At 37.0% G+C, this 576,716-nt stretch overlaps 2 protein-coding genes and 1 long non-coding RNA gene across 6 annotated transcripts; 1 reads left to right on the forward strand and 2 right to left on the reverse strand.

Annotated features, from left to right (window-relative positions):
- The first annotated feature begins 5,107 nt into the window (after window positions 1–5,107).
- Window positions 5,108–447,012, forward strand: CTNNA2 (catenin alpha 2). Its single transcript, XM_072334895.1, has 18 exons — window positions 5,108–5,308; window positions 63,408–63,514; window positions 102,226–102,421; window positions 113,269–113,435; window positions 116,922–117,041; window positions 118,773–119,039; window positions 130,044–130,247; window positions 341,299–341,379; window positions 355,973–356,125; window positions 391,370–391,462; window positions 391,735–391,891; window positions 394,757–394,957; window positions 405,863–406,014; window positions 413,057–413,170; window positions 416,291–416,472; window positions 418,910–419,015; window positions 422,815–422,949; window positions 446,349–447,012. The coding sequence occupies exons 2-18, from the start codon at window positions 63,413–63,415 to the stop codon at window positions 446,634–446,636; spliced, it is 2,718 nt and encodes a 905-aa protein (XP_072190996.1). The 5' UTR covers window positions 5,108–5,308; window positions 63,408–63,412; the 3' UTR covers window positions 446,637–447,012.
- On the reverse strand, window positions 291,897–298,534 carry LOC140251310 (uncharacterized). Of its 2 annotated transcripts, none has more exons than XR_011903401.1 (3): window positions 298,258–298,528; window positions 297,546–297,790; window positions 291,897–293,565 (listed from the first exon to the last, which is right to left on the reverse strand). It is a non-coding gene; the product is annotated as an uncharacterized lncRNA (long non-coding RNA). The 2 variants fall into 2 exon arrangements; XR_011903402.1 differs by having other exon boundaries at window positions 292,722–293,565; window positions 297,541–297,790; window positions 298,258–298,534.
- Window positions 299,627–307,953, reverse strand: LRRTM1 (leucine rich repeat transmembrane neuronal 1). 3 transcript variants are annotated; one of them, XR_011903400.1, is made up of 2 exons: window positions 307,541–307,630; window positions 299,627–299,766 (listed from the first exon to the last, which is right to left on the reverse strand). XR_011903400.1 is itself a non-coding variant. In XM_072334897.1 (2 exons), exons 1-2 carry the CDS (start codon window positions 307,562–307,564, stop codon window positions 304,100–304,102), a joined length of 1,644 nt encoding a protein of 547 aa, XP_072190998.1. In that variant the 5' UTR covers window positions 307,565–307,953; the 3' UTR covers window positions 302,852–304,099. The 3 variants fall into 3 exon arrangements, 2 of the variants coding, with proteins under 2 accessions (XP_072190998.1, XP_072190997.1); XM_072334897.1 differs by lacking the exon at window positions 299,627–299,766 and adding an exon at window positions 302,852–305,719 and having other exon boundaries at window positions 307,541–307,953; XM_072334896.1 differs by lacking the exons at window positions 299,627–299,766; window positions 307,541–307,630 and adding exons at window positions 302,852–305,719; window positions 306,008–306,561.
- Window positions 447,013–576,716: the final 129,704 nt, after the last annotated feature.

The following is a 576,716-nucleotide window of genomic DNA, read 5'->3' on the forward strand; positions in this document are numbered from 1 at the left end:
GAAAGAGAAATGTTAATAAAAACAATTAGATTTTTCTTGTAGAACAACAGTTTTTTAACCATTTATCTCTAGATTACCAAGATGCCATGTGAGATATGGACAGTCCTTGTCATGTTTTGTCAACTGCAAGTCTCATAAAGACAACAGGAGTTCGTACAATAAGACCTCAGTAAAAATCAAAACTTTACCCAATACTTCTAAATGACACAGCAGAGGGAGACTATGACTCAGTAGAGGAATTCAGCAATTTTCACAAGGGTGAGCAAGTACCAGACGTACTTCCACCCCACCTTGTACATACAGAAAGCACAGCAGGATGCAGTAATTGAAAAAGCAGAAGGATGAGGACAATTATTTCCCTGATGTGAAGCAAGTCTGCTGGCTGCTTTTTTTAAATGGAGGAATATGTTCTGAACTCCATTTGGAGCCATGGCAGCACAGAACAACTCTCCTGCTCCTCAGACAGAAAGGGAGAGATTCTTCCCCTGTGACAGTTATTAGGATTCAGATATTAATCTTTCTCACTAAGCTTTTCTTTGATACAGAAAGGAACTGCAAGGACAGAGCAGTGCTAGAGGAAGTTCAACAAGTTCTGCAAAGGAACAAGACAAAAATACTGCAACATTTAATCTCTGCACTTTCTACTAGGTCCTCTTAACACCACCTGTCCCCTTTCTTTAAACAACCCATCTCTTTCCTTTCTTTCCCACATAGATAAGACTACCTGAACGTGCTCTGTAGTTTGCAACACAACTGTTTACCTCCATTAAGTTTCACTAATTGAGATCTCCAACAAGATAAAAATTATCTTGGCGCTGCACAGGATTCACAGTTGTGAACAGTTTTCCTGCTGCTTTGATGCAGTATGCAGACATAAGAAAATGGAGCTTGTTTTGCAAAGAGCTAACAACATCAGCAGCACAAGTAGTAAAGTATTTACAAACAACAGATGGGAAACAGCTAGAAGGTGGTGGTCAACATGGAAAGCATTGCTCTCTGCATGAGAGCTGCTTGCTTGCTCAAGGTTTCTCTAAGAGTCAGGAACGTTAAGGGATGATAGGAAAAAAAAAGTGTAATTATGTATAATTAACATAATTTAGATGCAGCTTTAAATAAGCCAGTCACTCAAGGAAGGTTGAGAAGACCTCATATATCACATTTTCCTGGGTCCCGTTCTTTTTCCTAGTTGCTACCATCATCCAGACAGGTTATGTGAACTGTTTTATAAAAGAGGTTTTGTGGCATTTGAATTAAGTATGCAAATGTTTACAGCCCATTCTCTAATTAGATGCCATTAGATTAGATTTCTGAACTTTTCTTTCCCCGCCCCATTTTGATATATGGAAGGGCAATGCACCTATCACACTTTGTCTGGTTTTGCACTTAAAAGATGAGAGAGGACCTCCACACACACACTCCTGCTCTGATAACATGAGATATCAAATGAAGCTCAAAATAAACCGATCTTGAAACATATTCCTGCGGTTTTGAGAAGTAACCATTTAAAGAAAAGGCTTTGTCACAGTCTGCAATGGCAGACTTGAACCTAGCCTACATTATTCCCAAAACAGCAAAGAACAGATTTATTTTCACATTTCATTTGAGCTTTTAAAGTCAACTTTCTAAAACAAGTGAAGGTAGTTGCACCATTCTCTCCAGCAGAGTAAAAAAAAAAACAGAACTCCATAGACATACATACATGTATGGTTTTTTTCCTCAAAACAAACTGCATCTGCTGCTTGCCTTCTAGCTACTGTGGAGGTACAAGTCAGGGTAAGTCCTTGGATACCTTGGCTGACAGATTCTTTCAAGCCAGATAAAACATTCAAAAGGGAAGGCAGAGGGCATGGAAGCAGGAGACTGAGTGTCAGAACTCACCTTGCAGATTACTCTTCATACAACATCCAATTTAAATGATCTGAAAGGTGTGTGAAAGCTTTGCTGTTGCATTTTGCACTGCTTAAGATAACCGTGTAACACAGAAGTATATAGCTGCACAAAAGGAAGCAATATTTGCCACCCAGTGTTTAAGCAAACGTGCCAAAAATGACATACCTAAGCCAAACTACAGATATTTACAATACCTATCCAAAAAGTATCCATGTGTGTTCAGAGGTAGTGAATGACTTCAGTCATTCCCTATATATTTATGTGCACTCAGACAATCAGGTCTAGAAGGTAGGAACTTATTAATACAAATTTACTGCATCATCTTTCAGAGCTGCTGATGACCTCCCTACATTATAGGCAGGCAACAATGTACTCTACAGAAGAAAGCTATTACTCTGTTTTTAAAGATAACAGAACCTAAAAGAAGGTTAAAGCATTTTAAGCTAAGTTCCACCCGTAGGCTGTAAGTCTGCATGAGCTGTTGAGCATCCAGGTACATTTCACATGAGCAAAACTGTCTATCTCTCTTGCTAATCACAGTGCCCAGTACTCCTGATGGTTTGATTATGATTCTTTTCTATATATAACTCAGTGTTGGCAGGGGGAGATCCTAAGGCAACTGCAAGGCTTTGTTAGGAGCAGGTAGCTGGTCTCCCTTGGCTAGTGAGAGCTACATTCATTTACAGAGCAGCTCTGTACTTTGTTTCAGTTTTCAGTAAGCAATGGTAACAAACTCAGGTTACTTACTTTTATTCCAGATAGTTAATAGTGATAAAAGATGAGGGTTAAAAAACAGTTCATAACCTAAAGGTAAAAATGTCTAAGCAGTGGACAGAGCCCTCTTTCAGCACCACAGAAAATAAGTTTATAAAACATCCAGATTTTTAGATTTCCTTATCACGTTCTGGCAGACATCTGCACAACATGCTCCTATCTTAGATAAAAATAATCTGGAGTAGGTAAGTAATCTGATTTGCTTCTTAAACTGACACACTTTAAAGAGAAAGATGCACAAATCGTTGATCGAGTCCTTTGGTTTCAATTTGCAAGAGATGTACTTGCAGTGTAGCTACTGGTGAAGGGAAGAGGTTCAATCATTTTTCCTAATCAGGCTTATTTGCTATTTGTCATTCTTACATGTATGCTATAGCTCATGCTCATTTTAATCAAATGCCTCGAGACGCTTTTAAACTGACATTCAATTAGTGATGAAACACAGAGTGGTAAAGGAGTAGATGATAATTTCCTGTACTCTATTTGGGAACTTTGCTTGTTTCCATTAACATTTACAGTAGCCACTTATTAGTGGTCTAAAAGACACAGAGTACAGAAATGAAGGCAAGAAACAGGAGGTCTGCAGGTAAACCTTTTTTACCGTCAGATGGCTCAATTAAATAACATGGGAAAGCACCAAGAAAATTAATTTGATCCAAACTGAAAGCCTAATAAGCACACAAACTAAATACCTAGCTTGCAGCAATAATTTACACATCATCATACAGGGCAGGCCAGCCTAGCATGATCTGTTTATACATGCAGAATTGGTTGTGTGTCAGTCTTAAATGATGCTGTGAGAAGGTTAAAGTAATTAAAAGTATTTCTGTGTAATGCCATCTTTGAGTACTTATATCTGATAAATGACTCTACCAAGTACATAAGCTATAATGAATCGAATCACATTTAAAGTCATATTTCAATGAGTTTTTGCTAATAAATTGTTTTCCCTGCTGCAGACTCTCCCATGGATTCTATTGTTACTTGGTAATGGGAAACAAGGCTCCAGTCCAGCTCTCTTCCTCATTTATTAGAAAAATGAATGTAGATCTTGATAAGACCTTTCTCAGACTGGGGAGATTCTACTTGAGGGCAGACAGACACCTCTACAGAATCCCTTATAGACTGAGAAATTATCAGTGGGATTTGCATTGCCTTGAAATGGCAAAGTACCTCAACGACACAACTTACACCACGGAGATCCCTGGCACTGGGTCTTGCAGGATGTCAGGCTCAGCGATTCCAGAGCAGAATCATACAATCATTAAGGTTGGAAAAGATCAATATTATTAAGTCCAGCTGTCAACCCACCTTCACCATGCCCACTAAACCATGTCCCTCAGTACCACAACCACTCTTTTCTTGAAAGCCTCCAGGGACAGTGACTCAACCATCTCCTTCGGCAGCCTGTTTCAACGCATTATCGCTCTCTCAGAGAAGGAATATTTCATAATATCCAACCTGTCTCTCCCCTGGTGCAACCTGAGGCCATCGCTTTCCATCCTACAGCTGTTAACAGGGAGCAGAGGCCAACCCCTCACTCCAGCATCCTTTCAGGGATCTGTAGAGTAGTGAGGTCTCTCCAGAGCCTCTTCCAACACTGAACCACCCCAGTTCCTGAGCTGCTCCCTATAAGACTTGTGCTCCAGATCCTTCACAGCTCCATTGCCCAAAGAAGAAAGAATGTGCTGCAAAGGTAGCAAAGGTTAAGGTAGCAAAACTACCTTAACCTTGGGAAGCTTAGCAGTAGTACTGAAGAAGGAAAAAATTAAAACACGCAGAAAGACAAGAGCTGATCTTTGGTGCAGATAATTTAGGACTGTAAGCAGCAAGAAAGCTGTAAGACAAGCTTTTTACAGTGTAAGAGAGCTGATGTTCTGGCGGCCAGTCCTAGTTGTCCAACAATAACACACATAATAAAACGATTCATTCCCTCTGCCCTTTGGAAGTGTCACGCTGGTAAATCCAACTCTTGCTTCGCTCCCAGCCCTCTGTCAGGCGGATCTCCCCTCACACCTCCACATCCCATCCTTCGGCATCTCGACAGGCCTTCCGTTCACTGGATAGACGCGGCCGCCCCACGGCACTCTGAGGACGAACCACCCCCAGAGCCCGGGCAGCCCTCACCGCCCACCTGCCGCCCCGCAGCCTCCACCCTTCGGCGCCTCCCTCCCCTCACAGCCCCAGCCCCCTCCCTCTCTCCCCGCTTGGTAACGCTGTCTCCGTACTCACAGCATCTGCGCACTGAGGGACGGCCGGCAACCCGCTGCCGGCCCTACGAGCCCTCGCTCAGCCCTCCCCGGCACAAGGCCTCCCCTCCTCCGCCTCACCACCCCCGAGCGCGGCGGTAACAGCGGCCGGATCGGCGGCGGCGGCGCAGGCGCGCTGCCTCTTCCCCTAGTGGCTGCCGCGGGGAGGCCGGCGGCCGCTCGCGGGTCCCCCCAGAGCCGAGCGAGCGCGGCTCGGGCCGGTAGCGGGAGGAGAAGAAGGAGGAGGAGGGTGGGAGGCGGGCGCCGGGCGCTGTGTGAGGAGGGAGTCGTGCTGCACACCCAGCCCGTCAGTAACCGCCGCTGCTGGGGAGGAGGAGGAGAAGGAGGCGGCGGCGGCGGCGAGAGGTTCTCCCACCCCCACCCACCGAGCTGAGGTGAGGCCAGGGCAAAGCATCCTCCTTTCTTTCCCTCATCCCTTCCTCCCTTTCATCCTTCCCCCACCCTCCTCGAGCTCCTTCCTTTCGTCCCTCTCTCCTCATCTTCCTTCCTCTCATCTCATCCTTCCCAGCGCTTCCCGGTCCTCCTTTCCTTTCTTCTCTCCTCGCCACCTTTCTCCACTCCTCCCCATCCCCCAGGCTTCTTCTCCCCACGTTTCACACCCACCACAAATCACCGTCTCTCCTTCCTTTCCCCCTTTTTTTATTTCAAAACGCGTTTTATTTTATTTTAGTTTATTTTATTTTTTATTGCTCACCCGGTGAAAGAGAAGAGGCTGAGAGAGAGCCGGTCACAGACGGAGATAATCCGCTGTCTTTAAAGAACGGATTTGAATTAATGGTCATTGGGTGGCGCGTGTATTGTGGGGAGAGGGGGATTATATTTAGGGAAGAAAGAGAAAGGTCAGAGGTGTGTTGTTTCGCTTATCCGTCTATTTACCTAGCGTCTCTTCGAAGGGAAACACAGCCCCGTGCGAACGCTCCTTTTGTGTTCTCGTTATTCTCCTTTCTTCAGGCAGCACGGAGATCTCTCCATGCCTTTGCCCACCCCCCTCCCTGTCGCGCACTGCGGGGCCGTGGGGTGGGCAGGGGGCTGCAGTCCACCATCCCTTTGCTTTAGGCCTCTTCCAGCCCCGCTTTGCGGTGACCCCCAAAACCCATCCCCAGCGCTCCCGGCTGCTGTCAGAAGTTTGCAGAGCGTTGAACGTGGTTTGATCCGTGCGTGGAGCTGAGGGAAAGCAGTGTGGAATTGGGCTGTGAGGTGTCTGGAGTGGAAGAAGTTTGGCTTTTGGGTGACAAAGAGAAGCAGTGTGACACTGTCCTTCTGCTCCCGTCACCCCAACTCCCAAACAGGGTGGCCAGGAAAGTAACTTTGACATGTTTATGGCACCTGCTTCTCCCTGGAGCAATGGGGATGTGGTGCCTGATGGCTTGGGAAGGTGCTGTTCCCTCCCTGGTTTTGCTGCTCAGCTGTGTGATGGCCCGACCTTTAGTTATCAGTGTGTTTAGTTGTTAACGTGCATGCAACCATTTCAGCCCTTGGAAGCTTCTGTTTGTCCAGCCTGAGCCTAAGTTTTGTTTATACTTTTTATATAACCATTCAAAGCCCTTTACTGTAACTATCTACTGTACCCCCGAGGGAAGCACACACAATAGCAAAACTCTCAGCCCTAACATGTAAAACTCTGCATCTTCTGCTCTACCTAAGTTCACTTAATGAACATTTCTTGTCAAGATTGCAGCAGTGTGTTTTGGAGTATGAGATAAGTAGCTTGAATAGGAGAACTCTCAGATGATGCTGAGGCGCGCAACAGATCTGGTTGGCTTTGTGGCTATCGAAGTGCGTCTGCTTTTCCTTTTAACCTATTGCTTCTGTGATTAATATCATGTATTGTTATCGGGCTTTTGGCATTGCATTCGAACACTTCCTTCTAGAAGAGAAAAAGTACTGACCTGAAGGGTGAACTTTCACACCCAGTTGTGTAAGTCATTGTTTATAGGCTGCTGCAGAAACACTCTCAGCTGTGGGTAAGGTAGCTGTAATGTCATCAGTGGGCGCTGCTGGTGACAAAAGCCTCCATAGGAAAGCTCCATCATCATTGGAAACCTGCATGAAAGTGCAGCCCTAATTTATGCAGATTTTTTGAAAGCTCTCTCTTAATATTAATGATGAACACGCATGGTACTGCTGACGTGCCTCTGAACAACTGAAAACCGAGAGTATTCATAGACTGAGACTTTAAAGCCAAAGGAAGCAATTAGATCTTCCACTCTGACCTCTTGACTGTTTTAGTCAGTTGGATTCTATCCAGTTACTTTTTGAGTGCAATAACTTGTATTTGGCTGAAGCACATTTCCCAGAAAAAAAGGAATTTTGATCGGAAGACTGTAAGAGGTGGAGAATCCACTGCTTATTAAGCTATTTGGCTCCAGCTCGCAGTCACTGGTTACTGCCGTGCCTTTCTCCAGCATGCTAAAAGAACTAGAAGTATTTTCTTACCACGGAGGGAGGCACCTATCTGTTGGAACCCACTAAATCCCTCTCTTTTCTGTTTGGGGAAAAAAAAACAAATGGTCTAGAATTACTTTAAATTGTCACTGAATACGTTTTCCTTACTACTCAGTTTCTGTGGCCTTCTTTCTTTTTAATTTTTTCTTCTCCAAATCTGCTTTTTCAATGTTTTTTGTGTGTCGGTGTGAGCTGGGTGCAGAGCACCAATGCCTATCTCAGGAGTGTTGTGTGAGTTTAAGTATTATCTCTTTAGCATTACTCTTCTGTTGATATATCACGTTTACATTTTAACCCCATTGGCTGCAGCACTGTATTTTAATCTCATTTTCACAGGTAATGTTTGCCCTATCAAAACCTTGGCAGGACTTTTTCTTTCAAGTAGACTTCATAGTTTTGTGGACTGGAGTGTGTTTCCTGATTGTGGCTCTACAACTTTATATGTGGCTTTATTTAAGAAGTTATTTTCTTTTATTTTTCTAACATGTATTTGAGTATATCAAGCAGTCCCAACTGGTTCACCCCAGTTATGCAGCATTCTGTCAGTCTGTAACTTGTGCAAACTTTGCCATGATTGTTCATGTCTACTTAAAAGGAACTGAAAAATTGTTTCTTGGGAGTGGCTTAAACTGTGGGGATTTCATGTAATCATAGAATAGTTTGGATTGGAAGGGACCTCAAGAATCATGAAGCTCCAAGCCCCCCTGCCTCAGGCTGTGAACCTCCATATCTAATTCTAGCCCAGGCTGCCCAGTTCCCATCCAACCTGACCTTGAACACCTCCAGCGACAGGGCATCAACAGCCTCTTTGGGCTGTTGTCCCAGCACCTCACCACTCTCATAGTAAAGAACTTCCCCCTGATATTAAACCTAAATCTTCCCTCCTTTAACTTAAAACCATTTCCCCTTGTCCTGCTGTTATCTACCCTTTCAAAGAGTTGACTCCCCTCCTGTTTATAGGCTCCCTTTAGGTACTTGAAGGCTTCAGTTCCTCATAAATCTGAGTTATGTATTGATGTGTTCTTCTTGAAGGCTGATTAGTTTGTCCTGAGGTGTCCCTTAACCAATTCTTAACCTATTTAATTGCTGCTGGTTTGTAATCAGACCATCACAGAATACTACACCAAGTGCCTTAAAAGTTTAAGCATGCATACTGACACATTATTTTTTTACTATTTTGCTCAGAATTTGCATTGTGCCATAACCTACAGCTATAAACGCAATCTCACTCGCTTTTTAGAGCATGGTAGTAATGTTAGCATTCTGGAATTTCCCTGCAGTTTTCAGAATGATTAAAAATTCATGTTGGTGGATTAACCATCTTGGATATTTCCGTGAGACCCCTTCTTTGTTGTGACCTTTTTCAGTCCTACTGAACAAAAAGCATTGCAGAGTAACGTTGCTTTAACATTGCTCGTGTCACAGGCTGAAGAGGTAATTCATCATTCTCATGAGACACAAGAAAGTCATCTCATTTCATTCCAAATGCAGAATTGCTTCCTGAATGCATCAGCCCCTTCTGCGCTATTAGTGTGATTAGATTCCCTGTTCAGTAGCACACCTTTGTGAGGGCGAAGATGTCTTTTGTTCTTACAAAGTCCCCCCTTCTGTTTTCCCCTTCTGCCAAGAAGTGTTTCCAGCTTCAACCATCAATTTTTACACTTACTGATACAAGAAATATTGAATATGTTCTCTTAAAACTTTTCTTTTTGTTTTGTGTGGCTTCTTATTCCTAACAGCAGCATTGATTGAAATCTGTGGCCAAATTACAGTAGTTATGACAAAAGCTTCTTGGTATTATGTGCTGCTTGAACATGACGGGGATTCTTTTTTCTTATGTATAATGACACAACAAGCATGCAGTCCATTGTATTGTGGGGCAAAGTAGGCATTTAGTTTTAATACAACATGTTTCAAGGCTTAGAGAAAAGAAGCTGAACTATTTGTTTATTACCTCCCTACTTTTTTTCATAGCCAGTACAAAGGATAGGACATCGGTTTCAGATATAGCAAAATGCAACACGTATTTGGAAATGGGAGGGGGAGGTATAGAGGAATAGAGAATGATAGCATGAATCTGATAGTAACCATAGTAGCATAGTTAGGCTATAAACCTGTTGGAGTTTTTGGGGGTCAGGTCCATAGAAATTGTCCCCCTGAGCTAATTTGAGGGAAGACACTAGAAAGGGATAAAAACAAGAACGGGATTAGGGAGGATAATGAAAGTTACAAGAAGAATGGTATATTTTAGAGGCTAAGAGCTGCTTCATGATTAAAATAAAACTTGTTTGTGTATTTTTGTATCCACACATTAGTTAAGATAAGCTTTCTTGGGGAATTAGATACATTATGTTGTTTACCACTTGGCCAGCAAGCACTTTCCCAGCTCAGAGCTTCCAACACATCAGGCTTCTGCAGTAAGCAGAAGAGGTCGGGACTCCCATTCTTCAGTGGGACTCCATTACTGATGGGGAGGATCTGTCAGCTGTATCAACAACACCAAGAGCACGAGTGTGATCAAACTGCTGCCCTATCTTGCAGGCCTTCAGCATTGTTGGAAAATAGTTGTATTGATACATTTTAATGTAAAAGACAAAAGGGATTAAGCTGCAGCCAGAAGTGAGCTGAAGGTGCAACAAAGAACAGGAAGCACATTTGGGCATATTAGAATAAGTGTCTAATAAAGAAGTTATTCTTGTACTCTGGCGTATTATCATCTTATGGAAATTCATAATTCCCTATTTTCAGAATTATCCTGAGTATTTCCAGTTGGTTGTGACTGTTTTTGATATTCTGGAGTTGGGAGCAACGAAGTTGGATTCCTTTTTGTGTTATTACGTGGGTGTACTTTACCGATCCGTATTGATTGGTGTTACTGGAAAGCTTATCCATTGAGCACTTTCTAAACACATCTCAGAGCGATAACGCTGTAACACTGTTGTGTTGAATTGAATCAGGTTCAGCAATCCATACTTCACTTCCAGGATAAAAGTGATACATCTCAGCTTTCTAAGTGGTTTCCTCAATATCATGCCACTAAGAGTTAGAGAATCATAGAATGGCTTGAGTTGAAAAGGACCAATATGTCATCTGGTTTCAACCCCACTGCTATGTTCAGGATCTCCAGCCACCAGACCAGGCAGCCCTGAGCCACATCCAGCCTGGCCTTGAATGTCTCCAGGGCTGGGACATCCACGGCCTCCTTGGGCAACCTGTTCCAGTGGTCACCACTCTGACATACCTTGTTCCAGACAATGTTTGGATACCAGCAGGCATTCATGAAAGCTTTTGTATTGTAAAATAGCCTGCATTCTTATTTAAATAACACATTTTCTGCTGTGTGAAGTAAGATTTTTGTGACCATCACTTACCAGTACAGTTGCTTGAGTGTAAGAATTCTTATGTCGGAAAACAATAATGTTTTGGAGTAATGTTTTGCTTTGGGTTGACAAGAAAGTGAAGTTTAATATTTCCAACAAAATATTTTCTTTTCACCCAAACGAGGAGAAATCCCACCTTTCTTTGAAGTACTGTAATTGCTGAATCAGCATTTTCTGGCAGCAACTGTTTTCTTTCCCTTTGGAATGTTTTTTGGCCAGCTGTACTTCTCAGTTGCATCACCCCCTGCATTAGTATTCCAGTACTGAGAACAGTAGAGAACTGTTTTCGCCACTGCTGCAGACACTGCCCAAGTTTTCCAGCTTCTTAAATAATGAGAATTATTTGGATAAGTGAAGCTGAATCCTGAAACACAGTAAGAGCATCTTGCAGAGATTTCATTTGAGAGGTGAAAAATAATAATTATATATATATGTGTGTGTATGTTTTCAATTACACAAAAGAATCACTGTATTCAGTGTGTTTTAATGCTATTGTCCAATCTGCGCTTATCACTGGTGTAATAATTATTACTTGCCATTTCTCTCGCCTGTGTCATCGCCCTTCTCTTTGAAGCTGTGCATTTTAAAAACAAGTATGTGTTACATAATGCCTAAAGGAGACACGAATATTAGAAAGTAAGACAATCTGAGCTTAAATCCTGTGCACGCTTTTGTGAACAAAGTCCAAGTTGTCTGGGTCAGGCCCGGCTCCCAGTTGCCCAGGTGACTTCTGAAAATGAGACTTAAGCTTTTAAGTTACTTAAGGCTTCTTGTAAATGGATTAATCAGTTGGTCCTTTTTAAGAACTAATTAACTTTTGTTTTTAATACCCTTTTATTTAATAACAAAAGCCTCTCTGCTATATTAGTGTTTAAGGAACTATGTAAAGTATTTCTGTTAAACCCTTCGTAGCCTCACAGGGGTGGTTGAGTCTCTCAGTTTGCTAAATTTTACTTACAAGAAATTGGTCAATGGGAAAAACTTTATTCCTTATACTCTAAATGGAAAAACTGCATCCTTTCTCTCCAAAGCTGATGAAACTGCTTTAATCAGTTCTTTAAATATTTTCAAGCATCAAATGAGGGAGGGAAGCCATCTCTTTGAAAGGGTAGATAATAGCAGGACAAGGGGAAATGGTTTTAAGTTGAAGGAGGGAAGATTTAGGTTGGATGTCAGGGGAAAGTTGTTTACTATGAGAGCGGTGAGCCTGGAGAGGCTGTGGGTGCCCCATCCATCCCTGGAGGTGTTCAAGACCAGGAAGGTTGGGGTCTTGGGAGCCTGGTCTGGTATTAAATGGGGAGGCTGGTGACCCTGTCTGTGGTGGGGGGTGAGAGAGGGGTTGGAGCTTCATGATCCCTGGGGTCCCTTGCAACCCAGGCCACTTTATGGTATGATTCTATGAAAAGAAGCTCCAAAATCTCTTCCCAAGGATTTAAGTTTCTGTTTAGGTTATGGAATAGAAATGCTATTGATTGCATTCTGAAATTTTAGTAGGTGCTGCTTTTTCTTTCTCTTGTACTATTATTGTAATATGGCAATAGCTGTACTTGTTCCAAAGGATCTATAGTAACAAACGTGAACAAAATCTCTTGGAAAGAGACTCTTTGCTGTTTTAACCTTCTTGGATAATCTGGGGGCAGGCATAGTTATCTGCTAAAGTTTTATTTTTTTTTTGTCTTTCTGAATTTTGAGTCAATTTAAAAGTTGTTGTGAATAACAGTGTTTGTATTCATGTGTTTAAGAAACAGAGTAGATTTGATGTTCTCTGTCATTAGGTATTGCTTTCCTTCAGAGTTAATGGGATGAATGGTCTCTCTTTCTGCTATAAAACATGATCAGCTGTGATGGTGGTTAATTCTTGATGTGAGTTCATATCTGTGCAGTTATATATTCCCCAATGGATGCAGAATTGCATCTCTAGGCAAGATGGGGATGATATACATAGGAAACCTTTGAGGCCTCTGTTGTATAATAGAGTATCTTTTGTTTCATCTAACAAAATAATCAGAATTGTAGTAGATATTTCCTATTGAGAGGACTAAACCTCGTGCTTGAAGTCCAGGAAGCTGTTGATTTAACAACATATGCTACCATTTTTATTGTTACCAAAATATAAGAGGGCTGATTAATAAAGTTCTCCCCCCACCCTTCACTGTTTTAAAACACTGAAGTAAAAGAAATCGTCACTTATGCTTGATTTTTATTTTTATTTTTCGATCAAGAAGTTATCAAAACTGTTTGTAAATGTTTATCTCATGGTTATAAAAGTTGACTGTTAGATGACAAAGGATTGTTAAGACTCCCAAGGAAAAGTATATTAAGGCTAACAACTGGAATTTCCAGTGAGAAACAGCAAGAGAAGGAAGGTTGTGTATTTTAAGCCTCTCTCTTCTGTTTGTGTACAGATAAGATCAAAAAATATCTCCATCATAGAGGGCCAAGATTGAATGTAGCCAAAATTGGCTTCTAAAATGCATTTTATCTTCCCCGTTTAGAATAAGTTTACACTGTCACTCATCAGCATTAGATTTCTTGTTTGACATAACTAACAGATTTAATCTGGAAGTACTAAAGCCGTTTTGCTATTTGAAAAATGCAAGAAAACCAATGAAGTTTAATCTTACAACTAAAATCTACAGGTTCTTTATTATTATTATTATTGCTATTATTGTTATTATTATTATTATTATTTTCCTTTTAGTGAAGTTGCAAAGGAAACAAGTGCAATTCATTACCAGATTACTGGTTAGAAAGAAACAAGTGACACCTTTTCCCCACGTTTTAGGGTCAACTTTGGAGGGATTGATGTATTTTCATTACAACATACAAACTCTTTTCAGGTTCGCATACAAATAGTCTTTAGTGCTTACTATAATCAAGTCAGAAATGCAAATAGGGAATTATAGCTACTTAGTCTAATTTTAAATGTGTCCATTATCTCTGTTATCTACATTTGCAGGGCTTGGATGCTGGGAAGTCCATGAATGAAAGAGGATGAGGATGTGCAGGAGTTGAGTGGGAGTAAATAGGTTCAAACAAATGTTCTCCAGGAGCACTTTGCTCCAGAGAGTACTATGCAGAGTTGTCATTTGTGCTCAGGTGGGCTGCTGGTGCTTGCAGGCAAAGGCAAAGATATTTTAATCTGTTCTTGCACTCTAAAAAGTTTCTTGGTGACTTGTACCCTTGAACAAAAAGTTTCTTTTATACACAAATTCTAGCCCATGCATTCAGGCCTGTGTGCTGGGAATCCTAGGCCAGTACATGTGTAGGCACCAGGATGCTTCCTTGGTGTTAGAGCAGTAAGGACACAAGCCTTGAGTGGGAACGTCTTCTGCATGTCTCTGTTCATGTGAAAACAGAACCAAAGTGTATATAAGCACTAACATCCCCTGCCTGCTTTCCCCACCTTCTAAAATGCATCTCTTTACTATGTTCTTTACTATGAGGTGCTGGAGCAGCTGCCCAGAGAGGCTGCGGATGCCCTATTCACCTCTGGAGGTGTTCAAGGCCAGGTTGGGTGGGACCCTGGGCAGCCTGGTCTGATATTAAATGTGGAGACAGGTGGTCTTGCCTGTGGTGCGGGGTTTGGAGCTTCATGATCCTTGAGGTCCCTTCCAATCCAAGCCATTCTATGATCCTATGAAACAATTTTCTACAGCTAAGAACTGGAAAATATAAGGAGTATCTATGTTCAATATTCACCTTCAGTGAGAAGGGTAAGAAATAGTATTTTTTAATTTGTTTTTATTATAATATGTAAATTTACTCATCGTGACCAGAGAAACAATTGGCTTACTTCTCACAGGGTCTTTTTGGAGCACCAGCTGGAGGTAATGTATGTTCCTCAGTGATCTCAAATGCTGTGCTGTAGTCTAATGAACAATGGCAGAGTAAAATGGAGGAGTAAAATTACATTTTATGCAGACGTAGCCAAGAAGTTTTCAGAATTAATGCCTTGAAGTAGTTGAGAAAGCTGAGCAATTGTGGGAGCTAAGTAGACTTCTTCTTTTGCTTTAAAGTAGAAACATCACTGAGTACTCACCTTCATGTGAGCCTTAAGCTGGGTACAAGTTCAGCAGGCTACAGATTTGGTGGCAGCAAAAGAAAATCATTGATGTGTGGACAGATTTAACACACAAAAACTGTTGTGGTTTGGATTCAAAAATAGAAGGCTTGCAAGCAGAATGAGGTTAGGAGCTGTAGTGGCGGCACAAGTGCAGTTGCTTTTTTGAGGCTCTGCACTCTGTGTTCTCCATCCTGCTAGTTTCAGGGCTGTTCTGGCTTGTCAGATGCCAAGAATTTTCCTTTAATTTCAGATTCTGTGAGTGATTGACTTAGTTGACAAACCCTTCTTAAGTTGGTTGCATCTTAAGGGTAGAGTCAGCTTAATGTGAGTTGTTTAAGAGCTTTTGTGCTCGTGAAAATGATGCAGAGATGAACTGACAACACGAGTGCGTTCAGGTCTCCTGTTGGCTTAATGAGTTTATTTTTGTGGAGTGGTTGACAAGCAGCCAAAAGAAACAAACAAACAGAATGACATAGCCCAGGAACAGCATCTTCACTGATTACATATATATATGTATATATATATATATATATATATATTTTTTTTTTTCCATAAAAAGATCATTTAGGAGGCAGGGGAGTCACTGTATTCAGTTCATATAAGGAACAGTCTCTAGGGAAGGATCAAAGGCTGTGCTATGCAAAGAAATAATCCATTGGTAGCTTAAAGATTTCTTCAGGTATGCTTGAATTCTGTGATCTGAACTGGGCAATGTGAACCTGGGTGTCCAAGATTTTTTGGCGATACTTAATCAGTTCTTGAAGATACTGTTTGGATTTTTCTCTTTTATTTCAGTTCTTCATTGAAAATGGGATGAAACTGATCAGTCAAGTGCAGAAATAATTTTGAAATCACTCTTGATAAAACATAATTTTAATAATTTCATAGAATCATAGAATTACCCAGGTTGGAAAAGACCTTGAAGATCATCAAGTTCTACCTCAGCCTAACCATAGTATAACCTAACAACCCTCTGCTAAATCATATCCCTGAGCACCACATCCAAACGGCTCTTATTAATTTGCACCAGTGTTTGTATAGGAAGGACCAGAAGGTGCTTAGATGTGAAGTTACCTCTTGGCCAGTAAAGCTAGGGTATAGGAAATGCAGACAAAGCATGACTGCAGTAGGAAAGGTGTGTTGCAAGAAGGCTTTCAACAGTTTCATGTACCTAGAGCTTCTTTAAATGAGGAGCGTGTATGCAAGTAGAAAGGAAAAACAGACTTGAGAAGATGAACTTCTTTTATTCATTTAAAAACAAAGTGCATCCATACAAAACTGTAGTTCCAAATCTGAATTATATTCCTGCAATTTGATAAAATGTGAAAAACCCGAGGAAGAACTTTGCATTGACATTATGGAGGGCTTCTTTCAGCACTATAGGCAGCTTTCTGTGCATCTTAGCTGAAAAACAGATTAGAGTATTCAGCTTATGCAAGATGAAAACCTCAGTCCTGGGAAAGTAATGTTGCAAACATCTCACTCGACGCTCTTAGTCCTGTCTCTGCCTTTGGCCATGAAATGTGTCAATATTTTCTACATTTGGTGTGACCTAATCCATTCCTGCGTGGTTTTACAATGATATGTATGTTGTTCTAAAAGTAATGCCTTTTATTTATTTTCACAGTAACTGCAATAGACCCCTAGTGTATAATAACACTATTTGGTAAATTCTCAGCTACAGGATTCTGTTTTTTAACATAATCACCATCATAATGTGGTTTGTATTTTATGTCACTGTTACCATTACTGAAATGCACCACCCACCACCTCACTGTGTTGTCGCTGTTTGTATACGACATTCAGGAAAAGGTGATCAAGATCAACGGGTGCCATTTTTTTCTGCATGGAGGAATTCAATGACACATCTTTACTTCAGATGCACTTCCATGCCAGAAGCCATTTTATCAGACTGCCCCTTTGCTGCCATCTGTCACATGGCAACAAAATGTAATGGAATACTGGTGGGAATGTTCAGGATCTACTGCCATACTACCAGCATCCACCTTTGATATCATAGACCAACACAAAGGCATTACTCTTGGTGCAGCCCTTGTACGTAAGTTGCTTAAAGCTCTGGAAAATTAGAAGGCTTCCCTGTGTTACCTCACAGATCTGCTGTGAGCATTGATGTGTATTCCTTCTGTGTTCTAGTAACTGTTTTAAGTGAGGGAACTCTTATCATTTCAGCGTTTGGATAAGAAAAAAGGATACTCAGTGTCCAGTACATCAGAGCTTCTTGCATCCATTTCTCATTTGTCCCATATAGATAGTTCATTCTGCTCAAATGTTCATCTTAATGAGCTATTTTATGTGTGTTCCTGTTTTGATCTAAAGATAGATTTTCTGATGAAGTGAGAAACCAGTTCTGTCATGTTGGGCCAGCTGAGCAAAACATTACAGATGGACTTGGTTGACTAACACGAACTTGCAGCATCCTGCTGTTGATGTGTTGTTCTACTTGCTCTTGTTAGGTGCTGTGCAAGACCTCATCTATATCTGTCATGACTGTCTTGTACAACATCTCAGGGTGAGAAACATGGTATCGGAGCATGGAATTATTTGATGAGTTTCATTAGATTTCTCTCCAATTGCACTGGATGTGGTGGTTCCTTCCATGGAAAGAAGCAAAATTCTTGGTTAGTCTTATGGTGGCAATGTTCAACAGTTAATAATGAGATTTGGTGATAATAAGGGAAATTTGTGCTGTTGTCTTTAAAATTAGGCTTACTGTACATGCGCATATCTAATATACACATTTCCTATGTGAAGAATCTAAATTCATTGTGGGCAGATGTCTCTTAAGTGCAGCAAGTACTACTGAAACTATTCCAAGGTGAAATGTAAGTTAGGTCAAAAGTGGTGTTTGTTGTTATTGTGTTGGAAGTGATTTGTTATTTGTGTGTCCTGGGTTCTTTTGAAGTCTTATGACCAAATACTGTGGTTTTTAATTTTGGATTCCAGTAAATGAATGACAAGAATTTGGTAAAGGTTTATAATGGAAATTAATAGTGTTGCAATAGTGCTACTGCCACATTCAGTCCCAGCACTGTTTAATCACCACTAAGTGTTGAAATTTGGGAAGGAGACCTTTTATTTCTGTTAAGAAGAGTTTGTTTGTTTGTTTTTCAACTATAGATGCTAAACCTTAGTCCAGACTCCATTCCAAAACTGTATGTCTACATAATTCTAAATAATTTAGTGAAAAATGTGTTGGTAGTAACAGGGGTTTTTAATGTTTAAAAACATCAGAATGTGTTTAAATTGAGTTTTGCTGAATACAATGGAAAGATGAAAAATAGACAACCTTATTGCTTATTATAATAAATTATGAATGCTTCAGGTGATTTCCAGATTTAATAGCAGCTATAGTGCTAAACAGTTCTATTGCTGAACTATTTTATTCTAAATTATGTTCTTAAGCCTGGGGAAAAATAGGTCTTTAAGAGCTGTGCTAACAAATTCTTATCATCGTATTGAGGCCTTAGTAAAGTGTGATCTATTATTCCTTACATTTTATTTCAAGACAACCGAATGTAAGGAGATGCTTTGTATTTTTTTTGCTACAGATTGGCTCAGTATTGCTCCAGTGCAGTGTTTGTTGTCATTTTACTATTTTTATAACTATTTTTCATGGTGAAGGCTTGTGATTTCATTAGCAGTTATTTTAAAACCTGAAAAACCTGACAGGGCTAAAAGGAAAAAGAATTCTGTTTTCCATGTAGATAAGCACGGAAGGACGTGAATAAAAATCAGGTTGGCCTTTCCTCCACGCTTCACAACTCTCCTCCACAGCTTTATGAACCACTGGGAAATGGGCCATGTTAGCTTCAATTTTGTAAATAATTAGCATTCTTGGTGTGGATGTTTTTATTGAAAGTATCTTTCTAGATTCATTTGTGGATAGTAAAGCCAGCTTGATGTACTGAAGCTGTGCTACCTCCCGTCGTTGTCCAGTTAGTTGTTAAGAGGCTTGTGGCATTTTTCTTGCTGTTTTTGCCTATCTTTCCAGCACAATGGGAGCTTATTCCAAGAGCCAGAACTTGTGATAACCCTTGAAACTAAAGCACACATCTTATATATTAACTGCACCTTTGGTACCCATAGGTTGTCTCGAGAACATCCTTGCTGCTCCTCAGAACTCAGAGTGGTCTTCGTCCTTTGAAATGAGCAATGGGGAATGAATTACAAGTGCTTCACAGTCCTTACTTTTTCTGCCCGCTTAATGGTGTAGTGACCTTTTATTGATGGTGCTGAGAATGTGCATTTTGTTAATGCCCCCGAGATGTGCCCCTAAGTTTAAAGCAGATGAGCATTGGTGCTAAAATACCACTTTGCTTTGAGGGATTATGGCTGACACACCTGGACCCTTCCTTCCTTTAGTTTGCTGCAGTGATGCTTACTGTCCTTGTTTGCATTTCACGTGCTCTGCTTGATATAAGGAAACAAGTCCACACTGCATTTATTTTAAAGTGAAGAGAAGAAATGACTGTATCCAGAATGATGACAATGAGCTGTTTATTACCACAAGCAGTGCATTTTATTTTCTTTCAGTTAGAAAGCAGTGATTTGTCTGAATTTTTGGAGTGGTTTTTAAGTGAATAATGATATAAGAGCCTTCTTACTCGAGGCTTCTTATAAATGCAGTTATTTATATGAGAAAAACTGCTCATGCTTGGATTATTTATGCAGGGAAAAAAAAGAAGCCAAAACAACTGGCTCTGGATTGATATAATTTTTCTTCCTCATCTTCTCTGAACCAATTTGTTTTCTCTGTGCAGTGAGTTCTACTTTGTTTTAGATAGGTAAGAGCTCCTTATGCCATTTCCCTGGGTAAAGTGATCAGATTCAGAACTCGCCTTCTCTTCTTCAAGGCAAACTTTGTTCCTTGTGGCTTCAAGAGAGAATATTGTGGCCTTTCCCCTTTCATTTTTAGCAGACCAGGCTTCATTAAAAGCAGCACTGTGATTGTTCCTGGTCTGCTGTCATTGGCATCCTCTTTCCTTCCTTTCTATGTTTTCTTCCCCGACAGCAATTAAGAGAGAGAGGTGTAAAGATGAACTGCACCTTCTTCCCCCTTTTCGGGTTGCACTTTTGATGCCAGCCCCCTCCTATGAGTTTCATTTGAGCTCTGAGCCAGCATTCTGACCCTGAAGTTCATGGGGATGTGAATCCAATGCTGACCCTTCAGGTCATTTAAATCTACAGTTCTGTGGTGGGGAATGTGTGCTTGTTGCTAGAAGGATGGTCTAAACAGCCTTCCTAGAGCACCGTTAACTACTGACAGTAATCATAAAGCAAAGATGCAGAGGATTTTATATCAACAAAGATTACTCCTACCTAGAGCCAAGAGTGACCTAATTTTCATAGATACACCAGCAGGATCTGAGAGTCTGTCTGTAAACAGTTTCTTAGCAACAGCTGCCTGTCCCCTAGAAAGAATGTCACTTTTTACCCATGCTGAGGTTTTCTTCTGTTGACTCCCAAATTTTACAGCCCTTCTGCCCCAATCAGTGCTTTCAATTGCAGGAAGGCTGAAGCAGTTTTGTCAGCGATGATGGCTCTCCTTTCTCTGGTAGCAGCCACCTACGGCTCAGTGAGGTGGGGCTGACATTAAATCACTGTTTACTTTAATGCTGGCTTCACAACAGCTTTTCTGTTGCAGCCCAGCGCACTGATTTATCGTAGTGCAGTTCCATAAAAATTCTGAAATGATGAAGGATCTTGCATTTCCACATCTCTGCTTCCGCTTAAATCCAGGAGGTGACAGACTAGGAACAATAAAATGAAATTCCATTTATTTATTTATTAAGGTATCAACTTGTTTCTTGTTTTTGAAAAAAATTTTTTTTTACAGCACAAGTCTCTTTCTTCATTTAGTCTTGTGCAGCATCTGTCTCAAAGACTGAATTCAGAGGCCAACAAACTGGAGCCCTTTTGGATATGGTTTTTATTACCTGAAAGCTTGCAGCTTGCATGTCCATCATTTTGAGCTTCATCTACCTTAAACATCATTGTGTAATTTGCATGGAGAGGTCAAGCAGTGACACCTTCAGAAAGAGCAGACCTACTATTTTCTACAGTAATACAGAGATAAATAGAGCAGGAGGGGAGAGGGGAAAAAAAGAGTAATTTCCCTGGACAGTTACAAGCTCTTTTGATCAATTTAAACACAAATGTTATTTGAAAATAGCAATCTATTTCCTTTAGCCAAACATCTGTATGGCATGAAGTACAGGAATACAATTTTCAGTTTTTTTAATTATTATTATTATTAATGTTTATTGAATGTTGGCATATTTTAAGACTCATAACCTGGGGGCTGAAGGCAAGTAATTGATTCAGGTAATAAGAAGTTTGAATGATCATAAATACTAAGTCCTCTATCTTGCTACTGACGTACCTTATTCTGCTTAGCTGAGACTACTACAAAATGGAGAAGTGCAGGTGCTGTAGAAGTCAGATTTTGAACTGAAGGTGTTGGAATGGGATATGATCATGAACACATTTAATAGGAGGTAAGGAAGAGCAAGCTGAAATCTGCCTCCATTATAGTCGGGAAGATGGTTGGACTAGAGATGATCTTGTAGGTCCTTTCCAACCTTGTGATTCTATGACTATGATAGTCTCAGAGAAAAGAAACCTTCAAGAAAATACAGCAAAGTGCACATACTGAAAATGCTTCAAGGGTAAAGATAATAATGTATGCTTACATTGATCAGTTCTATTTCCCAGCTTTGTGTGGCAGCAGATCCACTTAAGATGTAAAAAAGTCTTTCTCTGGAGGTTGTGAAAGCAGGAGTGAATTTTCAGGTGGCTGAAGATTCATGAGAAGTCAGAGTAGCATCAGTTAGCACAGGTTGGTAGGATCTGTGTAGGTGTATTGTTCCTTATTTATCATAGAATCATAGAATGGCCTGAGTTGAAAAGGGCCACAATGCTCATCTGGTTCCAACACCCTGCTATGTGCAGGGTCACCAACCACCAGTCCTTTGCCACATCCAGCCTGGCCTTGAATGCCTGCAGGGATGGGGCATCCACAGCCTCCTTGGGCAACCTGTTTCAGTGCATCACCACCCTCTGTGTGAGAAACGTCCTCCTAATGTCCAACCTAAACCTCCCCTGTCTCAGTTTAAAACCATTCTTCCTTGTACTAGCACTATTCACCATTGTAAACAGTCATTTACTACCAATTTATTGTCAATTCTTTATTTCACCTGCTGTGAGGGTTAAATATGACTTCAGCTTGAAAAAATGGCCTTCCTACTTTTCCTTCTCCTTTAACAGAAGGCTTGTGGATGTTGATTTGAGGAATGTTTATGGCTGATAAAGACTGAAGCCTATTGCATAATTTAAGGAAATTGTTGATTTTATCTCTGCTCCAGAAGAGGTACGTTCATATGTCTTTATGTCTGAGGACTTTTGAGCATAATAGGGAAAATATAAGTAGAAATCTCTGTTGACGTGAGAATCTGTCTTGTTTCTTAAAACTGTTTTTATTTCTTTCTCTTTGTTTCATTTTGATATTCAGAAGTTTCTGCTGTGTGCAGAATGGAGAGTTAAAAAGTAATTGAGGTATTTTTCTGGCTTGCATTTAAGAAATAAGAATGAGTAGAAGGAATTTGTCTTATGAAAGAGGTTAGATGCAACTGGGAAACACAAAAAGAAAGGCAGTTTAAAATACTTTGCTGCCTAAAAAGCTGGCATTGAAGTACAATAAAGAACTTGAGGAGGAAGACAGATGTGAAACACGAGCTTTTGAAGAACTTTCTATGAAAAGGGCAATAAAGCTAAGATTTGTTACGTTTATACTTTTTAGGAGCTGCTAGGGTGGCTGACTGTCAAACAACATAAAAATAGACGGTGATAAAAGACTTGAGTACTTTTTTTAACTGGTTTCAGTATTTTCCATTACAATTTGGCCAAAAGTAGCGCATTGTTTTTAAATGGGTTTTTATTTATTTATTTTATTTTTTTGTTATCTTATTTTTTTCTTATGTAAATGAAAGTTATCTCAATCGTTATCAGTAATTAGTTGAAATTTCCCTTTAGGTTTGGACCAAACTTAATGGATACTCTCATAAAGTAGAAATCACACATTACTGTTCTTTCTCTGCTATTGTGTGAGGTATGGATAAACCCTAATGAAAATATACCTTTCTAACTAAATATTCTTTTATTGACAGAAATTTTCTGTTTTTTTTTTTTTTTTTTTTTTTTTTTTTTGCAAGCTCTTCAAAACCAAAAAAACCCCTTCCTTTTTCTAAGCAAATTATTGTAGCTCTGTGTTTCCTGCATATATTAACCAAATGTTTGAAGACTGAAGGCAACGAATATGCAGTGAGTCATCTGTTGAGAATAAAACCTGATACGTTTGTGAATGAAATCCAGCTTTGTAAAGCAGAGCATAGAATCATAGAATCATAAGCATGCAGCTCGTTTTTATTGTTTGGGGGAATTTTTTATTTTTTTTTAAAATTATATATTTTTGCTTTTAACAGATGTACAAGTTAAGAAGGTTTTATTTAGACTTGTGAAGTATTCTCTCATATTTGTACATTTGCTGATAATGGGATGAATTGGCTATTTCATAGAACTGTACTATGATTGCAGTTATCATCCATGGTAGTTTTTAAACATTTTTAGGGATGCTTGCATGGATAATATTGAACTTTGATCCCTAACTCTGAACATAAACACGAGGAAGCCTAATAAGTCTGAAAGAGAACTGAATCCCAAACTCTTGATGAAGCTCCTCGACAATCAAGTAGCTTGTAGAACAGCTGGAACGAGTCTAGGCTTTTTAGCAGAAGTGTGAGCTCATCTGACAAAATGTGTGAAGTATGCAATGCCTTCCTAAGTCCAAATTATGTATATATTGATTTCTTCAACTCTTGTTGACATTTTTTTCCTGTAATCACCATGCTTAATAGCAAAATGTGCTATTCTTTCTGTAGCCATGGTTGAAAACAAAGAGGATGTGTATGAGCTGATTCTTTCCTGGTTATTCTATCCCAGCCTTTAATAGCTGCTTGTGGGTTTCGTGAATCTCAGAGTAGCATCTGGGTGATAACTTTTAAATGAAGACAGCTCCATTAATGTTTCATAACTTCCATCATTAGCATTGCCTTCTACATCTCTGAAACATTCCACTGCAACCGGCTCCACAAATGTGAGGGAAGAAGTAATACCTTTCTAATGCTTTTAAAACTGTTTACTGAAGAGTTGCTGAGGTGCTTTTAAGTCTTTTGAGTCATATAAAATAGTGTGAGTTCAGTTCTATTCACCTCTGTTCTGTCTTTAAAGTTTTTATTTTGTCTGTTTCCTTGTTCATGTTGAAAACTAATGATTGAAGTCTGTTTAGACACTTCTCATACAGAAAGTATTCAGTGCTTCTCACTGAGGCTTTACGAATACATCTTGTATTTCTAGTAGACCTTTTTGCAGAAGGAAGCACATACAACGTTAAAGATTAGATTTGTAACAAATTCAAGCCGTGACATGCTAGTATTCAACTCCCCATTCCTTTTCCTTTCCAAATGAAGCAGTGCGGTGCTGCTCTTTCAATGACTTCCAGCTGTGACTTCAGTATCAATTGGTAACTTAAATCATTTTACATGTGAAACAGCTTTGCTGCTCTCAATGTACTGTATTTTGCAGTGGTATAAAATGTAATTTCATGTAGTATCTTTGACCCCAGTCACCACATGCAGAATCTACAGTTCTGCTTAGTGAGATTAATGCTAGGGTATCCTAAATATATGTTTATTTTTTCCTGTCATTAGCAAATAGTCACCTTACTCTTCACCTCCTTTCTTGTTGTGTATGAATATAGAAGCGAATGTGGATTCACACTGTGAAATTGGAAGTGAATGTGGATTCACAGCATGGGCTCTTGGCAGACCAGGTTTTCTTTCTCATTCCTTCTCTGTGAGGACTGCATGATGATTTTCCTTCAGGTGACACATAAAGGTGAAAATTTGCCCAGTGTTCAGACAGCCTCTTAGGACTGATGAGCAGCAGCATGGAGATCAAGGATCTATATGCAGATGGATGTCACATGGAAGAAAAAGTACTAAGGGGAATACGAATGCTGTGAAGTAGAAAACTGAGTATTAGGATCTTTGCAGTACTGTTGGTCGAAACATTGATATCTCACAGGATAAAAAAGCAGGGGACAAATCTCAAGTGGAAAGCAATGAAAAAGAGCCTGAACAGAGGCCAAAAAAAGTTGTGGATGCCCCATCCTTGGAGGCATTCATTGCTAGATTGGATGGGGCCACGGGCAGACTGAGATAGTGGGTGGCAACCAGCTCACAGCTGGGGGTTGGAACTGGATGGTCTTTAAGGTTCGTTTCAACCTGGTCCATTCTATGTTTATTGTCCTAAAATAGGAAATAATGGAGCTTGAAAGTTGGATTCCAAATAAGTAGTTTCTGTTCTGAAGAAACTTTAAGATGGTAAAGAAAATAATATATATTTTTAAATTATTATTCATTAAAATAAAGAATGAAGAATAATCAGAATGAGGATTTGCAATAGTAAAACACCTATTTTCAGTAAACATTTCTGAAAAGGTATCTTCCAAATATTGAAATTTTAAATGTCCAAAATGTTACAAAGGAGGCGAAAAATAATTCTGCAAAACAGTTCAAGGCAAACAAACTAATTATGAATCTATTTCTAACCCTTTGGAAGCAAGAGCCATTCCAGGGGACTGGCAGTTCGTTTAGGACTGAGGTGGGAAAGGGAGTGTTGGAGGAGGCCAAGCAGGAAAGCCAAGGAAATTCTCTGCATCCTAACCAGGAAGAAAGAAAGGTGTTTGAGACTCCTAAGTGTTAATTAAAGGGCTTTTAGAAGAAATGGATACAATGAATAGAATTGGGTCACTGTTATTGAGGGTTTACTTTATCATTTTATCTTTAAATCATGCAGTATTCATTTATTTATTTTTTTAATGATTTGTCTCACACTTGGTTTTTTTCTGCATCCCAAATGGTTGGTGTAAGTGCTGTATTTCGTACAACAGTGAGAATTAATTGTTTTCATTTTAATATTTATAATTATTGGATCAACATCTGGATTTTGCTAATTTTTGTCCGTACTAATATTTTGTTTCACCTTGCTGAACCTGTCACTCTTTCCATTCTAATCCTGTATAACACTACTTGTATTCCACTGAGTGGCCTATAGTAGCTTGTTTACCTGATGACTTGAAAAGTTTATTTGCTGTTTTCAAGTTTATCTGCTTTCCTTTCTTCTCTTAATCTTCCTAGAGATTATTTCTACAGATACACTGATGAAAGATTCAGTAACAAAATGGAAACTGTGCTGAATGGGGAGAAAAGTTATTACGTGGAAAAATTAATCTGGCATTACCTAAATTGCTTTTTCATTTATTTCTTTATTTATTTTAAGAACTAGCACATCTTTTTCATCTGCATTACCTGCATTACCAGCCTGAAAAAGGCTGGTCATTTGTTAAGTGATCTCATAAAAATTTATGGCTTTTATGGATTTGTGCAAGAAGTTACTTTGTATTTTAATGTCAGTAATGAAAAATGGATTTTCTTTCTTTCTCCTCAGCTTTACGGGATTTTCAGATATAGCAAAATTATTCCTATCATAAAATCATTAAGGTTGGAAAGGACCCCTAAGATCCCCACGTCCATCCCCAACCCATCCCTATTATTGATCTCGTCCCCAGGAGCCACATCTCTATAGTTATTGAGTGCCTCTGGGGACAGAGGCTCCATCACTTCCCTGGATAGCCTGTTCCAATGCATTATCACTCTTTCTGAGAAGAAATATTCCAACCTGAACCTCTTGTGCTACTTAAGGCTTAATGGTTTATTGGGACCTATTGGTAATAGGTGAACAGTTGGACTGGATGGTCTTTTGGGTCTTTTCCAACCTTGGTGATTCTATGATTCTAAGGCAGTGTAGAAAGGTGCTCTGAAGGCTGAAAAAGAAAGGAGTTGGTTGTGTTGCCTTCCTGGTGTCAGGGGAAAAAAATAACTATCATCACTTGGCTGGTTTGCAAACAGTTTGAAATACAACACTGTAGTTACTGTATATTTTGTCTTAGTTTTGATGAGATGGAATTTGTCTTCTGAGAAAAGCACCATAACATCAGAAGAAATGCTTTTAATGCTTTGCGGTGTCCTCTATTATTTTTTTTTAATGGTTGAATTTCCAATTCCTTTACAATTTTTGAACTTTCATACCAATTTGGAAATGGCTCTTTATGAAACTCAGTGCTGTAGAATAGAAAGCAGCTCAGATTTGAGTAATTTTACCACGTGGATGTGGTTGTTTCTTTTTCAGATGGGTGAATTCTGAAGGATTCTGTTAGATATCCAGCAATATATATCTCCCCCTGGAACCATGCTTTCTGTATCCATGTTTGATTATATGCCTACTGGTTCAAAAAGTAAAAATGCAGAGTATGGTTGTTTTAAGGATCAAGCCCTGGTCTTCAGATTTGTTTATGTAAGAGATGTAGAAAGATCCCATATGTAAATTCTGCTTGTCTTCTACCATATGAATTATTCAGCATTTTCAAAAGGGTCAGGCAGTCTTTTCCTTCCATGGAGTTGGGGCAAAAACAAATATCTTGAGTTATTTCTGTATGTTTGTCTGATACCCTTTTGCTTTATACTTCTCAGAAATGGTGATTTACGTCTGCAAGGCTTAAGTACTGTGCTTTCACTCGTTGCATAGTGTGCTTTCACATGGCAAAGGCAGTCCTACTTGTGGCTGCAGTCAAGGCAGTTTCTAACTCATGGTTTAAGATTTCCTTGAAGTCAGCAGGTGTTCCGAGCATCCTTTTAGAAACTGACATGTCAGAAGAAGATGATGCACTGGAACAGGTTGCCCAGAGAGGTTGTGGATGCCCCATCCCTGGAGGCATGCAAAGCCAGGCTGGATGTGGCTCTGGGCAGCCTGGTCTGGTGGTTGGAGACCCTGCCCATGGCAGGGGTTTTGAAACTAGATGATCTTTGAGGTCCTTTTCAACTTAGGCCATTCAATGATTCAAAGTTCAGTAGAGGCGATGTTTGAACTGCTTTACAAGTGTAGCATACTAGCCATCAGATCCTGTCAAGTTGCTCTACTTTTCTTGTGTTTAAAATTTGTATGTCCCTGGCTTCTTAAGACTTTAAGTTTCCCTCAGCGTTCATAATTGTTTCACCATCAATCAGTAAGAGGAAATCCTGTATGAATTGAAATGCCTGTAGTACCTGGTGTCAGTTGGCACTTGTTAGGATGGAGTATTCCTTCAGGTCAGTCATTTTCAAAGAGGAAAATAGCTCATTGTAAATACATTTAGTAAAATAACACTGTTTGTTGTGTTTTTCCTGAGGGTGTGAGTGAAAAATCAGGATTGACTTAAACATGGCATCTGTTTCTTCAGCATTACCATAGGAAACATATTAGGTTTTCATTACAGTCTTGCCATTTTAAATGGTAATAATTTACTCATTATAAGAGTGTTACATAGGGGGGGAGGTGTCTATCTTGAACCAACCAAATCTGCATCGCTGAAAAATACCTGTTCAGGAGGGTATACAATAAGTAAAAAAAGTGCTTAAAAAATCCAAACCCATCTGTTCAACTGGCAGGAAATGTCAGGTTAGAGATATGATGAAAATAGTTAATTTATGGACTAAATTTTTTTTTAGGAATTATTTTGTCTTTAATTGTATGTGGATGCTTAAGGAGAGCAAGAATTGCGGGTTCAATATATAACTGTGTGCACTTGTGACTTAAAATTCAATTTAAGATAAGTCGTATCTGCTTAGTAATCTCTGAAATCTCTGAATGGATTTTGTCTTTTTTTCTATGTGTGTCTATTTAATTATTTCAGTTCCTAGAACTGAATAAATATAGCACGTACATGATCTTAATGAGCGCTTAACTCCTATATTTAAAAATATGGCTGTATGTGTAGGGGAAGTAAGAGAATTTCCTGTTGTAGTTGCTATACATGTGGGTAATAAAGTTTTCTATGATTGTTGAGAGGGAACGGGAGGCTGATTTTTGTATATTTTAATTCCATTTGTTTTGAGTCCTGGAGAAAGGTCCCGTTCAGTGTATGCTAAGTGCTGTATAAACACCCGACAAAAATAGATTCCATCTCCATTTCAAGTGAAGGGCAACAGCTGGATTTATACAGATGGAATGCTAACACAGACAAAATTAGCAATGATAGCAAGGTAAAGCATGATGACAACAACTTGTCCCGTCTATCCACAATATATCTTTCCTGTCCATGGCTGCACTGTGTGTTACGAGGAAAGTGAAATAAAGCAATGAGGAGGTGGAGTTTTGGAATAGTTTCCTTGTAGATGTCAAGAACAGCTTTATGAGAAGGTGCAAAGCTACGTGTTTAACAATTTAGCTGCTTTATGGGATCTTTGTAGCTGAAATCAACTTCCTGTTGCTGAAGGCTTATTTTCTAATTAGTTAGATCCAGGGTTGACTTAAGCAGCTACTGTTGGTGATTTTCATTCTGCACTGCCTCCTGAGCTGTGCTATAACTATTTCTGCACATCTGATCTGTGCTACATTAACTTTCCTTCTTATTTTATTACTCACATGAACAAATACTTGTATGTGCAGAACTCAGGTGTGGGAAGAAGTGATGAGGAATAAGTAGATGCTGCTGAAACTATCACCACTGCAGAAGGAAGGGCTCATTAATCTACAGCCCAGTACCTGTCTGGTAAAGTTTGGAAAAGTTTTGAAAGAGAAGATGAGCGATACAGTGTAGAAAAGTGAATCAGTGGAAGAATTTCGAGAAAGCACCGACTTTACCAAAAAACCTAAACTTATCTTTGTAATAGTTTCCTGAGAGCATACGATGTAATAAAATCGCCTTTAACAAGTACAGAAAGTGACGTGTGGGATGACAATATCAAAAAGATGAGGGGAGAAAGCTGAGCTTCGGATATATGGATGGAATCAGATTGTAGTAAGAGTGTAGTACTGTGGAAGATTTAGATACGGTTTGGACTGGACAGTGTGAAAAGAAGTCCAGAAATAATACTTATATAACAGACAAAGATATATTCAAAGTCAGAATTAAAGTTACTATGATTATCTAAACACAGGATATAGAAGCATGTAACTGCTGTATCCCTCCCTAGGGTCTGGTGATTGGTCTAAAATCTGGATGTCAGGATTAAACGTAGTATGGCAGTATCCTCCTTGGATAGTAGATACCAGTGTCTAAATGGATTCTCTTGAGGCTTTACATAATTGATTATGGAAGCCTGACATTGGCACTGGACAATGCTTGTAATGGGTGGTAAAAGCGTTTGATTTGATCGAAGCTTGTTAGCTGCTGTAAAAAAGAAAGTGAAGCATCCTTTTGAGTGATGATTTACACTGGTAACCTGAATGATGCCAGTTGTTCCTCATGGAAACTTGCCGTGCAGATATTCTTAGACGGCATATCTAGTGTGGAAGATATTTTGTGTGGTGTGTGTCAATTATTGAATTAGTGTAGAGACTGTCTTCAGTTGGAAGGGAACTCAAGGATCATGAAGTTCCAACTGCTCTGCTGCAGGCAGGGCCACCAACCTCCCTGTTTAATACCAGACCAGGCTGCCCCATCCAACCTGGCCTTGAACGCCTCTGGAAATGGGGCATCCACAACCTCTCTGGGCAGCTGTTCCAGCATCTCACCACTCTCATAGTAAAGAACTTCCCCTGATATCCAACCGAAATCCTCCCTCCTTCAACTTAAAACCTTTTCCCCTTGTTTTGCCATTATTTACCATTGCAAGAGTTGGCTCCCCTCCTGTTTGTAGGCTCCCTTTAGGTACTCAAAAGCTGCAATGAGGTCATTGAGCAGCCTTCTCTCATGCATACACTTTAATGAACTTTGAACTATAAACCAGCACAGAATATCATTAAGTAGAGCATATTCAACTAATATTTGATATTAACCTTGTTACACTGAGAGTCTGGGATGTTCTTTGTATTATTTGTGAAATAGTTCAAATACAAATGTGAGATATTTTCAGAGACTAAAAAGCCTTAAGGCAAACAAAAAGCCTTTAAAATTATTTAAATAATTTGTTAAAGAGGCCTGAGAATGCCTCTGTTGTCAAAATTTCTCTAAAAAAATAATAAAGCTTTTGGATTTAAGATAAAAATTCCTTGTGTCGAAGAGATCTGGTTTGCCTAAATGCTGAATTTCCTATCTGTACAGTGTATTTCTTTATGTGACAAGAAGTATTAAGTGCCTAACAAATCCCAGCTGGGACCTGCAGAGGTAAGGCTGGAATCAGCACAACAGGCAGGAAGGGATTTCTTGGCTCTGTGTCTGGAGACTCAGATCTGTTGGGCTGGCGAAGGAAAATCCAGGGCCTGTTATTAGGTACAAGAAGTAATTGTATTGAGATTAATCAAAAGTATCCTTGTTCCTTCCTTCTGGTTCTAATAAATCCTTCTAAGCAGTTAAGTGGTGGTGCTTTCGTGACTGTTGTAGCAATCTTGCTCATGATACTAAGTTGCAGGCTTCACTTTTGAAGAAATTTGTTATAAAAACCATACTGGGCTTTTACATACATATTTTAAATAGCAGTTTCTGTTGTCCAGCAGGTATTCTGAGTACAATCTACCAGAGAAGTGATATATCCAACAACTGTTTGTAACTAGAAGTTCAGACTAGCAAATTAGATCAGCTGTAGCTCAGCTCTATCTGCAGTGTCCTCCCATCTCATCTTCCACCATTTCAGTTTGATTGTTAAAATAAGGAATGGGAATTGCTGCTGAGGGTGTTGACTGAGTTTGAGTTGAGTCCCCACATCTTGCTGCTGCAGTTCAGGCACCATTAGTCATCCGTAGTGAGAAGTGCAAACAGCAGCTGGAAATGTTGTCTTTGGTTTCCTTCTTTGGGAAACTCATGCTGGTGATTAGAAGAGAACCCATTAGAGATGTATAGAAGCTGAATGAGAAGCAACTCACTGGAGACAGTTCTGCTTGAGTCAGGTCATCCACCCTCAACAAAAGTTTAACATAAACCAGCTTTTCTAAGTCATTATTGAATTATTTTGTTCCCTTTAATCCAGTTTTCTGTGTATACTTAGGATGCTTTTGACAGCTTCATTGCGCTTGTAATTATCAATATTGACACAAAATGCCTTGGTTTCCTCTAAGATGTTTCAACCTGTTTTTCCACTGACTGTTTTCTTTCTTCAGATGATTTGTTTGTTGAAGAAATCAGTCGTTTAATAGAATTAGTATTTTAGAGTTGTTTAATGATTTTCATTGGAGAAAAATTAGTCATCACTCCTTTAGTTCTGATTATTTCTGTATGCAGCCCAGAGTTTTGGGAATAGAAATCTTAGAATTCAGTTTCAGTGCTGCAGGTTCTCAGAGTCTGAATTTGCTGTAGAACTATTTTACAGTAGCTTAAAAAAAATAATAATAATCCAGTGTCTTGGATCTCATAAAATAGAAAAGAAAAAGAAAATTGAGCGAATGAATTGGTTTTTGTTGTTATGCAGGTGAGCAGTGCCAGCAGTGTTAACAGCCTTTGTGTACAGAGTTAGACCTTTTGAGGTCAGGAAAAAGTGGAAAGAGCAGCTGTTTAAGTTGTTATCCTCTGCTATACTATCCTCTCTAGACTTAGTGGCTTATGTCACTGTTAAGTGGATATTGCATGCTAGGGTTAGATGTGGTGGGTTGAAGCCTGGCTTCAAGGAGGAACGTGTTCTAGAAATGCATTCTTTTTTTCCAACACACATGTCTTTAAGTGGCTTTATAATTTCTGCTTTGTTAGGAACTTAACTTTGAGACCTGTTATACAAAGTAGTGAGGAACAGGAAATAAGGGAGAGAATTCGAAGGAATCATGTACCTCCTAGCTTAGACTTAAACACCAAGCTTAGTGTTCTTATTTCATTAAGTGGAAGAGCTTAAATCAATTCCCATGGTCTCCCACTAGCTCAGTCTTTCTTTTGAAGGAAAGTTAAAGGTTGCATTTGCACCACATGTGGAGCTCATTTTTAAGATCTGAGATTTACAGCAAGAGGAAGGCTCTGAGAATTTCTTCTTGAATGGTATTTATTTATTTTTATGCCCTCAGACTCACTCATGCTAACTAAACCTACTGGTCTGTCAAAAATCTGTCCAAAGGAGATCTTCCCCACCCTCAGCATCTTGTGAAATGTGGATTTTTCTGCATCAACTTTTGGAGCTATGGAATATCTTACTTTTGAAAGCTGGATTCCTAGACCTCTTTTGCCTTCTCTGGGGCTCTGCATTAGGAATTCATTGAATCATTCCTGTTAAAACCTGTTTCCTTACTCTCTGAAGGAACAATTCAAACCAACCCAAACCACTTGAGACAAAGAGTCAATGGCATTTCAGTGGCCAAATTGGCATGTTTATAAGGATTAGAAATCAAGGGCCTGTAGTGAGATATTCTATATTTATTATATATTTTTATATATTATTTTATATTTATATATATTATTTTATATTTATTATATTTTATTTTCTACCTTCCAAAATATGCTAAATATAGTGCCTATATAGAAGGAACTATGTACTAGAAAGATGCTCATCAATTTGTTGCATTTATTGCTCACCTCTTAAATATTTTTTTTGTAAGCAGTTCTTTTGCATTTAAAGTTATTTAAATCTCGATGCCATATTGGACTTCACATAACTGCTTTAAAATTGCATTTGCAACAGTATGAAACTGTTCATCTCTTTCTGTGAAGGTGACTGTGGAGTACAGCACCAGCACTAGTCTGGATTGCAGAATGACATTTGGACATGGTGAGAATAAATAACAAACGCAATTCTTGTTCTTTAAAATCTCAAAGTTTCATTTAGGAGGAAGATTCTCTGGTATTTCATCACTTAATCTCTCTGAAAATTGATGTAGCATCAGTATTATTTAGCTATAAATTTCTATCTACACATTTAATTCTGTATCTATAGTCGATAAGCATTTTCATTTTACTGTGATTAAATTAATAATACTCTTAGAAGAATTCTTCTCTTAGAAGAACTGTTGTCATTGTTGTTTGAAATTGGAATTCTAATTATTAGACATTTTAGAAGGGTGTAGCACTGGTACAAGTTAACATCTAAAATGTAAGTCTGCTCTGCCAGCAGATGTGATTCTAACTTGAAAGGTGATAATTTCTTTCATGGTATCTTACTGACTGTTGTTTTTAACAGTCCTAACAATATAGAGTGGGAAAAGACCCATCAAGTTACATGGATCATTTTCTTGACAATGCGTTATTTTTTTCCCTTAAACAACATTGTCAAGTATGTGTGTCTGTTCTATCACGAGTTCTCTTTCCAAAAGTCTGTTTTGCTTTCTAGCAGAAGTTATCATTAGAAAGGCACCAAACATTCCCTGTTGTGCAGCTTCCTCAGCATCTTTCACATTTATGTGAAATAATTGTCATTAAAGAAAAAATAAATTGATGTTTGCTCATTATTTTTCCCCCCTCTCCAGTCACTTTTCTAGGAGGCAATTTGTCTCCATCAGTGACCTTTAAAACCAGTTGATTTACATTTAAATACAATCTGTCACTTAAAACCCTAATAAAAATAAACAAAACAGGATCCTTCCTCATACTTGTTTTTAATATTTTTATTGAAATGCAGAAAATTGGCATTTAAAATGTTCTTATTTTAATAAAGTGTACGTCCAGGGGGTATATAGTGTTTTTCTTTTTTAAATCTGTGCAAGAAATGTTATCTACAGTAAGAAATGTATTTTAGTGTGTGTCCTCATGTCTTTTCTGTTTTAGAAGTGGTAGATTTCAGATAATTATATTATGTTATTAATTTTTTAGTTGCCTAAATGGATGGAAGGAACAGAGCTTTCGTGCAATTTCAAGTACATTAGTTTCTGAACTTTGAGTAAAAAAGGAGAAGGCTCCAGGGAGACCTCATTGTGGCCTTCCAGTACTTGAAGGAAGTGCATAAACAGGAGGAGGAATGACTAGTTACGAGAATGGATTGTGATAGGACAAGGGGGAATAGTTTTAAACTGAGACAGGGGAGGTTTAGGTTGGATATAAGGAGGAAGCTTTTCACACAGAAGGTGGTGACGCACTGGAACAGGTTGCCCAAGGAGGCTGTGGATGCCCCATCCCTGCAGGCATTCAAGGCCAGGCTGGATATGACTTGGGGCAGCCTGGTCTGCTGGTTGGTGACCCTGCACACAGCAGGGGGTTAAAACCAGATGATCCTTGTGGTCCTTTTCAACCCAGGCCATTCTGTGATTTGGACAAAACAACAAAACCATGGACTGAAACAAACATTTTTTCTCTCTGCACCTCCTGAAAAGGTTGGCTTCTTGAAAAGAACTTTAGTTTTGGCTAGACTGGCAGTGAGGTAACAGTTTGGAGTTCCGCTAAGCAGCCATCAGAAAACATGTTCTAACCTCATAATTCCATCAAAGAATATAGGGCAGCCACCCTACCTGTCAGCAAGTGTAGTGATGTTTGGCTTAAACTTGATTTTAAAGTGTCCCTGAGGAAAAAAATAAAAATAAGGAAACCTTGAAAAAAAATATATATATTTTTAATAAATTATTCTTCTGAATCTACTTCTTTTCCCTATCACTGATTTGACAGGTTTCTTTCACATTGCTGCTGTCGATTGAATTTTTATAACTAAGCATTCTCTTTTTTCCCCTTAAAAAGAGAGTGTAAATTATCTGAAAGAAAAATAATGCACCATTGGAGGAAGAAAATAAAAGAAAAAAGAAAATGAAAAATCTTTCATGCTTAGTTTCATTATAAACAGATGAACTTGGAAATTTAAATTAGTTTTGCTCATTAGTTTTCATCTTTGTGAGCGGGCTCGAAGTCCATTGTATTGATCAGAAGTTCTAAATGCAGTGTGATTAAAAACTGTGAGCGCACACTGGTAACACCAACATCTCTGATGTGGCTTCAGTTTCAGAATACAATAGAAGCTTGTTAATTTGCTCAAATGGATGAGATCTATGCTGATTTAATAATTCACGGTATGCGATATGTATGAAGGTCACCAAGTGACAGATATCTTTCTTCTTTTACTTCAGAGGCGCAAGGTAATAGGGATAACATGCTAATAAATAACTTCTTTTTGTACTACTTTATAACAGTATTTTATGAAAACGAAGTCCCTTACTCTCGAACACTGAGAGGTATGGATGGGGCAAATAGAGTTGCAGTGTGAAACTTGCCTGCAGGCAGATATTCTTGCTGTATGCGTTTGAGTAGAAGGAGCAGACCCACAGCAGTCATATTTCAGTTGTCTCTGGGAAGTTTTTATGTACTTTTCCTTCTGTGGCTGCCCTTAGGACCATAAATGCTTTTTCCAAAGCAGAATATGGGAAAAAAAAAACTAAAAAAACCCCAAAAACTGTTGTCTCTCAGAATGCAAATCCATGCATCAAGAAAATGATAAAATGATTGCATGTACTGACACTGTAGTTTTGGGGTGGTAAGAGGAGAATATATGTATATCAGTGGAAAAACATTTTTCTGCTCTTATCTGCAAATTCTGATCCATAAGCTGCCTCCTGACATGGACTAAGCTGCTCATTCCTTCTATTCCTGCTTTCTCAAGTGTTCCTCATTCAAACAACGCAATGTCAAAATCAAAGATGTAGAAGCACATCTGAAAGTCTGTAATTCAGATCATCTTCAGTGTGTTTGAGTGTGTTCTGAAGCAGCTGAGCCACATAAATGTCTACAGCAGGGAAGAGTTTCCACTGATTAGAATCTTACTCGGAGAAACTTCATAACAGCACATTTTAAAAACATTTTTTGGGTGAGCTTAGAAAATATTTCTTTAGTTCTTCCTCCCCTCCTGCCCTCCTCGATGAGTTGATACCAATAAACATAAGGATTAAATTAACAAAAGTAAAGAAGAATCAACAAGCATCTGATTTTTGCTCACATATACATGGCATTCAAGCTCTGCAGAAGTTTAGGAGGGGTCGTACGATATTTCAATGCTTCCTCTTTTGTTAAGTAGCTTATTTGCTTTTTGTTTTGAGACCGCTCATTCTCTGGAGTAATCAACTGATCCTTTGTTTAAAATTCAATGTTTAAAATAAATAAGCTTTTTGGCCTCTGTCACTTCACTTGTTGATTTTTGGGAAGGCCTGAGAGTTTCTGCTGGTGATCCAGCTGCATCCAGTTTACAGAAGGTTTCACTATGGAATTATATTCCTGTAACTGATTCTTTTTGAGGTTGATGTGATTAAAGAGAACTTAAGTTGCATTTTCTATACTTACCATTTCGTATTTTCTTTTATCTTTTATATATATATATATATATATATATATATTTATACATATAGACACGTTGCAGCAGAAATGCTAAGTCATGGCTTGAACCAGTGACGGAGCACTTGGTGGGGAGACAGGGCCAACCCAGGGGAGCTCAGGTGTATGCAGTGCACTTGAATGACTGGAAGAGGTAGAGCCAGGATCCACCCCTTCCTAGACCTTATTTAAATGTTGACTGTGGTGGCCAGAGGGTCTTGCTGGAGGTCCCTGTGTACCTGAGGCCTCCTAAGGGTAAGCAGATTATTAGTTTCTGTGTCCACAGCTGCTGTACGTGCACATATCCTCACTTATTGCAGCCTAGGACTTTACTACTGTGCTGCCATTGCTGTGTTTTCCAAAACACATCTTCGATAGATCAAAACCTTTGAGTTTTATTACCTTGATAAATTTGGGTGTCTTGGTTATATCTGTTTATTTATTTGTCTTTAAAACCAATGGTGAAAGCAGAAGGTGAACACCTTGGAGCCTCTTCTTGAGTAATGGTTGTAAAGCTTTCTTAGTTCCTTTCCTTGATGATCTCCTTTTTTCTTTTTAATGATTTCAAATTGATACAACCACTCAAATAAATACGTCTGCTTCAAGTTTTGTTAGTACGATCCTGATGATGAAATCACGCACTGACTGCAGCTTGTCTCTCCAAATAAAGAGAGTGCCCAACAGTCCTCTTTGGAAAGATGGCTTGCAATAGGAGAGAGCCGCCAGTCTGAATCCCAGTGTGCAGTGCTTTAGTCAGGAACCAAGTCTAAAAGCCATGAAGAACAAGCGGGCTTCAGATAAACTTACCTTTACTGTTTTCATTCAGTGACTTCAAATGGCATTCTGCACAGCGTGGCTCATTGGCTGGGGGCTGATTGAGGTTCTTTATTGCCGAGGCAGTTTAAATTCTTGCCCCCCATCGTGGGGTCCCTATTGCAATGGAGAATGACTTGAGTCTTTATTAATAGTAGTGTTTGACAAGATGCTTGTTGTGTAAAACACACAGGAAATGGCATGGGATGTGGCAACAGCGTTCTGTTTTAAATCTCCTATAAAGTTTACCAACTGAACAAGAACTTTTGTGTGGACTAACATGATTGGAATGTTCCTAAGTTAGGCAACAACCTGGTAGAAAAATGCACTGTTTTGTAATGTTGGATAGGAATTTTCTACTGACAAGGGCCAATATGTTTATGTCAAGAAAGATGATATAAATGTATTTTGTAATAGAGAAGAATGCATGAAGTTTTATCTGAAGTAGATATTCTCACTTAAGAAAGCTTGCTATAAGACTAGCATTCATTTTGTAAACTCTGTCATTATAAGCCTAAAAATTTCCTGTTTTGAGACTCAGATTATAGATCATCGAGCAGTCAGAACCTGTACTGTGATGATTGAGGTTCACACTTGAATAATTCTTTATATTTGATTACCTAAAAGGACAGTTCTTTAGCATGTACATCACTGGCTATAATGGGTAGCCAGGAGAGCTGTAAATGGTGAATCACAAAAAGATATACAAAGAGTAATCTACTGCAAACCTTAAAGAAAACCCTCTTAATGAGGAAAATGTAAAAAACAAAGAAGCAAACAAAAAAGCCCAAAACATCTTTGCATGCAGCCAAGCAACATATGGATTTCAGCTTTATAATCAGATTTGCTTCTCTATTTTTTATTTTTTATTTTTTCTTGCTATGGCAAATCCTTGTTTAATTAAGTTTAAAAATAGATATATATTTTGATGTATTTTTATGGGGCCTGGAGCACCTCCACTATGAAGACAGGCTGAGGGAGCTGGGCTTGTTCAGCCTGAAGAAAAGAAGGCTGCGGGGTGACCTCATTGCAGCCTTTCAGTACCTGTAGGGAACCTGTAATCAGGAGGAGAGTAAACTCTTTGAAAGGACCAATAATAACAGGACAAGGGGAAATGGTTTTAAGTTGAAAGAGGGAAGATTTAGGTTGGATGTTAGGGGGAAGTTCTTTACTAGGAGAGTGGTGAGGTGCTGGAACAGGCTGCTCAGGGAGGTTGTTGATGTCCTGTCCCTGGAGGTGTTCAAAGCCAGGTTGGATGGGGCTCTGGGCAGCCTGATCTAGTAAACATGGAAGTTTGGTGGCCCTGCCAGGCAGGGGGATGGAACTTCATGATCCTTGAGGTCCCTTCCAACCCAGGCCATTCTGTGATTCTGTGATGTCGCTACGTACAGTTCAAATGTTAAGGAAGTCTATTGCAGATGAGCTGAAATTTCTGTATAATCACTTCAGAATTTCAGAATCTGTTTGTTGCTTTTTTTTTTTTTTTTTTTTTTTTTTTTTTTTAAATTTAATATCACTGTCTTGAAGGGTCACATGAAATTCTTTTGGAAACATTCTAATATTTTAATAGTACATTAATGTGAAATTCTTCACAACCAATATAATGCTTCCACTTAAGTACTGATCAAGAAATCTATTCCCAAGAAGAAAGACTTCAGTTCAAAGTATGTGAATTGTTTTTGTTGTGAGTTGCTGAGCTGTATTCGTTGAGATAGTTGCTATGGAAATTCCTTTTTGCTTATGTAATTATTTATTTATTTGTTGCTATACGTGCAATTAGGCTTTTAAAGAACAGAAAAAAAAAAATGTGTTGAGAAAGTTTGAAAAAATGAAAGTAAACCTTTTATTTGGGAGTGTTCAGAAGTGTAGACCACATAGAGCGGTCCTGTTCTCTTTTTATTTTATATATTCTCTTCACAAATTGACTGTCCGCAATAGGGGAAACAGGCCATGTTAGTTATTAGCTTTATAGCTGATGTTTTTTCTTTATCTGCCTGCACAAAGACAGGAGGAATAAAAATGCTGTTGACCCAGATTAGGTTTCAAGGTCCAGGTCTCCCCTCAAGCTCAGTAGATGCTTCCTTGGCTTTTAAAATGAACGGAACTAGGTCAGATGTTCTCACTATCCAATTATTACTTCATAAACAGTTTTCTTGCTTTCCCTGAGTTGAATCTTAAAACTTTATAAGCTTCCTAGACTAGTTAGTAAACAACTGGCACTGCATTCTAATGATTATTACTCTTACTGGCTTGATGCTGCAACTAAGTAAGAATTTCTTCTTATTTATTGTGGAGTGTTAAGTGAGATCCACAAGTCAGTTGTGCTGTGTATATCACATGTCATCAAACTTCTACTGTAAAAGTGGACAGATGCAAATCAAAATCTTTTGTCCTATTTTATTGCTTAATATATCAAGAATGTAACCTGAGGGTCAGCGTGTACTTCAAATAAAATGCAATGATAACAAAAAGCTATTATCAGGAGGTAACATATCTTTTCAAAACTGAACTTTTGTGAGAAGGTAGTTTTAGAAATGTTTTTAGGAGAAGGAAAAATTGGTGCAACTTGTCTAAAAATATTCTTCATAAGTTGTTAATAAAGGAACAAGATGTGCGTGCAATATAAAGGAATTGGGAAACTGGCCCCTTCCTTGCTCCCCATAAGGTCATGTTTGAAAGGACTAAGCAGGGAATTGCAGTTCTGTGTTTTCTGTGCTTTAGGTGCCACATAGTTATCATCAGTCTTACATAGTAGGAGCTTTAATCTTTTCTTTATTGAAGCCAATGGAGAAAATTGCTGATGGCTTCAATAAAACAGGATTGGAGGTTATATCACAGTGTGTAAGGAAAAAAAATCACATCTCTTCTAAGATTCATTTGTATCTGACACACACTTTTGAACCGCCAAATTGGCAATGAATGCTATCTTAATGTGGAGAAGTCGGGATTGTAATTGTACCTTAAATACAGTGGATTAAGTGCAGCACCAGCAAGTATATTCTTAACAAAATAAACCCTAAGTTCTTTCAGTATTGATCAAGTGTAATGAAGTGTAAGTGACTCTTAGAGAAGTGAAGCGATGCAAAGCTCTATATGTTTAGAAAATCTGAAATATCATTCGAGGGGATTGTAACAGAGCCCTCCTTTAGCATCTAGTTGAATGAGATGCTGGACACTTCAAGCAAGTAGTACATCCACTTTCTTCAAGTACACCACCATTTTCTTCTGAATTTTATATGTAGTGTTTTCTTGTGTTCACTACAGATCTACCTAGTGTTGTTCTGCTGTCGTAACATTTAACAGCTCTTTCTCACACAATTAGTTTTTCAGTACTTTGAACTGGAGCAAATCCCACGTTTGTTTATTGCTAGGCAATAGAATAATGCAGATGAAGTGACATCTTGAAGCTACTAGAAAAGACAAGAGCTGAGGATGAATTTAAAGTTAAATTTTGTAGCTTCTAATCCAGTTCTTTGTTGCTTACACACCCCAAAATATCAAACAAAATATGCATAACTGTGTGTGCAATAATGTGTGTAATAATCCAGCTCCAAGGCTGGAGCACCTTCCCTATGAAGAAAGGTTGATAGAGCTGGGGTTCTTCAGCTTGGAGAAGTGAAGGCTCCAGGGAGACCTTATTGCAGCTTTCCAGTACTTACAGGGAGCATATAAACAAGAGGAAGATTGACTCTTAATGTGGCCTGATAGTGATAGGACATTTGAGAATGGTTTTAATCTAAAAGGGGAAATTTAGGTTAGATGTTAGAAACCTTTCTCTCAGGGGATGGTGAGACACAAACACAGGCTGCCTAGAAAAGTTTTGAATGCCTCATCCCTGAAGGTGTTTAGGGACACACTGGATGAGGCCCTGGACAGCCTGGTCTGGTGGGTGGCAACCCTGCCCATGGTATGGCGTTGGAATTAGATGGGCTTTAAGGCCCCTTCCAACCCAAGCCATTCTGTGAGGATGAGAGCTCGTGGTCTGAGATGAACCTGGTGGAGGAATTATCTGACTTCTGTCTGCAAGTAGTTTGGCTTCACTGTGCCTTAGTTTCAGCCACCGTCTGTGAATGGAGTAAGCTTCTGTTCTTGGCAGAAGAGTTTGGACACTGGGATCGAAGACACAGAAAATCGTAGTTACTTTTAGTGAGTAGTCTCTGTCATTAACACAAGGTTCTGTGTTGATTAAAGTGACAGTGAACTTCATTGTGGTCTTGTCTTTAAACAGCCAAGATCATCGGTTTAATCCATAATATGGATAGTCCATTAGTGGCAAACCCTGAAGGATTTATAAGTAATTACTGCACAATGAGGAGGGGATATCTGGCAATGGTATTATTGGTAGAATTCAGTCTTACGTATTAGTGTGGAGGTTCTGCAGTGAAATAAGTGCTCCTGAAAGGTCAAACAGAATGTATGCAGTCAGATCTGGCCTTGTTCCAAGATTATATAAATGGAAACATAATATTGGGTTTGTAAAATCATATCTTTTCTCTTCTAGTGCAAAATAGACCTTTTAGCGAACTTGCTTTAGAATTTGTAATTGCTTGTGTAATCTGGTGTGAAAAATGATAGTTTGCTGCTGTGCTTGAGTATAACATTTTGGCTAAGTGTATGTGCATGTGTGAGAAATACTGAATTTCTTTACATCTGAAGCGTTGCTGAAATATCTCCTTGATAACTGATGCTTTAAACATCCATAGTTAACAAAAGAGACAAGCGGAGAAAAAAATGGCAAAGAATGTTGGAAAAAAAACAAGGATGTTATTTGCTTCTGTACCAGAAAATAACTCAGTAATTTCTCTAAGAGTTATACAGAAGAGGTTAAACCTGAAGTTGTAGCAGTAGAGTCCTATATACATATATAGACACATATGAATGTATATGAATATATATAATAAATTTGAATATATATGAGTATTTCATATTCATCTATGTAAAATTGATGCTTATTCTGTTTATCTCATGAAGCTTATCTCTCTTCCATCCCAAGACCTTTCATGAAAATGTTAGGAATCAGTGTGGCTTTCTATTCAGCCTTTTTGGTGTTGGTTTAGCATGTTTTAACTACTTTTCATTTCCCATTGGACAATTTGAGTATATTTTACTTGCTTTCTTTTTTCCTTTTTTGGAGCTTTTTGTAATGTATGAACTATCTGAATCCCTGCAAAATCAATACCCAAGGTATAGTAAAGGTAAGGAACATCAAGCTATGGCACCAGCCTGAAGGCAAGTGTGTTTTTCTGTGCCCAGTGGATTCCACCGTGGCTGACTGAGTCATCAGTCAATTGTAATTGCCTTTTTAAATTTCATTATCAGTCAAGATAAAACTATTAAGGTAATATGTCATGTGAAATATGGTGTTTTCAGTTACTCTTTGTAGGTTCGTGCTGTTTCATATGGAGCTGTGACAGAACCTTCAGGCAGAGCATGTTTCCAGATGAGAGTTAAGAGGCAAGATTTGATCAGCCAACTGACATATACCACTACTTGTCTTCCAAATAGGGTGGTATGATACTCTTTAGACCTAAAATGGCAGAAGATGCTATAGGTTGGGTAAATACATTTATCAAACAAGCTGATTGTAGTAGTATAAGTATATGGAGTGACTAGGCATGTTGCAGCCATATGTTAATATAACTAAACAGCATAGGGACTAGGTACAGTTGCTGTTCTGCTGGACTACAATGTAGATCACACCATAATGGTTTAATAACACTTTCTTACATTTATATAAAGGAATAAAAGTTGGGTTTTCTCTTCTATCCTTCAGCCAGGATCTTTTCATAAATGTGATTACTATTTTTCTGTTTTACACGTTTGGGAAGGAGCAAGAAGCTAAATGATTGCCATGGAGTTATCTAGATCAGTCTGTGACAGGGGGCAGTAAGCCCATGGGCCCCCCGGTCCCCCCAAAATGGGAAGGGATAAAGGGAAAGAGGTAGGGAGATGGGAGCTGGGCTCAAGGAAACAAACAGAGCAGCAACAATGATCTAAGGAGGAAAACTTATTTTACTAACTCTAACATCGGAATGCAAGATAACACAATATAATACAATCTAATTGAAATTGAGGCTAATAAATCAAGTAAAATAAGAGAGAATTTTCTGAAGACCGAGAAGCCTACTTTGATATTGAAGGCGCACAGCTTGGAAGCACACCCACACCCACTGCCAGGCAGTGAGAGAGCCATCGTCACTTCTGTGATGTATTTTCCTCTTTGACCGCGAGGTCCCTTGGGACGTGTAGTTCTTCTTCTCTGTGCTCCATATGATGTCATGATGTGAAATACCAATAGCAAAAATTACAAAACCATGACATTGATTTCAATTAATGATGATTTCACTTTAAACAGTAGTTTTAAGTAATTTGAGTTACAGAGTGCGACTCGATAACATCTTACTTCAGTGAAATTGGAAATGCCATTCAACCTTATTTGGAAATTCAATCCAGGTCAGTCAGTCTCCAGTTTTAGTATTGTATTGAGCTGAAATAGTTTTTTTATGTCAAGCAGCATCATCACGTTCTTTGATTACAGTATTCGAGCTAAAGACAAATTCAGATTCTGTAGTTTTGATGACCTAGTAGGTGATAGAGATGATGACCAAATTAGATCCTAGGTTAAAGTCAGGAAACCTATATTTCTTCAAATGACTGTATCATCTTCAATGATACAAAGCTGGAAGGAGCGGCCGACACACCAGAAGGCTGTGCTCCCATTCAGTGAAACATGGACAGGCTGAGAATTGAGATGAGAGGAACTTGATGGGGTTCAACAAGAGCAGCTATAGAGTCCTGCACCGGGGGTATCTGCATGCCCAAAGCTGTAGTTTGAGGACTGACCTGCTGGAAAGGAGCTCAGAAGAGAAGGACCTGGGTGGCCAACAGGTTGGCTGAGTCAGCAGTGTGCCCTTGTGGCCAAGAAGGCCAGTGGTACCCTGGAGTGTATTGAAAAGAGCATGGTCCTCCTCTACTTTGCTCTGGTCAAGCCATGACAGGAGTACTCTATCCAGTTCTGCACTCCCAGTTTGAGAAAGGCAAGGATCTACTGGAAGGAGTCCAGTGGAAGATGATAAAGATGATTAAGGGCCTGGAGCATCTCCCATACGAGGAAAGGTTTAGAGATCCGGGACTCTTCAGTTTGGAGAAGTCAGGACTGAGAGAGGATCTCACTACAATTTGTAAATATCTAGAGTATGGGAATTGAGTCAGGTTGATGGACCAGGAAATATGCAAATATTGGATTTAAAGGTATTTTTTTATGAACTGATGCTCTAACACTGCCAATAATTGCAGTTTATGTGTGTTACCAACCTTCATGTCTAATGGCATATGCATGACAAACTTGTAATAGGCTTGTAAACAACCACCAAGATTCAGATTTGTTGAATTCAGGCTTTTGTGCAGTTAAATGCTACTGTGTTCTGTTGGATCAGCAGTGTGCGATGTTAAGCTGTCTGTGTACTACACAAAAGCATCCTGTGTGACAAATCTTATTGCAGCTTGAACTGTGTGACTTGGGAAGTCTGAATCAGCCCAATCCCTGGAAGAGATGGGGTTAGTAATAGACTGTGGTGCTGCCAGCTCTGCCTGGAAACCCAGCAGACAGGGAAAAGCTGGGAGTAAATGGTGAGGGAGGCAGGTAAGACATGGAACTGCCTAAATAACATCATTGCATTAGAACTGAATTTACCTTAATATTTATTTATTTATGTATTTATTTTTACAAGCAATCATGAGGAATTTCTGATGCGAAAGGGTTTAAAATTTTCAAGCTGTTATATGCAATTTCTATGCATTTATTTATTTATTTGTGGATCTGCAAATACTTCAGTAACTGGTATTTGTAGAGCTGTGCATAAATGCTTGGTAAACAGAATTAGTTCTCCTTCCTATTTAATAATTAAGGAAACAAAGATGTCTAATTGTCTCTTATGTTAGAAGGTTATTTTTGCATGTATATTTTTTAAAACTCTTAATAAAATTTATGTGTATATTATCTCCTGTAGTAAACATGGAAATTAAGAGCAACTGGAGAAACTGATCTTTTTAATTTCCAGAAGAGCTGTACATCCATTTTCTGTTACTTAGAAAAAAAAAAGAAAAAGAAAAAAAGAAGCTTGAATTAATTTTAAATTAAATCTATTTTTTTTTCCCTGTGTGTATCTTATATTTAGAAGGGCAGAGGGCAGTAAGAACACAAAATAAAGAGGAAATAATTACTAAAAGATCAGCAGACTTTCAGTCATAGATATGTATTCATATTAACTCACAAGAAGGCAAATTAAATAATTAGCACCATAGGCTTCCATTCACTTTCAGTTGTAATTGTAGTTTACAGTGAGAGTACTATGAAATTATGCACTGGTCCTTTGAGATGGCATGCTTTGTGAGATGCGCTTGTACTTTGGCAGTTGATAAGGGATGAGATAAGGATATGATAAGGAAAAAATCTTAGCCATAGGGATCTGAAGTGGTAAAGGAGACAATTTTTTGTGATTCAAATAGGACAGTGTAGAAGGTTTCAGAGAGCACATTCAACAAAGCTCATTTTAAAAAGCCGCATGTCTATATTAAGCTTATTTTAGTGGAACTAGTAGGGTTCTTGTAGGTTATGGTGTTTCAAGCCAGGATATGCTGAATTGCTTCATTCCTCTGTTACTTGCTGGTGAAATGGAATGGGTTATCTTAAGGAGTTGAGAGACTGGCGCTATGGATGATGAATACATAGATATTAATGAAAGTAGGGTGCATCAGTGATTATTAGGAGGACAGTGATTGTAGCAAGAACATAGGACAAATAGTCATTTTTCCCCCTTTAGCACTTGTCCTACCGATGACAGGATCAAAATTAATACAACAAAATAATTTTGCTGATTTCATGCTTTCTTGTTAGCTGCGAGTAGAAAGTACCGTGTTTCTAAGTGACAGATGTAGCATCAAAACTGTTAATGAAAGAGATAAATTTAAATCCCACATTCTGATTGTATATAAATTACGAAAGATGACACTGTATAAAAGCAAAGGTAAATGCTGAAGGTTTGTCCCCTTTAGACCATCATATTCTCTGAGGCAGTGCACCTTGTGTCTTGAGATGAGCAGCAATGAGAAGAAATGCTAGTCTACATCATAAGTTATGTCAGCCTACCCAATAAAGATGTCTAATAAGGTGAGATATTTACTGCATTGGCATTACTTGATCTTTTTGAATGGATGTTCTGAAACTGATATTTCTGTGGCAATACAAATAAAAATGTGATCTTTTTGTCTTAGTAATTATAACTTTTATTAATATTTCAATGGGGAATAAAAGAATGGAATCTTAAATTACTTTAAAGTTGTATACGCATACACATTTCTCTGATTACCAGGTAAAAGGTAAACTTAACTTCCAGTATTCTAATTCTTAGCAAATGCTACATTAAATTATGGAAAGTAGTTCTAAATCAGAGTTTTTGTGAGTAAATTTTGCTACACAGAAGCAGAAAAGAGAATGGTAGTTTTCTGGGATTAAAGTTTTGTATAGTTCAGCATTACACTGTCACATCATGGTTTGACTTTTGTGTACGTTTATGGATCAGATTCATCTATAGGTTTGATTATAAGCGTGCTCTTTGTTGTGACGTATCGATGCAAACTTTACGTAGCTGAGATTTAGATTTAGTTGATAATTTCAGTTTACTTTGCATACCTACATCAAAAGTTCCTGTACGCGGTGCCAGCTGCCTGGCAAGGCTCCCACATTCATATCCACCTTTTATGCAACAAGGAAATTAAAAATTATGGAAGGATTAATATTGCAAAATCATGATGAAATTCTAGAGGAAGCTGAAAAAGTGTTTCAATGAAATGATATAAATGAAGTAGGTTAAGGTCAGTAAATTTGTGGCGTTACAGCTCTTGGGAAGTTTTCATGTGATATGCTGTCTCTCGAGATAACTTAAGGTAAATAAAAAGCGGTGGATGGAAATGACTGTGGCATTTACATTTCAGCCCTTTTTACAGTAAATCTGGAATTAGCTTGTGCAATGCATAGACAAGTTTCTAATAAAAAATAATATAAGTTAACATGTAAACAATCTAACTGAATGGAAGGAAGCTAGAGATCATTTGATAGCATTTCAAGATCTGACTTCTTTTTTTTTCTTCTGCTGAGAGGACTTTATTAAAGTGTTTTTCAGAGCTGGAACTAAAGAAAGGAAGAAGTGCAGAAAATAAAGCAATGTGAATATTTGATTGCATATGACATTTGACTGCCAAACTAAAAAGGGCTGGTGAACCTGAGATGAACAAACAAGGGATTACGTATTTTGTTATTGAGATGTGGCATATGGGAGAGAACAGCGCATGCATTACCTTTGTGGACAAGACAAAGAAAAGACTTCTTGTCTTGTGTAAGAAATGGGTGACATGGTCTCATGTATACCTTGTCTTCTATCTGTCTTCAGTCCCTTTTACCTTGATTGTTGTTTGAGGAGGATTAGGGCTGACCATCTCTCTCTTTACAATTATCGGAAAGGAGCTTCCGATGAGATGAGGGTTGGCCTCTTTTTCCATGTGACTAGAAATAGGACTAGAGGGAATGGCCTCAGGTTGTGCCAGGGGAGATTCGGGTTGGACATTAGGAAATAATAATTATTTGAGAGAGCGGTCAGATGCTGGAATGGGCTGCCCAGGGAGGTGGTGGAGTCACTGAACCCGGAGGTGTTCAAGAAATGTTTAGATGTTGTACAGAAGGACTTGGTTAGTGGAAAATACTGGTGATAGCTGGGTGATTGAACTGGATAATCTTGGAAGTCTTTTTCCAGTCTTAGTGACTCTGTGATTCTGTGAACATCTGTATTGACTTTTGGTGATGCAGGATGCATTAGAAATGGTTCAGACTTTTGCAAACCGAAGATGAAGCTGTCACCAGAAGTTCAGAACTTGAGTTACTGACTATACCTGTCATTCTTACTATTGGTTCTTTGCTTCCAGGAGCATCATATATATTATATATATATATATATATATGTGTGTATGTATGTATGTATATATATATATCTATGATATGAGATTATTTTCTTGAATGCCCATGTTCTAAGCTGAACAACACCTTGCTATGCCTCTTCCAGTAAATGATGCTACTTGTGCTTGAAAGGCAAATTTTGCCCTGATACCTCTGTGTTAACCCTGTCTCTCTCCTGGGCTTCTGGGTTCCTGATTTGCCATGGCAAGGCAAAGTTTCTTCTGCTGTCACAGCTTGGCAGTGTGTGTCCTTGTTGCCTTTATCACATAGGAAGAGGAAAAGATGTAGATTTATTTAGGGATGTGGTTTATGGGGCATGGCAGTGATGGATTGATGGTCAAACTTCATGATCTTAATGATCTTTCTCAACCTTTATGATTCTCAGAAAGGGTGGTGAGACACTGGAATGGACTACCCAGGGAGGAGGTGGAGTCACCGAACCTGGGGTTGTTAAAGGAGCGATTGGATGTTGTGTTGAGGGACATGGTTTAGTGGGAGCTATTGGTAATAGGTGAACGGTTGGACTGGATGACTTTTTAGGTCTTTTCTAACCTTGGTGATTCTATGATTCTTTAATTTCACTCTGAGAAGAAGTTTTATTCTTGTATTGCCTTGAGGGTTCCTTATTCTCCAAGTGATCTGTGTTTCACTTTATACCAGGGAAAGCAGTAGGCCAGGGTGTGAATAGTGATAGACTCCATTAAAAGATGAAATAGCTGATACCCCTGAGCAGAAGTGTAGAGCAAGCACTCAGTGATCCTTTTCCAGGCTGATCTCCAGGCTTCAGGGGATGCAGGTCAGTGGGTTTTTTGTGGTCCTTTTAGTTGTTCCTCAAAGTCTTTGATTGTGTTTGTTGCCACTGTTTATTTCTGTGTTCTGCAATACTCTTTTTAGAAAAGTGACGAGCAAATGATGATGATGTAGATTTACAGTGGCATAATGTTGTTTTTCTCTTGATTCTTTGTATTCTCTTTCCCATTCAGAATGATTCCTCACTTTATTTTTGTTGTTATCCTGTGCTTAGTTGACATTTACGTACAGCTCTAATTCACACATATTTATTGCTGATATGCAGGAACATTATGTAGTCCATCATTATGCGTGCAATCAGAGAAGTGCTCTTTTTTTTTTCTGGTGTCAATCATTTTGCTTTTACCTAAGTTAAATTTCATCCATCTTTTTCATTATCATTTTAAGAACTTCAGTGCAATTCTGTTCCATTATTCTTGCTTGATAGGAAGGAAGGGAAAAAAGAAATGACTAAATGATTGGATTGTGCAGATTGGAATTTTGTACATTTATAGTTGTACCCTCTCCTGAGATTGTTTTTTGTCAATGCCTTTGTTTCTCAGACGTATAAAAGGGCAGGGAAAGGACATAAAAGGAAAACAAGCTATAAGAATCATATCACCTATTGTCTGTTTGAATTATAAGAATATGGAGTTGCATGTGAGATACAAAGCAAATCTGAACCTGGTAGAAATATGGAAGCAACTGAAAAAGTAAGGAATAGACACTCAGATGGATACATTTTAAAGTGTTGGAAATACACTTTTTCTGGTGATTAAAGACAATAAAAAGCACTGCTACCCAGCAAGCCTCCACAAAGTACTAGACTTGAGAGCAAGACAAAAGGAAGGACCTGCCCTGGAAGGGCACAGTGGAGAGTGAAAACTGCTGTTCATAAATCCTTTTCATTTTGGTTCTTTCTGTCTGAGTTTTCTATACGGGTAATGGCTAAGCTATGTTCTAATAGCATCTAGTTTTACTAATTCAAACCTGTTGTGGTTTAACCTCATCAGGCAGCTCCACATTTTGCAGCTGTTCACTCACTTTTAGCTAAGTGGAATGGGAGTGCAAGGTGGGAGAGAATTGAAGAGTTAAGAGTGTAAGAATGGATGGTTTGAGATAAAGATGGCTTTTGCTTTACCTCGTAAACTATGTACGCAAGGAAATCACAAAAAGGAATTAATTTTCTTCTTTCCATCCACCACTGATGGGAAGCAGGACTGCTCGGTAAGAACTAAAAGATTACTTTTCTATCACTATCAGAAATCCAAAACATGTCATCACACACATCTTTACAAATAAAGTTAACTCTATTCCAGCCACAACCATGACGAAAAACCCTTGTAGTTATTTTTGGTTTACTTGATGGAATGAAAAGCTGTAAGTGAATCCACCTCAATGTAACAGTTGATGTAGAGCCTAATGACAGTCACAGTGATGGGTCTGAGAAATCCTCTCATTCTGTTAGCAATTGCAGATGTAGTTTGGCATGGTCACTGGTTTATTGGAACTGTCCTATGTTCATTTGTGGTATTGTCACAGACTTCAGCAACTAATTTAAAAAGAAATAATCCTTTTGTAAAGGATTCCAGGACAATTACTGTAGAGGTTTTAGCCAGTGTAAATAGTATGTCTCTATGCATAAGAACAAACTGAAGAAGCTGAGAACATTGTAAATTTAGTTTCCGTTGTTTCCTCTCCATATTTCGTTTCTTAGTTATAACAGCAGCTTGATGAAAGACTGTCAGAGCTTTAAAGAAAAAGCCAACAACACTGCATTATTGAAGGGCTGTTTGTTCTGCAGGTGTTGCAGGTTATACTGGCTTGGACTCAGAGTTAATGTAGAGAGGATGAAGCAGTTGAATCTGATAGAAAAAAAAGGAATGGATAAGTCTTGAAATGTTGTGAGCGGGGTAGTCGGAGAAATAGTAGACTCACATTGCTTGATATCTTCCTTCGTAGATGAAGTGGAAGAAAACGTTATCTATGCACAGGAAGCAACAATTTACAGACTGATGGTAATAAATTAGATCTTGTAATGCAAGCTAGAGTATTAATAGAGTGGCTGTATAGATTAGAAGCAGCAACGTGTAGTCTGCTCACAGACATTAGAAAGGTGGAACTGCAGTGATAAGAGTTATTGAAAAAAATAGCATTGCACAGTGGAATTATGTTAAGGCAAATAGGGAATTAGAAAAACAATAAATAGGATGTAAACAGGCAGTAAGAAACAACTAACGGTAATCACAACGTAGCCACAAGGGACAAGCTCACAGTGCTTAGTACATGGCAGCAGAGCGAGCAATAGGATGCTGTGGAAAATCTTGAGCATGCAGCTAGGATTAGCATATCACCTATTTACTGGATATTTGAGTGCAGTACACAAAGCCAAAAAGTAGTTGGCTTTAAGAGTCAGTATACCATGATCAAGGGCACGTGGTAATACTGGATGCTTTCCATCTCTCTTCAGTGAAGATAAGTGATGATGACGCTTAAAATCATGGAATATCCCCAATTGGAAGAGACCCATAAAGATCTTCAAGTTCATCTTCCTTTTATCTTTTCATTATAGCTTATTGAGGAAGAAATTTTAAGATGGTGACATAATTAGAAAATCTCCTACAATGATAGTAAGTTATAATGCTTCCCTTCTGTACGTGTAGGTGAAAATATCAACTGTGACTGTTGCTCATTGTTTGCTGAGGTCCTTTCCAATGTAAGTCATTCTATGACTAGATTGTTGTTTTTCCATCTCTTGCCTTGGTGAGTAACTAAAGCTGGAGAAGATTGCTTAAAACAAACAAACCTCAATGTATTCGTTCTTCACATCAGCTCATTTTCTGTATTTTATGAATAGTCTTAATGAAGTAGTGAGTGAATTGTACCAGTCAGTGCTTATGGGTATCTAGCCAAACAAATTAAGTTTCCATGGACATAAATCTCTAGATGTCAGTGGTTTGCCTGACCTGAACAGGAACATATGTAATTAGCTACAATTCTACAATCTATGCCCCTATGTATGGGGAGTAGTGTGGTAGGTTGCACAGCGTTCATTGGTAGAGTCTAGCACTTTTGGAATTCAACAAAACGATGAATTTTGTTATTGCTGGAGCATGTGAATCTGCTGCTTGTTGGGTCCCATCAGGTGGCTACGAAAGTGTGAATAGTTGCACAGGGTTTTGTGAAAGGAAGCCAGTCTGCTCCCTTTGCTTTCTTGTTGTTATTCACTTATTTATTTTCTATCTTGTGATGCATTCAAGGTAAAGTAGCAAGGTTCTGCAGGTGCAGTGCAGTAATGCTTTTATATTCTGTTTAAGCCAAGCATCCCCTCTGTAAAACTTTAGGCAATGTGTTTTCATGTATTCACTGAATGGAATGCTGGAAGGAAGAGATGTGATTAATGTAATCGCCTGCATAACATGCATCATATCTTTTAATGAATTAAGTCCTGTTTACAGTAATCCTTACCTTTGAGGCAGTGAAGTTCTGAATTCAAAATAAGCCGTGATAGAAAATCCATCTCGAGTCCTTATGAATTACTTCTTGTAAATAGTTTTGCTATTTGACAATATTTTTCAAAGCTGTTTATTTCTATACAGAATTTGTTTAATTTCAGCCTGATATGAGAAGTCTGTTAAAAACACTCTAAATAAACAACACCCTATCTCAAGTACTTAGAATTAAAAATAGATCTGTGATAGCTATGGCAATTTTGTAACCCTTGTGTTAATTCTTAGTATCAAGTGCATCTTCCTCCCCTTATTTTGTGAGATGATGTTGGATTGTTGGCTTCACTGAGGTCATTCTGGCTTCTAACTTTAAACAAAGTCCCAGGGTTTTGTCCTACTCATAGAATGCCTTCAATGCTCTACATTTTGAGGGATAAATAAATGTAAAATCAAAATCAAACAGTAAGACAGAATAGAGAGGCAACAGGTGTTAGGAGTTCTGATCTCCTCACATTAGACTTTGTTTTCTTTGTTTTTTTTTTTTTTTTTTTTTTTTTTTTTTTTCTTTGAGGATTGTGCATTGGTTTGAGAACAAATAGGGACTGTCTTTTTAATGTCACTAATCATGTTGTTTATGCTTTTGTGGCTTTGGTGGTCATCTTGTTAGCAGGTATGAGTTCTGATTGTCTACACTACTAATTTCCTATTGAATAAAGAGGGCAGTTTTTCACACAGAGGGTGGTGACGCACTGGAACAGGTTGCCCAAAGAGGCTGTGGATGCCCCATCCCTGCAGCCATTCAAGGCCAGGCTGGATGTGGCTCTGGGCAGCCTGGTCTGCTGGTTGGTGACCCGACTCATAGCAGGGAGTTGAAACCAGATGGTCATTGTGGTCTTTTTCAACCCAGGCTATTTTATGATTCTGTGTCCCAAAAAGAAACAGACCTTTATTATCATTTAATTAAATGAATTCATTTAAAAATATACTGAAGTTGATGTGATTGTTATGCAGTTGTTATTTCAGGATTAACTACTGAAACTACAGTAAGTTCTGTGAAACACACAATGGAGGAAGATAAAAGCTTTTGGATATCAGCACGGCTGGCTGTCTATACAGTGTGATTGATCTGAAAAACCCATCAGCGTAGGAATAACATCAAGTTCTACTAATCAGAGACCATGCAGCATTAATTAATTTAGTTCATACTCTTAAAACTTCTCATTTTCACCATTATGGGGTTTTGCTTTATTCCTTTCGGTATGAATGAAATCATGGTAAATAATAATGGAATGATACATATGGCTTCAATGAGACCTAGTCTGAACAACTTAAAGAAGCCTAACACATTCAAAGGAAAAAGCAGATCTAATAAGAGCAAGGTTAGGTGATTTCTCTCAGAATCTTCTAGGCAGTAGATGAACAGTTTGACAAATACACATATTCTCTTGTTGCTGCTATCTGCTTCTAGAAGTTGGTGGGTGCATTCAGAAAGGTTATTAATGGCTATAAATTCTTGAAGAGGGAAATGTCAAGTGTGCGCCCACAGGGCTTTGTTTGGGAGCAAACCTGTTTAATGCATTGGTTATGGAGTCAGAAAATGAAACACCTCCATCTCTCTGCTATTGGAGCTTGTAGACTTTACAAGGGCAAGGGGAGACTGCTGTCATCCACTGCGTCACAGTGGAATTGGGCAAGCTTTGGGCTGGTTCTATCTGTAGTCAGGTAACTGATAGATCCTGTTCAGTGCTGGAAAATAGAGTTACTACTAGAGTGATAAACACAAAAAGCTTTTAAAGCTTAATTAAGAGATAGAGATTATAATGGCAACATCACTTTTGTAGTCAAACTAGCAGGGAAACTGTGTCCTTAAAAAGATAACCAAACTAAAAAGCACAAAAAAAAAGAACACAAAACACACCAAAACCACACCTGAAAATGTTGGCTACAGATAAGGAAAAGCATGTAAATTATTCAGTTTGCAGGTAGCAGTGGTTGATCTTGTGGAGTAGATGGTTCTCTCTCAGAGCAATGAAGACAGGCTGCAGGGAAACAGAGTTAATGTGAACTGTAGTTTCCAAGTGTGAGGAATTGCAAATGGGATACTTTTAGTGAAAGGATGACCCCTACGTGCAGAAGCTTGCAAATTCATGGTTAAGAGCCACTTTTAAGGATTTTTTTTCCTTTTTAAAGAACTATTTTACTTATTGAGAATGATCCTGTGTTCAAGGAGACCAAATAGTTTAAACCAAAGATACTTCATACTTCTATGCTCTTGTAAAATATAACTTGGCATTACCCATGCCAGTCTCACACAGTGAATAAAAATAACACAACGGAAGTAGATTTAGTGAATAAAATTTATTTATCTCTGTTTGCAAGGCTTGGGATTAATGTAATGTCTGTCTCTAGTCTCTACAGAACTATATGAATAACTTAAAAGTTTTATTTCACAGTAGTTACGTATTTGATGTCATTTGGGGTGGGGGGGAGCAAGTGGGGAATTGAAGGAGTGAGAACGCATAGCACAGACTGTGCACCAAGGACCTGATTTAAAACCTTTATTTTTTCTGAGCTTGCAATGTGGCCCTGTGTGAACCGGCATCTCAGCAGCATTGATCTCACAGGCTTTGATCACTTCCAAAAGTCTGTGAGAAGACTTCTATTCGGAGGCACTGAGGACTTGTGTGAACACACAGGGATTTGTGGGAGACTCTTTACTTGTACAGTTGTGACTTGACAGTCTTTTGCTGGGGCTTTGACTCCCTTTTGATAGAGATTTTTTTTTTACCAATTCTGTTTCACCAGCACTTTAGGAAGTTCCTCCACTTTAAAAGTTATGCAGTGGACAAAAGCATGTTCTTGTGAGTAATACAAGAAAAAGTATTCAGACATAGAGATTTATTCTTGGCTGTTTAAATCTGTTTTCAAGCCCTTTCTTTCAGAATGAATGCAACCATCTTATAGTAAACTAATTTTCATATCAAGGAATTGTAGGCTTAATGTTTGTGAGAACAAAATAGGAAGCAGTTCCCCCCACCTTTTATTACTGGTAGTTTTCTCCAAATCACCTTTTCCTCACAGCCAGGCAGCCATCAGATTCTTCAATAAGAATCTGTAAATTCTGTCGAGCATCCTCTAAAGTGCAAACCTTTTGTATACAGAACTCCAGCAGAGGGCTGAAGTAATAGTCCCATTGCCCACAAATTATCCTCAGATTTGTCTTACTGTTTGCCCTACCTTCTTTCTGAAATGGGCCTGGTATGACCAGTTGCAGCTCAACTGCTGGACCCAACACAATATGCACCCGCTGCCTCTTAGATTGGGCTTTCACATTAGGATTTCCTGATAGTCAACTTCGAACCACACTGAACTGCAAGCCTTTAAACTAGAGTTACTTTTCTAAGCCATGTGTAGATGCAACATTGAAATAATTTGTGCAGAGTTGTGAAACACTATCACTTAAAGCAGAAAGGGATGTAAGTCCTGTGGGTGGATGTAGGGGGAATCTTCCTGTTACCTTGACCCTTACACTTCAGTTTACACCTTCTGTATGAGTTTTTCACAGTCTCTTTAATTTCTAAGGGTAGTTTTCCTTCTCAACTCAATCAGCTCCTGGTGTAGGCAGTTGTCTCCTAGAAGGAGCCGCTTAACGTGACTGAGAAATGTGAATGACTCAGATGTTGCCTTATTATAACTTTTCCTTTTCTGTGTAAGGGGACTCTGTGGTCACCATCTTGTTGACTTTGTTACCAAGCTCATCTTCCCCTTGTCAAGGTTTTTTTCCTCCTTAGCCAATGGTTTACTGGGTAGAATTTCAGGTTGCCTTAGCGGACTGCATCCATATATGAACTTCGTTGAGGGCAGATGGGAATCTCGACCCACTGTGGAGGTGGAGGGTGAGCACAAGGGGAGAAGACTGTGAATCCAAAAGGAAGTTGAGAACATAGAAAAGCTCAAGTAAAAAATTCTGTGTAGTTGGGATTGGGGCCAAAAGGTTTATTTTGGTTTGTTTCTCCCATCTAAGTTTTATGAAAGAAGAGAGAAGAATCACATTTATGGAACAAAACAAACAAGTATGTCATAAACTTATTATTTAAACATGTAGAGACAGATACTCCTCCAAACCATCTTGACCCATCTTTTTTTTTTTTTCCCTAATTTTTTTTTCTTCCCTTTTTAAGCAAGGTGACAGGAACTGCCTGTGTCAACTTTTATCATTTCAGCCAGCTCTGCTGGAAGCTGTACTGGCTGTCACTGACTAATGAGATGTGGTTTTGTCTGCAGAAAGTGGTGTGTTCTCTACTCATTTTTCCACTGCTCTTTTACTCCTCGTTGTTAATTTCTGGACTGTTAGTATTTTCCCTTGATTTCCTTTCCTTGCTATTGCTATGCATGCTCAATCTTTTCTATGTCCTTCTGCCTTTACTTGTATTAATTGAGGCAGAAGAAGGGGAAATGGATTGAGAACATCTTCTGTTCTTGTATTACCTGAGACAGAAAACGGGCAAATAGATGGTGGACAGTGTTGGAAGCCAGACTCCTTAAATATCAGATTTCTTACAGTAGCACTTCACTCTTCAGACAAGATACCAGAATCTGTGCAATATTGAGTATTGCCAATAGATGCATGGTAATAGAAGAATCTCAGCTATGTGTATGTATGTATATATATAATATATATATGTATATATATATATATAATCTCAGAGGTGAAGATCCATGCACAGTGCTAGGATCTGAGCTGGTTTGTGCTCTTATGTGCTCTGTAATCATGCTTGGTGATTCAAATCCTGCTCGTGTATCATGCACTTCAACTCCATGGGCATATTAAGGGATGTAACCAGTCAAGTATTTAGGTTTCTAACTCTCATTGTAGCACAAAAAATGCTTCTATGAAGTTGGACAGGATTTTGCTGTATGTGTTGCAATCCACTGTGTATCCTGCCGTAAGGAATTCCGTGCTCTTAGCATAAGCTGTTGAAAAGTTTTTGTTTTGACACAGTTCTAAACATAAGGACACAATCCAAGAAAGCACAGAATGTTTATCATTCAGTTTTGCAGGCACCTCCAAGCAGTTTGTGTCCATGCTGCCGATGCGAATCCAATCCAGTCCCCCTCCCATCATCTTTGCTGTGTTCAGAGTGTTTCCTGCTGCTGGTGCTGTCTCTCTTGTGGCTCTGAAGTGAAGCAAGGAACTGAAAATTCATTTTCCTTCTGTAGGATTAGTTATATTTCAACCAGGTTAGGTTCTGATGGAATTTATAGCACTGACATAACAAAAAGAATTATGTGAACAGAGAAAGAACTGAGCTGGCCTCTCAGCCATGAAGATTACATTGGTTTAAAGCATGAATGTGAAAGTATGTTTGGGCTCATAGACTTGATGTGAAGGAATGATTTGTGAAGTATACATTCTTTTTAATAGTCCACATCTCACCAAGTATTGGAGCTATTATGAACTTTGGAAAAAAGGGTTAACTATTATTTTGCATTTTTGCCTCCTTTTATCTTTATTGTAGAATCACAGAATCACTTGAATTGGAAGGGACCTTTAAAGGTCCTCTTGCCCAACTCCTCTGCAGTGCACAGGGCTATCTACTTTGGACATCTTTGTCTACTATGAAAGCTATTCTTTTGCTTTGCTGTAGTAATACTGTAAGTACAGATCTGTGCTAACAGTCTATCTAATCTAGCGTTGCCACCAGATTAATCCTATAGATTTGCTTGGAATCAAGTAGAATAGATATTTCTTTAACACAATGTGAGACTTCTTCCTTTCATCTCTGCAACATCCAGCATTGCAGATGTGAACCGGACTGACAACTGGTGGCCTGTTCTGTGCTGGCAATACTTACATTTCTAAAATAAAGAGCTGTAGAGTTCATTTTGCTCTGAAAATATCTTAAATATGACATTTAAGTCACTGCACAGAGATGAGATGCGCTGTCACTTGTAAGCAATTTTTGTCTACCTCACTGGGCATTTATGTATGTAAGTCACAAGGGAAAGGAGCCCATTGTGCAGGAAAACAATATGTTGTAATATGGTGCGCAAACAAGCAATTTTGCATGAAAAATGCTGTTTTTTTGTAGAAAGTTCCAAATGGGAAAACAGTGCTGTTCATAACACGTTGATGCTAAGGACGACTGTGGGGTTAGATTTTTAGAGGCCGCTATTTTAATACAGAATTCCACTGCCATAGTTAGAATTTGGCTATAGTATAATCCACTCCAATGGATCAGTGATTAAAATGAACAGTTATTTTCTTTATCGATGTTACTTTGAAGGCAGACTTCCTAATGCAATTTTATTCACCTCGAAGAAGCTGCTGGGCTGGGTAGGGAACAGAAAATCCTGTATTGCTGCATTGAGGGGAATCTGAAAACAAGAGGTGGATATACTGTAGCACCTATTCTGGGAGAGGAGTACAGTTAGGCAATAACATCCCTTACATATTTTATTGAATAATATGAAGTTATTTTCTGAATTAGTACTGTCAGTCATCTATGTAAAGGAGCTTTAGAATTCTGATATGTAAAGTGCTATTAACACACTTTCCTTATTTAATAACATCACATTTTGAATTCCTGCTTAGTAACCACAGCCTTCTGGTAGATAATATATGCAAACAACAGAGAATAAGTTTGAATGAAACTTCCTACCAAGAATGACTTCTTAACTACACAGCCATGCAAGTTTAATTCAGTGGGATTTACCCCAAAGAATGATGTTTGTATTTCTGAGTTACAGAGGATGGAATTTAGGTGAGAAACCTACTTTAATATTTTAGATAGATAGTTTTTTCTCTAAGAGTGTTGCTGAGCATTCAAAAAAAGATGGCAATAATTTGGAAACTCTAGAGAGGGTACCTAAGAAAATAATGGGTATCATTTCAGCCTATGCAGTTGTAGGAACGGGAATCTCTTTCCCTTATTTCTTTTTCCGTCTACACATTATAACAGATTTTTATGTATGAGAAATAGAATCATAGAATCATAGAATCATAGAATTACTCAGGTTGGAAAAGACCTTGAAGATCATCAAGTCCAACCACAGCCTAACCAGTAGCCTATCTCTTAAAAAACAACCACGAAACAATAGCACAACAACAAACCTCTGCTAAATCATATCCCTGAGTACCACATCCAGACGGCTCTTAAACACATCCAGGGATGGCGATTCAACCACCTCCTTGGGGAGCCCATTCCAGTACCTAACTACCCTTTCTGTAAAGAAGTTCTTTCTAATATCCAACCTGAACTTGCCCTGGCGCAACTTGAGGCCATTTCCCCTCGTCCTGTCACTTGTCACTAGTGAGAAGAGACCTGCCCCACTCTCACTGTAAGAACCTTTCAGGTACTGGATGACGGCAATAAGGTCTCCACTCAGCCTCCTCTTCCTCAGACTAAACAGCCCCAGCTTCCTTAGTCTCTCCTCGTAGGGCTGATTCTCCAAGCCCTTAACGAGCCTCGTTGCCCTTCTCTGGACCTGCTCCAGTACCTCCATGTCCTTCTTGTGCTGAGGTGCCCAAAACCGGACACAGTACTCGAGGTGAGGCCTCACCAATGCCGAGTACAGGGGCAGGATGACTTCCTTAGTCCTGCTCACCACACCATTCTTAATACAAGCCAGGATGCCATTGGCCCTCTTGGCCACCTGGGCAAATGTTACGAGATGTCGTTATTCTCTGATGACACAGGATATCTTCCTTATGCGTACTGCATGACCACGAGCCGAGTTTAAAGTTATGAGCAATTTCTTTTCAGTGAAGCACTGGAAGGGAACAGTTTAGGGGATATTTGGTCCAAGTAGGAATAAGACATTATCAGCATCCTTTCGTTTCTCCAGCTGTGAGCAATCCTTATTCACCTGTTCAGTAGAGGAGGATAGTTGTAGAAATGGTAAGGAAGAATTAGTCAAGAAAATATGAACTCTTGACATACTTGTAGTTGTGCAGGTAACTTCTTCACATTCTTTTGTTATTTGAAACATTAATTATGACAGCAGCCAGAAGAGTGTTGAGGAAAAATGCACTAATTGTTTTATTTTACTTGTTTGTGTTGTGGGAGTAAATTTTGCAGCAAATGAGAAACTTTTATAAACTCTTAATGAGGCTTTATCGTGAATGTGTATCTTTTATAGTTGAAAGCATTGCTTATCCTTTCATACTGAAATTTGAAGGATACTTTTCTTATTTCTTAATGAAGGTTGAAACTGAGGCACTTTCCTTATTGAAACAATAGGTTGTCCACTTTATATTCTTTGTCACCTGCATGACTGCCATCCACTGAATTTCATTTCTTTTGTAGACTTTGGTCTATGTTACAGCTTTTAATTAATTTTTGCTTTGTGAGAGGTGAATGTTTCTGCATCCGTGTTAATAGTTCATGAGGAAAAGTGTGCTTGTTAAAAAGAAAGAAACTATCTCACAGGTTTATAAGTATCAGAACTCAAATTATTGACTGGAATCACCGTCTGCCTACAACTTCTGTTGTGAATACAGAGTCCAACTGGAGTAGTAATGATCTTTCTAGAGAGACTTATAGGTTCTGATAGATAATTAAATGTTTTCTGATGAAAAAATGAGAACTGCTCTCACACTGACCATGTTTACAGCAACTAGAATCCATCTCGTACTTTGCTATAATGATACATTTGGGTACTTTCAGCGCTATGAAGCGTGAAGACTTTATGATTCTTTGCACAACAGTGGAAGCTTCATAATAGTAATTTTAGGTGACACTAGATATTATCAGATAATTCTGCTATTAAATATTTGTAAATGTGACTGAGGCCTGTAAAAGCACGTGGTTTGTAAGTACAGTGATCAGTGAGTTCTGATCTACCTTATTTTCTGCAAGAACTACAAAGTTGTCTGCTATTAATGCAGTGAAAATCTTTCACAGACGGTGAATTAATTTTACATAAACTTACCAGCCTGTTGATTTTAATTGGCAGTAATTTGTCAGACATTCTTTTCATTAAAGCAGTGGAACTTATTATGTACTAGGTGATATCGACAAGTGCAGAATGTGTTCCATATTGAAATCAACTTAGTAAAGTAGATTGCTATTGAAGGAGCAATTTCCGTACTCTTGATTTTTGTTTGCTTAAGTTCTTTGTTTAGTATTAGTGTAAGTAAGTTGTCAGCTAAACGTGGTAAGTTTTTTTTGAACAACTTTTAACATTTGGGATATTATGTAAGGAGGACTTGATCTGAATCTTAGGCAATGTGTAAAATATTACTTTCCTTACTACAGTCTTCCATTATATGGGACTATTAGTTGTTTTATTATCATAACAATTACTCATGATTATACTGAAAGAAATAGTTAAACTGGAATTAGCATTCATTTAATCAGATTTTTCAGTGTGTTTTGGGGGATAAAACGGCTGACAAATGCCATGACCTCATGACCTGTCACCTCATAATCCTATTGCTTCCCATGCAGATTTCCAGCTCTGTGAGGCAGATTTGTATGCGTCTTGCAACTTGATAGATGACTTTTTCTGTATGGATTTTTAAAAATGATGATAATTGTCTTATAAATTTCCTGAAAACCTGAAATGGTAAAGAATTGTGGATGGTCTAAAAAATCCCTTTTTGTTTTTGAATGAATGCTACTGTTCTTGGTTTAAAAATTGAGAAGTCTCAGCTATTGCAGGGTATGTTTATTTGAGAGTCAGAATGTATACCCTGTGTGCTGACTTGACCTTGCCTTGTGATGAGCCACTGTCCCTGGTGAGGGTGTACCTGCTCCTATCCATGGGGCACAAATACTGTCAAGAGAGTGATCCAATGTGGGCTCTTCCCAGGCTGCAGCCCCTTCAGAAAATCCCACCTGCCCTGGTGTTGTCCTTCATGGACCACTGTGGTCTGTTACAAAAATTCAGGGACTTTCAGGGCAACTTCCCCTCCTGCTCCAACTTTGGGATTCACAGAGCTGTTTCTCAAGCTGATTTTACTGTGAAATTGGTTGGAAGCAGACTTGTTCAGCACGAGATATCCTATGGTTTCTTCTTACAGCTACCTTGAAGATCCCTGCTACCAAATCTATACCAAATACATCCAGTGCTGGATGTATGCAGCTTGGTAACATATTGTCATGGTTTTGTAATGTTGCTGTCAATTTTGCCCTAAATGTTACCATAATATTCTGGATTTTGACATTGCACTATGAATATTCATGGCTTTTGTGTCGTTTTGTCTCCTGTAGGGAGTATGACTTCTGCAACGTCACCTATCATTCTGAAATGGGACCCCAAAAGTTTGGAAATCAGGACTCTCACAGTGGAGAGGCTACTGGAGCCACTTGTTACCCAGGTGAGTGTCTTGTATTTCTTTTGTTTCATCTACTAGCACGATGCTATATTTACTCGTTATATGTAATTATCTTAATAATATTAGATAGTAAATTGTTAAGTGGATTTTTGTTTGTGATTTATAGAGGAGAGCTCTGTTCAAATGTGTTCAGAAGTTCTCGTTGTAAATAATTTACAGTGTGAAGATATGAGTGTTAATGCAGTAGCAACAACTGTTTAGTTATGCTTGACTTTCAACAGCAGATAAGAAATTTATGAGCCAGTCAATTTTAAGCTAGGGATCTGACTGGAGCACATGCCCTTGGTTTGCTGAGTTGCGATGGAACACAAATTCATGTTGGAAACAAACATGGACTAAAGTGATATGATGAAAATGATGTTAGGTAACATATATAATATACATAATGAGATCATTAAGATTGGAAAAGACGTGCAAGATCATCTAATCCAACCATCCACCTGCCACCATTTTTGCTCACTAACCACGTACCTCAGTGTCACATCTCCATGGTTCTTGGACACCTCCAGGAGTGTTGATTTCATCTCCCTGGGCAGGTTGTTTCAAGCACTGACCACTCTATTGGAGAAGTTTTTCCTAATATCCAACCTGACCCTTTCCTGCCTCAAATTGAAGCCATTCCCTCTCATCCTATCAAACATATTCACATACATTACTGATAATGCAGTTTTTAACTAGGTAGATTAGATTTTACGTAGTCAGAGAACATCTTTATAGATCTATGCATATTAAGATTCCTGTATTTGTACAGAATTAAATATGCTGTGATCCATGGACAGAGGCAGGAGTAATGTGGTCTGGAGAAATATGGCTGTAGATATAAAACTGCTGTCATCATTGGGGTAATTTGCTGAGACTGTTGTCTGGTGGATTTATTCTCCTGAACTGCTTTTTGTAATAGTTAGCTAGTTATGTAACTATCTTAGTAAGCATTAAGATGGTTTGCCCCATTATTTGAAATACCTAAATCATTTTTCTCCTAGTAATGCTAGCTATGATAAAAATGAAGAATTCCACCAACGCCATCTGTCCAACCACCTGTTACTAACAGTTTTCTCATAGGTGTTGTGGATCTTGGGTTTGGTCTGCTGCGTAGAAATTTTAACCTTATTTTGAGCTTGAGACTAGACTTCATGATGGTTTTGTTTTCAGAATAAAACAGATCTCAAATATAAATCCCTACTACTGGAATTCTCTAAAGGCTTTCATTATAAACCTTCATGTTTCTGCTGACGATGCGGAGGATGTGCTAAAATCTAGAAGTCATTGCAGCATGAACTGAAAACTAAGTCATGAGCTCCCTGTTAGTCTGGTTCACCTGCTGGCATGGGAAGTGATGCTGCTTTAGCACCGTGGTCTGTTGCTGAAAAAAGTAAATTACTGAGTTTAATGTGAGTGAATTTCCTGTTTTCCCTCCGCTTTCTTTTTCAACATTGTGCACAGAAGAGAGAATGTAACAGCAAAAGTTTCACTGTTATTTTCCAGCTTATTATTTTCTTTGGTTTTCTGGCTTAGCTAGATTTTAATCTGATAGTGTTCCTTAACAAATATAGATACAGCAACTACAAGTTGATGTATATGATGTGGATTTGTTCAACTGAAGTTCCCAAGGCCGTTACAGTTATATTTGTTTTAATTTTATATTTATTTTCTATTTCAGCAGCATGTCAGTAAGGATAGAGGAAATAATATGCAGTCTAGATGTACGAGAGCAATGCCTGCCTATTGTTTTATTCAAAGTTTCTGAATTATTTCTATTCTGATTTATTTATTCCATAGGTTTCTAGATGGTTCTTCTCATACTTTTTGAACATACGATGTATTTCTTGTTCTAGAGAAATAACTGGTTTTACCTGTTTTCCTCCGGTTTGAATCCACTAAAATGTGTTTGACAAGAGCATGTTTTGTGATCCCTATAAACACAATCTTGAAATCTTCAAGTGAGAACTGTGCTATCTTCAGAATGTGTTTATCTGTTGCATTTTTAGCTTAAGTTATTCAGTTGCTCCATGTTTTTCTCAGACAAATTGACAACCATCCCAGCTTGAATTTTTTTCTTTTTTTTTTTTCTTCTTTCTTAAAACTACATAAACAGTCTGGTCAAGTAAGAACAGTATCTCGTTTATCTTTGTTTGGGTTTGAATTGCAGTCTACTTATGCTGTGACTAGCTCCACAAGAACTGCACACACACGCTAGGTGCAATGACTTCAGTCTCCTTAAAAAAAAAAGTCCAAGTGTTTCTGTTATGGTTTTGTCATTTGGTTGGTGTTGCTATTCCACATCATGTGTGATAACGGGAGTTAAGGGGACAAGGTTTTTTTTCCTTTTCTGTGGACTGCCTTAAATGAGTATGGGGGGAGGGGGTGGCACCGGAGGGGAGGTCGGGAAGGGGACGGGGTTTTTCACCCGGTTCCATGCGAGGAGACAGCGTGGTCGGAACTTCCCTCCTCCCACAGCCCGTCGGTGAGATTGGGATTTGATTTTCTCCTTGTTAAAACTGTCTCGTTGTTGTTGAGTGTTATTGGGTTTATAAACTGCCGTTCGTTTTCTTTCTTTTACATTCTTTTCCCTCCTAGACCCATTCGCAATCTCCCTTCCCTTCCCCTCTCCCGAAGCGCACGTGGCCGGGAGGTACTTTTGTTCCTTCTCCCCCTGGGTTTGTTCCTGCTGTCACAGATTGAGCTCTAGAGAGAACTCCGTGACAGCTTCCCAAGGAGAGCATTGAAAGCTTATCCTGGCAAATAAATACATAAAATATTTAATCTGTTCCATTTGAACTCGTAAGTGCAACGAGGGTGGATAGTGATAGGACAAGGGGGAATGGTTTTAAACTGAGACAGAGGAGGTTTAGGTTGCATATTAGGAGGAAGTTTTTCACACAGAGGGTGGTGACGCACTGGAACAGGTTGCCCAAGGAGGCTGTGGATGCCCCATCCCTGCAGGCATTCAAGGCCAGGCTGGATGTGGCTCTGGGCAGCCTGGTCTGCTGGTTGGTGACCCTTCACATAGCAGGGGGTTGGAACCAGATGATCCTTGTGTTCCTTATCAACCCAGGCCATTCTGTGATTTTGTGATAGGTAGATGCTGTGCTGTTGGTTGTTAACCCTGCCCACAGCACGTGTACTGAACACTCTGATCTGACGCTGATCAGGAATTAAAGTAGACAACATCCTATGACCCTGTATATATAAAATTAGTTATAATTTTTTTTTTTCTATTTTTTTTTTTTTAATTTTGTTTTTAGCACCATCAAGTCAGGAGTATGGTGCATTAAAACTTGAATTTCAGACAAGTTTATTAGTGTTCCAGATGAGAAAATATGGATAATCTATGAATTGATATAGAAGAAATTGTAAGAAAGGAAGGTTGTCTGAGCTGGAGGCAAAAAAAAAAAATCCATTAACTGATTATGAGAACACATTAGAAATGACAGAATTACATTTATTCTAGGCAGCCCTGAACTAGAAAACTAATTAAAACTTTTTCTGGCTGTCACAGGTCTAACAGTAGTGGAACTTGCTGGAGCACCCATTTACCCAGTCGCTGTCTAACAGATGTATCCTGCTACGTGTCTTTTTTTTCACATTAGAGTTAGTGACATCTATTTATTTTTAAAAAATGATTCAAAAGGATAATTAGAATTTCCATTCTGAACCTTGTTGAAGTTAATAACTGAGATGCGCTTCTGTTCTCTGGCTTCGATTTCACAAATAGGTACAAATATAAAGTCATTTTGTTCTCCGAGTTTATAACTGCTTATAACTTTGATTCTATGGATTATTTTTAGTTCACATGAAATATGCAATATATACCCTTAACTGCTGGTGCCTCTTAGACTCACTTTCATGCAGTAACCCCATGCAGCCCTATAGGCTTGGAGTTGAATGGCTGGATGACTTTGAAGAGGAAAGTGACTTGGGGGTGTTGGTTGATGCTTGGCTGAACATGAGCTGACAGTGTGCCCAGGTGGCCAAGAAGGCCAACAGCATCCTGGCCTGTATTGAAATATTGTGACCAGCAGGAGCAGAGGGGTGATCATCCCTCTGTACTCAGCAGTGTTCAGGAGGCGTCTGGATGAGGAGCTAGGATGAGGAGCTAGGTTTAGTGGTTTTCTGTAGCTGCGGTAATGGGAGGATGGTTGGACTAGATGATCATGTAGGTTCTTTCCAACCTTGTGATTCTATGATTCTGTGGTAGTTTTATGTAGGTATTTGAAATAGTGGTTTTCCTGCAAGTGTGTGTTTATTATCAGAGCCATGTAGCAGTTGCGTAATTTAGGTTCTTTCAATTTCTGGAATATTAAGCATTAGCTCAGAATGGCACAAGTCTTCCTCTTGTAGATATTTCGTGTCTGATTACATTTTCCTTCAGTCTGACATATTTTTGGCCTTTTAGTTTTGCTTTGAAGAGACAATTTAGTATTTCCACTCAGGATCACTTTTTTTTCTGTGTGTTTTACTTAATTTTTCTTTGGAAATCTGAGGCTTGTTATAGTAACTTCGACTGAAACACTGACATGTTTTATGGCAGACAGATGTTATTATTTCTTTCCTTGCACACAGTGTCAATCAATACAATGAAGTAATCTACATATAAGATCATATCATAAGGCAAAATTTCAAATAGTTTCAATTAGTGGAACTTATTTAGAAAGTCACCAAAGAATTTGAGCCTAATTTAATCCCTCATGCAATATGTTTTGGCCGTGAACTGATTGCTATGAGAAACGTATTTATGTTTTTAACCCTTCAGATTGTTCAGATGCTGTTTGTATGGAGTTTACCACATTTCAACCATGAACCTGGTGCACTAATTAATCTCCACAGGAAACATATCATTGATTGCTATCGTCAAGGAGCACTGCACACACTCCCATTCAGCACAGGGCTCCTTTTGGAGGCTTAGTGAATGAGTATACATGTTTAAAACAGGTTCCATCAGTACTGTTATAGATGATGGAGCACTTGTATGGCTTAAGCACTTGTTGCACTCATGTTAGTAATTGTGCAGCATTTTTGTGCAATTTCTCTATTTGATAGCTGGATTCATCCGAAATCATCTCCAGGACAGATTTAAAAGAAAATGACTCACAAAGTCTCAGTTTTTGATCGTTTCAGTTCAATTCAGAGACATTATTAAGGTCCAATTTATTTTTTATTTTTTTATTTTAGCAACACTTATTTTCCAAATTGCGAAGTTATTTCCTATGAAAGCTCTATTTCTGTTGATTCACAGTGTTTTGGGGAGAGCAGGAGGTAGAGCTGCTCCAGCGTGGGCTCGTTATGTGGTGCCCAATAGCAGTGAAGGTTCATCCTCTCAAACATTTTTGAGGGCTTTTTCTTTTCTAACTGGAACTGAACTTTAAATCAGAGTTTAAAAAAAAAGAGATTTCTTTATTCAGAAGTTGAAGAATTCGCCTTACTTTCTCTGACATTATTATATTCAACATTTAAAATACCATCTGAACTAGAAGATATCAGGTACCTATTTCGAGGCTGCTTTTTGTTCTGTTGCATTCTGCAAGAAGTGTCTGCTGTGGTCAGTCCATCACACTTTCTTCTTTGTCATCAAATTTACTGACATCTGTGCCTCTCTCTGAACCCTAGTAGGAATATTCTTGGTACTTTTCAGAGTTTTTTGTGCTGACTGAAAGAGCTTCTCACTAGATTTTATCTTCTCTATTTTTATTATCCCTGACTGGAAAATGGTGAACTATTTATAGTATGTAGCATCCCTCAAGGTCTGGACCTTGTCAGTCTTGTTTGCCTTCATCGAATCAGAGAATATTCCAAGTTGGAAGGGACTGACAAGGACCATCAGGTCCAACTCCTGTCTCTGCACAGGACCACCTCAAACTCCTCTATGTTTGGGAGCAGTGTCCCAGTGCTCCTTGAGTCCCAGCAGTTCAGGGCTGTGCCCACAGCCCTGGGCAGCCTGTTCCATGCCCACTACCCTCTGTTACAGACCCTTTCCCTAAACCCCACCTGCCAAACGCTAAGCACGGTGCTCAAAGTAATTTGAAGAGTTTTTGTAATATCTTTCTTCTACTTGTGTCCTTGAAGGCATAAAGCAAGATGCAGCTCAGCAAAGTTGAGGGTTTGGTTTTTCTTTTGTCCTCAAAAATCCAGCTCAGCTCGTTCTTAATAATCCTCTTAGTTTACACAGGGTCATTGCTATAGAAGATCTAAAAGAGGAAGATGTAGAAGTTTTGAGGTAAAATTGACTTTGGTTGTGTAGTTGTAAATTCTTCTCAGTGTTTTTGAAAAGCATAATTATATATATTTCTAAAATGTCAATAATGTCTCACTTTCAAAAGCTTTTCTGTCTAAAAATGAATAGTTAGAACTGTGTTAGCAATTTAGTCTCTTTAGAGTCAACATGCTAATTAAAGCAGGAGATACATACTGGATAATGTCTTAAAAGATGATGACATAACATTTTGCATTGGTCAGTGGATAGGTGGCCTTGTTATGAAAGAAGCAATAAATTGACAGCTTTTCTTTATTCTGATAAGCTAAATCTTGTTGGTATTGTAAACTTGTGCTTATAAAAGTACTTTAAGTTCATAGTTTTTTCAGTTATTAAAATAAAAACCTTCATATTATTATAAAAACCTTCATATTATTATATAATAACCTTCATATTACCTTCGTATTCATAAAAACCTTCACATATTAAAAGAAAAACCTTCATATTCATATTATTGCTTCATATATCAGCAGTCATAACTGCTGATATAATAAGTTACAGAGCTATATTACTTTTATATCCAGTGTACATTTAAAGTGCAACTCTGAGTGCTTATGTGGTGGGCTATCTTGGGAGAAAAAACCATGTGTGAATTAAATATATTGGAAATGAATATTGTCAATCACACATGCAATATGAGCAGTGAGAGTGGCAAAAGATAATATGGTCTTTAAATGGTTCCAACTGGTAGGTATTGAATAAATTTAGTGAGACAGTATTATTGTTATAGCAAAGCATTAATGAGATTATTTTTGGAAGGATTCCACGTTCTCATAAATGATGCTGTCAAATTGGATACGGATCAAGGAAGATTAGGTGAATGATTCAATTTTTGTCTTTTAATGGTACTCTAATGACTTGGGATGTATTTCATTTCTGCGTAGGCTTATCAATAAAGAGAAGTTGTGTTAAATTAACCTGCACCATAGATTTACAGGCTATTTCTGGTAGGATCCAGAGAGTAAATAATATTTTAGAACTAACTCAGAATTCAAATATATGATTCATGCTCTGAAATGAAAATGTTCCAAAATGATATTCAGCAAGAATTCCCAAGTACTGTTTTAGAAATGTAAGAGGCGTTGTGATCTCAAGCAGTCTAAGTTCCCTGTGCACGCTTCTAATGACTTCTGTAGTCTTTGGAAGAGATTTGGGTATCCAGGTTTGTAATCCTTTTTAGCTTCATTCCTGACAGTAATTTTAAGAACTTCTTTACTTTCTTATTTTTCAGTAACTTAATTTGCTGGATGTCATCATCGGCCTATAATGGTTAGACTACAAAATAAGCTTGATTGTTAAAAGAATATGCTAATTACAAGACTTTGCTTTGAAGTGTTAATTAACCTAATTATATGAGATCCATGTTCTGAAGAGTAGTGGTAATTTTTTTTCAAGTTCACTTCAATATGTGAAGACTGACTTTACAAGTTGAAAGAATTGAGGGCTTAGATATGTTGATAAGGTTGATAAGGTAATTATTTTCTTTCCTGTATTCATTGTTCAGGAATATTGATTCTAATGGGTATACACCTCTGTACAGATCCAAATATGTATATTTGGTTATGTTTGATTATGTTTGCAAAATGCAATAGTATGAAGCTACCCAGAGCCGAGTCTTTGGGATGTTTTTAAGAGGACATTGCTTTTCAGTTAGATAGATTTAGATATGAATTTTGTATGTGGTCAGAATTCCACAACTATTGACTCCTGTTTGTAAACTGATTTTACTATCCCTTCCTATGGCTTCATAAATAGGTAGTGTTCTCGAATACTGTGTGCCTGAGCAGCAAATGCTCGTACTATGAGCAAATACCTTCTTCAAGTACTGTGCAAGTGGGAGCCTCTCCTCACAGAAGTGCTACTCCAGTCCCTTGATTATTTTGGTGACCCTGCATTGGTCTCTTTCCAGTAAGTTGAGTTCTGTGTTGTGCTGGGGTCCCCAGGGCTGCACACAATATTCCAGCTGTGACCTGCAGTAAAAAGGAGTATAACATAAGATTTATAACAATGTGCTGACCATTCAGATTGTGAAACTGCAGCATAAAACAGTTTGTGAACATCACATTGTCAGACACGTGCGTTTAGAGAATTTTGCCCTATTTAAAGGTGCCTTTACACCTCTCACTAAGGTTTGGGCTCATATTTTCCTCTTTTCCTTGTTCTCAGATCTCACCTCCTTCTATGAATGGTTAAAATGTAAGTTTTCAAAGGAGGATTTTGGAGAAATAAGACTTGCAACTGGAATTAATTTTGCTTGTTCGTTTCACATTGCTCCATTGCAATGGAAATGTTTATGCTAATAGTAAGTTCTTTTATTAGAAGGTATTCGTAGAGAAGCATAATGAATCTAAGCGTACTGAACGGTTACAGAATATTGAGTTGTTTCCAGGGGATACATATTAACCTATTCAGTTTCTCTCAGCAAATTACATGTATCTACACTCCATAGCTGAGAACGATTAAGCCTTTATTGCTCTGCTTGAAATGTTTTAATTAAACATGTATTATCTTGTAAGGTTATTCTAATACAGGTCCAAAACAGGAGAAGCTTACACCTCTTCATTCTAAGGTACACCTCTTTGTTTTTGAAAGGAATGTTAGAATGGCTTGGGTAGGAAGAGACCTCAATGATCATCCAGTTCCAACCAAGGGAAGAGATTGGTAATATATTTTCCATATTATTTTCTTGAGCCATTCTGTAAAAGGAATTGGATTAAAAAACTTGAGGAAAATGCATGCATGAGGCACGATGTGTATTCAGTTCTCTCTTCTCTGTGCTATTCTTAGGTCGCATTCTTTAAATGTGCTTCCTTCATTGTACCACACAAGGTCTCTTTGAATATTTTCATCAACCTGCTACATTCATACTTGTATTTCTTTTGAAACCAAGTGACTCTGTGCTTTCACATACGTGCAATATGATCTCATTTGCTATTAGAATGTGGTGGATTTAAAAGGTTGGTGGTAGTATTTTCATCCTTTATAAAAGAGGAAATTGAGTTTATTTGAGAAGTTTCTGCCTGACGCAATGGAAGTTCTTGATAGAGTAACTGAAAACATGCAGCTACTATCAGTTGGCTCATTTTATAGCGGTCCATGCCAGGTAAAACAAGCTTTTTTTACGAGCAACTTACACAAAGACTAAATTCCCTGTCAAATAGACACCTGTGTTCATGACACTGAATGCAACAGGGTTTTAACTGGCTTGTTCAAGATAAGTCAACATTATGTAATTTATTTCCAACCAGGAATGAATACACCTTATGGACATGCCAACTCAACAGGAGCATATGTTTGATGACACTATTGCTAATACCAAGAATTGAGGACTGATAATGTAGTGTACACATTTGGACACAGAACAAGAAATGCCAGGCTTTAAGCTGCATCCATCTGTTCTTTCCAGCATGGCTGACAGATGTGGAAAGAAAAATTTATCTTCCCTTGCTGGTAAAAAGGAAATGGGGACATTATTTTCTAGATCATCTTTCATTTGTTTATATCTCATTTGACTTCCAGTTTCTTTGAGTGTTAAAGACTTTCCCGTGTTCCCTTCTTGGGTGCCTTTCTGGTTTCATAGGATTCATTTTCTGCAGAGAAGCTGGATAGAAACCTGCAGCACTGTGTGGTGGAGGGTAAAGTGTTGAACTCCTCAGTAAAGTAAAACTTAGGATCCCCTGTGCTTTAGCACCTGTACTTTATCAGCCATCGTTTTTCTGACTGTTGCTTAAAACTGAAAACGCCAGACTTGTTTTTGTTATGCATACCTGGTAACATAACAGGCTTAACATTCTTTTTGTTATTATTATACTCTGTTATGCAATTATATTTAGTTATTCAAAATTATTTGAATAGAGAAATCAGTTGTAAGTGTTATCATTAAAGCCTGTCAACTATGATAGGAACATACCAGTGATGTGTGGTTGGTGACTCTGCCCATGGCATGGGGGTTGAAACTAGATGATCTTTGAGGTCTTTTTCAACCTAGGCTATTCTATGATATAGCATACAGTATGAACTGATGTAACTCAAAGGTTTCCTTTTTCTCTCAGAGTTCATATTGTGAGTATTTCATTTCTGTTCTAGTTTGCTTTAAACATTATGTATGAAGTAGCAGGAGATATTAAAGAAAAAGATGAAGGGGCTTGTCTGATGCAAACAAAATGGCTGCAATTTTACTGATCTTTCTAGTCCTTAGAGTTGTTTGGGAACTGGAGTACACAAACTGCAAGAGGATTGGAAACTATTGACACGTGTCTCATTCTAGAGCTTTTTGGGGCATTTACATTGACTGAACAAAAGTTACTAAGCTCTTAGAAAATGAAGGTTGAAATTTAGAGCTCAGTGTAGAGTTCACTGCATAATATTTTATACATCTTTAAAGAGAGCTTAGTACCGCATGTGTTCTTCACACTTCTCTGCCTTTTTCATTGAACTATGAATGTTCAAGAGCAAAATTGGTATAATCAAGTTGTACAATCATGTTCTCTGTTCGAGTGATTGGCCCTGTAGTTATCTTACTTCAAAGAATGTCCTCAATTAACCGTAGGAATGTAGCTCTTTCTGTTTCCCCCCCCCTCCCTTTTCTTTTGTTTCTTGCTTTTGCAATTGTTTAGCTTTTACAATTCAGCAGCAGCCCTATGGGCTGGATGAGCCAGCAAGGGATGCTAAACATCCACAGGTCATTTATTTTACATCTCTCATGGAAATGAGATAGAAAGCCTGGAGCATAGAAATTCTAAAAGAATTGTGTCAGAAGCAAAGTAGAAATAATGTTGGTGTTATTCTTCTCTATTCATCAACAGTGAACACAGTCACACAGTGGTTGAGATTGGAAGGGGTTTCTAGAGATTACGAAACCTTGCCCTGCCAGGAATACCCATAGCTGGTTCCCAGGACTGTTTCTGGGGGCCTTTTGGACATCCTAGGGAGAGAAGACCCCTCAGTTCTCTGGTCCATTTGCTGGTGCTTTGGCTTCTGCCAAGCACAGCAGCTCTCCCTGATGGTTAGGGGGAGCTCCTGGGCTCCAGGTTGTTTTCACTGCTTCTGGGCTTGGCCCCTGCTGATCTGAGCCTGGCTCCATCCCCTTGCACCTCCCTACAGGGATTTGGATCTTCCCTGAACCTCCCCTGCTGAGAAGCTCCATCTCTGTCAGCCTCTCCTCACTCTCTTTGCTGCTTCAGGCTCCACAAATCCTCACTGACCCTGTGCCAGGCTCTCCCTGGTATTTCCAGGTCTTTCTGGTACTTAAGGATCCAGATGTTCCTAACGCTGCTTGGCATTGAAACAGGATGCATCCCACAGAGGTCTTGTCTACAGTTGTTCCTCCAAGCCTGCTGTGGAATCATAAAGTCATAGAACCCTTCGAGTTGAAGGGGACCTTTCAAAGGTCATCTAGTCCAACTGCCCTGCACTGAAGAGATAAGCAAGGTTGATGTTGTTTCTGGGGACGAAGATATAATCCACCACAGACTGTAACAGAAGAGCTGCAATTAGATCAACAGATGTCACTGACAATGCATTTGCAAGCTGATAAAAGTACTATAACTAGCCAATAATTTGACACTTAGCTGTCATGGCAATAAGGCCACTGTTCTTGAGAGGAATCAAAGTGCAAGTTGCTATATATGGCCTTAAGTGTGACAAGCAGTACAGTTTTTTGTTTTGTATATCTAAAAATAATTGATGTAGTAAGACAAATGCTAATACTGTAATACTAACTTCACATGTACTCAGCAATCCATTAATCCATTAATTCCTCTGTCCCTCTGCTACTTGAGATGAGGACTTCAATGAGTGCAGCACTTCTGTTAGAAGTGCTATTCTCTGGTGCCGTATCTTTTATTTCTGTACTAAAATCTTGCATGTTGTTAAGTGACCTTTCAATAGGTACATCCTATCGCCACATCCAATTGTGGTTAATGAGTCGTTAGCCAAAGAGGTGACTGTGACTGAGTTCCCAGGGAGGCATAACAATATAAAGAGATGCCAGTGGAGTAGTCAGTGGCCATAGACAGCATCATTTTTGAGAATCCTGAGGAAAATGTCAGATAACATTTCATTTTTGAGGTATTTTTTTTCTTAGATCTCAATTCTGAAGAAGCATTTGACTCTTGAACATGTTTTTAACTCAAAATATTCTGATAATAGAGGATGTCCTAATTTTTGAACCATGTGAAATTTCAGAGCTGTTGTGAGGGACAAAACCTTGACCTGAAATGATTATCTGCCAGTGCTTCTGCTGACCTACACCTTGGGGCTTTCAGTACATTTGATACCAAAAGTTAAGGTATTACAAGGAAGCCAATGGACCTGTAGTTAATATCACATAGTCCTCTCATCTTGTCCTTGTTTTCTTTCCAATCTTTTACCTTTGCCAATTGCCTGTTTCCATCCCCAGTCACCATTCTGTGCCAAAATACCAATAAAACCTATGAATTCTATGTCAAGAAAATGTAATTAAATTCATTTGAACTGGAAGGAAAACTACTGAAAACACACAAGCTTTCATTCTTTATGAAATGGAAAATTTAGTAAGGAAAAGTAGTTTTATATCTTGAGAAGTGATGATTTTAGATGTTAAATTTCGGGTTTTGGCTTCTCGTATTGATTTTATTCAGGATTGTCTTATTGCTCCTTACTGACAATACTGTGTCATGCTTCAAAAGCATCCTTTGACCAAGGAATTTGTAGCTATTACATCATCAGTTGTATCCTGTGATAATTTCTCCACTTTTTTCCCCTTCTTGATATAGTTTCAAGGACACTCTTGAGTTCTTTTAAAATCAATGCGTTTACAAAATTACTGCTCATTTTACACCAGAGTTTCTTGTGCCTTTCGTTGTTTTTCCTTTTCTCTTCCAGATGTAAAAGCCAGTAAACCTGTCTTTTACAGTAGAATTGTCACGTTCCTGAGGGCTCCCATAATAACATCTGGTTCCCAAGTGCTTCTTTTTACTCTGACAAACCTTTTGAGCTGGTGTGTTTTTATAACAGAAGGCAGTAATCAGTGGGGTTCCATGTTCTGGTTCTGAAACTCCTGTTTTGGAGAAAGTGGTTTTGGTTAATAGGCTGTTGGATCTGTTTTAATCAGCTGGTTATATGTCGAGCTTCATAAGACTTATTTAGGGAAATCACATTCATTCTTGGGAAAATCAGTCATGGAACAGTTTCTTCTGACAACCTGGCAGTCTGAACTTCACATTTAATGATTTATTTCTCACTGAACTGATCGCAAGTCCTTAGGAAATGGATATTCTGGGTACTTTCTATGAGTCAACTTACAAATACCACTATGAAGAACAGCAGTGAGTCAGCCACTCTTCCATTGTGTTTTATGGCCATCAGCAGAAAGCTAAGGATTCAAAGGTTGCGTACTAAGATAAAATCTATTTGAATATTCTGTATATGAAAATCATGTTTCTCCATCACGCTACCCACTGCTGAATAGAACGTTATCCTCACTGCTGTCCTTGTGAATGCTTGCTGTAGTTTACATGGTGTATACTTTGAGTTTTTATGATTTCCTAGGTGAGTATATGATACAGTCACCATGCATCCTCTATATGAGATAATACTTATAGCAGCACAGCCTGTGAATACTCTGCAAAAAGCTTATTTAGCCAGAAAATGAGTGTGTGTAATCAGCATGCAGTTTCACAGAAGTCCAACAGGGAAGCTTATATTGGGTTACTGCGTTTCCATTTATGCAGGGTGGAGCTATCAGAAAGGTAATTGTTCCATCAAAGTGTGCTGTACGTTGGATCCATTGAAGTTCTACTTTCATCCACTGAGAGTGCGGCCCACTTGATATTCATAAATCCCTTGTTAACACAGTTGCATTTTATACTACTCATATCTCATTTCTTATTTTTTCATGAGATTTTTTTGTGTTGCTTTTCCTTTTAAATTTATTTACTGTGGCATTAATTTAGCAAATCTTGTACACAATACAGAAGAACTTCATAAAACCACGATCAGAGCATTTTTTATTGAGTTTTGCTCGTTTGACACATTTGCTTTTTAAATAATTAAATCTGTATGTTTAAAACAATTCTGTGACTTCGGTAGGCATCTAGAGTTTAATATGTTCTGCATTTAATGAACATCTTATCTTGTTATAAGGTACATAAATGGAAAAAAATATATATTTTTCTTGTTGATAAAGACAGCACATTTTGTTCGCTGTATTAATAAATTCTGATTAATCACTTTAGCCCTGAGTTTCTGTTTTATGGCAATGCTCACCTATTCCTCTGTTACTTTTCCTTTTGGAAGGAGATCTTTTAGTGGTTCCTTTTATTTCTCCATGTCCCATTCATCACTTCTCCCCCCCCCAAAAAAAAAAGCAAATATTTTTATCAAGTTATTTAGTTCTGGTCTTAAGTGAAATTAGAAACTGTATTCTGCACGTATTCTCCATGTTAGGAATTACATTAAATTCTATTCCCAGCACAATTTATATTCTAAAATTAGTTCTGTGTAGAGATGGTGTGTACTGTAGCACACTATTTATCAGGTATTTCTGTTTGAAAGGTTCACACAAGGAAACATGAGCCAACTGATTCCCATGCATGTGGTAGCAAGCCAGCCATCTGCATGTGCAGAGGTGAGAATATGTGGTGTGAAGCAAGTGGGAAAATAAAACAGCCAGTGGAGAGCAAGATGCTGTTTGAGCAGGTGCTCGTAGTCTTGCTTTACTTTTCTGAACGTGCATCCAAAACAAAGAAACAAGCTTGAAGACTCATCCCCTCAAGGTAGATTTTTGTATGATGATAACGCTGCCCCTGAGTCTCCTGCCTGAGGTGTGAAAAAGATATTAGCATCGTTTAGTTGTAGTAAAACTCAGACCTAATTTGCCTTACTTCCTAACTGGCTAAAAGCAAAAAACATTTCTAGATATAACAGATGAGCAGTCTCCTACTCTCCTCAAAGAAGAAGAGAGCTAACAAAAAGTACCGTTTGGAGAGTTCTGTAGGTGTTCAAAATTTATAGAGCTCAAAGGAGGTGTTGCTGTCATTGTGAGGTCTTTTTTGATGTGCTGTAGCACTGAAACGACCATATATCAAGGTGCTTTGAAGTAATTTTGTTGTAAGGTGCTATTTCTCTAGAGGATTTTATCAATATTTGCTTTTTATTCCAGAAAAGAAAACTTTTATGCCAAAATTGCTGGTTTAGGATCTGTATTGCATAAGGCAATGATGCGTTAGTTTGACATAAGAGATGGAAATCTGAATATTCTTTTCAACCAGAAACAGTTGCTCACTAGACTGTTAGAATAAATAGACTGTGGAGACTGTGTAAAGACATACTATTTAAAGGTAGTTACTCTGGGGATTGATTAGGAGAGATGAGGTTGTGTTCAGGAAAATGTTTGACATGACAATATAAACTAAGCCAGTTGTAGACTTACAGAGTGGTTTGGGTTGGAAGAGGCCTTAAAGCCCATCCAGTCCCAACCTCTGCCACGGGCTGGTTGCCTCCCCCCAAATCAGGCTGCACAGAGCCCTGTCCAATTTGGCCTTGAGCACCTCGTGGGATGGGGTATCCACAGCTCTTTTGGGCAACCATCCTCACCTTACGGATCATCCTTTTCTCCCTTTTGTTCCTTTACATTGCTTGTTAGGGGTGCAAGACATGGAGGTGCTTACCGACTTCAAAAAAAGGATCTGTAAGATACTGCACAAATAATAAATGTTGAGTAATAATTGGTTTAGAAATGGTAGAACCTTTGTTGATGGCCCTTTTTCACAAAAATGTAGCACAGTCCATAAATCCAGAGTGCTTAACTGGAACAAGTAGGAAGTTGTAAATTCATGCAAATTGATAGCTGCTTGAAAACAGAGGATTAGTTGTACATTGTCTCAAGTACTCACTATGTATTTGTTTATGAGCTGATAGTATTTCAATTCTCTACTTTCTAGCTCTGGCAAGTTTGTGTTATTAGAAATATTGTGGCTAAGAAGCTATCTTTCTGATTTATAACGTGGTTTCTCATAATACTATTGCATGACTCTGGGATTTACTGCAGGCAGTGTGCTGGTTCATCCTTATTTGATTTATGAAAACAATTTAAACCCCTGTTAATCCTACTGCAAGTGGTTGTTTTAAGTATGTACTTAAGTGCTGTCCTAACTACTTGCATTTTCTTACCACGCCTCCGTAGCAGGAAGCGTTGCTTTCAGTTCCTTGTTCCTTCCCAGCTGTTGCTGAAAAACAATTTGCACGTAGAACAAAATTAAAAATAAATAAATAGAATAGTTCTATGTCCTTCAGATATATTTAGAGTTATTTTAAAACATGAAAGCTTTTATAAACTGCCTCCTTCAGGTATAAGTAAAATCAAAAAGTACTCAATTACTTTCTCTTGTGAAGAAACTTCATAGCCAAAGGTCATTTATTTCCTTTTTTCCCCCCTAAATATGAGTTTTAATTAGAATGTAGACTCTATCTTTAAAATTCAAATTTTCTGGATATTAGGATAAAAATTAGCAGTCTGGAAGCTGCAAGTGGTAATTGAAAAATGCTGCAGGAGCAGAGGTGTTTGTTGCCATATACTGTCACTGCATGAGTAGTGTTTTACATCACTTGTACAGCCACTCTAAACCATCTTTGCATTTGAATTGAATGCAGTAATAGATCTGGATATATTTATTACTGTTAATTAATGTGTTGGTGGAGCCGAATGACCCATTTGATTGGCAGTGTTTAAAAAGCTTTACAGGTGGGAGCATGCTTTCTAGTACTTTGGTAAACAATTTTTCAGTGGCAAAAAAAAAACAAACGATCTTGTTTCTACTGAAGTTTACTTTGAACTCTCCAATGTACCCTGTAACACACTGATACAGGAGTTATCAGAGTTGACAGAGCAAAAGTTCTCAAGTACAGTTGCTTCAATAAGTGCCTAATATTTGTAAGGAAAAGTGGATAAATCAGGCTGAGTTGCACTTTGCCAGTGGTTGTTGGAGGTTGTAGGATTGGAGGTTATTGGAGGTTGTAGGATGTGGTTATTGGAGATTGTAGGATTTGGTGAACACATATGGGTCTTAAGGGTCCTCTTCAGCCCAAACCATTCTATGGTTGTATGGATGACTACTATGTTTGAGGCTGCCAAGCTAGATCTTGGGCTGTGAGAGCGTTAGTAGGCAAGTTGAGAGTAGAAACAACCTAGGCAAGTTGCAGATGATAGTCTGAAAGTATAGAACGTAATTCATTAGAGGTGATTAAAAAAGCTCTGCACTTGGCCAGGGGTAATTAGCTGCATAAATATGGATTAGTGACCAGCCATATTTAAGGAGGTGAGGAATGGCAGTGGTTCATAGCTAAGCATAAGCAAAGAGAATCAAGATTTACTTAACAGGCATTCACTAAATTCAGTTATAGAACAGAATTTCAGCTTCCTGAAAAACAACCCTCCAGTGCTTCTCTTTGCTTAGTAAAGTAGGATGAAATATGATGTCCAGTTTAAGCACTGTACTTGAGGGAAGACTGGAATAGCCACAAGCTCTCTACACAGTAGTAAGAACTGTGATCAGAAGTCTAGAAAGTGGGACCTTCTGTGAAAGATACAGCAAATTGGAGCTGTTATTCTAAGGGAAGAAGACAGATATGGGGTGTAACAGTTCTAAAGTACATTAAGAGGAATGGGACAATTTCTTTTTCGTGCTTGTAGTGGATAGGATGAGAAATAATGGCCTTAAATTGCAAAGGGAAGGATTCCTACTAGATAATATAGAAAGCTCTTTAGTACTAAGAGTAACAAAGCACTGAAATAGGTTTCCCAAGGAAGACGTGCAATCCACTGCTATTCAAGGTCTTCAGAACAGTTAGATAAAGGTTCTCCTGTACCCTTGTTAGGAATAGCAGAGGTAAAACTGATTCTGTTTTGGGATGAGATGGCTTGGAAACTCTTTTTGATGTCCTTTCCATGCATCTATGGCGGGATTTATTTATTTTTTTACCATTTTTTCCTGAATTTCTTTCATGTTAAGTCTTTGTGTTGTTGACCATCAGTGAGTGGTGTCATCTGTCATGTAAAGCATTGTTCACAGCATCTCTTTCACCTCTTCTGAGTAGCGGCAGCTTTGTACACATCCTTGTTTTTTCCCTTCGCTGCACATACCTTAGTATTTCCACTACTGAAGTGTATGTATCATTGTACCATTAAAGGCATCAAGTGTCCTTAGTGCTTCTTTGTGGTCAGCTTTAGTTTCGCTTAATTTCATTAACACTGTATTTTAGTTATGCCTACTGTATCATTTATTGCTTTTTCACTTTATTCACATATCAAGCATGATTTCGTCTTTTGTTCTATGCGTGTCCTTCGCTATATTTGAAGTCGGAAGTGTTTCAGTTAAAAATCTGTCAGAGGTCAAGAGGCAATTAAGAAAACGAATAAAGACCTCTGGTGATCAGAGATTGTTTGGCACGTAAGAGCATGGGTTGGGGAACTTAGCTGTTTCGCTTTAATTACTTTCGTTATTGAATTATATTATTCTGAGGTTTGTGAATGATTGTGAGTACAACCTGAGCAATTTCCTGGGGGGAAAAAAGGAGATTTGAATGAACTGAAGGCATAATATTAATATGTTTGTCTTACAGAAAGCAGGAAAGGTCACCATGCTGTTTTGATCTTTCTCTCACTTCAATTCTCATGACATTTTCTGTGAATTCTACTGTTCTAAGTCAATTGTAGCATTTCTATTAAGCATTGGGTTTGGGATCAAGGGGCTGGGTCAAGAGTAAACAACCACAAGGTCTGTCTATCTCAGGCACTGATAGTCAGAGTTAATGAGCAATCAGGTTTCTCTAAATATTGTTGGAGTTTATGGTGTTCTGCTTCTTTCTGTGAACATCTTCTATTATCTCTTGAAGTAGCAACTCTGATCTCTCTATTAAAGACAAACAGGGGATGTGTTTGTGTTATGTGTGAGTGTGTAAGAGGTTTTCATTTCTATTATTGTAACTAAGTGCAAAGTTTCAGGTCAGCACCGAGGCATCTTTTTCTGCTAGCAACTTACCTCTACTTAGTCTAGAAGAGCCCAATATTCTTTGTAAGGAAGTTCTGGCTTCTTCACAGGTAGTGCTCAAATTTGAGACTAATAAGTGACCTCATGCCTTCTCCAAAATTGGGGCATTTATCAACCAGAGATAAATCAGCACACTTTGGTAACAGGATTTTAAATGGGGGCTTTATCTCTGAGTGCAAGCTGTGCCCCCAAGTCATAGCGAGGTGAAGCTGTGATTCATTGCAAACTGCTCAGGCATTAGCACCATATGCCTAATGAATAATGGCATCTATTTGGGCTTCAGCATCTTCTAGCGTCTGCTGCTGCGGATCAAAGCTCTGCTCAGCCATGTGCTGTACAAGCTCACAGCAAAATGACCATTCATATTTCCAAGAGCTTTTTGCTCACTTAGTCTGTTCTGCTTTCCTGTTTTGTTAGTTTGTTTTACATCTATCTTTTAAATTAAACATAGGGAGCTTTTAGACACCTGTTCAGGTATGGATTGTCTGAAACAAAAGGCAAGACTGCTACAGAGGCTACGGTTGTGTGTGTCTGTTTTCAAATAAATTGTAATAAAGGGGGGAAATGCATCCTTCAAAGCACATCCATACTTACATAGTAAAAACTTTGTTTTCTAAAGGTTGGTAGGTGTGAAATCTTGCCCAGCATTTTTCTTGTGCCAATAAACATTAAGAAAGAAAAAAAGACCAACAACAACAACAAAAAAAACCCACCAGTTTTCATTTTATAACTGATTGTCTTAAAGAAGTCATAAAAATTACATGCAAGCTGCTTGAGTTTATATTCCAGCCAAAAATATTCTACAAATGCAGAATGGATTTCTATGGGAATTTTTTTAAGGTTCTCAAATTCAATGTCCTTTCTGTGAGTTCAGTTTTACTTATGATCTAGAAGTGATTATTTAAGCCTCTTGAACACCTTGCTTTCACCTGCAGTTGCCTATGTGTTTAGATTTGGTTATTTAGATTTAGGCATAGGGGGTTGTTTTTGGTGCCAGGTACTGGAAATACACAAATCTGAGTTCAAATTCCCTTTGTAAAAGAAAATCTGTCATTTGCAGGCATATTCTGCCTCACCTGGAGGCAAATTTTGTTGCTTACCGCTTGTTTTCACGTTATGTTATCCATTTTGATTTGATATTTCACTTAATCTTTTCACTGATCTACTTTAAATTCATAGAATGGCTTGGGTTGGAGGAGGCCCTAAGTATCATCAAGTTTCAACCTCCTGCCACAGGGCCACCAACCACCATATCTGGCACTAGCCCAGGTTGTCCAGGGCCACATCAAACCTGGTTATTGAACACCTGGAACATGGAGCATCTACAGCCTCTCAGGGCAGCTGTTCCAGCACCTCAACACTCTCATATCAATGACTGTTACAGTATTGAGTAGCTTCTAGCTCTTCTGGCAGTCTGTATTTACAGGGACGTTAACTTTGGTTGGTTTTGTTACTTTAAAAATGTCCTGCTGATTGTTTTCTCATTAGCCTGTTTCCACATGCTTAGTATTCACAGTCATGGATGAAAGTCTTGCAAATCGTTAAAAGCAGAAACGAACCTTGAATATGCAGCAGAATGCTGGATAAGAGAATGACACTAAGAAAATGTAAATCTTCCTAATTGTTCTTAAATGGCACATTGATCTATTTATCTTCCTGAAAACAAACGTTTCCTGTTACCCAGCCTTTATAATCTCTTTCTTAATTTCAAGTAAATACTTCAGAGGAAAACCTTTGTTTTCTTTAAACCCATTCTTTTTATTGTTTGCTGTTTTCAAGATGTTAGTCAAGTTTTACAGCGTTTCTTGTTAACTCACAACTTTAATTTAATCGTTTCTTGTTAACTCACAACTTTAATCAAGTTTTTAGTTTTTAGTTTAATCAAAGCTATTTTACTCTTTCACAAACTTAATATTTTTAATAACTTTGGTCATTTCTGAGCTGAAGACCTGTTAATAACTTTGTTTATTTCTGAGTGTCACTGCTGAGGACCTATCTGTCCTCATTTGACATAAGGTAAAACTCAAGAGTTGAATTGAAATGTTCTCTATAGTCTGACCTCATGAAATCTGAACTTGCAAAGGAATATAGAGGACTGGCACTGTATAGTGTAGAGTTGAACAAACCACCAAAGTATGCATTCCATATTTTTCCTTCCAGTTCAGATAGCTAAAAATAAAGTGTTAGGCATGTGCTTCTATGTATCATACTCCCACATCTACTTCTAAAACCTCTTTCCACCTTTCTGACAGTTTGTCAACAGAGTGAGTCATGTTTATTGGCCTAGAATTTCTTGGAAAACTTGTTCACGTAACAAAGGAATTTCAGTAGTAGATGTTTTTAGTAAGACATTGTACTAAATACATTGAATTTGATAGGCTGGCACTGAATCTTCCATACTGTTCTCAGGAAATACCTCCTGGTTAGAGCTCCATCATGAAACTCATATGGGGAAGGGGTCTGCAGAGGTTGGGGAAGCTGAGGCCAAAGGTAGTTAAGATGAAGTAGACTAAAAGAGTAAAACCAGCTCGCAATGCAACACTGCTTTAACTTTTAAATGTACTGTTATAATTGATACAGATAATCTGAGTTTGTTGATCTGTATTATATGCAAGAAAATTAATTTGTTCCTCCAAGCATTTTATTTGAAATTCCAAGCTGTTTGAGGAAAATTGCCTTGAAGGTGTCAAAGATGTATAAATGGGATGAAAAAAGTGCAGGATCATCGTCTTAGATAGCTACAGACTAAGTGGTATCTAAGCACTGAAATAATACAATTGATCTCTGCATAATAGCTCTTATTTATGCTGAGTAACGTTATATTATGTTGTATATTATGCTTTTCATTGTCAGACAAGATACTAAAGTGAAATACGCTTGACATTAAATTTGCAATAATTGGCCATAGAGAGTTTGTACTAGCTTAACTCAACAGTTTCTGACTAGAACCATTTATTTAATTGAACATGGTTAAAGTCGAATGTGAACATGATCTGCTGGTATAGCAGGACCTGCAGGTGCAAGTCACAGGCTGCCCAGAACAGCCCTGATGCAGAGCACAAATCAGCTGTGCTTGTGGAAGAGGACATTCAGCAATCAACAGTGGTTCAGGCAGTAAGTCTTTCTAGTACAGATCAGGCCTCAGGTAAAGTTAAATAACAATCCAATAGAAGTAATTTGGTTTAAACTAGGCTTTCGTATTTCTTTTATTTGTTCTTCCAAGAACCTCTTGTGACACCTCCCAGTCTACATCTTTTATCAATAAAAAAGAGGTTTTGGTTTCACTTAGAAGCTCGTAGCTCTGTTATGCTTATGGATAATTCCCGTAAGAAAAATTTATTCAAGTTATGTTCATACATATATTTTAGTGAAACTGATGGTCAGTGAGTGACGTGGGGTTGTTTTATTGGGATTTTATAGCATAATCACTTTTTATTAGCTCCTTCCGGAATGTATCTTTATTTATACAGAAAATACAGGTATTTTCTGTAACAACACAGTGCTGTGTGCTTCATACAAAGATAGAAGGGCAAATAAGTTTTGGTCCTTCCCTGATGATATTTGTATACTTAGAGCTAAAATGAGCAATTATTTAGATGAAGTCTGGGAGGTTATTTATTTAATGTAACTTCAATCAAATAATATGATTAATAAAAGTATATTTATTATTTTGTTTCACTGTATCTGAGGAAAAGTACCCAACAATGTCCAACCCAAGTACAAATAAACTCCTTGTAAAAGCAGTTAGATAAGCACATCACAATGTGTAATCTTTCAAGGGGCAGAAGAGACTCTAAATTTTGTTTATTTTTACTGACTGTTGTTTTTTTTGCTCTACTTTTACTATAGTGCTTACACAATTATTCCCTTCATGCATACTAATATCAGTATTTGTTATTGATTTCTCTTACGTTATCCTGCAGACAATATATTTTTATAAGCTTCTATACATTCCTTGTGCTAACTGGCTAAAATTTGCCCTGTTATACATTAAAGTTCATTTATTTGCACTTTCTTGATATTTTACAGGTCAAACCTTTTTTTTTTTTTCTAGGTAGAGGTTCATGAATTTAGACTGACTCATATATGTTGCTCTGGTGATGTAGAAGCTAAACTGCATCCTCAAAGATTACATTGGGTTACTTTTAATACCTCTTGCAGTATTTAGGAAGGAATATGATTTTTTTCTTGAGACGTACTAAACTGCAGATGAAAAGTTATGCTATGGAACAGTTATGTTCTATTTTGGAACAGTCATGTTAGGCTTTTTGGCATTTTGGAAAGGGTTTTCATTTCATAATTAAAGAAAACACAGTTTAGAAATGCTTGTTAGAGAGGTGACTGGAAAAAATCTACTTTTTATTTTTAGTAGTAATATCCTACAGAGATAATTGGTGTACAAATGTAATATGGAATTATACATTGCTCAGGATGGCATCTCTGTTAAATAGCGTATTGATAAAAATACAGCCTGAAGTCTGCATACTTTAATATTAAATAATACATTTGTTCTTTAATAAAAAGCTTATTTTGTGTGCCTTTATAGCCTGTGCCAGAATGAGTTGAAAACCAACTTAATGTCACTTTCTGTGTTTCAGACATAACACCTTTTCTTTGGCACCTGCTGTTCTGTTCTGCCAATTGCCACTTACTGCTGGGAATATATATCTCTTCTTGTACGTTTCTAAGACTTTTATTGGCTGCCATTGCCAGTTAGGGTTATTTTTCCACAGATTTGTAATTTTGTACTTTCTTTCTCCATATGGTTAAGTTTAAACCAAAGCCATTGTTACTGCACTACTCTTCAGAAAATCAGTGCCGACAGCGTAATGGTAAGAGAGGGTGGATTAGGAAGAACGATTCCATTTTGTAGCAGGAGGGGAAAAGAATTCCATCTCTTTATCAGCAGGGAAAATAGAATACAAATCAAATTCATCTGTAAGGTAGGCAGACAAATGCCTAGTACCGGGGTGATTAGCCAGGTTCAGGTACCATATGCAGCAGGATAATTAGTTGTATTACTCATGATGCTTTTGTTGAAACAAAGAAAACAAATGTTGATTTCTGCTCTACTAGATCTGTCTGTGGAATGTGTGGGACATAAGAAGCTGTTGGATCTGTGTGGGATGATATTATTGCTCTATGTTCTTTTGATTTAAAAAAAAAGTAAAAAAATAGCATTAAGATCAGCAGAAGTGATACAGAAATGGTTTATCTTCCTAGCAAATCCTGGGAGAAAGCCAAGGAGATGATGTTAGAAAGGACTTGCTTCTAGTTTGACTAAAGGCAGATTCTGAAGATGTTCTCTTTCCAAGTCTCATATTCTATCTCTAAATAGGCTATTTGAATTAGCATTCTCAACTGCCATGGTTGATCCCCAATGGATAAAATTATATAATTAGATGTTTGTGTGCCAAAACAGAATGGTACCGTTTAACACCTTGAATACAGTCTCCTAGACCATAATAGCAGCACACAGCCCTAATGGGGTGAGGTTGCTGATCTGTAATAGAAGATAATCAGATCCGTACACATACACATTTGTATACAATATCAGACATACCTTCCACATACAGCCAGGTATTGGATGTGGTGCTCAGGGACATGATTTAGCAGAGGCTTGTTAGGGCAGTATGGTTAGGCTGCAGTTGGACTTGATAGTCTCTTAAAAGTCTTCCAATCTGAGCAAGTCTATGGTTCTATGAGTCTTATTTTAATTGGAAGGTATTAACTGGAAAGCTCCATTAAAATAATAATAATGAAAGGTGAAATAAGCTTCCAACAAGCTCCTTTGTGTTACTCAGACTATTTGTTTCTAATTACTCAATTACCTTCAGTTTTGTAAGACTGGTTTCTTTCTTGGAGTGTTATGTAAGAAGCACACAAAAGAGAAAAATTGGCTGCTTTGTCAAGAGAAGAGATCTTGACTGTAGGTGAAATACAGAGATTTTTTAAGTGTGATTTGGCAATACACAGTGCACAAGACATGGCTATACTAGTAAGTCTAGCTGAGATGGGCAGGGGACTGGAGAGCACAGGGAAAGGCTGAGATCTGACTTTGTTCAGCATAAGGCAGATAAAGAAGGACTTAATACTCTCTACAGCTGCCTGATGGGAGATTGTAGAGAAGGTGAAACCATGAGCCTTAATGGAGCCAGAAACTATAATCCTATATGGGGGGCATATGACAGAAAAGTAAGCAGTGGAAAGAAGTTGCTGAGATATCTAACTGATGTCTTGTTGATACCCAGAAATAATTTTACACCATGCAAGTAGTCAGACATTACAAGTTCTGGCACAGGGAGATGATGCTGTCTGAGTATTTGGACTCACCCATAGTTGGCCAAGTGCAACCTTAATGTTACATATAAACTAGCCTCACTTTGTTGCAAAGCTGGGTGAGAGTGCTCTGAAAGTTCCTTCTAGCTGAAATGTGGTAATATATATAACTTTTTGCTTTCTGAATTTTATACTGGTGAAAGAAATTTTATCTGGTGTGGGAAATAAGGAGCCTGAAAATTGAATATTCTCTGATGAATTTTTGACTGAAGAGTTATCATTGCTAAATATATTTACAGTCTTTGCAGGTGTTTTCTGCTCATTATGTAAGCATGACTACAATTGAATGGCAGAGGTGTGGCTATCGGTGCTGTTGTGACTGCACTGAAGTTATTTCAGGACTGAGACAATTGGTAAAAGGGAAAGTCTGAAACAGTTATTTTCCCTTTGCATGGATACTTCTGTTTGGAGGTTGTCATCACTGTTAGATGGGTGTCTGAATGTGAAATGTACCAGCCCTGAAGATTCAACATCAGAAATCATATTTTATTCAAACTCAGTAATTTAAGTCTATTTTTTCCCAAATGGGATACCTGAATCTCTGGGTATTGGTGTCTCAAAGGTTAAAAAATAACATTGTGGGAAGAAAACAATAAAAACAAAAACCTGTTATAGTGTAGTCTGTTCTCTTTTCGATCATTGAATCATTTTGTGAAGTTATGATTTACTTAAGTAAAGCTGTTTTGGAAAAGAACTGAAATAGCATGATAATGTGACATGTGACAGGACGAGGGGAAATGGCCTCAAGTTGCGCCCGGGCAAGTTTAGGTTGGATATTAGAAAGAACTTCTTTACAGAAAGGGTGGTTAGGTACTGGAATAGGCTCCCCAAGGAGGTGGTTGAATCGCCATCCCTGGATGTGTTTAAGAGCCGCTTGGATGTGGTACTCAGGGATATGATTTAGCAGAGGTTTGTTGTTGTGGTATTGTATTGTGGTTGTTTTTTAAGAGATAGGCTACTGGTTAGGCTGCGGTTGAACTTGATGATCTTCAAGGTCTTTTCCAACCTGAGTAATTCTATGATTCTATGATTGATTCTATAATAACAGCTGCTTTTACCTGTCCAGACTTTACCTTAAAGAAGCTTTCGGAGTTTTAGAAAAGTGATTTATTTATTTTTTTCATTTAAAATGACTATTAAGAAAGTTATTTTCTTCATTTTCCACAGTTGTTTATTATTTAAGAATGAAAACAATGAAAAAAAATTAAAGAACTGTTACCTGATGAATATATTATTTGTTCTTCATAGTATTGGAAATAGAACTCACAGAAAATAGAATCATGTCCATTTTCAGGAGGTTTTGATTTTATCTTTTCTATAAGTAGAGTGGAAGATTGGTTGCTTCTATTTTCTGCTGTTCTTTATGGGAAAGGTTTTCATTAAGGAAAGATGTATTGCTTGTTACAGAGAAGCTAGAGTACTAACTCGCTGCATGTTTCTGAAGTATTTTTCTTCCTTCTGTTACTTTACATTAACTGAAACTGAAAACCCTGGGAACTGTTTTTCCTTCTTATTTTAGTGATGATTAAGATCATATTGAATATTGTTTAGGATGGCTCAGAAACCAAATGCTTAGCCTAGGAAAGGTAATCTTCAAGGTCTTATCAGTAACTACTGCAGAGAGGCTTTGGAAGTCACCTCTACCCCTGATGGTCCAATGTCCTTCACCTGTGCCTCCTTCCAGGAAGGCCAACATTTCTTCTTTCACCTTCCTATAAAAGTAGTACTAGCTGTCTTTATAGTTACTTGCGGTGTTAGTTCAGTATCCTATTAAACACTAACTCCTTTGATGTAGTGTTTTTCTGTTACAATTCCTTACTCATTGGAAAGCCAGAAAAACAAAAATATTAATGCTTGTATTCTAAGTGTGAAGTCTATTAAGGAAATAAACTTTTCAGCACAAGTGAAACCAGAATTATTAGTGAAAGTCACAGAGTTTTACTAACGTAATTACCATCTTGTGTTTTTTTTTTCCCTAATACAATTCTTTTCCCCCTGCTTTGCAGTAAAGTTCTTTTAAGAACTCAATCATAATTAATGGTATCTTAAAGACACTGGCAGACTTTTATAGCAAAAAGAAGTGTCTAGGAAATCACAGAATCACAGCAGTTGGAAGGGACCTCTGGAGATCACCCAGTCCCATCTCCTGCTAATAATGAGGTTACACAGAAATGTGTACAGGTGAGTTTGAATGTCTCCAGAGAAGAAGACACCAGAACATCTCTGAACAGCTGGTGCTAGTGCTCTGTAACCCTCAAAGTAAAGAAGGTTTTCCTCATGTTCTTATGGAACTTGACTTTGTCAGGTTGGAGTGGCAGTGTCTTTCCTCTAGCCCTCAGGTATCTCTTTTCCACATTCAGTTGACTTTGTTCTGCCATTTATGATTTTTTGTGAGCTCCTTGCATGTAAGTGCAGGTCTCCTGCCACCTTTGCCTCATTTCTTACTCTTATGTGCCTATCTTGAACTTAGAAGAAATGGTACTAGAATGTCAACCAACTCTTGGGCCTCCTAACCTTCCAGTGCTTCTTACTCATGGGATGCCTCCAAGTAGAAGTCAAAGCTGGCTCTCCCGAAGTTCAGGATATCAATTCTATTTTTGCCCTGTTTCTTCCATGTAAGATCCTGAACTACGCTCTCACATTGCCGCTGTATCCAAGGCTGCCCCTAACCTTCATGTTCCCAACCTGTCCTTCCTTCTTCATAAGAACAAAGTCCAGCGGCACACCTCTCTTGGTTGGCTTTTCCATTACCTGTGTCAGAAAGTTGTATTTCACACATACTTCAGGAACATCCTGGATTGTGTGCACCTGGGAGTGTTTCTTTTCCCAACAAAAAAAAGTTAATTATCACTAATTTATAAAATGTGTGCTATTTAGTGGTAAGGATCATTCATTGCCAGTAGTACAGCACAAAAGTAAACTAAAAACAGGAATTTCACAAGTTGCATAATCTGCTGTTTACTGTAGTGTGATGGGTGTGCCCTCATGTGGTTAAATGTAATATTTTCCTTGAATTGAGTCAGTCACCATTTAAATGTATTTTCTGTTCTGCTAAAGAACAGAAGAAATAAGATCTATATGTAAAGAGAGGTAGTTTGATGCCAAGTATATTTTAAGTTATTAACTACTTTTCTTTTTCTGTACAAAATGATCCACTACCCAGTACTCAGGATAAAGCGGTTTCATTTCTTGTTGGCTAATACTGATTACTTCAGATATGCAAACTTGTTTATTGATTTTTCTCTTGCCTCACATGTGATCATAGAATCATAGAATGACTTTGGTTAGAATGGACCTTACAGGTCTAGTTCCAACACCATGCCATGAGAGGAGTTATCAGCTGCTTGATCGTGCTGCTCAGAGTCCTTTCTAACTTGGCCTTCAGCACCTTCAGGGATGGGACATCCAAAAGTTCTCCAGGCAGTCTTTGTCAGTGCCTCTTCACTCCTCCTTATTTCTTCCTAATGCCTAAACTGAGTCTCCTATCTTTTGTCATAGAATTATTGAATGGTTTGTGTTGGAAGGGACCTTTAAGACTCTCTAGTTCCAACCCCCCTGCTATAGGCAGGGGCACCTCCCTCTAGACCAGGTTGCTCACAGCTCCATCCAACCTGGCCTTGAATGCTTCTAGGGAGGGGGCATCCACAGCCTCCTTGGGCAACCTGTTCCAGGGTCTCACCACCCTCACAGTAAAGACTTTCTTCCTAATACCTAGTCTGTATCTATCTTCTTTCAGTTGAAAACTATTTCCCTTTGTCCTGTCACTATGTGCCCTTATATAAAGTTGGCCTCTAGCCTGTATTCAATTCCCCTCAAGTACTAGAAGGCTGCAGTGAGATTTCCCCGAAGCCTTATCCATGCTAAACAAGCTTAGCTTCCTCAAACTTTATTTGTAAGAGTGGTGCTGCAGCCCTCTGATAATCTCTGTAGCACTCCTCTGAACCCACTCCAACAGCTCCATGTTGTTACTGCATTGGCAGCCTCAGGCCTGGATCCAGTACTGCAGATAGGGCTTCTGTAGGGCAGAGTAGAGGGGGACCAACCTCTCCCAGTTCTGTTGGCCAACCTTCTTTTGATGCTGCCCAAGATACTGTTAGCCTTTTGGGCTGCAAGTACATGCTGCTGGCTCATACTAAGTTCTTCATCTGTCAGGACCCTTAAGTCATTCTCCAGAGGACTACTCTGAAGTTCTTCTCCCAGTCTGTATGCATATCTTGGGTACCTTTCACTTGGCCTCATTGAACCTCGTTAGGTTTACGTGGGCTCACTTTTCAAGCTTGTCCAGATCTCTTTGGATGGCATCCCCGTGTCAGTGTTGTATCACCAGTTTGTAGCCTGGTCTCTAAGTGAGGTGAGGTAGTCTCCGCAAAATGCTTGGTGTTATGGGGAGGGGAAGAAGTCACAAATCATTGAGCTCGAGTGTGTGATGAGTGTGAGCATGTGTGACTCCAGCCGTACAGCTATTACAGGAGTTAAAGGAAAGTTTAAGGTGAGATTTTGGGGTGTGCTGCTAGGAGTACTGCTGCTTTTTTGTAGAGTGACGTCTTAAGGCTAAAAAGAAAAAGATGTGGTCCAGAGAATGGCTGCTGAAAAATAAATATTTCGGTGTTCCTTACGTGTATGTAATAAACTTGAAATGATAAAAAAGGAATCATGTTAATACTTGATTTTTGTCAATTTTGTTTGCACCGAAGTCATTGAACAGATATTTTAGGAGTTAAATAAGCCAATAATTTTTGTTGAAGACTGTTTTCTCAGGTTGGTAGTAACCCAGAAGTAATACGGATTACTTAATTAAGCATTTCTGGCTTGGCAGAAGCTAGAATTACTAAAAATTCCTAGCAGGATACTAGAAACTTCTATGTAGGAAGAGGGTTTTTTCATCTTTAAGGAAGGTTCTACAATCACAGCAGCACACACGTAGACAGTGTCTTGTAATCAATGTCACCGTCTGACCTGTCACATTTGTGAGATGGTCTTGGTCTCAGTGAAGCTACCAGTTGACGTGTCCACATCGTACAGCAGCAATGCTATAAATGACACAAATTGGCACTCCTCTTGTCAGATTTTGTACAGTTGTAGGGTCAGCAAATGGAATTGAACAGAGGTTTCTGTGTCTTTAGGGATTTTTTGAGGTAACTGTCCGGGCAGCTTGGTGGGAGGTTTGTGGGAAGAAAATGTATGAGGTGTTGCTTTTGTTGTTGCTTCTTTTTGTTAACAGAACAAGTAATGGGCAATTCCATGGAGAATTAAGAACTTTAAATTGCTTACTGAAGAACTTTACAAGTGCCTTATACAATATTCATTCAGCTGAGCCCAGGATATAAGTCTTTTCCACCGGTGTGAACGCTGATAAGAAGAATATAAATGAACAGTAACAGAGTTGCTATCTCTGAATTACATCCTAAAGGTACATCCTGTCTACAGAATAGAAATATGCAAATTTGTCCAAGAATTTGTATAAGGCAGTGGAAAAGTGAGTCAATCAGAGAGCAGCTATCTGTTCTGAGGCTAGACTGGGTGAAAACACACTGGCTTTAATCAGCATGCCTTGAGTTATCTGTGTACTTGGCATCTCAAAGGTAGGTATGTCGCATTTTTTGTAACATCCTCACTAATAACTTATACATTAGAGTATAGTCTGCTTATGTATTAGTTCTTCTAAACAGCAGGTGTTTGCAGACGCTGAAGGGAACTGGAAGGAGTACAAAAATGCTGGGTTAGTGTGGAGAGTGACATTGCTTGATGAAAATTGAAATACCTGTTTTTTAACAGAAGAAGAATTTCAGTTTTATGAATTAGGTAGACATCAGGTGCTAAAAAGCCTTTGACGTGGTCCATCACTGCATCCTTTCTCTCTAAATTTGAGAGGTGTGGGTTTGAAGGATGGGCTGTTCGATGGATTGATTAGCAATTGGCTGGTTGGATGCAGCCAAAGGGTTGTGATCAATGGTTCTGTGTCAGGGTGGAGGCTGGTCACAAGTGGTGTCCCTCAGGGGTCAGTCCTGGGACCGGTGCTCTTCAGCATCATCTTCAATGACAGTGACATCAAGTTCACCCTCAGCAAGTTTGTGGATGGCACCAAGATGAGCGGTGCACTTGATAAATCAGAAGGGAAGTCATCCTTAGGGACCTGGACAGGCTGGAGAAGTGGGCACATGAAAACCTAACGAGGTTCAATAAGGCCAAATGAAGGGTGCTTCACTTGGGTCTGGGCAATCCCAGGTATTCATACAAACTGGAGGAAGAACCCCTTGAGAGCAGACCTGAGGTTAGAAGGATTTGGGCATCCTGGTGGATGAGAAGCTGGACATGAGTCAGCAGTGTGCATTTGCTGCCCAGAAGGCCACATTAGGGCTACATTAGAAAAGGGCTACATTAGAAAAGGGGCAGATGGAGGTGATTGTCCCTCTCTACTCAGCACTTATGAGGCCCCATCTGCAGTACTGCATCCAGGTCTGAGGCCCTCAGTACAGGAAGGACATGGAGCTCTAGAAGTGGATCCAGATGAGGACCACTAAGATGATCAGAGGGCTGGAGCTCCTCTCCTAAGAGGAAAGGTTGAGAGAACTGGGCTTGTTTAGCTTGGAGAAGGCTGCAGGGAGCATATAAACAGGATGGGGAATGGCTGTTTACGAGGATGGATAGTGATAGGACACGGGGGACTGGTCTTAAACTGAGATGGGGGAGGTTTAAGTGAGATATTAGGAGGAAGTTTTTCACACAGAGGGTGGTGACGCACTGGAACAGGTTGCCCAAGGAGGTTGTGGATGCCCCATCCCTGCAGACATTCAAGGCCAGGCTGGATGTGTCTCTGGGCAGCCTGGTTTGCTGGTTGGTGACTCTGAACGTAGCAAGGGGTTGAAACTGGATGATCATTGTGGTCCTTTTCAACCCGGGCCATTCTGTGATTCATTCTATGATTCTAATTGCACAGAGGTAATTACAAGAGTTAATTATGGAAGTTGTTAGGGAAAAAAAAAAAAGAGTTATGATTTATAGACTAAAGGCAGTGGCAAATTACTTTATCTTGATAGAGAACTTTGAAGATATTATTAAAAAAAAGAAGTTATATTAAAGACTGAATCATGTATCAGAATGTGTCTTCAAAATGATATTGGTGTAGCAAGGAAAAAAAGCAGATTTATTAAGTGGCACAGGATATTAAGCATGGCTAGGGAAAAAAAACCTCAAGTTAGCAGCTCTTCTGTTTTGCATGTAAATGAAGAAGATGTAATTTGTTTAAAGCATTTTATACTGCATTTTGCTCAGTAATATCTCATGGTTGGAGTAGGATTGCCTAATGAGATACTGCTGAGAGCCATATCATAAAGCAAGTTTGCAGCATGCAGGGTTTGGAATATATAAAGCAAACAGTCCCCTATGGCTTTACTCCAGTTCTGGATGGTCAACGTGAAGGTCATAAGCATTGTTCAGATTAGTTCACTCTTTGATTTTGAGCTTCCCACAGTGCTTTAGCCCATGACAACACTTTAGTCCTGTGCTTTGGTCCATTTCTCTTATGGAGTATTTTGAGAAGTCTCTGTTGTCAAAGAAAACAAATTTGGATTAAACTAACCAAAAAATAAACCCCAAACCCAACCTGGCAAGACAATTTGGAAAATTAAATTATTAAAAATAATAAAATAAAATAAATTATTAAAAATCCTACAGGAAGATTTTTAAAAACAGTGCTCGGGAGGATGCTGATGCCACTACTGCCGCCACTGAGGTAATAAGGCTGCCTTCCACTTGATTGCATCGTTATCTCCAGAAGCAAAAGTGTCCCTATGCTAAAATGTCAGGGCTTTATTTTTTCAGGTCATTGGGTATTTCCAGAAGCTTGATGATACGTGAGTATATGAGAAGAGAGGAATAACTCGTAGCTGTTCATATTCAAAGAAATGCCTCTGGGGAGAGCAAGTAATTTTTATTGAAAACAGGAGGGCAGTGGCAAATAGCACAATTTCTTACAAACCATTAGAAGGCTTTCAGGGAGACCCTGATGTTCATTGCACCTGTTGCAGTCAAACCAGTTATATGAATTGTTTTAGAATAATCCAGTTGGAAGGGAACTTGGAAGATGATCTAATCCAACTGACTGACCTGAATTATTTGCATAATGTACATTTGCATGGCCATGTTGCAGTTGCCTTCTTTATCAAAAACGAGCAGTTAAATGTTGTCCATCCTTTGGAAAACCCCACTTTATCTGATCGGGGTATTCAATATTTAAAATTCTGTGTTTAAAAATAATATGTTCTTGGTAATAAGGTGGGTGATCAATGCAAATCCAGAATGATTAGTAATGATTAGTAATACAATGAGACAGTGAAGTTCATTTCTTTTTTGCCAGAAGCGTCAATATATGTATAGTATGGAACATAGTTATAGACAATATTAGTGATTTTTTTAAGTGAAATCTTTAGTGTTTTGAGTGAAGCACTGACACAGGTTGCTCAGAGAGGAGGTGGATGCCCCATGTCTTTAGGGATGGGGCATCCACCTCCCTGAAGACATCCAAGGTCGGACTGGATGGGGCTCTGAGCACATGGAGGAGCTGCAGGTGTCCATGTTCACTGTAGGAGAGATGGCCATGTTGGCCCTTAATGGTCATTTCCAAATTAAAAGATCTTTATGATTCTATGACTGTGTGAAAATATTGACTATCTAATCCAGTTCAATCTGATATTAGAGAAAAGCACTGCAACTCTTCGGCTTTCTAGCCCATTCATTTCAGGAATCTGTAGGGAAGACAGTTTAATTCACACAGATGTGAATGTTTTTCTATGAGGTGGAGCTGCTGACTAGGGATTACTGTGATGAGTACATGATCTAGTTCTGTCCCCTTTCACTGCTGATATCCCTGCCCAGCACATGACCTTGGCAGCAGGGAAATCCATGTTAATACAGTTCTTTTTTCTTTTATCAAAGACATCCTCACCTTTCTTTTGTGCTGCTGGAGTTGTGTAAGGAAGACTTAATTGAGGATGAGACCAAACTATTAATTAGTGAAGTTCAGTTTCTCCAGCAGAGATCTATGCTAGAACTGTGTGAAGCTTCTTTAATAAAATAAGAACGAAGTTCCCTAGTGTGATTACAAAGTCAGGATCATTATAGGATTCCCAAACGAGTTTATGGTAATTATCAAGTGATATATTTGATAATTGTACTGAATTTTCGTGAGATCTGCCATTAATTAGTAAAATAAACTGAAGTCAACATCCTTTCTGTTGTACCAGTAGAGGTAGGATAAGTTATTTTAAATAAACCTGTTAGCTTTAAAGCCTTGCTAAAGATCTGAACGATGGTCTTTTTTCTTATGCTTTTTTTTTTCCCTCATGAGTGCATTTAAAATGAATGCAGTTTAAATCTTCTTGGGAGACATTTCTGAAAATAATAATAATAATAATAAAAAAACCAAACATAATATTAATGGGATATCAGGTTGTTTCTTTTATTTTCCTTTTTATTCTACAGCATATATTATAGGCTGATGCGGGGCTTTGTTAAAACTGGAAAGGAAATGATTTTCTTTTTTGCTGATACGAATCTTCCTCCCCCAGCATTTCTGAATTTTCTGAGTGGTACTTCTAATTTGAGCAGGAACTGCTTCCTTAGCATTTCAACCTGCTGATTTAATGTCATTCCAATTAAGCTGATAAAAGGTAATCCCAGTTTGGTGAAACAGCAATATTTTTGTGAGTGGTTCTTTAAGGGCTGAACCGCAGAATATCCCAAGTCAGAGGGGACCCAGAAGGATCATCAAGTGCAGCTCCTGGCTCCAAACATTGATATCCATCACAGTATGGCTGAGAGCACTGTCCAAACACTTCTTGAACTCTAGCAAGCCTGGTGCTATGACCACGTCCCTGAGAAACCTATTCCAGTGCCCCCTCACTCTCACAGAGAAGAATCACTTCCCGATATCCAACCTGACTTTCCCCTGATGCAGCTTCATGCCATTCCCTCTGGTTCTATTGCTGGTCATCAAAGAAGGTGATGGTCCAACCTCATTTGGATCTAGCAGTCCCGTAAGTCCATGGCAGTTCTCTCTGAGTTGATGCATAAGGAATGTGACCTTCATCAAACGAGGTTCTCAGTTTTTCACACATAGCAATACAGTGGAGAGTTCTGGCTCGTGACACAAGACAAGGAAATTTCATCAAGGAAAATATTTACATTTTGGAAAGAATGTATATTATATGCTCTATGTCTGCTGTTAATGTTTTCTTTACGTGTCCCTTCTGCACCCTGAGACTTTCTTATATGCTCAGAAATCGCTCAGGTTTCTGGCTGCTAGAGATTTTAGATGTTTTGCTATGCTCAGAACTGCTTATCTTCTAGCTCTGATATGCCAGTTCCTTTTTTAAACTGTACATTAGGAGTAGCCCACCATGTTGGAGGCATCACAGTATATATTTCTCCACTTGCTGCAATTATTGCCTTCAGAATGTGGGCTTTTTTTTGAAAGATACGTGTTCACACCTACAGATTATTATTTGTGGTAGAGATTTCAATTCTTGCTTTTATTAAAGGAAACTGAAAGATGCAGATGTTAATCAGGGCATAGCACACATTTTCTTTCCTTAAGGAAACCAACCCCTCGTGCTTACTTTCAGTGCAATAAATGAGTTCGTCTCCAAAATGACCTATTATTTTGATCAAATTAGTATGGAACCTTCATTCGGCAATATAATTAGTTTTTTTCTATTAAGGTTATTTAACTGGATGTGATACTGAATAATTTTCCAAGGAAATTGGAACGTCTGGAATTAAGAAGTAAAATTAAACTGGAGAAGGGAGACTGGATGAGCAAGTTGCAGAACTGAGTGACTGTGCTGGGGCTGGAATTGATGCATTCTCTCTGTCCTAATACACAAGGCATGTTACAGCTAGCAAGGTTAAATGTTCCATTCTGAAGATTATAGTGCTTTGCTTATACACGGATTTTTACTGCTCTTGCTCCATACTTAGCCATTTGAAATTCTCTCTTGTTACACAATGCAGTTTGTGTCAATTAAATCATGATATTTACTTTTCTTAGTACTTTTCTGTCTAATTTATCTGAAGTTGCTTGGTGAGAGTTGTGTGCTCTATTTAAAATGCCTTGTTATTTCTACTGAGAACTTTGTTTTACTATTAAATACAACATGTAGAAACATTTTATAAAGAATACATACATATATAAAAATACTTTTTTTTTATATACTATCAGAATTTTCTTTTTGAGATTTTGATGGCAAAATATTTTTTTAGGATTTATTTCTTTTAATTTAGTGATCACAGCTATTTGCTTGTTCTCACTCTGGATTTCTATGTTTTCTTCCTACTTGAATGGTATATATCTCTCAGCAAAAGTTGGTCTTATTCTATGGTATCTATCTGAGAGAGAGATCTATAAAGTAGTCTGATTTGACTTCATTTATGACTTTGCTGACCAGTGTTTTCTTTATTTCAGATCTTTATTGTCTGAACTGTTCTGGCAGTCTGCCTCTAGTTCATTCAAGAAGTTAAAATAATTAAGATCAAGTTCCAGCATTATTCTCTTCGGGTCTTTAATGAGAAGTTCAGTAGATACATAATCAGTTTTATTGCCTGTTGCATCTGAAAGGTTTTCTTAGTCATCTACGTGATGTACTGGAGAAATCCATTCCGTTGATAGACCTGGGCAAGGTTACAAAAGTATTGTATGTATTTGTTCATAAAGACTAAAATTCTTAAATAGAAACAAACAAACAACTGTGAATGAAGCCTCAGAAACCATTCAAAACCATGACAAATATAATGAGGAATAATTTCATGAGAGAAATAAAATAGCTTTTCTAGTTGTAAATAATGGAATAAACCAAAGGATAGCAGAATTTTGACTCGCTGTGGCCAGGAAGTTTTTCCATCTGTGTGTATGGTGCTCTCATGCCCTGGCAACCTGTTCTGTTTCATTGTTATTTTTCACTTCCTCATATGACCTGTTTTCAGAGTGACTGAAGAAGAAACCTAATATAGAGACTGCGATAAAAGTCTTGTTGGTCACAACTGTACCGCATAATTGAGCTTCTCATAATAGGAAAGGGATTGCAGAAAGTTCTTATACTACTTTTAGGATCTTTATTTATTTATTTAGTTAGTTAGTTATTTTTGCTTTGTATTCTCTGTCTGTTGCAAAGATTTCATTATTTTCTGACAGTACGTTTTTGGATTAGCGCATAGCTAAGCCACTTGCGTAGAGTGCCTCAGTTTAAATCTAGGCAAAGGTGAGATGGATCACTGAGCATCATAGATCCTTTGCTATATTACTATATGTTTAACACCTGATGATATCTAGGTCCATATTTGGGTTCTGTTATCCAACTCTAAGGATTCTATGATTCTGTCACTGGAGCAATGTGACATTTTTTGGTCCATCAAAAAGATACGAGTTCATATGAAGTTACGTGGTTCAGTGTATTATTAAGCTGTGTGGTTCAAGTTTCTGGTCTGTTCCTGCACAATTAAATGTGGAATTATATTAGGAGATTTTAGGAGAAATTAGGAAAACACTGTGCATTTCTTTGTAAATATTGTAAGTAGGATCATTCTGCTACCCACTGTTGTTTGCATTAATTTATTATAAACGTATTAAAGCAACATTGCGCTGAATAGTCAATGTCTAGAGAACAGCTACAGTGCTTTTGTTACTGCTCGAATATAAGCAGTGGCACTTATCTCTAGAAGCAGTTTCTTTTTGAGTAGTTACTGACCTTTGTTACGTTTTCATTTTCTGTCTTTGTCATTATTTAAAATGAAGACCAGTGACAAAAATGTATATTATTTCTGTAGTTCACTGTTTGATGGTTCATTTGCTTGGATCAGAAAAAATTGAACTAAACATAAAAAAAGCCTTTTTTATGGGGCATGTGCTGCCATCCTTCAGATTTCAAACTTTAAATTGTACTTATTCAATACGACTGACCATTACATCACTTCACCAGTAAAGAAAATACTGGAAACAGTGAATTAGACAACAGTGTATTTTGCTGTTAGAACTGAAGAATTGATCAAACTTACGGAAAGTTTTGTTTCTTCTTTTCCCAAAGGTAACAACGCTCGTTAACACAAGCAACAAGGGACCATCTGGCAAAAAGAAAGGGCGTTCCAAGAAGGCCCATGTGTTGGCTGCCTCCGTCGAGCAAGCTACTCAAAACTTCTTAGAAAAGGGAGATCAAATTGCTAAAGAGAGCCAGGATCTGAAGGAGGAACTGGTTGCTGCTGTAGAGGATGTACGCAAACAAGGTGTGTGGAACGAACTGATTCATTGTTTGACTGCGATGGTTGAATCTTTTCATAACAAATGTATCTGATAGCATTGTGGAAACCACTATGTTTTCAACTACACTATGTTTCTAATAGAATATACTGATTTTAAAATAACTGTAACTTCATTACTGGCCATGAGTGTAAAATGTGCTCTAACTTTGAAGTGTAATATCTATTTAGTTTCCTTTTAGCTGTTCTATCATCTAGGTTCAGTATTATGGTCCATACATCTCAGAAAAATCAAACAGTTATTGACCAAGTATAGCAAAGAAGAATTTTGTGTTTTTGAGAATATATTGAAATGTATACAAAGATTATCATATTCAGAAAATACACAAATATAAAATATATATATATTTTTTGTCTTGATGTTGGTGGTAGATAAATGTTAACATACTTTTCAATCTGCGTAAATAAAACAGCAAGTTTGCAAATATGCACCTTTACAGAAAGTAGTTTAGTTGGGCAACAGTCAGTGATGGGATAACATGAAAGCAGCTCCAAAAGTATTGCCTCCTATTTTATTCTGTTGGCCCATGATGTCAGAGGCAGTTGGTGGTGGTATGGCAGTAGAGGTTGAACCTTCCCACCAATATTCTGTTACATTTTCTTGCTGTGTGACAGATGGCAGCAGAGGGGCTCTTTGACAGAGTGTTTTATGACATGGAAATGAATATGAAACAAGGTGTATAATGACTCCCTCTATGCAGAAAGTACTGACATTCAGCCATGGGCATTTACAGATGCTTCCTGAACATTATAGGAGACCAAATAGTGGATGTGAGCACAGTGGGGCAATAGGAGACATTACTTTCAAAGTGACCCTCATAACACTTTCTTTACCATCAGATCTAACCACAGTTTTGGAAAATTTAATTTTGAAATTTAATTTAGTCTTATAAGAAAACTGTTTCCATGCAAGACTTTGAAATTTCAGAAATACCAGATATGTATTTCTGTATATTTCTGGTACAGTGGTTTTCATCTGATAATTTTCCTACAAATGGCAATAACGTATGTCAGATGCTTTCAGACTTACATGGGGAGAGAGGAAAAATATGTTTTCAATCTATGCCCGTAAGAAAAATATTCCATTATTGACATTGATTATAATTATCTTTACTACCGCAGAATTAAGTACCTCTCAGTGTTTTCCATTTTCAATCCTGTAATCTAAAAATACCATCTGCCAGTACAATCATTCCTAGGCTTTAGTAAAAGGCAGGCAGATTTCCAACTGAGATTTCGAAGAGTCTAAAGGACTTTGGTATAAAGTGCTCACTGATCTTCAGTGAAGCCCCCAGTACTTGTTTGATTATTTTTTCCCCCCAGTACTTAAAACCTGAACTCCACTGCTCATATGAGTGGACAGGGGTAAAATCTTGTATATGGAAACCTTGATCTGAGTTCAATTCAATCTCTTCTGTCCTGAGGCTTCTTGTTCCTACTCTCTGTATCTTTTTCTTTGTTTGTTTTCACTGTTTTCCCATTTCTGCATATTTTTTAACCATTCAATTTCCAGGGCATCATAATAAGTCCAGTATTTGCTGCGTTCTCTTATTGTACAGCATTATATGGATGTTCTCCATTTGCTTGTTGTTGTTCCTTGATTTCTTTTAGGATTTGGATGCTAGTGCTTGGTTGTCTTAACATGCAGTTTCCTATGTCAGTGTCTTCAGTTTCTTGTTGCTTACATTATTTATTGTGTGCTATGCCATATTCTAAAGGAGAATTTTCAGTTTTCTTTCTGAATTTGTAGCTGTCCCCCTTTGGGGTTGTGATGCTGACTCAGTTTTGCTCCTCTCCCAAGGAGTCTTATACTGTCTTAAAGTCATTAACTTACTGTGTTGCATGCTCTCTGATCCTGGCTTATGCACCATGTTCATTAGCAGTGTCTGAGCTCCTTATGCATCTTTCTTTGTCACTAGAGCTTTATAATAACCAAGAGTTAAAGAAATCTAAGAGGAGTGCTATGGAGAATTTTGGTTTTCTTCTTGAATTCCTGACTCTATAATTTATAACAAGACAAATGTTAGATTCATTTTATACTCTTTTTTAAGATGCAGGTAGGAGAGAGAGAGAGAGGAATAGAGAGTTTAAATAACATTGGGCAGAATGATACGAACATCTTTTGTCAACGTTTCAGCTTTGAAAAATGTATGTCAAAAAAGTGGAGCAGTTTTTCTGGGTGTATAAAACCTGAGTCTGTAATGAAGAGAACAGGTGACACCAAACATTATTGCTGGCACACAGGAGCTGCATAAACTAGACCAGCTTTCATGCAAGGTGAAATGATATATTTAGCTCAGTGACATAAAGAGCTGGATTAATAAACCAGGGTTAGAGTATTGCGTGTTGATTTTCTGGCAAAATTCCAACTTGGATAATTACACCATCAACATAAGACTGTCTCCAGCAGTGACAGCTGGCTCTGGTGTTCCTCGTTTCCCATCTTAAATTGCTTTATGCTCACATAGTTTTAGATACAGTTGAAATTATCCTGGACAGAATTGCTTTCCATTGATAGGTGTGAAAGAAATGCACTCTAACGATAATTTGCAAATGTTTTGGGAGGAGCAGGAAAGAAAAGAGTGTATATCTTAGAGGTTCTTGGAATTTTAGAGAATAAATTATATTTGGATAGTTGCGCAAAATTCTGGTGAATTGTTTATACATATATTAATTTTACATGATTTTATCAAAAAGTAAATATTTTATGTGCTAAACTCCCAACTGTGTATATATGCTTATCCCTTAGTAGTTCCATGATAGATTCAGTTTGGTTTCATAGTCTCTAAAGGTCAAAATAGTGAACACAGGCTTTAGTTCAGAACTGTGTGAGTGAAATTAGCCATCACTGCATTATTTGCTGCAGGAATATTCATTCGTATGTTGTGAGAGCTGTCTAAAAGATGAGACTGATATTTGATGTTTGTGTCGTCTTTCTTAGAGGTGAGGGAAAGCAGACAGATGTCTGCTTATTGAAGCTCTAGCAATGAGATTTTTAGACATTTTTATGATTGTAATGACATTAGATCCTTGAAACTACAGAGTTTGAGAATTAGAGAGGATCAAAGAAGAACCCACAACAGCAGACAGTATAGTCTGAGGGGCATGTTTCTATAGCATGGGTGTCTAAATGTGGTTGTTTCTTTCTTATTTTATCATTTTAATTGATCCTTTTTTGATCATTAGAGGAAATGGATGTTCCCTGTGGAAGAGACATTCAGGTTGTATTTTGCATGAAGGTCTACCAGAAATTGCTGATCCATTGGCCTTATGTCGACTAAATATCTTAAGAAGCAGTCAAAGTTTCCAAGGGAAATAAGTCAAGGAAACAGATTATATTTGGGGAAAGAAGAAGAAATACCTTTCTATATTTAATAAAACATCTAAACATTTGGAATAAACGGAATGTATGCAAGAGTATCTTGTTGGACAAAGAAATAACACGCTTCCTGCACATCGTTCACCTAAGCGTGTTGTAACATGGCAGAATTCCTTTCTGGTTCTTTCTTATTGTTGTAAGACAGTTTTGTGACTCTTAGCATTTGAACTACCTTAACACTTACACCCAAGATTTCCTTGAAAGCATGTTATGCTACTGGGTTCACATCTGGTTCGACTGTGAGAGCAGGATATGTTGCACACAGTGTTAAACAATCAGGTGTATCAGACCACAGGAATAAAGCAAGTAGAAAGCCATTTTGGCAATACAGATGCCACTCTAAGATAAAACCAAAGACAAAGCCATTAACTTCTTCTTCAACAGAACTTTGGAGTTCAGCTGCATTAAATTTTTCATTTGCCAAGAAACAAATGAACTCAGTTGAGTTTGGATTTCTAAATTGGCTGCTGTGTTTATTCATATCTTAAGAAAACCCAGTTTGTTTAGAAGCTCCAATCACAATCTTCTAAATGTTTCATGTTGATGGTCATGTCAACTTTCCAATTCCATGCAGGCTAGTCAGGTCTAGAGTTTATCCCGGAGGGATGATAGACTGAGCTGCAGACAAAGAGGGATTAGAAATGGTAATATGTCCTCCCATCCAAAACAATTTACATTTGAATTGAAATTTAATTAATGTTTTATTGTACTTAAGTGTATCAGTGATGTTTCAAATGAACTATTAATCAGTCTTATAAATTGGAAAAGTTCTTTCTAAAGTTAGCATTTGTGAAGTAATTCTATTATGCTTTCACAGATCTGTGGCTAAATGGCTGCAAGTTCTGTGCGCTCAGTATTTTACTGTCCCTTAGGAAAAAAGTAGTTGGATTAATTAAAATCATAAATTTCAATGGTCTGTAAAGTGAATGAAATGGTAGTGGTGTCGGATGTAAAGCAAATATTGAATAGAAAATATATACCAGCTTTAATAACATCCATTGTACTGTAAAATACGTATTCATCTTCCATCACTGATTCTAAATGTCAAATGTAAAGTGAATCAAATTTAAGTTAGCTACGTTGCTTGTATAATCAGTTCCAGAGAGATGCAGCTCTAGTGGCAGAAATTTAATGGGAAAAGATCAAGCTAGATCATACATGGCCTTTCCTGGCATTGAAATATATTAACATACTGAAGAATGATCATTCCTCCTCAGAAAGGGAACCAAATCCCAACTGCAAATGAAAGGGGAATTAAGTTTAGAAGACACAATAGTAAAGATTTCTAAGAAAGGGTTTAAGGGTATAGCAATGAGGATTTAACAGGCATTCATTTAATGCTTTGGGAATTCCGATTAGCATTTTAAATGTTTGTTTATTTTTAGTAAGTATATGAGATACTTCAGTATGAAAATGCTCTACAACTGGCTTCCCAAATGCTAACAAATAATTATAGAACATCTAAACAGAGATTACTACTGAAATACATTCATTTCAACTGCGTGAATTTTAAAGTACAATGAGCAAAACTTAATATTTTAAGACAGGAAATAAATAATCATATATTATTTATATGGCAGAAGGAATACTGAATCGGTGAGAACAGATCCATTGAAGAATGCATTTAGAGCATTATTATTGAATCAGAAACAGAATACAGGGATGGTCATCAACCTATTTGGTGAATTTTTATATGAATATAATGCTAATAAAACCGGGGACCTTTGCATCCTGAAGTGTTAATTTGTTTGTTTTAATAACATGACCTCGTCCATGAAGAAAGGGTGAAAAAAAATCTGCTTACATTATTTAAACATAGCCTATTAGCAACTGTGATTGTTCAAATCTCTCAGGTTATCATCTAATATGATTAGTATTCTGTAAGGAATCTGCAAATCAGTTTGAGTCTACATATTGTTATACTTTAGAATACCTTCGTAACAGTACTGTGTCACTTATTACAAGGACAGTTCTCTAAATAGGTCATAAATCAGCTGTCACATCTTTTAAATCTTGGACATGTAAAAGAAAAGACAAAATGTGAAGGAGATGGATTAATTAGACCACAACCTTTAATGCCTTTCACTTGAGAACTGTTCAAGAATGGTGCATGCAATCAAGCTGTCATGGATTCCTTAATTATTTCCAGGTGCTTGTTGTGTTATCATCCTGTTTTACTGATCGTAAGGAGCTCTCTAGATTGTTGCTTTGTGCCCACCATATATCTTTCTTTATAAAAGCCTTTGGAAAAACAGCATTTCATTGGTATATTACCCATGATGAGATTTAGTCCATTTCTTTCTTATTAAATAAATGCTTACGTTTAAATCCTAAATGTGCAGTAGCCCAAAATAGCATTCTTACGTATTCCTATGTAAATAAAAAAGAAGCAAGTTTTATCACCTCAGCCATCCCCTTTGCTCTTTTCCCTGTATATTACCTCCAGTGTAAACTGCACTGGTCTAAAATAGGAATAGTTTTTCTAAGACGCGGATCAGATCTTTGACATATTTATAAAGATATATACATGCATCTGTGCGTTTGCCTATGTCTGTCAAAGAACAATATGGAATACTTGCACATTTCTGTTGTTTATTAGCACCTTTCCTGGCTACTGGTGTAATGAAAATATTGTCAGTAAAATATAGGAAATCTAACCATTTCTAAATATATGTGCGTGCATATATATGTGTGTACATATGAAGATTTGCTGATGTCATCTGTTTTTCTCCTTTTGGTTTTCACTCTCAATATGTGGTATTCACTTAACATTATTCTGTTGGCTGAAGCCTTATTCCATCTTTAAAGTTGAGAAGCAGAAATTTCAGTAGGTTTCAGTATGAGACATGCAACGGATTGACCTTTCCTCTTGCACTTTTGACATTAGATTTTGGAGTGGATGAACCACTGTGTGCTCTATCACTCAAAATTCTGCTGAACTTTCCAATTATCCCATGATATATATACGTATATATTTGCAGAAATTAAAGCTTGCGTTACTTGAGTTACCCTGCACAGATTACCGTGTGACCTGTATGTATACGCGATAATTAATGTAAAGGTATCTTTATCTGCTCCTGTATGAGTCCTGAATTTAATATCAAATCAAATGACAGTTTATTTTGAAAAACTAAGGAAACTTTTCCTTATTTTCCCTTTTTTTTTCTTTTTTTTTTCCATGAGAACGAAATGTATGGAGACTCGATTTCTAAATGCTGTTGTTTAATTGGGAGAAAATGACTTAATCTGACTAATCTAAAATGTGAGGATGGATAGAGTAAATTCCCCAGTTAAATCTCATCAGAATAACCTAAGTGGTTTGACAGTGATCTTAGGAGGTAGTAATTGGTAGTAATTAGTAGGTTTGAACCTTGTGAATGAAGCTGATGAGATCTCAACACCTACATAATAACTCTTTCATTAAACTGTAATAATAACTGTAAAAAAAATCCAGTCATTACTCAGATATCGGATTTTAGTATTTCTCTTGTGTTTTCTCTTTGCCTGTTTGTTTAATTATTTATTAATGATGAGCAGTTCTTCCTTGTAGAGGGCCTTCCTCTACTGAGTGCCCTAGGTTTTACAACTCACTTTCAAACCCTATGAAGACTCCTCATTTAGGAAATGTAAATGAAGCATACAATTTGTTCACAAAACTAGGTGCCAAAGAATACAGCATATGAATCCTAGTGAGAAATTTGCTAATATGATGTGCTTACAAGAAAAGCTATACAAATCTTTCCAGGGTATCAGTTGAAGTATTTTTAGTAGCTGAGAATGACAAGGTATCTCCTCTAAAACTGCAGCTCTTATATCATGTATATCCTAGAAACAGCTGTTTCATAGGTCTGATGAAATTATTACAGAAGTGGATAGTCTGTGCAAGAAGAGGAGACTGAAATACCACCGTTGATCAATCAGGGCTCATCACAAAAATGCATGGGGAAAGAAAAGACAGTAGGAATCACTGTGGAAGAAAAATACTCATTTAAATGGAGGGACTAATGGGGCATAAGAAGAAATGGGTATAAATTAGCTATAAACGCAGTCAGTATGGAATTTAAGTGGCTCTTATTGAAAAAAAAAAAAAGTAAAGCCTACAAAAACATGTCAGATGCTGGAATTCATTTAGGATGAATTTCCTACTTCCAGTAGGATTAATTGGGGTTAAATGTCTGGGCTGTTTCAAAGACAGAAACTTGATAAGTTTATGAGTATAGTTATTATCATATTAAGGTTGTTATTAATTATATTATGACATGACTGTCTGCAGTAACAAGGAAGCAGACCTGATGACTCAAGATGTCTGTGTTTCTTGCACTGACCTAATTTTTATCGAAAGTAATTTAATACTGCCTACAGAACAACTTGAAATGAATTTGGAAAGAAATGGATAACTGAAAGTAGGGCTGGCTTTTTCAGATTCTCTGATATGTAATTTTCTTAGCTGCAGCTTCAGCGTAACCATTGGCCTAAGAGAGGTCTAATACCACTCTTGTACAAGGATCAGAGTAGGTTAACTGGCACTGGTAGACAGTCACTGCTCTCCAGGGAGGGCACTGTGCCCACTGGCTGGAGCCCCTTGCCTATGAAGAAAGGCTGAGGGAACTGGATTTGTTTAGCTTGGAGAAGAGGAGGCTCCTTGCAGACCTCATTGTGGCCTTCCAGTGCATTAAGGAAGCTTATATATGGGAAGGAGAATGAATTTTACATGGTCCAGTAGTGATAGGTCAATGGGGAACTGTTTTGAATTAAAAGGAGGGATTTAGATTTGACATAAGGCAGAAATTCTTCCTCACCGCCTTTACTTAAAAGGTGGTGAGACACTGGAGCTTGTTTCTCAGAGAAGCTGTGGATGCTGCATTTCTGGAGGTATTCAAGATCAGATTGGATGTTCAAAGTCAGATTGGATGTTCAAAGTCAGATTGGATGAGGCCCTGGGCAACCTGGTCTAGAGGGTGATGTCCCTGCCCATGACGTGGGAAGTTAGACTAGATGGTATCTGAAGTTTGTTCCAACTCTAGCTATTCTATTATTCTATGGTTATTGGACTGTGAATTGTGAAATGCTGGTTCTTTATAAGATCATAATTTCATTTTTTTTTTTCCTAATATTTTTTCTTAGTTATATGAACATATTAAGTACTTTCTGCTTAATCATATATAAGGAAATTCTCTTCACTTACTGTAGCTTTCAAGATCTGATCCTAACGTATAAACTGTTGTTTTGGCTCTCCATGTATTCTCCCTCTATCCACTAGTTCATTCAGACATGTTTGCTAGCTATATCTCCTGGGATAATCAAGTCCAAGAAGGTAATTTTCCTGCTTGCTTTCTGGTTCCACTGGCCTTTTAGCAAATATTATTAACTTCTTTTATAGTTCAGTGGTAATATTCGTCTCAAGCTACAAAATGAAAATGTGGCAGAGATCCAAAAAGTCTTTTCAGTACAAAAATTCAATTTAAACAATTCTTAGGCATCTGGTTCTGAACTCCAAAGCTTCCTGGATGTACTTAAAACCAAATATACTTTCACATACAAAAGGTTTGTTGCTGGATGTCCATAATCGCTTCCATCTTGATCAGAAACCAATTTTAAAGCTTTAATACCAGAAAGCCGTGGTGGGATTTTCGTATCATTGCACATACTTCCTTGGTTTCAATCAGCTAGATATGCTCCAGGAGTTATATCTCTGCTTCAGGCTGTGATAGATTCCTTTAATAAATGACCAAAGGAAAGATGATTCCTTCTGAGCTGTTACACTGCTTGGCTGTATCCAGTTGTCCGCATTCTGACCCAAAGCTTAGGAGATTCAAATGTTAGCATGTTGGCCGCATGTTAGACTCTCATTAATTCTGTGGTCACTCTCAGCCTGTCACTTTCTGTGGAGTATTTTGAGATAAAACGATGAGCAAATTTTAATTCGCAGTTCTTAGTACGCTCTGAGCCAAATGACATGGATACATTTTCCAGTGACTGATCAGTTTAAAATGCACTGCGGAAAAATGTTTGTGACCTCACTGGTCCTATTGCTAGTTGAGTTTTGTCATATGGATAACATATGGGACTCAGCGTGGGGACTCAGGTGCAGCAGACTGTGGTGATCCTGCAGCAACTTTGCTTTTATCCTTTGGAGACCAGCTAACTAGAACTTGGATATTTCAGTGCTAAGCAATGTTAAGATATTGCTTTATTGTCTCTTTTTCTGGCAGTCATTATTTGTTCCTCACCTTTTAAGAAACACTGCACACAAATTGCAATAAGAACATGTAGTCCTAACAGTAATAAAATAATGAAAAGAGTTCTGAAGGTAATAATTCACTGGGGCTGTCTTAAGTCTCTTCTGCATTATTTGTGTTGTCTAATAGGTAGTTACGCTGTCTGAGGATTTTTTGAATGCAATAATCATGTTAAAGGCAATGTAACAAAGCTTTGACTTCACATTAGAAATACTTTATGTGTTTCTACATTGGAGAGAAGGAGGATATTTTTTTTCAATGTAATGACAAATTTTGTGTTAATATAAAAGCTCATTCTGAATTAGTTTTTCTTCTTTACCTTATTTCCGTAGGAAATCAGACTTACATAGCTATAGTTAATTGTTGTGAAACATATTGTTAATTATTGCGGTCTAGATATTAATAATAATAACAATAAAATAATATAAGAAAAATCAGCAACTGGAGAAAGAATACAAAAAACAGACTTGTGTTTACACTAAGAGTGAGGCAGGTACAATCTAGCATTGCCTTTGCCCCTTGCAGCCCCTTACTTTTAACAAGTTGACACAGCACCAAAGTTAGAAAAGAACCAAGTTGGTCTGCAGTTAACAGCAAGACAGCCCTGTGCCAGCTTGGATCTTGAGTCATCATCATAGTCAGTCTAAGTTAATTAGAGCTGGCATTAGCAGGGATCATCAGCTGGTCCACAGCACTGCAGATGCAGCTAAATTGCTTCTAATGGCAGACATAGCTTCTTGGATTTTAATTGTGAGGTTTCAGTACTAATGTGGCACCAGGGGGCATGGTCGTGAAGGGTTGATGGTTGGTCTGGATGCTTTTAGTGGTCTTTTCCAACCCTAATGATTCTATGATTCTATACTTGGTTATTTTCTGTAGCCTTTTGATGTCCATGAAGATAAAGAAGTATTTTTCTCATAGATGGGATTAACAGTAGCATCTCCAAATTTCTACATTGAATGCTGTTTTGTTTCCCCCCATTTCATAAGGAAGTTGATATATTTACAGTTTGTTATTTTTTAGCTGGCACTGTTGATAAGTAAGTTGTTGTAATCACCTATTCCTTACAAGGATGAACATGACGATGTTTTCCACGTGTTGCCTAGAATAACATTTTATTACATCAGAACAATTTTTAAGTAGTAAAATCTTCAGTAAATTAAAGCTTTAATGACATTTTTTTTTTTCTGTTTTAGGAGAAACAATGAGAATTGCCTCTTCAGAGTTTGCAGATGACCCGTGCTCCTCAGTGAAGCGGGGTACCATGGTGCGAGCTGCTCGTGCCTTGCTTTCTGCTGTGACCCGCTTGCTCATCCTGGCTGATATGGCGGACGTCATGAGGCTTCTGTCACATCTGAAAATTGTATGTATTTTTAATGGTTCTGTATTATCTTTGTTTTTTTTTTACATATGTAGAAGTCAGGACAAGTCATAGAATCATAGAATTGCTCAGTTTGGAAAAGACCTTAAAGATCATTGTGGCCAACTGGAACCTAACCATACTACCTTAATTAACAGCCCTCTGCTAAATCATGTCCTTGAGCACCATATCCAAACAGTTTTTAAACACAGTCAGCTATGGTGACTCAACCACCTTCCTGCGGAGCCTATTCCAGCGCTTAATAACCCTTTCTGTAGAGAAGTTTTTCCTGATACCCAACCTAAACGTCTTTGGCACAATTCGAGGCCATTTCCCCTCATCCTGTCACCAGTGGGAAGAGACCAAGCCTAACTCTCCCTACAATCACCTTTCAGATATTTGAAGAGAGCAATAGGGTCTTCCCTCAGCCTCCTCTGTGAATAAGTGCTCCCAATTCATACTCAACTACTGCTTGTTTTTTCTTCAAGTGCTGACCAAGGATTGAGATGAAGCAGATTTTTACAGTGTTCTCATTTATTTCCTTATTTTGAAGAAATGAATTTTTGGAGACTTAAAGCAGCACACTGCACAAATGCATCTATTTAACTGACCTCTCATCTAATCCAGATCTGACTCAGTGCTTGTTAAGTATTGCTATCTTGTGGCAGAGTTTTGGTACTGCAGTTATTCTTGAAGTCTGATGAAATTCTGGAGGTATCAGGAGTTTGTTGCTCTTATTTACAGTCAGAAAATAGTACAAGTGCCTTATCAGTCATCACAGAGGAAAGACAGAATAAGGAGGAATAATAGATTACCAGCTAGCTTGGTATAAATTTGTACGTACACTTGGCAGCCATCATTCATATTTTTATACAGTCACATTAAAGTTTTGTAATTGCAGTGGAATTTCTTTGTTTTGCTACTCCTTGGAAGATTTTACTTTGTCTTTTTAACAGTGTGGCCGTACAGAAAGATTTATTCTCAAAACAGCGAGAACCTCTCAGCTGGAAAATTGGGCAGATAGGCTAAACAGATAGAAAGAAGTTTTTATAATAGAAAAAAACAGCTTTTTTTTTTTTTTTTCTTTCTTTCTGTGTGGATTCTAATGTGCTCTTCTCTAATAATAGAATGCTGTTGTGATAGCTGAGGTATGTTATTTTCAATGTAAACATCACCTCTCGTGAATATGTTTTAATTTTTCCGTGCTATAAAACACTGTGCAATTGTAATTCAAATTATCCTTTGCTAGTGAGGCTAACAGTGTTATGAAAAAAAAGCTTTCTGTAAACTCTGTGATTAAGCTTCTTATCCAAGCTCTTTCATAGGTGATTTATTTATTTATTTTTCAGTTCCATAGAGTAAACTATTTCTAAGGCCTGACAGTGAAAAATAGTTTTATCTTATCATTTTCTAACGCAAACATGTTTTAGATGAATAAATAAATTACTAGGAAAAAAAAAGTTCATATGAAAGAAAATTACATTGGGACCAATCTTGTATTGACTCCATAGCAGCGTTGAAAGACTGGTGTAAGTTAACCATAAAATCTTTAAACTAAAATCGTGCAGCATGTCGGAGTTATGAAGGCTAATTTATACTGTAGGGATCCTGAAATGTACTGTAATCAGTTTTCATTGAAAGCATGTCAAAGGAGTTGTGCTACAGATTTCATCTGAGATAGTACGTATTAATTAATGCTTCAGAGCAAATATATGCAGTTGTCATCTGGAAGGATATTCAGTCGTTTCTTTCAGATTGTATTTTGCTCTATTAGAAACAGTTAAACGCGTGAAACACTTGAAGTATTTGGTAGTATGGTATGGATGATGGATATCTAGCATAATGAGTATTGTAATGAATCACCTGCTACTTAATCAAAGGAGCACATCTGTGCAGTTGAGCTTCTTCGTGTTTGGTTGAGCAGAGAAGTTACTCAGAAATGAACTTGTTTCAAATTCCTCTAGTAACCAATTTACTCATGTTGGAACTGAATGGGTTGTAGGTCTAGGAGGAAGTTTTTCACACAGAGGGTGGTGACGCACTGGAACAGGTTGCCCAAGGAGGCTGTGGATGCCCCATCCCTGCAGGCATTCAAGGCCAGGCTGGATGTGGCTCTGGGCAGCCTGGTCTGGTTGTTGGTGACCCTGCACATAGCAAGGGGTTGAAACCAGATGATTGTTGTGGTCCTTTTCAACTCAGACCATTCTATGATTGTAAAATAGATGATACACAGTAGAGTATGATCAACATTGTTCTAAATCTGATTATCAGATATAGTTTAGATTATTGAAATGTACATTTGCCTATACAAATGTATGGGTTTTCTGCTGTACTGCCTTGTAACTTCTGGATATTCCTAAGTCCACAGAAGGTAGTTAAAAGATCACAATACATGTATGCTGTATCCCACAGGAAGAAAGCTACAGTTAGAGCAACACAAATAATAAGATTAGTTGTACACGTTTGTTTCTTTTCTACTGATTTTATGGATTTCCAATAGCATTTGGAGAATAAGGTGCAAACCTGTTCTTATGTAGGACCATCTCTCAGTCAGAATTATCTGTTTCTCTTAGAAAGAAAAATGTGCCTGTTTTAACAGCTTCTGCACGTTCTCATAAATTGAAGCAATGGGTTTTAGAATGAAGGATGAATAGAACATATTCAGTTTTCAGTCTTTTTCTTTGGAATTGCATTTTTTATCTCGCGAGGGAGTGAAATGCAAGTCTGAATTCCTGTCCCATTTCAGGAGAAGTTAGTTTGCTTACTTTTTGAAAAGAACATTTTATCCATTCAGATTTTGTTTGTACTTGCACTGTGTAGGGTTAAGATTTATGACAGATTTAATGCACTAACTTGTTAATGTGACTGGGGTTCGATGTTGCTGATGGTTAGCTTCAGTCTGGCTGACTGCAGCTCTGTTTGCTTTTCTCAGTTCTGAAGTAACTGAGAAATATCTCAAGGTAAAGCTGAGGGAAAGGAAACAATAAGTATGTTCTGGGTTAAATCCATTGTTTTCCATTTGTTTCATAAAGACGCAGCGATTTTGGTATATCAGACTAAATTTAAATCTCAACAGTAAATTTTAGTTTCCTGTTTAGAAGTTACGTCTTGTTTAGAATTAATGCCTCTGTCCTGTTTTCACATAAAGCCTATACCACATGTTAAGAACATATCCATCTATTTTCTCTTAAAAGCCATATATACTACACATTTAGTGTGAGGCCACTGCAGAAATTAATATAGTTATTCCTTTTACATTGGCTTTGCATGATACCAAAGTACAGTACTTGGAAAATGATGCATAATGCCAGTCACACAGCTTTTCTATAAAAAACTGATTAAAGTTAATGAGATTGTCATAAATCCACCGCTCAGTGATGGACCTACATGCTAAATGGGGTCCATATAATAAAGTGTAATGGACAGAGTAGTTACAGGTGTTGTACAACTGGATTAAACAGTTAACCCTGCTGATGTATTATGTTCTAGGTAGAGGAAGCCCTAGAAGCAGTGAAAAATGCAACGAATGAGCAAGATTTAGCGAATCGCTTTAAAGAATTTGGAAAAGAGATGGTGAAACTGAATTACGTAGCTGCGCGACGACAGCAGGTGAGTACATTCCAAAGCAGTGGATGAGAAATAAAGGCCTGACTCTAAAGATATTGTTTCATTTTCAAGATGCTTTTAAAACATATAATAAGTAGTTGCAGTGTCGTGGCACGTCATTGAGTCATACTGATTTTTTGTGAATGTGATGAAATTTTTCACAATGTAATTGTTTTAAGAACATTATTCAAGTGAATTCAATTAATAATGAAGTCGAGGTGAAAAGGCAATCTAAAGGTTAGGAATTGTTTTCCAATGGTGACTGTTCCTGCTCAGTTGGTTTGGGGGTACTCCAACAGCTGAAAAGCATGAGCTCTTTGGTAGTGCAGTCTAACTCAGATTCAGGAATGGGAGTCTTAATTTGTGTTTTAAACCAACATTGTTAGTTTGCAGACACTTAAAAATACAAGTACGTACCCAATTCATTTATTACTTAAGCAGATGGAAAAAAAAAAACAAACAAAAAACCAAAACAACAAAACCTGAACAGAAAGTCGTGGCGGCATTTATTCAGCACCCATAGCTATTTAACTTTACATTGAACAGAACTTTGTTCAGAGATGTCTTTGTATTGCAGATTGCAGAGCACACTCAGTTTGGAAAGCTGACTTTATGCATTCATCCTATTTATTTTTTGCATTGCAGTGGTACTGATTTATTGTTCTGTCACTTGTACATTTCTGACAACTCAGAAATGCAAGGCTAGTATCACATAAACAATGTTATTTTGTATATTCAGACACTTCTCTTCCAGAAATGCAGTGAAAATTTAGTGAAAAAGTTAAAAATGTTAACAGGAAAGAAAATGAAGCTGTTTGTCTCTTGTGTTCTTGGAGTTTTGAAAAGATAAAAGCAAGTCTTAGCGTAGACCTTTAAAGATTCACAAAGAATCACAGAATCATAAGGGTTGGAAGGGGCCTCCAGAGATCATTGAGTCCAACCCCCCTGCCAAAGCAGGTTCCCTACACCAGGTTGCACAGGTAGGAGTCCAGGCAGGACTTGAATATCTCCAGAGAAGGAGAATCCATAACCCCCCTGGGCAGCCTGTTCCAGTGCTTCATCACCTTCACCGTAAAGAAGTTCTTGTGCACATCTTGTCCCCAAACTCCTCTGTTTGTATTTTTAAAACAGAATAGTGTTTTGTTACTGCTTATGAGTATTACTAGGAATACTTCACCTGGTGTTTGAAAAGCTTTCATAAATAGGTTGATACTATATATAAATGAAGGTATTCGTGGATAAATAAAAATAATGTGGTGCCATCTTTTTCTGGTAAGGTATTGCAGGATATCTGTTGTAAGAGGAAACAAAAGGAAGAATAAGTTGCTAAGGCAAAAAGCAAAGTATACGAGAAATAGAGCCAAATGTAAAGAAAGGAAAATGTGTCTTCTGTTTATAAGGAAAACTTTGGGAAAATATATATATAAGCACAGCAGTTGTAGCCAGGAAAAGAAAACAAATGCATGGACTTCTCATCGAGGGGAAAACATATTTTAGAAGGAATCTAAATCATGTAATATTGAGAATTCTTATTTAGACACAAAATACATGTTTTGTAAATTCAGTGCCCATAATAAAACTGTAACTATGCACATAAAAGGATTTTGTGAGAATTATGGTCAGTTTTGTCATTATTGGCATCTCTGCATTATCACCAGACAGTGACAGTGTAGACCGTACTTTCTAACACTAAAGCTTTCATTTACAACTAAATAACTGTGTATTTTTCTGTAGGAGCTGAAAGATCCTCACTGCAGGGATGAAATGGCTGCAGCTCGAGGTGCTCTGAAGAAGAATGCCACCATGTTGTATACTGCATCCCAAGCATTCCTTCGTCATCCTGATGTTGCAGCCACTAGGGCCAACAGAGACTATGTCTTCAAGCAAGTTCAAGAAGCAATTGCTGGTATCTCCAATGCTGCCCAAGCCACCTCACCCACTGATGAAAACAAGGGGCATACTGGCATAGGAGAGCTTGCTGCTGCACTAAATGAATTTGATGTGAGTATCACAAGCGTGTGGAAAATGAAATGTTTCGCCATGAAATCTACAGTGCTTTTAACTAAGTGCGTTTTAGACAGGACTCACATTTTCCTTTTCATTCAGGTCCATTTTCTTAGAAAGCAGAGACAAAGTGCAGATGTTGATTTGTGTTATTTGTAACTAGGAATAGTTATTTGCTGCTGATGGACATGAATTATAAGGATTTTGTACTCAAACGCTGCAGCTGTGCTAGAGGGAAAGAATTTGTCCTCTGCCCTGGCATCCTTGAAATATCCAGCTACATAAATAACACCAAGTGTGATAAATCTGGCAGTTCATTTCTGTGACGTTTGTCATGTGTTTTGTTGAATGGTGAAATCAGATTTATCTGGCATGTCAGGAAGGAAGATAATGCAGGAAAATGAGGATGATGGTAGAGCTGAGCATCCTGGAAACATTAACAGAGTGTATTGAATCATGGATTATATTAATCAAATAAGGCACCTTTCAAACAGATGAAGCTGGTCCTGTTAGTTGCAGACAAGGTGCTGCAGCCTCTCTTCCAGAAACAGCTAGTTTTGGCATAAGTAACTTTCTTAACTTTCTGCATGCTAATTGCACTACTCATCTTTTCTGTAGCAGTTTTTCTCCTTACAAAGTTGCAATGCAAGTATATGTCACACCTTTTCAGGTGATACTCAGTTCTGCTTTATGTTGGGCTGGAAGTGGAGGCGTTTGTACAAGTGGTGCCTCTTCTGTCACAGGACTGAGCTTCTTATGCATCTGCAGCTTACTGTCATTGGGTTTACATAGGAGATGATAATAGAAACAGTAAATATAATAGGAGTGACTGAGTGGCTCAGTGACTGAGTAGGATATGGTAATAAGAAAATAGGCAGAGAATGAATATAGAAATGATAGCAGTAGGGAAATGGGGACAAATCTGGAAATATGTTGGCTGAAAATATGTGGATAAGCATGGGGGGAGCAAGTGGGCTGGTAGCTGACTAGCAGAAGGGTTTGTGCCATTGATAACATATCCCCTTCCTGTCGTGGTTCATCACGCTGCAAACCAGAAGCCGCGCTCTGATCAAATTTCTTCCTTCATGGGTCAAAGCAGTTGCCCGTGCAGTGAAAGAAAAGGAGCAGCAGAAGGTGAAACACTGCTAAAACCATTCAGAGCTACTGTGGGACCCAGAGATAGACTCAAATTTCATTGTACTTTTAGGTATAAAGAAAAGAAAACACTACTGCCCTCATCGACGGTACCAATACTGTTTAAGTATCTGTATTTCTACTTATGTATTTTTTCCTGTAAAATTATTGTGGGTCAAGATTTAAAGAATTCTGCCTGGTTTGCAAGGCCTTCTCAGCTTACAGATCCCTTACTGGTAAGGTCCTGGAAATAATATCCCTGTTTATCTGATTGTACTCTGGCTTTTGTGTGTGACTTTGCTGTTATGGACAGTAGAGGTTTGACAAACAGTCACAGAAAGCACGTGACTCTTAGCAGATCTAAACTGATGATGCTACTGCTCTCTGGAAAAGGCTGTTGTGCTTAGTGAAAGTAAATTCAGTGATTCATTGGGCTGTGGAGACGATGCGAGACATCTGATGTTGAACACTGCCTTTTTTGGACAACATTTGTTCATCGGCTTTCTTCTCAGGTAAAGTCTTTCCTGGTTTACGTGATGTGGCAGGCATCGTAAATGTGCATGGGAAATACATAGTCATAGGATCATGTTCTGTCCACAGCTGTTCTGAAGTGCATACTGAACCTGGTATTGTATGATAAGTTAATTCTGCTCTATTAAAAATGTTTGCATGTGTTTCCATAGCATTTGCCAGTTCTCAGACTTCAGTATTTCTCATTTCAGAGTCAGCACTCTGTGGCTTAACACTTCAGATGACTGCAGTGTCATCAGTCTGAATATTCTCTCTATCAAAATATCATCAAATGTAATATAAATCATTATCCAACCTATTTTAATCACTTCAGCTAGTATGTTTGTAGGTGTTACATTGTCATGCTCTATAGAGTCATATGGCACTGAGATGTGTGGTATAAAATCACCTGTGAGCTCTTAGCAGTTAAGTCTTTGAGAAGAACTATCACTTAATTCTTCTCAGAGATATTTATGTAGAAATGAAGAGAGTTTATGAATCTGTTCTGTATCTGCATTCGCTGCATTAAAATGCTCCTTGATATGGATGGATAAAACTTAAAAAAAAACCACAAAAACGTGTTTAATTGTCTTTATATGTTTTTGCATTTTCAGATCGTTTGATTCCAGATATTTTTTGATTTAATAGTGAAGAATTTTATTATTAAAGTTTGTTATACGTTTTAGAGTCATTCAGTATTTCTGGATTCTTGCTGAAACAACTAAAGGAGCTCCTTTTGTTCCTCCGGAGAAAATTATCTCAATTTCTGCAAGGTACACAGAGGAGTGTGCCAAGAGCTTGCTTTGAATTCTGAAAGTATAATGTTTACATTGAGCACATGGCAGTTTCTGTCTGATACAGCTGTTTAGGTCTCAGCCTTTCTCGTTGTCAAAGGACTGCTGCTATCACTTGTTGTCAGTGGCAGGCTGAAATGGTATTTGTTGGGTACAGGGCATGTCCAACTAGTCAGAGAGTGTTTCCAGTCACAGCATGGAGCCAAGGCTGGGATTTCTTGGTTTCTGGAAATATAGTTGCAGGGTATACAAACAACACTCTGAAAGTCAAACCTCTTCTGAAATTCAGATTGTAGGCATTTCAAATATGTCATCCTAAAATGTTTAACGATTAAATACCTTTGAACGTTTTGATTCATAGAATCATTGAACCATTGAAGTTGGAAAGGTCACCTAGTCCAACTGTCCATCTGTCTCCCATATTGCTTGCTGAACCATGTCCCAAAGTATTACATCTATGCTTTCCTTAAAAACCTCCAGGGATGGGGACTCTACCATTTCCTTGGGCAACCTGTTCTAATGCCTGACCACTCTTTCTGAGTAGAAATTCTTTTAATATCCAACCTGAACTTCCCCTGGTGCAACTTGAGGTCATTCCGTCTCATGCTATCACTGTTATCTGGGAGAAGAGGCCAACCCCCACCTCACTGCAACCTCCTTTCAGGTATTTGTAGAGGGCAATAAGATGCCACCCTGAGCTTCCTCCAGACTGAAGAACCTCAGTTCCCATAGTGGCTTCTCATAAGACTTGAGTTCCAGACCCCTCACAGCTTCATTGCCCTTCTCTGGACACACTCCGGGGCCTTGATGTCTTTCTTGTAGTGAGGGGCCCCAGATTGAACCCAGTACTCGAGGTGCAGCCTTACCAGAGCCAAACACAGGGGGGCAATCACCTCCCTGGATGGCTACACTATTTCTGATGCAATGTGGGTTGCCATTGGCCTTCTTGGCTAACTGGAAACCCTACCTCTCAAGCCTGCCTAGGTCCCTCTGAATAGTATCCCTTCCCTCTGGTGTGTCAGCTGCACCACTCAGCTTAATGTGATCTGCAGACTTGCTGAGGGCGCACTTGATCATGCTGTCCATACCGTTAAATCCTTGGATTTAATTCCATTCACCACCACTCTCTAGGCCCAGCCTAGAATGTACCTGTACAAACCACAGGACACCAGATTATCAAGGAGAATACTGTGTGGGGGGGGCAACATCAAAGGCTTTGCTGAAGTCTAAGTAGACTGTGTCAACAGCCTTTCCTACATCCAGCAGGCGGGTCACTCGATCATAAGAGATTAGGTTGATCAAGCAGGACCTGCCTTTCGTGAACCCACACTGGCTGAGCCTGATCAGGGGATCAGGTTGTCCTGAACCTGCCATGTGATCACCCTAAAGATGATCTGTTTCTTGACACCAAGGTGAGGATGATGTGCCTGTACTTCCTTGGATCTTCCTTATGACCCTTCTTCAAGATCGGAGTCATATTAGTATGTCTCCAGTCATCTGCGACCTCTCCAGTTGACCAGAATTGCTAGTAGATGGTGGAAAGCAGCTTGGCTCCCTCAGCACCCTCAGGTCAATCCTGTGTGGCCCCACTGACCCTTGATAGTCCAGGTTGAGTAGCAGATCTCTTTCCACCTGAATCATGGGGGAATTTATTCTACTGCCCGTTGCAGACTTCAATGTCAGTGGGTAGAGGATAACAGTTCTGACTATAAAATGAGATGTAAAGAAGGGGACTTTTAATAGATGTTAATGCAAACAGATGATCACTGACGTACTGTTTCCGTGTGCATACATGCAGTTGTCACTAAAGCTGCTTACTAGGAACATTCATCCACGTTATGTCTGGACTTGCCATGCCTGTGTGTCACCCCTTGTCTATCTGGTTTTAAAATTGCATTGAGTCTTGACTAAATATTGTAATAATTTCTGTTATGATGCAGTTGATCTGCTAGAGATGAAAAAGAAGTGATCGGCATTTAGGGATGTGGTTTAGTGGATATAGTGGCAATGGGATGATGGTTAGACTAATGATCTTAGCAGGCAGTCTTTTGTAACCTTTACGATAAAATATATCATGTTTCATTGGAAGGAACAGAACTTCCCACTTTTCTATCATAATTCGGTTATTTCAGCCAACAGTTTTGCAGATGCCCTCCCTTCCTTCCCTGAACACTATTATTAGCCTCTTGTTCTCAATTTCCTGTTCATTGCCTTCGGGAACAAAGGGTTGGGAGTGCTGTATATCACTTGATACTTTAGGAAAGGGAAAACACAGTGGATCCAAGTTATTCCCTCGTTCCTCTTGTAAAGGGAAATACCGTACCCTACTGGCAGCTGGAGTCATGTGCATTCATTTCTCTCTGGGCACTTACGAGTGCTGCTGGTGAGTTCTGGGTGAATATTTGCTGTTTAAGAGCACCACCTAGTGGGTTTCTTGGCATTTCTTTTCCCCTGAAATGCTGTATCTCCCTTCTTTTGTATAGTAAATTAGCTTTGCAGAAAAATTTAGCAACGCAAAATGCTGTTTGTAAGTTTAACCATATCTTATTGCTGCCACTTCTTTTGATCATGTTTTTCTTACAAATGCATTAAGCTACAACAGGACAAAGATCAGTTTATTTGCAGAGATTTTGTAGTGAGCAGATTTGCTAAGAGACTGGAAACACAAATGAAACGCATTAAAAATCGAATTGGCATAAATATATTTCTAAACATTACATAGATTTTCTCCAGGAAAATAATTTCTCCATTGTGGGCAATGTAATTTTGTTAATGATAGTTACGAATATCTGAATGGTCATATCCAAAATATATGAAAGGTTTTTCAGTTTACGTTTAGCCATGTGTCGTGAAATTATCCAATTAAATTACAGTTGGTAATATTTTGAATGTGCTGATTTAGCACTTGTGCGATGCTTATCTAAGTCACATGTGAACCTTGCCAGCATCTCATGGAAGTGATTTCTCCATAGTTATTCCTGTACTTTGTTTAAGGAAGATTCTTAACTAGTATTTATTTATCAGTTAATTTTCTTAGAGAGGTTGATTCCTGTTAAAACATAACGTGTCTCTCTTTATATGGTTTCATATTCTGTGTTAAAGTTTACTTCTAAATTCTCTGAAGAAATAATCTGTTTTCCATTTCACTAATGGTGTAAAAGAGAGCTAAAGACCATAATTACTCTCACCATCCTTTTTACACAATAGAACAATGGGGGAATTGCATATAGGTCATGAATTCCTTCTTCACTCTCTAATATGGGAGGTAGTTGACTGGGGAATTCTCAAACAGCCATTTGTGTAAAGGTGAGAATCTTCTCTTCAGCTCTCATATACTCATCTGCATAAACAAGAAAACTGTATGGACCTGTTTCATTTCTTCTTTCCCAAAACCGCTACCTGAGACCTTTTCCTGCCTGAATTTACATTGTAAGTTATAGCTGAGCCGTGATGTTTAAGAATCAGCTTGTTGCCAGCTCTAAATTGGTAAAGTAGAAGCGGTTTCACTATTTCAATTGAGAACTTTTTTTTCCAGCTTGCTAAAATGCTGAGCAATACCAAATGCCTATATTAGTCTATTAGTATTAGTCTATACAATGACCTAGGATCTGTTTGGATCTATTTTATTTTGGCAATTTTTTCAGCTTCTGCAGATCCGGACCTTTTTTCTAACCTCCCCAAATCTTAAAAATTATTTACATGTATATATAAAGTAAATGATGCTGTGGTTATGAGTAACTGTTGGAATTTTGTTAAGACTACTTGTGTAAACCAACAAACCAAACAAACATAAATCAGCAAACCAGCATTTGTGATGAACAAGACAGCAATGCATTAAGTAAGTAACTTTTTGCAAGAGCAGGTGATTAATTTGGAGAATGCTGACTATTGTAAAGTGGCAGTTCTGGGCTTTCAGAATTGTTTTAAAAGATTAAATTCATCTTAACATTTTGTTTTGCTTTCTTTTAAATCCTATTTATTTTTTTCTGTTGCTGAAAACGATATTCCAATTGAGATTGCTGCAGTGAAGTTGGAATGATTGTGTGCTCTCTGATCACAACACCTACATAAATGCATTGTGTTGTTTAAACCAGCAGGCAGTTCAAAATCACACAGCTGCTTGCTTACGGTTCCCTAGTGGGGTTGGAAAAAGAATTGGAAAGGTAAAAGCCTGAGAACTTGTGGGTGGAGATAAAGCAAAAGCTGTGTACGCAGGAAGGAGGGCAAAATTAGAACAGTTGTTTAACCGCTTCCAGGCAAGTAGCAGTCATTACATGTGATGGTTACTTGGGAAGAACAGTCCAAATGTCCCCTTCTCCTCCTTCTTTCCTCCCAGATTTTTTAAATGAGCATGACATCATGTGATTTGGAATCCTGGACTAGCAGTTGCATCCTTATTAATCATTATCTCTCTTTCCATCCTAAGATATGTACACAGAGATCAATCCTGTCAACTTACCACACAAGATTTGCTGTGTTCCTTTAGTCTGTGGCTTGGGTTGCTTCTCTTATGGTGGTAGCTGAGGACAGGAGAGATGGTGCATTGCTTAGAGGTATAGGGCACCAAAACCAGCTCAGGTCAGGTCACTGCTGCACTTGCACATCTTATTGTAAGGCTCATCCTTTGTTGGTTTGAGTAGTCGCTGCTAAAGGACTTCCTATAACGCGTAACTAAAATGATGGGTTAAATTTAAAGGTATATCCATCACAGTCTCTGCCACTTGTTTTTTTATAGCAGGCTATGTTATGTAGTTATTTTCAATATTGTTTCTTTGAATGTGGATGATTATCTCAGATATTATATTTCAGAAGTTTATTAATGTTTATGAGAGATTATTCCTCTTTGAGCGTGAAAGAAATGGCTTGTATGTTAGTAAGAAGGCATCTGTTTTCTGAAAACTTTAATTCTTTATGAATACATTGCAACTACTCCATAAGTGCCCGTTTATGACTTCTAAAAAACGGAGGGTATACGTAACTACAGTGTGTCTAAAGAAGGTGTTATTACAAGTTTAACAGACTTTAAGTTTGTAATTGTGTTGAAATTAATTTTCTTGGAATTTGTTTCAACAAATAAAGCCAAAATAATGTACTTAATAGCCCATTGCAAAGATGCAGATGATGCCAGGCAGTCTGCAGTTACAAAGAGCCTCGAAACACTTAAATATAAAATCTGGATTATAATGTCAGTCATTGATTTATGATTTTAATACCAGTTAATTGATTAAAACATATTGAATCTTCCAATTAATTTGCATTCATCATTTGAAGACTGGCTGTCAGTAAGTGATGGAAACTTCAGACTTATCCCTTACAGGGTTTTAAAGGAATTTATTTTATCTGTGCTTCCTGTAATTGACATAAATTGCCAAGATTGGTCAATCGATGCAATTTCATTCTTGCTATTACAGAATCAAATATGCTATTGTAAACATGAATTTATATAGCTGCTTTCAGAAAGTCCCAATGCTATGAACGTAAGTACTGCAGTGAGCTCTAAGTATTAACATTTGACTGAAAAGCACTGCTACATAAATATGCGTAGGCTTAGCTATTAGAGAAGACGTTTCTAATTTAGATGCTTATAAAACTGCTTTGCTTGCAACTATGAAACATAGACCCTAGAAGATGCATGCAAGACATTATTTCACATTCTGGTTAATGTTGCATCCATTTCTATGAAGTCAGCAGTTCCTGGAGCTGGAACAATATGATATCTGCTTAGAATTCTTCTGTATTTCCTTTGTAGTAAAGAATGAATATTAATAAATTTCCTGACATCCTTGCACTTCTTGCTATTTAACTGCTTTGTGTTTATTTAAGTTATAAATATTGCAGGGCTTGATCCTTTTTTTTTTCTGTGTGCAGTAGAGAGAGATTTATTATTATTATTATTTTGGGATTTGTTAATTTTTGGTGTGTATTTTTGTGCAGAAGAATTAATTGGAAGTTTCACTGACCTCCATAGAAGCTGTAGTCCATAAGTAACTTGAATCAGAATTTAACCTAGAAGAACTTTATTTAAGCATCTGCTCCTTCCTCATAATCTGATACAGTTTTCAGTGTTAAAGAGGATGTCGGATATATATATCATGCATCTGGATCCTGATTTACATTTTAATGTAGTGTATGGTATTTTATTTTATTTTTTCAAATTAACTGTATCATCTTGCAGTTCAATATGGCAGGAAATGGACTAATCATAAAGCCATCAAATGTACCACAAAATGCAGTTGGTTCATTAATCAAATCCTGTGTTGTTTCAGATGCTTTTGCTGATTCTTAGAAAACAAGATAGCTTTACCTTTTTCAGATCGTTTAATTCGTAACCTAAGATTTTCTTTTAAAACTAAAATAGGAAGCATGCTGCTCAGAGAACGTTTTTAGACAATAAACCATTATGGAACTTATTTGCATGAGTGCAGCTAAAGGTTATGAGTGACACGGTGTTGCTAAGGTGCCTGTAAGTAAGAGCAGAAGATTACTTCTTATGTGTTAGCTACCTCAAAACTACAAAAGACAGAAAACCAAATCAGAATGTGACATACTGGTGATTCAAAGCTCACAGTATGACATGAGATTATTTACCACCAGGGCAGAATCTGTGCGTTTTATCACTTGTTAATATTTGGTAGCACATTTAATATTTAAAATGTTGTAGAATGGTCATAATTAAAGAACTAAACTGTTTTAAATACTGAGCAGTCTTTGAAAAGCAAATGTTTTCTAGTACAGCAAAGGTATTTTGTTAACTAGTGTACTATTTGGCAAATTAAAGACATGTGTAGACTGTCTTCCTATCATGTAGTCTCAGAAAACCTTTTTTCCTCATTTAATAAGAAAAGTTTTTAAATAGATGTACTATAGAACAGCAATCATAGATGTTTCACATTGCTATTTGTGCGTGATTACCTTGTGTTGTTTTCATAGTATCATCATAGTATCATAGTATCGTGCGAGTTGGAAGGGACCTTAGAGATCATCGAGTCCAACTCCCGGGTTTCGAGCCCCCTGTGTAGCGAAGCGGCACTTCTACCCCTGCGCCACAGGGGGGATTCGAACCCGGGCCCTCCGGTGCCGCAAGCAGCAGCTTAAACCACTGCGCCACTGGGGGCACACTTTCTTCTGGTATTAATGAGAATTCCTTCATTTTTATTTTTAATGACTTTTTACATGGGTTCATCGTGGTAGAACAAGGGGGAATGGTTTTAAACTGAGGCAGGGGAGGTTTAGGATGGATATTAGGAGGAAGTTTTTCACCCAGAGGTTGCTGATGCACTGGAGCAGGTTGCCCGAGGAGGCTGTGGATGCCCCATCCCTGGAGGCATTCAAGGCCAAGCTGGATGTAGCTCTGGGCAGCCTGATCTGGTGGCTGGCAACTCTGCACGTAGCAGGGGGGTTGAAACCATATGAACATTAAGGTCCTTTTCAACCCAGGGCATTCTATGATATATTTATTTATTTATGTCCCATTTAATATTGCTGTAAAGTAGTAGCAGTTTGGCACTATAAATCTAGTAAGAGAAAAACGATCAAACTGGAGGAATTAACACTGAGGTTATTTGACTTTCAGTCATTAAAAAACTTGCACTTCTCAAATGATGATTGAAACTTCTAAAATGATTGAATTTTTAGACCTTACGAATGAATTTTGTGACTAACAAAAAAAATTCTGATCTTTGAGAATGAAAAATACTTGTGAATTTATGGTACATCAAGATAGACGTATATATATGTATGATATATATAAATGCACTGTGTATATTTGTAGAGAGATGCACAATCATTATATGCATAACCCAGTAGTTTGTTTTTTATTGTGTACTTCTCAAACTGATATTTGAACTATTTGTGCTGTTTGTAACAGTAGTGTTTTTATATGTGAAAATATGTATATGCTGTGAATTATTGTTATACATACAATGGGATTTCTTAGCTGCTGGGTATTTCTTTAGTATTTATTTCTTAGGAATTTGGTTGATAATTAATCCATAGGAAATATTAGAAACTCTTTGAAGCTGCTTTGAAATAATATAAGAAGTAATAATCAAGATATAGAACTGCAGAATCATAGTATGGCTTGGGTTGGAAGAGACTTCAATGCCCATCTTTTTCTAGCCTTGCTGTGGGCTGGTTGCCACCCACCAGGTCAGATTGCCCAGGGCCCCCATCCAGTCTAGCCTTGAATTCTCACAAGTACTGGAACACCCACAGCTCTCTGTGCAGACTGTTTGCTACAATGGCTCATTAGCCTGTGAGTAAAAAATTTCCTCCTAACATATTATGTAAATCTCCACTCTTTTAGTTTAATACTATTTCTCCTTGTGCTATGTAAAAGTTAGTCTCCTTCCTGTGTAGAAGCTCCCACTAAGAGCTGGAAGGCTGTAGTGAGGTCCCCCCTGGAACCTTCTCCAATCTAAACAAGCCAACTCCCTCAACCTGTGTTGAAGAGGTGCTCCAGCCTGTTGATTATTGTGGCCCTCTGGATCCTTTAGAACCGATCCACATCTTTCACGGAGATCATTCATCCTGCTAACATTCTCATTGCCATTTTGCTTTTCAGAACAAAATCATCTTAGACCCCATGACGTTCAGCGAGGCCCGCTTCAGGCCATCTCTGGAGGAGAGGCTGGAGAGCATCATCAGCGGGGCAGCGCTGATGGCAGACTCTTCATGCACGCGGGATGACCGCCGGGAGCGCATCGTAGCCGAGTGCAACGCCGTGCGGCAGGCACTGCAGGACCTGCTCAGCGAGTACATGAACAATGTAAGTGATGCATGCTTATGCACTGGTTTATTTTCTGCTAAATCATTGAACTTTTCCAGCAAAAGCCTTTAACTGTTAATGCCCAAAACACAATAATGCTTCTTTGTATGAGCTATTTTAAATATCTTGCAAACTTCTGACAGAATTTTGGTACAATTAGAAGTTCAAAGGGGTGTCTTTTGGTCTGTGAGGGAACTCATCACTCTCCATAGCGGTAGCATTGAAGTTCCTTCTTGTACACTAAATAGCCAACAAATAATCGCATTGGGATAAAATACTTCTTTAATGAAACCAGTGTCAGGGGATAATGGCCTGAGAACAGTTTCCACTAATGAAAATGAATACAGTTCATTATCAAAATGATATCCGCTGTGCAATAATAGTCATGGTGTGTGTAAAGATGCTACCTATAGATGCTCATGTGAGATGATGTGTCGGAATGTTTTGGTTAAGCCACTGAAGGTCTTTGCTTGCTGTTGGAGCCATTAACTATTCTGTAGCTATTAAGCAGTGAGTACTGTTAATCAGTATTGCTGTTCCTACAAGATGCCTGCCATGCCTTCAGTTCAGCTGTTTGTAGATGGACTCAAGAGCTTTTGACAATGTGGTGTTAACCTGCAGTGCCTTTGTTCTATATAACTTGTCCCAGAAAATTACTCCTGAGTCCTGTGGAGGATGTGTGAATTCCCAAGCCATATAAACAACTTGAAAATGGCAACTTGTTGTTGGGAGAACTATAAAGAAATGTTTTTTTTTTCCCTTCTGAAAAAATGATAGTTGGCATTTGAAACAAGCAACCCTTGTGACTGTCATCACCCTTTTGTGACCTTCTGGGCACTGGAATATAATACCAATGTAAAGTTTTAAATTCTCTTTACAAACTTAATCTATATGATCTTAAATATCTGCAAACAGGTGTCTGAACAAACATTCTCAGACTGATAATCCTACTTTATGCTTGTCTGTCATTTAACATCTAGTTAACTTGAACATAGTTATGTACATTGTTACGCAGTTATATGGTAGGCTGATAAACATCAAAATTCCATCCTTGAGTTATTATGTTGTACAGATAGAAACAATGATGATTTTTTAAGGTATTTATTCCAAATAGTGGTCACCATTGTAAGTAACTGTTAATGCTGGTTCAGAATTTGAAAGAGTATATTTGCTTTTTGTTGTTGTTAAATTGAGTGATGGTTGAAAAGTTCTTGTAATGTGATAGAAAGCAAATTCTAAACTCTTGCATTCTTATTTAGCCATTATGAAGAGGCTTTGATGGAAGGAAATGTTCTGAATTGCTTGCTACGGAATCTTGCTGTATAGAATTATTAGTTAGGTGTCATTGTTACAGGTCTTTCAAAAAGAGATCTGATAGATTGTCATTTGTCATTGCAGTGCATCTTTTTAAGTGCACAGGAATATAATCAATTTAAGTTCTTTTTTTATGGCTATTGAATACGCATTGCGAAAAATGAATATATACCCAATTTCCGAAAAAGTGAAGTACTTCTAACTTAAACACATCTAGAATAGCAGAATTTAAGAATGATATTGCATTAAAGACTGAGCTGATCATTTTGGATACATTGGGATTTGGTTTACATCTGTGGACACAGTGTTTTAACATGTAGATACATATAGCTAAATGAAGACCTCAGTTCATCTAAAGTAGATGCTTAGTGCCATTTTAAATTACTGGTTCAGGTAATTTCAGATCATTTCAGCTGAGAATCTTGGCTGTAGTGTGCCAGTAGGAAGCTTTTGGATCTACCATAAATCTTGTGTTATGTCTGCCAGCCCCACATCCATGTTGTGTGTGCTCTAGGAACAGCGGATGGATTGACTCCTACCTTTATCAAATCATCTGAGACTGAGGTGTTTAAGCTGCTTTTTTAACTGATGGATATCAGGCAATCCTGTTAAGGCCTTTCATAAGCTTAGTTTTATAATCTGATGTATGATAAGCTGAATAAATCTATCTGGAGATCTCAGACTATATTAACTAAATCTCCACTAACAAGAATGGAAGATTAGATACCTAGCGTGTAGACAGCTCTTTTGGGCATCTACCAAGAGGCTGAATTTCTCTCATTAGTCTACCTTAGCAGAATTTGATTCAATATTTAATTATTATTATTTTTTTGCTAGGGATGGATTTTCTTTGCAATATCACTGAGCATGTTCCTTATCAAAAGAGATTTTATTTGCAAAGTTCTTTTAAAAGCCTGGGTAAGTTTCAGAAGGGGAAAACTGAATCATGAACACCAAGCTGCCCAACATGATGCAGTTGTAAGTCTGAGTCTGTACCCCTGAGATGATTTGGTGAAGATGGACATATTTAACTTATGCCCACAGAGACTTAAACCTGTGAAATCCTTCTATCATTTCAAATCACATAAAATGTTGACCTTTTCTTTTTTCACTCCTTTTGGTAAGCTTCAAAATGGCATCAGTCTGGCTGATGACAGTTGGTCACATCTACATACTTCTTTGATACTTGTCATGAGATACAGAAGGCATAGAACAAATTGAATATTCAGTCGTCCTAGTTTACAGTTACAGACAACGTAATTACTGGATATTTGCAGTGAAATTTAGAGTCAATGCAAGGTCAATCATTCCCCAGCTTAAAACTGTTCCTTTCTAGTTATCTACTTCTATGATTGGGAATCAGAGGGGACTTCAAACTGCTTGGTAGCCAAGTAGATTCTGTAATCCCTTTTACTATGTTAAACATCGATACCGTATAACTTTGCTGTAGTTAACATTCTATCTTACATTAATTTTTTGTAGCTACAAACTAAAATATAGTGCAAAAGAAACACTCAGAATGAAATTGTCATTCATCAAGTTTCACTGTTTTTCTTTTCTTTTGTTATTATTTTTTTCTCTTGCACATGTGGATGGCATTCAAGTCACGAAGAGAAAACTGGGAGCTTTACAGGCAGTTGTATGAAACAGAAGGTTGGCTGTGTGTGATGATACAAGCTTCTTGTGCTTTCTAGCTAAATGCTAAAGGCAATGCAAGGAGAAAAAAGGGGTTTTACCAGATTTTGCTACAAGAAAAGGAAATAGCATCTAGCTGAACAATGTAAGGACTTCTGCCTTTTATGTAGCACGGGTTGTGTAAGAAAACTTTCCCCACCTGCAGAACACCCACTGTGCCTACCACTTTCTTAGAGAGCTGCCTGTGGAGAGGTGTGCATCTTATCTTCTGTGCCCCTGCAGGGCTTTTTAAGTACATCCGTCATACCTCCTGATATTCCCTGCACCTGTGGTCTGTTTTCATTGCTAGTTGCTTTACCAGCTTTTGGTAGATCAATATATTCTGTTGTATCGCAAAGGAAAATTTAACACATACAATACTGCTGTTTCCCCTGTTTGCCTTTCCAGTCCCTATGGATCCATCACAGGCTTCCAGGTAGATCTTAATGTTCCTAAGGTTAGTTTGATGTCAGGGAGAAATCTCTCTGTGTGTTACCCAAAGTTTACTGTAGTAAGTTGTGAAGTTCAGAAAATGGAGTAAACAGAAACCACAAGTCATCGTATGGGTCTGTGAGCCAGAATCAACTTTGGAGAAACTAAATTTCCAGGTTATGTAGCATAAGGATATGAGTGTAAAGTTCAGTTAAAGAGGGCAGAGGTTTCAACTTAGAAGAGAAAAACTGGTGCTTCTTTAGTAGTTAGGCCCTTTTATATGTTATAAAGAATCATCATCGTAGAATCATAAAATGGCCTACGTTGAAATGTTCCACAGAAGCTGTTAATTCAACTGTTTCCCACTTATTCAAATGAGAGTATTTTTTAGTGAATGGCTAGCTCTGACCGTGGCCTGTTGTCCTGCTGTTTTGCTTTTGTGGATGCTTTATGACTTATGTTGCAGGCTGATAGGAAACAGCAGTCCTGGATAATTGCTAGCTCCAGCTCTTGAGCTTAGATTCATGGATTAGCAGCGTGTTGCCAGATTCATGTAAACCAGCTCTGGGCACTCTTTCTTGCAAGCGTGAGGGTGCTGCTTGTTGGTGTCTGGTTAGGATAAGAAAAGAAGAAAATGATATATATAGAAAAAATATGCTTTAAAAAGATGTTCTGACATCATTGGTTTCAGTGCCAAATAAAGACAGACTGTGAATTTTGGGTTGCTGGGGAGTATCATAGACAGATTTGGAAAGTGGTTGACAAGTGAGTAAGCCACGACTGTTAAAGATCTCTGTAACCACTTGAGTTCTGACTTGGAAGGAGTACAAGCGCACATTTGAAAAGACATTTCCCATCTAGTTTGCATACCTAGTTATCTTCTCTAGCCTTTGGACTTCTTGAGTTAACCTTCATTGTCACCCCATGTTCTTGCTCTCAGCCACTGCTAACATTTCAGAAGAGCTTGGGTTTCAGTTTATTGGGTTTATTGTGTTTCAGGGAATGCTTAGTATTGCTTATTGACTTTTTTTGACTGCTCTTTGGAATGAACACGTCTTTCTGAATTCCTTATATTACTGCTATTTAATGTATAGGTGTGAGTTTCAGAGTTCTACAGGCTAGGCTTTTTGTTGATATTTTACTGATATTACCATAGGAATAATGTTGCCTACTGTTTGCTCTTTTTAATCTTGTTCTCTAAAGCTGCTACCTATTCCTGACTGCTGTTCACTGCAACTGCGGTGCTACAGGCTATAATTCCTGTTTCTATAGAGAAGAAAATGTCATAACTTGAAGATGCAAAATGTGAGAAAACAGAGAGGGAAAATATAAGACTTCAGGCAGTTTTTCTTCACAAATATATCAGTAAAAAGTTTTAACTTCTCAAAGTAAAACTATAATGCTGCACTACATGGAAATGAAATGTCCTTAAAAGACAGCTAAAGTTACTGTGCTTGATTGGAGAATGAAAAAACCTGATAGCAAAGGGAAATCTATAAACTCTCCTGATACTGTCAGCTCCCGTGTTTAACAGCTCCATCTGAATTCATATTTAAAAGAGAAAAGCAATAATTCTTGCATAACCTTGCATAAGGTTAGCCTGGGTGACAGTGAGCAGTAAATTACTGTTATGAGATAGAATGATGTCTGTAGTTGTCCTGGGATGGAGGCTGGGCTGAGTGACAGGCAACCAAATGCTGAGTCACCAGGACTGACTGATGTGACCATGACCACATTGGCTGGGCAAGATTCTGGTTGGTACTGTTGTTGAACTCCAAGCTTTTTTGATGCATTTCTAGGGGAGAACAGCTTGTCTAAAAGTCCACATTGTATTTCAAGCTGGAGATAAGCTCATTTACTACTCACTTTACACATTGGGATGTTATAAAACAGTTTTGTCTTCCCTAACTTGAAATAAACAACTGGAAACACAGTAGTTATGACTGGAGGAGAAGACTATGTTCCCAATTTGCAAATATTTTATGATGTGCCACAGTGTTTCTTCTCAAGTACTTTAGGCTTTACATTTATGCATCCCTCCTGAGTGCCTCAACTTCTCCTGGCTGTACATAAATCACTACCCAAGTATGCTACCTACATTATAACTCCAAAAGGATTCAGCCACGTTTCAAGGAAACTTTTGAGTCTTATTTTTTTCATCATCAGGGCCTCATAGGAGATGCCTGCTTTCTTGATGATGTGTTTACAGAAATGCTGCACTGCTTACAATTACACAAGCGAGGTCTTTTTTTTTTTTTTTCACTTCTTGTTTTATTTACTCATTCCTTCATTTTCTCATTTTGCAAGTCCACGTTTACATTTATTTTCGTAGCAGATTCAGTTAACAACGTTGATGGTTTTTATCAAAAACAAATAGAGTAGCCCTCTGCAAAGCAAGTCTTTATGGCTTGGGGATGGCAGATATGCAAACAGTTTGCCTTGGCCTCAGGTTTCTTTGGTCATGGACTAACCCAGCCTTGTGGTATTTTGTCTGTTTGGGTTTTTTAATTCACTGGGTTATGACTTGTGGGACGTTCTGAATTACACTGCTGGTGGCTTTGGCTTGGTGGTATCCACTGGGGAACATTTTGTAGATACCTGCCGTATGCTGTATTTGTATAGCTGGACCATGATGTGCCTTTGAGTAAGCTTTGTATCTCCTATTAACATGTAAATAAATAATGAGATTTTTGGAATCTGAAGCTGAATTGCTGTATTAGGTTGAACGATGTTTCTAGCAAGGTATTTCCCTCTGAATTAGCATGGGAGTTTTCTAGATTGCCAGTAAATTCAACTAAATGCCTGTATGCGAGGACTTATTTTTTCATTTTCCTTTATCTCTATATACAATTAATGATGCAATTGACATGAAGGGTCAGAAAAAATATGCTCTAATGATGTTACGTTACAGTCCTTTTGTGAATTCTCTTCCTTAATATGACTTCATTGTTATTCCATTATTAACTAAACTGCATTTTGAAGAGTCCTTTTGATACCAGACAGGTTCATTACTGGAAATCTTGCAGTTATTATGTCTGTAACAGAAAAGAACTGAGTCTACTAATACCAAGAATACCTGCTCCTTTTAAATGCAGGATGTTTAGACCAAAAGTGTTTTGGAGAAAAATAGTTTAGGCTATCTGAAAATAGCATTGTTAAAGCTATTTGTTCACCTGTAGAAAAGTCATTGAATATATGGTGTGTCTGATTCATAACTTTAATATTTTTTCCTTTTACCATACTTAGCATTTACAGGTCATTAGTTTGTTATTAGTTTCTTTTTTGTCTGCAAGTCAATAGCAGTGAGAAAGTAATTCCTCATCCATTTTATACTATATTTGTAGCATTATGATTATTATCTCCATGTGCATCTGCCTTTTGTGTGTGCATTTTAGTTTCAGTGTTTGAGCAGTCCAGATACGTATTGATATGCAATATGCTTTTGAATGCAAGGTAAAACATTCAGAGTGCCTTTATTGTTATTGGGAGCGCATCAAAGAAAAGCATGAACCTAATGAAATTAGTAAGCATCAGAAATCTGTATCCTGAAGGCCCCATAACATCTGCTGTTCACTTAATGATTTTTATCTTTTTTTATATGCACAGCATATCCACATTCTTTCAATTGACAGAAACCTGAAGGCATTGATGGATACTCAAGCAGTATATTAACTATGTACATTTGTGTCTTTGAGATGTTATTATTCTGCAGGTGAGCAGAGGAGGGAGTAACTACAAAGAGACACTGGGGCTTCATAAGTGTGTGATGAGTGCATAGCAGCAGTGGTATTCTTGGTCAGGGTATTTGTGGTCCAGATTAGGACACGGGTTTGTATCACTTCTCTTGAGCATTGCCAAAATGTGCAATGCATGCAGTCAGATTTGAGCAGTTTGGTAGACTTGCTTCCTTCTCATTAAGAGCCTGCAGAAGGCACATGGAACTGAGGGAAGGATGGAGGATGTGAAGGGAAATTGATCTTGTTGAGTACCATAGAAAAGCATTAAGGATCCCACAAGCAGGCAGAGAACACAAATCTGTGTATGAATGTTATCACAGTGTTTACAGTTCCAATTACCAAGCCAAACTACAAAACCAGGAAGTTACATTACAGTCCACTAAGCTCTGCTTTGCATATACTGTGTTGGTTTGAGTTATTCATGTTTTTACCTACACAAGGTAAATGATTTTCACTGAGAATTTATATTCATGTCATCTGAAGTCATGGTAATAGATGCCCAGAAGAGGGCACACTTGCATACCAGAAACGTTTTCTAAATAACTGGAGATCTGCATTCCGATGTGGTGTAGCTGCAATCAAAGAAAATGCAATAAAATCTAAAATGAAGAGGTTAATTTTTAGTAGTTATGGGAATTTTAGAAGAAAATAGATTCAAAAGGTTATTTGAGAATATATATTTAAATCAAGTTAATATTAAGTGTGTTAATTATCAAATAGAAATTGAATGTTAAGTTCTACTTGCATTTTTTGAAATGCCTTGATAATTTTATATTTCACTAACAGATTTGGTAAGCAAGGGATAAGAGCTTCCCCTGCCCTTCTGAAATAATTTCAGATGCAGATTTATGGTGCAAAGCTCAAGAACACGTGCAACTTAGTAAAGACTAATTTACAGATTGCCTTCTACAACAGACATATATGATAAAATACAAAGAAATATAGCCAACTTTGCTGGGCTTTGATGTAGGACCTGGAGAATTATCTTATGGCTTCATAAATACAGTAGACAAATTGTGTCTCATGACCCGGTAACTCATCACTTTTTCTGAGTTATATATCAGACACTCTGGGAGGACGCGTGGTTTATTTTTGTGTCTTTACTTGAGAAATGGAAGACATGAAAGGCATCTATACAGTAAGCTGCTCCCTAAAACTTAGTGAAATAATAAGAGGAAAGAATTGTTTTGTTTCATTGAGGATTGAGGTGGAGGAATAAATTCTTTCTGTATTTGAATTTTTATTTTTATTTGCTGTAATGTCACGTATTGATTCACTGATTCAGTTTTCATAATACTTGATAACATTTGGAGACTTTTTTAGAGCTGTTTTAGCAGGGATTGCAGCTGTTTCAAGATGTCGCTGCATGTATTTGACTTCAACAGAATGGAATGAAATGTTTTGTGGAATCTATTGGTCTATAATAAAGCTTTAAGCTAATGTGCTTTATAAAGTAAGCAATGATTAAGCTTAGGTTAACATACCGACTCTGTACTTTCACAATACATGCCATGTAGGTTGTTTATATGTTTGTCAGTTAATTAACTGATACCTTGACTAATTTTTTTCATTTGTTTGTCACTTATTTAAAACACAGAAAAAATGGAGAAACCCGATTGGATGCATTACAGTACATGTAGGTGTTGGAAATTGTTTGGGGCATTTGGTCAGATTGCGAGTTAAGCACACCAGTTATAATTTCCTTTTATTCAGTGGGAATTCTTCCAATTTATACTGAGGATTGACTCATATCTTGTATAGCATCACAAGTTTTTTTGCAATGCTGTGAAACATTTCAGTGTAAAGTCAGAGATCCCCAAGAGACAATGCTGGAGCTTAAAGTGGACAGTGACTGAGTTTTTTCTGATAGCATCTAAAATACCTAGGGGCACAATGTGTAGTAATGTAGTTACTATAAGGCTGTCAAATTCATTGCCAAATCGTATTTGAATCCTGGGATCAGATAAATGAGATTTTAATTGGGTTTTAAGGGTAAGCTGAATAAGTAGATAAAATAGAATTAACCAGAGACATATTAATTTAATGAAATCTTTGGTCCTCTTAAGCTGTTGTATTAAACACCATTCAGTCTCTGCTGAAAAGAGACATCGTAGTAGGTTAGAAAGAGTTTGACAGTGATAGGTAAGACAAATGATGGTATCAGATGTAATCACTTAAGCACATAGTGACATAAATGCATTATCTGGAACACAGGGAAACCATGAGACTGGTTGGCATTCCATTAGCTGTATTTTATCATAGACAAAAGAAGCAATTAAACAGAAGTCCATAACTAAGGGTTTCCAACCTGGTTGTACCATTCACACAAGGGATTTATGAGGCTACTGAATTATTTGTTTCTTATACGGAACACCAGAAGTTTCTGTGATGTGAACTTGTTATAACCATTACTTGTAAATTTCTTTTCTTTCTGAGATATCTTAATGATTGTTTCTTTCCTAACGTAGAATCACTGAGGTTGGAAAAGACATTAAAGATCATAAAGTCCAATGACAACCTAACTGCACTACCCTAACCCCAACAGCGCTCCACTAAATCATGTCCCTGAGCACCACATCCAAACCGTTTTTAAACACATCCAGGAATGGTGACTCAACCACCTCCCTGGGGAGCCCATTCCAGTGCTTAACAACCATTCCTGTAAAGAAGTGTTTCCTGATATCCAGCCTAAACTTACCTGGTGCAACTTGAGGCCATTTCCCCTCATCCTGTCACCTGTCACTGGTGGGAAGAGACCAACCCCACTCTCGCTGTAAGCACCTTTCAGATATTGGAAGAGAGCAATAAGGTCTCCTCCCAGCCTCCCCAGACTAAACAGCCACAGTTCCTTTAGTTGCTCCTCTTGGGGCATATTCTCCAAGCCCTTCACAAGCCTCGTTGCCCTTTTTAGGACCTGCTCCATCACCTCAGTGTCATTTTTGTTCTGAGGTGCACAAAACTGAACACAGTACTCGAGATGGGGCCTCACCAGTGCTGAGTACAGGGACAGGATGACTTCCCTGGTCCTGCTCACCATGCCTGATACAAGCCAGGATGCCATTGGCCTTCTTGGCCACCTGGGCACACTGCTGGCTCATATTCAGCCGACTGTCCATCAGCACACCAAGGTCCCTTTCCATCATGCAGCTTTCCAGCCACAGTTTCCCAAGCCTGTAGGGTTGCCTGGGGTTGTTGTGACCAAAATGCAGGACCCAATACTTGGCCCTGTTGAAACTCATTCCGTTAACCTTGGCCCATCGATCAACTCTATCCAGGTCCCTCTGTCGTGCCCTTCTCCCCTTTGGCAGATCAACACTCCCTCCCAACTTGGTGTCATTTGCAAACTTACTGAGAGTGCACTCAGTTCCCTCATCAAGATCATTAATACAGATGTTAAATAGAAGCGGCCCTGGGGGACACCACTCGTGTCCGGCTGCCAACTGGATTTTACTTCATTGGCTACAACTCAAAACATCAATTAGATTTATGAATTGATGGATATTTAGGAAGAGAAAAAAAAGAGAAAAATTGGGGAAAAAAAAAAAAAAAAAAGTGGAGGAGGAATTTTTTGCTGTTTGAGTCAGTCATGAAATCATTAGCTCATCACAAAATTATATCTTACCGTTCTGAATGGGAAGGTGAGCACAAACCCTTATGCACCCTTGGTGCCTGCATATATGATGAGGCAAATTCCACAAGTGTCAGCAAAGAGTCGTTTATCAATATGTGAATGCATGAAGGATATAAAATGTAAGAATTCAAGGATGTAGAAATCTCCATGAAAGGCAGTAAATTCTAATGGTTTAAAATGTGATTGTATACTTTGTTTTTTTTGGGTCTCAGGTTTTATGGGGGCTGGTTCATCTCATGTGTTCTGCATGGATAGTCAGCACATAATGAATCCAAAGGCTCGACTTCAAGCATTTTGCCAGTGTGAGTTTAAATTAAAAGTTATGGAATCAAATGTTTAAAAACCGAAGCATTAAGAAGTTAATGTTTTGCAATTCCACATCGTGGTTTAACTGATGAAAGACATTTTGAAACAGAAATACGGAGGCAGTTCATTTCTTTCTTTATTTTTTTTCCAGATTCTAACGAGGAACTTTGTGTACAGATCTGCCTTAGGTGAACAACCATTTATTTCTCTTGAAGCAGTTTTTTTTTCTTCTTTGAATATAAATAAAAATACATGAATGAATAAATAAATGATATGCCTGATTGCAAGTGTGCAGGACTACGCTTGCAAAGTACATCTACATCCAACCGTTTGTATGTACCAAACAATAAAGCTTGAAGGCTCATTAGCCTGGAATGACCCAACTGTGTTTTATGCATAGGGGTCATTTCTTTACTAATGAGCCTCTAAGCCAGATGGCTAACCCCACAGTAGTCTAACTGCATTAGTGTGATTTAGATTTTTAGGGAAATTGCTTTTCTTTTTTTTTTTCTTTTTAATTAACAAACTGGAGCTGGTGGCAATGCTGACGGACAGCTTTTTATAGGACTGTGTAAAACAGACTTTTGCCTTAGAAGGTGAATGGCTGACACGGCTCTTCTTTGTATCAATGTTTAGCGTGGTTGCTCATTTCTAGTGGTCATAGTTTGTTAGATGGTATTCCCATGTTCTAAACAGAAAGTTAGTTTGATTGTTTTTCATCTCCACTGGATTTTGTTTCAGTAGCCAATTAATCAACCCCATTCTTATTGCCTCGTATCTGTGTACAAAGGAGAATGTGAAAGAAGAATGATCTGCACGAGTGAAATAATACTATTTGCTTTTTAATATCTTCCACCTAGAATTCCTCATCTAGAATTTTTAGTTGTCTTTATGAATTTAAGATGTCTCAGGTGATCAGATGACAAATTTCTGCTCATTTGGGCCTGGGTTCATTTTTTTGTATAAACCTGTTTCAGTCATGACGATCCTGGGCATTTTGGATTCCCTCTGATCAGCTGAAAGAGTCTGACACCTTCAAAACGTGCTAAGTTTTAAGTTGATCATTTTCGAGGGATGCTTTTCACTCTCCATTGTCTGAAGTGTCCTCAAGACAGATTTGGAAATAAGATAAAAATTTACATAGAGAACAGGTCTTAAGGGAGGAGAACTTGAAGGAAGGGCACTTTACCGAGGACAAAATCAGAAAGTGTGTTCTGGAGATGGCTTTGAAAGAGTGTTTCAAACACGGCATGAATGAGCATCCGCGTCCTCTTGGCAATCCCATATTTGAAAGAAATTTTGATACAATAGGCTGTTCGTATCTGATATAGTGAGTAACTTCAGATGATGATTTACACATATCTTAAAGTGGGCTTTTGTTGCAGTGATGTTAAATAATTCTATATAGGTTCTCAGCACTGAAAATTGCTCTTATCTTGAAAGAAGGTGGCTACATTTGAAGGGAAGAACATAAAATGGGTCAGATTTATCTGGCTTTGTATCTTTCCTCTGATAATGGTCACAGGGGGTGACTAAAGAAGAGTATAAGAACCTGACAAACATTGTGATTGTGATTCTTTGCAAAATTTATTCTTTCTGCCTCAAGCAATTTATGGTCCAGGGAGTTCCTACACAAAAGGTGATCTTTTTTGATGAAAAATGAATAATTTAGGATCCTTTCTTAAACAGTCTGTAGAGCATTAAGGATTTTAGAAATGTACACAAGTCTCTAGAGTAGATATTCAGCATCTTTTTCTTTTTTCTTTTTCCCCTCCCTTCAGTTTTATGAGTTACATAGTCCAGGATGGATCAGGAAGGGGAGAAATGTAACAGCTGCTTAATACCCATGCAGTTTTGTTTTCCAACCATACACTCCTCTCACCATCTCCAGTAGCTTCCAAAGCAATGTGATTTCTCATCGTGGGAGATCTCCCTAAAATTATCTGTAAGGATACAGAGAAGATGGACTGGCACTCTATGGCAGGAATAAGCCACCCTTCCTAAATAAGCCATGTTTATAAAGTCTTGGTGGTAGGTACAGGATCTTCAGGTGCTCTTCATCACATAGCGGCATTGTAAATTAAAATGGAGAAATGGCAACACACTTTTCTTTGTTGGAAAATATTGCAAAATGCTTAGAAAAGCTTTGATTCAGTACAACGGTTTTGCTCTAAGCAAAGTCAGGATCAGGGCCAAAACTGAATGAGATAACAACTTTCCCCTGAAAGGAGGAAGAAAAGCGGTGTCAAAACATTAGAAAAATAAATGTATTTTAGATGTGAAAGTGTAAGAAAATCTTAATGCTGTTTTGATTTGCCAGTGCTCATAAATCTGTCTTCAAGAACTGGGGCACAGGTATTTTTCTGAAGGAGATACTAATCAAGGTGGAAGAGAACAGGTGATTTTCTGTTCTGTTCTGACTTGTGCTCATACTTCTTTGACTGCACATTTCCTGATAGATTAGGATGTTTGTATGTGTGTGTATGTCACATTCTTAACTTCTATCTCTCTTTACCCAAAGCCAAATGAACTCGTACTGAATGTTTAGTGTTAGGTAAAAGCTGTTTTCAAATCTGTCATTACTGTTAAGATTTCTTCTTTGAAGATTGAACTTCTACTTTCTAATTAAGAATGTGAAGCTGGTGTCTGAGTCATACCTTAATTTGTAGTATGGGAAACGTAAGTAGTATTTTTTCTCTTTACTTCGTGTTGCCAAACCAACAGAATGACAATAATTTAACTGTATTTTTTTTTCTTTTTTAATCAAACTATATGACTATGAAAACTAAACATCTTTTCACATTCACTGAAGAGTGGTTACCCTTTTACTGTCCTGTAAGCAAAATTGTAATAAGAAAATGATAGAGCATCATATACTGTGTACATTTTTATTTGTTAATAACAAGTTTAATATGATAAATACTTTTCCTTCTGTAAAATCCCCTGAGAACTCAGTAGCACTGTAAATGTAATCTGCAGTTCTTTACAATTATAGTTTAAATAGACCAAGTCTAAAGGGAGTCTGCCTATTTGATTTTCAAATTTGCATCACTTAAAATCTAATCAGACCAACTGTTCAGATTTTTATTAGGTATGAAATACACGAATGGGCTCAAGGCCACGCTATGTACAGCAAAAACATACCTTGTGTTACAGCATGGCTTATCTAACTTGTTACTTAGCATGTGATTCGACCTTCATCTCACACAGGCTGCTTGCCGACTCCTTGAGTTGTTACTATATTAAACCCTTCGATTTTCAGTAACTGGTGTTTTATAGGCCAGCAGATTGCATTTGATTTTGTGAATTTGCTGTAACATATTGAGCTGAATAGATTTATGCAGGAAAGTAAAACAAAAATAATACAGCAGACACTCAGAATTTTAGAACATGAGGGCATTAGTCTTGCAGGTGGCTGATATGGATATTGGCATTGAATATTTTAGTATGGGAGGGAGGTAATCTGGTTTTGACAGAACGTTTAGCCAATGCGTTCAGGTGTTTGGGTGGTAATCTGCATGGTCTCATCTTCAGGAGACCATAGTGACCATGTGATGGACAACATTATATTCTCACTGGCTGTGTTTGAGAACAGAGCATGCTAAATGTAGACTTTAAGACCCTAGAAGTCCGCAGCTGGGCCAATTACCGAAATAACACCAAGAGGGTGAGCGGTAAAATGGCGATTTCTTAAAGCAAACACACACTTATATAACCTACGCCCTTCGTGTACGCCTCTCTTGTACGCGTCATCGATCCTTCCAGAAATTAGGGAGGGCCTGTCGCGTGACAGCCCGATATCCCCGTATTTCGCCTAATACAACATCTCCCCCTCCCCATGCTAAGAGAACTTAACCCGTTACAATACGCAACACTACAGATTCCTAACAAACCCTTAACTAAACCTTAACAAACTCTCTATAATATAATTAGTAGCATAAGGCACAACCATGTTATGAAAACACCACCACAACTGTGTGGAGCAAGTGACTGAATAGTCCTCTTCTTGTCAAGAACCTTTCGAGAAGCAATTCTCATCCGCGATGTTTTCCATCCCTCTTCATTCTTCTTACGCCTGATGCATCTTCTCTGTATGGTGAACATCCGTCAAAGTCTTTCTGTCCATATCCTCGATAGCGTCCATCAGCTCATCAGCACACAGCAGCATGCACCATCATTGCATTAATGCGTACTCGATATGTAGTGACTAGGTAACTAGAATCTCAACCTATAGGATAAGAAGATCACACCTTAAGAGATAAGTGAAGTTGCAACCACAGATTGTGAATCTACTGTTGGCTGAGACCCAACAATTCTCAACTGAATCCCAAAGGTCCTTGCACTTGTTGTTCGAGCGATACTTATCACTGAGACCAACAGGAGCAGAACAACCTCAGGTACCAGATTCCCCATTGACTGCTCCTGTAAAGAAAGAACTCTTATCCCACTTCCCATAGTCAGTAAAGTGAGAAATGAAGCAGGACCCATTGTGAGTCCTAACGTGGCTGGGCAAACCAACCACAGCAACAGCGATTGTCCAATGGTATTGGACTGCAGTCGAGCCAGACCTGACATGCTGAGTGGCCATAATGACAATAGAGGAGGTACTCACAGCAATAACCCACCATTGGCAGGGAGACAAGCAAGGCTCCCAGGTGACATCCATTTGCCAGATCTGCAGCGATCCTAGGCCAATGACAGGTGTGCTGGTAACTTTATCTGCTGTTGCATTACCTGTGGCAAAAGGCTTGGCACCCCAGAGTGATCACACACACGTAAGGGTGCAACAGGAGCTGTGCGGAAGACCAAGGCCTCTTCCAGAGTTCCAGCAGCCTCTGTACTTGAGAGACCCTCCTGGCCCATCCGGGCCAACTGCTTGACTGCAAAGATGGAATCTGCAACAATGTTAGAGGGTATCATTCGCCAGAGGTGCACTGCAGCTGTTACAGCCATCACCTCAAGCATCTGCACGCTGACCTTTCTGTTTGTGAAGACAGCAGCCTGCCAACTACTGTTGGAATCCTGCCAAATCATCGCCCTGAGACTAAGAGTCTCATGCTGCACAAGCGATCCTTCCATGCAGCTCTGTACGATCTTTTGCCAAACTGCAGGCCTTTCGTTAGACCGATTTTTGGGTTCTTCTGCATCGGATCCCTTTAGCTGACCATACAAGGGTTTCCTCAATCCTGAAGGCATTCCCATAGCACTCCGAACCCACTGGAGGGTTCCTACCATATTCTGCACATCCCATAGTGTCTTTACATGTGGTTGAATATCAAGACCTACCAGCTGCATTATCTCAGGACTAAACTTATATCCCAAGCACTCTGCTCCAATCCTCCCCTGCATGCCTATACCATGCACAGGGTGAAAGGAATCATCCTGCTCAGCAGCCAACACTCTCCCAAGCTCTGTCATCCACCCTTCTTTCCAGAGTGTGTATTGCACCCACTTGAGAATCACGCATGCGAGGCTTTCAGTGTCATGAGAGAGCACAGGGCCATGCACCGTCCAAGTTTCCGCTGTGTTTAAAGCTAGAGGCAAACGAAACTCTCTGCAGCAGCCAGCAGCCCGATGCCGGAAGGCGGAGCGGCTCCGCGCCGGCGAATCGAGCCCCGGTCCCCTGCATGACAGGCAGGCAGCAGGAGCCACAGCGAGCGAACAACTTGCAGCTGCGGGCCCTGTCGGTCCCCTTTGGACCTGGCTACTCCCCCCCCCGGGATAGCACCATGTTTGCGCTCCCCCCGGGTCTGGAACATGCCTACTTCTCCAACCACTTGAATTAACCGCGCGCCCGCACTCCCCGCCCCCCAATGACAAAGGAGAGGGGTCGAGAGGGGATGCGGTCGACTGGAATTCGCCATCTCCCTGTGGGGGTGCAGCCAGCGCCCTTAAAGCAACAGCTGACTGCAACTTTTTTCCCTCTCCGGGAGGTGCAGCTAGCACTGGAGCAGCGACTGGCTGTAATACTTGCTCTCCCTGATCCAATCTCTCAGCTGCTTTTCCCGGCTGGTCCCGGTCAAGTACAAGCCCAAGCGACAAACACGCTTCAACAAGCTTCCCCTCCATCCTGGAGGCTTTAAGAGAACCCAAAATCAGACCCCAGGTCGCAAAACTCTCACTAGTCAGTGGGGTGCTTTTCTGATGGTCTAACACATACTTAATAATTTGCCCTGGGGTGGTCAAAGTCCCAGGCGCCGCTCTAATTATCTGTTGAATCTCCGGAAGCGATCTCTGCTTGAGGCAATCTATCACGACCAAGGACTGAACGTCCTCAGGCAGGTCAGACCCCTCAACAGCACGAAGCAAACGATTTGCAAAATCAGAGAATGACTCAGAGGGCTCCTGTTTGATGTCAGTCCATGGGAGCACAGGCTTTGCGACCTTAGCCACTGTCCGCAGGGCTGTGAGGGCTGCAGTTGTAAGCGCAGCCAGCTCCCCTGCTCTAAGCGTCCTTGCCTGGCCATCAGGAGATCCCACCATACCATCTGCTAAACCCAGAAGGCGAGGGAGAGTGGTCCGGGTGACTCTAGCCCCTCGGCCCTCACCTTCACGTTCATTGGCTGGGTGGTCAGCATTGCGATTCGCCTCTGCCACCACAACCTGAAGCAATCTATTCCATTCATCATACCACAGAGTATACTGCACGGGTTCAAGAATGACCCGCATCAGATTGGTCACATCATACGGTAAAAGACTTGAGGCCATAAGAGCCTCAGCAGCCGACATAGTCACCGGAGAACGCAGACCCTTGTTCTTAACTAATTCAGCAAGGCGAGTAATCGCCTTGGTATCCAGAGGGGTCCACGCTGAACCCTCCTGCTTTACAACTATCGGAAGGGCAAACGTTGTTGTTGCCGGGTCAGCTGCCTGGAGATCTTCTGTCGCCCGAGCCCAATCAGTGAGTGTGGGCAGGCTCACGAGGGGGGGTGCTGTGAGGCCACATCCCCCCTGGGCGGGCTCTTGGGCTGCCCGCTTCAGATCACCACACCCACAGCCACGCTCACTATCTTGTGGGGCGGAGTGATCCGCCCCCTTTTGGGAGGGAACACTTTGGCAGGCAGAACCTGACGGTGGGGAGGTACCGCCCACCCGCTGCCCGCTGTTATCAGCTCCATTACTGACATCACCACATTCCTCAGGGGGCCGTCCTCCCCCTTCGTCCCTAAAAGGTTTCAAGGAAGGATATAGGTTCCGAGCAGGATAAGGAGGTGGGGGCTGGGTGTCGTCCTGGTCAGAGCGGTCTTGCGCAACTTCCTTCTGGATTGTTCTCGAAGGTGAAGCATTGGGTGGAGACGAGGAGGTCGGCGCCATCTTGGCCCCTTCCGAACCTGCAGAAGAGACAAGATTCCCCCCCGCCTCCAACCCCAATAGCTCCCTAGCGCGCTGGATTGCGAGTTTCTCCTCCCGAGCCGCTTTCAACGCCTCTAAGATAAATCCCCAGACCTTGAATTCCGACACCCTACGGATGGCTAGCGTTCGCTGAGATAACGCGGTCGTAATTCTATCCCAGTTGTCAGGGTTATATAAATCAGAGGGGGATACTAATAGTCCTTCTTTCTCCAGCAGCAAGAGGACTGCTGTAACCTCCTTCTTAGAAGGAGTCTGTTTTCCACAGTGAAGTTTACAAGCATGAAGAATTACCTTAATAACGGCTTCCATGTCGCCCCGGCCCATGTCTCCGGCCGCCCCCGGGCGCTTCCCAGACAGATCCTGGGGATTCTGAGCGCTCTCTGTCTCTCCCCCGACGAAGAATCTTGGCCACGATCTCTCCGTCCCGGGCTTCTACCACCCACGGCAAAGGGAAATGAAACGCCGCCCGTGGTAGGATCCTTGCCGTTATGCTAACAGCTGCCCCCGTCTCTTCTAGGTCTTCTAAGTTTCCTTATCAGTCTACACTGTTGTAAATCGCAGCTTATCACGTCGGTGGGTCACCATTTGTAGACTTTAAGACCCTAGAAGTCCGCAGCTGGGCCAATTACCGAAATAACACCAAGAGGGTGAGCGGTAAAATGGCGATTTCTTAAAGCAAACACACACTTATATAACCTACGCCCTTCGTGTACGCCTCTCTTGTACGCGTCATCGATCCTTCCAGAAATTAGGGAGGGCCTGTCGCGTGACAGCCCGATATCCCCGTATTTCGCCTAATACAACAGCTAAAGTAGATTTTAAAGGCCTGAAGTAATGGAGTCTGTAAAATCATATCTCACCATGTAGCATCCTTTGTTAATTTTGATCATAAGGTAGAATGTCTATTTCAAGTTTTGATTATAATTGTTTGTTCCTTGCAAGGTGAATCTAAGAAAAACAGAAAAACAGAATGTGATTGGAAAAAAAAAGAAGAGGTTCATCTCCTTTCTTTCCTATTATGTCAAACATCTTTAAAATATAGTAGACCCAATTGTATTGTATCTGAGGATCCTAGGGGAACATTCAGACCAGCAACCTACAATTCATGTTTGGGTCAGCTGGCGGGAGCTGTCTGAGTTGTATTTGTTGGGTCAGATTACCATCACAATTCCTTTTCTTAATGATATGTTTGGAATATAGCAACCAATTTTCCCCAACTCTTCTTTGAAGTACACTTCTCAGAATTAACAATGTTCACCAATACACATGCGTCAAGGAGTATTTACGATGACATTGGGTAATGAGTAATACACTTGAACCATGTATGTGAAGTTTATCAGGTTTAGTCTTCTTCTTCTTCTTCTTCTTCCTATTATTATTATTTTTATCTGGCAAATCCTGGATTTTTATTGCCTTGGTAGAACAGTTTGAATATTTGAGGAGTTAAGGAACAAAGCAGGTCTACCATGGTAACTTTTTCCAAATGGTAACTTTTTCAGTGCTTTTGAGGGATGAACTGCAGTGCTTGAGCCTCGCATCCTTTGCAAGCCAAGAATCTCTTCCTGGCTCTCATGAGTGATCCACAGAAGAGTCGAGTTAATCTACAATTTCATCATGGGAAGCTTCTTGAAGGAGATGTTAAGGCATTATTTCAGATGGAGCTTTTTGTGGGCTGGATCATCTTGAAGACAATTCAAGCACTGGTTGAATCTCTGATTGTGATTATTGAATCCTAATAAGAATCTGATGAAAGAAAGGGGAGGGAGATTTCAGCAGTGCCTAGGATAGAGTTTAAATAGAGTTAAACTTGCAGTTTTCTGCTTTTTGTTCTCTTTTGTTTGTTTCTTGCCATCTCCAGAAGGCAATAGATACCAGATTTTCTGAAAGAACTAAATACCGGATAGCACCAAACGTGGAGTATTTCTGTTGAACAGTTGAAACATTCAATATCATAGGAAACTAAGAATTGTAGGGTTTGAGGGAAAGAAATCTTAATATAGCAACTAACCACTATTTTTATAAAACACACCATAAGTATTATGAGTGCCAAGAACATCCTAACCATCATATTGATTTTATAATGTTTTTTTCCCAACTCTGGTATTGCAATGCAGTGACATTTCATTACAGTCAATGGAACTGTAATAACTGAAGTGCAACACCAGCTGATAGAAATAAAATTAAATCTATCTTCAGTAATAAAGAAGTGACATCCACCAAGAATAGAATACAGACCACTTTTCTAGTTTTTAAATGTTCAATTACAACCAGCTATAAGTAAAAAGCAAATATTTGTTGTAGCTAAAATCAGATAATATCATTTCTCCTAGATTTCGTCAGAAAGTTCCTAAAGCAAATACTTAAGCGTGTACATGGATATGCACCTCCTTTAACAGAAATCCACACAATTGTGACACATTCGTTATGGAAAATATATTTAACAAGGTATCTTAAATATCTTCCCATTCCCGGTGACAGATAAATAAGCCTGTTCGAGGGATTGAAAAATATAAATCTGGCTCTCCTTTGAAGCTTATTAGAGTAAAGGCAGAATTTTCAAGAGCATGGACTGCTAAGCATTTGTGTATCATTAAGCATCGCTTTGGATTGGAAATTCATCATGATTCAGTGAATGGCTACTAATACATTTCATTAAAGGAATAACTAAGAATATAACCTAAAAATACATATGCAGCATATATATTTGCTGTAATTAGGTTTGAAATTACATATATATTTGCTGTAATAGGGTTGAAATTACATTACCTGCAGAAATATTGTGATACTAAAAACTTTCATCAACAGATGTATGGTTGGTTGTTTTGTGTTGTTTGTTTGTGTTTTTAACTTATTTTTATTTCTTTATTTATTTTCTCAGAGAAAATAAAATTGCTGTCTTTGCTTTGATCTCTCATCTGGTTTCTTCATGTGTAGCGAATGTGCTTGACTAGCAGATTCTGTATTGGTTTTTGTTTTTAACAGTCTGATACTGATAGGATAACGGGGAATAGTTTAAAAGTAAGAGAGGGAAGATTTAGATTCAGTATTAAAGATAAATTCTTTACTCAGGGGATGGTGAGGCACTGACAAAGGCTGCCAGATTTGGTGGGTGGTAACCCAGCCTATGGCAGGGGAGTAGAAATAGATGATCTTTATGATCCCCTCCAACTCAAGTCACTCTATGATTCTGAGTAACAGGTGAAGTAAATTTATTATTGGATATTAAACATATAGATATCACTTGAGAAAGCAAAGTTTGCTTTCATTGATTTGCTGCATGCTAGAGACATTGGCAGATATATTTCATAGTATCATAGTATCATAGTATCGTGCGAGTTGGAAGGGACCTTAGAGATCATCGAGTCCAACTCCCAGGATTCGAGCCCTCTGTAGCAGCGTGGCAGTTCTACCACTTGCGCCACAGGGGGGATCATCATTTCATGCAGTTCATCTGATTCATAGCATTCTGCTAAGTGTTGCTATAATTACTTTTTCTGAATTCAATGAGAATTCAAAGAGGAAACTCACATCCTACATAGGTTTGCTGTGGCCTAAAACGATGAGAGCTTAAGGACTGCACTACTAGAACACTGGACTTTCTAACAAATGTGTGTATAGTTACAGCACCCAATTCTTTGGTCCACGTTCTCAGCATTGCATGATGTGTTGTTGCAACAGAAATTGTTCTGTGTGCATATTTTGCCATATGTAAAGCACAGTGTGTAAAAGGCACAGTGTGTATGAGTGTATTTCAGTTGATTTAACTAGTTTAGGGAAAACAAAGTGCAGTTTGTCTTCCTGACTTCATTCAGTTCTATCTTGCAGAAGGAGGACCTAAACTGAAAGTTCCTTAAGTGACCTTTTGAAAGAGTTTTTAAGAATTCAGAACAATTCTTACCATTTTCATCTTGATCTTGATGTCTGTATTACTCTTAGTAGAGTCATTTTCATTTCTCTGGCTCCTTTCAAAATTTCCTGACATTTAACTGACAAGATCTACCTGGAACATAATGCGTGAAGACCCCAGCTGAAAGGGAGCAGAAAGAGCCTGACACTGGGATATGAAATGCAACCTTCTCCTGTCACTTTGATATTAAAACACGTCTAGCACCTGCAACCCTATTTCTCTGATGTGGATGGTAAAAAATGTAGTTGAGATAAGTTATAAACTCATCTGATTTCTTCTTTACAAACGTCTTCATTATTATTTTCTTCATATTTCGAATTCTATATTTTTGTAGGGCCTGCCAGTATATTCATTTTTTCTTCCATGTTCCAGAAAAGATATTTCTTCCTATCCTGATATATTTATTTGATTAAAAAAGTAAGTGACAGAAGCTGGCCATGGATGTTGAGAAGACCCAATTTCTATCCGTTCTTTTTGAAACTTAAAAACGTTTTCATTGAATTCTTACACTTATTCTTCTTCTATGGAGAGACAATATATTTGGGACAGAAGAATCTCTATTTTTTGTCATTATTTTATATCAGTGTGGTTAAGGGACAAATGTGAATTTGACAGTCACTCAACACTGCATGTTTTGTAGAAGGTGCTTTTCTATCTGTTGTTATTATCTTGGACTTAAATAATGATATTGGAGCTGGGAGCTCAGGACAGTCATGGTGGAAGCCTATATTGATGGGGAGAGTTGGTTCTCCAGTTGGTTTCCTTACTGAGTTGTTTGCTAGCATCTGTAATTTCTCGTTGGGAAACCAAAGGAAACATGGCAAACTTGACATTTTATCTGCCTCCCTAAGAAGGGTGACACGATTTTCCATTACAAACACGATCAGCTTTTGGAACAGAATGCCCAGAGGTCTTCAACAATGCAGCTTTTCAAGACCAGGGTAGACAAAGTCCTGTGCAACCTACTCTGATTTCGTAGCTGACACTACTTGGTGCAGGAGATTGGACTATGGGGACTGTGAAGCTTCTTCAAACCTGTATGATGTTGTGGTTTAAGTGAGTTTGGACAAATCAACAGGCCATTTGACATTCAGAATTCTTGCACATTTGCAACTGACAACAAACTACTTCTGGCATTTTGCAGTATGTGCTGGAACTGGTATTCTTGTCAGCTTAAGCAGCAGCACAAAAGTACAATATTAATTATTAATGTATACTGATTTCTTGTAGATGGATAATACCCAGGTACACTTGACTCCCATCTGACTCTCCATATGCTTCTGCCAGTTTTTAAGCTAAAAGCAGATGTTTGTTGCTTTCATCATATTTGCTCTTCTTTTCCTAATTAATATAAAGGAAAAGGAATCGTAGTGTCTTGGTGTTTGTTTTTTCCTTTTTCTCAGATTAAGAAAAATAAAAAAAGGCCTTGCTGCAAAATGTACTCAACTTTGTGAAGTAAATTCTGTACAGAAGTCATGAGCTTTGGATCAGTGTGTGAGTCCAGGATTCTACAAGAATATTAACTTCAGCATAGGAAGTTCCGCACGAATGTGCGCAATAACTTCTTTACAGTGAGAGTGACGGAGCACTGGAACAGGCTGCCCAGGGAAGTGGTGGAGTTTCCTTCTCTGGAGATATTCAAGACCCGCCTGGACGCCTACCTGTGCGACGTGGTGTAGGGAGCCTGCTTTGGCAGGGGGGTTGGACTCGATGATCTCTAGAGGTCCCTTCCAACCCCTACAATTTTGTGATTCTGTGATTTGAGAATAGTGTTGTGTAATACACAGACCACCAACAAGACACACAAATATCCACATCCGTTTGCTTTTCTAATTAATTTTGAGAAAGAACACAAGTTATAGAAATACTCCATAGTTGGCTAATGGGGAAATAAAGAAATAAAGGTTTGATAGATAAGAGGCTGGAGGTGGAAGGGTCTTCATCTGAGAGATGCATTTGTTCTGTTATTGCTTTTTGATATAATTTTGCTTCTGCATGTTATGACAAAATGTAGCATTTGCAAATCGTACCCAGTCATACTTCCAATCTTTCTCCATGTCCATTTGAAATTATTTTAAAATATATTCTACATTTTCTTTTCCTAGCCAGGATGTTGGAAAAACAACCCCCATGTTTCCCCCAAACATGCTTGCAGTTTGCTAATAAGTGAACTAAATTTAGAGCTTAAGGACAAGTAACTTGCATTCCTTGTAAAAATTCACCAAAACAGCACTTGCCAGACAAGTTCTTTGCTACTTATCATTTCAAACAGAAAGAATGATTTATGAGTATTCTAGGGAGAATGACTTTCTGCAAACCTCATCTTTCATAAAGCAAAAGAAGACTAATGAGGGCCATCTTTGTTTTAGAAAATAAATCAGGTTTCCTTGCAAATGCATCAGATTTCTTAATGCATCTGTATTTGTACAGCAAATCTGTTGAAACAGTGATTTGCATTAGGCTGTGCTAGATCATGCTAATTTATAAGGAAAAGAGCTCACCTTTAAAGTAAGTTTCTTTATGTAGTTTTCCACTAAAGTTCTTTGAATTCTGTGGCAGTACCGTGTGTTCAGTTAACCTAATTAAAGTGCATTGATTCTCACTTAAACCTTGTTCAAACTATGGAAGTAAAACTGCTTTCTGTTTAAAACAGGCTTTAAAATTGTGTTTTATGAGAATGTAGAATATTCTTTTCTGATGAACGAGCTTTGATGTAAGCCTTCAAATGATGAATGAATGATAACTAAATCACCAAATTACATCATACAAAGAGAAACAAGAAGGGGATATTCTGATCCTAATCCATCTTTCACTAGATGACATATTTACTTGGACATAAACGTTGTCAACCCAATTATTTTTGAGTTTTTTAACAAGTTATGTTACTGTGGCTTCTCTGTGAAGTTCAAATTGGTGAATCCAACTGTGTGCTGATTCCATGATAAAATTTCGTTAAATTAGTTTTAGTAAAAACCTCGAGATAATCCACAGTAAATACCTTTCTTAACCAAAATCACACTATAATTGTTTCGTAGAAAAATTAGCCTTAAAAAATTTTTAGATACCTGAGGAATCAAAGAATCAGAAACTTCTTATTCTGTTTCCAGAAATTTTGTTTTCAGGCCAAAAATTATTGATGATGTAATTGATTATTATCAGTGCCAATGCATTGAACCTGTCTCCCTCTTCAGTACTCAAACGTGGTCCGGAAAGGGAAGTTTCATGTAGTTCCATCCTTCACTCGAGAAGGGACTAAATCTGACATTTTGGGGGGGTTTGAAGGTACCTTCCAACTTTGTACTGAGAATGAGAAAATGTAGTAGATGTAGTAGAAACGCTGCATGTGCATTTGGGGGAGCAACCTATTTCCAATTCAGTCGCTTGTTTGTTTGCAGCTTTTCTTCTTTTTCTCTTCCTGTTCCTTCTCTCCTTTTCCATGTGTGGTGTTCTTGATCTCTATTAAAAAATATTAAGAAATATTAAAAAAAAATTCTGTGTATCTTTAACAAGCCACTAACTCATTTTTTCTTGTTTTACTGATTTCTAATTTATATCAAAATATATCGAATATATATTATATAAGTCAATTATAATACAATTTATAATTTTAACAATTATGGGTCAGTGCAGAGATTAAGGTAAATACAAACACTGAAGAATTTTCCTCAGGACTCCAGCATGGAATTGTAATCAACCTTGATGAGATCTGGATTCTCAGAAATGAGATTGCCTTGGCAACAAAGTCTTCTTTTGTCTGAAAGAAGCTAATCAGTGATTTGGCTGAGGAAGGCAATGAGATAAAGGATTTCTGAGCCATTTCTTCTCTTTTTGGTCCTCTTCTGCTGTACAAGATGGTGGTAAGTGGTTTGTATCAGCAGCTGGGTGAGGCTCCTGCCTATTCTCAGCACACACAGACTCTCAGAACACCAAAGAGAATTAGCAAAGCTCTAAGAGAGATAGGAAGTATTCAGTTTTTTTCTACTGAACTGTGTCAGCTTGGATTTATTCACTTGAGAGAATGATAGAAAACCTTTCTGTGTGTTCCTGTGTGTTTGCCTTTTTGGTCTTGTCCTTGAGGTGTAATGTTAAGAGGAGGCTGTCTTTGGTAGGATGCTGGGAACTGAATGAGTACTGGTGCTGGATACGTGAGGACTGGTGAGTCAAGCCTGGTTCCTGGGGTTGTTAGGTAGCTGCGCCATCAGCTTGCAGAATGGAGGAATGTCTACTACCTCAGTATTCACAGATCTTTGCTGCCAGAAGCTTTTTATTTTCCTGAAAGTTTGAAACATTTTGATTGCTTCTTCTAATAGTAATGTACCTTTTCAGTCTGATTCCTATAATGCAAATCCCAAATCATTTACAGGCATTCTAGCATTCATGCAAGAGATGAAAATGTAATTGAATCTTCTCCCAGCTTAGATGGACAGGGGAACTTACATTGTTTGCTTTATTGGTTTACTTTTGCTTTTTGCTAGCATTGCTTTCACATTTCTCTCCTAATTACTTTTCTGACATTGTAGTTGTCTTTTTCATTTTCTTACTGCGCTGTGTTTATTTGTTTGGGAGAGACAGGAGAAGGCGGGATTTGAAATATTTAAATAAATTGAAGTTGTTTTTTTGAAGTGTATTTGAATAAAGTGTAATCATATGAGTTATACTGAATATTGTGCTAGATGATCTATTGGCCCTACTCTTTGCTTTCTACTGATCCATGGAGAAAAACAGTATGAATTTACTTGTCTGAATATTTACCTGCTTCCTCACCCAAAAAATAATTTCTGGTATTGATAATAAGGTTTAAGTTTACAATGAAATCCGTGATACCACGATAGAAATGCAGTTGTACCATTCTGTTTGTTCAATCACTCCATTGTACCATAAAGAAACAGAGAAATCAGATGTAAAGCAAGTAAGTCAGAGGTAATTTCCTTTGCATCTCATGTGTAGAATTCTTCACCTTTAGATGTTTTAAAGGCAGGAACTTAAGTGATTTCAAAGTGGGATTATTTAAATCCATGGAAAATAGAATGTTTGGTGTTGTCTAATCCAGACAGTCCTCTATAATCACCTTAAGAGTTTACAGCCTACAAACTGCATGAAGGGAAACTAAAGAGGAATTCCAACGTTTCCCAGATAGGCCTTACATTTCTTCCACTTCTTTATGTAGTTGTTGTTGCCTGAATTTCATGGGCATCTTAAGGCATCTCCAGAATCAGTGCATTCTTACCAGTACTGTATATTCATATATTCATGCACATCTATTAAATCACATTTCAATACAGATAATGAGAGTGGTTACATCCTATTTTTTTTCTGTGTACCCTAGCAGAACTTTAAAGGATTGACCACAAATAAAATGACAAAGTTTCTTGCATAAGCCTGGTGCTGAAGAAGAGCTCTGGTTTCTACTGTAGAAGTGTATTTATCTTGAATGAAGATTTTGATTATCTTTCAAAAATACTTTGTGTGTTATTTACCATCATAACCTACAGTTTTTTTTTAGAAGTACTGAAATCAGTAATAAAAAGCCTTTGGATTTCCCTGGCACTGATTCAGACCATTGGAAAGGCAAACACCTAATGCAATCTGGGTACTGTTATATGCTGATATGGATTTCCTACAGCTAGCTACAGATGAAAGGAATAGATAATCAAACGTTGGCATGTTCTTGCAGAAATTAAATGAAGTTAAAGTCCCTATTTATTTTCTTTTTTCTCTTCTTTTTCTGTTACTTGTCACTGTTACTAGCAGCAGTTAATGGGAAATAAAGCTAACAATGTAGATTGAAAGAGCAACTGTAAACATGACATCAGGGTATAATTCATCACCTTTCTGTCTCCTTATTGGCAATTTCTCAGTAGCATAATCTTCTCCTGCTTTCAAAACATAGAATACAAATTTTCTAGGCTACCTTCTGAACTTTTTAGATTCATAGCGTTAGGTTTATATTGTTACTAGAATCCATAGATGATGAGACATGTTTAGGAAACAAGAAAAGCATTCTTAGACAAATGTTTGTTATTTAATAGTCTCAAAATGATGTTTATACATTCTGCTTTATATAGAATTTGCATGGGGAACACAGTGTAGTAAGTATTATAAAAACAAGTAAACACAAAAGCAGAGAGAAACTTAAAGAGCACAAGGTGCGGTATTCTAATCTCATTGTATTTATTTTTAATAGAAGGCTGATGGTACACATAAATTGTTTGTATTCAGTGACAATTTGTGCTGAATCCTTTCAATCAATAAACATCTTTGTCATAGCTTTAAGCGCTGATAATCTGACAGGCAGAGAGCATTGTTCTTAAGGTACACACATCAATTGTTCAACAATTATCAAATAGCAAAGCCCAACATATCTGGTAAACCACTGCTTAAGCACTTAGCAGAAGTCTTCTGATTGGAAGAGTTTGGAAGGGAAAAAAGAGAAAGAAAAGAGGAAGATGGCAGCAGATGGAAAGGAAGGGAAATTTGAAGCATTGTGGAACGTGGAAGAAAGCCTAAAACACTTACTGTGCACTCTGAAAAATAGTTCAGCACTTATATCAGTAATGAGAGTAGACAACAACATTATTAATTAAAGGCATTTGTGGCATCATTTAATATCTTTAATTATGAATACTGTATTCAGTATCTTTTAAGTAGGAAGTTGCACAGAATACCTTCAGGTTCTGTCTTAATTTTCTGAATGAGAAGCTGTTCTTCTAAAATCCTGTGGAGAAACTGGTCCAAGCTTGCAAATCCCTAAAATGAGAAACAAGGGAAAGAGAAGGAAATAAAAACATAAGGGAGGAATGCATGCCCAGGTGCTCTAAGTAGAGAGCAACAGCAGAAGTTTAGGTGTATCTCTAGGATATCACAGAATAATAGAATCACCAAGGTTGGAAAAGACCTCCAAGATCATTCAATCCAACCATCCACCCCATCCCTGGGCAGCCCATTTCAGCACATGACCACTCTTCAGAGAAGAAGTGTTCCTAATATCCAACCTGACCCTCACCTGGTACAACTTGAGGTCATTCCCTCTCATTCTGTCATTATTTATGTAGGAAAAGAAGCCAACTCCCACCTTACCATAATATGTTCTGTCACAAGAAGGATCTATTCTTTTTCTGGAAGTTTGGTCAAATTTTCAAAAGCTTTGGATTTGTCTTTAATAAAAGATGCTACCCTGCAGAACGAGAATTTATTATTTTGTTTGGAGTATTTAGAAAAGTCAGCTCAAATGGCCCAAGTATTCTTTTACCATTTTCTCATCTATCACTTCCCGCGTTATTCTAGATAAATAACTAATTCAGAAATAAGTCATGGGATAACTGCAGAGTCACTGACTGCAGCAGCACTGCGTCTCTCAGCTGACTGATGTCCCTTATTCCTATCTATGTTATGTTTCACTGTGATATAAAGTTCTGGGACTACACTATATTTAAGCCTATCTGTTGTAATGGCCTTGACATGACAAATTGGGAATCTTGTGTAGATTTCAGCAGCCACACAGGTGGTTAGAGTTATTTGAGAATGTAAATCAAAATGGCTATTATCTATCTAAAGTTTGTTCCGAGGGGTGCAGTTATAACTTTCTGTGGTTTTTATGGGCGAGCATCCGTAGGCATGTAAGTGTTCTTTTTCTGCTTATTCCTTTCAACTGGATATGTTTTTTGTGTATTTTGATATAAACTTGGTATATTTATTTTGGGCAGCGCTGCACTTAATTGGTATACTTACTTGACATTGTAAGTATACTGAAAGGATATTCACTTATGTGTGTTTGAAAGGTAACATATTGTCTTGTTTGTTTGTTTGTTTGTTTTCCATTTTATTATAGTATCAGTTTTTAAGTTTTCCTTCTCCAGCACTGCACGTAACTTTCTGGCTTTATTTGAATGGCTTTACTGGCTATTGAAAAGTAGATTAACCTGTCTGAAAAATAAAATACAACTGTGAGTCAAATCCACAACACTGTGCATCAGGACTGCTTCCCTTTTGTTACTTAAGTCCTCATGTTAAACAAAAAGTCATGCTGTTGTCTCCTTAGATGAATTCATAAGTCTGAAGACTGAATCTAACTTCTGAAGCGCCATTTCTTCAACTATAGACATTAAACCCGCATAGGGCCCACTAATTTTGCTAACTGTTAGCAAAATGATTTGTGGAGAAGGATGATTTTATATATGAATAAATAGACTGTTTTCTCTCATCTCTGGTGACTCACAGCATTCTGTTGTGTTTTGTCCCTTTTTATTATTTTTTTTAATGGATTTTTTAATGAGTAGTGCAAAATCAAGCACTTAAAACTTGAAAAGAAATTGAACAGTGCTTTCCATTAGACTAGCATGAGAATCTGCTTTCTCCTCTATAAAATTAGTTTATACATGCAAAAAACAATTAATTCACCGTCTAATTGGTGTGTCTCCTTTTTTGTAAGATGAGATGGGTTGATGTCATTAAATCCACTCTCTGATTTCTATTACAACTACCCTAGGAATTCTGAAGTTCTAATCAGCATTTGAGCTATAGTTTCTTTTTGGGTTTCACAGGAGATCTACATAAATAAATATGAGGAGGATGTTTTATTTTCATGTTAAATATAGAATAATTTGTTTCGTGATATATAAATCTTTCTTGGAGGAGGGGAATGAAAGCCAGCCTTATATTTTTAAAAGACGGTAAGGATGATGAATGGGCACCGCTGTTAGAGCCACCTACGTATAGTGAATGTTGTAAACATCTGAATTATTGTCAGAATTGAGGTGATTGACAAAAGACAGTAATAAACACTCTTCAGGATCTCTTTAAGTCATTATTAAACTCTTATGGCACTCAATGAAAGGCATTTATTAATGTAAGTTTCTCGTAGTCTATTAGATCCTTCGTAGAATCTAATGCTTTTATGAAAACCAAGTTATGAATTCTGGCTCAGCGAATCCTTGAACAAAAATTGCTTGAAGGATCTGCCAAAGGTGATGTTGGAAGACATTTCTGAGTTCCAGTCTTATATTTAGACTTGTATAATTAGAACGTATCTTGAATGCTTTACTGTACCCTTTGAGTAATTATCAGTATTTTTTTTAGCTTTGAAAAATAAATACTTTAAGAATCTTCTTAAGAGATGCTTGCTGTCCTATTAAGAGCAAAGGAACATATAGCATTTAAGAGGAATCCTGTATCCATGGTAATCAGAGAGATGTTGGCCTATGAGATTATGGAAGGAATATTCATGAAATGAAAAGAAACAAAAGAAAATCCAGAATGTTTACTGGAATCTTCTAAAACTAAAATATAAACTTACAAAAAAAAAAAAACACCACAAAATGGAAGGTTTATCCATACGGTAATAAATAGAGATGAAAGAAGTGCTGCCAACACAGCAGTAAAAAAATATTCCGAAACCACTGAGTTACAGATTTGAAATTTCATCCATAATTCACTGATTGGAAAGTAATTTTATTTACTGTTTTGTTAATCCGTTCCAATAATATTAAATCAGATTATTCTATGAGGCACATTTAATGAGATATTAATGCATCTAAAAGATTAAAGAGGTAACAAATAGATCCTGGCTCTTGTTTGTTAATGAAGGAATTGCTTCTGTAAGGTAGCCAGTGTATGGGGTGTTTAAGAGTTAACTAATGCCTTCAGTTAACAATAAATTCTTCATTAAATATGATTATGCTTGTTGTGGCAGAAAGAGCTCTTACCGTTCTTTTGTCTGATTACATCACCCGCTACATTAAGTTCATTAGAAATATTAAACAGTGAATAAAGGCCAAGGGAGATGAATCATTTTTAATGAACGATGAATGTTACTGAGACCATTTATTGAGGAGTAATAGTTTTGAATAATGTTGTTTTTTCTCTTCCTGTTTGCTGTTAAAATATATATGCCTTCCTGGTGGTTTTGTTTTTATTCTATCTTATTTTATTATTATTATTTTTTAATTAGTTTATTAAAAACTTTAGGAGGAAAAAACTGATCATCAGAATTTAAAATCATCTAGTAATTTATTTTAGTTGCTTTCAGAATTTTGAAAATGCAAGTATAAATGTCTGTGTGATCATTTCTGTGTCTGCTTGTAAACTGTCATATCTCAGCCTACTCTGAATTAATGATCTTTAGGAATTTCTTAGAGGCTACCAGATTATTCAAGGACTGAAGGATTTAAATAAGAAAGGTCTTCTAATCTCATGTAGAAACTTTGCATCCTGTGTGTTAGCTATTTATGTCAAGGCCTTTTCAGAAAATTCAGTGCTAGTGGTTTCTTCTCAGGAATAGAGATGATATCTATCATAGAATCATAGAATGGCATGGGTTGAAAGGGACCACAATGATCATCCAGTTTCAATGCCCCTGCTATTTGCAGAGTCTCCAACCACCAAACCAGGCTGCCCAGAGCCACATCCAGCCTGGCCTTGAATGCCTGCAGGGATGGGGCATCCACAGCCTCCTTGGGCAGCCTGTTCCAGTGTGTCACCACCCTCTGGGTGAAAAAATTCCTCCCAGTATCTAACCTAAACCTTGCCTATTCTCAAGGTTTTGGGCATCTCTGAGATCTGCCCCAGTTTATCTTCCTAAATAAACTGTTGTATGATCCACTGACTCTCAGTCTTATATAGAGTTGTACAGTCTTGCCTTTTTACTTAATCATCATTTCAGTGCCCTACTTTTGCAATCGTTCTCCTGTATATTGACAGTAATTTCAGTTGAGATTGAGAATCTCTTTCCTTAGGCAAAATCAGGTAAGAAATAGGAGCATGCTAAGTGGAAGGAATAAATCATGTTTGCAGATGCTACTGCTAGTTCAGAGACTGTGAAAGATTTGACATTTGCTATTACTGAGCTTTGACATTTACTATTACTGAAGCAGGTTTTTAACAGCATCATTTAATATTGTTTTATAAAGTAGTTTATCTGTTGTTTCTTGGTAAAACAGCTCTACTATATCTAAAGGGGTAGGGGTTGCTTTTTAAAAACCTTAAGAGCAAAACCAGCAATTCATTAGGTAGTTTCTAAATCTGTTTCACTTGTCTTTTGTGTTCTGACTATTGTCGCTGACTAGAATTTTACCTAGTTAAAATGTCCCAATGACAAAAAAAAACACACCAGGTTCTCATATAATAAAACTTCTGAATAGTGTCAGTAATTACCTACAGGCTTCTGTAATCAAATTTGAGGAAGCCTATGTCTCTCACAGGGAAAATTCTCAAGACAAGTAATCAGGTTTTTGCTTCATATATATTCGTATGTCAAATATTGCTACTTGTAATTGAAAAACAATGTCATTATAATTCTGTATAAAGTTACGTGATGTGAACATTGAAGCGGCAAGTTAATCTTTTAGCTGAATTGGTAAATAATCTTAATGGCTATTTCTTTAATTGTTTAAATTTTTCAACCTCGACACAAGAAGATGCTGCTAAAACTCCAGTACTGTTAAAATCATTTGAATGGAATTAATTATTATTCCTTTAACAGACAGTTTAAGGCTTTTCCAGTTATAGAAGCGCCGCATTGATTTCATATTTAAGATTTTGTTGTGCACAATGTTCATATTGCTTGATAACAGAATACTTAATCTTTCCTATGGTAGTTATACTCAGAAATTTCTCCCCAGCATTAATATGTTCATTTCCAGCCAGGCTCATATGAAGAATTTTAATTCCCAGTAGAAAAAAAGTAATTGAGGAAATTTAGCTGATGCACTTCCATTTATGCACTTCATTTAAGAGAAGCTTGCCCTTTAACAAGTTCATGTTATTTCAGTGTTTTAATATTTATGTACATCTTGTGTGTCTCAAGGCTGGGAAATTACAGAAGATACATTTGCACATATAAGAAAAAAGACACTGGGTGACTTGTTACTTATATTGTCATTTGAAACATAAAGGCAAACAGATGAGTGTAGATACCGTTTTTCAAGCTAGAGAAGCAGTGAAACTCACCATTTAAATTCAAGACAGAAATGAAAAGTAAAGTTTTTGAGATTTTTCTGGTGGTCTAATTTTGCCCCATTAGCAATGACACAGTTTTGCTTCTCTAAGAAGTCTTCTGCAGTCTTACCTGGTTTTAAAATCAGAATGCCTCCATCGGATATATAATATTGATGTATGTATTCAGGTAATGGAGTGTGTTGTGTAATTGACACACCAGAGGGATGGGATGCCAGATGGTGGGACCTTTAGAGGCTTGAGCAACGAGCCCAGGTGAACATCATGAGGTTCAACAAATCCAAGCACAAGGTCATTCTCTGGGGTCAAGGCAACCCCCATTACTAATACAAGCTGGGAGGTGAAGGGATTGAGCACAGCTGTGCCGAAAAGGACCTGTGGGTACTGGTGGCTGAGAAGATGGACATGAGCCAGGAATGTGCCCTCAGCCCAGAAAGTCAACTGTATCCTGGACTGCATCAAACGGAGTGTGGCCAGCTGGGAGAGGGAGGTGACCCTGAGACATTTAATTCTCAGGTCTTTACTAAATAATTTAGATTTCTGATATAAATTCACTTTTTCAAAGATTCAGATAATTAGCCGATTAGCTAATTAAAAAAATCTGGTATTTTCTTCATTACTCTAATTCTTTGCTTTTTCTGTTTCTTCTATTTCAATTTACAACTTAATAATGAATAAAAGGATCTTACTTTAATTACCTTCCACTATAGCTGTGAGAATAAGCAAGTGGTAATCATAGCCACTACACCAAGTGCTGCAACTTTAAATTTCTGACCCTACCAGTCAGAGCATCTTAGTATAGTTGAATGGTTCTAATTATTGCTTTCTGTGAATGCTACATTTTGAACTCTGTGCCCTGGACCATCTTGTTCACAGCTAAGAAATAACAAGTGCTTTCATCAAATTGCAATGAATTCTCTGGCATTTCGAAATAACTGCTAGATCCAGCAGAGGGACAGAAAATAATTGCCATTCAAATAATATCATTGTTTGTGATTTCCTTCTTTCTTCACCGAAGTTCCTCTAAGTTGGAACAATTATTTGGGAGGACATCAAGTCCATTTAATTAGGTCCTTCACACAGGTAAGACCTCAAAACCTCACTGCAGTATTCCTCATCTGGATCCTAATAGGGAAGTTAGCTTGCAAACAAGAACTGCAGGCCTCTTTGTTAGAGAAAGGTCAGTTTTCTAAACATACTAGACAGTAGGTTTAGATTAGAAAGTAGGAAGAAATTCTTCACCATGAGGGTCCTGGCACAGGCTGCCCAGAGAGCTGTGGGTCTTCCATCTCTGGAGGCTCTCAAGGCCAGCCCGGATGGGGCTTTGGACAGTCTTATCTGATGAATAATGTTCCTGCCTATGGTGAGTTGGAATTAGGTGTTCTTTAATGTCTCTTCCAACCCAAATCATTCTGTGATATTGTTTGATTTGAATTTGGGGGAGAGAAAATGCAGGCAGTGTAAGCTTTCATCACATGAAAGAACATGCAGGTACTAGCTGCAAAATACGTGTCATGGTGATAAGAACGTAATGCTGTCCTAGCAGTCTTTTGAGAAGGAGTTTGCTAGAGAGAGAAAGGACGTAGGAAGAACTTAGGGAAGCTGTGAATTTTATGTAGTTATGCTTTTTCAGCTTCAACAGGACAGGATTTGCTATGGTTGTTTATGTGGGAAGTGAGATCTGTGGAGGCTCTCAATGTCAAGAAAGTTCAAGGATCAAATGATTTATGTTGAAGGTGAAAAATGAATGATCGGAGCAGCTGATTTGTCATTGAAACTTTATTTTCAGAGTTGTATTATTAAGAAAATTAATGTTGATATTACCATAGAAGAGAATTGGGAATATTTTATAAGGAACTTCAAGTAATCCTCTGGATCGTCTGTGCTTTCCTGAAGTCGTCAAATATGACTGGGCCATTTCTGACAAAGGAAGCACCGGATTTGCTGGTGTGTTGAAAAGTTGTCGGAGTCGTGAGAGGGAAAAAAGCAAACAGGTTAAATTTAGTGCTTTAAAAAGTGGTTATTTTAATTTCCATTTGACTCTGTTGAGTTTCAAGATACACTTATATGGATATTTTAATCTTCATGTTTATGGAAGTACTATTATGGAATATAAAAAGGTGATAGAAGCAATATAGGAATATTAATGGAAGAGGTTCTTTAATATTTCAATATAGGCTTTCCATTTCTATTCTCTAAGATTACTTCCACATTTTTATATTTTATCTGTTCTATTTTAAAAGAGAATCAGCAAGGAAGTCAATATTTAAAACTTCGTAGTCTGTGTACATTTTAGTAAGTCTTAAATATAGCGTTCTGCTAAATACCGCGAGGAAAAGGCCAACTGAAATCACTTATTTCCAGCCACTTTTTTTTTTTTACAATATCAGAATTATTTTTGCCTGCAATAATCTTCAGCATTTTGCTTCGCTAATGTTGGAACATGTTTGACTACCAGTTGTTAAATAAGCCTGCGTTATTTAAAAGTGGAAGGAGAACATTTCAAAAGCGAATTGGAGCATATTTATTTTAAATAGGCAAATTAAGCTGTCATAAATACCATTAAGAATATTTTTTAATAGACAGCCTTCACATGATTCTCTAAATTAGTGATTTAAACCTTCCAGTCTTTCAGCAAGCCTACAAGTTTTCTCTTGTAATTCCATTTTGCAGTGATCAGCTTACTTTGTATTAGTTCGTTTCTATTATATTCCATATATATATTTCTATATATTGTGTGTGTTTTGTTTTTTTTCCTCCACCTCAATTAAATGTATGAGTATGAGAACATACAGTTCAAGACAAAGTATTTAGAAAAGTTCCAATATTAAACACATTTCTATTACAGGAGGTTATTTCCCTGCTTGAAAAACTTTGTGGGAAGTCATTCCAGTTCTTTTAATACTCCAAGAAAGTAATGGACCAAAGCAATATCTTCTGCTTCCAGAGTTTTGTTCCACCAGATTGTGGTGTGTTAAAATAATCCAACTTGGTTAACTTCACCACTGGACACAGACATCCTTGTCCTTATCATGATGGCATTGTAAGATACAATAGAAACTGTATCAGACAAAGCTGCTTATCACATCACTGCTAGATTCCTTAGAGATTGCTTTACATTACAATAGACATTTGATCTTCCATTGCTCCTTGTTGTTTATGTCTTTTCTCATAGGAATGTGGGTTTATTTGGATTCCAATTCATTGGAAATAAAAAGGAGGACAGCAGCTACAATGTACTGCTGGAGTCTGTATTCTGTGCCCCAAGAGTCATGTGGGCTATTGATCTCTTTGGAAATCAGTGCAGTGAGATGTTGGTTGTCAGGCATGCAATAGATTCCATTGTTCTGCAAAGTTATGCTTTAAAGTTGTTTAAATTGATCACAGAAGTGGTGAAGCTGCATAAAGAAAAGCATGAAAGCCAACGGAACAGAGATAAATGAATGGTGAAAACCACCGAGTAAACAGAATGATGGGTGGAAGTACTTGAGATTGTTCTGTCTCCGAGTTATTTACACGGGAGACATCAGATCTGTTGCTACAAGGCCTACATGTGTTATTGTCTGGGAGAGACAGAGTGATCATTGCAAACTGTGTCTGGATGTGGGAACATTGATATAATTAATATTAATGTCAATATTTTATTAATAATTTATTCATTGTCATTATATTTATACATCATTATTTAATTTATTAATGTTAATATTGATAATTAATATTTTGTCTGTCCATTCTACCTGTTTATGATCAGCTAATCTCTGTTACATCAGATCAAAATGGTAGTTAACAAGTCAGAATAGTGAACTAGATAAGCCAACACTTAAGACTTAGTAGCCAGGGTAATTAGTTTTAAGGAAGATACTGATTTAGTGCACAGCAGTTTGGATTATAGGAGTGGAAAAGCAGAAGGGAAAGCAATCCAAAGCCAGGGGGCAGTTAAGGGATCCATCTTGCGGATAGGGGAAGAGATCTGTAGAAAGGACTGTCAACTGCCTGAGGAGAATGACACACAAATCAATACAGAAATAGGGAGTGGATCTGCATAATGGTGCAGAAAGGAGATTCTGGAACTAAGATGAATTATGCTTAGATGAGTTAAACAATATGTCTGCACTTCAGAAAGAAAGTAAGATTCATCTTCTGAAATTGTGTGCTTGCCTTTCAATTAAGTTCTGCTTTATTTTTGGAAAGAACAGCTTCTGCAAAAAACAGTTCTGTTTATAGGAATTTTATTCTGTCTCAGGCTTCCAGAGGAAAGGAGTTTACAGGTTTTGTTCCAAACAGCTTAATGTAACTTGTAACTGTGAAGATTTCCAAGTAAGAATAATATAGCTGTGTGGACCCATCTACAGAAAACTCACATTCGTAGGCGAGAGGACCTGAAAGAGGTTTCAAAATTAAGCTTGTTCCATAAACAGCAAGAACCTTTGCAAACCCTCAGCGTGAAGACAAGAAAGAGGAACACGGATGTACTTTAAGACAAAAAATGATTAAGAAAAATATGTTGTCATATGATATTCTGAAATATAATTTAGTATATACTAATATCGTTTTTTCCCCTATCTAAAAGTACTTATTGTCACTTTACTGAGTGTTTATTAAAGGAAAGTAATGAAAACAATCACTGAAAAACATATTAGATTGCTCACATTGCAGGAACATTAAACAAGTTGTTATATATGCAATGAGAAGCCTGTATGATTACTTTTCTGGAGAAAAATCAAACATTTTCTTAACTTTTAATCTTCTTGGCATGTACATTCCAGGTTATTTATTCAAAAGGAATCTTCATGTAAATAGATTAATTGTGTAAGCAAATTAAAATGTGGGATGGGAATGAGTCACTAGTAATGTTCCCTTTTCTAACATTTATTGATTTATTATAATGGATTTCTTTAAGCAAGTCATCAGAACTTTTCTTGGAAAACGTGGTTTTCTGCACTTGCATGGTGATACAAACTCCCTGAGGAACAAAGTACGGCTTAGGGATTACTCAGTGTTCTCCATTTTATTTAAAGACTCCTATTGCTTTTAAAGTCCCGCTCCCTTGAAGTATTGCCCCCTTCCTGTAAGCAATCAAGGCCAGGCTGGATGGGGCTGTGAGTAACCTTGTCTAGAGGGTAGTGTCCCTGCCTGTAGCAGGGGGCTGGAACTAGATGATCTTAAAGTTTCCTTCCAACCCAAACCATTCTGTGATTCTGTGTATTTAAGGATGATGTTAATTTGATGGGAATCTTGAAAAGTTCAAGATAAAAGCACTACTGTTAATGGAGTTTACATAGGCAGAAAAAAATAGTGTTTCGCATTTATTAATAGAAGCGGGGAGGTTCTTTACTATGAGAGTGGTGAGGTGTTGGAACAGCTGCCCAGAGAGGCTGTGGATGCCCCATCCCTGGAGGTGCTCAAGACAAGGTTGGATGAGGCCCTGGGCAGTGTGGTCTGGTATTAAATGTGGAGGTTGACGGTCCTGCCTTTGGCTGGGGGTTGCAGCTTCATGATCCTTGAGGTCTCTTCCAACCCAGGTCGTTCTGTGTGATTCTGTGGTTAAAGTGGCTCTTTTAAGATGGAGAAGGATGAATTAGCTCCAGAAATGTTCAAACCTTTCAGTTTAGAGCACATTATACATAGAACGGAGACAATCAGTTTTCCCTATAATTTCAAACCCGTCTGACTTTTATAAAGCGGTAGTATGTTCTGTTTACATACAGTAATCCTGTGATTAAAATAAGTATAAGTGTATATATTTTCTTCTGTTTTAAATTTAACCATGGGAAGGGGAAACATTGCAGTTAAAGAAAGGAATCTGAATTTTCAAGGTCAAAGCCTTGGATACTTACATTTGATACCTGGTCTAATAAGTTGAAGGAGAGTGGAATTAGCTATTTTTAACAAAAATTAAGTAGGGCACAGTTGTATTTTGGGGCAACTTGGATATTCTTTTTCATTATAACTAAACACTTGGTTTTATTTAAAGATTAAGTAACTTCTTATGAATTCTCCAAACAGTTTGGAAAATCTAATTACCACTCTGAAAAGTGAAATATAACCTTGAAACAGAACCTTGCCACCATCTTATATGCAGTGTTTTTACCTATATATATATATTGTTTCTCATTAAAAACAAAAAAAAAAAACAAAGAAAATCCCATTAGTAAACTTCTACTCAGCACATAGTTTGGATGTCTCTGAACTCGCACTTTTATAGGAGGTATAATGACTAAATTGGACAGGCTGTAGGGCAGAAGAGAAGGAAAGCTCAGATTGGTTGAGATCCCACAGTTACAGGTACGAAAGTGCGATAGTTTGAGTTCACAACTGATAGGTACTGTTCTTAAATTACATTGGCACACACATCTGAATGTACGTGTTTTTAAGAGGTAGACTGAAGATATATAGTGAATCTTGCTTAATATAAGAGATGGGAATGTAGGCTCTTGGTTCGTGAGTGCTTCAGGTGAAGATTTTTGTAAAATAGAATGAATTCATTCTAGTTATATTTGGAATGATTTCAAACTTCAGCAGTCTTTGTTGTCTTTTTATGCTATATGCCAGGTTCTCAAGCTGTGGCAATTGCAACCTGGTTGCAGAATTCCTTTTCAAACTAATGAGCTGTTAAAGGAGAATCCTGTGCTTTGAGAGAGGTTAGAAAAGCAATGTGTGTATAGGATGGATTCTTGCAAGTGGAATTCTTAATTATTTAAGATTCCAAACTCCACTTATTTGTAACTCTAGTTCTTCCACTTCTTGCTATAATGTTAAGGCTTCCATGGTAAAAATGTGGAATGCCCCTTGCAGGTTATTGTAAAAGGTATCACCATGTATAAAATATGATGTAAGATATAGGAGTTATGTAGTTTAACATTCAGTCTCCATTGGATTCCATTGTCTTACTTGCTCTCCTTCTTATAATATGATGTGTTTACAACTGTTATTCTCAATTTAAATGTTTATGAAGTTGAGCTTCACAAATAGCTGTTAGCAATTAAATCTATGTTATTGCATAATGAGGTATTGTCCTGACTTTTCTATCATTCTCTGAGGGATTTGTGTTTTATTTTTCCTTTTAAGATTTTATGTAAAAGAGGAATAAATGCATAGAGGATATTTAATCTTTTCCGTTGCTGTCATTGCCATGGAAACATTAGAAGTAAAAGGAACTGTAGGAAGAACATGAAAAGGTAGAAACAAAGAAGTAGAAGTAAAGAAAAAGGAAGGCATGCAGAAGGCAATAAGTTTTAGAACACTCAGTATTTGACTACTGTTCTGATTCAGAACTTCGGTTCTATTTGGAGAAACACTCCATTTTAGACCTGAATTATGGGTCAGTTTGATCAACGCATTTAAAAATAAGAATCATTTTTCCATTCAGTTGAAACACTGAAAATAAATCCACAAAAACAACCCTTCAGTTCATGTCTTTTCTGATGTTTTCATGGCTTTACAGTTCTGATAATGGTAGAGATTTACAGCTGAGATGCATTACACTAGGATGAATGCTTCTGTTCGCTCTTAGATCTTTTTTGTATGTGTTGGACCATTGCCCATAATCTTTGGAAATAAAGATATTCGTGACAAGGTGTAGAGATGTTGTTGAAGTCTGGTTTCCTAAACGTGTTCCTGTCTGGAGCATTTATCAGTATCCTTTACTCAGACTTGTGAATCTAATCCAATTTTATCTTGATGCACTAACTATAAATATCACAATTTCCCTCGTAACCAGCCACTCCCTTTTCTTCTCCATCCAGCAACCACTAATATAGGAGTTCTGGTTTACATTCTTATGTTCACTCAGAGAAGGTTCCAGTAGGTGGCAGCCCTGTAGCATCGTTTGTCGATTTTGTAGGATTAATAAAATTTAACTGTGCCTTGCAAATAGCTTCTTCTTGCAACACTCTTTCATATATTTCTTAAGTTCTCAGTCCTTTCATGCCTATGATGTACCACTTCAAGAAAATTATGTCTCAAAATCTCCATTCTATATATACATATTTTTTTGCTATAGTGCTGCCTGTTACCAAATTCCACAGCAATATATATATTAGGTCTTCCTTTTTTTGTGCTTGGCCTCTGCTTTTCAATATCCTACTGTGGTTTAACTCATTAACCCATGCAGCAGTTACAGTCCATTATGATTATCAAGCCAGGGAGTGTACAAAAAGACCCATTTGCTGATTTATTTTCAATAAGCAGATGCAAGGTGACTTGCTGACACCATTTTGCTTTTGGGAATTGATGTTTTCTCTCTGTAGTCCAGTTTCATGTGAGAGTGGAGCAGGTGGCTGGGAAAAGTTAAGCTGGCATTTGCATCTCTGTATCCCTCTCCTGATCTGAAATAGTAGCATGAACTCCTCTAAGTCAATTTTTGTTATTTTTGTTTTCTTTCTATTAGGTAAACCTTCATTTTATAAATTTTTGGGACATTCTTGGATTTTATAAGCACAGAACGGGACCTGAGAATGGGTTAATTTACCTGATCAAAGAGGAAATAGGATTAAGTACTAATTTTTAATGCCACAGGGTTTCAAACCAATAATTGCTTGGTCTCTGAAACATCACTGTAGTTTTCTACCTGTAGGCCTCACATAACTCATTTAAGCTTTGGGTTGAGAACCTGCTCCTTCAAGAGAGGGAGGATACAAGGGAGACAAGCACTGCTTTCTGCATAAAACACCTGTATGAATGTCATGAAGCTGTTATTTTCTGGACCCACTCATACATATGTTATTGTCGCAGCCCTTTAAATAGTGTTGATGTTGCTAAGCAATATTCAAATCATTTACAGATTTTTTGAAAGCAGTGAATACCTGTTAGTGGTTCTTCTGGCTATACTAGTTGATTTACTACTGAACAATATTAACTATATTTGTACCCTTTCCTTTGTTTTTCTGTTCTTTGGTAATTGTTTGATTGGTGGACGTTGGTTTTGTTGGTTGTTTTTTATTCCAAGAAGTCAGCCTTTGAAAGTACGAAACCTGTAAGAATGGCAACGAGTAAATTAGTGGAGAGGGCTTGTGGGGTACACTGGGAAGGAAAGTACACAAACAGGAATCCTCTGCTCATTAATGAAGGTTCCATTCTGCCCTGCTCCTTAAATTACAGAAATTTAGGAAGTAAAGGATTGCCAGACAGCATGTTGTTGCCTGGCAGCCTTCTGAAATCATGCAATGCAACATGAGGCTGCCTGAGCTAAGTCATATATATATATTGCCCCTTTCTGCTTCCTGTTGAACCTTCAAGGTGCTGTTGTGATACTGCCTGGTTAAGTCATTAAATGAGAAGGAACTCTTCTAGATACCAGTATGCATTTAGAAGTGATGCAATTCATATTTTAGTTAAGCTACTATATTTTTTCATTCTTAGTTGGAAGTGATAAAAGATATTCTCAAAATAATATCTATACTGCAGTTTGTAATGGCAGCGTAGGATGCTACTAATTATGAGTAAAATAGGTAACCTGTGCATATTTTAGCTGTCTGAAGCATAGGTTATATGTCTCACTGGAACTAAGATGGGTGTTAGTATTTCTCCTTTTACTTCAAAGACAGTGTAGTTTCTTTTCTATAAATGGTTTAAATTTCTGCAGTTAATCATCTTCATTAAATCTTTAGTATCAAACTCACATTAGTAGAAGAACCAAAATTCATACTTTGAAAAGCTGCATGTCAAATTCTCTCATCTCCGTGCAACTTTTTAAAGCATGATCTAAAAAAAGACATGTTGGTTGGTTTGCATGGGTTCCTCTTATATTGACTGTCTTGATTAAGGAGGGAAATCTGGGACTGTGTTTTAAATTTATAGAGCAAACTTATTAACTTACTGAACCTCTGTCTTTTTTTCCCTTCTGATTGAATCTTGAAGAAATCATTTACAAGAGAACTGACCTGGCATTTGGTGTGTGTGTTTTAAAAGGTCTACAGTGGGTCACCATTGCAGGTAATAATGATGACAGCAGAGTTTATTATAGGGAAAGAAGGTAACAACACAGATCATAGCTCTGGTATGGTAAGTACCATCTATGCTAATTGGCACAGTGCTTGTAGGAGGTGATTAATGAGTTTTGTGAGACAATCTGCAAATATTAGAGCTCTTTTAATATATCAAATAGCAAGCTTATGTATGTTAGGGGAAAAAAGCCTGTGAGGAAAATATTTGAAAATCTGAAGTATATACTAAATAGACATCTTCTCAACTGAAATGTATTTGAGGTGCTCCTTGTTATCATTTGGTGCTTTCTCCTGTAAATAAATAAATAAGTAAATAAATAGAGAATTAATACGTCAGTTGATAAGCTGTGATTTACTTTATGAATTCTCAGATATCATCTGATTTATTCTTCTGTTTTGTAGTTGAAGCTTCTCAAGATCACTGATCTGAATGTTGCTCATTTCTTCCACTCCAAATTCCTGGTTCACTCTGTCTTCTGAGGTCGATTTTCCATATGGTTTGGAAATTCACCCTGCACCTTGCTCAGCTGCTCTTGTGGTTGCAGGGTTTTAAGTTTTGTGATCCTTTTTTAATCTGAATTTCCACTTTCAGTTTTCTCATAGCATTTATGAAAAACTGATAACTTCTGTTTGTAACTTTGCAGAGTACACGACCAGATAAGCTGGTTGTAAGCTTTTCATTAAACACATTTCAGAAGACAAGATTTTGAGATCCAGATAGTAACCTGGGAATTAAATATTGCTAAATGCAAAGTGTAGAAATGCCAAATTCCTGAATTGAACTACCTGACCTTTTGGGATAATATGACTAAGCTGATGATAATCCTTCCTTGAGGTTTTGTGTTTAAACGCACATCCTCTCATAAGCACTTGAGTTCATAGAATTACTTTATCTTTCTTTATCATTTTTGTAATTTTCTAACAAGCACAAGTCATAAAATATCTTCAGCAGTGGTGGTAGTAATGGTTCTTCTTGAAGCTACAAGTCTAGGATCAATATCTCTTGTGTTGTTTTTCCCAAGCATACCAATCCATCTTTAGAGCATGAATCTATAGTGGAGCGTTGTTTGTTTTTTAGTTTTTTTAACTTACTGTTATGAATCTGGAAGAGATGCTGCATGTTTTGTGTAATTTAAGAGGTCAGGTACGTATTGAAGTCATGTCACATCACAAAACGAGGCCATCATAGTGAAACAATGCTGTCTTTCTAATAAGGTACCTACTGTCAAACAAAATAAATTCTTATGAGCAAGAGTTTGTCTCTACAGTAAAGTAAAATAAATGATGCTCCTGTAACTGATGATTAGGAACTCTCAGATCCCAAGATTTCTACCAGTCTGCTTAAATTCAGGTCTCTTGACTTTTCCTTTGTCAAGCTGTGCAACTTCAGAGCTCTTGTTTTTTCATGAGTGAATCTGTGTCAATGACTCAGTCTTTCACGTCAGTATCATCAATGAATCCCATTCCTATCTTTGAAGTATTAAAATTACTCTACACTATGTACTCAGAGTAGATTGCTGGTCTCATCCCTTTAGGATCATTCCAGTGCTTATGTCACCCACACTTTCTGAGTTGTCCTGCCATACACTATTTCTATGTCTACTATTTCACACTAGCTTAGGTGTGAAATCACACGTGATTAAGCTTTTCCATATATAGCTTTGCAATGGTGCTAAAGTCTTGATTCCTTACTCTATTTTGGGAGAAAAGAGTGGGATGTTCTCTTTGTCCACAGAATTTGTATCTGTTTGAGTCAAGCGAAAACACATTGCGGTATTTGTATCTATCAGTGGCAAAGGAACTTTCTGTTTTCTATCTGCATCATGGATTGTAATGAGCCATATAAGACTGCACATTTGCTACTAACTCTGAGGTGATTGATCATTTTCATCATGTGTGGATAATTATTTCCCAAAATAGAATTCCTAATATCATGAAAACGCTCACAACCCACTCAAACTGATTCACTCGTGTAACTATGGCAGCTTCTTATTATATTGCACTGGAAAAGATGGTCTGATCAGTAAAAAAAAAAAAATAATGATTTATTTAGATAATCAAACTCTGTGTACTTAACAAGGAAAATTATCCCTCTCTAGGGAGATCTGTCTGTGAATTATCTTCTCAGTAGCATAGTCACATTAGGGTGGATATTTTTTGGGGAGGGGGGTTTTGGGTCAACACTAGGACATAGAATAGAAGTTCATGAATGATTATTTCTACTCTAACAAAACTAATGAATAATTTTGGTTAGAAGGAGCCACTGAAAGTTATCTGGTTGAAATGTAATCAAAGCAAAGCTAACTTCAGTGTTAGATCTCAGATCCTTGTTCTGAATAGAATAGAATGAATAGAATATTGCCAAGGTTGGAGATTGCGGTGTCTTTGGGTGGTTACAAGTATCATAGGCTTTCCATCAATTAACTTGATCTAAGTTGACAGGGGCCCTGACTTTGTGTTTCCTTCATAGTTTTTGACACAATCCTTGCGATTTTTTCTGCCTCTGTATAAAAGGCATAAATTTGCAGTGGCTTATACACTGTTGTCTTTATAAATTTATCTTCAAGGATCAAGTAGTAATTTCCCATCATTACTTTTCTGTTTGTTTTCATTATAGGGGGCCAACAGGAAAGCTGGAGAAGGGCTCTTTGTCAGGGAGTGTCGTCATAGGACAAGTGTTAATGGTTTTAAACTACAAGAGAGTAGATTTGGGTTAGATATTACAAGAAACTGTTCATGATGAGGGTAGTGAGGTGCTGGCTACCCTGGGATTCTTTGTTTGCTCCATCACTGAAAGTGTTCAAGGACAGGTTGGGTCTTTGGACAATCTGATCTGGTGAGAGTTGTCTCTGTCAATGTCCAGGGTTGAAATTGGATGGGCTTTAAAGTCTCTTGCAACCCAAACCACTCTAGTATGGTTCAGAATGTAATTTTACCTACTGAATAGAAGTTAGCAGTAGCGGAGAGGAGCCCTATGAGATTCAACAAGGATGACAGGCCTATACCATACACATGTATCAGTACAGGTTTGTACAGGTTGACCTGCTGGAGAAGGATGTGGATGTCCTGGTGGCCACCAGGTTGACCATGAGCCAGCAGTATGCCCATGTGGCCATGAAAGCCAATGGTATTATGGAGTGCATTGCAAAGACTGTGGGAGAAGGTTGTTTGAGGTGATTTTCATCCTCTACTCTGCCCTGGTGATGCCACATCTGGAGTACTGTATCCAGTTCCTGGTTAGTCAGTTTAAGACAGGGCACTGCTAGGGCGTTACAGAGGGTTACAGAGCACTGGAACAGGCTGCCCAGAGAGACTGTGGAGTCTCCTACAAAAAACCTGTCTGGATGCTTTCCTGTCTAACCTTCTCTAAGGGCTTAGTGGAGGCGTTGGGCTAGATTGTCTTCTGAGGTCTCTTCCAACTCCTACAATTCTCTGATTCTCTGATTCTGTGAATAGTAAACTGATAATACATTTGATTGACCTAATTAAAGGCATCTGATTACATCAGCTTGGAGCATTTTTTATAATATGATTAAAATCACACTGGAACACATTCAGCAGTTTTACACTTCAATAATACACAATATGGAATGAAAACCTGGCAACAGTTTGATGAATTCAATGTTGCATGCAGAAATACAGAGTAAGCAGAATTACAGGATTTCAGATGTAGTGGACAAGTAATGCATTTCAACAGATTTTCTTTTGTCTTTGCTTAGTCTTCAAAATGAAGCTTTAAATTTGACAAGTGCAACAAGTAACTCTTTTGGGGTTGTTTCAATAGTTCTGCTTGAAAATGTTCAATAATTAGGATGCAGGCTATTTTATTTGTTATTGACTTTGTGTTTTGTGTGAAGTACTTGGATATTTTCTTTTGCTATCTTTGCTTCCTGTTTCTTTTCTTTCCCCTGTTGATTTTCATTTTCAAACCTGATGCATGTTTTTTGTTTGTTTGCTTTGATTATTCTATTATATTTTTTTAAATCTCAGATACTTTACCTAATCTACCAAGACTATTTTTTTAACCTATATTTTACTTCTCAGTATTGAAAAGATCCAGTGATATCACTGAAAATAAATTATTTAAAAATACCTTCCTTCTAACTGTCTGAGAGGGACTTTCCTCTCTTTAGTCATTTTTATTCCTTTCCTTCCCTTGGCACTATTAGAATGCTGTCCTTCTGATTTCTGAGTTCTTCAAAATCTGGAGAAAAGAAATCAGTGTAAAAGAAAAGGAAATACTGGAATGAACTTTAAAGGTAACAAAAAATTAGAAAACCATGAAGTGGGAACTGGGAGATAGAAGAAAAAGAGTTAAAGTTGTCAACAAGTAAATGGTGGGATGGTGTAGAATTTCCATAATGGAATAAATAAATAAATAAAATATATTTTCCTGAACTGTTGCCACATTTGTTTGTCTTAATTTTCAAATATTGTAAAATTTGTGGAGTAAAAGATGTAATTTGTTGGTAATAAGCAGCATGGAATTATTTCAGAATAAAATCTAATAAAATACTGTGTCCTATAACTGAGCATAGCAGTGTATAATTTAACATGATGTGGTAATGGTAATATAAATCTGTTACTTGCTCTTTTGAATTTTCATCAACTAATAATTTTTGTCCATAGACTTAGCGTCAGCGTCTGTTTTTATCTTTGCTAGCATAAATCAGCTTCAACTTCATTGGAAGTATAAGGTCTCAAAGTGCTATATTGCCAATCTCAAGATTTGCTTTAAAAATTACTCATAAGATGTTATCAAAACCAAAGAATTTCATTGTTCCTTTGAAGCAATGAGTTCACAGCACCAAATAAGTGATAGAGCAGACTTCCCTTAGCAACAACTTTATCCTATCAAAGTGAATGCAAAATAAATTTGTTTCTACTCTATGATAAACAAAATCACGGAATTCTTATGGAAGCTAAATTAAGTAAGGCACATGCAAGATGGGAAGATGATCTGAGACAGACAGCATGGCTTCACTAAGGACAGATAGTTCCTGACCAATCTAGTGACATTTTACGATGGAGTGACAGCATCAGTGGACAAAGGAAGAACAACTTCTACACAACTTCAACTTCTGCTAGACTTTTGACATGGTCCCAAACCACATCTTATCTCTACTTTGGAAACAGATGGATTTGAAGGGTCCACTACTGAGTCAATAAAGAACTGTTGGGATGATCCTAGCCAGAGCTGGTCTCAGTGGTTCCATGTCAAGGTGGAGACTGGTGATGAGTGGTGTTCCCCAGTGGCTGGTCTTGTGACCAGTGTTCTTCAGCATCTCAACTTGAGGCCATTTTTTTTTACATCCTACCACTTGGTGCTTGAAGGAAGAAAATGGTGCTACAACGTCCTTTGTAGAGAGTGGTGAACTCCCAAAGGAAAACAAACAAATAACAAAATAAAACAAAAAATGAACATGACTGTGGGGAAAGAAAAGAAAAAAAAAAAAAAAAAAAGAAAGAAAAAGAAAAAAAGAAAGAAAGAAATGAGGTTTTAATGAGGTTTTGGAGAAGAAAATAAAGGAAAAAAAGTAAGACCAGAATACAACTACCATAGTGGCTCTTACCAGATGTTCTTTCACTTGATGTCCTGTTGTTGATATTTCCACTTAGTAGGTGTTTCAGAGTGCAGGCAACAAGGAAAGCATGAGGTGAGCTTTTCATGGCTAAGCTTCCACTCAGCTGTGATTTAGAAACTTCCTGAGCTTTAATTAGCCTTTGAATCACCATTTTAATAGCCATCAATGGACCTATAACCCACTCATTTTTTCTAAAGACTTACTGAACCCACTCATACATGTGAGCTTCCCTGCAAGTTTATGAAATTAATTAGATATTATATGAAATAGTAATTATTGTTGTTCATTTTAAATGTCCTACCTTATTATTCTGTTTTAGATTTCCTAATTTATTGATTAATGGCCAAGTTACAAAACAATGATCTTCCCCTTTCTCTGTTGTGTAGTCTTAATGACTGTTTTCTTCACAGAATATCTGATTGCTCCATATACTAGCTCTGAAGAGATGTTAAGCCATCAAATATATGTTTTACTTTGTCATTTTATACTTACAGAAGCAGTACTCTGTGATTATCTTTTAAAATCCTTTTTTTTTTTTTTTTTTTTTTTTTTTTTTTTTCCATAAAATGCTTACTAACTTGTCTGTCTTTGTGAAACTAATTTAAAGACGTGATGGCAGTGCTTGTGTTCAGTTGAATAATACATTCAAAGGAAGTTGTTGTGGTAAGTCATGCAGTACAACTTATTAACCTTAGGTGGACGGTTAGAAAATTGCTTTGCATCCGTATTGAATGGCAAAGAATGAGGTCAAATCTCAATCTCTATGGGGTTGGCTTTAATCCAAGAGGTCCAGTAAAATTTTCTTGGAATCGGCAGTGCTGTTAGTGGTACAGTACCGGAATGGTGAATATCTAGAGAGGGTATCTTCATCGGTATTCATGGTGGCTACCAGCAGCAGTGAATATACAATATGGCAAGTTTGTGCTGATGCAGTGCAATTTATTATCTTTGAGTGACCTTTGGCTCACAGTTAGCTACAGCCGAATAATATTGACAAATGAGGTTGGATCAATTTAATTTGTTTTTAATACAATTTGCTAATTGCTCTTGAAATGAGATTTTCAGGAGGTTTCATTGTGATGTTGGGAAAGGATGTTGGGGAAGGAATTCAAAACTTGCAGCAATAAGCACAATGCCTTAATTTTAGGCTATTTCTGTAAAACATTACTGCCATTTTAACAACAAACAAGGGATCAGAATAAGAAGTGGATGCTTGGGAAAAAAATGAGAGTAATGAAGTTACAGCGAGCTGTTTAATGGGATGTGATGATGGGGAAAATAAGTTTGCAGATTTGACATGCGTTCTCTCCATTTTGCCTAGATTCATTTGCAGTGCTAGGCACATTTCTTAGATTTTTTCAGTTCATGTGTACTTTTTTAGAGGAGAAAAAACTTAATGCGAGCCATCATACATTAATTTGGAATGTATTAAGATAATTTCCTTTTGCTGGCATTATAAAAATAATTATGGTAATGTAAAATGACTTGCTGGTCTTCCCAAATTAATTAAAGAATAATGATATTAATCACAAGAAGAGGAGAGCCTAACAGAATATTAATGTAGAAGAGTGAAATGGGATTATTTGGAATATATCACTTTTTTTTCTGCTTCTGTTAAATGTATATGGCTTTTCACGTAAGGACTGATTTTCATAGGGCAGTATATAGAAGCTGAGTATGTGAGATGAGGGGATAAAATGTCACTCTGAATAACTGTATGAGTGCTGTGAGTTAAATGCATCAAAAATATACAATATCAGAGAAGAGAATTCATAGGTGACAAACATTTATTAGTATGCCACACACGTGTTCCTTTCAGAACACACTAAAAACATAGACTATACTGCAAGTCTTAACTCCAAGAGAAGAAGATGGGTTGACTGGTTCTGCTGGTCTTGTTCCACGTGAAAGATGCTTTTGTGAGTGTTCTATATGAGCTGGAATAATAAAGAGCTGAAGAGAGAAATCTCCCAGAATTCAATCTGCCACTAATCTGCATGTGATAGGAAACTGTTTTAAATAGGTTTCGGACTGCTTGTCATAAGTTATTACAGGTGGTTTAAATTGGATAAGGAGGTGCCGATTCTTAGAATTCCTTCTTTTTGTGCCTTAAGAAATATTCAGGTTTTCTCTTAGAGTAGATTAACTTGATGGGAAAGTACATGGTAATTTAATAATTCTGGAGTTGGTTTTATTTCAGATAATCACACGGGCTAATTAGATCACTGAATTTCACAGAAGCATTTTATAGATAAGGTCCTGGACAACAGGGAATTGCAGAAATGAGCAAATCTTCTCTTGTTAAATGTTGTCAAACTATGAAATATCATATCGTACGGTATATTCAGTCAGACACCGGTACAATCAAAAAAATCATGTTACCATTTTAAGTAGAGCAAATAAAAATGTTATAATCTAGACATTAAGTAGAATGGCAGAGGATGAAGCAAGCTAGGTGGGAAGTTTGACTTTCAAAATATAATCACCTTTTTCTCATTAATGTGGTAAGTACAAGCCCAGAGAAAAGCTGTCATGGACTGTTTGGTCTGAAAGAGGATCTGTGTGGAACAGGCAGCGTCGTAGGCTTTTCCTTAAACTGCTCTTTTAAATCACTGTGATATGCTACTAGTACAATTTATTGATATGCTGACAGCCACCTGCAGTGCAGTATGAAAGCTTTGAGAATGACCCAGTGCTGTTTGCCCTTTGATAAGGCTGCACTTGGAAAAAAATAAAATACTGTTTTAGACAAACAAGTTCTCATTTTTATTTTAGTGGAAATCACACGAATTCTTGGGCTTGATTTCAAATCTTAATTACTTACATTGTTTTGGCTTTGGATAGTTTATCAGCTTGAGTGTTGAGATGTTCGGGAGCTCAAGAAATGTTTCATACCTAATTCTGACATTCTCAGTTAATTTTCTGCCTTGAAATGAACTTTTGAAGCTTTGCGAAGGAAATCAGACCCAAGTTGTATTGAGGTGCCAAAGGAATCAAACTCCAAATTCTTTTTTATATGGGGATTTCTCAGTGCTCACCAAGTTCAGTACCTAGTTCAGGTTGTTACATTAAATGATGGTATTCCAAATTTTGTCAAGGTGTATCACAGGCTCTCACGTTCCCTTTAACAAGTATATTTTAGTGTATTTTAAGGCAACCTCAGAAATCAAACTAAGTTGTTTCTAAACTGTCAAAGGAAGTCAGGGCTCTGGAAATGTCGTTGTCAGCACAACTGGGCTGGTTTGTCTCCTGCCTGAGGTTATTTTTGGGGGGAATTCCCAAGGTGGTTTGCATTTGCCAAGAATAAACTTCTTTTAACCTAGACACCTGAATTCTCTGTTCCCATTCATATGCCACAAAGCTTCCTTTGTCATCCTGCAGTGAGACTTGTTCCAGATACTGGGCACTTCTGAATTCTTCCTTGTGGTCATGACTTGCAGTCAGATGCATGGAAACAATGGAGGTAATCTCAGAGTGCACAAATAATGTCTGATGTGCATATAGCTGGATGCCACTGTGTCTGGGATTCTTAGAAGCAGTAGAAATATTGCCAAAATGGGATATGTTTTACTTCTGAACTGCAGAATCTAAAAAAATATATAATAATAATAATAATAATAATAATAATAATAATAATAATAAAATGTTAAACTGATTTTTCTGCAGTTTTTATATTACTCATAAAGATGAGCGTTAAGTAAACTAATTATTCTTAATCATTGATCTTTAATATCTGACTTAATAGAAGTAAAAAATCCTAGGTACATCTAGATATTAGATATTAGCCACTAGATAAGTCAGGGATTGAAAGTGAAGGGCTTTGTGCATGAAAATCCTTGACAACAGAGAAGCAGAAGTTATTTCTTGTGATTTATTTTCTTCCCTGTAGAGTCATTTTTCAGTGGTTTTTTTGGTTGCAAATTTGTTCTGAAAAATAGTGAATATTCTAGAACCTGAGCAGGAGCAATGTGTATGCTGTCTGGGTCTCTGTGCATTGCGGAACAGCCGGTTACACCAACAGCGTGGTTTGTGCTTTGATGTAATTCATTTCCTTCCTTCTCTGCTTCTGTACTACAAACAGCCCATCTGTTAAAGTGAGTACATTGTAGACAGCATTTTGGTGTGTGAAGTATTTTTGATGTTTTCTGTAGAGATATGAAGACCTCATAAATCTGCAGCGTACTGATTCCATACGGTGAAGGGTGTTGATTTTGTTCTATGTGTGAGAGTTGAAAACATATAGATCAATATAAATAATGATAAAGAACAGTAAAGAGAATATACTTATTTTTGATTTTTCTCTTTTGGAAAAATATCACAAAAAAAATATCACAAAACTCATGACAAAATGTGCCAGAAACAACCTGCTATTGCCAGGTGATTTTGATCTTTTCCAGTTTTATTTCTTTTCCACGAGGATGACAAAGAAATTGGATTTTTCTTGTTGGCTGAATGTCTTATTTTATGGTCTGGATGGCCAATATTTTTATTAGATAATTACATTACATACATTGCATTACATACATTAGATACTGGAATTAAATGATTGCATAAATGATGATATACTTTTCACGATTGTAGTATGAAAATGAATCATAATAATTTAAACTTTTGTAATTTGAGTGAATAGTATCCATGTTCTACAAATTTTATTCTTTATATATATATATAGTTTATATATATATATATTATAAATATATACATATTATATATGTATGTATGTATGCACGTATGTATGTATAATTTAAACAAAAGATTGCTGATTTATGCAGAAAATTTATGTTGAGTTCTTGCTGTAATGGAAGAGCCTGTACTATGAGTAACAATTCGGAAGGTATACAGGATACTTAATGGATATGTAACGCTGAATAAGTGATGGCTTTTGCTTGGATTGTTTAATTTGGTGTAGGGTGATTGTACATCAGCTAGGTTTCATAGGGGATTTTAGTTCTTCAGGTTTCCTTCCATGAAAGCCCTAGTGGAGATTTTGCATATTCATAGATTTGAACCAACACTCCTACTTAGTGCTAAGATTATTTCTTCAATACTATTGAAATAAGGTAAGGGTTTTCTTTTTAGGTCATAAAACAAAGGAAAAATATAAACATTTCTGCATATTTCCCACTGATCTCTTTGTTTTCCATCAAAACCACAGAATATACTGCAAATGAACAATTCATTGTAGCCACTTTAACATGATCAAGTGGCAGTATCTCTAGATTATAAATTATAAATTAGCAGCAAGTTGAGTAGTTTATCTTTGTTCCTTTCTTCCTTTCTTTCTTTACTTAGACATAGTAATAATGGATTGTTTAATAGTAAGTGAAGGTGGCGAGGCACTAGACAAGTTTGCCTGGAGATGTGGTGGATGCCCCATCCCTTGAGACATTCTAGTTGAGGCTGGATCAGGCCCCAGACAACCTGATTTATCTATGCATGTCTGTGTACACTGCAGGGGAGTTCAACCAAATTGCCTTTAAAGGTCCCTCCCAACTCTAAGAATTCTATGATTTTATAGATATTTGCTTAGATAAGCCTTTAATGATGTAGTTCTGAAATTTTCAGAATATTGTCAGATAACGGCTATCTTCTTTTTGTGATTTTTTATTTTTTTTAATGGACTTTTACGAAAAACTACCAGATCAGAGAGCATTTAAAAATTCTGATTATTTCACATATCTATCATATATTTTTCATAGTTATGTCCCTCTTAATTGTATTTTCTGCTACGCGGAATATTTTGAATTTCTTGTGGTACTGTATTTTGTAAAGATAATAGTTTAATTTATAGCATTAACATTTAATCATATCCAATATTGTTATCGCTAAGTCTTCCTTCAGCACTGTTTTTGTTGTTGTTCTTTCCATTCTTACTCTTATCATTCCAGTGATTGTTAGAGCATCATGGTTATAAATTAAGCAAGATTGCAAAATACCTTGGAGAGGTTACTAATAGATAGCGTGCCTCTTAAAACATCTATTATATTCTTTAGTTGCCAAATAGCTTTTGGATTATCATGCTTGGAAAGCACAAGAAAACACACAGTGAAAATCTGATTTTCATTTTTGAGTTAAATCAGAGAAACTCTGTGCTGACCATCAGTGGGTTTCCCTGGTCTCCTAGAGGGCTTTGCTGACTCTGACCTTGCCAAGTCTTTGTGTGAAGGTCAGAGTACTGAATTTAGTGTGGGACTAAAAATCACACCTGTTATATTTCCTGGATGTTTTTGTTCTTAATGTGAATAGAACACTTTGAAATTTCAAGCCTTCTAATATATCAAGCTTTTATTAGACGGCTATGCATTTTGTTATCTTGTAGAGAACTGAAACTGTTGGAATATCAGTCTACACAGTAGCCTAAGTATATATATATACTTACTTGCTTGAAATGTAAGATAAAATCTCTCTTCAAAAGGATTTTAACATCTGAAACTGTTCATATTTTAACTACCAATGATGTATGTATTTGGAAAATCACTCTACCTGTTGAAACCCTTCTTGGATTGTTTATTGACACCTACTTGAGTGTGGACACCCATCAGAATCTACTTCAATTTACTACTGTCCCCTTCCCCTCCTGTCTGTCACTGGAGTTACAATAGGATTCTTGTAGTTTGTACTTTGATTGTTTCTGTGCTTATACTGCTGGGAAAAAAAAAGGAGAGTTTATGCATTTGCAACAAGGAACGTAATTAATTACAGCACTGTGCATTTTTTCATAAGCTTACATGTGTAATTTTAAATTTAAGTTACAAATTTGCTGAGTCTTAGGTAGAAAAAACTCAAGTACGTGCCCAGAAAGCTCATCTTGCTTTCATACGCAAGAACATGAAGGAAGAAGCTCAAGAGAATACATTTAGAGAGATGTTAAGAAAAAAAATATCTAGATTGACCCATAAACTTCCTAAAACTGACTGTGATTTAGCAGTATACCTTTGCTACAATTTGGTGTCTATAACAGATATATTCGAGAAATGGGCTTGGATGTAAAATGTAATGGAAGTGTAGGTAACTAAAACATAAATAGAATAATTCAGGGACCCATATAATGTAGAATTTTTGCATGAAAATTGCTACATTAAAGCACAGAACATGGAAGTAATAAAAGCAGTGTATTAATATTTTAAAACTTACTGGTATCAGAGACTTAATAATTAGAATCTTATTAAAATCATATTCCTAATTATATGACCCACAACCAACAGACTTCAGATTACTTTTTATTTAGCAATTTGTTTTTGGCATTTGCAGCAGATGCTTCCTGCTGCATTTTATTGTGTCAGTAAGAGATGGGGAATAAGTGTATCAGTTTGTAGCATCATTTAAACTGCTGGCTTTTAAGCACCGATTTCAGGGAATTCAGATTGCTGAATAATTGATAAGACCTTTTTTTTCTCTCTTTTAGAAGACTTTCATTCTTGTATCATACTGCAAGATACATGGAATTAATATAAGCCTTCACATTATAAAAATACAGGTGTTTTTGTTTTTAAGTTTATTTTATATGCTTTTATTCTTCTCGTCATTGATATCTAATTTCAGGAATTCTTTACTCATATTCAAAATGCCTTCTTGCACAGCATGTATGTAGAAAAGTTAATTAAAATACTAAGACATATGTTTGTTTTTTTTTTTCCACAATAAAATTATATAGCATTGTTGGTTTTTTGTTTGTTTGATTGCTTGTTTGTTTTTGTGATTAAGACTGTTTGAAAAGGACCTTAAGAATATGTTGGATTTTAGTCTACAAACGTGGCTCCAGTACCAAATTTAGGTAGAAGCATTTACTACAACACAGCCTTCATTTCTTACAAAAGGCTGGACACATCTGTAGAGATAGAGGAGATCCAGTGGAGGCTATAAGGATTCTCAGGGGGCTGGAGCATTTCTGCTACCAAGATAGGCTGAGAGTTGGTGTTGTTCCATCTGGAAAAGAGTAGGCCCTTGACAGATTAATTGCAGTCTCTCACTACCTAAAGGGACTTCAGGAGAGATGTTGTAGAGACTCTTTGTCAGGGAGTGTCATGGCATGACAATGGGTAACAGCTTTAAACTAAAAGAGGGGAGATTTAGATTAATGTAATATATGTAATGTAATGTAACACGTATTCCTGCCATATTGTATTGGTGCTATACATAATGGGAAAAGAGAGAAAACAGTACTAAGAGGGAACCATCTTTCTCTTAGGGCTTTCTCCAGAACCAATTAAAATCTGGGTAAATCACTGAGGTACAAGATGCATATTTAAAAATAGGAAAGTTGATTGGAAATGGGTGAAATGAGCAAAACTACTTGAAACTATGCATTCTTTCATCAAACTGATACAATTTCAAGTTGCCTGTGTCCATGGCTAGCTAGATCTTAGAGGTCCTACATGATCTTAGAGGTCTTTTCCAACCTTTATGATTTTATGAACTGCAGTTAATGTCCAAGTCAATCCCATGACTGGGAGGAGGCTTATGATACACTACCCTGCTTAAATCACAGGACCACTTTTAATTTCAAGCAAGTATCAGTCCCAACTACATAACATGCAAGTGAGCAAAGACTAACATGCAAAGGAAAGAGTTTCTTCAGTTCCTTTGATTTTTACACCAGAAAGTCCACAATTTACAACTGTGTTTTGTTCATCTTTTGCTCCTTTCTGTTTTATTCTTCTGCTTGAAAGCATAATTGTTTAATTTTATGATAAATTTTTGTAATCTACATTGTATTCACGCTTCTGTGGAAACTGTTATACTAGCAGCAATATGAGGTTATGGAAACACATCTGAAAAAACGGGGCAAAACTACTGTTATATTTTCTTAGAGTATTTAATGGGTCGGGTTTTCTTTTGCTCCTATTTTGCCCTTGAGCTGGGTGGTAGCAGTGGAATGGTAGAAAGATATAATTTAATCTAAAAAAGCATTCTATGTTGAAAGTAACTTCAAAGCTATCATTAAACATACTTACAATAATTAGTTTCAAAGCATTCTAATTTGTAGCAGTGTTTGAAGAATTCAGCATCTAATGAAGTAAAATAAATTACACACCACTTTGTTCATTGAATAACCAATTTTCTTCCCCTAACCACCGTTTATCAACAGAGCCTTTCACTGAAAACTTCTCAGCTCTCCTTTAAAAATACTCAGACCTCATTTCCTCTCCCTCCCACACACAATGAGCTTGATTATAACACCTTTGTTGGTTTATAATTCAGAAAAAGTCATAGTTCACTTTGGAGTAGCGCTGAATCAAAACAATGGAAATGCTCAGTGCAATCTCTGTACTGCTTTACTTCGAAGAGTTTGTATTAGTGTTGATGAATGAGGAAATATATTACATTTCCAATATTCTATGTCATGATAACCTTAAATAATAATAATAATAATACTAATAATAATAATAACAACAACAATAAATTGAGAAAGTCCACACTATGTAATTTGAACTGTATTATCTTTTGGAGCGAACTTTCAAAATTGTGTTTACCAAAACAGATTCATGCCCAGTGATTAGGTTAATGATTTGTAATACTGACGGACAAAAAAGGCCCCACAACTATATTTCTATACACAGAATTAGTCCCACTGACATTAGTGTCATGTGGTTTTCCTTTCAGCAACATGAAATTTTAGGATAGAAATAAATAGAATCATAGAATCATAGAATTACCCAGGTTGGAAAAGACCATGAAGATCATCAAGTCGAACCGCAGCCTAACCAGTACCCTAACTCTAAAAACCCTCCACTAAATCATATCCCTGAGTACCACATCCAAGTGGCTCTTAAACACATCCAGGGATGGCGATTCAACCACCTCCCTGGGGAGCCCATTCCAGTACCTAACTATCCTTTCTGTAAAGAAGTGCTTCCTAATATCCAACCGAAACCTGCCCTGGCACAACTTGAGGCCATTTCCCCTCGTCCTGTCAAAAAAATTTCCATGTGGGATTGACTAGTTAGTAATCGTGGACTTACTTGTTTCTAATGCTGAGCAGATATGTTTACTTCAAATTAGTTATGAAGTATAAATGAATTGCAGTACAAGTGATGAGGCAGCTTAATTACCCCTTTGGAAACACAGTGGGAGATGAAATTGAGCTCTTCATAGACATTGGGCAACCCAGTGTATGTACAATCCCTGTTACTTCTGCAGCACCAAAAAGTACCACCAGGAACAGGAAAAAACATAGTAGCAATATTGGTTAAAGCATAATTTCACTCCTTTTGTCAAAGGGAAAATCACAACTCACTTTTTGCTTTCTTCTCCAGTTTGACTTTTTTCCTTACTGTGCAAATTGGACCACACATTTGTACTTCCATTTATGTACTCATTAAATTTTTAAATTATTACTTGTATACATGTCTTTAGACAGGCCCAATATGTAATTTAAATTTCTATTTTGTGTACTATCTGTACACATATTTATGAGCAACAATGTCACACCGTTCCTAAGCCTATTAATTTGCGTAACAAAAATGGAATGAATTGTTGTGTAAGGGAGATATAGCTTGAATGTTTATTGTATCAAGCAGTTTGCCGAGATTCTATAATAATGTTCAACATTACAAAATACCAGAAGGTTAATTTAATTGTAATTTTGAGATAGAATATGACTTGTTTATTGACAACTTTTCGACAAGTTTCCTCATTATTTTTCTGTTTATTGTGCTGGAGCAACTTAAAGCCCTGGGGAATGTATGTCGTAGATTAGTCTCTTTGTGACCTAATATTTCATTTAGGTAATGCGACGAATAAATAAATAAATGTATGTAAGTATGCATATAAACTCTAGATACAAATATCTTGCTAATCAGGTTTTTTACTACTAAATATAAGCAGTAAAGATAAATAAAGGTAACAAAGTGACTGTGGCTCAAACTAATGAATCTCTGTAAATTAAAAATTGAATTCAATTCTGTGTCCATGTTCTCTTAGTGCCATTCTGTGTAGATTATTCAGCGTGGATTATTCAGTGTGGACTATTGATTTACGAAATTGCAGTGATAAAATGCATTCTTTATCTATTCTTTACAGAAGAAAAGAAGAAGAAGCATTAGAGTGATATTTTCTTATGAAATTGTAATGGATGGTGATAGCAGTAATAGCAGTTGATTTCCTACCATTGTTACAATGCTTCTTGGTTACCAAATGTAGAAGAAAAGTACTCTGTAAAAGCTGTTCTTACTCAACTTTGGAAGCTTTGGTTTCTCTTCATTACTATGCAGGAATTTTAGGACTATACTTGGCTATTCTGTGACCACATTGAACAGGTTTTAATGTTGTTTTCATTTTGGACTTCATCTATAGAGAATACGTTCTGTTCTGCTTGTATGAATTACCAGACTTAAATATCTATGTATATATTTCAGCTTTTGCACATGGAAGCTGCTGCTTCTGTATTCCCATCTTGGAAAGGAGTCTCTGGGACTACACCCTTGCATTTGCCTTTTTTTTTTTTCCTGTTGTGATTTTTTTGGCTATCGTTTAATATGCCGAACAAATGGCATAACTCCTTTGGAAAACATTTTCTAATGAAATTCCAGTGTCTCTGTGAAAAAATAGAACAGCAGAGGCAACAGGAGGTGCCTGGGAAAAAAGATGTATTAATAGAAGAAGTACGGAGTGACAGTTCCTTCAATGTTTTCCCAGCCTGTGCTAAATCACAGCTTGTAAAGGAAGACTGAAAATGAAAAATACATTTGTTGAAAAGTTGGTGGGCAAGTTTTATATCCAATAGTTCCTTCTGCAGATCTTATCTCATATATGTATCTCATATGCATGGTTCTAAAGTGTTATAGTTAAGTGGTTACTCTTTTTCTTGATTATTTTTTTGGGTAAGAAAATTTAAACTCGAATCGGGATGCATAAAAGACTGCTTTCATTACTTTATTTCTAAGGAACTTCCATGCAAGTGTTTTTCAAAACGGATGCTTATATTCATGCTGAATTAACGTGTTATTGGGCAAGTCTGAGCAGGTACAGGTTTGTTGTTCATGAAGTTTAAAGCTTACTGCTATCTCAGCCTTTCCTACAGCAGAAAATCATCATCATCATCATAGTATTGTGCGAGTTGGAAGGGACCTTAGAGATCATCGATTCCAACTCCCGGGATTCGAGCCCTCTGTGTAGCAGAGCGGCACTTCTACCCCTTGCGCCACAGGGGGGATTCGAACCCGGGCCCTCTGGTGTTGCAAGCAGCAACTTTTCCTTTATAGAAAAGTATAGGTCATAAAAATACAGAACTACACAGTGAAAAGTTTGTTTGTTTGTTTTTTGGCATATCTTCACTCCCTTTGGTTGCTTTAATATATTTAAACGTTTATTGTCTTCAGGAGTCAGTGGATTCTTTTGTTCATCAAACAGCATCACAAAAATAAGAAATAAAAAACTGTGAATAACTTAAAAAGTTAAAAGAAAGGAAATAAAAATCTGTTGTATTTCTCACTGCCTGACTCTGCTTTACATAAATAGATGGGTATTCCAGGCAATAAATGAGTATGCCAAATTTTGGGCTCTTATCAATACTGTTTCCTTCTTTTCCTCCAGTTCTGATACGTTTATTTCAAACAGAATGGTGTTTGCTGCCATATGTGAGTGATGTAGCATTGACAAAAGGCTGAGAAAATTGTGGGCAACCCTTCAACAGCCTATTTAACCTGGACCTTTCTGGCCATTAGAGAGAACTTGATCACATTTATTTCACACCTGATCAATCTGTTAACTCCATTGCATTCTTCTGTAGTTCACAGTATCACAGTATCACAGTATCGTGCAAGTTGGAAGGGACCTTAGAGATCATCGAGTCCAACTCCCTCCAGTTCTTTCTCTCCCTCCAGATCCACTTTTAGGTTCTGACTGTTTGCTATTCATGATGACCTTTTATTTAAGGTGGTTCTCGTGTACCTGGGCAAAGTTATGTTTATCAAAAACTTAGGTTTGGATGTGCAGCCAAAACCATATAAAAATCCCAACCAGAAAGATCCTTGGAAGATCTGATCTGATCCTATTTACAAGTAGTGGCCAAAAGCTAATGATTCAATGACAGATAACTAACTCTGTGTTCAGTGTTTTATTCACTCAGTTGGCTTTGCTTGTATGGCAAGTAAAGACTGTCCTTGACTCCTGCAGCAGTGTTGCAAAAGAACTCATTGCTTTTGCATACAAAAAAAGTAAAAGACAAGCATCAGCTAAGTGACTACAGTTAGCTTTTATGGGATTATTTTTTTTTATTATTTATTTATTTTTTTTTTTTTTCCTTTTTTTTTTAATGTCAGTGATGAGTGTTGTTTGTCTGCTGTTGGATTCGGAAGAAAGGGAATCATCTTTTGCAATTCACAGATTAAAATCTAACAACACTGCTGTTTTCCAAGGCAAATTTATGAAAATTAATACCCTGTGAAGGTTACAGCCCTTCTTGTTACTGAAAACAAGATGGCTAACTTGTGATCCTGAGTTTGTATCGTAGATCACAGAAATGAACATAAAATTACTTTTAGGGGTCATCTTATCCTAGAACAAATAAAATAATTCATATTTATAGACATGAAAATTATGTTCTATGGTGTATGAGCATATAGTATCACTAAGCGGACTGTCTTGCATGTATGATATCTTTGCCCTTGGGTCATTATTCAGTTTAAACTTTGGTGTTTGTATAATCACCAGGACTGAAAGTATAGGTACTTTCAAGTAATGCAGGATCTAGTGCTAACAGCTCTGTCTATATCTGGAATATCACAGACTCACAGAATGACCCGGGTTGGAAGGGACCTCAAGGATCATGTAGTTCCAACCCCCCTGCCTAGCAGGGCCACCAAACATACGCCTTTACTAGATCAGGTTGCCCAGAGCCCTGTCCAACCTGGTCTTGAACACCTCCAAGGACGGGGCATCCACAACTTCCCTGGGCAGCCTGTTCCAGGACCTAACCACTCTCCTAGTGAAGAACTTCCCCCTAACATCCAACCTAAATCTTCCCTCTTTTAACTTAAAACCATTTCCCCTAGTCCTGCTATTATCAGCCCTTTCGAAGAGTTTACTCCCCTCCTGGGAGTAAGTTCCCTTCAGGTATTGAAAGGCTGCAATGAGGTCACCCCGCAACCTTCTCTTCTCCAGGCAGAACAAACCCAACTCCCTCAGCCTGTCCTCATAGGGGAGGTGCTCCAGCACCTCCCCTATGTTACAGCTACCAATATCATGTTACAGCTCCTGCAACTCTTTAAACAAGTAAGGGGAAAGATGTGGGAAATCTGAAAAAAACAATGGGCCATAAATGATAGAGGGGCATTAATAATTAAATGCATTACAAGTTTAAAAATAATAATTAAAAAAAAAAAAACCAGTGCAGCAATTCTTAATGATATTTTCCACGGACCATATAAGTCAATGAATTTCAAGTTCAACCATTTATGCTAAACAAGGTTAAAATGGCCTAAAAGACTGACTGTATTTTAATGCGCTATAAAAGAATTAAAAGCCTCCAGCAGTCCATAAAATATCATCCTTCATTTCTGAATGCAATGCACATTAGCAGAGAAAGATTTGGTCAATCACAGAGCAATAAGTAATTCTGTAGGGCTGCTGTAATTGCTAATGTAATTGTAAAATGGAGGTTTATCCAGTATTAATTCCAATGTTTCCTATTCTTTTAGCTAGAAATAACATTTGTCCTTTTTTTTTAAAGTGGTATTGTATTTCATACTATTATATTTACTTCATTTATTTAATATACAGCTAAATTGTCATTACTGGTGACACGTGGCATCCAGTATTTAGTTTATTGAAAATGAAATGCTACTTTCATTTACTTTACTTATCTAAACATTGCCAAATAATTGACAATAAAATGCATTTTCCGTTCTATGTTTTGTTCTAGGGATGCATTCTGTTAACCCCTCAGACACAGGGTTTGGTTTTGTTATGGTCCTATGTGGAGCCAGGGGTTGGACTCAGTGATCCTTTTGGGTCCCTTCCAGCACGGGGTATTCTGTGATTCTGTGAAATGTGCACTGGGCTGGTATTTATGGAAGTTCAGAAAGGACAAAAAGTATTGTGATAGGAGAAAGAACATATTGGATATCAGGTTGGATATTGGGAAAAACTTCTCAGAAAGTCTTATGATGCACTGGCACAGGCTTCCAAGTGAGGTGGTGGAGTCACCATCCCCAGAGGTGTTCCAGAACCATGGAGATGGGGCACTGAGGGACGTGGTCAGTTGGCATGGTGGGATGGGTTGGGGTTGGACTTGGGGATCTTAGAGGTCTTTTGCAACCTCAGAGATTCCATGATTCTGTGATAAAGCTGGAACTAGATCATCTGCTTTCTCCCCTTTTTCCTCTCTTTTCTTTTATGCAGGACACCATGCTTGCTTTCTAGAATAAGGAAGGTTTTTCAATTCCAGTTCTTTCCAATTGTCTGTCTACATTATATAATCAGAAGCTGTCATACCAGACAGGCAGAAAAGCAAGGATTTGACTTGTAAGTTTGTTAGGCGCAACAGCAAGTGGGGAGGAGGCATTCTGAAAAAGTGAGAAAAGTTGCTTTTGTATTCTGTTGCAGTTTTCTTTCTTGTAAGTGTGTGTGGTTTTGTGTATTGTTGCCTTTCTTTTTTTCCCCTCACCGTGTGGCTGCTTGGCATCTCATTCTAAGCAACAGCAGAAGCGCTGCAGCTGTCAGGCTGAGGAGGCAGCTATGGCATTGATATTCTTGCTTTCATGTTTCAGCAGTTATCTTTACAACTCTAAATGACAGAACCTCTTTTTAATTCATTTAAAATAAAAGCTATACTTCTGTAGACATTGATGGGTATCATGTGGGAAGTATTCCTACTTTCTATGAAGCTATTGCTTTGTTAAGCTGAGGATGAGATATGCATGAGGTATGTTAAAAAAAAGAATAAAGAAAAAGGGGGGTTTATTTTCCTGTTTGTTTCTAACAAATGTGGTTTGGTTAATATACGGTCAGTTTTGCAGTGATGGGTCCTATGCTCTTGAGGTAGCAGATAAAATCAGATATTCTAAAGAGGAAGATGTCATAATTGGGTGTTAGAACCTGTGGATGATCAAGCAGAGTGCAGCAGCCCATGCATTTTCCTGAACTGTGATAAGAGTTGGAACTGTGCCTTAAAAACAGTTGAAAAAGAAGTAAGAAAGAATGCCAAGAAGCAATACCAAAAGCAGCACGGCAAGGTTAAGAACTTTGCCAAGTGATACTAAATGGAGGAGGATTAATGACCATAAGGAATTCTTCAAGGTGAGAAAAAGGGAAAAAAAAAAAAGAGACAAACTATGCATTTTAGGATTGTAAATAAATAGAAGGGCTTTGTGAAAGCGGTTACCCATTTATTAGTCAAGTACAAAAGTAATGAATGAAATGAACATTCTATGACATGCAGAATATATGCTTTTATCTATTGAGAATGAAATGTGGAAGAATAAATTGCAAATAAATGGAAGCTAAAACAGATTTTTCCATAATGTGAAAATAAAGTTACAGTTCAGCGCATCCTCCAGAAGCGAAGAGCAGAAGGAGAGTGGGAACAAGAAGAACATGATTAATCTTTAACAGTAAACTTTTTTCCTGTCACTCTGAATGTCTTGAATCAAAGGCAGCCATGCGTCAGATGTTGAGTTTGAACAAAATAAATTATAAAAAGGCCTGATTTGATGAGGTAAAAAAAAATAAATGTTGATTGCTGTTATCTGATTGTACAGAAAGTTTCTCTTCACCTGTCTTTGACATTGAAGGGCTAAAAAGCCCCACCTGATTGTTCTAAGTTCTGCAATATGTGTATGTATTCACTTAGTCTTATAGAAGAACAAAGAAAGTGAGGGAATATTTTGGATATTTTGCAACCTGTCTTTACAAGTAGAAAGAATTCCATGGACTAGTGTGCATTATTTCTATCAATATCTTTAGTGCTTTATTGGGAGCAAACTTAGAGCATCCATGCCTTTTAATTCCTGTCTGAAATCTGTAACATCAGTTGATAGTCATCGTCTAACGAAGAACAGCAAAGTGTCACTGCAGAGATGTGTTGTAGAAGTGCCAAGTCTTCAGTGCTCTATGTCAGTGATTTAGGAATTGATCAGCTTCATGTATGAATATCATTGTGTCTTCTTGGCCTACACCAAATGGGTACATTTTGCAATCTTCCCTTCTAAACAAAACAGAATAAAAATAAAAAAGGAAAGTCAGCAATCAAGACGTGAACCCATGCTGATATCTCTAAGCTCTGTTCACCAGGCTCATTGGGTTCCTTGGAGTCACCCTGTCTTCACTGCAATGGCTCAAGCCCTTCCTAACATCTGGCAGCATTATCAGATCAAATGCCAGGGAATATCCACACAACCAGGCAAACTAACCAGGAGAATACAGAGATCACAGAATAATAAAATCATAGATTCACTCGTGTTGGAAAAGACCTTAAATATTATCGAGTTCAACCACGAACCTTGTTGCCCTTCTCTGGACCTGCTCCAGCACCGCCATGTCCTTTCTGTATGGAAGTGCCCAAAACTGGACACAGTACTCAAGGTGAGGCCTCACCAATACCGAGTACAGGGGCAGGATGACTTCCCTAGTCCTGCTCACCACACCATTCCTGATACAAGACAGGATGCCATTGGCCCTCCTGGCCTCCTGGGCACACTGCTGGCTCATATTCAGCTGAATGTCCATCAGCACACCAAGGTCCATTTCCATCAGGCAGCTTTCCAGCCACTCCTCCCCAAACCTGTAGGGTTGCCTGGGGTTGTTGTGACCAAAATGCAGGACCCAATACTTGTCCCTATTAAAACTCATACAGTTTATACATTTACCAGAATGGAATTGTATTGCTTTAGTGCCAACAGGAGATAAAGATCTCTGAGGCAGAAATGTGCATTTCTAAAATCATACCTGAAACCTGAGGATTTTAGCTGTTGTTTAATATTTTGCAAGATGTTTTGGCTATTTAGCTCATAATGATATTTTGGATTACAAACAAAAGCTGGATTATTTTTCTGTGCAGTAATGGTATATTTGGGGAGGTTGGGGGGGATGAAAAGGAACAAAAAACAACAAAAAGCCACAGTGCTGTTTCTCTTAACCACCTCATTCCTGTGATCCAGGAAAAATGTGAATAAAAAAGAACAACAGTGCCCACCAACAAAACCCTTCCCGCTGAGTCTGTGTAGCAAAGAGGAGACATAATTATATGTGGGAATTGAAAGAAACTGAACCTCGGTGCCTCATGTACAGAGCTGAAGACCTTTTCAGGTACAAGAATAAATTAATCCCAGCCTGGTTCTGTTTTGTTCTTTCTGCATTACTGGGCACTTCAGAGAGTCAGTGCTGAAAGCTATGTCAGGCCCCAAAAATATTTTGTATGTTTACTTCGTGTGCTTCGAAAACAGCACAAACGTACGCTGCCTATTTCTTTTCTCCAAACTCATGGAGATATCATTAGAAATACAGTTTTGACTAAGAGGTTAGCTGAATGCTGTGGGAGACAATCTATCTTCTTGCTGAAGATGCCAGAAATTCATTCTGTAAGAAGACAGTGTGCCACAGCACCTGCTCATAGTTGTCTGTCTGCGGTCGTGCGGAGAGAATGAAGTCATGATAAATCCTCTCACTCGCTTTATGTGTCGTGAAAGAAAAGCTTAAATCATGGGTATCTTATCAAGTCAAAAACAAGTTTTACGTGGCACAGTAGAAGGGCTTGGCTGTTGTGTGCACCTCTTGAATTGCTTTTGTGGGAGTTTTGTTGTTACCTTAATGGCTTGTAGACAAGAAAATCTGCTTAATGAGTAAGTGGCAGAGGCTTGCCCTTTGGTTTTGGTGTAGCCTGAATCATATGCCACGATGCAAACCTCAACTAAAACATCCTCTTTGTGTTTTCTGCATTCTGAATTATTTATTCATGCTGTCCTCTTAGCAGTAGAGTGGTAGGCATCCATTCTAATGACACTTTTGTAGGAGATAACTGTTCTATCACTAAACAACAGCAGTAATGGGGAACAGCGTCAAAAATACTATTATGAAATAATAGGGCATAGATAATTAGTAAAATCTAAATTTTAAAGTGTTTAAATGAATGAAAGCCATCATGACTCTTAAATGACTGAAATATTTCTCCTTCCAGCCTTCATCGTTTGAAGTAATCAAATTTTAATTCAGCAGGTATATGACTACCTGCCTATCCCACTGTGCCTGGCCCTGTGCAGCAAAGTGGGTATTTCCTTGTGGGGCTCAGGCTGGGATTTTGGGACAACTTCAGCTCCTGCTGCTTTGATACAATGACACATCCCGTGGTGAACCTTGGGGATGGGTGCCCTACAATTTGCTATGTGCCGTAGAGTCTTTCTGAAGGTGTTTATTTCCAGCTGTCTCCAGAACAATCAGCTAGGTTTCGATTTCTGTCATGGCTTTCATAAAGACTTCTGATCCTAGTTTCCTATCTGTGAAAACATATAATGGTGTCTTTGTTTATTAATTGGAGGATTCTTTTTTTAGTGTGTGAAATAAGGTAAGCCCCTGCTGCTTTCTCCACAGTGGAACTATTTCCAATTCCCTTCAAAATTGTAAGGATGATTCATATGCGGTGATATAGTTATGGTTGACTGGAGAAACTTAAAATCTTTTTGAGAGATGGGGAGAAATGAGGCATTTTCTCCATCATCAGTTAAAGAAAAGCCATTAATGTCAAAATCTGAAACTGCAGTATTAGTGTGGTGTCTGTGGCGAGTTGGCTGCAGCTTCAGCACTTGGGAAGCTGCCATTGGGAAAGAGAAATGATGTTCCACACACTCAGTTGTACTTCATTCAGACTCTTAGCAGAAAGGAATGCTGTGTTGCTTTCCTTCTGCTGCTGCCCTCTGAATTGGGTTGTTTTTTTTTTAGCTGGGCCTCTCCTAGATCATAGCTTTTGTTGCTATCTTATTTGGATGAGGCTTGCTGAGTCTGCTTGTGGAAGGATAAGAGCTGGCTGTAATGTTTCTACTCTTTGGCATAGAGGAGTACATGGGAAAAACATGTTTGTTAAGGTGAGAAGTAGAATTCAAAGTTATAATGCTCTCCCTTCCAAAAAGAATGTGTTAATGTGTATGCAACGGGATATGTGAACGTGGAGGGAAAAACAGGATGAAAAATCTATTTTATGCTTTGACACTTAATTAAATAACTATACTTAGCTCTTAGCTTAGGTAACTCTATACCTCACTATACATTAATTAGTGAATGAGGTTTTTAGTCTGTCTTTTAACTAGAGGTTGAGGGGAGACAAATCCACAACAAACAACAAACCCACACCCAAATATCTTCCAAGTGTTGAATTATTTGGGAAAAGAAGAAGACAACAACTATCAGAGCAAGCTCTGTACTTCACATACATATTTCCTTCCTTTTCATAAGCAAGATAATTTTACTATTCTTTTTATCATCTCCACCTTTTTTTCCACCTACAAGACAAAAAGAGAAAAAGAAAGTCATTTTTTTTCTTTTCCATCCATTTTCAGTATCTGTCAGCCAGCTTCTTTACACCTCCAGGTATATTTATTTCATGTACCTTCTGCACCTTTGATCTTTTATAAAGCAAGGTGGTCATTAGTGATAATTGAAGAATGAACAGAGCTGTGTAGTGGAAATGAGATGTTAGCTGTTGCTGCAGTCAGGTACAGCAGGGAAACCGAGGCAAAGGTTTCATGTGGATTTCTTCTAATAATGCATAAAACAGGAATGTGTATACAACTCCACAAAGTTATTAGATGCTCGTGGAGGTAGAAATAGATAAATAAGAATTAGATGTACTGAAATTGTTTGTCAGATCTGGTCTCTTGTTCAGGACACTGGGCTATTGCTAAAAGACATGGAAACTAATTGACATCAATGCAATTTTATTTACAGTTCCTGTTTGGAATTGTGATTTCATCGCATGCTTCTGGAGTCAGCATTCTTTGTCACATCGTGCGTGTTTGAGTCTGTTTCTTGTCTTTCAGATTGGAAGCAATTTAGGATAAAAATACATTCCTACCCTTTTCAACATGCACATTTAACATATGAACTCACTGGCAGGTGATTCTGTATTTGTTGTTTTTTTTTTCTTTTCTTTCTGTTTTGGAGATATCAGTTGTCCACCCTCAATTTTAGTGTTCTGTACCAGAATTCCCTCTTCCTGAGATTTGTACTGCTAGATAGGTACCGCTAGCCTTCAAGACATAAGTGTAACCATGCATTGTGATACTAAATTTAGCGTGAATCAGAGAGGTCCCTGTGTCCCTTTCTCAGTCAGTAGGAGCAAGAGCCGGAATGTGCTCAGCACACAGCAGGAAGTGGTGGCAAATTGTTATCAGCATCATCCACCATGGAGCAGCAGAGCAGGTGGTCTGAACAGCTAAAGCAAACTACAAGTGAAAGAAGGAAATACTGTTAGAAGTTGAATTTTCACACTAGGAGTGTCGAAGATGAAAGGAAAGTTTGGTTTGAAAACCCACTGGCCTTTGAATTCTCCTTCTGCATTGTATTATTTGTCTACTTTATTTCTGCCTACAAACAGAAATGCATCTTACGGGATCTTTTGTTTGTTTCAGCAACTCACACTTCTCATTTCTAGCATTAATTCTTCTTCAGGAGGATCTTAAGTCTTGTGAGTCACCGTGCTTTTGTTCTTGGTCTAAGAATTATTAAAAACATTTTATTTGTTCTCAGTAGTAAAGTTATTTGCTCCCTCTTGTACTTCTTTCTTATTCTCTCCATGGTTCTGATAAACTGCATAAGAGGTTTGGCCCCACCATCCACACAGCACAGATACCGCCTGCTGGGTGAAAGGGGGTTGCTGCTGAAAGTGAGAAAAGAAAGAGGACGGTGGATTAATAAGAACAATGTAACTGCTATAATTAAATGAAGTAACGTGAAAAAAAGGAGGTGAGGATAGAGATGCAATGAGGGAGGATAGGGGAGAAGAATGTCATGCACATTGTTTGTAAATCTTAAGCTCTGACAGGCTTTATTTGAAGTATGAAGGAAATCAGTACACAAAGTATTGCTTAGAACTAAGCTTATTAGTAAGCAGAGAAGAAAGGCCTTGTTAAGTACTGCTTTTTCACAGTAAGAATGCTTAAAGCCATGAAAAATACATGAGAGGGCTAAGTGTAATATAATGTCCACAGTGTACCATAAGGCTGCATAAAGAACTGCACAAATGAAAGGAACCCCAAAATATTGTGCACAAGGTAGCATGAAAAATTTCTACTTGCTTTCTAAAATAAACACTTTCTGTGTTTGTGTTTGAGGAGTGTGCATACAGAAGAAATTTGGAGCCTATTTTGTGTGCAAGTTCAATGGAAATCAGTAAGATATGAGATATCTTGTAACTACCAGACAGGTCACCACACATTAACTGTATAATTTAGGTTGCCCCATTTCTGTCTGTGTCTTATGTCTGTGTTAGCTAATATACTGTTGCATATCACATCAAGTTAAATTTTACCCTTTGCAACAGGCAAGGATTTATGAACAATTTGAATTCATCTTTCAAAATGGCTGCCTTAATTACTTCCAACTAATAGTAAATGTGGTGTGATCTTTGTATAATATTGCTTTAATGAACAAAAAAGTGTTACTTTGCTGTCGCTGCTACACAAGTAAAATTTCCTAAAACTTTAATTAATTCCCATCATCCTTCATGGAAAAGATAAATGAAATTTCTAGTGAAAGACAGATGTAGATTTACAGATTATAACTCAAGGGAGCATAGTTTTGATGATCTGTTTTGACCTCTGCGTTACACAGAGCAACAAATTTCCCTCATTTAAATCCCATTCAAAGTAGGGGATATCTCCCAGAAATAAATCCTTCTTTTCTTTTAAATTAGCCCATTATACAGAATCTAGCATAACCGTTAGGAAACTTTTCTAATAGTTAAATACTCTCATTTTCTCAGAAGTATACCTATTACTTGCCTGAATTTGGTAGATTTGACATTTATTACAATAGTAATTGTTAGTTCTCATAACTTTTTTCTGCCATTTTGCACACATTAAGCTATTTATTTAAGGGCCAGAAATGGAGCTGGATTCTAGGGAGCAGTTGACGACTACTGCAGATGCAGTGATTTTGGAGACCTTCCTATGGCCTCTGTAGTTCAGGACAGAAGCTGGAGGACTTCAAGGCACTCTTGATTATCTCACGAATTTGAGAGCTGAGAAAACAGAATCCCAATTCAAGAGATGTTTTAAAAATGCCCCCGATGATGTGCTTTAACTTTTGGTTAGCTCTGAAGTGGACAAGCACTAGCTGATGTTTGAAGGTCTCTTCCAACTGGACTGTTCTGTTCTGTTCTGTTCCGTTCCACTCCATTCCATTCCATCCTTCATTTCTTGATATTTTCTTTTAATCTGTAGCTTTTAGGAGTGGGAAAATGTATCATCTGCCGAAGGGTCCATGCACAACTGCCAAATTTTGAATGCTTTGGAATAATAAACCAGTCAACTTTCATTTTCTTCATCTATCTTGGAGGCTGATTCCAAACTCATTATCTGATGTGTTGGACAAGTTTACCCTGTATTTGCACTTCGACAAAGTCATTCTGTTTCCCTGTGCTGCTGATAGAGGCTATTCCTCAATTTCTGGTGTTTGCATCTCCAGACAAGCTTTTCTGAGTGCACTTGCAGCAGAGCTCTAAGTTACAAGAGCAGAGCTATTGTCAATGAGAGAGCAGTGGAGTGATCATGGAATGCCTATTGCTTTGGCAGCAGAAAAGAACAGGATTATATAATAAATGGAAAAAGTGCTTGCTGACCTGTGGCTTAGTATAGGAATTCAGGTTTCTGTCACTTTTGTGGAATGATTCATACAGGCTGTAGTTTTGTGTCATATCACATTGGGTCTGTACGCAGGAAATTATGATACAGACCAAAGAGTCACCTAGCAGAAAGGGAGGGGAATCCACAAAAGCAAACAAACAAAACAAAACAAAAACCAAAAACAAAGGGAAGGACCAGAACAGGTTTGTGTGCTGGGAAGGTTGTAGAAGAGCTCAGTCCAACAGCAATTTTAAGTTCACAACTGAAGTGGTTTCTGTACTCGCTTAAGACTACGATTGGTGCACAGAGCTGGATAAGAGCTGAGGCGAGAGATCAATTCTGTGGGGCTGTAGGGGAATCTCTTGCGTTGTCTTTCCTGAAGTTGGAGCTGACAGTCTTGACCTTTTTAAAGAGCATCAGCAGAACTTGATTACCTACTGATGTTTGATTCTCTTTGTTTTGTGTTTTGTTCTTCCTTAAAAATGCAAAACCATGACACTAGAGCCTGATTTAAATAACAAATGAAGCATGAAAACCATGAATGTTCCTTAGTTCAAATATAAGGGGTTTCAAGTCTAACAGGGCAACTGTCTGTCTTTCAAGGTATCGAACAGTATGCAAAGTGACATTTGCATGATCAGTGGGAGGAACAGATAGGGGTCACTTGATTGACGTGTAGGGTTTTATAAGGGGAAATCATTACTATTACTAATAGGTTTAGCAGTACATGTTTATATGGCATCTTTTCATCAAGAATATAGGAACAGACACATTGGAATAGACTAACAGTTCCTCTTATAGTTTCACTGGATTCTTGAAACTTACATTACCTTTAGCTTTAAAATTAGAAAAAAAAGAAAACAAAACAACTATTTTTCTCCTTTCCTTTTTATTCATTTATTTATTTATTCATTTATTTATTACCGTGGAATATTTATAAATGGCTTCTGAAAATGGTGATCACCTGAAAGTAGTGTTTCATAACTTAGGAGTGTGTGATCTGAAATTACAAATCATTTGCTAAAATCTCATTTTTTTTTTACCAAGTTGTTGTATAGCTGAAGGTTGCAAACAGTCAGATGATGCTTCCATGTCTCTGTGTGCTCCTGTCTAAACTGGTCAGAGAGATGCAAGAAACTGTAATTTCTCTAATGTATTTGTCAATCTGCAAAGGCATTTCCATTAATTAAATGAAGTTGGACTTAATGATCTTTGTAGGTCCTTTGCAACTTGGCTGTTCTGTTGTATTTAGACCTGTGGCTTTATAAAGATAGTGCTCCCATATGTCACAGAGATACACATGAATGGAGTTAAGTGTTGCTGAGAGTCATCTGAAAACAAAACCATAAAATGAAAAGCATGAGGAGTTCAGAAAGGTGTAGATTTAGGCAGGAAAGATTCGTAAATATTAGTGTTATAATCAATATTACAAGTCATTTTTCAGCTGGAAAATGACACATTGAAAAGCAAACAGAGAAAAAAAAAATGTTTTATGCCTGTTCATAAAAACTTCAGAGTTTACTGCCATTTGTTTGAGAATCGGGGTCTTTGGCTTGTGTTTCCACCATCGTTTAGAGATTCATTTACTTTGATGAGACACTTAATCTCACTCTGCCTTTTGACCAATAGTAAAACTGAAATAGTAAAGCTTAGCAGTCTAATTATAGGTGTCCTGTTAGGCTTAATTAATTTGTAAGGAATATTAATATGCTCGTATGAAAATTGGTGTGTGGTGTAAAGTGTGTGTGTATAATTACACTGAAGACACACACACATGGACTTCTCATAAGAGCACTATTAGGGCTGCAAGGCCAAGCAGGCAGAAGGAAATATGAGTTCTGCATATGGCTACTCCCTTGTGACTACTCATTATGGTAAATATTTAATTATACTATGATGTTATCCCAGCAGAAACCCTATCTCATTCATTTTGCATCGGCTGCAAACATCCACCTTTTTTACCCAACGCATTTACTTCTATTGTACAGCTTAGTTTTACTGTTTAGTTGTGTTTCTTTCTCCTTTCTGATCTTATTTCCAGGTCCTTTCCCTTTCTCCATCATCCTAATGTCCTCCCAAAGTTCTTCAGGAGCTGTTTTTCTTGACATCTCTGAACAACAGTTCCAGGAATTCAATAGACTAGTGCTCTAATAAACACAGTGGCACTGTCATCCTGCTTGCAGTTATGTTGCATGAACCATTTCTAGCTTCACTCGCAGGAATCCAGAACTGCAGATGGCAGAAAGCTTTGCTCAGATTAGATGTAAGTTGGTACACAACAGCATTGTCTACCTTAAATTCAATATTACCACTTTCCACTGACTCTGAAGGAGAACATGAACTGACCAATTGTGTGTCGCTCTTCACAGAGTAAATATCCCATTTGGGACAAAAAAAAAATATTAAATTTGGGATCTGTACAGCAGTAATAATTGCAGGCCATTTTAACATCCAACGTTTTTGACATCTACATTTAATGTTCCTAGGAATGTTTCTCATATATTCAAGAAATTGATGAGTGAGGCAGTTCTTTCTTAAAATGAAGGATAAGAAAAAGCCAGTAGCAAGCAATTGGAGAACATATTATTGTGGACCTTGTATTGAGTTTCACCCAGCTAAGTATTTTCACTGGCTGCTTTGAACTATTCTTTCCGAAAGCTAATTTTATTGTAAAGAACGTTTGCTATTGAGGAGAGCAAATGCAGCCGATCCATTATCTACTGAAGCTAGCTAAAATGTATGCATTTGTACTGTTTAGATATGCAGCACTGTGTTATTGCAGCGGCGCTACCTTATGGTGTTCAGATGTTTGAATTCATTGAGGTTCATTGAATAAAAGCCTGTTTCAGTCAGCTGGGAAAAAGCGTTATGAAATTAGCAGAAGAGTCATCATTAAAACCCATTATTCACATACTTCAATAGAAGATAAGTGTAATAATAAAAGATAAGTATGCTTATTGCTTTTTGGAAAATTGAGGTTTTTTGGGTTTGGTGATTTTTTATTTTATTTTATTTTTTTTTTTCTGGGGTAGAAATAACAACTTTATTTTCTCTCTTTTCTAAAACTATTTGTTATTTTGAAAGCAACAAGGAAAATATGGTAGCATGAAATTGGTACTTCCCATTGATTTGAACTTACCTGAGAACCACGATTTTTATAAGGGAAGAGAATTATTATGCTGTTAGTTTTACATTGTGGTGCAGACCAACTTCTGTATATTTTTCTTTTAATCATTATTTTATTAATATAAGCTTCTTCTGAAGATGGAGGCTGATATTTAGCTCTCCAAACAAGGCACACCTGTGCCACTAGAGAAGAAATAATAAATGACAGAAAAGACTGGGAAGGCTTGTTTATAAATAGGAGTGTGTATGAGTGTTTCCAGTCCTCAGATCCACAGGCTCATATGACTGAATTGTGTGTCAGGACTAGAATCATGTACCTTCTGTCCTGGCTTTTTTGACCACTTGAATGGTTTTGTTCTTTTGTTGTAGACCAGAGGATGAAATCATTCTCTCACAGAATCACAGAATCATAGAAGGGCCTCTGTTGAAAAGGACCACAGTTATCATCCAGTTTCAACCCCCTGCTATGTGCAGGTTCTCCAGCCGCCACACCAGGCTGTCCAGTGCCACATCCAGCCTGGCATTGAACACATCCAGGGATGGCGTCTCAGCCCAAAGCATCTGAGATGCAGAACGCATCAGGAACTCAGGGAATCTAGCAATGCTCTATGTGTTCAATTAAAAGGATGCAGTCAGATTCAGTTACAGTGATTCTGTGCTGGTCATCTAAATTTGTTGGCTCCCTGCTTTATAGTAGCACAGATTACTTTCTTCATTTCAATTACATGTGTTTGATAATAAGAACAACAACCACAACAGAAACCAACATAAACCATACTGATTTGGTGAAAACCAACACAAAACCATACTTATTTGGTGACCTTATGTTTGTTTCTTAAATTGCTACATACAAAAGTACCGCCGTCACGTAAATCACCCTAGTACAGAACACTAGTAGTGGACTGCATCCTTCAGTCTTTAATTCTCATATTAAAAAAGACTTTAAAATCTGTTCCATAGAAAAATAATGATAAACAACAGAAGAGACAGCATTTATTAACCTAGTGGATGCGTCAGATCATTGTTTGAAGTCAGAGATAATCATGACTTCAAAAGCATTGTAGGAATGAATATTTCTGAAATAACTTGCTGCGAACTTTGCAACATTAATGAAAGCTGTAGAAGCATCTTTGAATGATGTGAAAAGTGAATTATACAGCACCTACTGTCTTAAGTATTAAGACTTCTTTAACCGCATTGCATATTTCTCTGTGCAAATAGCTCTGGGGCTAAGATTTCAAATAATTGATTAAAAAAAAAGCCTAAAATTCCAAAATTGTAATGATCATTTAAAAACTGACCTTTAAATGATATTTATTTCTACATAGTTTATACTTAGACTGTTTGCAAACAGTCAAACTTCTATTTCAAATTCTTAGTCTGGTATAAAGAGAAAGCAGGCACTGTGCTAATATGGAGATAAGCAGACACTAAGATTTTGTTATGAAAATGTAAAATACATGAAAACCTGTAACATCTGTATGCTAATGATCTATGAGTAATTTAAAAGTATAGTTCTCCCAGGTACTGAATAATTGCAAAGTAATATTAATGTATTTCTCTGACTCAGCTGTAATGCTGTGTAGTAATTGTAGGTGCTTGGGATGTGGTTTGACTGATGGGAGAAATTTGTCAGAGCCACTGAGCTGCAGGCTTATCTGCTGTGAGCTCCACCAGGGATTGTGTCTAATATTGAATGTGCAGATGGTGAGGATTAGGTGTGAAAGAATGTAAAAACAAAGTGCAGCTGGGGACAGTGATGTTCATTATCAATCTATTGAACATTTTTAACTCCTAGATGACAGCTGTGTAAAATAATGCAGCAAAAATTGGCATTTCATTTATTCAGCGCATGTATTATTAAAATAAATAAATAAATAAAATACCTTGCTTAAAAGCAAACAGATATCTGATGAGAATCCAAAGCATCTTAATGCCTGAATCTATTTGTTAAACCAATTGGATGTACCGTGTAACTGCTTCTTGATTTTTTCCAGATATTGGAGCTTGAATATGCATCTTAAAGGCTCAGTGGGAAAGATTATACTGCAACATGCTACCAAACTTAATTTCCTCCTACCCCACCAGCAAACGTAGAATGAACAGTGGGAATAAAGTCAGAACGTCAGAAGAGTTAATTTTGAAAAGGAAAGGAAATAGTATATCTTTTCTGCTGTAGACTTATAAAAGATTAAATATTAATAACTCCATTTGGATGTTAATTCGAAGGACAGGAAGGTGGTGCAATTTGTACAGAATCCTAGAATCATAGAATCACAAGGTTGGAAAGGACCTACAGGATCACCTGGTCGAACTGTCCTCCCATTACCATTGCTACCACAAGCCACTAAACCATATCTCATAGGTCCTCATCCAGACACCTCTTGAACACTGACAGGGATGGCGACTCCACCACCTCCCTGGGCAGCCATTCCACTGCCTGACCACTCTCGGAGAGACAAAGTTCCTTCTTATGTCCAATCTAAACCTCTTTCTGCTCTCTCCAGTTCAAGAGTGTTGTCATGTAACTCCACATTAAAGTTAAAATGTGAAGTTTGCGGTGCTACCAGTTAAAATACAAGTTGATAACCTTAACGAATTAGTGAAACACTAATTTAGAATACCTTAGCTCTCTAAAGAGATAAGTAGAGAAGACTAAAACACAAAGAAACTTGGAAATGGGTCTTCCTGTTTGCTGGATCCTTCCTCTAGCCCAGATTTCCTGTTCAGAAGCTAACAGGGATTTTCTGTTGAATAAACTCAATGCATCTTTTTTTGTGTGTGTTCCTAGGAAAGAGGAAAGATACGTTTTAGAAATGTCACTGATGTCTCTTTTATTAGTACAGAGGCAGCTCAAGTCGATGCTGTTATTAGTGAACCTGATTATTTTGAAGCTTGTACTATCTCTTTAAAGAAAAACTTAGCAAATCTTGACAAAACACAAAAAAAATTTCCTCCTTATTACCCTGTGTTGGTAAAGGGGTGAAAATCAGAGATGCTTGCCACTTTATTAAGGAAAGAAAAAGAAAAGAGAAGACTTTTTAAGTTTTTTGGATACAAATTGTCCTTGGCTAATTAGCTCTCTCTCTTTTTAAGCAATGCATTGGTCACTGAAGATGCCAGATTGACAGTCCTGCTAAATAACCATCTCCATTCACGGATGGATACAGTAGATGCAATGAATTGTGATGCTAATTTTATTACTTTGAGCTTGAAAGTTTTTCAGGACAAATTATTTAAGCACAAAAGAGTTTTCAGAGAGTGTTGATGCTATGAAATTTTTATTCCTTCCTCCTCGAGCTTGAAATGGCAAGTTAAAAATTGGATCCCTGACTACCTTCTCTTTGTAGATGTGACTCTACTGAGGGTACATACTGTGATTCTCATGCATTATCTAAAGACATTTGTTATTCTTCCTTCTCTGGTTTTATGTATTTTTATGTATAACTGTTGACTTTAATGGAGTTGCTCACAGTCTTCCCTGAATATCTAGTATTTATTTTATTTTTTGCTTCGGTGATATTAGAAATTGAGAACAAAACAACCAGTTTGTCCTTTGGAAATCTCCACCTTTGTTACTATTTATTAGGAGAACGGTGAAAACCGAAATGGAGACTGACATGAGAAGAAAAATTATGATTGTATTAATGCATAGTATATATGGGTATATATGGGCATTTAGGAATGATGCTTCTCTCCCTGGGTATCAGTTTGATTCTTTATATACATATATGTGGAAACTGATTCAGTTGTATCCCTTTCAGTGTGTTAAGTATATACAGCCAAGGATAAAACTCTTTTTCCTTTGATAACTCTATGCTAAATTATAAAATTCATGTTTCTTCTTCTCTAACTTGTGATAGAAAACCGACGGAGATAAACTAAAGCATATAAAGTAAGACCTCTTCCATATCTTTCATTTTCAAAGCAGAATGGTTTTATCTATGTAAATCCCATATTTAAAGACATAAAACCTCATACTGTGCACTGAAAATAACAGGGAAATGTCTGAATCGTTTGTTACAGATAGGTACTGCACATCCTTTGTGTCAAGGATATAAATAAGCAGTTTATATTCTGTTAGTTGATCTCTATTCTAAACCACGAGGACGCACTGAAAAACTTTGAAGTCTTGGATCCCATTATTGTTGAGGTCAACAGAGAAGCACCAGAAATGAACTTGTTGGCAGCATGACAGTGTGGTATCACTCAGATGTATCCCAGCTGCTGTTTTAATTGAATGAGAACTTTAATGAGCAAAGTGAGGTTAATGTACAGTCCCAGCTTTCCAGAAGATTAGATTGACAGTGTTTCATTTTACTGTCAGCGTTATCAAAATCTGTTTTTTTTCTTCCTCGTGATATTCCCTTATTACAAGTATTGCTGGAGTAGGGGAATGCAATTGATATGCAGTCAAATTCTTCCTGACAGAGGGATTTTAAAAGCTTATAGAGGGGATGTAAAGGAAGAAATTCTGTCTTTGCAGAGTCTGCTTAGACTATCTATCCACATTAAGTGTCTAACAGTTACACTGAACAGAAATGACATCTTACAGAAGACTAAGTGCTGCTTAACTTTTTAATGTCATTCTTGGGAGATCTGAAGTTGAATGTGTTTTTCTTCTTCTCCTTCTTCCTAGCTGCTATATCACTCCATCATAGCATTTTATGAAAAATAAAACAGTACTTCTGTTCTCAGTAGCGGACTTTCTGTTCTTTCTATTGCACCATGGAGAGATAGCAGTTTATGTCTCAGCATATGGAATGAGAGCCCCATACTGTTAAACAATTGATACTTGCCTATATATTGATCTGGGACAAAAGGAATCCAAGCCAAAAATAAAGTTCCTGCATTTCTTGTAACCAAACTCCCACTGTTGCAGACAGACCTTTTAATCTTACTTGTGATTCTACGAAAGTTCTCAATATATTTAAGGCTTATGTTTGTGTCTGTTCTTCTTGATGGGCTGCTTCAGAACCTCAGTCTTGTTATTTCCAGATACCTTGTAGTTTTCAGTTCGTATTTGTTTCCATCCCATTCACACCCCATTAATTTTCCCACCAAAGTTATCCTTTATCTTTAGCAAATCTTACTCCAGACAGTTGCATTTCATGCTATCCTTCAACAGAACAGTCTCCTAGCAGCCTTCCTTTTGGCGGAACTATATAGTTCCAGCTTTGTTACCCTTTTTCACCAATAGCATCCTAGCACATCCTCCTAATGCCTTTCTCATTTAAATTCCTCTTTCTTGAATGTAAATGGCTGAAGTGCACAGGGTTCCAGATGAAAACTTGCCATTACCTTACACAATATAATTAATACTTCCTATCTGTGCACACCTGTAACTCACAATATTGCATTTCCCTTATTTACAGCTACTCAATACTATTAGATTATATGTATTTAGAATGATAGCTCTTCCTTCCATTACTATTTACTGGTAATTCTCTAGCCAAAAACAAATTAGTGTCAATAGTCCATAGCATAAGAAGTTGACCTTTATACTTTTAATTTCTAACCCATTCCTAACATTTAACAGTCATGGTTACTCACAGTTATTCATTTCTTCAAGAGTGGTATTTTCATCCAATTACGTGTTAAACATTCATTCCAGTTTTCTTGCTTAATCAAATTTCATGACCGCCAGCATGAATATCCAAGGCTACTATCAGCATTGTCTTATCTACATTAAAAAATAATAATTCTCAATAGCTATTTAGTTAACTGGAAATTAGAAGCACTTTAGATCATATATTATTCAGGTCAACCATCTTTTTATCAAAGTAGTAATAGCAGCATTGGTCAGAAGACAGAATAGTCTTTATATGTCCATCCCATGCTAGTAACATTTGGCAAAGAACTCACTTTTCTCATAGTCTGATTTTTGTATTTCTCCCTTGCCTATGCTTTGCCATTTCCTCTCCAGTGGCCACCTTTGGCCTAACCCCGCCATTATTATTTTGCCTTCAAACTCCTCATTTTTTCCTTTTTCTTGACCCTGTCACCTTTAGATAAGCAGGATGAAGACCTGCTGATTCATAGCTTCAGTGGCATGGAACTACACTCAATACATATTTCCACCCTGGAATTTGACCTGTCAGGATACATGGGATCAGCTAGACACAGTCTCTGACAGCCAGCCTGCCTTGAACAGGAGACTGGGCAAGAAACTTCCTGAGGACTCTTCCAACCTCAGTGTTTTGATGATCTGTGTCCTGATGTTTTTGATGAATCCAAACTCATTTTTCTTCTTTTGCAAAGTGTTCTAATTCAGAGACTATTTTACGTTGTATTTCTACCCAGACTCAGGGTATTTGAACATGTGAATAACTTTCTGAACACTTTTCTCTAATGAAGTAATCCCAAAATGGAACATTTCTTAAAGTGTTTCTTTGTGTTTAATGCTACATACAAAGGCTTCATCTAAATTGACATTTCTGCTTCTCACTTACACTTACAAGAAGTACAGGAAAGGTCTACGATCGCTTAATGTGCAGTAGATATTACAGCTAAGAATAGACCAAGGAAGTTTCACTTTGGAGAAAGATTTATTTGAAGGGAAAAGTACTTAGCTATTCACACAAGCTAGGTCATATATGTGTAAAAGTTATTTTCAACGTTTTATCAAATTCAAGGTTAAAATCTCATTCAACTCCTTTTATTAAAGGCAATATTTATAGTATTGGTTACATTGGGTTGTACTGCTCGAGACATTTTAATATTAACAATGTAAATGGTACAACAATAGTACCTCTGAGAAATATATAATATATGTACGTGCTGCTAATGCTATTCTTATTACCATTATCTACTTTATCTCATTTCCATTAAAGTGATGGATATTAAGCAATATGAAATAGAAATAGCCATTTTCCCTATTTTCTGCTTTGCTAGCTAGAAGTACATAAGTGATGGAAACTCTTATTTGAGAAAGCGTATTTTATATTCCAAAACTGGACTGCAATAAGTGAAAAGCAAAAAGAATGCTAACAATGAATTGGATCATTAGTGTAGAGGCATTTATGAGATGTACTAAGGATATTCAGTAACCTGCTTGAGAAACATGGCAATTCCTGTGGCCACACAATTTAAATGCTTTATCTAATGTAGTCATGTAATGAATATAGAAGAAAATGTGGTTTAAGTGACCTAGAAATGAAAGGTAATTGGCTTTTGTAGATCTTAAAAATTTAAATGAACTAGTTTAAGGCTTATTTCAGTTTCAGATTTGCCCTTTCATCTTTTTCAAGCAGTCTAGAATTGTTTACAGGACATCTAAAGAAATCATCCTATTCCTTCTTCTCTTTTAATGATAGGATAAAATAGGGTTTGTCTCTAATAAGTGTTCTTTTGGCCCATTTAGGTTCTCTAGATCCCAGCATTATTCATGCTGTAGGTGACTAAAGTGGAACAATCCATCTTTTCTTTTTCCCCCTTAGAATAAATAAAGAATCTTCTCTCCTAGGGCACATTACCTGCATCTCTTCAAGGTGTTTGCAGTTTCCATTTGTACATTCTCAAACAAGATTGCAGTTATCTCAAAGCATAATACCCTAATTGGACTCAGTGCTTTATCTGAAGATCTATTCCCCAGCCAGTGTCACCTTTGCTTTGTGCTTAACTCTTTTCTTGACTCTTGTAACACTGAACAATATTTTAGTCAAGTCTTTATAGTCATGTAAATGGCAGACGTTTCCCTACAGTACTGCCTTCAAGCATGTGATGGTCAGGTGAACAGATGCAGGACTTCCTTTAAAGCAAAGAAGCAATTACTATTTTAACATTCACAACTGCTTGTTTGCAATAGCCACTAAAAATGTGCACTGCAATTTATGTAATTAGCATGTAGCACTGAAAACTTCCAGGGAAAAGAATGAATATGGGCCATTAGTATGCAAAGCTGGAACTCAATACAGTAAAAAGAATTTATGGTCTTGTGATTACATTCAATACAGTTAATTGACTCACGCTTTTTTATTACTTGTAAACTGTGAATAAAATTTGAGAAAGGCACACAAACGCACCCTTTTTTTTAATTAATCAGTAACTTTGTTTTGTATAGCAATTAAATCCTACAAGAAACAGGCTTAAGAAATAAATATATATAGATATGGTGACTCAGTTTTCTCTTACTTTTCTCTTATTGTCACAGACAATAACAAAAACTTTGGCTAATCGAGAGCTCCGAAACAACCCTATTTATTTTATGGAGAAAATACACAATTCTTTTCCCATTTTCTCTTTACCTACAAATTTCTTAACACCTTTTTAGTTTGAGCAAGTGCCACTGAAATCACTTGCTTTTGATGTTTATTTGTTGGTAGGTAATGTGAAAGACAGAGGAGTTACAACTCAGGATGCCTAACATTGCTTAATATAAAGCCTTAGAAAGTAGATAATTAAAAAGTGTAGTTGTCTTCACATACCCTTCATTTTCTAAACATTATTATGTTAATCCTTAACCAGAGTTTGAGATCTACCAGGTTGTTCACTTGTTGTAAAGACTGAATATTTAAGAACTTTCTGTTGCTCTCATTCCCAACTCACAGTGATGAAATGTTACAAATATAATACAATATAATTCAGCCCTGAGCATTACAGCTGCTTTTCTGCTTAAATTCTGAGTGGCTGCCAAACAAAGAGAAAAACTGTTTCATATCATATTATTTTGAATACCTTGACAAAATGTTGTAAAGCAACAAAACAAAAAATGTTAATTATCTAACAATCTCAGAATCTCTTACCAAAGCATTTTAACTCTCCTTAGCAAGAACTTTCTCAGTGTTAAAATTGTGTCAAAATCTGTATGAAACTTGTTAAGTGCTGCTGAGTGTCATCAATATGGAAGCTGCTTCAGGTTCATCAGTGACACAGAAAATTACTTACTTCTTAGTCCTACTGTACTGCAGACCTATCACTTTCCAAGCTTTGGTAAAGATCTACATGGGCAAGTGCACCAAAGGCTTAACTGAGGAGATATGAATAGAAATCAGTTCACATGGATGGATTCTTCCTTGGCTTCTTGTTCCCATTCCACTCTTCTCCTAGCAACTGATTCAAACCAAGATCCTGTGCCGTATTTGCTTTATGCTTCCCGAAAGCCATGTTTATTTATTTATTTAAACCTCTTCTATTTCCACGTTGGTCAGATGTGAAGAATTTCCTTACGCTGCATATTGACAAAGCCTAGGTCAAAACTGGGAGACTTTAGTTCTTAGGAAATTCATTCCGCATGTCCTCAGTCAGTGAAGAAGGTAACTGTGGGAAAGATATAAAATCCCATGAAAGGTGTTATACTACTTTGCTAAGCAGCTCTATAGACGTATGGCCAAGTCATGCCTAGGTGTTCCCGCAGTGAGGTCACTGCCACAGGTGTGTTTCTAATGCCTGCATGTCCTTTAACGAGAGTCCTTCACTTATTAAATGCTTCTCCACAAAAGCCTAAAAGGGTAGTTAGTAATTCTTAAATATTTCTGCATGCAGTTCCCAGGAGGGCCAACTTGGGTTTCCAGATTTACCTACTTCCCATTTCTCATGCTGAACTGACCTCTTCTATCTAGACTGTCTGCTGGGAAAGAGAAAGCAAGGGCAACATTGCATTATAATTTGCAGACTATAAAACTGTTCTATCTGACTATTGTCCATTTTGCTTAACTGCTTCAGTCCAGTGGGGCTTGAGGCAAACAAGGATGGGACGGTGTGTGTTCTTAAGTTCTGCATTTGTTGTGTTGAATGCCCTCTACAGTCTTGCCAACATCAGCTGGCATCATTTTGGAGACTTTGGGTCAAAGCCTTCCTAGGGTTGCAGCAGAGTGTCAGGTCAGGGCGATGTCCTTGTTCCAGCTTTGTGCAGGGTTAGGAAATATTTGTGCTAAGCAATTACTCTCACTTTATACACGCTGAGTCAGAAAGTGTTGCAATTTCTAAAAAGACTGGCATTGATCTCCAGTATGTGTACCCAGACAGGAAGCTCTTTTTCTTTTATTTGCATTGGTCTTGTGGGCAGAGGGGGTGAAATAACTTCCTTGCACTGCGAGACAACTTCCACTCACTGCAGGTAGGGTTGCAAAATCCTGCTCTAGGATGAAAGTGATGTGTGAGCAAATGCGAATGTTACTGTAGTGGTAATTCCAAATGATGCTGGAGAGGCTGATTCCTTCGGTGCCTCTTTGTAAATTTTTAGGGTGATAGAGCTCTTTTATTTCCTTGCTCCTGTGTTTGCTCTTTGCAAATATTCTAAATGTGCTTTCTGGACATGTACTAGGAGATGCTCCAATCCAAATCACTTTGATCGCCAAAAGTGGGAAAGTTAGAAATGCAAAGAAAATGCATTCAAATGCAAAGAAATAAATTCAAATGCAAGGAAAAAGAAGTTTCTAGTGATTGAATTAAAAAATCTGCGTGTGTGTGTGTGTATAAAACTGCTAAATCTCTTCCTTAGGGAACACTTTCCTGCAATTTCAGGAGGACCTTGGTACACTTATTATGTTATGGAAAGCAGTGAGAAGATTAATAGTTATACAAAATAATTGCAAAAGTATGTATGGAATCCTACTGGTAGTTGTATGTCTCCAGTTTTCTACATCAATATGTTAGAGGTAATTCAGAGAAGAAAAGAAAAAAAAAAAAAAAAGATTTTAACAAAAATGCATGAGGAAGGATTAAGAGGAAGGAAAGCATGCCGTGCTTTTAAGTAAGAATTGAAAGTTGGGATGGGTAGAATTAAAGCACTTTAGTTTTAAACATATCCGCAGGATACAAATGCAGACACAGTGGAGGGCTTTCTCTTGTAGCCACTGTTGCATTTAACAACTGGAGAGGCAGAGCACTGTGGCCTTGAGTAAAGACTTCAGTATTTTTCTGTCATAAGTGACACTTCAGTTGTTCCATTCAGAGATACTGACCCATGCTTATAAAAAAGAGCTGAACAAAAATCCACACTGAAAAAAGATCTACTTTCATGTATTTGCAGATGAGTTACACAATTCTTCAGATTGAATCCTGCGTTCAAAATTCTATACTCTTTTTTTCTCTCTCTCTTCGTCTTTTTTCTATACTGATTAAATAGAAAAATCAGTCTAGAGTTAATTAGTTTTGTTTGGATTTTCAAAGCAGCAGCTAGACAGCAGTGATGAATTTAATTAGCAGTAGTGAAGTTTCACCTGTCAGTTCATCCCACTGTCTGAAAACTAGGAGCTTGGAGACTCTCATAATCTCTCAGACTAGGAAACTGTCATGATGATAGTAAATGGACCACTCATTCTTTAACGTATAAGAAAGAAAAAGGGAGGGGGGACATTGAAGAATTATTCATACGGCGCCTTTGTGTGGTGTGTGGGAGTTTTTGAGACTGACATGCTTTTGTCTGCTTTGTCTGATAGTGATTTGCCAAACTTGCTCTAGATTCAGCTACCTGCAGAGCAGTCTGACAGCTGTGATGAGCAGCGAGCTCTCACGGCTCTGTAGCAGCTTCCTCCAGTCAGCTGGTATCCCCTGGTCATGGAACAGAGTGGAGTATTTAACCCAGTAAAGGAATTTCACTCAACATGCTGAATAACTGCTGTGGATTCATTGGTTTTGATTGGCTGACTCTGCAGATTCAGAATGGCTGGGGAAATGAATAGGTTGAATCACTGAATTAGAATAGATCGGCTGGAAGGGACCCACAAAATTATCTAGTCCAACTGCCTCACCACTTCCAGGCTAGCCAAAAATCGAAACACGTTACTGAGGGTGTTATCCAAATGCATCTTGAACACTGACAGGCTTGTGGCATCAGCCACCTCTCTAGGAATCCTGTTCCAGTGTTTGACCTCACTCATGGCACAGAAATGCTTCCCAGTGCCAAACCTGACCCTCCCCTGGCATAGCTCTGTGCTGTTCCCCTTTTGCCATCAGAAGGAGCAGCGCTCAGGACCTTGCTCTGATTCCCCTCCTCAGGGAGCTGCGGGGAACAGTTAGGTCTCTTCTTGGTCTCCTCCAGATTGGATGGTCCCAGTGCCCTCAGCCCCTCCTCACAGGACAGGCCCTCCATCTCTTGGTCCCCACTGGATTCACTGAAGTATATTATAGTTTTTATAGGACAGAAATAGGTTGAAAAAGGCAATCTTTAAAAATAACCAGAACCTCCTAAAATGTAAAAAATAGTGAATTCTTCTTCTTCTTCTTTCAGTGTTTCTGAGGGACTGTTAGATATCTAAGTGAACTTAAGTTCACATAAGAAAGCTATTGACTGAATCTCTTCTGTGTTCACAGTGCCTCTTCCTGCAGCCCTTCAAGTATGTTGAGGTTAACTATACAAGGAAGCATTTAAAGAATAGTGATAAACAATGGCCAAAAACATCAAGATGTAACCCTCAAATCTGCTGTCCATATAGTCCAGATGTAGGAGATTGTCATTTTAATTTTCCTTTGAGTACAGTATGAGGTTATGAATAGGAGGAAGGGAACACCACTTGGCCTCATTATTGGTCAAGGAATGTATTTCCTGGATTTCAGAAAGTACTTGGTTATCACTTAGTGTTTTCTATCCCATCTGTATTATTTATGAAGTCTACATCAATGGGGCATAAGTCTCACTGAGAATGAGAAAGGAGGAAGAGATCCAGAGAAGGCAAATCTGTGAACCTGCTAAAAGAGATTGTTCCATCAACAACAGTAGTCAGTACAGAGATAGCAGAAAAACAAGACAGGGCCTCCGAGTTTAATACCTGGTTGTGCAAAGCATTTACTAAAAGGCTCGAGGGTACTGGGATATAACTTGAAATGAAAAACAAAATCTGACATTTAAGACAAAGAAAACTATGATATACTTAATAGAAATGATTGGAATTGCAATCTCCCTGAGACATGTTAATTAAAATAACACAACAAATGGTGCCTCAGTGCAGAGTTTGATATGCACTGTGGCTTTAAGTTGTTTTTAATAAACATAGTAGACAGTAATATCAATTTAGGAAAAAAAGATAAGCAAGAATAAAATTCAAATTTAAATGCAAAGGTTAGACCAGAACAGATGACTCATGCTTTATCTATTTGAAGTAATTATACAGTGAGGGCTCAGAACACTGGCTTTGGAAAGAGCAAATCACCATAGTGAGATTTATCTTCTAGCTAATTTTATGAGCAATACAAAAGTTTCTAAAAATGACTGTTTGAAGGATGGATAGGAAAGGTCATTGCTTCTTCCATTCCCTCTTTTTTTTCTATTGAAGGACTTTCCAATCAGTCATGTTTACAAAATCTTTCTTTTTTCTCCCCCCCCCCGAAGTTTCCTATCGAGGTTGTTGGTTGCTTTTTCTTTGCATCTCTAAACTTTTCAAATTACATTCATGTCTTCGTATATGATCTCCTAGAAATGGTTGCCAACGCATTTGTAGTGTAAGAGTCCGCGGGCACAGTGATAAACACATTCTCCAAAGTGATTTGCTAGATTACTGTTCTTTTTATTGTACCTTAAGTCATCTGTGAGCATCCTGAATGCTTGCTGGGAGTGGTGGCTGTGTATTCAGAAATGTTTGATCATAAAACAGAACAAAGACGTTTTAGTTATGAGGATTAAACAGATCTTGATGGAAGTATTTTTAAAGTCTGATGCCAATAGATGTCAACCTGCAGTGCGTTAGAAAAGTCAAATCAGTGGGAGGCTATGAGGTGGTTTGCAGATGGCTGAAGTGCTGCACTGAAGCATTAGAAAAGATGATTTGTAGTGTTTATTTTCCCTTCAATTTCTTATTGTAAATTAATTTCACTTTTTTGGTGCCCTCAAAATCAAGGCTAAAACAAATCTACTCTGTTTTCTGTCTTTATTGATGAAAACCTAATTATTAAATACCATAATTAATTGTTTTGCAGTTAAAATTGTTACTTGTCTAGGAAAAAAGAAAAAAACAAAACAAAACAAAACTACTTTGTAGTCCAAGATAAGTTTTCACCATTCCAGGAAACTGTTCAGCACTGTCTCTGGGTACCATTGCCCTTCCTTGTTTCTTTCCTTCCTTTCTAAACATTGACCTGAATGAATTGCAGCAAAATTCCTATAAAGCAGACAGAGGGAGTCAGTGATGAAGTGATGAAAGGTACAGGCTGAATTTTGACTTGGTTTCCATGAATTGATCCCTCTCCTTTCTCTCTTAACCATAGGGACCCTTCTAGATGCATCTTCCCTAAATAGCTGCTCTGTTCATGCTCATTCATATCATTTATTCTACAGACATCCATCTGCAACGTATTTGCTATGGACCATTTCCATTCTGGCTTCTCTCTTTGTGTGTCCCTCTCTTGTAGTTAACCATTACCTTCATATTCCTCTTTACTTAGAGCACGCCAGACAGACTGATTAATTGATACTCCTGAAAGAAGAGGACAGTGGTTGGGCGGTAGCAGTGTGTTCTGCTGTTTTTTGTGAGGTCAGAGATCCATCAGTTTAGCAAGAACACAACCAAGTGTAATACCTTATGTTGTAGTTACTGGTTTGGAATTGAATGATTCCGTTGAACAGCATTAAGCATTAATTTAGTGCTCTCCATCTTAAGATTCCTAGGAAACATTCGTCAGTGTTTTCATCTACTAATCAGACTGTTTCCTCCCTCTAGCCAGTCATGAAATTGTGTCAGTTTTCTTTGTAAATTACCTTTCTTGTTAAATTTTCAGTTCACTCTTCTGTTTTTTGGAAAGATTTAACAGCACTGACTTTTCTCAGTGGTATGCTGTGAGCTGCAGTAGGTATTGTTCGTTCATAAACAGTTTTCCATTTTCATTTTACCTGAGAGTCCATTTAACATGCTGCAGTAGAAATACATGGGCAGTCTCTCTCTTTGTGAATGCTGACAATCCATCTTCTATTCAGTTTGCAACAAGTGGAGTAAAGCACCAGAAAACACAACGTGTGGGCTGGGGGATTTATGGAATGATGTACTCACAAGATGAATCTGTAGGCATGGATATGTCTAAAAATTCAATTGATTTCTTCACCATTTTATGATATAAATTCCAGCTGTTCTTATTACTTCTGTACTTCTTTTTGACATTGCAGGAGGAATGGTGGGAGCCATTTTGGAACATTTCTCAGGCACTTCAATTTTCAGAATTTCTGTTGAAAATTGAATTTGTTACTTCTTGTTTATCTAGAGAATCATCTGATGATTTAGGTTGGAAAAGACCTTCAGCATAATCTACCAACCTTAAACCTGCCCTACTGAGTTCCAGCACTGTATCATGTTTCTTAGTGGCACGTCCACATGTCTCTTCATACCTCCAGAGATGGAGACTCAACCACTTTACCTGGGCAGCCTGTCCACTTGTGCAATGCCCTCCCTCCCCTCCCTCCCTCCCTCCCTCTCTCCCTCCCTCCCTTCCTCCCTTCTTCCTTCCTTCCTTCCTTCCTTCCTTCCTTCCTTCCTTCCTTCCTTCCTTCCTTCCTTCCTTCCTTCCTTCCTTCCTTCCTTCCTTCCTTCCTTCCTTCCTTCCTTCCTTCCTTCCTTCCTTCCTTCCTTCCTTCCTCCCTACCTCCCTACCTCCCTACCTCCCTACCTCCCTACCTCCCTACCTCCCTACCTCCCTACCTCCCTACCTCCCTACCTCCCTACCTCCCTCCTCTTCCCTACCTTCCTTCCCTACCTTCCCTACCTCCCTACCTCCCTACCTTTTTCCTCTTTTTTCATCGAAACCCCTATCCATATTACTTGTAATCATGCAGGTGAGCTCTTAGGAAAGGGTCACTCCTTCAAATGAAGGAGCAGCAGTTTTCTATGGCATGCAAAGGGTGCCAGTTTTTTGCACTGGCTCATACATCGTTGTACTGTGCTTTTAGTCAGTGCAGATATACAGCAGGTAATATGCTGATCTGCTGTAACCAGTAAAGGAGGGCAGAGCTATCTTTCAGATAGTTTGGCTACTACCTTAAGCAATGTCTTTCTTGTCAAGATGGTGGAGAAAAGCAGGGAACAAAGTCTCCTGTGACTCAGGGTCTAGTGTGATCAGCAGAAAAGTACTGGACAGAGGTATCTCTTGATTTATTGTAAACCACATAATAAACCATGCAGTGAGAGGAAGGCTGGAAGAAGTCCTTCGGATAGCAAGATTTATTCCAGAGTGAGGAGACATAAGATAAACCTTCTTCCCTTTTACAGTCAAAATGCTGCTGTCGTGCATATCTTGTTCTAAGTAAAAAATTAGAGTGAGAATTTTTCAAGAGCTTCTGCATGTAACAGAAGCTTTCAATGCTAGAAGATTAATATAGAGATGCTGATGTTCTGGTTCAACTTTGTGACTTTTAAAGGAGGAATTACAGTAATAAATACATTTATTAAAGTTGAATAACTTTTGTTTTTTAAGCAAATAGGTCAAAGCAGAAGTGGGACTTTTACTTTCTTCCACACAATAGAATTTTGTCAGATACTCTGTTTTAAAAAAATAAGCCCAAGGAAATAAATAATTTCACAACGCCCAAAGCATAATAGCCCTCATGCAGCAAGTATTTTCAAGACTACAGTGTGAAATGATGCTGGAGTCCCAAAGCAATTAAATGCTTATAATTACATGAAGGTGGTTTCGTAATATATGGAAACAAAAACAATAACAACAAACAAGTCATTTTTAATTCTAAGGGAAAAAAAGGAAATACATGGAAAATACATGGGACAAAAAGTTTGTCCAGCTCTGTAGTGGTTATTAGCATGTTTAACCATAATGCAAAATGAATTTGGGCTTCATGTGTTGAGCCGTCTTCCTTTCCCATGCTTTAAAGATCATTTTGGAAGGTCTGGAAGGATATTTCCTGATGGATGGAGTGCCCCTTGCTTTACTCTTTCAGGAGTCCTGAATGGTTTTATTATGCTCAGTGTTTCTCTTGTGAAAGTTTGATTCTTATTTTTGCCTATGTTTGGAAGGTGTCTCGCCTTATAATTGTTTTTAATCCATTGTTGGTTGTTGTATTGAAATTAGCTAAAATGGACCTGGCAGATAGAAGGCATATAACTTCCCTTGGAGCAAGGTATTAAAGCCAGGCAGTGTGTGCAGATGAACCTGTTAATTATATGAAATATTGATCAAACTTCGGAATTGAACAGTTTTTTTCCTGTTTGTGGAAGGACAGTTTTTAAGGACATCCCATTTGTGGTGCATTAGTGCTGTTCTGCAAGAGGTAAACAAATTTAGCAATGTCTATGGTCTGCTATGTCCCTAGTTGAGAATAAACATTATATTTCTAGAAACTACAGAGAAAAAACGTGAAAATAAGTTTATATCAGCATACACAAATGTCAGCTATGTTGGCCAAAGCTTGAATGCTCTTTGCAGAATTTCTAGGGGTGTAAGATTTGGCTGTGGGACAGAATGAGCAGCTGCAGAACATCTTAAATTGCTACAGCTGTTTGCTTCCGTGCAGCTGAGCCAGATTTTTCAGTCAATTCCCCATTAACTTAAACTGTAACAAGATAAATGGGAATAAAGCAAGGTCACGTTCAACTAAATCAAACCGTGGGCAGTTAAATTGAAACAGTGTTCTCACGTAGATAAAGCCTATTGTACGTTAGAATGAATTTAAAATAGAACAAACTGCAGGAGGACCTAATTTAGAAGTCTACATTAAGAAAAACAAGAGAAGTAATCTTGAATGGGATTTTCTTATGCTTGGAAGAAAATGAGAATGGGGTTTAGAAAACAGCTTCATCATCATTTACACAGCTACTGGGAAAAGCTGGAAAACAAGAGTATTTTCTCTACTCTCAGTCACCTGTGCCTAAGCTGCCAACAGAAGGTAAGTGCGTGATGGACAGTGAGCTATTGACTTTGGCTGGTATGGCTGGTATGTTTTGCTCAGGCAAAAGCAGAAATCTGACTGGGAGATCTTGATGTTTCTTTTTGAATGTTGTGATTTATGATTTTCTTAGATTTGTGAAATGGATTTTCTTTGTTATGTAAGGCATGACGTAGAATTGTATCAGATGGTTCCCAGACCATGGGAAGCTGTTGGAAGTTTCTTTGAGGCTAAGAATGGCAGTGTTCAATTCTCTTATCTAGTTAAAAGTTTTCGTCCAAGCATATTCTTTAATATTTTTTTTCCAGATGAAAAATATATTGGTCTGTAAGATAGGTATTGCTTTATTAATGCCCATTATTCTTCATGCTCTTCCCCAGATGTTTCCTTATCTTCCTAAATCTGGGTTTATGAAATTTATATCATAAATTTCTCTTTCAGTGTATCTATATGTTTGTCTATTCTTTAGTCTTCTTTGTATGTCTGCTGAGTGTAGACGTTCTTGTTATTTTCTGTGGTTGCTTTTCTCCCTATAGTTTCAAGGTAGGTAACAAAAAGCTGCCTCCTCCAGTGTGAAGTTTTACCTTTGTCAAAGATGATAAGGACAGGCTAGCTGATCTCTCTGCAGCCTGCATGGCTGAGAAATCAGCAATGTTTTCTATATCATTCCCTCCTAGTGTGAGTTTCCAGTAAAATGATGGCTTCTTGGCTAGCAGGAATGGGGAGAAAGTTAGTTGCAGGAAGGAAATATAACAAAGGAGATAACTTGAGTTCCAGGGTTATTTACTAGCTGTGAGCTTTAGGCTGTATAATTCTCAGAAAAATACATTTATTTCTATAAGTTTCATTAGATAAATCTTGGTTTTTATGGCTTTCAGCTACTTGTCTCGATTCAATTTTATTTGATAATTTTAAGTCAAACCTTGCTGGATGCTGGTGAACTGTGAACAGTTTAAGATGTTTTGGTTGGTTAACGTGGGCTGATTTACACATCATTTTATTTCCTTTTGGCCTCGAAGTTATTCTGGTATAGGATCATTGTTTGCACCTGGCAAATAGTGACTAGGGACTGAATTATTGCCATTAGTTGATGAGGCTTACTGGCAAGTTATAGGCATTATTAATCATGAAGGGTAATGTGTGCATTAAGGACTGTAATCAGATGATTGAAATGAACTTAAGGAGATGATTTGGTGGGCTAAATGTACATTTCAGTATTAAGTATGCTGTTGTTCCTGTCTTTCACCAATGTTGATCCTGTCTTTCACCAACACAGTCTTTTTTTTGAATCATCTTGTGCATTTATAACATTTTGGATAAGAAAAGATTTGTCTCATGGGGAAAGAGTAGTTTAGAAATTAAAGTGAATGTGTGTGTGTTTGTTTTTTCTCGACTCAATACAAATATCTCATTGACTTTTGAGGCAGTTAATCCAACCTTCAGGTAAATTATTATTATTAAAATTTCCAAACCCTCTCTGCTGCCAGGAACGAGGTCAGTTCTTGACCCTTTTTGAATCAAGGGAAGATCAGCCCGAGGGAGAAGAGAAACTAATTAGAATGAAGTCTCCAGGCCTGATCATCTTTCTGTGGCAGGCAGCTGCGGAGTTTGAAAAATGACTTTCTGCTGCCCAGCCAAATTCTGGCTATTTGCTTGGCTGGGTGATAAAATCGTCCATGACTTTAAGCAATATAGAAGGCTGCAAATCTTTTGTGGTGGAGAAAAGCCTAGAAGCAATAGGTAGGTACGACAATTCCTACAGTGGAATCTCACAAATCCTCTGTTTCAATGTAAAAGAATTATGAAAATTTAGACTGCAGGGAGTCATTGAAATATCTAAGACAGGTTTATGTTAAAGACATTAAAAAACATATTTTAATAAATTTAGTGCTTTTATTTCTAAAATATTTTAATTTGTGTTGATACGTCATGTTTTTTGCATTCAGATTTTGGGGCAGTGCATTAAAAATGCAGAAGGAGAAATTATAGTAGTATATAGTAGTATTGAAACATATGGAGATAATTGACTGAAGACAGATAACGTGGAGCGTCTGGTAATTAAAATATGTTAATAAAACTATGAAAGTGCAAAGTTCTGACTTTTTTTTTTTTTTTTTTTTTTTTTTTTTTTTGCTCATCCTGTGATTAAGTTTATTTTGCTGTTCAAACTAAGTGGCAGATAATAATTGCCAGGGCAAGCAATGTCAAAACCTTCACCATAAAATGGAGTTGTGCAAATAACTGATAATTGCGTTAGTCAACAACGTGATTAAGCTGCAGGGAATTGCAGTGTTTTCTTTTGAGTACTGTCCTTATTTCATGTATTTTGGTTCAATGTAGCTACATTCCCTTATGAAGTGACTGTCCAGTCTCTCTCATTCCATGTTGTCACCATCAGCAGAAAGGTTTCCAAGTGTTTATAAGTTCATTCTGTTTGGGTAATGCTGCCATTAATGCCAGCAGCCGTTATGTCTACCTATATATTAAGTACAGGCAGGCTAAGGAAAAGCCTTAATGTGTGTCAGCAGTGCATCTGTTTAAGCAAAGTGGGGCCTGAGAGGGATCAGCAAGAGAACAACCAGGAGATAAAGGAAAATGGTTATTACACTGCACTCAGCACTTGTTATTTTAGCATTAGATCATTTGTGAACTATTATTTATGTATGCATATAATGATATTACATGCTACAGCGTTACACAGGCATAAAACAATATCTGTAGTGGTGGTATATGACATTCAATACCTCTAGTATGTGATTTCATCCTTTAGCTCTCTTCTGTGTGTGTGCCCTTATGATATATACATTGCCAGTGTGTAGGGTCACTCAGTGAAAGACTGAGTTGCCCTGAAGCTCTGAGATGTGATTACAACAGCCAAGCCAGCGAGAGTGAATAACCACAAGAAGCAGAACAATGCTTGCAGATCTTTAATGGCTACTCTGCAAAGACACCCAGTGTAGGGAAGCAGAAGCCAGGATCATCACAGCATCTTTGTGGTGCAGGTACTGGTTATGGTCCATCAGTGATTACTTAAAAGTCATTAGCAGTGTCGTCTTGGGGAATAGTGAGATGGGTGAGGAGTGGAAGGGGACCTTTGTGTGTTGTCTGCTGAGCTGTGGGATGCTTAAACCTTGAGTTGGCACCTCTGTGGTGATTATTGCATCAACAACTTGACTGCATCTCAATTAAAGCTTCAGCAGGCTCACAGAATAGCCTGGGTTGGAAGAGACCCGAGGGATCTCCAATCCCCTGCCATGGGCAGGGCCACCAACCTCCACATTCAATGCTAGCCCAGGCTGCCCAGGGCCCCATCCAACCTGGCCTTGAACATCTCCAGGGATTGACAAGGCATCCACAGCATCTCTGGGCAGCCTGTTCCAGCACCTCACCACTCTCATAGTGAAGAACTTCCCCTTAACGTCCAACCTAAATCTTCCTTCCTTCACCTTGTCCTGCTATTATTTACCCTTTCAAAGAGTTGACTCCCCTCCTGTTCATAGTCTCACTTCAGGTACTGAAAGGCTGCAATTAGGTTACCCCACAGCCTTCTTTTATCCAGGCTGAACAAAACAAAGCATTTGGCTCCCCATAATTTAACCATTTTAATTATAAATAATCAGTTTTGTTTCCTTCAGCCTTTCAGTGGGATTCATGCATTTAGATGTATGATAGGTGATGAGATCAGAATATAAATGTTGAGTTAATTTTAAATCCATTATTATTTAATGTAGAGATATCTATAGCATTTTAAAACAATTTTGTGAAGAAAACATTGTAAATTATTACTGCTAAACAAATATTGGCTATAGCTGGATTAGCAATATTGGAAAGTTTTCTTTGAGTAGCTGGTCTGTAGAGAGATATATCAGCTTTTCAGTGAAATCTATCATAAGCAAGGAAAATTAAGCTTATTTGTAAGTGAATTGGAATGCATTGTTTATTTATAAAGGAGATCGTGAGCATATATTTGCATGCAGATTTTATATCCAGATAGTTCACTTGTTATTTTCTTATTCTGAAAGAAACTTATACTAAACAGTGAGGAATTTCATATAGCTAACTGTATGATTTATTTTTTTTTTATATTATTTTATTTTATTTTATTTTTTTAATATTTTAAAGAGTTAAATTGAGGGAAGAAATTGAATGTTTGGGGATTGTGTGGTGTGGTTTCTTATTTAATTTCAAAACTTCAACTGGCTTAAAAATTTCACATTTAAATAAAATTCACCCGGAAAATATTGTATCAAGCTCACTTTGATTCCCCTGATAAGGCAGTAAGGTTTAACACAGCAGTTCCAAAGAAGTCCCTTGAGCAGTGGCTCAGTAATCAGGAGCTCCTCAAGATAACTTAAGAGGGAAATAATCCATAGCAAAATAAAATCACAGAATTATAGGGGTTGGAAGAGACCTCAGGAGATCCTCCAGTCCAACCCCCTGCTAAAGCAATTTCACTACAGAAGTTTGCAGTGGAAAATGTCCAGGTGTGTCTTGAATGTCTCCAATGAAGCAGTCTCTACAACTTCCCTGGGTTGTCTGTTCCAGTGCTCTGTCATCCAAGTTAAGTTTTTCCTCACATTTACAATATTGGCAATAAATGCTGCAAACAGCAGGTCAAAACCATGATCAATAATCCAACTCCCCAGACTGTCACATTAATTAATTAGAAAAATCAAGAATGACCATAGCTTACAACCCAAAAGCTTTAAGATGACACCTCAAATCCTTACGTTCTAAGTGGATACTGTTCTCCTCAACTAACTTCAGCTGTGTAAAAGGTGTGTTAAGATAATTGTTGTCAATGGAGTTGAAACATGGAGGGGGGAAAAAGAAATCATAGACTATTTAAGGTACCTAGTTGCAATGGGATGAATTATCCCTTGGAACTGTCAAGTATAACAACCTTTTATTCTTTCTTTTTCTAAAATAATATCACTTAACATAATATGAAGCTTAATGTTGAAACTCTATACCTGAATGCTGAATTAAAAAAAAAAAAAAAAAAATCGAAAAAGTCATAGAAAGTTATATGGATGAGGATAATTGCATTCATCGCAAATAAAGAATTTCATATTACTTATCTGCCTTTATGCCTTTTATCTAGAGATGTCAAAATACATGCCAAAGGATAAGAACTATCAGTGCTGAATTTTGAAGATAGGGGAGCTAAGCACTGTCAGTGACTTTACTCAAAGTCACAGAAGACAACAGTAATATCCCAAGTCATTTTACCATATTTAACTTTCCCGTCCATTGGAACTTGATGTTTCCAGGAAGATTTCAACCCAGACTGGATTCACATTACTACTCATAACTCATGGTTGAAACTTATAAAATCTATAGATGTATAAAATCTATATCCTTATTTAAATAAATAAACGGAATAAGTAGTAAACTCTAAACGGCCATCTCAGTCACGAGGTAACATTCAAACTGTCACTTCTCTGAGTTACTCTTTTTTGCTTTTTCTTGGGAAATTAATAATAATAAGTTTTAGCCTCTTCTGCTCATACCAAGAAAGCTGGATGTATTGCTCATCCTAGGAGAAAAGTTTATTCTTATTTCTTAATATGCTAAATTGATAAATAACCTGTGCAATGTCTGTACATTTCTTATATGTTTTATGTTTTCTTTGAGTAAATAACTCTTGTGTGTGATTTGTTTTTTTCCTCTTATCAACTCCTGCCCTTTCTTCTGTTATTGCAACTGCAAGAAAGAAAACTGCATTAAGCACAACTTCTTTAAAAATAATTTCCAAAGGCATTTTTGGCATTAAAATGAGAAGACACAAAAGGCAAATTTGTATTCATCTTAATGGCTAGGATTTGTTGTGATCATCATAGCGTTTTCCTATTTTGATACTTATTGCAGAAATTATCCTCCCATTCTCCACATTTCACATCTTTAGAATTTTATTTTATTTTTTTTCCCTTTTTATTTCCCAAATCTTCCAAGCTTACGGGTTTTATGCTGACAGAATCTTTATTTTGATTACTAAAAACTCTTTCTTAATCTCTTTTACAAAACTTAGCGGGGGAGGGCTGTAAGTTCATCAGTTACTAACAGAAATAGCAGGTTTTACAGGTGAAAAGGGCTCAGGTTGGATTTCACAGCTTACCTATCTTAGTTACAGTGAGAGCAGGATCAGAGCCGCATCTGAGAAGCACCACCTGAAACAGCTGTGGGTTTGTTTTCCACTTCATAGGGAGTTACAGAGTGGGAGGCAATCTGTGAACCTGTAGCCCAGATCGAGCTGATTGAGGGATTGAATGGAAAGGTTTCCATATACTTACACAGATCATAGAATCGCCAAGGTTGGAAATGACCTAAAAGATCATCCAGTCCAACCATTCACCTATTACTAATAGCTCCCACTAAACCATCTCCCTCAACACAACATCCAGTCTTTCCTTTAACGCCATATAACAGATAGTAACTCTGTGCTAATAATAAAGATCTTGTAGTACTTCAATTAAAAATGTATTTTTATTTTCTTAAGAACCTGTATTTTATAATCACAACAAACATTTAAAAACATAGTCATGTTTCTGAAGATGAGTAGATTTTTATTCATGGATGTATCTATATGTGTGCTGTGTGCACGTGAGGGAATTTATATATATAATGCATAAATATATATACATAAAATAGGAACACAGAGCAGTTGGCAGTGGAGCTGAGTATTTTCTGCTTAAAGCATGCTTCAGCATTATCAGAAAGCAATGAAAATATAGCATTTGTTGTCTCTGGAAAAAATGCCAGGAAATATTTCTGATTTATTATGTAGGAAGAAGAAAGTGAAAAGAGATAAACGGTGCTGAAAAATTGTACACAGTAGGAGAAAGAATTGACTGAACAATAATTTGTAAACTTTTACACTTGCTGTATAAAAACGCCCTCCGCTGATCTGGATTTCGAGTTTGTAAATCATCCATCTTTCTTTCCTTTGTGCTTCATGGAAATAGACTCTTGGCTTTTTGTTGGGTTCTGTTACATTTTTCTTCTTTCCCTAACTGGAAGGATGAAACTGTCAAGCTGCTGTTGCTTACTTCTAGAATAAACCAGTGTAAAATTGTAATACTCCATTTTCCCTTTTAACACTATTTTTTACATGGTGTCTTTGCATTTGTCCTATAGTATCTGTCTGTTTTGGGTGAGTTTAGTACTTAAATGGCAGCTATCCATTCTCTTTTCCTTTTTACGGTGGCTTCAATTGCATTTAATTTTCAGTTCATGCCAACTACCTGCTTACGTTTGAAGAATTTGTATTAAATAGAATAAACAAAAAAAAAACCAAAAAAAAAAACAACACTGTTTTTCAGTAATCACATAGTTCTGATTCTAAACTAGTGTCACACTTTTAATGTGATTATGTTGAACAAATAACGTAAATTCAGTTGTTATAAAATACAAATTGATTGACCTCAGAAGGTTAAGTAGTTTTTATCTTTAACCCTGACAAAGTTTAGAAAGAACGAACTGCTTGTACAAAATAGATATGATGCAGCTGAGGAAAAATAATAAATAGAAAATGAGTAAAAAGAGTAAAAAGAAATTAGATATGAATTCTGAAAACTAAGGATGAGTTTCAGCTCCTAGGTTAACTGTCAGTGTTGGCCAAAGCATAGTATGTCCTACTATTAAATATTCACGCCTTTCATCGTAACCTCTGATCAGTGGCTCACGTTCTGATTTAAGTCTGTGTTAGATAATGAACAGGTGTTATTAATTGAAAGCAGAAGTAGATTGCACAATGGTAAAAGACAAAGACGAGGAAGGTGTGCGGCCTTTTCATAGTACCCAGACTGGGGTTGCTGGCAACTGCTTTGAAAACAGTTTACTTTTGATACTGGTGTATGATGTGAATGAATGATGGCTTCTAGATCTGGCTCCTCTTTGATGCATGGTGTAGCTGAGCTCTCTGAAAAGAGGATAACTTGAATTGATTGGAAATTTCCTAATATAACCTTTCTCATGGAAAATACTGAGATATAAATACTCACTTTGGGGTAGGTCCTGGTGGCAAAATCATCTTTCCAAGCTCCCAAATCATTTTCCGCTTCTTTCTATGCTGCAGGTATTCCAGGTAACTCTGTGAGACTGAAAATGTTTGGTATTTCAATGGTTGCTTGAGTTTCCCAAAGAAACAACCACCAAAAATGGTGACATTGCTGTTTGAAGAGAAATTTGATCCTGTTTTATTTTAAATATTGTTCTCTGCATATCTAGATCCTGCTTTTTTATTGGTATTTGGTTGTTCTGCTTTTTTCCTTTAAAGTGAGAACTGCAGTTTCCATACAGCTTCTATAGCATTGCTCTATTAGATTGATGAAGCGCTGCTCCATCCTATTAGAAATGTAGGTCTGTTTCCCATTTATGGCACCTGGAGGCTTTGGTACATCATTAACTATTTTGGAATAGAAAGCCCTTTCAAATCAAGTTACTATAAGACAATGGACTTATGATTTCCTTGTATGCATGGTGGGCGTAAACTTCCCTTTAACAGTGGGTTATGGTCACGGAAGAAAGCATAGTTTAATATATGTATGTGCTGCTCTGTGGGAGATCTATGAGTAATTTTGGAGATGTTTCTCAGTATAGTTAGAAGCATGCTAATAAAACTGTTTTGTATCTGGAAAACTTATAGTCTCAGTAAAGAGTGCAAATAATGCTTTTGTGAAACTTACAATGTGGCCAAGTGCAAACAGGCTTAGCTTAAGGGCATCAACTTGATAGCTTCTAACTCTTGGATAAAACTCAAAGTACCACTGTAAATTATACAAGCATTAGGGTTGTGGAGGAAAATAACTGGGGAAATAAATAGCACAGAAATTGTTCAGTGATATTAATAAAGATATTGATCTGACTTCCTCACATCTGCTGACAATTCTTAAGAGGGTCTGGGAAAGAAGTTAGTTAAACTGAGGATGAAATATTAAGGTTTGAGGACAGATTCCAAAACGAGAAAATCATAGGATTTTAATGAATTTGGGTTGTGCCAGAATATACAAATGGAAGCTAGAAGGGGGGGAATAAAGAAGTGGAGGGGAAAAAAAAGAAACTGAGATAAGCTAGTTTAGCCAGACCGGAGGATTCATAGTATCATAGTATCATAGTATCATGTGAGTTGGAAGGGACCTTAGAGATCATCGAGTCCAACTCCCGGGATTCGAGCCTTCTAGTGTAGCAGAGCAGCACTTGTATTATGTTGTTTTCAGAAGTTATTTGCAGATTTCTGTATTTATTTTTTCCACTTTCTTCCACCTTCATGAAATTTATTTCATTTAACTTTCTCTTTCTCTTTTGTTATTGTCTTCCTCTCCTTTCCCCCTTTTTTGTGTCTTTCCCTCTCTCTTCTCTTCTTAGGTTTAAAACAGCAACAGAAGAATACCTCCATGTGCCTCCTAAGATGTGCTTTTTCTTGAAATTAGTTGTATACATCCTTTTTCCTTTCAAAGCATAGAAAACATTTTATTTGCACTGTTTTTGTTTCTTTTAGTTACTGCCAGGCTTTAAAAATTGCAACAAAGTCAAAAAAGCACAACAGCATTTAAAAACGTAGAAGTATTGACTGATATGAATATTAGGCAGACATGCAGATAGAGAAAAGTAATCAAACAAATTAGAATGTGGTGAATATAGAGATTCTCATAGGGAGTGCCAGAAGTATTTTGGAGGTACATTGCAATAGACTTACTAAAGAAACTCTAGTACTACTTTCTAAAGGAAGAATTCTACTCTGAAGAAGGTTAATTCTAATTATGTAATAAGTAATGAGTATTTTATCAGCCTAACTCTAAATTTGATGAGTTAGGCTTCAGGAAAGAAGAATTCCTGCTATGTCCCAGTCCCAGGAAATAATTTCTTATTCTAGCTGTTGGGACTATTTCTGTAATAACAATCAACTGGAACAGCACCACCTTCATCTGAGAAATTTAATGGCATGTCCCAAGTCATGCAAGACAACAGTTTTTCAACTGTGTCTTAATTAGAAGGCCATGATTTGTCTTGTTTTCTTGCAACTCTTGCATTCTTCGTGGCTAATACTTGCCAATCTTCATTGACATCAAGTTGATTTTATGTCATTTGGCACTGGTGCTCATAATAACTGTCTCAGTGAGTTGTGTATTTGTGCTAAGTTTTTAGCCTGCTAGTAGCATGAAGAGAAGCAGGCCAGCTATAGTCTCGTGACACCACCACTGTTTCCTGCAAGACCCTTGGTTGCTCTTGAAGGCTTTCTGTGTAAGTACTGAGCACTGCTAGGCTATCCACGCATGCGCAAATTCCACTGATACCTTTGTTTCTGGAAGAAGCTGAAGAGGGCATGATAGTAAATATGTTCCTTTCCATGTAAAAAGGTGTTTAAATAATGTGGAGGTTCTGTTTCTCTGCTGAATAGGAAAGTAGGGATGAAGAGGCTTCTAGGGAGCTTGTATTTATCACTGCTACAATTGAAGTAAACAACTGAGCTCTAAAGCAATTTGGAAAGTCACACAAAGGTCTGTTTTTTTGTTTGTTTTTTTTTTTCCTCTTTAATTTTTAAATATTTATTTTTAAAATTCTCCTTATGAAGAAGGTTGGGGCTCTCTCTTTCTTCATAAATATATTTTGATAAGGTAAATCATACTACTCTTCAAAGAAATAGACAGCACACCTGTTAGAACAATGATTGCTCTTCTGGTAAGTCTCACAAACAGTGGTGAAGTTGCTCATAATAACAGTCAAGTTGTTTTAGTCCCTGCAGAAGACAGGATAGTCTAACATACACTGTTAGACTAACATAACTAAGCAGGAATCAGGAGATTTCCTCAAGATATTTACAGAGTTTGTAGATGTTGTATAGAAACATTTAATTCATCGCTAATCTAGTGGTGGGATGTGCTGACTCAGGGCAATTCCATTGGTGGATGAGCTTGTGAAGCCACAGCAGGAGTGTAAAATAAAATATAAAAGGAAAGGCTTGCATTAGCCCAAGTTTAAGAAACTGAGGGAAAAGGAAAGCAGACAGGAGATTGAGCTTGAAGGGGGAAAAATAATAAAAATAAAAAATAGAAGTTCCAGAGTAGTACTAGAAAATAGATGTGTAAGAGGAAAGGTAAAGCTCCCTGCCTTCTACAGCCTCAGGGAATTATGTATTTTTATAGATACTGTGTAGGCTGTGTGCCATGGGGGCTTTTTCCTCAAGCAAGAAAAGGAAGAAAGATCATATAATATTTTCAATACTTTTTTTTTTTTTTTTTTTTTGAGTTTGCCTTTACTATTTGGGGAGTATTGCTTAAATTTTAGGATGATTTTGTGTGTCATATAGTAAGTATCTGAGGAGATATTGCAGTAGTCCAAGAGCAGATAAAGTCTTGTTTTCTCTTGAGCCTAATCTACCTCTTCTTCACTTCAAAACTAAAACAAGCCAACAAAAACAAAACAAAAACAAAACAAAATTTGGTGAAATTATAATTTATTTCCATAACACGCATCCTATGTTATGATGGTACATGACATTCTATGACTAATAGAATCAAAACCAACACAGAAGATTGATCTAAATTTCATACTACAAATCCTTCTAACAGATGTTGGGTGTTTTGTTTTGTTTTTCTTATAAAACTCACTTTTAAAACTACTTGAAAACTACTTGAAGTTCTTGTTTTTGTGTTGTTTTTGTTTTGCTTTTTTAATAAAAATCAATATTGCACAAATATTTTTTGGGATATTGAAGAAGTCTTTAGATATGGGAGATATCTTCCAAGATGTGTGGAAAGCTTTGGAGTAAAGAAAAGTTTTTGAAACAAGAATTTAGTTGCAGTCTTAGGTTGACTAGAGTAGTATAAGTGAGGGAAGAGAAGTGTGGAAGGGAATTCTAGTGGAATGAAAGTATTAAAAAAAAAAGTCAGTTTCTCTATTGCTCTTAAAAGTCATACAGACAAAGTCATTAAAAAATAAATAAATAAATACCAATTTAATCATTTCTTACCCTTATAGTTCCAATTTTTTGTTTTTTTCATAGAACCATGGAATCACAAGGTTGGAAAGGACCTACAAGATTATCCAGTCCAACTGTCCTCCCATTACCATAGCTACAGCAAACCACTAAACTGTATGTTGTAGCTCCTCATCCAGATACCTTTTGAACACTGACAGGGATGGTGACTCCACCACCTCCTTTGGGCAGCCGTTCCAGTGCCTGACCTCTCTCAGAGAAAAAGTTCCTTCTTATGTCCAATCTAAACCTCTTTCTGCTCTCTCCTGTTCAAGAGAGTTGTCATGTAACTTCACGTTCAAGTTAAAATGTGAAGTTTGGGGTGCTACCAGTTAAAATACAAGTTGATAACCTTGTGGGGAGTTTGTATCTGTGAGGTATGTTCCACACCCTGATCTGTGAAACACCCCCTATAGGATCAGACAGCGTTGTGTTGTCTGCACAGTTAAGCTGAAGCTTGGAAATGCCATCTTGAATGGGCTCCCCAGAGAGGTGGTTAAATCACCATCCCTAGATGTGTTTAAGAGCCAATTGGATGTGGTGCTCAGGGATATGATTTAGCAGAGGGTTTTTAGAGTTAGGGTACTGGTTAGGCTGCGGTTGGACTTGATGATCTTCAAGGTCTTTTCCAACCTGGGTAATTCTATGATTCTATGATCTTTGGTACTTGAGTTGACTATCAGATTCATCAGAAGCATCATCTGTGTCTGTTACAGAAAACATTAGAGACATACCAGAGCAGTTTCCTGAGGTTTAGGCACTTGTGAAACTAATACTCTGGTCATTCTTCCTTTGCCATGCTCTATAGTCTCAGGAAAAACACAGAGTGTACTTCATCTCCAAATTCTAGTCATCCAAAATGCAGGGGCAAATCTATTCTTGTTCAGGATCCCCCTGCCTTAAGCAGAATTATTTCCAGAAGGGATTTTGACCTACTCTGTTGTGTTTGGCCGGTATCTTCTGAAAAGCCCTTCGCCTCTCCTGTGTTTGCAGGCAGCCAAGGCACCTAGCTGAGGCTGGATATGTATATTTTACGCAACTAGGGATGGATGTAATTAATCCTGTTCTTAATCTGCCTGTGGTCTATTCATCACATGGAAATTAAGGATATTAATGGTTTATTTTCATCTGTTTCCTGTAGGAAAAAAAATAATAATTAGATATGACAGGGTACTGATTGTCTTGGAACATTACAAGAGCATAGCACTAAAGGAGAAATAAAGAAGAGAAGCGGGTTATCAGTAAAGTGGAAAACTAATAATTGTATATAACTGTATTTACATTTCACATCGAAATTACTGTGATATAAAGTACTCAATATAGTCTCCATCACTTCCTAAAACAACATTTTAGTCAACAGTCCAGTTTTTTCTATTTGAACCTATTTTCTTGCAGGAAAAATGAAAGATTTTCAGATACTCGTGTTTTAAATCTCCTCCCCCACCCTTCTGCCTGTTAGTCTTCCTTCTAGAGATTCCCATCTGCCTCATATGTTAGCAGTACTGTGGACTTTCTGAAACAGAAGAAATTGAAAGAATCCATGTTTTGAATTAAGTTACTTATTTTGACAGTAAACTGCTATTAGTTGGGTGAATCATATCCTTTTTTACACCATAGAGTGAATCTTTACAAACAGTCATGAAAGAATTACTCTAAATGGAAGCAGATTTCTGTATACATAATGCTGTACCAAAATATTAAGAAGAAAAAAAAGAAGAGGGGACGGGAGTGGAAAAGAATAAAGTGCAGAAATATAATGAATTCTGAAGAATGTGAATAGATGAAGTTTTCTTATATTTAATTCCATGATGATGAATCTATTTCATACATTTACACAGCTATCTTTAGTCTTGTGTAAGTTTCAAACTTACACAAGATATATCTATACAGATTCTTTTCAAACTGTTACAACTATAAAACCAATAGAACAACTTCAATGCAGCCTTTATAAAAAGTGGGGAATGTACAGAAATATAAAGTTGTCAGTATTAATAATTATACTGTGCTTAGTAAAATACATCCAGCATAATAGTTATGCTGAATTAAGAGACTGTTTGCAGTTACTGAGAATGTGCCATTGGATATCATATTAGTAGGTAAATTAACAAATAATAGTTTTGCTATATAAATATGTTTATCAAAAAAAAAAGTCAAGAGAACAAAGAGTATTAGTAACTGGGTATTATTCTCTTAAAATATGAGTTTTACTTGCCTTGTGTAATTGCATTTACTCAGAGGAAAGAGTTTTTTAAAGTATACGTTAACTATAAACAGAGGGATCATTCAGGACAGAACCTGGATCCATCTGGCCATGACAGTTTTAGTATTACTCTTAATTTATGTTGTTATTTTTTTGGTTTCCTTGTGATTGAGGAAGAGAAAATTTAACTTTGTTTGTGTACTTTTGGAGAAAGTTTTGTTCTTACTACCTCCAAACACATTTACTACACAAAGCAGAGAGAAACTAAACATCTTTTCTTGCTACAGGCTTTAATTCATCAGTCTTCAGAAACTTTATCAAAACAAAATGTGGTTTCCATTTGCTTTTTCCAATTTCTGAGAAAGTAAGCATTTTGGAATTGGCGCAGATACCTGATGAAGTACGGCACATTCAAGGCCAGCAACACAGATAGATAGAACAGTAACGCATCCTGAACCAGGAAGGAAAATATATTTTATTTAATGTAATTCAGATGACAAGCCAAGTCTGTTTTCTTAACTCTGCTCAACGTCAACATGTCTTGCAAACAAGTTTTTTGAATGTCCAGGGAATATAGTGTGAGGGCTGCAAATCACAGTAGCTTGTATTTTGTCCTTGACCTTTACATTTCAGCACTTCCACAGTCTGCTGGAGTCTGTTGTTAAATGCCAGCCTGGAGTTTTGAAGGCATAAAAGATTATCGGTTAGAAAAAGAATTGCCTTTCAAATGAAGATCAATACAAGATCCACATATTTGTGGCAAACAGAGCTACATGCAAAAGCATTCAGATGCAGAAACACAGAGAAGTATTTGTAATTTTGACTGCACTAACAATGTCAGGGGGACGGAGGGCATCTCTGCTGTGCCTGAGTCTGAACAGCATCCTAACCTGTTGGCAAGCTAGCTCTTGGATAGGCAGACATTCATCAGAATGCTGGTGGTTTTTAGCTATAAAAACAGGAAAGGATTATTGGGATATGGTGATGATATGAAGTTGAGGGAGTTGGACTTGTTTAGCTTAGAGATTAGAAGGCTCCAGGGAAACCTCATTGCAGCCTTCCAATACTTATAAGCAGGAGCAGGACTGACTTTTTACATGATCTGATAGAGAATAGGACAAAAGGGAATGGTTTAAAACTAAAAGGTGGGAAATTTAGGATAGAAGTTGGGCTAAAATTTGTTACTTAGAGAGTGGTGAGGCCCTGGTACTGCTCCCCAGAGATATGTGGGAGCCTCATCCCTGGAGGGGCTCAAGGCCAGGTTGCATGGGGTCCTGGGAAGCCTGAGCTGGTGGGTGGCAGCCAGGCCAGGGCTGGAGTTTGGAGACAGATGATCTTTAAGGTCCTTCTAACCTAATCCATTCCATAAAATCCTCAGATGATCACATAATTATGCAATTACAAGTTTGTATAATGAGGTATAGTAGAGCCTCAACTCCAAATTCTGGACTTTCAGGGAGGTGCAGCCAGTTGCTCTTTACAGAAACAGTAGGAATCACCTTATTCATCTTTCTCTGTGTAAAAGCCTACATCTGATCTGGCAATAATATTCCAGTAGCTAATGAGATAAACACACATTTTTAAGTCAGTGATTCAGCTTAAAACGTGTATTTAAATATGAGTGTATAGTGCCCTCAGAGTGCTCTGTCCCCATTGACTGCATAGAGGCTTTAGGAATCTATCAAACTAGATAAATATGCTGGAAGTACCTCACCGTGCATAGCTTAAAAATGCTGGTGTGGTTTTAATTACCAGTTTCCACATTCCCTAATAATTTTATTTTGAGAACTTCTAGTATATTGGTCTTCAGTCTAATGTAAGCAAAATCATTGTACTAACGGACAGGTGTGAATTTATTTATGAGGAGAAGAGGTTGCACCACCCCTTAAAGCTTATAATATATCATTTGTACTCCAGGTCATCCTGTATGCAAGAGTCTTTTTTCAGTTGAAAATCTCATTTTACACTCCAAATAGAGCTAGGTGCGCCTCTGATCCAATTTACACTGGAAAGCAAGGTGCTTGAAGACCTTTGGAGTGCAGAAAATGCTACTAGCTACTAGGAAGTAGTAAATAGTAAGAAATTTTAGTAGATAATAAATAACATTTATTTAAAACAGTGAGAGTATAGGAAATTTGGACGAGAGCCTGAAGCATGAGATTTCATCCACGGTGATGCTTACTCTCTGATCTGGTTAAAATCTTCATCTAAAATGTGCAAAGGTTGTTGTTCTTTCAATTCTTAATCTACTTAATTTACTAATTCTACGATTTCCATTTGTTAACAAAAAAAAAAAGATGTTTTCAGTGAAAACGCATTCTGGGTACATACATATATAAGAATAAACTGAAAGCATGTTTTGTGTTCAGTTGTCTTCTAAATAAGCGTGTGTGTATCATTTAATAAATGGGGGGGAAAGCATATTAGCTACTTTATAAAATTGGAAAACTAAGTAATGCTTTAAAGTCATTTTCACAAAGTGTTTCAGTATTTGCAAGGAAATTATATCCAGGGTAGCTTGTGTTTAACAATCATGTGAAATTTCATCTGCTTTAACTGATCTTCATCTGTTCTTTGAAGAAGTTCCAGGTTAGAAATGTGCAAATGAGAATGTACAATTAGAAGTCAGTATGAAATATGGAAAAAATTAAGACTATTTAGGAAATTACTCTGGCCTGCAAAGTGCTGCTTCTTAGAAAATATGGCAATAGGACGAAACATATGCAGGCACTTTTAATTATCTTTAAAACCAAGAGAAAGAAAGGTTTCTTTTAGATGGTTGCCTGATATTATTATTATTTTTTTAAGCACTCCAAAGAATTGCATCTGTGATGAGATAAATGCAGCTGCAAATTTAAATTAAGATTATCTTTAGGCTAGTAATCTCATTTACTGTTCAGCAATTTTAATTCAAGTCAAGACAGTGCAATTAGTGTCATCATCCTGCTGATATTCCTCTTTGCTTTGTGGCTGTATTTACTGTTGTTACGACAAGACGACTCGTATAAAGTATAAGTCAAGATAATTAATAATTAAAGGCAAGAAGTCAGCAAGTGCTGCTGCTGTGGTGTAATGAGCTGGGCTTGTGCTAGAGCTGAAGAGAATGTCTCATTAAAACACTTGGCAAACTTTGTAATTTTCCATTTTGACGTGGAGTTAAATTTATTTCAGATGGCATTCTGAAATCTGTTATCCTTTTGTTTTATTCTTCTCCTAATTGTCTTCTTAAAATAATATTTACTTTGAATATTTATATTACAAGAATTTAAAAAAAAAAAAAAAAGTAAGAAAAATACGTTTTTCATGTGAAGAAGGGATTTTGCTGTCATCTATCTAAGCTGTCCTTAAGGTGGTATATTTTTTGAGCACTATTTTGCTGTAGATTGCACGAATACAAAAAAAAAGTCATTCCACTTCAGGTATATAGCTGTTCAAGTAGTTCTGAACATACTCTGTGTTCCCTACTAGCGTACTTTTGAATGCTTTTTATTAATAGTGTTTTTTGTTTTTAGTTCCTACACTTGGGTTAGAAGGTCCCAGAGGAAAGCAGGTTTCCAAGGATGGGTAATATTCTTCATGACTGCAGCATTGAATTCATTTCTGAATTTTGAATCCCAGTGGCCCCGTTTTCTGTGTCTAATGAAAGTGTTATTTGTATGAGATATTCTGCATGTGATCAGGCAAGATATCGTGCTTCTATTCAGTGGCAATGCATTCCTGATGCCCCACTAATAACGATTCCTTAGCAAAGAACACTTAAGTTGCTGAAAGGAGTCCACTCCATGCTTCCCAGAATATATTGCTGTTATTTGCAATAATTTCACTACAATAAAGGTGAGACTTCACCAATATATAATCTGCAAAGTTAGATAGAGTGCAAGCAATGAGTGAGTGTTTTTTGTTTTGCTTTTGTTTTGTTTTGGTTTTTTTTTTACAAGGAAAAGGAAACACAAAGGGGTGAATAAAAAGCACAGGAAGGATACATTAAACAAAAGTAGGAGACATTAAGTTGTATTTGAATGAATATTCGGTGCATAATTTAGTCTTATAAATATGTGTTGCTTAAAAAGATAAATACAGAAGAACATGCCCGTATATATTATTGTGTTGTAGACAATGTGAACTGTGCCAAGTGTATGTTGTGTGAGAAGCGTTTCTTACTGCTCAGCAAGGTCTTTAATATATTCTTACCTTTAAACTTACGAGTAATGGGATTGATTTGAGTCATCTCTTCATATCTGCCTTTCTGCTACAAGCTACCTTACTCTTTCTGGAACCTAAAACATATGGTGCTATTAAGACCTTGAAGTGTACTTAGAGCCAAGTGATTGTGTGTAATGCACACACTGTATATGCTTCACTTCTCACTTCTCTCTATGCATTTGATGTATGTTTCTGAACTAAGGAAAAGATTATAGAAGAACTTTTCCCTTACATAGATTGTGTTTTATGTTTGTTTGTGAATCAACCCTGCATAAAATGACTTTTATGCTGGCTAATAAATACACTTCTGAAGATCAGTTTCTTTCATGCTTTGAGTTTTCTTCCTTTGTGAAATATGCTCTTTTGGGTTTAATGGAGACCATCTGGCAAAGGACAAGGGGGAATTGTAAAGAAAATGCTACAGAGCATGGAGAATGCTACTGGAGCTGAGTTGCTAGGAATTCCTTTCTTGATGAAGTGTGGAGTGTGTTTTGTACTATTCTTAAGTTCATTCACTGGATTCACAAATCTGATAATCCTGTCCTGCAGTAGCAAGTAAGGATGCTGGGAAGGAGGCAGCATTTAACTGATTGAGCAGAAGTTCAAGGATAACGCCGTTCTTAATTGCTTAACTATGAAAATTATAACAGGAAATAAATACATAAATAATGAACCAAGACACCTGTTGGTTGTTATTATTGCAATATAATTCACTGCTTATTACCCTGGCTGTAAATCAAGCCAAGTTAATTTGGATGTGTTCTTTGCTTAACTGAATGATTTTGGTAATAATGCTTCAGTGATGAATTTAGCATCCCTTAAGACTGATTGATTCAAAATGTGCCCAAGAAGTTTGGATCAGCAAGAAGTCACCCAGGAAAATAGATCCTAAACAAATTGAGGAATTAATTCAGGAATCTCTACTTATTATAAACAATTCATCAGAACATAGCAGAAATTGCCAGATTCATGCAGAGGAATGAGCAGAATCAAGTTAAAATAGTTCTGCAAAACTGATTGAAGTAGATGGAAAAACTTACTTCTGATCTTAAAATTTCATTCTTTCAGTAGTATTTTGGTATTTAACCACCCTTTATAATAACTACAGTGACATGGGAAAATTAAAAAAAAATGAGTTAATGAAAAGCTCAGTCATCAGTGTAGAGTCAAGAAACCATGATTTGATGTTCCATCTGGGAGTCTAAATTGCAAAATTTCAGTTGACTTTAATGGGATTTGGACCGGACCCAATATTATTAGCTCAGTTTTTTGAGGTGAGCATCAGCATCATTGAACTGAAACAATTTCATCCCCAAATGGCAAATTCATGATCTAAGTTGCATTTAAAAGACTTTGGCCATCATGACTAAGTTAACTGGAACTTGGGTTTTCTGTGCTTAGATTGAGTCTAGGAAAAAAGACAAAGAAGTTCTGTGTGTTGTATGACTACTGAATTTGTCTTGTAAAGGTTCATTCCTCATAATAGGATTCTGGCTGAAAACTCAACTTTTACTATTTTTTATATATTTTAGATATATCTAAGGGGTAGTATAAATAGGAAGACTCTTTTTTACACTACCGAATATGTTTTCAGAAGTCTGGTGTCTTTGGAGATGTTGTCATCCTCCTATGTAGTTATACTGAAGAGAGGAATTAATGGATTCTCTCTGGATAAAGGTTGGTAATATTTAATTTCATGTACACACGTGGAAGCCTGCAGTTAGATTCAAAGTGCACAAACCTCAGTCTCAAATGAGACTGTGGACTATGAACAGCTTGGAATTTGTATTCATCAAATAAGGTTGTACGTTATCCTTTCGCTTCACTGGTACATGTTTTCCACTAGTGCAGTTTAGAATGAAGGGCATGCTGTAGGTAAAAATATACTTGGTTTATGCCATGCACACAATGAAATTCATATAAATCATAAGACTCATATTGTGTTTGTTGTTGTTTTCTTTCAGCAGACTGAATTAAGCACAAATCGGTGCTAAGTGACCACTTTGCAGCATTTTTCTGGTTCAGAAACATGGTTTCTTAAGTATCGTGGTGCATAGTGCACAGATGCTTACTTCATAGTGCAATAGTTGGGTTCAGTTCATAGTACCTGCTGTTGAGGTTGTACTGTATTTGTTTTCTGTGAGGGTGGCTCTTGGCAGGTAGGATGAATTGTGTGCTCAACCCATCTCACTGCCTTCGTGTTGGTAATGGATATCTGGCTTTTGCGCTTCCTTTCCTGGGAACATCCACCGCATATTGGTGTGATTTCTCCTCATTCACGCTTTTTCACTTACAGGGAGGTCTAACTGATTTGGCTGATAATTTTGCTATATCTCTCGTCAGCGTTTCGGTTTGATGAATGAAATGCCATTCCAGGTTATTCACTCAATTTTCCTACAGAATCAAGATTTTTCTCTTACTGTCATTTTTAAAATTCTGATAATAAAATGTCTTCTGCCTCTCTCCTTGTGAGAATATTCCACCTCCAAACATACTTAACTTGGCAGAGCTTGGAAAGTTTTGGCTTGCTTCTTGAATGAGTTTCAAGCAGTGTTCTCATTATAGTAATAACCATAACTGGTGTTAAAGAACTGTGGTTATCTACAGAGCATTCTTAAATGTGTGAGAGGCAATATGCTCATTGAAGCCCAAGTCCTATGTCTTTAAAATGATCTTTCTATGAAGTGTATCTCTGATACTGGTTCCCATGTTTCATTCTGTGCTCTGATTGCACGTGGTGTTGTGATTTTATTTTTTAATTACACTATTTAGTTATACAAAATGTGTCCAGACTTTATTAAATAGTAAGATTAGAAGCAGTGCATTTTTATTTCTAGCTCGGGTATGCAAGATACATTAATGTAACTGTACCAAATAGTTGTAGCTACTACATATATGTGTTGTTACATGTAGGTAAGTGTCATCTGATGTGGAAATTTGCTTAAAGATTCCCCATGATGGTGTAAAACTGACTTCAGTAGAGTGTTTAATCAGCATGACATACTGGCTCCTGGTCTTTCCTTCCCTACCATTTATGCCCACTTGATTGCAGTCTATACTCTTAGTGATAAAGCTTTATTTATTGATACTTCCGTGATGTTACATCGTTCAGAAAAGTCAGTGTGCCATTTTTTTTTTGCTGATATTGGATGTAGAAGGAGCCTGGATTTTTCAAATGATCATCCTTTAAGCTGCTGTAGCTCTTACTCATTATTTACATAGTGATAATATCAGGATAATTTGTATTTGTATAACTTCATCAATTTAGCAGTCACCACTCTTTTCTGCCTGCGAGTAAATAAATAAATGAACAAAGCACTCATTAATGGAATTACTTTATAACTTCCACTTACATGAAATTTATTCCCATTTTTGAAACACTTTCCTTGCTTATAATTCTGTTGCTAGGTTAAGCACCCCTATGTGCTTATGCCTGCCACCTAAGGAATAATTAAAGCATCGGGATAAGCTTAACAACAGAAAAAATGAATGGGTTTGAATGGGTTTGGTGTCTGAGGCAGGCGTGGTTGTCTGAAAAACTGCATCAGCCTCGGTGTGGGTGGAGAAACAGTAGCACTGCTTTTAAGATCGCTTCCAGCATTCACATTGACACAGCTGGAGACAAATGACAGCCTTCCAACAAGTTTTAAATTCGCCGTAGACTTGCTCCGTTTAAAAAGTTGCAATATGGATTATTTCATGATTTTGTTTTCCATGTTGCGTTTGATAGAATCAGGTTTTGCAAGATTTGAGAGATTTATCTGTTTACATTGCAACTGGAGAGGTGGCTGTTGCTGTGTCACTGGAACAATGAGTACCATCTCTGAGAGATGCTGTAAGCCGGGGCAGCTCCACAAAACTTAAAGCAAAATTCTTGGCACTTTTAATAATAACCACTACTTCTTCCATTAACATTTCTGGAAGTTTGTTCATGAAGTGATAAAGCACTTAAATTTTGTCTAAAACTTATAGACGAGTTTTATGGGCATAATAAAGTGCTTTGTTAGATCTGGGCTAACCAGAACCTGATTGCTTCTGCTTTCTGTGGTGATTTACAGCATTTCTTCTTTGTGTTGCTCCTTGTTTTCTGTGAATTATAATAGCAGAACAAATCAAAACTAGCAGTAAATACTGATATCAGTGACGTTAGATCAGCGCAGGGCATTAATATTCATTGCAACAAACAACTTTGGAAGATAAATTATTGGTGGAAGAAGAGACATTTCAGAGGATTTTATTGAAACACAAGAAATCCAAATACAATATACTATTGGCAATAAAGTATGTTTCTTTTTATTTAATTTGTTCAGTGGTATAATCGGTAATTTTTTACACATTAATTGTGTTTGTGTATATATATCTATACACACATTTGGGGTATGTTTGTGTATATATATGCACGATAGCCTTGATCAAATTAAGAGAGAAAACAAACCAATGGCAAGATAGATTCAGAAGTTTAAATCCTTTCTTACAAATGCTCTTCCTCTGAAATACTTCTAATTCTATGCTTGTTATTAAGCATAGCACAATATGGCATGCTGCCATAGTTATGAAATTGTGAGTTGCTCTCACATACAGGGGGTGCTGTAAACCCATCACATCTGTCCACAGAGCTTGATTTTTCTGCTGTGTTCGCCAGCAAAAATAAAGCAGAATAAACTTAATGGGATCTCTAGTAGGAATTAGTAAACTGAGAATAAGCTGAAGGAATTTTCATTACATGTCTGTAGATATGTAATGACAAATGTGGGTTGGGGAAGGGCCTATGCTTTGGGTGTCCTTCAACGTGTACTGTCTGCAGGCCCCTAGCATTTCTCCATCTATGAGCCCATATTCCATACAAGGAATCCATCGCCGAAGGGACTCTCTTGGGTTACTGCAAGTTTTTTTTTGTGTATTTTTTTCTGGAAAGAGGGAACATTCTATCTAGGAGACAGGGAAATGAAGCGAATCTCATTTAGAAAAGCTGTACTGGTGCCTAATTTCTGTATTGTTAAAGTACAAAATTAAATTCTTGGTAGCTGTGCAGTTTTATATAATTACCACCATTTTTCACTGAGCAAAGGGGAAACAAGTGCTGTTTACATTAAAGACCATAGAATGACAATGCGGGAGTATCTGGCCAAGGTTCAGTTCCTCTAGAAGTGCAAATATTAATGAGTTCACACCCTCTTGCCCTTAATCTTTTATCCCTGCCATCTTTCATTTCGCAGACAGTGTCTCAATCTGAAATTCATGATGTCCTGCACTAGTTCTCAAACCGGCTACTGCATCCCTATCCAGTAGTTACTTCCAGTGTCCCCTAAGAAAATAAATGATGTTCAGGTTTAATATTTGTGACCCTAGCTGATCTAGAATTTGTGAGAGAATGATATTTTGCCATCGTTTCTGCTCTGAAAAAATTTCCTCGTATTCTATCATAATGTTTCTATAGACGTATCGAGTATTATGAACTTGCTCTTTGGTTTTCCCCCAGCATACTTTAAATGTGCATAGTATAAAATCAGTAATTATCCCTTTGAACGTGCTTCATTTTGGACTCATATTTTAGTCCACCAGTGGTTTGTGTTTGTAAGTGAAGCTTTTTACCTTAAACCACACCAGCATTTATCAAAAGCTTTTTCTTATCTGTAGTGCGGAACTTCCTCAAAGAACTTAAGTACCATTGAATTCCCCCCCCTAGTCTGATTTAAGGAATGTCATATGAAAAAACTGGTTGATCCCCTAAAGAAAAAAGCATGTGTTTCCTTGTATATTCTATTGGGAAGCTGAGAGCTCCATTGATTCACCACAAGAAATAAATGACTTTGCAAATTGAATCAAACAAGAATAAGCAACAGTATGAAGGTTTTTAAATGTTTAGAAATAGAGAAAGGGGGTATGGGAGTTAAATAAGGAGGAGGAGAAGAGATGAAACTGTTACTTAACTACCAGTTTTAGAAGGGAAATATGTTTAGGGAGTGCATTTTGTCTTGCTTGTATTGAAAAGGAGACAACATTAGGAGAAGATTTTTACACCTACTGAGATTTTTATGTTGCTGTAGACAGGAATAAAGGAGCAGAAATGATGCTCTGCATGTAGGAAGCACATCTATCTCAAAATTTCCCTGGTCATAGTAGTGTAAGCTGTTATTTCACCTCTAACATTTAAAATCTTTGTTTTTGTTGGAATTCATTGCAGTGCTGGTATAAAAAAGACGTTGTAGTACAAACTTTGGTCTTCGTCCAGGTGTGACGATGTCAGTAGGAGTCTTTGGATGAGACTCATCTTCCTTCTCCCTGCAATTATTTATTCAGGAAAATAAAATATAACAAAACAGCATTTTTAACAGAGAAGTCTAACCCATCCACAGGCTTGTCACATTCTTAAGATTATTTTTTTTAAGCCTTTCTAAGAAGAGATACTGTTGTACAGAAATCATTGACTCTCAGTGTACTCCTTTTTAAAAGAATCTGACAAGAAAGGAAATAATTTTCTATTATATCCATTTTTAGACATTTGAATAAATTGCCTGATTGTTAAAGATACTAAGCATTCACACTAAAGAAGAGCATTTTGTGTTAGTAAATGACATGGGATGTTTTTTTCCCCCCAAATGGACCACTGGAAAGAAAAGGAAACATTCTGAAAATAAGTAAGTGTAATTTCTTCTTCTGTTTCTTCTGCGTAGAAACAATGTATACCTGTTTTTCTCCTTTATATCCTCCTTTTTTGGCTTCCAGATTTAAAACAATTTTTCATAACAAGTTTCTGCTTGAGGGTTTTTCTTGGTTTTTGATCTTATCTGAGCAAATGCAATGGCTTTACGTCTCCAGGGATAGCAAAGGAAGTAGCCAAGGTGCTGGTGGTTCTCAAAGCACAATTTCAAGCAAACCAGGCAGAAAGGGTCATAATAACTTATATGGATTCTTTGAGGTAAGGGTCATGAGACAGGGGCATGCTAAGAACTCATGGTTTCCTTGAGATGGATGGGCTTTATCGGGCTGGGAGAGCTGGTTGGGAAGACATGTTTTGAATGGCCAGAGTTTGAGGGCATCATGGACTGTTTTTTTGTGTAGAGAAAGCTGAGATGTTGGGATATGATGCGGGCTTGAGGTGAGGGATTTAGGAGCGGGGAACAGTTAAGGCATTTGGATTAGTTTAAGGGCACAGTTACATCTCTAGTGGTAGAGTTAAAAGATCTTCCGTGGCAAGAACCCTTTTCTGAGAAGAGGTGTTTACAGGTGCTTAAGGAACATAGCAGGACAAGTGCTAAATTATCCTTATCTTCTGGACATGAGAAATTTTTTAGATGGAAGTTCCATCTAGGATATCTTGTCTAATATTTTTTGAAGTTGTTTTACTGCCTTTCCAGTACTTATATATCTTGGAGCAATATATATATGACAAATGTTTGTATGTGAGAATGTATTTATTTTCTCCTGTCTAATCATTCAGTGCAGTTGTCCCCAAGGCCTTGTATAATGAGAAGAGTAATTAATTACCCGCTATTCACCTTCTCAATGAAGTTCATAAATGCATAGATCATCTCCTGTTTTTTTCCTCCAGTGAGCTCATTTTGAATGGAAAAAAATAGATATATGTCTATTAGTCTTTTCTGTTAAATCTTATGGAACTGCAGGCACAGGTGTAGCCCACATCTCTATGGTTTCATAATGGGACTATCTTGTTCTATATACCTTTCAAAATAGTTCTGTCTGTTTATCCAAGAATATTATAACTTTATTTCTAGAGAACAACCCAAACTTTGTTTTTGGCTGAGTGGATTTTTGTTTATTGTGTATTGTAAGTACACTGTTGGGGTACTGCAAGGACTTTAGTGCTGAATTTGGTCTGATTTTTCTTTTCTCAGCTCCTTGCATGTGCTCACATTGTCTTCAGTTTTCATCATGCTGAGTATTTTGATAACATTAGCAGATTTTGCTACCTCACTCAGTCCTAGATGAATTATGGATGTACAGATGAGCCAAAATCTACAGCATGTACCAGTGGGATTCTTCTTAAAATTTCCTGTCATTAGGTAAATTGATCACCTTTGATCTTTTAACAGCAGGAAAATCTATAAGAGAATTTTCCCTTGTACTCAGCGCTTCCTTGTAGATCCTTGTTGTCAATCACAAAGTCACTGTGATGTGGTGTTGTTCAAGTGCCTTAATTATACCTCGTTCATTTACACTTGCCTGATCCTGTATTTATACGCAACCACTGTGGTTTAAAGTCTCTAACTTTATGCACCAGATATGGAGAGGAACAGACTGAAAAGCATAATTCATATAGTCAAGTAACAATTCTTTGATAGCAAGTGAAAAAGAAGCAGGGCCTAAATCCAAATAAATCTGAAGATTATGATAAAGGAGTATGTAATTTACTTACTTTACTAGCAGTGTACACTGTAAGAATGACTTCTTATTTTCAGAGATTTTTTCACTTAAAAAGGCAAAATCGTGATGCATCTGTAGATTTGAAATGTGTTTATGTTATGTTCATCTCATAATCCAAGGCTTTCATGGTCATTAAGGCTTCACATTTCTTCATTCGCTGGTTTTCAGCATTTCTCTGCCTCCTTTTGCCTACCTATAAGCTACTCAGTTCACCCAGATGTGTATATTACAGATCAGACTCTCCTACTGCCATGAAATCCTGCTGCTTCAGAAGGTTGAACTCATCAGATTTTGAGTCAGTTGTTCTTTTGTTTTTTGCTTTGTTTTGTTTTATGGTATTTTCATTGTAATGACAAATAAAAAGGAATTTTGAGGATTAGTTGCCTGATTTGGTATTGCTTCATTCAATGAAATCCAGTTAAAGGAAGCCAAGATTGTAGGGATGGTTGTAAGCTGCCATGTTCTCTTCTTGCTATCAGATTTAAATTAATTGTGAAGTGGGTTCTTTTGAGGAGTTTTCTGATCCCTGAGGAAAATCTAACAGACTGTCTAGTTCAATTTTAAGTTTCAAAGATATTCTGAGAGAGCAAAAATGGTTATTATATTAATTTCTTAGCAGTCTTCAGATGTTTAAATTAAAGTATTGAGAATGGAAATTAAGTTAATAACTCTTCAAAGAAAGTTGTTTCTATGAGATCTGTTTTTTTTCCTATCCAGAGAACATCTCTACCCTTCACAGCTATCCTATATAGTCATTTCTCTTGTTTATAATTTTATTTCCATTATGTCTATTTATTAAAATGTAAGTATTTTAATAAAGCATACTATTCTCTTGTATCAGTAGAGAACTTTTAATTTATTTTATTTTTTTTAAAGTAGTCTATGCTATAATTGTTCTAACTGTGAAAATAATCGTATTTAAACGTATATCATGAAGATACAAAAATATTGAGGTTTATGGTGCATTTTTAAAGAAAAATCTGTTCTCTGGTTCTATTTGATATACCTGTCTTACTGTTAATTACAGTCCTTTCTACTTCTGTATCTCTTTTAAGTGCATGCATGCATCTGGCAAGTCCCACTGAAAGTATTCAAACTGAATGGGATTAAATATTAGAACCTTGTCAGAAAATCTTTATTTAAAAAGGATGCAAGTCTGAGGTTATTCAATTTCCCCCCAACCCACCTTCAGTGGAGTTACTGTATTTAATAAAGTGCTTGTTTGCATTATTTTCAGACAAGAAAAATAAAGAAGAAAGAAAGAAAGAAAAAGAAAACAACAATATCCCATGCAGATAAAATATATTGATTTCTTGGGAAATGGAAGAATTTATATCATCTGTCTTTTATGATAGTATTAATATTTATTAGGTTACAAAAAAAAGGCATTTTTAAAGATGTCAGCAAGTATGGGTCAGCTTAGGATAAGTTTTTCTGATGCAATGTACAGGACCGTGTTCTCAGCTTTATGTACCTGATAAATGTTGTTCAGCTTTTGTCAATGTCATTGGAGCCATTAGTAGATCGCTTCAAAAAGTTCAGTCATTTAAAAATGAACTGAGCGGTTCTTTATGGACGTCCATTATTAAAAAGAAATATAACAGAGTTGTCATGAATGACTTTCATCTAACATCAGTTCCCCATCCATGTAACTGCATTGCCTTTGAAGGAGCTGTTCCTAATCTATAACCGTTATAGATTTTTAAAGTCAAAAGAGCCATTTTGATTATGTGTCATCTGACCTTTGGCGTAACATGTGACATAAAATTCCACCTGAATTAGGCTTTATGATTAAACCATCGCTTCTTTGAAAGGTGATAAATAATGTCTCCAACCTAATTTCATCTCTCTAAAAAACAGTCATACATTTTCAGCTTTCTTAAGTAAATAGGGGGGGAGAAATAAAAAAGCACCTTTCAAGCCCAGAGGTTTCAGTTACTTAAAACACAGTAAATTGGGTTCCCAGCTGAGGATCTTGTCTATCTCCGGTGCCTTTGCTCTCGTTTATGTTAGCCTTGCAATTTACATAATTGAAATTAGTTGATAACTTTTCCCGTGTAGCTTTGTAAGATTTCACTAAGTGTTGACCAGTTTCCTATTGGGTTTATCACTCTTACTTAAGAGTTTATGTGTATTCTGAATTTGTTTAGCTGCAGTGTCTAAGTAATGAATGTGGTAAATGGATGTGTTACTCATCACAGACCATCTCAATCTTTCCCTCCTGTAGACAGTACTAAAACTGAAGGTTTTTCATTAACACAGTCTCGTTAAGGCAAAATTGAGGGGGAAAAAGAAAAAAACAAAACACATTACAAGATTATTACTCTCTCTCAGAGGTACATTTGGCTCAGAATCGGTATATTTAATATCATGTTGCATTGGTGTTGAGGAGCAGGACTGAAATTTTTGTTAGCAAGCACTCCATTGCTGTGCAGTATTCTATTCAAGACACATGCTGAGAGAAATGGAGAGTAGGTGTCATAGCTAGGGATGTTACATATTATACCTCTCATCCTGATCAGTGGAAAGAACTCACTCCTTTAAGACTCCTCTTGTCAGATATTCTTGTAGCTCTCTCTGATGAGGGATAATGGATCTGCAGAAGGTGCCTATTAGAAGAACAAGGAGTGAACCTGGTACTTTTGAGATCTTCTCGATTTCTGTAGAGAAAACACATGAGTTAGATGACCCCCCTATGTTCTGAATATAGGAGCTGGATGCTGAAGAGAGCCGGCTGGCCTGGTGACACAGTTCCCCATTGATTCCTGGGATGTTTACTGAGCAGTGAAGTGGGAAGAAAGTCAACAAGACCAGACAGAATAGAAATCTTGTTCTATAGGATTCAACTATGTCAATGGTCCATCAAATGATTATTGAAATGAAGAAACAGAGAAACACACAGGGGAAAACAAAAATCACCCCTTTGCAAGGACAACTTGACCATGTATTTTTTGGAGAGCTACTAAAATAGAGCCTTGGATGGAAAGAGGTTGAGCAGTACTGTGCCTTGTTTCTATCACTGATTGTATCATGCGTTTTTACTTATTAACCAGGAGTGAAATTGTGCTGCTGAGTGTTTGATATCAACGGTGACTGCAAGTGCTGTGGGCAGAGAGCAGAATAAACCCTGTATTGCTTTTATTATTTGCATCATTTGTGAAAGAAAAGCTTCCTCTTAGCTACAAATGTTGTAAAAAAAAAAAAAAAAAAAAAAAAAAAAAAAAAAAAAAAAAGATGTTGCTGCTCTTTTTTAAAATAAAACTAATTATTGAGATAGTCAGGAAATAGGCTCCTGATACAATCCTGAAAGGCGTTAGAGTGTGAGTTCCATCACCTATGGAATGAGAATTACTGATTGCTGTTAAGCTATGATACATTTCCAAGAAAGAGTTCCATAAACTGCCTGATTAACAGATATCAACCCTTCAAAGTCCAACAAAATTGTTACATGGTGTAATTTAATCAGGTACTTTAATACATTATGGGACTATTCTGACTATTGTTTTGTTCCCTATTGCAAATACATAAACTGGTAAAGTAAATCTAGGCCAAAATGTTTGGGGAACATCTGTGAAACTGGGATTATTCAGTCTGAATAAGTGAAGGCTCAGGGAGACCTTATGGCTCTGTACAATGGCCTGAAATGAGGTTGTAGTGAGGAGGGGACTGGTAACAATAATAGGATGAGAGGTAATGGCTGTAAGCTTCTCTCCTTAACAGGCCTGACCTTATTATTGGTTCTTCATGCAATATGACTTGATAAATGCCTGGTCACTGATAATGATGAAGCTCCCAGGGGACTGCACCACAGCTTTACCAATGCCTTCAGTGTAGATCGTCATTTTGTCTTTGTGAAGGTAGAAAGGGAACACGATGTCTTCAGTTGTTCAGTGCTCTGTGAAGCTGTTTAGTGTAACAGTGGTTTAATGCCGCTTTGTGTGCTTCTGGACCTGCCTACGGGACATTTTTTTAATGGAAGTTTCAAAGCATTCAGCTAATACGTGCTTTCTGGCAGCAGTTATATTGAAAATAATGCATTTAATTCAGGGAAAGCAAATGAGCCTCTGGAATTACATGGAAAGGATGCTGCTGCTCCCTGGCAGACAGACCAGAGACGATAATGCAGGAGAAGGGAAACCACAATAGAAACATTTTGTTATTGGTTTGTTTGAGATGTCTGTGTACTCAAACCCAAGTCTTGACTACTTTGTATCTCCTAATAAAGAATTATATTTAATCAGCATAGCCTCTAACTTCAAATCTGAGAGGTCACACGGAAAAGTTTTTGGTTCTCTAGGAGATGTTAGTCCTTTTTGTACTAAAGAAGAAAGAGCTCCTAACGATGCCAATTAAGGGATGTGAAGGGCTTATTCCACTCTTTATGGTCTGATAGGTCAGTTAAAATGAGACAACAGAACATGCAGCCCAGACAGAGCAATTTGAGCTATTTGTGGGAAGATGAATGTCTGTGGCTTAACTAGCAGAAGGAAGAATGAGCTTGCACAGCCCACCCAATTACAGTCTCTCTTTTGCAAGAAAGCGAAATCATTTGGAAACTTTGCAAATGTTGTCACTTGTTTATTTACCCAGATAAAACAGTCTTTATTGTGTAAGCAAGAGCTTGGTAGTCTGGGATCTCATTGTGTAACTATTAGCTGTTGTGGACCTTATCTGACACTATCTAATCTAGTTCTAATGGCAAAAGTTAAGCCCTATAAGCAGTGAGTGCTTGAACTATGAGATGGCTGGGGCTGGCAGGGTTTGAGGAGGATGGTTACAGTGGTCTGTTCAGCACAAGGCAGACATTTTGCAATTTTAGCCGTGCAATCGAATATGGGAAGTGTTAATGAGTAATCAGAAACTCAATTAGATGCTCACTGTAATTACATACCTGTGCTTTAACCTTGTAAACACACACATTCTTAATTACAAAAACAGCCACAATTTCTTTCCCTCTTGTTGTTAGTCAGTTGATGGAGCTGTCTGCTTGATTCTTGCTGTTAGCAATGAAGGATTTGGGTTTGAAGAGGAAGGAGGCATAAATAATTCTTACAACTTGATAATTACATTGGTAGGAAGTGTACGTTGTGTCTGGAAATCCAACCACAAGCATGTTTTCACCATGAAAGTTTAATGTCTCACTCTGATACAATATTCTCTTATTGTTAAGCTCTCTCTCTTATTCCAGGCTGTGAACTCAGTGTTGCCTGTTGAAATATCATAGGAGCTGTTTGACACGTTGTGGAAACATTTCATTAAAACCATTGTCCAAGTTGTACTTTCTCCTCCATTTTACAAGCAATCCATAGTACTTTGTGCTAGCTGTGTATAAACATACTGGGACAAACAACTTGTTCCAAAAGTGCATGGCCTTCATCTTAGATACAGTGTGAGTCTGTGTGTACTTGTGGGGCAAGGCTGCGAGTGTAATCAATCTTTCCTATGCTGGGAAGCATTAGATTTATCTCATAATTTGATTTTTACCAGTTTGCTTGAATTCATTGCAGCCTTTTGTGTGCTCTCGCAGCCTCTTTAGAGGCTGGCTGTGGTCTTCACATCTAAAGCTTCCAAATGTCTCCCAAAGTCAGAGGGATGCTCTGTGCTTCATGGTTTTGCCTGAGAAGTGGCAAGGTATTTAGTCTGTACTTCTGGTTAATGCTGAAAGAGAGATGATTGAGAAAGCGAGGAATGGTGCGAGACCAGCTGTTATTTAGGATGTAGGTTCTCTATCCTGAGGGGTTTGTGCAGGGCTTCTTTGGAAAACAAAATGTGTCTTTTTGGACTGACGTAGCTAGTCCTACCAAAATCAAAGGGAACTTCTGTTTTGTTCAACAGTAAGCGCTTTCAACGGCCCAATTGCTGCATCTTTTGCAAAGCAATGATTGTATGGAAATAATATAAATGACTGTGCATGGGAGGTGAGGGGAAGAGCTTTCCATAGTGCTGGGAATTTAAGCTGATTCAGATACTTAAAAATCTATAGGCTACATAAAGCTTTTTCACTAAGGGACTTTTGAGGGAAACCATTTGAAAACTCATTTGCAAGTTTAGCATATGAAACTTGAAGTTCAGGTATATGGCGTGACACTGTGTTATTTGTTCAATACACCAATATTTTATAAGCATTCTTTATGTAGAGACTGAAATGAAGAAAATTGGTGCTACATGAGGTGAAGAGAAACCATAGACATAGAGATACAATAGAGGCCTATTTATGAAGTGTCCCAGGCAGCACCATCTATGCTAAATGTAAAGGAAATGTTCTCTATTGAACTAAACATTGTCTGTTTACAATATTAATAACAATAAATCTATACAGGGGCAGCTGCTTTTATTTTATTTTATTTTGTTACTTTACCAAACACGACTCCTCCAAGTCACCTTGAAGTAGAAAACTTTGGGGAAAAAAATGGCACAGAAGAAGTGTGGCTGGAGATTACACAGTGGCAGTAAGCCATTCTGATCCATGAGCAGCACAGCAGTTGTGCTTATATACCAGTAGTAGGGAGTGGGGTTCTGCCTTGTCATTCCTTCATTGCTGTTACCTGCTGGGAGCCACGTGCTTTGAGATACCTCATGGGTCATTCTTATTTATTCTAATTTATTATTATTATTATTATTATTATTTACTGATGCTCAAATTTCAATCTGAGGACTTTTTTCCCCATCATTTAATCCTACAATGTGTGTCAAATATTGAGTCAGTGTGTAAGTTAATTATGAAACAGATATATTGACTTAAATGTCCTGCATATTCAGTGTCCGGTCTGTAGCATGAACCATGAACAGAGCAAACTCTGCAAAAGAAGCTCACTGTGAATTTTCTACTACTCTAAATCCACATTTCAAAAACTGTAGCTTGTAGGTCTAATATTAGACCTATATAGAATATATCGTGTGCCCCCAGTGGTGCAGTGGTTTAAGCTGCTGCCTGCGGCACTGGAGGGCCCGGGTTCGAATCCCCCCCCTGTGGCGCAGGGGTAGAAGTGCCGCTTCGCTACACAGGGGGCTCGAAACCCGGGAGTTGGACTCGATGATCTCTAAGGTCCCTTCCAACTCGCATGATACTATGATACTATGATACTATGATATAGAATCATAGAATTACCCTGGTTGGTTAAGACCTTGAAGATCATCAAATCCAACTGCAGTCTAACCATAGTACCCTAACTCTAAAAACCCTCTGCTAAATCATATCCCTGAGCACCACATCCAAACAGCTCTTAAACACACCCAGGAATGGTGATTCAACCACCTCCCAGGGAAGCCTATTCCAGTACTTGACTACCCTTTCTGTTAAGAAGTGTTTCCTAACATTCAACCTAAACTTGCCCTGGCGCAACTTGAGGCCATAATGGCCATGTAATAATACATACTAATATTTCAGTGTAATATTAATAGCACAGTATAACTTAAATTATATAAATTATATGTAAATTATGGTATAGTATGACATATAGAAGTATAAAGAAATACATTAAAAAATGTGTTAGAGCCATGCTGTCCTTACAGTATAAAATGTATTGGAGCTCACACTTCAGTTCCTAACAAATAATGCAATGCAAAAGAATGGAAATAGTTCTTGACTAGGACCATCTGGTTCCTTATCACAGATAAATGATTGCTATGTAATAGTAGGTTGTTTGGTTGAGGTAGAAAATACACAAAATGTTTTGAGATTGTAAAATATTTCAACATAATAAACGAGCCAAAAGTAAAATGCAATCTGCAGCATGCATTTATTTTCATGGTTTATGTCAACAGTGTGTATAAGAAGTTAATATTAGCTCATTTTCTTCAGAAAATCATTGTGTTGTTTTTTTTCTTCCAACAGGAATCATGTTCTATAGCTCTGATAAACTGAGAAACATCCCCCTTAAAAACAATTGATCCGTTACTATTCCCAACTGAGGAGTGACTTCAAAAACACTAACTTTTAAAGGATTATTCATCTTTTCTAAATTAAACTAAATTAATTGATTATCAGAACAAGTGTCTCTAGTTATTCTTGGGACATAATTGCATTATAGCTTAAATCAGTCTTTGCTGCTCCTTGATGTTTCTCTTAGAGGTAGTGGCTGCTCATAATACGATGCCCTTCTGCTTTTATTTGCTCTTGTAAACACAGCAGTTTCCTCAGGGCTCCATTCCTTGCATAGGCAGCCCTGTGCTTCTGAGCACTCTGACAGCAATTTGCTTTCAGTACTTATGTGTGGGGTTTAGGGATCTCAAACAGGATTGGTATTTTTATCACGTTGCTGTATCTGTGCCTTCCACAGCAGTAATGATACCTATCATTACTGGCTGATACATGAACCCCATCGTACACCTGAAAAGCAGCTTTAACTTGCTGTTGCTTTCAAATCTCACCTGAACAGCTTATTTGCTTTCATAATGACCAAAGTTAGAATTGTTACATGCTATAAACACTGTCTTAAAGTACACTTAGGAAGTCTGAATGCTAGAAATAAATGCTTCAGTGTTTCTGGCCTGCTGTTGTTTGTGCAGCCACTTGTTCCAGCGACTTATGCAATGAATATCAACCTCTCAGCAACACCATTTTGATGATGCTGTCAGTACGTGCAGAAATACACATCGCTTTGTAAGCCCTCAGCACTACCTCAGGGGTAGAATTATTATAAAAACGACAGTAATTTCTGTTTCTCAGAAATGGTGCATTTGTCTAGAAATAGCACCTCAGGCATAAGGAATGTCACAGAATAAGACATTGGAACAGGTTTTGTTTTCCTCTGGAGTCAGTTCGGATGTGGAGACAGAAATATGTTTTTGTTTTTGTTTTGTTTTTTTCCTGAGAATGCTGACAGCTTTCCATGCTTTGAAGAAAACACGTTTTCTTACAAATTTAGCTTAATTAAAAGTAGCGACAGTGGTCGTAATAACAGATATGCGTAATCATAGACTCATAGAATGGCTTGGGTTGGAAGGGACCCCAAGGATCATCAAGTTCCAACCCCCTGCCACAGGCAGGGCCACCGACCTCCAGCATAAGTAATATACATAATGGAAATGTATAGAGACCTTCTGAGAACTTATGACAAGGAGTCACTAATATGTGGAAATATTAACGTCAGGCGCTGTAGGAGACTCCGCTCATCGTCCCTTTGGTAATGTAGTGGTAGGTGACACCTAGTGGCCTTTAGCATCCACTACAGCAGTGTGCCACGAAACTTTTCAGTAGCGGAGCTATTATATCGAGAGGGATTGTGGAAAGAGGAAAAGCCTATTTCAGCCTCTACACTTTTCTACTGGATATTTCTTTGACACTTCATGAGGATGCGAGATGTAGAATTATAAATACACCACTTGGGGCTATTTTTAATGCTAAGAAATTCGGGTTTATGTTTCAGTCAGGATTCTTGTACCAATCTATGTTAATGAAAAAAAAAAAGACAGGAAAGCAGTGGTTTTTGATTCGGAACAGATGTCATGGTTTTGTGCTGTCAATATTCTACATCATGACATCATGTGCGGTATGAACTGTTTTGGTGGTATAAGAAAGTGTAATAGAGGGTATGTGGAAGTGTAACAGAGGGTATGCGGAAGTGTAATAGAGGGTATGTGGAAGTGTAACAGAGGGTATGTGGAAGTGTAATAGAGGATATGTGGAAGTGTAATAGAGGGTATGTGGAAGTGTAACAGAGGGTATGTGGAAGTGTAACAGAGGGTATGCGGAAGTGTGGAAGGTTCATGCTCCAGATCGGTGGAATGGCAGCATCCCGAGTACTCAGCCCTTGGAGGAAACTACATATCCCAGGGGACAACGCGGCCAGAGATGAATCACCAGAGGAGGAGGACACACATATAATCTCGCTCCCTGGCTGGAACGTCCCTTTTTTCGCCCTGTCTATCGCTTTGGAGCGCTCCATCCCTGCTGTCTCGCTCTATCAGCAACGTTCCAGCCTGTCGCCTAGAGATTGCAGTAGGCCCCCGGTTCTCCGGGACTCTTTTTCTCTCTTTCTTTTTCTCTGCCTTGTTTGATATAGTAGTTGTAGTTATATTGTATCATATTGTGTCTCGTATTTAGTAAAATAAGTTCTTTTCAATAGATTGCTGCCGTTGTTTTTGTTCATTTCCCCTTCTAGGGGCAGCAGCCTCTATCACGGATAAATCTAGATAACCCGATTACAACAGAGTATTTCTTGCAGTTGGCTGTTAGCATGGTCTTTCTCATGGCAAAGTTTCTCATGGCAAAGAAAATGATACAAAATTAATTACGTTAAGCTTCACCTCACCAAACAACTCAGATATTCTTCTGTGTTAGTCTAAGCGAGCGTTCTTTTGAATCACACATTTATTGGGAAGCTGAAGCTTGTCTTCACAGTTCCTTCAAAATGCCAGGAAAGAAAAATATGAAAATTGCCTTCCTTCTTTTTGTGGTTAGACAAAGGTTAAGGAAACACATATCTTGCAGTCAAGTTTTGTTCCCTAATAAAAGTACATTTTAGTTCTTAGCCTTACTGAAGGAAATGAAAATAATAAAATTCTACAAGCACCATTTGCAGCATCAGATGCTTATCAGAATGCTCGTGCTTGGCCAACAGCTTGGTGGATAAAGGCTTGTGTATATCAGATGACTTGTGTTCCTGTTAGAAATCATGCCTTTTAGGGCTGTTGTTCCACATTTTCTTTTTTAAATCTAACTCAAGGTACTTTTAAAATTTCCTTATGGGTCACTGTGAAGAATTTATCAGAGACTCTTTGGAGTCTGATTTTAAGCAAGTGTTGTTCCAGTAAGTTTTGTGTTGATTTAGTGATAAATCTGCCTCTTACCAGGGTAGACATGAAAGCACGGTCATCTCAGTGAGTTATAACATATACAAAGATATTTGTGGGGATGCTGGAGCAGGAAGGTCTGTCCTGTGAGAGGCAGCTGAGGTACTGCTGTGCCTTTCAGACCTTTTCTACCTCTGGAGAAACATCATTTAATAACCCATTTCCCCTGGAAGTACTGGTGGTTGATGTTCCTCTATGGCAGATGTGCTCAATTGGCCAGAATCCATTTTAATCTCTCGTTTACTGGTTCTGATAATGAAGTCCTGACCTCTGAACAGATGGGGTTTGCAAAGCAGTTCTGCTTACCACTAGCAGAGTCTACAGGCCAATTTATGCCTGAGAGCATGGCTTGTACATGCTGTGGAGTGGCAGACTGGGTTGGGTGCTGAAGCCGGAATTACTCTTGGACTTATAAATATATACGTCACAGCAAGATAATGTCTGGACTAATCTTTGCTTTGGTCTCACCATGTATCCTTCTAGCTCCTACATTCAGTACGTATGTGATCTTCCAAAAAATGCTTAAAACTGTTTAGATCAGTGGACAACTCAAGAAGACAATCCATGTTGCCATGCTTGAGTTTCTGCTTATGTAGCTGTTAGAGGAGTTCTGCAGCTTCAGTAGAACGAGTTCTAACAAGTGCAGTGTTGGGATCGCTATGCAGATGGCAAATGGGGAAGGTAGTGTTGTTTGCGCATCTGTATCTCATACTCAAGTTTTTTGATAGGACTGATTTAAATGCTTCTCTGGAAAATAATAAAGTAATTCTGATGCAGTATACAGGAGATAATTTGATGTAATCATTGATTTGCATTTATTAAATTGTGCTAAATTTACTCTAAAGGAGCTTGTGTTATCTTAATCACAATGCAAACCAGACATTGTTACATATCTGAGAGTAAACCCCACTGAACGTACAGACAGGGTGCGTCCCAGAGCAACTTCAGTGATGCTATCATTTCTTGTGCCAATATGTGATATCCACCCCTAGGAACCAGTGCTGCTGTGCTTGTACACCACAGAACTGGGTTGGTACTCAGCTCAGAGATGCAGCCACATCACAGATACAGTTTGTTCAGTCTCCAAGTCAACAGTGTGGCTGGTGTGAGTGCAGAGCAGATGGGCTGCTTTGGGATTATAATAATACCCTTGGACGCTTGTGGAAGCTGATTATTTTGCATTTGGTGGCGCAGAAGTATTATGGCACAAAAGCATTCAAGAAGAGCACCAAAGGAATGGGAGGTTCAGAACACCAATTTCTGTTCTAAATGGCCTTTTGATAACATTTGCTTTCCCCCATAAGTTCAACAGAAGTTAAAAGTTTGGACCTTTTTGACAAATACCCTGTATGTAACATAGATAATACCAAACATACCTAGAATGGTTAGCAATAGGAGAGACCTTAAAGCCCATTCAGTTCCATTCTCTCTGCCCTGGTTATCTAACGTCTGTCTTTGAGCCACCTCCAAGAATGGAGCTTCCATAACTTCTCTGGGCAGCCTATTCAATACCTCACTACCATTATAAAAAATGTAATCCCTATGTCTGATTACAAGTGATAGCACTTTCAAATTACCACTGTTGCGCTGTTTCTGGAACTTACTTTATCTCTTCTGAAAAAGAGGTAGCCATTGACATTATCTTTGTTATGATGTGGCTGACTTGGTCATTGCTCCATACTTAAAGCAGTCATGTATAATGTCTTCATTTATGTCCCATTTTGCATTTGAGTGGGTGTTTGTATATATGCCATATGCACAGCTTAAACAGGAACGAGTTTGGTGTTGGACACTGGGTACAGAAAGTGGCATCCAATCTAAAATCATGAGGCTGCAGTCAGTCTTCAGAAGCCTTCCTAAATTCGATAACACCATCTTCATTTTCTACTTGAGGTTTTTATGTGGTCTTAGTGCCACATTACCATGCATGAGACACCGCAAACCCATGAGGTCACCCCACCAGCCCTAAGACCCAGGCGTCTTAAATTCTGAACTTTCCCTATGCTGACTCAGCTGTCGCTGCCATGAGTAAATCTGAGCCTAATGTTGAGGTTCCTGATTATTTAGTGTGTGCTAAGGGCGGACTTTTCCCTGAGTCAGCATTTCAGGGCTCAGTGCATAGTGGATGTATATAAAAGCAGTAGGTGGAAATGTGAATTCTGCTGGCCCACCAGGCTCCAAAAACCTCAATATTAAAAGAATAACTAGAGAAAATGTTTTTTTCCACTTGTGCTGGCTGCGATGCCTGGAGTGAAAATAAATTAAAGACTTTGTTACAATGTGAAAGACTTTCAAAAATTAATCTTACTGCAGCCTGCACAGCACTGAGGGCTTAAATACTTTATTGACCAAATTGGTGTTCAGTCAGTTGCAAAAATGAGGAAGGACTTTCATCAATTTATCTTTCCCATGTAATATCCTCTCCGTCATAAATCTTTAGGCTGGGCTGGCTCTTTGAGCAGTAAGATTAGGCTGATGATCTCTGTTTACTTTTGTTTGATGCAAGGGAGATGAGAAACTGTTCGGGATGTTCTGTGAAATCCATTGGTGGTCAGAAGTGCAATCTTTGTTTTGTTATCCAGGTAATACCTACAGTTTTGCCGTGTACTGTTCATTTTTTAAAATAAACTATGGAGTTCAGAGTTAAAATCTAGCCACATAAGAAGCTGCAGTCTATGGACCACAGTGACCATTGTTTTCCACTTCGATCCAGGATGCTCATGCACACACTGCAGAAATCCCAATATATGGAGCAGGGAGGCAGCAGTGCTATATTGGTTGGGCCACAGGGCAAAAGCACATGATTAGCTGTCAGGGGGAGGAAAAGAAGGGAGAGAAGGAAAAGAGGAGAGAGGAGAAATTGAAGTATATATAGAAGCAAAGAAAAGGCTTTATTTTATTTTATTTTATTTTATTTTATTTTATTTTATTTTATTTTATTTTATTTTATTTTATTTTATTTTATTTTATTTTATTTTATTTTATTTTATTTTATTTTATTTTATTTTATAGGAGGTTAGCCAACTAAGAGATCTATAATAGTACTGCAGAAAAACAGTATGAAAACAGATGTTGGAATTTAGGTTAAAGCCCTGAGTACATTTATTTTTTTTCATCTACCTTTATTTATCTGTGTTTTACTGACTCACAGAATCGTAGTGGTTGGAAGGGTCCTCTGGAGATCCCCTCCTGCTAATGAGGGTTCTCTACAGCAGGTTGCATAGGAAAGCATCCAGATGTGTTTGAATATCTTCAGAGAAGGACATTCCAGAACCTCTCTGGGTGGCCTGTTCCAGTGCTCTGTAACCGTCAAAGAAGTTTTACTTGTGTTCATATGGAACTTCCTTTTTGCAATGACATTGCCTTTCCTCCAGCCCTCATGCACCTCTCCCATTCTCTGTCTCTCAAAACTAATAGATAGCAGCTTGGTAACCTCTTCTGCCAGCTCTGGTGGATGCATCCCATCAAGGCCCATAGGTTTGAAAGCATTGAGTTTGCCTAGATGATCTCTGACCAGATCCTCAGTGGCTTAGTGGGAGTCTTCCTTTCCCAAACTCTCCCTCTTATTTCCAGGCTCTGGGTCTCTCCAGGGGCAGTCTTAGTAGAAAAGACTGAAACAAAGAAGGCTCTCAGTAACTCCACCCTCTCAGTGTCCTCCATTGCCAGGTCACCCACTTCATTCAGCAGCTGGGCCACATTTCCCTATTGAATCATAGAATAGCTTGGGTTGGAAGGAGCCCTAAGGATCTTATGATTACAGCCTCTCTGCTACAGACAGGGCCACCAACTTCCAGACATACTCAAAGAAACTTTTCTTTTTGTCCATCTCCTCCCTCAGCAGATTTAATTCCAAGTGAGTCATAGCCTTCCTTGTGGCATCCCTGCATGCCGTGACAGTGTTTCTATAGTCCTCTCACGTGGTCAGACCCCCTTTCCACACTTTTGCATATTTTTTCTCTGTTTTCGTCATAATTGGTAATAAAAACGAGGTTTTTCTTTATTAAAAAAATACATTTCTGTCTTGAGATTCTTACTTAAAGCTGAAGTACTCTCAGTAATTCATTTAAGTCAGAAATATACTGCAATCATAGTCATCATCATTTAATTTCAGAAGAGATAATTTCACTTTGACTACTCCAGAAAGACTTAAATTACCTTATGAGGATAAGCTTTACTTTTATTGCTCTTTTCTGTTGTTTTGTTGTTTTTTTGTTTTGTTTTGTTTTTTTTTTTTTTAATTTATTTTCTTGATGATGAAAGATAAACTAAGCTGTTTGGTGGTGATAGTTCCACTGCTGTTGTCATATAGTCTTATAAAATAATATTGTCTCACTCCTCCTTGCTTCTAAATGAACCATAACTATAAAAGAGTTAAACAGTGAAAGTAGTAAACTCCATTTCAGAGTTTGTCTTTTTGATCATTGTGGAATATTAGGAGCATGCTCCTCCAAATGTATCTGCTCACTGCTGCATTATCAATATGAAAAAGTAGTGAGATAAACCAGTTGGAAGTTGTAACTGATTTTAAGTAAGATGTGCTTTTAACTTACAAATGGTGAAATAATGTATCTTCCTCCAGCAATAAAATTATTACTCTTACTTCAAGTCCCATAAACATAGTGAGATTCTTTTCAGACATGGGTAGGGTTTGGTGATACTGCATTGTTCTGATCTCATTTCCTTAGAGCATCACAAATGACATTGATTTCAGGAGTGCTCTGGATGACTCTTGACTTTTGCCACTGCAGGTACATGTGTTAATAAAAAAGCAGCTGGGGCCATGCTGGTAATTCACTATGGCTTACATAAGAATATTGTTTAGAGAAGAGTTCCTCGTTACTCCATCTCTGATAACAGTTGCAATTCCTGAATTTCATCTATCCTTGGTTGCTGATCTTCACCCTCATGTGTGAGAAGCTGTCCTCCCTTTGCACTTCACAGTGAAATTGTTTAAATTAAAATTGAATTTAAAAAGTAATTAATTAAGATAGTCAAATTAAAAATAAAAAAATAAGAACCCTTCCAAAATGAGAGGTTTTCTTACCAAGTATTCTGAATCTAAACATATTTGCTCCCTATTGTTCCCCGTCTGAGCTTTTTATATCTCTTAAATTATGCATGTACAGCAGTCTATCTTAAAACTGGGGAAATGATCAGATGTAGGAAATAAAAGAGGAAAAGGAAAAGTCACTCTGAGTTTTAATGGTGACCTTCAGTTGCAGCATCTCTGCCAGAGCTCTCTTACAGAGCACTGGCACAGAGGCTCCTAGATGGCATTATGTGGGGTGAATCCCATAACAAGTCAGGAAGGGTGATCTATGAGCAAAGCCCGTCAGCACTGCTGCCAGGAGTCAATGGGCATGAAAGTTCTGAATGTATGGAGGCAATAAAAAAGACAAGTTCAGAATTATGGATTTTCTACCTCATTTTTGGAGAGAGTGGAATAGGATGAGAAAATAATATAAAGGAATTGCACGTTTCCATGATGCTTGCTCTAACTGGGATAGAATGATTGTTCATAAGGATCTCTAAGCGTTCTCTTGTATGGAATAAGAAAGCATAAGATTAGTCTCTGCACTGTTAGAACTGTGCTGTCTGGGAACAGCCTTGAAAATGTTAACAAATCTCTAATTAGAAGCAGAACTTTGATTATATGTGAATCAGATGCTGAGAAAAGCAGATCTGAGCAAATGAAATACCTCCAAATATGAAGAACTGGGAGCTATAAATGGAACTTTAGTGCAGAGTGAGTTCATCTCAGTATCTACAATGCAACAAAAGTAGTAGGTTGGGGAAAAACAAAGAAACAACACACAGGTGAAACTTTGTTAGGAAAGCAAATAAGTCATGAAAATACAAAGCAAAGTCAGGTGCCACTGCGTGTGTTTCAGAGAGAACCCAGCACAGAGATAGACTGGACAACTCAGTCTTCTGCTTCCCATTCAGTTATTCCTGGAAGCATAATGAGGCAGGGAATAAGTAGGTTGGAAAGGGTGCCTGAAGGTCTCTGGTCTTAACCTTTGTCATCTTGGATCAGGGTGCTCGGGGTGTTACCTGGGCACGTTTTGAATGCCCTTGGGGATGGAAATTCTTATTTGAGAACCACTTGCGTGCATTTGAAAACAAATGAATTAAAGTATGATGGCAGTCAATAACATATGTTTGTGCTGATAACCCCATAACCTTGCAGGTCATGAAATGCTTGCATGGAAGGAATATTAACAGTACAAATGGATTACATCAGGTGCGGCAACATGTACAGGGCTATGAGGAATGAACGTGAGTTTCAAGATATGGAGAACAGATAAAAAAAGTCATTGGAATGTGCATATAATTGCAGTTTAGCTGCCGATGCAGCATTTCGTAGTGCATTATATATTAGCATTTATGCCAGTGTTGATGTTGACAGTCTAGTTGTAGAAGCACAGAATTACCCTGCATAAGGTGTTCAGTGAATGTATGAACAATAACACGTGATTTAGAGTAAAATGGGAAAAAACAAAAATTTGTAGTTTATTGCTATTGCTATTTATTGTGTCTGTCCTGCAAAGCTCACATTTGATGTCTGTGAAATGTCAGAACCGACTGTGGCATATTGAAGCAGCCTAGGGTTCATAGTCAGCATTTTCAATTGGAGCTGATGTTTTCAGCACCTTTCTTCTGATTTAATTTTTACCTTTTTGGAGTTTCCATTTTTGGGCAGCTTTAGTCATTTGGTACTATTGAGGTGCTCTGCATTTCCAGAAAGCAGCTTGCCTTAAACTTTACAGTCAGGCATTTTAAGCATCTTGGTATTCATGTATTCCCTTCGCCCTATGTGAGCTCAGGGAAGGCTCAGAGAAGGCAGCAGTGGGACGTGGCATTTATGCTCGTTACTTTTCTCCTCTAGGGTTTTACCTTAAGGAGAGTTGTGTCAATGTGAGCAGCCTCAGTGAATCCTACAATTTAGATACATGACAATTCAAGCACATCCCAGCAAATGTAGTTCCACATTCCTGTAAAACTACATGAAAAGCGCGTAAGAAAGAAGACGGGTTACTATTTACCAGTGTAAACCCAATCTGTTTTCTGTCTGCTATACATATGGATATATTGCAATCTCTTCTGTTTGTTTCTTTTGTTATGTCGTATTTATTTATATATTTATTTTTAATAGACCCACGGCAAATGGAAAATTAGAACGTGAACAAAAGACATTCTGCGGCACAGATGTCTGAAAAATACTTTATTTCTGAACTTGTCAGTCTGAATTCATTATCAGAGAAGGTCGTTTGTGTTTTGAAAACTGTCGTGCTTGATACAGAGAATAGCTTTTGCCACCTCCTTCCTTTAACTTGGTGTGAATGTTGAGCAGAAGATAGCTGATGTAAAGGTGTGATATTATCAGCATCGTTTAATTTCTTGCACTTAATTTGCCTCATCAATATTCCTACTGCATTTTGATACTATTGCATGTAAAAATAAACATAGTGGTAGAGTCATCCAGTTCAAGTTAAGCATCAGTGTATGTCCCAGGGATTCAGCATACTCTCATTTTGGTGTTAAACTGGATCAAATAGTGAAGTTTTCTGGCTATTCTAGTACCTCTCCAGTTGGCAAGGTGTAGAGTAATTTATGACTCAGAGCTTTTCAGTTTTTAAGATCACATTTCTACAGTCAGACCAAACTATATGCTAGAAAGAAAAATGGTGTGTTGACCAGAGGACCAGTATTTGATTTCAAGCCTTGATGCACCAATACTTCAGTAAGAAATGATCTTGATAGGATGACATTTTGCAATTTATCCTCAGAGAGCATGAAGATTGTAAATTACCATACGTGGTGTTTACCATTGTTTCCCACCAATAAGCCTCGGGAATGAAGTTCATTTGTGATATTTTATTGATTGATTTACTGAAGGTCACATGTAGGAATAGCCTGTTTTTGTTTTGTTTGTCTACAATTGCATCAGAGATTTTAATGAATGCTTTAAAAGATTACCAGCATTATATATATGATACTCATAAGCATGCTATCTTATCACCCAAATTTTTAGAGTTCCAAAAATCATGGATGTCAAATTTTTCTGCATTTCTTGTAAATGTTTTAATTAAGTGTGTATTTCATAAAATTAATGGTGTCTGGGTATCAGGAGTATGTAATTTCATTTAAACTTCTGTTAAGTGGTTAAGAATTGAAGGTCATTTGCTTGAAAATCTCTTTCTCTTTTAATTTTCACTACGATCTTTGTAGTTTATGAACTGAATGTCATGGCTTTATGCATTATGTAATTTAAAACAAAGTATGCGTTTATTTCACGGAATTCCCAACAGTCAGGAGCTTTATAGGAAAAAATTCATTTTAACCCCAAAACTGAATTTATTTGAAGAAGTCAGACCTTGTTTCACGTATTAGTCTCATCTAATTAATTTATAAGTACACCATTCCCTCTAAATAAAATAAAAATAAAATAAAATCACATTCGTTTTATTTCCCTAATCATTATTAAAAGACATTTTAGAATATCAGGTTGGATACTAGGAAAAATTTCTTCCCAAAAAGAGTAATGGTTCAGTGGAACAGACTGCCCAGGGAGTGGTGGAGTCACCATCCTTGGAGGTGTTCATCAAGTTTTATAGATGTGGCATTGAGGGACATGGTTAGCAGGCATAGTGGGGATGTGTTTGGGGTAGGCTTGGTGATCTTAGAAGTCTTTTCCAACCTTAATGATTCTGTGATTCTAACCTGATTTTGTTCTTTGGATTCTGAATGGAAGAGGTTCTGGAACTCAAAAGAGTTCTAAACTCTCCTTAAACCTTTAAATTCTGGCAGAGAATCTTACTATTGAATTTTACAATTGACTATTTAACTCATTTCTTAATTCAATTGCCATTCTTTTCTAACAGATCAGTGCTAATTGATTAATTTCCTTCCAGAAATATGTAAATGATATATATAATTTACTAATAAAACAAAGCTACTAGAAGGCTGTTCGAGATGAAATTGTATTTACTGTGAGCTGTAGGCAGGGTCCTGATGCATGAAGCATTTAACAACTACTCTAGTTAAGTTGGGTGGGAAAAAAAGGCCATCTTTTCAAATGAAGTACTCCCATTAGTACTTAGAGTGGTTAGCTTTCTTGGTTTTTCTTTATTAGTTTTTAACACTTTTGCAGCATCTTCTGGGAAATATTTATGTGGAATTACAGGGTGAGAAAAGATCCACTGAAGAGTGAGAATGGTAGTGAGAATGGAAAAGAAAACATGAGCGTGGGTGAAGTGTGGATGAGAATAAGTAACTGTGCATCTGGTTCAGCAACACTCAATCTTTATCAGCCCAATTAGTGAGCGTATCTGTGGCACGCACCAGTAAGCCACAGGGTGTGTGGTTGCTAGACCTTACACTTTATATTGAATTTTTCTCTTCTGCTAATTGTTTATTGTGCTGTTTAACCTAAACATGGCTACTAAGTGTCTCTGTTTTATTAGAGCTTTGTTAAACACTTTGGAACACGTCTGAGTATGGGCAAATGACTTCTCTCTGCAGTCTTCAATACATTCCTTAGATTTCTGTAATTCCTTTCAAGAATGACATTGGTATGACTGATGTATCAGGATGGACATCCTTCTCAGCAGCCTTCAAAATCGGTTTCCAGGTTAAATTTCCCTTAAGTCACTTTTTATTCATACAGAGGATATGTAATTCTCTGAGGATTTCATCCACACCTGGTTACCACCGCTATGCTTAAAATCAGACATTTGCTCATCCTAAATCAATTATTTCTAGTAGGTGTAAAACTGAAATCCCTTTGGTATCTGACACCAAAGTTAAATGGAAAAGAGATGTGTGGGTTGGAGGACTGGTAAGAGCATTTTGAAACAGTTAAATCGGATTCTGGTTTGGTTATACATCTCATTTGTATCTCAGTTCCGTTACCACTTTGTCAGTTACCACCTGAGAAGCTCTCTTGGTTTTAAACTAAAAGAAGGAAATTTGGGTAAGATGTCAGGAGGAAAACTGTCACTTGGGATGATGAGGCCTTTGCACTGCCAATCAAAGGGATGTTGGTGTCCCATCCCTGAAGGTGCTCAGAGCCAGGTTGAATGGGACTCTGAGCAGCCTGATTTGGTGGGGAGCAACCAGTCCACAGCAAGGAGGTTGGGACTGTATGGTCTTCAAGCTCCCTTCCAGCCTAACTCTAACCTCATTCTATGATTCTGAGTTTTTTGGTGTTTTTATCTTGTTTATACTGTTAAAAATGTCTAGACCGTGAAATGCGTGCATCATATAAAGAAAACACTCAGCAAATGGTAGAAAGTTGGGAAGTACAGGAAACCCTTATTTTCTTCAGTTCACACAGCTCTCTAGTCTGCTTTTCCCAGAATATGCTCCAGCTGTGATCTTCTCCCTCTTGCCCAGATGCTTAGGTTCAGCTTTAAAGAAAGCATAGGAGCTGAAAAGCCATTATTGTGTATAATGGATTGTCCCAACATCTCAGCCACAAGAGCTTTCAGCACTGACGATCTGAATCGTTCACTGAAAGTATCCAAGAATTTGCTGCCTGATTCGTCTTGTAATTAAGAATTGCAGTTATCTGGGCTTATATTAATATTAATGAAGTGTTTTTTTTCTAAGAATGGATATAATCTTTTTTCATCAAATCGTACTTGAATACGTTGCACTGTGGTTTGCCTCTCATTTGCATGTTTCCTTTGTTATTCTGTCTGCATGCATATGTATGTGTGTGTTTAGTCTAAAAAACAGATAAACTGCAGAAAACTCAGGCTAAAAATCCTTTTCTTAAGTCATGAAGTTTTCTTGTGTATTAAAATATTTTGAAGCGCAGACCCTCACTGCTCTTTTCATACAGAATGACTGTGGGATGTGGGAAACCCAGACTTTGCTGTGGCAGAACTGATACATGAGTTTGAACCTGGAAATTGAAATAATTGCATGACCATAAGGGTGTGGAATTAGTGTTTCCCATTGCAACTTCTGGTTTGTGTACGCAATTAAAGATTCAGTGGTTTACAAACAGAGGAACTATTTGTTCTGCCCTCTGTTGGAATGATTTTATGTCTCTCTTCCTCCTTTCAGAGACTGTCCTCAGGAGAGTGAAGAAAATTCATAGCAAACATGTCAGATACTGATAAATCAGGATTCTCTAATTTACACTAAATAGTAATTCCAGTCATTAACTCTGTGGCTACCTATGGTCTTAATTTTCTGTTTTCAAGTTTTTAGAAGAGACAAATAATTTCTTTTTCTGTTACGAAAGAATGTAGCTTCTTTTAAGTCAACATTAGAAAAATACGCAGGTGGAGAACTTATTGAGTTCTGTGATTTATGTAGGAGTTCTTGGCATTGTTGTTTATGTGTCTTTTTTGAGGGAGAAGAGTATGGAAAAAGCATGTGTCTGTAGATCAATTTGTCTTCCTGGAAGAGCTTTGTTGTCACCTGCTAGCTCAGGAGACAGTATCATGGATGGGTCTAGAAAAAGTAAATAATGGTGATGATGAGTAAGCGAAGAGTGATGGTTTTATGCCATAAATATCTTGCCCATTTTAATGAGTAAAGTCAACTTGCTCATTTATCTGAATTTCAGATGGTTATTCCCTTCACATGGCTTCTGATTTCTAACTCTGAAGTTGGCTCATGGAAGCTTTGAATCCAGGGAATATTTCAAAACACTGTAAAACAAGGTGGCAAAGGAGCCAGCTCTTTATCCTCATGTTTCTAATTTCAGTTGATCTTCAAAGGGCATTATATTTCAGCAACTTTCTCATCATATCTTCTGCTAGTTCTCACATCCAGGCTGACTTCAGCTATAAATCCTGAGCTGCCTTATGCTTATTTTCTGCTTTTGTTTTTATTTTATTTTGTTTCTAGTTTTCATTCTGAGATTATTTGTAACAAAGAAGGTAAACTAAATAATTTTATGACATAAGCAATGTGAAGAGTGTGAAAGTTTGTAGAAAATATTATCACAGTGAAATGGGACCACAGCAGATACAGTTCTACAGTCTGAAGCATAGCGTTTCCTGTTAAGCATTCTACAGTTCACTTTTACAATACTAGTAAGCATATTATATTATGACATTTGGAAGTATTACTTCTAAGAAAGAGTGGTCAGGCACTGGAATGTACTGCCCAGGGAGGTGGTGGAGTCACCGACCATGGCGGTGTTCAAGGAAAGACTGGATGTTGTATTGAGGGACATGGTTTAGTTGGAACTATTAGTAATAGGTGAACGGTTGGACTGGATGATCTTTTAGGTCTTTTCCAACCTTGGTGATTCTATGATTCTATGATTCTATGTTGGTATAAAATATTCCTGTTGGGCCTATTATAATACCCCAGGATTTGAAAATCTGGAGCAGGAATGGACTCCCTGATTTTCGGAAAGCGGTCCCTTACGGACATTATCTACCAGCTTACAGCAATCCTTCCCTAAGTAGATCAAGTTTTAACTCCAAAACTGTATATTCCAGTCACTAATCAAGGATATCTCTCTATATATACATCAATTTGTTATGTTCACTTTTTAATATGTACTGTTAACAGCAATACTTTGGTATATGAGGGAATTCTTTCCTTAACAGTCTCCTTAACTTTCCTTATCCTGTGGCATGAAAGATGGGTAGAAGTGCCATGGTTTTGAATGTTCTGGATAACTTCAAAATTCAGGGCTGATCATTCCACAGCTTATGTATCTGTAAATTTGGCATTCATTGGTTGATGGCATTTCTGATTAATGCTGTCTCTTTCTATACTGTAATTGGCCAGAGTTGCCTGGATGGATTTCCAGACAAGGACCGGTATAATTCTATGCTGTTCCTTTTGTGCTGATTTTTATGTAAGTGTTTTGAAGACCAAGATCCACAGGCACAGAAAACTTCAGGCTTTTGATTATCAACACTGGCATTTTGATCTTGCAGTGACCCTCAGAACTGAAAACAAATTTATCTTTGCAAAATGTGAAAAGATAAATGTAAGGCTGCTGAAAAGCAATGGTAATAAGTGCCATTATGTAGAAATCCCGCTTACAGCCAAAGGGAAGATCTAAGCAGAAGAGTTAACTGAACTCCACTGTAGAATAATGCTTTATGTCTCCTATATTTTGTTGGATTTAAATAGATTTTATCACTTTGATGTGCTTTTCCCAAAAAATATGGAAAAAAAAGAAAGAAAAAGAAAAAGGAAAAAGTGGAATATGTGATTAACTAGCATTAGATTTCTGTATGAAAATCAGCAAAATCTGGCTCTGGTAGGTCATTTAGAAACCTAGATTTTCCTTCTTCTCCTGCTGATCAGTTTTTCATGATTCCAACACAGCGTCCAACAGAATAAGCATCTCTTTTCTCTTTTTGTTCAAAATTATCCTCAGGAGAATTCATAGGACTCAAAAAAGTACTTTTGAACACCCACTAAGAAATTTTGGTTTAGTAGTGAAGGACGAAAGGCTGCAGATATGATGTGCTGTTAAAAATCGATCTAGGGTCTTTGCAGCAAGAAAACTCCCAACCAGCTAATCCAGCTTTAAGTGAGGTGTTGCAAAGCAACCTGGCAGGAATGTTTAGTCTGAGTACTGACCAGTATTTGTGCCATGCTGTCTCCATTTGAATGAAAAATCAGCTGCAATACAGTCTGTTATTGTTCTCCACTCTCAGTGTTTTAGTAGATGCAGGAATGCTTGTTATGATTTTGAAGGTTGAAGCACAAAATGAAAGATAAAATGGCATTCATAAAACAAAACTGAATTGTTAGTCTGTGTAGAGTAAGTACTTATCAAGCTGCTGCAAAAAGTTGACAATGGCTATGATTTTTCTCTGAAATTGTGGTCTTTTGGCTGAGATTAGATTATCCTTGCAGTGACATGAGATCGTGGGTCATCAGCTCTATCACTAGCAGAATCATTAGGAAAACATTTTCCTGCCAAGATGAGAAAAATCCTTGTTGACTGCCTATACATCTCTTCTCTGCACCACTTTTATTTGGGCATCTTTGCTGTGCACTGAGAGAGTCTACTGGCATTATACACACCATGTAAGAGCAGAGAGTAAATATTTACCGTCTACTGTATGCAGCAGTAGCTAAATGCTACTCAGCTTAGCATTAATACTGTTGTTATCCAGTGCTGGGTGTGGAATGGATCTCCTTCATTGCTCCTTGGAACAGGTTTACGATTCTTTGCTGTTTTTGTTGTTGAGTTGCTTGGTTGTTTTTGTTTGTTTTGTTTTGCCTGTCTTAGGATTTTCGCTAGCTTTTTGTAGCATTAAGCATGAATTTGGCCCTCTAGATCTTTTCTGTGTAACCCTTGTTGACACCAACATACCTCAATGGACTCAGTGGTGTTAATCCCTACCTGGGGCTTGTAAGGACTTTACTTCTTAATTTAAAAGGAAGTATTTCTTAAGGGCATTAACTCACCTTCCACCTCTGAACAGTCACTGTCCTCATTATAATAACTCCTTAAAATTGTCAGATTTTAAAACTGGCGACTTTTTGTAAATACAGCATATACCCATCTTTTCCGCGCAGAAATAACAATGACAGCGGATCAGGGAGATGGGAAACTGGATAATTCTTGTCTCTTTAGTATTTTTAAACTGCTGGTTCATCCACTGCAGCTGCCTTGCATTTTATAGGTGCACTAAATTTGATGACCGTGAAGGGTTGTTAAACAATATACTGTGATAAAAATAGTTCCCTGTGCTGACATTATGTGTTTTTTTTCTAAACTAGTTCCATAAATTACATCAACATAAGCTATTTGCACTTTTTTATTTTATTCCAGAATTTCAGACAGGTAAATTAAATTGTCTCTGTAGGGCTGAGAATAAAAAGGAGCACATACAAATGATGGACTCGGACCCCGAGTAGTTATTCATTTAAAATATCCTTGTTTTTGCAAGTACTGCTATTTAAAGGCAGTGGACTTTTCCATGACTCTGTTAATGGACAATGTACCTGAGACAGTGTTACATGATAATCTTGTTAACCAGGTTTTTGTAGAGCTTGCCATCTGAATATAATTAGTTAATTCCTGTATGCATTTTGGATTCAGTGAGGTAATATGATGTTTGACAAGTCAGTTGAAATCAATAAGTGACTGATATTTCTGAAAAGATTTCATATACTGGCTGTGTTATAGAAGCTTGCTCACATCATACGTAGTACAAAATCAGACTTATATTAAAATGAGACTTTAAATAGTATAATTTAAATAAGAGATAAGCATTCAATTACTTTGATCTAATGATACTGAATGATAGTTGGTACTATGAGAGGTGTTGACAGTTTCAACAGAAGACAAATAAGGGAGAAAATATATTCTCCTGACTCAAGAAAGAATTACAATAGAGAAAATGGTGTTTAAAGGACAAGCAACGAAAGGAAACTGACAATAAGCTATATCATAACAGGAGAGGTCATTTGAAGAAACAACAGCTTGATTATACAGCTAATCTGAAGATCGGGATGACGCTTTTACTTGCTATTGTTTCTCAATTTCATACCAGAACATTTACTATCTTCTAATAAATGCATCATAATTAGTTGTCTACATGCTGTATTCCAACTCTTATCCTTTCTGTTGAGGATACGAGGTCAAAAAAATGCATACGTTGTAGGAGATAATGAAAGGACAGACAGGAGTTGGATGATAAATATCCATTTGAGTATTTTGAGAGGTTGAAGTCTGGGATTTTGAAACACAGATAAAGAAGCTCAGACATTCGGTAAAATTCCATGAACAAAAATATAAGATTGAAAAAGTTTCAGCTTGAAAATAAGCATATGGTACACAATTCCTCTTTCCATTTTGGTGTGGTTTAACTTCTGAAATTCCATTTATGAGGCCATTCTGTTTGTATCTTATGGCCCTGAGCTCTGATCATCCAGCTCTTTCAGGAATCCATGCAGATCAGTCAAACAATCTTTATATATATATATATATATATATATATATATATATATATATATATATATATATATATATAACTTCAGTGGCTATTTAATATCTTAGTTTTTTACCATAGTATATGAAATATTTCATTTGCAGCTGACATCTTGTAATCACAGGAGATAGATACTTATAGAACACCTCTGTTTGGATTGATGTGATAATCTACTAGATGAATTACTGCTCATTTTATTACCCACATGCTCAATAGTGATGTGCTGGTTACTGATCCAACCATTCATTTGCTTTTGCAAAACTCCTTTTACTCAAATATAAGAAGAATAAATTACTATATTCCACCTGGGAATATATATAATATAATATTATATATATACATACATATATATATATATATATATATATATATATATATATATATATAATGTTATAAGCTTGTATAAATAATGTGGGAAGGGGTAAAATGTTGACAAGGTAAGCTCATAAATCAGTGATGATGAAAAGAAATCTATCATCAGCTCAGCTGAATTACAAGTTGATAATAGTAGTTTTACAGTTGACAAAAGAAATGTAATTATGTCAGTTTTCCACCTGTGTGGCCTGGCTTGTTCAGTTTGGTTGTTCGTTTGTTTTTCATACATACATACATATATACACACACACACACACACATATATATATATATACATATATATTCTGTTTTCTCAAGATGCACATATAAAATTATTTGGCAATACATTGCAGTGATTTAAATAATAAATCCAATTTATTTTCACAGTTTTGTTTCTTGTTCCTGTAATAGCATACATTTATTTCATCCACCTGTACACTATTTAAAGACGATCTAATTCTTAAGTTAAAGTAAATTTGAAGTATCTGCTGTACTTTTCAGGAGCCCTTGGAAAGCTCCCGTAAACCTCACAATTTCCATTATGTTACTGAAGGAAAGGGAAATTAGGCAGCACATATTTGTCAAGAGCTCCTTTACTGTACCTTGGTTTCCTAGCCTTTCCTGCTGCAATGAAGAAGGTAGAATTTAATTTTCATGTAAGCCTTCATTGTAGTTGCACCTTTCAAAACAAAGGAGAACAAACAAGCTTCATAGAACAAAAGAGGAGGTCAGAAGGCCGTTCTCAGAAATTTAGGTAAGAGCAGCTGGATCGCTCCCTCCCTACAATCATTTTTCTACAATTTCCTATGTAATAATGGGGAAGATGCTTGAATATTACATTTGGCGATCTCTGGAGCTGTTTAAGGCTCAGAAATCCTGAACACTAACATCCTGTCATGAAGAATTAGTTAAAACATTGAATCTAGAGCAACTAAGGGGGATGTGATATGTATGTAGGTGTTTGAAAAGCACGGATATGGAAAAAAAAAGAAAGAGATAAATTGTTGAGGTTGATTATGTAACTGTTCGTTCCAGTGATGAGAAATGAGATGAATCAAAGAAAGGTTAGAGCTGAAGATCAGCATTGTCTTGATTAAGAAGGTCAAGACACATACAGAACGAGGGCTTCATGAAAGCAAAGGATATAATTACCTTGACCAGCTTAGTTATGGCTAAACATAATTTTCTGGTAATGGAATTAATAAACCTTACACTGAAATCAATAGAAGCATATTGTTACCTTCTCTGGGAGTTGTGTAAGGGCTAGATGACTTTGCAGATATCTTCTGGTTCATTTTTTATGCATCTGTGAAAATTAACTCCCTCACAGAATGACATCTCTTGCTAAGTTAGTCTTTGACAAGACTTCTTCCCTGCATTTCTGTTTATGTAAAACTTGTAACTGGAGCAAACTCTGATATTCAGAGGGAAATAGTCCCAGTAGTCATAGGGTCAGAAAAGAATGAACAAACTAACTTGCCTCCAAAGGTCTCGTCTGGACCTATTCCATTTGACTTTACCATTATATCAACATATTAATGACATCTGTGCAGGTTTGTTTTTTTCCAGACTCTTGAAAACCTATCTAATCTGTCTGTCCTACTGAATTAGGGAAACAGCATTTGAGAAATTTAAGACAATCTTGCCATTATAGATTAGATATTTATTACAGTCTACATATGTCTCCTTCCTTCCCAAAAAGCAATCAAACAAAAAGACAAAAACACTCCAGAGGAATGAGAATCATTTCCAGACGTTGCTGTTGCATCATCACTTTCCTTGCAAGGTAATGTGTCTTTGTCTGGCCTTTCAGACATAAAAATGAAAACTGTCCTAAAGAACAAGTCAGGATCCTTTTCTGGAGGGTTAAGTATATCATTTGTCACCAATGTCTTGTTAGTTTGGCTGCTGACATGTCAAAAAGAAAAATGTTCTGGTATGTAGAGATCCCAGCAAAGGAGCACATGCTTGTTTTTAGCAGCTGGATTATTATCTGGATGGGAAATCTGCTTGTGATATTGGGCAAATTTTGCCTAATAATCACTGCTTAGCATTCACTAAGGTTACATATTTGTATAGGCAGAACCAAAAAGCAGAACAGCACTATTGGCTAAATAAAAATAGAGAAGTAATTAAGGAATTAAAACAAAGCGTAGTCTCTATTTTTATCATACAGACTCTTAATTTTAGTGTGGTGGGCAGACCCATAGTTTCACTGGTAAAATTGATTTTAAGAACTCCAAAGAATTCAGATAACAGTAGATCGTAAAAACAGTACAAGTCATTCAAGTGACACAACAAGTTTAGCCTGGCTATCAGGAAACAACATAGCTAGAACAGAAATATTGATCAGCAGGAATGTGTATACCTATCTCTGTGTATATGCTTCTCTATATACATATATATACATTTATATACACCCACATATGTACACACACACGCACAAATATATTTATACGAGAATGACTGACTGGAGGATCATACTTACCCTGTTTGTACTAAACCAAATATTAAAGTATCAAGGCTGTGATAATTCAGCTGATGATTGCATTGAAACTAAGAAATTAACTGCTGCTGTTTTGGAGTGTCTATGTGAAATAGAAGAATGGTTTATAGAAATTACTCATGTGATAACCCAAATAAATTGATTGAATTCAATCTCTTGGCAGACCTTGCTCTAAAATCTGAAAATGAGGTAGTTAAAAAATAATGTTCATAAAAATATATTTAATCCTGAATATACAAAATAAAATTTCCAAAGTGTGGTAATCAGCATTTGTATCAGCTCCCATAGAGTAATCATTTTTAAGAGTAACTGCAATGAAAAAGTCAAGAATTCTCAGGCTGTGGTTACTCATATATACGTGTACAAAAATAATATCCAGTATATATACCTATATATATGTGCGCATATATATATATATACACATAAGTGCATATATGTAAGTATTTTCATTCATAGTACATCTCTAGATTAATTCTCTGGATTCATTTACATAATGGAAAACTTCCAGTGTTCACAGGCTTAAGTCTTACATTAGTTTTGGGAGCCTTGGGTGTGCAAAACGTCTGCAAGGAATGCATGCAGCAGATTCACAAAAGAAGAAGAAGAGTTAGAGAAAAATGAAGAAAGCAAAACAAGGGTGTTGATAGATAGGAGCAATTAAAATGATGTTTGCTGTAGAGGAAAATAGTGAGGGATCATTTCATGAGGACTCATGTAAAGATGGTTTTGCTAATCGGGAAGAGGAGACATTGAAGATAAGTGAGAGCTGAGCAAGACACATGGGTGCCAGGTGTTAAAATAATATAAGATGGGGGGAAAAGATTTTCAGTCGAGAGAAATGTGGTGGAATGAAAGTAGTTTAAATGCTGTAAAATAAGGAAGAGTACTCTCATACAAACTTGGTGTGAGATAAAAGTACAGAAGAATGGAAGGAGACCATTGTCCTTAGTCTTGGGAACAGAAAAGGATAATTTAAAACAAACAAATCAAACAAACAAATATAGAGAGAGAGAAACACAGAGAATTAGTGACAACACCAGCAAGTTTAAAAGATACCTTTGTGGCTATTTACCTTTGAGGCTGATCTTAGGCTTGCTAACACATGATGTCTTTCCATTTGTTGCAGTGGGCTTTGAATAATAGAAATCACAGAATCATAAAATGATTTGGGTTGGATGGAAACTTTTAAGAACATCTAGTTGCAACCCCCTGCTATAGGCAGGGACAGATCCCTCTAGACCAGGTTGCTCACAGCCCCATCCAGCCTGGACCTTGATTGCTTCCAGGGAGCGGGCATCCACAGCCTCCTTTGGCAACCTGTTCCAGTATCCCACCAACCTTACAGTAAAGGCTTTCTTCCTAATATCTAGTCTATAGCTACACTCTTCCAGTTTAAAGCCACTTCTCATCTTGTCGCTACCTGCCCTTATAAAAAGGTCCTTTACTGCTTTCTTGTTGGCCACCTATCATGGCATGAAATTCATAATATTCAAATTCTTGTAAAATGCATTATCTGTGATGATCTGCATGATCATCATCTGCATGATCTTTGTTTTAATTTGTTTAATTAAAATGGGCATACAACAACAATTAGTACTTAATATATGGAGTATAAATTAACCCCATGTTCTACGCAGTAGAGAATTACCTGATTTTCTTTGACATATTCTGAAGACAGTTTTGACTTTCCATAATAATTAATATAGTTTCTTTCAGCTCTGTAATGTTCATCAAATGTCAGTGTACTTGGGTCCCATCCAGACACAGCACTGTGGTGCTGTCAGCAGAGCTGCCACTATCCAGAAAAGCTATGAAAATTAAACTCATCTTCATATAGCAGCAAATAAATAAATAATAAACAATAAATAAGTTTTCAGTGTTGTTTTAAAACTGATGTTGATTAGTACTGTCTTATCTGATATATCTTCATTTTGATGACTAAACTGTTTTCTGAAACTAAATTGTCTTAAATTAATTTTAGAGAGTGCTTTCTGATACATTATACTTCCAGACTGTATTTTATGAGTAGAAGAATTTATCAATTTATATTGGCTGACTAACTTATTTCTGGTCACTCAGAGTATATCTCCAGTGAAATGTGTTTAAGTTTCTCGCTGAAATAGGCAGATAAATTAACGACTCTGCTTGTGCAAATGTATTTATGTGTGACCAATCTAGGCAAATGAGTTGCTTCATTAAAAGAAAAGTGGCTTCTTAAAAGAAAGGAGTTTGAGGCATTTAAAGCATTGAGAGGATTGAACTTGATGGGTACAGTTGACTTATTAATGAAATAGAACATGGAATGTGATGAGAAAAAATGTTTTGGTTTTAAATACTTATAAACATGTATATGCACTGTTTCAGTATTTATACACATGAAAACAAAATTCTGAATACATTTCTTAATCTTCTACTTATCATCCTTTAGTCTTGCATGACAAAATATACATTGTCATGTAAAAAAAACATGCATTTGGTTAAGGAATTAGAGGTTCTGTAGAAATAGGATGTAGGTGAGTTGTGCATAATAACATGTTCATAGGTCAGCTGTGTATAAACAGAATGTATTACCCACCTGTATTTGTAAGACCTGTGCTAAAATACTGTGACAATGTGGGCTACAGACTGCAAGAAAGATGTGAACGGATTGAAGAGGGGGGTAAAAATAAGGGCAAAAACCTGGAATAAAGTGTGACTGAAGAGAGAAGATTGAGTGAACTAGTTTTATTTAGTCTGGGAAAGTGAATATTGCTACCGTTTTTTCTCTGTGAACTATGTAGGAGGCTGCTGCAAAGCACAATGGAATAAACAGATTTTATTTTCCTTGTGGAGAGGAAAAGTAGTTCTGGAATAACTTTGTAGCAGAAAAGTTCCAGATTGGAATTATACAATTAGCAGCAGAGAATTCGCCACTGAAGGTGCTGAAAAACCCTTATCAGCATAGGCTTTTGATAGTAGACTGAACAAACATTGTGAATGATACAAATGATTTTGCCTTGCTGTTGGAAAATTTGCTAAATAGCTTCTTCAGTTGCTCTCAGTTATTTTCTTCTATCATTTTAGATGCTAAATAACAAGTTATTAAACTTGGAGCATATAATATATTAGAGAGCAAAAATATAAAGATGTTGTGTCCAGGCCTGGGAACACCAGTGCAAGAAGGATGCAGAGATGTTTGAATGGGTCCAGAGGAAAGCCATGGGGATGGTCAAAAGGCTAGAACACCTCTCCTATGAAGAAAGACTGAAAGGACTGGGCTTGTTCAGCTTGGAGAAGAGGAGGCTCTGGGGAGACCTCATTGGAGCCTTCCAGTGCTTAAAGGGAACTTACAGTCCGATGGGGAAAGTACATTTTTATGTGGTCTGATAGTGATAGGATGAAGGGAAATGGCTTTGAGCTAAAAGAAGGGAGACTTAGATGTTAGGAGGATATTATTTACTTAAAGGGCAGTGAGACCCTGGCTCAGGCTGTGGATGCCCAGGCTGTGCTCAGGCTGTGGTGCTCAAGGCCGGGTTGGATGGGGACTGAGCTGATGGGTGGCTGCCAGCCCACTGCAGGGCTTGGAACTGGGTGGGCTTTGAGATCCCTTCCAACCCAAGCTGTTCCATGATTCTGTGATCTTTCAATTAAACTGTACCTTATCCCACTTGAGGAACTCATCTGGAAGTGTTAAATGATGAGTTCTTTTTCTGAATACAAAAAAACTGAGTTAATGATACCTACACTTTCTCCTGACAATCTTTCTTCTTTAAACTACCAGAAGAACAAAAAGTCTTGAAATGACAAGTAAATGAAAAATGCAGAGATCAAACACATCCAATTTATAAACCAGCGGGTGAACAAAATTAAACTAGTGTCTTCCTTGTTCCTATGTCAAATTTTCACTCTGACTTTCAACATCACTTAGTAATGGTCTGCCAGTGCTGTCAGTTTCAGGAGTTTGGCATGGGACAGGTGTTTGTACTATTCAAAGTGTATGGATTTCTATGTTCCAGCTTTAGGGTTGTTCCCTGCAGATTACCTTAATCCAATTTAATGGTTTCATTAAATGTCAGTATGTATTCTGTCAAAAACTTACGAATGTGCATGCATGCATGGATATATCCCACTGGTTTCTATGTGCCATTAGTTATTTATGCATATAAAAAAGTTTAAGTAAATTGATGAGATGACAGTAAGTAAAAAAGATGTTAGTTTCACAGTGTTAAATACAAAGTGTGCTTGTTATTCCTAAAAAGCAGTATAATGTGGACAGTTACTTGGAAGAGTTCTGATACAGTTCAGTTGTAATAATGGATTAAAATGCAAAAGTAAAAATTGGCACAAATAAAATGTATTTCAGCTTCTGTGTCAAATTGAATTTAGAGCTAGAAAATGCTTTCTAATACATAAACCGAATGTATCTTGCTGCAAATTGAGTTGATCACTTTTTTGCCTTTTTGTAGACACGTAGAATTCTTGAACCGTTTCCATTGCATTAGATGTGAAAGCTACATGTCTTTTGCAGAGCTACTTTTGTCTAGAATATGGATTCTGATCCCGCGATTATCATTTGATGCAATCCTACTGGCTATTTAGATGAGCTGAAATTGTATTGTGCTTGAAAAAAGTATTCAGTGAAATTTAGTTCAGTCATACGGCAATGGCAGTACCTCATTACAAGGGAGTCTTTTATCTTTTTAACATTAAACAAATCCGTGCTTTCAGAAGACATTGCTTACTTCATGAAGAAATTACTCTAAAGTAGGGTATGAATTTAGAATGTAACAACGCCTGAGCCCTGATGTGGAAACTTGTATCACAGTCAGTTGGAGGTAAAGGACCTTGCTGGAGGTGATTTCAGTAATTTGGGTGGAATCTGCTGCTGAAATTATGGCTGCCTCTGGGAGTTCAAAAGTCATTTTCAGCAAACTCCTGTCCTATCTGATGGGATGTATGCATTCTTCCATGGCCGAATTTTGTTTCTTGTTTGGTTTGGGCTTTTTTCTTCATTGATGGCTCTGATATGCAATGAAATCTGTTTCTGCTAAAGTCAACCTCTTACACAGAGTTGCAGAAGAATACTATAATCCTTTATTAGTTATCAACCACTTTCTAACATAGGTGGTCACTGAAAGCAAAACTGGACAACAACAAGGTTATTTAGGATCCCAGTATTAGGATACATTCGGCCTTGCATTTTACAAGTATACCTGTGCTGTGGTGCACTTGATCCCTCTGTCGATGTTGCTGGTAAAGATGTTAAAGAGCAGCGGTCCCAGTACTGACCCATGAGGGACATCACTTCACACCAATCTCCATCTGGACATTGACGCATTCTTGAGCACTTGCTGTGTACAATCTTGTAATCTGTTTGTCATCCATTGAACAGTCTATCCATCAAAACCACATCTCTCCAATTTGGAGAGAAGGATGTTATAAAGGGACTGTGTCAAAGACCTTACTGGCATTGATATAGATGACATCAGTGGCTCTTCCCTTGATCACTGATGCATTTATGTCATTATAGAAGGCCACTGTGTTGTTCATGCAGGACTTGCCCTTGGTGAAGCCATGATGGTTGTCTTGTATCACCTCCTTGTAAGGTTATGTTTTCTTTACATTACTGGTATACTTTTCAATCTTTTATAAATCAGACTTTAAAAATAATTTGGTTGAGGTACCAGTTTCTCAGGACAGGTATGGAAATAAACAGATTGCTACAAAAACCTAAATAGGAAGAATTCTAAGTGAGCTCCTTCTATGCGTAATTTACTTTACTTCCTACAAGGGTCTTGCAGTGTGGAGTTTAATCAACTCATCTACATACATTATGATTTCAGAAGTTAATGGCACAGCAACTTCCATTTTCTGTGAAAACACAGCAATTGATCCATGCTTGGAGAGGAAGTCATACAAAAAATTATGCTGAAAAATCATATTTAATCTAACAATGACAGAATCAGTCCAGCAATATCACCTACGAGACAGAATCAGTCCAGCAATATAATCATGCAAGCTCTGAGTATCCATGCTAAGTTCAGGTATAGACAGTGCTTTATTAAGCACCAATACTGTATATTTAAAAGTCGTGTCTGATACTTGGTTCTTTGCCTGTGGATACTCCTACTTCTTGGCAAAGGTAAAGAGTCAGTGCTATGTATTTTGATGTAGGTTTGTCAGAAATGCTAGATGTGTTCTTGATTTTGTCATGTCAACTGCCGTTCTGCCTGAAGAATTACTGAGAAAATCAGGCAGATTCAGACTGCAAAATGCTGAAGTATTAATACCTTTATCAAACATGATATCATAAAATAAAGGACAAGGTAAGGTTATTTGAGATGTAAGAAAACTAAGGGAAATATTTTTTTTTATTATTATTATTATTTTGAAGGCTACATAGCTTCTTTTTATATTAGATTAGTCATATGTATTAAAGGCACTAAGGTTATGCATTAACTTGTATTACAGCACATAGCATCTTCTATTTACCATTACCTGGCTTCTTAATTTATTTAGTCTTGTAGTGCTCAGAGCTCTAGAAATCTGATGGCATTTTCTCTAACCATCTCAAATGGTCTGAAATTTTTGTGTAAAATTCTTTATCTGTTTTAGATAGATACTGTTTTAGAAACTTTTCAGTGGTCTTCATGGCTTCTGCTGGGCCTGCTTATATGAGAATTCCTATGTCTGTCCAGGGATGTTACACTTGACTAAGGTATATTTTCCTGTCCTGGTTTCCTAGGAGATAGAATCATAGAATCATAGAATCACCAAGGTTGGAGAAGACCTAAAAGATCATCCAGTCTAACCGTTGACCTATTACCAGTAGCTCCCACTAAACCATGTCTCTCAACACAACATCCAGATATTGTTTAATTGTTAGCCATGTTATTATATCTACAACAACACAACTGTCAGTAGTTGTGTTGTACAAGAGTTCGATATTTTAGATTTTGTAATATGCAGTTTCCTTTATTTTGTGGATTTTGTTGACATATCACTTCATGCTTTACTAAAAATAATAAACTACTTAGATCATGCATATCAATAACAAAGTCTGTTAGAAATGAGAGATTTCTTGCTTAATACCAGCAAGTACTATGGAGAACATCAAATCCCCTGACAGATGAGTGTTGCCACAAGGATTTATTTTGTACAGCCTTTAACTAAAATAACTTCAGTTACATTTTCCTATTCAAGAGTGTTGAAGTAGAAGGTTATAGCAAAATGATTTATAGATAGAAATTGCATTCCATAGCTTACCTATTTCTGTACATGAAATCACAGATTCAATTTGTACTTAATCTTGAGCACAACAGTGTCAATAGTTGTATATGCATCATTTTAACTAGAAAGTTAAAACATCTTCCTTTGTTCCTCCTCAAAATATTTCATAGTTTCAGAACATGTGATAGTGTTAATTTCCTTTTTCTCATCATCAGATGCACAGAAATGTGTTTCTATATTTGGAGCACTTTGTCTGTTAATTATGAAAGCTGCTCTGAAAGTAATGCCTCCTATATGTTATGTTGGCCTATGATGTCAGAAGTGGATGCTGGCACTGTAGAAGTAAGGGTTGAACCTTCCTAGCAATATTCTGTTACATTTTGTTGCTGTGTGACAGATGGCAGCAGAGGTGCTGTCTGACAAAATGACATCTGACATGGAAGTGCCTATGAAATAAGAGTGTGTCATTTAACTCCTCCACATGATATCTGTTGTTGTTTCCATGGAAATAAACAGGGGATGACCTATGTAGAAACAACCTATGTGGAAGCATCTAAATTTTAAGTGGTGAGGGAAACAAAGCAAAGTTTTCTTACACCATGTTTTGGCCATTTAATCACCATCCTACAACATTAGAATTAGAAAAAAATACTGAGTCCTGTCCTGTATTTGCAAATTAAATCTTAACCTACTTTTAGTTTTAGAGATAGCACACAGCCAAATCTCTTCTCTGACCATTCTGTTTACAGAAATCATAAAGTCGTCAAAGTTGGAAAACACCTCCCAGATCATCCAGTCCAAACATCCATCATTAATCATATCACCCTATTGTATTGTGCTGAAGGAACGTTAACAGTCATACTTTGACTGTTCACTGTATAATAAATGTTCGTAGTGAGTGTCACAGCACTCTGGTGTGAGATTTTCTGTGAGTGAAATGAAGAAGTAGGAAATGAAGTGACTTAGGCGAGAGCTCCAGTCCAGGACAAGAAAACTGTCAGGCAATCTTTAAAGCTGAACATGTACTTTAGCATAATCTATGCAAGTTTTCAGTTCTGTGCTATAGATAGATGGTTGTATGTTGCTTAAAATAATTGACTTGGTTACTTCAAATAAAATGTCTCTTATGAAGGCTGGGGCAAAGGAAGGAGTTAGCGTGGGAGTGTTATTTCCTAATAGGAGGCTTAAAATCTGAATTATTCTGCAGTGTAAACTTAGCTAGTGTCACTGACAAAAGAGCACTTTCCTAAACACTTTCCCTCCCTTTGCTTCAGTTCTCTTTTTGCTGTCTGACTTCTTCCTCTGTTTGCTCCTTCAGCTGTCCATGATTGAAGTTGCAAGGAGACCAACAGACCGGTGCAAAAAACTGTTGCTTCATATGTTTGGTGTCACAACTATTTAGACACTTGAAATATCTTGCAATTATCCAACCTTATTGGGATCCGCTGCTGTGGTCTGCTAGCCAAAACAAGGACTTTACTAAAAAAAAATAAAATAATAATAATAATAAATTACTGGCTACTACTATTTGCATGGTAATTGCTTTGCAGTGCTTATTAAATCAGTGTTTCTGGCACAGCTTTGTGATACGAGAAATAGGGTTATTAATATAGTATGACAAAAAGCTTTTCTCATTTTGTGCTGTTTTTTTATTGGTGTTGTCATTGTTCTTTTTTAATTAATTGCTATTTTTCCATGGCAGGCGGGGAAATGGATTCATTGTTATTCTCAGCTTCAAGAAATTTTGATGAGGGTCATTGCATGGGCTGGAAACTCAAGTGTTGTTTGCAGATGTTTAGGGAAATATTTAATGGGAGGAGGTCAGCTCCACTGTAGACTTATTGTGCTTTTTAGTTTTGAGTGTGAAAACGACTGATGACTTGTCGCATTCATTAATCTGAAATGCTTCCTCAGCACAGTTAATCTACTTATAAGCTTTGAGACTATGCTGGATTTACTCTTGCTGTATTCATTACCACTTGACACAATCATACCTTTGCTAGATCTCGTCACAACTACTGGTTGATTTTAGTCGGTGAGCTTTGAAAAAACAGTCTTATAGGAACAATTTTCAGTGTTCCGGCTTTAGGCATTTCTAAGACACTTGCCACAAAAACTCTATTGTTTGTACTGCATCTTTTCATACCATTATTTTTAGCTGCCCTGATTTCAAGATGTTACTGTAAAGGCACCATCATGCATTTTCTTTTCTCTTATGTGCTCCAAGGACCTAATGCAATTTGTAGTTAGGGTTTAATTAATTATTAGGCATATGTAACTGTCAATCATCAATTTAGATACTTCTGGCTCACAGTATTTGGAATGGAGCTTGGTTTATGAAGAGTGAAGAAATACACCATTCCATCTGTTAGCCAAAGCCACCTGGCACAAAGTCAGTTTGGGCATCCTTATGTAGTTGGCAAGTGTTTCGAAAAAAATGTGATTTCTACAGTTTTAATCCCAATTGATGCTTTACTTTGTAGTGATGGACCCGTTCTTTTTCTCGCAGCTCTAAGTAAAAAAAAGCTTGTGTTCACCTTGAAAAGAAATGCCTAACATCAACAAATACTGGAATCAAGAGACAGGCGTGAAATAATCCTAAGCCCATAATCAAATGAGTGGAACTGAAGCCGGTCTGTTGTTATAGGCAGTTGAAAGCAGTCATGTAGGAGTTGTATCATTGTCCTTTTAATCTCTGTAGGAACAGACTTGGGACAGTTGGGGACATTATTCTTTTTCTTGATGATAATGTGATTTTTTTTTTAATTTTATTTTATTTCTTTTATCAGAATTCTAGGTTTTACAAGATTGCTACATCTGCACATTTATTTTCTTCCTCTTTTGGCAGTGAAATTTCTTCTTTAATCCTCTGGAAACAGAATACAGGCATAAAAGACTTAACAAATTACTTTAGAAATGTAAAGAACCATTCTCCTTTTAACTCATCAAGGGAAAGGCAGGCTAATACACAGTTAGCTCTAGTTTAGATAAAACTTCTGAAGCAGGAGAAAAAAAGATAGAGCATTTAAAAACAAAAGGAAATGTTCCCCAGTTTTTATTGCTGATTGGAAACTGTTCTTTAAGTAGAATCAAACGTCTTGCAGAGGTTGCAAAGAAAACACGTATGCCTTCTATCTTTTAGAGCTGCAGCTAAGGCAAAGCTGATTTAATGATGTAAACAGGATAGGGTTTGATAGGAGCACTTGAAGCATGTAGTTCATGTAAAACTTGTTCCTTTATTTATTTATTCTAAAGTCAGTGAGAATATCAAACAGAATCTCAGTTTCACTGTTCAGAACATGTGGCCTGACTGAAGATTGGGCTGTCACTCTGTGTGTAACACACAGACAAAGGCAAAAGTTTGTAATGGAAATTATCAAGAGATGACCTTGTCACAGAGGAGTTGGTTTACAAATGCCTGCTTAGAATAGCTTACTTTGTTAAAGATTGTATCCTTGTGGCAAAACATTTCAGCATCTGGGGAGAGCATCCTTCGTTTGAATTCTTTGGATGGTTAAAATCATTTAGTTATCGTTCTGTTTAATTAAATGGCTTTTGATATTTAATTTTCATGAAGGGAAAAATGATCCACCATTGCAATTATGATTTATTTTATTTTATTTTATTGCGGCAGACATTGGGAGAGAGCCTTTGAGATAAGTTTAGTCATAAAAATGCTTCTGGTAGTTTGTAAAATGTGTTATCTGTAACTCAAAAGGAATTGCTCGTGTTGTTAATTAATAAGAGACAAGTTAGTCTTGAACCTGGCATTTAATTTACCCTGGTAATGTCATTCAAAGTAAATCACAGCATACATCGGGATGTCATTCTGAAGAACCCCTATTTCTCACATCTCTAGAGATGTATCAGTCAAAGGTCAAGGATTGCCTTTTGTCTGTTGTGACAAGAAATCTAGGAAAATATGTTTATGAATAGGCATGTTGTTACACTTAAATAATAGGTAAAAAGTACCCGCCCAATATGATGTGCTCAACCAACTGCTCCAAGCCACTCACTTGCAATTAATTCTCTAATTGCTTCACTTTGTGTAACATGCCTCTCTGTAAGAAATGGTGTAAAAGTAGATGTCCTTGGTGGGTCAGTGTGGATGCATTCTTCCCACATTCAGTAGAGAATCAATTCTCTTTAGATTTCTCAGTGGGCTTTTCCTCATACCCTATGCCCATCCTAACGGTATTCAACTGCATTTTGTTGGTCTATTTATGACTGTCTGAAAAGTACCTTATATTCTTACCCTTGAAACTGTCTTGACAGTGAATATTAAAATACAACTGTTGTTGGAAGTTGCATCACTAAAGGATATGCTATCAAATTTGCTGTGGATAGTAACGAATTCATTGTATGCTGGAAGAACACATTGCTCACATTACTATATACAAATAATTTGAATAATCTGTTTTCTAAATATTTTTAATTAGCTAAAATTAATGAGACACATTGGAAATGGGTTCATACATATATATATATTTAGTTTAAGATGTGAGATGTCAAACTGTGCCTTGTTTACTGTGTTATTCTTTAGTTTCAGTTGAACAAATTAGTAACAACATATTAAATTAACATGAAAATGCCCGCTATGAGCTCCATATAAAGTAGAATTTGGTCTTCACCAAAAGCCTCTGTAAGGTATAGAAAGGCACAGCTTATGGTGGTTAATTGGTGATTTCAGAACAACCCATAAAAAAACAGTGTAATGCCATATATCATTAATTTATTTATTCAAATGTTTACAAGTGTGATTGGTGTGTTAAGAGCTTTAATCAGAAACATGTTCTTGGGTAATTTCTTCACAAATCATTTGCAGAAAGGGTTACTTAATTTGCTAATCTGTCCCATACACTAATTACCATTTATTGGAAATAAAAAGCACTCCTAAGGATGACATTTGAAGCAGAGGTTGAAAAACTTAAGTGGTGAAAAGATTTTACAAGAGAAAAACATAATCCCACACTACTTCTTGCCTTTCCAATGAGAGACAAACTTTATTAGCTCAAGGACATAGCAGGCTCCCTGAGAATGCAACCAAATAGTGTTCATTTCTGCTTCAAGCCACCAGGTTTCTTCTGTCTTGTATTTTTTGTGAAAGAGAGGAAATTAAAAAAGAAATACAAATAGTCCCAATGAGAGGTTTGGCATTATCTCAACAAGAATCAGAGCACAGCTCCTTTTCGTTCGTCAGCATCCCCTCTTTGTTCATCCAGCTTAGCGTCTCCTTTGGTCCACAGAAGTGCTTGGGTAGGACTGCTAAAAGATGGAAACAAAACATGGTCTGTTACATTGCATTATGCAGAGAAATGGGTAAAAAATTCCCTCTTTTTAAATGATTTTAAATGATGTCCTGCAAGGACAACCTGTGTGTACTGCAAACATGGGGGTGGGTGGGTCCACTCCAGCTTCAGCTTATCCACGTGCATGTAGCCATGGCTGGGAACTACAAAAGGTCATGTCCACCCCACACTGTGCCCCATCAGCTTTTGCTCCTAAACAAGCACCTTTTTTAATCCAAAAGATTTTAGAGGTAGGTGGACTCAATTAGTTCCCTGTTCCCATTCCTGTACAACCATTCCTTTTTTAATGCCTATTGTTTTACACCAGTGGTGTCTTGTACAAGGAGTACCAAAGTTTATTTTTCTTTACTTTATGAATATTTCTGTTTCTGGAGTGTACACTTTAGCCCCTGTCACACTCCATATCCTTCTCTTGGAGGTCAGCATGAGCATGTCACAAAATCATACCTCTGCTGTAAACCAGCTTCGGCTCTGACAGATGACAAGCAGCAAAGAAGGAATACAGCAGGTAGCTTAATGAGGAGTAGCACAATAACAGTAATATAATTTGAAGTCACGTAGCGTTGTGAACGGAGAAAGAGGAGGCGTGTGTTTGCTTTAAAATCGATTGCCGGTGTATTGCCTTTCACTTTGCAGTAACCCTGTGTGGACTGGCCACTAGAGGGGGAATGGGTACGCGATTTGCTGTTGTTCTGAATTCAAAGGCCCGGGTTCTTTGCTCATCTCCTTTTACAAAAAAACTTTTCGATTCTTTCTTTCTTTTGCTTGTCAGCAGCTTATCTTTATCACCCGCTTATAGGCTTTCATAGCTTATGCTTAACAGAGCTAGGGATGATTTTCTAACAGAAGGCGGAGTAATATCAATCTATTTAATTTCTGAAATGCTGTTCAGTTGTGCATACATTTTAGACGTTATTTAACCTTTCTTTTCTCTCTCTTTTTTTCTAAGTCTCCACATAATGAGCAGAGTTTCAATGCAATATCCTGAATAATAGTTGTTCAATTATTGCATATAACTTACGTTTTCACTGCATGCATGAACAGCTTTCCTTCTATTACGTCTTTTGCGTTCTATTTGACAATTGAGAATTTCATCCATCAAATCTTATGCAATCGTCAGGTTTTGGAAGTCCGTCTGCACATCCTCCTGATTTTCATTACTTTTTGTAGCATAAGTAATCCGTCATTTGAAAAACATTGTCAAATATTTCCTGATTGTTGCCAGGATGATTCAGCAACCCTGGCCTCGTCAGCATGCTGCACTCCCTGTTTTGCTGTACTGACTGAAAAGTCACTGTAGTTTTTGGTGCCTAGCTAGTTTTCTATGATTGTGGAACTTGTCTTGTTCATTGGAGCCTGAATGTCTTTTAAATGAGTTTGTTAAAAAGATCAGGACAGGACAAGGGGAAAGACAGGACAAGGGGAAATGGCCTCAAGTTGCGCCAGGGCAAGTTTAGGTTGGATATTAGGAAGCACTTCTTTACAGAAAGGGTAGTTAGGTACTGGAATGGGCTCCCCAGGAAGGTGGTTGAATCGCCATCCCTGGATGTGTTTAAGAGCCATTTGGATGTGGTGCTCAGGGATATGATTTAGTGGAGGGTTTTTAGAGTTAGGGTACTGGTTAGGCTGCGGTTGGACTTGATCTTCAGGGTCTTTTCCAACCTGGGTAATTCTATGATTCTATGATCTTGCCCTTACTCCACAAAAGCCCAGTCAATTTATCCCTTTTGTATGATATTACAGACCTTAACTGATCTTTAAACTAAGTTAAAAGCTACTGTTTAAGATTTATCACTTCATTAGCATAATCTCTATTTGGGTTCAAGATAGGGTAAGTATTTGGTGCAACAGCTGCACTTAGAAGAAATCAGTACTTTTAGCATCTCCTCCACTTTATTTTTGCACTTTCTTTTTTGTTGTTTTGTTGTTTGTTTGTTTCTTTTTTAAATCTTGATGAATACCATTTTGTCCAAACGATTTGCCAATTTAAATGCACTACTTCTATAAATACTCTAAGTTTTATTTCCCACTTAATAACATCTCACTTACTTGAAAACAATAGGTTTGATGTAGATATGTAGATTTTAGTGTTTGTTTCAAGTTTGATTTTCCAGAACTTATTCATCAAATTCTCATTAAGAGTTGTCATTAACAGCCATAAATTGACTCCTTTGCTAATGAAAAATGACAGATTGGGGCTAGGTTGTGCTTCATAACAGGGAAACATAACTAGGGAAAAAAAAATAGGGAACTTTTCATCTCCCTTTTTTATGAAAGACATGAAATGTGACTTCAAAAAAACAACTTAGGGGGACATTTTGGGGGAAAATCTTTCTTCTGTTAGCTAGAATAACTGCATGATGCCTAACAGTTGCTGTTATCAGGGAACTATACACATAAAACCAATAGAATAGAATTTAGTTGAGCCTGCACATGCTTCCCATTGAAGAAGTACAAGTATTGATTTGGCATGTTTAACATAAAGCAAAAATCAAAGGTCTGGTGTTGTGCATAGCCATAGAATCATAGAATGGATTAGATTTAAAGGGAACTTAAAGCCTGTGCAGTCACAATCATTGCTGTGGTCTGGGTGTCACCCACCAGATCAGGCTGCCCAGGGGCCCATCCAGTCTGGCCTTGGGCACCTTCAGACATGGGACATCTACAGCTTCTTGTTCAAGAAAATGTTTGGATATTGTACTAAGGGATATTGTTTAGTTGGGAAATATTAATAGCAGGTGGACAGTTGGAATGAATGATACCGGAGGTCTTTTCCAAACTTGGTGATTCTGTGACTCTCTGGGCAGCCTTTGCGTTTGTCTCACCACTCTCTCAGTAAATAATTTCTTCCTAACATCTAACCTAAATTTCCCCTCTTGTCCATATTAAACCTCATTTATTTCACACGGGCCTACTTTTCAAACCCATCAAGTGCTGGTGGATGGCATCTTTTCCTTTTATGATGTCAACTGCAGCATGCACATCTTGGTGTCATCTGCAGACTTTCTAAGAGTACTCGTGATCCCATTGTCTATGTCCTTGATAAAGGTATCATTGAAAAAGATAACAAATAACAATAAAATAGTTATTTAAAAATATATCCCCCAAAAAACCATCAGCACAGTAGGGAAATAAGCTCAGGATCTGGTTTAATTGGACTTCATGAATTGTTGTGTTCCCCACTGCAGATCCATGTTTTTTTGTTCTCAGTGTGTCATTAAATATTGCCACAGGTATTTACTATCCCCTGATGAGTGTCTCCTATGTTGGTTACAACCTCATTCTCTTCCTGGTTCACCTGCTGTGGGCACCTGTCCCCTTTTCTTTTAGCAGAGTTTTCCTACATCTTGTGTAATTCACCTTTCTGCAGGTGATGCTCAATGCCCTTCACCTTCTGCAGCCTTAAGACTCACAATATGCAGTGTATTTTGGTTTAGCAAGTCTCCCCTTTTCTCTCCCCAGAGTGAATTTCTGATGCATTTCTTCCACTCATTTATTGTCTCCAGCCTTTCTTTGTGGTTAGGGCCATAGGGCTCACATTCACTTTATTAGTTTACAGCAATTAGGTGTTTAAATTCATTACAAATAGTTGTTCAGGGAATTCATCTGACAGCAGCAGTGGGTTTCAAGATGAAGGCAGTTGCATATGCAGAGAAATACAGAATGTCCAATATGAAGTGATATTTACATGGAATTAAGGTAAACATTTGACATGTGTTTGCCTCTTTAGTATGAAGATCGCAAACCTGTAAGCAGCAGCCACAAATTTCTGTTTGCTGTTGGAAAATTGCTTTGGGAAATAATCTGGATTGGGGAAGTCAATTCTTTGTCAGTATGAATTTTAGGATGGAGCAAAGTTTGAAAAAAAAAAAAAAGGCAAAAAAAAAAAATCCCAAGATTGTTTATCTCATTCTTATTACTTAGTATTTACCAGACCTCTTGGCAAGCCAGACTGTCAGCAGAAGTTAGAGACAGGTTTGGGTTTACTCCCAGGAGCATGCTTTGCTCTGAGCTTTCAGTTTGCAAACAGGTTTGATTGCAGATGTGTTTCACAAGGCTGGCATCTGATGAAGGAATCCAAACCTCTGGAATTCTACAGCTGTGGGCAGTTCTTGCAGTTTAGTTTGGGATTTTCAGGGCTTCCCTCCCAGCAACCTTTGATTCACTCTGCCCGTGAAATTCTGGGAATGGAAAATGGGAGAATGGGTAAGATAGGATAAAAAAATTAGAGGGAATTAATATACTTTAAAGGATATTTAGCAATCTGTTTTCATGCCGAGTCCCTTAGCTGTTAGGACGCTTGCTCATACCTCTTTGTAACCACTAGGGTACAGAGGTGTGCTGCTTTACTGAGATTTATTATTTATAAGCTGCATCACCTTCATTGGATAAGCCCTTTTAATCAGTTTGATCTGTCCACGCGTTTCTTTCTTTCTTTATTTTAAATCTCAGATTTTACTGAAAATACAGTTTTAAGTCTCCTCTCCAGCACTGTGCTCTGGTTTGCAATTAGGACAAGAATGTGTCTGGAAAAAAAAGGCCAGAACAAATTTTGCTGGGTGTGAGCTTAGTTTCCAAGCGTGCCAATCAGATAAATCTGCTGTGCTCAAAATGGTAATTCTGTGATGAAGTCGATTTTTATACTCACCTATTATCTTTGAAAGCTCGGGTTTAGGCTCTGTTAGCTCAGTCACGGCACGGGATCAGTCGGGTTCCCATAGCACCCATGCTGAAGGACGTCTCTGGCTGTAGTTACTGTGTGAGGATGTGAAGAACATGAGAGCAGCAAAATGGTTTAAAATAAAAAGTGCCTTAGCAGCATAGTATGTGCTGTTTGCCAAGCACAGGCGCACACGATGCTGTTCTTTAGCCACTGCAGCCTGCTACATTTCCCTCTCTCACCCAACTGTCACACCAGCAAAGGCAGAGTTGGAGCAGTAATTGGCTTAAAGGCTGAATAATTGCTCCTGAATGCCAACAAGTGACGTTATCTTTGTAACAAAAACAATTGCCATGTTCTCACGGAAGTACAGATTTCACTGCAAATGGGTTTGCTTTAAAGCAGCCACACTGCAATAAAATTACAGTGCTCTGCAGCATTCAGCTTGGCTCTTCACAGCCACCCACCCGATTACAGGCTCTGTCATGCCAGCAGAAGATTGTTGCTTGGTTTCTGTAATATTTTTGTAGCCTTGCTTCCCTCTAGATAACTTTAGAGGTGGATTGTGCTCACTCCTTTCCTTTCATCAGATTTCTCTGCTGTAAAAAAGAAATAAACTAGTGGATGGAAAGTCTTTTACGTGGCTTTAAATATGCTTTTCTGTTGGCTTTCTTTTACATAGATTCTAATACCGTAATAGCTCTGGTTTATTTCAGTAATTCTGTAAAAGGTTAATCTCTAAATCACCAGCATTTCCTAAATTCCTAATGAACTTCATGTTTGGAAAGGAACCTGTATAAATGCTCAATTTGATAATATTAGAATGGGTTGAGCAGGTCAAGGAAGAGTATAACCTCCATGCATGGAGATAAATTGGATCCAGCAAAAATACCTCAGATACGTTTTGTCATAATAGCCATGAATACAGAGGCTGAATATGAGGGAGAGTGAGCATGGATGTGTTTAGCAGCAGAATCTGCTATAGCTCACCATCCCCTTCTCTTTAAATGAGTGTTTCTTAAAGGATGGAAAAAAATGAGATAGGCTGGTTATAAAAGCCTGATTTCCTAGAAAGTGAATAGTAAGCTGTGCTGAGGGTAGATAGGAAGTCCAGCTAGCAAAAGTAGTGGAATAGGCAGTGGAAAAGTAAACAAACATAGAGTCATTGTATCATTAAGGTTGGAAAAGACCTATAAGATCAAGTCCAACCATCAGTCCATTCCCACTATGCCAACTAACCCATCTCAAATCATGTGTATGTTTGGAAAGACAGAAAGAGGGGCTGGGTGTCTTGTTCAAACCACTGCTGTTTGCCCTTGCCATGTGGGAGGTGAAGGCACTGAAAAATCTCATTTACCTGGAGTGTGTGGTGGTCCCCTCGCCTTCTCACCAGGTTTCATCTTCCCTTTCATCTGTGCCCTTGCCCCTTCCTTTTCTCTTTCTCATTCAGTGGAGCTGTTTGCTGTGGTGCCTTCCTCTCCAGGAGCTGTTTCATCCCTGCTTGCACAGATTTTAAAACTGCTTTCTTCACCCACCTTCAGTCTTGGTTTTCATCTGTGCTGATCCTTTAGATTTACCATCTTTCGAATGAAAAGGCAGAAGAAGCCAAACCACAGCTTCATTTCCTTTTCATTTCTCCGGTCCTTTCTCTCATTTTTTGTCACCTCTTCATTTCTGTTATTATTATTATTATTATTATCATAGCTCTAGTAATAAGCTTCCTAATTAGATACATATTTGACATTCTGAATACCACTGGAGAAGCTGGAGAGAAGGGGTATTCAGGACATCCTTTTGCTGTTAGTGCAGAACCAGACATGTTCAAGAAACAAATTTAGTCCATCTCAAAAGCAAATGAGAAGCTCTTTACTGGAGCCAAAGAAAACAACCAACTAGGTGCGCTTCAAGTACCCCTCAGCACCTTCGTCATAGAATCACTGAGCATCTACTACAGCATACAGAAATATCCTTAGGTATCATTAATGATTTTTGCACCAGTGTGCAAGGCATTTATATACCCAAGCATAGAGCTGCATCTTCACACTGCCCGAGCCCCCTGCAATACTCAGACAGCGTGGTAAAGGAGGGAATTTGCAGCTTTAACACAGAATTTCTTTGTATTTTTATATATTCAGGCCAGAAGCAGAATGTGATACATTAGCATTGATTCTGTGGTTTCATATCACTTTCTTTTTTCTTTTTTTTTAGTACAGAACAAAAGGAAAAAAGACAGAAAGGAAAATAAGTTATCCCTTATATACATTCAAAGCATACACAGAAACAGTTCCTTCATCACTGGGTGCACTGTGAGTGTGTATTGATGTTAGCAGCAAGAGATTGCATATTAGAGATCTATAACACTGATAGCGTTAACCATCCTCAAAAATGATGGCTCTTTCTCATGCCTTTCACCCTGCCTTGGATGTTAAGAACACTAAAAAAAAAAGAAGAAGAAAATAATGTTAATTACCTAATTATAAAAGGCAGATTAGTCTGCTAAGTGGAACGTTCAAAGGGGACTATTTAAAATATTCTAGTTCCTTTGATATTTCCCAATAATCTGAACAAGAAACTGTCACAGCTAACCCCAAAAGTATCTTTCTTTTCTTTTTTTCTCCCTTTTTCTTCCTTTTTTCTTTTTGGAGCCATAGAGTGAGCCAGGATAAGGGGATCAAGAGAGAGGGAATGACATATGTCTGGACAGCTGGTAAACATGAAGTCTGAAAGAAATAGTGAGGGGAAAATGTATTCTTGCAGTTGCCATAAATACATTATAAAAAGAAGACTTTTCATATATACCAATGCAAGCAGCCAGTTGCAGGATGAATAACTGGGTTTGTAAGAGCTGAATTGAAATGAAATCTCGGTGTCCTTTTTATTGTCCATGTTTTTGTCACATAAACTTTTAGAACAAATGTGGGTGGCCAATGGAACACCTCTGTACCATGGAACAGGTGGCATCCTTCTTTCCACAAGTAGATAAGTATCCAGATATCTGGAGATCATCAGAGGGCTGTCTCTAGAAGACATTACCCTTATAAAAGATTTTTGCATGAAGATTGTGAAAACAGCTCATTTTTGTCAGTTTAATAAAGTGAAATCCTCTCCATGTAGGGTTCATCCATCATCCTGCTGGGGTAACAAGCCGCTGGTGGTCATTACCTCTCTCCAGGAGCAATGGCAACAGGCAATGCTGAAATTCACCCTCGCTTCTGGAATCACTGCCCCTTGAAAGCCAAATGTTCTGTTCAGTTTACTCAAGCTGTCACTCGAGCATGAAGCACGGGTTGAATAAATTGCAAAGGCAGAATTGCTCACATCTTGCAAACTTTGCTTGAGGTTGCTAACACCAAAAAACAACAGGAATCATTCCAGAGGTCTGTGTTTAAAATAACAACCCACAGCTATGCTAAAAAATACATAGAAATGCAAGCACAGGATAATTGTTTGTCAATATCAGATTTGCATCAGATTTACAGGGCTAAAAACATGACAGCACTAATACATTCCCTTTGAGTAACAGGGGGTCACTATGGAAAGATTTTGGTTGTTGTTTTTTCCTTTATTTTTCTTTTTTCTCTTTTTAACCTTATGTAGACAATATGTTAACAGTCTTGGGTGGTTTTAGAAGCTTTCTGGCTTTTATCTGTAATCAGTCCTTCTGACTGCAGTGCTGGATGTTGATTTGAGGAATGTATAATGTAGTCCAAAGTTAACCTTAGATCTATGTTGATTTCAGAGAGAGGGCTTTAAAGGGGAAAATTCACATTTCTGGTCTCAGTCAGAATGGCTTGAAGTAATTTCTCCCCTGACATACAGTACCTTTGCTCATAGGTTCCTCTATTGAGAGTTCCTATATTGAGAATTTGGGGATGGATCAGACCCCTCTGTGTTTGAGGCAAAGAAACAGAAATGCACAGTTGTTTAAGCAGATAAAGGGCCAGTTTGACAGCTTGTTTCAAACCTGGAGGTAATTTTTCAGTGGCTTTGATTTAAAAGGTCTATTTTTATTAAAATTCCCCTGAACAATCCTCTCCCAATGCATATTCTCATTGATCTCATTGATGACATTACAGTCTCTTTAAATATATATATATATATATATTTACTAGAAGGCTGTCTCATATTTAATATTAAACAGAATGATGGATGTACAAAGCATAGGAAGCTATAAGTTTTGACCCCTTAAAAATAGTGTCAGTTAGGAAAAATATAAAACTCACTCTATATGGTTAAAATTAGCAGCTAAAAAGCTGGTGTGCAGTAAAAAATATTACATGATCTGTGCCTAATCTCTTCTTTGTAAAACTGCTGTATTCTTTAAAGAGTAGGTAACATTCTGTCTGAATTCTGGAGTTTTCCTCTCTTGCATCTTAGAGATAGGGAAATTTGTACAAAGCATTAAAAAAATGTTTCCTGGTTCTCTATCTGCAGCATTTTATTAACATGTTATGCTGTATGGAGAGAAATTCAAGATGCTCTGCCTGATGTTATAAAACTGTTTCACCTTCATTAGTATGAGGGGAGTTGTTGGAAAGATCAAGCAGTAGGTTGTTCGTGTACTAGAATGAAAAATCCAAAATACAAGGAAAGGAAGCCTTTATTCAAGGACAATCAGAATAAAGCAGTCGTGTGATTCTACATTATCAAATCACTGTTCATACCCATAAATCCCATGGATCAGTCATTGGTAGGGAGGGTTCCTATGCTTTCAGCTTCTGTGTGGGTTTCAGGCTGTTTTGTTGGTGAGGGCAGTGAGAGGCACAAGGTGAGCTTTGCTAGCATATGCCAGAGAACCCAGAAGTATGCTTGGGTAGCTCTGTCCCACTCACAGCCCCAAACACACACAGGTTGTACCACTGAGCACTGAACTGCTCCTGCTCAACTTTAGTGTGGCTCTACAGTGCATAAAGCAAAGGTTTCTTTGCTCTGGTTATAGTTCAGAGCAAGCATAGGAGTGGGAAATGGCTAGCAAAAGCCCTTACACATAGGGTTTTCTCATATTTTTGTTTTAAAGAAGATGATGACTAGCACTTTTTCAGCAGCATTTCAATTGTTTGGTTCTTTACAAGACTTTGCAATATGATCTATTCTGATTTAAAAAAAAATAAAAATATACTTTTAGGGGTTACAATGCAGTTTTTATGGCTCTTACAGCAACATACAAGTGAGCTGTGCTTAAAAACCCTTCTGACACCCAGTCCTGGGGCATGGGCAGAACTTCAGACCCTCTGGAGTGCACTGGCTGCACTAACATCCAGTTACAGGTAGCACAGGAACACAAATAGAATTCTGGTGTCATGCTTCATATTGCCAGTAAAATGATGGAACTGAATGTGCACTAATTACAACGGGCAGCCATTGGGTTAAATTTTATCAGCCTGTTTTATGTGTCTTCTTTGCTCCCAGGCTTTCATTTCAACACTCAGAACAAAGAGAAAAAAAGGTTAAACTGTTGCATTTTGTATACAGGGAACAACTCAGGTAATATACACCAGTCTGTAAAAACTGTAAATGCTATTTTTTTTTATTTTAAACATTTTCCTTAGTTTACAAAAGATCAATAATCAGTACCTTTTTTACACTCTCAGTTTCCTGAATATTGACAGATCTTCAAAGGGAGTATTAGCATAGGAAATCTTAAGATTGGCTGTCCTGAAGATTTTAAGACATGATAAAGCTAAAATATCAAGTTCTGCCAACAGCTCCTCCTGTGATTTCAGCAGAGGAGTGCCCACGAAATCCTCAGCAAAGCCCCGCAAACCCCCCACTCTGCTCCCTGTCTGCGCGCCGCTATTTGGTTGCACACTGTGTAAATCCCCAAGGCAAATCACACCTCGCACTCCCTCGCTGGCTGCTGGTGACAGGAGCAAGATCCGTACTCGTTAATGATCACCAGGGCTCCCTCGATGTGGTTGGGTTTGTAATCAACATAATACTCCTGGGCTGACATGGCAGCCATTTGATGCATGGTCTGTTTCTGCTTCTGCTTCCTGCGTTGTGTTACAAAGCACTGTCTTAGCTGCCTTATGCTGGCTGGAAAGCACTTCCAGGAGACGTACAACACTAAAACCACAATGAGGAAACTAAAAATCAGTGCCATGGTCCCTGTCACCACCTTGTGAATCTGCACGGCATTCTCCGCGCCTTCGCCGGGCAGCGTCACGGTGATGGCGTACGTCGTCGGCTCCTCGTCGGCCTCTGGTGCGTAGGCCGTGGCGGCAGCCGAGCCATAGCCAAACATTTGGTCGCTGTTGTTGGTCACAGGGGACAGGGTGTTGAAACTGGTGGGGTCGACCGTGTCCTCACACAGGTGGAAAGCATAGACCGCATCCAAAACGTCCTCACCCTGCGCGTACTCAGGGGTAGCACAGAGCAGGTTGCTGTCGTAGCGGCCCTTGAAGCTGCTCAGCCATGAGGCCAGGGCGCAGACATTGCGGCCGCAGTCCCAGGTGTTGGCCGACAGGCTGATGCTCGTGAGAGACTTCCAGGAGTCCAGGATGCGTGAGTCGATGTAGGTCAGCCGGTTGGAGTCCAGCTGCAGGGACTTGAGGTGAGGCACGCTTTCGAAGACGTGAGGTTCAATGTACTCGATTTCGTTGCCAGAGAGATCCAGTTTTTCCAGTTGCCATATCCAGTCCAAAGTGTTGACGACGATGGTGACTTTATTCCGTCGCAAGCAGAGCGAGTGCAGGGAGATGAGCCTGGGGAAGTGGGCTAAATTCACCTTCACCAAGTCATTGTGCTCGAGGTGCAGCTCGGTGAGCTTAAACAAGCCCGCAAAAGAGTTTCGAGCCAGGCTCTTTAACTGATTGTATCCTATGTCCAGAAACTTCAGGCTGCGACAGTCCTGAAATATTCTCACCGGCACAAACTTGATGGCGTTTGACCGCATGTGCAAAGTCGTGAGTTTTCTCAGCCCGTGAAACAGGTCGGGCTCCAGCGACTGCAGGTTGTTGTACGATAAATCCACACTGCGCAAGTTTGGCATGGGTCGGAATGTGTTGTTGGGCAGTTGGGTGATTTTGTTGGAACTCAGGGTGAGCTCCTTAACTCGCCGCAATTTTTGAAAGGCATTCCCCTCCACTGAGCAAATGTGATTGTGATCCAGATAGAGCCACGTGAGCTGCATTAACCCTGTGAACTGTCCGTCATGCAGCTCTGAAAGGCTGTTGTACCGCAGAGACAAGCCCATCATGCCCGACAGGTTGCGAGGCATCTCTGTGAGATTCAGTGATTCACAGTACAAAAGCCTGCCCTCACACCGACATAGCTGTGGACACCCACTATTCACGGCTGGAAGCATTTTAGAAAAGATACCCAGCGTACACAATATCAACCCCGGGGGCTTCCTCAGCAGCCAGTTTAAACAGAGACCGATAAGAAGGAAATCCATTAGCAAGAATATTTCCAAATATGCTCGAGAATGTCCATTGAATCTTTTCAAATTCTACATCATATTTTATTTAAGAGGAAAAACAACAACAAGAAAGAAAATAAACAACAACAACAATAACAAAAATAAAAAAAAAAAAGCCCAGACCAAAGCAAAACAGCAAACGGAACAAACACAGAGCCAAATATTTCACTTTACAGCATGCAGGAGCTGCGCAGCATTAAAGTTCACAGACATTCAAAGGTAAAATGATACTGATTTTGTTCATGTTAAAGGCTGCAGCAAAGAGAAAAAAAAAATCTTTCTTCATGAAAGAATTTAATTAAAAAGTGTCTTACCCACCCTTTTCCAGAGAGTGACAACCTCCATTCAGTTGCTTCCTTTGTGTTTGGACTAATTATATGCAGAGCTAAAAAAGACCCCTCTGTGCTACAAATTCGGTCCCTTTCAGAGCTGTGCAGGGCTGGCAAGCTCACAATGTCTCACTTCGCTTCTGCTCAAAGAGCTCAAGGCTTGTCCAGCTAGCTTTTAGCTGACTCCTAGGACCTGCAAGTTTCAGAACTATGTGCATGAGCTTGATCTTCTCCTTCTCCCTCTGTCCTTTTCTCTGCAGTTAACACTGTGGCGTGAAAAAAACTCCAAACTCTTTACTAACGACTCCACAGGATTTGGCAATCTGTTTAATGTCCATCATTTGCAACGACCATTGACCGGCACAACCTTTACTCCATAGAGAGATTACCATGCATTCACTGACCGGCTAAGGGTAGCTTTATTTCCCATTCTTTGTTCGCTTTGCTTGTTAGGTGATGCTTAGAGCAGAGAGACAGCAAGAATCCTTTCCCTTCAGCCGAGCAGTATGTTGGTAGAGCATGCAGAGGCACCTAGTGTTCACTGAGTGTCGTAAGCTGCTCATGATTGTACGCCTGCACTGTGCATCTCAGACATGGGCAGATGGAAAAGGGGTGGGCATAAAACCAAACGCTGGAGCGAACCAGGAAAGTAATATATGCTCTTTGATGAAATGGAAAATACTTTAAGCCTATCTCTCCATTTCTCAAACACGCACGCACACACAGCCGCACAAATCATCAACAGCGAGGCAGTGCTAAGTAGGAAGCTTGAGAATTAGGATTCTTTTATTATAATTATTATTTGCTTTTGTTTAAAGTCTGGATGTATAAGCCATTAGCTGGGGACAGGGAGATACTTGATTTCTTGGTTTGGGAAGGAAAACATAAACCAGTGTCGTCGGATTGCTTTTTCTCTGTAAATCTGAGGATATTTGCCTTTTGGAGACTTTGGGGTTGAAGGGAGGGGTGGGGGGTGGGGGGGGAGTGGAATGTGTTTTTATTCTGACATTGTCTAAATAGAGGATGATTTGAAATTCTGTGCATTCTTTCTGATAGAAATGCAGCCAGAGCTCTGCAAATAGGAACGTCTGCTATCCTATAAGCTTTAATTACATTTGGTCTTTTTCCATCCTGCATATTCTCTGTGTGTTCAGCACATGCCTTTCCTAAAGGCTTGCTTTTTTTCTTCTTTTTTTTCTTTCCTTTCTTTCTTTTAAATTTATTTATTTATATATATATATATTTGCAGTATATGCTACGGCACACAAAACTATTATTCTTGCAGAATACTGGGCATTCGGAATCAGATCAGCATATAGGTTGCTCTGACCGTGCCGGCAGCATGCAAAGAAGGGGTGGAAAACCCAATCACTTCCTAAGTTCTGCAGATTGTGTTGCTTTCTGTTCCATGCACCGAAATAATTTTTGCCTGGTAATTTGCAGCCCTCATTATCAATGGGAAATGCATCTGCAATGAGCTCTCACTCTAATTTTTACCGACTGAAAAACGTACAATACTTACTTCTGTCAGGAAAACGCTGGCCATCTCCTTTTCCCGTTACGAAATAGAATCTAAAGGCTGTGTGTTGATGAATGCGATCAGAGCTGACAGCTCACAATCCTGCATGAATCCTCTTTGAAGAAGTTTCGCTTGGAAATACAAGTACTGCAGAAGATTGTGCTGATTTTCTCCTTAAGCCAAGATTGGTTGCAAAGTACTGGAGGCAGGACAAAAATGTTACATTTCCTTTCTTTTTCATAGCCATGTTAATATTTAAGTCTTCTTTTTTTTGGAGTATTTGTTGCAGAGGTACAGAATGCTGGAGCTGTGCATGTGTGTGAGCGTGGCTGGCTGCTGTCTGTGTGTGTGTGTTGGTATAGATCAAGGAATGCAGTAATTTGATGCAGTAGAAGTTGTTTTACAGAAGTCTCAGTAAACTTAGTCTCTCATTCATAACAAATCACTTAAAGAGATTCATTACAAATGTATTTGCTCTAACCACTCTTAAATAAATGACAAATGTTAACCACTCGGTCTGCAGTCTCAGAACCCTGGAATCGATGCACTTTAATGCTCCCAATCTGGTATATTCATTCACATCCTTTTGCTTTTCACATTTCTGGGATCTCAAAGGAAAATGTGATGCTTTAATATTGCATGAACCTCTTGTATGTTGTAGTAGGGCAAGAGAGCTGAATGTTCTCTCCTTCTCCCACGATTGTGCTGTCTTGTTCAAAGCAGGCTGTTTATGCAAGTGTCCACTGGTTGCAGTACACCTTAATTCTGTTTCTCAGTACACAGAAGCAGGAGGGAAAGCAATGAAACAACTGGAAGAAAGAGCATAGAAGCAGAAGTGGTTAAAAACACCTTTGTGCAAGAATAATGCATTCTAGCTTGCATTTCCAAATATTTTGATGAAATTAGTAGGGGGAGGTGAAAAAGACTATTTTTAATTTTCCAAACACCCAATAAAGGTTCACAGCATTGAGGTTGTATCCCTTAAATACTGCAACCCTGTAAGTCTTGTTGAGGTGGATCTTAAGGCCGTCTCCCATTTAACAGTTTGGGGATAGATCTCTCAAAGTAGCCCTAAAAAATTCCATTCTGTATTCAAGGAAAGCTGACATTTTCTGCAAATCAGATGACGATAATGATCACTTAGTTACCATCCAAACACTACGTATAAAATGAAGCATGCCACTTTAAGAGATGAAACTCCATGATACATCACTGTGAAGAGCTGTGTTCTTTTTTTCTGTGATGGTTCTTGCAATCGCCTGGGATACATTTTGTGTCCTAACCAATCTGCCTATTGCCATGCTGGCATATAATCTATTATCATTTGGTTACCAGAGGTAGAAATTAGAACAGACAGTAGAAAACCTATCTAGCATTAGCTGGAAGGCTGACAACTAGAATTAGGAACCCAGAATTAATGGCCCTCAGCAGAATCTCACAGCTCTGTCAGAGCTATATTGCATGAGAGACTTTGCTGTTATTTGTCCAAAAATGTGTTTGTAAAAAAAAATCCAGGTAGTTTTTAAACTAGAGACCTCCCTGTGTGTTGGGAGCTGTGATGCTGAGGTAGAGTGATGACCAAGTGCAAGAAATGGGGCATGGGAATCTGAACAGAAAAGCAAGGGTGAATCTTCAGCTTAGCCCTGAAATAGCTTTGCAAATTTGGTTTTCTTCTATATTTTGTATATTTTAAAATGTACTTCTTCTCATTATGGAACTGGGAATCCATTTTGAACTTGATTGTAACACAAAGAGCTTAATTTCCACTGTTTGAGCTGTTATCACAGCCAAACTGTCAAGTTTACACATTTTCTGAAGTTTCAGAGCCTCTGGCAAATCTCTATAAATTAGTGCATTTAAATTAGCTTTATTAAATGTGCTATTATAAACCAATCTTAAGAAGCACAAGCTAAGTTTCTAAGTATTTAAGAGAGATTGATTAAATCAGTGTAAAGTAGGTTACAGAAGAGCGACTTGAGTTAAAGTTTTAGAAACTTTTACTGGTAAGCTATTTATTGGAGTCATCCCAAGGTTAAGAGGGTGGGAACAGGGTGAGTAAAATCAGAATCTTGACCCTAATGTCTAAATATATATGCATAAGTTTTAATGTATTAACTACCACCACCACCCATAAATCATCTTATTTATTGTACATATGTAGTGGTGAGTATTCCTCTACCTTCTGTTGTTTTTATTTGTCTTGAATGGTTTCTATCAGTATAATAAAAAGTGGGGCTTTTAGTGGTGATTTTAATTTCCTTTCATGAATGGACAGACTCAAAGCTTGATCTTACAAAGTAGTCTTTAATTTTCAGGTGCATTGAACCATAGCATTTCATATAAAGGAAACATTTAAAAGCAGAAAAGAGAAGGAAGAGTTGTGACTCCAAGTAAAGCAAATTAAAGCTGTTATTTCTCTGATGTTCATATCCTACCCTTTGGTCAGCTCTCCCTTCTATACAGTATTTAGGGTTTCAGGCAATAAGAAGGCCATCACCTATATAACTTGTCTCTTTTATGAATTGTAAAAATGAACTGTATTACACAAGTTCTTGACCAAAATAGTGCTGGACACTCCAGATGCCAAAGTAAGAGTCATAACTGCCATTTATTTCTTGCAGTGCTGAACAGACATGTTGGATTTGATACTGCATTTAAACAGTAGATATTCTTATGTAAATCATCTCATTGTTTTTGACAATGCAATAAACACTTTTTATCTCTCAGTACAGCCACTCATCATCAGCCATATTCAATAGCATATATTCATGTATAGCTCTATAAAGTCACTCATGGAAGAGACCTATGTGTAGAATTGCCAATGCGGCACAGATGTCCATTCTTAGGAAAATGCATCAGTGTTAAGATGAAGAGCCTCTCTCACCTTTTTGTTGTTTGTAGAATACTTTACTAAGCCACTGAGTTACTAATTCTCTTAGGTATCAGTGAAAATTGTCTGTGGATTTCTCAACATTGCTGTGATGTCAAAGCGCTGGGCAGTGTTACTGGTTGTGAATGTCTAGCTATAATGGAAAAATAAGTTGTTATAAAAATAGAAGTACTGTCCTTTTTCATTAGTCATATTCTTGAAGATCATTTTAGCATCTTCATCAACCAAAGATGAAAGTGCTACAGTCAGGTTACCCCCTCTAGTTGAAACTCTTGTTTCACATGTAAAGTGAATTATTTTACCATTTTTTTTTCAATGAACTCTTGCTTATTTATACTTCCAAAAATGCCTTGGGAAGTTTAGGAGGAAGTATTTGTAGATAACAACGATTAGCGTTTGTGATAGTTTTAGTTAGTCATAGTTAATTGGAAATCAATTAGTTCTACCATCAGAAATGTTAAGCTAGATGCTCCATAAAGGTTTGTTTCAAAAGCTTCCCAGGCATTTCTGGATGTGCCATTGAATAGAATGCAATTGATTACCAGTTAGCTTAAAAACAAAGAGTATTGCAGCGTATCCTTATGCATGAATATATCTGCTTTGTCCTCTTCAACTTTTCTTAGTTCACCTGTAAGTTTTCTTTTTGTTTGTTTGTTTTTAATAAACTATAACACTGACTGCTTTCTCATTTGTTTTTCATGAGTGGTTTGAACTGAAATTCTGTTTTCTTACTTGGATGCAGCTAACCCAAGATGACTGGAGAAACCACCTTGTTTTGGTTGTTTGGTTGGTTATTTTATCACTGTTAGATTCATTAACCCTAAGAGAGATTGAATAACATTTCACCTATGAAAACAAAGTGGCAGAATAGCAGAGTTGTTTAGGACTATGAGAAATGTCCATAGTAGCCAAATTAGTTATGGCTCTAAACCATCTTGTGCCCACGACTTAGACTGATTCTACATTCCAGTCCCCTGGAATGACTTGTGTCACTCAGAAGGATGGCAAGTTTAAGTTGGGGACATGGATATAGCTATGCCAACAAGCCCCTTCTGTACTGAATTCATATGGGGATTGCATCCTGATGTAAAACAGATCACCATTGTTATCAAGGACATAGCTTTAGTGGCAGTAAACTCTTTTCAAACTTTCAAGATGAAGGAAATAGAGTCAAGAGGAATTTCTGAAATGAGTTATTAAAAGCTGGGATGAACAAGTTAAAAGCTGTTCCTGGCAATCTCTTGGAAAGTCTTTTTACAAGTGAATGAACTGCTCTTGGAATATTTTCCCAGAGCAGAAAATCTGTTCATTTCAGTAGTAGACAAATTTTTGTTCCTAATCCATTTCTTTTGTTTTTTTTTCCAAATGTATTTTAATGTACAGTCATAAAAAAATAAGTAATCTTATGGTGACCTCTGTAGGTACCTTACTACAACAAATGTAGACTGGTACTGAAGCTGCTGCTAAACTAGCATTTAGGTACCAAATAAAGACTTTTAGAATCATAAAATTGTATCACAGAATTAGAGTTGGAAGAGACCTCAATGATCACCTAGTTCTAATACCACCACCTCCCAGGCAGTTTTCTTCCATCACAGAGGGTATTATTCTAAAAGACTCCAAAGGAATCATTGTGAGGAAACTGGGAAACTAGTTTTGGATCCTGCTGCATGGAAGTTCTTAGTTCTGACTCTTGAAATTACTGAAGACCTGAACAATATGAGCTAAATCTGGAATCATAGAAATAGATGTTGGATTGTAGCAGAGTGCCTATAGCAAGCAGGCAATCAGCTCCTTGGCAGACTGTATTATTCTCAGTTATTCTCAATGTACTTGTTGGTATATCTTGGCAGCTAAAGAAGGCAGTATTTTTATGTTTCCTTCCTTCTGCTCTGATGAGATCCATAATCTGAAGGAAAAACTCGGGCTAAAATGTGTTGAATTGCAGTTGGTTTTGTGATACATTTTATTGGGATATTGGAGGGAATCTGAATCATCACACAGAATTCACAAAGCATTAAACAGGTTGAAAATTCACATTTCACATAGAAGTCACTGTAATTTTTGCAAACTTAAAGAAGACGGTTGGTTGACTACCTGAAATATTTATGGCTTAATTACGTATTATTTGCAACTGATGTAATGTCTAAGAGTAATAATCATGGGTCATGAGTCTCAGAAGGACATATTTAACGGCATAACAAAAGATGCCTTGCCTTCTTAAAATAGAGGATAACCTGACCTGTTTTATAAACAACTTAAAAATAATGAGGCAATATCAAGCATATTTGTAAGATAGAGGCATGAAGTGTGTGGTATATATGTAATCTTAGACACCTAGCCTTTCTCAACGACTAATTGAGTTTGGTGAGAACCAATGGCAGGTTTTTATTGGAGCCTTTCTGCCTCTTGTTCAGTTTCATTTCAATTTGTCTGTCTATACTTAAGACTGATGACTGTGTAATCAGAGCTCTGTGTAGATCCTTTACTCTCACTAAATGTATAGAAAGATACACTCAACTGAGTGAGCATACCTAAAGGTCCTGAATTTATCTGAAACGATATAGAAGGATCATGTAAACCATATACAGAACATACACAAAATAATGAAGTTGTACATTACCTATGCATAATATATGTTTTTAGAGGTGAAATTTCTTGTTCTTCTGTAATATTAATTCTTTAACATTCATGTCATATGAAGAACTAACTGTTCTTTAAGACTCAGTTTGTATTTTAAACAAGTGGAAAAACACAATCAACTTAAAAAGACGGGAAATGATCAGCCTGTTTTTCAAGATATAGGATATTTTTCTGTGCTTGGAGACCATTTTTAAAGAACACTTGGCTTACTTCTGCTCTTTTTTGTAGTGCAAATTAATTATAATTTGACAAGAGAGTGCTTGTTTTTTTCTTCAGATTTGGTGTAGTGCCAAGCTTTATTAGTTAGAGCTTCTAAATCAAAATCAAAGGTCAGTATCTGTGAAATGCCTGTGGCTCAAGATATATCGTAGATCTTTCCCCGTTTTTTAGAGATTTCTGTTTTTGAAAAGGTGTTTAATTGGATACTGTGTGTTTCACACATGGCTGTGGAAGAGTAACCATCTCTCATGATTATATCAGTAATATGGCAAAGAGCAATCCTAAAGATGTGACAAATGACTGATGTGAGACCCCTTAGTTATGATGCAGACTATAAATGCAGGCTGAGGGCTCACTTCCCATAGCATGTTGTACCAGGTGATTTCCTTTCTCCTTCCAGCCATGTAGATTCTGGGTAGAGATGCTACTATCAAATATCCCCAGTATTGTCCTCCACCCACCTGGAACATATCCTGCCGTCACACACTGCTCAAGTGGGGCCATTTAGGGAATGAGCAAGTAGAGGACTATCGATGGTTGAGGGAGCTTTGGTAGTGTACTGAATATGTCAGAATTCAGTTGCTGAGCAGTAAGAGTCACTTAAAGGTAGCAAGCTTTTAAAAACATACCATCCTGAAAGCTATGATATGTGTTCTGGTCCTCACTCTGCTACTTCTACACTGCACTTTTTTTTTTGCTTATTCTCTGACCTTACTCTTCCTACATCGAATGTGTTGTTTTTTCTGTTTCCAACTCTCGATCTCAAGGCTTGTCTCTTCCTGTATAGCACCTAGCATAGCAGGAGTCTGTTTTTTGCTATGTGCTAATGAATGTGACAGTAATCAACACAGCATGGTTATTCAAGGCAATAATAGCTGGATAAGAACAAGTGAATTACAGTTGTACCCAATAAGCAGCCTATAAAATTGAGGCTTGGTCATATCTTTCTTCTGTCTGTTTTGTTAGCTGAGCTTGGACCACACACTGACATGAGGTCAGCAGAAGCCCCTTCAAGCTGTTTTCTTGGCCGTGAGGACCATGAAGGCACTGAGCTTCAGAAGTCTTTGATGATGGAATGGGATAAAGTTTTTGTAAGGCCAGAGGTAGCAAATGAGATTGGGTGGCATTTACTTTTTTACTTTCTGCCCAATTAATATAGCAGCTACAGGGCAGTTATCACTCCATCACATTTAATGAAACACACACACCCACAAACAAGTAAGCAAAGAAAACCACAAATAAAACAAATAAAACATTAATAGATGCTTCTTTTCCATGGTCCTTGGTCTGGTGGATGATGGATCTTGCTGTATGCTTCTGCAGCATCACAGAGTAACACTGACCTTGGGAAACTTCCCTGAAGCACATTCAGCTGAGTCTTTTGAGATATGTTCTTTGACTTTCTGGATTTTCTGGCACCGTTGTGTCCATTAAATACTGATTAGATTTCAGAAATCCAAGAGACCAAATAATGCTATCATCTGTTCCCTACTTATCTTAATAATATTGCCAGTAATATTCCAATATATCAATTCCAGGATATTCTGGAGCTAACCTGATGCATAAAATATATGGACAGGATGCTTTTTTGTTTCAGAGGCAGAACAGAACAAGCTTATGGATTGGATTTTTCTATATTGCCTAGAGACGATGATAAAAAGTGAATTAGCTGCTTTCAAGGACTGTTAGAAAAATACATCAGTTTTCATAATGTTTGATGAATTGCTTACAGTACTTGTTTTACTTAGAACTGCAATTAAAGATTGCCCTCTAGTCAAAAGAAAAATGTGATAAAAATGTGACTTGAAACCAGGCAGAAAATTTTCTGAAGCCCTTTGGGATTAATTCCAGTAATTATTCAATCTGACGTTTTCGAGAGAAATAACCCTTTATGTATGAACTCCATTAATCATAATAACATAGTTCACATGTCAGAGACTTCTGTCCTGTCACTTTGTATAAAATATTTAGTAAGAGACTAATAAACATCTTGGCTGTAGTTGAGAAAATATAGAACTGCTTTTAAAACATCCCAGTGCATGTGAATTGGTGTTACGTAGGTTTTGGTCTTGTGAGGTGGGACACGTTGTGCTTGTGTCTACAAAAGTGCTGAATTTCCAGACTGTGCTTGTCATTGACATCATGTCTCCTGCTAATTCTGTGCAATTTCATTCATAACACCTCAAGGACTTGTTTGCTTTCTTGTCTTCTCTGACCGGTTATGGAGACACCTATTTTGTCTACCTGTCCTGCTGTAAACACTTGTTTACGTATTTCTATATATAAATAATGGGGCTATTTTTTTTTTTTACATGAGTTATATGTAGAAAACTACATCATCTACAAGCAGAAGAGTAAATACTGTTTTTCTTGCATGTGAACTTACTGCATATTATTGCCACTGCACAATGAATATTGAGTATCTGTCTCTGATGATAAGCAACTCTAAGAAGATTGGCGTTATGTCTGTCATTGTTTCATCAACTGAGGATATTCTGTGATATTTTCTTGCATAAAGAAGTGATGATTTCAAATTGCGGCTCTGATTAGATACTCCTATTTGAAGAATTTACCATTCTCTGTGTTTCACATTCTGACATTGTTTTGTGCTTTTGAAGCTGGAAAGTGGAATTATCTGTGCTCTGATGAGAAGTGATAAGTATAATCTTTTGCTGAACGTGGATAAAAGACTTAGGCAAATGAGACTGCTTCAGCACTGCTTCCTCATGCATCTCCTGTCTTGTTCAGCAGCTAAAACTGGAGAATAATCCATGTCTTTGGAGGTCTCCTTTATTATGTTTTGTTTAGGAGCAGTACACAATATATCTAAACTGTTACATTGACTAATGCCTTCAGTGCCGAATTTTTACATGTCAGTTGTCATTCTTTGCACACTCCAGTAGATGGCAACTCCAGTCTTCTTGACATTTAATCTCCATTCAAACCAGAAATATTTTCTGTGCCCCCCCCCCCCCCCCCCGCCACTGAATCTCACCTATATAAACAGCCAAGAGTTTCACAGAAACGTGATTCACTTTTGCTTTTATTGAAATCACCGCATAGTATCTGAACTCGAATAGTACCAAAAGAAAAAAGAAAGAAAAAAAGAGACCCATAAGCACTAATTCTCCTGGATCATAAAACACACACTGATTCCTTCATAACTTTAACAAATATTTTAGGAGTTTTCATAAAAAGGTTGAGCACCTGTTCTATTTTTACTTCTCGTGTGAAACAAATGGCAGAAAATCCAACACGCTTAGCTTGGAGTCTGATGACTTGACTAAACCACTCAGCCCGTCCTACCCCATCTTTCCTGTCAAAGTATCTACTTGCCCTATACGCAGTAATTACGAGAGTAAGGTTTTTAAATGTTTAAATGATATTTGTTTATGAATACAGTGATGATGAGGATTGACTTGGGTGAGGAGAAGAGCAGGGCCACGGGTTTACAGTCGGAGATGAGCTTTTTCTCATTTTCCCCTTGGTGCTTCAGTTCTGTCCCATCAATTTTATTATTAAAACAACCACACAGAGGAGACTATTTCTCCATTTTCCTCTGCTGACTTTCACAACATACTTGAGTGGAGAATGTGAAGGCATAAAACAAGGCATCTCTCTGTGAGTGAATGCCAGACATCAGCAGGCACAAAAGGTTGTGATTGTTCTGCCTGGGATAGAGACTAATGATCATAACAGTCGCACAAAGGATCTTTTCTCTAACTCTCTGTATAAAGACTGTAGTTTAATTTTCTAATCACTTTCACTGTCTACCAAGGTTTTATTTTGCAGTTGATGGTTAAAAAGGGGCAGAGGGAGGAACGCTTAATAATACTTTAATTATTGTTTTAATGAAGTGCAGGTCTAACTTCAAAAGAATGCATGCTGCGTTGCGGTTTTGTTGTTGTTGCTGTTGCTTTTGTTTACTTACTTCTTCCATAGAGCATTTCCAGTAATTGTGTAAGAAACTTTCCAACTACCAGTTTGTAGCATCAGTGATGCTATTTGATATTAGGTCTTATGGTACGAAACAGATATAAACTTATTGCTTAAAATGAACTGCAAAAAGTTCCAAGGCATAGCAGTGTTTAAGACCAGATTTAGATGTTCATACTTTTATTGGTTTAGTAAAATCCTCAGTTTTCAACCCAGACTTTATTACTCTGTGGACATTTTTACTTCACAGAAACAGTATTAAAATAAATTATGCTCATATAAGACAAGCAGAATATTGGTCCATTTAAGCCTGACTGATTTTTATGTAACAAATTAGCCAGCAAGGTAATTAAATCTCTTTTCGATGTCTGTTTCATCTCTGGAAAGAATCCCAAGAACCTTAGAAAACTGACTTTTGGGTTATATACAGGTCCTGGGTCTATTGCAGCTAAGTGGCTTGTTTCTCATTATCGCATTTAGTGCTACAGAAACTACTCCACCAGAGTCTTTATTAAAACTTGCTTAAGGCTAGCATTTTCCCTTGGGTCAATAATGACTTTAGAGGAATGGATGTAGAAGCTGGATTTGCTCTAGCTACTGGAATGAATTATGTCTCATCGGGGCCCCCAGGCTAGTATTTCAAATTCGCCACCAGGCACTTCATCAAAAATTCCATTCCAGTATTGCAGAGACCTTGTGCACCTCGTAGTAAAAGCAGAGCATACAGCTGAAGATCTTCCCCCTGCCCAAACTATACAACACCACATTTTTCCCTGTTGACCTGCACACATCAGTGAAGGATCCAGTTCAGAAATGTGTTAGGGAGATTGTTGCCCATGATTTCTGATTAAAGGAGGGAGCACAAAGAAGGAGCAGTATCCAGTTAACTTTGTGCTGCAGCACTCCCAAGGCTAAAAGCCATTCAAATCCAGCAGCTCATTCTGGTAGTGTGAGCACAGTATTTATGACAGGGGTACCATACACATCTCCCTGCTGCACTGTACAGTCTTCCTATTGCAAGCCCTTGCTAAGAAGTAATCCAGTCAAAGTCCGTGTCCATATCCTACTCATATGATCAAGTACTTCTCAAATATGCAGCTTCCGTAAAAGTAAAATCAGCTATATTTTTTCTCTGGTTTGGAATATCTGCTCTTGCTAACGGGGAGATAAAATATGAATGTAGATAAAGCTTTGGATTTATGATCCCCAAACAAATTGCTAGCTTTCCCATTACAGGCCCGTTCTAAAAAAATAATAAATAAAAAATGATTGCTTGAGATTTACAAAATGCAGTTGTATTTGGGCATTTGATCTCTTTCGGTGTGTTTACAGACAGAAGTATCTGCTGAAGTGCAGTGGTGTTTGATATTAAAAAGATGGATAATGGATAAGAGGCAGACAGGTGTTTGGCTTTTCCTTCTGCTTGTCAAGGACAAAGACTTTCAGCACGTTACTTGGATGGCTCACAAGCACATTCACATTCACATCTTATTTTTTCTTGCTGACTGGCTTTTCCCTAAGTGCTCTGTTCAGACATTTCAAATGCAACATTACCGGGGAGTTGCCATTGAAATCTGAATCAAATGGTGAATGTTACGACAGATACTGCATTTCAAGTGCTACAACTGTAGCTATATATTAAACGTAAATAATTATTTTCATATATACAGCAATTTTTTTCCCCTATAACCATTTTCACGCTTTATTTCTAATCTATCAGCTGCAGGAATTGTAGAACATTCTTCTCCCTTTGCTGTCTGGCATATACTGTACTTCTTACTTTTCATCCTAGAGCAGCTTTCCCAGGTGTTCACCTACAGAACTTAGATTAGACCATTCTAACAACTACAGGGGGCAGTCAAATTATATTTGCCTTCTTGCCTTGTGATTAGTTGAACTGTATTGGAATTTTAGAGAATAGCATTTTAACAACATCATGGCAAGGCTAATTGTGAACAGTTTGTCTACAGATAGGCTTTTCTTGACTGTTTGTAAGGATGTAAGGTTATTTCACCTAGGAGTAACCATCACCATCATATGAAATTTGCAATCCAGTCAGCTCGATCAAAATATAGAAAAAAATATGTGTAGATACAGTAATAGTAATCCATTTCTCTTAAGTGTTATTTAATTCCTACCTAGCAATTTTCTATCGGATTTTTTGTCAGGATCATACAAGAGACTTCAACTTTTCTATGATTTTATTTTTCTTTCCCATTTCATTTCTGTTTTAAACACTAGTAGTCTAATAGAACAGTGGATCTTACTTTAGATGCCCAACTTTGTCCTTCTTTTGACATCTTTTAAATTGTATGTTTCATTTTGCTTTTGAAAAGTTACACTTTCCTGATGCTGCTTTAGAATGTAGAGGATAACCAGGCTGAAATGGATTCTCACTCCAGTCATGGGATTTGGATTTCTCAAGAACTTTTGAAGGTTTGAGTCTCAGTCCATGACTTTTTTTGGAGCATCATCATAAATAATATTTTTCTAGGAGGTTCATGTCTAACCCAGTCTTCTTAAAAAATATAAACCAGATTTATAACCTAAATTGAAAGAAATCTCCATACTTTCTTTCATGTGGATCTTTCAGTTGGTCATGGCTGGAAAAGTCATTGCAAAATAAACCTTCGTAGTTCATAGAAGTACAGTAGATTTTAGAATCTACCCTTCTGCCCTAAAGCAGAACAGTTTTGCTGTTCCTGGCACATCAACTTCTCCCAAATTGAAGATTTCTCAAGGAAATCTAACATTTTGCTTCTCAAATTCTGAAAGTTTAATGAACACAGCATATCCAAGCCTATAGTTTTACGTTTGGTTTTAAATTTGAAGTGGTTTTAAGTTGAGGGTGGGAAGATTTAGGTTGGATATTGGGGGGAAGTTCTTTTCTGTGAGAATGGTGAGGTGCTGGAACAGCTGCCCAGAGAGGCTGTAGATGCCCTGTCCCTGGGGGTGTTCAAGGCCAGGCTGGATGAGGCCCTGGACAGCCTGTTTTGGTATTAGATATGGAGGTTTGTAACAGTGTCTGTGGCGGGGGTTTGGAGCTTGATGATCTTTGAGGTCCCTTCCAACCCAGGCTATGATTTTGTGATTCTAAGCCTATGCTATTGATGGAATATTATTTTTTGTTTGTTTCTGTTCTTACAATTGTTTGATTGTTGTTGTTCGTTTGTTTGTTTGTTTTCCTGTAGATTATTTATTTATTTATCACTTACATTAATGCCTGCTTTTGATTTTCTTTGCATCCATTCTAATTAATGCCTATTTTGTTGATACGGAATGCCAAAAAGACAGTGGTATTCAAATTGAGACCTTGCTCATTCTGAACGGAGTGTCTTCCTGGCTGCAGTTAGGTTTCTAGGTCTGAAGACATTGCTTGCCTTTACTGCAGCTGGGTGACACTGATGACTCATGTTCAGTCCGTGATTCACAAAAGCCCCTGAAACTCTTTCTTTTTGCAGATTTTCTGCATAGCTACTACTCATTCTGCTTTATAGCTGGCTATTCCTGACTGACTGAACATCTTGCACATGACCCTGTTGGATAGCATCTTGCTTTTTTTTCTTCCCTTTTGAGGACATAAGTGCAATTTGTCAGGATCGTGTTGAATTTTTATTCTGCCCTCCAGAGTATTTTCAGTGCTTCTCAGCTTGGTGTCACCTCCAAATTTAATAATTGTAGTCCATGTTCTATCACCTCGGTCATTAATGACAATATGAAACATTGATGGACCCAGAGAAGACCTTTCTGTGTCATTTCTAAGTGCGTCAAAGAATTGCTTTTAGGTAGCAAGCTCATCATGTGGCACGGATAATTACATTAGTGAAACTGTATAACAGAAGGAAGTATCCACATTTAACAGTGACAGAAGGAGAAAAACTTATCTACACCAGAATTTCCTTTTTTCTCTTGGTTTTTGCGTGCTTAGAAGGAGACCAGGGTAGAAATAAACTTTGTAATTTAAATAGCAAAAACCTTCAAGGACTTACACTAACAGGGGTTTTCCTCCTGTTTTGAGATAGCTCTGTTCCCAGGGATACTTACTCAAATACAGCCCTAATCTTTGCCATTTGAGTTGTGTAACAGCCTTCCCCATGAAGCTCAATGATGCCAAGTACTCACTTAAATGCACAAATTACTTTGTGCTGAATTATGTAGTTTCCTAAGTTTCATTTTAACAAGTAACATTCAAAAAAGTATGTTTTACGTTCTGCTATGGAAATAGGCGCTTCACATTTATAGCTTTAAGTACTCCATAAGAAGACATAATACATTTCTGTATCATGTCTCTATCAACTTGACATAACATTTGAATTTATAATTACCTGTATTGCATGTAAGAAGTCATGTAGCTGGACAGCTATTTCTCTGAGGAATTTCAGAAGCATTAATTATTTCAGTGAAGTCCTGGCATATCCATTAAGTTGGATCTCGTATTTGCCTGCCTCAGACTGTTACACCACATTGTACCAGTTGTTCAGTGACCGCACCAGTTATTCTGTGCAGAATGTATTTGACTGGGACACTTCTATGGCTTTGGTTTTCTTTGTTGAAACGAGGTTATTTATTCAATAATATTCTCCCAGCAGCAAACAAAGAGAGTGCTGGTTTGGTTTGTTGGGATGGTTATTTACAAGCCCACGCTTGCACTATAAATGGCAAACTGATACGATTTTTGTTATCTTAAAGTATTTCCATGGAACTTTGGCTCATGTGGAATAATGTATCGTATTATTACTTTCAATTTATTTGACACCTATCCAATATGCTAGACACTTCTTTCTAAAGTACCACGCTTACAGTGCAGTGACATTTCTGAAATTCCACTATTTTTCTTTATGTTACTTATCTTCAATATATCTATGTGAAATATTTCTGCACGTAAACAGATATTGAAGGTATAAAGAGACTAATCTGACAAACAGCACTATGCTGAGCCCCAGAGAACTGGGGCTTCAGATATCAGGAGATAGAACCCCAACCATGCAACCCATTTTGTCCTGTAGCTTGTTGGATAAAACACATTGTTCTCAGCTTGTCCCCACACAGTGATTTTGGTTTTATGCCTACAAGAATATAATACCTTAAGGAAGCTATTAGGCAAAACAGCTTGCCTAGACCTGGCTTTCTGTTCTGTACTTTAGTTGTTGCTGTTGTTTGTCTTTTTGGTTGTTGTTTTTTGTTTGTTTGTTTCTTCAGATCAGGTTTTGTTTCACTGTAAGCTGCCTCCTGGAAGAGGTTTGCTGTCACCTGTGTGCTGTTCTTCCTCCTGTCCCAGCATGTAGGATCCCTTCAGCTCCCAGACCAGATCAGTCCCACTGGCTTCCAGCCATCAGCTTTCACTACAGGGTCTGCCAAGGGCTGGCAGCAGGTGGACTCAGAGATATTCTGCTCTGTCCTTTCAAATCAAGGGCTTAAAATCTCCACAGAAGTATTCTGCTGAATCATGCTCAGCTTTTAAATGCTCTGTATAAAGTAAAATGACCCCCAGTGCTGCTTCAGTTCCCATCTCTCTTATTAAATGCATAAGGGATTTATTTTTTTTAATTATTATTTTTTTTTTCTTCTTGTGTGGTAAAATCTATCAGCTCTATTAGTAGTTACGACTTTCTTCTCATTTAATCGTGTTCCTCCTCATTCCTGTAGTACACAAGCCAGTCCTACTGTTTCCATTTTGGGGACTGCAGTAGGAGTTGGCCACCCTGTTTTTCCTATGCTCCAGCATCATCTGTGCAGTAACCTGTAGGAGCACTCAAGAGCCATCCCATTGCCTTTGGGGTCTTGAAATCCATTGAATCAGATAATGCAGAGCATGTATGTATTGTACCATGTGTCCTGCTTGACTACCCTAGGAAAGGGAAGTAGATGGGCCATACAGACCATTCCTGTGTGGGGTTGAATATTATCAGATGCATTGTTTCTACCTGTATTCACAACTGAATCCAAGTATGTACTGCCATGACTTACAGATGAAGGAGAAATTCTCAGCACCGTCTTTGGTTTCTTTGGACTTATCTCTGCCAAAAGCATGGGGAAAGCTTTTTTTGAGAACAGTTTTGCACCCACAGCTCCTATAAAGACCCCTGTCCCCTTTAGATGAATGTATATTTTGAGCATGAACTTCCACCTGTTCCTATGTGTTAAATGCCACATCTCAGAACTCTCTCTAAGCTCCCTTTACCATGTTTTGTATTGTTGTTCTTAAATCAAGCAACAACAGACATGCTTCTCTTCCTCCCAGGCCAAAATGAAATCTCAGAGCTGAAACTTGACAAAACACTTGTAAATTAGGAATTTTGAGGCAGACGCTATTGATGATTCTTGCAGCCTTTCCACCTCTTCTGCAAATCTCAGACGTGTGTGTGTCCAGAATAAACCTGAGTTGGTCAAAGCTCTTAGGCTGTTTGTAAGGAACTGAATTAGGGCATGGTTTATGCATTGAGAGCGAAAAATTACAGTTGGCTGTGAAAGGCAGAAAATTATGGACTGACAATTTGTGAGGTCAAGATTGTGAGTAATGAGAAAAAGAGAGAAAATAGAGGCTGAATTGACTTAGAAAGATTTAGAACAGACAGATATTGAAACGGAGAAACACGATGTTAGACAAAAAGAAGAATAATAAATTTACAAATAGTGATATTATGATAAAGTTGCAGGAACTTAATGGGACTGGTAGAAAGTTTACTTTTGGAGATAAAAGTTGTATGGATACACATCTAGAGGTCTAGTGTTTGCAAGCCTAGGGGAAGGAGTGCAGCAAATATGACTGATGAACAAATGATGATGAACTGGTCCTTCAAAATCTACTGAAGCGGTAGGGGGGAGAGAGTGATAGTGAGGAAGTCAAATAGTGGAAATATAACTTGGCATTCAAATTAAACCTTTGCTTCTGTTTGCAAATGCGGCAGTGTTTAATGTGGTTCTGATCAGTTCAATATGCTGTCCTTATATCAACATAGAAACAAGATTCGTTCATGCAGCAGTGAGTATCAGGCTGCCGTGGGTGGTGGGGGACGTCCCTTCATAACAAGCACTTGATTTAAGTGGGACAAATGAGTTAAACATGGGTCTGTGCCTGTAGATACATAAAGCTGAGCTAAACATCTATATATCTATATCTGCTCCTGGTGGAAAGGACTCAAAGAGTTGATGCAGCGCTTCTCTGTGAGCTCCCCTGTACCTAGGAGAAAGGCATACAAGCAGAAAAGGTCAAATATTGCCCCAAAGAAATTGCTCTAAATAGTGTAATCTATAGGGGAAATGAGGCAGATACAGATTTCTCTTTTTATTATTACTTTTTTTATCCCTCCAGAAATTTACCCTACATTTCTGCTTTGAACAGATGTCTCTTGAAACAGTGTGTAGGAAATTTCCAAGAAAGTCCATACGTTTGGATTTTATTATCTTTCTCAAGGACAAGAACCATTACAGAGATGACTGATGATATTATTTTGTGACTTTTGCAACACTCTGTGTGCCTTTATTTTTTATTGCATGTGCAAATGTTAATAGCGCTCACATTAATGATTAGAATCTTTGGGAAAAAAAAAATATATATATATATATATATATATAGGATTTCAGTTTATAAAATAATGTTTTCCTAAGCTTGTAAAATTATTCCTATGTATATTTTCTTTGGTTCCCAGATTTAACTGATCTTCATATCTATCTGTGAAGGTAGTCATAACAGTCACTGAATAACATTGGAGCTTGCAGTTCAAAATAAGTCTTTGTCTTTACTCTGTACTGTATGTACTGTAGTAGAGACTGATAGCTGAATGGTCAACTGGTCCAAAATTGGGGTCACTACTATAGTAAAGAACTGAAATCAGTATGCAGAGGACAGGTTTTAACTGAGATAGTTTGAGGGACTGCATTTGTAATAGGGTGCCCCAAGAACTCAGAGCTCCTCAGGTCCACAGACTGTTCCGTGGGTGAAAGAGAATGCATCAGATGAGCAAGCAGGTATAAGAAATCACCCTGAATCGTGGTAGCATGTCAGACTGAAGCAGCACAAACACTTCTACATTTGTGTGAAAATAAAGAAAATACTTAAGCATCTGTAGATGTAATGTTCTGCATAATGTTGAGCATGAAGAAGACAGAGTCCAGCCTGTTTAGTGCATATATAGAAAGAAGGAAATGAGCTCATCAAAAGGACCATGAGTATAATTTTGATTCTGTTGTAAGGAAAATTACTCATAGCTGTATCTACATGGTCAATTTGAGACTATTTCTATGGCGAGAGAAAGCAAACAATAAACAAAATGCTCCTAACACGAGCAAACTTTGATCATAGTTTTGATGTGGGCAAGGAAAAATAGAAAGGCTGTGAGAATGTGGGGTCTAGGGAGAATGACAAAACCATCAAGCTACTGTGCCTGTAACTAGCCTGTATAAGATTACTGTTATTTACCACTGATCATAAGGCACTATTTAATGAAACTCTGGGCTCATTGGGATGGATGCTACCTGGCTCTTGTTCAAGCTGAGGAGATGGACCTTGATGGAGGGGATTGAGTTTCATTCTGGAGATGTGCCTGTGTGCTTATTCATATGGATAAGCATGTGCATGTTTGTGTAACAGAAAATAAATGTTACTTAGCTTTTGCAGGCTTCAGCAAAGTGATTTAGAGGGTGTAGGTGGCTACTGCCCTAGAACACAGAAAAGGTTTGATGATATGAGAGAGTAGGAGGTTAATTAAGATTGCAAATTTATATATATTTTTATGTTTTGTAGCTGCTGTAGCTAACTCTTCTGTTTCTGTATCACCAAGTTTTCTCTAAGTTCTCATGTATTTGTTTCATGCAAAATGCTTCGTTTTTTTTTAATAAATGAAACTTCTAGCCGATGGGCACGACTAGAAATATTTGAAATGCAGTTCCATAAAGCCAACAGACAAATAAGCAGAAGACAAAACAAGAATATTAGCTTTTAAAAAGCTTGTGCAATCTAAGGAGCATTCTTTTGCTTTCATATTCTGCATGACTTTAAATTCTTCAGACTTCCATTATAATGTTTAGGGATTTTACTTCTATCATGTTCAGTACAGTATGCTAATGCTGTCTGCAGGGAATATAAATATGGGAGTCATTCCACAAGGTTGCTTGGAAAAGAAATTTAAAATGATATATTAAAGATTGAAAGTTGCGGCAATTTTCCTGCTGAATTTATATGACGTATTCTATCAGTCAGTAGGGGAGTTTGTAGCCCTTGCCTTGGCTTCCTAATTCAACACAGGTCCTACAACTGCATCAAATGGTGAACATTTAATAGATACGCTTTTACAGCTGTAGAGCATTTAACATGGCAGACTCTTCAAAGCATCCTTTAGCTGTGAGATTGCTGTCTGATGCTATAGTAATTGACATTTAAAAATACTTGGGTAGATGAATGTTTAGGCTATAGGCTGTTTAAAATAAATATTTGCAGATCATATTTACAAAACAGACTCTTTCACCCTCTGTTTATGAAGCAGTAAACAGATCTGTTCATTTTCAGCGCATTCCTTAACAAAGATTATTGTATCTAAATTCTGATATTGAAGTTCTCAATTGGATACAATGCATTATTTCCAAAAGTAATAATTTTTTGCAGTGTGTATCCACACAAGAAATCACAAAGTGACTCTTCTTTTGATTTCTGATTTAGGTGAACATGGGCATCTTGTCTTATGGTGGGAAGTTATCTGTTCCCAAATACTCTTACCAGATTTCTGAAGTGTTTCACAAGTGGTGTTCCCTGGGGGTCGGTGCTGGGGCCTGTCCTCTTCAATATCTTTATTGATGACCTGGATGAGGGCATTGAGTGCACCATCAGTAAGTTCGCAAATGACACCGAGTTGGATGGAAGTATTGATCTGCCTGGGGGTAACGAGGTCCTACAGAGGGATCTGGACAGGGATCTGGACAGCTGAAGCCAATGGGATGAGGTTCAACAAGACCAAATGCCGGGTCCTGCACTTTGGCCACAACAACCCCAGGCAGCACTACAGGCTTGGGGCAGAGTGGCTGGAAGACTGTGTAGAGGAAATGCTGTTGATTGATGCTCGGCTGAACATGACCCAGCAGTGTGCCCAAGTGGCCAAGAAGGCCAATGGCATCCTGGCTTGCATCAGAAACAGTGTTACCAGCAGGAACAGGGCTGTGATTGTTCCCCTGTACTCAGCACTGGTGAGGTCGCACCTCGAGTACTGTGTCTAGTTTTGGGCCCCTCGCTGCAAGAAAGACATTGAGGCCCTGGAGCGTGTTCAGAGTAGGGCAACAAAGCTGGTGAGGGGTCTGGAGCACAGGCCATATGAGGAGCGGCCAAAGGAGCCAGGAGTGTTCAACCTGGAGAAGAGGAGGCTCAGCAGAGACCTTACTACTCTCTATGACTACCTGAAGGGAGGTTGCAGTGAGCTGGGGGTCAGCCTCTTCTCTTGTGTAACTGGAATGGGCTGCCCAGGGAGGTGGTGAAGTCACCGACCCTAGAGGTGTTCAAGGAACGACTGGATGTTGTGTTGAGGGACATGGTTTAGTGAGAGCTATTGGTGATTGGTGGATGGTTGGACTGGACGATCTTGTAGGTCTTTTCCAGCCTTGATGATTCTGTGATTCTGTGTGATTCTGTAATAGGCTGATATAAAACCAGTTGGATTATTGAGGTTTATTTGCTGAGGAAACAATCATGGTCATACTTTGTGTTCTAGTTTCAAGGTTTGCAGAAGCGACCCATTATAGTAGCACTTTTCTTGTAAGAAAAAGATCAGAAGTGACAGCAAAACTAGTTAACTCAGTAGAACTTAAAAGTCCATTTATGTCACAAGTTGTGGGGATCCCAAACCAAAATCTTTTGTGATATTCTGTATTCTGAAGAAAATATTTTTCCACACGACGATTCATTGTGCTGCAGAATTTCTCTCCATAAAATAGTTTTTGCTTTACTGTGAATTTATTTCAATAAACTTTTGCATACGTTCCTGATCTTTTCAGCACCACTACATCTCTGCCCTCTTCCCATCAGTCCTGAGGAGTTTCTTTCTGTCCTAAAGTGCAAACAAAGCTGCCTAGCGGTGCTAAATGGACATATCCAAGACACTACATTGCTTTGTAAACCTCATATTCTTGCCAACTTAAACAATATAATTTTGCTTAGAGAAACAGTCAAATATTTCAAAACCAAAACTTATTCTGCTCTTCCATACTCACAGTCTTGAAGTCTATATGCTCACATCTAAATTGTGGGTTTGGTTTATAGGAAACTAAATTTATCAAAATAGTGGGTTTTTTAGACTATGATGTTAATTTCTTTGTTAATTTTGCAAACAGCGTATTTTAGCTATATAAACAGCTGAGCAACAAATGAGCCTCATCTACATTAAGAAAATTATCATGGAAAAATTAGGATTTGATCACATGATTGAGGGTTATACGATAACGTGGATAAATCAGGGGAAATACTAGCTGAGCAGACAGCTGTAATACTAATATTTTATTTTCTAGTGTGTGCTTCAGCACTTTCAAGAATCTGTTAGCATACAAATAGAGGAGTCGGAAAAATAGGATGCTTAAAATAATTCCTAATACTGGTCATTGCCCTTCTTAGCTCTGAAAATATTAAACATATCAGTCAAGAAATCATGTTGTTTTTGTTTTTGGTGGATTTTTTTGTTTATTTTGAAGGTAAAATATAGTGTAACGCTAAAAGCACTATAAATGCACACACAAAGGCATAAATATATGCTATTCAGCTTTCTTTTTTCCTTGATATGATTTGAAGTTGTTTGGTATATTGGAAATAGCCTTCTGAGTCAACAATTCTTCTGCTTTCTTCTGTTGTTACAATTTGTTTCTTATATGAAAAAGTTGACTTTTGGAGAGCAGAGTGATATTAGATGTAGAAAATTTTACTAGGAGAGACTGTTTGTTATGGTAAACTTATCTGATTTTCATCAGGCAAAGTGAATTCTGGCATAGACATTCATCCTCCGAGCCTCATTTCTTTTAAAAAAAAATAAAAGTGCTGTTCATCAAAATTTCTACACTTCAGCAAAATTAGTTGATAGATAGACATTCTGATGTTGATTTAAGAAGTTATCTACAAAATGAAATGTCATCCTTGAGGATGCAATTACCTGTTTTTATGTTCATAAAATTGTGCTTGTAAGTCAGATTTAAAAATTACATATATATAATATAATTATTATATTTGGCATTGGCCATTGTTTAACTCAAAATACAGATTGACCTCACCTTAAAATTACCTTGGTAGGGAGTATGGCAGCGTCGAAGTCCTGTGTTGAAATTACTGCACTGAATTCACTCCCCTGTAGCATCTCCTGATCCTAGAGAACAAGCTATTAATATATAGATATTTCAGCAGAGAAGAGCTCACATGATATATATAGTGGCTTGTTCTGCATCATTTCAAAGTGCTTTGCAACACTGACTTGTTAAATACTTTCCTGAAGCCAACCCTAGTCAACCCATCAACACTATGTGAAATTCTTCTGAAGGTCAAGCCTCAAAACTTGTTTCTGGACTGAGGCAAAAATGAGTTTACGCTTTGTAGATACACTTTTGCTCTTTCTCATGAGTAGGTCACTAAATGGCTGTGTGTGTTCAGGAGTCATGCCCTCACAAAGTATTATTATAAAATCCATATCATATTTAATGTAAGATATACAAAATTACAATAATTATAAATTACAACTTTATATCATAAAACATAAATATTATAAATATCTTATAAAATATTGTAAATAAGCATTTCTGATCCCTTTGGAATGAATATATTCTTTGTATGAATGAAATAAAAAACAAAGGCCTCATCCCTGGAGGCATTCAAAGCCAGGCTGGATGTGGCTCTGGGTCTGGTGGTTGTCAACCCTGCATATAGCAGAGGGGTTGAAACCAGATAATCACTGTGGTCCTTTTCAACCCAGGACATTCTATGATTATGTGTTGTACAAGGAAAGGATTAATGAAAAATACTTTCTGCCATTTATGCTTGTTTGCTGTTAAACCCTGACAAGTGCCCTCTTGATCATTACCTCTTGGTTTTGATCTGGGACTGTATGGTGCACAAATATTGTAATGTAAACATAGTTATTCCCTTAGATGCAGTATTTCAGCCACCTAGTATGCCAAATTCATTGCAACCAATTCATGTCAACTTTTGTCTCAGATAAAGTGTTTTTGATTCTTATGCAGTTGTCCTCTTTCTATTCCTCAGTATCTGCATATTTTTTGTAACAGCTGCCAAAAACAAAAACGAAAACCAACAAAACAAGAGAAAAAAAAAATCTTCTTGTTAAAATAGGCTCATTTATTTCTTTATGTTGAGATAGCATCTAAGTATCAATTAGTTGCAAGAATATCCTTTGTTATCTCAAAATCCTTGTAAGGATATTTTCCTAACCCATGCTGTGATCATAACTTTTCTATGTAAATGACCTCAATTTTCCTCTGGCTTTCAAGGCTGAAGAGTTCATATTTGCAAGGCATACTTAACAGGTTTCTCTTAACTGTGATGCATCCCTTAACATTCCCAGAAGTTTTTGTCTCCAAGATGGTGTTTCCAGTCTCAATCCATACCTTACACAGGGAGTATTAACCAAATATACTTAGAATATACTGAGCATCTTTTGAGAGTTCATGAAACTCCTTAAGTTTCTTCCAGAAACATTAATCCATATAAAACATCATGAGAAAAATAAACACTTTCAGATGAGAAACTTCCTCCCCATTTCACGCTTTAGAAATAATTACTTATCACAGTGCAGCCCATTCGCGGTAACTTTTTTCTCTGTAATTTACTTAGTTGGTTTGAATTGAAAAACATTATGCAGTGTGGAAAGTCACAGAGCTTTTCCTGCCAGGCTTTGTTTTATTTTCTAAAATTTCTTCAGACATTTGATCATCAAGGAATTGGCTCATTCTTAGCACTAATTGGTATACTAAAGAAAACTTCACTAAAATACTTCCCATTAGAGGCAGAGCTAGACTGGGAAACTGAACTAAAGTCTAGTTCCCAAAGACTGGACTCAGTTGCTTTCTTCTTGGTGTACATCATTGGCTTTTGTAACATACAGAGTTACGGTAATAGTTGTTTTATTGAAACTGTAGATTTTAAAGGAAATGTTTATTAAATTCTAACGCTGTCACTAATATCAAGGAGATTATAAGGTACTGCACAGAACAGTGGTGAAATAAATAGGGAGTGTGGAATTCTTTGTTGTATTACTATTGGAGTTTCTATTTAAGTCACTGCAAAGCCAAATTATTATTTTAATACTATTTTAAATAGCCGATATCCTTATACATTAAAGAAGGGTTTCATTTTGAACATCACAGATATGTTACTTAGGATATAAAGAGGAAAACCAGATGTAGAGGTCAGTTATCACTTTCATCACTTGCAGTTAGTTCCTAAATCTACTATCTGGCATTAGAATGTATTCTAAACAGCAGTGGATAACATTCTGAGCTACCACATATGCAAGTGTTGGTGCAAGTTATGCACTGTTCCCCAGTACAAAATTTCTTGCAGTGAATTAACTCCGGTTTGGTAGCTCGCATAGAAAAATAATGCTAATTGGTCATGAAGGAACATGCAGGATAATTTAAGATTTTAAATTCCGTAGACCTTCAACTCTTTTTGTAACGTAAAGTTGTTAAGGCTGGAAAATGCCACTGAGATCACCCAGTCCATCACATCTGTCTCCCTGGATGAATTTTCAAAGCGGTATAAATATCGTAGCAGGGTATAAATAACTGTGGGGCTGATAAGCTAAATCCAAGCATGTTTTAATGTGCTTTGGACAGCTACACTCCCAATGGCACCTTTGAAGGCTCATTCAGTTTCATTTATGAACATCAGAACAGAGAAGATGCCAGTTAGCATCTATTTCAAAGTTATTTCAGGTCTTGCACTAGAACCACAGGTTTCAGTCTGCTCTGATTTCATTTAACATTCTTTAAAATTTTTTACACCTCATTTCCTACAAGAAGTCTTGGTGGCAACCTACCAAAAGAACAGTCTTTCTTTTAACCCCTTTTGTGATAGTTTGGATATTTCAGCTGTTCCAGAAAACGAAGATATTTCAAGCAATTTTAAAAAATGATATTAACTTTCCTTTTTTCTTCTTCTTCTTTTTAAAGTATCATTATTGTTTTCAGAGGATTGACAGAAAATAAATTGTATGACAGTTTTGAATGTTGCATATTCATCTAATTTCCTCCATTTCCATTAGCAACAAGATGGGCTGTAGTGTCACTTACTTAGCTTAACAGCTTCAACATCATCATCATTAACTTCACAAGAACAAACCTATCACATTGCTCATTCACACAAATAACACTTTTGGAGGCATTTATGTGGCTGTGCAGAGCCAGTCATTCAATTACCCTGTAGACCAGGTTTGGAAGATCAAATTAATTACTGTCTCAAAGAAGATAAAGGGCCAAATATAACAAAATGCCTCAGCAGCTATGAGCTGGAAATTACAACAAGAACACTTAAGGTGTTTTTTTTTAACCCAGGGGTATCGGGACCTATACATTGCAATTGTTGAAAAGAGAAAAGTCATGTCAAACCAGGAGATGAACTGTGCTGAATAGCGTCCAAGCCCCCATGCCTTCTGAAGCTGGAAGGAGAAGGCTTTTTCTAATACAGGGCTTGTGTTCATCCTTTATCCTGTAGACATGTATAGGTAGTTTTTGTTTTGAAAAGATTAGGTGAGATTCCTTTGTGTCTAAAGTACATTGTCATTATTCTTCCTCTTGTATTTTAATAAGTGAGTTATCACCTGAGAAATGAGGGGCTTGATTTCCAGTTTCGGAGATTCACGAATTCTATTTCTTTTATATTGGATGTACATTTTGGCCTGAACTGTGGTGCTTCTCGTGGTAAAAGTGTCAGAAGGATCACAGGTACTACATCAGCCTATTCCACCTGGGGACTTAAGGCAAGGCATCAGGAGCAGGTTTCCATTTGTCTGTCTTTTCACATCCAGTAGCCTTGCATCCTTGTCTTCAAGGAGAGGAGTCCCTTCCCTCCTCTACTCCCATTTCATCCGTGTAATCCACCATCCATTTGAAGATTCTATAAATGAAGCTTACATACAAAGAAATTTGTAGGATTGGTGAATGTTTCAATCACAGGATCACATAATGGCCTGGGTTTCAAAGGACCTTAAAGATCATCTAGTTTTAACCCTTCTACTATACCAACCACTAGACCAGGCTGACCTGAGCCATATCCAGATTCAATCTTTTAGTGGAAATAATGTTAAAACTCATTATGACTTCAGAGGGGGCATGGAGAGATTTTATAAATGCGCCAGTTTTCACTTCAGGAAAGGACTTTACATTTTTACTTTTAGTGTTTTTTAGTGTCTTTGTTTTCCTAAGAATGGAACAAATGCTGAAAAAAAAAAAAAAAAAAAAAAAAACATCTGAAATTGAAAAGGAGAAATAAGGGCTCTAATCACTTCATAGAATCAAAGCATTATTTTATGCCTAATTGGTTTGTAATAGCGCTTACAAAGGTGGTGTTTGGTCTGTTTTTTCTGTAAAAAACAGTTTGATAAAAACTGTTGATGAAAATGTCACAGATTTATTTTCAACAGACTTTTGCTTCAGATATCCCACATGGACATTCTGTTACTTTGTACAGGCTTTTACTCTAATGCTCTGTAATTGTGTTTCACTTCCTCTGATTAAACTGACACATAATTTGAATGGATATCACTTAGCACATTGATCTGGGGATGTGACAGGAATAGGCTCAGCTTTGCTTCGTAAATATAGGAGCTGGTCCATTGATCTTGCCTTCTTTTGAATGCCTGTGTTTGGAGTTTAAACAGATCCAAATTGTTTATTTTTGTGCTATTTTGTTGTGCTTTTGGTATGTTTGCTTGTTTGCTTTATTTCAACACTAGTGTCTCATGTTTATGGTGTTCTGTGTCTTGTGGTTATGGTGGGTTTTTTTTGTTTGTTTGTTTTTTGTTTGTTTGTTTGTTTTTGTTGTTTTTTTGTGTGGACACAAAGAAGTCAGTACTGAAGTTAGCAAATTAATTACTATATTCAGAACTGAATTCTTTCCTTTCCCAGGCTTTTCTTTATCTCCACTCTTTCAAAACAGTAGGTAAGGTTATAATATTCACCCGATTAAATCTCAAGCACATCATTTGCTTGCAGATGTGGTTTTTGCTGGAGGTGTAAAGCCGTGCTGTCAGACATGCAATCACTTTCTTGAGAACACCTGACACATGCATTAACCTGGTATCATATAGACTGCACAATACACTGCCAAGTAAGGGTATCAGTTCTGGAAAGCATTAGTGGCTACAGGGGCTGCACGAAACTTCAGCACAAATCAATTCAAATATTGTTTTGATGGAGACTTTAACTGAAACTTTTCCAAACAGACTGGCAGATAAATAGGGAAAAAACTCTGAGTGGTCTGGAGGGAACTCACAAGAAGGGCAAAGAAAGTGACAATAAGTTTGGAAAAGCATTTAATTCTCTAAATACAAATATTTAGTTTTTCCTCACATAGCATTCACTTCTAGTTGCATACATTGCTGAACACATTTTGATAGGGTATAAACAAGACATCGTTTTCTCATGGATCATCCAAGAATTGTAATCAAGGCACAATTAAAAAGAAAGAAATGCAGGTGCAATACACAATACACATCTTACAAGAAAATCTGGTAGATAGTGACAGATGCAACCTACTTGTTTAAAACCTATTTTTCAGTGATATTTGAAATTCAAATAATTGTAAGTAAAGTTAAGGTAGTTCTGTGCCTCTTAAAGAAAGACCTGATTTGAGGGCTTTGAACTCTTAGGCTATTTAATACCCAGTTCTATGCCATTAATGAAAATCTTGGTGAAAATATAGAAAGGTGTAGTGGAACTTCAGCATGGTCGTTAAAAAAAAAGGGAACATTTTTGAATACCTGTAAATGTTGTGGACTCTGAGCTCCTTCCAATAGTCACATCATTTCTCAGAGATGTCTAAAATGTGTCTTCTCTGAAAAAGAAATGCATAGATGTGCACACTGCAAAGCTACTTCTATGGTCCAATATTGTCTTGAATGAAACCTTTCCCTCAAACAGAGAAAGAAAAGTCTGTAGCCAACCAGGATTCTTATAGTAACAGAATTTTCTAAGAGACTATAGTAAAGTTGGTACATTTTGACACTTCTAATTTGCATTGTTCTTCACTATTGACCTCCATTTCTGAAGGGAAAGTAAAAATGTACTATCTATCTCCTTTCCTTCCAGTTATTTTAGGTGATAAGAAACCACCCAGAAGTGATTTAAAACTAGACTGTAATTTACAGCTGGAAAGTAGTTGATGGTTAAATGGGGAAACTGTAGTGGACCCTCTGCAAGTGGATGTCTGCAAAGAAATTAGAGCAATTCAGAATTCTCAAGTAAACTGTTCTGACCTCCTAAATGGAAGCATCTGCAAGGTTTCATTTTACTGATGAGTGGGGAGTTTCTCAGCTCAGAATTTAACTGTAACAGCATGAATTTGCAAAAAGAATGTAATTTATTCTATGACAAACCTGATGTTTTTTCTCTTTGGATTCTCTGAAACTTAAAGAATCCATTCCTTTGCAAAGTAAAAGACATTGTTTAACTAAAAGAAATGTACTGCAAATCAATTTGTGACAAAGTCACTCACCTTCAAACAAGAATGAGAGGATGATTTAGTGAGACCAGTTCTCAGGTGCGTTAGAACAGAAGGAGCAGAAGTACTCACTGCTCAGTTCACCAGCTCAGCCTTGAAAGTATTTCGATATTGCAGTGATGAAGACTGCACGAACATACAGATAAAATAAAAAGGCACTCTTCTTCATACCTGTACATATTCAATTGGAATTATTTCTTTAGTTTTAAATGTGTACAGATTTAGATGAAGTTTGTTTGGATCCAGAAGAAAGCCAACATTTGTTCACCTGAGTTGTTCAACTCAAGTTATTTTGCCTTTATTTACTATCTGGGGCTGCAGGGATGTGCTTTACTATGTTTGATGCATAGTTGTGATCCTTTATGCTGAAAAGGATGCTAATATGCTACTAGGATGAAACCTATTACACTAGCTGTTCCTCACCTCCCCCACAGGAAAAAGAAATAGGGAATTATTAAGAACAAAAGGAAACAGATAACATTTTATTCCATGTGGGGTGATCCTCTAGAAAAAATTGAATTTGGAAAACAAGTAATTGCAGAACCTTCAATCTGGTTACTTGGAATAAGTTCTAAAAAGAAAAAAAACTACCACTGATGTGTATAAAGAACGGATGAAATCACTGAGCTGAGTGGAACAGTGATTCACAACAGGTTCCTTAGAGCTTTTCTCACCGTACCAATTTGAAAGAAATCTATGTCTATATGTATTCTAAGATGTCTTGTTCATCTCATCCATAGAGGGACCACACAACTTTCCTAAAATATGTCATCTTGACCCAGCTCCCTAGCTAATAGCAAAGGTTTTCAGCATTCACTGATATTTAACTTCTACTCACCTCTGCTGGGATATATGGGTTAGCCTTTTCCTGACCTGAAGTTAGTCTTCTTAACCTGTCAGAAGGAGAATGTGTTGGTGTGCTTAAACCTAGCTTTCTGCTTAAAAGCACCAAGGCAGCTTATGTCTGTTGTTCACAGTGTTTTTCCTCTTTGTAGTAAGCTTCTCTTCATCACCTTTAAAGGGACTACTGAACATGAGCATAGTTTTTAAAGAGTGATGTTGTTCAACATTTAAAATAAAATATTAGGACAGATATATTTTTGAGCAGCAGTTTACACTTTAATAAAACATTGTGATATTGAAGTTTTGAATAAACTGTAAAAAATTGGACCATTTACCAAGGGGATGATGAAAATATAAGAGTATATCAAGGTTTGGTAGCTCTTGGATCAATAGATAATCTTTCCACCTGTCTCCTAGAGGCTAAATTACTCGATAAATGGCAATAAGGGTGTCTTGGACATGGAACATATAATATGTTAGGAGATTGAGGTAGCCCAGGCATTGGGCTTATATATAAAGCAGCAAAAAAGACGAGGGTATGTGTGAAAACACTCGTCCCATAACATCTGGCATCATTTAAGGTTTTTATTGTTATTATTATTATTATTATTTACCTTCTAGATTATGCATTTTAGAGGAACAGAACAAGAATTTCTTTAATGTCACTCATTTGGTAGTTATACACGTAGCTTTCTATCTATGATATTATGCTGTAGGCCTGCAATTGCTACATTTTTATCTTTTTCTTGACACATTTTTCCCTGTCTTTAAAAGGTTACAATCATCAGCCATGTTCATCTGTAATGATTGTAAAATAAATTAGTAATATACTCAAAATCACTGATTTTCATCTCACATGACTGTGTATGTCATGTATGACGTTGGAATTCTTTGGTGCATGAAAGCATATCCATTTGCTCTCTCTATAACTGTAGTGGTAGCAGCAACCTTATCTCTTTCATACACTGAAATGTCACATCTATGATTTTCTTTTTGGTGTTATTTGGAATTATTCAAAGATGAGAACACAGTTCCAGTCTGAAGTATTCTCTTCCAAAGTTGACTGTGTCTCATGTAAACTGCTCTGTCTCTAGGTTGTCTCGGGCTGACAGTGGTTGTGTCTGTAGGCAGTTACCAGAGGACAAGGATAGTAAATAGCTTTCTTCAGGAACTCAGTAACTATACATTGGTTATATTGAAAAGCTGTTCAGCTTCTCAGGGCAGGCTTAAAAGTTCTTGAAAAATATATTCAGGGGGCTGCATCTTGCATTGGCTGATCTGGAAAGGGGACTGCATACCTGCAATGCAAGATCCACTTATGCCTGACAGAGCCCATAGTTGAGAACCCATGGAAACTACCATAGAGGTAATTGTGTACAAAGAAACTCTGAATGCCAACATTTTGACTTTCCAAGGTTTCTATGTATTTCTGCTTATTCTACTTTTAACCCAGTTCCAGGAGCAGGTTTTACATCCCTTGAATCCCAATTCCAAAGTATCTTTCTTCCCTATGCAGAAAAAGATTAATGCAGAAGTGCTGTAAGTCTCAATACTAAGCTTTATGGTTTATCAGAAACACAGGAAACTGATAAATTCCTTTATATCCCTGCTAGGAATGGAGGCCAAAAATTTATCAGAGTGCAACTTTAATATAACAGTATTTAACGACTTGAATAAATAAACTTTAATAAACTTATATTTTCAGTGCAGAGCAGATGGTGTTTGACAGACCTGCCTGAAGCTATGTAACATCACATGCCATGCTATTTATTTTACAATAATGTGATTTACTAAACAAAAGTCTCTTCCTTTGAAATTGTACAGTGAAGAAGTGCTTTTCTGTCCAGATTTAAAGGCTGAAGCCATTTCACACGTAACAGGTGAAAGACACTTAAAACTCCTGGATAGTGAATAGCTGTGCAAGACATGAAAAGTATCTCTAGGATTTTATCTGCATTCCTATGCATTGATAATGTATTGCCATAGAGAGCTCAGTAAGGTCTCTGTCCACATGGTTTGATTGCCTGGTCTCCAGCACAGATCAGTTTATGCCATTTAGCATCTCAGACAGCATGTAGGGCATGATTCAGACCATTGCACAGAGGACTTTCCCTGTAAGCAGAATAGATGAGACATTTTGCTGTTATGAGGGGAGAAGAGGCTTGCCATATGGACATTTCTAGTTTGTGTTGTGTGGCCTAAGGGTCACAGAAGGACTCCCAGTTGTCTTGGGTATCTCCATAGGATATATCTTAAGGGCCATTGTTTACATAATTCAAAAATAGACTAAAAAGATACAACAAAAAAGCACTCAATACAAGCTACTATGGGTCTGTCCTCACTGAATAGTCTTAACATCTTAAGAACCATGTCAAATATCCAAGTTAGGAGCATAAGTCAACCTTTTCATAGAATATAGGTCTTTTCATAGATTCATATAGGTTGGAAAAGAGCAGTAAGATCATCAATTCCAGCCACCAGCCCTTTCCCATTAAGCTCACTGCCTTGGTGCCACATCTCCATGGTTCTTGAGCACCTCCAGGGATGGTGACTCCACCACTTATTTGGGCAGCCTGTGCCAGTGCCATTTAAGTCAATCTGTGAATTTCTACCAGTGACCATTTAGGGAATGTCAGGAGCTCTTGCTCGTAAGTTGTGTAGTTCATCAGGTGCCTGATTTATTCACTGTATCCCCTCACTGACTACTCTGGAGGAAGCCCCAGGTTTCTGGTTTGGACAGTTTTAAGGCCCCATATATTAGAGCCAAAGGTTAAGTGCTTGATTTCTATCAGTGGTGAATGCACAGTGGATCTGCCTTGCATGAAATCACTGAAGAAGAACTGCTAACTAGTTCTCTTGATTGAGAGCTCTAAAATATCACCCCAGTGTAGGCTTCAGTGTCATGTTTTTTAACATGACCAACCCCCCTGATAAAGCAGGTTCCCTACACCAGGTTGCACAGATAGGTGTCCAGGTGGGTCTTGAATGTCTCCAGAGAAGGAGATTCCACAACCCCCCAGGCAGCCTGTTCCAGTTCTCCATCACCCTCACTGTAAAGAAGTTCTTGCCCACATTCATGTGGAACTTCATATGCTCCAGTTTCTGGATGTTTCCCCTTGTCCTATCTCCACACACTGCTGAAAAGAGCCTGGCCTCACCACTTTGCCCTCCGCACATTAGATTTTTATGTACCTGGATCAGGTCCCCTCTCAGTCTTTTTTTTCTCCAGGCTAAACAGACACAGTTCACTTAGCCCTTCTTCACATGGGAGATGCTCCAGGCCCTTCAACACATGATGATCCATAATGACAGTGGCTAAGAAGCCACAGTTCTTTAGCTGGGGACCAGCAAAGCTCAACCAAAGAATGAATGCGGGATGAACAAGATGAAACTGATTGCAGTTACAGAGGTGGCTCCTTTTGTAAAACACCAAATTTTCTGCTTTGTATGATTGAAGTCTGGAATTTGTATTAAAATTACAGATGATAATGTTTAAATGAATGAATGCTTAAAGCAGAAGATTGTAGCACAGGCCACTTGCCAATGTGGCCATGTAGAGCTGGTAACACTGGACATGTGAGAGATCATTATTAAAAGGGTTTATTTAAAACTCATCCCACCCCAAAAGTGAATTCTCAACAGGTTCTGGAGACATGCAATAAGCTCAGTGGGAAATAGAAAACTGCTCTTAACTATATGCACAGAACAATTCTAAATAGGAGCATATGAAAACAGTGTTGAGAATGAAAGAGCTCTGTCAGAAAGATAGATCCCTTTGATTCCCGATGAAAAGCTATCAAGCAGAGTTCAACGTGATGCAGGATGTGACAAATCTTGAGAGAAGCAGTATTCTCTTAAAGGTAATACAGCTGACAGAGTCACTTAATGCTCTTTGTGCAATGGAACCTAGAAAAATATATATCTTTCAGTGGTTTTTAGACACAGAAAGCTATCCTTCCTTCTTCCCCACCCCCCTTTAATCATTCTTTGTAAGGATCTTTGCTTTGAGACTTCCTGCAGGAAAATGCTTTAAGTGGAAGTTTTCTTTCTATTGCAACTAATGTCTGCCAATATGATTCCTGTTACAGTCATAAGGACCATTTTCCTTCTGTCTTCAAGCTGTGTTTCTGCTTATTATCATGTTTAACATTCCCAGTGCCTGGCAGGATAGAGATTAGAAGCTCTTAATATTTGCTTCATAGTGAAAGGTCTTGCAGATACTTGAAGTATGGGATATGCACATAATTTATTGTTGGAAAAGTTCTGAACCCTCCAGTGAATCACCTTAATCTTTCATCTTATCATTTTAGGTTTGTTTTAAAATAATCTGCTGTGCCCCAGACACATAAACATGTTTAAAATGTTGTTGAAAATAACGCCTTGATAGCAGCTAACAAAGAAGAAATGCTGAATTGTGGGTTTTGTTGTTTTTTTTGGTTTTTGTTTTTTTTTTTTTTAATTAACTTTAATTATTTCAATAAAATTACATATTTTCTGAAGTGTTGTTCTCTAATTCCAATATTTGATTTTTAACAGACTGGAAGGAAAGAGAAGGGGGACCCACTCAACATTGCTATTGACAAGATGACCAAGAAAACACGAGACCTTCGAAGACAGGTAATCTATGCTTTTTATACTACTAATTGATTTTCCTAGAAATGAAATGCTTGTCAACTTCAGATTGTTTTTGACACATGTAAAAACATAGCGTACTTCTGGCCTTATGTAAATACACCGCTACTTTGGATCTGATACTGAAAAAAATACTAGTGTTTTCTGAACTTAAAAAAGAGATACTGTAACATATTCCAAATGTAATACCCAATAGTCTTCATATGTGGGATCAAGGAAGACTGGCTGAAACCTTCACTGCCTTCACAGCATTCTTTGTCCTAAAAACGCTGCCAGCTGTGCTTATTAGTATTTATATGAATACACTCAATTAAATATCAATTAGAAGAATAAAGAAATGTTCATAAGAATTTCAGTGAGAACTTTTAAGTTACTACATGCAGTGAAGATCCTGTATGGATAGGGAGAAAGCTGATAAACATAGTTTGGACACATACTTTTAGCTCTGTGATTGGTAATAAGACTGAAAAAAGATTGTTAAAAAAAAAAAAAAAAAAACTTGAGATGGAAAAGAATAGAAGGGAGATTGGAAAGCAGAAGAGAAAAAATCTAAGTCTTACTCTGCACATTTTTGAAGTTAATTTGGGGCGATAGGCTTGTTACCTCTTTTTTTCTCTTTTTTTTTTTACTTTTGAGATGAAACAGTTCTGTACTTTCTGTTAAAATAATGATAATAATAATAATAATAATAATAATAATAATAATAATAATAATAATAAAGCACTACCTGACAGACAAATCTTGTCCCTAAGGAGATGATCTAAAATGTACAAATCAGCAAGACCAATGAAAGACTTAAAAGTACCTCCAGTTACCTATTTGCAACTAGATGGTAGTTTAAGAAAGAGGCATTTAAAAAACTGTACTCTTTTCTTTTTTTCCTGATTTTTCCACAAATGTGCTTGAGGATAATATTCTCGGAGCTTATTTCTCTAAACAATAAAAATTTTGCAATGGACTTACAGACAACATGAATCATAACTCTGCATAAAGCCTAGCATCACATCTGTTGCTCAGCTAATGAGAGAAGAAAGATCCCCACTGTTCTGACCTCCAGATTTGTGGGATCCTAGGTTTTGCAGTGGAGTTTGTAGCATGTGTTGCCTCCCACCTCTGTTCTTATTGCTTGGTGGAAGTAGCAGACTAACACATGAGTTACTGTTCTGTGTGAGGCTCTCAGCAGTTGTCTGAATTACTCATCTCTAATGCCAAATTTACTCTGAAACGTGATAAAAAAAAAAAAAAATGGCACCTTTCTCAATAAACTCTCTGTTTCTCACGTATATTCAACCGCATGGGTGTTAAATTCAATCACAAAAACGTTGTAACTCCGTATGTGGGTAAAGTGAAGCGCATACATAAATAGATTCCTGCATAGAAATGAAGTATTTAGTATAGTTTTCTATATTTATGACTATTAATCACATAGGTATAATGTTTATTAAATCGTGGCAGGCTCTAGTAAACTAATAAAGATTAGATCCTAACTGTGCTAGGAAGATACAGGAAGATATAGTCTTTGATTTCAACAATGTGTATTTGGACTATGAATTGATCTGCTTTATAATCATAATCAATGTTGTGCTTTGTCCTGTGCATAATCAGTGGCATAGGAAATGTGCACATCTACCCGGGTCTGCCTAGATATCCCCAGCTAAATTTTCCAAGATGTGCATGCCACTGAGGACTACCTTTAATGGCTGGGGAGAAGGAATTAAAGGTGTAGAAGAAATGAACCAAAGCTGAGATTGCATCGTTACACTATTCCAGTCCTTCAGTTTTGGACTTAATTGTAATAAAGACAACCAACTTGGAATTCCACAATGCCTTTCATTTTCATTTAATCCATTTAGAAGCAGCCTTGATGATCAGATTTAAGAAGCATAATGTTACCTCCACAAGACAGGATGATCTACAGAATGTGAGTTTCTTTAGTGAAGAAAGTAAATATATTTCACTTGGTAGTCAGGTTCCCTTGCGAGTCTTCAGCAGCCAACCATCTAAGACTGATTTTTCTTTCTCTCCCCATGTTACTTAGATCGTTATCTCCAATTTTTCTTTTTAATATATATTATTCTTTTATTATTATTATCATGCAGCTACGTGAAATGACGGTAGCTGGGACACGCAGTGATAAAATCCCATCTCACAATTTACGGGCACATCAGTACTTCTCATTCTGATAGAATTACATCTTTTATCTTATCATTTAAACACTCCTGGGCATTGGAAAAGTATTGAGGAGAATCTAATTATATAACTTAATATAAACTGCAAGTAAGATTATCAACAGCGGTTGGACTGAATAAGTTCTTGGAAGAAGACTGGTCTCACCAGTCCCATAGCTTACTGCTTCCATTGCCTAGTTTATTTTGAACGATTTGGAGAAAGCAGTGAGTTCTGTGTCTAAACAAGTTGTGCCAGTTGGCAGGATTTGGGGTCTTTTTTTTTTTTCCCCTGGTACACAAGTTTGTAGTAAAAAATAATAATAATTTAAAAAAAAAAAAAAAAAAAAACCTAATGGAAAACCTAAAAGCCGAACAAAAACATCCTTCACTGTGTGGAACAGCAAGCTAGACTGAGAACAGCGGCAGGGTGTTTATTGATGCCAGTTTTTATGTGTGTTTGTATTTTTCTTTAGGGAAAAAATGATACTAATCGTATACTAATATTAATGCTAACACCTTAAATGCTACATCTAATCATAAAGCTGGATGTGCTGCAACTCCGTGGTGACATTGACACCACATGGATAAGTAGGGATAAGCAGGAAGGACACCCCCAAAGAATTTGGCTAAGGCACAAACTGGATGCATAGCGAGGCCCACCACGGTTCATAGATCATCTGGAGATGCGTGAGCAAGGCACCAGCTGCTCTGCTGTCACCACCACTGGTGTCCCACCTGTCAGTGCCGCTGCCTTCCACCCTGCTGCTCTTATCCCTTTTCCATATGTCCTGTTCCAGCTCATCGCCTGAGCTTGTTCAGTCTGTGTTAGCCAGTCGGTTTCCCCACAAGGTACAATAACCAAAGCCATTAGTTTTCTCTTAAAGAGCAGATATCGGTACTGCCATTAATTTTAACAGTGCAGCCTGTCTGCAGTACTCCATACAGTAGATTGAAATCAAATAATTCTTCATTTTTGTCCATTCAGGCCAGACTAATACTTTATATGCATCCAAGTGGAAGGAATCACAGAGAAAACATATATTTTTTACCACCAATTCTCAGCTGAACTGGAAACATAGTACTCATATAGCTATTAAGGACAATGCATCCACCTCCTGTGGGCTCAGTTGTGTATTATTACTATAGTTAGTTGGAAATACTTGATGAAATAAATACTCAACAGAAAATTTTCTCTTTCTTTAAAATGGTGAAGCATGATAAAATTGTGTTTGTTTATCCAGAAATATAATTTTGAAGATAGTAAAAATTCCAACTGTTGAAAAGTCATATTTATGTGTTTAACATTTTCAGCTTTTCATTCTGGAAGCGAGTATATCTTTCATTATAGCTTTCCATTTCAAATATAAGCATATGCATATAAATAAATATTGCAAATTAAAATTGAAAACAACACTCCAGAATGTTCAAGGGTGTTTTCAGCTGCTTTATGGTGTTTTGATCTTTTAGCATCTTGAAATTTCCAGGTTTCATTCCAAGCTGGAACAAAGGAAAATTTAAATAGTAGTAAACTAGGATTTCTGGTTCCTGTTGCAGTTTTAGGCAACGTAATTTTATAATAAAATATATGAATAAGAACTTCAAAGTGGAAAGTCTAGAAATGAAAACATTACCAGTTGCATTTTGATGAATCCATTTGATACTTTGAGTGCTTGGTCTGATGTCCTTTGCTTCTGTTTTAGTATAGTGGATATCTGAGAGAAGTCAGGTGCAACTGTTTGATATACAAGTCTACATGTGCAATAGAAAAATAAAAATACCAATAATAATAAAAAAATCAAAAATCTATTGCAACTTATTAGTATCTGCATTAAGCTCAATCCAGCGTTTATTTTTTAGCAACAATTTCTCTTCTCGTATTCTTTTTCAGACAGCATCCTCTGAGGTATACATATTGTGTAGACAGAGGACAAAAAAACTGAGAACCAAATTAATGAAGACCTGCTTTCTGTAGAATTATATTGTTTTTGTTGGTGTTCCTACAAAATATTCTCAGGTCTTCCCTTATGATATTTGATTTTCATATTTTTTTCTTATTTTCTTATATTCATTCTGCATGGTGGTTGACTATCTGGTGTCTCTGTAGGTACACTGATCAGCCAGCTGCTGACTTCCCATTACAAATATCCCTCCACAGAACTCAAATTTGGGTCAGCTTTCTACTACTAACAATTTTATTTATTTATTTATTTTTAATCAAGTAACTGATTAACATCCTCATGACCTTTCCCATATGCTGACACTAGTCTGAAATTGCACATCAGATTGAAATGTACTTGAGAAAAATGGAATTTTGAGCATCATTTCCTCAGAAAATCAGTCTAAAACTGATAGCACCTTTGCCAAGTCTACGGTCTTTTTCTGTTACCATCTGCAACAGCACTCCAAATGTTCAAAGGTAGATGTTATTTTAAGGCTACAGTTCTAGTCATACTGGTATTGTGTAACTCTAATTATGTTATTAGGTTCTCCATATGATTTCTGCAGAGACACATAGCTTGTTTCCCACATGATTTTTCAGAATGAATTTCATGTATGGTTATAGTTCGTCATTTAGAGTTGATTGGGAAATCTCAGTTACTTTTTAAGTTCCAAGCTAAAAGATTTCTGAATTGGTTCAGATGAGTTGTCTTCCTCTTTCTCACAAATAGATATTGCTCGCTTTTTCCCAGTGCCTGCTTTTTCCTGGTGGCCATTAGTAGCATGTTGGTTGCTACATAGATACATACTTCTGACTGCTTGGGATTGAGTTTAGCCATTTGGACATCAACTACCATTAGTGATGACTGCATTGTGGTGTCCACCTTGCAGCCATTCAGCCAGGCTTGTTCTGTCACGCATGTTGCAGCAGCCTAAATTCTGAAAAAATCCAAGTCACGTTTGCCCTTTGCATCCCTCTAATCAATTCATTAAGCGTCATGTAGTTTAGACATCCCTTCACATGACTGTTATGTATTATTGATTGCTCATTTACATTATCTTTGTCTTAGGCTGTGCTCTGAAGTATAACTTTGTGCGATATTTGGTGGTGGACTACAGACATGATTTTCATTAGTTTTCATCCATAATCTCCAGCATACTTTCATTCAATTGCACAGCTATGATTATTATACTCATTAACTTTTAGTCCTTGACAATACTGCTATATTGGTCTGCAGGTCACACTTCTGAAAAAAGATGAAAGGTAGATGAGGTAGATGATACCTTGTGTAATTTATTCATGCAAATTCAGTAAAAGATCTTCAAGAGAGCTTTGTCATCAGACTCAGTTCTTTCCTACTTTATAGCTCTGAAAGTAATCACAATTTTGTGTACTTTCTTTAATACGGGCACAATAATTTGAATTAGATAACAGGCTTCATAATGTTCTTAGCACTATTTGTTGTATCTTTATTTCCTAGCTTTTGAGAGGAATCCTAATCTCGCTTTGCTCTTTATGTCGGTCATTTCCACTTAGATTAAGTTGTATCACCACTGTTTATGAAAGCTATTTGTGGTTTAAAAAATAAAAATAGCACTTTGGAACCTGCCAAAAATTGACGTAGACTCTGTAGGGACTCTCAGAATAAAAAATATATATATACATATATGAGTATTAGTTGGTGCAATTAGACTAAAGGGACACCTAAAACTGAAAAAATGTGCTCTGTTGGAACTGATTTCTTCACATCCAACCCATACAATGCAAATTATGTTATGAATAAACATTTATATAACACTTTCAGCACATGAACTTAAATCTCCCCCTTTTCAAGTATATGCATAGCTTGCTTTTTTAAGGGGTTTAAAAGCTTTGAGGAAAACACAGAACCCCCACCAAAAGTGGAATTTATATCATCACTGTTTTATAGGCAAGCTACTGCCTTCTAATGACTTCTCGAGTGCTACAGGGAGGACCAGCTGTACCTAGAAATGAAACCTCACTGTCCAGTATCATGATTTACTAATTTAAACAGTTTCTCCTCTTCTCTTTCTGAAATGCTCAGATAAAAGTTATGCAACAGTTACTGTTAAGTTTTCAAAAGAGTATGAAACATGGAAAAGTGAAGTTGCTTTTGAAGGTGAAGCTACTTCTATCTAGATATTCTGTACTATACCAGCTTTTAAGGTTGTGCAGCGTCCACACATGAAAATAAAGTCCCAAGCAAGTGTGAGCAGTTAGAATCATAGAATGGCCTGGGTTGGAAGGATCCTCAAATATCATCCTGTTCCAACCTCTCTTCCTCAGACATCTGCCTCCCACTGTCAGGCACTAGACTAGCCTTTCCAAAGCCTTATCCAGCCTGGCCTTGAACATCTTCAGGAGAAAAAACAAAACTAGGAGCTTCTGAAGAACACAATGAAGTCAATCCTAATTAAACTTATTAGACAACCAGCTTGCCTCAGATCTTTTAAGAAACTGAGCAGCACACCCTAATAAATAAAAACTCATAATGGGGAGGAGAAAAAATAGCCAACCACCATCAACAACAAACCAAAAAACCCACACCTGTGCATTCACGCCAGCTGTTATCAATTATGGAAACTGGGTGATGATTTAAACAAGATGGCATTCCCTAACTGTTCTATGGAATGGGAGAGTTCATCTTCAGAGGATAGTTGGTGGTTTGCTTTAGAAAAGGTCAGTTATCTTTGTATGTGTATATGGAATGATGAGGAATTATATATAATAAATAGTTTATTTACCACTAAGAAGGAAACCTGATAAAAGGTTGTGTGAGTGGCTCTTTTACTTTCCTACTGTAGAGCTAATCAACGCTACAGTAATAGGCTTGTGCCTAGGTGACCTAGAGAATCAAGTTCTTGATATTACTACCATAAACGTAGTCTTTGATATGTCCTTTATTATAGGCAAGTAGGTACTGCTTAAGGTTATAAATCTTGCAGGTGGTTCTATTGATTCATGATCTGCATAATTTAAGGGAAGTTAAAAATAGAGAGAGGGTCATGGGCCTTACGTAACTCATATAACGCAGTGAGAGTTTGTTAATAGAGACAGTTTTGAAGATGCAAAATGTAATGCAAGTGTTCAGTAGGAACATAATATCCAAGAGAGTTCTAACTTCAAGTTTAATATTGCATGAATATTTACTGAAGATTTATTTTGTGAAGACAAAGTTGGAGCAAGGTCATGCTTAACCAGACAATACACAGGAGCCTTGCAAGTTTGTGCTGTATTACCAAAGATGAGATAGGAGTTGTTCCCAAGGGAGCGTGTGATGTGATATTGCCTCATTCTTTCAAATGAAAACACTCCATGACAAAATGTTGGCTTTTCATTTTGGTTCTTGGTTTGGTTTTTTTTCAAGTGATCCTGACATGTCAGTCTGAATGCCTTTGAACCAAAGGCCACCTGCAGCATCAAGCCTTTGCTCATTAGAAATGTGTCTCTTCTTCATTGTTGATTAAAGAGGTTATGTTTTTACTCATGAAAGTACTACGTGCTCATGATTATGGAGAAGATCTGGAAGCTATCTTTCTGAAAGCCATCTTTCCGAAAGCCTTCTGAAAGTCCTAATACAGATTCATTTATGTGCCAAAGTATGTTAAATTTTTTAATTCATTTATGTTGATGCACTGCATTGTATGTGTGCCAGTACTTTCTTTACTAGTTTTCTCTGTCAGTTTGTGCTAAGGTATTAGACAGGAATCTTGTTTAATGCTCTGTTATAAGGAACAGATAGTAACACTCCATTTGACGAAGCTCTCTGTTCTTTCAGCTTCTGCTGAATTTATATCCAGTCTTCAGAGGAACAGAAGTAGTCAAATAATCTGAATTTCACTAGTTTGGACTAAGAAAACTGTAAGCCCCCAGGCACGTGATTCAGCAGTGCATCTAAATTTTCTCTGCTCCTATTTGATAAACTCACTGCTTTATTTACTTTAGGAAAGGAGTTCTAGAAAAAATTCTAGAAAAAAAAAAAAAGTAAAAAAATTAATTAGAGGTGTTGCACCATCACTTAATCATGATTTTTACTTTAGTTTATTTGAACGTATAACTTTTTGCCTATCTGAAAATGTATTACATCCCAATGTTTATCACAGTGACATTGAGGCTTTTATGGTGCTCTGAAGTGGTTCAGAGGAAATGGAGAGTGTTTTAATACTGCTGATTTACTTTTTCAGGTCTGTAGTAATTTCCTTACTGCCTAATTGTAAGGCTCAGTTTAATTTACTCTACACATAATGTTTACTGATGCACATATGGTGCCATATTTCAGGAATCTATACCTATATCAAGTAGTTTTGTGCGAATCTACAGTGTGTAGTATTTCCATCAAGTGAAGAAAACTCTTACCTGCAATGTAATACATGTGATGGATTATTTTGGTCTGGCAGAATCCAAGTAATATAGTACCTATTGGTGTTCTTGCTTTTTGAAATAGGATCTAATTTGTTTATTTTTACTCCGACTGAATGATGTAAGTTCAGAATGTTGGCTTTCAAAGTGGCTGATGAGGAATTATGAGCCATAGTTCACTCACAAATGCATTGTAAATTACTGTGCATAGTTTGTCAATTATCCCTCTAATAGTGAATCTTCCTAAAATTTCCTGTACTTCAACAAATTTTTGTATTTCCTATGGGAATTTTAGAAGATACCTGTCTTTGTAATCACTGCACGATTTTGTTTCAAATATGTCATTTCATTAAAATGAATTTTAAAAACAACATAAATGAGAGAGGACAGTTTCAACAGAAGTGTCCAATAATGTTTCCATAAAAATAAAGAACAAAACAAAACTGTCCTGCTGATGATAATTTGATATAAAGTTTAGACTCTTCTGTAATGTCAGCCAGAGAATGACCTGTAGTTGCATTAGCTTATAAAACTTCGAGAAGCTGGAGTTCATAAAGGGCTTCAAATTTTGATGTTCATTATCAATAATGCAGTAGCAGGAGGAAGGGAGCAATATAAATTGAAGGAAAACACAGTCCCTTTCCAAAGACTTTTATAACTCTCTCCTCCTAATGGATTTATGAGCAATGGCAAGGAGTATGTAGAATCTAATTTCTAAATGGGATTTCAATATTGCAGTTGTCTCTTAATTGCTATTAATTTTGTTTGGTAACACCATTTCCTAAGTAGTCTTGTGTGTTGCTTGCTGATAGATAGCAGGTTTTGTTTTCAGTTTCTGCTCTATAGAAATTACGACAAGGGCGTTATAAACCAAAAAACTAAAAAGAAACCAACCAAACCCAACAAAAAGAGATTGTAATCCCACTGCAGTAGGATCTCTTTTGGAAAGATATGGATGGTAATTCATGGTATCAAATGTCTCTTTCACTGTCTTTAGGGTAGTATGAGTTCATGACCCTTGGGAAGGATGATGTTCTCATTCATTTTTTCAGAACACAATCAATTTTTAATTTCTTCTACCAGGGAATAGGTCTACCATGGGCAGCTGTCATAAGCTTTTGCTTTGGCTGGTGATAATATGGCAGCGTGTCTCTGCGGCTTGGGTACATGGGAATGCAAGTGTTATGCATATAATGCTTGCTCCATTAGCCCTTTTTAAACCTCGTAGATGGGACTGCTTTTGAGTGAAGCTACGATGTATGCTTGATGTAGTAAGGATTAACTTAATGAAGAATTTTCACAGTCAGGGTCCTTATAATTTGTGGCCATGTATCTGTTTAACCCCCCTGGACTATTTTGATTTCACTGGTGTTTTCTGTTGTCTCTTTAGTTTCTGCCTATATTTCTTCTTGGTTTTGTTTGTTTGTTGGTTGGTTTTGTTTTGGATGGTACACTCTGTACTGCCTCCTACCATATTAATGCATTGTCTCATTTTTTATTTTTATAAATTATAAGTATTTGATACTACACGAACTCTCCAGTCAGCATAAAGGTTTTATTATTTTATCCAGACATGAAACAAGACATAGCCCTGATAATGCTCATCAAATGTGTGAGGAGGGAAAAGAGTCCCTCGTGCTTAGAAGAACTTTGGAACTTTTCTATAACTATTCTAATTCTGTTAGCAAGTACAAGGTACTTTCTTGCCCAGAAATCATTATTTGTTAATAGATCTTACAGTTTTTAAGCCACTAAAATTAATAAACTTTTGAAGCGTTCTGTAACATATGTATATAAAATGAAAAAAAAAAAAAATAAATAAATAAAATCAATGTGGATTAAATGTATAAGTAGTTTAAGTTACATCCAGTACCATGATTCTGGTTATGTAGTATATGTGTAGTATATTGAGAATTCCTTCGTGACTAGGAATAATATTTTTTGTCTTGGTCCCTTTCATATTTCTGGTTAAAGCTTGTTAATGGAAGTTGCTTTCCATCAGTAAATTAATCCTGAGTCTTTACATGTCTATGAAAGACTTTTATTTCGAAAGAGGAAATAGAAAAATACATAAAGTAATAGAATTGGTCTTTGTACTTCATGATTTCTTTTTTCCCCATAGACTCAAATCTTAAAATATGTCTTATGTATTATATTCCAGAAATCTGTAGCTTAGATGTTCTTGTGAGATATGTGCTTTGAATGTTAATCACGGAGTCATTAATCTCCGCTTATGATGTTCCCTTTTCATGTCAGGATTAGACATTTAATTCTCTACCAGACTGTAAGTAATACTGAGGTATTTTCGTTCTAAAATTGTTATATAGCCATGGAAAACATCATTTCAGTGGGCAGGTTAACCTCTTTGAGCTCAATTATAGCTGTGAATTGATGATGATAAAACAACCCTAAATAGTGCTTAGAACAGTAGAACACGATGCTATCAAAAACAGCAACTGACTGTGCAACATAAACTGACTAAACTGACTGAACTGGAAAGACATAAAAGCTGTCTTCACCACTCATGCTTTTAAAAGTATTTGTAGGTCTTGATGCTTCCCTTTTTGTGTTTTTGTGCTCATATAGCCAATTTACTATTCTTTTACCTGTATGTTAATTAAGTTTTCTCCGAGACAAAATGAATTAAGTGGACCATCAAGTCTTTTCTCCAACAATTGGAGCTTAATGTAGTAGAAACTGTCTTCATTTTGAAGCCACCTCTAACTTAAAAAACTCAGCTTGGAAATAAAAGTTAATCATTGCCATCTGAGTAATACTGTGTGTCACAATATTTACATCAGAATACGGGGAAAAATAAGGAATAGCAAAGACACTGTTTAATTTACTGATGTGCACAAGATCTCATGCTGTTTTTAGAGTAAAACTTGACCTTTTTCACGGCATGTTTTATGACCATTTAAATTCAGGTCACAGAATTTTCTCATTCCCTTCTGAGCTGATGTCAGTTGTATGAAACCATAAAATTTCTCTATGCATAAGCCATCACTTTAGCTGGACTTGGTTGCAGTGTACTGAGGAACATATAAGATTAGTTTTCCAGTAGTTATTTACCTTGATGACTAGCCTTAATTGAATCAAATAGACTGGTAATGCTGAGCTAATACTTTTAAATGTCTTGTCTTGTACTATTAATATTACCTTGTCATGTATCCATTTGAGCAATTGGATGAATGTCTTGTGTTCATACTCCTGTCACATCTAATAAATGATTTTGTCAAGTCATTCTTTATAGCCTGTAGTGATGGATAGCAAAATTTGTGTTCTCCGGTGTATATAAAAATCATTAAGTATACCTTCCGACTTTGATGTGAGGGTGTTGTGAAACTCAGAGTATAATTTCTTTAGAAGACAGTTGTGCCTGTTTACAAGAGGTTAGGAATGTGTTACTGACTTCTATGAATAACAGAGAATATGAAAATAGCATTCATTTATTTATCAAACCTGTGACGGACAGAATTCAGGATTATTTTTTTTTAACTACTCAAAATATTTGTGGAAAGCCACATACAGTTACCATAGGATATCCATTTATTCATGCATTTTGAATCAAAATGCAATGCTGCTCCATATTTACAGTTCTTCCTTATATGCAATCTAAATCTATTACAGCCACCTCCCCCTATCCCCATCAGGTCTTCTCAGTGCCTTCTCTTCTTCAGGCTGTTCTCTCAGTGTGTCCTTGTAGCGGAGTTGTTCCATCCCTTCGAGCATTTTTGTGGCCCTCCTTTGGATGCACTCTAAAAGATCCGTATCTCTCCTTTACTGATGACTCCATGTGTGGGTGCAGTACTCCAAGTGAGGTCTCACCAGCATGGAACAGAGGACAGGATCACCTCCCTTGCCCTGCTGGTCATGCATCTTTTAATGCAGCCCCGGATACGGCTGGCTTTCTGATCTGCAAGTGCATACTTCTGACTCAAGTACTGCTTTCCATCCACCAGTACCCCCAGTTCTTTTTTGGCAGGGCTGTGCTCGTCCCTTATGTCCCTCAGCTTACACTGGTAGTAGGGTTGTCATGATCCAGGTGTGACACCTGGCACTTGACTTTGTTGGACGTCATGAGGTTCTCCTGGGCCTACTGCTGGAGCCTGTCTATGTCTACCTAGACAACATCTTATACCTAAGACATGTCAACCACACCACACACCATTGGAGTCATCTGCAAACTTGCTGAGGGTGCACAAGATCCCACTGCTGATGCAGTTCGTTCATTGTTCTTAAGCCTTTGAAATATCGTCCTATAAAAAATAAGCAGAAAACAAGTATTATTTAAGATTTAAAGTTATTTTTCTGATGGTGAACATATGCAGCTTAAGTTTAATACTGCTATGCTTTTTATTTTCTGAAATATAACAGCTTGTGTATGTATATAATATTTATTTTTCAATGCTTTAGTATGTTTTGAGTAATATTAATATAACGTGTATTTGTATTGGTATGATATTGGTATATGTATATGATTGGTATGAAAACTATTCATCAATCAGGACCTTGTTGTATTAGATGCTAAGCAAATAGACCAATATGCCTAAAGTAGGTGTTAATATAATAATATTCACTTGCTACCTCTTCTTTTATTTAACACATGGAGGGGAGGAAAAGAGAGTAGATGATGACAATGTCACAGGTAGTGGCCACCGCAGTCTGGCTTCCTAGCTGATGACAAGCTTCTCATCCTTTTCATTCTTTTTCCCCCTCCTTCTTCTTTATGTATATTACTCTTAGACATTTTGTAGGTGGAAAAATACTTTTCAGGTGAAATCTGAGATGAATTAAGGACTGCTATTCTTAATGCACTGATTGCTTTTACTGTAATTTAAGTAGAAGAAAAAACACATGCAAGCACATTTATGCAAAGAACTTGCTTTGCTGCTTGTTTTTAGTGTACCATTATGGGACTGAATAGATACATTCCAGCTTAGATTTTTCTTTATTGAAATAGAGCTGTCAAGTGCTGCTGTCACACACTAAATATATCTCAAATCATGTATTTATTATGCCTAATAATGTTGCAGTTTCCAATACAGTGTGGTGTTTAGGTGATACCTTGTCTAGTGAGAGCTTTCTAGTCTGGACTGTAAAATAGAAAAATTTACCTTACCTGAACATTCATCTAACTAAAAATGAATGATTGAAGGAGACTTGTGGCTAACCACAGCTTCAGGGCAAAATGACTCCTGGCTTGTTGTCTCTGAATTCATACTGTTGGTTTTCTTTTTCACTTTTAACAACCCAATGGCAGAATAAAATATGTTAAAAATGCTTCTGATCCATACCCCTCTAGAGCAATTAAATTTTCAGGAAGAATTATTTAAGATTTCACCTTTCTATCTGTCTTTCAAATTTTAGTGAAGTTTGGCATTAATTAGTAGTTATTAGCAAGGTAGAGAAGTCATCAGTGATATCATTCTTAGAATAATATTGTCTCACAGATGTTTATGAGATAACAGGTGTTTAATCAATAAAAACTTGCATGGAGTTTTTTTCCTTTAGAGTAAATCATAGCATGCTTGCTAATCCTGCCTGGAAAGTCCTTAGAAAGGTTTTCTTTATACCTACTAGAGGTATTTGAAAGAATACAAAGCAGAAGGTGCATGTTAAAAGAAATACTAAGAATGATATTCAGTGCAGGAATTAGAGGAGGCCTAGATACGTTCAGACTAATATTTTTAATGGTTACTTGAAGTTAAGCTCCTTAAACCATATTTGACTTTTAAGTGAGCTGAACTTTTTTTTTTTTCTTTTTTAAATAACATTCAGCTTTCAATTCTCATCAATTTACAGTGTATTATGTGACAAAGCACGATCGTCTCAGACAGAGCCACTCAGCCCACTGGGGTTAGAGGCATAAGTCAGCATGAATCTCAGGCCCTTAGAAGTTGGATAACGTGTAGCTTGGAGGAAGGAAGGAAAAAAGGCTAAACTCCTGTACAGGAGTTTTTTTGCTGTGAAATGTTACAAATCATTGCTTGAATATAATAGCCAATGAATGCAGTGGGAATGTATATTGATAATTCTCCGTTTATTGACTGCTCTGTTGTTTTTTTGTTTGTTTGTTTTTTCGTCACAGCTTCGGAAAGCAGTAATGGATCACATATCAGATTCGTTTCTGGAGACCAATGTGCCACTGCTGGTTCTCATCGAGGCTGCCAAAAGTGGTAATGAGAAAGAAGTGAAGGAGTACGCACAGGTCTTCCGTGAGCATGCCAACAAGCTCGTTGAGGTAAGCAATCTCATTGACAACGCTGGTAGACTTCCACGTTGTCTCTCTAATAGAGTCAAGGGTAACAATCCATCAGCTGAAGTCTCAGAGGAAGCAGTTATGTCGTACAGGCTTCATGATTTTGGGTCAACTTTGTGATGGCATAGCAAATATCTGGGTAGATGGCAGAGAAGAGCACGTGCTATAATTTAGTAGCTCATTAGAGTAATTCAGCTCATTCAAAATGTGTTTCTGGTATTTTGTCAAGAGACACTGGTATTTTTGTTGAGAATGACGAGAAGTAAGTTTTAGTTCAGTTTTATTGGTAGTATAGAAGGTTTCATTTCAAAGTACAAAGCCAAACAAGTGCTGCAGAGTATCTGCTACCGACCAATACTGCTTTTGGCTAGCAAGAGATAGTTGTGCCAAAGAAAAACAGGAGAAAGACATATAGAGAAAGTATAATCTAATGCCATAATTATTCTTGAAATGTATGTATTTAGTATTACGTGTTTTTTGAGGAGACCTGCTAAGTCACAAGCAATAATTCCAAGGCTTTGTGGGTGATACTGAAATAGCTCAGTTCTACCACAGGGAGTATAAAACATCATGATTGAAAGCTGGATGCTCGCTATATAGACTTCTAAGAAAATGATAATGTTTGTTGCTGTGTGCCCTTTGAGAGTGTAAGAACTGTGAAAAATGTTTGTGTTTTGTGAAGACAAAAGCAGTTCAGTAATTTGTTTGGTATTATGTGGCATTATGAACTTCTCTGTACTAGCATAATTTTGAAGAATATGTAGCAGCTTAGTAACATCCTCTCTCGAGCTTTACTACGTGTTCTTAAACAGGAATGAAAAATTGTTATTAGGGAGCTACTAACTTGACGAGTATTAAGCTCTACTTTTGAAAGACTTTGATTCTTACAATGAACTCTGTCCTAAATCACTAGTAGCCAAGCTCTTGAGAGGAGTAAGTGTTCATTTGTTGCTCTTGACTGAATAAGGCAGTTCTTTGACAAATGGGTGGGATGTTTTTGGTGGCAATAAGATGCTAGTCTGGAGTAAGCCCCTTACCAGTTTGAAGACCATGGAGCATGCTGCCGGCCTTGACTGGGCTGTCCTAAAATACCGCTCTACCACATTGTCTGTATTTGATACCTTCTGACTTCTGTTTGTTCAGGCTGATGAAAGATGGATTGTGTGGGCAATATTGCTAGGAAAATAGAATCATAGAATTACGATTTATATAATTCTATAAAATCTACAAATTGTAAATCTATTATTCTATTTTCCTAGCAGTATTGCTGTTGTAGCAGCTATGAAACAGTGAGTCACCTCCACTGTTGCAGATTTTTGACTGCAGCATTCACGCTCTTGTTCACCACTGGTGAAAATGCACAGCTAATGGTGACGACCATTTTGAAAAAGAGTGTTCTGTAGCTGAGAATAGTGTTACTAATAAACTTTTGTTACTCTGTTTGGTTGAACTTTCTAGGTTTAAGTGTTAGTTTGCTGGACTGTTTTTTGTTACAGCATTACCAATTAAATTATTGAATTCAACAGTAGTAGACTGAGAGCCAAGAAAGAAAGCTGTTTGCTTGCTTTCAAGAGGAGATCACAAAATCACAGAATGACCCAGGTTGGAAGGGACCTCAAGGATCATGAAGCTCCAACCTCCCTGCCAGGCAGGGAGCTGTTTGACTTCTAACTAATAACTGTGTGAATTCATATTATAGGACCTTACAGCTGAAGCAGTGAGTCAAATCAGGCTTTCCATCTCTACTAATTATTTCGGTGTTTTTTATTACTTAGATATTTTTATACAAGGTCAGCCAGGACTTCACCAGTTAGTGAGGAGTTAAAGTGAATTGCATTATTCTTCCTTGAAGCTTACTTCCAACAATTCTAATGATACCATAAAAAGGAATTCTTATTCTTGAGATGTTTCAGTGCCAAGTTTGAAACTGCTAAAAACAATATTTTGAAAGTAGGTTGTCCTACCAATTTTACACAAATTGTTCTTTATGAAGGGTTTTATGGAGCCTGCATGTATATCTATCAGTTTCATCTCATATAAGCTTAAAGATTTCCAGGGCTGTCCAAAACAATACAAGTTATGTGCTAAGAACACTTGCTAGTGGAAGATCTGTGTTAGGCAGTGGTTTATGGTGATTAAAGTTTGATATAGTGCAAGCAAATCAATAGCATCACAAGGTCGGATAATAGCTTGTAGCTGGTGAAACCTAACGACAGCATTTCTGTTCCTGTTTGGTTTATAGTGCCTTTGCCTGTTTGGCTCACAGGAATCTTTATCAACTTCCTCTTGCTCATGCAGCTGTCATTTTGAAAAGGATACTGGAATGACTTCAGGGAGTTGAGGGTTTTTGTTTTGTTTTGTTTTTTTGAATGGTGTTGTTTTTTGTCACTGTTTCTGTTTGTTTTGTTTTTCTTTTAAAATATCAAGAACAAAAGGTAGTGTTTGAACTCTTTTGTAAGGTACAATGCAAGCTGCCCTTCATTTTCCAGTAAGTGTATTTGTAGCTCCCTAGTTCAGGCTGATCATATGTTTTCTCATCATAAATATGGTAACAGGCTTGCACACTCAAGACAGGAGGGAAAAATAACTGCTAGCATGGACAGCATAGAAAATGAGCATTTGGACCTGCTCATAGACCTCTGCTTATTTGATTTAGGAAGGAGTGGAGGCACGGAGTGGAAAGTGTAAAATTAAATTTTACTATGGTGTTCAACAGCGTATTTAGTCTTGATTTACACCAGCAATAACAACTAATATCTAACCCAAGGTCTGTTTGTTTTTTTTTTTTTTGCTCTGGAAACACCTTTCAGAAGGGCACTCAGGGCACTTAATCCATAAGGAATGCAAAGCCAGGGTTTCTTTTGGGCAGTGTTCAGATTCTGGTCTTGCAGGTGCAGTTATTATTTGGTGTGATATCAGTGAAGTACTGTGAGTTTGTGGTGCAGTGCAGTATCTCTCTTTCAGAAGCTACGAGTGATCTTCTTAAGGAGCACACAACATCTACAGCACATTGTTTTAAGTTCATGAACAGAATTGGAATTTAGGGCAGACACAACCTAGAGTAACAAGCCTAAGAAGAAAAAAAATTGGCTCATTATTTCTGAAACTTTAGTTCAAGGAACAAAGAGTGCTCCTACATGAGGTATTTCACAAATATAATCCCTACTTGAAGTTTTCTATTCTTTTTATTTAAGTGCATGTCACTGCATTATCTGAGTATACAGCTAGCTGTTTGCTTCTGGTAATGAATAAAAAAAGTGTCAATATCCTTTTTTAGCTTCTGTATCCAACTTCCATCATGAAAAATGTATACCTCTCTGGATTTGCTCTTAGAAACTGATGAGGTTTTATCCTGTTATTGTACTTGACATTAATTTAGTTAGATAAATAACATTTAGAAGATGACAAACCATGGTTCTAATCAAGGAATATAAAGAAGGTCATAGATAAGTTTTAATCCAAGCCCTTCAAGTTGAGAGATTTGCTTTGAAGTTGAAGCTGTGGGCTGCTTCTGTAACCTAGCGTTTTGTATGCTCATTTTAGTTTGAATTTCCATCTCAGGCCTTTCTTCCCCCCGTAGGCAACAGATGTTCTTAATTCCTGGTAAACATCATGAGTGTATTGAAGATTATTAAAACCACAAGTCCAATTATCTCAACTGAGTGTCTGAAAGGCTTGAAATTGATTGCAGTTATTTATTCTGGATGCCTGCTCCAGCCAGATCTAAGTAGTTCATTACTTCACCTTGGATGTGTATAGGTATTGAAGGCAAAATGAACTAGAAGCATTTCAAGACAAAACTTTCTACTATGCTGCTACTAAACTCTTAAATAAAAACAAACAAACAAAAAAAGAGTTAAAAAGCCAATGTCTCTATTTTTAACTTGTTAGCCACTATATAAACTATAATTGTAGTCCACTGGGAGTTGTACCAATTTCCTCTTCCAGTTTCTAGATCAGCACAGCAGAAGTCATCTTACAGAAAAAGTGATTCATAGAAATAATTGCTGTTCCAAGGCTCTTGTGTACCTGTCCCTGAAGAAGACAGGGTATTAAAGGAATTAAACAATCTGTGTCTAAACTTTCAAGGTTGCTTTCATGCAGAAGTCATTTCTACCTTCAGGCAGTATGAATTTTGCTATGGAGCTTACAAAGTCTTCTGTAGGAGGAAGTATTTACAGAATCTTGCTGTGATCTGCAGGCTGCTCTGTTAACAAACATGGGTACAAGTCAACAATTTGGGATTGGAGCAATTGTCTACAGCAAATGATGAAGACAATCCCTCAGCACCTGCCCTCATAAACTTCCTGATAAAATTCAGGCTGGCTAAAAAAGGAATAACTTTGCTGGAGAGTTACTTTGTCAATATGGTTCAGTTTGTAAAATTTTCTAATAAACAAACAAGCAGGCTTCAAGCTGTGATACTGGTTGTGTTATCTTAATCATTTTCTATTATTTTTTCCATTTCCTTTATTCTTAAATTGCTGAACTTATTTCATTGCATAGCATTTTCATGTATTCATAGCAAAGGGATCCAAGGGTAATTTTTGTTCATGGTTCTTTCTGTGATATAAAAAATAAGCATATGCTACGTAAAGTAAGCAACCTGTGATCAATGGTTGTTGTTGTTTTTTCCTCTTCTCACTCCAGAAAGAGTAGAATATTAAAAGACAGAAAGGGAATAGTAGATTTGTGAGGAATCTCCATGTCAAATAGAATATATCTCTGGCTTTGGGACTGTCGATATAAAGCCACTGTTAGTTCTGTTATCTGATTTCCAATAGGTCACTATTAATTACCAAATGGCTGAACAATTTCATTATGTTTTTACTTATTGAACATATGCACTTTTATGGAGAACTTTCTATAAATTAAAACGTACTTTGGCTATTTTGCTTTTCTTTGCATTTCTTTATTATTGCTTTTGTTTGCATACTCTTAGTTCCACAAGAAATCTTTTCTCCTTGCAGAAAATTTTATTCCCAATATTTTCCCAGCATTTTCCAGTTACCAGCCAAAACTGTCTATTTAACTTTCAACCACATTTACTTAACGTGTCTGTAAAAGAGATGAAGTCCTATTATATAGGAAAAAAATATTTTAAAAATATTTTCCAGGGAATAACACCTGCTCACGTAGAGGTTTACTACTCAAGTCTGATCTTGCTATTTTGCTGTGTGATTGCTGTGGCACAATATCATCCCAAAATAAAGTTCTTTCAAGTTCTAATACCTGTTTATATCTATCTTGCACACTCCAACCAAATAGCAGACTATGTGATTTAAAAGTAGATAGTAACACAAATAAGACCTCTTGGTATCTTTTTAATTGGCTGATTTATTATGAGATTAATGACAGCTCCTAATCAGTTGTTTGAATGTATGACCTTAGTACACTCCAAATGTCTAGAGTGGGTGTCATCCTGCAAATCTTCCACAGAAGGAACTGCTTTGAAGTGATATGGTATATAATCCTATTAGGGGAAGGGGTACTTTGGAGCCTAAACTTTGGACTTAAAACAATTGCAGTAGAAGTGCTTTTTTATTTCCCATTGGGGTAGAGAAGGAATTAAGGAGAAGCTCCTTAATTACTCTCTCATCATTGAGGGAAATAAAACTAGTTATCAGAGTCACTGCTGTCAGATTGTTAGTGTGAATCCACAGTGTCTTTGTGATGATATAGTGTTAAACTCTTAACTGTGTGGCTACTCAGCCTGCTCTGTTTACCAACAAGAAATCAACACTGGGCAGGTATGTGGTGTACCTACCTTCAATTTGTTTTATGTTTTGTTTTGGGTTTTATTTTTTGATATATCTTTTCACAGGGCAGGAAATATGAAAGCCTCCTCACTTAGCAGCTGAGATTTATTACTAGCATTCGTGACTGAACAACCCATTAGTTTTCTGACAGCATAGAAAAAGTTCTCTTAACACAGAAAATGGGCTGTGATTGGAAGTGGGAAGTTCAGCAAGTGACAATACTCTTTGAGAGAGGTTGATAACAGAAGGTGCTATCTGCCTGTCCTTCTGATGGTTAGCAACATCACTTGCCTTCTATTTATTCGTGTCACAGCATGGTATTGCTTGTGACTCTAGATTTTCTCTGTCATTGACTGTTGTTTCCAGTGTGAAGAAGGATGCATTAGAGCAAGTAGAGCTGTTTCTAAGAAGTATATATCTTTCGACAAACATTAAGATGTATCTAGAAGAAGGGCAGCTAATTCCATATCCGACTTCTGTTGACTTTCTCATCTTTTACCCACCTCCAACATACTAAGGGCACTCAATAGTTTCTGAAGAAAAATCTGGAAGATGATTAATAGTCAGACCTCTCCCCCTACTGTAGGTCACCTGCGACTCTGCTGTCACATCTGTTATTCTTCTGCTAGCTAGGATGGATAACTAAAATCAGCACTGCTTACAGCAAGTTGTTTTTCGTTTGTTTGTGTTTTTTCTTATAATTATTCTATTCAGCATGAAACGTCTTTTCATTGATTGTTTCAAGATATGATACTGTTTGTGTTATTTACTATCCAGAATTACTTCCATTTATTTTATTCAATTGCTCCCAATGTACTGTTGCGTATTTCATACACCTTCCCCATTTCCAGGCTCTGATTGTGGAGATTCAAAGGTTAATATTTTAAGGCAGGGCAAATGAGATACATGATATTATTTACTCAGAGGTGATATTTTCTAGAAGCTCCACCCAGCCATGCTCACTCTAAATTATTACACTCACATTTGATTTTTGAAAAGTGTATTATGTCTGTACTGACAAGCCCTAACCATAACTGCTGCTTTTCTTAGTGTTTTTGTTTGTTTGTTTGTTTTTTAAATAGTATTTTTATTCCTATATTTTCTTAGTTCTGTGTTTGGATTAATTTTTGCTGCTCTGGATATTTTATAATTATGTCAGCAAATTATTTACCATCTTTCTCTTTTTGTTATGAAGTATTAACATGGCTGTATTTTAACCAGTGGACGATATGAACTATGCTCTCAGGTTTCACTGTAAAAGAGAAGAGTTTAACCATAGCATCATAGAGTCATTTGAGTTTGAAGGGACCTTTAAAGGCCATCTGGCCCAATTCCCCTGCAGTGAACAAAGACACCTACAGCTCCATCACATGCTCAAAGCCCAATCCAGCCTGACTTTGAATGCCTTCAGAGATAGGGAATCCAGCATATTGCTGGGCAAAAAAAAAAACAAAACAAAAAACTCCTCTCTTAGACCATGAAATTAAGGGGACAGAAATAAGGGGATCAGTGAGGGACAAAGAGGTTTATATACAGGTTTAAATATGTTCAAATTTCAAACTCATGTCAAAATAGAAAGCACACCAACAGTTTACAGTATCGTTGCAAAAGGGAGTAGATCATCCCCACCTGAGCGTTTTTCAGCTTGCTGGACAGAAACAGAGGGGCTAGCCTTTTTTAGGAAGTGAGAAAGTTCAGTGCAAGCAGTAAGTGCTTCTGAGGCGACTGAAAAGAGCATTTGCAAGGAAATGAGTCATAAATAAAGGGCATTTTGTGATGCTCAAAAATCATAGGAGATTCACAAGGAAAAGCCGTGTCAAAGGCCTGAAGACAAGATGACCTGATTAATGATGGGGCATCTAGCTGAAATAGAAGAAGAAATTGTAATTTAAAAAAAAAAAAAAAAGAAAATCTCATGACTTTTAACAAAAGCCACAGCAGCTTTGATTTATAAATAAGTCAAAATGCAATCTCTCTACATGAGTCAAAATTTCAAATGTGGACCTTTTAGTAATACGCTTATTAATCTAGATCAAAATATGTAAATGTGAAAACATTATCTCCAAACCTCAATGTCATGTGTTCACTGGACGTTGTACAGGGCTGTCTGTGTTGCTTGAGCTTATGCAATGTGTGGGTGACAGTGTACCCTATCCTGTTATTTCCCTGTATTCCATTACCTAGGTTCTAACTAGCGTAGGGATTATGGTGCTCTATGCATCCATGCCAGTACTGTATCTATTTAGTTGGTACTGCACAAGTGTCAAAATAATTCACATTTCCAAAACGTGAGTGATTTGTTGGCTTTTTAATTTACCATGACAAGGAAGATACACAGGGAAACTTGCAATAAGCTATGTTTGAGTGCTCACAGTAGCACCCAGATCAATTTACCTTGAATTCATTAATACCTTGTTGTATTCAGTATTTAGGAAGACTAAAACTATGAATTAAATCTCCTTCATGCCAAGTTTCTATTGGAAACCTGTCACTGATACTTGGAATAACTGATTAAATGTACAGTAACATTGCAGTGAATTTCCCTTAGCAGGAAAGTTTATTACTCCACATGTAATTTAAATATTGATATTTCATAAATTTTAGCACTTAAATTTTTTTTCCACATTTTGTCTGTGCAACTGAAGATGCCTGTTGTTGTAATTCTGTTCTTCACATAGATACTTACATATAAGTTCATCCAACAACTTCCCAAACTTTCTGACTTTTCTAACCATTTAGTAGATGGAAGTAATACCTGTAAACCTGTGTTTTTTGTCTTTAGTGGAATGAAAAGGTCATGTCACATCAATGCTTTTGTGTCCTTTTCTGGGATTTTCTGTTGTTTCGAGTAAGTTAAATGCAGCTTTTGCCATTTTGGCTAACTGTTGTTACTGCGTTTCCCCACATATAATCCAAGTCTTCAATGGCCTGTGGTACTTTAAAATGTTTCTATGAAAACAGATTTTCAGGTAACCAGCAGAGACAGATGAACCATGCTTTTGTTTCCCTGAGGATAGTTGTTGTTTGGACAACTGCACGTCTTTTACTGAGAGTTCTTTTCTATAGAAGCATATGAGGAAAATGTTAACAGAAATTGGTGTTGCTTGCAATGCTGTTGCTGAAATTCAAGTATATATTGGACTAGGTATTTTCAGTTATTATTTATTACTACTACTTATTAACAATCCATGCATTATAAATAGGACAATCCAACACTGCAGATAGATATGACTCTAGTAAACTACTGTTAATTATCTTCCCAGATTAAAACTTGAGCTTAGTGAGAACATATCCGATGTACTTCATTAGGTAAATACTGCACTTACTCAGAAAGTATCTAGATGTTGCTGAGTATTCTGCTGTAATCTGAATAACAAGGTTCCTCAGGGTTTGAAATGTTTTTTACAAGTTAATTTGAAGATAGATTTCTGAACAAAATAAACCACAGACCTTCCTTTACTGTTAGAATAACAAAAGTGTGGATCACGCTTCAGTAGAAAATTGTTCCCTTCAAACCCAAACCATTCTATGATTCTAAGATTGTAAAGAGGAGTGACTTCATGGCGTAGCATGAAAAGTGTTTGGACTTGTTGCTTTATTTTGAAGTTCAGAGAATCAAATAAAATTGTTATGTGGATTTTCTTCAAAGCTCCAGAGGTTTTTCCTGTGGCCCTAGAGAAAGCATAAGGAATGTCAGCTTGAAGACAATATCTTGAGAAACTTGTCAGTACCTGAGGAGTTTAGAGTGGAAGTGTCATCTCCACAGTAAGTTTATTGTCACAGTAGGCAAGCTATAAAACTCCAGGTAAAAATGTATTTGGGTGATACTGAAGTGGTTTCAAGACTTCAGAAGTTCAAGAGAAGGGTTTCTGCAAGTCTTAATCTTCTTACAATGCCTTATGTTTGAAGGCACATGATAGAGAAGGGAGCTAAAGTCAAGATTTATGCTTATACTTCTTGTAGTCAAAAGATTTGTAGGACAAAGGCCCTTCTTCTAAAAGGTAAGTGATTTACAGGGTAGTGATATCACCTGAATATCTTTGCCATTATAGCTAGGTGAGAAAGTTAAGTCACTGCTTTATAACAGAAGCTTTTATCACAGGCAGATAGTTGACTTGGTATTTTTTGCATAACGCTGAAAGTGTTACGTGTCTCTTCAAAGCCTGTAATTCTGCAGTCATACCCTTTGAAGTATCAATTAAATGCCTTAGTTTTTTCTTTTCCTCTTGTAATCAAAATAAGACAAATACAATTCTTACCCATTGATATGCAGAATGTATAGCAGATCAGCTGTTGCCATTCTGAGACATAACATGTACCGTTTAAAGGGATTTGTAAATTTTACCGTGCTGAAGGAAGCAGTTAAGAGCCAATGTAAGATCATAAACAAGCATTTGTTATGTTATTGAAAAAATCCTGTGAATATGTTTTTGTTGGAAAAAAGAAACAAAAAACTATTGACAGTGTCAGAAGAAAGGTGAAGGTACTCAGCACCATATATTAAGAAGAGAGTAAGTAAATGAACATATGGAAGTTTATTTTATAGATGTGGGGAAAATGCAGAAGAAGCAGTGACTATACCTCATTTGATGTGGAGTATAACTTCCTCAGTATGATAATTACTCCTATGGGAATGCCAGCAGAACTGACTAGCGTTAATGAAAAAAGGAAAAGAGCTGAGGCTTTGTGTTATCCCTGTCAGACAGTATCAAAGGACATCCCTTTTACAAAGGAATGTTTGGTAATTTTGTTAGCTTGTGTTATAAAAAACTGAGGTGCATACCAGAAATGTTGGCAGTAGCTGCTACTGCCTGCCATACCTACAACAGTCAACATCTTGTCATACAGAGACTGTGGAGTTGGGGGAGCAAAACCCCTCCCACTTTAAGAAAGGAGTAAGTTTGTGACTGCCTCATGAGACTGAATGTGTACAAATCTATGGGGCCAAAAGACATGCGTCCCCGAGTCTCGAAGGAACTGGCTGATGTGGTTGCCAAGACATTCTCCATCATATCTGAAAAGTCATGGCTGTCAAGTGACATCCGTGGTAAGTTGGAAAAAGGGAAATATCCCTCCCTGTAATATCACTTGTGCAAGGCCTTTGAAATGGTCCCACACCACAGCCTTATCTTTAAATTAGGGAGTTATGGATTTGAAGGATGGACTATTTGATGGCTAAAGAATCAACTAAATGGTCATAGCCAGGGGACTGTGATCAGCAGACGTTTTACACAGTCTCCTATAGATAGGACAAAGGGGAACAGGTTGCCCAGAGAACTTGTGGATACCCCATCCCTAGAGACATTCAGTTTGGATGGGCCTCTGGGAATGTAAGCAATGGGTGGCAACCCCTCCCATGGCAGTGGTTGGAACAATATGATCTTTGAGGTCCCTTCCAACCCAACCCATTCTATGATTTTAACTACTCATGCTTCTCGTAGGCATCGTCTTGGTATAGGAACTAATCACTGTGTCACCTTTATATATACTGTATGTGAAACACTGTAGGAGAAGCAGGAAGCTTTAATATTTCACTTAATCAGTCTAAGTAAGGAAAATCAGAGGGTGAACAAATTCCATATGTTTGGATTCACACCTATATCATAAAATCTTAGAATATCTCAGTATTATTGTAATCCTTGTTCATTTCATTGGATAACAATGAGTCTAAATAGCATGAATATAGATCACTGGCAACCTTATACAAAAGGTTCTACATAAACATGAAATATTAATCATACTAATTTGTCACAAGTCATTTTTAAAACTACAGATATAAATCATTCATTTCATTTGATTTTTCTTGAGTCAGGCTTTTTATTTACTGTCTGTTCATCCAGTCTTTCAAATGTACTCTAATATTCTAGAACTCATTATTTTCACCCCAAGTAAAAATCTCTTACTTTTTTTCTCTACCCCATCCCTTTTTGATTAGAGAGCAAGTTCAGAGTCACACCATATATTTTCTTTTGTGAAAGTCCCTGCTACCAGCTTTTCCATCTGAAAAGATGTGCAGAGAATGAGATGGCAAAAAGCCAGAAAACAGTAGGAGCTCTGGAGTGCAATGTGCAAGTACAATTTTAACTTAGTTTTTTCTGCAGAACCTCTGTTCTTTTTCATCCATGTCATGGCCAACAATCATCTTTTCCTGTGTTCTTATTCTTCATTCTTATTTTTAATAAAACCCATCAATTTCTGTTGAGAAACTTCATCACTTTCTCCATTTTTGAATTTACTTATTTGCACATGAAATAGGTGTCAGTTAAGTTATTCAATTTTGGTGGCAATTATTAGAATCATCCATCATTTCCTTTCATTAATGTCAAAAGACAAAAATGTTTCCTATATTATTGTTAACATCCCATTCTTTGTCCTTACCTGCCACTTCAGCAATATGTAGATTTTGTCTTCTAGAGAAGTACTGTTTCTTACATCTTCAAACTTTTCTTCCTTTTCATTTTATGATAATATTTAATATTAAAAAAATAATTAAAAAAAAAAAAAAAAAAAGAAAATGGCATTTTGAAAGCCATAAGGCAGCATATGAAAGCAGATGCCTAGGAAAAGATGAGAAGACTTTCTTCGTCTTCACAAGAGCTGTGACGGCTTCCATCAAACAGGTTTCAATCTATGGCTTCCACCTTGACTGAACTCACTAGAAGTACAGCAGCTCAGATTACATAAGGATTTGGGTTGTACTTCCTGCTTCAAACACCTTTGAGTTGTACATGTACCCAAAGTCTGTCTTTCTGGAAAATTTGAGGGTTTTTTGTTGAATTCACCGGGAAAACTTTTGAAATGTAATTGTTTTCATCATATTCACTTTGCAGTTAATAGCCTAGAAGGCAAAGTGATTTGCCCATAGGATAGACCTGTGACAGATTTTAAAAAGTCCAATCATTTTGATTCTTTTCAGCTGTTCATCATTGAGGCTTTCACGCTCCTTGTTCTAGTTTCTAGATTTAAACCTTACTATATCTCTTGGATTTTGGTTGACTTGTTATTTACATATCACTTAAAATAGTAACTTAAATAGAAGTGAGCAAGAATCTTCAAGCATTTAGAAGCCATTAAATACAGCCTACATTTTGTTATATATAAGCCAGTAAAAATAAATATAGTAAATTTCCAGGACTAATTTTGTATAGCTAGGAATTAATATACAATATGAGACTCACTGACCCTTACTGTGACCTTAGACTCGTCAGTTATCCTTTCAGATGGCTACTGTCTACACCCTCTGTGTCTCTACTGACAAAACAAGGATTGTTTTTGCAATCTCAAGTTAGGGGCTTTTAGGTAAAATAGGTGGGATGCTTCCTGCTGAAGATACCTTACTCATGCAACTTTATAGAGAGCCTAGCCTGTTAAGATACCCTTTAGATACCCTTTTGGCAGCTAATGCTGAGTTACGCGCAGTGGTCCTAAACCTGTAATTACTAATGTGTGAAGTTTTCTCCTGTAGAGATTGTTTTTATTTTTCTAATGTTGTCTTCCATTTATTACCGTGAGGGCACTGTATTACAGAATCACAGAATCACAGAATCACAGAATTATAGGGGTTGGAAGGGACCTCTAGAGATCATCGAGTCCAACCCCCCTGCCAAAGCAGGCTCCCTACACCACGTCGCACAGGTAGGCGTCCAGGCGAGTCTTGAATATCTCCAGAGAAGGAGACTCCACCACCTCCCTGGGCAGCCTGTTCCAGTGCTCCGTCACCCTCACTGTAAAGAAGTTCTTGCGCACATTCGTGCGGAACTTCCTATGCTGGAGTTTCAGCCCATTGCCCCTAGTCCTGTCCCCACGCACTACTGAAAAGAGACCAGCCTCGCCACTATAGCTCCCACACCTCAGGTATTTATAAACCTGGATCAAGTCCCCTCTCAGCCTTCTTTTCTCAAGGCTAAACAGACCCAGTTCCCTAAGTCTCTCCTCGTAGGGGAGATGGTCCAGGCCCTTCACCATCTTTGTGGCCCTCCGCTGGACTCTTTCCAAGAGATCCCTGTCTTTTTTGTACTGGGGAGCCCAGAACTGGACACAGTATTCCAGATGAGGCCTCACCAGGGCAGAGTAGAGGGGGAGGATCACCTCCCTTGACCTGCTGGCTACGCTCTTTTTAATGCACCCCAGAATGCCATTGGCCTTTTTGGCTACAAGGGCACACTGCTGGCTCATGGCCAACCTGTCGTCCACCAGGACGCCCAGGTCCCTCTCAGCAGAGCTCCTCTCCAGCAGGTCTTCCCCCAACCTGTACTGGTGTATGCAATTATTTCTACCGAGATGCAAGACTCTACACTTGCTTATGTTAAACCTCATCCGGTTTCTTACTGCCCAGCTCTCCAGTCTGTCCAGGTCCCTCTGAATGGCTGCACAGCCTTCAGGCGTGTCAGCCAATCCTCCCAGCTTCGTGTCATCAGCAAACTTGCTGAGGGTGGCCACTATCCCCTCATCAAGGTCGTTGATGAAGATGTTGAACAAGACTGGACCCAGCACAGACCCCTGGGGGACACCACTAGTCACAGGCCTCCAGCCAGACACCGCACCGCCAATGACAACCCTCTGCACTCTGCCAGTCAGCCAATTCTCGATCCACTTCACCGTCCACTCATCTATCCCATACTTCCTCAGCTTTGTTATAAGGATGTCATGGGGGACCGTATCAAAAGCCTTACTGAAATCAAGGTAGACTACATCTACCGCTCTCCCCCCGTCCACCCAGCTAGTGACATCTTCATAAAAGGCCACCAGGTTGGTCGAGCACGACCTCCCCTTGGTGAACCCATGCTGAGTACTCCTGATAACCTCCTTTTCTCCCAGTTGTCTGGAGATGGCATCCAGCACAAGCTGTTCCATCACCTTCCCTGGGACAGAGGTGAGGCTGACTGGCCTATAATTACCCGGGTCATCCTTCTTGCCCTTTTTGAAGACTGGGGTGACATTGGCCATCCTCCAGTCTTCAGGCACCTCCCCAGTTCTCCAAGACCTTTGAAAAATTACAGAGAGCGGCTTAGCAATAACCTCCGCCAGCTCTCTCAGCACCCGCGGGTGCACCCCATCAGGTCCCATGGATTTATGGACATTAATGTTTCCTAAGCACTCACGGACCACCTCTTCCCTGACTAAAGGGAAATCTCCCATTCCCCAGATTCTCTCATCAACCACCGGGGACTGGGATTCCTGGGGGAGAGCCCTTTCACTAAAGACAGAGGCAAAGAAGGCGTTCAGTATTTCCGCCTTCTCAGCATCCCCCGTTACCAGAACACCCCCCTCACTTAGTATTCTTGTAATTACCTTCTTATGAAACCCAAAATGCTTCATTTACATCAGATTCTTTCCATGTTTTAACACCTTAATATAAAGTCTCTTTGAAAGTGAGAAAATCAAAGACTTGTGTCCATAAACATCAACGTTTCCCACCTCATACTGGCTGAATATATGTTTCTCTAATATTTTCCCTTAAGCAGAAGCAAAAGAGTGATCTGTTGCTACTGCCTGTGGTCAGTTGAATCTCAACCTGTTTGACTGAGCTCTCTGAGATTATTTTAGTCCACGGTGTCTGGTCAAAGATGTTCCTGTTTTCATCTTCGATGCATTGGAAACTATCTTGGCATGTGATTTTAACACGACAGATGGGACACGGTGCAACTTGGCTGACCTCTACTTTAAGCATTTAAATAGCTAAAATGATTATATTACCATAAAATAAACTTCCAGGAACTTACTCTGTAGAACAAGCTGAATACCTAATAAGTGCCAGTTGCTACCCTGTAATTGCAGTAGATGAAGAGTTCAGTTTTCTCAGTAGTTTCATGAGAATGAAAGAAACTTCCGCTGACTTTAATGAGAACCATAGGGATAAAATACTTAGAAAACTTACTTCTCTGACTAAGAAAAGAAAACCAAAGCAACACTGGTGGTAACGGGCTCTATTAAACCGGAAATCAAAGAAGAGCATCTGAAACTCTGCTTTCACCCTAATAAGAAACTTTATTACAAAGTTACTATCTTATATATATACTGTATGGAATCATCTACAAGGAGACCTTCTGATTACCTTCAGTTTTGTATTTGTACCTCATTATGCAATTTTGTCATACTTATGTGATAATTATCATTATTTTTTCTTCATTTTGATATCTGCTTAAAAGAGCTTATCAGAGAAGACATTTAGGATAAAATTTTCTTCTTAAGTTCCTCCTGTAGAGTATAGATTTGAATATGGATTCAGCATCAATTCTGCACTTAAGAATAAAGCAGAATATCTTAGTACTTGCCATAAAGGTGCAAGAGGCTTGCTGTAAAGGAACGGAGCAGTAGGGGAAAAAGGCCTCTACAGATGCAATTGAGAATCATGCAAATATATTCAGTGTTATGAGCATGCAAGAAACATTGTCAAGAATAGTAATTTACCAAATCTAATTACTCAGATATTCTGTAAAGTAACTTCTCATTTCAAGTTGATTTCTAATCTGCAAATTCCAGAGACTTTCAGACTCTCTTTTGGAAAGAGATTCTTGTTTCCCAGTACCTATTTTGAAGTCAGTGCCAGAATTTAATGAACATAATGATCATAAATCTTCTTAATTTCATTTTGAAATTACAGGAATACAATGAAATACAATAAATGTCAAGAACATCCCTTGTAATCATTTCAAATATTTTTGTAACACATTATTGTAGCTTCCTCTGATGTCCCCATCCTGCCTAGAAACTCTATATTTCGTGTAGTTCCCAGTGCTCTTTTTGAGCATGGTCTAAGTTGTGTTTTGCAAGTATTTTTTCCAACAATTGAATTTATTCTCTTAAATTATCACTATTGACTTCACTTCAACCTTTTCAATATCAGCTTTGATCTCTTGGGTGCTTTATCTCTGATCTGTTTTGTTTGGCCTTTAAAATTGATAGTGCAAGTATGATGCTTATTACAGATGATCATCTGTGTATGTTACTTGTTGGAACCATTATAATTCCTTATGACTTATCAGGCAGTATAATTTCTCTCTCTGCTTAATCTTTTCTCTGCTTTGTCTGATGAACATTGAGATAATCTGTGATCCTTTCAGAGATACTCCCAAGAGCTAGCCCAAGCCTTTTTTGTCCTAATAAATGTATCTGTATTTCTAAATAAAGGAGGATCAGAGAACAAATGTAAGAACTGGTATTATTTAGTGGCTTTCTCTTAATTAAGAATATTGGCATAGATCTTTTTTTTTTTTTTCTTTTTTTCTTTTTCTTAAGAAAATCTTTTTAAAGCAACCATTTGCATCCCTTTTTACACGAGGTACTTGCATTTTATGAAAAGAAAGAATTGTGGGAACATATATAGACCTAAAGGGACAGGAAGACAATGTTCAGTCATCTGTAGAAATGTGCTCTGTGCCCAGAGAATCTAGTGAAGGTATCCTTTAAAATAAAGGCTTCTTCCTAGAATATTACTTGTTACTGTCTAGACAGACAGACAGAATGATGATGATGTGGGAAGCAACAAGTGGAAATTAATCCAGGCTTCTTTTATTTTTTCCATTTTAACTTCTTTTTTTTTGGATATGCAGTTTCAACTACTTAACAGTGCACTTGTGTATTATGTTGTGTCAATACCCTGAAGTATCTCAGGAATACATAAAATGTCTGTGAAGCGCAAATTCTCAGGTAACTGATGATAATTGCTTGATAAATATACTAACATGAGTATGTGACTGTAAAAGACTGGGAAAAAAAAAGTGGAAGGACAGCACGGGAAAATATGAGCTGCATGAAAAATCAGTAGAAACTTTCAGTGAAAAGGACTCTCAATTCAGATGGAAGGTGGCTCATTAAATTGTGTTGGAGGCATCAGCCACCAATATAAACCCAAAGAGAATAGCCCTGACAGTCGTGGGTAAGGCTTGTAGGTGGCAGATAAATGCGGCTAGTTTGTTGCATAGTAACATGCAAAGCCTTTTTTTTGGAATTAATCCTGTGCTGAATATGATCTTCAGAGCCCTCCAAACAAATTAATGCATTGGACATTAAATCCAGAAATGCATTTCTATGTAATTACAGGTTTGAGTTATTCTAGAAAAGCCTAGAACTGGAGAGAAGCTCTGTAAAATTTCTCATATGAATGCTTTCCCAGTAAGAAATGCTGTTTTAGGTCAACATAAACTGTTTGAGAATGTTTACTGAATTTGGCCAATAGAAAAGCCTTAGAAATTAATAGGAAAGGTTGGAAGGTTGCAGTGCTTCACTTTAAAATTGCAGAGAGGGTAGAATATATAAAAGGATATAAAATGTATTCAATGTTAACCTGAGGCAATTTTTTCGTGATTATTTTTCATTGCAGACAATAAATAGAAAAAAAAAATGTATTATTTAAACAGTTCTATTTTTGGCATGCATTTAGTATACAGATAGTCTGTCTGGCACAGTTTTAAATTTTTACTTTCTTATTATGAAGGAGTTTACCTGAATCTGTCATATGTGTTTATAATAGAGCTCCACTTTCACCTATGTATATAGTCTACTTAATAATAGTCTTCATGAAATATATGAGTATAAAATTAATGCATTAATAATATGTTAAATCATGTAAGAATTCTTGCATATTTTAGAAGCTTAATCACGTTTCCTGCAGTAGTGTTTAATATCTAGCATGGTGCCACTATTATTACTGAACTATTTTACTCAAGCCCACTCATTTGGTTCAGTTAATATGCAATTCATTTCCTTCCTTAAGCTAAAATACAAAAGTGCTGTTTTGTTTTTTTTTTATTTTGGTAAACAGTCTATGTACTCAATAACAACTACCATTCTTGTTTGGTGAGAGAAGTAAGTGTTAGTTATGACCGTGGTGATAAGCATTCATTATTTAAAAAAGTAAAATTTTTCTTCACAATATTTAATGTTTATTTTAGGATAGAAAAAACAACCTTATAACAAGATGATGTAATCTTGGTTATTAATTGGGTTTTTTTTGTTTTTTTGATGTTTTTTGTTTTTTTTTTAAGGTGCTCAGTAGCCACAGTTGGCCAGAAGCAAAGAAGCCATTAAAAGGAAACAAGGAAATACTTATGTCTCCTATCATTGTGGTTTTCTTCTGAGTCAATACATTGTATGAGATACAAGTTCTATAACTTGAGTTAGGAAGGAAATACTTCCTACTCTTCAAAAAGTATACTGAAAAAACAGATTGTTTTGCCTTGAAATGTAACCTAATCTTATAATAATCAGAAAAAAATATATGTTAATGTTTCTAAACTCCATAGCTATTTAATGTGGGTTAATACACTCATAAGATATTATGTGTAATTATTGTCTTTATTTCAACTCACAGTTTCTAACTCTTGGAGAAATATACTAATAAACAAGCAGTGATACTTTTTCCCATTTCAAGTGTAAACAAATAGCTAGGATTGATTTTTCCAAAACTAGAATTTTCTTCTGATATTTAACTGCTTCTTTCCGCATCTGAAAAAAAAAAGGACGACTTTTTATTTGAAAGAGGTTCTGAACTACATCTAATTGTCTGCATTTGGTTTCAGATTGAAACCCTACTTTTCACTGCATGAAGTGCAAAGTTGGGAAGGTGACAAGTGTTAAGTGTTTTGTAGCTAGTTGGTTTGAGCATTGTCTACAATAGTTAAAGGTGTGGGCATGAGCACCTTGAGGCAAAGAATAGAAATAGCCCTTGATGTCTTAACAACGTTATTGTGTGTTCTTTCCTATGTATTTTAAAGTCAAGGAGACTCTACTACTGTTGGAGAAACAGAATGAAAATGGGAGAGGTCATTTCCAGTATGTTTTTGCCTTTGTTCATTCACCTGTGTTATGAAAGCAGAACCTGCCTGAGATTTTGAAAAGTTATTTTATTACCAATTTACCTGATCTTGCAGCTGGTTTTCATTGCTATAATGCTGAATGAAAACCCAAAGTATTGCTTTGGTACAGAAAGCAAAGGTAGCCTAGCTGAAATTTGAGAACTTAAGACGGATTTTCTAGAATTTGTGAAATAAGTGAATAAAGCTAGATAAAAATAAATACATTTTTTTGGTACACAAGCACTAAATCATCTAATTGTTCAAATTTTTAATATTTTTGACAGAACTTGAGCTCTCTCTGCACCTCCCAACAGAAATCAGCCACCATGACATGTTGAACTGATTTGGAAAAAATAGCAAAAAAAATTTAAATAAAAAAGACAATAAATATACTTATTGTCTCTAGTTAATCTTTATCAGGGCTTTATTTTCTCATGGACAAAAGATAAAAATCTCTTTAAAGCAAAAAAAATCACTGATAAGTTAAAATGCTGTCCAAATACATTCCAGTTAATTATGCATCATCTACCTTTTACAGTGGACTTAATGTTTTAGCTTATTGTAGAAAAGAATTTGTTGCTTAATAGCAGCAGCTGTGCTATAAATGAATGTTAAAGAAGATGATTATCTTAGTTAATTTGAAAGTAGTCTGTATGCCAGGAACTTAACAAAGAAAATTTTAGTCCCACAAATCTTCACAAATTGTTCACAATTTCGATAAAATAATTATTATTTGGATTTGGTGTGAATTCTTCTTCTTTTTTTTTTTTTTTTTTTTAATTGACTTGTCCATTACATAAAATGTAAAGGATTAATTAAAGAATTTGTGTAGCTATTTCATAAATAAAGAGCATAAATTTCAGTTTGAATAAGTAAACACTGGGCACCTTATAAAAGACAATCTCACATTTATTTATTATTATTTATTAATTTATTTATCATTATTTTTATTATTATTTATATTTAGAAGTTTTATTCTTAGCTGTAGTGTTAGTTTGAATGTCAGTGTCTAATGTCAGCTGGGGTGTTAAATGTTAGTTTGTTGTTTGCATCTTTGTTCCTTTAGTCCGTGTAGATTAAACTAGCATTCTTCAGTTTGTTGAAACAGTGTAGGTTATTTCCCTCCACCATAAATCATGTGAATTCAAGAAGAACATTATGACGTTTGACTTGACAGTGTTTTCTTTTACCCCATTCTCTAGAAATGAGATCAAGTTATTCAAAGTTAATCACTTCAGTGCTTCCTTCTGAAATTGAATGCTTTCCTACACTGGGAATAGTGCAACGTAAACATCACCTGTTCTACTCTAGTCTTATCTTCCATTCTAAAATGAATAAAGCTGATCTCAAGGACACCAGTGTTTTCTCAATGTAATCTGTTCAAATGTGCTTGATTAGTATTCATTTACAAATCTTTATATTATTTTCCTTCTTCTAAGAAAAAACAATTTAGGAATTTTGATGGATAAATGATCAGAAAAACATTTCCTTTTGTTTTCCTTCTTTTTTTTTTAAAAAAAAAAAACAAACTTCTTTTTTCTTTTTTTTTTTTTTTTTTTTTCCCAAATCAAAAAATCCTTAAATGGTTGTGTAGCGTATTTGCTTGTCTGTATGCATATTTGTATGATGCTATATTTTTTCCTTTTAACCAAACAGGTAAATAAGCACTACAGCAACATACTTGTAACCTAATTTTAATGTCACTCTGTGTCACTACACAATTATCTGTGATTTTACTCTGTTTTGTTGTGTTTCTGAGGATTGCAACATAAAATCAGTATAACAGGTAGCAAGCAAAAGCTTGCAACCTGTTGACTGTCATTCAGAGTACCTTCTTGGAGTGGAACAGCCTAGGGTAGGTTATGTTCCCACTGACTCATAAATGCAATTGGTTTTCCTGTGTTTATGCAAATAAACACTTCACCATCCGTTATGCTCAGACTTTTGAGCTCATTTCTCCTATCAGTCACCACTGATGTTTATCAGGACTAATTCTACTGAAGGCAATGTCCTAAATATGTGGGGAAAATTGCTGCCTTGGTAGTTTTGATTTGATAGCAAGCTGTAAATTTTGAATAAAGAATGAAATTAGTATTGAGAACTTCTAGCAATGTGAACCCAAGTTGCAGCATGTTGGGTTGCCATTTGGGAATTGCTGTCTCTGGGACAAAACCCTGTTGTATGTTTGGTTCTCAGACACACTGTCAGAGCACTTGTGCTATTCCTTCCCCTGTCCTTTTAACTGGCAGTAAGCTGTCATCATGGAAGTTGCCAAGGGGTTTAGAGAGCTAAAAAAATATTGTAATGGAAAAAAAAAAAAGAAAAAAGAAAAGAAAATAAGGATTTAAAAAAGAAAATGTTTTTAAAAAGCATCAGTTCCCTGATGGTGGAAAGAAATATATGCATATAACAGCTGGAACAAAATATACTCTGGCTCTTTGGCTTCTTGTTATTCTGGCTTCATTCTGATGCAGTTTCTTCTGTTTAATATCAATTTATAAAACTGTGTTGCATGTTCACTGACCCCTGATAACTAAACAAATCCCAGTGTGCAGCTAGATGAATAAATCCTGGTTTAATATATGCTGATGATGGTTCAGTGAATTTATAATAAATTAACCATTAAAAAAAGCAGGTTGGAAGAAAAAGCAATAGGAACAGTTTGGGTTTGTGATACAGTATTTGTTCCTAGTGGCAGTGTACTGTAGATATATTTTTATACAGACTACAACATATTTTTCAGTCAACCAATACTGTGGTGGATTTTATTTATTTATTTGTTTGTTTGTTTGTTTGTTTCAAAAGAAAGAAAGAATTTCATAATCAATTGTTATGATTAGAGTTAGGGTACTATGGTTAGGCTGCAATTGGACTTGATTATCTTCAAGGTCTTTTCCAACCTGGGTAATTCTATGATTCTATGATTAGAAAATCCTATTTCGTTTACTTCTTTCTGTACTTGAACTTGCACAAGGAAGACGCTATAGTGGGAGGCCATTATGCAGAGGACTGAAAACCAAGCATCTTTTACTTGATATTACGTAATATTGGTGGATTGACTATAGGATTAAGGTTACACATAAGGAAAAGCTTTTTCTCTCAGAGAGTGGCCTGCTTAGGGAGGTGGTGGAGTTGCCATCCCTAACAGTGTTGAAGAGGCATCTGGACGAGGAGCTACGAGATATTATTTAGTAGCTTGTGGAAGCAGTGGTGATGGGAGGATGGTTGGACTAGAAGATCTTGTAGGTCCTTTCCGACCTTTTGATTCTATGACTCTATGATTCATGACTCTATGATTTCTACTTTGGTTTATCAAAGAATGTGTTCCATGAGTCCAAGCTGGTGCAAATCACTAAGGTTTTGCAGAAGTGGAATGAAGCTGCGGTATATCATCTGAGGATCTTCATCTTTGTCTCACTGGGCAAATTCAATTAAGAGTTCTGGCTGTTTTGGTTTAGCGTTGGTGAGGTTTGTATTTCTACTTTAGAACTGTAAGTGACTGAAATGTCGAAAGTAATCTACGGTTCTTTACTGTGCAAGTGCTTAAATGTTTTTAGAGCTATATTTGAACCTCCTCTGCCTTTTTCTTACACATGCAATTTAAAAAGTATATCTATATAAATTTCTGACACATTTTAATCAGTTTGAGGTTTCTGTTAATATTTCTCATTGTTAGAACAAGGATTGGCTTTCAAATATGTAGAATTGTTGAGCTGTCAGTGTTACATTTTAAATAACATAAGTAGTGCTCAAAAATACCATTATATTTGCATTATTTGGGGTGTCTAAGACATTACAGACATGTGAGACAGCAATAGCAATGCATTAAGCAGATCAGAGAAACCAGTGTGTCACCTCTTCTGAAGATAACTTAGAAAAATAAACATCCTTCAGTGATATATTTTAACATTTTTTCTTTGGTCTTCCAAGCTTGTGAAGGTAGTGCAAGAGGTAATATGTGGAAATTTAATGTAGAAGATGAAAATGCTTAGGTATACGTCATTTTTCTTGATGTCATTACTCAATCTCAATGTCGCAAAAATGAGGGGGCCCCTAGTTCTGCTCATTGCAGTTGGTCTGGTACATCTGACCTCACTACACACAGTTGCAAGTTTACCCCACTTGCTGGTTTCACGTGGAGCAGTAGAAATTCATACAGCTATCATCTGTGTAGATTTGTGAGACTGGTTTTAACAAATATCTTTCACGCATGGATTAGGTAGAGCTTATCCTGTCTTCAGATGGACATCATCTTTCATATTTGCTTTTGTCTCTATTTTCCCCAACTTCTAGCAATATTATATTGTTATGCAGTAGAAAAGATGCTCTGGATAAAAGTAATCTGACTTCACCAGTATATTCCCAAAATTAAAAGAAGCTTCATTTATCTATCCTAATGTAGGACATAGGGGTGTCTTACTCTCTCCATGCTCCACAGACAAGCAGTACTGGGGTTAAAAGAAAATATCTGGATGTAATTATGGGTGAAATCATTGCTTCTTAAAACAGCATGTAATGGGCCTGACAAGAGGCTTACTAATGATCTGATTTATTGGATATGTGCCTGTATTTCTTGTATTTTTTATTTTATTTTATTTTATTTTATTTTATTTTATTTTATTTTATTTTTCCTTTCTGAGAATGTATGAGGAAACATTTCATTTAGAGGTGGATCTTGGAAAGCTGAATGATGACTTCTTATTTGACAAAGGATACCTTTCTGATCAATATAGGGAAGAAATAGACCCTTCTAGTCCCATAATTCACTCATTCGCCTGTGGTTGATTTTAAAGGTGATTTAGTGAAAAGGTCATGTAAAAGCCAAAAACCAAAGTACTAAAGGAACTCCTTGGCCTCACCTAATATTTCACACATCCAGAGTGGTATCAAAGGTGTTGTTTTCAACATGCCACTATAAAAGTTCCTATAAAAAGCATAATAAAACATCCTGTTACTACAAACCTGTCTTCTCATAACCACCACATAACCCCACAGAAACAGTAAGTGTAACGTTTCCTAGTTGTGTGTGTATTTTTTTCAGATGTGCAGTCCTTGTTTTAGTTTGTAGGAAGAAATATCTTTTATTAGACAAGCAGCTCTGGGAACACCAGATGTTATGAATGTTGGTTACTTAGAGATTTGTATTTCTGGCCAAGTGTCAGATCCAGCTGAAGGTTTTTCCACAGAATTTATGGAGCCTCTCACCTATTCAGATTCCTCAGTGTGGGCTAGTAGGTATACTCATTCCTCAGTGTGGGCTAGTAGGTATACTCATTCCTCAGTGACACATTAAGGGGCTAATAAGGTGTGTGTCCTTAAAACAATCACCTATTTTCCTTTATTATTTAGGAATATTATTACCACTGAGGTCTTCATCTGCTAATTTGCATTCAATTAATCAAAAACTTAAAAAAAAAAAATTATTCAAGTGGACTGATGGAGAGACTCTGCACTTCTGTCATGGACCCATCGGCCTTTCGAACTAGCAGCTCATAAAGGAGCCTAAGACATTATTCATAATCTTATTAAGTCTAATAGCAGAGAGAATAGACTTATTATACTGGTCTCTGAACACCAAGATGACAATAAATTGCAGCACAGTGAATTGAAGATCTGTCTGCAGTCCCGTCTAGAATTTTGATGTCATTTCTTACATAAATATTTGTTCCCATTTTGTGGTTAATGCTAAAAGTTTCACAAAGACCTCTTGATATCAGAACTCATTAATAAAAACCATTTGTGTACGAGCTGCATTTATATGACAAATGGCTTTTTTGGGGATAAGTCAAAGGAAATGCCTGAAAAAGCCTGAAACACTATTTTGTAACACATAGGAAGTAATCTTGGTTTTGTTAAATGGTTTTGAGTACTAATGAGCTAATGATGATCCTCTGAAAAGGTAATCAGCTTTCATGCATAGAACTGCAAATGTGTGAGAACAGGGATATAATGTAAGACCGAGTCAGAAATATTGTTTCTGTAACAGTTTTTACTCAAATCAACCATATGGTTGAGTTTACAAGTAACTAAGACAAGTATTTCCATGTTTATATCAGACCAAAGTACAAATAAAATTATAAGAAAAAATGTAGTCTTAAATTAAGGGAAAATATAATTTGAATTCCAGCACATGGAACAATTAACTTCTTTTATTAAAGTACTTCTTTTATTAAAGAATTGTTAAAATGCCTCTAGTTTCCATATACTGCTTTTCCATGAAATGATCTGGATTTCTTAATATCACATGCTTGTATTTTTAAAACTATGACCATGAATATGACTTTTTCAAGATAAAAGAAACTGTGCTTGCAGAAAAAAGGGCCACACAGGGGATAAGTAAACTAAATGATATTTTGATCAATTATGAACTCTTTCCATGTCAAGGCATATTGACAGGGTAAGTAGAAGATGAGGCATCTAATACTGACGCGTGGTCAACACACTCTTGCTTTGGGCCAATAATAACATGTTGCACTAATGTTGAACTATTTCTAAATGACTGTAAAAGTCATTTACCATGATAATCTCTGATTTCTTTAACTACCTTTCTTCTAATGCAGTACCGCCAGTTTTTCCTCCAGTCTTTGTGATGTTTACAGTTGCTGCTGTTGTATGGTTATACATATATAATATGAAGATGTCTCTACCAGTGCTATCAATCATAAGCAGCTGTAATAGATTGTTACACAATTCTTTCTAAATATGCTCAACTTCAGCTCTAAAGTTGGTTCTATCCAGCTCAAAAATTGCATTTCTTTAGGGTTCAGTAACTGTAATCGGTGATTATCCCCCGAGGTCTCTGACAGCACACTGTGTTAATATCTTCAAAGCTTCTGTTTCTATCTTGGGCTTTTTTTGTGTTCTTACTACAATCCCATTTTTTATTTCCAACAGCATTCAAAATATAGCTCCCTGATAATGTAGCTAATGTTTAATTATCACAGCCTAGTCAGGCATGCATCCCTGTTCCAGGGTCACTGGATAGTTTGCCAAACTAGTGGACTGTTATTAGAAAGATGGATTACTTTGGTAACTACACACTATTAATATTTATTAATTATAGCAGTGCTAGTGGTATGTTGTCAAAACAGCTTTACGGGATCAAACTCATAAACACTGCAGTCTTTTAAATCTTGTTTCCATAGGACGCCAATTGCTCCCTTGTCCCTTGGGTATTTCAGCATACAGTGTTCATAATTCATTGCGTGATTTAAAAACAGTGGCCTTCCTAACAACTGGACAGAAAAGACTTACGCAAAAAAGCTGAATTAATTTCTTCCTTTTTTTTGTTGTTGTTGTTGTTGTTGTTGGAATGCAAACCAAGAAGTTCTTTTGGTATTTTTGCATGCTTTGGAGCATAAAAAATACTGTTGGGTAAGGCTTTTATTGTTTGGCATTACAGGAATGTTGCTGTCATTTTTTTTTCTGTTCCTCCGTATTCCTTTTTTACTGTTTGGAGGTGTTTTGTTTTTTTTAAGTATGAATAGCAAAATGTGGAAGAGTAGTTCTAAAAAAGCCTTTACCAAATAGAAAAGGAACCTGAACGTGCTAACAAAGGTAAGGGAATATCCATGTGGGTCATTGTCTCTGACCTCTATGCAAGGAATTCTTGTCACAGCTTTTACCTTCACTTTCTGTGACAGGAAGAAAATACGTTTATCATTGCAATTTAGAATGTGTTTATACCTCTAACTCAGAAAATCAGTAAATCACATTAATTCCACCTATCCTACCAAAACTCAGCAGCTGTGTTAGCTGTGTGGTTTAGAGCAGGATATCTGCTTCATGGCCATCTGAATAGATAGACCATAAAGAACAGATTACTTACAGCTCAAGCATCTGTTTTCTTGTAGGAGAATGACTGCTTTTCATCGGTGCAGTGCTTTGTTTCTCAAGTAGACCAGTTGAAGCAAGAATCTGGTTTCGACAGTGTTTTTTATTAGGCTAACTCCTGCTCTTAGTTTCTCGAGGGTTGCCACAGTTGTTTGCTGGTTATAACTTTGTCAACAGATGCACAAAGACAGTGTAAGAATATGGAACAAAAAAATCAGAAATGGCTTCAATCTGAGGAGTAAATCTTTGGAAGGAGAAATATACATCCATCACCTGATGCTGAGATCCCACTGCACTTCCTACCCTTGAGGCAGGGAGCCCAGGAGTTAAGCCCTTTTCTTATGTTTCCATCCTTTACCCAGCCAGCCATGGAGTAGGTATGTAGGTTCCCCATTATAACTGACTATCAATTAATTGTATTCCATTTGGATGACGTGGAAGCACACATTTAAGTACAAGAAATAGGATCATGTGTAAATCCTAAGGAGGTTTGCCACCAAAGAAGATACATTTCTATTCATTTCAACTTGGGGCAAGAACATCTCCACCCGCTTTCCTAAATTTCTCAAATTCCAGTCTATTTTAAGAGATAGTTGGACACAGAACCCACACCAGATGTGTGCCTCGAGTTCTAATTGTGGGTATGTGTCTTCATGTAAAGTAAGAGGAAAAGCTATGAGCCTGTTCACTCCAGCTGAGGATGGGGCTTGATAGTTCTGGCAGTGCTCCAATCTAAGTGCCCAGCAGCATTGATTAAATAAATAAGTGATTCCAAAATCCTTTTTTTTTCTTTTTTCTTTTTTTTTTTTTTTTCTTTTCAGCTTCAAATTGGGAAATTGCTCAGAAACAATCACCTGTGTTTTCTATATAACCAGTTTGCTTTCCCCTGTTTTCCATAGAGAAGGCTTGGGCTTACCCTGCTGAGAAATAGCCGTTGTCTGGAATATCAGTCTGAAACTACACATATACATTAGCGTCACCAATACATCTAGTGATTACCCCTCTTGTTTTAGGAGGCCTTGCAGCCAATCAAGAGTGTTTATCACAGTTGGAGCTCATCAGTGCTATGTAGAAACTTAATCTGTTCTAGGAAGAAACAGTTGTATGCTCAAACTCCATGTTAGAAAAGAAAAGAAAAAATAAATAAATAAAAAATAGAAAGAAAGAAAGAAAAAGAAAGATCATCATGTCCAAAATCATTATTCTTGTGCTATTTTAAGATAAAGACTCAGACATAATACAATATCCATTTCATGTATTATTTACTATCAGCTCTGTAATTGAACATGAACTTTATTATCTCTTAGCTATGAAAATAGTGAAGTAGAATCATTTTTCAAAGTGCCTCATTTTTGATCTCACCTCCATTCTGTCCTATAGGCAATTATCATGGCATGTACCAGAACTGACCAGGAAAATGGAAGGGAAACAGATCACTTTAATAGTATGTCACAGAAATTATCTGAAGCTGGGAGATGTACATTTTAAATTGACCTTCAGTGTGGCTTAGGCATCTAATGCCTAATGTCTTATATTTCTTTGAAAAGTCTCTGTCCAAGACACAATGAATTTCTTGGAGTAAAAGGTAATTTGAGCTTTACCAAATTCAGCAATCTCTTATGGCTTTTTCTGTCAAATCTGATATAGGAGTCTCTGGAGAATTTGTGTATATGGTAAAGCCTTACTGCTATAATGTATACAAATGAATATACCATTGACCTTTTGAGAAGTGAAAGAAGTTTTTTGTAGGTTCTATGAGCAGTTTAGGTAATATGAAACAAAATATTCAACTGTTGTGCTGAAAATTACCTGTAGCTTTCCAACATCCTTGTGCTACCAACCTGCTCAGATATGAACAAACAATTGAAAATGTATGAGCAGTTTATATTGTATATGTTGAGGGTTTGATGTAAAAAATAAAAAATTCAGAGCAGACATCAAACTCAAATCATTTGTAATTTACAAAAGAAATTCCATTTTTACCGCTGTTCATACAGTTAGATTTTTAATACTTGGCAATTAATATCTTAAAATTACATCTCTTATTTAAGTAAGACTGTGTAGCTGAGGTTCCCAAGTGAAATAGGACCTGAGAAAGAGACCACAATACAGTATTTTTACTGCACTACAAATTGGCACTGAAGTCCATGAAGAGAAAGAAACTACACTGTGATACTGTGACTTTTGGCACACTTTTTTGTATATGCAAAAGCATGCTGCCTAGTGATGAATAGGGTTTTGCGCGTAATATAATGCTTCAGCACAAGAAGGACATGGAGGTACTGGAGCAGGTCCAGAGAAGGGCAACGAGGCTTGTTAAGGGCTTGGAGAATCAGCCCTATGAGGAGAGACTAAGGAAGCTGGGGCTGTTTAGTCTGAGGAAGAGGAGGCTGAGGGGAGACCTTATTGCTGTCTTCCAGTACCTGAAAGGTTCTTACAGTGAGAGTGGGGCAGGTCTCTTCTCACTACTGACTTGTGACAGGACGAGGGGAAATGGCCTCAAGTTGCGCCAGGGCAAGTTTAGGTTGGATATTAGAAAGAACTTCTTTACAGAAAGGGTGGTTAGGTACTGGAATAGGCTCCCCAGGGAGGTGGTTGAATCGCCATCCCTGGATGTGTTTAAGAGTCGCTTGGATGTGGTACTCAGGGATATGATTTAGCAGAGGTTTGTTGTTGTGGTATTGTTTTGTGGTTGTTTTTTAAGAGATAGGCTACTGGTTAGGCTGCGGTTGGACTTGATGATCTTCAAGGTCTTTTCCAACCTGAGTAATTCTATGATTCTATGATTCTATGATTTGAGTGAATACAGTCAGCATAGTTTGAAGGTCTTGGATAACATAGCTCTAAATTCTTGTTTAGTAGATCTTAGTTGTGGCTCCACTCAGTATTGCTGGCTGTTTCCAGCAATATCACCAACATTAATATATGTCAAAAGTTTGAAGGATTCAAATCTTAAAACAGAATCTGAATTAACTACTACATGGATGGAGAGAGAATAAAACTAATAAAGATACTGTTGTTCAGCAAATCACCTCTCCTCAGCTGAAACCTGGTAGCCCATTATTTACTTAACTTTAGTACACTGTGAATATGAGTTTTACTTAAACCACCTTAAACTTAAGCTGAATAAGTCAGAAAATTTCAGTTTCTCAAATGCAAGGAGTAGACAGATTGCTTGTGTCTTGAACCTTATTCTAATTAATCTATTTCAAGGAAATATAGACATAGACTAATTTTTGTCTTGGATGGTTAATTGGTTGAGGAAGCTGAACAGAACTTTCATCCTGTTCTTTCTAAACAATCCATGGTGTTAAAAAATAATAAAATAATAATTAAAAAAAATATATTTGTATATTATCCACAGTAAAAATCTTTTAACTTATGATTGAAGTGAAAGACACTATAAATTGATAGACATAATTACATATAATAACACAACAAGCTCAAGTCAAAATTTGAAACGGAGTAGTTTAAAAACACAACTGATTTAGCTACACCAAATTCTCATTGGTGTGAAAATAGAACAAGTTGGTATAAAATTTCCTTGATTAAAGTAATCAAGTAGAGTGCTATGTTACAGAAGTTTTCCTGTCCTGTAGTGCATGTGGCAAATCCAGCTGAAATGCATTAATCCAAATTTTGATGGAGTGCATGAGGGTGTGAAAAGTAGCATTGTACGCTGTGTTGCCTCTCTTCACTGCTTATTACCCATGCCAGCTAGAAAAAGGTAGTGTAGGCATTGCCTACCCATGTTAAACTTCCAGCTGCCATGTTTCTCTTCTGCTTTAATAAATCCAGTCCTTGATGTATTCTCTCAACCACAGTAGTAAAAATTCACATATAATTTTTATTGGGACTGATTCCGCATATGTTTTGAATAATTTAAGCATGATTAAAGATACCTACCCAAATGCATTGTTGCATCCTGGGCTATCAATACTTGTGACATGGAAATAAATAAGAAGAAGCTGGTATGAACTTTTCCACCTCCCCAGTTCTAGGATTGGTTGAGTGGCTTTGTCGATTTCTGAAAAATACAACATCACTGGAGCTGCAGGGTTTATTTTCTTGTTCATTACTTTTCAATACTCTTGAAGGAAAGGTTTAAGGTGTTTAGTAATTGTTTTGATGGTGTAAAAGTAGCTTAGCAGACCTGAAATTTGGGACAGTAGTGTTTTTCTACACAGTAGTCTCACAGTTATTAAGCTCCCCCACGCATTTAGAGGATGATTCATGGTTCATCGATGCTGGTGTTTAAAACATGTTCATTCATTAACGTACTTTTCAGACAGTTCACAATAATCTAGTTAGAAAGTTAAGTTTTCTTTAGGCAAAAAACGAATTCCAGGAACACAGTAAACACTAATGAATAAGAAAAATAAATAACATTACCTGGTTACTTCCACAGCCTCTCATAAATTCTTTTCTTCCGTACTTCAGTATCAACAGAGTACTTGAAGCATAAAGGTAAAGTCTGTCAATTCAAAGTTTTGGCACATTGGCAGCTGTGATAATATACACCCTTCTTACTTTCCTTTCCAAGCTATCTACTCCATCCAACGTTAGATCTTTGGAGTGGAAAATTACATGAAGTACCAATCTGGAAATGTCTGAATACTTCACAGTGCATGTTATATTTAATATGTACATGCAAAACTGCTGGTCAAACTGAGGGAGAAGGAAAAAAGTATAGATAGAGGTGGCTTGAGAAGAATACAGGGATGCAGTCTCGTCATGCATGGGTGGGATCAGAAAATCCAAGGCAGAGATGAAACTAAACATGGCTAACAATGTAAAAAACAGCAAGAGATTTTATAGATACATCAGTCAGAAGAGAAAGACAAAGGATAGTGTGCCTCCTCTGATAAATGAGAAGGGAGAATCGTAGAATCATACAATGGCCTGTTTTGAAAAGGACCATAATGATTATCTAGTTTCAGCCCCCTTGCTGTGCGCAGGGTCTAGCACCTGATGACTCAGCTAAATGGGGTAGAATTGAGTCTAAACTTCTTGTTTGTTTCTTTCTTTGTTTGTTTTTTATGTTTTATATTTATATGTACATCAGAAGGAAAAAGTATTGGAGTTGTTAAATTTATAGTAGGCTAAAGTATGTTGAACTACCTCATGGACTCTATGGATTCAGCATGCATATAAACCTTATCTTGCCAGGAATATTAACTGATGGTGTCATGCTTATGTACTTGATAACAAAGGCAATCAAAATAATTAAATAACATGGTATGTTGTGATTGACAGCACCTAAGATTTGTGTGGCTTCACAGATCCATTCTTGAATAATACCACTAAAATGTAAGCTTTAGAAAGTAGTGTCTATTTCTTGCTGTCTCAAAAATATGTTTTGAGTAAAGTCATAGCACTTCACATTTGCAGTGCTAAATTCAATTTTATCCAGGTTGCATCTACCTTTGTAGAATTTCCTTATCACTATGCTTATTTGACATAATCAGATCTTCCCATGGTTCAGACCAGCATACTCCCAGCTGAAATGTAAAACCAATATTGCTTTCTGGCTACTGATGATATGGGATTATTCTTAAACAAGACTTAAAATATACCACAGAAACTATTTAGATTAGAATTGTACATGATACATATCAATGTGTATTTCTTTAAGTAGTGGCGCACGGTGTTAGAACCGCCACTTGCAACACCAGAGGGCCCGGGTTCGAATCCCCCTTGTGGCGCAAGGGGTATAACTGCCGCTCTGCTACACTAGAGGGCTCGAATCCCGGGAGTTAGACTCGATCTCTAAGGTCCCTTCCAACTCGCACGATACTATGATACTATGATACTATGATATGATAGATAACTAATGCTCTTTTGATGCATATGTAAGACTGCCTTAGATTATATTTGTACCACTTCTGTACTGGTAGCAAGACCCAAAACACTCTTCAGAACTCTAAATTATTTTATAAAAATTTAAAAAAAAAAAAAAAAAAAAAAAAAAAAAAAAAAAAAAAAGGCCTTTTCTAATTATCTCTGTATCCTTCCCTGGAAAAGCAGAACGCTTTACAATATCTAAATACTATCTCACTAGATCCTGCTGAAATAATAATTAACAGAGATAGGGAAGAAATAAGCTTTGCTTTCACAGACTTTGTTCTGCAAAGTCTTTTTCCAAGGGAACTCAAAAGATCTGCTTAATCACTTGATTGCCATTTCATGAGACCCAGGCTCTTTCAGTCTCGTATCTCAGTGCTGTCGGAGAAAAGTAAGATGTACAATGCATCTGGAGCCTTAGGACAGATTTTCATCATGATAATCACAAAATGAAAGGGCAATCTCAAAAGCACTTATTTTAAATACAGGAAGCTGGCTTTTGCTGAACCTAATACCATTCGGTGTCTTTTAAGGTCTGTAATTTCTACTCGTGTTACTTCATTCTAACTATTATCCTGCTTAACTTTTGTTTCTCACAACGATTAAAGTGATCTGTTTGATGTGTGCAAATAAGGGAGTGTAGAGAAATGGTAAATTAATTGGAAGCTGTCAGCTTCAGAGAACATTTTTGACATGAGCACTGTAAGGCAGTTAACAAACAGACTAACTCATTTGTCTCACCGTGAAATGAAAACAAAAATCACAACATTAGGATAAAATCTTGACTAGGAAATGCCTGTAAGACTTAGGAGCCTTAGGTTCTTTTCCTCCCTGGGCTTTGGCACTCTGATATATGCAAACCACGTTCTAAATAACTGTGAAGTGAAATAGGTTCTATGTAGAACAGATGGACCAGGGCTAATGTTGCAGTGTGCATTGGAGACGAGAATAGATTAATACCACAAGGGGAAGCTGGAGGAAAATTGGAAAGATGGGGGTATTTGAACTAATTCATGAATCATTTCCAACTGATAGTTATGCCTTCAGGCACAGTGAATAATATCAAGGAAGCATATTTAAAATTTTATAAGTTTATCTTAATGTGGATTAGAATTAAGAGCCATACTTTCAGATGATTAAAAGAAAAATCATGTATTCCCCTGCCCAGAATATACCTTTGTGATTTAAATATTGCTGATGAGCACAATTATGTGCCTTGTGGCACGAATTGCTCTTATGAAAACACATGGTAGCTTCATGGACTTGGCACACAGCTTTTGGGGCTGGATTTTTTTTTGCACAGAGCCCTGTAGGAGCCACGAGAACATGTTCTACAGCTTGTATCCAAACCACAGCTGTGCAGCTCTGTGCTGCTTGAAGGTATGTGCTGATAGCTAGATCTCATTTGCGATTAACCTGAGAATTCAGGCAATTTTGACATGCTTAAAATTATCAGAATAATTAAGATAACTAAAAAAAAAAAAAAGTATTTTCCCAGTATCAGTGCAGGTGTCAAAATTTTGTTTCTGGGTGGCAAAGCATATCATGTGTTTAGACTCTTCATCTTTACAAAAACTCAGTAGTGTATGGATGAGCCCAGTTACTATTTTTCATAATGGACGTGGTTAATAAAAGTTAAGAAAATAAAAAATAAACAACAACAAAATAATCTGTAAGGAAGAAACATACATAGATAATTGTTTGGATGCTCAACATTCTCCATTTGACATCTTGGGAGATAACTCTCATGCTATAGAGGAGATTGCAAAATGACTGCACAATAAGTTTAGGGGAAATAACTAACGAAGAAAATGTCTAGTTCTGTTTGTGTTTTGTTTGTAGGTAGGAAATAATCTACATGAGTTTATCAGCAAAGAAGATCCTGGATCATGCCTCTTGTGTTCAATTCTTTCATTCTAGGCAAAGCTCAATAGGAGAAAAAGGCATGAAATTACTCACTTGTCTAAAACTTGATTCTGCTGTTTTCATTATAGGTTGCAAATCTGGCCTGTTCTATCTCAAATAATGAAGAAGGTGTGAAGCTAGTGCGTATGGCAGCAACACAGATTGATAGTCTGTGCCCACAGGTAAGCATTATTTGTGCTGGAAAATAACTGAGAACTCTTTCAGCATTAGGGAGCATCTGAATGGAAAGACACCCTAGTTGAAGATTTTAGCGTCGCCTTTGTCATTAAATTGCCTCCTGTGTCTGTTGCACAAAATGAAAAACACATTCATATCTTGAGATTTGAGTATTGAATGAGATGTAATGCCTTATTTTTAATAGTCTTTTATCCGTTCGTTCCTTAGCTTGTGAAAATTATTGCCACTCCTTGTAAATACTACTTTTGAATAACAGGTAATAAATGCTGCGCTGACGTTGGCTGCCAGACCTCAGAGCAAAGTGGCACAGGACAACATGGATGTCTTTAAGGATCAGTGGGAGAAACAAGTGCGAGTTCTCACTGAAGCTGTTGATGACATCACTTCAGTGGATGATTTCCTCTCTGTTTCAGGTACTGGGATTACTGCTAAATCAAAGCAATGGGTCACAGCTGAAAAAAGCTATAATTATTAAAGCATCGTTCTTGTTGGAAATCTGCTCTCAGTGGGGGCATACATGCCATGCCAATTAATCCCTGGTAACAATGTTTGTTTGTTCTTTTGTGTTCCAGAAAATAGCATCCTATATGGGCTTCTGTTTCTAAAGAGAAATTTTAAGTCAGGCATATACTGTGTATGAGTCTCATTTAGATGCACTGTTAGAACATGTCCAGTATGTACATTTCCTGAGAGATGGAATGTACATCTGGGCCTCATTTATTGGTGTAGTAATGCATCCAAACAGAAGGAAGTAAAATAGCAGTAGAAATAGCATTTTTTTTCACCTCTAACCTCTTCAGAAAGGGCTATAATAGAAACCAAAACCTTACATAGAAAAGGAACTGACAAGGGAGGAACATTGAGTCATTGTCTTTTCTCCAACTCTCCTTGAACAGTGCTGCAACTTGTAGCAACTTTGTTATGATATAGTCATATGCAGTTTATACTGTAATTGCAACTGCTGCCTGAATTGATTAATGGTGCAGAAAAATCATTTTTCTATTACAGTTAGAAAGAGGTGAGTTTAGTTTTTGTGAATAAGGTTGTAGAGGCTGCCAAGGCTAGCTTGAAGGAAGCTAACCTCACAGAATAGCCAAGCTTCAGAAGATAGCTTAGCCTTGATTTTCTTTTCTTCTGTATACTTTCCTTGACATTTCCTCAATTTCCTGGTAAAAGCTAAATATTTTTGGACCTTTATTCTTCACTTTGCTCTTCAATTTTTTCTTGTTGTTGTATCCCACTATTATTAGTAACAAGGAAGTGGTTTGGTGAAATGTAAGCATAATTACACTCCACTATTCAGCGCCACTGCTGGAGTGTTTACTGTAAGCCATGTCAAAAAAAAAATGAACTCTCAGAATACAAGGGCACTTCAGAATTGTGGGGGTTTTATCAGAGGATGCAAACACTTTTTAGCAGAAATAGTTCTGCAAGGAGAGGGCAGAACGAGATGTCAAGTGCAGACCCAGCCCACAGATTGAAGAGTTGGGAAACATGTCCTAAATGGCCATTTTGTTGTTTGTTTAGGGACTGTTGCTCACTCCAAACACTTGTATCCATAAAATCAGAGGATATTTAATCAGATGACCTTTTTGTTTTTTCTCAAATCATATTTTATCATAACATAATATTCAGATAGCTCTGATGTGGAATAATTGGCTTTAGATCCAAACTTCTCAAAGCAACTGAAAAGTTAGTGTAACTATTGTTTTCAGATTTCTTTCTAATACTGCTCACAGACATATCCATCATATAAAAATAAGTAAACATCTAACGCATTCAGAAAACCTGTCACTACTAGCTCTGAGCTTGGGAGCCTTGGATTACACAGAGCAGTTTTCTTTTCAGCTGTTAAACCAGTGAAGCATCAAAAATGGTTTGGTGTCTGATTAAACGTATCTCATAAAATGACACTTCCTCCTCTTCATATTGAGTGTCACAACTGATGGCATGTTTTATTAATACAGTGCCTACCAAAAGAAGGCACATCTTAATTTTAATCAGTTACTTTGTATTCCAAACACAGTAGCTGCTGCTGTTCAGGAAGAACTTCTTGTGGGGTAGAATTTGACCATGACAGAGTAAAGAAAATGGCAATGGTCATGAGGAAACAGTGAAGAAATATTTTTGCAAGGCACTGTTTTTAAAATACGGACATAGAGTTTCGACTTTCAAATGACTCTGAGTGACAGCACAGGAAACTTAGTGTTTTCATTCTGCATTTAAAATTCAGCATCACGTAAACCATTTTGTGAACTCTCAGCTGGTCCAACATTGAGTTTCTAACAGCGGAGCTTAGTGTGTCACTCTATTTGTGTGGCAAAGGAGAATTAACAAAAAGCAGCTGATGAACTGATTGGTTTAGTCTTACTTATTCTGAACAAACTATTTTATTTTGAGTTTACTTGTGGCTGTGGCAGAGAAGTAAATTGCTGTTTCGAGTTGATGAGTTTCTCAGAGCAAGTTAGCTCAAATAAGAAATTCCATAAGGTTTTATTACTGAAATGATTTTTATCTGTACTGGCTGGAGGGAAACGATGTCCAAGCTAGTCAAAGTCTGCTTCATCCTTTCACATTATCTGTATGTGAGGATACAACATAAACTATGATGCTGCAACACATGAGAGTGAATGGCTCAATTCCGAGCCAAGAAAAATTAATGGAACTCCTGGGATTTCCATAAAGCTACTTGATATTTCATCATATGAGCAGACTCACTGTAGTTGACTGTTACTTCAGAATATGCTGTCATATATGATTATACTGTGTGTCATGAAATATTCACATCTTAATACTTTGTGCAGATGGAATGGATGGAGCAAGGGAGATGAACTGCTCATGAACAGACTCCCTGCTATTAGCAAAGACCATTTGCTGTTATCTTTTCAAAATTGTTCATTTTCTTTTCTAACTTACTTAGGCGCAAATGAAATATACATATTAAACATTTCTAGAAATGGGTAAATTAATCTTCAGGAAATTGCCCGACTGTTTATTAGAGTATCTGCATAATATCTGTCCATGTTCCTTTTTGCAGTGATTTTTATTACGTTGTCATTATCATAGAATTTAATGTGACTATTTTTCTAGCAACTGCAGACTGGCACTTTTAGCATAGGTGAGAGTGCCCACTACATTTTAAAGCTCAATACTGCATAAGATAAAAAACAATTTTTAATGTATTTATGTTTCTCTTTTACCAAAATCAGTAAGCTTTGCTATGATGGAGAGTAAAATGAAATGAGCCTTATATCTGTGCATTTCTTCCTACTTTTCAGAAAATCATATTCTGGAAGATGTGAATAAATGCGTGATTGCTCTCCAAGAGGGAGATGTCGATACCCTGGATAGAACTGCTGGGGCCATCCGAGGCCGTGCAGCCAGAGTCATTCACATAATTAATGCAGAGATGGAAAACTATGAAACTGGAGTTTATACCGAGAAGGTACTGGAAGCAACCAAACTGCTCTCTGAAACAGGTAAGCCTGTGTGAAATATTGCTCAGTATTAACTCATTTAAAATCTCCAGTTAGTTTTCCCAAGTCTGCAACTTGGAGGGGAATCAGTGATTGAATATGAAAGATAAACAGACAAATTAATGACAATATATGCCTTTTGGATTTCTACTCAGAGCTACTGCAAAAGTCACATTGACAGGAGCTGTGTAAGTGAAGAGATTCAGTGATCCATCAAAGATTGTGTACCTCATCAGCGTTGTAGTGTATTTGAATAAATAACACACGGTTTGTTTTTCAAGATCTCAGGCTGTTGATTATGTATTTTGTGTCCCTATCAAATGGTGGCGAGGCACTTGAGCAGGTAGACCACTGATGTGGATGCCCCATCCCTGGAGACTTTGAAGGTGAGGCTGGATAAGGCCCTGGGCAACCTGATCTAGCTATGATGTCCCTGTTCATTGCAGGGGAGTTGAACTAGATGGCCCTCTAATACCCTTCCAACTCTAAGGATTCTATGATTCTATGATGAAATCATTGTAAACGTTACTCTGTTGTCTGTGCAGGTGAACGTTGGTTCTAAGTGTTTCAAAACAAAACAGATTTTCATTAAAGATACATTCAAGCATCTGAAAGTATATTATCTGAAAAAATATGGATCATCTGAGAGACTGTGAAGTATTCTAGACTGAATGGAAAAGAAAAAAATGTGGGTTATTTTTAAATTGCTTTTGCCTTCATAGACAAAAAGCAGGATTCATATGACTAACCATAGGCAATTACATGCATACGTGTCACTTTAGGCTTATTTTTGTTCAGTATTAGTTGTTGTTATATGTACAGCTGAATTGTTCAGTCTGGGCAGTACTATCAAGCACTCTCATCTCAAAGCAGAGATCTGCATTTGCTCAGATGCATCATGGTTTGAATTGTATTTACTTTACAGACTAAATGTCCACTCAGGGTACACCCAACCAGATATTACGTAGATGTACATAGGGTAGATACCTGTAAATCATAGAATCACAGAATGGCTTGGTTTAGAAGGGACTTTAAAGCCCATTCAGTTCCAATCACACTGCTGTGGGCTGGTTTCCACCCTCAGCTCAGGCTACCCAAGGCCCCATCCAACCCAGCCTTGAGCACCTCCAGGGATGGGGCCCCCACAGCATTGCTACCCAGTGAGTGAAAATATTCTTCCTAACATCTAATAATAATAAATAAACAAACAAATAAGATAATATGCTGCATCTTTTCAGATTTAATGAGATAATATCTATCATCTAATGTTATGCAAAACTTTTACTATTAATTTTTCAAAGAAGTACCTGTCAATTATAAAGCACAATTAAATAAACAAGCAATAGGAACACTGAATGCTTACATTCTGTACTTAATGTACTTTTTGATATAATTTGATTTATAACTAAGTGCTAGAAGCTCTGAACTAAGTGTTTCTTGACAACATCAATTTATTAATGCTGGACTCAATGCTTAAAACTGACCCCCTGTTCCCCAAAGTCGAACATAGATACTTATTTTGTACTTAATAAAATTTAAGAAAAATTGTTAGTATTAAACCTGGAAGAGAGAATAGACACATTATATTACATACTACAACACAATTTCTATCTATGGCTTTTTAACCCGCTTTCAAAGAGGTTGAATATTATTTCTCTATGGCTGATGATTAACAGTAAACTTGGTTGGCTTATTTCATAACCCTAGAGTAGAATGTATAGTAGAGTAGAATATTTAGATGACACTGCTCCTTTCTATGCCCTGCCAATTAATGCTGTGTTCTCTACCCTAGAACTGGTCTCTATCTACATATGCATCTGTATAGCTATGGATATTCATATGAATCTAGCTATGAATGCATGTTTATATATTTACTATAGTCTTCATCTTGAGGTCTAGTACAGGATAAATCAATGATGAGTCATTTATTTGGTCAGGCTCCACCCATAGACATATATATCAAAATGTATGAGCAACACAACGATAACCATCTCATCTTTTTCATTTTTGTTTATTTTTACTCTAACTTTTATTTGTTCCTAAATAAAATACTTTAGAAAGCTGGGGAAAATGTATTTGAATTACAATAGAAGGAAAATAAGCAGAGCACACTTCTTTTATAACTACTATTTACCTTTAATTATCAGCTCAGGAAAGGAAATCTTCTCTTAGGATTTTACAGGGTTATATGAGCACGGGATTTGATCCACAGATCAGAAACATAGACTGTTTTGGAAAGGGAAACACTAATGCACATGCTGTGTTTACTGGGGGAAGAAAGTTCATCTTTGCTGTAAGTGATATTGATAGTTTTTGAGAAAATGCAGTCGTGCAAGCCTTACTTTAATAACTTTTTACCTTAAAGTTCTATTTGTTTGTTGTTTTAACTTACAGCCTAAATCTCCTTTTAAATATATGGTTGTTTTTTCCATTGTTTCAGTGCTTTCTCAGCTGAGCTTGAGTAACCCACTGACTTAATAGCCAAGCAGTTGTTTGAGGCTAGATTATTGTCTGAAAGCAGTATTACATCAGGATGTATTGGCTAATGTCTCTCTTAATTGGGTACTTTTATTTTCCTTTAAAAACAAACTAAAAGCTCGACTCTCATTTGCTGACATTCTTATAAATCTAAGATGAAAACTATAAAACCACTGAATCTATGGGTCTTATTCAGAAGAAAGACGAAACACAGATTTCAGTGGATGTTAAATGAGTGCAGGCATACACTGAAGCTTCAGGGCTTAATTTTCATTTGTGTTTTTGTTTTTTTGGGACAGTTGAGAAAACAGTGTGAAGTATTCCTACATCTTTAACTTGGTTTACTAAAGAAGAAGGGCAAGTGGATTCCTTGTCAGCCTATGACTGGGGGTCAGGATTAGGTACAGTGGGCAGAGTCAGGGCCAGACAGCCCAGATTTTGGCAGGGAGGGAGCTGTCTGTAGGTTCCTGTCGAACTTTTCCTTGTTATTTACCATTGGCATTTACTTAGTGTTTTTAGAGGGAGAAAAAAAGAAATGCAATTTTAAAAGTTAGAAAAATACAAAAAATATATGTGGTAAAAGAAAGTACGAAGGACAGTAGGGTAGGGAAGAAAAGAGAGAGGAGAAAGGGAAGGTGAGAGGCAAGGAAAAGGGCAAAAAGCATGAATCTTGAGGTCTTTCATAATGCTGAGCATCTCAGAGACCTGCTGAAAAGGGCCCATTGCCTCTAATAAGGAGGTGTTCGCAATCAGCAATTTCTTGAGAAGCTGTAACAGCTGAAGGGAAAAGGCATTAGTTTCCAAACAAACAGAACCAGAACTGGCTGGGAAGGGCTGTGGTTGTTATCTTTAGTTAGCATTAGGATATATAGAAAACAAGTGGCAAGAACAAGTACTCTAATACTGTGGTTTACGTTGCTCCTTTAAAAGAAACTGGAAACCCTGGAGTTATCTACTTATGACTTAGACCAGAAATTGGGGTTTCATCTTTTAGCATGTTTTAGAAATATCCTAATAACCTGATAACTGCTTTGTTGTTATTGTTTTTCTTTTTTCCTTTTTGGCTTTTTTTCCTGTTAGCTTTTCTTTTTAAGTACATCTCTCTCTCTGACTTCTATTTTGACTCAAATTCTCTATTTTGTCACTATTTAAATGGACTAAGGTTCAAAACAAGCACTCCTCCTGGCAATTCAGCAAAAAGACAGTGAGTTTTATCAGTGAGAGTAGAACAAACTTTGAAGATACTTATCACTAGGCAAAAGCAGCTAAATGATGTTCTCAAAGCTAATACTAAAATGTTGTAGAGATGGATTTTTCAGCAACGATATGAAATAAAAAAGAAAAATGTAGATGCAAGAAGATAAATATAAGCATATCAGTAATCAAAAAGGCATATTGACTCTGAGGGAGAGCTAACAAAATTCTAAAATGGAAACTATTTTAAAAACAAATGATGTTAAATTCATGTTTTATGTGAGTTCCAGGTGCTTATAGTACAACTTACAGATACCATCATCCTTACAATGAGATCCTATATCCAAGGACTTCTATGAAATTTTGGCTTTTATTCTGCAAAGCACTACTGCTTTTTAAAGTTTTGCTAAGCTAAAATGCAGAGATGAAGGTATCACCACCAACAAAAAAGCTTTTAATGCATTATTTAGGGAAAAAAAAAAAAAGAATTACCCAGGTTGGAAAAGACCTTGAAGATCATCAAGTCCAACCACAGCCTAACCATAGTACCCTAACTCTAAAAACCCTCTGCTAAATCATATCCCTGAGCACCACATCCAAATGGCTCTTAAACACATCCAGGGATGGCGATTCAACTACCTCCCTGGGGAGCCTATTCCAGTACTTAACTACCCGTTCTGTAAAGAAGTGCTTCTTAATATACAGCCTAAACTTGCCCTGGCGCAACTTGAGGCCATTTCCCCTTATCCTGTCATTTGTCACTAGTGAGAAGAGACCTGCCCCACTCTCACTGTAAGAACCTTTCAGGTACTGGAATGCTTGGTTTGATTCAAAGAATTTTTAGCCAGAGAGAGAGTATCTTCAGTGTGTAGAGGAATACAATGAGGGACTATGCAAAATATATTACAAAATATTTGCATGAGACTTGTAAGAGATGATTAAGTCACCGCAGTGTCTAAAACATTCAATACTGCTTCTTTTTTTTTTTTTTTTTTTTTTTTGTACATTTTTATACCTTTAAACTGGAATATAGTACTAAAGGAGAATATAATGTGATTGATTTAGGTTTTTCAAAGGGTTTTTATTATTATTATTATATTGTATATATATATAAAACCCTTGAGGCATATGTGATTGGAACATGAGTAACCACTGAGTGAATTTTAAAGTCTTTGATGGATTAAGAAATGGATACAATTCAGAAGAAAAGCATAAATGACCATTTCTGAGCAGGTTAAAAATAAATAAAAGCATCCTGTGATAATTCAGGGGCAGCACTGTGGTTGATATTGTATGACATATTAATCAACAGGCAAATAGAAAGAAGCAAAATTTGCCAAAAGGAAAATGCTAGTTTGACACATGAGAGTACAGGAGTTTCATTATCAGAAAGGCAACAATAAAAGATAATTTGATTTAATTTTTCATGGTAAGAGGAACATTTATCTAAACTGAGGATATTATATTCACTGACAGGAAGGCTTTGAGTTAATTCATCCTCTCAGGAAAAAAAGATGTGTCAGCAATATGAGCAGTGGGGTACAGACACTCTTTACATGCACAACATACCTCAAATTAGTGCTTAAGACATTAGACTCTGTGTTAAGAACAGTATTCATTTAATGCTCCAAAGACCTTTTTCAGTTCTGATCTCCACAAATTAAATGTATTCCAGATATGAAAGAAGGTCAGGAGAAGGATGGCAAAATTAATGAAATGTGAGAATTGGAAGGTAAACTAACTGTAGAAGAGTTAAAAAGTCTAGAACTGTCTTGGAAGTGACTAGCCACCTTAAGTAATGAATCATAGGTTAATACAATAGAAGTGTCTGTTTTCATAGGCCGTTATTATTTATTGACTATTCAGGTATTATATTTTTTTTCATGGACTTCTTGTGCTCTTATGAGACTTGGGCAGTGGGCCCAGGTGAACCTCATGAGGTTCAACAAATTCAAGTAAAAGGTCTTGCACCTGGGTTGAGGCAATATCCACTATCAGCTGGAAGTTGAAAGGATTGAGTATAGCCTTGCCAAAAAAGATATGGGGGCACTGGTGGATGGGAAGCTGTGCATGAGCCAGAAATGTGCCTTCACATCCTAGAAAGCTAACCATACCCCGGGGTGCATCAAAAGAAGCATGGCCAGCAGGAGCCTGCCCTTCCACTCTGCTGGTGAGGCCTCACCCAGAGAACTGTGTCCAGATGTGCTGTTGGAGCACACACAGAGGAGGGCCACAAAAATGATCCAAGGGATGGAGCACCTCTCCTACAAGGACAGGCTGAGAGAGCTGGAGCTCTTCAGCTTGGGAAAGAGAAGGCTGTGAGATGACCAGGTAGTGTATTTTCAGTATCTAAAGGGGGACTACAGGAAAGAAGGGGACAGACACTTCAAGGGAGTCTATGGTGTTAGAATAAGGGGAAATGGTTTCAAGCTTAAAGACAGTAGATAAGGGTGGGTATAAGGAAAAGGTCTCTTACAATGAGGATGATGAGGCATTGGCACAGGTTGCTCAGTGATGTCATGGATGCCCCATCCCTGGAGACTTTCAGGGTGAGGCTGAATCAAGCCCTGGACAACCTGATCTAGCTGTGATCTAGCTTTTTCTTTTACATGTGTCCATATATATCACAATACTTCGTGGCATAACTTCATCATAGAATCACAGAATTGCTGAGGTTGGAAAATAACTTCAAGATCATCAAATCCACTGCAAATATTCCATAAGTTTCTACAGAGGCTGTATTGTTATGTATATTATATCCTATGCTAGAGTAGGTATATTCATTAACCATTTCAACAAGGAAAAGGTGTGTCAGCAAATAACAAGAAGAAAAAAGGTGGTCTTGTGTTTGGTCCAGCTGAGTAGTAGTAATTCTTCATCCTTTTCTCTGCCATAGGACTATAAACACCACATTGCCAGTTTTTCCTCAATTTTGTTTCAGTTCTTTCCTGAAACATACAATTTAATATCCTGAACTAATGAGCATTTACATTTGTATTACTGGTATTTAGCTGCAACAGACATCAGTGACCACATCTCTGAGCACAGAACAGGGAACTCTGAAAATCCAACTCAGTGGCATAAACATGATTATATGCTAGCACTTCTTCATATGTGACAGCCAAAACAGTATTAATATATATGTATCCATATGTCTGCACTCAATATGCAACAAGCAACAAAATACTTATATCAAATCTGCTCTTCTTGACAGTTAGTCTAGTGCTGTCATATGCGGAAAACTGGTTTAATAGACAGGTATAAAACTTTTTCATTTTAATTAGCAGTACGTTAATCATGATTCAAATGTTGAGAATTACACTGTAATCGAAGGCTACAATGTAGTGAAACATTTATGAAGTATTTAGAATCTTCTGATGAAGATTTTACAGATCTTATTGTACCAGATTTTGGCAAACTTTTCACACTAAATCAGGTGACATGTATGTTTCCTACTTCATTCTCTAAACCAAATTGAGTAACTGTGCCATCTTGGACAGGATATGTCAAATAAATGTCTCATAAGAGCTATTTTTAAAAGACCTGTTTAAAATCTGTTAATCTCCTGGGAGAGTGTGTTCTTTCCTCAGATAAATGAACTACCATTAAATCAATTCATGAATCCCTTTAGGATTAAAAATTGAACAACAAAACAGCAACAAAAAACAAACCCGAAAGAAGTTTCATCCAGAAGTCTACATTTGTTAAGTTTTATTCCCTTTAATAAAGCCTATTAAATCTGAATAATGAATTGTCTCTATAACAGAGTATCTTTTATTTTCTCTCGTGGAGTGGGTCATTCATGGAATTACTTTGCTATCTTAACTTACTCTGGTAACTCTTAGTTTATTGTAGTGCAAATCATCCTTGATGGTCAATTTATGTGACATAACCATGATCTTTACTAGAAGCATAGATTATGTGTGTGAGATATTCAGGGTCCCTTCCTTCAGCTTCCAACATTGTGGTGGTCAAAACCTTTAGTGTGCCACGTGTTTTCTGAATAATTTTAACCAAATCTCATTGGCTGATTTATCTAATTTACAGTCTCTTGTGGACTATTTTGACCAGTGCTTGGCACACAGACTTAAACATCTCTTTGGCATTTGGAATTTCAGAAGGGCCATTACAAATAAATAAATGAATGAAGATCTACCAAGAGCTTGACAGGGGACAAAGCTGACTATGCCAGTATGCCTAAGAGCAGTCATTTCTTAGGAGCTCAAGTATCTAGTTTATCTGAGAACAGTTTAGCTTCAGAGAACAACTTCTGGACTTCTGAATCCCTTAGTTCTAAAGCCCTGGATATCAGAAAATGAGAATTTCTCAACTTGTCTCTTTAGAATGAAACCTCTAAGAGGTAGATATAACGATGTTTTTAAAACAAAATAAAAATTATATATATATACAAATAGTCCTCTGGATACAACAATTGTCTGAAAACTGAGGCCAGTTGTTTTTTTTTTTTTATTTCCTAGAGTACTGATTTATCCCTGAAATTCAAATTCATAGCCAGTGTCTCTCTACCTGGTAAATAAATTATCATCTGACATTGAAGAGCTTCAACTCCTGATACAGATTTGTTATCTTTGTCTGAATTCTGCTTCTCAGATTAAAAATATCCCTTTTTGTACAATAAATGACAAATAAGAAAAACAGGAGTTTTTGTGGGTATGACTGAATTGGATGTTCATCATACATCGCTATCATGGAGCTCCTCAAGTGTGTCCCAATAACCTTAACAGCTCTTCACTCAGTTTTGAAAAACATTACTGTGTTAAATGGTAACTTAGAAGACCTTTAGGAACTAGCATCTAAGCATGAAAAAACATCTTAAACTACCATCTAATTAGTTTAAGATGTTTTTTCATGCTTATCTAATCAAAACTAAGCACTGATGTAAAATTACAGTTGACAAGCAAGAAAACAATTCATAATGGGCTTTAATAGCTATCTCCATTTTTTAAAACAGATAATTTTCATATATAATAATGTAAATTAAGGACTAATCTGTGGCCAGATCAACAAGGTTAAAATTGTTTGAAGCTTTCTCATGCAATGGTCATGTGTGACCCTGTCAAAAACCTTATCAGATTTGAACTATATTACAGTTAGTTGAACAGGCTGCCCTGTGCAGTTGTGAATTCCCCCTTCCTGGAAACATTCAAGGCCAGGCTGGATGGTGCTTTGGGCAACGTGGTCTTGTAGGAGGTGTCCCTGCTTGTAACATGGAGGTTGGAACTAGATGATCTTAAGGGTCCCTTCCAACCCAAACCATTCTATGATTCCATGACAGTGTTTCTCCCTTCCCATTACTTAGCTACCCTTAAAGGAAAATGTTGAAATGTTTTGATGTACCCAATTTATGACAAATCTTTTGCCTGTCCAACACCTGCTCGTTATTTACAGGACAATAAAACATTATTGTTTTATGTTACATTTCACTTCTTTCTGAGTACTGAAAACAGATTGAATGTTCTATAATTCTTCTTTCCTTTACCTTTCTAAAAATAGATGCTTACTTTATTTTCTAAATCCCTGGAACTTTTCCTGTTATTGTTGTTCACAAAGATGATTCAGAAATTGCTTTTCAGCTTCTTAAATACTGTAAATTAAATTCTGTATACTTGAAGATATATTTGATAGATATATTTATGTATGTTTATACAGATAAACTACCCCTTCCTAATTCAGGTCTGCTACATTTACTATTAACTGTGTTAAATACCTGATCACATCTTCTGTTCAGGAATTTTTTGACAGAAATTTAAGAATCCTAAGTATTAGGATGCTTTGCCTCCTTTTTCTGCTGCCATTTTTGCATTTCTAACTTTGCGTGTTTTATTTCAGTGACTTCAAATATATTTATTTTGATTCTTAGTTAACTTGTTTTCCTTATTTTTTTAAGTATTGGGTTTTTCTTGTTTTTAGGTTAGAGTTCATTATGCAGTCACATTAGTCTCCTAATGTACTTTCAAGTGTTCCATTAATTAAGATAATTTAATATATGTGTTTACTTCCCTCTCTCTCCAGCTCCTCTTCTACTTAAAATGTTTCCCCTCTGCTTAGCAATGTTTTATTAATGTTTACTTTTTTGAAGTCTATTGTCAATATCACTTTTTCCTGTTTCCCTCAATATATTCCAAGCACTTTTGCACTTACTGAACATTATCTGCATGAAAGATTCAATTCAGTTCTTTCATCTTTGTGCATGAACAAACATATAAAGTCAGCATAAACAAGATTTGAATAGATTAATCCCTTTAAAGTTTTCTCTTTCAAGAAAAAGCATTCAATGAGTGAAATGGCAGAAACAGAATACAACAGTAGGTGCTTCCAGTTGTTCTTCAAAATGTAAACTGTCTTGAGTCATGGTTTTGGGGTTTTTTGTTTGTTTGTTTTGTATTTTTGCTTTAAAACAGATGTTAAGTGAGATGCATAAAATATACTGTTTTCAGTATGAGTAAGAACAAATTTAAGGGCATCCATATAAGAAGAAAAATGTGCTTTTCTACCACCGTGAAACTTAACTTCCTAGGAGAAATTATTACTTCTGTTATTACAATTACTTCAAGGAAAGTTGTTAAAGTATTTAAATAAACAAATAATTGCTTTAAGGTATGTTTCATAAAGCACATACCACACTTGATAACATCATTACAGCTATGACTACTTTGTGTAATATATACAAGATGATAATAAAGAAACAGAATGTCTTTTTATATGCCTTCACAAGGGTCACTTGCTAACTTACGCATTCCAAAGGTGCTTTGTCCCTTTTACTACTATTGTTATTCAGTGTGAGCCAGACTAGAGTTACCTGATCTAAATTAGTAGGTGAAATATCTATATTTTCCTTTGATTGTTTGATATAAATATTGTACTGTATTAATTCCAAGTTTAAATGTATTAAAAGAATTTTCCTGATAGCTCAGATAGTGAGCTATTTATGTCATAAAAAAAGTTAGTTAAGAACTAATTGAAAGGGGAGTTTTCTTTATTATTCAGTTGGAGGCAAGACTATGAGGCTGGCTGTTTTGTCACTAGTAGAAAATGTGCCGGAGCTCTGAACATAAAGCATGAGTGTAAAACTGCCCTGTGAGCCTTCCTAGGTCTTGAAGTTGTGACAACAACATGTACCATGCCTACTGAAAACTGTTTATGCCCAAGGGCAGGGAGAGAATGTTCACGGAAGGAGGTGTCTAATCTTGTTGCCTTTCATTTTGTTTAATCTAGTTATGCCACGTTTTGCTGAACAAGTTGAGGTTGCCATTGAAGCGCTGAGTGCGAATGTCCCACAGCCATTTGAAGAGAACGAGTTCATAGATGCCTCCCGCTTGGTTTATGATGGAGTTCGTGACATCAGGAAAGCTGTTCTGATGATAAGGGTATGTAAGGCATGCGGGAAATAAAAGTTGGAGCTTGAAGCAAAGTGTCACACACTGGATAAGAGGAATAGAAAAGCTACTAGGACTCAGCCTTCTTTCATAATTTGGCAGAAAAGCTTGACATCAAAACAAGAATAAAATAAAAATATGTGTAGAAAAAAAAAAAAAAGTATTCTTAAGAAAAGAGGTAAAGAGATGAGCAAGGAAATATCATTTAACTACTCAAGAGATTATTTGGTCACAAATGCCCATAGATGGAAGCTCACTATTAAGTAGAACCGCCTCCATTGCAGTAGCAATATATTACTAAGATTTTCAAACTTTGTGTAGAATGTTTTTGGTGGCTTGTTGTTGTTGCTGTTTGGGTTTGTTTGTTTGTTTTTAATGTATGTGTGCTGCCTAGGATATGAAGTAAGTCTGGTTAAAATCTAAATGAATAAATAAATAATCTTGCTGCTCCAGTGAACATCTGCAGGGATGGTTTTGAATGTTTGCTGAGCTAAAGAATGTGTCATTTCAGTGTTGACTAACCAGTTGATTCAATTTGCTCAGGCATATATATATATTTATATATATTTTTATTATTATTATTTTTAAAGTAGCAACATAATTGTGTGTGAGTATATCTTTATCTTACTATTCAATCTAGTCCATAGCCATATATGTAAAAATAAAAAATTTTTGCATGAAAAACAATTTGCCTGCCCTCATGAAAGCCACATACAAATGAAGTTATAGTGAAGAACTCAGAAAAACTGTCTCTTGTGAAGCAATGGTGGTAAAGCAACAACTCACTCATCCAAGCAAACACACAGCATACACTCTTGCATGTGAGTCTACTATAGCACTGATGAAAGCCTTCAGGCAGTTGGAGCACTCCAAAATTGCTTCGTTTTAGTCATTATACATGTCACAATACATTAAAATCTACACAGAAAGCTTTTGACAGTCTTGATTTTCTAACTGCAAAATATAAGTCGTTCTTGTACCTCATGCAAAAATCGGGTAGCCTGAATGATAGGTATTGTTGATTATGGAGCAAAAGTATCCTTTCTGGGCTTGTGCTACATTGGGATATTCGCAAGAGTTGTAAACTGGAATGGAATAAGACCTGTTCTTCCTTTGACTGTACAGTTCCTTAGCCTGCAACAGATGTTTCCAAACATTTCTTTCAGACAAGAGAACCTCAGGGAAGATTCAGGTTGGATATCAAGAAAAGTTTCTTCCTCAGAGGGTGGCTGGGTCCTAGAACAGTCTCTTCAGGCCAGTAGTCAAGGCCACAATCTGCCAGAATTCAAAAGTATACACAGTGCTCTCAGACAGATGGTCTAACTTTTGGGTGGTCTTGTGTGGAGTGAGGAGCGGGACCTAATGATTTTTATGGGTCCCTTCCTACTTGGGATATCCAGTGATTCTAGAAGCCGCTTCTAAGTACATGTTGGTCTTCCACAATCAGACATTTAAACTGCTTCATAAGATGCAATCATGGCATGGGTACTTCTACAGACCTATTTTCTCCTGTCCCCTATGCAGAGTTCTAGCTCCCAGGACACACTTGCACATCTGTCACACAGAGGTTGCTATGAGACTTTCCATCCTGAGTGAGATTTTTGGCTAAGCAAAAAGCACCATTCTAAGTTCACTTATTTCAGTACCATTTTGCCGTTATGTTAATCGCTAGCTTGGAAAGCTGATCAGCATGCAGGCTTCACAGTCTCCTTAGAAACATCCCAGGTTACTTTTGCAATTGTATCACTACCACTTTTCACTCTGTATGTGATACGAGCTAATGAATTCTGCTTACTCAGATTAGAAAGATGTATTTTTGCATTCAGACAATTAACTTATTTATGGAGCTAAATGTAGTGCTCCTTACCCAGGCAGAGAACTAAAGCAAATAAATGGTCTCATTATCCTTGTGAATTAACTGGGAAAATTCACATCTATAAATTTACATAAACCAGAGTTTGCTGACTCAGAACCTTATTTTCTGTAAAACACAATTTAGTTTAAGTTTGAGATATTTTCTAGTATTCCCACCCGGACATCTGATGTTGAAATAGGAAATGCAATTAAAGGCTAGACATTATGCTATAAAAGACAAACAATAGAATATTTTTATCTAATAATTTCTTAATTCCTGCACACTTGGTCTGCAAAGCTTGTAGAATTAGATATATATATATATAAATCTTGCAAACTTTTTAGAGCATCTGCCACAAACAATTATTTTCAGTCAGTAATTGTTTGAGAGTATTCTATGGAAGATTAAAATTTATCTGATATTATTCTCTCATTCCATTGAGGAAATAAGGCCACATTTTAAATTATTATTTGTTGGTATTATTATTTTAGTAATCTGAAGGAAAGGGGGAAAAATATCTTCTTTTTTTCCTTAGAAAGGGTAGATTTTAATGTCTGTTTGGAGGAGGAAGGAGACTTATTTTCCATTGGGGACTATTGTTATAATCAGTCCAGAATAGATCTCTTTCACAACCAAATAAGTAGCATAAATAAATTTAGGAGCATAATTATAGAATCTAAAAATAAGATAGAAAATAATAACTTTGTTCCAACATCTTTTTAAATTACAGCATAGGGATCAAATTAAAGTGTGGGGCTTTTTTTTCATGAATACTTGTGAAATTCACTCAGCTGTTAGATGGAAACCTGCTCTACATCTAGGAACAATCAAACAGCAGCTTTCCACATTCTTTTGCATCAATGAGACCACTCTTGACCTTTACTGTTGGCAGCCTCGCCAATAGCAAGATAGTTGCAACTGGATTAGGCTTAGTATTGCATTTTATTATTATTATTATTTAATCAAGAGTTCATTTTTGAATGTAAACTCCAGTTCTTACCATTTGCTATACTTTGGTCCACATTATGGAGCAGTCTTAGAGGACATTAACTTGACTCTTCTTGGTAACTGGGGAGAATGTGCACTTCTGACAGTGTGGGAATTTCATTCCATGGGAGCAGACAATGCCTAGACTGAATAAAAACGAGATGAGATTAGTGTGAGTGTGGGGTCTTGAATAGTTTGGATGTATGAATCCTCTCCTACTTTTCCACACTTGTCAATATAGACATAGCCTTGATAACCCAAGGGATGTGCACCAGAGTGAAATCCAAGATCCTGCTGCATGCTGTACCCTCTGTTTTTAAATAGTCTATCTCCAAAGAGCACTACAGCGGAGTCTGTTGTCTGTATTGAGGGCCTTTTGCTTGTCAAGTGTTTGTAGAGTTAGTTTTTACTTTAATCATTAAACAGCTGAAGGCCTGCTGTTAGAGAGTTTCTTTGTCTTTACCACTCAGATGGTGCTTGAAGCACCTGAGTCACTGTGGCTGCAGCTGCCTTCATATAAAAACAAATGCCCAGAATAGCATGCAGTCAAATATAAAAGCATATTAGAAAATCCTTTTTTCTCCTTAGCTTTTAGAAGTGGAGGGTATTTTAATGGTAGAAAATAGGGAAATATTTTTATTCCTACTCATTGCATTAACTTGGCTGGATGTTTACAGTGCTGAATGCCTTAGAATTGTATTCTACAGCTTGTAAGCACATAGCATTGTGAGTCTTTATATCTCCATTAAGTATTTTTGAATTGTTGAAATTCTAAACAAATAGTACTTCTAATTCTCTGTATATCTATGCCACTTTACGTATAATTCATGCATAAGTGGGTTGATGGTTGACTGGATGATCTGTTGGTCTTTTCTAATGTTTATGATTCTATGAAAAATCACATATTTATACTGGCACTACAAAGGATAAGCAAATAAAAAAAAACCCTATAGTGGAGGAAGGTGTTTTATTTTTCAACACAACCTTCAGTCTACCAGTCAGGGAGATATTAAAAATAATAAAAAAAGTTCTATTAGTGGAAGTTGAAAGTCACCAAATTTGTATTAGAAATAAAGCATGCTTCTTAAAAGTAAGAGTGTATATTTACTGGGTGATTTATCTTGAACTGTGAAAGATTTTCCTTCATTGCAAGAATTCATGAGAGTTATATGAATGTAATGAAGAATATGTTCTATATGTAGTAGAGACTGTATTTGAAAGAAAAATAATCCTCAGTAGTCTAATGGCCTGTCCTCTGCAACATTTAAGTCTAAAAATGATGAAAATTGACACTTTTTCATCAAAATCAATGAGATTTTAAAATGTGTTAGTTTTGAAAATGGCTCTGGCTCCTTCTTCTACAGCTGGTTGTAAGAGTTTTGTTTGGAAACTGTCCCTGATCTCAAATCCATGTTTCTTTAGTTTTTATGCCCATAGATTCAGATTTCTGCAGGAACAAATCAGTCTTTCTATCATCCAACTCAGATAAATTAAGTAACAGACTGTTGTCTTGGAAACTGGGTTTTAAATACCATGGTCCTGTTAGTTGTGCACAAAAATTGGAGTGCTGCTGATATGTTTGGAAGTCTCAGCTAAGGAATAAAAATGCTTTAAGTAACGGTATATTTTTTCTTTTTTTCCTTTGTCTCTAAGCAAATCAGAGACATTAAAATTGAGGCTGCATCTTCAAGACATCAGACGTAGCAAAGCAGCAGTGAAAAGCATACCATGTGTTTGAAATGGCAGCCTACAGTTAGCAATTCACTACTATTCTTCATCCTAATGAAAAGAGTAGCTGTTTTTGAAAGAAAATGAGGGTGTTGAATTCTCCACGCTTGAAAACCTTAAGAAAGTGAATCTGAAAGTTAGCACTGGATTAGATCTCACTTGCAGATAGGGAAAATACTGGAATTTCTTGAACTGGTAGTATATTATAACTGTTCCATTACCTTGTCCTTTTGTTTGGCACTGTTCTTCTCAAAGTTCAAGACCTATAGTGATGAAGCTTCCCTTTTTTAAAGACTACAGATATTAAGATTGTGAATGTTATGCATAACTTGAACACGTAAGTTTGAGAATGTTTTATCTCTTTAATAAGAATCCTCCTGTGCTTTGATGTTACACTGTTGGGTTGTAATATTTTGAATATTCCACCTAGCTGATCTCTCCGGGTTAAACTATCACAACCTTTACTCTGCTGCAACTTGGACTATGAAAAGCAGGGAAAAGGCTGCTTATTATCTTTTATATTCTTAAATATATAAAAGTCTGCAGACAAAAGAAACAAAACTGTACCTGGGGAAGCGTGCTGGTTTTACAGCGACCAGAGTAACTGACTGGCTAATTGGACTTAGAAGATGGGGATGAGTCCAATGATTTGCAATGAAGGGTCTGAAACTTTCCACCCTGTTCCTGCTACAGGCTAATAGAACCTGAAATATTGTCTTGCTTAGGGAGGCGTGTGCTGTTTGTTAGTAGCTATACTACTAACAAGTACTGTATTACTAACAGATACTGTTAGTATCTGTTGCTTACGACAGATTTTAAAGTCACATCCTGCCCTCAGTCTGTTTAGCAGAGAGAATATATTAAGTGATTAAAGATGCTTGAACAACAAGGCTGTTGGACATTACAGAAATGGTTGCAATCGTTCCTTTGTTTCTTATATCAGAGGAGAAAGGACATTCTGTTTCTAACCTAGATTTCATCTTCTCTCCAACTTGATAGGCATGTTATCTGAGCATGTGTCTCTTTAGAGCTGCTGCCAGTGTTTCATTACCACACTGTCATACTTGGTTACTTCTTCCTCCAGTGCTCAGCATCAAAATATATGTCTAATTCATTTAAGGCAAATGAAGATGGCTGTGTTTTTCTCTTCCAATCATGTGCACTTTACCATGTAGTTAGCAAAGCAGCTGATTTTTCTGTTACGGTGATGTTCACTTCATGTTGGGAACCAGGCTGTAATATAAATATCAACAGAAGTCATCTCTAGATTATGTTAGAGGGTTTGGACCAGTTCCTGGTGACTGTGAATCTTCAACAGAGCTGTAATGACAACTGGCAATGATTAGCACCTCTGCTAGGAAACCTGACAGTGCCTCTAAGCTGGAAATGCCAGCATGACTGACTTCTTCAGTGTTGGTTGCTCCTCTAGGTTAACACTGAGGTATGTGGGTAGGATATCTCTGTAATTATTATCGTCTTCTTCTTTTACTATATCTATTGTACCTACAAAAGTTACTTGTGGACAGGTTGTTTTTTTTTTATTAGATGCTGTTCAAATGACAAAAGCAATGTAATCATCTATTTTGGGGCCTATATTTGTTCTTACATCATCCTTATGAAATATAATACTAAACGTTGGTTTAAAGTAGACCATTTCTTTCTCTCCGCACACATGCATGGAAGTCTTTTTCTTTCTCTCTTGTATTAGAGGGAGAAAATGCCAAGTGAATGAATCCATTAATTGTCTTTCTTCTCCCTACCTCTAACATTTAAAATGTTTAGAAGACAACCGATATTTAGCTCTGTTTGGTCAGTATGTCCATATACCTGCACGCCATTTTTAGAATCAGCAGTGGAGATAATGTAGTTTCAGTTTAGGAGGTAAAGGAAATTCCAAAGGTCTCAACTTGAAAAGTATTGTGGGAACTTAAAGGACAAAGCAGTTTACAAATTTTACATTTGTTTTCAAAAACTGTGGACATCATTTGCATTTTAATTTCAGGTGGAATCTCTTATTCACTTTCATCACTTTTTCTTTTAGAAAGTGAGTTACCTTTTACCAGACATTTACTTTCTCTCTTAAAGATTATGCTGGCATTCCGGCAATAAAACAGTATCCATTTATAAATGAAATAAGATTGGTTGGAAATACTGCATTCCGGTTGTTAATGTTTCTGTAAGATGTTTGTTCATGGAACTACATTTGTCATGTTAACAGAATTAAGAAAAGTCACAGCAAGGTAATGATAAATGCCATCTGTAAAGGAAACTCAAGTTGAAACAACTTAATTTTTAAGACAATTCAATTTCAGTTCTGGACTGCGAGGGCATGCAAGTTAATTTAAAACAAAAGGGAAACTGTTTTTTGGGCAGGTAGTCAATGGAATATGAGCTTACTGTACACAGGGTTTGTATCCTTTGTAAGCTTGTCATCTCTTCTCTTGCTTTCTTTCCTGCCTCTAGACCCCTGAAGAGCTGGAGGATGATTCAGACTTTGAGCAAGAAGATTATGATGTTCGCAGCCGAACAAGTGTTCAGACTGAAGATGACCAGCTTATTGCTGGCCAGAGTGCAAGGGTGAGTGTAAACCCAGTGTTGGTATAGCTGCAAATGAAAAAAGCTATGCCTCAGAAGTCAAACACAGTGATTTCAGGTCTTCAGGCTCACGTAAGAAACAATAGCAGTAATCTAACCCTGGTATTTCATGTCCTACCTATCTCAAAAGCACTGAGTATATTGAATGATGTGATGCCTTGTATGAGCTGTTTGCTCCGGAAGGCCTTATACGTTTAGAATGTACAGTAATTGTGGAAGTATACAGCAAATTAAAAATAAATAAATAAGTATCATCAAGGCACCAAACGCTGTATCCAGAGAAATCTTACATTAGTCATGTTTCCCAGTGTGCAAACTTGTCAAGTAGAACTGAGCAGCCCCTGTAATTTAATTGTAATTGAAGACACTTGTTACTGAGTCAATGTAATTTTACCAAGGTAATTATATCATGATGAACTGGACTCATTGTGATTTGTGACCTTAGCTTGTGCATGGGGATTGCAAATTAAGCTGATGAGTGCTTCAGGGGTCACAGGTGCTAGAGAAGAGAAATTTGTTGACACACAGGATTACATAACCCTCTAATGTATTTTATTTTCCACTAACCAGACTAGTCAGCTCAGATTACAAACAATAATAGCAGAATATAATTTGGGGGACAAATAACATAGTAAAAATACGTTTGACAGGAAAAGAACTAAAAAAATAATAGACCCCCCCCCCCCCAAAAAAAAAAAAAAACCACTGAGAGCAGCTTGAATTATTTCCATGGCTGTTTTACATGTCTACGTTTCTTCAGATAGTAGAACTTGCTCAAATGAAATAATAGATGAGATGAGAAGCATCTCCACACGCACACACGCAAGCACTACAGCAAAAGCTAGTAGGAGGGAAGGTGACTTCTTGCCTTTAATTCTGGAAGAGGATTTGCAAGGTTGAGGACTTTGAAGGCAAAAAGACAGTGATAGTTTGAAAGATTTCAAAGGACATGAACTAAGAGGTTATCAGCTGTTGAATAAAGATCCACAGTATGCTAGAGGCCTAAGCATATATTTTAGATGTAGAAAACAAAAAGTAATGCCAGCCTAAATTAAGTTTATTTAGCAGAAAAGCTGTTTCTTTGTCATTGCATCCCAAGAACAAAACCTAAGTGTCTGTTATTGGGCCTCCTGGATATGATATAATGACTAGTAGCCTGATCACCCAGAGGAAGATGTGATTTGAATTGTAGATCCCATGCCTGCCAGCTGTGTGATTTTATGGATCTGGGTGAATATCTTTGGGGAATTATTATAATTTAGAAAGCATAACATATCGTTTGTAATATTTAAATGCTCATTAAAGTAAGTCTCCAGTACAGAAGTATTGAAATGTAATACTAGAATTTCATGATTTGGTTGTGGTTTTTGTTTGTTTGTTTGCTTTTTGTTTACATATAGGATTAGGTATTACGTAACCCTTTTTGGTCTGAAAACCAAGTAGATTGCAGTAATAGTTTTGCCAAGAGTCTAGTTTGCCTAGAGACTTAGGAGTCTTAAATTCCATTACATTCATTGAGGTTATTATCACTGCTGCACTTCAAACCTTCTGCTTTGATCAGCTGCATGCTGTATAAACATAATATACTATAAAGACAGTCCCATTACTGAATAACTTATAATGCAGTATATCACAGGATGCAACAATTGGATGAAAGCACAAAATAAAAACACACTGAGCAGGAGGCACAGTCCACAGTCTTGACTGACTCATTGAAGTGAGTCTGCTAAGCATGGTGGTAACTTGTTTGAACATTTCCTTACAAAGGCTAGATTTTCAGTTGTGGATTGTAATGTATTTTTTTAATATGCTTAGTCTGTAAAGCTATTAGCATTGCAGTAGGAAGGCTTATGTCGGAATTCAGTAGAAACAAAACTGTAAGATATGATCTGCAGTTGCTACAGGGTATAGCTTCTTTGAAAGTATATTAGCAGCTGGAACTGAAATGCTAAAACACTGTAGACTAGTTTAAAGTCTGTACAGATGGAGCTGCCCACAGAGAAGAACCATGTGTATGACATACAGACCAGCTCTCCAAATTCTGATTCTCCTATCAAATTCTCTTCATTTAAGTAAATGTATCTGTTTTACTGTATGTGCTTCATACGTATCCTTATATATTTATTAGCTTGACTTACAATGCATTTTTCTATGGAGAGACTAGTATGATAATGTTTGCAGCTGCTGAGTTACATTGATAAGGCCTAATTAATCATCGTGTGTTGAATTTTAATTTGATTAACTTGCAGATTTATCATTTTCTGATCTACTGTTTATAACCTTTCCTAATTTCAGTTTTGGAAAAGGTCAATTATTAATTTTTAAAAGCCAAGAGTATTTTAAGAATACGTAGAGAAAGACTTCAGCTGATTGAAAGTGACATAAACAAGAAAAAATGTTACAACACTTAACTATATGTCACACCCCATTAAATGCATAATGTGGTCTTAAGAACCCTAAAGCCAAATGGTATCTCAACTTGGAAATCATTACTGGAAGTGTCCATTTGATCTTCAAAAATAATTATTATAGTTTTGTGGGCTTTTCTTTTTAAGGAAGTGGGGGAATTTTCTGCTTTGTTTATAATGTCGAGGCAAATTAGTATCAACCTGTGCAATGTCTTTTTGCATATCTTCCAAGACACAATTAGACTACTAAAAGTTATTGAAAGGTACATTCATTTCATCTCACTTCAAATGTATCATTTTGCATGTCATAGCGTATTTAAGCAGAAAACCTCTGTACTTCTGACAGAGAACAAGACTAGGGGAGATGCTAGCAATACATTACATATTTCCATAGATTTCCTTCATTTTAAAAAGGTTAAAGATAATTGCTATTAAATCTTAATCTTATTTTGTATGATAGTGAATAATTTGCATATCATGGTATCACATCTTTTTTAAACTTTTGAAAGTGAAAGAAAACTTATAAACATTCTATGTACTTTATTTCTGTCCATCCTACAGAAATCAAATGTTTAAGGGATTTTGTTTGCTGTTTTCCGCTGCTATGAAAAGAAACTAGAATGCAGTTTGAATCAATGTATGTATTTCTCACATCCTTTTTTCATGTCCAGCTTCTCCTGCATTTTTTCTTCAGGCTATCATGGCTCAGCTCCCCCAGGAGGAAAAGGCCAAGATTGCTGAGCAGGTAGAGATATTCCACCAAGAAAAGAGCAAACTGGATGCAGAGGTGGCCAAGTGGGATGACAGTGGTAATGACATCATTGTGTTGGCAAAGCAGATGTGCATGATTATGATGGAAATGACAGACTTCACTAGGTAAGGACAAAGTGGTCAGTACTGAGGATTTCTTCAGACAACTTTCCTTTTTGTTGCACTTTATAGCCTATTGAGGTGATGTGCTGTTTTGAGAGATGCACAGCTTGATAATACACTTCATCCTGACAGAGGTGGTGGTTCTCTGCCTGTGGCTGCTCTGGATATCTCAGCATATTTGATAAAACACTTGAAGGTTTCGTATTGTTTGCAAGTCAGTTTTATTTGCAGATCATCTTCAACTAAAGCAATAAAGACAGCGTGTAACCCTATGACACTCAAGTGATATTTTGTTTACTACACGTAAACAAAATTTACATGTGTAAAAGCACATTCCTGCATGAACTTTCAACATTTCAAATGATTTGTGTCAATCAAAAATAACAGCAGAACTCTTTGGATCGTTTTGAAGACTGAACCTCTTTAAAATAAATAAATAAATTAAATTAAATTAAATTAAAACTTCTTGATCTAATACTTCATTGGAGTCTGTCAGCAATGATCTATATATATATATATTGCTTTCATTTCTTCTATTGATGTCTTGTTCTTTTCTAATTGCAAACCATCAAAAGATCATTCTGTAGTGATATCAGATAACATAATTATTTTGTTTAAATCTGGTTACGTTGTTAATGACACCAGGGAGAACATTTTATAAGATTCTTCGAATTACAGATCACCATATTAAGTTACAGCTATTTCAATGTCTATTCTTAATGGGAGTCCAAGAGTATAAATGATATTTATCTAAATATGATTAGATAAAGCTAGACAAAAATCTTTGTTTTTTGTTTTTGAAACAAAACATCTATTTATTCAATCTGCTGAGATGCTAAAATACATTACTTTATCCAGCCTTGTGTCTGAAGCATTCAGCCTGTTTCATGGGAAACAGTCTCTGCACTGATATTACAGTGTTTTCACATACCTTACATTCATATGTTTGTTAATTAATTTGCATCTATAGTTATTTGGGATAGCTATTAGATACATTTTTATGCATTTTAAATATGAATACAGAAAGTTTATCTACATTATAATAGGTGACTACTGTATCTCTTTCTGAACAGTAGTTCTCCCAGCTTGATCAATGTTCTCTCAGCTTGTGCTTTCACAACTGTTCTTTTGGCAGCACACTCACAACCCCTGTATACAAGAGCCTCCCATAAAGGGTGATATATCTGAGAAGTATTAGTTACCTTTGTATTATTGTTCTCATTGTCTCTCATTCCTTTGCTTCAATAAACACAGTGAAAAACTGCACAAGCAGTGCAATCATTTCACATAATGAAGAAATAACGTTCTAAAGCAACACCCGTGCTTTGTGCAACCTCCTGGACAATCTTTGATACACTGAGCATCAAACTGAATGTTTCGTAATTGCATTTTCTACCATCAAAAGAACAGAACTAAAATAAGAATGAGAGAAAAACCTTTGTCACATTTGAAGTAGATTAAAGAATAATAATAATAATGACAATCAAAGTGCACACCTATCTACATCAGATATAATAAAAATTCGTTTAATATATCCCATTAAAAAAGAACAAAGCCTTTTGCATATTTTGATTGGCTGTAACCACTGCAGTGTTCAAACAGGAAAAAAAATCAAGTGTGTGGAATTTGAGATGGTCAGATCTGCTGATGGAAGGAATGTTAAAGCATATGAGGTCACTACAAAGGAGTTCTGTTCCATTTTAAGTTCAACAGAAATGGGATATTTGAAGATCATAATTTTCCATCAGTCTTGTCCAAAGCTGCGCTTCTCTGCATAGGATCAAAAAATCAATAAATAAATGAGGAAAATGAGCTTGCTTCTCGTGTAGGCATTCTTGGGAACATAGCAAATGTTATAATAAACAGGATAAAAGTTTGGGGTCTGAAAGAAACTCAGAAAGGTCTGCAATTATTATTTTTTTCATAGTGATTATGGTTAAAATCAGACTTTTGTGCACCATCTTAAAATTACAGGATCAGTCTTAAGGCAAATTATACATGTTTTAAATGTAACAGAATTATACTTCAAGAATTTTTGTTTTATGACATATCTGAAAAGCTTTCTAAAACCTGGCATCTTTGCTATAGAATTGATAGGCTTAACATTAACCGTTGGCATGGGAATAACGTAGTTTTTAATAGTTGTGTACTGCAGAAAGAACATCAGTTTAATAAGCACTTAGAAATACTATTAAGTGTAGTTTGTGCTTAAGACACCATCAAATAAAATTGCTAGAGAGGCATTTCATAAGAGAGAGGAAATATAGCAGGCCAACATTTTAATCAATCTCTACTATACAGAGTAATTAAAGGGAGAATTTGTAATAAATTAAGAAGTCATCCCTGTTACTGTTTTAAAATCAAATACTAAACAGTGTCATTAAAACTTTTTCCTTTCATAATTTATTTATATTGTTCATCATTTCTTTGTATTTCGCAGAGGTAAAGGCCCACTGAAGAATACATCTGATGTCATTAATGCAGCCAAGAAGATTGCAGAGGCAGGATCAAGGATGGACAAACTTGCACGGGCAGTAGCTGATCAGGTAAAATAATCAGAGATACAGCAGAATTTCCATCAGTGAGTCCCATTCTGCAGTGTTTTTTTGGTGTTCGTTTGTTTGTTTTTCTTGCTTAGAGGTTGTTGGGGTTTTTTGTTGTTCTTTTCTTTATTGTTTGTTTCTTTTATTTTCCTGCACTATAGAAAAGTAATAAATGAATTTTGAAACCTCAGAAACTTCTCAGGTATCCCATAGCCTCATATGGGACTGGGAAACTCTATTACGATTAGATTAATATGTTTGCTGACATGAAAGCAATTGGATGCTCTGTTACCCTTGATGAACGTGTATGACTCCTTATGTTCTTTCAGCTCCCTCTTCCAGCACTTTCCCTTGATGCTTCGTGCCTTCTCCTTTGCAGTGGGGTATTGTGCTCTGCACCTTACAGCCCCCTACCCCAGACTGTAAAATCTGTGTCCACAGTCCCATTACTAACTTCTTTCCACGCGTGTAAAGATGAACTTCAGACCTTTTCCTTCAGGCTGGCTTATATACCCATCTGAAGAACAAGAGCCAGATTTCAAATCCAAGTTCTTGATTCAAGATACCTTATTTTAGATTTATAATTTTATTTTATTTTTTCTCACAAATTATGATCTTTCCCCCAACAATCCCCTGAAATACCCTGTAGGAAACATGAGACGATCTAGGGGAATTAATAAATGAAAAGTTCAGATGTATTTTATTTTATTTTACTTGAATTTGCTCAATTCATTCTAATTTCCTTTGTCTTTCATTTTGTATATTAACCAGATGCTAATTTGAACATCCAGTTTGCTGGCATACATTGAGCAAACAAGCCTTTGGCAACCAAATCATGAATTGGAAGGGACCTTAAAATCATCTTGTTCCAAATCCCCTGCTGTGGGCAGGGTTGCCCCCAACCAGATCAGGCTGCCCATCCAGCCTGGTCCTGAACACCTCCAGCTGTTGGGCTCCCACAGTTTCTCTGGGCAGCCTGTCCCAATGCCTCATCATCCTCTGAGTAAAAAATTTCCTCTTAATATCAAATTTAAGTCTCTTCTCTTTTAGTTTAGCATCCTATCACTATTATGTAAAAAGCTGGTCTCTCTTCTGTTTATAAGACCCTCTAGGACTAAAAGGCTGCATTGAAATCTCCCCAAAATCTTCCCTTCTCCAAGCTGAACAAGATCAGCTCCTTCAATCTGTCTTCATAGGAGAGATGCTTCAGCCCTCTGGCCATCCTTCTAACCCAACGTGCATCTAGTGGTCAAGAGCAAAAAATATCAGTAACGATATCTGTGATTCTATCATTAAAAATCCACGTGAAAACAGTAAAGTACCACTTAATTACAGATACTTATTGCAGAAATAATTCTGTAAATACTTCTTATATGGATTGTTAAGGAGTTGAATCTTCTGTCATTATTGGTAATGTTTTACAAGTCTCTCTTTAAAGAGCTTTTCCCTTATATATTTATTGACATTTTTTGTCATTTTCCCCATGGTTTCTTTATTTTCACTGCTACCAGGAGAAACATAGCTGGTAGTGAAAACTATAACTTCCTTGTCTCTAGTCTTTCTCTTCAAAATAAGTATTTATTTTTCTTTCGTTATAGAGGCATGCAATAGCATGCAATACTTACTACGCATGAAATATGATCCAAAGTGGCAAGAAACCGGAATCGATACCTGTTATCCCATAACCTCTGCAAGTTTGGTTTTGAGATTCTCTTCATTGTCAACAACCATTTTTCCTGCACTAAACCCATTCCCATCCTTCATATGTAGCAACTATTCATTTTAGCGTAAAAGCGAGAAATCCATCTGTCAGCTGATGAAATCTCTAACCTACATTATCTGAAGAGGTGGAATATTTTCAAGAAATGCGATGTTAAAAGAAAAAAATCGTGCTTTGCTTAGAGTGCATAGTCCTGAGTTACATTTTCAGTTTCAGGAGACTGTAACGTGCAATTAAATAATAAGCAGTGAAATCACTGTGAGAATGAAGTGTTTGTTTTAATGTTCACGCTTTAATGGTGTTTTACATAACTTACATAACTTCAAAGACATTCGTGATCTAAACATTTTTGTGGACAGTTGCACTTTTAATTACTGTTCCAGTGAGAGAGGTTTTGCTTTTTTTTTGTTCCAAAGTACTTGTATTTAAAGCCTTGTCAGCTCTCTAGAGATATTGCTTTTTAAAGTTCATTTCTTTCAGTTCATGGACTTCAGGAGCAGGGTAAATATTTCTGTATTAAATTGCCACCAGCAGGGAGAAAAGTTCTCTTAGGGATTCATGCCTGAAAGATGTGGCAACTGCCTGAGAAAGAGAGGCATTATAGCATTGTTGTAAATACGGAACAGATTCAACCGAACAGCCACAGTGAACCTCCAGCTTTGTTTACCGTTAGTTTCAAAGGGAGAGGAAAAACTAAGTGACTGCTTTCAGGACTATAGATGACAGTATATGCAACTATTTCAGCACAGATTCATTCCCTGCTAGCTGCTAGGGACAGAACTGTTCTCTGCAGTAAAATCCTGTGGTGATATTGACCCGTATGTGCTTAATTCTATCAATTTTAGTGAATATTTCACCCTACCTATAGGGAAAAAAAGAAAAAGAAAAAAAAAAGTAATATAAACATTTTAAGATGCTGAAAAAATGTGTTCGGAAATCTTTGATCCCCAAGCAATACATTCAAAGATCATTGTCAGTGGAACTTTTTTGGGTAGCCATGATGAGTATTTGTTGGAGACATGCTGGAAACAAAGGGCAATTTTAGCTTTCTTTCATCAGAGTAAATTACTGAGGTCTTTTCTCGTGAGGCAAGATTAAGAATATTAATTAACTAGAGAGTTATTTATTATGGCGTTGTTATTTTGAGGGATGATGCAGTTTCTATTAAGATTCTCAAAGATTGTAAACAAATTACATTGGACCTTTTCTAGTTATATTTGTGATGAAACCTTCACTAAGTCAAATTACATTTGACCTAATGTAATTTCTATTAACACATAATTGACACAATGCTCAAAATGGTACAGGACTGTAGATAGCTTTCTCTTCAGTATAAAAACCTTTCCCTTAGACATGCAGAGGGATGAACTTATGTCATTGTATTCTTAAGAAGGGCTGCAAGACTGATGGCATCTGCTGAGACACTGTGTAATATCTCACATTTTAGTAAATTATTACCTCCTGGCACAAACTAAGGTATTTAGACATTAACAGTAATTTTGCCAAGTCTGTCATATCCAAGCCAGGCTACCTCACCTCTTCAGTCCTTAATGTGTCAGAAAGGCTTCTACAAAGTTTGATGCAGAGCTGTGTTCTCTGAAAGTCTGTATAAATGCCAGGGAAGCTGGCAAGACAGTCAGAAATGGATGTCATCAGTTGGAAATAGCCCCTGTGGCATCTTAACCTGGACACCTTGCAGGCACCCTGATACTTGGAGTTTCCGATGAAACTTTGGCTACTCAGTTCCTCCATTCTGTACAAACTGATATCCCAAAGAGACCTCCTCCAAAAAATGACATTTTTGTTATTTCCATTGTGTTTCATTAGTATCTGACTGAGAGGTAGATCTTGTTTTTCAAAAGAAAACTTACAGTGCATCTTCAAGTGATGACTGATAAGCTGATAAACTTTGACTTACATGAAAGGTAGAATTTGGTTTTCATGTTTCAGCAAGTATTTCAAGGAATGACAAAGTGAAGTGGACCCATCTAATGCCATACGTGCTGATAGACTCTCCTCTCATTACCTCTCTGTAACAACCATGTGAATTCAGCTGCATCTAATCATTTATTTCATCTGCAGTGCCCTGACTCAGCCTGCAAACAGGATCTGCTAGCCTACCTGCAGCGCATTGCCCTCTACTGCCACCAGCTCAACATCTGCAGCAAAGTGAAGGCAGAAGTTCAGAACTTGGGTGGAGAACTTATTGTATCAGGGGTAAGCTGGTATTCATATTTAGCCATTTATGTTTCTCATTGCAGTGCTTAAAAAAGGAGCTTTTTTTTTTTTGATGACAGTAATATATAGCACAAGGGAAAAAAAAGGTGATTCATAAGTAGCCTTTTTAACAATTTTATCACCATTATTCCAGACCTTACAATAACTTGCGTAGAGCAATTTGATTTTTCCAATTACCCTTTGTTTATAGTAACCTTGTAAAATCCTCATTCTTCCTAAAGAAAAGTAATTTCATAGCCTAGAAAGTAATTGCCAAGCTGTGAATATTATAATTATTTGGAGCTTTTGTATATTTGCTCATTATAAATCTTCTTTCCTTTGTTAGTACTGGTAATTTCCTTCCTCTGTGCAGAAGCCAGCTCTGTATGAACTGCATATTGTTAAGATGGTGATGACTAATGGGATTTCATTCACTCAGGTTCCAATGCACACTAGGTTCAGCAAAAACTCTTGGAAGGCCAGCAAAATATTTCAATTTTTGATGCACGTGCTGTTTTTAAATACAGTTGCCTAGCCTGATGATTATACACTAATTATCATTCAGTTATTTCAGTTATTTTTAACAAACACCACACACATTTTATCCACAAGTTTTGTTTTTTTTTAGAAACAAGGACAGGAATATACAGCAGAGCTCAATATAATGAATGAGTTTTCTGCATTTTTTTCATTTTCTTCTCCCAATGCTGAACTGTGTACCTCTGTGAGATTACTAAGAGCCAAATAGTAGCAATTGTTGCTCTTCATAATTTCCTTTTTTTTTTCATTCTTTTAACTGATTAACCTAGTATTAGCCCCAAGAAGCCTTTATTATCTTCTAACTCAAATACAGACGATACGTATGTTAACACTATACATTTGACTCTAGTGAGTGTGGATTTAAAATGACAGTGTTTTTCAGATCCTGACAAAATAAGATTGTTTTCAGATGCTATTTTGAAAAAGCACCCTCTCATTGTTTAAGCCCAATCAAGTACGAAGATTGTTAGGACAACTTGTGCCCTACATTTCATCCATAACATTCTCCAGTGAAATCACTGGCCTTCCTTAAACGCATCAAAAGTCAGAACAAACATTCTCAATTATATAACTATTTGATTTATTGCAAAGCCCTGGAGAAGGTCTTAAACATTTGTTGAGATTTCTTGGATCCACCATTCTGAAATCCTAAAAGGAGCTGCTTCAGTGTTCCTGTATCTCTCCTGCAATTGGTCTTCACTTCTTGACGTACGTACATATCTAATTGTAATACCTTGATCTTCCCACAGGACTGGAAAATCCTCTTTCATTTTGCTAGTATTCATGGAGTGATCTGTCCTTACATCGCTGACAGCTATGTTACATAGTAAATGCTTTGATCTTTTCTTACCTACTGCCATCTGGGTCCAGCTTTTCATACCCATTGACTTTTCATATTCATCTATTTATAACAGTTTCCCAAATCAGTGCTTCTACCAGCTTGGCTTTTGTGGTGTGTGTGTTTCTTTTTCGAGTCTCTTTATTCGGTGTATGTGGATGCTGAAAAAGCCATTGTGAATCTCTGGCATCTATTTGTTATTGGAACATCACCATCCGTTGTGAAATTTAAGTGGCCAAACTGCTTGACTTCATCATTTCCAGTCTGGCATTGTTAGCATCTGCTGCTTACCAGGCTTCATCACCATTGTGTTTCTGTTTGGTTGGGTTTTTACACTCAGTATTAGACAAAGGCAAAACTAGATTCAACCGCAAATTATTTGGGTCTATTACAAAGACTCAGTAATATTGACACATAGAAAAGTTTAAGCTTGCCAAGCTTCTTCTCCTGCTCATCTAAACAGGAGTTGATGTAGAAAATTGATGCTGTGCATCCCTTTTAGAAACTGTTGTCTTGTTACCTACTGTAACACAGTCAGTACACTGCTTCTCTGAGAGTGTTTTCCAAGCTGTTCATCTTCAAGCTGCTGGGTACTGTATGCTCCTTTGCTATCCAGATAGCTGGTATCCAAGTGCACATCTACATCTGCTTGTCTACTTGCTGCTTCTGCTTCCATCTTTTTCATTTTCTCTTGGATAGCCAATTACAAATAAACAGTATTTTATTTGCATTAAAATGAAATACCATTATTTGGCAACTTGCATACAGTACAGTGCTAGAAGTACGGTAGAAATCCAGAATTCAAGCTTCTTAAGTTATGACCATTGGAGTTTATGTGAATGTATTATATTTAATTGTTTTGATGTAATTATCATAGATGATTACTTAATATTATAATTAACTACTGTGTTTGCAAAGAATGACAGCAAAATTCAGATTGATCCAGAAAATGAGGTATTATTCAGAATAATTTTGAGTAGTATAATCTCTGCTTGAATTTTTGCACTATTAAGCATATTAATATATATAAATGAAAATAGCACATTCAAATGCACAAATAATTCTGTGTATGGGCATGTTTATGTAAAAAGGAAAGAGACATAAAACCAATTTAAACTAAACAACAGATGAAAACCACTTCACAGCTATTACAGGTCTAATCTGTTAGGGAGAATGTGTTGCAACAAATTCAAAAATACCATGTATAATGTATACAATGTGATATGTATCTTTAGGTGAAACTTCTATTTATTTATTTTTTTTCACACGAGTCAGTAGTTCCGTATGGTTTATCTCTGAAAATAAACATACTGCTGGTCCCCTTTGCTTTTTCCTCTGTAGATTGATAGGAGACTAGCATAGCATATGAAGGGGTTCTTTTTGGTATCATTGACTTTGCTGCAAATAGAAAAACTGATCAAAAAGTAAGCAGATGTCAAACTCCTGAAGTGGAAATTACTTCAGTAAAGAACCCAGTGTTGCTTTTTCCCTTTCTGTCTCCTATTCCTTTTCCCCTAGCTCCTTCTTTCCTTTAATCTTTCCCTTAAAATTCTTTGCATGCACTTAGAAAACTTATTTTCGCTAGATAACTTAGATCTGGCAATTGAGAGTTAGCATAAATCAGCTTAACCTCTTTAATATCGATAGAGGTTGGGCAATTTATTCTATCTGCTGGCTTAATCTCATTAATATCAATGGAGGAAGGCCAATTTATACTATCTGTTGATTTGGCCCTTTATTTTGAGTGTTAAAAATAAAATAATAAATGAGGAAAAGCCATGCGATGTCTTTCTTCAGTGAGGAGCCTTGTGAACTGGAAGAGGACTATAGGGAAGAAAGTATAGAAAATGGAGAGGAGGGAATTAGATGAAATAAAGAGTAATTAATATTTTAAAAAATCATAAGATTAAAAAAAAGAAATCTGTTTAGAAGTGTCATTGTTCATAGTAAATGTCTCTGACCTTGGTTGATAAACAGATACATGTCTCTGTAAATTTAACTTTGAATATTCAATTTCTAATTACCTTCTAACAGTAAACAACCACAGTTAATATAACCATAGAAGAAAAGTATATCAAGATCATTCTTTCTTTGTTTTTGTGTGTGTGTGTGTGTTTGGTTTTTTTTGTTTTGGTTTTTTTTGTTGTTGTTTTTTTTACCTTTGTTTATTCAGTGCAATATTTGCCTTATAATCAGTGTCACCATTATTTTAGAATGAATTCTCTGAGGTGCTGAGCATATGCTTCTCTCAATGAAGTAAATACTATTTACATATATTTAGCTTATGCTAATAGATAGACTTTTGTAGAAATTACTTTTGTTGCGTAGAGTTGGTTTGGGCCACGATGTTTGCATGTGGATGAAGATTTTGATTTATTCTAATTCCAGAACTGCTTTATTTTTTAGTATTCCTATCTGACACACGTAAGCTAGACTGTTACAGCAAAACATTTATATGTTCATTTCTTACCCAAAATAAATATCCTCTTATGTCTTTACGGCTGCTCTGGAGCTGATCACCTCATTTACTTACTTTATATTTAAGTTATGAGCTTGGATTTTTTATCTCTTGTTTATGTTAGCAGCTTTGCTGTTGTGTTTCCTAAAGGACTATATTGAAGAGAATCTAAAAGATGCATCTAAGGAATGCCTCTATTTTTTATTTATTTATTTATTTTTCCCTTCTCAGTTTTGTTGTGCAGACATAATGTTATGAGAAAATGTATCCAAAGAGTTCTAAAATTCCAAGCCAGATAGAAATGCAGTGTCATACAGAGTAACAGCCACATACCTTTGAACACAGTCCAAAAATACAGAATCAATAGCCACAGTGCAATTTAAACTTATATTTTAGCTGGGTCCAGTTTCCAATTATTTTCAAGAGCCCATTAATCTTAACATAATAGGCTTAGCTGTGATGATAAAAGAAGGAATGTTACAAGATTTTGAAGATACAAAGCAATTCAGTTAAGGTTATGATTTTATCTGGGAGTTCTGGCTTAGTGAACTAAGTGAGGACTTTGGGGGAATAAAGGAGATGGAACCACTTGTTACTTTTGTCTGAGGTGGCACAAGTTGGGGTCTGAGGGTGTGACACTACAAAAATCCCATAACACCTGATCTGGGATGGTTGATGCATGAGAATATTAACAGATGAGAAATATCAGAATAATTGTGCCTATGTTTATTATATCATATATGCTAGCAGATAGTTTGTCCATCAGTTCTGCCTATGGCTCCTATATCTGAGAACACAAAGTAGCTTAAATGATATACTTTTATTTCATTTAAGTTGGAATTTCCCTCAACTTCCCTGTGCTGTAAGAACAGGTTGATGTGCAGATGGTCAGTGAGCTTTCAAATTGCTACTTACAAACCCTATAGACCCATAGAAAGCCAGGTATTTTCATCTGCTATTAAAAGAAGATAAGCTCATTTCTCACTGAATTTGGAGCAAGAGTCTGTGGATACGTATTTACTTAAACCACTGATGTAATATTTCATTTCTGTGCACAGTAAGCTTTTCTGTTTTGTTATTCTTTTATTATTATTTTTGTCTTTGCTTTCAAGTAGGCAGTCATAGAGAATCTCAGTTTTTAAGAGTATATATATATACTCTCTCTATATACACTATATATAATAAAGTGACTACTATATACATATATACATACATATATACATACATATATACATACATATATATATACATATATATACATATATGTATACATATATATACATATATATATACATATATATACATATATATACATATATATACATATATATACATATATATATACATATATATACATATATATATACATATATATACATATATATATACATATATATATACATATATATATACATATATATATACATATATATACATATATATACATATATATACATATATATACATATATATACATATATATACATATATATATACATATATATATACATATATATATACATATATATATACATATATATATACATATATATATACATATATATATATAAAGTTGTTTTGGAGACTGGTAGTCACTTCATTCCTCCTGAATCAGGTAAGAGTTTGGCTTTCATGTAAAAGAAAGTTTGCTGAAGAGAGAGTTGCAAATTGACATAACTGTCTGGTTCCTTTTCTTTGGGCCCCTCAGGAGCAGAAAATCTTTACTCTGGTTACTTGGTGAGCAACAGAATAGGTTTTACTGTTGAGTAGTAGCAGAAGATAGATGAGGTAAAACCACAGAAACTGACAAAACCTGGCTTTCAAATGTTTCAGGGTTGGGCTGCTTGCTTTGACAGGGCAGTGTCATCAGTAGAAAACATCTGAGATAAGGCACACCATTTTCCCAAACAGTGTATTTTGTAAAGCAATACATAGCTGTACTTAAAGATTAATTGATGTCAGTAATAGAAGTTTTATGTTTTATCTGTTAGTGATTAGATTTACTTGCAGCTGAGGGTTAAGAGCAGCTACGCCTGAATAACTGCTGACAGTGAGTGCTCAGAGCAACACACCACATAGAGAAGGTTTAGCCCTGTGTCTGAACTCACATCGTTGTACAGCTGGGGTTTGGGTGATAGCAAAACACGACAAATAGATACACCCCAACTGCTAAAGGAGAGAGGGATTCTATAGATAATTATTAAATTGCTTAAGAATATTATTTCATGTTTTTGTTTATTTGTCTTTTGTTTTAAGTTAGGCTTTTTATTCCTTTCTTTTTCCCTTTTCCTTTTCCTCCTTTCTTTATTTCTTCCCTTTTTATGTTCTTTTCTTTTTTTTCCTAGCTCTTTTCACTTTTAAGAAAGTTTGAATGGCACAACAATGAGTTAAAAGTATGAATAGTATTATTTACCTGCAGCAGTAAGACTGGTAAATCTGATTAATTTTATTCTCAGTATTTTGCTTGGAGCTTATTTAACATGGAACATAAGAAACTTCTTGTGTGTATATATTTATGTGTATACATAATCACATAAATGTACATTCATGGGATGAAAACAAAGTTATATGAGATTAAACCAATGGGAAAAGATTTGTTCAGGAGGGATTGGTGGAAAGGCATTCTGTTTTCAGACCTGGAATAAAAATAAAGTAAATGACTTCAGAGAAAATAAAGAAATAAGCCTGGGAACCATGAAGTAGGTCATACAAAAGGGTTGAGGTAACAAAAAGACAAACAAAAAGAAAAACAGGAATATGAAATCAAGGAATTTCAGTGGTGGGGAAGGACTGATGTAAAGTCAGGACAGTAAAGCTGTCTGGACTTAGAAGTAATCTCCACTCTCCTATTACTCCCAGTAGAATGTGCAAGGAGAGAAAAGCATTCTTATGTAATCCTGTGAAAAGGATGGCTTCCAGGACAGAAAGGCTGAGGATAGATGGGGAAAATGAGGTATCTTGATTTACATTGTATGTTAGACTGTAGCTCATGTTATTTTCTGTGAAAGAAGTTAAAGAGCAAAATACAGGGAGTCGTTTCGGCTGTACTTTTTCAGATAAATACATATAAGTAACCTCTGCACGTGTGTTTGAATTTTTGCAGATTCACTGATGTATGAGAAGGTGAAATAAAACTATAGTAAGTGTACCCTGTTAAAAAGGTACTGTTGTATGGAGCACATTGCAGCCATATGAAGTTTGTAATTATCCTTTATTTGAGACAAATTCTTTAGAGCTCTACTATTTGCGGCTAATACAGGAATCGCCAACTTGTGCTGTCTAAGGCTGTGTCCCTCACTGCACTGTCCACGAAAGGGACTTCTGATGATGTGGTAATATAAAAAAACTATCATCCTGACACCTAGTCAATTTACTACCCCTAAAGGATAAAGGCGTCACTGTGTTATGCTGGTTAATCAAAATGAGTGCTGATAAAATTCCTCACGGTCATATATTCATTATATGTGATGTATTTTATAGAAACACCGTCTTAAGGCTTTCTGAAAGTTCAGACAGTGAAGATTTCCTAATTATCCTCTGCAGCTCAAAGATGAAGAGAATAAAAAAAGACATAAATAGATTCATATAGTTGCTTTAAATCCAGTTGACAATACCTCTTCCAAATATTTAACAATAACAAAGATTACCCTTTGATTCTCAGTAAAGACTGCAAAGACCACAAACCCAGAGAACTTGCTTAAATGCTGTCTTTGGAGGCTTCCAAGCCTCAGGCAGACTCTGCAGCAGTGGGGCAGATCTAATGTTGGCAGTCAATTAATTTCATGTGGGAAGTTGAGCAAGAGATCTCCAGAGTTCACCTTTAAGTAAAATTTGAGTGGTGCTGTGATTCAGCTAAGTGAAAGATCCCATAGGATCTTACTTAGATCTTTGAGTTCACGTGGTATTTGCCTTGATAATTGTTGTTGGATCCTGGAGTTGTAGAAACCCTGAGCTTTGGGCATCTGGAAAATCATAGATAAGATCCACATGCAAAGTGGCACAGAATGCTTTGGAGAAGTTATTTTTCTTTTTTTTTCCTTAGTACTATTACTGCTATTTCTTCAAAGCATCTGAGTAAAGTTGGCTTGGTGGTGCGCAGAGTGTATGGAGAGGAAAAATGTAATGTAAGGAAAAGCAGATGAATAAATCTTAAGACATGTATGAAAAAATAAATGAACCATTTACTGAAATTCCACATTAGATGAGGTTTTTTGCAGATAAAAGTATTTCTGATGTCAGAATGCTAAGCCACTTAATTCCACAAGAGCAAAGCAAACTATTGAAAATTAAATATTGAGACTTGAAAAACATATTATCATAGAATGGGATTTTAGATTTGAACCTCAACATATAATTCATTAATCGCTGTATTTATTATTAAAATGGTAGACAGTCAGAAATCCAAAGCCTATCTGCTATTGAAGCATCTGTAGTTTCAGTCCTGCTAGTTTCCCTATTCTATGCCACATAAAATGATTGAGGTATAAGCTGGAAATATGGATAAACTATCTTTCTGAGATACAAACTGCACCAGCCCTGCAATAATTAGCAAGTTCTGAAAACCACTCATATATGGCATGGACTATGCCTGTAAAAACTGATGTAAGACGAGACTTCTGAGCTATTTCAAGTTCACAAAGAGCTTGATTATCCTTGGGGTCCCTTTCAACCTAAGCCATTCTGTGATTCTGTGATGGGAGTCAGATGGGATATTAGATTAGATTGGAATAAGGAAGAATTTTTTTACAATAAAGTTGGTGAGATACTGACACAGGTTGCCCAGGGAGGAGATGGTGGATACCTCATCCCTGGAGACACCTGGGGGCAGGCTGAATGGGGCTCTAAGCAGTTGGATCTGTAAGTCTTAATGTTAATTGCAGGGGAGTTGGACTAAATGACCTGTCCCTTCCAACTCAAAAGATTCTAGGATTCTACATAATAGGTTTTATTATTCTTTGACTGTGGCAGTTAATGAGCAAAAAAAGATTTTGCAATCAATCCATCAAGTTGATCTACTACAGCAACATGACGTCTTTGGGTCAGGTGTGTGTCCATGTTAGGATCTTAATCTTTTATGCTATGTGTCAGCTTGGTATTTTTGAATGCTCTTTTCAAGTTGTTTCAATTTCTTAAGATACATCCATTTTTATCTTCTGTAGGTATACCAATAAAACATGGAATGTTTCAATGCTGTTGGTACTCCTCCCTGTCTTTCACTGCCTTACTGTTCTCAAACTTCATACTTGGTATCAGCTGGTACCTTAATAGTTACTACTTAATCCTCACAATCTGTTCATCTTCTTAAGCAAGAAAGAAAATGTTTCGGTGTTTTTTCTAACAGATCTTTGTTGTCAAAATGAATATGGAACCATTTTTTCCCCTTCATTGCTAGTTGCAAGTTATCAAACCAATTGCCTCCTGTGGGTTTACAGAGCTTTCTTATGCAGTTGAGCTTCACTTAGATTTAGACAGATTTTTAAGTCTTCCTTTGCTGTCTCTTTGCACTTACATGTATTCACTTAATTAATCTTAGTGATATTCCTTTGAATAAAATCTTTGCTTGGAAGATTTTCCTTCTTCTTTGAAATTATGTACATTTTAAAAATATTTTCAATTAAGTATATTAACACTCTGCTTTTGTTCACTGTTTAGACAAGCTATCTGTTCTAACGACTGCTAACAAATCAGTCTTTTTTCCTCTTTAATTATCATCTTATCAACTATAGATATTATACTAAACTGATCAAAACAAGGTTTCAGATTTGAGCAGTGCTAGGCCAAAATACCATTTGGGTATGATCTGCTACCTAATCTATTGTTGTTTATACCACATTTTCATGATGAAATCTACCACATTTCTTGTTTTGTTCCTTGAAAATATCCTTGGCCATCTTCAGTTTCCCAGAAGCGAGTTGTGCTACATCCATATGTTTCTATTCCAGTTTAAAATATGTATGTATTTCTTTTTAGGAGTTCTTAGAACTGCTGCTACAAATGTAATTTTTAAGAATATGATCTCTGAACATCCTTCTTTTAATCAGAATGGCAATACTTGATTAGAAGCTTCTGAAGGTCTGTTGGTCACAAGAGTTCCAAATTTATTCCTACTTTATTTGGCAAAAACAACTGTGGTGCAATGATCAGGTCATAGGGTACCTGACTTGTGAACTAATGTGATATATTTTACCATAAAAGCCTTTAAAAGTTCCGTATTTCTTTTCTTTTGGGGGGACTAATAGAATTACATACTAGAAATTGGAAAGCAGGACCTATAGTGAAAAGCCTTTTGACAGTAGGTCATGATGTTTAGAATGGCATATCATAATCTACTCCTTTATAAGAGGATGTGTTTTTCATCTTCCCTATCTTCACATATGGAAGTGGCTTGAAATTAAGATTATGTTACACGAAATTGGTTAGACATATGTTTAATTTAATTCTGAACTGAAATTCACAGCACTATCATCACTTTGCATTAACCAGCTGCAGCCTAGCTTTGCATTGTGTTCCTGAGGTTATATATCATCTCTAACAATCACAATAAATCTTCATTTAGTTGGCTGGACTAGCTAATGTGTTGAGTTTTGAAATCTACTGCTTTAAACTAGCAGCTGCAAATACTACAGTTCTAGACTGTGATAAAAGCTTTGAAGATTGAGAAGAAAAGTACCTGATCACTGTTGTTGGATGAAGTGACTGGTATAAGACAGTAGTCAGGCACTCGTGGTTTTTTTGTTGCTTTTTTTTTGTAGCAGAAAAATAGATAAAAACAAAGAGCACACAAACAGAGCAGGGAGTACACATTAATCATGAATAAGACTAAAACAATAATCATGATTAGATTACAATTTACACGATCCTTGTAACAAGAAAATACCTAGGGGAAAATGTCAGCGTTAACTGTGTGCTTTTAATACATGTTTTTAAGAGAGATTTAAGGAGCGTTCATTTTTTCATCTTCCAAAAAACGGGTTCCTTTGCTAGTGCTTTTTACTGGTACTGAATAGTCTCTCATTCTCTGAGCAGGTTTATTTAATGGAGCTATTTTAACAGCATATGCTATTTTTTTCTTCCATTTCAGTACACGACTAGGTTATATATAAGCAATTATATTTACTCTCAAACTTGCTTGTCCAGAATTTGAATGATAAAAATTCCATTTGCAATAAATGAGAATGAATATCCCCTTTTAAGCCCTTCAGTTTCAGATCTGGGTTTGTTGTTTGAAAAAAATGTGCTGCAGCTTGTAATGGTTTCATTGTCTAAAACTATGAAGTCTTTTAAAGCATCACCTCTTTGCAATTCTGTTGATAATTTCTGGAACTTAAAGTGTGCTCTGTAAATAAATATATGCCCAGACTTTTTATACTTCCCTCACTTGTTCTCTCAGCACAGTTTGTCCGTTCTCAATTTCAGTGTGAGAAGAAAATAATTCTTTCCCATCCTCCTTCAAATACTGCTGAAGGTGGCCTCACCTGGATTCTATTCAATGATGAGTTGAGTGAGCTGCAGTGTTGACTTTTATCAATCAAATTAAGCACTGGTGGACATGAGCGTAATTTCTGTTGGAGTCATTGCCTCAATGTTCCTGTTTTGATGTGCTTTTCCAAACCATTCCTAAAATAACGCTATTCTAAAAATGGTAAATAAAAATCATTCCCAATCTGATGTCATTCAGCCTTTAATGGGGGTAGAACTTTCTATCCTTCCCGATAGAAAGGATTCTGATTTCTTTTTCATCCAGAAGTGACAAAATGTTTCTTCTTTCCATTGAGCAATTCCACTTGGGGTTGCATGCCTAACCTGTGCTATGGGAGCAAGTGAGAGGAACCACCAGACAGCAGGGTTACTCAGCGTGGAAGAGTCCCTGTTTCCTTGACCAAGCATAGCTCCTTCAGCACACGTTTTCCTCTCTCCTCACCTCTACGCTACGGCGCAGTATTTCTCTTGCTCTCTCTCTCACTCTTTCTTTTCTGTATCTCTCGGAAATCAGACTGGAGTTCAGAGCACTTTCACTACCTTTTATGAGGTAGAGTGCGATGGCATAGATGGGAGTAGGGCTAGTCAACTTTCTACCCACCCACCTACCTGTGCTGAGGGAGCTACGCTTGAGACCGGAAGCGGTGACTCCTCAACGGTGAGTAACCTCCTCTCATCTCTGTCTTTAACTCTCTCTATAGGACTGTGGGCGGAGGGAAAAGAAAATGTTTTTTGGTGTTTGTTCGGTTTTTTGTTTTTCTTCCCAATTTTATTATTATTATTATTATTTTATTTTTTAAATCTTTTTATTAACCACTGGATCACAGAATGAACTGCATGTATTGTTTTAGTCACCAGTGAAAAATCATTACCTGCCCATTCTGAATTCCTAATGTCATCTATTGAACAAGGATGATGTTTGTTTGCAGAGGTGATCCATTTACAGGTGGTTAAACCAATCCTTCTGACTTATATACTTTACATTGTGAAAAGGTATTCTCTGATCACCTTAAACTCAGTTGTTAATTTTCCATTAATTTAATTGCAGTAATGTTGAGCCAGCATTTTGTGATTAAAAATGGATGGTGGTGTTTATATGCTAATCATCATTTACTATGGGTAATGATAATTTCTACAGGACAGGATTTTTATTTTCCATATTTTCTATTACTGATTTTAATTTGTTTAATCCAGAATGTTTGTGAATTTATCTATTGACAGCAGGCCAATTACAAGAGTTGTTTTATAGATAAAATAAAATTCATAAGTAAATTGTAAGCAGAAAATCAAACCCCAAGAGATTAATCAGTTCTTAATGTTTGAAATTATGAATCCAAGTTTTTGATTTTTTTATGTTATGTGAACTTGAGATTGAAAGGGTTGTTGCTGTCTGGATTTCTTGGTGTTTTCACTACCTATACATTACTATTTTACTTTGAAGTCTCATCTTATTACTCTTATTACCTGTTTTTCTTTGCCCCAAGTATTACTGTTTCACTGTTTTAATATCCCTCAGCATTTTAAAAAAGTACACGATGGACTACGAAGATCTTCCTTTCTTGTTCTGCCTCTTGGGTATCTACTCAAGCTGTCAAGATGTCAGACTAAAGGGCAGAAGAAGGGTCATATGAAGATACTGGCCCCTGGGTATACACAAATCTGACTGTGTTTCTTTAACGCCCTTCATCAGCTCCATGTGGGGCCATGTCATATCACAGTAAACGGCACTAAAAGGCAGTAATGCATAGTCTATAAATCAGAGAGCGCAATCACAGCCTTTGCAGCAGAGGTGGTCAGTAGTCTGATTGATGAAATACTTCTATTTTCAGGTGACTAGGTGGCTTTGAGGAATTGGGAATAGGATGCAGAGCCTTCCATCTTCTGGTCACTGACATATATTGGGATTTGGTCACTAGTGATGGATGGGTATTCCCCCTGATGACTCAGTGATGCTCTTTGCATGAATGCACGGGAGATCTGAGTGAAATTCTAGAAGGACGAATATCTTGTTTAGCAAGCTGCCAGAATTTCACTAATAACTGTTTCTGTTAGAGAGAAAAATAAGGGTCACAAATAAATAATTGGCTCCTCAAGTTTTGAATAACATTTGCAAAGAGTTTCATTATTACTGCTTATTCCTTTTAGTAAAAGCAATGAAGTCTCCAAATCTTCCTATGCATAGCAAAAAATGTGTCTAGAAAATTTAGCTTTCCTGGCAAACTTTGATCTTTTGAGTAGAAAAGAAAAAACAGGTTAGTCAATTTGTAATGTTTCACTGGGAAATCTTTATGGGAATTTCAACAACAGTTGAAAACCTCAGCAGAGTTTGAGGTTTGGACTACTGAGAGACAAATGCTTTGTGGGTAAACATAGTCAATATCCAAAACACATCTTCTGCTTATGAATTTACAAAAATTGTGGTTTTTTGGGTTCTTTTTTGTATGTTTGCTTTTTATATAATTATTCTTGTTTAATATAGGAGACTATGAGTTTTGCAAAGAATTGGCAAAGCGTGAAGACAAACTGAACAATGCCCCTAATCTCACTGCAATTATATGAAAGCATATTGGTAGCATAGAGAGATAAATTCTTTTTAGAAGTGGTAGAAGGATTGGGAATGGGAGATCAGAATTGGTATCATTCAGTAATTAAGGTGAATTAGAGATACTGTGGGGGATATTATGAAACAGAGATGTCAGTGGATTAGTTTAAACCCAAAGAAAATTGCTCTCTGCATTTATCTTGTAAGATGAGCAAATCAGAAGTTGGCATATTTATATATACAGGGGAGTTTGCATAGGCAGTGATATGCAAAGTACTGTAAAGTATTTTGATAATTAATCTAGAATCTTCCTCAACCAAATCTAATACTAAATTTTAGTCATGCAACCCCAGGCTGTGGATTTGCCTGAATAACCTCACCGGGAGAATAAATAGCTTAATTTTACACTTACTGTGCTAATTCTCCTCTGAAATTATTATTTTTTTTTTTAAAGTATAAAAATTAAAATGTCTAAAGCGCACAGCTTCTTGTATTTTACAACATTGGCTTAAATGTATATTCTGACACTTACAATGTTTCTTTTAGTATTATGTTACTTACATACACATAAATAAAAGTGAAATATAGTAATACAGCTTTCAGGTAATTTTGCTTATTGAAAACTCTTGAAAACAAATATCTTAGCAGCTCATTTCAATATATGCTGATTTAAATTTGTTAAATACCTCATTACACTTTACATTCTCTGTTTATAACAATAAAGCATTCTTCAAGATTGCGTTGGTTTAAGTTGCCATCCACAAGTTGTGTTAGTGACTCCAACCCAAGCTGTAAACTAGTAAATTTATACCTTTGCATTTAAGCAGGTCAGCATTGAAATTACAGCCTTGTTTCTCAGTCATACTGTTAGAGATGTTAACAGTACTTCAACAGTGTAGGTCGTATATAAAGATAAAATGTTTTCTCAGCATGATTAAGATGGTTAGTTACAATTCCCAAATTTTCTGTGTTTTCCAGGCTTATTTCTCTCACAAGCTGAATTAAACCTTTGTGGGTTGGTTCTTACCTTCTTCTTTTTCTGTCTAAGAAGTGAGGGAGAGCTGTGAAATGCACCATCTGTTTCCAAATGGTGTCAGATGGCATATAGATGCTCATCACCCTGCCCTCTCTTATTTCAGTTTTAGGCAGGTGTAATGCCATTGACTCAACAGGAATTACTTTTGATTTAATCTTATTTAAGCAAAAGAAGTGTAGATGATAGTGTGCAAGCATTCTAGGGGACTCTTTATGTTGATTTAGATTGCAATCCTTTTAAACGTTGACCTCAGCTCATCTGAATTGCCAACAAAATGCACAGAAGTATTTGGACTGAGTATAGAGTTTCAGAGGAAAGTAGGGCTACCCTAACACCCCAGACATTTATTCCTGGGGCAGTTTAAACTCAATGTCATTAAATATTATTCTCTTTGATCAAAATGGTTTGAATTTGTATCCATCCCATCTGAGCACATCCAAGCAAGCACACTAATATACCCTTGATCTGTACAATAACGATGAGTTTCAAACACCATATGGTCCTCCAAGACTTGGGAAATTTTCAGGATGAGGAGAAAGAGATCACTGTAAAGAAGCACATTTTGCTTTGATAAAGTGGGAAAGTCACCTTGCAGTAACAAATGGAGGCTACCCTACTCCAGTTAAAAAATAAAAAGAGTAAGAAATTAAGAATGAGTCAATAGTGTGAGGAAAATTGAGTATTTCATTATTTGGAAACATGAATTATGAAGAGTTTTTGACTGTTCTGTCCATTGTTAAGTAGAAAGAGATTAATCTATCCAAGTGTAAATGTATCTGAGTTGCTCACTCCAGACTTCCTTCATCATTGATGGAGAACAATAGGCTTTTCTACTCAGACTAGTAGTGTAGGCAGATGAACAGAACCATGCAGAGGGGATTTAGTGTTGGGGGTCTTTGAAGGGTGTGTGTTCATAGGTATTTGATGTCAGCTTTCTTTGAACATAGCTGTGGCAGAAAAGAAGCTACCTACTTTTTGCTGGACAGAAATATTTAAATTGTTTTGTAAGAATATTTACCTAAATAAAGTAGCTTTTAAAGAAGTTCCAAGCTCATTAGAATACAGGTTTATCATTTCTGACATTTGACAATTTGGGGGATGAACAAAGAACAATTAAGGAAATTAATCTAAAGACTATTCATTATGTTTAAATTCTTGAATACTTAAGTAAAAAAGCGAATACAGCTTATAAGAAATGTTGAGCATCTAGGCCTAGGTTCACTGTATTGTCTCGGATTCTAATGCAGTTTAATATGTTTAGGTGTAATCAAGGAGGAGAGGTACTCACAGAAAATGAGCTAATTAAAGATCTCAGGTACATCATGGCTCCATCTTCTTCACCAATTACAGAAGGAAACTGAAATGCTTTGGTCCAACACCTGGAGCTACATAGGATGAGCAAGGATAAGAATTCATTTATAGAAATGGACCTTGCATAGGTCTCTGAACACATCATCTGAATTTTTTATAAGCAGACTCACTTTTCATACCTACATTATTAGAACAATTGATCAATTGTAGACATCTGAAAACCTGCTTCTGAGTATTCTACTGCCATGAACAGTTCTAGGATTCTGATAAGTATTAAAATATATTCAGTAACAACTTTTGACGTCAGGTAAGTGTAGACAACTACTGCATGATGTTTAGGTTCAGCAAGAATCATGTAAGAAAAGAAGCTCTGTGCAAATGCTTTTTCACCATTTTTCCAAATCACTGATGAAATTATACCTTTGTCTTCTCTCCATACATTCTGATTTGGAGGTAAGATTTTGGAGAAAGTGTTGAATTAATCTGTATGGGAATGATTGTCCTCAGGTTAAAAGCACATAAACTGTTTGGGGTATGTGGATCACTGAGGTTGCAACTACTTCTCAATTGCTGTTCAAGCAAAATGCTGTATAAAACACTGAATCTCAAAGGAAAATGTAGGCAAAGTAAATTAGGATTTCCTAAGATAACATGAATATTTCCTGGAGAAATTGGTATAGTACTTAATTTGTGTGTCCTATTAAACATGCATCAATAAGTGATGATATTTTTTTCCTCAGTTTTTCAGTTACCCTTTTTTTTTTTCCTTTGGATAAAAGACTTGTTTGTCTAGCAGTGCAACTGATCATCAGCATCATCTATACTACTTTTGTAGATATGTTTACATGAATACAGAGGAGAAGGCAAGGGCAAGATATTGTTGTCTACCACAATACACTAAGAGAAGTATTCAAAAGAGCCAGACTTCTGAAGGGTGCATGGTGACAGGACAAGAGGCAATGGACGGAAGTTCGAATGTGGGAGATTCCAGTTAGAGATAGTGAAAAACATTTTACCATGAGGGTAGTCAAATTCAAGCCTGGGGTGGGGGTTTTCAGTCTAGAGAGGCTAAATATCATTTGTGTTTGGCGATAACAGAATGTCCTGAACAACGCAATTAAATATACATCATGTCTAAAGGAGTAAGTTAATCACAATCAAATAAGAAAATGAATAGCTAGGAAAATAGGAGCATCATAATTCCGTTTTTCTGTGTAGCCACAAATTCCTTTTTAACCCCATTGCAACCACTTTGTTTTCCAAATAATGATTTTTCTTGTTAGAGAAATTCAAATGGAAGTGATAGTTTTCTCACAATAGCTGAGCATCTAGGAAAATCCTAATGCATATTCTCAAGTGACTGATGGCAATACGGCTTCAGGCACTGGGTATTAATGCTGAAAAATAGCAGATGTCTCCCACCATAGGGATGAGTGCATCTGAATAGCGAATAGGCCATTCTTGCACTGGCTGTCAGTAATAGTATCATGTTTATGCATGCAATGTGCTAAGGAAGCATAAGATGTGAATATTATGAATATAATCTTTTTCTTATATTTATATATTTATCTTACATATATAGTGCTATATTTAATATTAAGCACAGTTGAGAGGAAAGTGTTCTTTTGTGTAATAGGTTAACCTTGGAAAAAGTTATTTTTGATTCACCCTCCCAATTCCTAATTGCTTCATGTAACCTATGTTGCAGTAGAGGGTGTTAATTGACTTTTGGTTTGTAGTAACAAGCTTGCTTCAAAAATGAAGAGAAGCGGGGAATGCATCCAGAATTCAGGTAGTCAGATAGCCTTAATGGCTTGACAGTGCATAAATTATCTGCTAATTGCTTACAAATCAAGTTCTAGCCAAGAATATTCAAAGAGTTGCAGGTTCTTTTTTCAATATAGAATCATAGTTCAGTCTAGGTTAGAGAAGACCGTAAAGATCACGAAGTCCAATCATCAACCTGACCTGCTGAGTCCTGTGACTAAACCACATCCCTCAGTGCCTCATCCACACATCATAAATACCTCCAGAGATGGGGAGCCCGAGGCAGCCCATTCCAACACTTAATCACCCTCTCCTTGAAGAATGTCTCCCTAATGTCTAAGATAAACTTCCCCTGGTGCAATATATTAAATAGAAGTTGCTCCTCACAAGTTATACCAAGTAAACAGACTAAACTTTATTCATCAATAATTATGAATACCATTTTTTGCACTCATATGTTCCAAGGTCAGTGTGGGCCACTGTTAACATTAAGCTCCCTAAGTGACAGATGGGCTCTCTGAAATCATGTAATTAAAAAATCTCCAATAGTTATGATAAACTTGAGTATACGTAGTAAGCAAAAACATTCAATATTGATTTCACAATTTCTAAAGATATAATCATTATATTTTGTGATTAATTACTATCACTACTAAAATTTTTCAGCTAACTAATAACTAAAATTGCATGCTTTACCTTCCAGTCATTATGTTCTTTTATGTCTTTCTCTAATCTAAAGGGAGCATATGACAGGAGGGGGAACAGCTGTTTACGAGGGTGGATAGTGATAGGACAAGGGAAAATGGCCTTAGACTGCAACAGAGGAGGTTTAGGTTGGATATTAGGAGGAAGTTTTTCACCCAGAGGGTGGTGTTGCACTGGAACAGGTTGCCCAAGGAGGCTGTGGATGCCCCATCCCTGCAGGCATTCAAGGCCAGGCTGGATGTGGCTCTGGGCAGCCTGGCCTGGTAATTGGCGACCCTGTACATAGCAGGGGGGTTGAAGCTAGATGATGATTATGGTCCCTTTCAGACCAGGCTATTCTATGATTCAGTGATACAATATGAATCTGTTAAACCTGAAATATTGTTACTTATCTGTTACCACCTGCTTGCTGACTTTGTGCATTTTCAGTCATTTGCTTATTAGTGGAAAGCAGAGCTGCCTGAATCTCTGCCATGAAAGATTTTTTATTCTTAAGGTTTGTTATGTTCTCTCCAGTTCCTCAGTGTTCTTCTTGCATTGAGGTATTCAACGTATGGGGACATATGATATTGTGAATATGATTATTTAACCTATTTCATCAGTTTCCTTCTTTTTATATACTCAAGGTTCATATCAGCCCTTTTCCACAACATTGCTCAGAAAGGGCTACTTACCTTTCCAAGGTACCTGCAGTGATTTGATGAGATGTGGGCTTGTTTCTGCCTAAGTGTTTCTTATCCTATAAGTAGGTATCACCTGTTATAAAATTAGCCAAACTAAAGACTACATTTCTGGTGTTTACCAGCTTATCAGATAATCGTCCTCTTTATGTATTATCACATTTCCAGCTGTTAACTGCAAATCTCATTATTTACAAATAACTTTTTTTTTCCAGGATGTTGTTTTGTTTTTTTTTTTAGCAAGTTTTCCAGTGTTGCCGTGCACAATTATAATCCAAACCCCATACTTGCCCAGGTGCTAGCGAAACCCTCGCTAGGGCCAAAAGGACCACCGTGACTCATCAAATAATGTGAAACTGAAAACTGGTTTCTCCAAGAGCCCAATGAAAAGTCATGGTGTAACAGTGACTTCAATGCCTATACATACTTCTGAAAATTTAGTTATTAGAGAATTTAGCAATCATTCTGTAAGTGCCATGACAATTTTGAATCAGCTGTGTTTTTAATCAATCTGTCATGTCATACCAATTGTTATGTCTTCAAAGGGCTACAGTTATACCAACAGCATCATCTCAAGCAAACCTGAGTTTAATAGTATGATGTATATTACCTTTGAAAATACTTTTATGCACAAAAATTTGGTTATAGCTAATTGCATTTCATTCCCCCCTTTATTTATAGAATCATAGAAGCACCAATGTTGGAAAAGACCTCTAAGATCATCCAGTCCATCCATCCACCTATCACTGAATGTGTTGTAGAATTTGCATTATTTTAACTGAGAATGCCCTCAGCTGAGCTGGCCTATAATTTCAGAGGTCATTTTGTTTACCCAGATGAAATATTTCCAGACTAACAACTGTGTGCTATTCTTTCCCTGTTTCCCAAAGTTTATTAAAACTTCCAGTAATGATCTATAACATTCTTCAACTAGCTCACTATAAACTACCTGTACTACTTTCTTACTATCTGGAAGTCCTTTTTTCTCTTGGTTTTTGCAGTATGTTTTTAATTCTAAATGTGAGGATAAGTTTTCTCCTTTATTTTTTTTTTTTCCTAAGTAGCAGAAGACTTAACACTGTGACACCAGTCAAGGACTAGCTTTCATTATATTCATAATTCCCTAATCATTGCTAGGTGGTGAAGTTTGCCTTCTGTACTGTGCAGTGATTTGATAGACATATTTCTATATGGAATGTTAATACAACACACTTCCTTATTAGTATTATTACCTTGTTATTATTTTTATTCATCTGTTTGGAAAAGTGCGTGTGACTCAGTGCCCTAATTTTGTAAGGAATTAACTTCCTTTGGCCTTGCTTTAAACTTAAGCCATTGTAACTGTGCTTTTTAAGCACAGCTTAAACTGAAGTAACGCAGCAGTGTATTAAGAGCTGAATGTTAATTAGAGTGATGATGCTCATTCAGTTAAATTCTTCTTTACTGAGCCAGAATACAAACATTGAGCTGGAGGTAATACAGAAATCACTAGAAGTGTTTAGGTAGCCAAATTGGACAGGTGGGATGGTTAACAGAAGATTTTGGAGAACAATTATATCAGAACACTCTTGTCGGATTTTTATGTCTCTTTTCTGTTTCCAAAACTTGAAAGCAATACAGTACAAATAAACATTAAGGACAAGGTCTTAATCCCTGCATGTTGAAATTAGATAAATAATGGTGAAAATAGGGTGCTCCTATGTGTTATAACAGAAGATTGGATAATTAAAATGGCATAATATGTAAAATACATCATTACAATCCTCATCTGATCTTGTAGAACTACCCATGCTTCTGCACAATCCTACCAATAAACTCCATAAAATTATTAATGCATTTCAACATGTAGATTACATTCTATGTATGGATTTCAGCATCCTATTTATGTGCCACCTCATTTCAGCATGCAGTCTTCCATCATTCCGCTCCTTAAAATATGCTCCATTTAAAACAGCTACCAGAATTTTTTTGCTACTATTACTTTATTATTTTTTTTTTCCCACAAAGAAATCATGAAATATGTGAGACTATTCAACAAATGGAATTAATGGGAATGTACAATATAGGCTTGATCCAGTCAGTTTACCCACACTGATTACAAAGTAAATACTATTCGGCGATATCACTTTATATTCAGAATCAATCCACTGGTGTTTCAAAAAGAATCATTTAACAATGAATAATGTTTAACTGTAGATCTCAGCAGTAAATTAGAATATCCTAATTTAATAGAGTATGATCTGTTATTTGCCAACAAACATAGATTGCCTTATAAATCATGCAATTGTATGGTTATGGAATAACACTATACTGAATTATATTTAATTACTGCCTTTTGAACAGTCATGTTTCTGCCATATAATATAATTTTCCATCTTTTAACTTAGTTTCTTTTACTAACAGAAAATGCAAATTAGTTCTGAAGAAAAATACTTACTGGGGACAGGCAATTAACTGTGTATTTCAGGAAACGGCACCAAATACGTGAGAATCATCAAAATGCTTTTCTGTTTTGCACCTCTCTCTATACAGCTGTTTATGTATTTAATGAATTATATTGAATATAGGCTACAGATGAAATTCAAAGTAATAGGTAAGTCTATAGATGAATCTGCTTCTTGGTGCAGGCTTCCTATAATGTCTATTCTTGTTTCACATCAGTCGCCATTACTTTTCAGAAAGAGGTTTCTCCTGCATTTATATTCTGAACTCTCTTCTTCTGTTAATGATCCAGCATGTTTGAGATGAATTTTGTTGGTGTTTATTTAATCACCTTATGAGTATTTGTCCCAATTACTTTGCTTTAAATTCATGTTAAATATGGTCCCAAAAGATAAAGTGGGAAAAGTTTGGAAGGAGGACAGGCCTTTTATTCCAGATTAAAACACCTAAAAACTTTCTGTGGGGTGGAATTAAAGAGCTAGAATAACATTACATCCTTAGTAGTTGCTAAAAACTAGGGGAAACTTCTAAAACTTTAAGCCAACTTCCATGATAGAAATGAAAGGCTTTGTCACAAAAAGTAAATACCAAATATTTAGCATTTTGAGACAGAGATAATTGAACATCCTACATAGTAAACTAGTTTGCTATGCTGCTTAAGTCCATATATTTAAGCACCTAATGATTTGAGGATGCCTAGTTGGATTTGGCAAGCACCTAGCTTATATTTTGGAACACTGAGATATTGCTTTGCAAGTCCCACATTCTGCTTTAATTCTTTTGAACAATTTGGCCAGGGGCATATATTTGATCTCAGTATATGGAAGCTTGTTGGTTGGAAGTCCCAATGGTTTGAAGTTTAGCAACTTCTTGAGGCCTCCTATATCTGGAGTATCCATGCACCTGAGGCAGACAGAAGCATGGGAGAAACATGGGTGTGTACAAACTTACTTTGCTTATCACAAAGTACTATTACTTGGGAACGTGAGTAGTAAATATTACAGTTATGAAACAAAATATTTGGTTAACTGTATCAATGTTTTAATTCTTTAGGAGTTTTTGCATCTCCTTTTGTCTTTTCACATGGGATTCTTGAACAAGCTCAGCAGTGGCCTCACAGTATTCCTGCAGATATCACTGTAGATGTTATCCTGGGATTCATAGGAATAACTAGGGAAAATAAATAAATAAATAAATAACAGATCACTTGGGAAAATGTCTGCTGACCTATTTTGTTGTTTCTGACATTTAAAAGTAAATTTGTAAAGGCTTAAGTGAAAAGTCCTTTCTGTTTTTGTTCTTGAGGAAAACAAGGAAATTGAACCTTGACCCACAGAAAAAAACTCAGTGTAATATGACGGTACAAGCTTTCCCTCTGGATTACTAAAAAGTGTTCAAGTGAAGTACCACAGTCTTCCCCTAATATGGTGCATATTGATTCTGGTGCTTGTTACTGCAAACCTGTTGGTTAATCCTCAAAGGGCTCCTTGTATCTTTAGTGGAATCTTACAGCATCCAGACTTCAGCAAGGCCATTCAGACTTCATCCAGTGATCCAGACACAGAGTAACCCTGCTATATTTCGTTTTGTTTTCTCCATAGCTGGACAGTGCCACTTCACTCATCCAGGCAGCTAAAAATCTGATGAACGCTGTGGTTCTTACAGTGAAGGCATCTTATGTAGCTTCTACTAAGTATCAGAAGGTCTATGGTACTGCTGCAGTGAACTCCCCAGTTGTTTCTTGGAAGATGAAGGCACCTGAGAAGAAACCTCTAGTAAAGAGAGAAAAACCAGAAGAATATCAGACAAGAGTGAGAAGAGGGTCCCAGAAGAAACATATTTCCCCTGTACAGGCCTTAAGTGAATTTAAAGCTATGGATTCATTCTAAAACACTAAGCTTTACCAGCAGGGTTTTATATTCTTTTTTGTATGCATACCTGCCGACTTGTATGCGTCTGGCATGGGGTGGGGGGGAAACAGTGTCAATTTGCATGCAACCTGAGGCTCTATTGAAGTAACTACTTTCTTCAGTGCCAAAATTTAAGGGCGTTCTCTTCCAATGTTCAGTGGACTTGGTCCAAGCTTACTTTTTAAACTAAAATATTGCATTAAATTGGCCAAAGAATTTGCATCACAGGGGTATTTGCTTGGGTTAAATAATGAATTCAAGACTAAACCCAGAAGTTTTTATGCATGCAAGAAACATTAGGTTGGCAGGTATATTAAGTGGAAAAAAAAAATTAAAAAATTAAAAAAAAAAAAAAGGAATTGTAATGGTAGACCATAAAGCTTGTATTGCTTCTGTTCCAGTGCAAAAATGTACTAGCCAATATGCTTAAATGTGTGGCCCAATAATTAAATGATATAACTTTTAAGTCATTTTCATTATAGTATGTGAATTTTTAAAACAGATACAAACTAATTCATCTTGAAATTGCTTCTTTTAAACAATATTTTGTTCTTTATATTCTAGTAGTGTTATGATTGCTCACATTTCAATTTTTCCCATTAATATGAACAGAGGTTTACTTTTGCCAATTGAATTCCTTATGGTGGAGTATGAAGCACAATATGGTGATTGACATTGCCTTTTATATTATGATTATGATAATGATGATTATTATTATATTAGTAATAGAAGACCTGATGGTGGAATGTTTAGAGACACGGAAATTGACAATGTGAGAACTTAGAGGCAAATATGTAGGTGTAGCTTGGATTACAGGTATCTGAAATACCATTGTAACCACTAACTCAATAAACTCATTTAACCTTGGAATCTTCAATTTGTATGGTGTGTCTTTTTTAATGCAGAGATGCACAGATGCCTTCTGCATCACAGGTGAGGTAGCCCACTTAGTTTGGCCTTGTGTTTCCTTTTATTTTCTTGTAAGAAAAAGCAGCATTACACTATTTTTTTTTCTATTGCCAAATATTGGCAATGGGTCAAAACCATAGTTTAAATCTTTAATAAGAGATATAGTAAAATAAAAAGACTCCCCAGTAAAAACCGGAGACTGTGCATATGATAAAAATACAGTCAAAGACATAGGGAAGTTCTTAAAGAGCTTTCCCCACAATGCACTGTAGTCTGATGTGGTTTGGAGGAACTTGTGATATCAATGAATGACCTAAAAATAATTTGGATGCTAACACAGGAAATTACAGAGACAAAAGATGGGTTTTGAATTTGTAGGGATAACAAAAAAAAAGAAAACAAACCAACCAAATACGAAACAAGTAAAAATGTCACAGTCAAGAATGGCACATTCAAGAAATATTTATATGTATGCAGTTGGCCACAATGACAAACTCATTGCCGGTCACTCAGGCAGAATATTGACTGTGTCTGCAAAATGCTAAGGAAAATTAGATTTTCTGAAGGTAAAAATCCATAATGATTCTGGGCAACTTAATTCACTTGAATGAAAGCCCTACTTTAAGATGAATTATTTGTCTTTGGATGGGGCCCATCTCTGCTCAAAATGTCACTGTGGTAACACGGTAATATTTACCATTGAGAAGTGAAGAATGATGCCAGTGAAAACAAACATAAATAAATTAAAAAAAATAAAACACCCAGAACATAACAGTTCAGTGGTTGACTTAATAAAGGAAAAATCAGTGGAAAAACAGAAAGAAGACATTATTAGATGATACTACATATAAGATATGCATATGTATACTTCAAGCAGTTTTTGTCTACTCATCTGAAAGAAGTGATATAGCATGGAAACATACATGACAATATGAATTAATATCTAGAATCAATTTTATGTAAGAAGAGACTGAGAATGGTAAAAAAAAAATAATCTTTCTTTAGGGCAATAAACAGGCTAAAAGATGAATAAATAAGTTACAAGATCTAGTGATGACAAAATGAATTATCAAACAGCAAGTTTGATATGATAACAATAATTAATTCATTAGAAAAGGTAGTTTAGAATTCATTGTTACAGTGTCACAGTTGTCACAATGACAACAACTCTATTCACTGCACTAACTAGGAGTTCATCCTACAGTTTCTACCTTGGAATCTTGTATGTCTTCAATATCTTTGTCGTAAAACTAATTGATGAAGATTTTGGAAATGTCCAGTACAGCCAGTCCTCCACTAGCAAAAGGGAACCCGTATCACTGGAGTAGCATAATGAAAAACTGTGCTGGTCCTTAGATCAGGAAGCTGTGTCTGTTTCATGTGACAATCAGCGTGGTTCACAAACTAAATGTGTACAAACCGTACATATTTATGAATACATACAACCTTGAAAACATTATTTTTTGATTGTATTTCTAATGTAAGAGAAGCAATTCTATTCCTGTTTCTAGAAAGTACAATTGTAAGTTTTTAAGCACCTATTTCAGTTATTTTTAAATAAAGATTTACATCCAGCAGATACATGTACACAAAATGACTGGTTTGAAGATCAGTGTGGATGTCAGCTTGGCATCCCTGAACTAGAGGCAGTTTTCATCCTAGCCTGGTCTTCCATGCTGTCGTCACTGTTCATATTACTCAAATGCCAATAATTTCTCAATGAGAAATGAAAAATCCAAATCACAACTGACTTATATGTTTATCTAAGGAGTGGCTGTATCTATTGGTATGATGCCATGAGAAATCTAGAGAAAGGGTTTCGGACTACTTCCCACCCTAACAAGCTATGGAAGAATGTCTAGTAGAAGATTTCATTTTTATAAGTTAATTTTCCAGGAGGGTCAGATGTCAGAATACAGAAAACCTGAAAACTTTTACTTAACTTTCAGAATAATTTTCCTAAGATTACTTTTCCTCATTGGTTTATTTATTAAATTAAGAATTTGAAAGAGAGAAGTGTTATAACAGTTAAGTACATAATTTACATCAAGGAGCAACTGAACAAAGCATGGTAATACAAAGGAGTGGAAGTTTTGGATGGAGCAAATAAATGACACCTAAGCGTAGTAAAATAATTCAGTACATTACTCATATATAGCATTTCTTACCCTTAATCCCCAGTGATCTTTAAATTTATATGTGAACTTAAGTGCTTGGCTGCATATAAATGGCAGTATTCATATGCTTAAAGTTGAACAAATGCTTTGATAATAAGGAAGTAGGGGATAAAGCTCAGCACAGGCTCACTTTGATCCCGTATTTTCTTCCTACTCTATGTAGAAGAATGTGAAATACCAATCGATATTTCAGATCTTTTGCATTTTAAAAAGAGGTGGACCAAGGAGTGAAAACACAGCACTGGAAACAATCCCACACAGGCAAAATATTGGTTAGCTATTTATATATATATATCACATTAATTTATATTTCCAAGTGAAAGCTGGCCAAAACAAGTTTCCTTTCTCTCTAGGAAACTTGCATTTAATAATTAAGATGAATATTTATAGTCTCAAAATGAGTTCGCATATAAAATTTTATATTTGAATGAGATTATCAAGGAAAAAATATATATATAAGTGCATTGCTGTTTGTTTTGTGTTTTTCTTTCAAACCAATCACCCAATCTAAACCACTTACTTATAACTGAAATAAGGCAATGTAATGTAGCTCATTTCACCCTGTTTTTAATTATGCCTTCAAAAAATCTTTGTTGTTCAACTATTTTTGCAAGGCAGAGAAAGAATAAGTGTGAAAAAGGCAGGAGGTTGGAAAAGAGAAAGGGAAGGTTTTTGTTAGATCCTCATGAATAGTTTGTCCAGAAGGGAAGTCATAGCTGAATCTATGTCCAAGGAATATGGACATATATGTCTACATATGCCATCTTAGAATGAAAGAAGTTAATTTCAGCATTCATTTATCTGAATATGCTGACCTTGATGCTAATTTGTAACTACAGAGATCAGTAATAGTTTCAAGGATTTGTCTGTTTTCTCACTGAATGACCACGTGCATCCTCAGGCAAGAGTTCACACATTTCTCCTGCTTTCGATATTTTTCTCTTTATGACTCAGTTAACACCAAACTACGGAGAGCCTGACAGCTTGATAAAAGCTGTGGGAGGTAGGAATGCTGTATTTTCCTGCTCTAGTTATAGTTTTAATGTAATAAATATTTAATTACTTGAGCAATAGTGCTTCTTTTTCATAATGTCTGGTGGGGTGTCAAGAGTGATTAGTTACTATTAATATAGGGATATTAGATTCTCTGGGTAAAATTTCAAAGGTCTGGTGATGTTTGATAATTCCTGTGTAATAATAGACATCAAGCAGAATGTGAAATTTTTATACCTACCTGCTTTGTCCCTTGCTAAGAATTAAATACAAGGAAGAAAGAGAAATAAAGCAATGTTTCCAAAGCCTCCTGTAATGTTTAGGCATAACTAGTTTTCTAGAAGGGCTTTGATCCAGGGCTTTTTCTTCTGAAACATCCCATGCAGAAATTGTTTGAGTGATTCTTTGGCCTGGATTTCTAGCAGGTCGTATTAAATTGTCTTAATGATTCCATCCCCCCACTGAACCATAAATCTGGATTCTAAAAGGAATATAATTAAAAAAAGAGAGAGAGAGAAGAAAAAAAGAAAAACTTTTAATTTGTCCTAAGCTATTGGATGATTTTTCATTATTTATGTGTATGTATTTGTGTATGCTTAGTGTGAGTGCATGTATACATACAGGAGCATTCAGGACACAAATACATTTAGATGGCTAAAATTCTAGCAGGTAGCAATCTACTCCCCGAACAGCGGTTCACATTTATTTAGCTGGAATATCTTTAAGGTTCACAAGAACTTCTGTGTGAGCTGTATTGACTTTGTAAGATCTCTGAATACCATGATGAATGGCTTCTACTAAGTGCATATGTACGGAATTTGTTTCAAATGCAATGCCTCCTTTTTATTTCCATGGAAACTACAATCAGTGCAAAGAGCACAATAATGCATCTTGATAGAGCAAATTCTCAGATGCAAAGAAATATTTTTTCAACATAGTCACCACCATTAGCTATGTATTTTCACCAGTGGTGAACCTGCATGCTGCATTCATAAACATCTGCACCGGCAGAGGTGACTCTCACAGTCACTGTCACCAATTCTGAAATGCACCGCTCACCACCTCAATGAGCTCACATCCACTATTTGGTCTCCATAAATGTTCAGTAAGCATCAGTGAATGTCAGTGGGTACCATTTTTTTCTGCATGGAGGAATACAGTTCCAAACCTTTGCTCTGTATGCACTTACTTCATTATCATTTTGTCAGGCTGCTTCTTTGCTGCCATTTGTCACACACCAACAGAATGTAATGGAATGCTTGTGAGAAGGTTCACCCTCTATTGTCATACCACCAACATCCAGCTCTGGCATTGCAGGCCCACAGAATAATGTAGGAGGCATTACTTTTGGAGTAGCTCATGTAGAATCGTAGAACAGCCCAGGGTCAAACATGACCTCGAAAGATTATGATAAAAGGGAGCCTAGATGAGATCATCATCTGGAACCCTATTCAATCACATCTTGTGTTTATGTATGTGTTCACACATATATATATATATATATATACACACACATATATTTGGCTACGTGGAAACCAAGCCTGGTTCAACTAAAACATGGGCTAACAGGCTCTTCATTCTCATTAGCCTGCCAGCAGCGGTACTGCCCAGCATTAGTCAGTATTACACAACCCGGCGTCAGAAACCCTCAGGAGCTAACAGAGACCCTTCTAGCTGCCATGTATGATTTTTATTATCAATTAGACCCTGGTCTACAACTGAGACTATGGAATATATATTATTAGAGACATATTTGTGGAGTGAATTAACGTCACTAGACTTTGTCATAGAGCTATAAGAAAGACTATGGGTTTCTGTGTTTCATTTATGCCTCAAGACAGAGTTTTAAATCTGCAGTTCAAACAGCCAACAGGCTGGAAAAGCTATTTCAGAGAACCATTTATTTACTCCCCCTGGGAAGAAAAGCTCCACCCATTTTCCCAAGTGCCATTATCTAAACTGATTTACCCCCTTGTGTGTACATGGGTAGTTTTTAGTCTCTTTCCCCTTTACTGACAATGGTATCAAGAGATCACATTACCTAGATCTCAGACACAATGGGAAATTTCTTTCACTGGAAGCAGTTGTTTAAACTGCAGATTTATGTTACTGTGGCTTGGTGGAAACAATTTCTGCATGAGATCACGGAGCGTGATTCATGTGTCATATGTATTAGCTATATTGCGTGTTAAATATTGGTCACCACTTCATTGGAAAAAAAAATCAGCTTTTCCCAATGTGTACATTCAGACCCTTCTGTTGCTCCCAGAAATCATCCTTATTTTTCATTTAGATACATCACTGACTTGTTAAATGATTAAGTGAAAGCATAACAACCTACATCCCAGCACCTGTTTTGAAGTATTTATGGGAGGAGGGTAAGGAGTAATATAAGCCCACAACTCATAGGCATTTTCTCAACCATCAAAAATTGTAACTTTGCTGGTTGACTTTTCTCTTTCTTTCTTTATGGTTTTCTTCCCAGCTTCAACTGATCCTTATTACCTCTTCTTTCTCTTTCATAGGTATTACCTGGTTTTAGTTGGAAAGCTTTTATTTCAGCATGAAGGAACTGTAGTGTGTTGTGGATGGCACAGCTTATCTGAATGACTGAAACAATGGAAAGTCTCATCACAGAGATGGGCTTGTGTAAGCGTTTCACCTATTAACATTTTAGGGCTGGTATTTGAGACTTTAGCAATCAAAGCAAGTAGTTCTCTAACTTTCTTACTTTAAAAAAACATGACATGTTTTGCATTCCAATGTTGAAGGACAGCGCCTGTGCAAAAGGAATGACATTTTGTACCTTAATAGCTTTCAAATGACTAACTTGGAGAAGGAGAAAAAAGCAATGAGCTCCAGCATCCTTGAAAATATACCCTGCTATGAAGACTGAACAACCAAGTCCTGCACATTGAGACTCATTTTGGCAAAGCCACAGTCTACATTAGGCTGTGATAAAAGCACTTTATTTATGGTCCCATACCATAGCATTGTGCATCACCAGTAACAATGAGTTCTAATTTCTTTCCTTCAGCTACAGAAAGATAAAGCAGAAAGCTGCTTCCAGACTCAAATACAGCTGCAAAAGACAGACGTTTCAGAATATAGTGTTCTAGTTTTAACAAAGATGCAAAGAAATCACCCCCTCCAAATTTTTTAATCCCCTTCTCAAATACTTTTCAGATGTTAAAAGAAAGAAAAAAGTTCTTATGGCAGTTCCAAAGCCTGTTAATTTATGTTGTTCTTACTAACAAAAACATCTGACTGAGAAAATGATTTGCTAATTGACCTTAGGATTGACTTGTAGAGAACCATGTGCTGGGCATTAGAAGTTATCTCACTATAATGCCTTCCTCATTAAGACTTGCTGCTTTAGTTAGCTCATTAGGAAATGAAGGCATGAGTTAAACTTGTAAAGAGGAAGTTGATGTGGCAAGGTCTTGAAGTATTTTGTATGCTGTAGAGGGTAAGTAGCTTTTCTCTTTGTTTTGCTTTGCATAAGAAATGTGTTTATTTAGAAGCTGCAACTATTGCTACTTTTAATTGTTTCCTCTGAGACTTCTATGATTAAAGCCTGTTTCATCCAATGAAAGGTGATTCTTATCTGAGACTATGAGGTAAAGGTATCCCTAATGGTAAGGGAGATTTTGACATAAAATAGTGCTTTATATAGGCTTCTTTAAGTGTGGTAGTAACAGCTTCAAAGGTTCACACTCAGGTTGCCTTTTGTGATATTACAGAGGTTTCTCATGATAGGTAACCTCACAATGCTCTTATAGTAAGCATTGAGCTAATCTGCATGAACTAATTCAAAAGTAGTTTTCATTCATTATTAACAAACTATTTTAGATGGCATAGAAGTTTTATTTTTCCTTTTAGGATTGGTGTTTCTTATCCAAGCAGTCTTTTCTATGTTATTAATTCAATCATGCAGAGTACCTTGCTGTTTAATTTATTGCTTTTAGGTTCTTCCCAAAAGCGGTGGGATTTTAGGTTTGCAGTCAAGCTACTGAAAGGTCTGTTCTTGTTAAAATAAGTAGTTTATTAGTGCTGACTTTATGGTTCTGAGACTCGTCAGCATTATGCTTCAAGTACTGAGTGGTGAGGTATTGAAATGAACTGCCTAAGGAGGTGATGGAGTCCCTGGAGGTGTTCACAAAATGCATAGATGTGGCACTGAGGGTCACAGTCTATTGAGCATGGGTTGATAGTTGGACTTGATCTTAGCAGTCTCTTATAATGTTATTGATTTGATGATTCTACTATTAACTTCACGCTTCTCCCCAGTGCTCAAGAAGAGATGTCATTAAGTTACCTTAATTGTGTAGCATCTTACCTTACCTCCCCATTTGTGCATCAGAATGCCTTTTTAGGAGTTTAGGATGCAGGAAATACTGCTGCTAAACACCTCTATTCTTTATCACTTCTGCAAGAGAAAGATTGGACTAAGTGCCTCTATAGCATAGACATTTAAATGACAAAGGAAATTCCTTTGTCTCCTGCTATTTAGATGACTACAGCCTACTTTCTTGTTATTATCTATGTGTTTTTCTGTGTCAGTGCCTATCATGTGCCATAGGACATGACTTGGAGACAAAGACCGATCATGTCAAAGTTGCGTGTGTGAAACCAGAAGCAGTATAGCTGCATCATAGCTGTCCTCTGTACGAGTGGAAACCTGATGTGAAAAAGCTCAGATGATTCAGGGTTTTGGTGCAAAAATGCTAAATCTTTTTCCCTGTAGTAATCTTTACAAAAGAAATGAAAATATCTGTAAAACACCTACTACCTGTGCAGGTGTCCTCCTTTGAACTCCCCACTCACTTCTCTTGTTTTTGTTTTTTTTTCTTTTGGTCCCATTGTGGATTGGTGATATCCCCTTTCTCCAGGAGGATCTGCTGCTCCCTACCACTTCTCCCACCATTTCTCTGTCTGCTCAGAGCTGCTTTGAGATTCTTTGCCCCATCTGCTGTTGCATGGTGAAGAATGTCTCTTGTCTGAGATGTCTGAATTACGATTGCCCGAAGCAGGGTTATCCCAGGCTGTTTGTCAGAAGAAAAGTGTTCCTTATGCATTAAACTCTATATGCAGACTACAGTGATAGGAGGGGCAGAAGCTTTCCTGGTATTACCTTGTTAAAACACATTATTAGCAGTGAACCTTGACATAAGTCTAAATCACATCTTTCAGTTTGCTGCTTAGTACCTGAGAGCATCATGGTTGGGATTCCTTAGGGAAACACCTAAGGGACTCCCAACTGCAAACCAGCACCAAAAACACTGGCATGGTCAGAGGAGAATATTTCTTGCAGCAGTTCCACATGCTCTTGGAACACCCTTTATTTCCCAGCTACTGGACTATGGTTTTTCTCTTTTGTTGGATTTTTTTATCATCCCCTTCCCCCAGTCAGAGCTGGAAACTAGTAGTGGAGGGAAACAAAGCCAGACCACATCTAAAAGGTAAGGGAGAGTGAGGAGTATTTGGATGTGACTGGATAAACTTCAATATCTAAACAGAGGAGACCTGAGTTGCCTTTTTGGATCAAGGTAGTGTTGAAGCTATTCTTTCTGGCTGGTCATTGTATTCCAAACAAAGCCATAACCCCAGTGTTAGGGTTGGCTAAGGAGATCCTGGGAACAGCCCGTGTGGAATAGCATAATTTTTAGTGAAGATTTGCTTAACCTGTTTGCTTTGTTTACTTCTCATTTGTCTGTCTGTCTCATGAATCTATGTGTTCTTACTGTACGCTTGCATGAAGCTCAAGCTCTGGAGCTTTCTGCCTGAGGTAGCTTTAGAAATTAGTTTACATTTGACAAAGGCACAATTCTAAAGCAATGCATACATATAACAAAGTAAATATTAACAAAATGAATAGGAACTTCAGAAATATGCTATATAAAATCTACCCACAATTAATTCTACATAAAAATCCATACATGGCAGATTTGCTGCCAGTAAAGAATGGTTAATGCTAAAGCAATGGGTCCTATCACTACTGTTGTACCTCCTTATGAAGAATTTTATCAGGAAACCATATTAATCTTATTTAAATCTGTTGCAAATATCCTTTACTCCAATTATATTTGCCTGAGTTTCTGTTAAGAAATCATGTACAATTTAATAATATAAAGTGGATTCTTATCGTGTGCAGTAATGTTATTGATTTTTTTTCTCCCTCATGTATGCAAATAAAATAGAAAAAAATCAGAATATGCTCCCTTTAACACAAATTGCTTGTTAGTATTTTGTCATAGTAACCCTTTATTTGTATGTTAGATAAGTTTATAATATGCTCGTGATGAATAAAGAGCTGGCTCTTAAATCTCTTTGCCCTACCAGTTGTGGTTTCACTCAGATTTATTTTTCTACTAGCAAGTATATCTTTTCCAAGAATACTTATTGTTTTTAAGGAGGGAAAAAAAAAATAAAATAAAGTAACTTTCACTATTTTAATCAATAGTAGTGTAATAGTATTTCAATCAAAGGCAGCTCACTACCTTTGAAAACAGTGTTAGTTTTAGCTCATTTTGTGGAAAGCCGCTTGGGAAGTGATTTAGCCCTGCTGTCAAGCCCCTCTCCTTTACCAGAACACAAGGCTGATTATTGATACTTGACTAGACTAATGCATGCTCAGACCCAGATTTGTCTGTATGGTTTTGTACAGCTGTGTACAATTTTGAAATATGTACAGCTGTACAAATATGTGAGACTGGCTCAATGCAAGTGAGAGCTGAATGTGATCCTAAATGTTTTTAGCTGGTTTTGACTTTGCTAGAAGGCAATCTGAATCAGGAAGTTCAGATGACTTAAAACCATTACGCTCCTTAAATTTTCTGGTGAGATATTAATGTTTCCTGCAACTGGAATCCCTTATTTCTTAAAGTCTCATCAAGCATTCCAGATAATAGGATCCTACCAAATGATGTCAGTGAAGTACAAGGAGAGCATTATTACATCAACTGTGTAGTAGCTGAAAGTTTAATGTTGACTGCAATTGTTCTCGTGCATGTATTCTTTTATTATTGCACTGGAAGTCCACCACAACTTCTGTTTTTACTCAGAGTAGTCTTAAGAACGTTATTACCAGTGAATGTGTTTATGTTATTGTGGGAGTATTTAAGATTGTTTGAAACACAAGGACAGGAATATGTCGAAAAGGACAAAAATGTCAAGTAGGGGAAATCTAAATACTGGTAAGAAAATCAAGCTTGAAAAAAAAGTAGGGCTTTGGTATTTTAACATTTCAGAGGAGGTCTTTTACAACCTCAGAGTCTTCTGTACACCAAAGCTACCTAGAAGTAGAAGCAATGCAACAACTGACAGGAAAGCTATTTTGATGCTGCATCCTTAAGTAAAATCCTCTTTTCTCCTGTCAGTTCTACCAAAAAACAAATGTAGGAAGTTACAAACATTTAAAATACAAACAAACAAAAATCTAGTACTTGATTTTAATTGCATCCTTTCCAAGCAGACCAAGCTCAGAAACTGCCAGTATTTATACAGAGAGAAAGTAGCCTTACTATGTTATTTCAAAGTATTTTTTAATGAACATTTAGTTGAGAGAAAATTAAAACTATTTTTTTTCTTTTTCCCAAAATACCAAACATTTTTCTTGCTGAGTATTGAAATAGCTGTACTGAAGAACTGAATGCTTACAGTGATTTTCCCAGTGTTCAAATTTTAGTTTGGATAAACCTTTCTAAGGAAAAAAACACTTCTTCCGATGGAGAAAAATTCAAGTCTGCTTCCAACTTGTTCTGTTTTGAAGTGGATCAGAGGCTTCCCCATAGAGTGGAGCTGCATCTGCTTTAAGTCAGAATATTCGCACTGATATCAGAAATGAATTTCTTCAAGCTGTTACAATAAGCCACTGTCCATTGTGTCTTCAACATATAGATGGAGGTCTGCAGTATTTCATTGGTGTTATTAACTCAAATAGATTCTAGGGAGTTTTGCATGGCATAGCTCAGCTTTCATAGAGATATATGCAGTGACTTTGAAGAAACAAGAATGATTAACAGAAAAAAAGCTGTTTTCAGTGAAGCTTTGTACAATGGGCACAACCTCACAGTGACAATTCTTCACTTAAATTTGCATTTCAGTACAGACGTAGTGTATAGCCTAGCTAGTTTTCAACTTATTAAATATTCCACCTTTGAGTTAGGTATTATTCTGATTTGTTTAAACCAAATGTTACGTGTTCTCATGGCAAAGTTGCCTTGTAGAAATCTCAGGTATTCAAAACTGACACCATAAATTTTTCCAATCAATGAAATGTGTAATTATATGGAGAGGGGGGAAAAAAAAAAGGCATCAAAATAATTTGCTGAAATCTGTTTTCAGGAGAAAATGTGAATTGTTTCCTTCCTTTAGGTCTTTATTTCTTATATACTGCGTCAACCACTATTTTCCTCAGAACTGCTGTCAGACTGATGTGCCTGTAATTACCTTGTTTATCTAAATACCAACAAAATCTGTGTTTGAAGAATGTGGATGCAGGGTGTACAGGATTATTTTCAGTCCAAGACTGGAAACTGTGGACACTAATCAAAGCTAATGTGGATATATTAATCTTGCAGTCAAAGATGAGGCTGCAAGGTACAGCTGAACTCCAGTTCATTATACCCTAATATCCAATCACAAAACAAACAGGAATAGTTAGAGGCCCCTGTGGTACTACAAAACCAAGACAGTCTTTTCCACATTAACAAGTAGTTGCCAAAGATTGGTGGCATCAGGACAGTAGGCCGTCTGGTCTGTGGTTACCATGCAATGGTAGGGCTTACACTCCTGATGGGTATTAGACAGGAAAGTAGTAAAATTAGCAAGCTTAATTTTAGGAAAGTCAGGGAGTCAACAAAACCACCTGTCCTTGAGGAATCTGTCCTCAAGGACAAGGGTGCAAAGCAGAGAAGGTAGATCTGAAAGGAAGCTTTCCTTAGGACTCAAAGACTCCGTGCCCAGGTGCAAGAGGTCAGAAAAGGAAGGCAGGAGACTGGCATGGTTGAACTAGGACCTGCTGGTCAAACTGGAGAGCAAGAAGAAAATGCACAGGCAGTGGAAACAAGGACAACTTCCGTGGGAGGAAATGTTGTTCAAAGAATGTAAATTAGACAATAAAGAAAACTAAGGGTTGTCAGATGAACAGTATTTCTTACAGAAGGAGAGGATGATTAGCCATTATCAAGGTACAAACATTGCTAATATTGCAAAATTAGGTACTTCTAGTTAGTTTGTTTTCTTCTTGCTAGACTTCCCAAATTCTCTTCCCTGGTGAGTCTACACTATGATCAGGCTTTAATTACATAAGTACAGACAACTTTTTTGGGGGGTAAGAGTCTCTTTTCCTATGTATGATAGGCTTCTGGGGTTATATCCTGACTGCGTAGGAGAGGAGTATACAGTCTCTGACAGACTTCACCCTCACTTTCTTTAGGGAATGGTGGTGATGAAGTATTGCAAAAAGAAGAGAGATCCTTATGGTTAGGTAACTACGTGCTGCTTCAGGGAGTTATTTATATTCCAGCCCTTGCCTTTGACTTGTGTGATATCTAGGAAGTCACTTCAATCCAGAGTTTGCACAAATGGTTATTAATTGTCTGTCCCTCTTCTGGTCTCTCACATCAAGACTTTGGGTGATGACTGGCTGCAGCCTGACATTGTGAAGTTGCACACTAATCACTGTGTACCGTGCTTGCAAAAATGCGATATATGAGGATAAGTGCCCTGAAAGAAGCTATGTTCTGAGTAATTCAGGCTGGACGTTCCCAGTAGTGTGTATAGTTGATCTTAATTTTTGTGTGTCTGCACCTTGTTGATAGAACTGAGATGTTACCTCTCAGAATTGGCAACTCAAATTAATATTTATGAAGTACTTGGTTTTTACAGCAATGAGTACACCAGAAGATTCAGGAAGAAATGAATGCTTATGTTTTTGACAGTAGACTTGGCTAGAACAGAGTAAATGAAGGAAGGACCAATAAACTAAATGAGAGTATCAAGTGGTTTCTGATTAAGTGAGCATTGTCCTTCCTGTTCAATGAAAGAACTGTAGAATAAAAAGAATCAGCTTTCTATCTGTCATTTGTAATCAGATTTATACAAAATTGGGTGTTTTCTGGTATGAATCTTTATTCTGAAAGGTTTATTTAGAGTGTATATTGCCCTGTGTCTGAGATGGGATGGGAGTGGAGGGAGTGGAATTGTTGGAAAAGACAAAGTAAATATATATATATATATAATGTATATATATATATTCTCCATATTAAAATCATTAGAAAATATTCAAAATTGCTGTCTTTCAGCAAAGCATTTTATTGAAGAAAATAAGTTTCGAATTCTGAGACATTGTAATTCCAAGTCTATCTATATCTTACTGTGTGGACTTCTCTGAATTCTCAAAGCAGGGCATCAGTGTAAATACAAGACTTAGGTATTAGAGTGAATGTGTAAAGCTGACCACTTTGCTTTCTGTCCTTAAGAAACAGAATGTTCATCGTCATGATATGATGTGTCAAGAGACAAGATTCAGACAGTTAGTAACAGAAACCTAAGATTTACTTGTTTGGTCAGTGGTTAAAATGAAAGCTTAGAAGTAGTGGAATTACAAGAACTTACACTGGGGCATGTTAGGATAGACACTATATTCCTGCTATTTCACGTATTCATTGTTCTTGTGAAAATAATCCTGCAGCCACACTTGTTTCAGCAGAGTCGTTTGAGATCTGTACTGATGGAGTTTTTGGGGAAAGCAGCAAAGAGAATAAAGAACAAATAAGATAATTGATTCTCTTATAATATTCTCAACAGTGGATATCTCATTTATTTATAAAAATAAAAAATGTAGGAGAGAAAAGGGATGAGCAGGAAAAGAAGCATAACTGCTGTCCCTGTTTTACATGCAGAAAATTGAGGTCAGCTATATTATAGGCAACAGAAAGTGAGGTACTGTAAAACATCACTTCCACAGTATTTTATATCCTGCAGGTAGAATAAATAAATGTTTACTGCTGTATTAAATACCCAAAGAACTGTTGTAATATGCAGCAGATCAGATATTCTCCCTGTAATAGATAAATCTTCCTTCAGAGAGTCATCAGTCTGCAGAAAAAGAAAACTGAATAGCACTGTTATATCTAATAGAGCAGTTTGAAGCTGTTCTATTGAATGTTTTTTGAAGTTACTTGTCAGCAATTCTAACAAAAAGTCTAATAGACTTTTTAAAGTGAGAGTTTAAATTTGTCTTCTGTTTTTAAAAGAAAACCTGCATATGGGAACAGTCACTTTTAAACTTGTTAATGTGGAAAAGACTGTCTTTTTTTTTTTTTTTTTTTTTTTTTTTAAATCTTAGATATTGACAAAAATGTTTGCTCTATCAACATTTATATCAGGTATTATCTTCCTATTGACTATACAGAGTATCATATGCAATAGTAATCTTTTTTTAGATTGATTCTTAGCCTGAGTGAACAACTTGTGTACTCCAAAGTCATGATGGCACATCCAACTAACTTTACCTTGAGAAACAATGGGCATTATTTGAAGAAGTAAAACTATTGCTTGGTACGAGCAAAGGTGGAAGAATCCACTCACTAGTAGAGGAACACACAAAGTGTCATCACTAGTTGGTAAAGCTACTCAGAAATTAGCATTTGTTGAGTGATTTAATAAAATCAGTGTGTCATGAAAAAATAACTGAGGGATATGATTTAGCTGAGAAGTATTTGTAATGGTTGGACTGGATGTTCTTCTAGGTCTTTTCCAACCTTGATAATTCTGTGATTCTGTGAAACATCTATCAGACACACCATACTATCTGAAGAAGTACAACTTAGCATTCTTCTTCCTTGGAACTGCTTGTTCTTCCTCAAAATGGTCCCTTTCCATCCTGTTCCCCCATCTGCACCAACCCCACTTCCTGTCTACTTGTACACTTATTATTATTACTACTGGTCTTCATCTCAATGAATCAATATCAGTTCTGGGTCTAAAACTGCTGAAGGTCTTGGCAATTTAAAAAGAGATTCCAACTCCCATTAGCTTCAATTTGCTAGTTTCAATTTAATCTGTCAGATTATCTAGGTTCTGGTATTATTGTCTACCAGTACTGGTGCTGTTCAGGTTACAGTTGAGTGCTACAGAGGAATCCATTCTCATTAGCGCTGCTCTGAATTTCCTGTGTGTGATGATCATGGGTGTAGAATGTTCAGAAATTCAATGAGAATGGCTGGGAGACATCAGTGTTCTCCAGTTAGAGCTATCCCCATGCAGATTCATTTCTGATATAAGCCATATATTTTACTATTGTTTAATTATTATAAGGACCTGAGTATATTTGGTAAAACATGAAAGAGAACTTATGAAGACTTCACTAAGGTTTCAGCCCACTGGGTCACAAGAGCTCTCAATAATGTGCCCCTTGACATGAGTAGACTCGGACTCCCCTTATTGATCATTTTCCAGTTTTTTCTTCACCTAAAGACTCCTGGCTTTACCTCTGCATTTTGCAAGTCATCTGACTGTAACAACTGCCTGAAGATATTTAATTTCAAGGAATGGTGCTTACAAAGATGTGTAAATCACCAAAGATAGAATGAAAAATTGGTAATAGCTTTGCTGGCTTAAAAATCAAATGGATCTTGGGGATGAGATTTTGATAGAATAATTTGACACATTTAGATACTTTTAAATGTTTTCAGGTTTTTTTTCGTTTTGTAATGGTGACTGACAGTTTGTAATCATACAAAAATTAAATCTCTTTTCTTCACAGCCTCAATGGTCTGTTACTAGAATCTCTAATTTGAAAATACCTCTCCTGGACCACACAGCCTATTAAAATGTCAGTAACTCACCAATTTCTAACTATTATAGGGAAGAATACCTTTAGCTGTTCACGGATACAGCATGTAATAAAGCAGACAGAAGATTAAACATGCTTGTTTTTATTTTATTGGCCTTTTTGATGTGTGTAAGATTACTGTAATATAAAGTGAGTTAACCATAGTCTTTAGTTGAGAGAGTGCTAAATCAGTGACTGAAAAGGAGTGACTCTCTAATAATTGCAGATGATTAAAAATAATAAGAGTAGGGATCTTGTTTACCTAAGAAATAGGTCACTAGAGAACAGACAATAAGAGGAAAAAAATCAATGACTGCAACATAAGTGGAAAAGTAAAAGTCACAGAGGACTAAATATTCAGACCTTCTCTAACAACAACCTTTTCTGTGATGGTGTCGTAACTGTTTGTGTGATTTTTTTTTTTTTGTGTGTGTGTGACAACTAAATTCCAGTTATATTGAAATAAATGTTATGAACTGCGATTGCAGCTTTAAGTTTGCATTAAATGATCACTCTGTGAATTCTGCAACTTGTAACTCATTCTGATTGTAACTCATACTTTTGACTGAAGAAGGGGCTGCTTTTGTTTTGTGTTCATCTTCTACTCAGTCCCGAACACTTACAGTTCTTACAGGGAGGTTGTGGAGTTGCCATCCCTGGCAGTGGTCAAGAGGCGTCTGGATGACGAGCTACAAGATATGGTTCAGTAGCTTGTGGTAGTAATGGTGATGGGAGGACAGCTGGACTATATGATCTTTTAGATCCTTTCCAACTTTGTGATTCTATGATTCTGTGAGGTAATCATTTTTATTTCTCCAGAATTCACTCTCTCTTCCTCTCTTCCTCTCTTCCTCTCTTCCTCTCTTCCGCAACATTGTTGAGGTTGTTGAGGAAGGGTGAGTCCCTGAGGTAACGTAATCATCAGTGTCTTTTTCAGATCATGTTTTATCAGAGCATCTAACATGTCAGTTCTAGAACATGTACTAAATCATTTAAGTCACGGTACATAAGAGGAGAGAAGAAAAGCAAACAAGCCAAAATATAACCTTGAACAATCTATGTGTCAGACAACAAATGAACACAACTACTTTCTGCACAAAAACTGCTGTAAGACCTAGAATCAAATTGTATTCGCCATTTAAGTTGATTCATTTATCTCCTAATTTGCTTTCTCTTCTCCCTGTTCCTCTCCTCTCCAAGACTTCTATCTATGCAAAGCAAGGTTTTATCAGTACCAGTGATCTCAAAGATTCTATAAGTCTATAGTTATGCAACTGCGTAATGAAATCACAGAATCACAGAATCTTAGGGCTTGGAAGGGACCACCAGAGATCATCAAGTCCAACCCCGCTGCCAAAGCATGTACCCTACACCAGGTTGCACAGGTAGACATCCAGTCAGGTTGCCTATGTCTGAAATAGCAGTCATAAACTAAGTATGGCCAGAAAAACTCAGAAGACCTTTGACACATTCTTAGATCTGATATATAATTGTGAGAAATGTGTTTTTGTCTCTGTTGCACTCACTATTCTTTTTTAAATATTTGTTTAGAAAGCTGTTTGAACAGTGAAAGTCTTCACAATGTACATGTAGTACATGTTGTCACTGCTTCTTTGGCCTTGATTTAGGACTTCAGATGTGACTACAGCATAATGAATAACATAAAAACAACAGTGAGAAAATGGAACAAGAGCAGAAACTGTCCAAAATATTTCAGAATAAAAGAAGAAACAAACAAACAAAGAAACAAAATTAAAAATGCCTCAGAATTGCTCCTTGGAACGAAATATAATAATCTTGTTTAATCCTGAGTCATTGTTGCGATCAATTCAATTTTGTAGGTAGGCTCCCATGACACATCTATTCCAGAGTTAACAAGAGTTAGAGCTGAAACATCAAAAACTCCAACAGGAGACCAGATTTTCTCTTATGATGAAAATCTCTGCATGGAGAGGCTTCAGATCTGTGTGATCAGTGTGAAATTGAAATTACTCAAAATGATTTTGATGAGTGACTGTCTTCACAGACGAACTGTTTTATGTTAATGCAAGAAAGGAAACATTGATAGGAGAGCAAATGAAAGCTCCGAAGGGGGAGGAGGGGGAAATGGAAGAAGTCTGATTTAAATATATATATATATATATATATATATATATGTATATATGTACATATATACATATATATATATAAAGCACTGTAAATTTGTGGTGGAATAAAAAAGAAGTAGAACTAAAAATATGATCAGAGTTGGACAGATATGAGATTTACTATTTACCCAACAAAGGAAGAAATGAAGTACAGCAGAACATAATGGTCAACAGTATTTCAGTAGCTGAAATACGCAAGTGTCAGCTGTACTTCTCATGTTGAATTAAAGCAGAGTTATGCTGAAATAAAAGGGATCTCATTTGATGTCTGTAACTTGTAATCAAGTTTTTGCCTTTTGCAGAAATTAGACCTTTTAATCTTAAGGTGGCAATCACAGTGACAAATGAACCAACCCATGTACATTAGCCAATTTGATAATTTCCTTACTAACTTGTGTCACTAGCAGCTCTGATTGAAACTGGGCCATCCTGAATTCAAAAGCTGGTGCTGTTCAAGGTGACATATAGTCTTACTTTCCTTTTGCTGCAGATAATACTTATTATTCTGTAATTAACCCTTCAGTCTCACTTCTAATTATGGTTCTTGGCATTAAACAATGTATTTGACACATAGAGACACCAATCTCAGTCTCTGAAAGTGGGGTATGCTGGGTAGCTTTTTAGTATCAGACCTGTGCTTTCACAGGATTGAAGTATTTTGGTTTTCAGAGCTGTTGTTTATCAGCATAGAAGATTGCATTCTCCCTAGTCTTTGTATTGTAAGGTCACAGCGTATTGGAAACATGCAATAAATCTTCTGGTGTTTTTGTATCATTTTCATCTTGCTTAGACAACATAATATATATTCATTCTCTAAGACAGAACAGCTTGCTGAGTTGTAAAAGTACAAAATACCTTTAAATACTGCTAATCAAACTCCAGGGGTACCTAACGGAAGTAATCTTAGCCATTACTAAGAGTCAGTGCCCAGTTTTGCTGCCTACCATGGAGAAATGCCTCCAAGCTGTGAACTTAAAGACTTGGTCCTCGCTCTCAAGGATAGGAAAGCATGCCAATGCTCTGTTTGGCATGGCTTAGTTCTACTTGCATGCTCACTCGGTCTGGCTCAGCTTCACTGGCTGTTGTACAGAGAGGATGAAATCAACACTTGGTGTTTTTTATGTTATGGAATATTTTTGTTGTCCAGCCTTTGTAAAAACTAGCTTCCCACTACTTTAGATGACTGACATAGATACAAGCAGAACAAGGCTACATAATACCCTTAATTTCCTGTGTGTAGGTGACTCAGAAAAGGCCCTTTATTTTATTTTTGTGGGATACTCCAAATTTATTTATTTTACATAAATATGTGTGTGTCTAACAGTGGATGACTAGGACACGTAGGGAAGAAAAACTACTTCTACTTGCAGGAAAATCTTTAGGCCTGATTCTTAGGGTCATAGGTCTTGACTGATTTGTTTAAAAACTGTTTATTCTTCAACATTGCTTGTATTTAATATAGCATATTGTACAGTTATAGAAGAATGATTTTTTTTTTTCTAATTTTAAAATAGTATGATTTTATTTTTGCTTTGGTCCAGAAAGCATTACATGGCTATAGAATTCATGCCCTGCTTACAATTGGTCAAGTTAAAATCAGACTGAATGGAAGTTACGTCTGGATAATATTGAGACAGTTAATGCGTGCAGCTATATTATCTATAATATCATTTTCTTTTTTGCACTCACAAAGGATCAGAAATTTCAGCATTTTTGGGTGCCAAAATATATGGATAAAGAACTAGAAAGATGACCAAAAGCAGCCAGGTGCCCATATTAGTCAAGTACTTTAAATATTATCCCTTGGATCAAGTCATGCAGCTAGATGCAGACACGTCTGAAAAATCTCTTTAAGTATGATTGCTTCCTATTAGATCACTGTCTTTAAAAGTATGGTAAAAACTCACAACAGTGAGCTTCAGGCATTACAAAGGTAAGGAAGTAAAGAATTAACAGACTCTTATGAAACTGGCACCATGGAACAAGTGTTATTAATTGATGGAGATCTCCATGAAGTGCACGTGTGTAGGCTCCATTTTCAGATTTCTCCAGCACACACAGCTGTTTTTGAGCTTGAAGGCACTGTGGTTCCTCTTTTCTTTGTTGCTTTATGACATTGGTTGGTGTAATAAATGCCACAATAGATGGATACTATTATTTTCCAATAAAGCATAGTAGGTTTCTTTAGTGTCAGATTGTTTACAAAGTAGATCTGAGGTATTAAAGAAACTTAGAAAAGAGGAAACCAAAGGAATAGATATCACTTGAAAAATGCTGAGTACTTGTACCCTTCTGTTTCCTGTAGCTGAATAATCTATTTTTTACTTTTTGTTCTCATTTGATTTTTCTAGAAAAAAAGCAGTAGCCATCTGATCTTCCTAAAATATGTTGTGTAAACCAGGGAAAATCTGAATGAGTAAATCTGTACTTAAGTGTTGCCTTTGAATTGAGATTTGTTCAACATGGAGAAACTTCCAGGAGTGCATTATCTCCGGGATAGTACCCATAAATACTGGTAGAATTTAGAAGAAGGATGAATGGCACATACTAAATGAATGCACTTAATGAATCCCTGGTTTCTACTTAGTGGTCTCTATAGTGGTAATGGAATCAAGAAGTTATTGAAATAAATTACTGAATCAGTACACACTGAGTCACTGGCTGGCTTTTTTACCCAGGGTAAATCTAATCTCCCTTCTGTCTGCTGCAAAGATCGCAGCACTTGTAAAAAACATAAAGCCACGTTATGCTTTTCTTTCCCTCAGACATACTTATAGGGCCACCTAGCTAAAGTTGTGAATGGCTGAGTCAGTCCAGGACAGTTTGGCTGTATGTACCTCATCACTTTCTGTTGGGCTATTAGTTTCATCAGAAGACAATCCTGTTGCTAAAAGCACAATCCAAACCTCTTTGAAATAACTGGAAAAGCTGCCCTAGGTTTCGGATCAGACCCCCTAATGCATGCTGGATGCAAGAAAAGCTGCTAAATTCAGCTGATATTCTTTTCATCCAGATAAAAGATAAGCTCTTACTCAAGCTGTGAACTCCCGGGGAGAGAAAAATGAATAGAAGAGTTGTTCAAACACAACAGGCTTGATTATGCCTGACCCTGTGTGGGTGCTGGGGAAATGGGATCCAAGTGCAAATAAGCTTACCCAGCTCCCTCCTGAGAGTCTACGCCAGGTGAGACATGGTTCTTCTTCCCAAGTTCAGGGAGCCCGGAGTCTAGTGCAGAAAATGATGCCTGGAGCAGGGAGGAAGAAAGGGATGTCAGAATGCTGAGCCATTTACCCCCCATTAGCTCGCTGTGAATCCTTTGAAGCAAGGCAGACGCTGCCATGAACAGGATCAGGCACTTGCATCAATAAATCTGTTCTCATAGTCATATGTTTGGAGTTTCACATAAAGTAATCTACTTAATTTTGTGTCTGTGGTCCCAGAAACTGTGCTTTCTGCACATGGTTAGCATGGCACATATCAAGCAGTTGAGTACACAGTAGAAAAAAATATATATTTAGCTGCTGTTCTTCTACAGTAATGTGCCCTTGCAGCCCAGAAAGCCAACCATATCCCAGGCTGCTTTATTCACACCTTGTCTTGTGCAAGACATGTGGAACCATTACAGCTGTTCGGAAAGGATCTGGGGAACCTTTCTGCAGCTTTCTGTTGCTGCATTTCTGTACTGTTGTATGGAGAGAAGTTACAGATGTTTTACTGATCAACTTAATGCAATCAAATTTAGAAATGTAACAAGAGGAGAGTCAGTATCACTATTGTTAATGTTACTGGGTAAATAGGGCCAAAGAGAAGAATCAATGAACTTCATCGAGAATGTCTACACAAACTAGAGGAAAGTGTTCAGAGTCAGATGGTTCGTGGATTCTGTAGCAGATGTAGTTGTTTTATTTTTTTCTGTCAATTTGCAATATATATATATATATGTTATCTTTATAATCAACAGCAAAAGGTTGACAATTCTGCCTGCTACTGAAAGAAAATTTTCCTTGGTCACTGAAAGGAAGAAGTAAATGGGCCATTTCTTTATGAGCTGGCGAGGTTCCACTGACCAATATTTTTCTGGTGACTTCTGTATCTGTGATGAGTTATTTACCCATTCAATGACAGAGCAGGCAACTACTGCAAAGGTGGCGGCAGTAAAATCTGTGTGCTTCATGACTGATCTGGAAGGACCGTGATGAGAACCTTGTTGCTACATTCTCCATTTTAATTCCTCTATTCTGTTGAATGTACCACTCGGCACCATCTGAATATACAACTCAGCCCTGGAGCTGTGCAAAAAATAATGAGTTTCAGATTGATTTTAACTGGCCCCAAACAAGGTGTGGTTGGATATAACTTTTTAAAATCATTTTATGCTGTGTGCATATAGTGAAAAGGAATATTGTTTCAACATGTAACATTGAATATAACAAAAAATACCTTCATATTCTCTCCTTCCTGAAATGTACATTATTTATATATATATTTATTTATTTTAATGTAGTAAGCATTTGAGAAATGTGGTATAATTTTTCCAGCCTTTAGAGTTGAGCAGCAAAATGGGCATGTTTTGAATGCCAATACCATTGGAATTAAACAACTTATTTAAGCAACATCATTGAAAATCATCAGAAAAAAATAATAAATCACTGAGCTTAGAAGAATTTACCCCTATATTCTAATAAATAGGCAAACATTGTTATGGATTGGCCCACTCCCTTCTCTGCCTAATATGCCATGTTATGAAATAGTTACCAATGCTATCGGATTCCAAATGGGAACTGACATGGTAATACAGGAATGGTGGCATGCAGCCTTTATTAACGCCCTTCTCATCTTTCAACCTCTTTTTCACTGTCCTTTTGCATTCCTTTTTCCAAGAAGCCAGAGCTTAGTAAGCAACATTAGTCATTTGCCTTCAGTGCAAATTCAAAAAAGAAATCTTGGCTATGTTTAAACACACTACAAAATTTCTTCTGACTTCAGTATGGACAGATTTTAACTCTGTAATTTTGGACCTTTATACAAGTAGCAGACTCGGTGACATTTTGCTGCATCACTAAACACACGCAAGCAGGAGTTGCTTTTGCCAAAGTGAAGAACATGAGGCTGTTACACACAGTTAAGCTTTAAGGGTTATGCCAGAAGAATTTCTTGAGTCTTTTTAAATCCAGCTGAAGGTGGCATCAAATTTATCTTCATAAGTCTTATGCAGGAGGGTGAGACTGACATATCAAATCTGTCTCTGAACCAAGTCTCTATTTAGTAACCTATACTTGGACTATCTATATGAGATGTTTTCTATATATCTATATATATATCTTCCTTGAAGTTTGTGGGAGTTTTGTGATTTACTTCACCATATAGATGCATTATGTATCACAGGTTATTCAATATACAGTTAAGTGGACAGTTTCATTTCCAGGACTAGAATTCATGTCTATACACAAAGGTGTTCTAAAAGAAAGTATATCATGTTCAGTGGTCAAATTTTGAATAATTTAGGCTATAGTTCTATAACTTAATAACAGGAAGATAAGATATACTCACTGTTACTAAAAAAATGAAAAGAAAATAACTTTATATTTACTGTTTTTTATTATTTTCTCCCATAGCTCTAGATTTCCAAGTACCTACATTGTGGAATCTTTAGAAAATGTATTGTTATATTTGCTTATCTCTCAATATGTAATCACCATGCTCACAGTAAATTTGCTTTTTCTTTGTGGGAATGGCATTTTGTTCAAGAAATATTTAGATGTCATACTAAGGGACATGGTTTACTGTGGAAATACTGCTGGTAGGTGGTCAGCTGGACTAGATGGACTAAAGTCTTTGAAGAGGAGCACAGTCAATTGGATGTTTCTCGTGTTGTCCCATTTTGGTCTCTCACACCTTCCCATCTTTTATGATCACAAGACAAGTCTACCCTATTCACTTCTCAAGTGATTGTGACTTGTGAGGCCCCATCTGGGGTACTGCATCCAGGCCTGAGGCCCCCATTAGAAGGAAGTGGATCTCTTGGAGTGGGTCTGGAAGAGGGCCACTAAGATGATCAGAGGGCTGGAGCACCTCTCCTATGAGGAAAAGTTGAGGGAACTAGGCTTGTTTAGCTTGGAGAAGAGAAGCAGGCAGACCTCATTGTGGCCTTCCAGTACTTGAAGGGAGCATAGAAATAGGACAGGGAAGGGCTGTTTACGAGGGTGGATAGTGATAGAACATGGGGAGATGTTTTATAATGGAGACAGGGGAAGTTTAGGTTAGATATTAGGAGGAAGTTTTTCACCCAGAGGGTGGTGATGCACTGGAACAGGTTGCCTGGTAGTTGTCAACTCTGTGCATAGCAGGGGGTTGAAGCCAGATGATCATCATGGTCCTTTTCAACCCAGGCCATTCTATGATTCTATGATATGATTCTATGATTTAGTAACCTTGCAGGAAAACTCTCTACCTAAGGTCAATTTGGGTGTCTTCATTTGTGGTGTTTCCTTTTCATTCATAATTGGTAGCTGCAGCCTTGAGATCTCACATTTCACTTCATCTCTGCTCAAAGGTATCTTTTACTGTGAGCTAAGTGTTGCTGTAATAGGAAATTTCCAATTCTAATTAAATTAACATGATCATTTATCTCACCGTAACTCAGTTTGGTAAACTATAATCTCTTTCTATGTGTGATTTGTAAGCTTTGGTTTAGTTCAGCTGCTAAGAGATCCTGGCTGAGGTTGTGAAAATGCCAATGATGTTTTTGACTCATTTGTAATGAATTGTTTTAGAGTATTGGAAGTGACAATACATTATGCACAAAATGTACTGGGGAGGTCTCTGAGGCTCCCTTATTTCCTCATTACTGCAATTTCTATACTTCCCCCTATCAGACAAGGTCAAATGGCTATATGGACTGGTTTCTCATCTTGGAGGAGCAGATTTTACCTGGTTATGCCTCCAGACTTTTGAGCTTCTAATGCCTCATCTTAGACAGAATTCTAGTACCATATCCTAACCTGTTACAGAATTTGTGTGTGTATGTAATACTTATTTGCCCAAAAAATTAACATTTGTCACATTCACTTAGTGGTTTGCAATAGACATTTTCATACAATTTACACTTGGGATTTTTTTGCTGGATTTGACTTATCAATACCTGATGCAGATGTCTGAATAAATAAAACATATCCTGGTACTACTTAATATCATTTCATACAATTGGTGAAAACTAATTTGATGATTCTGTACAGGGACTTCTTATTTCCCCAAAGAGCCAGTAGATGACATCTACCTAATTTGCCAGTTAAGATTCGTACATGTAGCTTATATGAGAAAATTGATTGGAACTCATTTGACTACTGAACAAGATTCACATCAGTAAATATAGTGACTTCATTAGTATTAGCTCAACTTCTGAACCACGAAATACGTTTCTTCTCATTTTATTTGTAGGAGAATGGCACAATTACTTTGTGAATATTTAACTTAATCTATTCATAATTACATCCTGTTATAACAATTAAAATCACACCTTTTGATTTACATTATTTGAATAGAATAATGATTTTTTTAGCTTAAGATTTAACTAACTTTTTTTTCCTCTCCTAGCCTTCAAAAACCAAGGTTATTTTAAGATCATCTGTTGGCTGCATGCTTCTGTTAGATCTTCATCTGGTTTGGCCCACAGGGCCAGAATGTGGGCAGTTCCAAAAATTCAAAACTTCAATTCAAAAATTCTATTAATTGGGTTGCTTATGGTGGAAGAGAACGTTGTTAAAGGATTAAAATACAGTTACTATTTACTTCTTCAGTATTGTATGCTTGTTGGTGACTGGTAGGCAGTGCAAAATACTATAAAGCATGCAGTCATTTTATGTATGGTATCAAGGAAATCTCCTTAGGAAATATGGAGGATTTATATATGTTCTCTAATCCCTGTCTCTATTCACTATTTAAAACTCTTTAAAGATTTAAATATTTATTTTCTGTTTTTAAATGCTCTTTGATTCACTTAGGAATTTATATACTTAACTTCTGTGTTGGTCCTACATCTTACGTTTCAGTAGTAAATGAGGTCTGCAGAATATCTGCCCAGCTGCAGACCTAAGGAAGACCTATCCTTTCCCTGTGTCCCTAGATGGAAGAAGGATGGTAATCCTCCACTTTTCAGCAACAAAACAGGGCAAAATGTAGAGATGACACACATTCATCTCTTCACTCTCCTTCAGTTTTGGCTATTTTCTTCCTTTTTCTTATGAGCCTTCTTGCTTTTTGCCAAACCTCACAGCTGATATTTCACCTGTGTGCAAACAAGAAGCAGGCTCTCTGCCAAGCCAAGTCCATCACAAAGCTTTTTAAATCTGTCACGTAAGTGCTGACAAATATGATGTTTTCTTCTACCATCACTTTTCACAACAGAAACAGGACAAGAGGATTACCTCAAACTTCCTAGTTTCAGCTTGCACATTTGTTCAAGAGATTGCCTTGCCTAAAATAACATAGTGGATAAAGTAATATTGTACTAGGATTTGTTTGGAAATGTTAATATTTGAGTATAGATTAAGTAATCTAAGGTGTACGTTGGAAATCAGTGAGAGATCAAGTAATCTGAATGGTCCCCTTTTTGCTTTAGACATAGTTCTGGGCACTGCACAGAGCACCAATGAGAGTTGTCTTTCATTATTTGTAACATAGCTGTGCACACACTTTGTGTAAGAAAATAATATCCCTTTGGAAGGGATGAATGCCTGCTATCTGGTGAAAGATGTATACTGAATTATTAAAATAAAAAACAACAGACCTGCCTTGAGAAAGTGCTGCTTTCTGCATTGCTGATCTCAGTGCCTGTCAAGGCGCAATCCACAGCAATCAAAAAGCTGCAGGGTACGTTAGATACCTTACAGATCTTTTTTACATTCCCATATGTCATATTTCTGGACATATGTTTGCACAATTAAGCATCTTAGAAAGACATGTTAGGAAAGAAAGAAAATATATAATCATCCTTATTTTTATCTAATGAAAAAGCAAGAAGAAAACACAACAACTAAGGCATTAAGTATTCCTATGTCTTCTTTACACCCGCTCATCCATTTTACAGAAGATTGAAATTTAGAAGGTGAAGTATCCAAACATCTGTAGTACATCAGAAATAGCACCCAGCAATACTGCATAATCAATTAGTTCTTCTCAAAAATGTTTATTGTCTAGCAGTTTGTATTTGAAGCTCAGTCTTGTGGTTTGAACAGTACTATCACACTAATTTTTGACCTTAGTGCAGGTTTCAAGTAGGACAATTGGTTCTTTCTTTTATATAACTTAAGTGCCATGTAATCACATTCTTTTGATTCACTGTATCATTATAATGTCTAACTAGTGCATCATTGTATGCTCAGTTTCCAAGTCATTTAAGTCATCTTCTCCTTTCAGAGAAGCTTAGAGTCTCAAGCCTGCAAAGCCTCAGGAATGTGCAGTACTGCTACATATTTCTGTGGCATTCCAAAAAGGCAGAGTTAGTCTGGTTTTATCCAGGCACTGAGTTTCCACAGTAAAAGAAGCAGTGTTTCATGAGATCATGGGTAGTCCAAAAAATTGAAGTTATACAGGATCTCACTGTGTAAATTTACTGTTGCCATAGGTTCCATGTTTCTTTTCAAGGTCTAACAAGCCTGAAGGATTTTCTTCTAGGGCTTGTTTCCAACTACCATTTAATGGCCTGTCCATTTTTTCTAACACATGTAATGGATATTAAAAAGTGGCAAGCAGTGCTGAGTTTTATGTTAACATAAAGATACTGACCAAACTAGCACTGAAGAGTTAGCACCAAAATAAACAAGATGGGGAGAGGACATGGGACCTAGTACTTGGATGAGCAGAGAAAATAGTAAAGGGCATATCAAAGCTCTTGCTATTATAAATAATAAAGGCATAAGGTGCAGCAATGACATTTATTCAAGAGATATAACTTGAACAAAAATGAAGCTGCGAGTGAGAACAATTCCATAAGGAATTTAAGAAAGACGGGCATCGATTAGCCTTGATGTCAATGGACTATGAGGCAGTAGAGTAGACAGTCAGTGTGCGAGACAGAAAATTCAGTGAAAACTGTTGGTAGAAACATGTAAAGGAATCAAGTATTTCCTTGCTTTGATTTACTTTCATTCTGATTTTCCTGCCAGGTGCAAGATCCCCTCCTCATGTTTTTGTTGTCTGGTGACAATGCATAGAGAAAAGATGCTTTAGATGTTCTACCATCAATAATTCACATTTTCCACACAGTGTGAGATAGAAAAACCTAGAAGCTGATTTTACACCATATTTCCCTCCTCCCACTGAGACAATATCCATTTTATTTGGTCCTGCTTCTTAGAGTCTCAGCAACATTTAATTCATTTGCTGGCATTATCACTCAAAACTATGAGCTTTTCGTCAGCACTTTGAGAAAATATTGATGATCTCATCAGCTTTTAATGCTGTTTCTGCTTTGGTTGCTGAATGCAACCAGGTTGTTTGCATCAACATTGCCTGCTTGACCTATCAGCATGCTTTATGTGAGGTATTAAAGATGATAAAATTTCATATCTCAGTGTGGTTGGGGGAACTGGAAGAGTAATACTGAAAAAAGGGTTGTGACTTTTGTTGTAGTTGCTTTTTATTATTATTTTAATTTGATATGAAGTAATTGGAGATATTCCCTAAACACAGCTTGAGTCATGAGATGATAGAGAAATATAAAGCTGGTATATTACTATCTGTGTTACAGAAATTCCATGGTGGAGAGTCTCAATCAAGTACTCAGGCATCGTGTTGTGTTTTCTTCAGCTCATTCAGAAGAAATTAGAAAGCATAAGCTTAAACTTGCTGTAAAATCAGTTGATTTTGAGGAAGTTGAGTAAGGTGCTTATGGAGTTGATACACGGCAAAGAGCATGTGGTAGGAAGTAAGGTATTCCACTGTGAACGTGTGGTGACCTGTCTCTGCACCACACTGGTGCATTAAATAGCTCCCACAAAGTTGCTGAAAACATCTGGAAGTAGAAAACAGAACAGGAAACCAAATTAACTTCTGTTTGCTGTAAGTGTACATTCAATCTGGCATAAGCATAAATTTGAAAATAAGCATTTTGCCGAAGTTGTATTGGTGTCCTTTTCAGAAGCTTCTAGGCATACAATCATTTGCTATTGTTGTTGCAATAAGTAGTGAAATTGGGAGTTTGCAATAGGTAATCTCATGCTGTTTTGGGGGGTTTCCTCAAACTCAACAGGCTGATTTGATGAAGTAGTTTACTGCCTGCCAAATGATTGGCATCCAACTACCTGCAAAGCTTTTTCTAGACATAAAAAGTCACTACAGCACTGGATTTTGCTTCATGGGACAGCTGGGTTTGTCATTCTAACCCTAGCCTAAAAGCCTGGCTCTGAAGGGAGTCTACCACAGCCACTGAATGTCTTAGTGTAATCCCGACAGTTTTTATTTTATCTGCAATGTCAAGCAAAGCAAAGTTCCTCAACCACTAAAATTCCACGCAGAGAATCAAGCTTTAGGAAAAAGCTCCTACTTGAATTCTTTTTAGCCTCAAAGCTCAGCTGGTACAAGATCTCATCCTAATTTAGAGTAGTTGTAAAGTAACTGAAGAGCAGATTGCTATGATGTTGCAGTAGCTAACTGCCTGTGAGTGAAACTTCTGTCTGTACTGAACCCTGATTTATAGACATCTACTTCATAGGGTTTTTTTTTCTCCTCTTTATAAAACTGTTGTGTGTTTTTGGTCTTTCTTCTTCATGGAGGCTGAGTGTACAACCTCCAATTCTAATGTGAGAGATTGCTGTGACAGGTTGAAATCCTGGTGCTATTATAGCTGGCAACTAATTGCCACATTTATTCACTTGGGAATAAAAAATCTGCACAAGAAAGGGAAAAAAAGAAACTTTTTTTGTTGTTTGTTTTCTTTTGTTTATTTATTTATTTATTTTTAAATTTACTTTGCTGTGGGATTTATGATTTTTGCACTGGGTTCCTGTGCTGCAGGTTTAATAAGGACTTCAATACACAAAGAAGGAAAAAAATGGCTTAGCGATGAGAAGAGTGCACCACAAACCCTCTTCAAATTTGATAAGTGCATTCTTTGCACTTGCCAAATAAAGAAGGTATTTAAGAAAAGTGGTATTGAAATGGCTTGATAATATTTTTTCCTGACCATTCTTTTTGTAAGGCTGTGTTTTAAGTTGTTTATAACTCTACAAGATTTTCTTTGTGTATGATCTCACTTAGATCATTCTTGGTGATAGCTCTGTGCTGATTTGGGGGGGGGGGGGGGGATTTTAGGAAGAAAGGACATATTCAGAAGTCTCAGCTCTTTCTTATTTATTTATTTATTCTCTACAGTGAATAGAGAACATGGGCATGCAAATTTAAAGTGGGAAGAGTTGACTTGAGAAAGGGAAGGTAATCAGTCGAGTAAGATAAATGAAAATGAAATGGGGAAAAAGAAAATGAGTGGTCTTGTTACTGAACAAGGTGTTAAGAAATGTGATAGATCAATACCAGTATTCAAGAGGAGGGAGAATGTAGAAGAAAAACACAGAAGGAATAAAACCATCTGCATCCAGGGGTGTAATGCATCTTGAGCTTGGTTTCAGGCCTCATGTGGGAAAAGAGTTCTATTTTCAGCAAATATCTGAGAAATGCAGTGCTTCCTATTCTGTTCTTCTATTGATTCCAATTAAGGATGATTACCCACTAGGGTTATCAGTAACTTTGTTAATTTACTTAACAGAGAATCGTGTGATTGAAATGAGTCACCAGTCCCACTCATGAACCATGTGGTTGTCGGTATATTTTCTTATACTGAATTGGATTCATTTTCTGTTTGCAGTAAGATGGTCTGAAAGCAAAACAAAACACCTATTATCTTGCAAATTTTATTTATTATTCTAGAACACATATATTTTATCTTTGTTCAAGAAGTAAAACTGTGAGGAAAAGGCTTACTTCTGTAACTTTTATTTTCTGTACATTTATAAATATCATAGTTAGAAGTGAATATAAGAAATACTCTCTTTGCACCTTCTAGGGGTTATTATTTTGTTCACTGACTGCATGGAAAAATCTTATCTACAATATGTAAAATTAACTCAAAACTGTTCCTGGCCAGATTTAAAAACTGAAAAATTGAGCTTGCTATAGATTTTCATGGTTAAAAAAAGAGTTCTGGTATTTCTTGGAAATTGATTGTCCCCAAGAAAATTTTCAGGATTGCTCATGTAACATTAGGATGGGTTACATGCTTCTGCCACCTTTGTGAGTGATGGTTCAATTGTGAGGCCCTCAGTACTTTGGTACTCAAAGAAAAACTCTGTCTCATCACAGAATCATTGAACTAAAGATTGTAAGGGAGATCCAAAAAGAATCCCAGAATCACAGGGGTTGGAAGAGACCACACGAGATCACTGTGTCCAATTCCCTGCTAAAGCAGTACCCTACCATATTCCACACAGGTAGATGTCCAGATAGGCCTTGAATATCTCCACAGAAGGAGATTCCACAACCTCTCTGAGCAACCTGTTCCAGTGCTCCATCACCCTTATGTTAAACAAGAGCAGTCCTTATTATTCTCTACCTCAATTTTCTTCTACCAAAATAAGGGTAATGCTGATTTTTCATTCCAGATAAACGTTTTGAAAATAAATTAATGTTTATGGAGCATTTGGTTACTATAGTAATGAGAATCACTGAACAACTCAGGAGGAAACCAAACGCTATGCAGTCTGTGCAACAATAAAAAAAGCGGAGTTAGCATAAGCTCATGTAACTAGAAAATATACCACACACTGGAGTGTATTGGCTGACTTTTGTCATTTTGATTCTATAGCCTTATTAACCTTTTGGTCTAACTTCTCAGTTTTTAAATTATAAATGTTACAATGGCCTGGATACCTGATCCTGACTGTGAAATATTTTGGTTATTACATTGATGCTTATATAGCTTATATTAAGGCTTTGTGAGAGTTCTCACAGTGGTTATGCATAAATAGCAGATGCTGATATACTGCATCCTATTTGTTATGTATGCAGCATACGTATTGGTCAAGTGAATCAATAAGCAATGAATGTATTAGCTATTGTATGAAGAATATGAATCTAGTAACCATTCAAGCCATATTATCTGTGATTTCAGTCATTTTGATTTCCTTTCTGTTTTGTATGCCTGTATTTTCCTGGGACAGCAGATGAACTTTGTCCTGAATGTGTGGTGGGGAAGTCCAAAAAATGCATCATATCCTACATTTCTTCATTTTTCATAGCTTCCTTTCAGTCAGTGCAAAAATTGTTTGTCTGCTATTTTAGCTATATTCTCTGAATGAACCTGAGGAAACTAATAACACTTCCTGATCCTTCTTTATGTTAAAATGAAGACATTAAAACCCATCCTTCTTGAACCTGACATTTTTGCTCATGGCTCTTGCTTACTGCTTCTACTGGATCTAGAACTTTTTGATGTGGATTTTTACATCCTCACCTCCACTATATCCCTTTGGGAAACAATGATCCAGTTTCCATTTTCTGACCATAAACTGAATTTTTAATCATATATGATGGTTTCCTACTCCCGAGGAAATGTATTGTCTGTTTTATCTTGCATTAGACACATACGGGGTCTAGTAGGCCATATTGTTAGACTGGCTTTAACATCTTTAAGCATGATGAAGAAGTTAAAACAGATAGGATATCCAGAAACATTTTTTGATAAGTGTCTTCTAATTTACTACCTTTTCAGAAGTTTTTGCAGTAATAGTTTGGTAGATTAGGAATGCAGGACAGGAAAAATAAATATAAATATCTTTAATGTATTTTTTTGCGGCTTATAGGAACTGAGTGGCAAAGTGACAATCACAGGCATAGAGGGAATGATGCCTTAGTATGTAGGTGACATACTTGATTCCTGTGCAAGAATTTATTTTATTTTATTTTATTTTATTTTATTTTATTTTATTTTATTTTATTTTATTTTATTTTATTTTATTTTATTTTATTTTATTTTATTTTATTTTATTTTATTTTATTTTATTTTTTATATGTCACGGGTACTGTCAGTTTGCATTTGATCTCTGTCATTACATCAAGGCAAGGTACATGTGTCCATTAAGAGGCTACATTTTCTTACCTTCTAACTAGCAGTATAATGGTAACAAACAGGTTAATGGTCAGTGCAGTCAGATGGTTAATTAATGGGAATTCCAAATTAAGCAGAAAATTGAGGGGGTCTGTGTTAATTTGCAGTCTTTTTCTGGGCACTGATGCAGTCAAAATTGGAGATGAAGAATCTCAAGGTCACATTTTCTTCATGCAACTTTACGCTCTTTAATGACCAGAATAGTAACACTCTGTGATATTCTAAAAACTATGCCTTTAGCTTCTGCTCAGCAGTCATCCATCTGGGAGACTCACAAACCACACCACCCCAATATCTGAATTCCTCTCATCTTTAATGAGAGAACTCCCGAGAGGCAGAAAAATGCTATTATTCCTCTTTTAGAGATACAAAACTGAGGCAGAAGGAGAGATAAGGACTTAAACAAAGTCACAGAACATGTGTGTGGAGGAAAAGAGAACTTAACCTGTCTTCTGAGTTGTGACGTTGCCCTAACCATCTTTCACATATCCTAAACATACAACCTCTACTACAGAACAGGTTCAGCAGTGCTTCTATATATTATCTATTCTTCTTGATAGTTTTAGGATTTACTTGTTTTCTCTGCTACAAAAGCAAACTTGAAAATCTTATATGTTCATTTACAGACTTTTGACTATGATTTTGTGTGTGTATTACTCCAGAGCTGCTTCACAAATTAACTTCCACTGATTTCACCATTTTCAAAGCAGACAAAATTCTGATAATATGGTACACACTCAAAACTTTTAGATGTTGAGCTGATACTCTTTGTTGAGACTACATTCACTCAAAGTAGTAAGTAACACATTTTACTTCATTCTTATCTCCTCTTTATTATATCCTGTTATTTGGACACTTATGTAAATAACTGTCAACTTATTAGAGAGTTAGCACTCTACTAGACAGTAAGATAATGGTACTTGTTGTAAAAGACTTAAAATTCAGTGATCTGAAGTTTGTACAGACTTACTACAAGTGTTGTTTTATAAGACAGGCCTGTTACCCTACAGAAGGTAGATCCTGTCTACGGTGACTCTATCTTGATAATGATTGTCAGTTAATTTCAGAATAAATTTAGGTAAATGTGTATGTTGTTGTTGTTGTTTTAAAAAAAATAAATGTTAGGCAATTTCTAATTAAAACTTGGATTTCCCTCAGATTACTATTTTTGCTCTGGACGGCTCATTTCAGTTTTTCTGATTAACTAGTTGAGTTGTTTTAAACATGAACTGGTGTAAGTGAAAGCTGGATGTAATCTTTCGAAATGAAAGACTTAGTATTCTTAATTACAGTTTTTGTAACTGATGTTCCTAATTAGGAATTTCCTTTATTTTTGACAGTGATTGGGAATTTTCATTCAGTGGTTCTCCATTCCAAAGAAAGCCTTATGAAACATGCATGTCAATGGGGTTATTCATGTCAACTCTTCTTTTTCATCTCTTCTCTCTGTTTCGAATCATAGGTTACTGGATCATTTATGTTACGTTACATGGAAAGTACTCAGGCTAAATAGCTTTATTTTCTAATCCTTACCCAAAAAGCATTAAAATTCTGGAAAATACTTGAGGCTGGCTAACTTCAGTGAGACTAGCACCAGATAAAAAGCAAACAAATAACGTGCCTAATTGAGTTAGAACCATTATCATTGTTCACTAATGCAATTGCACTGAGTTAAACTGATTTCTGACAATTGGAGGGAGAGGAAAATCAGTTGAGGTCACACAATGCTCTCCACAGTGGGTAAATTAAGGGGTAATATGAGTACTGATACACAATATCCTGACACCATTAAGCACTTTTGAGGTTATAGTCTAAAAATGGAACTTCCCATAAGGGACTGACGTGCAGTTATGAAATTAAACCTGGTGAAGGAATTAATGTATGTTAGTGAACAGAAGCTTTTGTTATTTGCACTAAGCTCATACCTGGATTTGACCATCCTGAGAAAGATCGAGACAGGTTTTATCATTTGTTGTTTATTCAAAATGATTTATAAAAAAGACCTAAAAGCTTAAGCAGTTGTTTAAAAAAATAAATAAAAATAGTAAACATGATCTTTCATTTTGTGGGAAAGATGGTAACATTCTTGAGATATTTCTGTCATTTATTTGTAGGAAAAAGGCTGTAAAAAAGAAGGCAAGAAAGTAGCCACAGTGCAGGAGTTTGTCAAGGATTGGTGGAAGAATTAAGGAGGATTTCTAAAATAAATTAACACTGATAAATAATAATAATAATAATAATAATTTTAAAAAATGGAAATTGCTGAACTTTTAGGCAAAGTTAGAATCAACATATGTTTGTAGCCTGAAGAAAATAATGCAAAAACATAAAGAGCATACATTCCCTGAATATATTTAAATAAATAAATATATAAAAGTCAAAACCCACCTTTGATTTAACTGATTCATCTGAAGAAAAGGTGTTATCAGGAATAGTGATGGCTGCAGCTCAATAATTTCTTCAGTATTTAATGTCATTTGTTATCCAAATCAGCCTTCACGTGGTTGCTTTTCAGTTTCTCTTCCTTTAACTAGACTAAGCTTTTCATGCAATTGGAGTTGCTGTTCTGTCCTGGAGTTGCTGAAAAAATAAGATAATTTGTTTGAAGCTAGAGAAAAGAACGTAATATGAATAGGCCCTAAGATCTCAAGCTGTTGTTCCTCATGTCACAACAATTTGAAGATTGCATAAGTAAAGTCATGACACATTGTTCATGACCTGACATCTGAAAGAACATGAAAAAAATATCCTCTTACTCTGTGATACATGCTAAAAAAATAAAAAATGGGGATGGGTGGGGGAGGAAAGATCTGAAATGTTCTAAAATTGTTTTGTTCATGCCTCTCTGGATGTTTTCAGCCCTTCTAAATTTGATGTTTTTCAACTGTATTAACAAGCTGTGCTTATTTTTGCTTTGGTTTGTTTTCTTTCTCCCTTCTTCCTTTGAGATTAAGGGAAAAGAGGGAGAAAACCACACCTATTATAAACATGTATTCTTACCATGGCATGGATGCTGATATATAGACTGTAAACATAAAGTATTAGAAAAAACTTTCCTTTTTGATAAATTCTGGTAGAAAGCAAAAAATACAAAAATATGGATCTGTCTTTGCATATTTGAACCAGGATTATAACTTATTCTTCTTACCTTTTTCTGTTCAATAGTTCTTCACAAATGATCATTTAGAAAAATACATGTAAGTCATTCCTAGAGGAGAGAGACTGTAATCATCATTTATAGCACTGAAGGAGACCTATTTTAGACTTCACTGTGCAAACCCAAAGCAAAAACACGCTTCCTTTACTGAGTTTGAGTATAGCAGGATATCAAAGAATGTGTTATCAAATAATACCAGCATTGCTTCCCAGGGGTTGATGCTGGGTCTGGTCTTCATCAGCAACCTGGATGAAGGGATACAGTCAATTCTCAGCAAGCTTGCTGATGTTATAAAGCTGAGAGGAGTGGCAGACACAGAGGAAGGCTATGTTTCCATTCAATGAGACCTGGGCAGACTGGACGGTTAGACAGGGAAGAAATTGATGAGGTTTAACAAGAGCAATTATGAAGTCTTGCACCTAGGGAGGAATAACTGCATGTGTTAATACAGCCAGGGGGATGACCTGCTGGAGAGGAGATTTGCAGAAAATAACCTGCCTGTGGCAGGGATGCTGGACCTTGATGATCCTTGAGTCCTTTCAAACCCAAGCTATTCTATGATTCTCTGATTCTACCCGAGAGTCCTGGTGGGTAGCAGCTTGACCATGAACCAGCGGTGTGCCCCGGTGTTCAAGTGGCATCCTGGGCTTCATTAAAAAGAGTGTGGCCAGCAGGTTGAATTAAGTAATGCTCCCTCTCTACTTTGCCCTGGTGAGGCTACATTTGGAATGCTGTGTACAGTTTTGGGCTCTCCAGTTCCAAAAGGACAGGCATCTTCAAGAAGGAGTCCAGCAGAAGGCTGCAAAGATGATGAAGGGCTTGGAGCATCTCCCATATGAGGAAAGACTGAGTAATCTGGGTCTGTTCAGCCTGGGAAGAAGACTGAGAGGGGATTTGATAAATGTTTATAAATGTCCAAAGGGAGGTGGGAGGCAAATGGATGAGGCCAGCCTCTTCTCAGTGGTGCATAACAATAAGACAAGGAGCAATGGCCTAAAACTTGAACATGGGAATTTCCATACTAATATGTGAAAGAACTTCTTTGCGGTAAGAGTGATGGAGCACAGGAACTGGTTGCCCAAAGAGGTTGTGGGGTATTCGATATCTGCCTGGATGCCTACCTCTGAGACTCATTGTATTGTACCTGCTTTAGCTTGGGGGCTGGAGTCAGTTACCTTTTGAGGTTCCTTCCAGCCCCTACAATTCTGCTATCCAGTGAAACATTTAAATCTCACTAATTTTGAATGAGGGGATGTCGGCGTCAAGGTAGTTTTTGACAATCTATTTCATTTCTGTTTTCCTTATGTCCTTTTGCAAGAAACATTTTTCATGGATTCGTTCTCTGGAGTCTGTTCGTTTGTACTGACTTTGGTACAGTGGCTACAAAGTGTCACACTGAAGGTAGGTATTGATGGGAATATAATAACTTTTTAAAAGAACTGTCAGGGGCGTTAGAGATGGAGAGCCTTGAGACAAATTAGATAAGGACAAAAAGTCACTGGAGAGACTTCATAGGAAAGAAAAAGGAATCCCAAAGTGTTCTAGATAGATTTGCCTTACTATAGAAGTGGAGATAAGTAGGTTAAAGATGAGTGAAGAGGTTTGCCTTTTGAGGAAGACAGATGTAAACAAATCAAGCAGTAACTGATAGGATGAGATAGGGAGCGAAGCCACCCACAATACAGGAACCTTACAGGAAGCTCTTGTGATGCAGCTGTAGTTTACTCTGCTGTGAAATACACACTCTCATTTCTGATTAAGAACTTCCAGATTCAAGTTGGAAAATTCTTAATTAGAACAGTGATGCAATGATCATTGCCATCAAGAAAAGCTCATTTTGTGCACCTCTTTGTTGGGTAGAAATTGGTTGACTTGCCAGTATGCAGCCACTGAAGAACTTTTGACTCTGTATTCCTGAGGACCTTTTGGTTCTTTCCTATTTGTTGTCTCTTTTATGAATCTATTACCCCACAGAGAGGAGGCAGAAGAGATTGTGCAAAACTGCTGAAAGTTTGGAAAGTTATTTAGGTTGTAACACCAAGTGTGATATATTGCTCATAACTGCAGTATGTAACACCCACCAGGTAGCCAGAAGAAAATAGCTACTGAAGCAATCATCATAGGCAGAGCTGTAAACAGTTTATTCAGTCCCTTAATAAAAGGAAGGGAGAAGTCAAATTTGTGGGTGTTATACTGAGAAAGGTATATGCAAGGGAAGAAGAAGAGAGGTAGATTATGTTATTCAACTGCAAAATGGAAGATATAGGCAATTAAAGTTGAATAGTTCTGTTGCTTTTTTGAACTGCTTATTGAAAAAATATTCCATGTTTGTAGTTAAACTGTGAAAGTCACTCCTATAATTAAGACCATAGATGAAAGGTTGGATCTCTTAAGTTTTCAGAAGTTGCTTACAGATTTATTGCCAGAAATAAAATCTTGTGCAGCAAGTGGAAGGTCTAATTGCAGAGAAGTTTGAGTTCTTTCCCTCAGGTGTCCTTGCATATGTTCAAGTTATTTCTGCTCACTTACTGGCTATGTATGTTCCTCTGTGGTTGACTCTCTATAAAGGTGTTTCTGTATGCAGAGAATATATATAACATCAGACATTCTGATCAGTGCAAAATGTCAGAATGGAAAGCTATGACTTGAAGCAGGAGATATGATTTTTGAAGTGATGGTTATTAAAGATTTTTATCTCAGTGCTGCTCCGTTTGATTGCCCACCCTGACATTGCCATAAGCCCTTTACTTCCCTGTAATTAGTGTCTGAGGTGCTTCTCTGACAACTGTTGACCCAGTACAGGTGGAAAATGTGCAGCTTAGATGTCTTCTATCAAAGTAACTGCTTAAAGAAATCTTGAAAGTGTTGCTTCTATCTAGGCACCACTTATTCCATATGTTTTCAATGCACCCCAGTCTTTTAGCCGTAAATCCAGTGGGAGATGAGTAGCCAGGTATTTTAATTTGAATTTTCTGTGGTAAACTTCCCCAAAAGTGAAATCAAAATTGATTTCCCAGTGACCAGAGACTACTTAAGAAAAGTGCAGATTTGAATTTGTGTTGAGATTTGTGTAAGATCTGGAGAGGGGAGTTGGTGGGGTGGGTGAGGAAGACACAGCATCGATATATCACTGTACTGCTCGTGATAGAACTTCATTTCAAAGACTGTAAGGAAAGCAATATATCATGAGCTGACTCTTGAATTTTTGGTGTGTCTTCTGTGTTATATTGCCTGACCCCCAAAGCTGCTGATGTATGCTCTCCTGTGATGCTGTTTTCTTCCCCATTTGACCTGCTTCCCACAGGCAGTTTAAAAGTTGAGGAGTAGTTCAGATTTAATCAGGGTTTGGAATTCAAGCAGACGGAGATTTAGAAGCCTGAGTTAACAATACGATGGTGTATTCCTATTAAGCTTTTGTCTAAAGGTTGTTTTTGTAACAACATAGTGGCAAATAAAAATGTCATATAAACCTGATTCAAACAGAATTACATTTCAGTCACAACAGCAGTTCTACAGGTTACAGTTTACAATTCAACAAGTGAAGCCAAATCTAAATAGAACAACAAATAAAATTATTATTCCCTGATTTAAAATAAATAAATAAATAAATTTAATGAGTCTTTATCCACAGACATAATCTTCTAGAAGGCACTTAAATAAAGAGGAAGCTATCACTCTAGAGACACTAAAAGAGAAGGCCCTATAGATACAAAAGATAATAATATCGGTGAGTGAGGGGACTGGGGGGAAAGAAACCTACATGAAAAAAAGTGTGAGTTTCAGTAGCAGTAAGATTAAAGAAGCCACAAGTATCAGCACTGCAACATCAGTCAAGAAAGAGGAGTGTTATTCTCTTAAATCTTTTCCCTATACTTGTCACTAGCAGCAAGATCTGGGATGTTGGGGAATACGTCTATGTATAGCAACTGTCGAAGTTTTTGCTTTTACTAGATTAAGAAAATGAAGGAGAGACAGTTCCTGTATCTTGTATGACCTGGTCATATATCTTTGCTCTCTGAAGGTCCTGGAGAAACAGCAGATCTTACAGAGGGCAACTCAGTTTCTTCTAGGTGTCTTTCTGAAAGCATTGACTCTAAGTTCTTATTAATCTTACTTTAAATGATGCTTTCAAGGACATGGAAATTTATGGCTATCTCAAGAATGGAATGCAAATCTTCCTTATCCAACTTGGGAAAGCATATTATTTTTGATAATAGTGCCATAGATATCTGAAAGTACTAACAACATCTGAAAACCATTGAGAGCTTCATTGGAAACGAGGCAAAGAGATGCAAAGCTTGTGAATTCCTATGCAATTTAAAGAGACCCAAAATACTGGTAGTTGAGTACGTGGACTGAAACTATGACAACATTTTCAGAAATTGGGGGAAAAAAAACAAAACAAAACAATTTTTTTCATCTAAAAAACTCTGTCTTTACATTAAATGCATGCATTTAATCTGACTTATTTTTATTCTACTGGCCAAAACAAAAATCTATTATTTGTTTCTTTTAATTCCATTATATCTTTTAAAAATAAAGATAAAAAAAAGACAATTGTCACTATTCTGTAATCATGGTTATGTTTGATTGGAGGACTTAAAATGCTATAAAAGCCAAACTAAACTGCTCACGATCAGTAGCTGTTTCCTGACATTAGTCATCTCTTCTCATGAAACCTTTCCTCTGTACTGTAATTAATAAAAGCATTCAAAACTGTAGCTAATTAAGAGCAACACAGTCATAATAGAAGTACTGTAGATTGTCTGTGCTATACCTAAATAAGGCGAGCCATTTGTGAAGTCATTTTCTTGGCACACCGTAAAGCATCTGACCGTTTGCTTCTTCACCTTGTCTCCAAATGTTGTGCGTCTGTGTGTTCCCACTAGACACTGTTTTCCCCCGTTTAGTGTTTAGAGAGAAAATGAAATACCGAAGTGCTGAATTGCTAGGGGAAATGACCTTGCTGGAAAGATGAAATCTGAAAACGAACCACCTTGTCACTTGTGAGTGTAAAGAACAAAACCTGCTATTTTTGAGAGTCTCAGGATAAGAAGTGCTTCAGTGCAAACAGCTTTAGCAGGCTACAGTGACCCTTAAGAAAAGAGGAAAAGTCACTCTGCTGTTCAGGTGACTTGTTTTTCTGTGATGCATTCACCTCAGCAGTCCATTTTACATTAATAAACTTAATGCAAGTGAATTTTTGTCTCAAAGTGTTCTTCAAAGCAGATGTGTGAGGATCAGTAATATATACCTGACAAACATCCTCCACCTGAAACTGTGTCCGTACTCAACAGACTTCCAATGCAGACTTTGGGGACTGGAGTGAGAAAAAATCTAATTAGATTAAAACTAGTAGTTAAACTTCATTAAATTTGGCAGAAAACACTATTTTAACATGTATGTTTCAAGAATGTGTCAATTTCAGCCCTTGATGGTATTTTTGTAATGGGTTTAACTTTCTTTGAGCTCTATCTTTTTTCTTTTTGAAGGCTGTTTTTTCTATAAATATTGAGACCCAATGCTCTCTGATTTACATCACAAAGAGTTTTCCATGGCAAGTGGCTCTGGTCAAAACTGGGTCAGGTAGATTTGATTCAGCCCAGGGAAGCGATGGTGGACTGGGCATTATTTTATCCCATTCTGAAACTCTATTATTTTCAATATATCTTCTAAAGCTGAGCTCTTGTAGCAAAGCTAAGCAAAAGAGATAATTCCAAACAGTTCTGAAGTTGAAATGGATTTGGAATCACTTTAAATCAGATCTGTATCTCATCTGTACTGGAGTTAATGCAATAATCTTCCTTTAAGACCTTCATAAAATGTGTTTCTTTTTTCTATTTTTGCCTGCTGATTTTGTTGTTTTCAGGTTGCATAGCTGCACATACAGGAAAGCTGTTCGCTTATATCTTATTTTTATGTTTATCTGTCTTACCAATGTACTCATGCACATAGATGGAAAATAAAAAATCTGGAGTATAATGTTATATTCTATACAATAATGTGATCACACAGTCAGGTTTTCAGACAACAGTACTGGACCATATTTTTAATGTATTTGGCATTTATTTCTATTATGCTGTACAGTAAAAGTCTGATAAAACTTCATGGGACCTACTGAGGCTTTAAGACACTGTGAAATGTTGGCCTCGCTCTGAAATCCAAATGAATCCCACAACTCACATGTGTGCTGTATATTGGCAATAACAATTAGCAGTAAATATTAATGTGGATGTGTAAGTGCCTGAAATCATTAGTTACAGCATCAGAAAAGACTTTATGCTGTTTAAATCTCCTGAGCATGACAATTTTCAGCTGAATACAGAATTTACAGCAAGGAGATCATACTCAATGTGGATAAGAGCTGTAGGGTTGTTTTTATTTTTTTGGTAGTTGAAGATGAATTGCTACTGTTTATGTATCAGTTTTAAAATAAATCTCTTAAGGAATGTGAAAACATAAATAGGATAAGTTAAATCACACCGTATTTCAAAATTTAATTACTGAATGTTGGAATAAGTGTGTTTGCTTGTTGGTTGGGTTTTTTTTTTTCCCTTTCAAAATAAACAGTAATTATCTTTTCACTTAAAATTAACTGGTTTAGATTCTGAATTTGTTGCATGGGAGTTGCTGACTGATGGCTGGAGGATGTAGGACCAGTTATACAATTATTTTCCCAAACACTGATCCCTCTTCCCCCCTCCCCTAAGCCCCTAAAGCAACCCATGACAGCCTTCATATGTATGTTTTCTGACCTGAAAGACATTGAGCAAAGTTGCTGCTTTTTTAGAGATTAAAGCAAAAGTATCTTAAGCTCTATGGAAAGTAAATAACTAGTGAATATGGAAGCAACATTGCAATATTGTAAAATCTTTTGCTAGCACATCATCAACAATGCCATTTTGGATACAGCTATGAATTCCACTTTCTCAGTACAAAGAGACTGTTCTCATACCACTGTAGTTAGTGGGGGGAGGGGGGTTAAAGAAGGGAGGTTAAATAAATAAATAAATAAGTAATAGACACAAATTAAAAATGAAAGCAAAAAACAAAACAGATCTTTTATTCATTAGCAGATGTTCATTCGGTACAGTTTGCATTGCTCTTTGTTTTCTCTGCCTTTCCAGAGCATCAGCAGCAACACTCAAATTTTTTGAAAGAGAATACACACTTCCTGTGACCAAACTACTAATAATTCCTACTTTCTACCTGCAGTCACTAAAATGCTTTTACTGTGTCTGAGGTTGGTGTAATGGAAGCTGAAGATTTTGCAAATAGTGTATGAGATGTATCAACTGCTATTGATGATTTTCTGCTTTTTGTGTGGTCAGAGATGCTGGTTTGTCGTGGAGGACATCAGCAATCTCAGCTGCAGAGCTAAAAAGTAAAATCTGAGGTTCTTGACTTCCAACTCAGTGAACAGTTTACTGACAAAGCAGCTGTTTCGTGGTTATCTGTTTTAACTCCAGTCATCTAGTTATGGTAGAGTATAGACCATAGTTGTGTAGCCTTATTTGACTTCTGGAACAGACTAAATTATCAGGAATAGGAGAAAATTCAGTTTGCCTGAATTTAGCTACGTATATAACCAGAAAAGTGGAGAAAGTGTTATGCTGGTTATGCTGTGGGTAAAATAATAAGTGCATGAAAGTAGACATAGTCCTTTTGATATACACTCTGGGCAGAGCATCTATCCAGCAACAACCCCTCCCTCACAACACAACTTTCCCACTCCTCAGAATAATTCTTTCTTTTCCTTTTAAATAAACTTTGGTAGAAAAAAAAATGTTTACAAATCATTCTCAGAAATTCTATAAGTCTAAAGCATACCTTTGACAGTGTGGTAGAGTTAACTGATTGGGTATCATATGCCAAAATAGATAAATACTGTGCCCCTGTAGTCATTTGGTATATGATCAGTTTTACTACTGTTTCCCGAAGTGTGAAGGGGAGAAGATAGAGTATATCCTTTGTGTGGCCTTAAGGAAATAAGGAACTTGATTAGAAGCATGCTAGGATGTGTGTAGGGACTGGCTTTTACCAAATTGAATTGTCAGGATTGAGACAGTGGGAGACTATATGGTGCATTCCCTTATCTTGATGTAACAGGACTGCAGTGTTAACAAATTCATTGTTGTGGACTTTATCTTGTATTTGGCTGCTTAGTTTTCACTTAGGACACAAAGATATTTTGCTTCAGGCATAAATTTGATGTTTTGTGTCTCTGTTCAGGTCTCATAGCATCACTGGTCTTTTCTGTAAAAGATCATCTAAATTGTTCAGGATCATTTGAGTACAACATTCTTTCAATTCCTGGAGTTGTGGTTTATGGGAAATCAATCCAGGCAATGACTGAGACCTTGGCATGTTTAAGGAAGATACATGAACAGAGAGATCTCTCTAAACTTTCTATCTCAAGTTGCTTCTCTCAGTGCTGTCTGCCAGGTGCCAGAGGTCTCTGTGTGTTTTCTCCCTGGCAAATACTTACCTTGAAAGACACTATTGGAACTGATATGACAACCTTCTATTCTTGCCTTCCCACCAGGAATTTCAAGGACTGGATTGCCATTCCTAGATAGCAACATCATTGCTCCAGAAATGGTCTCTCAATTTTTATTTTCTTTTATTTTATTGTGCTTATGGGTTTTAATTTAATTTAATTATTATTTTAATAATTTTCCATGGATCACTAGGGAAGTTTTACATAGCTTCTTGATGATATGATTCAATCGAAGTTTGATACAAAGATAAGATATGAAAGGTTTTGTTCTCTTGGTGTATCAGCTCGTGATAATGACTATGCCTTTGCTGACGATCTGGTATAAATAATTAAGTAAATTTCAAACCTCCATTCTTATTGTCAGAAGAATTTGAGTCCTGGAATTTAAAATTGTGAATGGTATAGTTTTAAATGTTATTGAATACATCAGCTGCCACTGATGTCATATGTTATATCTTGAAAATAGTTCTACATCTTGTTTTCTGTCTCTGAGAAAATGAGCAAAGAATTTAATATTCCCCTTGGAATTATTTGGATATTTTAAAAAGAAAACCTGAAGAGTTTTGGATTGTTTATCTTCTCCACGGTGACAGGAGACTTGAAGCATTTTAAGACTGTTTTAATCTGCTGAAACAGCAAAGAAACGAGACTTGTTTTTCTGTCAGTCTCTGAGACTACAGTCTTTTCTTTCTGTAACATAGCTTATGGCTTTCACTCAAATGGTTATATTATTTTTATTTTTTTTTTTCCTCCTTGTTTTTCTTGCTCCAAAGCACAAATTGTTTCCTTCCACTCTACAGAATTTTTCTCCCTTAATGATATGGAGTGAGATAACTACTTGTGCTGACAGAGGTAAGACTACCAGAATAAGTAATACTTCAGAAACAGAATGATATACTGCTGCTGGGAGTAAACTCAACAAAGATTCATATCCCAAAACACTAGTTAGTCTATCAGCACTTCTGTCATTCTCTTTTAGACCACAAATCTGAGAGAGTTTCAAGGTCAGCTGTAACTATCTTGAAAGTGTGTAGGCCAAAGAAAAATCCAGTGAATTAGAAATAAAATTCAAGAGGCAGAGATTTTTAAACTGAAGTCTTTCAGGTGCTTCAATTTGGCTGAATGAGTGTAACAGGATAAATATAATAATAAAATAAAGTGAAACAAAATAACAACAACAACAACAAAAAAAAAAAAAAAAAAAAAAAGAAAACAACAACTATGCAGATAAATATATGTTTGGAGAGATGAAGATAACATTTTATGGAAATACCAGGTATTTTAACCCATAAAATTATGAGGTCAGAAAGTGATATGCTAAGGTTTGTGAAACTACTGGGGTAAATAAACATCCTCTGTTACACTGTTGGTAGTATTCTAAATTACCCTTAATAACAACTGGCCGTAATGAGCATTTTTAAACTGCTTGAAGTGCTTCAATGTCTCTTTAGGAAAAAGAAAAAAGAATTTTAAAGCTTAAGATAAATATGTAAATTTTGACCACAGTCCTGTAAAAAATGCTTTTTTTATGTGTGTTTTTATCTGATTAACTTAGGCTAATTATTTGACTAAAAAAAGGAACATTCTACAGTGTTTCACATTTAGTGCATTAATACCATTTTTCATGGAATGCTGTGAAATATTCAATACCTTGATCCTTATTGGAAGACTATCCACCCTTCACCTTTAGTTTTTGGCATTAGCCATATTACAAACATAAGAACATGCTTCAAATAAATAAATAAATAAATAATAAAAAAATAGAGCAGAGATGAACTTAAATCAAGAAGCTAAGGCAGAGCTTGTATATGTTATTAACAGATAAATAAATGGAAGCTAGTCTTGGTTATTCGAAACACGTCTTAAGAATAAATCTAGAAAATCCTCAAGCCTTCCATCCTTAGATCAGTTACTGTCTGCAACAGATGGTAAATTCTCTTCCTACAAAAGGGATATGAAGGTAAAATAAAATCAGTAAATTTGGATTGGCTGGTGTCAATGAACTTTGATTTCTGAATAATTGTATTTTTCATTGTCTGAACTTATTTTCCATTTTAAACTAGGCATTAAGAGAAAACAAACAAACAAACAAACAAACAAAAAACAACAACAAAACTATTATTTAGTATGAAACATACCGATACTCAAGCTTGATTCTGGTCACTAACAGAATCGGAGCCCATTGCGAGAATGATTCTTCCTACCATTCACCTCTACCCATACTTGTACCTGAGGAAAATAATAATAATAAACATCTTGTGAATCCCCGGTGATTACACTCATAGCATTACAAATGAGGACTGAAAAATATCTGTTTTGGAGAGTACTTAGAAAGAGTCACTGTATGGAAACTGTTGAATCACAGCCTGAACCACTGATTCATAACCTGAGGCAATCACTGAGTCCCCTGTCCCCTGCAGGAGCACAGGTGGAGGCAATTCAGCTGTGTGACTGGAAGAGGTGGAGCCTCGTTCTACCTCTCCTACACCCCATTTAAGGGCTGACTGCCATTAAGGAAGGATCTCTGGAGATTGCTCTCTTTGGTGTTTTTCTGTGAGCTTAGCACACAGGTGAGTATTTTCCTTTTTTGTTACATCCTGTGAAATATTGGCCCAGCTGTGCCATTTTGCTAATTGTATATTTGTTGTGTGTACAGTTGCAAACAGAAAAGTAAAGCATGAATCAAAGGGTAATCTTCAGGGATATGTCCTATTGTGCTGCTATTAAATGTTTTTGTTGAGATTCAGATGATGGAGTAGAAACATTACTTATTGCATTTCAGGCTGTACCAAGGTGGGAGAAACTGCAAGCATGTATGAGGACAGGGTAAGAATTCAGAATCGTTTTGGTAAATTGGAAGTAGGTTGTAAATAAAAAACAAACAAAAACTGAGCTTAGATTGATCAGGGGTAAGTTCAAAAGCATCAGAAACTGTGTTGCCAGCAGGAGCAGAGAGGTGATTATCTCCCTTTATTCCTCTATCATCACTGGTGAGGCCACATCTCGAGTACTGTGTTCAGTTTTGGGCCCCTCGCTGCAAGAAAGACATTGAGGCCCTGGAACATGTTCAAAGGAGGGAAGCAAAGCTGGTGAGGGGTCTGGAGCACAGGCCATATGAGGAGAGGCTGAAGTAGAATGTTCAGCCTAGAGAAGGGGAGGCTCAGGACTTCCTGAAGGGAAGTCGTAGTGAGTTGTGAGTTGGCCTCTTCTCTTGTGTAACTGGTGATAGGACCAGAGGGAATTGTTTCAAGCTGCAGCAGGGGAGATTCAGGCTGGACATTAGGAAATATTACTTCTCAGAAAGGGTGGTGAGGCACTGGAATGGACTGCCCAGGGAGGTGGTGGAGTCACCGACCCTGGGGGTGTTCAAGGAGCAATTGGATGTTGTATTGAGGGACATGGTTTAGTGGGAGCTATTGGTAATAGGTGAATGGTTGGACTGGATGATCTTTTAGGTCTTTTCCAACCTTGGTGATTCTGTAAAAATCCTGTACTTACATAGAAATAATCAACTGTATTTTGTATCAACTGAAGACAAAAGCTGTAGTAGTCGTAAAGAATCTAGAAATGTTGCCCTTGAGGTAAAACAGAAGAACTTGGTTTCCTTCTTGTGAAAAAAGGAGAAACACAGCATACAAGAGAATTGCTGTTACAAATAAGATGAGAAAAAAGGGTTCAAAGAAGGAAATGTTCAAACTCCTCCAGCAAAAAACTGAGTTAGACATTGAAAGTAACAAGTCAGGAAATAACTGTTTATTGCCTGAGCTCGTGTTCTATCCAGCGTTTATGTACTGATACTGGGTGACCTCATTGCAGGCTTTCAGTACCTGAAGGGAACCTATATCCAGGAGGGGAGTAAACTCTTCGAAAGGGCTGATAATACCAGGACAAGGGGAAATGGTTTTAAGTTGAAAGAGGGTAGATTTAGGTTGGATGTTGGGGGATAGTTCTTTACTAGGAGAGTGCTGAGGTCTTGGAACAGACTGCCCAGGGAGGTTGTGGATACCTCATCCTTGGAGATGTTCAAGGCCAGGTTGGATGGGACCCTGGGCAACCTGATCTAGTAAATCTGGAAGTTTGGTGGCCCTGGCAGGCGGGGGGGGGGGTTGGAAACTTCGTGATCTTTGAGGTCCCTTCCAACCCAGGTCATTCTGTGGTTATAGAATTATGCTATATGATACAAATAAGTCTAAACATAGGAATACCAATGGCAAATACAAGGTTGCAGTTTGTTCACTGGCCAAATATTCTTTGAGGGTTTGTTCTCGCACAATCTTTCAATGTCAACGATTGTCTGTATGGTGTATACCTGTCTGAAATCAATTTCCTGCTACTACCAAATCCTGGGACTTTCAGGGGAATCAGAACCCTTTTTCTCTGATTTCCAATATCACAAAGTTGAAAAAGATGTATTTTTGTCCTACGTGTGAGATCAGGAACTGTAAAGCTGTTGTATGTGTAATCTGTTCTTTCCTATTGTCTGTTTGAAAGAAGCAATACTTAATGCGTCAGTGACTTTGAAACTGAAGCATGCATGTTCACAGTAAGCTTTTGCCTTCATCTTAACTGTTTGAGTAGCTTCTTACATTAACATTCTGTAGCTGCTTCATAGCCTAATATTGATATCTGAATTTAAGTCTGAATGTGCATCTAACTTCTGCAATTGCTTGTCACTCACGTGTTGAATTCAGAATTTATATTGCTAATTACAGTGAGCAATTTCTTTTCCCTAGCACTATGCCCACTAGACTACAACCACTTACCTGCATTTTCAGAAACTACTTTCTATAATAGACCAAGAGAACTCCAGAATAATATCATCTATGTTAATACAAAAAGTATTTTCCTCTTTAAAGAAGCAGTATTTTTAGCATTTTCTCACCTTTGTATTTGTTCATGCTCCCTGAAGCCTGGTTTTAGAAAAAGCAGAAGGATGTTGGATGGATGCCTTCTATCTCGTGACCTGAAATTGGCTTCAAACAGCCATTTAGAAGAAATTCTTGCTTATTTTTCTGAAACTTTAAAGACTGCTCTTGATTACGTGCTCTTGTAACTTCTTTGACTGATCATCTATACCACGGATTATCCATTTCAAATGCAGGTCTTTGAATGCACTGTCATAGACAGCAGTCATGATGTGGTGTTCTCTTAAAGATATTCTGTCAGGTATTGTATAATTATGATGGAAACAGAACATGGCCTTTGAAATTATACAAATTATGCCAGCATCTATGGGATGCTGCTAGGGGAGTTTTAGATAAATCTGTCAGTGTTTATATGATAAGGGATGTATTTGGATACTTTTTTTTTTTTTTTTTTTTTTTTTTTTTTTTTTTTTGTGATAATTGAAGGAGAATGAAGGACAAAGAAATCTGACTTATTTTTAAATCCCTAAACTTTTTATTTTTAAACTGTAGAGCAAATGGGGAAGGATATCTGGAAGACTCACTGGTTGAATGATCTCAGATTAATTTGAGATTTCATATACTGGGCTTTGTCTTTCAAATACTACTACAGAGTCACTCTGCATGAGAGCAGGTTTTGTCTTGCTCTCCTGTTTCTAAGGCCACATTTAATAACAAGGAAGAGACATATACTGCATCTCCATTTAGCCTCCACATGAAGTGGAATAACCTTGATCCTGAGTTGAGCTCTCCATTTTCGATAAGTTTTGAGTGACTGAAGCAGTGCCTGTGAAAGGTATGGGTTTGTTGGCTGCAGGGATGAGGGTGTGATCTATCAGTGCTCTGACAATCCTTGGAAGCAGTAGAGTGATCTGAGAACTGCGGGTATCACTTAGAGATGGACATCACTCAATGCACTTTGCAAAATCCAGTGTTTTCTCTATGTACATAAAGATCAGGGACTAGAAAATTAGTTATTTTAAATTTCTTTCCTTGTAGCTCCTAGTAATACGTTGCAATAGCAGCTGGAAAGCTGGATAAAAATGCATTGAAATGTTTGTCAAGAATAGAAACAGTGTCATGTTTTTACTATAACCAAAATAGTTTGCATGGCCCCTTAACTGTGTTATTTACTTTGATCCAACTACAATAGAAAGCACCCATGCCTGCATTCTGCCTGGCGTGTCAGTTATTTGAAATCGCAAACTCTAAATCAATGGCTTCAGCTCCTTCTTTCTGCTGAACAGCACCACAATCAAATACTACCACCTGCAGACCGTGGTCTGTATCTCTGCCCACCTTCCTATGGGAGACAGTGAATAACAACATACAAAATTAAATAAGAAAGAAGCTGTTCTGTACAGTTGTAAATTTAATTTGTGCATTTGTAGTCTCACTTTTAGCTGACATCTTTTTATAGTCATTTACTGTGATCATACAAAAGATAGATTTGGTGGGATCTCTGGAGATTTACAGTCTGATCTGTTCAAAAGCGAGCTGACTTCAAAGCCAGAGGTTTTGTCCATCTGAATCTTGAGAATTGCAAAGATAAAGATTCAGATCACTCCTTTAGAGTGATCTTCTGGCATTTATGAAGTCCTATGGTTAAAACAGTTTTTTGTTGTGTTTTTTGTTTGTTTGTTTGTGTTGTGTGTGTGTGTGGGGGGGGGGGGGGGGGGGGGGGGCTGTGTTCTTGTACCTTTTTTCCTTTATGTAAAGCTGCACCCCCCCCCCCCCCTCCATCCCCCAAGCTAAATAGGGCATTTCCTCACCCTTCTGTCTCTATCTCTCCAATTTCCTGATTGTTCTTGTACACTGTGTCTAGGGGAACAAAACTGTGCAGAATGCTACAGGTACAAATGCTGGGGAGAGAGGACAATAATCAAATCCTCATGACTGATTGGAGATGCTCAAATTCAGACTGAGTGGAGCTCTGAGCACTGTGTTCAAGCTGTAGGCATCCCTGTTTATTGAGGTAGGGTTGGACTAGAGAGCATCCAAAGGTCCCTTCCAGTTCAAATGATTCTAGAATTGGCTGTAGTCTTTCAAATGCAGTCAGCTATGCAGTTACCATCACTGTTATTAAAGACACACATCAACTCACATTCAACTTCCCTATCACAGTGCCCAAGTCCTTTAGAGCTCTCAGGCTGGCCCGCACCTGCTCTGTGGTATTTACATTGTCCAAAGCTCACATTGTCTGTCCTTCTCCTATATTCAAGTATTTCTTGATCTTGTTAAAATACTGTTTAGCTAATCATCCTTTTGTCAGTCTGTTTCAACCCATAACTTGATGAGAACTTGTGGATACTCTTTCCCTGGAGGTGTTCACAGCCAGGTTGCACTGGGTCCTGAGCAACATGATTTAGTGCCTGATTTAGCAGTTGCAACCCACACCACAGTGGGGAGCTGAAACTAAATGATCTTATAGGTCCCTTTAAACCTAAGCCATTCAATGATTTTGTGACTCTGTGAGAGTTTTTACTGTCACAAGTAGCATGAAATGAAACTTTCCCCCGGCTTCCCTATCTCTAGAATAAATGGGGAATAGAAGAGATGGGGAAAGAATCTAACAAATTTCAATTCCTGCAATGGCAACTGGAAGGCATGTGCTGGAGATTGGGGATGGAAGTGGAACAATTTTACATCTAAACATCACATCAGTACCAGACTGGTAATGAATGCCGTGTCAAAGGACAGATAGCATCTAAATGTATTTCACAGATAATAATGTGATTGAAAAACTGTCTGGAGGTGATGCCCATAGAAATGATTAAAGGAAGATCTGTAGAGGGAAAACAAATTGCTTTGGAATGGAAGCTGTACACAAAGTCATCGAGTTGCCATAAGGCTGACTGTGATTTTTCTCTGCTCTAGATCCAAGGATCTGAGGGTCTGAGCTATGACAGAAGCTGCACTCACTGAAAAGGGAAGGAAACATATTTAAAAAAAAAAAAAAAGTGTTTAACATGAGATATGTATTTGGAATGAATTTCTCTGTGAAGCTGGGTAAGAAATGGCTTAGTCTGATAGCTCCTCCCAAAGGGACTATGGCTCAGAGCGGTATTGTATTTGTCTTCATCTTCACAGTGAAGCAGTCCTGGAAGCAGATAAAGTGTTCTGAGTGAATGCAAAGAAAGATATAAGTTTGCCAGTGAACATTAGCATTCATTCAAAGCCAGAGAGCTGTTTCAAGCAGTGTTCTTTGCTTTATTTTGTTAAACTCCAGTCTGATTGCAGGTTGAGCTCAACAGCATTTTAAAAGCTACACAGCACAAAACCAGTAATCTTATTGCCTACCTGAAGTCAGCTTATTTTGATAAAATGCAAGGGTTGGAACCAGGCCTTGGTGTTGTTCTATGAAGTATGTGGATGCACTTTAGTGCTCGGCCTTCCTCTGCAATTACCAGACTCAGTAAAACTAGCAAAAGGGAAGGAAAAACAAAACACCTTCCCATTTGCTTTGTGAATCCATGTGGTTTCAGAGGCAGAAACACACAGTATTTGTAATGGTACACTTTGATTTCTCTGAGAAAACATCTCTCTTTTGGACAGATCAGACAGTAGAAATAAAGCATGGATTTTATTTCTAGATAGAAAGCAAGTGTCTCATGGAGAACTTGTTTAATGAGTTTCTATTATATCTTGCAACAAGGGCAAAACCTCGTGTGCAGGACTGTAAATATAGAGCTCTCCGAACTGAGGAAATTATACTGTTACTACAGCCTTTGTGTAGGTTAATTCCTTAACTGAAATCACTGAGGTGTCTTTGTAAGTGGCATATCCACAGGCTTTCAAAGGCTGCTTAAGTATCGAGAGCTACTGGTAACTCCCTTTTCACTTTCCTGTTCTCCAAGGCAGGTTTTCTACTGTGAGACTTAAAACACATGGTGGATAGCACCTGGACACTAACATAGTGGCAGAGTCCCCATGAGACAAATTCAGAGTCTGATTTAGGAGTCAAGATGCTTCTGAGGTTATTTCTATCATTTGCAATGAGTTATTGTTTTTCACACCTTATGGCATCGTATCCTTCCCACTGAAGTTAGCTTTGGAGGCTGCAAGTGTTAGCAGGAAAACTTAATCTAGTGAATAGCTATTGCTATAGTCTCTTTGACAAGCTCTGTGGCTCCCTAGGAGTCACGGAATCATAAAGGTTGGAAAAGACCTCTCCAATCATTTAGTCTGACCATCCATGTACCATTGACTGTTGCCCACTAAACTGTGCCCTAAGCATATCTACCCTTTCTTTAATTATATCCAAGTATGGTGATTCCACCACTTCCCTGGGCAACCTGTTCTAATGCCTGTCCATTCTTCCTGATAAGAAATTCTTCCTAATATCCAACCTGAGTTGGGTAAGTCTGTATTTGTTAGATACAGAAGATTTATTCACTGAGGTTCTGCTATTATGTGTTTCTGCAAATTTCACTTGCTACACATTTGGTGGCTCAGCCTCTTAAAACATTTGTCAAGTCAGATGGGTGATTGTGAAATCTAAGAAATACAAATAGTGCCTGGTTATTTGAAGGCACAAAGTAATGAACACGCTTCTGAAAGAAACAGAAGGTCAGAAAATGGTTACTTAAATCTGATGCTTTGCATATGCAAAACTGTGGATATAACAGAACTCTTCATCTGGAAAGAGAGATAAGCATCAAGGAAAGAGGAGCAACTTAGGAGTGAAGAGTAAGTTTTGAAACAAAGAAGTAGAAAGGTTTTTTTTGCCTTTATATATATATACATACACTTAATGTTATAGAAAACTACTTATACAGATATGGAATACACACTCTCTCTGATTAAAAGTTGTCTTGTTGTAAGGCTAAAATGTTGCCTGCATAGTTACCAACAAAAACTTAACTTTGTCATTCTGTACCTGTATTGCAATGGAAACTTAACTGGAATTTCACTGTGAACCTTGGTTATGGGAGTACTTTTTAATTTTATTTTAATGGAATAAGATTCACTTTCAGCAGGGAGCAGAAGTCTATATTTGCATCTTGCATAATCTCCTCTATTTGATTAAACCTTAAATTCTATATGTATAAAAACACAAAGGAAGAAAATGAAGATTGCCTGTTCCTGGTTGTTGGATTTCATGATCAATATAATCTCTGATATAAAATTCAGCAGTACAATGTTAGTCAGGGGCAGTTAGCCATTTTCTTCTTCTTCTTTTTTTTTTTTTTTTCTCTGTTCTTTGTTTATTTTTTATTGTGTGTGTGTGTGTGTGTGTGTGTGTGACTGTCATGGTTTTGTGCTGTCAATATTCTACATCATGACATCATGTGCGGTATGAACTGTTTTGGTGGTATAAGAAAGTGTAACAGAGGGTATGTGGAAGTGTAACAGAGGGTATGTGGAAGTGTAACAGAGGGTATGTGGAAGTGTAACAGAGGGTATGTGGAAGTGTAACAGAGGGTATGTGGAAGTGTAACAAAGGGTATGTGGAAGTGTAACAGAGGGTATGTGGAAGTGTAACAAAGGGTATGTGGAAGTGTAACAGAGGGTATGTGGAAGTGTAACAGAGGGTATGTGGAAGTGTAACAGAGGGTATGCGGAAGTGTGGAAGGTTCATGCTCCAGATCTGTGGAATGGCAGCATCCCGAGTACTCAGCCCTTGGAGGAAACTACATATCCCAGGGGACAACGCGGCCAGAGATGAATCACCAGAGGAGGAGGACACACATATAATCTCGCTCCCAGGCTGGAACGTCCCTCTTTTCGCCCTGTCTTTCGCTTTGGAGCGCTCCATCCCTGCCGTCTCGCTCTATCAGCAACGTTCCAGCCTGTCGCCTAGAGATTGCAGTAGGCCCCCGGTTCTCCGGGACTCTTTTTCTCTCTTTCTTTTTTCTCTGCCTTGTTTGATATAGTAGTTGTAGTTATATTGTATCATATTGTGTCTCGTATTTAGTAAAATAATTTCTTTCCTTAGATTGCTGCCGTTGTTTTTGTTCATTTCTCCCCTTCTAGGGGCAGCAGCCTCTATCACGGATAAATCTAGATAACCCGATTACATTATCTTGGTGGAGAATGCGGGCAATCTGATTCGATTAGATCTGCTGCTTTTTTAGCTTCCAGAACAACTCTCTTTTTGCTCTCTAAAAGCTTTGTTACAGGAGTGTTATTTTTTCATAGCTGCTCACTGAGAGCGTGACCTTGAAATTCCAGACGAACTGTCAACAGTCTGAGCTAGCTGCTCACTCTGAGCATTACTATCTTGCTTTTGTAAAGAAAACAAAGAGATTTCTTGCTCTCTCAGAGCACAGCTAGTTAGCTCTGACTTTCACAGGGCCTGCTAGCTACTATCAGCTATGAACCCACTCTTCATTCCAGTCGCTCTGTTTAGGGGATTGAAAGCAATCATGATCCTCTCAACATATTGTCCATACGTGCTTTCTTTTTGCGGAATTCTGTATCTATATAACCTAATAAGAACCGTGATGGAGACACCTGCCTGGTACTTATATGCAGTGTGGTATAATTTAATTGTCGGCACATACATTCCAGATGGAATAGCTAATTTAACAGACACCACGATGTTCAATCCAGTGTACAGGCTGTACTCTCAGATTGTCGTACGCTTTTCAACAGCCGAGGTAATATTAATTCTTGGTCTCATACTCATGTTCATGTTATCAATATCAGTGAATGTATATGTATTCCTATACATTCGTTCTATGCAGAAGTCTCCTCCAAAACCAGAGAATGCTGACTGGCAGGGAATATGGAAAGGTTTAGGAAAGATCTTAGAAGCGTGGGGACCCGCAGTGTCGTGGGATTTCACTATTGAACACCTGAGGGACCCTGAGAAATTAAGTGAGTACTTGGGTCAGAAATCTAAGGAGGTAAACATTATTTGGGGTTTGGCTTACGCATACCGTGCTCTGTATAATACTATTCTGGAGAGAGAGAGTTTCCGATCTGAGATTCAGACCAACAAAGATAATATCCAGGTCGACTCTAATCAGTCACGGGAGGCATCAGTAGCAATATCAGTTGCCCCTGTGGAAGGCAAGAAATGGAGACGGGTGTCCACGCGTCTAGAACGAAGAGAAGGAGGAGCAGAAGAAGAGGAAGCAGAAGAAGGTACCTCGTCTGGATCGGCACCGAGAAAGGCAAAAAGAAAGACTAAGAGGCGTGAAGAAGAGGCTGATGAGGAGGAAATTGTTTATCGTCGACCTCTAAAGCTGACTGAGATCCAAGGCTCAAGAAAGGAGTTCATACGGCGTCAAAACGAAGGTATCCTTGCCTGGTTGCTTCGCTGCTGGGACAACGGGGCCCACAGCCTGTCACTAGATGGTAATGAGGCACGCCAGCTAGGAAACATTTCCGGAGACACAGCTATCGACAGAGAGATTAGCAGATGTTCAGATGAAGATGCCACCCTCTGGGAGCGACTCTTAGCAGCTGTGAAAGTAAGGCACCCCTACAAGGCAGCTTTGAAGCTTAACGTTATTAAATGGGATACAATCCAAAGTGGTATCCAGTATCTGAGGGAAATGGCCATGGTGGAACTGTTGTACAACCCTGCGAATTTAAACGAACGTGATCCTGAGAATGTGAAGACCGATCCTGACATATGGCAAAAACTTACAAGTACAGCACCAGAGAAATACGCGTCATCACTGGCAACAACGTGTAAAGAATATGTGGACCACAACAGAAGGCCCGAAGTTAGTGAACTGATTAGGACACTTCAATACTTCGAACATCAGTTGTCCCCACTGTACACCGCCACTATTTCTGCCATCTCACAAGTAAAAGACCGGCTGGATGAGATGCACGAGAAACTATTTCCATTGACCAATCGTGACAAACCCATACAGGTATCAGCAGTGTCCAATGAAGATCAGAACGATCAAGGAAGTCTATTAAAGGAACTGATCAAACTAATTAAAGGTGATGAACACTACTCCTCACCTGTAAGATCAGAAGTCTCGGCAATTAGACGCACACGCTTCCCAGCTCGAGCAAGGAATAACAGTACAATTCCACCACGTGTTTCCATGTGGCGCTACCTACGTGACTGTGGAGAGGACATGAGGAAGTGGCATAACCAGCCTACTTCTGTACTGCGAGCACGGGTGAGAGAACTACAGAATAGACCAACCACCAGTAGAGCTGCTCCGGTTATCACAGGTAACCAATAGAGGGGCCCTACCCTCAGTCAGGGGAGGGACAGGGATAATAGAATTTATTGGACTGTGTGGATTCGATGGCCTGACACATCGGAACCACAGGAATATAAGGCACTGGTGGATACTGGCGCACAGTGCACTCTAATGCCCTCCAGTCATGAAGGGACAGAACCAATCCATATTTCTGGAGTGACTGGGGGCTCTCAAGAGTTGACTGTGTTAGAAGCCGAAATAAGTCTCACTGGTAAAGACTGGCAGAAACATCCTATTGTGACTGGTCCAGGGGCTCCATGTATACTGGGTATTGATTACCTCAAAAGGGGGCATTTCAAGGATCCTAAGGGCTATCGATGGGCCTTTGGAATAGCTGCTGTAGATACAGACAATATTAAGCAGCTGTCTGTTTTGCCTGGCCTGTCAGAGGACCCGTCTGTTGTGGGGCTGCTACGAGTGAAAGAACAGCAAGTACCAATTGCTATAAAGACAGTACATAGACGGCAGTACCGCACTAACAGGGATTCCTTGCTCCCCATTCACGATTTGATTCGTCAGCTGGAGAATCAGGGAGTGATCAGTAGAACTCATTCCCCTTTTAACAGCCCCATATGGCCAGTGCGTAAAGCCAGTGGAGAATGGAGGCTAACTGTAGACTACCGTGGCCTGAATGAGGTAACACCTCCACTGAGTGCTGCTGTGCCAGACATGTTGGAACTCCAATACGAGCTGGAGTCAAAAGCAGCCAAATGGTATGCCACCATTGACATTGCTAATGCCTTCTTCTCCATTCCTTTGGCTGCAGAATGTAGGCCACAGTTTGCCTTCACCTGGAGGGGTATTCAGTATACTTGGAACCGTTTGCCCCAGGGGTGGAAACACAGTCCAACCATTTGCCATGGACTGGTCCAAACTGTGCTGGAACAAGGTGGTGCTCCCGAACACCTGCAGTATATTGATGACATTATTGTGTGGGGCAATACAGCAGAGGAAGTTTTTACAAAAGGAAAGCAAATAATTCACATTCTTCTACAAGCCGGCTTTGCTATTAAGCGAAGCAAAGTAAAAGGGCCTGCCCAGGAAATTCAGTTCCTAGGTATCAAGTGGCAGGATGGACGTCGTCACATCCCAGCAGATGTGATTGACAAAATCACTGCCATGTCTCCACCAACTAACAAGAAAGAGACACAGTCTTTCCTGGGTGTGGTGGGCTTTTGGAGGATGCACGTTCCAAACTACAGCCTCATTGTAAGCCCCCTTTATCACGTAACGCGGAAAAAGAACAATTTCACATGGGGCCCTGAGCAGCAGCAGGCTTTTGAGCAGATAAAACAAGAGATAGCCCGTGCCGTGGCCTTGGGGCCAGTACGGACGGGACAGGATGTAAAGAACATCCTCTACACTGCTGCTGGAGAGAAAGGTCCCACTTGGAGTTTGTGGCAAAGAGCCTCAGGAGAGACCCGAGGCCGACCCCTGGGATTTTGGAGTCGAGCATATAAGGGGTCTGAAGAGTGCTACACTCCAACTGAGAAGGAGATCTTAGCCGCATATGAGGGGGTTCGGGCTGCTTCCGAAGTAGTTGGAACTGAAACACAACTCCTCCTGGCACCTCGACTGCCAGTGCTGAACTGGATGTTCAAAGGGGAGGTTCCTTCCACCCATCATGCTACCGATGTCACCTGGAGCAAGTGGATTACCTTGATTACACATCGAGCAAGAATGGGGAACCTCAATCGTCCAGGAATTTTAGAGGTGATCATGGACTGGCCTGAAGGTAAAAGGTTTGGAACATCACCAGCAGAAGAGGTGTCACGCGCCAAAGAGGCCCCACCATACAATGAACTTCCGGAAAACGAAAAGAATTTTGCCCTGTTCACTGATGGATCGTGCCGCCTTGTTGGGAAACATCGCAGATGGAAGGCTGCTGTGTGGAGCCCTACACAACAAGTTGCAGAGGCCACAGAAGGAAGAGGAGAATCGAGCCAATTCGCAGAGGTAAAGGCTGTCCAGCTGGCCCTAGACATTGCTGAGCGGGAGAGATGGCCAGTGCTTTACCTCTATACTGACTCATGGATGGTGGCCAATGCCTTATGGGGATGGCTGCAGCAATGGGAACGAAACAACTGGCAGCGGAAGGGTAAACCTGTTTGGGCCGCTGAACTATGGAAGGACATCGCTGCCCGAACAAAGAATATGGCCCTAAAGGTGCGTCATGTAGATGCCCACGTGCCCAAGAGTCGAGCAACAGAGGAACAACAAAATAACCACCAAGTAGATCAAGCAGCCAGAATTGAGGTGGCTCAAATTGACTTGGACTGGCAGAATAAGGGCGAACTATTTCTAGCTCGATGGGCCCATGAGACCTCGGGCCATCAAGGAAGAGACGCAACATATAAGTGGGCCAGAGACCGAGGGGTGGACTTAACTATGGACACTATTGCGCAAATTATTCATGATTGTGAAACGTGTGCTATAATCAAACAAGCCAAGAGGATGAAACCTCTCTGGGAGGAAGGGCGATGGCAGAAGTATAAATATGGGGAGGCGTGGCAGGTTGATTATATCACCTTGCCACGATCTCGCAGTGGTAAATGCTATGTGCTTACCATGGTAGAGGCAACCACTGGGTGGCTTGAAACATATCCAGTACCCCATGCCACCGCTCGAAACACCATATTGGGTCTTGAGAAACAAGTCCTGTGGCGGCATGGCACCCCAGAAAGAATTGAATCTGATAATGGGACACATTTCAAAAATTCACTTATAAATACTTGGGCTAAAGAGCACGGCATTGAATGGATTTATCATATTCCCTACCATGCACCAGCCTCTGGTAAAATTGAACGATATAATGGGTTATTAAAAACGATGTTGAAAGCAATGGGTGGTGGAACATTTAAGCACTGGGAGAAGCACCTGGCAGAAGCCACTTGGTTGGTCAATACTAGAGGATCTGTCAATCGCGATGGTCCTAGCCGATCTAGTCCCCTACACACCATAGAAGGAGATAAAGTCCCTGTTGTGCATGTGAAGAGTATGTTGGGAAAAGCTGTTTGGGTCCTTCCAGCCTCTGGAAATGGCAAACCTGTCCGTGGAACTGTTTTTGCCCAGGGACCTGGGTGCACCTGGTGGGTGATGCAGAAGGATGGGGATGTTCAGTGTGTACCACAGGGCAAATTGATGCTGGGGGAGTGCAGTCAGTAATTCCATGTATCTGTGTAACCATGATGTAATAATGTAGAATAAGGGGTGGAATGTCATGGTTTTGTGCTGTCAATATTCTACATCATGACATCATGTGCGGTATGAACTGTTTTGGTGGTATAAGAAAGTGTAACAGAGGGTATGTGGAAGTGTAACAGAGGGTATGTGGAAGTGTAACAGAGGGTATGTGGAAGTGTAACAGAGGGTATGTGGAAGTGTAACAAAGGGTATGTGGAAGTGTAACAGAGGGTATGTGGAAGTGTAACAAAGGGTATGTGGAAGTGTAACAGAGGGTATGTGGAAGTGTAATAGAGGGTATGTGGAAGTGTAACAGAGGGTATGCGGAAGTGTGGAAGGTTCATGCTCCAGATCTGTGGAATGGCAGCATCCCGAGTACTCAGCCCTTGGAGGAAACTACATATCCCAGGGGACAACGCGGCCAGAGATGAATCACCAGAGGAGGAGGACACACATATAATCTCGCTCCCAGGCTGGAACGTCCCTCTTTTCGCCCTGTCTTTCGCTTTGGAGCGCTCCATCCCTGCCGTCTCGCTCTATCAGCAACGTTCCAGCCTGTCGCCTAGAGATTGCAGTAGGCCCCCGGTTCTCCGGGACTCTTTTTCTCTCTTTCTTTTTTCTCTGCCTTGTTTGATATAGTAGTTGTAGTTATATTGTATCATATTGTGTCTCGTATTTAGTAAAATAATTTCTTTCCTTAGATTGCTGCCGTTGTTTTTGTTCATTTCTCCCCTTCTAGGGGCAGCAGCCTCTATCACGGATAAATCTAGATAACCCGATTACAGTGACTAAAAGTCAGAGGAGACGTGTTTCTTAGGCTGTTGATGTTATTCACACCTGATAGGGATACAAATCATAATCAACTATGTTCTCCAGTATGAGGCAGTTTAAATGGAATCTGCAGTTTCAGCACTGGCTAGAATTCAGTTTTTGCTGTGTATACTTATTGTATGGGATATTCTGGGTTATGTGCTACTGTTGTAAGGACTAAACATTTACAGTGGTCACATTCTCTAGATTTTGAATCACAGAAAGGTTTGGATTGGAATGGGACCTTGAATCCCATCTGGTTTTGACTTCTTCCTCCCATCGAACATGACCTTGAACACCTCCCTTATCCCCTAACGGGACATCCACAGTTTCTCTGGGCAACGTGTTCTGATGCCTCACCATCACTAACTTCTAATCTACATCATCTTCCTTCTTTCAGTTTAAAACTGTTAGCCCTTTTCACATACCCTGATAATTTTTTTTTTCTCCAGTTTTCCTATAGGCTTCCTTTAAACAGCAAAGGGCTGATACAGGATCTTCTCTAGGTTAAATAACACTGTCTCTCAGCCTGTTTTCATCAGAGGGGTGCTCCAGCCCTCTGATATCTTTATTGCCCTCCTTTAGACCCCCTCCAACAGCTCCGTGTCTTTCTTGTGCTGGGAGCCCCGAGCTGAACACAGTGCTCTAGGTGCAGTCAGTGTCTGTTTTGATCATCCCTGTCTGAAATACTTTGAAGTCTGGTGCCCTTCACTTTACGCACCTTTAAGATCTTTGTTATAAAAAATAAGGATGGTAATTGTATGAGAAGTTTATTATTTCAAAACTTACAGGTTATTGGAGGCAGAATATACCAATATATGGTAGCATATATTAACTGCTGCATAGGGGGTAAATGAAAATTCTTGGAGAGTCCTTTGATGCTGAGAAGCTTGTCAAGTCAAGCAGAGCTAAATGGGATGAGAGAGTTGGGAGAACAGAAGGTGCAAGGGTGGTTTTCACTATCCAGTATTTTTTCCAGGTTTTCCTAAGCAATCTGATTTATCTTTGCATTTGCTCAAGGTTTGTAGAAGTGGCGATCCCATGTAGATGAAACTCTTGCCCAGTTCTCTGATTTTAATAGAATGTAATCACTCCTGGGGAAAAGGAGACCCCCTCTGAAATAAATAATAGAACTGAAGAAGCAGTGATTACAGTGCTTTTTAATTATGAGGATGAGCTCAAAGGGCTTATGTCAACTCAGTTCAAAGAAGTTATATATGATATAGCACAAAAGTCAAAAAAACAAAAGTTGTGGAGATCTATAAATATTTCAGAGATTTGATGGGGCTGTCCAAAGTATATATATCATCCGTTAATAAACCAAGCATTTCTAATTAGTGTAAGTGACCAAAAACTCAAACCAAAGAGCACAAATTAGAGAGAGCATAGCTTAATTTAATGACTCTAGAAGTTATTACCTGCCTACATGAAGTCTGACATAAGGCAAGTATTGACTGAATTACGTGGATTGGATGAGAATTCTGGTGGTTTCGTGCCAAGTGGAGGCATAGGAAAGGGGGTGGGGGGGTGGAAGAGAGGGAAAGCTTTGGCTTGTGATGGAGAAGCTCATTTACCCCAGATCTGAAATCCATATGCTTGTTAACTTGGAACTGGCTACATCCCAACATGAAAAATGAAGTTTACATTGTGTGTGTGAACCAGCAATTTGCATTGATTTGCACATGATTTGTGCCTAATTTGCTAATCGTTAAACTCTATGTGATATGTAAATAGGTAGAAAGTTAAAACTGAGGTTTTAAATTCATTCACTTTGAGGATTTAATCTTGCTGGCAGGAGCTGCCTTCTCTCACACAATCTGACTGCAATGAAGTTTACCCTTTGCAAAAGGCTTGCAAGGAGATCTTTCATTCATTCTGTTTTCTTCCACTGCAAGTGTCCAAAGGTTGATTTAGCTTGTTTAGCAGAGACAATTTATTCAAAGTGTTGGAGACACCTGGATTATTCCACAACCATTTTTATGCCTTGTGGTCCATCTACAGGTCAAACTGACCAGTACAGCTAATTACCACCTTCAGATACCTGAAATATAGATGGGCTGCACAGCAGCAAATGTAGAATTGACAGAAGTGAGAATAGCTGTAAGAAACCGAAAAGATACTGAAAGACCGGTTTTAATGTGTGCAAGGTGATACCCAAAATGTGCAAGCAGTTATCGTAATATTTCAGAAAAATGTTATTTTTAAATGAGTTGAAAATGGAAAAGGACCATCAGCGTAATGCAAGGTGTAAAGCAAAGCAACATAGATAAGATATAGGAAAACATTCCTCGTTTTACATGAAGGATATCAAGTCTTCTGTTGTTAAGTGTGGGAAAGCTGAAGACTAAAGCCCTAGACTTTTTAGAAACATCAAAGTTCATTGGTGACGTTATGAGCAGATACTGAACAGATTGCAATGCAAGAGAAACATCGATTCCATATTGACTGGAGTCATATTTTACAGAGGCTTGTACTGAATATGTAGCATATATATATGTCTTCAGTCTAAAAAAGATTAACTTTACTCTTTTTGTCTATAGCCATCTGAAGGTTTTCAGGTTTTTCTCCGAAATGCTGATTCAGAGAAGGGTGTATAAATTACACAGAACCTCATTTATAGTTGTCATACTTCCAGTGGCATATGTGCTATCATGGATGTCAGTAAGATTATTTGCTAAGATAGCACCTAGTAGAAAAGGTTTTGGCTGATCTTTAATTGCCTTCTACTTTAAATCTCCAAAATATGGATCCTATGAAACCAAATCATGTAGAAAAAAGTATGATTGGCTAATCAGACTGTCTTCAGTAATATTACAAAGTTTGGCATGCTCCCACCTGTACAAGTCTGACATTTTTGTCTTAGATGTAAATACTGCAGTGAACATCTTCAATGAGGTTGCAATCATAATGAGTAAAGGTTCCAGTTTCTTTCAATGTCTTTGAAAATCAGTCTGAATTATGCATGCACCCATAACATTCTCAAGTGCACTAGTTTAGGCCAAAAGGAAATACTTCTCTGTTAGGTGTGGATCTTTTTTCCATAGGGAAACAGATACATTATTACTATGCATTCATTTAACTTCATTCAAATTTTATATCTTTAGTTGAGGCCTGAAAGGTAGTTCCAAATTGTTACAGCCTTTCTGTGCAAATTAGAGAATCTACTTTGCATAGAAAAATTATGCATCTAACTCCACTTGAAATCAAGGAAGCCGAGAGTATGCTTTTAAAAATCCTTTCTCAGTGACAATTTTTGTAAATGAAGTCATTTCTCTCATATAGGGGAGAAGTAGTCACTGAAAAACATGATTTTGTAAATTCAACTCTATGGAGGGGAAGGGATTATTTATATTGGATTTGGTTATATCTTTACTCTCTGCTGCACTTTCAGTGCACTAAAGTAATCACTTTATTTTCATAATGGAATAACAAAATACACAGGTCAGTTTTCATAACATCGAAGAAGTCTTTTCAAGGCTATTCTTTCCTCTTCCTGATATGCTTTGCTTACATATATGTATACATATATACACATATATACATATATACACACACATATACATATATACATGTATACATACATACTTAAGCACTCATTACTTTTCAATAAGAATAGTTACTTTTGACTATTGTTACCAATCAGGCATAGACTGCAGTATATTTTCTTTTTGTTCTTTTCTCCCATAATGCGGAATGATTTTAGTTTGACTACCACTACTAATCGAGACCTTCCTCACCTAGATATGGTCCTCGCAAATGTGATTAAAGAATGATTATTACCAGCCTCGGCAAGATTCAAAAATGAATAAATAAATCAAAAATGTAGCAAGAAAAAGCAAGCAAACAAAGAAAAAAACAATAACAAAAACAAACAAAAAACCCACACCAACCACAACAGTTATCTGTGTTACTGCCATTCATTAACATAATTTTTCCTGTCTGTAATAACAAATTGTCAATTTAACTTCACAATTCTCTGGTTATCCAGAAGTATCACAGTGTCAAGTGTGGTAGAAAGGTAAGAAACATGAATGAAGAACGCTGCCTCAGTAACTGAGTTTTTGTTGTTTTAGTTTTTGTGGTTTTTTTTTTTGTTTTTTTTTTGAAAGCCAAATACGTAATGAGTTAGAGCTTAATTTACATCAATATTCTCTGGTATTATTTCAAGTGTTTTTCAAATCCGTATATTGGATTTCCTATAATAAGTATTTCTGAGGTCATGTGAAATGCAGACTCAGTAGTTTCTATTAGTATGGGAACAGAATGGGATTTTCAGTGCAATGCCTGCACGTTAAAAAATGTCTGGTTGTGATTTCTACAAAGTCAAGGGGAAAACAATTACCTACTTGTATATATACTGGTGCTGTGTGACATAAAGAACGTCTAAGCAAAAGAAAAAGAATAAATCATGCTGAGTTGTTCTAGTTTGTCTCCAGGGTAGAGGATTTGGCAGCTGATCCAAAGAAGGGGGAAAAAAAACAAACAAAGAAATAAAAAACACCTTTTCTACATCAAATTGCAGATACAGGTACAGGAGTTTTGTTCTACAAGATGGAAATTAATTGCAGAATTTATCCTTGTGCCAAACTCTACAGCTAACAAGAGTTTTACAATTGTTTTGAAAGGAGTCAAGAACACATCTTATGCTAATCTATATAAAAATGGCATTGCAACCATGAACATTAAGTTGAGATGTGAAAAACTGTGGTTTAGAAGTGGACTTTGCATAGCTAATTAACATCAGACAATAAACAACATACCAATGGCGTTAGTCCTCTACCAGTAAAGTCGAGGCAAGCATTTGGATACAGTGCCAGACCTGGATCCCGCCAGCAATCCCTTATGAATGTCTTAGATTGAAAAGCACCATAAAACTCACACAGTCCCAGCCCTTCTGCAATGGGCTGGTTACCCTCTACCACATCAGGCCACCCAGGTCCCCATCTAACCTGGCCTTATGCACCTCCAGGGGTCTTAAGCTTCTCTTGGCAGCAGTGCCAGTGCTTCACCATCCTCCAAGTGAGAAATGTCCTTCTAGTATCTAATCTAAATCTCTCCTCTTTTAGATTAACGCCATTCACCCTTGTTCTATCACTATCAGGTTGGGTAAAAAGGTCAGTCTTTCTCCTTCTTGTAATTCCTTTAAGTATTAGGAGGCAGCAATGAGTTCTCACCGGAGCCTTCTCTTCTCCAAGGTCAATGAGATCAGTGCCCACAACCTTTCTTCAGCCCTTTGATCATCTTTGTGGCCCTTCTCTGGACCTGCTCTAACAGCTCCACATCCTTCCTGTGCAGGGGCCCCCAGGTGTGGACACAGTGCTCCAAATGGAGCTTCATGAGGGGAAAGCAGAGTGAGACAATTACTTCCCTCTACCCACTGACCACCCCTCTTTTGAAGCAGCCCAGAATATTGTCAGCCTTCTGGGCTGCAAGTGCACACTGTGCAAAAAATATATCCTATTTCTGTCCTTACACTGTACTGTCTTGTGCCTTGTAGCCATTAAATACTGGACTATTTAATTGATTTACAACCATTCTGATAGTCTTACAATAAATTGCTGACCTTGATAAGGGAAGGCTTTTGCTTTTTCTGTGTGTTTTTTTTTTTTTTCCTTTTCTCAGCATAGCAATTAATACATACTTAATAGAATCCAAAATTAGTCACTCCTGAAAGTAATTACATGCTAATTATGCAATTATTTTATTTTATATAGGCAGCAAAAAAAATAAAGTACTTCAATTATAGTTTTTTATGAAAAATCAAGTCAACTACTACTTGACTTAAATATTCATTTATGAAATAATTTGTCACTTGACATTTTAAGTCTTCAGGTATTTTTACAGAATTGTTATTGTGTACCTAACAAAACTCCTTTTTGTTATCTGAGACTGTTTCACTGTGTTGGAAAACTGACATGATTTTACTATATGTATTTGTTAGAAATTATGACTCTGTTCTTTTAGATGAGTTTGAAATAATTCTTTTTAAAATTTAGAAGAGGAACTTGAGTTGGGGGGAAGGGACACGATTTATTTATTGTGTAAAGAAGGCCGATAAGATCAAAATCTTCATATAGTTGTTGCTTTATTTACTCTTTATATGAAGTTTAAAAACTGTTAACCATTGCTGCTTCATCTTTGAGAAGTGAATTCATCTCCATGTAATTGTTCTATTTTGTGGAAGTATAGTGTGTACCCAAACTACTGCTTCCAATCAAAGAGAAACTATCTAAGGTCAGTCTGTCCTGTTTGGCCAGGCAGTGTATTGATCAGCACACACTTTGTGCTTTCTGATTGACATGTAGATAGACTGAAATCAGTCATAGTGAGCAGCTCCCTGAGGAGCAGCCTGGATCCATTACAAGGTAGATGAAGCATTGCCTTGCTTGAGCTGAGTACTGCAATATGGAAAAGGTTATGGGAAGAGATGATAAGGGAGAGCAGTAGGAGATAGGACACAAATCCACAGGAAAGCAGGCTGCCTTGGTTCAGATGCTCATGAGTTATTATTATTCTCGTCTAAAAGATGTCTCTACAGTGCTTAATCTCCATAACAATATTGTTCAAGACAGTATCTGCTGTGCTCAGAGGGAAACTCTCATTTGCGTACAGGAAACAAATGGCGTCAATCAAATAACAGTTATGACTCTTTCTGTATAATACTACAATAACATGGTTCTGATTTACGATTACTCTGACTACATTGGTAATTAGGAGCTCAAATGAATTTGAAGCCTTATTATTGTAAACAATATAGGAAGACATTCATAGTAGATTTACAAAATAATATTATGCTGTTTGATAGTTGGGAGTCTAAAATGGAGAGGGGTATGTAATAAACCCGAGATTAAATGCTTACTGACTCTAGCACTTATTAGTTCTTGTTTGATACTAGGTGAACTTCTATCATTATCAAAAATCAAGCAATATTAAGGAGCTCGCATTTACTAAAAAAGATTTTGACAAAATCATTTGTAGTTCCTGGGAAGAAAATCAGGGTTGATGCTCCAGCCTGCATTTTCAAGAATGCTGGCTGTTGACATTGAAAGGCTGAGTTACCTGGGACTGTTGTTCCTGCAGAAAAAAAGACTGGGAGGGGATCTGATAAATGTTTATAAATATTTTAAGGAGGGTGGGAGACAAATGGATGAAGCCAGGCTCTTCTTGGTGGTGCATAGCTTCAGGACAAGAAGCAATGACCTAAAACTTGGACATAAGAAGTTCTGTACTAACATGCAGAAGAGCTCATTTACGGTCAGGGTGACAGAGCTCTGGAAGAGGTTGCCCAGAGATTTTGTGGAGTCTTCTTCTTTGGAGATATTCAAGCTCCAAAGGAATTGAAGGTGAAGGATATTCAGCTGGATGCTGACCTGTGTGACCTATTGTAGGATACCTGCTTTGGCAGGGGGTCTGGCTCAATGATCTTGAAGTCTCTTCCAACTCCTGTGATTCTTTGACCCAAGAGCTTAGCCATTCACTTGGGGCCCAGTTAGTCACAGGCTACTGTTTCCTCTGTTTGTGGCCATAATGTTGCTTTTTCAGATATTTTTACATGAAAAAGATTGTGCCAGTTTTAAAGTTAAGTATATTCCTAGGACGGAAAGGGAGGTTTTCTGAGGTTCCCTATTTCTATCCAATAGTAGCATCTTAATTGTGGTCCCTGAGAGTTTCTCTTCTGTAACACGGCAGTACTTCTTGCTCTTTCCTGAAAGACAGAGATGAGGGGGAAGAGGGGAATATCTCATCTAAGCTTTGTGTTGAAAGAAATACAAGAAATAAGCTACAAGATGTTTTTATCAGCTGTTACATGAGGAATTATATCACAGAGAGTTTGATGATATTGCTAAATACAGAAATATTCTCTGCCACCCATCTTTTCAGTGCTTCTCTGTAATCAACTTCCTTATTCTGTTTTACCTCGCTAACTCATACTGCTGTGATTGACTGGCAGATAGAGACCACAGTGTTTCCAATTTACATTTGCAATCAATTGAACACTTAGATTTCCAACAACATTAACATACATTTAATAAACAACAAAGTGAACTTTCAGCTGACATTTGTGACTGTGTACCAAAGCAGAAACACTTAAAAACGTGCTTATGCAGAACTCTTCATGCGTACAACTGCCTCACATACTTCTACTTACCATTTTCCTTCTCAGCTGCCACTTAGCGAGCTCCTGCTGAAAAGATACAAAATATTTTGCTTTCTAGCATCAGCAAATATATATACACTATTTTTATTGAGTGCTAGGTAACAAAGAAATGAGGAGTTTCAATAGGCCCAGACATCAGACTGTGGCAGAGTTACCTTATTTTACATTGTTTGGTAGCTTTATGTTTATTTTGTTCTAGGACATGTTTGCTCTACAAAATCACAGCCCAACGCTGAGCACGATGTTGCATCACTGGGTTACATACAAGGAATTAACTCTTTTGTTAAGCCATAATGATGAGTTGAACTCTGTTCTTCACTCTGTTGTTGAGTTAGAAATTGAAGGACAAGCCTTTATGCAAGTCTAAGTGAAGACACTGGCATTTTCTAGAATTCCTTTGTATTTACCACCCTGTCTAGAGATGAATCAGGTGACAGCACATCTGATCTTGAAATTAGATAGAAAAATGGAAGGAGACAAGTGGAGAGCTGTCAGTACAAAGGACTAATTTCCCCTCATTTTCAGAGTGGGTATTTTACTGCTTTCAGCTTTAATAAGCTGTCTTGAAACTAAGCCCATAGCTGGGCTTAGTCTATAAAGTCACAAATGTAGGCTGAAGGCTGTGTTTGATGGATGGAGTTGAAGACCAGTGAATGAATGAGAGTAAGATTCAAAGTCAGTTACTCCTTGCCAAATAGAGAGAGACTTAGGGAACTGGGTCTGTTTAGCCTTGAGAAAAGAAGGCTGAGAGGGGACTTGATCCAGGTTTATAAATACCTGGGGTGTGGGAGCTATAGTGGCGAGGCTGGTCTCTTTTCAGTAGTGCGTGGGGACAGGACTAGGGGCAACGGGCTGAAACTCCAGCATAGGAAGTTCCGCACGAATGTGCGCAAGAACTTCTTTACGGTGAGGGTGACGGAGCACTGGAACAGGCTGCCCAGGGAGGTGGTGGAGTCTCCTTCTCTGGAGATATTCAAGACACGCCTGGACGCCTACCTGTGCGACGTGGTGTAGGCAGCCTGCTTTGGCAGGGGGGTTGGACTCGATGATCTCTAGAGGTCCCTTCCAACCCCTATAATTCTGTGATTCTGTGATTCTGTGAAATAAAGATGGATGTATGCTGGAGACATTGAAGAGTACTCAATAACAAATGTACTTTAATAAAGAGGAACCTTGGATCCTTTGAGTTGTGTGTATTCTTACCTTAATACTAGTAATTAGAAGATTAAGGAACTGAACTCAAGGTTTCACAGCTTGAAAACAAAAATATGAATTTAATATTTGTATTTGTTATCATTTGTTATATAATAATGTTATAATTTGTTATAATATATAATATAATATTCTTATATTAATAATTATAACAAATTTGTTATAATTTGTTATTAATTTGTTATTAATATAATGATATATATGCATATGTTATAATTTGTTATAATTTGTTATAAAATATATTATAATTTGTTATAATATAATAATAATGTATTTGTTAAAAATGTGATCTTGTTAATATAGATGAAAGGACTGAGAAAGAAAAGCAAAATTATGCCTTGACAATGTAAAAGCTTGAAATTAAATTTAATGAAAGGGCAATCAGACAATAGTCTTCCTCTGCATGTCATTTTGTGTAAGTAATTATATACTTCCTTTCTCTGAATGAGTTTATGATAGTTATGGGGAACTGGCCATCTGATACACTCTAGTACTTTTACCATTGTACAGATGAAAATGGAGTCATGCAGGAAATACAGTGGCCTACATTCTGTGAAGAATTTGCTATAACCTCACCTTTGCTGAATGTTTATTGAGTTTCCCAGCTGCAAGTCACCTTTTGTTTCAAGAAAAAAGGAAATTGTTTATTTCCAGGAAGAGAAAAACGTATCATTGTCAAGAATAAAAGGGAAAAGAAACTCCTTCATTTCTATTTAAATAGATATACTCCCTATGATTAACTGATCTTTGAACTTTTCTGTTTGTTTGTTTTTTAACCCAATCTACTTTCAAATAGAAATGTGGGCTTACTTAAAATTTATTGAAATATGAGGGCTTATTTTTTTTCAGTGAATGGGAAGAGTAAACAGGGTCTGGTCCTAAGAAAAAGCTCTCTCCCAAGAGATAAAATGACCTTATGCTTTCGTGATGAATTGTAATCCTCAAGGTATATGTCTGTTCTGTCAAGTTCTTTAGTTTGGTCTCTTAATCTGTTTTTGTTTGTTTGTTTTTTTTTTACTGAATTCAATTAAAAAATCGTTTTTTTTACTGATTTCAGTTCACTGCTTTACTGGAAGTACTGTACCAAAAATTATCATTCAACAGTCTCCAACCATGAGAAGCTTAGTAGAAGTCCCTTGTCTTATTAGAGGTTTATATTCTTAGAGCAGGTTTTCTTTTTCTCCCAATTCATAGGCTAGTGCTATGGACAGTTGTATCTACAAATATTTTCTTAACTCTTTAGATAAGCATCAGCAATGACAGTTTAAACTCAGATGGTAATTTCTTTATCTTCACATTTTGTTTCATGTTTTTTATTCAAGTTTTCATTAAGACGATTTTTATTAGGATAGTTTTGGAAAAGATTTTAATGCAGTTCTTGTTTAAAATCCACTAGGAATTTATTTATTTATTTATTTATTTTGTCGGAATGAAGGGAGGGCAGAGGACACTTAAAAATTAATTAGGTAGATTCAGTTAAGTAATCAGGCAAACTGATAAGTGATTAAACAATAAATGTCTAAGGAAGATTTTTAATTATAACAGGTATTTCTTTAATTCTAGGTAAATTAAATTAATTTTAACTTATTTTGTGTCATATTTCTCTCTGATGTCATGTTTCAGATTTGTGTTAAAGTGACTCTATGATGACAAGTCCTAGACTGGGACTCTACTTAACATCTGTAAATCAAATGAGGAGAGATGAGAACTTCAAGTGTCTGTGAGGAAAAAAATCCATTCACTGGAGAATGAAGGTGTTTGATGTGGATTTTGCTACATAAATCTAATTGTGATCTTCAAAATTTGTGACTAATTTGCCAGGCTATGTCTACATGGCAGAATGCAGTACTACAGAGACGTCTGAGCTATCTGTAAATGAATTAATGCCAGGACTAGAAGAAATATATGTGCAGTTCAGCACTTTTCTTTGTCTATTGTAGAGCAGTCTTAAATAATTTTCATCAGTCTACACAGCTTTGCATTGTGCCATGTCTATGGGTATCTAGCACTGTTTTTATGTATGCCCACTTCCAATCTTTCTGAGTATGGCAAATGATCTTTATGCTTTACAATCCATGGGCCTGCTTTAGGTTCTGACCTTGCCCCTCTGAGCGGGGGGAACTCAAAATTAACACTCTTCTAGGAATGTTTTCACTGGGTTTCCTGTACAGCAATTTGATGCAAAGATATTTCTCTCTGGCTCTCAAGTGGTTTTGACAATTCTGTAATTTGGCCATACAAGCATGAAGGCTGGGATTTGTGAGTTGAATCCTTTCCATTGCTGAACCGTCAAGATTGAACAAAACAAAACTGAAGGGACATCATTTGGGGACAGAATTTCTGAGAACACTGCCCACATTGTAGGTTTCTCTGTCTACCACATGGGCATCTGAATCACAGAGATAGACAAGATTAGACATATTTATTGTCATATCGGGCTCTCTGCTCAACCTGGAACCTAATAAAAATGCTGTAGAGAAGTAGTTTATTATTAGAAGACAGTGGGAGTGTGTCAACACATCCACACTATTATTACTCTGAGTATGTAGTCTGCATTTCTGGATGTGCATGCAGCCTTTACATTACCCTTATTTCCACTTAGAAAATTTTGTCAAAGCAGATTTGAGGATTTCCAGCGTTGCTTGAAGTATTTGGAAGTCTGCACAGAGCAAGAGTTGCAATGACCAGCCAGAGCTGAAATGAGAAACTTAAGTGCACTTTTTTGTCATGATAAATTAGTCCAATAAGGAAGAGCAAAGAAGCTGTGCACACATGAAAAAAGGATGGACATACATGCTTAACAAATCTGCACACCTGCTGTGTATGATGTCTTTGGCAGGAATTCCTTATCTAGAAATCCTAGGAGTTTTGTGTAAACAAACAAGCAAAAAAATCAAATGCTACTGATACCTGTGAAGGACCTTAGAAGATGCTAAGTCAGAGTAAATGTAGTCAGTTTGGCCTACAAGCTGCTTCTTGTGTCAGAGACTGAACTCTGTTAACAATTGCAACTGCACAGTACCAAGTCTCCATGACAGTGCTACTGTCTTAAAAATGTTTTGGGATAGCTTATTAAGAAGCAAAAATACTAATTTATTGGGAACAAATAAAATACACTTAAAGTTCTTGAAAACTGATCTACAAAAAATAAATAAATGTTAAAAAAGAAAAAAAAAAAAAAAAAAAAAAAAGAAGGAACACCTAAGGGTTGATTCAGAATTCATGCAGAATCCTTAATTTATTTGATCAAAGAAATAGCAGTTACTCTTCCTTCTCACAAACCTCCTCCTCCATAGAATGAATGCAAAGAATGAAGAGGAAAATCCTCTTCTCTAATTTGAACTTGATAAAGCCTTGACAGAACCATCTGTTTCATTCTTTGTGGGAGATAATATACATGCTAGTAATTCTGAGTTCATTTATCATTAAAAAGCAAATGATCTGAGATCTACATCATATACTACAATATGCAAAAGAATTCTACATGTATTGTCCTTCCTGCCTTTTGTAACTGTTTCTATCTTTTTGGAATTACACTAATCAGCATCTTTTTCCTTCTTTAGCCACTTATAATTTCTTTGTCGTGTTCAAGTTCATTTTCGTTTGCTTATTTGCTTTTGTTTTTTTTTTTTTCATTTGTTTATTTGTATGTATATATGTTCTTACGTTTTCATTATAAACTTCAAATAATTGTAAACTGTTGCTTTTAGTGTGGCTGTCTCTGTTAAAACCAGACAAATGTCACCAGGTTGAAATATATCTATTGCATGAATTGGGATTTTGTATGATTACATAAATTCTCATTTGAAAAGGAATAATTCTAGTGTCGGTATTTCATACTTATTAGTTCCACAGGCAAAACTGAATGGCTGTATTGTAAAACAGGGTAAGCATCAGGATGTAATCTTTCCCAGCATTAGATAAATACTTGTTATTTTAGATTTATATATATATATATATTAAGATCTTTTGTAACTAATTCTCAAATCACTGAGACTTTACGCTTTGAGTAAAGTAGTTGGATTTGTTTTGTGGTTGAGTAGTTGTGAGTTTTGTTTTGTTTCTTTTTCACCAGCTTTCTTACTGGGAATGGACATTACAGGAAGGAACTGGAGCAAATGATTTCTTTCAGTGCAGTCCCTAAGTTTATTGCACTAGAAAGCAAACAAACAAAACACAGGCTGAAACTACAAGAGAACATGCTTGCACATTTCATGGCTTTTGTTCTCCATTCAGGTAACTGCATTTGTGTTAGATCTGTTTGAAATTTGCAAGCAGGATTATCTGAAATCTTTATTACTTCAGCTTCCTCTTTTACATGCACTTGACAGCTGCCATTTTGCCCCTTCTATTTACTTGAGAGGCTCCTGGAAGATATTCTTCCTAGCTCAATGCTCTGAACATATCAACCATTTTTCCCAGATGTCGATGACTTTTACATAACTAAGAATAAGAATAATAATAATAAGAAGAAGAATTCCAGTCTAACTCAGTTTCTTATTTCTCCTATTTTAGTTCTTACACACTGGCAGTTTGCAAACAAATGAGCTGAGTATATTTTCTCTTTTCACTCAACTCCAAATCATCTCCAGGTTAATCCATGTATAGTGGATTCATGATTCATGTTCATACCAGTTCATTTTTCATCAGTTAATTTTTATTAAGTGAATATAATGTTCTAAAAGGTTGTTTGTTTTATTTTTTTTTTCTTTGTTGTTGTTGTTGTTGTTTTTAAAGAAGTTTAGATAGTTTATGTTCTTGATCGTGTTCCATATTCTCTGTCTTTTGGATTGCTCATAAGTCTAGGCTGGTTGGTTGTCAGCATTTCACTTCAGTACTTCCTGTAGGCTTTATGGAATGCAACTGGGTTCATCATAGTTCCAGTCCAGCTGAATCTAGTCTCTCTCACAGACCTTAACTGTTTACTGTCCTCAGCTAAATGACACTCATAATGTAGGGAGGAAATAGATTTCTTGAAGCTGAAAAAGATTTTGTTTTGCTGTGGTTTTTTGATTGTTTGTTGTTTTTTAGTTAATCACAAGTAAAGATAAAGTCAACAAGCTCTGGTCTAAACAGAAGTGAAATACATCAAATTAGCCAAATGTTCTCCATCTATGCTCCCATCTATTATATTTTAGATTTAACTTCAACACAATTAGTATGTATTTTCTTGAGACGTATATTTTTTATACATATATATATATATATATATATATTTTAATACAGTCATACATTCCTCTGGTATAGCAGTAGCAGAATTAATAGAAGGATGTTACGACTACCCAGGTAATCATAACTGCTGTTTAAAATCTGTTTTATATATTTTCATTTCTAAACTACTTACTATGTAAAATGATGTCAACATTGTGTTTGATGAAACCTAATACACACATAACAGATAAATTACGATAAATTACATCTGTGTAAGAATAGCAGGAGGAAATATTCTCAGTACCTGTGCACAAACCTTTCTCCTGCACCTGTTGTGCATAAGGTGAACTGAGGCAGTCTGGCTTTCACATCCAACAAATAGCCCAAACACATTGAGTTGTTCTCAAATAGTGTTTCTATCATTAGTATTGAAGTTGCAGAGTGATCACCATCACTTTGAAGAGTTCAAACTGTAGTATTAAACATTTGATATTCAGACCATAATTGCCTTTACTGAATTTTCAGGTTATTGTTAATTAATGTTATTCTGTTTTTAAAAATGGTCTGTTTCCTTCCCCCCATTGGTTGCCTTAAAATTTAAAACTACTGTTGTTTCTTGGTGCTTAGTTTTCAAAAACAGAGTGATAGTTATCTCCCCTAGCCCTCATTCAGCCATGTTGTACTTAATTAGTTCTTTTAATCTTTGCTAATAATACTTCTCTTGAGTAAAAGCTAGTAAGGCACTTACAAAATGCACTTGCATTTCAATTCATCAGAGCTATGTCCTAGAAGAGCCCAAGTCTGAGTCGCCTTAGTGTTTTCCTTGCCTTTTTTCAAATGCGCAGGAGTGCCTTCAGGTAATAGAAGAGTATAATTTAAGCTGCAATCACTGTTTTCCTTCAGTTTAGATGTGTTCCCTGCCTTATTCCATATCTGGATAGAGACCATAGGCAAAGGGTCTGAATAACAGTAAGGTCATGTTTATTGTTCAGAGAAATTGGTATATGTGAGAAGATTTTGTGTCATACTATGACACAAAGAACATCAAATTATTTTGAAATATTTTCAAAATATTTGAAATAATTTTCTTCTAAATCTCATAATACACGCAGATATTGCTTAGTTTTTTTGTTTGTTTGTTTGTTTGTTTTTTGTTTGAGATCAAGATATAAACAGCCTCAGTGACTCAGAGTAAGACCACTAAAGAAAAACAATACAATGACAAGAGGCAATAAGCGTGCACAGCTTGTATTCCTGAAGCATTCACTTTTCCTTCTTTCTGAGGTATTGTTTTAACAGATAGCCTCCCAGTGCTGCACACATCTTAAAGACAAAAGGGACTATCGTATGGTGGATCTTCTCACTTTCCTGCAAATATACTTTTGCAAAGAGGTTCAATTGTGCCTTAACAGTACCTCTGATCTACCTCTCACATCTGTTGGCAAAGCTGCTCAGTGATGCTTCTTGGGAAACTTCCAGTTCTACTACATGTTAATTTTTCCAGAGTCTGTTTCCCATGTTCCTCACTATGTTTTCTTCATTATTATTTTTTTTTTTTTTTAATGCTTGTTTGTTTGTTCTATCTTTGCTGTAGGCACACACTAACCAGTTCTCTTCTTTGCATTAATAAAAGCTTTTACAGAATCTGTGTCATTTTTATTTCCTTTAATTCTAGTTTGCCTTTATTTCAGTTTCTTCCTCAAAATCCACCAGTGGAACTGAAGTTGCCATTCAAGTCTTGGGGAAAAAAAAAAAAAAAAAAAAAAAGCAAAAAACAACATTTCAGTTTTACTAATGCTCCCTTTACTGAACCTCCTTGAATTTCATTAATCTTTTTTCTGTCACAGTCCTGTGTGGAGTATTGTATTATGGAGTGCACATTGAGATGATTATTACTTATGATAACCCTTAATTTCTATGCTGATTCACTATTTTCTAAGCCAATGTTTTCATGCTTTCAAGAATTAACTGAATATTTGATTCCCGAGTGTCTTATTTTGCATCATCTTTTACTAATACTCATTCGGCTGAATTGTGAGTGACTAATCAAGTTATATTCCTCGTTACCTCTTTTCTTATAAGTCTGAATTTCAGTTGAAGCTCTATCAGCAGAGATTTTTCTAACATTTACATTTCACATAGAAAATACCCCAAGCAGTGCAAAAGCAGATAATGGGAAGACACTCTTCAAACTGATCGCAATCGCTGGGACCTCAGCAACACTCCCGTAGTGCTGTTAATGCTAATTGATTTTAAGTAGGTTAAAATCTTTTACACTAAGTGTCCCGTGGTTGGAAGAAATCTGTGTTGACATGCCTATCTTTGTTAATAGAATTGCAATTGTGTCAAAAACCAGCAGTCCTAGCAGTTGTTCTGACATATTCTGTCACTTTCCAGAGACAGTGGTGGCTTTCATTGACTCTGCTGCCTTTTATTCTGACAGTATGCAATCAACTGTTTCTCAGCCCAGTCACACTAAAAGCCAGTTTCTGTTTCTGTATGTGAAAATAATATAAAGGAAAATATTATTGCAGAGCTACTGAGATCTGTTTGCTAAAAAGATTTTTAAGGTGTTTTCTTCCTTCAGCATCAGTAATCCATGTTTTACTTTGTTACTGTGTTTTAGTATTTAAATATAAAACTTGTGTGTTGGATTCCTTTAACTTGTTTGCCCTCAGGGAGCTACCCAGTCTGTGTTTCTTCTAGCCTGCTGCTGAGTGGAATATAAGACTGTAAAGTCTCTGTGCAAATTTTGCCTTGTTCATTATTCATTATTCTTGCCACAGCTGACAGTGACAAATGTCATTACCTTAATGACCATCGTTATCCATTGTCATAATTACAGGAGATCATTTAATGAAGCTGTATATAATGTTGCTTAATGTATCAAATTAAGAAAAGATGTCATGAGTGGGTATACAACATCACCCAGATTCATTCTGCAAATGAATCAATAAATTAAACAATTCCTCCTTATTAGTATGACAATGTGGTCTTGCCAAAGACTCACAAGGGCAATGACAAAGGGGACCAGATGGTATTTTTCCCTTATTCCCTCCCAGTTCAATGATGACATGGGAAGCTGGATTCCTTTGCCATTTTCTGGGGCTTAACCAAGAATATTTTGTGATTACCATAATTATGCCTAGCTTGTGTATGGCTGCACCTCTTTGAATAGCCCATTAGGCATGTCAGCATCAAGTAGCTGCAGCTAAATGTTGCTATCACTAACAAATGTATCCTTAAGTGATAAGCATCTGCATCGCTCCAACAGATGGCCGTGAACTCTGTACCATGGATTACTGTGGGTGGTCTGGCATATGTTACAGAGGGCTGAAGCAATCTCACTACCACATTTCTGCAATAGCCATGCTCTACAAGATGCCAATGTTCTGTAATGGCAACAGTTCTGTACAACCAGGGAAAACAATTGAGGCATGGTGTCAGTCCTTTCCACTTCAACCAGTGGATCCACTGCCGAGGAAACTATTCCATCTTTGATAGGTAGATGTATCTTTTAAGAAGGATGAGTGATGCTCAGTTACCTATTATGAAATGAATGTTGCAAAGCAAATCTGACAGGTTGGAATGTGGACACTGAATGGAGCAAGCTTCTGACAGCTTCTTTGGCTCTAAGTGACTTCAAAACAACACAGTACTTGTGGTTACATTTGATGCTCTGAAGGTTTTGATATGGGTCAGAAACTTATGTTCATCTTCTACTGAAGTAGATGTCCTTCTCCCTACTGTAGTGGTCTCTTCAGAGACCTGTGTTCATAGTGGTATTTTATTATGTAGCAGGAGTTGATCTGTAGTTTGTGTAGTTGTAAGCTAACAGAGAAGTGAAATGGCAACTTGATATGTATTTATGTGGCTAACTAGTCCATTAAGTCTACTTGTCTCTGGTATGTAGTAATGAGAAAGCAGGTGCCAGAGACTACAGAGTTAAATTCTTCATTTCCTAGTGGTAGAACAGTAGCTGTAATTTTGTAGTATGCTCATAAGCTATTAAAAAAAATTAGTAGAAATTCCTTTCACATTCAACTAGTGATATTTAATCCATTAACTATGCTGCATTTTACAGTCCTGTGAGGATATCTCCTTGTGTAAAAATGTTTGGTTTGGCACGACAGATAAATTTTACTTACTGTTGTGGTGGCTTTGGCAAATTGATGCTGTCCATATGCATAGAAAACTCTTACTGCTGTGAACTGATTACATAAAATCTTTGCCTTTTTCTGTAGGACAGTAATTTGTGTGGGTGCTAACGGTCTAGCTAGTATCTGAGATCCTGTATTCTGTCTGTGCTGGCTCAGCAAAGAATATGCGCTGATGGATGGAGTCTGGATTTTGGTTTGATAGTAATATCAGGAAGAACAGAACATATGGTAAGTGAGTGCAGAGGAAGAGAGAATTTTACTGGAAAGAAATAGGGGAAAAAGCAGGAAGAAATCAAGAGGGAAGAAATGAAAAAGGTCCATACAGGCTGGGTTAACAAGTGAGGAAAAGTATCTGTCGGCTCTATGGGAAGGAGGCTTAATCACAGATGGTTCTGGCTTTGGAGCACACTAAGGAGCTTTAGAATCACTTCTATGGTCTACACTTTGAGTGGTTAAAGGCAAGTCACATTCCTTTCTTGAAGGGCTTGAGGGTCAACCAACAATGAATATATGATATTCAGATATCATTCTCATAGAAACATCAGGAGAGGAATGGATGGTAGGGAGCAATTTGGAATGCGATACATTTTACTATATTCTTGTTGGAGGAATCCCTTACCTCAAAACTCAAATAAGGATTACAACAAAAGTATTGTAACAAACCCATGCTGATATGCTTATGTTAACAGCTTGGAATTGTTCTGTCTAAATATTGTCAAGTACTGACATTGTTTAGCATGACATTTTGTGAATCCGATGAAATCAGGCTACCAGCTACCTTGTAATTATATTTCCTGATAGAAGAAAGTATACCTGCAGCTCTACAGGTCTGATTTAAGACTGAGCCTTAGTTCTGACAATAAGAAGTACATGAGAGTCTAAAGTACTCAAAATAATGCCCTTCAGGACTCCTTTTCCCTTTCCCCATCCTCCTTTCCTTTTTTTATTTCCCTAAGACACAAAGTCTATAAAAAATATTAGGGGTTAGTTAACCCCACTGATTGGGATTGATAAACTGTAATAAGCTACATGGTCCTCAAGGTATTTATTTATTTATTATTTCACCTTAATAATAGGAACAGCTATCTGAGAACACTTTCAGCCTCAAGGACAGAATACATTATTGTACTCATGAGATCCATCCATCACAACAGAGAACGAATTCCCTCATAAGTATTAAATGTGAGGTATAGGGAAAAAAAATAGTAAAAAGGAAAAAAAAAAAAAAAAAAAGAAAAAAAGGCCATTCTGCCTTCCCCTTGTGACTTTTAGAGCTCTATCAGGGAATAATTGGATGTTGTGTTGAGGGACATGGTTTAGTGGGAGCTATTGGTAGTAGGTGAACAGTTGGACTGGATGATCTTTTAGGTCTTTTCCAACCTTGGTGATTCTATGATTCTATGAGTTCACTATAACTTAACTATAACAGAAAGCTGCATAATGAGTAAGCAGGGTCCAGCCATTTTCCACATCTCATTGATTCCTGGCCTGTGCTAAAGTCTGATATAGTATTTGCATTTCTGGCAGCAAATAAGAAGGTAGGAATTTCATTTGGAAAAAAAAAAAAAGCAAAAACATATATATAAAACAAAAACAACACCCCCAAAATATTTACTTTTCAAGATACCTATCCTTCATTTTCACTCTCTTCCTTCTATTACTTGAAGAGCAGCCATATAATTTATTTAGCCCTAGCTTTACTTTTGTTTATGCATTGTTTGTACCTCAGATATCAAAAGAAAGCTGTAAGCATTAGATCAATCCTAATTAAGGAAGAATTCCACTGATACTCTCCATAATTCTTCCTTACTGGGTTTCAGTTCTCAGCGCCTCACAGTTAATGCAAGGTTTTCAGTTAAATTTTGCTCCATTACACTGAGACAGTACAAGCAAACTTAACTCAAATCAGTGGAGATATTGAGAATTATCTCACTTAAATTCCATCTCAGTAAACTTAATCATTTCATTTACTTATTTTGTTCTAGAGATTCTTTGACATTAAAGAAAATACCATCCCATGACACCAAACATGAAGTCAATCTCTGCTCTAAGGTGAGAGTTAAAATCAATCGGATTTACAAGTGCAGATCAGCAGCAAATCTGGGCTGCAAAGTGGTTCTGAATAATTGTTTTTCAGTAAGAATCTCATGGTTACCTGAATATACATTCACTAGGTATTTCTATGAATGTACAACGACCACTCTGAAAGTAATACCTTCCATTTTATTATGTTGGACCACAACATCAGACGTGGATATTGATGGTGGTATGACTGTAGAGACAGGTTTTTCACTAGTATTCTATTGCGTTCTGTTGCCCTGTAACAGAAGGCAGCAGAGGGGCAGCCTGACTGAATGGTGTCTGACGTGGAAGTGTACATGAAGTAAAGGTGTGTCACTGAATTCCTCTGTGCAAAAAAAAAAAAAATAAAAATGGCACCCACTGACATTCATCAACACTTTCTGAACATTGATAGAGACCAAACAGTGGATATGAAAACAGTGAAGTTGTGGGTGGTGCATTTCAATAGTGACATGGAAGACAAGTCACGTTCTGAATGGCAATGTAGTTTTTTATTAGCGTGGCATGCAGGCTCCTGTTCATCGCTGGTGAAAATGCATAGCTAATGGTGGTGACTGTGTTGAAAGAGTGTTTTGGAGCTGAGAGTTTCTCAATCAAATACTGTTACTGTACTCTTTATATCTTCTGTAGTTTCCATGGAAATAAATAGGAGTCGCTATTTTAAGAGCTATTACATATATTGAAAAATGTTAAGTTAGATGACATTTGTGAGGATGGGAAATGCAGCTACCTAGTTCTGAGAACTACATCACTAAATTAATTGTTTAGAACAGAAAGGCACGGCAACACTGTTACCACCATTAGCTACGCATTTTTGCTGGCAACGAACAAAAGTCTGCATGCCACACTTGTAAAAATCTACATAGGCGTTCAGAATATGGCTTGTCTTTCATGTCATTGTCACTACTGTTGAAGAAGGAAAATCAATTAATGTGAAACATATATTTTTGTCATTTAATGGGCAACCAAAACGTGTTTCCTTAGAAATTTCAGGGTGACTGTGAGTAGTTACTGTTACATGCAATTTAAGATGTTTTTTTTCAGAACTGAAGGGAAGGTGTTGCATGTGTGAATTTCTTTTCCTCACTGTATTGCTGAATTGGCTTTTAATTTCAGTGTACCGCTGTTAAAAGTGGCAACTCATGATAATTTACCTCTCAGGAGCACTGTAAGATTTCACAAATATTTCTAAGAGTTTTGAGATTCTTGGATGAAGTGTGTGATATAGTTAAAATAAGCAAACAAAAATGTATGGGGTTCTCTGGTGATTTATTTTTTTCTAATTCTTTTTATTATTATTATCGTTTATTTATTTTTTACTATTGGTTATCTTTGCCAATCTGGTATTATTGCTGATCTGCGCTGTTGAATCCATGGACACTCTGTTCTTAGCTTTCCAAGACAATGCAGACCAGGTATAGGAATAATATTTTTATGTTTTGTGCAGAATATAGGAATAATATTTTTATGTTTTGTGCAGAATATAGGAATAATATTTTTATGTTTTGTGCAGAATTCCTCAACAGCTAAAGAAAAGAGTGAACAATATGAGCAAGTGGGATCTAAGTGAAAATACTTTTATGTCCTATGAATAACTCTGGACTAGAGGAATAGTTCAACCGGCAGGTTTTGTAAGTTGGATGTTCTACGTATTAAAGTAGTGCAGAACTTAGATGAGTATCATCGTAGTACAGAATGCCTCTGTGAGACACAGAAAAAATGGAAATTCAATTGCTTGCTGGGTAAGGAAAAAGAATATCAATTGTAAATTGCATTTCATTGTTTCTACTCTCATCTCCATCACTTCACATAAGATGCTTAGGGGTCACTCAGTACCAGTGCACTTCTGCCTGAAGTGAGGTAGGACACAGGAAAGTGGGCTCCCTTATTTGTGCTCACTACACAAACACTGCTTTACCATTATCTAATCTGTGTAGGCTTGAAAATGGACTTCATATTTTATTCATTAATTTACTTGTGTATTTAGCTGTCTAAGCATTAAGTTTATATCATAGAATCACAGACTATCCTAATATGGGAGGGACCCATAAAGAACACTGAATCCAATACATGGCTTCAGAGAAGGCCACACAAAAATCAGACCCTTTTCCCAAACAATGTTTTTCATGCTGAATCAGTGGTCTTCTGGACATGGGACTGCTGCTTCAAGAAAGAAAAGTTCTCCACATCTTTCTTGGTTCCATCATTAAAGATGGGGGAAAGAGTAAATTAATTAACACAGATTTTAGGAAAAAAATGTCCACTGAACTGTAATATTTCCTTTCTTTCTAAGGTATGTTCCAAATATGATATATATATCTGCTCATGTTATGGTAATTATGTGTAATTTTTAATGCAAGAGGGCTCAGACTCATTGTCTCCATTTGTCTGTTCAGGTATTTTCAGTTTGTGAGTGTCAGGGAGCTACCTAGGAATGTACTGCTCGTGTTTGCATCTTGGTAGAGCACCCTGCAACTGTGTGGATGCTGCTATGAAGATTTTGCCTCTTTTTTTATTCTTTTTTTTTTTTTTTTTTTTTTTTTTTTTCCTCCACCTGCTTGAATAATTTATCCTGATGCCAAATTGGTGCGACATTTTATCTTGAACTCCAGATAAATTTATTCTTGAGTGCTGAGTGTGATCTTTGAACACTCTGGATGACAGAGCTGAGAAATACAGCTAGATTGCATCTGTCACTAAAAATGAAATTGTGAATAAGAGGTTGCTCTTACCACTTAAAAGCAAGATACAAGTCCAGTGATATTTATGTTTGAAGAGTGACAGTGAACTGATAATTAAAAAGCTGGTTTCCTCTCAAAGGAGACACTCTATAATGATATTTATAATCTGATATTCTCTTTCTGAGAGTTCTGATTTTTAAGAGTGATAAGCTGCATTAGATGAAATATATTTTAGAGGGTACAAGTTTTATTATGACCCTAGTCCTATAAAATACTCTTCAGTTTCCTTCCATATTGTTATTTAGTTCTTTCTCAAAGAATAGAATATTAAAAAAAATAATAATAATAGTAAGTTGGTGATACTTCAGACAATTCAATTCTGTGTGGTATAGAAAGTCTTAAAATTTGTCTTAACACTGAATCCCAAAAAATAAGATTAAAGGAAGTAACGTATTACTGTATACTTGTATATTAATGGGGGTCTTGTGATTACTTTCTTTCAATGACTAGTAATAAATCCAGTTTTATTCATGATTTTCCTGGTAAGGTAATCTGATATTTTTTAAGTTTTGTGGTATCTGTACAAGATATAGGAATTGGCTAGGAGATTTTCTTGAACATTTATATAAAGAATAGTATAATCAATCCTATAAGACATAACACAGATGAACATGCACGATGCTGGAGGGATCTTAGAACTAGCAACTGAAACATCTTAATATCCAGTAGCTCAAAGGAAGAAGATGGAAAAGTCACAGAAAGATCATGATACAGCTTTTGAATTGTTGGAGAAATGTAGCAAAGTGCTAATTTACAGCCTTAACCAGTGATTGAGCACCTGATGAGAAGGCAGAACCCCCCCACCCAGGGGAACTCAGGTACAAGCAATATACCTGAGTGACCAGAAGGGGTGGAGCATTATCCACCCTTTCCCAGACCTCATTTAAGGGCTGGAAATGCAGAGAAGATATCTTGCTGGAGATTCCTGCATGCCTGAGGCCTTCTCCAGATAAGTCATTTATTTCCTTCTTGTTTTCATGTAGCACTTTTTTTCCAGTTGCATGTACCAAATGTAGAAAGTGAATTTTACTAAAGCCAAGTTCACTGGCAAATTTAAGATGGATCATACCCAAATCTGAAACAGAAGTTCGTTGTAAGAGGCATGAGAAGTAATGCTGCCTAAGATTTGAGTAGTTTCAAAAGGGAAAATAAGGACACCGTGGTCCATATGTTATGTCACATAGTATATACTACAAGGTAGAAAAAGAAATTTTAAACATAATATCTAGTGTTTGTGTTGTTTTCAAATATCATCTTCTTTAGGTATTTTTAATTGCAAGGTAGTAGGGAAATAGATCTTTTTCTACTGTGTAATTTGTAAATCACAACTTATCTAATTTTGGTGGGATTCATCTTCAGGGTTTGCAACTATTCTTTGCATGCTCATCAAAAGGCTGGGTCAGAAGGTGGGGGCTGGGGGGGGGGGGGGGGGGGGGGGGGGGCAGTGTCCTTTTCAGTGTAGATGAAAATCAGGCTTGTATCCACCTGAGGAGCCTGAATACCCATGTGTCTATGCGTCCCAAAGTCCTGAGGGGAATTGGCTAATGTAATCATGAAGTTACTCCCAGTAATATTTGAAAAGTCATGGCAGTCATGAACATTGCTGATTTCAAAAGATTCAGAAAGACTACGGTTGTTCTAGGAAATCTTTGTTACTAAAATAATAAATAAATACTCAAATGTTTTATCTAACTTGGCAAATAACAGTTATAGAATGTACTATTGTTCCATATAAAGTTGTCCACGTGGAGAGCAGAGTTCTGACAGTAAAGTGCACTTTAGTCTTCAAAAATAAATAAACGTGTATTTAACTGCTTTGTGTGTTAAAAAATAGGACAAATAGTCAGTACAAGAACTCTATCATTTATCATTTTTGAACTGGAAATTAATGACTTCCTAAAAGGCATTCTACACCAGGTACAATTTTACACTTTTATGTAGCAATAGCTTGGAGAAATTTTCTAGAAAAATATTCAAATCATTGAGTTAATGAAGTGGCTAAATTGTGATAATTTAAAGAGTGAGAAATGATGTTTTTTATTATCAAATAGTTAGATAATCCATTATGCCAGGTTCAGCATATGGCAGACACAAGCAGAGATACTGTATTTTGCAGACTTGATTCTTACAGAGGTTTATACTTTCCTTGCTCTTCTGAGAATGAGGTTTTTTGATTATTTCTGTAAAGAAAATGTCTGCCTTCTCCAAATAATTTGAATTTGCTTAGGAAAGTAATCTAAATGATAGCATACTGATGTAGTGTTTCAGATTAAAATTGAGGAGCAATGGTAAGCAATTTCTTATCCACTTATCTGTCCTGGAATTGAAGGTATAGTCTATAATTATGCATATTTGTGGCTTTGAAATAATTTTGTGTTAAAAGCAATAGAGGAGGCGATACAGTATAGCACCATATTTTTGCTATTTGCATATACATAAACATGTTGACTATCAATTAGCAGTTATATTTTTGTTAATTTGCTCTTTCAAATTATTGTTTCCTATAGTCATTTTGTACTTCGTTTTTTCTTTTTTTTTTTTAAGACTGGCACTGAGTTTACATTTTGTGTGCCTCCGGTGGCTCAGTGGTATAAGTTGCCGCTTGCAACACCAGAGGCCCGGGGTTCGAATCCCCCCTGTGGCGCAAGTGGCAGAAATGCTGCTCTGCTACACAGAAGGGCTCGAATCCTGGGAGTTGGACTCGATGATCTCTAAGGTCCCTTCCAACTCGCACGATACTGTGATACTGTGATACTGTGATACATGTATTAGAATATTATTCTTACCACTGTATTATGTACTTTAGTGTAGGAAAGAATGCAAGGAGAAAAGAAGTAATGAACTTTGATTGTCCATTTTATTTCACTTCCCCATAGAATAAATCATACGTAGTGAAGACTTCTACTTGATAGATAATTAAAATTGGAATTAAGAAGTATGAGGTGCCACTTTGGAGGAAAAAATAAAAAAGAGATAGCTGGAAAAATAACAATTCATTATTGTACTCCATAAGGGAAAGAGCGGGGGGGGGTTAAGGGGGGGAGGAGGAGGAGAGAAAATCTGTCAGCGCCCTTTTCTGACAGGAGACTTTTAAGAAAGCTACCTACTGATAGTGGGACAGATAGAATCCACTTTCCCTGTTGTAGTTTTTAAATGTAACATGCACATATAAATACTATATGTTTAATTTTTCTTATAAATTTCCTTCAGTCATAAGCTCTAATCCACCACTCATTCTGGATGTTTGATATCTTTGAAAACATTCAATTCATCTGTTATGCTTCACCCTAGATACTGTTAAGCTCCAGGTTTCAACATTATTTTCCCAATCATCTGGAGCTGTTCTTCTCGGCATGACCAGTCTCTCAAATTCCTCAAATATACTATTTTCCATTTTGTGTCTTAAAGAGAAACAGAAACACCGAGTGAATGACCATGAAGTTCTTTCCAGTACTGGCAGCAGAGAATACAACTGTGTTGTGTTTTTTTTTTGGTTTTGTTTTGTTTTGTTTTTTGTTTTTTTTTTTTTGTTTTGTTTTTTGTTTTTTTTTAATTGGTTTTTCTTTTCTTTTTTTCTGTGAAACCTGTAGTCAACTACAGCCTTCCTTATCAATGTTTGTTTTTAAGTCTCTCGCTGAGCAGGATACATCTAAGCTTTATCAGGAGCTATAAATTAATGTTCATTCTCATGACCACAGGTTGGCCAAGTCTGTGATTGACAGAGGAAACACACATTCATTGCCTAACAATGATAGATTTTGCTTCTCTGTAGCCAAGCCTGGAGATTGTTTCCCTTCCACATGGATGAATATCTGAAACCTACACAGGTGTATACCTTAAGAGTAGCATGAAGAGAGAACCTGCTGCTCACTCAGACTTTTCTCTGTGGCGTGGGATAACTTCAACAAAGAGGAATGGGAAGGTCCTCCAATCCCTGTACAAGCTGCTCACTGAACTTTTAAATAAAATATTTCCCTTTTCTCCTGTCCCCTCCTCCTCTTTTTATTTTATATGTTTTTTACTTTTATTTTTTAATATATTTTACATTGTTTTACTTAAAGAAAAAGCACTTCTGCTGCTGTGGTATTTGATGCTCAGTTATTAATAATAATAATAAAAAACCCACCTACTTCCATTTGAAAGTTTGACTTCTGGAGAGGGTATAAATTTAGAAGACAGCCCAGCCCTGTAGTGGACCTAAAGTATCGCAGTCCTAGTTACCTGCCTGCTATTCAAAACAGAAAAACTTACATCGTAATGAAGTGTACTTTGTATTCAACTGGACTGTTTAAATAGACCAGAGTACAGCTTTTTGGAAACTGGGGAAAATGAAAAACAAATCAAGAAATATGCGCAGTTGATAGGATAGTCAAAAACACAAATGTAAACGTTGGTAGAGGTGAAGCTGAAAGTGCCTCTATTCCAACAGAGAAGTTCATTCCACAGACACAAGTAAGAGTGTATTACAAATTGATAATTACAGAGGAAAAAGAAGGAAGGAAAAGGAAGCAGATTCTGATCTGATAACATCAAGAAATAACATAAGGACCCACAGTCTCCTGTGGTGATGCCTAACACTTCAAGTGTCTCTGTTATAGTTCTGCTAATTTGCAGTGGTGGCTAAATAAATGTGATGTATCCTGTAGTCTTTGATAATCAAGTACAGGTGATGTGCCACGTTATCCTGTGCGTCAGATTCTCACAGTAAACTAGAGCAGGTATTTACTAACGGTGAGAATGCCTTGCTTGCTTTTCACTGTGCGCTCCTTGGTGAATATATTTAAAGTGTTCTCTCAATTTACAGCCTAAATGCATTCCTTACATGGGCAATGGAGATGATTTCCCTTAAAATTAGGTGTTTTAATATTGAGTGTGATGGTACATATATCTTTGTCTGCATTTGAGATGCAGCAAGACAAAAAAACATCCAGCATTTTATGTTAATTTTCAAGTCATTTTGGGTACTCCCTGAAGTTGTTTTTAGTATCAGAATTTGATTGCAAGTAGTACAGGTTTAGTTGTAGAAGTTGCAAACATGAAAGTGGTGTTGGGTCACGGAACACAATTGTTCCCACTGGTCTCTTCTCACTTAAAACCATTTTATTTTAAGCTGAAAATATGTCTCCTTGTTCTTCAGGTGGTCTCAAGGGGGGTCTGGCAGCTGGACTAAGTAGAAATTCATCCTAATGATAACATAGTGATCAAGACACTCTGAAATGGTTGCGTATTAACTTATTTCTCTAAAGCATTTTCTATGTACTTTATAACCAGAATAAATGTGCTGGTGTTTGAAATCTGGGAGCCTGATACTGGAAATTATTTTTGCAAATTGTACTTATCCAATGGCAATAAGCCATTTTAGCATCTGCTGCTACCTTGCTGAACCGTATGGATTTAGCCATTAGTAGGAACTTAATAAGCCTAGTGCGTTCATTGGTTTCTTTCCAAATCATTGTATCCTATGAAGAATTCTTTTGAGAATCAAAGCTGTGGTGTGTCATAATGCATTTAGAAAAATGACAAATGCAAACACATTGAAATATGTATGAAGGAAAGGAAAAATATACCTCCTGGGTTGGAAACTTACTAAACTGTGAAAAAAATCTAAAAATCAAATGAAGACCTACACAGTATATGATATAAAATATCTCTATAAAAACAGATGGACTAGATGACGGTTATAAAATATCTACAGAAATGGGCTAGATTCATCAATACACTCCAGCTGTTTTACTATGATGGTAAAAAGCAGCAATAACAGTTAAATTGTGTTTATGGCAGATTTGCATTGTTTGACTGACTCAAAGCATCTGAAGCAGAATAATCTTCCTAGTAGTTTGTGTCCTTGCAAATAGTAACTCGCTTCTTGCACTGTATTGTCCATCATAAAAGTTGCATAGTTTTGCTCTTTCATAAATTATGCCCAAGAACAGAGAACAAAGGCAAGCAAATCTCACTTATTTCTTATTTTGCACTTGAACTTGAATAGATTGCCCAAGAAGATTGTGGATGCCCCATCCCTGGGTGCATTCAAGGCCAGGCTGGATGCGGTTCTGGGCAACCTGGTCTGGTGGTTGGCAACTCTACCCATGGCAGGGGTTGAAACTAGATGATGTTAGAGGTCTTTTTCAACCCAGGCAATTAGAATCACAGAATTGCACAGATTGATCTATGATTCTATAATTTCTTAGGCTAATATTTGCACCCCTCATATAAACTGAGAGTACCTAACAGTGATTTCAGATCTGTGTTAACAATTTATAAGAAGAGAATGGTGTTGTGCTCATAAACAAGGAATGTGGCTAATTATGTTTCTTCTGATTTTCAATATCCCAAAAATTCATGGTTGCTCTTCATTTAAGAAGATGGATTTGACTTCCTTTGTAGAAGTAATTAAACTTTTTCTAGATTATTAATTTATGCTTCTGACAGTTAATGTTTATATATATATATATATATATATATATTTTTTTTTTACTTGAAGGATACTGATGTGTTGTAACTGTCTAAGATTTAGGACATTTAACAGAAATAAGTTGAGTGTTCCAGGAAACAGGTACAATGCAAAGCTTTCTGTCCAATGTGTTAAACTCCAATGAACCTGAATTCATTCTTGCTAGTTTTAAGCTGAAATAGTCAAATGAATGTGAAATCACCTGAAATTAAAGCCTTTCTGAATATCCCTTTTCAACACTGTAATTTTTGGAGGTCATAGGCTCTAGCAAAGGAAATTGAATTCTATAAATCGTTATAAAAGAGAAAGAAAGAAAGAAATTTTAATGAAACTGTACTTCTAACAAGTGGTGATTAGTATCAGATCACAGTTGGTTTTACCAATCAGACCTTGGAGACATCAGGGAAGTAAGATTTTGACAAAGAAAGGTACAGTTGCCTTGATAACGTGATAGATTCAATTTAATTAAAAATAGACGTTCTCATCTTAACAATGGGAATTAATTTCAGGTTGCGAGGAGCCATGATGAGATATGGTAATTTACATAACTAAGTAACTGAAGGCTAACCGGCAACTCTGTGTGTTGTGCAAAAAGGAGTTTGGTGCTGACCTTTATTTTGTGAAGGAATTTGTAGGAAATTGAATCTTTGAAAGCATGCATAAGGTATTTCTTTGCTCCTTCAGATTGTTTGGTGAGGGTCCATTTTAACATTGCTCAGACAGCTGCCTGTTCTTAGTGCGTAGATGGAAATCTGCTCCTCCCTTCCCATTTCCTTTTGCTAAATGTAAAAGGTTACCACATTTTGCAGAAATGCCTGTGAGATTATAAGATTGCTTACTTCCCACTCTCTTCTGTCCCTTGACATTAATATATTAAGGAATATCCATGTCCATGAAATTTAAGCCTGTAGACTCATGAAAATGATCTCCTGGACTATGCTTAAAGTTTTATGCTGTAGTATCAGCTCAGTCATTGATATGTCTCACACTTCCATTCTTTCTCAGTAATGCTTACTCCACATCTCAGCACCCCTCACATCTGTATTCATACCCCAGTGCAAATTGTGCTCCTTGCTCTCAGTGCAATGGAACTTTGACCTGAAACTGCATTTCTGTGATTAGTCCTCTCATAGTATTAGTCCCAAAGATGCAGATTTCAGTATTAACATGTCAGGGAAAGGAATAATTAATGAATTCTATGTGAATCATTATTGCAGGTTTTCCCAACTGATATAAAATATATTGTGATTCTTTGTCACAGATCATGGATAGACTAGAAATTTGATATGTGTTCAGGTATTTTTAATTCAGAGTGACAAGTGGCCATTGTGAAGAGAACAATACATTACTTTCATGAACACATTTTTATCTAGATAATGGTACTTAGGTTAGAAGTATAAATACTTTAATTCGTGATATAGATTGTGCATTGTCTGAAAGCATTGACTTTTGAAGAGAAGGTTCAAATCAAATTGGAAAGTAAAATACCTGTTAGCTCAATGCTAATAGTGTGAAGTGGTTACTGTAACAATTGGCACTGGAATGAATAAAGATATGAGAAAGCAAACAGCGCTTTCATGGTTTTAAAAAGTGTTTCTGTGATTTAGGGGACAAAATATTTTGCTCTGGAGTTACCATATATTTTAAGTAGCTTTGATGATTTGAACATATAAGTTTGGATTTTGGGTCTCTTGGACCACACTGTGGGCAAGCAAATAAAAGAGAACTCATCAAGTTAAAAGGCAGAACAAATGCCATGGAAGAGCTTTTGACTAGATCATCAGTAGGCATCTAATTACTATAATGTGATGAGAATCAAAGTACCAGAGGCAAACATATTTTGTTGGTGGTGGTGACTGTTTTTTTTACCTACTTACAGACTTTTTGTCTTGCCTGGTACGAGTCAAAAAAAGGAGCAATACTAAATAGAATCACATCATAATATCATAATGAATATTACAGACAAGATGGATGGATATACTTTTGCAGGTATGTCAGAAATGCATTTTATAGAAGCTTTTAATTAACCAAATGATAAATTTTTACAGATAGAAGCACACATCCCCTCTTCTTGAATTTCTTTGACTAAGATTGCAAATATTATGATGTTTTTTGGTGCAGTTACACAATCAAAGAAGACCACAACTAAGATTAGGAAGATTTTTACCAATGGCTTAATTTAATGAAAGGACAAATGTGTGCAAACTGTTGAACGTTGTGCCAGATATATATATATATATACATATATATATATATGTATATTTTATTTTTTTTTTTTCATATAACCTGGTACTTTCTGATTTTGATGTGAATAAGTTCTTAAAACACAAACACAAATCACAATGCAGGAGAAAAAAACAAATTTATTTCACCCACTTTATCTACATAATAAAAGCATACTTGAAAAAAAGGAAAAAAAAAAAAAAAAGGGTGAAAAAATGGGCATGAAAATAAGTAGACTGAGGTATCAGTTATTGACTTTGGATACGTTGTGTTCCAGTCAAAAATAAAATAAAAACAAACTGCAAGGGAAGCCTCCATTGACTTGTACTTGTTAAAATTTTTTGAGAGCTAACAGCTGAAGAACCTTGTTACAGTGCTGCTTTTCTCAAGGACATCATAGGTGCTGCCTCTCAGTACATTTTGGCATTAAACTCCAATTCAGAACCAGTGTAGATGGCTTCTTCCAAAACTAAACATCCTGGACAACATTCTTCTTGACAAGGCTTCTGATAAAAAGCACATTTTTGAAAAACTGTTTCACCCCATTCAATGTGATGCAAATAATAAGATGAATATAACTCTATCTCTAACTATTTATTGCTTCTGCCGTAATTCCCCTCCTTTATAAGTGAAACTGATTATCAGTATTTTGTCTATGCCCCTTGGAACTTTACGATGAGAATGGCTGTGTGCGTGCACATTTTACATACATACATTTAACTATCCACTGTGATTATATAGTTGGACAATTAGGCTAACAGCCCGAACATACTGCCTCCACTTTTTGAGACTTTTCCTCTTGTGATTTTAATTTAACTCTTGGCTGTTCTGTTCTGTTCTGTTAGCTTATGCCATGCTTCATCCTCTAAAACAGGAACTATATAGCTGGCATTCCTTTACTCTTTCTACATCTTGCCGATATGAAATGTGATATGTTATTTATAACACTTGTGGTGAAGCCAGTCTCACTTTCTAGTATAGCAAGGTAAAAGACAAATATTGTTTGTTTGGCTTTGTAAATATAATATAAAACAATGAATTAGGTATACTTTCAAACCACTGCATTGTAGTTACAACAATTCCCTCACCTTTATTTCTGCTTTCAAATGCGTAAGAAGATTTACCTTGGGAACTAGAGGGATGAATAATATTGAGAATGGACTAATAGATAGAGCTTCAAATTAGGAATAGCACTATGCATATTCAATTCTTTCTTTCATATGAACACATTAGTAAAGAGTCAATTATTAACTCTATTTGATTAATTCCAGCATTTTGAAATGTATTAGAGGTCAATGTATTTAAGGATGTTTTTTTTTAATTATTATTTCAAGTGGAAATTAGGTTCTCAGAGGGTAAGTAGATTATAACAGATCCCAGCTCCTGGGCCCATGCAATCATATGTCAGTAGGATTTATTATAACATGTACACTCAGAGAATAAGAATTACGTGTAATTTCACCCTGTTAATTAATGAGATTATGTATGGTTCAGTAAGTATTTTCAGTGTGATTTGATGGTGAATTCTTACTGGGAAATCCAGTCCTTTGTTTAATCAGTGTGGTTTATTAATTTCTGATCTCTCTCTCCATATATATATATATATATATATATATAATTTTCTTTAATGCCATCCTAATTTACAGTAATATTCAGGTAAAAATATGCAAATTTATCTCTGGGCTCACCCACATTGTGTCATTTATGAGAATATTGAGCTTTACAGGTCCAGAGAAAGCTCATTGAGCAGTTAAATGAATAAAGAGTTTGTAAAATCTGAGTTTTAATTAAAGTTAAGGAGGTGAATGAAAAGCCATAAAAGGGAGAAGGATGAGAGACTTCCTAGAACAGGAGCTCAAATTGTAAGTAATCTGGATGTACATCATCCTTAATGGATTTTTAATCTGATTTCATCAAGGTTCTATTAAGAAGAATGTTAATTTGATTTATTAACTGACTTGCTATTTATTTCAGAACTGAACCAGTATGCTTACTTACTGGAATATTTGGAGGTGGATTGGTCTTCCTTAAGTTAACCAAGCGCAAACCAACAGAGTTGCAGGATTTATTTCATTTGCTGTCAGAAAGTTATATGACTGTTGTAGGCACAAGAAGGGATCAGTCTGCTTCTCTGTCTCATTTGAGCATCAAGCAAGGAACAGGCAAGAACAGAGAAAAATCAGGGTTTTCACATCTGTAAGCTGGGAAGAAATGTAATTTTTCCTTTTCAACATGACTGAAATGAATGTTGTTCTTACTGATGTCAGAAGTGCCCAAAAAGCTGTTTTCTAACACAGGTGCAAATTATTTTTTGAGAATGCCTCTTTGACTGCAAGTAGTAAATCTTATCCTTTTTATTTTGAGAAACAAAGGACTCGTAAAAGATTTCTTGGTTCCTACTTAGGCAGCTTATTGTAGCTTAAGATAGAGACAAGTTAAAAGCTTCTGTTATTTATATTTAGTTACAGTGAGAGGTTTTTCTGATAATTTTTTCAGCTAAAAGTACTCTTTCAAAAATGTACTCTGCATATTCTTGCGGAGGCATGTAGATTTTCACTATGAGAATAAGAACTAGATATGCTTTCTCTATGGTTTTTGTTCTAACGCTGACTTGGTTAGTGACTAAAAATCTTAGCGTTTCAAGGAACAGCAGTATTAGAAGTTTTCAAAATTTTCTACTTAATAACTGATGGCTCTTAATGTATAAAAGAGAAGTGGTTTTTCCTCTCTTATTTTGTCCATGCTTAGGAAAAAAAAAAATCATGACATTACATGAGGTCTTCCATTGGAATTTCAGGTTATACATTTGCAGTTTAAGTTTAGCCAAACCGGACTTAAATTTAACTCTAATTTAAATTTCAGTAACAGAATTACATGAAATTTAGGAATTTCAGAAGTCCACCTTCCTTATGAGATTAAACGGAAAATATCTTACAAGTGCTTGAGGTAATGTACTTTTTTTGTGGCAATAATTCACTGAAGGAAAAAAAGAATGTATTGACACTGACAAAATAGGCGGATTTATTATGTTGTTTGAGCTGTGCTAGAAGTTCAGTGCTAGATTTTCATATAGTGCCTATCTAGTATCAACTTCAGAAGAGAAAAAAAAATCTTAAATTGCAGCAGGTAAGGATTTCAGGATAAAAATAGTATCTTGTAAGAATATGAAACATCTCTTTAAGTTTTATAATGTGTTGCAAAGGGAAATTTGATCATGTAAGTAGGATCCAAAAAAGGGTGATGTTGGTTGACAGTGTTGTAAATAATTTAGATAATTATTTATTGCTGGAGAAGTTAATGTCAAGACTGTTGGTGAATTAAGTGGTTTCTTGTGTTGTTAGCAGCTTATGTCACAGAGTTTTCATCTCAAGTGCTAGTATAATGGTGGTGTCCTTATTATCAATACTTATTATTTATTGAGACTGTCAGTGTAATTGGTCCATAACAAGTATAAGTCAAGGCAGAATTTCCCTGGTAAGCCTTGGATGAACTCATTAGGCAAACAATACCTGAGTGAGAAACTGGAAATAAAAAGTGAAAAGATTGGGGAGGCATAGTCTGCTTGTTCAGACTTCAACTACCGTATATATGGACAGGTGAAGTTATACCTGTGTGTGAACTGAGACTCAAATCACATGTAATGAATTATAAAATCATAGAATGGCCTGGTTTGAAAAGGATCATAATGATCATCTAGTTTCAATCCCACTGCTATGTGCAGGGTCACCAACCACAATCACAAATGAGAAAGAAAGATGAAGGAGTAAAGAAGAAATCTCGGGAAGTCATGGTTCTTCACTAAGTTCTGAACTGACTGATGTGTTCCAACATGATTTCCTTGTTAGTTATAAATAAAATGAAGTATTGCTTCAATTTATAGGAATGGTCTGAAACAAGAAAGAGAGACAGGCATAATTCATCTAAATATTGATGGTGATATAGCTTTTACTGCATTGTTTTCTAGAGATGATGCTAGGAGTGAACTCTTGGAATCATCTGCTTAGAGTATTTGAGTAATCATCAGAGATTATCAGAATCCATAAAGGCATAGTATTCCCCATATAATTTTGAAATGATTTATATGCAGATATTTTTTTGAAGTCTATGAAATGAACAATGAAATAATATCAGAATGATGGTGACTTTCTTAAATAGACTTAGTGGAAATTAAATAAAAAGGAGTTTCTGAATTTCTATGACCACGTGATGTACATACAATTACGAAATACTTTACCTTACTGTATTATTTGATATCCTATGTACAGCAGTAAGAAGACCATCAGAACCACTATAAAGATGTGTTTTTATTCATTGTTTGGGGGGAAAAAAAGCTACCATTGAGAACAGTACTACTAAATGCATACTGATTTGAACAACTAGAGACTTAGAATGTATTTCCTCCATAAAACTGGGTAGATGCTGCCAGAATTCACAGTATTTAAGAAAAAAACAGATTATTTTATTTTATTATTTTATTTTTTTAAGGAAGGCCCATCCACAGCGTATTTGAGGGTGAGTTTGAGGGTTTTTTCTAAAGGAGGCCCCAGGGAAGCCAGCAAAGGATTTTAAATAATTCACATGGCAAAATGCAACTAGAGAGCTTAAAGTCAATAAAGCCTCTAGCTCTTTATAGTACTTTTTTTACTGAAGTCTCAGTATATTAATTCAAAGCCCTCAGAGGCATTGAGTCCTTATTCTCAGTCTGCTTGGGTGCAAATATGAGATACCATATGGGACTTAGCCCCAAGAGGGAGGACACAATAAGCCCACAGTCAGAAAGCTTAAATAAGAAGTGGGATTGGTCTCTTTAGCATAAATAACACTTTCTATCCAGTATTTCATGAGTCTACATTTCTGATGTGAATAACTTTGAGTAGAAAAAGTGTGATAGAGTAGAAGTCTGCGTGGGTTGGAAGATAAATTTAGGTCTGTAATGGGGGACAGTTTGAGTTATATGCCTGTTGTATCAGTTAGTCAATACATACTTTTTAGCTACTTAAAATGCAGGAGTTTCAAAATGTTTTCCTATGGATGTTGTGGTTTTTAAAAGAAAAAATCCACAAGCAGTGCAAAAAGCTTTAAGCGGAGCTCATGACTCTCTTTTTGCAGACTATACTCAAAGGAAATGAATTCCAGTGTTGATCAAATACTCATTTTGTATAAAATAGCATAGTTCTTCAGGAGATGTGAAAAAATGCACAGGTCAGATTTATTTATTTATTTATTTTTGGTTAAAATTGAATATTAATTTTATTCATTTAAGCATGTGTTTTTCAAATTCACTAAGAAAGATGCAGATTTCTGACTTATTTGAAAGATAATCAGGTTCCAGATCTTCTGATTATCCTGATCTTTAAAATCTGGATAAATTCTAAGCACTGGATCTTTGAACCAGGCTACAAGGATTTTATTTTACCCCTTATAATGGCAACGCTTTAGTTCCCACCAAATTTAGGAGGAAAAAGGAAACTTTAAGATAGTGAGAAGAGTTTGGGTGGGAAAATGTGTGATTGCAGTGAGCTGATTTAAACCCAAGACACTTGCGATCACAGAAAGTGCCCCAGATAGTCTTTCACGTGTCTAACTACCCACCACCCGCTTCATAATCACTTCCAGTAAATTTCCCTTTCAATAACAGGAGAATGTCATACGCTTTCAATGAGGTTTCGCTGTTCTAATGTCTGCTATGCTCATTTGTGCTGATATGGGAGAGTAGGGGAGATCAAGTTTGAGAATGAGTTATGCAATTCCTTTTTATTTTCCCTTGAGTAGTGTTGGGAGGTTGTTAGAAGCAAAAGAATTATGAATACTGGAAGACTCCTAATGCTGTTCTTTCTCTGTTCTTAAACCTCAAGGCCAGGCTGGATGTGGCTCTGGGCAGCCTGACCTGGTGGTTGGTGACCCTGCACATAGCAGGGGGGTTGAAACCAGGTGGTCATTGTGGTAGTTTTCAACCCAGGCCATTCCATGATTCTTTGATTCAATGTAAACGTAATATATGGGTGGATAAGATCTTCCACTGAAATGCCAACAGAGGCTATGAAAGCTGAGAGGTAAAACCTTCAGAAGTTTTCACTGGAACCAAAAGACTCTTTTGTTTGTTGCAATTGGAAAGCTATGTCCATCCATTCACCCACTTATTGATCCCTTCAGACCTCCTGGTGTTATGCTGAAGTGAGTTGCATTCTGTTTCCAAGTCCAAAGGTATAGTTATGTTAATGAAGTAATGCAGGGAGGTCTTTAATGGTTGAAGCAGACAAAACTACATAGCTCTAACCAGAAGGCAGTTCAGATTTCTGTAACTTGCAACTGTGATAAAAGAAAGAATGCTAAGAGGAGCAGAGAAGGCTCAGGTGTAAAGCTGGAAGGATATTAAATCAATTTATTCCCTTTTGGGAATGAACACAGAGAACCTGGCTTAGGGATCAGTGAAACTGTAGAAGTGGTAGAAAACTGAGGCTGACTTTGGCTATATCTATGTTGGACTCAGTGACAGAGCATCTGGCATTTTGCCTTTGAGTATGTAAAGCTTGAATGTTCTGACTAGAAAGCTGAAAGATAATATCCAGGCTGTCCATGAATTTCCCAGAAAATGTTCTCTCCTGTAGTACATAGAAGAAAGGAATCACATGATACTGAAATGAAGTTTTTTGTTTTGTTTTGTTTTTTGTTTTTTAATGGCACATGACAGATAGTTTTGACTGAATAATATTAGGTCAAGTATAGAGCAAGTAGTTTTCAAGAATGTGCTGGTGTTCATCTAAAACTTTTTGTAGTCGAGAACTTTAAACAAGAAAGAGAGGGTTAAAAATGAACCAGTGAACTTGGCAGGAAATCTGAGCTAGAAATCCTTTGCCCTTAACAAAAGCAAACCTGAACTTGCCTGTTGAAAAGAATGCGTGTGAGCCGTTTCAAACATTGTACTAAGATCGGTGGTTCTGAAGAGTCAGAATAAAAAATAGAATTACTGGAATCTGTATTAGATGTCTATAATCAGAGACTTTTGAGAATTACAGTAAAAATTTAAATATTAAAAAGTTAAATATTAACATATTACATATAGTGAAATTGTATGAAATTCTTATGTTATGTTATGTTATTGTATGAAATTATATTATAATGAAACTTTGGATCAGGAATTTATCATACCTAATGTTGCTGAAGAATGACCTATACTGCATCAAAATCTCTTCATTCTCAAAAATGGTAGAAATACAACAGAGTTCTCTCATAACAAGGCGTGGATTTGATATTCTTGGCAAAAAGTTAAGCACTAATATTAAAAAAATAAAAGCAACTGTACCGCCAGCCATTGATTATGGTTACGTCAGCTGTGCTTTATGCAAGTAACTTATGGCCAACAAGTGGGAACGTAGCAAATGAAACTAAAGTAATTGATGGACAAAAAGAGGTGCTATGAATCAGGAGGACTAACAAACATATTTGCCTTCCCCGAAGTCTGGTGATAATAAGAAAGTTTTGACTGATTGTGGCATGCTCAGTGGTAATAAAGGTAGAATATAAAACTTTCAAAGCTAAAGGATTTGGATGGTCAATGTCAAGGGAGTTGCCCAAGGGACTCCCTGAATCATAAATGTTTCCAGTATTGAAAGTCTCTCAAGTAAATGTACCAAGGAAATTAACAAATTTAAAATAACATAAACATTAAGAACTTGGAAACAGACTCCAATAGCAAAGGACTAGAAGGTAAGAACACAATACAAATGTCAGCCAGCTTAACTTCAAAGGAAGAACTTTTGGTACAAGTGTATGCTTTGTTTCACAGAATTTCAGGTCTAACTAAAGAGTTCAGTTTGTGATAGAGAAACTTATTTTTTTCTAAAGCATTTAACTTATTAATGTATGACATTTGAATAAAAGAAAATTTCTATACATAGAACAAAGAACTTTAGCTTGATTAGCAACTTTATAGGAGACAGATTTCAGATTCCTGATGGGTAGATGTCATTAACTTGTTTCTCTTGGGATTCAGTCCATTATACAGTGACCTATATCTATCAAATCCTATGTGTGGCAGCCAATGCTGGCATATAAATAATATTTACATGATCTGAGATACTGTGACAAATGTCCTCAATTCATCAAAATATGTTCTGATTCACTAGGGAATATGGAATTCAGGTTTTTGTTTGTTTTTGTGAAGAATAAGGGACTTTCTTGAAGAGCAAGAGCCTAAAGAGAGTCTAAGAATCACTTTGGCAGCCATTTCAATTTTCATTCACTAAATTTTAGAAGCCAGATTGCAAGAAATCTATTGCTGTTTATTTATTTCTTTGTTATTTCTTTGCTTATGATACCTTTTGAAGCATAGAATTATGTTTGGAAAAGACCTCTAAGATTAGTAAGGTCAGCCATCCACCTACCATCAATACTGCCCATAAAACACATCCCTAAGCCTGATATCCACCATTTGCTTGAACACCTCCAGTGGCTCAACCACTTCCCTGGGCAACCTGTTCCAGGGTGTGTAATTAATTACTCGGCCAATATTTAAAACAAAACCTGTGCTCTGAATCTCTACATTTTTCTCAGCACTGAAAAGTTTTCAAGAGGAAAGTCATTTCAAAATGAGTCCAACTGTATGTTCACCACCATGCTGTTCTGTTGTGCTCTGTAGTATTATATTATTTGTGAGAGTAGGGTAGGACTGGATTGCAAATATTAGCTGAAGCTAAGCCACTCTGAATGCTATTCTTTATGCAAAATGGGGCTAATGGAGGAACAGCAATTTGGCTGCCTGCTTTAACAGCCTATATGATACATGTTGAAATAATGACTAGTCAAATTGCATGAATTGTGCTTTTCTTTCTATAGACAGGTGACTGTATTATTCCTAAAATAACAGCCTACATACTCATTTGAATGAAGAAGAATAAAAAAAGAAGAAAGAAAAGGAACGCTTGTGTGTCATGAAAGGAGAAATAATTCTAACTGTCAGAAAAATCAAAGACGAGATACCAACCATAGATAAATCCTGAGCATATCTAAGAGCATTTTGGCTGGCAGGTGAGTTTGACTCATATCTACTGACTAATGAAAATGGTATTTATACTCCATCAGTCTCTTCAGGTGTTCTGGTAGTCTTATTCCAATTATTCTACCGTTATAATAAATTTGGTTGAATCCTACTGTATTCCATCTTTTTTTGCTGAGAGATGTAGAATGGAATAAATGTTGCTGACTGTTGAGCTACCATCTGCATCTCTGTTATCATTACAAATGTTTTTATTCTCTCTTTCTATACCTTTCTATCAAGACTGATACCTTCAAAAGAATATGACAGGTATTCAGCTTGCAAAGCTGTGGGAGTGAAATGAGATCATTTATGCTTTTAAATATTTGTCTTTTTAGGATAGCTAAACGGGTATCCCACTGGGAATGTCATTAATAAGATTTCCTAAAAAGCCTAGTACTTCCAAAGGTGTTTTATAGCTATAATCTGCCAGCACTACTTTTAATTGCTTCTAGTGTAAGATCTGTTAGATCCTCTTATGCTGAAGTTCTTCCAGTAAAACCACATCAAATGCACAGGTATGGCTATTCTTCAAGCCTATGCATACGCTATAGCATCTAACAAAGCCATGTGGTTCTCCTGTGCAGACACACATTTGAATTGCCTTTACTGATTGTGAGTGCTCCAAATTTAAATATGGGTAACTAATTCTCATTCAACTATTATCAGAATAATATGCCCCAGATTCTTGTCTCATTTAAAATTCTCTGCTTTTCTGGTGTATTTCAGTAATGGTGATCTGCCCTGCAGAGCAGGTAAGAAGTATCAATACAGAAGCAGAACCACTACAAACCACTGGAACTTTGGTTTCAAGTCAGGATCAGGCACTGGTGCTGTCAGGTCTAATCTAACACATTACAAATTATTAAAGAAGCAAACTTTTTAAAAGTCATAGACATTTGTTGAAGTCTCTGAAGGAAATTGTAGAGTGGGAAGCTTTGAGACTGTGTAGAATTTCATGAGACTTTTCCAAAATCTTGAGCTCAATACAGTGTGTAACTCATTTCTTTGACAGTACAATTCTGTAGGAAATAATGGGGTTGCAACAAGCAGACCTGGAGGTACAGCGCAATCACTTTCTTCTTCTTTCTGTCTTTCAAAATGACCACTGTCAACTTGTGAGAAATGTCTTGTTTAGTATTTGGGCATTGTATAGACAAGGGTACTGACTTATCTATCTCCTTTTTCAAACGTTCAGGATAGTGCTAATTAGCCTGGCTATATAAAGGGAACAGTCTCCAAGTGGTATACAGTTACAGTGCGATTTATTCCCTATACAAAGATAGATCTCTTCCTTCTCTTTATAGTGTGTTATGTGCATATGTATGCAGTTTTTGCTTCCAAATAATTGTCCTAGTGGTAGAAGTGTTTGTTTTGATAATTACCACAGTTTATTTCTACCCCCTAGTATACTAGTATACACAGCTCTGTTTGGACTGCCCAAGCATGGCAGTGTGAGTGTATGCCTGTATATATATGTCCAAAGGATTGTTAACTGTTTTTTTGTTTTGTTTTGTTTTCCAGGACTCAACATTTTTCTATTTAGGGAGATCCTGTTGGTTCAGTTTTTTTTATTAACCTTCTTGCTTGAGGCAGCTTAGGGCTGGAAAGCATTTCTGAATAATTTCTCTGAACATCATAACTATTTTCAGCAGCCATGGGTAACCGCGAGAACTGAACATGCTGAAGAAATGTTTCATCCTCCCCACTCCTCATTTAGCAAACAGAGCCTGGTTTCATTTATTCTTCAGAAAAAATAAGGTATTGTATGTGCCTGAGCCAGCTTCAGACCTGATGGTTGTGGTAGGGTGAAATGCAGAGATGATCTCTGAACACTGAATTTAGCCTCAGATACAGCTTGGGAACAGAAGATAAATCCAGATATGGAGTCCTCAGTATAGGGGAGGCATGGACCTGCTGGAACACATCCAGTGAAAGGCCATATAAAAGATCGGAGGGATGAAACGTACCCCTGCAAGAACAGGCTGAAGGAGCAGGGGCTGTTCAGCCTGGAAAAGAGAAGGCTCCAGAGAGACCTTTCAGTATCTATAGGGAAGTTATAAGAAAAAAGAGGTTAAACTCTTTAGCAGGGTCTGTTGTGACAGGGCAAGAGGGAATGGTTTCAAACTAAGAGGAGTAATTTTGTTTAGATATAAAGAAGACGTTTTTCTATAATAAGGATAGTAGTGTTTTTTACAATAGAGGTGGTGTGACACTAGCACAGGTTGCCCATAGGTGTGTTGGCTGCCCCCTTTCTGGAGGCATTCAAGGCCAAACTGGTCAGAGCTCTCAGCATCTGATCAAGCTGTGGTGTTCTTTTTACTTCAGGGGTGTTGGAAGTGACTTTTAAAGGCCATCTAGTCCAACTCAAACAATTCTATGGTTCTATGAAGAACAGAGCAAACTAATAGTGTTAGATGCATAAAAATAGGACACAAACATTAAGAATGAGAAGAATCTGTTTTCTTATAATCTTTGTCTCTTTCTGGAGTTATTTTCTCTTTCCTCTGGTGATAAGGGCTCCAGGTTAGACAACTGAGTTGTTAGTTCAGATAGCTGACCATAGCTTCTGTTTTGACTTTTCTTTTTACTTGAAAGCAAGATGAAAAACTCAGAGTAGAGAGTGCAATGCTTCTCTCTAGGAAAGCAGGAAAATGAAGGTAGTACAACACCAGTGCAGCAGCCCTGGTGAGAGTAGCTGAAAGCCATCCCAGATTGTACCTCATTTCCATACTATATCATGGAATAATAAAGTCATAAAAGGGCTAAGGTTGGAAAAGACCTCTAAGATCATTTGGTACAACTATTAACCCTACACCAGCACACCCACTAAACTACATGGATGCCCGAAAGCCAGAATATCTTCTGAGGATCAGTATCCTTTGGGGATACTCAGAGTTGGCAGTTATGTAGTGAGTAGTCAAAGTAGTGAATCATGTACCATACCAGATGAGAGACTTTATTGTAAGAACTTCAGTTTGTAAGACTATTTTGATAGAGATTTGGTAGTCAGTATTTGGTAACCTGCAATCCTTTAATAATTGATAACTAACATGTTTAATACTCTTGCATGAGTGTTGGATGTAACATTCCTTCATCTTTCCCTTCTGCCTTGTAGTTTTATTGATCAAACTCAACATTTTGGTTTAAAACTTATTTATTCTATTTCTCACGACAAATTAAACAATTCAGAATTATTTTTTTTTATATTTTCATTCAGTGTATGCAAGCTGCTATACTAATTCCAGCTTCTGGCACCATCCTGTGCTTGTTGAGGCCTTTTCTTCACTTATCTAACACTGCAGCTTAATTAGTTTCCAGCTCACTGCACATCTCTGCCTCACATGCACGCGCACAGGCTCCAACACACAAGCAGTACTTCTCTTCCTGCTCAGGATGCAGTCTGAACACAAGAAATCAAAACCAGCAACAAGGCTGAGCCTGTTGGAACCAGTGGGTGCAGGACTGATGGGTATATTGATTTTTCTAAAGCTTCCAGGGAAATAGCAACAAATGTTTCATCACTGACTGTACTACGTGCTCTTCTTAAGACACTTCTGAATGCTGTAGCCAAGATATGCTCTTTGCTCAGCATGGTGCTCTATACTGTGCATTCATTATTAATATTCAGTATCTTACCTGGATTCTGAAGTATAATGCCTGATTCTGCTGGAAACACAATGAAAAGGTGGTAAAATTTATTTTTCTTCACCAATTTTACTTGAAATGAATTGGTATCTTACATTGTTTTATTTATAGTCTTTATTGTAGTTAACCTCAGAATTTGTGTGACATACATTCTATTCTCCAGTTTATTATTAAAAAACAAAAACCTATGTCTTCAAAGTTACACAATGCTTTAACTCCACTGAGAATTAACAGGACTAAATGGGCTTTAAGATTCAGGATTAAACAATATGTTCAAGGTCAAAATTGTAGCCTTTAGCTGTAAACTATAGCTAACAAGTCCCATTCTGAATGTTGTGCCTTGTTAGTGTTTTAAAGCTGCATTTCTATGGAACTGATAATTTCTGAAAAGTTATACATTAAAATTATTCATGACATTATAATGTGAAATTTCTCACTGATGTTGGGTCCCCACAAACAAGTGAAATTACTTTTGAAATGCTTTTAATGTTAGAAGTAAGGAATCATGGTAATCAATGCTATGGGAAGAGAGCTTTGTTCCTTTGCAGTACTATCATTTTTGCCTAGATCCCTGTAGTGGCTACCTCTCTCATTTTTCTCCTGTGTGTAATTGCTTTTCGAGTACACACAGCTTGGCACTTCCCCTTCTTTTGCTTGTTTTATCTTATACTTATTTTTCCTGTGGCTCTAACTGTGACTAATTCCATAGTGAGATTTCTGTATTATTCTGCAGGCCCTGGGTGCTACTCTGTCATACCTTCAGACATGCAGTGCCATGGCTAAGATACATAGGATGCTATGCAGCCCTTCTTTGAGCATTCTAGACACTATAGGTGTCCCCTTCCACTTGAACTCAGTCCTTTGTTTGAAGGCTGTGAGGATTTTTTTTCTTTGCTATTCCAGTAAATCATATTTTGAGCATTTAGGTTCTGTTCAGTATTATTCCTTTATGATGCTGGCTTCCAGACTGGCTTTAATCTTGGGAGTTATATTAGTCATAGCTTTGCTGGCACCATGTCTCCCAGCCCAGACAGCTTGATGGCTGGGGTTGGTGTAGGGGGCAAAGCAGTTCTTCCTGAGACTGAGCGTGAGCCAAGCACCTCTATTCTCTTAGGAAAGGTACAACCCACATCATTTATACATCTACAGTGAAAGCAAAAGTATTGTTCGCAAGTCAGGGCTGAAAAGCTTTGTCAATACCCTTCCTTGTCTGTTTCACATGGTTTTGATTCCCTTTCCTGCTCTACCTCAAAATAATGCTGAAGCTGCTTGTATTAGGTTCTTCTCCTTACATGCTGACAAAATATCAGTCTTGCTTTATTTGCTTTGTTGTCTGTGGTTATAACCCTGATTCTTAATTGGCAGATGAGATGGATTGATCAGATGCTGCAGGACAAGAAGGTTTTTCTTCTTATCTATGTGTGTAATTTTGGTTTTCTGCTTTCAAGTTTGGCTTCATGAATATATAGCCATAAATCCCCAGCTTTCTCTGTTATTGAGGTAGGTGGGTCTTCTTTTGTAACCATTTTTAATGAGGGCATTTGAATCGAGCATGGATGATCTGAAAACAGTAACAAGAAGCTTTGGATACTGACCTATATCAGCAATAAATATACACAAAGGCAGAAACAAAGAAAAAGGAACCAAGTTTTCTTGTCAAAGTTCAGTTTTCTTCCTGATGGAGGGTACTAATTTTCTGCTGGTGTATGCAGAGGTGAAGGTGGCCCAATAAATGTAACAAATGACTCCGATTTTCCCTCTAAATGAGCAGTTTGGGGCAGTGTATGGGGGGAGAAAGCTGGAAGTTGGTAACACAGAAGTTTGGAGACTCTGACCTTCCAGTTTTGTATTGCTTGGTCATTCAGGGAGGGTCACAAGATGGCTTATTTAGAAACAAGATTGTCAAAGGATGTGCGAATTAAAGGATAATAGTTGTTTCTGCCAAGTACTTGGTCAGGAAATGGTAACAATTAGAAATGAATGCTTTACTTTTACATTTATTGCTTTCCAAAATTATTATGAAAAGGCTTCAATAATTGTTATTAATCAATCCATTAAAAGTAATAGGGTATGATACCTATTACCTGAATAATGAATGCTAGTATCAGAGTGTCCATTTTTATGACTTTTATGTATTAAAATCCACATCCTCACTCAGCTAGTCTAGACTGGAAGTGAAATCTTCTGCCAGGTGATGTGTATGTATATTTTTGTAGCAAATGTAAATCCCCAACAAAGTTTATCACAGAGAGTAGCTGCCTTTATTTATGGCAAAGTGAAAACAAGGAAACTTTCATGATAGATTTTCTTAATCATAGAATCATAGAATCACTCAGGTTGGAAAAGACCTTGAAGATCATCAAGTCCAACCGCAGCCTAACCAGTAGCCTATCTCTTAGAAAACAACCACAAAACAATACCACAACAACAAACCTCTGCTAAATCATATCCCTGAGTACCACATCCAAGCGGCTCTTAAACACATCCAGGGATGGCGATTCAACCACCTCCTTGGGGAGCCCATTCCAGTACCTAACCACCCTTTCTGTAAAGAAGTTCTTTCTAATATCCAACCTAAACTTGCCCTGGCGCAACTTGAGGCCATTTCCCCTCGTCCTGTCACATGTCACTAGTGAGAAGAGACCTGCCCCACTCTCACTGTAAGAACCTTTCAGGTACTGGAAGACAGCAATAAGGTCTGGAAGACAGCAAAAGGTTAAGGTGTCTGTGTGTAAATACAGAGAAACAGGAAGAGAGGTGGCCAAGGTGTTACATTAGATCTCAAGGGCACCCAAATCCTTCCTCTGTGCTGCGGGTTGTTCTGAAGAGTTGTTATATTTTTGAGTGTAAGTTTTCCTCTGTTGGCATGTGTTTCCATTCCCTTTAAATGTTTTCAGAGCTCTAATGCTAGGAAGTCAGTTGTGGTTGATGCAATTTGTGATGCAAGCTTACTGAAATTTCTTAATTATATATATATATATAATATATAAATATATATATATATTTTATTTAAGGAGTATTTCTACTTTCAAAAGTGCTATTAAACAGGTGTCTAGACTTTTAGCGAGTGATAGTCAAGTGACAGGTATCATAATTGTGAGATTATGCTTTCTTATGTGCCAAGTGAATTCTGCAAGAATTGCATTTGGCTCATGAACCCTTTTAGGGTAACAGTATAATGTGCCTTGTAGCTTCAGTAGGTAAAATTTCACAGGAAGATACCTCAGATTGCTAAGTGTATGTTGCAGTTGTACATAGGTATTGGTTCTGATATAAAGAACTAAGAGACCTTGTTTGTTTTCTTTGAGCAACTTGTTTAGTAAACTTTACAAAATCCTATTTTATCTTCACTTCCTTCTCAACTGGAATTCACTAATGAGCTACAAGCATCAATTTCATTGATGTGCGATTAGGAGTTACTATGAAATATAGGGTTCTGTGTGTAGAAATAGAGATTTGCTCATTGTCCAAGTGGAAGAGAGCTGTTAATGTTTCTAAAAGATCTTCTTGAGTGTAATTGCTAGCACCTATATACTTCTAAAGGGCTATTATAATTTCCATGGCAGAAAGCACAGTCAATACCTTGAAGATGGAGAACTGAAACTGCCTCCTAAATAAATTAAGTATCAATAACATTTGGTGGGAGGAAGGAGGGCTTTAATCTAAATGGAGCCCCAGGGAGATTTAGGAAAAGGATCAAACAGAAAAACTGACATGCTTTATGAAAAGAAACCTCCTTCCTGTTATAGCACAGAATGGGCAAGACAACAATTCACTGCCCATGGGAAGAAAGCAAACATCCACAGTATGTCAAGTCACCACAAGGAAGTAAAGACAGAACCTCAGGATTCTGATACCCTTGTATTTAGATGAAGTTTTCTTGGTTGTCCTGGTCTCCTCCTGCCTCTTCCACACCATATCTCCCCCATAACACTTTGTTTCTGTGTAATTGGTTTGAGTCTGGAAATAAATGTTAATTGCCTTCATCAAAAGTGGCTTCAGATGTGTTGTTCAAAAGGAGATATGCACGATCAGAAAAGGAATGAGGTCTGCTTTCTCACAAAAGGTTACCAGCCCCTCTCTAGCTGTTACTTGGTGTTAAGACACCTAATGCATGCCAGCTATATATATATATAATATATATATTATATACTATATTAGCTATATATATATATAGCTGGCATGTATATATACATAATATTTATATATTAATATTATATTCTATATATTATATATTATATTAGCTATATATATATATATATATTTCTTGCTTTGGCAATGCAGTAGAGGGCATAGTTTGTAACACTGCATGGGAAAACTGAGAATGTAAATATATATGCCAGCACCTCTCTGCAGAATGAAAAGCCTTGAAATGAAAGACCCTTTTTTCACCTTCCTCATGAGTAGGAATAGTGCTGAGGTGAATGTAAACCTAGCAGGGAGAAAGAAGTAACTAGAGCAAAACCTTCATGTATATTGCTGTCTATACTTTGAACTGTGAATACTGAAATCTACCTGCTGTTCCATGAGTTGGACTGACCAAAATCCTCAAGTAAATACAATGTAATTTTAAATTTTTGAATAAATTTTACCAGCATTTGAACTGAACTTGATAAGATACGTATTTTAATGAATTGGGATCACGCTGTCATACTTCCTCAAATCTGATGTTTTAAATCAAGTTTTAATAGACTTGATTTTATTTTAATAAATGAGTTTTATTATTTTAGTACATGAAAATCAGAGGCTTTTTTGTACTTTAAGTCAGAACCATTTTTCTTACAAGGTTGCTGTCATATAATTTAATCTTTACCTATTTTTGTGTATCTAAACTGAGAAAGTGGTATCTTTTCATTTTTTTTCTGTCTTAAAAAAAATAAATTTGGAAACAGTTTTGTTCATAATTAACATGATTTAAAATGAGCTTCTTACTAGCTACCAATGGGAACTGTGCTGTGAGCAGATTTATTTTTAATGTTAATTTCATTGATAAACCAATACTTGAAGTAATAATAATAATAATACATTTAAAGACAAATTTTTATAGACCATTTGAAAATCTATTTTTTCTTAATTTAACTAAAAAATAGTAATTTGTAATCAGACAAGATTACATGTGATACGAGACAAACATACAAAGAGAGAAATGTGTTTTTTTTTTTTAATGGTCAGAATTAGAATCATAGAATCATCAGGGTTGGAAAAGACCCAAAAGATCATCCAGTCCAACTGTTAATTAAACTTTTGAGTCAACAAGAAGTTGATTTTGACTAAAACACCTCAGATTTCAGCTAGTTCAAACTCATATTTTCTCAGGGAAAACATGTCCAGAAAGTTATACCCAACTTTATCAGATATTTCTCTCAATTTTTAATCTCGTCCTCTGATTGGTCTTGATAGCAGATATATTTTTTATACTATTTTTCTGTAGCATATACTGAGTCTGAGAATATGTTGTCTGTGCTCACGTAAATAACCTAGTAGTGAAATAAATTACTACAGATATTGTAGACTGATGTTTGTTTCTAAGATTTTTACATCTCCTTGTGGAAGAATAAGTCACAAAGATGCATTCCAATCCATATTATAATGACAAGTCACAGACCCTCTTGTTTTCTCACCACTTGTAATGTTATGTCTTTTTATATGTTTGAGTATAGGATGCTCCTAAAATAAGAACTTCCTAGTGTAAGGTAGGGGAAAGATAAGTGTCCTATTTGACATGAGTGTTAGGAAACATTAACTTGTGAATCTTCTAAGTTACATGAAAAATGATAGCAGTAAAAACTGATTAATTTTGAATTGAGGTCAGATACAATAAAACTTCTAATGGCACATCTGTGTTTACCTTCAGAAGTGTCCTGTGAGAAATAAGGTAAGCTAGGAGTAATCACGTCATTAAAATTAAGCCATTGTAATGATTATAATCAATGTAGCTTTGAAATCAAATTTAGTTAATTAAAAAAAAAATCAAAAAGTACAACAAATAAAAAGGATCAATTATGAATGAAAAAATGAATGTTTTTCTTTCTGTGTTCATAAGGAAAGAGGCAGGGCTATGTACTGACTAATGTTTGAGAAGCAGGAAGGAAAGATACTTAAGATATTTTTTTATTATTATTGTTAGGTATTGACTAATAAAAGTGAATGTCATTCTAATTCTGCTTCTGAGTCAGAGATATTACATTTTAAAAAATAGAGAGAGAGGAAAATAAGAGATCTTGCAAAACACCAATCTAAAATGTACAGCCCTCAAGGTGAATCCTAATGCCAGATCCCACCAACCCTGAGATCTGGTGGAAATAATTCATTACAGATAGAATTTACTTATAATAGTTTTAGCATATAGAGATCAATTATGAGACTCTTCTAGCATCTCTGTGAAGAGTTTTGGTTTGTTTTTTGAAATATTTGTGCATTTTCATCTCCATTAATTTTAAGAGTTCTCTGTCTTTAGTAACTTTAAAAATGCCAGCATAGAAAGAGAGCTTCATAAAAACTTATTGCTCCACTTTTTCACCTGCCTAGGCAAAATCATATCAATTGCTTGACTGATTTTGTTCCTTAATTCTGCTGGTCATAGCCGCATCTCATTCTTTACAATTAACAATGGAAAATGAGTTCTCCTGATGTGAAAACCCGTCCAGTTTGCTTTAATGACTAGTTTAGACTTTCAGTAGTCTGCATTCTAGCCAAAACCAGAAATAAAATTTCATTGTAGATCTCACCCTACAAATCCATACTGTATCATTAGTCTCATTTGCTTGACTAAGGACTAATTTCGTAAGAAGTCTCAGTTGCCGTGAATAAAGATTTGCAGTTTCAGGTTCATTGTCATTAAACTGATGCTGAAGTGGTATTGATTCCCTTCACAAATCTACTTCTGTTTGCAACTAATGAGAGCTCTGATTAGTTGGTTTATTTCTTACATCCCTGTTCAGTTGCTAATCTCCTACCGACAGAGGGGTATGAATACATTATGTAAGTAGTATTTTGAATGTTATGATGTTAATTTGAGATAGTCCATTTCAGTTTACACAGTCTCATATTGTGGTGCTGCTAAGCTTGTATTAACTTAATGAAATGGGAGTTTTAATCTTTGTACTTGTGAAACTTCTATGGAAATATCAGCTTTGTTAATGCACTGCACTACAGTATTCAAATATTAATATGATATTGGAAAAAAAAAATCCAAGTTATGCTTCTGTCCCACTCAGCAATTTACAAAACAAGCTGGTTTGATTACACTTTGACAAATCACATTTCTTTCAGTGTAATCATTAGCATGGAAAAAAGCAGGAACAGCGCTATTTGTATCCAAGAACAATTAATTATTTTGTATTATACTGCTTCCTGTGTTCAAGTATTTGTAGAATTTTAAGAAATCAGAAGTTCTTTCTTTCTCTTTAATTATTAAGTGACATATCTTTTATTCCAAGTAGAACTATTAGGCTTATATGTGTTGTTGTTTTTTTTTCCCTTGTCAAGTTGATAAACAGTTTTTCTGCACCAACCCAACAAAATTACAGCAGTAAGAATTGTTTTGATTCATCCCCACCCACTGAACAAAAGCAATCCAAATTATTTTCTCTTACTAATAAGAATGTCTAAACAAAGTCATCTTTTTAAAATTCAAAACAAGGGAAAAAAAAATTAAAATGCATCTTCAATTCAGAAATCTTCAGTAGTTGCCTAATCATATTAGAGAAAACTGAAGTGTGAAGAGAATTTGGTCTGTTACTTAGAGCTTAACTGGATGTCACAGTTTATGCTCATGTTTTTATCAGAACCTGTCCCGTGACCTTGGACAACTTATTCCTTTCTATATTTCATCTTCCTGATCAGCTTTATAAGCTGAAATCTGCCGCATAGCAGAAACTGAAAGAAACCTACTAGGGCTTAAGGTGTCATTTCATTGACTTGAAATCAGTTTCTCCAGGGTTATTGTCAGTGGAAACAAGGCTCAGCAATCCATCCAGCCCAAATTCAGGGATAGTTTCACCATCTTTATTAGTAGATTGTCTTAAAAGATATAACATGTTCCCTAAGAAATGAATTAGCCTATATTCTCCCTGAAGAGGTAGCTACTATTTATGGGTATTGGGCTTTATTATTATAATTCGTGCAGAAAGTGTGATATTTAGCAACATGTTCAGAGTCTACAACTAGGATTTCCAGGCATTTGTGATAGCCCCAAATATTAACAGTGATAACAGCAGCACATTATAAAGAACACAGGTTTTTACGTCCAGAGTCCCTCCACATTATCGTTTGTTTCTTTATCCTGTCCTTACACCTTAGCACTTAGCCAGATTCAGAATCAACACAACTAGAAAGCAACTAGAATTAAGTGCTGAATTGACTCAAATCCAGGTGAAATGGAGCCAGACTTCTTCAGTTTCAAGCACAATGGAGAGTCTGCACAGGCAGGCTGGAAGGCTGATTTTAGGTAATTCTCTGTGGTCTTAGATTGAATCTCCTTGAATTCAATGATTCAAAAAAAAAATCATTGTAAATTATTGCTTTCCCACAATCTCTCCTGAGCTTGCATACTGTTTGGGGATTGAAAGAATCCATAGCAGAAGAAGAGATCTTACTCCTCACCTATTTACCATATCTCCATCTGCTGTAGGCAGAGAGAAGGAAACTTTGCTGTCCAAGTTGCAGTATCCAAAGAGGATCAGGACACCAAATAGCAAAACGTACTGGGGCTAGATGGGAAATTAATTTCTACCTGGCATGAGATTACCATAAAGGTGTACATAGTTTTGGCATCTGCTTTCATGTAAAGGCAGTCTTCACTTCTGCAATACTAGTAAATAATTTCATAAGTGAACTGAGTTATTTAACCTACCTGCAGTAATCAGAAATAATTTCTGCAGTGTTTTCACTCTGTTTCTCAGACTGTAGTTTCAATCCCATTACTAAGTGAAAGGGGACTTTTAATATTCAGACTTGATTGTCTGCATTGCAGCGTTAACAGCCCATGGTTCTCTGTGTTGGACTACTGTGGCTAGGTCTTTCTGGGAGCGCTCTGCTACAGTCTGGTTTTGCTCTAAGAGTAAAACAGTTTTGCAGCATGTGGTACCTAGGTGTGGCTCTATCACTTCCCTTCATTTCTCTGTCAGTGTAAATTTTGTGTTATCCCACAAATAACACAGATGGTTGGCTTGCTCAGATCCTTCAAAGTACAATGATAGCTTCTCCTTGCTCTTGTCCAGATCAGCTACACAGGCACTACAGGATAAGGAAGTACAGCTTAAGTATTCTGCATACAGACCAATAGTGGACCTATGAAAAGAAAAAGACCTCTGTGGCATATCAAGAACATTGTTCTGTTGCTCACAAAGAAAGATGTCGTACTGTTAAAGTACAAAGACAGTGCAAATCTATGGGGAAATCAGCATTTAGCAGGAACATTTGACAAATCTAACTTGATGCTCTAAATATTCAAGGTAAGTCTGTGACTTCAGAAAAGCATTTAGATATTTGCAGTACTCCAGTGACCTGTTTACTTCTTTAACAATACCTTTTACTTTCTTTAACAATACCTAGCCCAATATGTTGGTCAATTATGTTGTTTCTCACCCAGTATTTTAGATTGTACACCTATGTGGACAAGTTTACTATTCTTCATCTCTGCATTAAAATGTAAGAATTGCAGAAAAGAATATTTGTAAAAAAAAAAGAAAAAGAATTTCAGTTTTAAAGTAAGTGAAGCTTCTCACAAATTCCTACTGAATTAATCTAATATTTACATCTTGGGAGCAGGTTAAAGGATGGAGATGAAGAAATCAAAGTGTTTTATGCTATCATTTTTGATATTAGAAGTTTTGAAACATAACGCTTGTGTCAGGAATTTTACCCAGATTTACTTAAGAGTTTATATAGACATGGAAGGTTACACTGATGGGAACAAAAGTCTGGATTCAATATGATGATATCTTCTTACCAACGAACAAACAAACCCTGTAAATATAGAGCTGTATATTTTTCTTTTTTTCCTCTTCATGTTTCTTCCAGTTTCTGCTGGAGTATCAACATGAGTATGTGCTTCCAGAGGTCAGTTCAATGAAAGCTGCATTCTTGCCTTACCCAAGGTTATTCAACTTCAGTTTTGTGCTCCCATCTATTTGTGTGAGCTAGCCTTGCTTAGCTTTTGAGATCTCATATCTACTTGACTTGTGATTTTTTTTGTTTTGTAGTGATTTGCTGTTGTTGTTGGGTATGTTTGGATTATTATTTTTTTTAATTGTTTTGTTTGGATTTATTTCTGAGAAAAGACCTTGGATAAGAATTTTACCATGCATTTTCCAATCCTCCTTTAAGTATCTATTCCATTGTATACAACATTTGTGGATTTAACTGCTTTTAAAAAATGTCTCATGGAAAAAAAAAAAAAAAAATGTCTTCCCTTTAATTTCATAGGTAGCTGTATAACAGGTAAAAAATGTAAGGTATGAGGAAGAAGTAGAAAAAGGAATTGAATTTCTGATTACTCCTATTCCCAGTCTTGAAAATATGGTAATGAATGTTGATAAAGTACGGGATTTTTGTGCATTTGTTTGGTTTTGGTTTGTTGTTTTTGTTGGCTTTTTTTCTTTTTCTTTTTTTTTTTCTTATAGGACATAAATAACTTTTTCTTCCATTTAAAATTATCTAAACAAAGGTTTGTTCTGAACTTTCCTCTTTTTATATACATAATTAATAAACTAGAGATATGCATGCACAGAAGTAAAACATTACTTCAGTAAATGTTTATTATAGCCATTGCTAACCTGGACTAAAAATGAATTCTAGAAGCTTCAGCATGTGAGCTCATGGGTATGGAACCAATAATTATGCATGAGGTAGAGCACACTGTATTGTATGCAAGCTTTCAGAAGCTGTTTTTCTCTGGAATTTACACTCCTATCATGGAGCAGTCACATAAATGGTAATCTGTATTTGGCAGATATTAAAAAAGTAATGGAAGTAGAAAGGAAAGAGAATTAAGTGAACGATGACACTTTAATTGAGTAATTGTCAATCCAGGAACCTCTTTAACAAGACTTGCTATTAACAAATGGTCCTGCTGGCCTTGTCCAATGAAAATACATTTTATCTGCTGGAAGTAAGCATCTAGGCAGAAGTTCAATAACAAGCTATTTCTTGGCACTGCAGTATGGTTAATTAACACCATTACAGGAAGTGCCTTTCCAAAGATGCTTGGATCTGGTGTAATACACATAGTGGTAGTCTTTTACCTCTGGAAGCCCACAGAGGTGCATTTAAATAAACAACAACAACCAAACCAGAGAACTGGATAACTAAAATAATTTGAGAGACTGAGTTCTTTTGTAACTTTCCAACTAAATTTTGTGTGTCACTCTGAAAGTAATGCCTTCTATTTATTTCCATGGAACAACAAGGCACAAAAAGTAAAATTAGACTATTTGATAGAGAAAATTCTCAGCTAAAGAACATTGTTTTTGAACATATTCACAACCTTTGAACAGATGAGCTGGTTGAGATGCTCTTTTGTGGTGTGACAGCTGTGCATGGCTGTCCAGAATGTGGCTTTTCTTTCACACTGTTGTTGCTAATTCTGAAACTCACTGTACTAGCATCCAGCGTTTGGTCTCCAGAAATGATCACCAAGTGCTGATGAATGTCAGTAGATACATTTATTTATTTATCCATTTATGTATTTTCTGCTTGGAGGATTTCAATGGCACACCTTTTCTTCAAACGCACCTCCATGCCTGATGCCATTTTGTCAGGCTGCCCACATCATTTCCATCACATTTTCCTACATTCACCCTTGATAGGGGCAGATGATACTCAGCGGAAGAAACAAAAAACAACCATAGGATTAAATGGCAGAACATACACAGACATTCCCTTTGAAAGATAATGTTTTAAAATGAATGGTTTTCTTTCCTACAGATCTACTTGTAGCAAAGATAAGTATATGAAATAAAACATGCACAGCTTCCTTAAATCTGTACCTGTTTTCCAAGCAGAAGAAAATGGATTTATCTATCATAAAGTGTTATGGTAAACAAAGAAAATCTACTTTGTTTAAATGGTATTTCTCAGTTTATTCTCATAAACTTACTATTTAACATTAGGAGAAAGATGCTTTCCCTCTTATCATATGACACATGGCACCTGATTCACATGGGAAAAGCATGACAGGTTATTCAGTTCGTTGTCAGTGGGCTTATGCTGATTTGGTATTCAAATTTCTTTTGAACCAAGTGATACCTTTCCATTAGTATTTAAGGGATTTCTCTCAAAGCACCAACAATGAAACTGAGAAATAACTTCAGCAAAGTAAATTTAGATTACGAAACTCCCAAAGTTATCTCTTACTGCATGTTTTCTTTCCTTCAGTTCCTACCCTGTCACCTGCATTTATCTCTACGTTTGCAGTCAGAGGAAAAAAAATGTTCTTTCTCATTTGATTTTATTTTTTTTTATTTTTATTTTTTTACTACAAAGTCTCATGTCTTATGTAATGGTAAACAGCTCTACAAATGATAAGTAACATTATTCAAACAAACAAACAAAGCAAAACTCATAGAAATCTAAGCAGGTAGTGGTATTTTTCTTTTTCTTTTTCCTCTTATTTTCCTTCTTTTATAGTACTTTTGGATCATGGTCAAAATTGCGTAACTAAGAACAAAGAGAGCCCATTCTTGTTGTCTCAGCATGTATTTCACTATTTAGTGGAACATATGATGTGTTGTGGTTTGTCATTCAAGAGTCTGTTTCAGGAGTAGACTGTAAGGCTAGAGCTATAATTTGTAGTCACACGCAGGGTTGTGTTTGCAATTCAAATGGCAGCAAGTGGAAAATCCAGCTTCGCTAAGTTTATTTCACTGTGTGTATAAAAAAAGGAAAAAGGAAAACAAAAAAGAGAGAGAAAATCGGAGCCAGTGCTGACTCTTTAAATTGTACAATCTTACATGGATACAGAGCAGTGGAAGTCACTCTTGCTGAGACTGCTCGCACAGAGTGATGAAGTAGTAAAGTTTCAAGCTCTGCTGAGAGGAACTTCTCAGCTGAATGTTGTCTAAAGTACTCCATCATCTCAGAGAAAATGGAAGAGATCCAGTTAAGAGTGGTGGAGGCTGTGTTGAGATTTCTTTAATAACTTCATAGTAGAAGGAAGCAACATATGGAGTTGGAGTATACTGCCAAAGAAGAAATATTCCAGTGTCTCCAAGATCTTAGAAAATCAACTGAAATATACCCTTCAGGAACTCATTTTGTGGGTTAAAGCACACAAGCCAGCACAGAATTTTGCCTGGGGATAGATAAGATTAACTGATCACCTGGGGTTCAGTCCAGCCTTATTTTTTTCCTGGTGACAAGTCTTCAAGTCGTTGGTGATTAGCTGTTGAGTTGCCATTCAAGGAAATAAATGCTCCATTGCCTCTACAGTATTTGGGTTGCTTTGTCAAGTTTTATCATGCTTCTGGGTGAAAGGGAAATAACATGCCTTGTTTTACTCCATTATAATGAGGAGGCAGTGACTCAGAAGCTTAAAAAGATGCTTTCCTGGGCAGATGGCCTCCAGCTTTAGGGGAGAGTTCAGAGATTTGCTTAAAAAGCATTATTGGGATGCAGGCTTTACTGCCAGAATATAAGACTCACTTGAAACTGAAACAATAATGTGGATCATCTTTCCCTGAGGCTGGTGCACCTGCAGTCAGGTGGAGATATATTACAAGGAAGCAAGGAAGGAGCAGCATATAGTAAGGTGTAATTGTATCATCATCAAATATTGGTATTAAACATTGGCATTGTGCCCTTCCACTCCCACATAATAGAGCCTGGGCTCCAGTAATGCCTATTCCAGCTGTACAGGGAGGGACAAACCATGCAGTCTCTGACTCAGATGTTCTTTCTGTAAGGGAGGGATGAAATTATTTTTCTTAAGCATCATTTTGCAAGAACATTAGCCTTTAAATGTGTTGTTAAAAAAATAACAAATAGCCTAGCAGTAAGCTAAAGCTGCACAGATTTATTATGTCTAAAAAAACTTGATGGATGAAACTAAAGAAAATCCTAAAAAAAAATAAAATAAAATAAAATAAAAAAAGTTATTAATGGGCTTCTCAAAGTATATTCATCTGGCAATATAGGTATGCCAATAAAGTTTAATTAAAATAGGAGGCACTCATGATCAGATTCAATGGTGTGTATACTAATCTCATGCACTTGCATGAGAACCTAAAAAGCATATGACTTAAGGATGACAACTGAAAGCAGAGTATTTTTAGCTAGAATCAATAGAACTTTCTTCCACTCAATTAATTTCTGCATAATATGATGAAGTAGTTGCTTTTCTTCCCATCATCTCAGTAGCAGGAATGAAGCTTGATAACATTTTTTGGCATAAAAATGTATGTATGTATTTGAGACTATTTCAGGGAAGAAAATGTACCTATGAAAGATACGGGAAAAGTGTTAGTCATTCTTTTAATTTTTCTTTCCAGTTTTCCTTGTACTAGATATACTACTTATATATATGTGTACCTTTCTTTATATATGTGTATGTATGTGGTACGGAAGGACACAGTTAGTGGTAATGATGGTAATGAGCTGATGGTTGGCCTTGGTGGTCTTAGTGGTCTTTTCCAACCTTAACGATCCTATGATTTAAATGTATGTGTAGACAGACACACTCATACTTCTTTTCTGTAGAGGAGAAGAAAAGCATGTGACAAAGAATAATGGCAGACTTTTATAACAGTCAGTATCATGACATATTCTGGACCTTTGCACAACAATAAGACCACAATTGCTGTTTAAGCGTTACTGAATGTTAATCATATGATGATATGTAGGTTAAATAATCTTGTGTTATGCAGACCACTTATAATATGCATGTTCTTAGGTGGAATGAAATATGCCTTACCAAGCACAGATCTGCCTGTAGAGCAGAAGCTGTTTGTAACCATATGCATTCCATTTTTAGATATTCTATTAGATAGCTTAAGTTCTAACAACATAAAGAGAAGGATGATATCCTTCTTTCTTTGAAGACAGTGATAGCTTAAACTAACAACATAGTTTATAGCATTATTCATAGACACTTGGATGTCCTCACACAGTTTTAAGGATGAAGGAATATCTCTACTATCTTTTAATGTACGAGGTCTTGGTCAGCTGCAGGTATCTATTTTAGCAAGAAAATGCTCAGACTCTAAGGAAAGCAAAGGAAGATTCAGAATAAAGATGCAGATTTAATAGACTATGAAGTAATAGTCCTAGTCTACAGGTGCGGTGGGCAAAAGTAACTTATGCCTAACATTTTTTAGAAAATGGCTGGTAGAGTTACAAGCACATGTATGTTTAGGTGAAGTCTATCTGTATGTTGTGTTGTTGGTCATAATGTGTTTCTATGACTCAGTATGAGTTTGTTCAGTGGTCTATGTCAGAAGGTTTAAAATAAAGACACCCCACCTCCACATGTATCTGAATGGTGTAAGATGAAAAAAAAGTACTTTCCATGATCTAGGTACTGATACAACAAAGAACCAAGGAACATGATATGTAGTAAATGAATATACTATTATATATATCTACTATGTAAACTGGTTTGCTTGCATTAAATTAATGCATTATAAAGCTGTGGTTTTAATTAACATAAAACATGGGTTTTTTTTTTACTTTATAGACATCTTTATGTCCATCATCCCAAATCCCCAAGGACCATAAAGCCAAACATAAGCAGAAAACACAAAATGAATAAAATACATTTTGGCTTCATTTGTGTCAAAATCTCAGTAAAATGAAGAATATAATCAGTTTAGGTGCCATTTTCCTTTTATTTATAAAGGTTAGAGTTTCAAGCTGTAGTAATTATCATTGTAGTGGATGGTAAGTGTGGAAAAGCAGAGAAGGCTCTGTCCCACCTTGACAGACAGATTAACATCTAGTTTTAAATTAGACACACTTTAGAACATTTCTAGAAGTAATTCCCCAAGTCAATGTTTTTATAGCTTCACTCCATCAATATTTTTTAACAAGTGCATTTTCATTTAATTTCATGCTTCTTAGTGGATAATTCTTTGCAGCTGGATGAAAGGAACTGAAAATTTCATGTATAATGAAGTGTAAGGCCAGCCAGTTTATCTTCTGTATTAATGGTATATGGAATTGTGTCTTCCTTGGAACCGAGCAAAATTCTTGAACCAGATTAAACTGTGGAAAAACAGCAACATTCTAGGTGCAGGATGGGAAAACAGAGAGGTAATATCAGAAAGCTCCCAAAACAATGCCGATATTTTTATCACTGCAATCCATCTGAGACTTTCACAATTTATTTGTTAAATCAGAAAAACAAACAAACTAAAGTCCTTCCATATTGGAATTGCTCTTTTTGTAAGTCTCTTAAGGACCATACAAATCTTGTTATAAAGTTGATGGAATGGCCTTAGTTTACTGCATTGTAATCTGCTCAGAGGTTTACATTATGTGGTTTATTGCTTCTTGCTGCATTCCCGTGAATCAATGTCCAGCAAACAAAAATACATTGCATCTTAATAAATTCTCTCTGAAGAAAGTTAATAGCATGTTGAGACGTCTACTGCTACACAATACGAAGCATTTTGTGATAGGGTCACAATTGCTGCCTCTCTGAGAAAGGTGGTTTTGTTGTTGTTGTTCAAAAGAAAGAAATTTACAAAAGTCACTTTTGTAGTTTTAATTAACAAACCCACTCTTGTGGTAGGTAGATCATATTTTTATTGTTGGTTGAATGGATAAATTATAGATGCATAAATAATGGATATTGCCATCATACATATTGATTTTAATCTTGCATAGCTTAAACCAAAGGAGTCTATTAAATCTGTGGATCTCTTTGTTTGTATGTTGATTGTTTTGTGTGTTTTATTAATTATTGCAAGTAAAGTGATGGCTTTGTTTTGGTACCCAACTTAATATTTTCTTCCTTTTAATATGTTAACTGGTTCATTACATACAGTGTTATTTCATAAGCATAGAAAAATTCAATCAGTTTTTCAGAGAATAATGTAACAGTCACAAAAGCCTGTTGTGTTATAAGTGCAATAAACACAATGATACCCAAATGCTGTTTACAAGAAGTTTATGAAGTATTACAGCATGGCCCTTGTTTTACAGGTCATTACACATAAGAAAGAGAAGGGAAATGATCCCAGATAGCAAGATAGAGTGATAACCTACAGAATTCTGGGAATGTCTTTATTGTTATAGTTCCTCTACTTCTCTTGGAACTGCTGGTTGAAAGCATTGAAAGGGAGACAACACAGATCACCATGTGCAGGGAGAGAGCATGCTCTGCAATACACCAAACAGGAAAACAGGAAGATAACTTCAGTTATGTCAAGACATGTAACTTGCCCAGATTGGGTTTAAAGGGAGAGCAATATGGGTGAATTTAATTAAAACAATTTTCCAGTTTTTAAGACAAGTATTGCTGTGTTGTATTATTTTGGAAATCATATCTTTTTTTTAGTCTTTTAACAGATGTAGTGTTGATCTGGGAATAATATAACCTTGTTCTGAGTGCCAGCTCATGTGATAGACAACACAAAACTCCTAATATCTTCATATATCATCAAGCAGAAAGGAGGAGGATAAGTCTTTCATCTGTTCACATACACATCAGGAAGCCTGCTTAACAGAATGCTTTCTCTTCCTTGCATTATGTTTATGTTTGGTGAATATCAGAATATAACCATTTGCGCTACTGATTTAGGTGATTTCAGCTCTACTACAAAAGGCTATAATAATCTTTTTCACTACAAGGAACCAACTGCACCACAACAAAAGTCATACTGGCTTAGTATGGTCAGGCAAATACTGAAACTTCTAAAACTTTTCCCAGAAGGTTATTAGATACATAAATTTATATATACATGTATAGTAAGAAATGTGTTTCCTGTTCAGTGACCTAAACTGACCTATGGGATTTCCAGAAATGTATGACAGATTGCAGGGTCGCTTCCGTCTTAATTACTTTGTTTTGTTTAATAAGTTGTATCAGAATTATCTGATTGAGAAGTGCAAACCTAATACTGACATTTATCAGTCTGTCTTTAATCAAAGCATGACTTAGTGCTTAGGAAAGGCCTAGTGAGCCACCTGAGATCTCAGCTGGGATGCAAATAGGGGATTTCAGGACATTTTTAGAGGATCTCAAATATGCCTTGAAAAGACAAATGCATCTGATCCTCTGTCAACATCTGTTCGCGGGTGTTAAATCTTTTTAAATTTGTTTCACATATCATCCTCTGATCTTTTCTGGACAAGAAATGAATAATAATGCTTTGTGCTGTAAAACTCATTTCACATCTCTATCAGCTATGTTTTTGCCATAGATTCACCTGGGGTCCTATCCTTGCTTACCAGAGCAGTATATCAAATGGCTGAAATGTGAAGCAGAATAATAGAAATGAAGGCTTTCATAACCAGGAATTTGCTATGGTTTTTCTTTATTCATGGCCCAAGGAATGGGAGCATGAAAACGGAGAAAAGGATGACAAATGAATTGTTGAAGTTTATACTTCTGTATCACAAAATTTCAGCAGATCTACACAATGAATTGTAGGTAAATTTTTCAAAGGGGAAAGATGTTTTTTTTTTTTTTCTTCTACTTCTTTTTTAATGTTTCTAATGATGTTTTTTAAACAATAATATAAACAATTTGACTATAGAAAAATTGTCTTTTCCTGGCACTGTTTATACTCCCCTACCTATACGATGTGACATTTAAAACAAGTTAAAACTCCCCTGTCTTGAAAAAAAAACCTCAAGCTAAATATAAGGTTATAAAATCTGCAGCTAACTTTCCAGTTAAAGAGGCAAGATTTTCTTCAAGAAAATATTAAATAATTTGATGAGAAGATTCCAAAATCAAGTGAAAATATTTTCATTGTTAAGACATGCGTGACTGTCAAGGAGCTGGGATAGCCAAGTCTGTGTCCTCCAGAAAATGATTCATGGCTTTTCTGCAAAGAAAAATTGTAATGGAAAAATGAGAAATGCAATATCAGCTGTTGGTCATTAGTCTTTTGAACTAGACCATTTCCATGGAAGCAGTCATTCTTTGAGTAGGAGAATATTTGTTGTGAGTGGCCTTCAGTGTATGTATTCCTTTCTCTTGAACTCTGATTAGAAATAATAATAATTGTTGGAAAAAAGAGAGACCACAACAGCTTGCATTTTCTAAGTTTTATTTCTTTATTAAACACAAAGGACACAGAATAGCTTTGTGATGTTACCAATTTATGCTATTTTATATCTCTAGGCCCAAAACTTAAATATGCAGAAGATACTTCCTACGCTTGGAAGAAAGTAGACACCTGTGTTTCCTAAATTAAATGTGCCCGTATGCCTATAGATGTGAATGTCAGTCTCTCTGTAACAGCAGAGAGGTCTTTGTAGGAAATTCTTTCCAGAGCTAGCAAAGAACATGATTTTTTCTGTCTCAGCTATAGGACTTAATTTAATAGATATTCTCAAAATCACTTGCCAGATAGAGCACTTATAAAATCAGAGCTTTCAAGAATACTGTCCCAAAGTATCTGAAAATTAAATTATTTAACTGGAAAATGCAATATAAAAGTCTGGCAAGAACCATTATCTATTTGGTTGCCAAGCGCTCTCAACACCAAGACATAGATTGCTTTTCCAGGGATGTTCTCTGTTGTCCTTCCTGAGGTGATTTCAGTCATATTGGTTATGGGGTGGGTAAGATAATGGTTATTATGATCTATCATAGAACCATACAATTATCAAGGTTGGAAAAAACCTCTAAGATCATCTAGTTCAACCATCAACCCACCCCCACCACGCTCATTAACCCCACCCCTCAGTGCCATGTCTCTACAGTTCTTGAATGTCTCCAATGAATTACCACTTTTTTGACAAGTTTTTGTTGTATTTTTTTCCCCTAATATCCAGCCTGAATTTTTCCTGGCACTGAGGATACTCCCTCTCATCCTATCACTGTTTCCTGGGAGAAAGACTGATTCTCACCTCACTCCAACATCCTTTCAGGGAGCTGTAGAGTGTAATAAGGTCTCCCCTTGAGCCTCCTCCAGACTGAACAATCCCAGCTCCCTCAGCTGCTCCCTGTAAGACTTCTGCTCCAGACCCTTCACAGCTCTGTTGCATCTCTGGACATGCTCCAATGCCTCAGTGTCTTTCTTACAGTGAGGAGCTTCAAACTGAACACAGCACTTGAGGTATGGCCTCACCAGTGCTGAATTCAGAGGGACCATTGCTTCCCTGGCCCTGTTGTCTGCACTGTTGCTGATAGATGCTATTGGCCTTCTTGGCTACTTGAGCACACTGCTGGCTCATGATCAAGCCTGTAAGCTAACAGCCTCCAGTCTGTAGCAGTACACCCTGTATTGGTATATGGGGTAGTTGCCAAAGTACAGGATACAGCACTTGGCCTTGTTGAATCTCATACAATTGGACCCAGACTATCAGTTCAGCCCAATCTAGATTTCTCTGTTGATCCTACCTACACTCAAGATCAACACTTTCTCCTGTCTTGGTGTTGTCTGTACACTTTCAGTCTTCTGCTTATTGATCTATTTAATTATGATCATCTGTTTCTCAAATCTAATTGTTACATTCATCTAGAATAATTACATTTGTCTCCATTTCATAAATGTTTCCCACTGTTAATGATAGAACCCTTGCAAAGTGCTAAAAGAAGTATATTTTCTTATCTTTATTTCATAAAATGGGAAAAGAAAGAGTTTTGCAGTGGGATAAGTATTCTCAGCTTTCACTGATTTCAAGGGGAATGGCTGCAGTCTTGAGCTTGAAGGGTCAAAGTTGAAAAGGCTCCCTGGGCTGGATTTTTTTCAATAATTTATAGCCTTCCATTTATGAAGCACTTTTGAATGTCTGTTCTGAATTGTTGGTAATAAAGCACTTTTAGAATGTCTTATTTAAGGAATATACCTGTAGGAATGTGGCCAACTATTAATAAGGAGAAAAGTGAAGATAGGTCTCTCAGTTCCTTCCTGTTCTCTTATTTGAATAGCATTATTATTATTATTATTACTTTTTCCACCAGATTAAAACTTTTTCTTGACCCTAGAAATATATCCACGGAGAGGTGATCAAAAAAGAAATGAAAGAATAACACAGTGTTTGCTCATTTGCTTTAATTCCCCATCTGCATGCTGATATCCAAACAACGTAAAAACATTTCTTGACAATAAATCGATGATAGAAATAAATAACATTAAAGATATAGAGAAAAGATCTGTTCATCACGAGGCTGATGAGTTTCCATTGCGGACTCCTCCATTTCTAGAATTGAAAAGTAAGGAGAGAAACCACTATTGATGGAGGTTGCATTAATTGATATAAGGTTATTAGTCATTTTGCAGATATGAATTTTACTAGTCCAAGGAGACACAGGGAGCTCTTGTCAGTACTCTAAGTCTCACTATTTTTCTTTATTATCAGACAGGTGAAGCAAATATTTCTGAAACCTTCCTTAAATTGCTTGTGTGTGTGAGCTGATTAAATAGTTTTTTGTTATGTTTGCAGTTCTGACCCGCTTCATGATTTTTTCCATCTGGAATTGCATTGTCCCAGATGATGGTTTATTTTTCAATGTTTATAATATATGATAATAATGCTAAGAAGCCCTGCTGGGGTAAGGTCCCCCTGAGAACATGATTTGTATGCAATGCCATGTTCTCTGCTCTGCTGGGTATTTTCACAAGATGCCAGGATCACTCATTTGGAGACCTCTCTCAGTGCGTAACTTAATTGACATTTAATGGATCCTAATAATAAATCAAAGTCTAGGAAGATTTAGCTTGCAGGGATTTGTTTAGTTTACTCCCTTTGAAGTACCTTGAGTTTTTTGCATGCTACCATGCTTCCTTTAAAACTGAGCTTGCACCTTGGTAGCAACAGTCCATTCTCCTACAGTGCAGGAACTGTTCATGTGGAAAAAGTACTGGAGTGTTACTGCATATTTTCCAGTTGTATCTGAACCTCTGTTTCACTGAATATTAGATTGACTCAAAAATATAGATTTATTGTTTTCTTCACCTTTTTCCGTTTAGAAAATTATTGATTTTTACTACTAGTTAAACGCTCCTTGTTATCCTTATGTTGCCTTTGTGTGATTTTTGTGTTTGCTTGTTTTTGTTTTTCTTTCTTTCTTTTTTTTTTTTTTGTCATCGTTGTTGTTTTGTTGTTGTTGTTGTTGTTGTTTT

This window comes from Excalfactoria chinensis, chromosome 4 (assembly GCF_039878825.1).
Source record: "Excalfactoria chinensis isolate bCotChi1 chromosome 4, bCotChi1.hap2, whole genome shotgun sequence".
Taxonomy (NCBI): Eukaryota; Metazoa; Chordata; class Aves; order Galliformes; family Phasianidae; genus Excalfactoria; species Excalfactoria chinensis.

What these genes read in the sequence shown, in the direction of transcription:
- CTNNA2 (XM_072334895.1), top strand. Translation starts at nt 63,413, where the DNA reads ATGACTTCTGCAACGTCACCTATCATTCTGAAATGGGACCCCAAAAGT. An exon ending in TAGCTGCGCGACGACAGCAG is followed by an intron (nt 117,042 to 118,772) that starts GTGAGTACATTC and finishes ATTTTTCTGTAG; the next exon opens with GAGCTGAAAGATCCTCACTG. An exon ending in TCAGCGAGTACATGAACAAT is followed by an intron (nt 130,248 to 341,298) that starts GTAAGTGATGCA and finishes GATTTTTAACAG; the next exon opens with ACTGGAAGGAAAGAGAAGGG.
- LRRTM1 (XM_072334896.1), bottom strand. Translation starts at nt 306,034, where the DNA reads ATGGAGGTTGTCACTCTCTGGAAAAGG. An exon ending in TTGTCACTCTCTGGAAAAGG is followed by an intron (nt 305,720 to 306,007) that starts GTGGGTAAGACA and finishes AATATGATGTAG; the next exon opens with AATTTGAAAAGATTCAATGG.